The sequence below is a fragment of the Sylvia atricapilla genome, chromosome 17, assembly GCF_009819655.1.
Source record: "Sylvia atricapilla isolate bSylAtr1 chromosome 17, bSylAtr1.pri, whole genome shotgun sequence".
Lineage (NCBI taxonomy): Eukaryota > Metazoa > Chordata > Aves > Passeriformes > Sylviidae > Sylvia > Sylvia atricapilla.
The window spans coordinates 6,463,854-6,949,572 of record NC_089156.1 but is presented as its reverse complement, the minus strand read 5'-3'; the positions used below and the strand labels follow the sequence as shown (position 1 = coordinate 6,949,572).

General features: G+C 42.1%; 9 protein-coding genes, 1 long non-coding RNA gene and 1 other non-coding gene across 25 annotated transcripts; 5 read left to right on the top strand and 6 right to left on the bottom strand.

Annotated features, from left to right (window-relative positions):
- Positions 1-6,441: 6,441 nt before the first annotated feature.
- Positions 6,442-16,122, bottom strand: RANBP1 (RAN binding protein 1). The gene is made up of 6 exons (XM_066331445.1): positions 16,018-16,122; positions 14,131-14,267; positions 12,953-13,110; positions 11,120-11,248; positions 9,178-9,243; positions 6,442-8,286 (listed from the first exon to the last, which is right to left on the bottom strand). Exons 1-6 carry the CDS (start codon positions 16,030-16,032, stop codon positions 8,162-8,164), a joined length of 630 nt encoding a protein of 209 aa, XP_066187542.1. The 5' UTR covers positions 16,033-16,122; the 3' UTR covers positions 6,442-8,161.
- Positions 8,967-9,098, bottom strand: LOC136369149 (small nucleolar RNA SNORA77). The gene has a single exon (XR_010744964.1). It is a non-coding gene; the product is annotated as a small nucleolar RNA SNORA77 (small nucleolar RNA).
- A 187-nt stretch (positions 16,123-16,309) lies between the features above and the next one.
- Positions 16,310-23,185, top strand: TRMT2A (tRNA methyltransferase 2 homolog A). The gene is made up of 11 exons (XM_066331444.1): positions 16,310-17,189; positions 17,891-17,999; positions 18,478-18,659; positions 19,510-19,624; positions 19,871-19,986; positions 20,512-20,623; positions 21,091-21,213; positions 21,506-21,581; positions 22,069-22,185; positions 22,403-22,499; positions 22,827-23,185. Exons 1-11 carry the CDS (start codon positions 16,609-16,611, stop codon positions 23,095-23,097), a joined length of 1,899 nt encoding a protein of 632 aa, XP_066187541.1. The 5' UTR covers positions 16,310-16,608; the 3' UTR covers positions 23,098-23,185.
- Positions 23,186-24,311: 1,126 nt separating this feature from the next.
- On the bottom strand, positions 24,312-43,894 carry DGCR8 (DGCR8 microprocessor complex subunit). Of its 3 annotated transcripts, XM_066331440.1 has the most exons (14): positions 43,742-43,894; positions 37,081-38,077; positions 36,490-36,652; positions 35,198-35,340; positions 34,251-34,533; positions 32,577-32,774; positions 32,117-32,218; positions 31,462-31,560; positions 30,984-31,066; positions 29,775-29,875; positions 29,272-29,378; positions 28,942-29,069; positions 28,507-28,620; positions 24,312-28,166 (listed from the first exon to the last, which is right to left on the bottom strand). In XM_066331440.1, the coding sequence occupies exons 2-14, from the start codon at positions 37,798-37,800 to the stop codon at positions 28,083-28,085; spliced, it is 2,325 nt and encodes a 774-aa protein (XP_066187537.1). In that variant the 5' UTR covers positions 37,801-38,077; positions 43,742-43,894; the 3' UTR covers positions 24,312-28,082. The 3 variants fall into 3 exon arrangements, with proteins under 3 accessions (XP_066187537.1, XP_066187539.1, XP_066187538.1); XM_066331442.1 differs by lacking the exons at positions 34,251-34,533; positions 35,198-35,340; XM_066331441.1 differs by lacking the exons at positions 24,312-28,166; positions 28,507-28,620; positions 28,942-29,069 and having other exon boundaries at positions 29,268-29,418.
- Positions 43,895-48,896: 5,002 nt separating this feature from the next.
- TANGO2 (transport and golgi organization 2 homolog) lies at positions 48,897-472,694 on the bottom strand. Of its 5 annotated transcripts, XM_066331428.1 has the most exons (10): positions 472,683-472,694; positions 74,409-74,427; positions 69,091-69,212; positions 64,973-65,061; positions 64,650-64,769; positions 63,509-63,623; positions 56,699-56,769; positions 55,426-55,579; positions 53,584-53,688; positions 48,897-51,835 (listed from the first exon to the last, which is right to left on the bottom strand). In XM_066331428.1, the coding sequence occupies exons 3-10, from the start codon at positions 69,144-69,146 to the stop codon at positions 51,715-51,717; spliced, it is 831 nt and encodes a 276-aa protein (XP_066187525.1). In that variant the 5' UTR covers positions 69,147-69,212; positions 74,409-74,427; positions 472,683-472,694; the 3' UTR covers positions 48,897-51,714. The 5 variants fall into 5 exon arrangements, with proteins under 5 accessions (XP_066187525.1, XP_066187524.1, XP_066187527.1 ...); XM_066331427.1 differs by lacking the exon at positions 472,683-472,694 and having other exon boundaries at positions 74,409-74,507; XM_066331430.1 differs by lacking the exons at positions 69,091-69,212; positions 74,409-74,427; positions 472,683-472,694 and adding an exon at positions 65,198-65,314.
- Positions 79,390-331,206, top strand: ARVCF (ARVCF delta catenin family member). 7 transcript variants are annotated; one of them, XM_066331417.1, is made up of 20 exons: positions 79,390-79,483; positions 79,850-79,900; positions 93,907-93,973; positions 166,177-166,243; positions 242,585-242,743; positions 251,328-251,935; positions 258,597-259,096; positions 267,027-267,210; positions 280,554-280,671; positions 281,925-282,096; positions 288,672-288,743; positions 312,074-312,201; positions 313,170-313,320; positions 314,667-314,859; positions 316,007-316,118; positions 316,698-316,788; positions 317,899-317,952; positions 322,525-322,616; positions 324,503-324,616; positions 326,003-331,206. In XM_066331417.1, the coding sequence occupies exons 5-19, from the start codon at positions 242,618-242,620 to the stop codon at positions 324,602-324,604; spliced, it is 2,703 nt and encodes a 900-aa protein (XP_066187514.1). In that variant the 5' UTR covers positions 79,390-79,483; positions 79,850-79,900; positions 93,907-93,973; positions 166,177-166,243; positions 242,585-242,617; the 3' UTR covers positions 324,605-324,616; positions 326,003-331,206. The 7 variants fall into 7 exon arrangements, with proteins under 7 accessions (XP_066187514.1, XP_066187513.1, XP_066187515.1 ...); XM_066331416.1 differs by lacking the exon at positions 79,390-79,483 and having other exon boundaries at positions 79,823-79,900; XM_066331418.1 differs by lacking the exons at positions 79,390-79,483; positions 93,907-93,973 and having other exon boundaries at positions 79,823-79,900.
- Positions 335,060-351,393, bottom strand: COMT (catechol-O-methyltransferase). Of its 3 annotated transcripts, none has more exons than XM_066331432.1 (6): positions 351,193-351,388; positions 349,794-349,846; positions 341,932-342,214; positions 339,920-340,113; positions 338,569-338,700; positions 335,060-336,137 (listed from the first exon to the last, which is right to left on the bottom strand). In XM_066331432.1, the coding sequence occupies exons 3-6, from the start codon at positions 342,212-342,214 to the stop codon at positions 335,958-335,960; spliced, it is 789 nt and encodes a 262-aa protein (XP_066187529.1). In that variant the 5' UTR covers positions 349,794-349,846; positions 351,193-351,388; the 3' UTR covers positions 335,060-335,957. The 3 variants fall into 3 exon arrangements, with proteins under 3 accessions (XP_066187529.1, XP_066187530.1, XP_066187531.1); XM_066331434.1 differs by lacking the exon at positions 335,060-336,137 and adding an exon at positions 336,188-337,067 and having other exon boundaries at positions 351,193-351,393; XM_066331433.1 differs by lacking the exon at positions 349,794-349,846.
- On the top strand, positions 356,569-387,601 carry TXNRD2 (thioredoxin reductase 2). Its single transcript, XM_066331437.1, has 17 exons — positions 356,569-356,650; positions 357,651-357,716; positions 358,417-358,473; positions 359,081-359,225; positions 359,546-359,620; positions 360,546-360,624; positions 361,572-361,634; positions 361,990-362,060; positions 365,509-365,528; positions 365,899-365,990; positions 367,278-367,452; positions 373,923-374,059; positions 379,223-379,318; positions 379,526-379,618; positions 380,390-380,461; positions 382,201-382,298; positions 384,529-387,601. Exons 1-17 carry the CDS (start codon positions 356,578-356,580, stop codon positions 384,650-384,652), a joined length of 1,536 nt encoding a protein of 511 aa, XP_066187534.1. The 5' UTR covers positions 356,569-356,577; the 3' UTR covers positions 384,653-387,601.
- Positions 402,633-403,505, top strand: LOC136368722 (uncharacterized). The gene is made up of 2 exons (XR_010744897.1): positions 402,633-402,888; positions 403,062-403,505. It is a non-coding gene; the product is annotated as an uncharacterized lncRNA (long non-coding RNA).
- On the top strand, positions 408,244-455,831 carry GNB1L (G protein subunit beta 1 like). The gene is made up of 7 exons (XM_066331425.1): positions 408,244-408,347; positions 434,790-434,917; positions 435,162-435,287; positions 437,216-437,378; positions 441,019-441,117; positions 446,265-446,480; positions 451,106-455,831. The coding sequence occupies exons 2-7, from the start codon at positions 434,802-434,804 to the stop codon at positions 451,370-451,372; spliced, it is 987 nt and encodes a 328-aa protein (XP_066187522.1). The 5' UTR covers positions 408,244-408,347; positions 434,790-434,801; the 3' UTR covers positions 451,373-455,831.
- TBX1 (T-box transcription factor 1) lies at positions 460,990-471,638 on the bottom strand. Its single transcript, XM_066331439.1, is given in 8 exon segments — positions 460,990-463,409; positions 464,158-464,258; positions 464,455-464,522; positions 465,913-466,068; positions 466,293-466,464; positions 467,823-467,924; positions 471,073-471,420; positions 471,422-471,638. Coding segments are annotated over 8 exon segments (1,515 nt in total). The 5' UTR covers positions 471,550-471,638; the 3' UTR covers positions 460,990-462,969.
- Positions 472,695-485,719: the final 13,025 nt, after the last annotated feature.

The window sequence follows — 485,719 nt, the reverse complement described above, 5'->3', positions numbered from 1 at the left end:
CCGCGGAGCGCTGCGGGGTCCGCGCAGGGAGCGGCTCCGAGCGGGGCCCTGCAGGACACGGCCGGCTGTGCGGGAATCCTGCCGTGATCGTTCAGGGAGTAAACCCTACTTTCCGTTCTGCTACACCCAGAGTCACGGTATTAAGGGGACTGCTGCACTCTGCCAAATGTAACTGATTCTAAGATCCATAACTGAGTGCAAACATTACTGAAATTACACTATGTTCTTTTAAAATCTATCCTTTAGCATCAGGAGGCAGACTGAAGAGGTAATTTAAGGTAACGACAGAAAGTTCCCCGAATCAGCTTTCCCAAGAGCAGTGTGAGAATGGCACCTCTGCTCACACCCGGAGGCACCACCCAGCAGCTCTCCTGTCTCAAGGAAACCCTCCGATGGGAAGAAGAGTTCAAGGCCACTTGGAAGTTTAGAAATCAAGACCAGGAGCTGCATACATCTTGCGCCCTCCCTCCTGCTTTCTTTCTCAGCTAATCCCTCTTCTGCAGCTGCCAACATGCAGATAAAGTAACCCCTGCCTAACACAAAAGCCACATTTGCAGCATCTGCTGGGTGTTGTTAAAAGCAAGCTTGCCCTAGAAGGCATACACTGCAGTGCTGTTCAGAAAGGACATTTATCATTTCTCGTTTTAAGAGACTTGATTAGTTCCACAGTCCTAGAGATCTTAAGAACAGAAACAATAAAACCCACCCAAAAACCTGTAAATGTCCTCAACTTTGCCGTTTGCAAAAAAATACCCCCACAACCACAAATTTTGAGCATCAGCTTTAACAAAAGCAAAGCCAGCAAGTTCCAGCCTAAGGACATATGGCTATGTGAAATCTCAGCTTTTGCTAACAACTGCCCTGCTTTAAAAAAAAAAAAAGTCTTACGCAAAGGGGACCAAAGCCACAATGCAACTTAAAATTATCTCCAGACTTAGATTTTTAAGAAACAAGAAGGAAAACATCTACCTAAAGTTAGTTATTTTTGCATGCTTGGGGGACTGAATGTTTTCTATGCTTCACTACTCCTTGTCATACCAGCTTATTGGAATTAATTATTCTCAAACCCCTTGTATCTAATCAAAAGGTCAACAATTTAAAGAGGAACCAGGCTCTGCATACCAAGCTGAAAGGCTTCAGGTGCAGCTACATGAGCATGTTAAATCAGATCAAAGGCACACCTGGGCAGCAAATCTCTCCATCACCTTCACTTACCAGGTCTGAAGTGTATTTGCTGAGTGGCCTCCAAGGAGCCAACTGGGTCCCCTTTCAACAAGACTGGGCTGGAAGATCCATTTCAGGAGCACACCCAATACTCTGGACCACAAGTAAGTTTAGCATCACTTGCTTCAAAAGCAAGGACTTCTTCACTTATATCAGTTTAATCATCATCTCTCCCACTCAAGCAACAGTCTAGGTGAAGAATTTAAGTTGCAAACAGAACTCTGAATAATTTTCCAGTGATGTTTTTATTTTAATCTAGGAAATGTTATCTTAAGCAGCATTATAGACTGTTTATGAAGTTTGGTCAGCATCCTGTAATGGACAGTATGCGATTTACTCAAATGCATTTCTTAGGTCTTGAAAATTAGTAAAGAAGTTCTCTCCCAAGTGACAGTCATATCTGCATTTTTAGCATGGATGTGCAAGTTTCCTTTCTAGGTGAGCCACAAAAGCATCCTGTGAAGTTTCTAGCATGAGCTGGGAGGCAATAGGCACAAGTTCATTTTAAGATACATATCTAGAGTTTGATGATTTATTTAAATCATTATTTTTAAAGACGAAGCCTTTCTGGGACAGTAACATTCCCTCATGTGAATTGTGGAGTTTTTCTTAAGGAGACTATGCCTCCTCTGCACCTCATTATTTTCAATTCTATTTTCCCCTAAGGATTCTTTCCTCTCTAAGAAAGTCTGCTTCTCAAAGACAGCTTTGCAAGTGGGGAGGATTCAGCACTTCTGCTCATTCCACTGTTCAGAACGGTTTTCCCTTCATCACTCTGACACACTGATGCTGATCCAGTCTCGCTGTATCAGCCCCCATTTGTTGGGCCAATCTTTCAAGCTATTCCTGTTCTGAAAGGAGGCTCTCAGCAGCAAGCAACTTTGGCTTTTTTTTGTATCCCAATCACACAACACTTCTCTACAGGGAGACTAAAGATAACAGTGAGTTATCAGGACACAAAGAATTGTACCTTTCATAGCAACAAGAAGAAGTGCATCTCCAAACTGAACTGATCTTAAAGATCACAGTGCCAGCGTGGTTTGGGCTGCACAGTCATCCTGTGGATCACAACACCTGTGCTGTGCACTCATGCAGACCCAGCATTTCCAAAAGAGGGCTGAGACATTCCATGTTATAAGGCTACAGTGTTAGGCTGAATTAGGCTTTGGGATTACTTTTTTTCTGGTGCACATTATCGTTTACCTATGAGAAAGCAGTAATTTTCTGTACTTTTGTGTCCAACAGTTCACCTCATTTCCTTCCCACTAACACTCCAGTTCTCAAGAACGCTCTGTTTTCAGCCAGCACAAAGCACTGCTGAGCAACACTCAATCTCGTTATTACAAGCCAAGTATATTTAAAGCAGTCAGATGACTTTACCTGTCAAACACTAAGGATGTCTGAGGAGGACTTGACTAAAGCAGAACAGGCATGTCTCAGAATTGCTCTCCTGGAACACCTTTACTTCAAGAACTGCAGTTTCTGGATTCACACTACCTTATTAGCGTGCCAGAAGATTTTGGCAGCACTGAGATAAACAGCAATGGCAGCATGAGTTAGGGAAAGATTTAATGACAAAGAACAAACAGAGCTACAAAGAACAATCTAAAAATAATCTGGCAGAGCATGGCTAGTAATTGCATATCTTCTTGCAAGATTTTACTCTGAGGTTTTACCCTAAGGAAGGAAGGGCCAACCACAGCAGCTGTGTTGGAGCCACAGGGCAGGGTACCCCTCTCAGAGCTGGTAAGATGAAAGGAAATTCACAATAGAGCAAGAATCAAGAAAGCCTGATAGCCATACAATTTTCATATCAAGTCATGGCACTAATTTTAGCTGGAAATCTTAGCTACATGATAAAGAAAATTCTTTCATTTTGCACACTTGAAAGTACCAAATATCCCTGGAATATTTTATTGGTCACTTGCTGTTGCCAATAAACAGTGACCACGATAATGATATTTTTCTTACTGCATTTTCTTACTACAATAAATGTAGCTGTCAGCCCATGTAGTACTTGGCGACCTGCACTGTTCAGGTTCACTGGGAGAACTCTCAAGGATCACCAATTCGTTGTTTAATAAAAGCTGTTTTTCCCCTCAGATTTACAGTGTTCAGAGATACCTGGATCATCTTGTGCTGCACAGTACTGCCAAAGGTCCAAGCAAGGGCCAGACACTTCTGAGTACAAGCCAGGCCTAGTAAGTTACCCACTGGAACTTTAATGTGACAATTTTCATTTAGTTGTTCCTTTCTTACCAGATAAATCAAGAAATTATTGCCTAATAATGACTTCTCAGTAGCCTCAAAGAGATTTATGACAAAATTTTCTGGATGATTCTAATAGATATTTTTCATGGGATGGCATTTGCTCAGAACAGATCTGGTGTATTTCCCAACAGCAGTGATGGGGCACATCAAGTTGCATTTACTATGAGTTACTTTGGTAACTCTGCAGACTGATTCCTAAATGATCCCCACAAAAAAAAAACCCCAAAAAGCACACAAAAAAAAACAACAACAAAAAACTCCAAAACAACAAACAAACAAAAACCCCCAAACTTACATCAGAATGAGGTCATTTAAAACTCCAAGCAGTTTTAAAGGTTCACTAACCATTCTGTTTAAAACCATTAGTTAAGTGCAATTCTTGTCCTCTAAATGAATTATCACTCTAAATGATGCTGCTGAAACTCTGCAAACCAACAGTGTCCATAAAACAGCAAACGAGATGTTAAAACTGATAAGCACTATTTATATGAAGCAATGTTACTTTAATAATACCTGTTAGAATAGTCTTGAGAAATATCCTCCAAGTATACAAAATATTGTCATTTCAATGTCCAATCCAACTTTGTTGATGTTTACAATAGCCATAATGGTCAGTGGTTTGTGTCTAATGTGATTTAAGTGGACAAAGATATTCCATACCTAAATTTGCATATTACAAAAATACAGTGGTGGTAAATCTAATACATAGCTGTAGACACTAACACTACTCAGCTCAAATATTTTGTTCCTGTGCTTGTCAGTTTTCACAACCTCAGGTTTATTTCCTTAATCTTACTTGCACCAGCTGCTTACTTAAGAAGCACCTTGTTTCCACACGAACTGGAGTCTGAGAAATCACTTACATGTAGAATCCACTCTACTGCTCATTACTTCAAACTTTTCTTCCTCAAGCAAAATAATTCTCATCTGTTGCAGTTTTGGTTAGCTCCTTGTTCTGAAAATGATACATCGTCAAAGCTTTATTTAAGGTTGGTGAAAAAAAGGGTAAAAAAAATCCTCTTCTTTCTATCTTAAAGAGTAATTCTAGGTAAATCTAAGAATTAGGAAGATCTTTAAAGTAGATCCTAAATAAACCATCATAAAATAAAATATAATCCTTTATGCACACCTCACTTCACTGAACTAGTGTAAGTTTACACATTACCTCAGCAATGCCAAAACACTTTGAAATTAGTTTGACTAATCAAAATTAAAACATTGGCTTGCCACGGACACCTCAGAAAATACAGGTTGCTAGAAACAACTTGGAGCAGCCAGGACAGATGAGTGTCCTGGGAACAGGAGGGTGTAAATAAAGACAGCAGTGGGAAGTTAACTGGAGAGGTTTGGGGTTGTTTAAATAATCACCCACTGTTTAAGAGTCGGCACTGAAAGACAATGACAATTTGTACAGATCAAAACCCAGTAGGGCAGTTTATAATGTAATCTCCACCGCGGTTTCCATTTCTACACAAATAGGTGCAATTTAATATTACTAAGGCGTCAAGCTGAGTTTTCTGAACCCTGATTCAGACTCTTTCCTTTAGAGAAAGGTTTTCACTGAGTTATGTGAAGGAATGCACTGAGATGGAGCAGCACAAGGCCCAGCACTGCAGTGGGAAGTCAGGGTTCAGCACAACTCATCCTGAGCCACACACAGCATCCACCAGAGGACAACACTCAAACTGGTAACAGCACTTAGCAACAAAATCCAAAGGACTACTCAGACTCTTATTTTTTCCCCTTTACATACAGATATTCCTTGAGCAGGTTGCATCAAAATTAAGAATTTACAACATTCTCCTATCTGCATAGTGTTGAGAACAATTTTAATTTTCTGAGGTTTTGCTATCACTGAGAACTTGTGTTTGATACAAGCTACCTTATTATACAGGAAAAAAATTGACATTTAGTGTTAAAACACAACAAATTGGGAGAGTTTGCAGTTTGTGAATGAGACATTTAGTGTTACTAATACATACTTACTCCTGAAGAAAAATCCCCCAGGAGATTAGTGTAGTCTTCAAAATAATTAACATGGAATCCAGAGAGAACTAATTTGAATTAATTCCTATTATAAGCAGACTTCTTTAAGACATGAACTAGCTGTTAAGAAAATACTATTTTGATGCTTGTCAAAATTTAACCATTTTTAAGTTGAATTCCTCACTCAGGAGTCCTCAGACATTCAGACCTTCAGCACATACACACCAAATCATTTGGACCACCAAAGGCTGGATCACTTAGCCTGGCTTTATAGTGTCTTCCTAAACCTGAAGCAAGCAGGAAATTTGTAGAATTGCAGACTTTAGCACCCAACAATGCTTTATTAACCCTGTTGTATTTTTCTTCTTCATTAAAGAATGGACTAGAACTTTTTAAAAATCTTCACTTGGCAGTCCATTTACCTATAGGCAAGTTAAATGATTATAATGACTTGCACAAAAAATAAGCCTTGTATCACTGCGATAAATTTTAAAAATACTTACTGATTTTTAATGTGCAGAACAGCTAAAGGGACCAGTACACTGAATGACCATCCTTTAGTTTAGAAGGACTAAAATATCCTTCAGCCAAATGTTACCCAGAGAAATTATTTTACTGAGTAGTCTCTCTTAACTTTGCTCTTGAGACTGCAGACTTGCAAGGATGGTTGCAATCCATGAACTGTCAACACAGATCAGTTAACCTAAACAGGAGTGGCAATGTCTTGAAGTCATTTAAGCATGCTGAAGTAAGAGGGGAAGAAGAGAGGGTAATAACATTAAGCAAGAGTCATCAATAACTAATATTAAGACAAATTAAGTCACTCAGATGCTGTCCTCCCCTTCTGTACACTGTTTGACAGTGAAATGCAACTCACCCATTTTGCTGCCTTCATCGCTTTGCCCCTGCAGACTAAAAAGGCATTCCCAAGTAAGAGTTCTCAAAATAAAAAGCAAATCCTTTAAATGAAAACTTAAGTTTATTTTGAAATTTTTAAGTCATTTCTATCAATTTAGACACAGCTTGACATTATCAGATCATTTACAGTGATTCATGGATAAAGATTTGGCTTTTACATTCAAATGTTAAATACTTCAAAATAGCTTTGTTTTGTTATTTCCAAACCAGAAACACTAAAGAGCATTTTATTTTGCCTTTCAACCATCTTTGTTAATTAACAGACTTTTGATATCTGCTGTAGTTGAAGAGGAATGTGCAAAACACCAAAGGAATTATTTTGTTTGAATGAAGTGAGTACCTTAAGTACAGTTCCAGATTTAAGACTCGTTCACTGTAGCCTCAAAAGGCAGTGCTAAGAAGACATGATTTATTTTTAAAAAATATTTCTTCCTCACGTAGACTGCAGAACCTGATTGAGTTAAAAGCCTCTTTATGAAGACAAAAAGGTCTTGCTATCCTGTGTTAACATCATTCAGTCTTACAGTTTACCAAGTTTTGTCCAGTTTTCATAATTATTTTGGAAACTATTATAAAATTTCACCTCTATCCTAATACAATCTTTGTATTAGTGGTTAATAACAAAATTCAATTCATCTATCAGACTTAATTGTGTTGATTTTATTGCTTACTATAGTTTATTTTCTTACTCTCTAGCACTAATTTGAAATTGGATAAGCAAAAAACACTTGCAGGGAAGAGATTTTACCAGTTTGCCCATTCTGGCAGGGAGGGTGTCCCTCAGGCATGTGCACCATAATTAACTGTTCCAAAGTGAATTCCAGCCTGCTGCTCTCCAGGAGGGACAGCCTCCCTACCCAACATCTGAGAAGTTCAAAACTCCTCCAGTTTGTAAAACATGAGCTCCAAAGCCCTGGGGTTAAAAAGGCAAGGGAAATCTCACAGGAAGGTACTCAATCAGCTCGGATTCCTTTGCACACACCTCAGCAGAACAGGCTGCTCCTGCCTTTGGTCAGCAAGCAGCACCATGGAAGATCTGGGACAACAGGAGGAGCTTTCTGCTAGAATCAAGCATTTGTACTATGAACAAATTTGGGGCGGGGAGGAAGCACAGATTTTGCTTTGTGAGAGGAAAATGCTTCTCAAATCTAACATAATAAATTTCATCCCCCACCTTTATTTTCACCATCTGATGGATCAGCAGCAGCAGTGTGCCAGGATTGCTCTTATTGCCTGATTCCAGAAGACTGCTGCATTTCAAGAAGTACAGGCACATTCCCTGCTCAGGTACACACAGCAGCAGGTGTGAAAGGTCTGTTAGATTACAGTTTAGAAGCCATATAAGAAACACAAATGCAATCCTAATCTTCCCTGCTGACAAAGTCTGTTAACCTGCTTAATCCACAGGAATGATGATATGTAGCTCAATTAAACAAGTGTATTCATAAGCCTTTACAGTATACAGAAAACTCAGTTCTGTCCCCTGATGCTGTTTTCAAGTTTGTTTTATTCACTCTTTTGGATGACTATAAATAAGTGTTTCCACTATGGAAAAGAAAGTCAGCACAGTACATTTTCATGACCAGGGAATGAATTTTTCTGAAGACACCTTCCCAAGGGCAAAAGCTTAGAAAAAACAATGTGAATGTTAAATTCAGTTCCATATAAAGTCCCTTGTAGAAATTAAAAAAAAAATATAACCAACAAAAAAAAAAAGGAAAAAAAAAAATGTAAAGGAAAAACTGCAAGGCCCAGGATGATTTTATTGCTTTTCTTCAGTTTTTTCCTTGGTCTCTTTCTTCTCAGATTCTCTGCTCTCTTCCTTTACAGAAAGCTCTTCTAGTTTTTCAGCAACTTTATCAGCACTATCATTTTTGTCTGTGCCTGCTAAAAGATTGGTTAGGAAAAGTATTACATACAGGCAGTAATGGATTTTGCTGTTAGAAAGAGTAAAGAAATAGAGGGTGAAGGGGGTGGGGAGAGACAGCTGGTATTGGACAAAAATAAAGGTATTCTTCACTGACCACTGGAGTGACTCATTCCATTTCTTTTCCTCTAGTAATTACTTCAGATGTCAGAATTCAAGAAACACCACTCATATACGTTAGTCACTACATCTGGCCTGCTGTACTGCTACCAATAAAGTATCCAGACAAGTCCTTAGCTTCTTGTCATCCTAACCAAAAAAAAGCAAAGTCAAGTTCCCCAGTTTGAAATTGGGGCATAGGAATTCTTATGACTGGAAAACTCCAATCTAAGTATCTTGAAGAATGCTGACTGCAGACCACTGGTATCTATATTTAAAGACAGAAAAGTTGGTTTTATTAACATGGTGAGATACTCACCAAGGCAATTCTAAAGGGAGGTGCAGTAATCCATTAGAGACTTGTGAACAACCTCACACACTAATAACTATAAAAAACATTAAGTATTATACTTGCATGATTATACATTTGTGAAATTTGGGAAAGGGACCTGGAAAGAAGAAAGAGCACTTTGGTTGCAGTGTTCACAGTTCATTTGTTCATTATAAGCCATAAATATTTCCTTGGCAGCCTCTCCAAAGCAGCCATGTCCCAACAGCAACTGTAACAGCCTTCCACAGGAAAGAAGGCCATCGTCACTCCTGTGAGCTCTTACTCTTGCAGACAGAAAAGCACCTGAACTGAAGGCTGCAGTTCAGCACAGAGTGAGTCTGCTGGAACACAACACTACAGGGTGCTATAACCACTCACACAGCTCAGAAATGTGGCACCAAGTACACTGAGACTGTCTTACCTTTCTTTGCTGTCTTGCCTACTTCATTCCTGCATTCTTCAAATTTTGCCTTGAATTTCTGTGCATCTGTTTCGGTGAAGATAAAATATTTTTTCATTACTTTTACTGCCTCACAACACTGAATACTTCTAATCTTGAAGAAAGACACCCCAGGAGAAGCTTTGTGTAAACAAAATTTGTAGGGACTTATGAAGTAATCTAGATCATACAAGTTGCAAAATTCTTCAATCACATCTCTGTGAAAAAGCAATTAATCTTCTTCAGCAAGTTTACTGAAACAGCTTATTTTGCAAAATACTTAAAATGTAATAGCAGCAGGAGCTGTTTTGTAGTTATTGCAACTCACAGCTGTCTGTAGCCTAAAGGAATAAGAATATGATGTCAGAGACTGCTAATACAACTATCTGTATGCAAAAGACTGAATATTAGCTTTGAACTGCTATCCTTGCCTAAAAGTCTTCCACAACTTGACCATAACTGGGAGCTCATAGCATCAGCAAAGGAAGATAATGCCTGTTTCACCAGTACAGCATTCAGACTCTGTACCTGAGGGCTATTCATCACTGCAAGAGCCAACAATGCACAATCTTCATTATGTTCTGGTCTAAGCCACCACTTTATTTAACAATCATTCAAAGCAGCTGATCAAATTCCAATAATGTTTCCTCATAAGTAATACAAGCAACAAGGGACTGGGCAAGGAGCTTCCTGACACCAGAAAGGCCAAGGTGGTACTAGCCTGGTATCCCAGGCTGGTCTGGCTGACCACAGGAGGTCACTGTTGCCCCACAGGAATTCTGAAGGAGCTTTGGAACTAGTGCAGGAAGTGTTTTGATTCCTTTTCAAGCATCTCAAACAGGAGAGACACCTGAAGGACAAACTTGTATCATCTGCTTAGTCAGTACTGCAAAGGGCAGACAGGAAGAAAGGACTACTCCCTCAAGACAGGACATTCAATAAGCTGAGCAGAAAGAGGGGAAGACTTTTCAGAGATGAGCAAACAGTCACCCTTTCATTTCCTACTTGGTCATGAAGCAAGCACTGAGCAGGTGGACCAGAAAGGTCTATTTGGCTAAACAAAATTACACTGGAGACTTAAGGCAAGATAGACTAAGTTCTTTCCTGATATCGTCATATCCATCAAGTTTTAAAATATACAACCACTTTATGATCCATCTAGTATGTAAGGAGAAAAGGAGCATACCACACTAAACCTGTGTGGCAAATTGTAAAGCAAGAAATGCAACACATTTTCATTTTGCTTCTTAAAAAAAAACCAAAAACCCAACCAACAACAAAACAACATAAACCTCCTCTGCCTCCAAACACTTCTTTGATTTAATCCTAGCTGATCCATTACTAGAGTTACTTTTCTGGTACTCAGTGTAGTCACTCCAGAAAAACCCATCAACTAGTACGATGGGTCTGACTAGCACTTTTTACTGAGGGTTCCATTTCATCAAAACAAAGAAGATAGATACTACACACTTCATTAAAAAAAAAGGAAAAACCAACCCAGATATGCTGCTAATGCAGACAGACCAGAAATATCAGGTCAAGATTTCCTTGTTTCTAATGCAAAAAATCTAAATTTAACTACAACTGAGCACCTGAATTACATTAAAGTAAGCTGTATACAAGTCTCTTAACTGCCTTTAATTTTATTCTAATTGGCATTAGACTTAGATGAAATGGCTTAGTTTAAAAGAGTGCCTAGGGCAGAAACCATACAAATATTACTGCAGACATAATTACTACACTGTTTGTCAACAGATACGGTTAAGTGATTAGAGACTTCTCTCAGATAAAAAATTAATTAGCTAACACTACCATACAGGGGTGAGATACAGCACATCTCCAACAAGTGTTTAGAGCAGCATTTAGACAAGCAGGGTAACATAACAGTTCACAGTCAGTGTAAGCTCAGTGCCAGTCCACTCACTCTCTGCGTTTAGAAATCGGATTGCCAGAAGTTCAGGCTTGGGGCTCTCATCTGCAAAGTCAGCATGTGTGTTCCAGACCCAGGCCCTGTCGCTCCCAGCATTAGGCTTCAACTCCATTAAGGGTGTGACTGAAAGGAAAGCATTAAAAGATGTACAGAGCACAATAGCAAAGGTTTTCCACACCAGCCTCCAGAAATCTCAAGTGACAACGGGCTGTGATGGATATGTAAAGCACTTGACACAGAATTACTTTGGGATAAATACAAAACAGGAGTGTTCATATATATTTTTTCCTTACATTGCCAAATAAAATTATGCAAGGCCAGTACTGTGTGAGAGAATGCTGGATCCACTACTGTTAGGAAAAAGAGTTGGAACTAGTTTTTGCTTAAAACAGATGACTGTGATACCAAGAGATGCAGTCACTGAGCACAACTCTGAAGTACAGGCAAATGACTTAGGAGGAAAAGGCATCCAGACAGACAAACAACACTCATTCTTCTTCTGCACACCAAGACTACTACCAAAATTAATTTTAAAAAGCACTATTTCTTCAATTAGTCATCAGGTTAATTACCTCACCCCATCAGTTTAAAGCTGTACAACAAGATAATAAAGAATTTTGCAGTGCTGTAAAGGGTACACAATGTCTTTTCAATCTGTTTGTTCCCTCTCAGTAAATGGGGCCCTGTCCCTCCAAGACACTACAATTACCTCACCTGACTGACTGGAGAAGTTGAAATGTTACTTCCCACAGTACCTTAAGACTTTTTACACTACAGACATGCAAAGTGTAAGCAGGGTTTTTTTCCTCCTTGAGCCCTGTCTAGTTCAGGAGAAATCTGAAGACTCTACTCCCTTCCTTGCATTTTTAGTATCTAGAGATCAAATACATTTTGCTCCATTTAATGCTTGGCAAAAATGAAGACAGTTCTTTTGTCTGACTGTGAGTCAGCATAAATTCAATAAACAAATCTATATGGAGAGCAGCTTTTCCAGGAAAAAAAACCCCAACTAAACAAATTTTGACATGAATACTATAAATTTATCAACTCATAGCATGTTTTGCTATGTGCAATATTTATCTCCCTCAGCAAAAGGTTTATTCCTGCTGGTTGGTGGCATTCTTGAGGTCTGCATTAAGCTACTTCTTATTTCAACTTATCTAAATGTAGTTTAACTCCATGGAACACTATAGACTCCTGTATAAAAATCTGAGTATCACCAAATTGGTCTCCTTGTTGTAAATTGTGCTGACTTTCAAGTCTGTCTTGCTCTTTAATTTTTTTTTTTTTAATTCAAAGATGATTCTTTTTTGAATGAGTCAGCCCAATATAGCATGTTCATTTCAGTTTATTGCACAAGCAGAGAAAGGCAGACTCAGATTTGCTTGGCACCTCATTCTCTGTTTTCTGATGGTTAAGGATTGGCTTTGGAAACTCAAATATTTAGCTCAAAGTAATAAATTATTACATCATGATTTTTCTCACTCTTACAAAAGCAAGCCAGCATACATTAAATTTTTATTCCAAACAGTATTAAGGCCTACATATTCTACACTCTATTAATCATTAAAATAAAGCACACACACACACAGAGGAAGCAATCACAATGCCTGTTTATCACAACTAAATTTTAAAGTGACTTTAGTTAGTCTTACAGCACTATCAGAGTGTGAAGGAAAAAACCTCCAGCTTCTTGCCATTAATAAAAATAACCCCTAATGGTTTTTGATGCCTGAAATCTGGTATAAAGAGTAAGAGACGACCACACTTAAATCCTACAAGCTTATTTTTTAAAATCAAGAGTAAGTATAGCAATGTATAACATACTGTAATGGTTTGCACAGATTTTTAGGGTTTTATCCCTCCTCATGAGGAGGCGAATTGTTCCCTTCTCCTTGTGTTTCAGGAGTTTCACATCACCAGTTCCTCGTTCTTTCCATTCTGGAAGGTCATTCTCAGATGCAAACCGGAAAAGCTTTGCTCGCCTTGGGGAACAGAAAATGTAATTAGTCTGCAAGTATTAAAACATTTATAAAACTCCACACCTGTGCAAACAGCACAGTTCTGTTTAAAAGCCACACACAAGAAGAAAACAATTCCTTTAATAAGATCCCCTGTTCTACTTCAATATACACATTCAGAAACTGATATGATAAATTAAAATCTAATAATAAAATATTAGGAATTATGCAATAACTGTACTAAAATTCAGCAGGTTCTGGACACTCTTAGGGGATGATAAACATATTTGGTGTAGGCAACCTTTTAAATTCATGTAACTAATTAACAGGTTTTGCTATAGCTGGAGTTCACCACACTACCTGTCAGAAACTGACCATCACTTTAGTTATTATCAGAATCTGTACAAGGAGAACTCAAACCTCTTTTCTAGATGAGCAATACCATTCTGTGATTAAATAAAAGCAGAATTTTTTGAACCTATTTAAAGCAATCACATCAGGGATCAAATTCAAAACGCTTCTTAAGCCTTTAGACTACATTTTTCTTCAGGCAGATCAAGCCATCCTGATTTGACAGTAAGCATAACCTAAGGACAAACTGTGCTGGAGACAACAGACAGGAACTGCCACAAATGCCCCAACACTGTACTGCAGCTGTTGCTTTCATTATTTCAGTACCTTGTCCATCACCCTTTACCCAGGGATGCATGGCAGCAACACCACATACATCTCATTTCCTCCCTCCCAAGACACTTGTTTCCCATTCTGTGATCACTATTTCAATAATTATTACCTAGTTATTGTCTTTTTTTATGCAAACAATGCTAAAGCCAGAATTGTACTATCAGCTCCCTTCTAAGGTTCCAGACTTCATTTCCTTGGGCCAGCATCAATAACTCCCCACTCAATCTCTGCCACCACAGTGCAGCCAAGTCAGATTACCCCTTCTTACAGAGACCGCTGTGAGTTATGCAGCTTTTTATAAACACTGCCAAGTTTAAGCCTAATGAACATTCAGATAATAGTGAGAAACATTCTACTCACATCTTAAAGAGTTCTTCCTCATCCTCTTCCAGAGTTTTTATTTCTTGCTCTGGAAGGGAAACTATGGGTTCAAACTGAGGATCATGGATAGAATCATCTGCATTTTCAGTAGAAGTATCGTGCTCCTCATGTGCTTCCTGAGGAGAAGAAAACACAAACTTGCTATGTGCCAAACCCTGAGGTATGCACATCTGTCTTTAAAACATTTATGACTTTTCTGCAACTAGATCTTAGTAACTGAAATACCCCATAACAGTAAAGAAATATGACTACACCTGAAAACAAACGATTTTCAGGTCAACATACAGTTACACTAAGAAACAAGAGTTTGCAGTGCTAGGTGTTTTAATTCTACTACTCATGAATTGTGGAGAGGCTTGGCCTTGGAGTAATAGCTCTTGGTTATGGAAAAATAATTTCTTCAACGTTGTGTTTTAGGCTAGTAAACCCCTACTATTTCTTAGTACCTAATGACCCATTGTTAATGGGGAAATTAGAAATAAACCCACACAACAACCACCTAACCCAGCTTAAGGGACACATTGCATCCTGAGTTCATCATTCTGACTTATGTATTAGAATCACCCACATTCAATACAGTCAAAGATATTTAGAGGCACAGCTGTAATATCCATTAAATAATTTAGGCTTCTTGCTTATTCCCCTCAAGGAACTTTAGGTTACAGGTAAATGCCCAAAATAATTCTTTCTATTTAAGTTATTTAGGAATCTGTCAGAGCATTCATTAAGCATAAGAATGGTTTTTACTATGTGACTAGTAGGTAAATGATAAACATCTCTAGTACTTCATACATATGGACTACTAAGAAGCACTCAGCACACAAGTCTAGGAGGCAGATTCATATGCAAGTTTCCCAAAGCCACAGAACAGCTATCTCAGGTCAAGGGAACTGATTTGGGTTTGGGTTTTGTTTTTTTTTTTTTTTTTTTTGTTGCTGCTTGAGTAACAGAAAGGAAAAACACAAAGACATTTAAATAATATTTTTACTTTACAAATGGAAGAGTCCACTCTTATAGGCTCTATTCACAATGGCCTTTACAGAGCACGTATACACCATGCGTGCATAAAGCAACAGAAATAAAGCAGCCTATTTTTACCAAATAGCAAACAAAAGAAAAGACGGGGCAAGACAAAATTAGATAAAAATGGTGCAAAATAAAATCTAGTTATCGATAACGTCACACAAGCTATCTCCAGTTTTATATCCCCAGTGTTCCAGCACGGGGAAAAAAAAGCCAGAATGGCGTTACTTCACATCTGTTTCCAAAAAACAGGAAAAGAAACGTTAGCCAAACTTTTATACACTGTATCCATGTGTGTAAGTAGCACATCCCGCGTGGCAATTAATCATCCGTTCTGCGCCTGAGCAATTCATGACACAGACCACGAGAAACAGCCGGTTCCCAGCAGCCAGATGCGGGAAGGCGGACCCCGTTATCACGATACGATCCCGGCCCGCCGCGACACAGAGCACGTGGGCAACTGCTGCGGCACGAGGGGTCCGGCCGGGCCGGGGGAGGGGCGGGAACAGGAGAAGAAAGGAGGGAAACGGGGAGAAGAATTCCCCGAAAGATCCCGGGTGGCTGGGGCTCCCTCACGCCGGGGAAGGGCTCAGGCGGGCGGAGGGCCCGGGCCGAGCGGCCACACGTGCCCGGAGCGGCCGCAAAGCCCCGGCCCCGCGGGCGCGGCCGCTCCGGCCCCCAGCAAGGCCCAGCAGCCGTCCTCCTCCCCGCCGGGCCCTGCCCGACCTCGGCTCCCCCCGCCCGCGCCCCACCTGTTTCCGTTACCCCCCCGCCCCGGCCCCCGGTGCCGCCCTCTCCGCCCCGCCGCTCCCGGCCCGTTCCCGGCCCGCGGCCGCCCCTCACCGCCGTGTCCGCCATGGGCCCGGTCGCCGCGCTCCGCTCGCCGCTTCCTGCCGCGCGCCCCGCCCGCCTTTACCTCATTCCCGCAGCCCGCGCCGCGCCGCCGCAAGGCCCGATGGGAGGCGCCCGCTGCCCCCGGCCCCGCGCCCCGCCCCCGGCACGGGCACAGCGCCGCCCGCCGCGGCCCCGTCACACCGGTCCCCCCCATGGGTCCCCGGAACCCGCCCCGGTACCGGCCCTGCCACCGGACCCGGCACCGCCCGCCGGCGCGGCCCCTCCCGCCCCCGAGAAAGGGTTTTGTTGTCCCGTGTCCCAGGCGCTTTTCCCATCACCCCCCGCGCCATGGCGGCGGCCGCCCGCGTCCCGGCCCAAGATGGCGCGCACGTGAGGGAAGCGGTGATGTGTGAGCTGCTGGTTTTTGTGTGTTTAAGGGCCGCTGGCGCTCTCGGGCGCGACGAGGGGCAGCGCTGAGGGGCAGCGCTTAAAGAACAATCAGGTTATTCCTCTGCCGTCATTCTGCTCGCAGCGGCCCGCCCGTGAGGCCGCGGCCCCGCCCCGGGAGGTGCGCGGGGTGGCCGAGGGGCTGGCGGGGCCATGGCGGAGGGAGGCGATCGCTGCGACCCCGAGCGCGACACGGCTCCTCTGGCGGCGCCTGGAGATGGGGCCGAGCCGGACCGCCAGGCCGGGGAGGAGTCCGCGGAGAGCCCCGACGTCTACAGATACATTAAGGGAGATTTGTTCACCTCCGAGATCTATAAAGTAGAGATACAGAACCTGCCCAAGTACATTGGGTTTAACGATGTGAAAAAGTTCCTTGCCAAGTACGGGCTCAATCCTCACAAGATAAAACTCTTCGGGAAGCAGACGTTCGCCTTCGTGACGTTCAAGAGCGAGGAGGAGCGGGACAAGGCCATGCGGGTGCTGCACGGCGCGCTCTGGAAGAGCCGCCACCTCAGCGTGCGCCTGGCCAAGCCCAAAGCCGACCCCATCGCCAAGAAGAGGAAGCAGGAGGAGGATTCGGAGCAGGGAGAGGCGAAGCGCCCCGCTCCCTGCGGAGAGGAGCCCCTGAGCAAGCGGATCGCCGACGTGGTGACCCCGCTGTGGAACCTGCCCTACGAGGAGCAGCTGGCCCAGAAGAAGCAGGAGTGCGAGCAAGTGCTGCAGAAGCTGACAAAGTAATTCCTGTTTGTAATGTAATGTGTACAAGACTTGGCCTTGTGATGGGATATAGCTAATTGACACCCATTGATACCTCTAAACTGAAGTGAGTTAGAGGTAGGTCAAAACTCGGATCTCCTGTCAGAGTAATTACAAGACGATCTGAGATGCTACAGCCTAAAAGCTGTTCCATCTGACAAAACTTGCTTTCGATGTTCTTAGTCAGCTTCAAAAGATTGCTTAATGAAGGGAAATTGGCGTTAAAGTCTGTTGATCTATAAGCAGAAGAATGTTTCTGCCCGTAAAAAAAAGGCCTTGTCACATGGTGTAACAGAGACTCAATCTGTAGAGCTGGCAAATTACTACTAGCATTTTCTCTTTTAAAATCCCTTCAAAATTTTATGCCTGGTCTTTGGAGATCAAAGCATCACTTCTGTCTCTTGCCTTGGATAAAACTGGCATTAATTACCATGCATGGGTACATTGATAAATCCAGTACATAACCATTATAACTACATTTAACCCTTAGTTTTTCAGGTTACAGCTCTTACAGAGTTGGAGAGGGTTTGCCTGGTAAAAAATTCCTGAAGAAACAGTTTTCCATGTGATAATCTGGTCCTTTTTTTTTGTGCCCTGTACAAAAAAGATGTCTTGTGCAACTCTTGACCTCAGTTTTTCTAAATGTGTGCTTTACACTTTTCCTTTCTGATTTGGGCAGGGAAATAGGAAATAACAACAGAGCTTTATTACCCTGGCTGTTCCTACAGAAGCAGAAGTTTAATAAATTATGTTGCCCAGTGGAGGGAGTGAAAGCATCACCCTTACAGGTAATGTAATCTCAGGTAAAGTGTGGAACAGGGTTAATGAGCTGAGGGTTATGTTCATTAATTGGTCTTGAGAGACAGTGGACAAAATTAGTATTCAACTTCATCTTGTAATAAATGATGGGGTTTAGATGTTGTTGCCTTTCATGTAAATACTGTGTGGAAATACTGACAGGAAGCAGAGAAATTGATAACTGGCTATTATAACTTTAAAATGGATACACTGTCCTTGCAAGCCTGTGTTGTAAGCTAATACATTCCTCAACAGAGGCAATATTATGCTTTTTAAAAAACAAGATTTACTAATACCTTTTCATTATTACTGTTAGTTCCCACACATTAAAATCCATGAATATCTTCTATATGAGCTAAATGTCCATTTTAAAATGCATTTAACCACATGGGATTTGTTTCAGGAGAAACTTGGCATGTACAAATAAATACTGTGTAAATATCTTACATAACTTTATTTTAAATCTAGACTGAATATCGCAACAAATGTGAGTTCTTGATTGGGATTGGTGTAAATCAAGAAGACAAAACTGTGGGTTGTCGTCTTGGCAAATATAAGGGTGGTACATGTGCTGTAGTGGAGCCATTTGATACTATTCACATTCCTGCTATTGCCAAAAAAGTAGTAAAAGCTTTCCAAGACTACATAAGGTGAGCATAAGTAAAGTGAGTTATCCATAAAGGTTTTGATATCTTAATCAAAAATATTTATAAATTGAACTAGTGTTTGTTCTGAGCTGTAAGATCTAAGATACACCCGTCTCAAATTTCAGTGGTTCTGTTTCCACCTTGTGCCTGCATCATGGGGAGTTTTTCCCTTGCTCCTGCTGAGCTGCCCAGAGATGGGGGCAGGTACCAGCTGAACACAGCTGCTTTGCAAGCAATGGGATGTGTACGTCTGCAGTAAAAAGTGTGTGTTACTCAGGAGCTTCTTCCAGTAACTGCAAAGAAGCACTCAGAAAAACCCTTCTGAAAGGAGGAATTACTTAACCAAGGTCCATTGCTTCCTTGGATGAGGAGAAGAATCATCCTACAGAAAGGAATAAACCAAAAGGTGCCCATTCAAGCAAGAGTACTTTTTTAGAAAAAGGGATGCATTCTTTAAAAAGCAGTTAAATCCACAAAAATGGAAGCCTCAAGAATCATGAAGATGGAAGATTTGAACTTGGTGTGAAGCAGAGAAGCTAACAAAAGCATTATAAAAAGTTGTGTCATTCTCTGAATGCAGTGAGAAGCTGCCTCTTGCCTCCCTAATTTTGCATGGGTTAAAATGGGTAAGAGGATTGTGAGGAGGAGGGACAGATTATTTTGCTTTAGGAGATACTATCCATCAGTCTTTCTTAGCTGGAAGCCATTCTGTTTTTGACAAATCAATGTACCCTCTTTTTGTAGCCAGCATTTTTGCCCGTCACTTCTCACAGTGACCTTTTGATTCACTCTGTTTAATGTCACACAAGGAAAGAATTGTCAGCGTAAGTAACCAACCTTGTGCAAATTGCAGGTCAACTCCCTACTGTGTGTACAGCCCCGAGACGTACGAGGGGCACTGGAAGCAGCTCACGGTGCGCACCAGCCGCAGCGGCCACCTCATGGCCATCGCCTACTTCCACCCCCAGGTACCTCCCTGCCCGGGCACGGGCAGCCCAGCTCACAGCTCTGCAGCTGCTTACCCTTGACCTTGTGCAAAAGAGAAATGGAAGAATTGCTTGGTGTGGTTTACCTTGTTTCCCTGCTCTAATTCTGTTTAGACTGATGTGATAGATGGTAATGGACAAGTAACGTTCTTATGTAAAGCATGCGCTAAATCATATCTTGAAGTCGCTGAAATGATTACTCTCCCTTCTTTCACATGAAAACTTTAGAAACTGAGTAAAGAAGAGCTAGCTGACCTGAAAACCTCTCTGGCAAAGTACTTCACGGAAGGGATGGGAAAGAGCAGTGGTGTTACTTCCCTGTACTTTGTGGAGGAAGGACAGAGGTGAGGGAGTTTGCTTTGGGGGATTTTGGTGGTGGCTGGATTTTTGGTATTTGCGTAGCAGCAGTTGTTACTAATTTGTTAAAGTTACCCACCTTTTTCCACAAGAGACTCCTGAAATTTCCCATTCTGTGGATAAAGGCAGCAAGACTTTCATTGGATGAACCCACTGGCCACTGCTGACTGTCAAGCTATAGAAATGTTTACTGCAGTAGATGAATGTTTGTTATCATCAAGTAACTTCTCCCTTTCTTCCATATTTATGTGAATTTTTCAATCTCCCCATCCTCCATAGAGACAAGGCTCACACCATCTTCATCTAGAGATGGTCCTTGCACACTGTGAGAGATTAATGGCCAAGGAGAGTCTCCAAGAGGAGACGATAAATATTACTGCTTAGGATGTAGCACTACAGTTTGTTGGATGATTACAGCTTTGGTAAAGATTGTAACAAACATGTTTGTCTTCTCTTTTTTGGTTTTGTTTCCCCTTCTCTGTTTTGTCTCCCCATTCCTCCCCTACCCCTAGGAAATCTCCCAATCTAGAAGATTTGCCTTTGGAGCATGTGGCTGGTGATAAGTACATATATGAAGAACTCCTCGGCCTAAAATTTAGAATTTCTCCTCATGCATTTTTTCAGGTAAGGATGATGTGAAGCTGCTCACTTAACTGGATCTGCATGAACGCTCTTGAGCTTGGCTAATGCTGTGGAACAAGATGTTACATACATAGAAATTTAACCTTTTATATATTAGGCGTGATTAAATAGCAGTAAGTGTTATGTTTGGCTGTAAAAGCAGTGAATGACAGTAAGCTTGATTGGCACATTGAAGATGTTTTCTGTTTACTAGTTCATTATCATTTTCCTCCTCTGTCATGGCAGCTTTTTGTAACACCCAACACGCAATAATACAGTTCAGGAGTCTTGGGTTAATAGTTTTTGTTTGCTTTTCCAACACTTATTTCTGCCCTTCCAACACTTGAGAATGTGTTTTTAACATAATGATTTGGTTTTTTTAGAAACAAGAAAACATGCTTTACTAAGACTCATTAAAACATATTTACTGTTTACGAAGAAGTAGATCTATTGGAAACTTAATTTCCCAGGTGAACACACAAGCTGCAGAAGTGCTGTACTCTGCCATCGGGGAGTGGGCACAGCTGAGCCAGGAGAGCACTGTGCTGGACATCTGCTGTGGGACTGGAACCATTGGGATTTCTTTAGCAAAGGTTGGCAATTTCTCTTCCTGGATAGCAGCTACTTTTTAACCTATTTTTACCTCTGGCTACAAGGGAAGAAAATACCTAATGTTTGTAAAATGCAACAGATTATATCTTAATTTTTTGAATTAACTTGTAATTGAGCTGCCTGCAGCTGCTTCACCACATCATTATGAAAGCTCACCCTTGTGTTGAGCAGCCCAGGTAGGAGTCAGTCCCTGTTAATTGCTGATGCTATGAGAAATGGTTACATTCACATATACAGACCACAGAGGGATCTTTTTTTCCTTTGATTCTACAGAGAGTGAAGAAGGTAATTGGAATTGAGCTCTGCCAAGAAGCTGTGCAGGATGCCAAAGCAAATGCCCAGATTAATGGTGAGTTAAGCTGAAACGCTGAGGCCTTTGTTTGGTAAGGAGTGTTGCACAGCCAGTTGTTCTTTGCCTTATCTAAGCAGCCTGGAATTACATGTTGTTGATAGTGATCTTGTCCCATTTAAACACTTAATCGCTCTTGAAAACAAATACCTTGTTCACCTATGAGATCAATTTTCCAGTTGAACAGCTTTTTTTTTTTAATTCTAAAAGTAAAACATTTCTTTCAGTGTAAAAATGAGATAAAACCACAGCTGCCCTCCTGAAGAAAACTTTAACATAGCTGGTGTTTGTGAGCTTTTGCTTTAGTGCAGGTAATGGAAGGTGCTCCAATTACTGTTGTTTAAATGATCTGCAGTTAACAGTGATTCTAGGATAGACTGAACAGTTTGGAGTTTCTGGGGCATCAAAATTTAATATCAAAGGTGAAGAACTAAAAGCTGCTTTGACTAGACAAGTACTCAGATAACGTATTTTCTTTTTGTTACAGAACTGAGTAATATTGAATTTTATTGTGGGAAGGCAGAAGATATTGTTCCTTCCCTAATGAATGTTTTAGCTCCTCAGAACGTGATCACAATTGTAGATCCACCACGAGCAGGGCTGCGTAAGTTCACCAGTTAGGCTTTAAGTTTCTTCTCTTAATGGGTGTTGGGTGGGAAGCCAAAGAAAACACCACAGGGTAAAGTAAGTGGAGGCTTCAGGTACAGCTTGGAGCAACACTGCAGCAGTTTTGTTCATGCTAAAGAGCACCTGGCATTTTTCTGTGAGGCTCTTGCTGCACACAGAACCAGTAAACAGCTGTTGTGGTTTTGATCGTCTAGATTCCAAGGTAATTCTTGCCCTCAGAAGAGCTGAACATCTGAAGAAGCTCATCTATGTCTCCTGCAATCCCAGAGCTGCAATGAATAACTTTGTGGAGTGAGTGTTTCTTGCATTAAGTTGGCTTACTAAATGTGGTAAGAAGAAAACTGGTTTATTGAGGAGGGGGATTGCTGGACTTTTATTTGCAAGCCACATTCCTTGAGGCTTACCTTTCACCAGGAACAGCTGGGAGCTGTGGCAGCTGGCTTGGAATGGTGTTGCCCAATACACTAGTCAGAATGGAAATACTAGGGGTAGCGAATAAACCTATCATGGAATTGAGGCTTGGGGAAGGAGAACCTCTCTGAGAAGAGCAGCAGTAAGGAGCAGCATACTAAAATACTAATCCATTTCTTCCTGCCCTTCTTTCCTTTCCCCATCCAGCCTGTGCCGGGCTCCCTCCAACAGGGTGAAAGGATCCTCGTTCCGGCCAGTGAGAGCCATGGCTGTGGATCTGTTCCCCCAGACCAGGCACTGTGAGTTACTGATCTTCTTCGAGCGGGTGCAGTACACCAACAGCAGCTCTGCAGCAGCACCGGCTGCCAGCGAGGGCACAGCAGCGGCCGGTGGCACCGAGGGCGAGGATGGCATCAGCCCTGCCACTGAGGGGAGCCATGGGGACTGCAGGCCAAGAGAAGGGTCACCTAACTCCTGAGAGACTTGGCACAAACTGCTTTTGCTTTTTAACTGTGTCAGCAACATCACTTCCGTAACATCCAGGTAATAAATCTCTACAACAGAGTGACTGTAAGGCTTCCAACTTATTTCATCATCCTTATTTGAATTGAATTTCATTATCATAGATTCCCAGAAGGGTTTGTGTTGGAAAGGACCTTCATGATCATCTCATAACTACACCTTCCACTTGACCAGGTTGCTCAGAGCCCCATCCAGCCTGGTATTGAACACTTCCAGGGACAGGATATTATGTACAATTAGGCCACATGCTGCTTTTCTCTTCCTGCCTACATACATACATACATATATATATAGAGAGAGAGAGAGATGATGAATTCCCAGAGCAGGTCACCGTGCTACAGAGACCTGCCACATACCTCTCAGTACTTGATCATGCTCTGCCCCCCTATCAAAACTGTGCCACGCTTTTTCAGTAAGCAAGTAAAGATTAACACTTCCATAAAGTCATTTACTTGCTAAATCTTCATTAGGAAGTAAAACTCAGTTTAATAAAAATGCTACACTTTCCAGAGTTGAAGTCAGTCTTACTCTCAGACTGTAGCACCACTGACAGGCCAATAAAGGCTGTAAGTCTCCTACACCATGCACCAAAGCTGAGGTGACTTTTCCTGAGCTGGCCCTCAGCACTGAAAACTGACAGCCAGAACTGAACTGTACCAACACCAGCACCTCACACTGTGCTGCCAGTGCAGCTCCTGGGGGTGAAGACAAACCTGGCTTATCTCTAGGCAGGACTCCCTGCAGCTTCCACTGGACTGATCCACACTACAGAACAGACAGCAACACTCTTAAATCTCAACTTGCTTCTAACATACATTTAATATGACCTAACAACAACAACGTTCTACTACAGCCCATGGCTGTGCTGATACCACAACTTTTCAATGTTTGGTACCTGCACCAAACAGATACAAAACCAGCACTTTGGGTTGTAACATTTCCAGCCTTGCCATGGTTTACATAAATTTTAAAAAAGTTAACTTAATTTCATTCCAAGTGTTTAACCATGTAAACATTCAATTCCTCACCGAAAAAGTGATTCAGTATTTCCATAACCAAGGAGGCTGCACTGATCTAATTTCTCTTTAGAAATACCTAGAGGACTTGAAGAACAGGAATTCCTTTCTCTAGATATGCTTAAGCTATCATAATACTGATCACACTGGCACATTTTATAATATCAAACTTTATTGCTCAAAACTAATTGTCTGAAAAATACACATGTAGTACTCAAAGACTGAACACAGAGGATTACATGATTGTGCAGAAAAAAAGCAAGCAGAGGCTCAGTGAAAATGAGGCTTTATAGTTGTACCAATTTAGCACTGGCACCAAGCAACTGCACCCAACACAACTCCAACTGCAACCATTGTTATCTGCTGGGGCAATAAGGATGAACTTTGTTTCGTTTTCCCACCTTCTCAGATACACATTGAAATACTGTCATTGATAATTTTATTTGGTTAATAACAGCATGGCTTCTTGCACTTCACATTTCTTCCCAAGGAAAGTTAGGAGGCTAGCACTTCCTGAATTTCACTCCAGAACTAAAGTACAGTTTAGTGAATTAATAAGATAATCATGATGCTTTAAAATACTTGGACATTACAAATATATTTGTATAAAGCCTAACAGCATCACAGGAGAATGGAAGTTTACATACAACAGTTAAGTTTATGCATAATAGTCTTTCCAAAGTTCTGAGTACCCAGCTAATTCATCAGTTTGTCTAATAAATATGTTAAAAAAAGCTGATGACTGGTGTTTCAGTAGGTAGCATCTGACTAGTCACCGAAAGTCACAGTAAGTTTTCCGTCAGTACCATGAAGATTTGAATGCACACGAATTTAATCCTTAAAGTCAATATACCACACTTTTGTCAAGAAGCACATAATATGCAAAGCAAAAACTGTCTAATCCCCAAAGGATGGAACAGTTCTTAAAAATACACTCCATCCCTATAAAAATACCCATCTTGCCCTGGATATAGAAGGGATAAATAACAAGTATCAGTGACAAAAGCAGCAGTTTTATGCATTCATACAATCAGATCTAAACCTTTACAGCCGATTACCTAGAAAACACACAAGAGTTACAAGACAAGTTTAGGATACACCTTGAATCACACTGTAAGTGTTCATGCAGAAGCTGAAGTTTAATGCAATGATCTATCCTCTATCACAGCAGCTCGTGCTTATGTGCAAATGCAAGACTGTTACACTCCAAACAATAGTAAACATTAAAACACAAGAATACTTCACAATGACATAAACAGCAGTTACGTTGTTTGTTCCAGCAGTTATTGCGCTATTTTCTGGACATCTCTCCAGTTAAAGGCTGCAGCAAGGTCTAATACCATCTTTTTATGTTTGTTTTGTTTAGAATGCATAATATACGTTCTAGGCTTTGGTTCACAATGAAATCTCTGGATGTTTTAATTAAGGGCAATGGTCACCTTGTGATTCTGATAGTGGCAGACTGAGGTAATACAGCAATCCTCTTAAAATTAATGAGAACAAATTGGTAAGTGAGGCATCTATGGATATTCTGCAGGTGACCTGCAAATGCATTGACATTCTGATTTCAGAAAAATAAAAAGATCTACAAGGGTGATTTGTCTGTTACAGTGCCATCCAAGTACAGATTTTTCTGCTGAAAACACGGAAGCGGAAATAAAACCTATCTAAGAGTAATACATTTAGGCATAGAAGATAAAAGCCCTGTCTTTATGAAAAACAGAAAAGTCCCAATAAAAACAACAAAAAGAGACAAACAGCAATCACTGCTTGTCACTACTGCACCAATATTATATATACCCTTCAAAAGATGGAGATTTATTAAAGCTATACAAAAAAAAGCAGAGGCAGTGTTTTTTTTGTTTTTTTTTTTGTTTTTTTTTTTAGACAGGCCACTTCTTTAAATAATAGTTTATATATTGTCTTCCAACTACCCGTATCCTGTTGTAACAGGATTACAACTCATGGAACTAAAAAGCTAAATATAATAATAAAAAATGGGTGGATTCATATTTGCAGAGACCTCCAAGCAAATCATTTAAACACAGAAACAGGTAAGACTCCATGACTCCTCCTGTTTAACCTTAAACATTAAATGCAACACATTAGAGAACATTAGTTTGAAATATAAATTAAAATCCACATTTTTCCAGAGTAACATGTGATGTTAAAAGGAGGTCTTACAATACTGATGCCAACATTTTTAAAATCCAGTAGGCACTAAATTCAATATACTGCAGCACTCTCTATGTAACATGGTAAAATAAAAAACACACCAAAGTCAGAATAAAATTAAAACCAAAACAAAAAACCGCTCAAGCCCCCAGATCCCTGTCAATGTAAGTACCAGGAACTGCAGCAGGTACAGAGAACTGACCTTTCATTCCCAAGAGGAGCAGGAGGAGTGTAAAAATGGAGCAGTGCAGCTCCAGGATAAGTCACTGCAGCCCTGCCACCAGCTTGGCTTTCACTCTCTTCTTTAAGACCAAACCAAGAAATGGTTGCAAGAGAAGGGTTCCTGCAGTCACCCAGTGAAGCCCATGTGAAGAAGGAAACCCAGGGAGCAGTGCTTTCAACAGCCACAGCTCCTTCTGTGCTTGGCTTAATAAAGCCTCAGATGACACAGTGAGTACTGCCTGCTTGCCAGGATTGTGTTCTAGAGAAGTTGCATATTTGTGGTTTTCTTGTTTAGGAGTATAACTGGTTATGGTCTCATTCTACTTATTACTCTATGTCATATTCCAAATCTACATTCTAATTTTCATTGCAGAAGTTACACACTTTCTTTAAAAACTAAAAATGTAATTAAAAAAGTAAAAACAAAAACTTCTTTAAAAAACCTAAATTGCTGCAGTCAGACTTAAGGGTTGTGTTGATTTTTTTCCTAAAGTCTTTGCTTTTATGGTGCAAATTAATTAAGACTTAACTGATCAAGTCAGATGCAGTCTGACACCAAACAAATGAGAAACTGTTTTATTGCTGGGAAAAGGGAGTGGAAAGTCATTGGCAAAATATTTTGAGACTATCAACCATCATCAGCTGCATTTTGGCTCCAAGCTTTGAAAACAGCCTTTCAAACTACAGTTTTTTATTTTAATCATATAAGTGGGGCCATATTTTTCCTGTTCAACTGATCTGTAAACTAACACAGGCTCTCTTCATTTAAAATAAACACCAGTAATTTTGAATCTCCAACCTGTTACTCTTAACACTACCAGGTATTCTTGTTCTTTTCAAGTAATAACAAAATCTGCATCCTCTAATCTCAAAGAACTAAGCCTGGCAGGAGACAAGGAACAAAAGACAAAGAAACAGCGTTACTGGCCTAATCCTATGGCATTAGAAACATTGCTCATCACTTTCCTGTATTTGTCACCAAAGTGTCTTATCAGTGCATATTATTATGTGCTGAAATGCAACAAAACTTTTCACAAAAATAGTTTTAGGCATGTTCATACAAGAAGATGTACATATACTTCTTTTATATATACATATATATGAATGTGTATATATATAATATCAGCTTCAACCTGTACATAGATATTCTGAATTTCATACTTAAAATACATCCATTTCAAACAACATGGATGGCTTTCCAGGAGAAAGTGCTTGATTGGTTTTATCCTGTGTGAACATGCCTGTCCTCTGTGCATTTGCCCCAGTAGAGATCTTTATGATCAATTCTTTAAACGTACAGATCTCAGAGGTATTAAACAAGAAAAAAAAAAAACCAAAAAAAACCAACAAAGAAAAAGAAACTAGGAAAAAGTAATATTGCCCTGATGATGCAAAAAGAACAATGCATAACTGAAGCAGCTTGGATTTTAAAAGTTATCTTGCATTCTGCAGCAAACAATTTTTAAATAATTGTTGAAATTCTAGTTCCTCCATTTGTGTTATTGCTCCCCACTTGCACGTTTTCTCATTACACATCAACAGTACAGAGAGGTTCACTACCAGGCTGGGCTGATTCCACTACTGTCATCTTGGGTTTCTTCCGGGTTTCCTCCTAAAAAATACAAAACAACCCCCAGCACACAGTCGTAAGAGAACAAACTCATTATCCAGTTAAAATTCTGAACCATTTTAGCCAAACTTGTGTCAGCTGTTACAAGAGGCTGACTAGGGCTAATGTTAAAAATAAATGTATGAAAATAGGTACAATCAAGTTCTAAGCCAGTTTAAAAGACAGGATGACAATCTTCCAGAAGTCGACCCTCAATCAAATTTTTAAGTAAAGCTCTCTTTACTTAAAACACTGTGTAAAATAAGCAAAAAACCCCTGATCATTGGTACACGTGACCGTTGACATTCATGCTGTTGGTAAACACATGAGAATATATACTCACTCTTTCCTGTGCCAGTTTTTTCATTTCTTCCTGTAACTTGTTCAGGATGTGCAGATTTGGCTTGTTCTTTTTGGCATACTGCTGAAGTTCTATCACACTTCTATCAGAGGTTTCCTATTCAATAGGATCATAAGCAACAACTGATCAACCTTTTTATGAAAAAAAATTAAGTGTACATGGAGCAGTTCAGTCTGTTTTTTCTGTAGTTTAGTCTCTAGTTAGTTTAGTTCCTGAAGTATAAACATTTACTTCCATGAGTTAGTTAAATAGGTCCTTTAAGTTTGACATGGGAGATGCAAGATTAACACAATTATTACTGTCAATGAAATCCAGGCAGCTTTAAATTTCATGGTAACTTAATTTACAAATCCAGAGAAGTCCAAAAGCAGAACTCCAGCCACAGGGCAGGTTACCCTCAAACAAAAGCCTGCTCACCTGTTTAACCAGCTTGCTGTTCTCTCTGCCGTACATTCGCAAGAGAGAGCCCCAGTTTTTCACATGTGGATGCAGTAGCTGAAGGATTTTCTGAGAAGCCAATTGCTTCCCCACTCTTTTATTTTTGCCTGTAAAAATAACCACGGAAGTGTGTCAATACCAGCACATTATGTAATGACAGGCACAAATATTCCCTTGAGTTAGTCAAAACTGAGATACCAAAGAGCAGGACAAGCACACAAGCTAAACAAGCACCCTCAGAACAGACAGCAAAGGAGAACAGAAGAGAGGAGGAGGAGATTCATAGGTCACACCAATTATTGTACTTACACCAGCCTCGCACTGTGTGCTTGCCACAAGTCATGACATATTCACTCTTCTGATTTTTCCCAGGAATCACTTCAAACTTTATGGATGTATCACCCATTCCGTGGTTTCTTAAGCACAAACACAACCAAGATCACATACTAAGTAAAACTAAAAACAAGTGAAGTGGTTGCAGTTATCATCTTGGACAGTCATTGCAATGAAAGCAGACATATTAACAATAAATGTCAATACATTAATTAGCAAGGATTTTTTTAGATCAGTAACTTCAGTCAAAAAAGCAACCCTGTATGAGAGAAAATACATTTGTCCAACAACTACATCCTGATCTCCAACGAGGCACAAAGAGCAAATATCAATTAAAGAGGACTAGGCATTAACCAGGTCAGCCTCCAGCACGTCTCTCACAGCCCCAGGGAGCTCAGCAGCTCAGGCAGGGTCACTGACAAATCCCAGCAAGAGCAAACACCTCACACCACACAGGGGTGCTCATGCTGCAGCCTTACCTTTTAAGGCACTCATGGAGAATCTGATATGGAGACAAGAGTCCAGCTTTACTGGTGAGTTCATATACCCGTGAGTCCTCAATACTGATATGGTTAAAATACTGCGAAGGAATTGAAAAGGGTTACTGTGCTTTGTGCAAGTAAAATCATAATATTGTCCTTAACCCTAATTTCTCCTTTGCTACATTAAACCAATTCTGTTGCTCTGTGCTTCGTACTTTAAGAAGTGTTTTAAAATCCATAGTGGATTAAAAGCAGCATCACTTAAACTGTGACACCTAATCAAACATCTGCAGACAGAAATTGTAACTCCAATCTTACATTATTCAGTATGTACATAATAATGACAAGATTATAAATTCTTTATCATCATTTCTCCCTCAGGACAAGGTTATTTTACCTAATTATGAAAGTCTATTTACCAAAATGCTGTAGTTTAATAAATGAGAACAGAACAGCTATTGGCTCATTTGGTATTTTATTTTAAAAGAATGGAAAAAATTGTCTGCATTTCCTTAATGACCATTTCAGTACTGCATGGCATACAATAGAGTTCTAAGTTAAAGCAAGGGTACCAACAACTCCTTCTGTATATTACATCATTTTAGGAAACATTCCTTTCAGGCTGATCACCAATTTTTCCTTTACTACTTACTGATGGTATCACTGATCAATGAGCTATTTAATTCTCCCAGTACATGAGAACATAGCACAACTCTCCTCTCAAAGAAATTTTTCCTTCGATTTTCTCAAATGTCACAGCCTAAACTATGGGATTTCTTTATGTGGTAATAAAAACACCTCAGAAGCCTGAGCACTTTTACTTCTGACTTGGTGTCCTAAGATGATCCCACAAAACCAAACAGCACCTAGCTCTGAACATTTCCTGGCATCAGCCAGAGGATTCTGGAAGGCAGGGCAGTACAGGCAGTCTGGTGCCCTGGAACATCTCAGGTGTTCAGTAAGGGACCTGCTGGTCAATAAAGAACCAGTTCTTTGCATCAGAGTGAATTTTCTGATCTATTCCAATAGGAAAAAAAAAAAAAAAAAAAAAGTATTTTCTTTGGCCTAAGTCTTGCTCTCAGTTGAGGATTTTACACTTCCATTTGACTGGGAAAACAATCTTACTAATTTTCAGTAACATTTCTGATATTTAGTGTTTTAAAACCAAACTCAAATGATGCCAGTCAGGAAGGATGAGCTCAGTACCTCAAGTTCTTGACTGTCTTTGGGCTTCTCCTCAGAGGTCTGTTTAACAAAATCAGGAATAAGGATTTCCAGTGTAGCTCGAGCTGCAGAAAGTGATTAAACATCTTGATCAGGTTTATTTTAAACAAAAGCATCCCCTCTAGAAATTGTCAGCCATTTTCTTCTGGTGAGAAATTTATTCACTCACACTTTTCAAGGGGAAAAGAATTCTACTAGTTCAGCTTGATAATTAAAGCCTCATAACTAATTAAAATAAGAAGAAACTACTTCTTAAAAGTGCCTACAAAAAGAAAAACATTTCAGTCTCATTTTAGAAGTGACATATAGTCTTTAAGACCTAAAATTAAAGTTATTATCATCCCCTAGTTCTTACAGCCAAACCCCTGCACTGAATCACTATGGCCCTGGGAACCCCAGAATGGTACAAAAAACAAACAAACGATTCAGCAGTTGGTACTGAGAAAGAAAAAAACTTTACCAGCTTTATTCTTGGCAAGTTTTTTGCTGCTGGCAGTTCCTGCCCCATAAGTTACTCCATCAATAATCACTGAGGCTCCAAAAGGTTCACTTGGGTTCTCTGGAAATGGAGGTGGAAAAAAAAAGAAAGCTTTTTGGAACTCCCCATGTACATGAAATATCCCCACTATCAAGATCTGTTTTCTTCATTTCAGCTTCAAGAGGGATGAAAATGGTTTATTCTTCATGAAGACTGAAAAATGGTTTAACTAACAGAGTTTTCCATTAACAGACTTACTACCATATACTTCATTCTTCCAAATGAAGAACTTAAAGATTTTAAGAGACCACTGGTAATCTGCCAGAACTCAATTATCAATTCCAAATGTTTTGCATCAGGGTGTGAATATAAGAGCTACACATTCTGATGTTGAAATTTCAGTTTTATTATGTAGTGCATATACAGGAATAATTCTGAATAATAATAATAAGGTACCTTCAAAAAATCCCCAAACAAACAGCAAAAGCAAGAATTAATGGAACATACATTGTATCACTTAGGGGAAAAACTCCCAACATTAACCTCATTCCAATTATGTTTCTCCTATATGCAACATTTTTGGATTCTTGATTAAGCATCCAGACCAGGACAGAATTGTTTAAGGAAACACACTTACCACATTCAAAGAAATTGTAAACAGGGCGAACCTTTAGGACTCGTTGCATATATTCATGCAAGATGCAAACTTCAGACTTCCCATTGGGATTAATGACAAACTCTGCAAAAAAGACAGGAAGAAGGGAAGCAGCTCATTAGTTCCAGTCTTTGAAAGATAATTTCTGTCACAAACAAATCAATACTGAGCAACACTCAGCCATAACAAGAGCTGAAGGTAGTCATTACTTACCTGGACTGTAACCTTAAATAAAACTTTTTCTTTAGAAATTAATCTTTTGAACACAAAGTATATTCTGACAATGTTCTTCCTTTCCTATATAATATACGATGGATGAAACACAGAACACTGGATCAGGAACTAAGGAGACTTTTTACAGGATTTTTTTATCTTCAGTGAAGCCTAGGGCTGCAATTAGTGTTTAACTCAGGCTGTGTGCAGTGCAGCTGGAGCAGCTAACCTTTCTTTATGGGCGCATCCTGCACTGAGAGGGTGATGAGTTTCTGGTTGGCGGGCAGGATGGGCCGCTCGGACTCGGCCTGCTTCCGCTTCATCTCCCGGTTGAACTGGCGCCGCTCGGCCCACGTCCGGAACTTCTTCACCGTCACCTGCTCGAAGTCAAAACGCTTCTCCAGATAGCGCCTGAAGTCTTCCAGATCTGAGAAACACAATCCAGTTACTCTCTCTGCTTCACCACTGAACAAGCGCTAACTTCTCTACTTCGACTGTTTTAAATGCGATATAATTATTTTCTTAGACTGGGAGCAAGAGGGTAAGATGCTGCTTAGGACTAATTGAAGTAATTTTAAGTTTTCCTGTTACAGGATCAAAGGCAAAATGTTTGTGCAAACCAGAAAACAAACAACATTTTATTCTGTCACTTAATGATTTTACTAATCCCTAACCAGCATTAATACCCAACACAATTTGCAACAGAACACCAGTAATTGTTCTGCTTCAACATCTAATCACCTTCCCTTTACCTGAAGGTAAAGTAGCTGTGCTTTCAGCCTCAATTCCCTGAAGCCAAACCCAACTGTTGCTGCCTACTTATTCTGCAGTGTACCATGAAACAGTGTACAGTAATGTTCCATGAACTCTATGGCTATCTGCACCCTCTGTGCAGAATTTAATACATGAATTTCACATAACTAGTACTAAAAGACTGCTCCCTTGCAGTACAGCTGCTTCTCCTTTACAGGACAGTCTGCAGATATAATCAGCAAAAATAAAGAGTAGCATCCACAGATGTAAACAAACAAAAGCAAGCTACTGGTATTGTTTCCTTCCACAAGGAATTCCAAATGCAAGTCACAGTTATACTTGATCATTCAGTATCTTTTGCAGTAATACAGAACAGATCCTATTTAAAGAGAGATAGACAGAAGGTGAACTTCATGTAGAAAAAGAAGTGCTTACTGCCTTTAATTTTACTGCTGAATAGTGATGACTTTTTTTTAACATCTTTTGGCATGGCTTTTGGACTGGACACAACACATGTAATCACAAGTACAAGTTTTACATCTGAGCACTACAAAGACAAATGGCAGCCTATGATCCATATCAATATTCTGAGCAGCAGAAATTTACATGGATGGGATTCTCAGGTATGCAGATGTGATAAGCAACATATGAGCTTCCTCTCCAAGTTCCTCTCCACAGGGTGGTGATGATGTCTTTAGGTAACTTTTTATGTAGAAGCTATTAGATTTGCATAAAATAATGAAGCATCACACCCCTCTGTATGAATGCAATTATATTTGCATGACTTAGTCTGCTAGACTTATGCAAATACAGAAATATAGTTTAACTACAACACTTTTCTTAAGAGATCATCCTGAACATAGATATAACTTAGCCAATACAGACAGTGCATGAAAAGCCTACCTGAAGAAGTCACATGAACACATTCAACAACAGTAAATGTACACACTGGCAAAACTGATTCTTACATTGAGATAAAGTCTACAGGACTAAACTACCAAAATGTTCACTTTTTTGTTTGTAAAACCTCTCCATGTGGACTCGCAGAGCTTCAGAAAAGATTGTAATTCAGTAGCCAAGTCTGGAATAAAACTTCCCAAATGCCACTCCCCAACTCAAGTCAAGAAAAGACTCCACTTCCCATACATACCTACAGATTCATCTTTACATACTTCAACTTTGGCCTTAACTTGTCCCAAAGCTCCTTGTGCTGCATCCCCCCCAGAGGGGTCTTTGTCATCTAAAGGCCCAGAATCAGCAGCAGTGGAATCTGGCTCTTCTGTTTGGCAGTCCAGTTCTGAGGATTTATCTAGGTGCTTTACAGGTGATACTTCCCCATTTGGGGTTATGTCATTGTTTTGTTCCCTTTCCTCATTTTCCTTCATTTTTTTGTAATGAAAGCAGGGAATGCTACTAAGGGGAGGATCATGTTTCTGCAAATATAAAACAATACAGAAGGTTTCAATATCTCATGGTCACCAAAAGCAGAACTCAAACCCAAAAGATGCAAGCAAGATGGAAGCTATTTGTGTTCAGTCTAGGCTCAAGCCCCTCTTTGGACAGCAAAGTCATTCTGCTCAAGAGCTGAGCAAGGCCACTCCTGGGAGATCTTCAGACCCTGTGACACTGACACAAACCTGCTGTTTAGATCCAGACTACAGTCTGTACAGCTACATGCAAACACTGCATGCTTTCATAAAATCCACTCAGCTTTCCTGGGGCATAAGCCCATGACATTAAATCCAATTTCTGCAGATTCCTTGGGTTCAAGGAAATGTGGATCATAAGCCACAGCTCAGACTAATTTAGAGCTACAAATAAACGATCCCTGGACATATTTCATGGTGCAATAAACCTCCAATTTTGAGCCATACTAGAAAAGTGGAGGCACCAAACAGGAGCATCTCATTCACTTTAACTGCCCAAACAGAAAAACAAAGCACCTAAGAAAAATCATATCAGGTTTTCAGAAACAAAAGGCTCTAAATTCAAACACTGGAAACAAGCCTGCCAAAGCAGAAATACATTTAACTGCTCGCAGGAATATATCCTATTTTTTAAATCTCAGTAAGTATTTAAGTAATTGACAGCTCTCACCCTTATGCTTCCTGTTCCCAAAAAATAAGGTCTAGACCAGGTAACAACTCTAGATTCTCTGTGCAGATAGACAGGAATGCCCGAGTTATGGAATGTCATGATCCATCCATCTGGCAAAGGTTCTGTAGGAGGGCGGCCACGACCTTTAAAGCAAATAACGGCTTTAAACTTGGATAGACTGCTTAGAAGAACAGAAAGAAAATCCAGGGGTTTATCTATTGCTTTTTCTGTCCCAAAGAATAAAATGGTACTGAAACAAGATTAACAATGTTTTGCAGAGAGATGTTGTTTTAATAACAAGGTATATGCCTCTAACCCAGACTAAATCCTGCAAAATTACAGATTCCATGAAGTTCTCAACTAAAGGCAATAGTAGCAATAGTTTTTATACAGACTGACTTGTTTGCTTCATTGAATTCTCTTTTTTTCAGTCTTTTTATACTTATCACAAGCATCACTGGAACGTATTGACTGGAAAAGTCATACTTGCTTCAGAAACAACTTAATTTTCTGTAAAAATTTTTCACTTGACACTCAGGAATACATTTGGATTGAAACACCACCTGAGTCACAGACCCAAACAGAAAGTAAAGAGCTCATGTCTAAGCTAAGGTCTATTGTCTCTCTAAATGAAAATCAGTCTATTCATCTTTGCTGGAAGCTTCCTGGCAATTCTCTGTGACTATACAATTCTGGAGCAGAAAGTTATTTGGCTTTTTATTTCAAAATACAGTGAAGCTGTAAAATACTCCTTCTAGTATGTGTTTAAATTTTAATTCTAATTCAGAATATTTTCCATTACATTCTTCAGGATGGGTTTGTGTTCTCAGCTCTTCTTTGTTAGTAGTTTCTAACACAATGAAATTGGACAAATGTAAGCCACTGATTTTCTAGTTATTATTTTTAACCTAGATTGCATTCATAGAGACCTCAAATGGGGCAATTTCACCAGCAGAAGTTATGTAACTGAAGCAGACTGTCCAAAGACAAAAAACCCAGATTACCCTTGTTCACCTCCCCACCACTGAGGTAACACTTCATTATTTTACACAAATCCACACACTACAATATATTCTTACTACATGCAACAGATCAAAAGCAAAAATCAACTTCACTGTTTTAGAATGTGAAAAATCATATTCTACAGTAGAAAACCTCCCAACAATAAAATTCTCCAACACATCCATGATTTCACACGAATTGCTGTCCCACACTTTGCTTGCTGATATACTTTTGTTCTACAGACACGAGCCATACAAGTACCTACAGTTATTAAATGCACATTAACTTACTCTTCAGTACAGTTTTAATTTTGGTCATCATTGGCTGCACGCTTGTCTCTCCATCAGACTGGTGATCACTTTCACCACCGTATTTCTCATTATCTAGTCTCCTTGTTTTGGGTGCTCGGAGGCCCTCTTCCAGCAGAGCATCCACATCATTATCAAAGTCATCCTGAAAGAGACTTCATCAGACACTATCCTTCTGGGCCTACCCACCTCCCTTTTCCCTTGCAAAGACAAAGCAGATATTTTTGATATGCACTTCCATACAGAGAGAAACTAGAAATTTCCAATGATTCCAGTAAAAAGACTGAAAAATAAGAAAGTAAGTTTGTGAGAACTATAATCTGCATTATAAAATGAACTGCAGTTGCATGAGACTTTTAAATGCTGTTTTTACAGAAAACTATAGAAGCTGCAACACAACTCAGAAGTTTGACTAAAACAGTTTACAGAGGTTTTCAGCCAAAGCTCTGTCTCTGAAAACTCTGTGGTCTTCACTCATGTACTGCACACTTCTAGGAGAGATTATTTCTTTGGATATTTTTTTCTAGCCACTTGGAAACCTCTTACCCAGCAAAGACCTGTGGATTTACTTACCTCATAGGAGAAATTCAAGGTTTCTTCATCCACTTTATCTCTCTGAACGATTGCTTTAGATGTGAACCCTCCACCTTCTTCATCTATTTCCATCAAATTGTCGGTAAAGTCTTCTAGCTCATCCAGAACTGCAAATTCCACTCTCTTTTCCTGATCAACATCATTTTCATCATCCTTCTTGTCATCACTCTCACCCCCTATCCCTACAGCTTTACCATTACTACCACCGAAAGGACAAACATGCAAATCCCCATTGACATTATTAATACCAAACTCTGCATCTGCCTTATAATCCTGCTCAACTCCAGTGTACAGAACTTTCCTATCTTTGCTTTTGCAGCTCTCTGTAAAGCTAACGCTAATCTTCACATCCTTCAGTAACTTAAGATCTGGGGTGAACTTCCGAACCGACGGTGCGTGACGAGCAGTTCTGGGGCTTTGGTCGCTACTGTTGGGGTCTATGAGCAGTCGGCTTTTGTAGCAGGCAGATCCCTTTGTGAGCAGCTGTGTTCTGCAGAGACTGTGCGTGTCCCCAGCAGGGGTATCTGACTGTCCATCACCACCAGAGCCAACGTCCATTACCTCTGCGTCACTGGACGTTTGCAGGGGAGGTGGTGGAGGCTGTTCGTTGGGCGGCAGAGGTGGGCGACAAGGGTTCTCCACATTCATCTCTCTCGCAGGTTCTTTAGGGAGGGGTGGTACATTTTCATAGTTCTCCATTTTTAAAACTACTGTTTTAAAAAAAACAACGCTTTAATCAATGTTTATCTCTATGCTCCTAACATGCATAAGTCCATCAGGATTGGTTTATCATGTTCTAGTCAATATGCAACACTGATGATTCAGTTAAGCTGACTACATTGTTCTTTTCATTAATGTAGACAGCTTTCAGAATCACTGTCTCAATTATTGGAAATCACAATGCATTCAGCTTAAATAGCTGAAGACTAAGAGTGCATCTTCACTGGACAAGCTGGTCTCCTTTTCTTCTTTCAACCTACAAGAGGAAACAAACAAAAAAAATTGTCACAGGAGAAAAATGGAAATAGTATCCTAGGCAGAAAGAAAACATGTCACTCCCTCCAGCAGAAGAGTGACACTCTTACAGTGAGGAAAGCAGGGTACCCAGAGATAACACCTTGAATGAGGCTGAAACTAGAGTGGTTTTATTGTTCAAGCTGTACACCAGCACAAGATTTTACTAACACAGTTGCCTTTATGATTAGTTGACTATCTCTGCCTGGTTAGCAGAAAAGGCACTAAGCGTGACAGACTAAAAACTGCATTTTGGGAAAGTTCTCCCATAATCTGAAACAACCTGGTTTTAAGCCATACTTACCCACACAGCAGAAAGGACAATTAGCTTACATTTTAAGACAATCTGCAAAACCAACAAGATTTTAAAGTCCATGGTCACGACTTTTCAAAATTTAAGTTATCAGCTATTTCTGAAATCTCCCCATTCACTAAAATATCACAGAAAATCAGTCTCTAGATAACCAGATATTAGACATTTGATCTTGTATTTTGCACTATTATGGAACTATTTATTCAGGTTCAGATACGCAGCATGAAAGCTCAAATTAATTCTGGAAAGTATTTAGAAGCCAGTGAATTTAGGGAATTTAACCTGTGAAAAGTACTCAGTTCCTCTAGGAAATTTTACAGGGCATGGGGAGTGTTTGTTTAAGGTTCATTTCTCACATTAGGTGGTTCTTTCTACCATGTCTTCAATTATACTTTTGTCATCTGTGCAGGGCCACAAGCACCTGGGGAAAAGAAGGATCATTTCTTACCTGCTTATTTTGGTTTCTCCAAGACCCTCCATGCCAGCCCAAACTAGGCTTAAATGCTCCCACAAGCCAGAAATGAAACACTGTCACTCTGGCCCAGGTAGGCAGCTGCCTGAATCTGCTCTGTTCAAAGTATTCCCAGCTGGCAGAGAAAGTCTTCCCGAGTCTTTTGGAAAGACAAGCTCCAAGATCTCTCCCTGTTGCTGTCTAACACTGAAGGCAACAGGGCAGAAGGTCTGGGTTGTCATGAGGGACTTAGAGAAACCAAGGGTCATTCTCTCACATGTATCTCTGCACCAGCCCAGGCAGAACAAACCAAAAGCAATATCCAAACACCAGCTGGGGCAAGGCACAAAGCTGGCAGTCAGAAGTTATAATGGGATCAATTAAAATTCAGCAACATACAGAAGTTACCTACCTGGCAGCTGGAAGAAAGCACAATGTACATCAGAGCAAACTCTAATATGGCAACACAGCAAGTTTTTCTGGGGCAGCAGAGGAATTCGTGTTTTGTGGTGGTTTTTGATGTGTGTGGGGTTTTTTAAACCTTCTCAAAATTGTGGCACTTCCAACATGCTGATTTTGACATGCAGTATAAAACTACTAAGGAAAAACCAATGAGAACTCTAAAATAATCCCATCTTCTCTGATACCAACACATAACTACTCAGATTGAAAAATGGTTCATTCACCAGTAAGACAATCAATTGTATATATTTAAATGCATTCCATCCTATAATAGGATGACCTCAGCATTGAGCAATTCCTTCATCTTTCCACAGGTTCTGAAACATATAACATAGAGAACACCCCTAGAAATATATTTGCCTAATAAAATTCCTCATCTTCAGATTAAAAAGCAAAAAAAAAGTGAATGACAAATTATTAAATTCTTCACAGTAAATCAGTAGTGTTTTAATTCTGAACAAAAGAATCAAAAAAGTCACAGCATGAGTTCAGTAACTCCTGGAAACTAAATGCCTAAGTCATCTAATTTTTCCATCTTAAAGAGCCTTCTAAAGACTCCTGAGAACAGCATACAGAAGTAATTCACACAGAAATGGAACACTGAAATCAGCATTCTAGAATTTGAAAGAGTAAAACCTTTTCTTGTGTTTCAGGAGCTCCCTGGTCCAATGAGAAAGACTTCTTTTTGACAAGGCTAAGGCATGATCACAAATGCCACTTCAGATCCCTGCTGAAGTATTTTAACGCCACCAATGCCAAAACATAAGAATTTCACCTTTACCTGCCCAGCTCTCCTGGTTCACTGATACAACACCTCTGCTCTTTGCAGAAAGATGTCTTGTTATTCTATTCAAGCACTGATAACAATTATATTCTTGTTGTCTTCCCTTTCTTGCTGGCTGTGAAAGGATGAATAGCTGAATGATGAAGAGCACATCACTGCCAGGGATTGTCTGCTCCTCAGTACACACACTGGGTCAGGAAAAGTACTAGACCAAGATGGGCTCAAATAAGCTTTTTCCATTTCTAGCCATGAACCTGCCACATCCCCTGGGTAAGATAACAGTGCAGGAGTGATGCCAAAAAGGTTTTTGCTCTTTATACATTTTTCATTTATCTGCAGCTCTGCAGACTACTATTATGTAGTTATATAGCTCCTTAATTAACTCTAGTACTTTTCCTACCCTTTCTCTTGGATTTTAGAACAATAAGCTGACCTTCTAAACACATTCCTGGAATATTGTTCAGTCTTATTCTAAGTAGGGGACCTAAAATGAGAAGTGGGCAGAGAACCCTTGGACCAACTCCAAGGGGCTGACCCAGGGATGGGTTACTGGGGCAACTGAATCTCCTGTTGGATGTACCTCTTAGATACCCTAATTAATTAGCCCTATAAAAGCAGAAACCCAGTGCCAGGTGTGCCCATTACTACTGGACACCTGGAAGCTTCCAAAGAAAGGTCTGTTTGTTGCTAATCTAACAGTGTTGCAATGTTTTTTTCTCTCTTTTGATTACAGGTAACAGTGGCTCTGCAGTTACAGTGGGCTACAATACCTGCCTAGGAGCCACAAAAAGCAAGGCAGAAGCAGAAGAGCACAGGTCCAATTCCCATCTACTTCCCTGCCAGCTGACATTACAATATGCCCTTTATATGAGGGACTGGGGAAAAAAACCAACAAAACAAAGCAACAAAACCACTGAGCTATCAGGTATTTACAGACAGAAGGGAGGAAAGGCAAAAGGATGAGTTAGATGAGCTTGTGGTTACAAACAGCCAAACAAGCCTAAGGTAAGAGAACATAACACACACACACAAAAAAAGGCTCACCAAGTTATACTGTAACATAAATCTGTTTCCTACTGTGACCCTTCATTAAATTGTCCCAAAATAACAGATTTTATTCTCCCGAGGCTCCACCAAGTTCCATTAACAGTTTCCATAAGGATTCCTTTCTGAAGGCACAGAACACCACTGGCAGCTGCACCAGGCAGTACAAACACTGAAAACACGAGTGCACAACTCATGTTCTGCCCATCACCAACACATGGAATTCCCATATTTTTAACTGCTTACTCTGATTTAAGTTGACAATTTTAAAAATTTCATATCACAAAGTAAAGGAAACAATACAGATACACGGGGAGAATATGAATGTAATGTAGCAAACTGCACAGGTCCCAAAGAAAATAGAACAACCTTAGGCTGGCTGTCTTACAGATGTCCTTTAAATGCAGAAAGGAAAAAAAACACACCCACTATGTTTAATAAGTACCACTGACCATTCCCACAATCAGATAGAAAATGGATGGGAGAGAAATACACAGAGGAAAGGGTAATCTTTTACCAAGGCAGGATAAAACTAGATTCTTAATATTTGTAACCAGCATTGGCCAAACTCAAAGATAAATTCCCTTCAGTTACAGCAGGTCAGCAGGCTAGAAATGAATTTAGGAAAGAATATATTTCCTTTACAAATACCTGTAGCTGCAGCAAGGAACAGCACACCACAGATTCTCTCTTCAAAAAGTCACTTTTGAAAAGAAACTCCATCAGAGACTGCTTACTTCACATTCAATGGACCCCAAAAGGAAGAGTGGCTCAAGTGGCTTTATCTGCTAACCAAATACAAAGGCATCCTCCAAATGGCAATTCAGGTGCTGATCTATAACCCATGTAAAAGTAATACCCCACTAAGTCATCTACCTTCTTTTCATTATACCTAGAGTGTCTTTTCAACACAAACAACTCTAGAAATAAATTAATCCTACTTATTACCACTGCTAATAAAATAAAACAAAACAAACAAAACAAAACCAACCCCAAAGCAAAACCTTAATTTTCTTTAAACCAGAACAGGAAGTACCAAAAGAAGTATTCTTTAAGATAGGACTACATGTAAGAACTCATCTCTTTCATTATCAGCTTCAGAGTAGAAAGATTCTGAACAGAACAACCACTTTGTGGTGTAAGTCAGTCAGCAAGGACGGTTAGGAATATGCAGCCAGAGCCCAACAATAACAGTATCAGTGGCAAATACAGACACGGCTCAAGAACTTCTCTAGCTCATAACACTACATTCCATTTCAGAAGGAACAGAGTACATAGTTCTGGAAAGCCATCCTCAGAAACGGCAAAACAACAGTTGCTTTTAGAGCCTGAGCAGTTTTCTGGCAGGGTTTAGATGGTTTGATTAATTATGTAAGACAAGAAATTGATGTACAAAAGGCAGAAATCAGAGCCTAGGAAGGAGAAAATATACTCCTCCTTTCCCATCATATGTAAGCTTCTTACTTGCAAAGAAAAACAGACATAAGGAGCCAAAATCCCTTTTCTTCCTCTAAAAAAGGAAAACAACCGTGATAATCAAAAGGAGCTGCCCAAAAAACCTGGTGACCCAACTCCTCACCCAGAACTAAAAATAGGAGCCCCCAAGTTTAATTACCCAAACAAGACAGAACCACCTCCCAAATCACAAAACGGTAAGAAGAGCTCTAATTCCAAGACCTCTAACTCACAACCTAACGGAATAAAAGAAATTGAATGTGTTCACCCAATTGCAGTTTGTGGTCGAGCAACGACTGGATATTCAGGTCTCAGCGGGCAAACAAACTTTGCAGACAAACCCGAAGCCTAAGTAAAGGAGGTACAAAAGAACGAACTGTTTCCAACCAAAAAAAAAAAGGTGAAGAAAGCCAGGCGAATTAACCTTTCAGAGGCTGAAGGAGATAATTTACTATTAATAGAAAGACCGTATGAAGAAGAACCCTGAGAGTTATACAGGCATCACATTATCATCAACGTACCAGAACTAAAAAAGTCCCTGTGCGGCCGCACACACGCTGGTGCCTTTTCTTCCCAACTTTGCTGCGAGGAGACCCGCTCGGGTGCCCTGTACAAAGGGCTGCCCCCGGCCCAACACACACAGGGACGTGCGGAACCCCGGAGCCCACACCCCATCACCGCGAGCAGGGGCCCCCGGTACAGCACGGCGTCTCCTTCCCTCCACTAGCCTCAACACAATCCCACGGCGAGGCGAGTAGGGAGGTAGCTGGGGGTGGGCGGGAAACTATTATAAAAAAAAAATAATTATCCCCACAAAACAGAAAACAACCAAAGAAAAATCCTGAACAAAACATAACACCGGCTCTGGGCAGAGGCCGCTCAGGCCGGGCGCAGGGGAAGCGCCACACGGCGATACCCGCCGAGCAGGGCGGCGCCTTCCAGCGATGGGATGTCGGTGCTCGGGGAGAGAGAGGCTCCTCTGGGCTCCGCGCCCGGGGGCCGCTCCGGGCAGGCGGCAAGAGCGCGGCGGGCCCGCTGGCGCCACGGCCTGTCGGGCGAAGGGGTTGGTGCCCGCGCAGGCCCGCCCTGCCCGTCGCCTCGCGGGGCCCGCACCCACCTGGGCCATCCCCGGCGGCCCCGCCGCTCCTGTGCCGGGGCTGCGGGTGAGGGCAAGTCCGGCCGCCTCACGATCGCCGTCCCACACTCCGCGCCGCCGCCATCTTTAAACGCCTGCGCTGGGCCCCTCCGGTCCCCGCGGGCGGGACCCCGCGCGCGCCGAGCCAATGGCGTTCGCAGCGTCCGCGGTCACCGATTTGAAATGCCGCCCACCATTGGCGCGTTCCCGTGCCTGTCACCGCGCTCCGCCAATAGGAACGCGAGAGACGCCCGCCCTCACAGGCCCGGGCCATGGCGGGGCGGGCGGATCCTTTGTGTGGCCCGGGCAGCGCTCGGGCCTTTTCCCCCTCTACGGGCCGCCGACAAAAAAAGCCGCTTTTCCCTGCAAACGCTGTTTTGTGTTTTTAAGTATTACTCCTTCAAGACTGATTTACCTAAAAAGGATAAATCAAAGTAGGGCCATTTCACCTGCTCTATGTACCAAGAAGTTCCCACAACAAGCCTGAAATCTGACTGCAGTGTTTAGACAGGATTCCTAAATAACGATCGAAAATATCTTACACAATCTATATAAAATTACTTCTAAAGTCTTAATGAACATTTCCTGCCATAATGTGCTCTATTATTTTATAATTTGTGAGTGATATAGCGCTTTTATTGATATACGTATTTATAAATGAGTTGTTTTGTCCTTCACTGGTTTGAAATCAACATCAGACACCAAATATTGTGATAATACATCCTGATTTTGTCACCAACAGTATGTGTGTGTTTGTTTCATGTGTAATTTCAGGACATGGAAATATTTTTCTAGTATTTCACTGATCTCATGTCTTTGAGGTCCCCAAAGAAAGATATGAAAGATAACTAATATTTTAATAAAACTTTAAAATCGTATCAGAAGACCGCTGTTAGGTATTTCCATCTTTGTGTTTGTCTAACATTTTATAAACAAAAGGATAATAATCCATTAACGAAGCAATGTTTTCATCAAAACAATGCTGAAATCGAGGTTACATTTTTAACCAGAAGGTTGATGTGACCTCTGGAGGATTAAATTTGATCTGATCTGCTCTAATAAGGTGCAAAATTCACCTGAAAATTTTTTATCACTTGGACTTCTGACGGACTTGTCAAACACGCACAAAAATCTTCAACTTTTGAATTGGAAGTGTACAGGTTTACCTGCATGGTGCACTCAGGATTAACCATGTCATGAAGTGTCATTATCAATAAAAAACCAGTTCCTAATGACAAGGAGATTTTCACATGCAAGATAACAAAAGCTGGACAGAAAACTACTGCTGCCAACACCAAAGACAGCAATCAAGCCTACAAAAACAAAACTATGGGCTTCCCAATGAAGTTTAACAGCCTGCATTCATCGGAATGAAAATTAGGTGGAGCCAGTGGCTTTTTCATATTCTTCCTATGTCAGTAACTGCAGCACACACGGTGCTGTTCCAACAGCAAAAGCTGCTGCAAGACAAGTTTTGCTCAGCCCACATTACTTTTATTTCAGTAAAATAAGTTGCACTGCAGCTTTTTACATTGTTTTGGGCGTTGGTAAACTGGTATTAGATTGCATTACATGTCTTCGTCTTTCACTTTTTGCTGCAATCTGCTCTCCTCCATCTAATCTGTCAGACATCACTTCACAGCCATGGAAAGATGTCAACAGGATCCCATGAGCAATCTCAGATCAGTTCTCGAATGTCAAAAGAGGTGGTTGATTGCTACAAAAAATAATCAAAGTAGACACATCCTTTGGCTCAAAGATACCACAGAATTATTCATCATGCTCTTGCCATTCACAGATTAAACATAAACTAAATTGTGTTTTCTACAGAATCACATATGACTTCTGGTTTTCCTGTTGGAAACACTTCAACCAAATGATTCTCCCCAGTTTCAGACTGCTGGCAGAATTTTCCCAATAATGCAGACATTTTTCTAAGACAATATTGCTTAAAGTAGGCTATGATGTCTAAGAGGTGAAATAAAAAGTAACAGCTTTACATTGAAATCTGGAAATAAAAATAAGAAAAAATAAAGCCAAAATGAAGAGACCTTCACATTAGAAACTGGACTGCATGGGCCATTCAGAAGGAACATCCTGTTCAGTTGCCAGTTGCACACGGGCTGGTGCTATCCTGCAGAGACTGAGGCTTCCCCTACTTGTTCTTCATATACAAAACAAACCTAGTCCTATGGCTGAAAATGCTGCATTCCTAAATACATTCAATTTATTTAGGGGGTATATTAGAAAAAAAGAAATAATATTTATCTGGGACAGAATAGTAGTCTTCATACTTTGCTTTCTATAGCCCCTGTCATCCAAATAGTTCAGAACACTTTTCTGAAATAGGCAATATTTATCTGCTCTTTATAAACTTAAAAGAAAAAAAAATCCTCTGATAGCCTCATGGCTGTTTGCACATCGTACATCTCCACCAGTTAAACCACACCTGCGGGTCAATCTTACACTTCAGAGAGTTGTGGTAGTATTGCACTGACAACTACTTCAGACATTCTGGCTTCTCCCCAGCTGCTGTTGCATGGCAATTGTTCTTGTGAGTCATTACACGCCGTGATGTTTGTAATTCAAAGCTGTGATAAGAAAGCACACTTGGTTGTGCACAGTGTGTGAATTACAGCTCAGAAGCTGCTGCTGCAATCCCTTACCCTGAACTCCTCTCTATGCTGCTGGCAGCACACAGACATAAGAATACACAGAAGCAGGAGTGTAATCTTTGGCTGTCAAAAATCCATGTGTAGTTGCACTTGTATGAGGCAAGACCACAAATGTCAGTACCTTTGTTTTCCCTGACAGAGGCCAAATAAATTACAGTTCTCAAAGCAAAGTTGTGCTGGTAGGGTTGCAACTGCCATCCCAGGATTGCTTTGCCAGTCTAAACTCGTGCACATTACAACAAGAGAGAACTCAGACTTGACTGACACAATATATTGCTAAAGAAAACAGAAAAATTTGCATCTGCCATACTGCAAAGACAGTGATACAACACATCTATATACATGCTACATCTAAAAGCACATGCAGAACAGCATATGAAGATTTATGCAGCAAAAGAATTGGTGCAGAGAACTTCATCTCCATGCGAGGTGGATTTCAAACAGTTTTGCTCAGGCTAAACCCCCTGGGGAACACTTGGGGCAGTCCTCAAGCACACTTAGCTGTTCTGTTCCATCCTGTGACCTGAGGCTGCCCAGAATTGTGAGCCGAGGCACAGTAAACAGGGACTGCTAGGAAAACCATGTAAGGGCACTAATCAAACCAGGGTGATAATGCAGACCTATCTGTAATTGAGAGGACAGTTAATTCCTCTCTAAATGCCAGTCATTCCAATGAGACATGAGAAACGGGAGATGGATAATGCATCTGGCTAAGATGTGGCTTTACATAGCTATTTTGAGAAGCTATTGACAGCAGAGATAGTACAGGGAGAGAGAGAAAAAAAACAACAAACCCAAGCTTTCTCATTCATCTTTTTCTTGGAAGAGTGCATTCCTTCAACAGAGGCAAAAACCTCAATCATTGAATACTAATTATAATGTCATACCACAAGAAGAGATACTACTGGCCCCACATATTTCCCAGTTCATTATTTAATGTATCAATTAACATCTGAAAAGTGATGTAGTTTTCTCCACAGATCGGAAGCAACGTGTTTATCCAGTCTGGCAAGTTACTGACCAAGGCTGGCTCTGTTGTGTCGGGTGAGAAACCGATGGAAAAACTCCTGCACCACCAGAGGAAGTTCCAAGGCACCTGAGTACCTCTGAAGGCACTGTCATTCTTGGAGGCCTCAAAAAGAGCAGGATCACAAACCAAAACATCACTGTGTGTCCTGTTTTCCCCTTCCCTTCTCCACCTTCTGATCTGCATTTCACTTTTGTTTACTTTTCTCCATTTATCTTTCCAGTACTAAGACATGAAAATTTAATGTGCATCAGCAGAGATAGAGCTTTTTTTCTCATTTGGGTTGTGTATGACTTATGCATTGTAATTTTTGGTTATCCTGCTTAATATTATAATATTTATTATTTCTCCCTCATCTGTGATCCTAAGTTCAGTGCTTGTGTCTTCTGTTTTAAAAGATATGGTAAATTTGAGCATGTCAGTATGATACTGGGTTTTTTTCATTCAGCTTCTAATTTCTTGATACACAATATTACAGGGATAATTTATATATATGTATGAAATATATTCAACATTTCTTCACTCTGTTCACCTTAACCTACATTTCCTAGCATGAGTCATACTAATGGGTTTTGGAATTCTCACAGTTCATGCCTCTCCAGCTGATTGCAGTACTGATTCTACTGTCACCAAGTCAAGACTATTTCCTAGATCCTGAGAAGCTATCAACAAGACTCCTCTGCAGAAAATGAATCAGATGAAGAACATCAGCCATGTCCTGTTACTTCAATCTGAATGAGATAAAACTCCTAGTAGCTAATATTCTATATAAATAGGGATGCTTGCTAAGCCATAAATTAAGTGCATTAAGTTCTACAGGCTAAAATTGAAATGTAAGATACTTTAATTATTGCCTTATTACTGCTTAGCATTTCATAGATTCATTTCAAAATTACTTATTTCCTTATAATGATACAAAAACAATGTTCCAAGTCTTATCAATCTTTTATCTTAATTATTTAGTTTGGTGTATTTCATTTGTAACAACAAACATCAATTAAGCTTTGAACATAGCGAGGATCTCCAAAGGCCCAACCCTTTCTCTGCTCTGTTCAGGTGTGTTTTATTGAGCTACTGCAAGGGAGATGAGACAATTCCACTGCCACTGCAGGGGCCAGTACAGCTGAACATTAATGCAGGCTCTACTCAGTGTAAACAGGAGTCTCAAGTCTGCCAAGGATCCAGACTTTTGCCACAGTGAATTTGGATTCCCATTCTCCAGTAGCATATTGTGAGGTTCCAATTTTCCCTAATGAAGCACTGATTTTGCTCTTTTCTACCTTTCAAGTATTTTCCAATTTCTTGCCTGTATAAGACAACCATGCAATAGCACTGAATTAGGAAACACCCACAACACGACATAAAACCCCCAGAAAAAATACAGCACTCTTAAAATGGAATTCAGTACCTGAAATGGAACTTACATTGCACCTCCTTCATTGTTAATATGCCATTAAAGATTTTACTTCATTGTATCACACCAAGTTACAGGCAAATGAACAACAAAGTATGTGCAAAAATGCACAATCTACTAATATCAACAAAGACTGGTCACCAGCTTGACTTTATTCTATAGAGTCCAGTTTTGAACACACAGGTAAACAACAATTATGACATAATTTTAAGCAAAAAACATAACTGAGGTTTTACATATTTTAAAATTCATTCTATCACTCCAATAGAAAAAAGATCAAGAAACAAGTATCTCTTGTAAATATATGACTTTGAAGAGATGATATGCATAAATAAACTTAGTAAAATGCCATGCAATAGTTTCCTATATACACTTATTTCCTTTATATCCTTTAAAACTGGTATTTAAAATTCCCTTTTATTATTAAAAATACTTCTATAAAAATAACACACTTTCTTTGTTAACTGTAGGTGCACTCTCCTTTTTCCAGTGGATTGATTGCAACTGTAATTTGCACAGAGCAGATCATGCACTTCACAAATACCTTATCACTTCTATGGGCAAGCACCACTTGCTGATATCTGCACAGCAGTCCTGATCCTGTTCCCACTGAAGCCAATGATAAAACTCTCACAAGCTTCCAAAGAAATTAAAACCCTCACTTTATTAGCTATTCTGATGTGATAAAAAAACAACACCATCCAAGGTTTGGGCTCTTTCCTCTTTATTTTATTTGTCAGAAAAAGCAAATCCCAGACTTAGGATTTTGATTCAAGCTTATCAAAATACATGATTATAATCCATATTTACCTCTAAGCTCTGATATGCCTTTCTTTGCCTGTATGTAAAAACTAAAAATAGATTTTCATTATTACAGGACTGCTATAAAAACAGAAGTTTATTAATACTTTTAGCATGATACTGCATGCAAGTATTTTGCTTGCCTTTACAATAATGTCTTCAAAGAGAATGCCATGTTAAATATCCATTTTTTGGAAGTGGATATAAAAAAGTTTGCTATGCAAACTCTCAGAGCAAGCTACTGAGGCAGGGCTTTGTTTCTAGGTATGCATGTGTCAAACTCAAATTTAAGACAGCTTATGCTACTTCTTTGCATCTAAAAATAACAGTTAGCATTTTTATCCATACAGATAAAGGGTTTAAGAAGTCATAAAAAAATTAAAAAAGACTAAATTTCTGCAGCTCAGAAGGACAGTCTGGAATGCTTTGAGTTCTAAAGCATGTAAACCCCAATACAACTGCTGATTCTCTTGCAGTCAAGGTGGTCAAAAAGTCATTTATATAGAACTGAATCCACAACCTGTGACTAGTCATGTAAGCAATCCTGGTATCTAGAAGCTATTTAAATATGCAAATATAAAGAAGAGATTTGGCTAAATGCTGCTTTAGCATCTCCTGACAATCACAAATCTGGGAATGGCCTTTCACAGTACTTCACCTCAATGGAAAGTCTCATTTACTGCTGCCTCCATTACACACACACACACACACATAAAAATGCCCCAACACACCATCTTGAGTACAGAAACACAGCTGCACATCTTCCAAAGAGTATCAAAAATCTGTCTACTTTGCAATAATTAATTAAAATCAGAGACTTGTGAAAATACAGTCAGCATACCTAAAGAAAAAAAAATAGTGGTGATCCACTACTAACCTAATACTCAGTATTCAAAATAAGTCAAAACAGAACAGCTATAGAAACAAAAATAGCTTAAGGTTTTCAAATATCCTGATATTACCTAGAATCTTTCATTACCTACACTGGCACTGAATAATTGAAAAAAGCATGCATTTAAATAGCTTTTTAATTCACAGGTGTTAGAACATAGGAAGTACCTCTTAATACCCAATATTAAACTGCAACAGTGTCACCTTACAACACATAGCTATTTTTACTGACAATCTATGAGCAGTCACTTTAGGCTGTAACACATTATACCAATAAGGAAATGAATCCAAGATTTTGTATGCACAAAACAGCCAATATATGAAAACCTCATCTTCAGCTTCTTTTTGCAAACAGGTACCTATTCCTTACCTGCTTGCTGGGGAAGAAAGTAACAAAAACAATATTGCTAATTAGACTATCAGGAAACAGGATGTCACAGCACAAACAGTTTTATTCAGGTCAAAGAGAAGCAAGTCTGCTCCCATGGTTTTTTCAGTAAAAGTGAACAGAGATTAACTAAATTCCCTACCTTGATTATCAGATAAAATTTTAGAAATAAGATCTATTGCTGTACTATTTATACAAAAACAAATTTAAAGAACTCTCTGCCCTCCCCAGGCAGAACATTGCACCGAAAAGCTTAAATGAGACTAAAGCACTTAATTCTACCAGGGTAACATACATTCATTTAATGCACATTGGCATCTGCTGTACAATCTTAACATCATATGTTGAAGGTAAAGTGAAGTTTGGTAAAACCTTCATATAGAACAATAAAGGAAGCAAATATTTCCCCACCATTAGAACTAAAAACAAGTTTAAGTCTACTTAAAACATCTTTTTAAAAAATCCACACCTGCAAAAAAGCAATGACTTTGTCTTGGACAAAGACAGCCTTGCCCTGAAAGCAGTGTGGTATTAAACAAAATATTTCTGATTGTAAGTTGCTACTTCATGTAAAAACAGCATCTTCATCTGGTTTTCTCCAAAACATTTATTAGCTTGATAGGGTATGCTACCAGTTTATTTAAACTTTTGCTTTCCTTGCTATTTTTAGCTTGTGGAGGCTGGCACGAAAACATTTACTAGAGCTTAATGGCTTGTCCTCTCATTGCTATTATTACAAACCATTCATGTGGAAAGTTGTTAACTGTGCAGTTTGAATTCATAGGTGCTTGTTTTCCACTGGTTGACATCAGCATTGATCATGCTGCGCTCGGTGAAAGTTACGTGTCCCTCGGCATCGATGAGCACCACCGTGTTCGTCCTGCAACGGCACACAGTTACACCTGGGCTCCCTTACAGAAACTTCCAGGCTGCCATCCCTCAGTCCCAAACCTTTTAACCCTTTTTTTTCCCCCTTTCCCTGTGCACATCATCATCACGAGCAGGGCAGAAATCATCCTGGTGAGTGCAAATGGGCATTTTCAGTCGGTTCTTCTGTCACTGCACTGCCTTGATTCCCTGCTGCACTTGCAGCAGCTGACACACAAATCTGCTCATTGCAGAGAGTATGGTAAAAGCCTAAACTTAGTGCAAAGTGCTCCATTCAAAAACAATAACATAAAACTAAGTTTTTCTTCACAGTCTATATGTACCCATAAGGATTATTCATACCAACTGTACTCTCTTCATTCCTCTGTCAAATCAATTGTCCATTATGATTTAAACACTGTTAATTATTATCACAGGACACTGATACATGATCACAGGAAAACGTTTCTCTCTCTAGGAACGCTTCAAAGAGGACATTTGTTTTTGTGAAAAGCAGATGCCAGTTGTGCATTTGTTCCAATTTGCCTTGGGTGAGCTGTCATTTCTCTGTGGACACTGCAGTACCCTTCCACAGAGGGATGACTGACAGGAGGAATTTTTCTCCATCCTGATCTGGTGACCTTTCCCCAGTCACTTCACAGTTGTTCATCGATATAAAAAAGCACTTAATTTGCTCTGAAGAATATGTGAGGCCCAGTTAACAACCTCTATTCACTAAGCCCTGTTGCTAAGGGAAAGGTAAGTGTGAGCATACAATTATAGCAGTAGGGAGACTTGAAATGTGTGCTAATTCACCAGTAGAAGGTCAGTATTCTACCAAGTCATCCCTTTTTCCTTTGAAATGTCTCCAATCTGTGAAGGAAGGGGAGCAAAGTGTTTTGCTACTATGTTAAGTCTTCATTATTCTATATTTAAAATGTTTTTATAATTAATTAAAAAAAACAAAACCCCACTGTAAATACTGAGTATCTCCCTCAGAATACCAACTTAAAATGGCTACAGCACTGAGCACTCTCTGCTTATCAGCTCCCATCTCTACAGAGGAAATACTATGGCAGATCATGACACAGACCAATCTGACAAAATTACTGGCAGACTTTTAGGATAGCAATTTCCTATCAGCAGCAACAGAGTTCACCAATTTTGTCCCACTGAAGATTAAATGAAGATTTGCATTGCATTATTCTACTCTTCTTGCAGCTTTGGTGGAACAGTCAAAGCAGAGAGTGAGAATATTGAGTAAAAACAGCAGCATCAGTTAGGGAAGAAGTGGAAATACAGGTTCTTCTGAACAAGAGCAATAGGTTTTTAAGGTATGAAAATGGCAGATCTATTTTATGATGCAATGTCTAAGGAAAACTCTGATTTAGCAATGCAGATGACACAACTCCTGCTTGTGGAGGAGAAATGTGTTCTGCAGCATGTCTGGTAAGATCAAAGTTAGAGGTGCTCAGATCTGCTCAACACTGGGGAAGCAGGAGAACTGTATCATCCTGTCTGGGACAAGTTAAAGCTGTGCCATGCTCTCCATCAAAGATGAACCACACTGTGAGCTTCAAATGCTCTTCAGCAGCAAATCCCAGACACTCAAATACTAACCAAGGAAATACATTACTGAATTATACCAGATCAGTATCTGAAAAAAATAAATTAAAGCAGTGACTAATTTAAACTCACAATTCTGATTTGAGATATGCTTTGATCCAGTACACATCTAGTTCTAGCTATGATTTTTTTTACCTTGTTCCATAATTTGGGCAACGAACACACAAAGCTGCATACTTGTTCAGTATAGGACGGATATAATCCTTCCCTTGGTCTTCAATTGCAGGGTCTGGCAGTTGACTGAAAAAAGTAGGAAAAGTAGTTAAAAAAACCCCAAATCTCCAATATTAACACATTCATCCCTCTAGAACTAGAAGGAGTTCCAGGACATGCCTGAGATCACAGTGAAAGGCAGGGGTAAAGCAGAAGAGAGGGGCTAATGGACAAAAACCCATCAGAAAGGAATGGAATACTATGATTAAAACAACCACTGCCCCCACTAAATTCCTATAATGTGCACACACACAAAGAGATCACAAAGTAATATGAAACAGGATATTGTAAGAAAGTTCAAAGCTAGTGCATGCCCACATGTTCATATTTATTATGAAAAGATCATTTCATCTTCAAGTGTGATTTGGAAAGATTACAGGCTTAGTTTTAAATATTGCTTTTTGTAAGTAAATATTTCCCTTTTATAATCAGATGGTTTCAGATGAGATCAAATGGAATTACTGAACATTAAGGGCATCATTTGACTATATTATATCTTATACCTTAGTCTTTCTACTAGTAGAAAGTATAAAGTCCTAACAATTTTTAAAAAAAAATCTCTTGGTGTGATAGCAGATGAAAAAAGCTATTAAGACAGCTTAGCAGACTCCCCAGTTCCTACTCATTGCTCAGTTAGCTGAGTTCTTATGTAAAACTTTAGTCTGAACTGCTGAAAAACCCCACATTTACGACTGCTGGCATTAAAATTCGCTGTTAAGTTTGGGAAATCTGATCTATATACCAGAAACAGCTTTGCTTCAACTCTAATCACTTCCCAGACAGATAAAAGTCAAGGTAAACATAGAAGAATTTGCTCACCATATGGTGAGCAATGATATGAATTCAGACCACAGCATCTCCCGTACCCTATGCCAAGTCTGCACACTGAAGTGACATCAACCTCCTTTCCTTCTGAACATCCAGCTGATGGGCTCAGGTTCACTGTGCCACCAGCTGTGAGTGCAGGAAGCTTCCTTACATCTCAGACCCAGCTCTTGGGGACTTACTTGACTGGAAGTTCCCTGACTGACCTCCTACAGCTGGACTGAACAAATACTTCCTCACCTCCTTCCCTCACTTAGCCTGAAACAACTACACTTTTGAGGAAGGCAGCTGGTTGTACTTTGAAGTGCTGCTTCTCCACCTTCTGTCCACACTCTGAGCAGCAATACAGAACAGTAAAAGCTACTAACACAAACCTGCTCACCACCTCCGAGGGTGCTGAGGCCCTGGCACAGGTTACCCAGAGAAGCTGTGGATGCCCCATCCCTGGAAGTGTTCGAGGCCAGGTTGGATGGGTCTCTGAGCAACCTGTGTTAGTGGACAGTGTCCCTGTCCATGACAGAGGTTGGCACCAGAAGATCTTTAAGGTCTCTTCCCACCCAAATCATTTTATGAACTGTGTAAACAAGTGCTTTCTCTAAGTGCAGTAACCAAACCTACCTGAGCCTCCAAAAAGCTGACAGCAAGTAGCTTGCACATCCCTAGTCATGTACTCATTGCCCTTACTAAGAGAAGTGCAATCTTTAAAAAACCAAGGGCACAGAGAAACCAGTGTACAGCTGATGAGTTCTAAGACTGCAGTAGCCTTAATTGTATCTCCTGCTTAAAAATCAATATGGTTCAAAGTCAGGCTCTGTGAGAACACTACTTTCAATTAGTATCAAGGCAAAATGCTTGTTTCTTTCAGAACAGTTTCTATATGCATTTTTTTTTAATGGGTCATATTGTATTTTGAGTAAATTCCAGCTATCATGTTCTTACGGCTCTTGATTGTTCATCACTGTGAGAAGCTCCTTCACCAAATCTTCTTTGGTAAGGTCTTCACTTCTCTTGACCACTTCTGTAAAAAGCTGCTTCCCATATTGAACCTTCTTCCATGGTGTATCCAACAAAGAGTTACTCAATCCATATATTCCTACACACACACAGGGACACCAAAATAGCCCAATTTAATTGGAAAGTGCATTCTAGTGATTTCAGTTGTCATTACAGATTTAAAAAATTTTAATAAAGTGTAAGAGATTCCCCAGCTAGCCTTTACCCGCAGGTGTGCCATAAACACACAAGTCCCATTACTGAACAGGAGAATACAGCAGGCTCCCATCTTATGCTGGGCTGTGCTTAAGCACTCCCCTGTGTAATGTTCAGTACTTGGTTTCAGTTGTACTCTAGTCCATATCTACAACAGTTAGTTTAAATTTCTGGTTTCCTAAACTATGAAAGCACAACAGAATTTTATTATTTCTGCAATCTAGTCTTGTCCAGTTTAGTGATATTAATCAAAAGTTATCTTTGCCTCTGACTGTACTTTTGAAAAACACTGCAAAGCAACACTGGATGACAAGAAGGACCTTTCTCTTTTGAGGCACCCTCTCACCACAATCCAGACAAGTGAGATTCCCAAACATCCTCTCTTCCTAAAGGCAATCACATACACAGGAGTCTGTTGCCTGAGCAGAGACACCAGAACTACCTTTGGTACAGTCTGCAGTTACCCAGAATTTGTGACTCAGTTTCTCTTTACAACATGGCCAGATTTTAAATTAAAAAAAGTCTGTATTAAAAACTGTTTTATGTTTGCAGTTGCCTACTGGCAGCCACATTTTGACCATTAACCTAAGTTGGCAAAGTAAGGCTCTGCCATCAACTGTTACCAACCAGCTACACTGATCAGAGCCTTCCATGTGTCCTGGTTCCATTTAAACTGCTTTTTGATGATGAATTCTGGAGCACTGTTCTCTGGAGCGAGCTAGCAAAGAACTAGATTTGAGATGTTACCTAAGCAGTATTCCACTAATTGCATTGCAGGTGAGTACACTAACATGGACAGAAACTTTTAATGAGCTATTGATTCTTTACTGAAAGTTATTAACAAAAACTTAGATGAATTCAAGGATATTTAATAATATTTTCTTTTAAAGAATGCAAAGAAAAAGTCAGTCAGCAAAGACAATGCTTAAGTAGCTAAATTACTAGAACAATACACAGGTACATAAGAAAAAGTAATATTCAGACCTTTCTGAAGAAAACCTACCAGGATTTAGGAAAACAGGTTCTGGATCTCCTTTGTTTCCATAGTAGCAAATTACATCTCCTTTGGTGGTACTGAAAAATACAAATACAAATTTCTCCTTGAAAAGCCATCAGCTTCTATATTTGATTATGCTTTAATTTCATGCAATCTTTGAGCACAGTAAGATGCTTCTCCCACTGTTACTCCTGTGATACCAGACATTGATGAGTTTTATTACTTTCCTCCTCTCAAAACACTGTATTAGCTGCACCACTATCAAGAAGTACCATTATCATTTTTAAACATAACAGCAATAAAATTCAGTAAAACCCTGTAACTTCTGCATGAAAATAGCAGGCCTAATGACAAAAACCTGGTTTTGATTAAGTGGAGATTTAGTTGCCTGGGAGAAGGGGGCATGTGAAAACAGCAGAACTGTCCATCACAGCAAGTACCCTCTCCCCATCACCTCTTTTGAATCCTTCCTGCATTCTAAGCCACTGACTGCTGTGGGCCACTGATGGCAGAAGGGCATTTTAGAGCCACTTCCAGCAATGCTGCAGGGCACAGTTGGGTCATTTGAGCATTTCTTGCCTGTTTTCAGATCACTGTAGTCACTGAATCTCTCTCTAATTGTAGGCACTGGCTGCAGCACTTGCTCTCTCTTGTGCACAGAGTGTAGGGAGGGTCTTGCACATGGTTCAGAGACAGCTCCAACACTGCAAACAACTCTTATTTGACAGAGATGGTATCAGCATATCCAAACAGCAGGGACCTAAATAGTCTCACTCATACTGACAACACACACCAAAACAACTGATAAGGGAAAAAAACCAAAACAAGCAAAGTCATCAATAAGTCTTGTGTGCCCTGTGGGAAATGGATTGCCATTAGATGGCCCACTCTCAACATCCCTCAATCAGCTGACATGGAGTACTGATTCCTCAGATCATTTCCAGTTGGTGGGGTTTCTTTTGTTTTATTAATTTGCCAGAATACAGCAATGAGATCTAATTCTGTATTTGCCCCAGTGATTTACTTGCTCACAGTTACCAACAAACACATTCTGACCATAGTTCAGTTTTTAATTTGTCTCCCAAGTTCCAGCTCCTCAGACAGCAGATAAACTTTTAAAATTGAAAAAAAAACCCGCAAAAACACAAAAATCAAAACAAAAAGCCAAACACAAAAATTGCAGTTAAGATTAATTTTGGATTAGGTAGCATAAACCAAAATACAGGAGAGAAGCCATTTCCAGCTCCTCATTTTTTTCCTAAGATAAAAAGGAGTATCTCTGCACTGATGCAAATCAGAGTATATAGAATGCAATCTCATTAATGATATACTGGAACTTAAATTGCTCTGCATAACTTAGCATCCGCTACTCAAACCTTAATAACAAGCAAAACAGTCTTGATTTAGCTGTTTATATTCTTCTTGAAAAGCCATTATGAAAGACATTCTACAGTGTCCTTTGCAAGACAGCCAAATGAAGAAGGAAATATCAATTAATTATAGAAGTCAGAAGATTCAGGAAGAGGAATACAAAAAAGAAGCCCATATAAAGCAAAAATAGAACCGCCTTTCTCTGTGCACTACTCTTCCTCCTCCCAAACCCCTAAGAGCTTTCTGATACCACACAGAAAGATGATCAAGTTTTTCAGCACAGGCAGAAGACACCCATCATAGCAGGCATATTGTATAGTCTATTTTTATTGTTAAATATCATATAAGATCTCAGTTACTCAATTCACAGTTTATCGATTGTTATAAGAAATGTGTAATTTTTCTGAACTTTCCTCTAGTGGCTTAAAAGATATTTATTTTCCTTATCTTTTTCTTCTCATCCTTAAGATCCTTGTTCAAATTTATTTATGGTGATGTTAAGACTTACTGACCAGCTGAACTCTCCACAGACAACAGCCCACCTCAGGTTTTTTTAGTTAAGACATCAGAAATCACAGAAACTATTGTACTGGTGCATTAACTACTCTCTTTGCAAATTCCTGCTGTAGAAGGTCTGTGAAGAGAAAAGATCAGAGCAATTGTTCTAACCTGAAGTCTCAGAAGACAGTGTTAGATGGCAAGGTGGACAAATGGCCCAAGGAAGCCCTGGAACACAGCTGTAAGAGAAGGCCTGTCTCAGATGACACTGCATGGTGAATAAGCTGGCACTGCTGACTTCCTTTAGAATGGCTTTTTACATGAAAGAATATAATCCTCTAGCATGTCTTCTAAGATTTCTGTCACTGACAAATTCAGTAACAAGATCCCCTGGAGTTGAGCAAGAAGACAGGGAATACATACAAACTGCAGGGTCGCTAATTCAGGACATCTGTATTTTATGGCATGCACACTCCCCAGATGAGCGTTTTCACTTACCTCCACGGCAGCACTGCTGCTGCCTTCTGTCAAAGGAAGACTAAAGCCTCCCAAGAGACTTCTGAAATGGGGATACTTTCAAAATTTAGTTCACTGTGCCAGTCAGCTACTCTTTCTTTTATCATTTGGCTCTGCCTATTCCCTTCCTACTGTTTACAGGCACTCAGTACTGAACATCAAAGCAGAAGCCAAGATGAAAAAAATCACTGTAAGCTTGATCACAGCAATAGCCTCAAAACCCTGGCCCATACTCAAGATTCTCTTCCCTCCCAGCCTTACAAGTACAAATACCAATTTCACTGCAGAAGAAATAAAGGCATAATTAAAGTGATGACAATAGGACCCAACAGACATATTTTTAAATCTCAGCCACAGCTGACAGCAGAAAGGAACTAAAATTATGCTCTTAAATACATCATTCTGTCAAAAAATGTAAGCAATAATGAATGTTCTAGGAAATATTCTATGCAGCACAAATCTCAGTAGTAATAGAAGCTTCATAGCAACATGAAAGCCATACAGAGTTTGCCACAATCACTTCTTAATGCTGATGAAACATAAGCAATGTCCTTCTGCACTCCTGCCCTGCTTCAACTTCAAGGTGTCTCCAAGTGATATCCAACAAAAACTCAGAATGAAAGAAAAAGGGAAAAAGTATTGAGGCAGTAAAGTTGCATAGAGTGTGGTTATCACCAAGTGATCACTCCCCTGGGCACTGAGCTCTACTCTGCCACAGACAAGGGCATTGGATTGTTTTATGAATAATCTGTGCATGTATTTTTTCAGCAAGGACAAAAGATGAAACTGGCAGCAACACTGAAATGCTGTACAGTAGTTTCCAATAAGTAGTATGGTTCACAGATTCATTTTCTTTTCTTCAAATGTTCATGAGCTGATCAGATAACTCTTTCTGTTCTGAAGCTAAAAATAAACAAGCAAACACCAAACCACCAACCATAAAGCCCAAATATGTACCATCTACTGTCAAATAAAATGGTGAAAAGAATTCTGCTGGATACTCATAGCACACAAAGTCTGCCTTAAAACACTACTCTGATTTTGTTCTCGGTGTTTAAACATTTCTTTGGCGCTGTCCTAGTATTTTGGGCCAGGCAGAAGCTGACACCAGAGGAAAGAGATAAAATAAAGTTTTTCAGAAGCATTTTTCTTTCTTTTGACATTGGACTGTCCATTCATCCACTGTAAATGACTAAAGATCTATGCAGAAATACCTCATTTTCATGAGGGAGCCACAAGAAGCAAGACAGGTGTACTCTCCAAAGGTGATACTGAATTAGGACAGTGCATGAGAAGAAAAGGAAATGAGCTTACAGAGCAATCCCAGGGACCTGATCATCCATGTTCTTTTCACACCAGCACTCTGCCAATCCAGTCTCTGGAGAGCAATCAAATCCTTCCCACCCAGCCAGGTCATGCTAAGGGAGAGCCTGCAGGTGATGGTACAGTTTACTACATTCTCCCTGCAGGGACTGAAAACTGGCTGTGACAGGGGAGAGCAGAAAAACTCACCCAAAAGGCATTTTTCTGCAATCCCCTCCAGCTGACTTGTTAGTAAGGGACAATTTGTCTATTCATCGTGGGGGAAGTGATTCACTCCTGTTACACAGAGATCTTACTGCACATAAACTCTGTGGGTTCTAACTCACAGCCTGTCAGAGACTCCACACTTGCTGGGTGGGTGACAAGAAGTTGCCAATTTGTCCTTCAGGGCGGGCACTCTGTATTACACACTTGGCAGTAAGGGACACAAGTCAGTGAGATGCTGCCACAACAGCCCTGACACAAGTTTGAAAGCCTAAGCAGGTGTAGCAGGAGATTTGTTGGACATGAACACAGGTTTCCCCAGGGCAGAAAAGATGTCCTGATCATCAGCAAAAGCAGCTCACTGCCTTCAGGTATTATCACAAATGGAGAAAGAAGGAAAAGCCCTTTGAATATCAAGCAGATATTTACTTAAGAGAGCAGTCCAGCCTCTGATAACCTTGTTCCTTTCTAATCAGACCTACAGACAGTCAAAATGAGAGGAGTGGCAATGCTGCCTTCCTGGAAGCCAATTCTGCAGCTGCAGAAGATTCCAAACAGACACTGTTTGCCACATGCTATAATTCAACATAAAAGTATGTTTGGCATAATTGAATAAATATTCATGACTCTCATACTCAGCAGGTACACCCAAGATGATAAACTGAAAAATCAGAAAAATAAAAGTACTAAGTAATTTTCCTAAAACAAGAAATCAATAGGGTTTGAAGTGACATAAAGAGATGCCACAGAGTAAATAGATTATTACACTAAAAGTGTCAAAACCCATGCATGTTAAAAATAAGAGTCACACCAAGCTGTGGAAATAAACAATGAGATTTTGCAGCCTGTATAGTTGTTTCCAGCTCCCCTTCTCGTATTACTGCACCTGTCATTTAGCATACCTGTCACCATAATCACAAAGAGAGATTTTTTTTTTTTTTTATGGAATGTCTACTTGAAGATTCAAACCTAAATCTCTCTAAACGTGCTGCTTACACTCAGCAGAATCATGTGGTCAGGTACATCCCTTTCCACCAGGGCTTCATTTACACTTTCAATCTGAGTTTCCCCTCCATTTCACACACTCTAACAGAGCCAATCACTATTTGTTACACAACGGAAAAACATGTTAAGAATAGTCCTCAATCTTCGTTTTGAGCAGTAACATGGCCCAACAAAATAGCATCAACTACAATAACATTTTCTATTACACAGAGAAGTAGCTCCCATCCATATACCACATTTTTCTTTGTAGTAATTCTAATTTCCTAAAATTACAAGTTTACAAATCTTATTGAAATTGCTGTGGATCATTAGCTTGCCAAGAATTTCATTTCATCAGAGTATCCAAGGCTAAGGACGTGTCAAAATGGAGAAGTTAATCAACACACACAGCTTTTAGAGTGATACTCAACAAGGAATTATGACCTGTATCACCACAGAAAGACTATTCAATTGAGCAGACAACTCTCTATCAACCCAGCATGGAGCAACAAACAAACAAAACCAGCACAGGAATTACTGCCTTAAATAACATCAATCAACTACTTTAATATTGTCATATCAGCAGCCAACATAACTATTCTATTTGCCTACATTAAAATGAAGAAATCTGCTTGCTAGATCACACCTTGAATAAGATCTTTGCATGAAAACATCTACTTCTACTTATGCAATCTAGCACACAGCTGCATACAGCAGAAAGGTCAAAAAGTCAAATCCTCTGACCATAGTAAAAATTAATTTAGGCGACTGAAAAACTTTGGGAAGTCTCTGGTGAGACAATGAACTTTTATAAAGTAGAGAGTAAAAAGACCAAAAAGCATCAAACCCTCCAACTGTCTGGCTATCTTCTGCTCTGAATTTCTGGAACCATAACCTAGATATTTATTTCTAAGCAGGTACACCAAGCAGAATTACACTCATGGTATCTTCACAGAACTGACTGCTAAGTCTGAGCCACCAGCTGAAGGTGGTCTAACACAGAAAGTGAAAAATGTAAACACAACACCAGTTAGTGAGAGGGTGCTAGAAATGACTTCCACTGAAAACAGTGAACACTCTGGCCTTCTGCTTTAAGTGTATTCCCAGAAGCACATGGAAAAGCCGAGTGGGAGAAGACCCTGCACCATCAGGTTGTCTAATAAGATTAACGCTTCTGCACCAAGTGTGCCAAAGCAGCAGTGTGCTCCTGGCAGTTCAGATGTGCTCCTGGTCATGCAGTGTGCATCCAACTGGGAACTGACACATGGCCTGGAGATGCCTTAGCCCTGGATTTCTATTCTTCTCCATCAGGCAGAATGCAAAGGAAAATCAGCAGATCTACTTGTGCCAACCACACTGATTATAATCAAGCATCCAACATCCTTTCTCGGCTACAGAATTTTTAAGTTAATGTTTATTTGTCTTGTGCTGATTTTTAATGTTTCAGGAAAGATTAATGACACAGACACTCTGACAGGAATAATAGCTTGAAAGCTTTCAGCTTTTCTAAGCCTGCTGCAGCATGTCAACTCTCAGAGAAAAAAGGTGTCTGAGAAATTATGAGCCGAGGTTTTGTTTTCTCAAAATACAAGCCCCAGAGCCTCCAGGGTAAAGGCTAGCTACAGCCTATTGGAGAGTTGCAAGAATTTTTGTGGGAAGCAACAGTCAGAATCCAAGCTAGCCCTCCAGTGTTCTAAAGATTAAAAAAAAAAACAACAAAACAAAAAAACAAAGGAAAGGAAGACCACAAAAAAAAAAAATTAGGGCCTTGCATGCCAATTAGCAAAAAACATGAGGTCTAACTTTAGTTTGTGACAGGCTTTTGTATTGTTACACTTCAGTGCTATGACTTGTAGGTACAGCACTGTTACTATCTTTCTCTCCCTCTGACATTTGAACTGTGATGTTTTGTAGACTTACTTCAAGTCAGCTGCTAATAAATTAAATCCATTGTAAAGATGTCCCTCTACTGAAACTTTCTTCAAGTAAGAGTAGCTGTCCAGATCTGCAGTCAAGAAGTTTGTTACAAGAGCACCTAAGAGAGAGAAGTACATAGAGCAACTTGTATGTGTGTGCTCACTATTCTGACAGGCCTGGTGAAATAAACAGAAAAAAAAAGATTCCTTTTGCCATCAGGCTGTAACAGTGGAAGAAAACCCCAAACCACAAAATCAACCCAAATAACAAACCAACCTTTAAAAATCTTACATCACTGTCACATGTTCACATTAAGAGCTTGACTTTTACTCCGAAGAACTCAGTCAAAAGCTCTCGGTGAAAAATTCTAAGAATTCAAATTACTAACTACTCTAAACTGGATGGACCTTTCCTCTCCTCCCACCTTACAAATTCTTTCTTGAGACCTTTCCTCTCCTCCCACCTTACAAGTTCTTTCTTGTCTTGGTTGACTTCCCTGATATATGCCCCTAAAATGAAATACAAATGACATGGTTCATTTGTTTCACCGTATAACATGTTTTGTCATTGCAATATATTCCCAATCCAGTACCATATGACAGTTGTAAACAGACCTATTTTCACTTTAAAACACAGTTTTGAGCATCCTCTTTGTAAGAGGGTTTTTCCTTTTATTTCTGCTCCTCTGATTTATCAGTGGGGAAGAATAATTTTTAGGCTACCTCCAGCATAATCCAAGTTGCATTCCCTGACACAGGTGTTTGAATACAAATATACTCTCAAGAAAGTTGACTGTAATCTAAAACTAGCTCAATTCTTGCTTAATTTTTCTGCCTGATAATTAGAATTACTTTCCAGAGGAGATGGTGCTGCTGCATTTCTAGTATGAATGTGACTTTAGGCTCTAGGCACTACCTCTTGTTTTACTTAGGCCTGCTTGATCAAAAAATCATTATCCAAGTCAAGTTCCTCACATATGCACCCAAACTCATCAGTTCAAAAATTTTGTTTATAGCACATTAACATTCTATTTGTCCATAAAGCTGTGTTAAGACAATTAATACTGCAATCATCACTATTTTACTGGAACATCAGGACTCGTTTGTATATTCCTTTTTTGTTTTTTATTTCAATTCCTCCATACCTCTTCCTTTTGCATTTTTATCAATCTTTGGCTGCATATAGTTGGTCAGGGCTGCCATCTTGCCTTTCTTACTTATTCCCAGCCATGTCCCTCCTTCTTTTCCCTCCTCCATATCCAGACCTAATGGAATAAGTAAGAGTTAGGTTATTAAATACATTAAATTAAAAAATATCTTCAAACTTACAACATGTTTTCCTTAGATGTATAAGGAAGAAGAAGATTTCTTATTAGAAAGGCAATACCACCACCCTAATAATAAAATTCAGGCCATGATTCCCTTATAAATGATCTTAAAACCACTCAAAACAGCAAGACATACATACCACTAAGGATCTCATTGCTGCTGTCCCAAAATTCGGCTGATTTGGATGGTCTGTGGTAAAATTCATCCCTATTAGCTGCTAGAATAAGCCTGTAGAACCCAAGAGGAAAAAAGACACTATTACTTACAAATTGGAACTTCGCAGTACAGGCAGGAACAGAATCCAATTTTTTCCAGAGCATTAACTCATTTCAAGCATGAAACGATCCTTTATCTCCCATCTCACCTTTACCACTCAGTGTAAAGTTCGACTGACATCTGACAGCACACTTCTCTCTCACTGTCATGAGACACTCAGCAAGTCCATCTTGTTGAGTGAATGAGGCAACTGTCTTTAAAAAATAATACTTACAATAGAAGACACTGAATTAAGATCGCATAAATAACCTTAACATCCCTCAGCACAAAGTTACAGCTTAATTAAAGAAAATTATTATTGTTTTGAAAATTTTTTAAGTGTTTTTCATTGGTAGAACATCCTCACCTGAGGAGCAGGTAATGGATTTGGCTGATCCAAGCAGAGGTAAAAGACAGCTGTGACCCCAGGCAAGGCCTGTGTGGGCTCAGGGCAGCAGGTGACTGCAGACAGACCTGCACAGCTCCAGTGCAGCTCCCAAAGCCCTGCTCATCAGTACCCACAACATCCCCTGCCTTTATTTCAACTGTGAGACAGGGAATGCTCCCCCTTCTCTCCAGCTATGTTGCTTAATTTAATTTTAATGAATGCCATCTTTCAAAAAACTGCAGATTTTCTTAACCAGTTTTCCATAACCTCAGTATCTTCTTCACTGTCAGTTCCTCCTACCAGCTGCAACTCAATTACATCTCCACAGCAGAAGACAAGTTTGCTACTGGAAATTGAAGACAGGCCATACAATTTTAATTCTAATTTTTAGCTACAACACACGAGAATCAATTCCAATGACATCTCATTATTTTGTTCAGCATTCAGATGTACTTACATTTTCTGCAGGTTTCTGAACTTTCCTGCAAATTCATCTCTTCCCTAATACAGTGTTTTGAAAGAGGACTGCGAGGTACAAGTTGCATATTAGAAATACTACAGAAGAATAATCATAATCAACCATAGAGAAACTAGAAAAACCTGACACTTCAATGGCATCCTTTCTGTAAGGTAAGTGCTTAGTATTTTGCCCAACAAAGGTAACATCTGTTGGAAAGCAAACTGTATGTACCTTTTTATCTTTCCAATGCAAATACAAATACAATATTGTTCCTTTCAAATTTACATAATTTCTCTTCTTCTAGCTGATTCTAGCCTTTGAACAACAGGCTTTCTCCTGGTTTACCAAATTTCTGTCATCTTACTTCCACACTCTCCCATTAACAGGATGCAGTCTCCTTTCACAGATTTTTATTTAAATTAATATCTCCACTGTTAAAAAATAATTTGCCTGAAGTGTACTTCTTATCTCCTGAAGCTTCAATTATACTTCGCCTTCAATAATTCTTGACATGAAACTACGGTTTATAGTATCTAAATACTAAAAATAAGTGAAGTCTTTCTTGTGTGATTGAATATTCCCCATCTCAAGTTTACTGCAAATCCCTAAATTTAGCACAAGGCTAGTATACAAGAGCATTATAATAAAAATATCTTTATTTTGTCTTTTATGAAATATAATTATAGTGAAAAGGTGCAATATTAAGTGACCCTCATCTTCTAATATATTGCAAAAAGCCTATTCAGCTATTTTTATAGCTGAAATAATTCAACTGTATTAGGATTTACATATTAAGATTTATTTTAATATCTAGAGAAATGAAAACATGAGAAATCATTCCATTAAAGCAATTTCCTACAATGCAATTCAGCTCCAGAAAAGAGCCTGTGATGATAGCTTTGAAGCTTGAATCATTTATTTATTTGTAAGATGCACACAGTACTATTGAGAAAGATGTAAAGGCAGCATATTACCTCTGACAATAATAATGGACTACAGTAAAGTGCTTGTTACACTGCACTAAACTTTACCACAAATAGGCCTCAAGAGAGAAAACAGAACAAGTTGCAAAGGTACTGGCAGATGGATTTGTTAGTGTGTCGCAAGGGTGAGCTCTTTGCTTCATTAGGTGCTCAAGAAAATTGACCAACGTACTGGTTCAGAAGCCAGAGTCTACCTGGATGGAAAATCCTCCTGAGTGTTACAGAGAACATCTTTTAGCTTGGCCATTTTCTTCTAGCCAATAAGCTCAGTCAGTGACAAGCTGTTTGTCTTTTCAACTTTTAATGCCTACTACTGACACTTTCTTTCAGTTAGAGATGCAAAGCAGAGAACAGTAAGGAAGGTTTAATTGCCTGCTACGTGATGGACAGAGAAATTAGTGTCTGCAGGTACAGGAATTCCATTTTGACTGGGAAAACTGTTCCAAGACCTCACCATGAAATAAACAGAGCTACAGCACAGTGATGATTGAACTGTCAAGAAAAATTACCCTTAGCAAGGACTTGTAAAGAGACATCTCACTTGATCCAATGGCTATAATACTGCTTGGAATTAGGAGGGCTGGGCACCACTCCCAGCTGAGACTCAGACCTCACACTCAGCCCTTCAGAAAGCTGAGGCAAAGATGAAAAAACCACAGGAACTATTAAAAAACAAGAACTTCAACATTTTCCTGAATAAAGAAAAGCAAAAAGATTTAGTTATGGTGCGTTAAAGGAAAAAAAAAAAGGCCTAAAGTTATGTATCTGATCTTAAAATCTGACACCAAGAACACTGTGGCCTTTATCACCCAAACAGGTAGCTCAGAGTGATTTATCTCAGGTATAGAGCAAGGCACTGCTTAACAAAAGATATAGAGAAAGTTAAACACAATTAAATATTCCTGAATTTGGGCCAAACATCTCAAAAGTGTTGTCCTATTCTGACACTGACAGCAGGTTGTTTTCTGATATAAATTAATAATTTCAATCTCGATGCAATTTTTTATAGCAAGCAAACTACTCCAAGTTCTACTTTTAAATATTGATCATGGCAGAAAGTTCACTTGGCAAGCAACTGCAGTTTACATCCAAAGGATTTTCCCAAGAGGCATCAAATTGATGAATCTGTCTTTCTCTAACTACTAATACAAAGCAAGTCGGACCAAATAAATGGATATATTAATTCAGCACCAGTCACATCATAAACAAAATCCCTTTTTAGGCAGGCTGCAGATGCAGAAAGGAATACACTCTGTGGACAACTGAGGTTTTGGTTCTCGTTTCCTCTCTTTCTATAAAATGGCATCTGCTTCTTAATACAAGAGGACAGGAAAACAAGTCAGTGAAAGGCACAATTTACTGAGCAGACTGACTCTGATGGTCTCTGGATGAATACCAATACTTGCACCCTAAAAAACAATATGCAACCTATACAGCATATATAAATACAGAAAGCAATAAACCTTCACAGTTTGAAGTGCTATCTTTTTATTACCTACTCAGTGTACTCGAAGATACTGATGTTGGATGTGAAATTTTAAAATGACAGGCTACAATGAGAGAGAAAGTGACTACTGGATGTTTAATATTTTGCAAACTCACTGTATGACATCAAGAAATTCTTATAAACTTACCTAGAAGCCTGCAACCTTTTTTCTTCAGTTTTTGGCTAAATATTTCATACACATGACTTAGTTTACTGCCTACAGTTTTAACTGTAAGCAGATCTGGGGGAGAGGAAAGGCTAGGGCACGTATTAGAAGTTCCTTGGTTGCAAGCAGGAAGCCCTAAACCTATCTACCACACTGAAAGCAGGGGATAGCTACAACCGTGATGCCCAACAAACAGGATTCCCCTTAGTTTAAATAATAAAGTAGAAGGCAGGACTTCCAAACACTGGAGTACAATATTTAAATGACATACACAGCACATGACAGATCACTAGTAAAAGGTCCATGATTACAAAGCTCAAGAGTCCTGATATAGTCTAAAACCGAAGAGTTGTTACTCTACAGTAACTCCTCCAATGGGGAAAGTCGTGAAGTTAAACACTATAAAAGTACAAGTGAACATATAATACTGATTTGAGTTTGTAATTCACACACTGGCTACAAAAAGGAATTGGGTAAAATATTACACAAACAAGTCTGTTTTAATTGCAACCATCTTACCTGTATGCATTTTTTGAAGCTGGTCGTGGGTCAAATTTGAATAGAAGGATGCACATTGAAGAACTGTTGTTTAAATCTTGTTTCTTCCACAAAGGCTCAATGCAAGTTCATTCTGTAATAGCCTAAAATGGAAATAAAGATTATCTATTACACTACAAATTATAAAAAGAGAAACTTGCTGCTGTGCTGAAGCTTAAGGATTGCAATGTACTGACCAATATCTCACAATACAAGTACATGAATACAAGTTCCAAAATAGAATAGTTCTAAAGACTGGTTTACTAACCAAATTCTTATGGTAGCTCTTTCAAAGCTATACCTGGCTAGTTCAGATTTTTAGGGAAAAAACCTGCATCAGGAAAATATTGACAAAGTCTAGAGTGCTAGCAATACATGAAAAAAAGACTGTCATGCAATTTTCTGCTCATTACCAATAAAGTACCTTTACTTTTCTTCCTTCTCTTAAGTAAGGCAAAATGCTTCTGTTAGAATAAAAGAGAAAATACGACTCAAACTGTTGCAGAAGCCAGAAAAAGCCTCATTAAAGACACTCACAGACCTGCAAATAAAGTATAATTTAGTAATGATAATGGCCAAGCTATTATCAATGCCCAGGAGAAATTATTATTGTTTAGCATTGGGTAAAAGATCAGGTACAAACAGAAATACATTGGATGTTTTGTGTCTAGAGTTTACATTTTGATGAGGAGTTTCCAGCACTTGTGCTGTATTTAAAATTTTGGTCATGCAGATGGAATAACGAATGTGTTTTCCATTGCAAACCAACAAAACAGTTTTCAAATACTTTGTGTTGTCCAATCAACGTTTTTCTGGTAATAAAACTGCAGTCTGATCTTTACTTTTTGTGCCTGCTCAAGCAATTACTGGAGTGCTCCCACCCAATGACACAAACCCATTTTTTGCTGCTACTGAGAGCTTTTGCCATGCAAAGGCTTTCAAAGTAAGCCAAGGGAAGAGGGAGGCAGAATTCAACATCACAACTCTAAGGCCATCTGAGCAACCCAATGATTGAAAAGACTTCTGTACAAAAAGCAGGATTTTTAAATGTACTTCCAAGGCATGTAGCAAGTGTCTCTCTTGCTCTTTCTCTGTAATTTGTCATAAGAGATATCAAGAAATGGATCATCTTGACTACATTCACACTAGCAGAAATAGACCTGCAAGTGCAGCATTTATACAGATTTTTTTTTAAATTAACACTTGCCCATAGCTGCTGGCTCCTGTTCAGTCACAGCTCAGCACTACAACCAGCCTGCTGTTGTTGTCATAGCACAACAAGTTCCCTCTTGCAACCCAATATCCTGCAAGGAGACTCTTCTGCTGCAGGACATGAAATAACTCACAAATTGGTGCAACACTCCTGACACGCTTGACAAGAAAATTAGTGCACAGGAGCGTGTGTGTGTATGTATATATAAAAATATACCTCCAAGTATTTTAAATTCTCTTCGCTGACAAAAGGAATTTCCCTCCCGAGTTGACTCATAATCTATGAGCTAAGAGCAGCAATAACAGAGCTATTCCAGCTATTTTCTGTTTTACAGGTTGCACAATAAGGCACTGAAAACTGAATTAAATCACATGGTTGGCCTTCTTTGCCTTTATCAAGTCAATCCCAAAATAAATGCCGCAGAAATTCATCATAAAATGAAGACGCAGTCATGAATTTCGGATAACTGATTTACTAGCCAGGTCTAAAGAAGACCCATAGCCAGCTTTATAGAGAAAAACTAACCACTTTTGAGACGGTGACATGCCCCTTCTCAGACTCCTATTGCTGAATTTTCAGTAGACTGCAATCACACTGGACTTGAACTACCAATACTGGAAGATTTGGATCTTCTACACACAGACTATTTCAGAAATAACAATCACAGCTCAGAAGAGATCACCTTCAAATCTATGGGTTCCAAGGTTCCCCTCCACAGCACTACTGTATGCTGGGCAATCCTGAAAACTCTTTTTTTCTTTTTGCAAAGTGCAAAGAAACTCACTTGGTGAAAGCAGGAATACAAAATACAATTTTAATCACAACTATCACTGAGTACTCTTGCTGACTGTGGATATATGGCTACTAGTATTCATCAGGTGCCTTGCCAGATAATTAAATGGATTACTTGACAAAAAATTGTTTGCAGTTAATCATTCGTAAGACCACTATTTTAATAAACAGGTTTCAGGCTCCATTAGCTGATTTATTGAGTTCCCTTCAAATAATCAAGTAGGTCCAGCTGTTCATGCAAAACTACTGGCCAGCAAAAAGATTAAACAAAATCTGCCAATCAGAAAACAGCTGCAAAATAAGTTTCAATGCTCATCACAGTTATCTAGAGGGACAAATATTTTGTACACTTCAATACCTTTCTAGAATCACTAGTCATTATTATTAGGTACTATGGCTTTGAAAGAACCTTTTTTTGTCACCCCATCAACCCTGCTTGATGTTATTACAGTTCTTTACATTTATGCTTTTATTAACCTCAAATACCAAACCAGCACTTTTTATCTCAGGTTCCACCTGCCAGCCTTGAGACAAGCATAAATGTTTATAGGTCCTACATAAACAGTCCAACCTTTTTTTTTTTTTTTTTTTTTTTTGACAGAAGTGTTTAAGCCAGATAAAGCAGAGCTACCCTTTAAAATAGCAGCAACACTTAACTGGCAAAGGAGGCAAGTAATGTACTTTGGTATTTCCTTTGATCAAAGTTAACATTGCACTTGCAACACCTGTTGTGGATATTACCCTTAAATTCTTAATTAGAAGCATAGTGTAAGTCAGACTCCAATTTGGATATTCTGAAATTTACGATAATTTACAAAACACTAAGAGGAAAAAACAACCTGAAGAGAGGCTGTCATAGACATAGTCAGTATATAAACAGTCAAAAACTCCATGCAGGTGCCATTCTCTTGAGCTCAAAAGCTGGTGCTGCAACTACAGAGACGAGACGAGCACATTGCACAGAGCTGGAGCTGCAAAACAAATGTGCTCCACTCAGCTGAGTCCCCACAGACCAAGGAGGGGAGAAGGTGAAAAAGATTAGGCCAGCACTGACTTCCACTTGCAACTTGATCCTACAGCGACTCCAAAGCTAGATCAAAAGCTGATTTTCGAGCTCCATTTCTGCAGAAAATGTGTCTTCAGAGCCATCCTTAGAGATGCAGGAGGTGCCATAGTTTGAAGAGTTCAAATAGAAAAGGCTAAGTTCTGGTACAACACTTGTTTTCTGATTTTCTTTTTGAGGAGAATACAAGCCAGAATATACACACTATGCAAAGTAGCAAGGTCTGCAAGAAGAGGGAAGAAATTTTCTCTGCTCTAGATTGGAGACAGCGAAGACTTCTCTCTGGAAAATGAGCTTTTATAAATTCTAGTTTGCTTATTCCTAGTCAATAAGACAACAGTTACCAAGGATGACATGATAGCAACAATCTCCTATTTCTGTAATGTTTCTGGTTTGCTGTCCAACTTATGCCTAATACACTCAAACCAGCTTGACGAGAACCACAAACATCCTGTAATTAAGCGTTCTGCTCCAAATGGCACCACTAATTTGGAAATGACATTCAAGTAACTAACATTCTTGTTCTGTGCTACAGTACTCTGTTAGACAGCACAGTGTGTTGTTTTGCTCATTTGAAGGATCTGTTAAAAGCCTGAGTGGATACACGCCAGCATAAGGTAGCATTTAGAGGGACTTTTCAAGAGACCCAAACATGATAGATTGTGTATGTTCTTTTCATAGGGTTCTACAATCATTTGGTTGATTAGAAGCAATCAGTTCACAATTTGGCATAAAACTATTTTACCCTAAAGAATTCCCAGTAGCAGGCTTTGAAAAATGAAGCCATTTGTTATGTATTTTGTATTCACAAATGAAGCATCATAAATAACATCTGTCAGTTACCACAGTGATCTGAATTGCTTCTCAACTGATCCAAAGCTATTGTTTAGGTGGAGCCTAAAATACAGCTAAAAACATTATTCACTGGAATCTGCTAGTTTCATGTACTACAACAATAACTTGTGGTCCGTGGAGTACAGAACTATTCTGCTGTCTCTTTTGAGTATGTCCAAATGAAACTCAGCCCTACAGTCCTCAAATGTCCATAAAAGGGCCTTAAAACTGGATGAATTTTCTTGCGCTACTGAAATGAGGTGTTTTTTTAATAGCAAACTTTATCAAAAATAAGAGATGCTTGATCAGTTCTTAAAAATAAATCTTTTTTTTTTCCCTCTGAGAAAAGCGTCTCATGGCTGCATTTTTAAAGCATTTTACTGTTTTGTTTTTGCACTCCCCTTGTGTACCAAATGCTCCATTGTAGCAATACAATAACCAAAGATGAAGTGGAATAGATGGATCTATAATCTGATGACTTCCAGGTTGCTCCCTATGAAGAGCATTTGTAAGTAACTCAGGCTTTGTAACCCTATTAAGGTGAAGAGTCAGTCTGCCCTGCAAGAGACAACAAACTTATGAAACAGAAAATAACATATTAGGTGAATGGCACTCCCAAGTTTAATGGGCTAATTTTATTTTCAGCTGCTTAATTTCTCTCTGGCTTTTTAGCAGATTATGTCCACTGTACAGCTCCCATGAGGAACAAACGCCAGCAAACAGCACCTTTCACCACATCGTGCTTTAGAAACGTTTACAAGAATGGAGTAAAACAACCTTTGCCCCAGTTTCTCAAGAGCACGAGTTTCTCCTCAGCCACGGATCTTCAGACCCAGAGCCTTTTGCAAGGCTCGTTCCTTAGATAAAAGCTGTATTTTTAGCTTGTTCAATTCTTAGGTTTTCTTCAGGGAGGAACCACCAAAAGACATTAGTAGTTTTTTGTCTACCTGTGACTACTTCTTCACCTCAAAGGGTCACCACCTATTAAAATTTAATTTAAAAATTACTTTATTACTGCTGTACGCTTAGAATGACTCCTGTACGTGACGCAAGTACCAACCAGCCACCACCTCCGCAGGAATGACAGGCCCTCGCATAACCAAGGGAAAACAGGTGTGAACCGACACCTGAAAACATCCCCGGAGGTGCCGCTGGATAAATTTAGGATTAAAATCTTAAGCAAACGGCGCTCAGGAGCAGCACCTTCCTCGGCGGGGAGGGCCGGGGCTGTGGCGGCGGCCAGAACGGCACACACAGCCCCCCAAAGCAGGAGCCCGTCCGCTCCGGCTGCTGTGGCAGCCGAGGCTCCCCGGGCTGTGCCCGAGCCCGGCCCGCGGCCACGGTGACCACGGTGACCCCGGCGCCTCGCTCCCTCCCGGGCCTCCCTCCCTCACTCACCCACGGCCGCCGCACCGCGTCCCCCGCGCCGCTTCCGGAGGGCGGCCGGGCCCAGGGCACCGCCCCTGCGGGGGCGGCCCGCTCCTCCCGCTCCTCCCGCTCCGCCCGCTCCTCCCGCCGCCGGGGCACCGGGCCGCCCGCTCCTCCCGTTCCTCCCGCCGCCACTGGGGCACCGGGCCGCCCGCTCCTCCCGCTCCTCCCGCCGCCGCCGGGGCACCGGCCCGCCCGCTCCTCCCGCCGCTGGGGCACCGGGCCGCCCGCTCCTCCCGCCCCGTGCCCGCTCCGCCCGCCGCCGGGGCACCGGCCCGCCCGCTCCTCCCGCCGCTGCTGCGGGCAGCTGACCCGTGCCCGGGCCGTGTCCCGGTGATACCGGCACCGAACCCGTGCCCCGGGCCCTGTCCCGGTGATACTGACACCTTCCCTGTGCCCCGGGCTGGGGCCGTGTCCCGCTGATACCGACACCTTCCCCGTGCCGTGTTCTGCCGGCGCCGCCACCTAACCCGTGCCTCTATCCGGGGCCGTATTCTGCTAATACCGACATCTTCCCCGTGCCCCGGGCTGGGGCCGTGTCCTGCCGGCACCGGCACCGGCACCTTCCCCGTGCCCCGGGCCGTGTCCCGGTGATACCGGCACCTAACCCGTGCCCCGGGCCGTGTCCCGGTGATACCGGCACCTTCCCCGTGCCCCGGGCTGGGGCCGTGTCCCGGTGATACCGGCCCCTTCCCCGTGCCCCGGGCCGTGTCCCGGTGATACCGACACCTTCCCCGTGCCCCGGGCTGGGGCCGTCTCCCGGTGATACCGGCCCCTTCCCCGTGCCCCGGGCCGTGTCCCGGTGATACCGGCCCCTTCCCCGTGCCCCGGGCTGGGGCCGTGTCCCGGTGATACCGGCCCCTTCCCCGTGCCCCGGGCTGGGGCCGTGTCCCGGTGATACCGGCCCCTTCCCCGTGCCCCGGGCTGGGGCCGTGTCCCGGTGATACCGGCCCCTTCCCCGTGCCCCGGGCCGTGCCCCGCGGGCCCTGCCGGCACCGGCCCCTTCCCCGTGCCCCGGGCCGTCTCCCGGTGATACCGGCACCTAACCCGTGCCCCGTGCCGTGTCCCGGTGATACCGGCCCCTTCCCCGTGCCCCGGGCCGTGCCCCGCGGGCCCTGCCGGCACCGGCCCCTTCCCCGTGCCCCGGGCCGTCTCCCGGTGATACCGGCACCTAACCCGTGCCCCGTGCCGTGTCCCGGTGATACCGGCACCTTCCCCGTGCCCCGGGCCGTGTCCCGGTGATACCGGCACCTTCCCTGTGCCCCGGGCCGTGCCCCGCGGGCCCTGCCGGCACCGGCACCTTCCCCGTGCCCCGGGCCGTGTCCCGCCGGCACCTTCCCGTGCCCCGGGCCGTGCCCCGGTGATACCGGCCCCTTCCCCGTGCCCCGGGCCGTGCCCCGCGGGCGCTGCCGGCCCTGCACCCGGGGACGCCGGTGGGACACGGGCCCGCAGCCCGCAGCGCACTCGGGATGCATGAGCTGCCTCCTGACTGCCTCAGCCTGCTGCCGGCATGCCTGGCTTCCAGCCGAGACGAGAAATTCGGGTAGTAGAGTTGTTTTTTTTCACTGTTGGGGTGGTCGGGCATTGGAACAGATTACCCAGGGAGGTGGCAGTGCCGCCGCCATCCTTGGAGGTGTTTAAGATGTGGTTAATGTGGTTTAGTGGTTTATAAGTTACAGTGGTAATCAAGTTGGACTTCATGATCTTAAAGGTCTCTTCTCACCTTGCTGATTCTATGAGTCTGTGAAGGTGTGAAAAATAACATTACAATAACTTCACAGCGCTCATACCTGTGAGGACAGACACAGCCAGGCTGCTGACAATCTCAGGGGGTTTGGATGTAGCTGCTGACCCCTGAGAACAAGGCCCCTGGGTGGGATGCTGCTCCTCTGACCACCTGCAGCAGAGACTCTGCTACCAGGAAGGCCCCAGAGCCACTGAGCCTGAGCTTGCAATGGGATGAATTCCAGCCAGCAAAGCTTTCCTGAGGAGTGAGGAAAACACAAGTGACAATGTCAAATTTGCTTTCAGTTATTAGCACAGCATGATCAGAACTGATAACCAAACATTTAGTAATTTTACCTAGATCTACAGATTTGGGTTGTGATTGGATCTGTGTCACCTTTTTGTCCTACTGAAATATTAATATTTCATTTTTCAAACAAAATCTCAAACGTTATTTCTGACTTTTTTTTCATGGGTGGCAATAGAGGGTTCCAGTGGAGCCTGTAAATTACAGAATGTTTTATAGTGAACCCTGTAAGGAAACACCATAAAAGCCTGGAGTGCTCTTCCAGGTTCTAACACTGATAAACACAATACACATAAGATGTGAAACAGTAATTAAAAGAATTCCCAAGGGTATATGGATCTGTTAGGTGGCTTGTGAGGCAAAACCTTTCATCCTGGATACAGAAAATCTGAAGCCAATTGTTAGCTTTAGCACTGCTCTGGCATATGACATTGAGCAAGTTCATCTCAATGCTTTCCTTCTCCATCATCAACAATGGGATGATCGCATTGACCTTTGCAAGGTCTCTTGAGATCTACTGATGAAAATTACTGGGTGAGTGTATGATCATCATTCTTTGTACTACTCCTTCTGAAACACAGTAATAGATTGCAGTTATTACCTTGAGACGTATAAACCTAGAATGTATTTATGCTTTCAGGTTCAGAGTTGTTATTTAAAGCAGTTATCTGATGACTAAATAGACAAATTATACAAATCTCTTGTTACATTGAAATTGGTAAAATGCATGCACATTAAATGTAATGTATTGTTCTTTTTGGCAGTCTGAGTCTCAAAGTACAGACTCATCCCTGTGACCAAAGATTGTTTAGCTTCTATGCTTGATACCCATTTAAAATCTTCAGATGATAATCTGCATACCTTCAGCAGCAGTCATGTCTGTGGGAAGAAGAAGGTGTCCATAGGCTTAAAACGTAATGGTAGTTTTACTGATATTTTTTCTGTTTTTAATACATATGGGAAGTAAGAGTAAGTTCAGACTCATTTAAAAAGCCCTTTAGGAGGCTGCACAAAATTAGTCCACTGCAAGAATTTGTGAATACTGGATTTGGTGGCCATTCTGATCCTTCCTTTTACTGTTGTATCTAGTTTTTGTTCTGTTTAAATCAGCCTGGTTATTGTTACCCCTTCTAGACCCTGTCCTAGGGGATCAGTGTATATAGCTCCCATTGTTTCTCAACTCGAATGAACTGATCCCAAGCAGGGTCTGATTCTGTATCCACTTTGAGTGGTACTGTCAGGGCAGAACCTCTCTTAGAGAAAGCTAAAATACAAACAGAAGCTTAATGAAAGGCTTGTAGAATTGTCCTGGGTTGGCTTCAAAACCTAAAAGAGAAATTGTCCTGACATTTGTTTTAAGAGTTTGTTCTTTGAGTGCAGGAATGCACATTATTTGGAATGCATAAAGCACACCTTCGATAGATTAAATATCTTTTCCCTGAGAGGCCTCAAAAAGTAGCTTCAAAGAGGACACATCAGGGATCCTGACAGTTTTCTAGATACAGGTTCTTGCTCTGATCTAGTTTGATCTATCGTCTAGATGATGCAAGATATTAGTAGCCTAACAAATGAGTAGATAATTCACAACTGGTTATAAAATCATCTGGTGTGCCCAATAAGTCATCCCAGTCTAGTAAATTGCATTTTTAATATAATAAAATGTGAGGAAATGCATCTGGAAATAAAGAATGCAGGGATGGGGCTAGCATGGAAAAAAGCACCTCAAAAAAAGAATTCAGTTGTTACTATTTCAGTGTGACCTCTCAGGGCAATACTGTGGTAAACTGGACTACTCCTAGCCATTCACTGTAAATAAAATACAGAAGATATAGCAAAGACAGGGGAGTGACACTCTCTTTCTCCACAGCACAGGGACATTGGAGCTCTGCACCATTTCTGGCACCCACGGTTAGGGAGGGAGGAAAAACACAGGAAATTATTCAGAGGAGTAACATTAATGAAAGGGATAACACGATAAAAAATAGGGGCGTAGGAAGCTCAAGGTGTTCAGGTTACCAAAGACAAAGCTGAGAGTGACGATGGCAGCGCACACACCACTGCAAACGCCGAGAAGGTCAAGTCAGAGAAATCCATGCGGATCGCGTGCCAGCATTACCTCGCTGCGCTGCACCTGCCGGGCCCCCTGCCACAGCATTTCAGCCACCAGCCGGCCCCGCACCCTCCGAGCGAACAGCTGCGCACGGCAGCGTTCATTGCCCAGCGCAGGAACCCTCCGGCCGCGCTGGGGCGGGGACAGCCAGGCAGTGAGGTGACAGAAAGGTCCCTGCCTCTCCCGCCGAGCGCACAGTGCCAGCGCCCCGCTCTCCCAGGCGGGCAGCACGGCAGCCGGAGCGGGCCCGGCAGCGGGAGCGCCATCGGCACGGCCCCGCTCCGCCCCGGGCCTGCGGCCGCTCCTCCGGCCACTCCCGCCGGGGGCGGGGCCGCCGCGCTGTGACGGACAGGCCGGCGGGCCAATGGCGCGTGTCGCGGCCGGCAGCGCGCGGCGGCGGGGCGGGGCCGCGCCGATGGCTCTCCGGTTGCCGGGCGCGACCGCGGCGGCGCCGCCCAATGGGGAAAGTCGCGGCGCGGGAGGCGCGCGCCGGTTCGCGGGCACGGCGCGCGGCGGCGCGGGCACGGCGCGCGGCCCCTCACGCCTCCCGCGCTCCTGCCGCCAGGTGCGAGTGTTGAGGAATGTGCCCTGCTTGGGGAAAAAAAAAAAAAAAGGGAAAAAAAAAAGAAAAAGAGGTGTGGGCGGCTGGTGGCATCGCAGTCTGGCCAGCCAGTGCGCTCCTGTCTCCCCGCGGGCCTCTCCGGTTGTTTTCCCAGCAGTAGTTTGGGGAGGGTACGCGTTTTCCAGCCGTGTCCTTGGACCTGTTTCCTGAAGCGGCCTTGGGGCCGCCAGGAGCGCCGTCAGTGCGGGAGTGGGGACCCCGCGGGCCCGATGGCAACGAGTGCATGTGCTCTGTACAGAAAGGGAATTCCCCCGTGTGCACCACAAATCTCGGTACAAAAGGTAAACGCAAGAAAAGGGTTAATAAGCACTTCCACCTCCCCCTCCTTCCTCCCCCACCCCCCCGGTTGGATAAAGATGGTCTTGGATACCCTTTGTAAATAGGAATGTGGAGGTGGGAGGAGGCAATCGGGCGGGCTCGGGCTCCTCGGTGGGTGAGGGCGGGAGGAGCCGGTGCCGCCCGGGCGCTCTCCGGGGACGGCGCGGGGGACGGGCACGGCGGCAGAGGGGGACCGGGGCTGACATGCTGCCCGGCGCCTGCCGAGCGCTTTGGTGAACAGCTGAACGGGGGGTTATTCCCTTTTTTTGTTTTATTTTATTTTTTAACGTTTTTCCCTTTTTTTGTGTCCACCGCCTCCTTGAAGCCAGTAGCCAGCAGCAAGGAAAATAAGCTGAGGACAGAGAAATAATTCGGAGATGGTGAGCAGATCGCTGGGTTTGGGGGGAATGAATGAGGTTGCCGGGCTATTTTCTGTAAGGTTCTTACCCGGTGTAGTACGTTTTGGGGTGATTTTGCATCACGATTCCGGGCTAGACTTCTTTGTTTGCTAAAGGTTCCTGGTTCAGGTTTAGCGGCGTTCATCAGTTTATTGTGAGATGCGCAACGAGGAGTTGATGCATGCGAATGCCTGGATTACATACGCAAGCCACACACACAAGCAGCCCCTAAACAAACCAACATTGTAATAATCCTGCAATATGATGGGCACCTCGTATCATGGAGGGAAGTCATTGCTCAGGTTATTTGTGGCATGCACAGGAGAGGAGTCTCTTCGTAGCAAAGACCAAACAAAACTAACCTTTTTTTTTTTTTTTTTTTACACACGCGACATCCATTACAGACTTAAAAGCCAGAATTAGGGGTTATTTTTTAATTTTCGCTTTCTCTGCAGTATTGGGGTCCACGGTTAAATTCTGACGTTTGTAGAAGTTGAAAAACTCTTTGAAATGTTGACTTCTACTGAATATGAAATAGTAAAGAACTGTCTTTCTTGCTTTTTCTCTCTTTTTTTTTTTCATGTAGGCACTTGTTTGTGTATGTGAAGGGGAATTCTTAAAACATGCACTTTGCTCGTTACGCTGTACTGTTGTGCCTTTAGCTAGGTCACAATGCAAAACGTGATTCATAGCATGTTAAAAAAAATAAAAGGCAGGTTTTTTTATCAGGTTTAGAGCTGCTATCATACCGATAGCTTAAACCCTAAACACAAGTTTTGCGGGGGGGAGGCGGGAAACAGCCCCGCTGATTGGTATTAATGGGAATTCTCTGTGGTAAAAAAATCCTGTTTCTAAATGACAGAATATTGACATTGGCTGATTGTAACTTCCTGTGGCTGGGGGACTGCAATCTGCTGAATACACTAGTCCTTTACGGCTCCATAAATTTAGACATATTTTGTTTATCAAATTGTGCAGGACTGCATGGTGCAGTAGTAAAATCTGAAATTTTAGTGATTTTAGAAATGTTGAGAGGCACTGCTGAAGAGAAAAAATGCAGCCTCGTGTTAAATCTTCTACGGGAAAGAAAGGAAAGGTTTGTTATAATAAAGTAATACAGGGTATGCGTGGCAACTAAAGTAACTGCAGGGGCTGGAGAGTTTGGAGTTTGTGTAGAAAAAATAAGTTGTGAACTGTGCTGGGGTCTTCATCCTGGAAGGTATTTGGATGGATGATTCTTAAATTTATTTTAGCAGCATCTCTGTCAATTCTTGCCTGATTTAAGTGATATGCTCCATTAGGCAAATGGGTTTATCTTCCCATTGCTTGGCTAAAGGAATGCATTAGGAAGGCATGGTTTGTAAGAACAATAGTTTGACTGCATATGTTCACTGCATGGTTTATCCTTGTGTATTGTTCAGAGATCATAGATTGTATTTTATTTGACAATGGTGATCTTTAGAAAGTGGATTTTTCTTACTTTGTTTTTATGCCACAGTTGCTGTCGACATAAATAACTGAATTTCAGTTAATAAAAGCATCGTTTTGACTTACTATTCGGCAAAAATAGATGAAAAATAATTCCCTTCTTTGAATTTCATCTATTAATTCAAAATCTCTGCAATTGATTTCAATGTCAGAAAGTTTTAAATATTGGAAGAACCAATAAGAGCTACAAATAGGGGGAGTTTCCCATTTTATTGAGTTAGGACACTGTACTAAAAATGGCAAAATTCCTGCCTTTTGCTTATACTTCAGATTTTGTACCAACTGTAGTTCAGATTAGATATCTTGTCGTGAACACCATCTGTATGCATATCACAGTTATATAAAACTAAGCTTCTGGACTTGATTTTATGTAATGCAACACATTATATCTGCAGTGCTTTTGGTGGATCTTGGGTAGTGTCAGAATTGATACACTGCAAGGAAAACCTGTTAGAGTTCTTGTGCTAGCAGGTTTATAGTTTGTTGCTCTTAATATTTTATTGTGTGGGTATAAATCATTGACACAGACATTGTAAACAAATGCTGTAGCAGCTCAGTGTGATTTTACATTTGGGTTGTGTCTTTCTGGTTTAACCAGAGTATGACAGTATTCTGTCAGGTGTGGAGGCATCCCAATAGCCATCATAGTTACCTTCAAAGCAGTGAGGTCAAATTTTTTTACTTTCTTGTCTTTCTCTACAGAATAAGGAGGAAATGGCCAGCGCTTGGGTTACACTAATATGGATAGGCAAGGAATTTCACATGTGTTGCATGCAGTTACCTTATTCAGATTTCATATGTGTCTTTTGGAAGTTAGCAGTGAGATTTTTTAAGATGAAAATCCACCTATTTTTAGAGAAAGTATTCCTTCCATAATGGAAGCCGTTTAGAGTATACATGTAACTTGACAAACATATTTTCTTCAGAGAAGCACATTAGCAGAGTCATGGGCTTAAACATTAAAATAAGAACAGGGAGATTTTCTTAAATATCAGGTAGGATGTGGTCTACCTGTGAGCTGAAGCAAGGCAGGTAACCACCTGAGCATCTGAGAGAGGAGGCAATCAGCTTAGATAATGAAGTGGCTTTTATTTCCTTCAGCTAAGCAACTGCAAAAAACTGTGGTGCAAGTGTTTTCTTCTCTGTTTGTCCTTTTCACTCCTGCAGTTCACAGGCTGTCCAAAACAAATTGAAAAGCTACTTTTGGTGCAGTCTGCTGAGGTTCAAGAGGTCTACATTTTCTCCATTAGCTGAGGTCACATTTGTTTTAAATAGTATGTAAGAGAAACAGCCAATTCTAGTGAATCCAGTTCTTTCTGTGACTGGATTTGGGCAACATTCTAAGAAGAGACAGCTTAATCTAGTAATACCCAATCTTTTGAAAGCCTGACAGTCAACCCCCTGGCATAATTTCAAGTAGCATTTGATGTGTTGTCTGTAAATGGCTAATCATTTAATAGTAAGTGGACAATATATATTACTCATGATTAATTTATTGACAGCGATCAAACAAAATAATATTTTGGAGTCCTGATGAGACTCACTGATTGCCACTGTTTCAGGGCAGTCTGGCATTTTGACCCACCAAAATAAATGCTTTTCTTGGAATATCAGTTAATCTTATGGATAAAACATGTGTAAAATACCCAGTAGGAATGTATATATGGGTGGCATTTTAAAATATTTTAACCTTTTGTAGAGAATGCTTCGATTTAGGTAATGAAACTCCTATCTAGTTACTCCTCATTCCTACAAAGAACATATATTTTCTTACAGTGTTGTCATTATTGGGAGCTTACCATTGTTGGAATGAATGTGTCTTTCTGAAAATAATGAATCTCAACTAAGGCAGAATTATACCCTTGGAGTGACTGGCTTAGTTTTCTTTTTTTAACAGGTTACTTTATCAAATTCTATAAAAATTGACATTGCATTTATATATGAGTATATGTATATATACGTTTTTGTGTATACTGCATTGTAGTTATGTGGGTTTTGTTCCATCTGGGTAAATATCTTTGTGAAAGGTATCTTGGTCTGATTCTGCAAGTCTTAATGCTCTATAATCAACTGATGTTAATTACCATGATGTAAGTTGAGTGATTTTTTGATTGTAGTCAAAGATATATTTTGATTATATATTTAGAAAGAGTAAATTTGTAGTATTTAGATCACAGATTCCAGACTTAAGTGGTCCAAGAAGGTAATTCTCATCCACCACTTGCATAGCAATGGTGCTGCTGGCAGTGTTACAAGGTACTGGGATCCATTGAGAACAAATGGGCAGGGTTGTGCCTCTGTCTCACTCTCCAGTTTATATTGCACTGGGAAGACCTTTCTGTTCCTGAGCGACATGCAGCATGCTTCATCTCTTCAGATATGATGGCTTTCTTAGACAATTTGGGATTTTTCTTCCATAAGGTCTTTGACTAGGTTGTCAAAATCTTCTGTGCATGCTTCAGTTGATGTTATTTATAGTTATGCTTTTTCTGCATCTCAGAGCACATGCATTTTGTTTCAGAAGCTGCGACAGGGTTTCCATGAGATACTGTGCAGAGATCCACCAGTGCACCACTAATCTATTAGCTTCTGATTTGTAGGTCAGGGAGGAATTGAGATTTTGCTATCTAAGCAGTATCACCTCTTTGCTGCTTCAGTGCTTACGTGACATCTCGAGTTGGCTGAAAATTAAAAGGACGCTGTCAAGGTATCTTTCACAATTTCATTTTTATTATTTTGTTTGCCTTGTTATTGCTGTCATAAGCCATTGGAAACTTGAAGTCTAGTGCCTTAGCAACAGGCCTTTGTCCTCTAGAGCAGGTACTGTTTAGCTGCTTATGGTTTATTTAAGCGTTGTGAAGCATTTACTGTCTTCTGAAATGCATTATTGAAGAATTACAGCTTAAGCATTGCAAGAGAGAGGGAAGAAGTGAGTAAATCAGTTTGGGGTAAGTCCTGACATTTTGTCCCTATGGTAAACCCAAAATATTTATTATTTCCGTATTTCTGTCAGAACCTGGTAATTTGGAGTCTAGAATTAGGCATTGTTATCCTTGAGAGTGGACTACTCAGGGGATTGATACCAAGACCTGCATTCTGGTTGGATATACTTGGAATTTCCTGATGAATAATCTGTGTAGGAATTCTTACACGTGCAGTGATACTGACTGATGGAGATACTGAGCAGTACCTTTACAGGAGCTGGGCTTAATGTGTCACAAATGCCTTTTTTGTGCTCTTAAGCTGTTACCTTCCTCTCCTAATTTCTGCTCTCCTAAAAGAAATTATTGTGGGGGGGGGGTGTACAGAAAAATGTTGTCCTAACTTGTTCCTGTATGAAAAAGTCTTTTATTAACTGATCTACATTCATTGCTCTGTAAAGTTAGTGAAACTAGGCCTACTGTTTGCAGTAATTTAACTGCCTCTTCTTCATCTGCTCTGGTGGTGGAAGTTATGCCCATGAGTTGGAATACCTCCATGGAACCTTTTCATTACAGTAAATGTTCTCTGTTTAATTTAGGTTATGCAGTGATGAATTTTTAAGTAACTGCTATTCAGAACAGTGACAGAAGTGATGGCACAGACTTTTTTACTGGAGATCCTGTTGGTGAGAAACTGTATTGTGATGGTTCACTATCAGCAGTGTCCATGGCTACTGGATTCACAGCTTGATGAGAGCTGGATGTATATAATGATATTGGATAGTATAATTTTTGCAGGTTTTAAAGGGGAAAATTACACTCTTTTTAACAGCATGAAGAGTGGCAAAGCTTGCAGAGCTTGCCCAGAGGAAAGCAAATTGCAGAGTGACTTAAAATACGGTTCATAAGAGAATCTCAGATGTGACACTCAAGTTGGGGTAGCTACAATAACTTCAGGCATGTCAATTAAATGCCTGATACAGAAAGGGCATTTCTGGCTGTGGGTTAAAACAGTGGACACAGACTTCTCTGGAGAGTGATTCAGTCTATGGATGTTGCACTTGGGGAGCATCTCTCTGCTGAGTAGCAAATACAGGTGTTTTATGGAGACTACCCTTCAAAATTAGGAATTTAGAGAACTGAAGTAATCTAGGATTCCTTCTACAATTTATAACCTGATGCAAGGAAGCTTCAGTCATGTTCATCAGTAAAATGTTAATAAGCACTCATAAAGCTTGAATTCACTTTTGCATAACAGTACATGTATTCTAATGGTCCCAAGGTATTAAAAACTGTTATTGTATGCAGAATCCATAGAAGTTTAAAAGTAAGCATAAACATTTAAGAGTTTCCTAGAATGTTTAAGACACATACTTTTTTGTCCTGAATAAGGATCACATTTGACTTTACTTTATCACTGTAATGTCAAGTGAAGTCTCAAACACAAATCCTAACTTAAACTGGCAGTGTTTGCTTCTTTGCACCACGGGCTGGGTCATGCCATGCTGGTATAACTTCTCCTCATATTTTTAGACTGGTTCTTTTTTAATCCAGTGTGACAATACAAGTAGTGAGTTATTGATGGCAGCTAAAGTGAGGCCATTATGACTGTAATCAATAACATACCTGCATAGAATAACAACTACTACTGGGGACATATTTTGTATTGATTCAGAAATTTATGCTGTCTCCACTACACCCAGTCTGCTACTTCCATAATTTATGTAATAAAATCTCTACTTTAGAGAAGCTGTTACTAAGTTAAATACCAAGAAATGATGACATATCAAGATGTAAATTGCATATTGAAGATTTTACTACAAGCAGAAATAGCACTTGCTAAATTCCTGTGGGTTCTGATTCAGGACCAAGGCACTTCCTTGCTGCAGGCTGGAGGATAATGGAAATCAAAACTGTGTTCCCTCTCCTGAAGCAGTATTTTAGAGGTGGAGGGTAAGGTGCTGTTTTTAATGTGGTGTGACGATGAATGGTTATTGGATTGTGCAATCCATGAGTTTGAAACCTCTGTAGGTTGCCACATTTTTTTTTCTCTGTATTTCACTGTGGTATGTTCCTAAAGGTGATAAACAGTCTTCAGCTTTTACAGGCTACTTATTACTATGCTGATGGTGGGGTTTCTGAATCCCAACCCATACACATCTGTCTGGTCAAGGAAACAACCACCTCATTTAATTTATGATGCCACAAACCACTTTGCATGGTTTTAGAAGTAGAGAAGCAGTATGATAACTCTTGATTTTTAGGAACATTAGTATTTGAGGTTCTGAAGAACTGATGTTAAACAGAACTAAAGCCTGTTATATGTATAAAAGGAACATGAGAGAATCTCAGTTATATATATAAATAAATGGATACCCTGGCTGAGACTTTCAATCATCTGTTTGGAATTTAGGCCCAAACTCCTAAAGAGATTTAGGCACCTAGTGCTGGTTTAATTACATTACATTTCTTTCCAGTATTGTCACTGAACCCAAGGGTTTGGGAATCCTTTTGAAAGCTTAGATCACATGTGTATAAACTTCCTTGGCTTGTTTCTTTCAGGTTTGTGTGATTATGACAGCTTTATTTTCAAATAAAGATGGATTAATTTTGTAAGATGTATTGACATGTATATTTAATTATTGCAATTATTTAAAAAATGTGCCTACAGACCAATTTAAGAAAAATGTTGATCTCCACAGACTACTAAACTTAAAGAAGCTCTGAGCATAAAACCTGATTTCTGATGTCAGCATGTGTGAGTATTTATATTATACATTTAGATATGGAGGACAGTCATACAATAAGCACAAGAATTCTGTTGCCTTTCTTACCATCCTTGTTTAAAACTGCAGTTTTGAAGGCATTTAGTACATTACCAAAACCTAAGATAAGAATTGAGGTACATACAACTGTGGAGCGTTTCAAAATACAAAGTTTCCATTTATACTGATGTAAACTGTGTAATTAAGTCCAATCTCTGGTTGAGGTTGTATAATTCAGAGAATATTGAACATCCACACTTGCTTCAGGCTGTCTAGTGGACTATATTGCCCACAATTTAACAGATGAATGCACAAATAAGGATAGGCATCCTTCCAACCAGTTCTAGCTATATTTAGCAAATTCTTCTCATTTCCCTCTCTGTAGGAGGGTGATGTTGGTAACCTTAACATTGGCCAAGAGAACTGTCAGTGTCTTAAACTCTGCCCTACAAGGTATTTTACTTTCTCGTATTGTTTTGACCTTGTATTTGCTCCCTTTTGGATTAACCATTTATATGCTCTAAATGAAAAATTTGCTTTGCATTGTGCATTTGAATGTAGAAAGAATTAGAAGGTCGTTCTGACGTTCTAACATTTTACAAGTTAAATGTTCTGAAATCCATTAAAGATAAAACCTAGGCAGGGCAGCAATGCAGAGAAATGTCCTTTTTATGGAAACCAAAGGTATAGATTCTGTAGTTTTTTACATCATTTCATGTATCACTATTTCAAGAACTACAATGACTTATGTAAAAATGCATTAGCCTTTCTATGTAGTATTACCTTTAGAAAACACAGAATTGGGTTGAGAATACACCAATAATTTGCAATAGACATTTTAAGCATAAACAAGACTACATATTGGCTAATTACAGATTTTGTTTTTTTGTGCTACAGGGTTACTACCTGTGCAATAATGAGTACACGCTGTGTTTTGAAGGTGCAGTGTTCAGGCAAAGAAATTGGCTACTGATTGTGGTAGTGAAAGAATTTAACATGTGCCAAATGCAGATGTGACTGTTGCAGTAATGCAGTTGGGAAGAGGAGGTTGTCAGGGAATTGGTGTATATGGGATTGAACTGTGATTCCACCAGTGATGCAGAAAACAAGGCTTGAGAGAGAAGCCTTCTAGCCCTTGATTAGTTAAGGTAATGCAGGGTATAGTTTGTCATGGTATCACAAAAACAGGGAAGGGTCAATAAGAATCACAGGATAAGCACAGCTACTTCTTGTGAAGAGAGGTTGAAGTCTAGAGGAAAGCAGCTGGTCTCACATAGGAGAGGGGGGTATTTTAAAATTTTAAAAATTACTTTTTCTTTGATGTACTAGACCAATGTATTTTAGAATGTGAAAGCTTCAAAAAGAGTAGTACAGGTATTTCTGTTGTTTCAGAAATAGACAAACTGTGGAGCCGTAATCTGTAGGAAAAGTAATGATCTGACAGTTTCTGATTTTGGTTAAATACATAGGAATAAGGAATGTAGAGATTTCAGAAGCTTTAATGTCTACATAGTTGTTCAACTAAGAAAACTAGAATTTCACATAGTGTGTGATTTAAATGAGCTGTCTTCTGTCTGTAATCTGTTAAGTATATCTGCATGTACCCGGGAGACTGCTATACAGAGGATATAATTATTTTGTTTACCATTTTGAGATTGATGTGAATGGAATCAATACCAGTTACTTTGCTTTTCATTACTGAAGGCATCTGAAATGTTGACCAACCTTATCTTCCTTGTGTCAAACGGATCACAAAACCCTTATATACACACCATTTGACCTTCTAGGACATTCTTCAAAGAACTGGCAGGCTTAGCATGTCACTTTTTTTCCTCACTTGAAGAAATTAAATCTAATTAGGAGGATCCTACTAATACAATGTAGATACAGATTACAGGTGCACAGGGTGTGTGGAGAGTACAGAATGAAAATAGCTGTAATGAAGACGCCGGGGGAGGGGGAAGACCCTGAAATAGGCTGACTTAATTATCAATCTTGTACTCTAAAATAAGAGACTTCAGTAGCTGCACTGATATGAAACATTTCCAGCAAGTTGGAAAATTCTATTGGGGAAAAAAAATCTCAAGGTATTTTCTTCTAGAAAATAGAAAATGAGAAAGGCATTGTGCACAAATGCAACAGTTCTACAATTTTAGTATTAAACACCTGATATTTATTTCCCTCTTCTTCACCCAGGTGTGGTTTGACTGGGTACACCTGAATTACTTAAGTGCTTTAAGAGTGGAAGCATGAACAGAATTGACTTCTCCTTGGGAAACCTTTGACATTTCACTGGCTGTTAACGTTGTCCTTCTTACAGCAAATGTCACTTGAGACATTTGTAATAGAGAACAAAAAAATATGCTTGCGCATGCTTGTCATTTCACATGAAATCAAGTGGCTGATTTCTGATAGAATTCTCAAGAGCATTGAGTTCATACAAGTTTCTCACAGATCCCCCTCACAATAACTGGTTTTTGAACATATTTTTTGAGGCAAGGAGTATTAACAGGAGATTATCTGAGGAACGAACTATTTGAAATTCCTTTGACACAGTGAAATTGAGAGAAATGTATTGAGTATGTACAAGACAAAATCCAGCTGGTTTAAAGTAGGTGTAATATCTAGGACTAAACAAAACAAAAAAAAAGATGCGTGCTTGTTTTGCGTGTCCTCGTGTGACTGGGGAATTTAGAGCAGCCATTGGAAGATGAAGGAATCCAACTCTCTGCATTATTGGACCCAGAGGCCATACTGTGTGATTACTAATGCATGCAGGCAGGCATGGTCAATAAATTTCATGGTTATACATCTCATTGTCATTTTTGGAGCTCATTGATTTAAGCAGCTTGTGCTGATCAGGAGTATTACAGCAGCCAGCACAGCCTCATATGCTGGCAGGAACAAAGTGGAGTCTTCCTTCAATCAAAAACTGAGGAAGAATTCGCTGTTAAGTGTGAACTGAATGCTGGAACAAGTTGGCCAGAGATTGCAGAGATCATGTTCCTGCAGATTTTCAAAGGCTGACTGGAAATGATCCTGGGCAACTTGCTCGAACTGACTCTGCCTTGAGTAGGAGAGTTGCCAGGTGATATCCGAGGGTATTTCCAGTCTCAGCTGTTCCGTGTCTACTGTGCAAAAACCAGAAAGTTGTTTCAGGGTTACAAAACCATCTCCCTTTATGTCTTTCTGCCAGTGGGGCTAAGGATCAGTGAGGCTCCCCGTGCCTGTGCTGGCTGTGAGTGGGGACTGGATGGACAGAGCTGACTGGGGCTGGGATGTGGCTGCAGGTCTGAGTGCACCATTACCAGCTGCATTTATCAGACCACATTTGTGTTTTTTAACCAACTCGGTTGTATCTATTTAAATTAACATTTAAGGTCAAACTTCTGCCATTAGTGCAGTAAATAATTGTAAGAGGTTCATTCAAATTTAACGCTTCCACTGCTACTTTTTACAGCTGGCTTCAAAGCGTATTGACTTCTATTGAACATAATCTTCTAATGAGTTTTGTTTTTGCCAGGAGATACGTGTTTCTTCCATTGTCTTGTTTGTTTCTATTTTGTACTTTGTGAGTAATATTTGCAATTACTTTCTACAGTACCATGTTGGTAACAGCAGCAGGGAGCCATAGTTAGCTCAGCTGGAACGTTTTGGCCTCTGGAGTTCTTGTTACTGCATTCGGAGTAAGAAATAACTGCCTGCTTATCTTTGTGGCATTTGGATACTCTCATCCCCTTTTTTGTTCAATATTTCTTTATTGGTTAGACTTAAGACAGCTGGTAGGAATAGTAAATCCAAGCTGATTGTCACAGATATTGTCTAACATTGGCATGTCTGTAACTAGGAAGATGAGAACAATGTGCAGTAAATATTTTGGACAAGCTGAAAGAAGTTGCTAAAATAATTAATAATTGTCCTGCCTGCTAGACTGGATAAACAAAGTGAAAATTATTTCCTTTCATTTGTGCACATTTTTGAAGAGCCTCAGAATTGCTGTGGTGGGATATTGAGCTGTTTCTCTGCTCAGTGCTTTTTTGGACATACTTTTTGTTACCTGTAACTTCCACCAGGGCGATGTTCCTGTGGAGGACGTGTCCTGTGGCAGTGGTGGGACTGGGAGAGAGAGCAGTGCTCAGTTTGCACCTCAACAACTGGTCTGCATTGAAGCACCTTGAGGACATATTTGTAATATTAAAATAAAGGTGTTTAGCCTTTGTTTAAAATCCCGTCTCTCTGGAAGCAGGTTACCTAATGAGCATGTTTTACTCATCTCATGGGGACAAAGCCTGAGCTGTTAAATTTGTGGCAGCAAAATGAAACAATTTTTGAACCAAGTCATCGTTTTCAGCATCAATAGAAGGTCATGCCCTTGTCAGCTGGCGTTGGTTCAGCATAAGGTTGCAGTCAGAATTGGCTGCGTTGTGCTTGGAGCTGCTCTCTAAGAGACCTTCACCCTTCACTCTGGAGCTGCTGCCATGGTGGGTCTGTTGAATATTTATAAGAAACTATTACGAGACTCCTTCCTGCAGTCAGAGTGTAGACTCGTTAGTTCTTGTCTGGCACAGTGAAGCTTGTTCAAGCTCATGACAGACTGTACTTCATTTCTTCTCTGCTTACTGTTGTGTGTTAAGCCATGATGCTGATTTAAGTTCAGAATACAACTCCACTTGTACTACTGCAGTAGTTTCAAGGTTGGCTTGGTTCCTGAGAAATTCAGACCTTGCGGGACCTGGACTTTGGCAGATGAAACTTTTTAAACAAGGTTACGAGTGAAGGCTGGAAAGCTTCTGCTCTTGCTCTGCTGCTTGACTTAACTAATGTTTTTACTCAGCTGTAGTGTATAGAGATATCCAAAATCACACTGAATGCACACCCCTTGCGATTTAAAGAATATGACATTGCAGAAAGTTAAGGATTTGTTTTAATAATAGGTGATTGTTCTCATAAAAAAAGTTTCCGATACACTTGAATTTCTCCTCCCATGAACATCTTCAGATGCTGGAAAGAGATAAATTTTTAATCAAATGCAAATTACCAGAATGTCAAACTTTTTGAGCAAAGTTACTCATAAAAGAGAAAAAGTTACAATATACATAAATGTAAGTTATGGATAATTATAATTTCTTCCTGAAGTCTTCTTGGGTCTTAAAGGCATGTGTAGGTAGCAGGGTAGCCAGATTTGTAGCTCAAGTGATACCTTGATTTATTAAAAACTTGCATTTAATCAGCTTACTGTCAACTTCTGCTTTTCTTACATCATCATTAAGAAATTCACTGATCATTTACTTCTTTAAAAGAGGCCCTAATTTTCCACTTGTTTTGAGAGTAGAAGCTTTTAAAATGGCTCATACAGGATTGACATATTCAATTAAAAATAATTTTAGAAGTGCAGTTCAGGATTTGTTGCTATGTTTTAAAATTTTATCAAGCTACCAGTTGCATTTTATTAATATGTAATACTATCCTACCGATGTCTGTTTAATATTATTTTTGATTATTTTTATAACTGCATTTCTTTTGGTTTAGAGGAAACTGTGTATTCATTTTTTTTTCTTTGGAAAAATGTTTTTAAAAGGGCAAACATTGGCAAGATTTTGCTTCTGACCTCTGGATTAAATTGCTCATCAGGCCAAGTCTGAATTGCAAATAAAAATGAAACTTTTGAGGAAAATTCTTGCCTGAGGTTGGATTTGTACTGATTCAACACATTTTTTATGATTAGACCATCTCCCTCAGTGCTGTTTCTGGAACAATGTGACCCTTTTAATGAATTTTATTTTGTGACTAACTGAATTTCCGTGTACGTGCTCTACTTGCTTGTGTGCTTCGTGTTTGTGATGTGGTTTCTTCTTTGTTCTACAGCACTTAAAAGCATTTATTTATTAGAGTTGAAGATAAATAAAGCATCCTGTTAGTAATTAGCTAATTTTCATTGTGTTATCCTAAAGGCCCTGGAATTGCTATATCATGACGTAGTGTTGTCTTAGAGCTTGTAAATTATGAAATGAAACATAAAATTTCCTGTGGAAGGTGATGACACTTGGGGAGAAGATACAGATTTTGGGAGGCAGCCAAATGCTGACTTGCTTACAGGAATTGGGGGACAGACCTCAAAGTCTTCCTCCATAAAAAGAGTCTGCAGGTAGTTGTGTTCGTATTTTTTACATCACTTAAAAATCAATTTCTCAGATGCAGGAAGCTGTTTTTCTCACTAAGTTCACATACATCCTTTGTGGATCTGAGTGTTAGTTTTGTCTGGTATTAGTGGGTTCAGGCGAGGCCTTGTGAGTGAGCACTCTTCATCCACAACAGTTAACTCCCCCCGACAAAACAACTCCTAATTATTTGTGAGATTCACTACTTATTTCACTGCTGTCAGTCTCTGTGTGTCAGTGTGACTGTCATAGAAACCCAGTGTAACTGGCAGTAGAAAAGTCTGGCCAATAGTGCTTTGGCATTGTGGTGCTGTAGCTGCACTTGGGCATTTAGTGATCAATTGATTGATTTATATATTTATTCCAATCACAAATGATTTTTGGATTTTATGACCTAAAGCTTCCAGTAGCAACTTTTCCACATACTGGAGCATTCAAATCAGGTAGACATTTCAGCCTTGAACTTTGATTTTGGGAAGTAGGAACTCTAGAGATTGAAGAAATCCTTGACTTCAGCTGTTTTGAACTAGGGATAGCAGTGCACTTCTGGCAGGTGTTTGGGCTGTGACCTGTATAGGAAGTTGTCTCATTCCTCAGGTCAACAAATCACTAGTCACAGTAGTTACAGAGTTTGATCTGCTGTTTATGTTTTCCAGGGATATCCATAACTGAGTTGTGCTTTATGAACAAGGGGAGGGGCCTAACAACTTGCCTGAAAGGCTGGTAAGAATTGGCAAAATTTCTTACATATATTTGTATTTCTTTCATTATTACATGTTCCTGTGTGTATGAAATCTAGAAAGCAAAATTGTCTGGGACAGTAAATAGAGAGATTAAAAATGTAGCAGTCTCACAGATTGCATTTGTTAGCCAACGATAAAGTGATAAAAGGCTGAATTCTTTTTATAGTAACAGCCCATAGTGACCTTTCTCTCAAACAGAAGGACTTTTGAATTGAGTCTGGCTAAAATATGCAAGAGTTTGAATTAGCCTGCTTGGAATACCAAATCACCAGATAAAAACAAATGTATGTTATAATCAAAATGTAGAATAATCAACTGCATATAATGTAGCTAATAATAAAGCTTCCAAAACCTTCTAAATGGGCCTTGTCAAGGTGTTTTGTTCTGCTGCTGTCTGGCTTTTGGGCAGGAGGTGAACCCACCTCCTGACTGCCCTTTCTCAGCCCCTCAGGTGTGTGTTGAGCTGCACAGACAGATGTCATTTCGGGCTGTGGTCAGGGCTCTGTGCAGGGCTCTGTGCCAGGGGAATATTGCCCAGCTCTGAGCTCAGTGCTCCCCTCCAGGTGTGCTGAGGTGTGGGCTCCCCGGAGCCTCCCTGCTGTCACAGAACGGCCCTTGGCAGAACAGCACAGTCAGTGTAGGCAAAGAGCAATAACAGTTTAATCATTTGTAAGACTTTCACTGATCTGAGAAATCATTCCTGAGACCTACCCAGGCAGAAGCTTCTTTCACAAGGAAAAGTCATTTACACTGGGAGAAAGGAACGTAATTAAAAAAAAAATTGGTCTCTTCAATGACTTAAACCAGAGGACGGCTGTACTTACTAATAATAATTCAAACTTCTAAAAGCTTCTTTTTTTTTTTTTTTATTAGTCTCCTTTTAAATTTGTTTTAGGAAAAGTAGATTTTCGGGTAAAATATGGGGATACAGTGTACACAGTACAAGCAAAATTGAAAGCTATGGCTTCTGAATATCCTAAGGAATATAAAAGAGGTGGGAGAATTCTTAGGGGATTTTTCACTATAATAGTCAGCCTGAGATGAAATTTAGAGTATTTAGAGCAAAGTAAAATTATTGTAGGGGTGAAAGGGAATAAAGTGGCAGGAATAGAATCTCTTATCAAACAGCCTCACTACTAGTTCAAAATTACGTAAAAAGGTATCAGACAGTCAAATGAAATGCTGTTTGTGGAGACATGATAATCATGCATCTGTTGTTTTTCTGCTGTGTATTTGTGAAGGAAAGCAATGTGCAGCTTTGAAAAGCTTCCTGTTACTTCTGCTCTGAAGAAACAGTTCTAATTGTGCTATCATTACCAAAGGGCTTTCTTACAGAGTTGGTGTCCTAAGACTGCTTTCTTGTTTCAGAAGTGAGGTATTCTCTGTATTCCTTTTAAAGAGTATGTCACCCTTAATCAGGAGAGCCATACATTTTCAGAATGATGGTGCTTTCAATTTATTGCTTGTCAGCCCTAAAGAATGCTAGTCATTTTCTTTACAAGTGCAACTCATTGACTGAGACTGCTAACTTACAAAGCAATTTTGGGTTTATTTTGATTGGTTATTGGTTTGTGGCTTTTAATGATGAGATTGAATTGCATTTCTGTGCAATAGACATTGTGGTGGAAAATCTGGAAAGTTGGAGCCATTTGGAGCTGCTCTTACTCCCACTGAGGTCAGCAGTAGCATTTCTGTGGCTTTCAGTGGGAGTAACATTATACTGTCTGAATGTAAAGACTTTTCTTTCAAAAAACACTTAAAATAATCTGCTTTAGTTAAGGTTACATGAAAACTAAGTAACTATTGTACTACTTGTATGTGAAAAAAAAAAGGTATTTCCTAAGTAGGAGAAAGAAGTCATAACCATTTCTGTTGTGCCAGCATATTGGGTTTTTTAATACTACAGCTCTGGAAGTCATTGCACCACAAAAATTGGTTATCTAGAGTAGTTGGGATTATATCCTCCAGTGTGTTTTGTTATATTGTCTGTGGGAGTAGATTTGAATGGACTGAGTGCCTTGTCACAAGACAGGGAGTGTTGCAGGATGAATCCTTGCTGGTATTAATGGTCACTTAAAAAAGGAATCTGGATTGGAGAGGAAGTGTCATCTCCTGAACACATCTAGTTTTCAAAACTGTGTATTCGTTCTCAACTTTTTATTAAAAGTTAATGATTATTAGTGACATTTTCACGTATGTCATTTAAGAAAAAGGTTCTTGTCTACAGAGGTGAATATTTCAAAAAGTGAGGTGCTATGTGTGCTGTGCAATAACTTTCATAAGATTTGTTTTCAAGCTCCTCTATGAAGCTGTTATTACCGGTGAAATTGGCATAAAAGCTTCTAGCCCAAAGGTGCCCAGAAATGATTTCTGAAACATGGAAAAATAAGTGTCTTTTCAGAAATTAATACTAAATAGTCATTTCCAGAACTGTAGTTGTGTGATTTAAATGGTCAGTTTTGCTTGCAGTGTACAAAATGGAGTTGATTTGAAATGTGTTCCAGACTGCCAGATTTCAGACCTCAGCCATTCAAAATGGGTGGTTTTAAGCTGTTAGGAACATTTTTTTCCCCGTGTAATTAATTTTCTTTCCCTAATTCATTGCTCATAGATTTATGTCTGCTTATTTTGGGTTTCTACCATATTTTCTGGAATGATCAACAGTGATGAATTAATCTTAATTGATGGATTACTATACATTAATCAAACTCTTACTTAATGTGCTTGATATTTCTTGTGAGTAAGCTATTTTTTTAAAACACTGTCTGTAGTTAAGTTTATTAAATTAAAACTTGAGCATGTAAGAGTCTTTGTCACATATGGGAAGCACAAGATATGACCCAAATACTCAAATTACCCAAAGTTAGCATTTTGTTTTATAAGCATTTGCAGCACAAACAAATCTGAACTAAGTAATTTTAGAAAGGAATTTCCCCACCATATAGTATACATTATATGTAGATATTAATTATGAATTTTTCATCTGTAGCTCTTGGAAGTTATTTTTATCTGGTTTATCTGATGCCAAGTCTGTTTGTCTTGAATGGGAAGTTTTACTATTGTCTCTGCATGACATGGTTTACAAACTAAGTCTGATGACTTTGTGTTGTGTGCCTGAGAATTTACCTTTACATGATTATCTTTAGTTAATGATCATACAAGCCTTTCAGAATTACTGCTGAGTCCTAATTTTGCCTTCATTGTTGTCCACATCATTGTAGTGCCTTTGGTGGTGTTGAATAGAGATTTAAAAAGTACATTGGATTCCTAAGTGCAATATGCATGGATTTAATAAATGATAACTTATGGAGCATCAGAACTACTAAAATACTGAAATACTGATGACTGAAACAGGAAGATTTTTTTTTGTAGAGTGTCTACTAAATGTTTGCAAAATTCTTAACCTCTCTGAAGTAGAATTTCATTGAATTGCCTGGCTCAGGTTGGCCTTAGAAGTCTGTATGATACATTATTGTGTGCTGCCCTGCTTTCTGCTTCGTGGCTTGGAGAAAGAAAACTTGCTTCATCTGAAATGCATCAGTATTCAAACCTGGATGCTTTTCTGGACTCAAAGGACTGATAATCTGTATTTGGGATAAGCATGTGGAAACATGCTAATGTACACCTATCAATGGAGCTGTGCCTCCGTGCACACATTAGTATTGAGAACAAATATGTAACTTCTGATCCTTGAGATACAAACTGCCAGTGTTTGTGTTCTGGTCAAACATGCAATGCAGCTCCTCTGTCATATCTTTGCTGGCATATTCCCAGGTGCCATACCAAATTTCCCCATATGGAGCCAATGAGGAGATGACAAGTTCAGAATTTAATTTGTACTTGCACAGAAGGAGTCATGGTAGCCTTCTTAATATTCATTCAGTGTTCTTGGAGACATCTCTGGCAAGTAAAATGGAGTAAGATGGGCACGGTCTATTAAAACTACAGTGAATAAAACTTTAAGACCCAGTCTCTTAATTTACATTTCTTACAGCAACACCTCTATAGAATTGACAAGACATAAATATTAGACAAATTTTCTCCTTCTGTTTAGATACATTAAAGGCCATTTAAAGTGGTTAAAGGAAACTTGGATGATGAAAATAATTAAACAAAAAATATGAAGTATTTTCTTAGAAAAATGTTGCAATACCTGGTCCTTAGTAAGCCTCCCCTCAGAAACATATCCTCACAAAACAGGTACAGGTGGAACTGAAATGCACCCAGATTGGGTGCTGCACCATCCCATGGTGACTGTTTTTAACTTCTTCTTCAGGTGTTAAAAAGTATACTTTATAAAATAGGACAGGCAATTTTATTTGGCTTTTGGCTGCTTTCTTGATTTTTTGTAGTTTCAGTATTATTCTTCCATCGTAAACTTTCATGCCTTGTGGTAAGCATTGATTATTTTTCTTTTCTTGAAGTTTTACATTGGTGCTGGGCTTCAACAGGGATGTACATGGAACAAATCTTCTGAAACTGATTTGCAGCTTTGCTGTAGAAACATGTTGGAAATGGTCCGGAAGAATTTTGTGAGATTTTTTTTTTAGTCTTGCACAACTTAAATTAAGGGTCTTCCTGTTAAAAACCTCATGACTTCACTGAATTTTGAGGTAGATTCTAAACTACCTACGTAGTGAAGTTGAGAGCGTTTGGACTCTAATGAAACAGTCCTTTTTTCATTTTACATTTAAAGCTGAATTTTTACTCCATCTGGAGGGTCACACATGAACAACTGCAGAGATGTGCTGTCCCATGAGAGTTCTGGCAGGGATTGTTTCCCTGGAATGATGCATTCAGGAACAGAAGGGAAACGTGCCTTGATCTGTCTCAGAAGCTTAAAGCATCACTTGTTCCTCCTCTCCTTCCTGACTGGAATTCCAGCAATTGTTGTAGCTTTAACATCGCCCACATCAGTAGAAAGGAAGACTTTGTTTCTTGCCTCTGCTCCTGACCACTGCCAAGATGGACCTCGGGCATTTTTGACTGGGATTATGAGGGCATATTTATCTCATTAAAATGATCATTATCATATTCTTTTGTTGACATTATCTTCAGCATGTTCTTTCTTTTAATTAAATTGTAGCTTGTTGTATGGTAATTCTTCTGCTTTCCTGAAGTGTTTCTTCTCCTTAAGACAGATCTCTGTACAGAATCTGAACTGACAGCTGACAGAAGATTGACTTCATAATGCTGTAATGGATTGCAGTACTTTTTGTTTTAGGCATTTTTTATCTTGGCACTAGGCATTTGTGAAAATATTTGCTGGGGTTTTTTTCCACGTTTTTCTATATACATGTATAGGATGATATTTTGGCACAAAAATGTGACACTTCATTTAGTGACAAAGAAAATTCTCACCATTCTTGGAGGAAGTTTGTATGTTTGATAGTTGCACGTCACTCTCAGGGTATTTCTAGATACAGGGGGCAGCACAAAGATTAGATGTTTTCCAGCAAGTGTTAATGCAGTATTATATCTTTCAAGAAGGTTTTTTTAATGGAGCTGAGTTTAGAAGTATGTTTGAAAACAGCCTTGTCACACGTGTCATCAAGGTCAGAAGGGAGAGAAAGCAGACATTTCAGTGTTCTAGCTAAGCTTTGTGAAAGGACTGTAGGATGCTAGTGCTTGCTAACCAGTGAACCAGTCTCTTCATGCCGCTAGAACAGTCCTGCAGGAGAGATGATGCAGTTTGTCCTGTTCCATGAAATTTTGAGCTTACACTGTGTGGGAATCGGAAGGTTAAACTTTCAGGTGCTATAGTTGATAAAAGCCACTGACTGATTACGAACCCAAAGTGGCACCATATGAAAGTCTGGAGTGCAAGGTGTGGAAAAGTCCCCAAATGAGGTTGGGGGTGTGGTGTCTGTACTTGAAAATTCTCTAATTGTTGTTGTAGTGGAGAACAGTGGTTTGTTCTTGGTATTTATAGACAATGGAGACTTTTTTGGCGTTTTTATCGTGGTGTTCCGCCATCAGTTCTGGAGAAATGTGAACAATTGGTTCCATGTTGTAGCAGCTTATTGGTGGTGAATACAGTTCATTCCTTGGAGTGCTGCTTTAATTTCAAATAAACATCTGACTGAAAAACACTTAGCTGAGCACTGGACCTAATTAACACTATCATTACATGTTCTGCATTTATTACTTCTATATTACTTACAGTTTTGGGAAGCTGACATGCATGTTGGTGGCATTCAGTTGTTAATTAAAAAACGAATAAATAAACATTAGCTAGACTAATATTATGCCCCCAGACCTGGAGGTGTGCAGCCTGATGAAAAGCAGACTTTCTGTAGTGCCGTTTCTGTGCCAGTGACATTGAAGCATAATGCTGCTTTGTATTATTCTTATAACTTGAAAAAAAAAATTCTGCTGATTTATTGGATTTATTCCAGACTTAAAAGTATGTAGAAGCATACTACTGCTGTGTAAACCCTTTCTGCCAGCAGGTGGAAATATATATACAACTCATCCTTTGACTTATGTCTTTCCCTGGCTGATGTTTCTTTCCCAATGACTGAAGCTGAAGGTTAGTAAAAATCCTATTAAAAATTTCGACATAATGGATCTTGAGGTGCCAAAGCTTGCAAGTTCTTCTCTTCAACAGAAACTGGAGAGTCTAGACTTTCTGAGGGGTGGGAATACTGGGATAGCGTTCTGTATTACCCACTAGAAGCAATTAAATGCTGCAAACGTTGGTGAAGATGCCTGTGGTATGTTTCTGGAATGATTTTGTGTGGATGGGGTTCCTCTGTTGACCTTGGGACTGCTGTATTGCAGTAAATTTACCTGTGGAATAGTACTAAGCACATATAAACGTGGTCTTTGCTAATGAGTTTGTAGTTGACACAAAGCTCCTCTGGCTTTTCATGGCAATCTTTGCTGTTTGGAATTCAGAGCTAGGCATGCTGTTCTGGCACAGTAGGACATTTATTGAAAATTGAAAATAACATCACGGAAGTAATTTTTCCTGTTTGAGTTTACATAAGATCTGAATTAGATCCTGGCTTTGTATTTGAGATTGAAGTTTTGTGCTATTTCTCTTACTATATAAATATTATATGGTAAAGAGTTGCTATTATTTATGCCATTTCAGTGGAAAGTCAGACTTTCAGGTCAGGCAGAGTTGTGGGATAATAAGCTTGACAAGGCACTAGGTGAGATATTGTAAATCCAGTTTTTAAGGACTAAAAGACCGAGGAAGACTGTATTTAAGTCAAGAGAAGGAGAAGACATAAGAGGCATTGATCCTTGAGGGTCAGAAGGCAAATTTTAGAAATGAATTTGGAAGGTCTTGAAGTCTATAGCATGTCTGCAGTTATAAAATAGCTAAAATAGCTGTATATTTTTATTAAAAGTGGTGACAGTGCTCTGTATTTGCAGTACAGCATTGAGGTGGTGTTAAAGCTGCATCGAAGGAAGCTAAATAAGAAAACCTGTGGGATTTTGAAGGTATCATTCTGCATTTCTTTACTGTCTCTAATTCTGCCCAAAGGTGAATTCTCAAGGTGGGAGAGCTCACAAGCTCATACTGTGTTAGGCAAATTAGAGGTGAGCAAACTGCCTGTACTCTGTGCTGGAGATGATTTTTCTAGGCTGGAAGGAAAGAGTTACAGACAAACTTGGAGCCTATGGAAAAAAGGTCTTCACTCAGTGGAATTTGTCAAGCAGACACAGATATGCCATGGAATTTTTCACACTTGTTAATAGCTAATGGACTGTCTGGCAGCTCAGTTTAAGTACAAAAACTCTTGCCTTCCTTTTTTCTGTGTAGCACCACATGAGGAGAGAGCATTGCTGCATCATCCAGTGATTTTGGGGTGTTATATTGAGAGCTGATCCCACCCTGATTAACTTCTGAGAACAGGCAGCTCACAGCATAACACAGTTCTCTTTTTTTTAAACTTATTTTTTCACTTTTCTTTCCTGCTTGATTAATATTACAGCTATTTTTGCCTGAAACACAGAATTATTTCTCTGTACAGTTCTCATTGAGAGATCCAAAGGGCTTCTTTCCAAGTATACCACAATTAAATAGGAAAAGGTTATCTGGTCTTTCTGAGAACTCATTTAAAATGAAGGGAATAAGAATATTTTCTCAATTTTTTTTCCTGAATAATAACGTGCAGAGATTACATTTTGCATCTCGGTCCAAAATCCAATCAATTCTTTTTTATTTCTGTATGTAATGTAATTCCTTGGCATTTGAAGAAGATGGCACTGGAAAACAGTGCATATGGGTTGGGTTTTTTTCTTTCTATAAGTAAGTTATTTTGATGTAATGAATAGAAGCCCATCCTCTGTCAGAAAGAGTTGATCAAATGTGAATTAAATAACCAGACTGTATTAAAGTCTGTTACTAAAATGGGAAATGTTAATATGATTCATTCAAAACCTTATGTATAAAATACAGTAGATAAAGAATTATCTTGGTCTGCTAAAGTCAAGTTAATTGGAAGGGCAGTGCAAGAGCAGGTGGCATTTTGTTTTGTCATGTTGTGACCACAGGGTGTTTGAGAATAGTTTGAGTTTGTTAAAAGGCAGATTTTGCTGGAAGGGATAAATGCAGGATTGTGTTCTGTCAATTTCTAATAGGAGTGGAATTTCATTAGCACTACTATTCATTTGTGTTGTGGGAGGAAGAGTAAAATAGATTCTCATTGACTTAAAATGTCACTGTCAATTCTAGCTGCTGGAATTCTCTGCAGTTTGTTGGCTGAATATATGAAAGAAAATAGGACTATGGGTCAGCCCTGTTCACTCTAATTAGGATCTGTGTGGTTTTGTGTGGGCTCATACATTTGTGGGTTTTGTTGTAGTTGTATAACATTGTGCCTTTGTCTTTCCTTCTAACACCCACATGCTCTTTGCTTTCTGATAGTGCTTCATATTTATTTCTGTAATGCAAACTGTCCTCTTGATTGCAGAAGCATAATTTGTTGTGCCAATACTTCATACCTTTCTGTCCCTGATCTCTTGACGTTTCTTTGCTTGGTCTGTCCAACATTAAGTTTACATTATTTTCTTGTCCCACTGCTGACAGTCCTTTCTTCAGTGTTTTTCCCAAACTTGTGTTTGTCTTATCCTTCAAAGAGCTGTATGACAAATCTATGTGTGTCCCTATTTCTCTCTCACATTCATTCTTCTGTTCTGTCTTGTTCTGTTCTGTGTTCTTGTCACAAATTTCAGAATACTCTTTACAGGACAGGCTTTGAAATCCAAGTCTGCATACTGGCAGGATGATATATGTGATTAGGTTTTGCTTTTGCTTAAACAGAAGAATTACCATCTCTGCCAGTTTCAAACACATAGACTTGCAAGCTGGCTACTAAATCCTAAACTTCTTGGAATAAGGTTTCTTACCTTTTTTTGTTTTGGTAGAAATACTTACAGTAAAGATTACTGGAAAATTCTGTCCTCCCTGCTCAGAGTGACAGATGATATTGATATGGAATTTCCTGCTAGTTGTTATGAACAGCCTTCGAATTATGGCTGCCATGAAATTCTGTATTAGCACACAGTGAAGTGACTAGAAAACGGAGCAATGAACTCAGAAATAGCTGTTGTTAATCTTGCATTCAGAAGTACCACATTAGCTGAAAATCACTTCAGCTTCTGGTGACTTTCTGGTCCTGTAACTTGTGAAGAGGAAGTGTGATACTCCTACCATCATCTTCTATCTATTAAAAAAGAAAATCACGTGAGGTAAGGCTTTCCTTTATAAATGATCGATCTCCCCATCAAAATTTGTAATAACTACATTATTTTTTCCTGATTTTCCTGCAAGTTTTTAAACTTGCAGAATAACTGCCTACATTCCTTTTTCTGATAACCTCAAAGGCAATTATATTACCTGGAAAGGTTTCATTGCTTGTTCTGTGATATTTTTAAAGTTACTATCATTGTTGTTCACTACAAGCACTGAAGACCTCCTCTTTACAGGTCTTTGAGGGAAAATGAGGTGTCCCTGCAAACACTTGGGTACTTCCTCCTTGGTGCAGAGAGAAAAGTTTGATGTCCTTATAGCAGCAGTTGTTAATGGCAGTGTGTGCAACAGGGAGGGTTATTTCTCTAATTCCAAAAGAGCACGTTAGACATAAACAATTAGAAATACAAGTATTGTTAATCCCCCAACTGTTCTATAGTAGTTAAAGTCTAGCACTTCCTTTTTTAAATATGGCTTTAGTTGAACTACTGCTTCTCAAAATATTTCCACTTATCTCTGAAGTCGTAATTATGGTATTCATCATATTTGAATATAATTGCTGCACTTTGCATTCTGTTCAAGTCATAGGATTTCAGTAAGGAATTAATTTCAGCTATTGCTCTCTTGCCTACTGGAATCTGAATTTTGGTCTTCATCTCCTTTGGTTTTTATCAGTTAGAGTGTAATGTTTCTAATGAGGCTGTCTCATGCATAGAATATTACTCTAAAATGGAGCTAGACATTTACAAAATAATAAGCAAATACCCTGTAGATGGTTAGAGGTGGTTATCAGGTGCACAGAGATTCTGGATACAGCAGCTGTAGCAGACCAATGTTAATACTGTTGTAGACAAATTCTTCTAAATTACTTCATCTCTTTAGAGAAAAATATTATCTCTGTATAAGAAGACTTGTGAAGCGTTTGAGGTGCTCTGCTTTACAAAAGGTAAATTGCTGCATAGTTACAAATATTTATTCTGCTGGGTGCAATATTAATGAGTAGAATAGACCACTAATAAACACATGCCTCTCTCACATGTCCTCAAAGAATTAAAACACTCAAAAAAGGAATTGGAATATTTAGAGACTGGTAGATGAAGACTTTATGAAGCATTTTCAAAAGCTTGATAAATGCTATGAACTGCAGATGTATCAGCTTGTTCACTGTGTGCTGCCAATCACACAGAAATGGGGACGAAGCTTTGAAGTAATGTAGGACTATATAATAATATTATTCTGTGCCTTTTTGGAATGTGTGACCTCTTCATGGAAAGAATTGCACATCTGCACTCCAAAGTAGATATTCTCAGTTTGGAAGTGATCAGAAAAGAGTTGCTAAGCCCAGTCATTTTCTATTGCAACCATGGTGATTTATGTATTTAAATGTTACAAATTTCCTCCTAAAAAAAAAAAAAAATAGCGTTTGTATTTGGTCCCTCTTTATTTGATTTGGAAAGGCTTTCTCTGGTGGGTAAATTTGTCCTGATTTCCACCAAAATTAACATCATGAATAGCTGTTCATTGGAGAGCAGTAGTGTTTGAGCTCCTATCAGTGAGAACTTTAATGGGTCAGGATGATGCTTGACCTTGTCCCTGCCACCCTTCTCTTTCCCGTATCTCTGCTGAAGAGAGAGTGGGTTTTGGGAGAAGTTCCTCACAGCAGCTCTCTCTCTTGCTGTTTCCCCAGTGCTGGGTCCCCTCCCTTGCTGCTGCTGAGCCGTGCCTGGTGCCCTCTGCTCTGCTGTACTGACGTTCCTGCTGCACACACTGGACACAGGAATGTGCACGTCAGAGGCACTGCAGTAGGGAATGGGGCCTGGGAGGTTTGTGGAGCATCCCCAGCTCTCCCCACCAGCCCAGGGTTGGAGACAGGCTCAGCACATGCAGAGCAAAAATCATTCTGAGGCTCTCTGGATATTTTTCTCTTCTTAATCAGTCTCTTACTGGGATGCTGTGAAGTTTCTTAGTCCTTGGGCTTTTTTTCCGTGTGCAGCTTTGCAGCTGAGCAATTGTAGCAATACCAGAGTTCAATTTATCAGTATTTCTTCAAGAGCTTGGGTCCTTGACTGATTTGTGGAGGACAAATGAAAAGAGCAATTGCAAATGGGTCTCTGTGCTATTAGAGCTCTAAACAGCCTTCCCTCTTGGCTCTGTGTCAGATCATACCTCAAAGGAGGGATGGGTGGGCTATGAACCTTTAAAAAGATTTAAATACTTAAGTGCAGGGTCAACTTTTTGCATCAGTGGGTGTCTTAAACTGGTCTCAGAGTGCTCAGCAATAATAATTTTCTTTAATATTTTCAGGTAGCATTGAAGGTGGTAATTCAGTAGCAAGTGTTTTGAGTTCTTACATTTCTTAATAATATTTCCCTATAATTTACTTCTAACTTCACTACAGAACCTCGGTTTTGGATTAATTTTTAAAAAGCACAGTTGCAGCTTCTTGTGCTGTGGGGGAAATTTGTGTCTAATATATCAACAGCTGCACAAAAAGTGGTAAGTCAGAGAGTGAACCAAGGCAGGAGAGGAAGAGGTTGTTAGGAAGATCTTTTAAAGGAGAGACATTAGCATACAACTTCCTTCATTAGTCAGCTATTTTAGGGTATTCCATCAATGCATGACATTAATCAAGGGAAAGGGTAGCTTGTGGCCTCTACCCTGTAGATCCTTGAGGCTGTGTCACCTCTCTTCCCATACAGATTTCTAGACTTGGCCTGTTTCTGGAGCTGTCAGTTCCAGCAGACTGCAGCACTGGCTGTTCTCCTCAGTGGCAGCCCCCTTTTTTTTGCTTTATTCCTCTCAGGTGTGTGGAAAGTGGCAGGCTTGAATTGATTGTGGCAAGAAGCCAAAAGAGTTGATGCAAGAAGGCTGTCATCTTCTGGCACACAGAATTGGTTTCTAGATGTGAAATCCGTGCCCTGATCCTTTGCTTCACCTGCTGTTTCAGTGGCACTGCTTGGGTTCAGTCTGTCACTGAAACACTCCTGCTTTGTTATTTACACATGGTTCTCTGTGGCTGATTTATGACTCGGTGCCTGCTCTCTTCATTTCTCTATTATTTCACATATGAAAAGGATGCATTGGCCACTGTTAAAGAAGTAGCCTTATCAAAGAGAAAAGATAATTACAAATCACCATTAACATTCTTTAGGAGTGGCTAATTGTCAGAAATTGGGAGGAACAGCAGAATGGAAAAGTTTATATGCCAGTATCTCTGGCCTCCTGTTTAAGCATCAAGCCTGCCTTGTGTAATAAAAGCTATTTATAAATTGCTGCTCTGTTAAACGTGTACAGAATTTTACGATGCATAAATTGGGAAGCAGAGCCAGCTAAGGGACTTAGCAGAGTGATGAATGGATGACAGGGTGCAAGACTGAAACTGTGTTTTATTCATGGATTGTGAGGTCAAGAAGAAGAACTGCTGGGAAGGGCTGGCAGTTGAAGGAGAAAGATACAGAACCCAAGAGATAAAGGATGGAGTAATCTGAGAATTACCAAGTCACATTGGCACACTTCTTTTTGACAGTTACAGCTTCAGGTAGTAGCTTTTTATTTCTACTTTGCTACATTTTCAGGAGTTATTTTTATTCTTTCTCTCAGTTCCAGTTGCATCACTGTCATCAGCCATTTCCAGTGTCACAGCCCTAATTCTCCTAAATCTCTGTAATTTATTCTCTTACATTTTAAGGAACAAGTAAGAAAAGGGTTCCCTCCTCTTTTGTTTTGATACAGCCACCCACCCCCACCCATTTACAGTGTAGAAGGTGTGTGATCATGCAATCCAAAATCATGGTTTTGATCTGGGGCCCAGCTAGAAGTTCATTAATCTGTTCAATTTGGGCTGAACTTGTCAGGGCTCCAAAGATTGTTAGAGGCTGATAACTCATTAAGATGCTGTTTAATTCTGTTGGTCACGCAGGTATTCATGAGCAGAATGCAGTTAATTCCAAACACATGAGTTGAGTTCAGTGGTTTGCAATCATTATTTGTAGTTTTGTCACAGGATATGTTCAACCCGCAGGTGCATTTTATATCCACAAATACCACAGAGTGAAAAACAAACCAAGACGAGGCTAGAATACATCTGCTTTGGACCAATTAATGAAATCTGATTTCCTTCCATAATTTTATTGTAGGATCTTCCTGTATTTAATTTAAAATTGGCGGATAGATTGTTTAAGGAATATGTGGTTGCTCTTAAAAATGCATTTTTTTCTCTTACACGTTCCTGTGTCCTCCATCTGTAAGGATTTCTGCCAAAAAACATTGGAAAGGAAATTAAAGAGGCACTCAAGATAATCATCACACAGAGAATTCCCTTACCTGGTAGCAGATGAGAAAATATACCCTGATTAGTTTTACAGTAGCAATGGCCTTTAGTTTTCTTCTGGTAGCTTGTACAGTATTTTAAGAAAACAAGTGAAGTAAAGGACTTAAATGTTTGGGGAAACTGCAGCACTTTATTCATGCAGAAATTACAAGAGATTTCACTTTTACAAGCCCCAGTATCCTGACATACTCTTGCTGTTGTCACGCTGTAATGCTGAAATTTGAATTTAAAAAAACCATAGGCAAGCAGTATTAAAAAGAAAACATTTGGTTGTGATTCTTTATAAATGGGACACATCTGACAGTGCCTGCAGTGTTGGCTTTGGTCTAGTTTGTGTGTTGCAGACTAACAGTGTTTGCTGGGCAGATTTTACCCTGCCTTTGCCACCAGCGTGGCTGAAGACCTCTTTAGAGCATGGAGGGAATGGGTTGAGGATGGGTTCATTCTTTTCACAGCACCTTTTTCAGCAGAGTGGTATATTTTTGGTAATGGTCTTTGCTCCCCAGGTCGGTACTCCCAGTGTCAATGTGATGAGGCTGTAGTCTGGGAATGGGTGTGTGGGATCCACAGCAGTGACTCCAGTGGAGCTGACAGACCCCATGGGCACTCCTGCTCTCTGGAATTGCTCTGGGTGCTGGCTGGTGTCCTAGGAAGACTGGCTGTGCTCCATGGAGGGTTTTTCTCAGCCCTCCCTTAGTTCACCAGTATAGCCTATATTTGTCTTAAAATGCTAATTTTACCTACACGTTGATCCAAAATGTGACAAACTTGTTTGGTGCATCTGTCCTCAATGTGTGGACTAAGGTTCTTCACCCTACAGTGAGTACTTGGACTTTTATTTTTTTTTTCTACAGCAAATGCAATTTGAGGAGGATATCAATTTGTTTGCACTGATAGTACCTTGTGGTTGGAATAACATAAATGTCTGTTCTGCAAATAATGGCAAGTACATCCTGCATGCTAAACAGAGTGCAAGGGGAGTGTGTAGGATGTTTTGTGATTCTAGATCTTAACTTTGAAGTTAAGGAACTGTTAGCTCTATGGTAAAGTTAATATTTTTGAAAAAGCAGTTAGGCCAGTGTTTTTTCCTAATAGTAATAACTTGATACTTGCCTTCTAAACTGTCAGTGATGTTTCTTTTAGGGGAGCATATGTTTGCTAGCTATTTATTTTATGCAGAAAGGTAATATATATGTATGAATATTATTATTGTTGTTAGTATTGTACAATAATCAGAAATGGCTTTCCCACCACTCTCAATAAAATTTTAAAATTAGGGGTGAGAACCAGCCTTTCAGTTTGCAAATTAAGCAATGTGAAGTAGCACATATGAAATCCCATGCAATTTTTCGCTTTTTATACTGTTCAGAGTAGGAAACCATTTTGCCATGGAATAGGACTGGGTTTACAATAGTTAATAACAGCACTTCTTGGAAATGCTACAAAGATGGCATTGCCTGTTTCCACTATGACAGTTGGCTCACTAAGTGCTATATTTTCTCTTAAGTGATTTTCCTGCTGTTATTTCCTCCCTGAAAAGTTGATGGTTGAATCAGTCCCTAAAAGCAGAGTGCCCCTGTGAGAAGCTAGGGACACACAGGAAACAAGCTTAGTGTCAACACAGGTGTTGGCTCCCATGAGCTGGATTTGCATGCTGCAATCAGATAAAATGATGCAGTGACGAGAATTCATTCTTTTAGTGTCTGTTACCTTGTGCTTTCTGTATATGAGATTTTTATGGAAATTAATGGACATGCAGCATTATGCATTTGGCTTGAAATATGAAGTGGGAAGGAGAGTACATGATGTCTTAGAGCTCTGGAAAGGAAGCAAATTGCATGCCTACCTGAAAATAAAAGACTCACTGACATGGTGTTTAATGTGTTTTCCCAAGACAGCAATTACGTATTTTAATCCTGAAGTCTATAAAGTATATGCATTACATGTGTCACTTTTGTATACATTGTTTTGCTTCTCTCTGGATTTGACAAATTAGACTTGGTTTGGACCAAAGCCAAATAATATGAGCCAATTTCATGCCTTGTGAGTTACTGAAGAGAATGTTTGGTACCTAAAGCTTCAGTTTGCTGGCTCCCCTCCCATTTCTCTTAATCCCTTTGGGAATCTTGGTTATAACGCTCTTTCAGAGGCTACACAGTTTTTGAAGGGTGGGTTGGTTACTATACCAGTGGAATGGAAGGAATTTTAAATATGATCTCCCTTTCCCCTGACATTTGTCCTTTTCTGATTTGCAGTCTCCTTTTTGCTAATTCTAGAGAGCAACTATGTGAGATCACAAAATACGCTTTGATCTTAATGGATCCCTGTCACAAAAATCACTATCTGAACTTGGGATCAGAGGATGTTGAGGGCAATAATTTGATTTGTTTTCTGTGCCTCTGCAATATATTTGTTAAAGATTCCATGAGCTGTTCTCTTACTAAAGCATGGGTTTCTCTTCTGCCTGATAAGGTTCCTTACAAGGTAGGGCTGCTGGTTTGCTGCTGTAACAGCAGCATGAGGAGACAGACAAACAAGTAAATTCGAGATACAATCATGTTCTTGGAGTAGAATATGCTTTGGACAAATGTGAGCTTTTATAATAATTTGGGGCTGGATTTTGTTGTATACAATCCAGTGAATCATGTGAGTTTATTGTGAGATGAAGTGTGTACAGGGGTGATTTTAAGAGCACTGGAGATGCCTATTAAACTTATCTCAAAGGTTTTTTTTTTTTTTTTTTAATGGTCTCTCAACCTCTTCTTGTAGTTCCTGTTATTTCAGTTTGCTAAGGTCTGAAATAGCAAATATTTTAAATGGGAGAAGATATGTTAAGATGTACTGAAAATGTGATTTGTGAACCTCTTTGGAATTTTTTGAGATATGAGTATAAATACAGAAAGTCTGTTAGTGCATTTTAAAGACTACCAAAGAATAGTTTTCATGGAAGGAAATTATTCATTACATGACAAAGTAAATGTATTGATCGTACTTTAAGAAGCAAAGGTCAAGATTTTACTCAATTCACACAGGATGCTGCATGGCAACACATTATTTGAAAGAGATTCAAATTGTATTAATGCTCACCATCTAGAAATGTTTGTATGATGACTTCTGTAATCCATGTTACTGATACATTGTAGAAAGTTTAATAATAGTACAGCTTTATTAGCACATAAATCTCTGTTATGGGAACATAAATCTCCTATGACAAACTTGAGACAAAATCATATTAATTGTGTCTTATTGACTTCAGCTGAGTCATGCACAGATTCTTTGACAAAATTAAATAAGAAGAAATGCAAAGAGGCTGCTTGTCAGCTTCATCTATATAGGCAAAGTAAAATAACTTAAAATAGGGAGTAACTGTGCTAACACTTCTGGAGAGAAGGCGGTGTATAGATATTGATGAATTTGCCTCTTTCGTGATCACAAAATCCTCAAACCATATTCCTTGTGTAACTGGTTTTAATGTAGAAAGAAAAGAATCTAGTGTAATATAACCATAGTAATTGACAGTAATTTGTTGTAGCTGAGATTCCTGACGAGGTGGGCTGGAAGATGAGGAAAATCATTATCTGGAAGCATAAGACAAATCTGTATCTCCTCTCGGTGTAGGTCACTGTCTGTGGGGACTGTCATCATATTTTCCTCGTGTTGTAAATGGCAGCCACTAATATGGAGCTTTGGATCAATTGATTCATTTCTGACTGCAGTTGCTTACCCATGGTGCACTATAATGAGCTTATTTTCCATAGTGATTGTATTTAGGTGGGGGCAGTGTAGAGGGAAAGAAAAAAACAACTGGAGGGATTACAAAGAAGGCAAGGAACATGATTTAAAATCCTTCATGTGGAAAGAAGGGCTTAGAGATGCCTCTTTTTCCTCACTTTTTGCATGGATACTCTTCTTAATTTTATGAGCATCTCTAATTAACTAGCTCTGTTCCAGTGGCCTTCAAATACAGGCAGGGATTTGCATGAAAGGGAGAAAACTTCCAAAAGTTAAAATTTGGCTTTAGCTTCTACTCAGTCTGGTTGTTTTGGTTTTATTATAATGATTTAGATTCTAAGGATAATTACCACGGTATCTGATGTGGACTGAGATCTGACAGGAGAGTTATTTTTAACCATGCTGCTAAAAGTTCCAGTAAATTATTAATAAATTCAGTATCTAATTCGGCCAAACCTGATAATACTTATCTTCAATGTTCATAAGCTATGTAGTAGGCTGTTGAATGAGTTTCTTTAGAAACTAAGGAGAAGCAATTTATAAAGGAAATTTATAGCAATTTATAAAGGAAAATGACATTCTTTGTCTGAACTCTGTTAGGGTGTAGGTAATCAACTTCAGCATCATGAACAAAAACCCAGAAAAAGCGTGGAACAGTTTTTAGTTTTACAGTTGTTATTCCTCATTAGAAGCAGCTTATTTGTCTCCTTATAAACTAGGAAAAAGGATCTGTACTAATTGCAAGTTCTCAAAAACCTTAATTGTTTTTAACAGACTTGAGCTGTGCTCCAGAGGTTAGATCTCCAACAAGCAGCATATATGGAATGAAAGGTGACAGCTTGGGGGATGTAGGACTTGTGGCACCTTGAGAAAAGGATGTACAAAATGGTTCTGATTCCTGGAGCCAGAGGCCATCAGTCAGTGACAATCTGTGTCTTGTCCCTTGGTAACGCTGCAGCTCCTCGTTCTGAGGCAGAGTTCACCTTTAAGTTTAGACACGTGGACTGTCACCAAGTGTAATCTGGTATCAGGAGACATCAACTGTTTGTGACCTTGGGTGAATCGTTTGTCTTAGGAGGAACAGAGTGTTATTTAAGCAATAAAATTATTATCTCAAAAACTCTGGAGCACATCTCTTCCTGTTCAGGATTATGAGTATATAAGCATTCAGGTATTTTTAGGGACTCCAGTGGGTATTTCTATTCATTCAGCAGTCCTTTAATGAAATGTGCTTTCTCTTTCTTCCCTTCAATATGATTAGTCATTTAATACCAAAAATAGATTCAGGAAGTTGTTGGTGAATTCAGAAGTCCTATGAACAAGTTTAAAATACATCATAACTGATGTTTTCATCTAGCCTGGTGTTTCTCACCTGCCCTGGCAGCTGTCACCTGCCTTAGCCTCTGGGCAAAGCAGCAGATTTTGAATTGCTGTTCTCATGTTCCTGTTTTAGCCTGGTTCCTCCTCCCTTTTCCGTATGAGAACTGATTATTCCTGCTTTTTCTTTTCTTGCTGCAAAGTGCAGTATGTCTGGAAACACAGGATCTTGCTTTATAGCTTTTGTTTCTATGGATATGAACGCTTCATCCTCAAGCAAAATTCTGGGCAGGAATGATGCTTATTATGCAGGATGTTACTACTATACAAGAATGCAGGGAATGTTTTGGCATTAACTATTTGTAAAAAAAGTTGAATAAATTCAGCTATAAAAATACTGAGGTTTACAAACCAGAGAAGATGAGGCATCCTTTGCCCTTCATCCCACCATGTGCTGATCAGGGCCCCGGGAGTGGGAAACTTGATTCAGCACAGAGACTCTAAATCATCCCTTTTCCATCTCGGGCAGGTGCTTGCTGCAGGGTTTGCTGGCCCAGGCATTCTCAGGTTTTTTTCTCTTGCTTTCTTCCAGACATTTAAAATGTCCCAGCTTGCTTGCCATCTTCTCTTTGAGTTAGCTTCAGAATAGATACGTGTCAGGAAACTTGAGTTCAGAAAGTTGTCTTGCTGCTTGCTTTGAAGATAGGTCTGCTTTGGTCCCATTGCTGGAGGAGGCTCACTTTGAATGCTCAGTTTTGTGGTAGATCTAGTCTAACCCATTGGGCAGTGCACCCAAAAAGCTCTGTCTCTTCCTTCAGAGCTGCTCGTGTTTGACAGCAGGAGCACAGGGAGGGAGCCCCTGTCACCAGGAGGTTGCTGCTGCCTTGGCTTTACTCCGAGTCACAGGCACAGAAGGAGGAGCCCCCCTGAGCTTTTCCTTCAAGGGGAGCTCCTCTTTCTCTTCTCTTTTTCATGAATCTGGCCTTCATTTCACAGCTTTTGTTACAAGTCTGAAATGGAATATGTCATGTCAAAATGAAAATTTGAGAGGGTTTGACCAAGAGAAGGGGATATTTCAAACTCGGTTCAATCTGCCGAACCGAGAAATCAGTTATTCACACCGCCTGAGTTAGGACATAAAATGAAATTGTGTAATGTCTTCACGTAACTCTTCTCTCAGTAGTTTTAAGCAGGATATTTTAGCTCAGGTGTGGGGCTGGGGGGAGGTGTTGCTGTTGGGTTATTTTTTTTTGTTAGTTGTGTGTTATTGTTTTAGGGGGTGCTGTGTCTTTGTTGTTTGTGCAGTGGCATCTTTAAGGACTAGGATATATGGAGCAGTGAGTGTGTGGGATGGCTCAGTGCTATGGGCTGTATGGGGAAGGGACACCTGAATTCCCAGAGTAGTGAGTGTGTCTGAGTGTGGGGCAGTGTGAGTGAGTGTGGTGTGCAGCTGAAGCCCCTCAGGCTGAGGTCTGATGAGGGCACGCTCCAGGATGTCGTGGCTGCAGAGCCGACACAAATGAGCAGAACATCAGTGCAGATGTGCTTTCAGAAATGGCTAATCTGTTTCACTGTAAGAAAATAGGTCACTGAATAGCAAGAAACGTAAAAATGATAAACTATATATATTTGAGCAGATGTGGGGTTTTTCAGATCTAATATAAGGCTCTAAAATAATTTTTAGCACCTTTTATATGCCGTCTCTGAAAATATGCATCATGAATGGCTGATATTAAGACAGTGTGTTCTGCATGCTTAGTCTTGCATCAAGCAGTTCATACTCTAAAGGAATATTTGACTTAAGGGAATAGTGCAGCAATTAATTGGAGATAATACGCGACTCTAATGGTTCCTTTTAGTATGTTAGTAGATGCAGAAAGGCTTTAGCAAATCTTTGCTGTCCAAGAGAGTAAAAAGTGACGGTCTGCCCTCCTGAACACCCATCTGTATAGAGATGGAATCATCTTTGTTTTCTTCATTCAGTACCCCCAGCCAGCATGTGTCTCAAGCTCTTGCTGGGAATTAGTACTGCAGCTTCGAGCTATTTATATTAGGATAGGAGGGAGTAAGCTATTCATAGCTAGGCACAAGTGGAAGGAGATACAGGGAGGCAGAAATGGCATTGGGATTAGGATCCTTTCAGTAGGCAGTGACTTTACAGCTTTTCAGCTCACTGCTCTCCTGTTTGTAATCAACCTTCATTTCCCTGGTGTCATGTCTGCATCTTGTCTAGGGTTTGTCATTCCACCCTCAATCCCTTTTTTCCTTGATTTTTTGGCTTTCATTTTCACTTTTCTATAAGACTCTTCTCCTTGTCCATTTCACTCCAGTTTTCTCATAAGTTTTCCCTGGCATGGAAATAATGTTTCTCCCATGTCCTGGTGTTCAGTCCCACAATATCATTCTGAGTTTCTTGTTATGTGGTGTAACTTTTTGCCAACATTTTGCATGACTTGTGTGCTTACAGTGTGTTGTTTTAGTTTTCAGAGATGGGAAGATTTAGGTGATAGGAAGCCGTTATTTTTTGTGTTTTCTAGGATACAGACATCCTCCAGATGATGATGTATTTATTGTGCCATCTATCAGTCATTTCTAAGCTGGAGGGAAGGAAGAGTCTTCTGCTTTTCCATGAAGTTCCCATACTATGCTGAATGGAGGAGAGAACTTCATTATATGTTTAAGTAGTGATTCACAGTTGTATAAAGCTCTGACTTAATGTTCCTCTATATGAAAATACCATACGTTACAGATGCCCTGAGAGGTGTAGCCAAATAAGAAAATTCCGTTCTCTTTATTTTTAAAATTGATTTAATTCCACTAGAAAGATCTCATTTATTAAATAAGTAGGTGTTCTGAAACAATTTCAAACCTATTTATGGAAATTTAATAGACATTAGATCTGTTTATAGAATTTCACAGCTTTAATGGCAAAAATCCACCAATGTGGTCTTATTCTTTCTTAAATCTTAAATAGTTCTTCCAGTAGAGATGTGCTGTTTTCTTTTCTTTTGGTTTCCTCTTGATTTTATTAGTCATTGGAATTTGCTAACATTCCTAGCATTGAAGAAATCTAAAAATTGAATATAAACCATTGAAAATGGTCCTCTGTCTTCCTTGTGCTTTATCTATTTACATGAAAAAGTCTGGGTTATTGACACTGTATCATATTTATTGTAGGTTCCTGGATCTTGTTGCCATAGTTACATCTGGTAGTCAGGAAGAGTTTTGCTGGGCTCAAAGTTATGCTAATTGACAGTTTCTTAGGGAGAATAATCCTCAAATTTCAGAGAATAATCATTCTTTCTGCTGTAAAACTTGAGGAAACTTTCTAGTCTTCAGCCACAACAATATTCCCCTCCAATTCAATTCCAAGGCTGTGTGTAGTTATTTTTTCTTAGAGAATGTTCTTTTTCCTTGGATGCTTTTTGCTGTTTGATCAGTCCTCCTCTTGCTTTTCTCCTCTTCCCCATCTCAGAAAACAATGGCCCTATTCTGATGCTAGTATAGATTTTTCTGAAGAAGTGACAGTAATACAATGTCTGCCTCGAGTTTCAAGGTTCTGCTTTCTGTGAGTAATGCAACCTATTGTCCAAAGAAAGATAATCGGGGTTAATCACATGGAAAAGCAAAATATTATTACTGATGCACCATTAATCTCTCCTACATGCTCTTAAAGTAAATTTACTTACTCTTAAAAAAGGAAGGAAAAAAAAAAAACCCAAATGCAGAAAACCTCAACAGAACTTTCTTTGGTCCTGGACTTTCTCTCTTGTTATTCTTGAAGAAAAAAGAGGAGGAGAAGCCAGAGTGGTGTAACTGAACAGAGACTGCAGTTTCTTTTCTGAACCCTTGGTCTGTGTAAATGATGCCTAACAGGAAAGCTGGAGCTTTAGGATTATCACAAATGCCCAAGATGGGATAAGGTATAGAATTTGTTAATTTAAATTGTTTGTAGATGTAATCAAGCTGTATCTACCTTGAGATTCCAGTTTACTTACTTCAGTGTAAACTGATTTGTAGTGTGGTAGGTTTTATCTAGTTTCAAGAGTTTTATCTAGTTTCAGTGCCTTCTGCAGTCTTTGCCACTTTCATACGGTCAGCTAAAATCCTCTTACAGGAAAGGCTTTATTGGAGCAGACACTTAGATTTTATGATGCACTTAGATTTTATATATTTAGTGTGTAACAGTACTTATCCTGTAATACACTGGGAGAAAAGGAACAGCTGTCTGTCCAGCTTTTCACTGTAGTGTCCACCTAGTGCTATATATTCAAGGTGTTTTAAACTTTGGTCTTCTGGATGATACCAAATTAACGTTAGACCTTTGGTAAGTCGCCAAAGTTACCAGCAGAACTTCTAAAACTAGATGAAGTCTAATTTATCCCAGTGAAGAGGCAATTCAGAAGGGAATTACTGTAACTATGTCATTAAGCACATCTGGCAGAAGTTCTGATTTAAAAGCCTTTAAATGCTTTTTTTGGACCAGTGATAACTAAAGACTTTGCAAAGGTAGAGTTTTTATTGAGGAGCAGACTGGGCTCTTTTACATCTGCTTTCTGCAGCTGCCTGTTCACATGGCTTCAGTCTCACAGGGCTGGCAGCTGCTGGCGACCATGGCTTAGTGACTGAGACAGTCTGAGGTTCTGCCTGAGCCCCCTGCGCCCCTGAAACTGCTGAGGCTGATGGTGTGGGACCTTCTGAACAGGGAGTGATGAGTGGGAAGGTTTGAGATGGTGTGTTTAGGAGATGAGGGCTGGGGTACAAGTCTTGGTATCTGTGTGAGTTTAGTGTGGATCCTGGGGCAGAGCAGGGCAGTGTCCAGCATTACACTGATGTGTGTCCCCTGCCATGACTGAGCTGCTGTCCAGGCATTGGGAGCTTTGGAATTCTCCTGTCTTCAGCCCACCCCTTCGTTCCTGCAGCGTGCCTGCATCCTGTTCCACTTCTGTTCCTAGAATGCCTTTACCAGACTGCTCCCGGAGCCTTGGAGTGTGCTGTGCCAGGGCCCCACTGCCCAAGGGTTCTACAGACGTTTGGGGTTTTCATTTAAAGCTCAGTGACTCCCTGGGAGTGCTCAGCAGAACGGGCTGAAATCAGAGCCATGGTCTGCTGAGCTCAGAGCCAAGAGGTCTGTATTCTACCCCTCGCTCCTCTATTGATTTCCTGCAGCATTGCACATTTCATTTTTACTGGAGGAGTCTTTGTTGATACTTTTTTTAAACAGGAGAGAAATACGAAGAGGGATAGCAGTGATGGCTTTAATAATATTTGAAAGATTTTATGGATTTAAGTTTATAGATACTGGCAGTCCCTGTCTGTGGAAGTGGTATATGATAAAAATATTTTTACTATAATTTTCTGTTGGAATTTGATACAGCAACAGTGGTGTTGAGATTGGCAGGGTTCAAAGAGTAGCTTACATGTTCTGAGTTTGAATGCAAAATATAGCCTCTGTATTCTGTCCTAAAGCTGTAGTTCCTTTTTACGATTGTTAGGCAGCAATTGTACGCCTGTCTCCCCTTATCAAAATCTCTGAAAGGCTGCTGTTCAAAAGTGGATTAATATTCTTAAATTTAGTACCTTGTGTTACCAATTTTAATTTGTAAGTTTTTTTTTTTTTCTTGATGATAACATGATATATAAATGTTCAGCATGATTTTGCTTTAGGTAGTTTAAATTGCTTTTTGTTAGTATTTTTTTGGAAGGCCACTTTCTTCTGCTTTTTCAATGCACTGTTCTGTCCATGTCTTTCAGAGAGTTGGTGACTTAGACTCATGTATAAGAAACAAATTTAGCTACAGGATGGTGTTAAAATTATCTCGCAGTGTACCAATCGTGCTCTAACTTAACTTGGCTTTTTAATATTACCTTTAGAGACAAGAGGACAATTAACAAAATCCTCACATCCTAAAATGTTGGCATATATTTGAAGAAGTACAATTTATATTTAGCCATTGAAGTATCTAAAAAATACGCCTCCTATAATCAGTGCAAATTTAAGGTTAACATCCAGTTGCTTCATTATTTTGCTTGTTTTATTTGCTACCAACTGAAACTTGTAATCAGTTCTCTACTACATGCATTTTAAATTTCCCCAATTTAGTTGAATCTTTGCCTTTTTTCCCATGTGTTCTTTAGGGCTTAGTTTTCTTTGCAGATTTACATAAAAATAAACTCTGAAGGCCTGGGGTGAGAGCTCTGCTAAGAATGTCATGTTCCTGAATGCCTGCTTCTCGGGTCTTTTACTAGTGTCATACTGAAATCACAGAGAAATTAGCTTATGGTATTGTTTTAATTATGTAACAGGAGTGTGGTTTCTCTTCTTTTTTGAGCACTGGATTACGCAATGACTTCAGAGGCAAATTTGTCTCTTTTATTAAAGTAGTATTAAATTACTGATTTCCACTACTTTGAAGCTGTCTGCAGATAAGCAGATCTTAGAATGAAATCATGTTTAAATCATAAGGCCACTGACTATGTTAAAGTTGTGGGGATAGGAGTGAAACTTTCCTGAAGTTTAACAGTGTTTGAATTGGGTATTTTAATTCAACCACATCTTTTGTTCCTGAATTGGACAGCAGCCAAATTGTGCTGTATCTTTGTGCTCCTTCAGGGAATTGTAGGCATTTTCAGTTTTATTTTGTGCTTTAGTTGAACATGCTACATTCTTTGGGTGTGCATAAGGGAAGAGAAGGGGGGAACCAATCTCTGAATACTCAGGCATGATAAAATAAGCTGTACACCATTGATAACGAAGGATTTTTACTGACTAAAAATAGGTGCTCAGTAGCTTCCTGAAAGAAGCCCTCAGATGTGGTAGCTACTTTTAAAAGATGGATGATTTTATGGATATGTATCTCTATCTCAATCCTTGTGTCCCCAACAGAGAGATACAAGGTTCTGCTATCCAGACCATGGCTGTGAGTGTTACAGTACATGGAACAGAACTCTGCAAACAGATTTGACTCTTCAGTCTTGACTGATATGGCAGTGCTTAGATTTAATTTCTGGAGTTTTGTGGTTGTGTATAAATACTTGAGTCTCTCAACCTGTAATTAGCACCTTTTTCCTTTACCTGCTTTATAATTTTATCAAGTATGTGTGTTTATTGCATTTGACAGGAAAGAAAAGCAAATCAGATATTAATTTCTCCTGTTGAATAAAGAAATCAACTTAATGATGTTTTAAAGTGTTCTTGCATAACTTAGTGTATTGATTTACAGTGTTCTCTTCATCTGTTTATAGCCACCTGCTTCAGAAGTTGGTTTGTGTGTCTGTCCCAGGTTTCCTAACCCTGCTTTGAAGGTCACACTGGCTGCTGGTCGAGGGCACCTGCTGCAGTTCTTAAGTTATGGCCGAAGTTTATATTACATGATTTTGATGCACGATGATCTGATTATGCAGTAAGCTACTGTGTGATTCATGACATCCAATTTTGTGGTGCCTGGGATGTTATTGAAGCTGGTGCTCTGATTATGGCTTTGTGACATAATTTATGACATTATTTCCAAACCCAGTTTTTTTTTCTTCCTTTTAAAAGATCACCAGTGTATATTCCTATCCCAGATGACATTGAGGATCAGGTCGTGCCCTTAAAATGACATTAAAATCTATATTTTTGAGTAATTAGAGAGTATTAGATTCTGAGTATTGGAGTAGTAGATTCTGCAAAAAGCAATAGTAAGATGTTAAGTGATACCAGCAGGAAAAGATGGACCTGTTGGTGCTTGTCATTTATAAAGGTATCTGTCATGGTGAAAGTGTGTGTGTGTACATGCTTACTTTTAGGTATGTGATGTTTGTAATTAGCTCACTGTTTCAGGAGATTCATAAGTAATCTTATGCTAAGATTTCTGTTTCTGGAATGCATTAATCATATATATACAGGCATGTATATATGAATGTCATAAATGACCTAATCTACACATCAGATTTGGAAGCAAATTTAAGTTAGGCATAGCGAAAAATAGGGAGTGAGGAAACATGAGTGCGTTTTTTAAGGGAAAGTGCTTTTTTTTTAATAAAGAAGGCCATAAGATAAAAATGATCGGCCAGATTTTTCAAATGTCAGGTGTGCAGTTATGTGGAAAAAATATGTGTAGTACGTAACTAATGTGATTGGGATTCAGGGATTTGTTATGTAACAGAACTCAGGGATTTGTTATGTAATAAATGCTTTGGATGTGCTCACAGCTGCAGTGGAGTTAACATTTTTTCAATAAGACACATAATTGTACACATTGCAGGCACTTTTTTGTGTGTTGATCTTTCCTGAACAGAATTGCTGAGTAGCAAAGAAGCCAAGTAGTATAAAAGCTTTTGTAGAAAATATCTCCATCTTTCATTTTTACTGTAGTAACAACTTACATTGGTTAGAAATATATGTATATGACTTTACGTAAATTAAATGTATTTGCCATAGTCTTTAATTATATAGCTCCTTATGCTTGAACTGAAGCAGCAGGCTTATAAGGAGAAGTTACTCAGACCACTGGATGTTGTTTCCTTTCAGTACAAGTGTGTTATGTGTTCATGAGTTAATGTTTCATCTGCTGTCACTGGACCAGACCTGACCTAAGAGTCCCTGTGTCAACCCATGAGTACCTAAGCTCAGAAACACGGTTGTGTTTGTTGTCTCATTGAGCAGTTGAGATCTAGTGTTAATCTTGTGTATTATATTGAAGACACTGGAAACTCTTGGGTTGCTTTCATCTTAATGTGGTTTAGAATTCTCAGAAAACTTCTCAAACCACTAAAGGTCAGGCTTTGGCCTTTTATTTGAAACTCCCACCTTGCACAGTGTCCATATTATTTATTAGTGATTTGATGAAATTGCACGTGTCTGATCATTCCTCAGTTTTTGAAGCAGCTGCAATCCAATGCAAATATGAGTGTTTGAATTGTTTTCTGTGAAATTTAGTTAAAATAAAATAATTGCCGTTTGGCTTTTAATAGAACTCTTTCAGGCATAATGCTGTAGTCCAAAAGCATCTTACCTTGGCTAGATGACCTGGGTCTTAGTTCATGTGGGCAGTTCTTTATGTCTAGCCAGGCATGATTGAGAATTTTCTGTTGGTTCTTTGTCTCTTACAAACATGGGAATATTGGAACTACTTATCTGCTCCCTGAAAGTCGGTGGAAGTCGGTGTTAATGAGGGAAATGCAGAGCAGAGCTGTGATGGAGTCCTCTGCAGTTCTCCTTAGGGTATTAATTACTTCCTATGAAGGGCTTGCTCTTGCTCAGGGCAAGGTGCTGGGAATAAAGCCTCAGGGTGTTTTTGCACCAGCAATTAGACCTTCCCTCCCCTCTCAGCAGAACCAAGGGGAATTCTCCACTCTTCTGAGGTGTGCCTGTGTCTGTCCTGAGCAGGTGGCAGAGGTTGGCTGCTCCGAGGCTGGGGCCAGGTGGGCAATGCAGAGATACCTCTGTTTGAATTTACTGTTGGCATAGCTGTGCTTCCTTCTGCTGCTTTAACCTGGCTGGGATTAGGATTCCTGGCTGTAGGGTAAAGGTAAAGACCCTTCATCTGGACAGAGGAATTGCTGCACTGAATGAGCAGGGAGGATGTGGCTTGCTTGTCTGTCCCAGGTAGGGGAGTGGAATCTCTGGTGGGAGTTACAAGATGATGTTGTGCCAGAGCAGGCATCCAGCTGCATGCTGCAGGAAGTCTTCTGGGAATATTTTCATGTCTTGGTGAGGTCTAAGGAACAACTTCTGCTTTCAGATTTCTGTTTGTGTAAACACAAGAAGTTAAATGAAGACATTTGAGGTGTTACTTTGTGATTCTGTGGCAGTTTACACAGTACAGATTTTGGAATCAGTCCTGTTGCTGGAAGGTGTGTATAGGGTATAGGTAAACACCTGGGGTTTAATATTTGTACTTGTGTAAGAATATTCTTTTGTTATATGTGTCTGACTCCAGGCATATACTCTAGTTCCAGTAACAACAGATGAGATTTAGGTACACAAGTGATTATCCCATTGAAATGGCACCAGGTCACTGAATTTCTCAGTATAAACTCTGTGTGGCTGTTTCTTAAGTCTGTATTATTGCATCATAAGATACTTCCATGTTACATGGAGCAAACTTTTTTTTCATTCAAAGTAAGAATATTCACACTGCTTTCATTCCTTTTAACTCACAAAAAGGCAGGATATGAAGTATTAATTTATTTTAAATTATATTTTTATAGGACAGGTGTTCTGATTTTGCCAGTGCATTTCACATTACTAGTGCATGATGGGAATTGCTATAAGATACATAGTTTTTTATAGCAGATGTTCAAAATTTACTACAACCTTTAACTCAATAAAGAGCATAATCTTTCTGTATTATTTTATCTGTACAATTCTGATTTCTAAAAAGAAGCCTTTGGCCCCTGAAGAGTGAATTAATTAAAAGTAAATTGAACATTTGTACAGTAAATTGTTTATTTAATGTACAGAACACATTTGATGCAATGTACTATTTTTGGAAAATGTAGCTGACAATGTCAATTCCAATTTCCTTTCCAAATAAACTGAGGAATTTAAGGATAAATAAAAAACCAGTGTAAATTGTCATTCATTGTTGTTGAGTGCTCCAGCTATAATTAGTTGGATGTTTGTGCACCAGGACGAGTCCACAATGGTATTACTGGACCAAAAAGGTTTAGCATGTTTTCCATTCTGGCGTGGTGGCTGACAGCCAGCCCTGGAGTGAAATCCTTACACGGTGCTGATGTGTCTTGGGCTTGTACTGACAGGGCTTCACTCTGATTTGTGATCAGGAGCTCTGCTCCTTTGGGTTAGACACTGGTCACTGCCCAGGGCCTTCTCATCCTGGGAAATAAAGTGGCCACTTCTAACCTGGGAACGCACCCAGCAGTCTGGCAGTGAAATTCCATATGGGATTGCTGCAAGTTGTACGGATTTGTGGGTGGTCAGCTGCAGCAGCAGTGCTGCTTTGCTTTCCAGCAATGCTTTAGCATCTTCAATAAACCAAATTAACATTTCAGATCTTCTGAATTGATGGTAATTTTTGACCAAAAATAAGGATGGTAAATAAAATTAAGTTCATTTAGTAGAAATTAGATATTTCACTTTTTTAATGTAAACAACATTATGTTTGAGTTCTTCTGGTACTGGTGAGGCACTGGTTTTCCAGTCTCAAATTGTTACTCTGAATATAAATATCATTGCTCAGATGTGTGGTTTGAATAGCACTAGCAAAGCTCTTTTGTCATTTCTCTGTCTTTGGTGCAGTAACAATAAAACCACATTCGTAGCAGGTATTACTGTCAGGTTTCTCAGCTGCCTGAACAGATGGACAGTTATCTTTGTGAAATAGAGAGCTGACTTAAATACCAGGCTGCATTTGACTTAGAGGGAATAGCTGTTAAGGAGCAGGTAGACAGAACAGGCAGGTTGTCAGGAGCATCCAGGGTATCAGTAAGGCATGACCCATCTCTCTGGCAGTCAAAGTTAGGGTTTTTTTCTCCTCAACATTCACAGCTCAGATCCTGGAGAGAGCTGTACGAGCATGAAATAATTGGAACTCTTCAGTAATGTGTGTGGGCTGTAGATACAAGAAGTTTACTCTCTGTATATTCATAAGCCAGTCTAAATTTGATTGCACCCTGGAACAGTCCCTTAGGTGTCTTGCTGGAGCTCCATCTTTTCTGGAACACTCATTAATCTGAAGGTGAATTATTTGAGGCAGAATCCAGAAACTCTGGTTTCTTCAGAGGGGCATTTCCCTCTCCTTAGGCAGATCTGCTTTACAGCTTATTGGTCTCTTCTGTGCAAGTCTGTTTCAAGTTTCTCCCATCTGAAGTACAGCTCTATAATGGTTAAAAACATTCAAGTTCCATTTACTTTATTACACTGTTGGTTTTCTGTTTTAAGTACTAAAAAAAGAAGCAGCCTGATCTGCTCCTTTCTTCATTTTTAGCTACAAATGCCCAAAGCTTTTAAGTATTCTTATTGAGTGTCTTTTTTTTTTTTTTTTTTAAACTTAATTTGCAGCCCTCTTGCACATCCTACTAAGCCTGCATTTATTGAAGAATTAGAAATATGATTATACAACTTTGGAAATATACACGTGTTTATAGCATTTATACATGTCTTGGGAAGATAGATTTTTCCTAGCACACTGTATTTGCCCCTATTCTTTTCATATTTCCATTTCAGTTATTTCATGATACCAGGTGTCTACAGTAATGCTCTGCACTTGGGGCGAGCATCCTGCTAACTCTTCCAGAGGATTTAATCAAATTCAAAAGAACTCATCACAGCAGTGAGCACTGTGCTGAGCTTTTCTTTGTACACACAAATTACGAAATCCACAGCGTTGGCTCGGCGTCTTTATCTTCTCTGTAGGACAGAGCATGTTGCTTTAGCACCACGTACTAAGTAGTGGTACTACCCTCTGCCTGTGGAGAAGGCTTTATTCAAGATACCGATGTGTTTTAATCCATCTGCCTTCAAGGCAACACCACTGGAACATAAAAGTAAGGAATTGCATGAATATTAATACCAGCTCTTGATGTGACAGGTACCATAGCTTATGTGCATCGTATGGTACTTACAGAATCTGAGAGACATTTTTAGATGAAAATGAATTTTGATTTTGTCTACTGCTGACAGATTAAGGCTATTTAAAATGGATTATTTTTCAGTTTGGGGGTTTTCTTGCAGGATAAGTATTAACTCTTAATTTGCCACAGAAGACTAAAATACAGAAGTTTGCTCTAACAGATGTTAAGTTTCAGCGTGAGACTTTGACACTTCCCTGCTAAAACCTGTTGACATGATGTTGGGGTAACAGTTCCCATCCTGTCCTGAGCATCACAATGGTCTGTATGGCCAGAGGTGAGATGCCTGATTTCAGTGCTGGGATGACAGTGCTCTGTTGGAACTCATCCACTTGAGCACAGCTGAGAGCCAGCAGCTGTGTTTAACTATATTAAATTGGAGAAAAATAGTAAGCTTCCATCAGATCACCTCACAAATTCAGAATTCCAAGTTACTTTCTCATCATTTGCTGGTCACTTTACTGAACATTTTTTAAGATTACAGATCCTATTCCTGTACAAAGGGGATATTTCTCTGTTTTGTTTTGGTTGGGGTTTTTTTGTTCAAGAAATGCTGGATTCTCCTCATTTACCTGATGACAGCTGTGATACATTAGGTCCTTTTTGTTCTTGACTGCTGAGTGTAAATCTTGCCTGATGGTTTTAGGCAAGTTATGTAGCTATACTCAAGTAAGTGACAGCAGAGATGGCTAACAGTCATTGCTCCTGGCTTAGTGCTGTATTTATTGACATGACAAAGCTGTTGACATCAAGAAACTGATTTGCAAATTCAACTGTTAAGATTTATTGGGCCAGTCCTTACGAAGAAGATTTACTTTCACATACTAACGGCACATATTTAGTAAATTAACTGGAAATAAAAGCCCATCCTTCTTTTAAGAAATTGTAGAGTCTTAAAAAAAAAGTATGAATTCCTTTCTCTAAGAAACTCAAATGAGAAAGCACAATATGCATGATGTTAACATCATTTCTGTGTTTTGATATTGTTAAGGAGAGGACTTGATTAGCACGTGTAGGATTTTCAAAGCTGCAGTAGATTTCACATTGAACCCAGCCCTATTTAGTTCTGATGTACTATGGAATCATTTTCTTGGATAACTAATTCCTCAAACTTCCAGTTGTTGATGAGTCTTTCTGTACAGTTCTTCTGTACAGAGACCACCAAGAGCAGTGGTTTCTGTACAGAATCTTGAAAACTTCTTGTCTGTAAAAACAGGGTAAATGATTTGTCAAACCGTTTTAAAATGCTTTCAGTAGCGTTTGAAATGAAAAGTTCTGTGAGGATAGATAATATTTGTCGAGTGATTGGAGAATGTGCTGGTCTTTTGATCTAAACTTGAATATTTTCAACTGTTAGTCTTGGTGAGAAAAATCATGGTCTGATTATAATGAAATAAATACATTTAACAACGTAAACTGATTTATTATGAAGATGCTTGTCTAAGAGAGAGGCTGTGCTGAGCAGGGAGAGAAGACTGTGCCAAGTCCTTGCCTGTTGTAAGGATAAAAACTGTAGAATTGCTGAAGGTACAACCGATGCCTGATGTTAGTTGCCTGAAAATCTAATTCTAGACAATGTGTCCCTAGAAGAAATGCTGTTCAGACAATTGAGTGACTGCTCTGGATTACATTTATCTGTTATCTTGTGGAGGGAAAAGTGTGGTTTTTTCCTCTCACCAATATGTTTTGAACAAACCAGGGTACACAGTTGGACTCTCAGCAGGGAGAAAGTCCAAGGACTGACATGTTATTGGAATAATGGCAAGGTCAGCAGCACCATCAGTGCTCTAGCACAGCCAAAAGATTAATATCAAAAAAAATCTATTTTTAACATGAAGCGCAAGATAATCTGTCTTTAGCTGTAGAATATTTTAAAATACATTACTGTAAAATTACAGGGCCTGGTTATCTCTTAAATTTCTAACAAGAGCTTTCTGTAAATCTTATCATATTTGGCTGATAAATAGATTAAGTTTTGCAGAAAATAGCCTCCTTGTTAAACTGTGAAGATTTCAATGAGATGAAGTACTCCATATGAAAAATATGTTAAAAATTTAACTGTCCTTGTACTTGGTTGGTTGTGCTCTATATTTAGGAAGAATGATCTTAAAAGTTCCCCGACTTGTAAAAATATATCACATCAAATGTGTCTAGATATGACTGCCTCTTCCTGTACACCTGTCATTGATATCTGGATCTGCAAAAGGTGCTACTTTTTTACTCATGTAATTGAAATTTTGTCATAAACTCATTAGCTGCAAAGCTTTCCAAAAGTGGTTTTGAGGTGTAAGTCCATGGCCATTTGTCAGTATTGAAGATTCTCAATGTTTTCATAAAGACAATTGTTGTAACACTTAAGAGAAGTTATCAGAAAGGGATCAGGAATAAATGTTTTGTGGTTCTTTTTGCATCTGTGTATTGGGGTGCCAAAATTGATCTTGAGTGTGAATGCTTGATATCATATGTTTTTTGACATTAAAAAAGATCCTAAAGACTGGCTTGCCCCCATTTCCACTTGAGGAAGTATATATGAAAAAAATCTTTGAATAATAGTTGGAGTGACTGACATGAAATTAGATCAATTGCAATACTGTTGACATTGATTGAGAGGTGTTAAGTGAGGGATGGAAAAAAACCATATTTGATCAAGATTAATCCTTTTTCTGCCAATGCTCCTGAGACTTGAATAATAATAATAATAATAAATTTTTTTTCCTGTAAAACTGCTTACAGAAGACTGAAGAGCCAAATCATGACTTATGGAAGTCCATACAAATTCTGGACACAGGAATTTTTGAATATTGCACAAAGGTCTTTAAAGACTTCTTAAAATTTATAGCTGTACATCTTTATTTCAGCTGAAACATCACTACAGTCTAAGATGCTGAGACAATTTAGCATTATGGATGCATAGTTTTGTCTTAAAATCCCCTTTTCTCATGCCCCTGGGAAAACTGAAGTGGAAAGTAAAATTCTAAATGCTTTGAAATGATTCGTGTGTTTAAGTGGAAACCCACCCACAGTTTTCCCGGAGTGCAGGTCACTGAATCCTAATGCTTCTCTTAAAGAGAAGGGAACTTCAAAAACTGCCAAAGCTGCAGTTGAGAATCTGAGTGGGAAATGAAGTTGCTTCCTGTGTTCACTCAGTGCTGATGAAATTAAGTCTGTTTTATTTGACGTGTAGTTGAAAAGTTCCAAATACAGAGCTAATGTTTGAAGTTATCTCAAACCAGATTTGGTTGCAGGGTTTTTCTGCAACAGCCACAGAGTCACATGGAACTCCTTATGTAAGTCTTGGATAACGTGTACCACCTCCAGCTCCTGAAAAAATAAAAATCCCTCTTTTTAGTCATATACCACCTCTTTATCTTTTGATTTCAGTCTTACTGTTACATATAGCTGAAAGCTATATATTAACCTTCATAATATAATGGACTCTTTTTTTCTTTTTGCATTGTGAAAATAAGACAGTTTTTGCTGACTGTTGCATGAAAATGCTCAGATGCTGCAGTTATCAGCATTATTCCCTTTCAACTCATATCTAATTAAACTTGTGGGTAAGACATTCTTAAAGATGGTTTTGCCCCTGTGTTTGTGGAATTCCCGACAGCTGGAAATCCCAGATCTGTCCACTGCTCTTACAGACGTGTTTCCCCTTCCTGGCTGTGTGTGCACAGCTCTCATCAGTGCTGGCGGAGGCTCCAGAGCTGCTGGCTGTGTGTCAGAGTGCACAGCCCCACTCCTGGGGGGTAAATCAGGGGCTGCACAACTCCCTCCGAGTCTCAGGATATTCCTCTGTTCCAGGCACAACACAGCCAGGCAGGAAAAGGCCTCTTGAGAGAATACCAGATTTCTATCAAAAAAGACACTGGCTGATGCCAGCAGATTATAGCAATTATGCATCCTCAGAAGATAATGGTCCATTATAAACCATGGGGTTTCTGGACTCTTGCTGTCAGAGAGTTACTCAGCATTAAACCCCAATCTGTTTGCTTCCACTGGAATTTTGCAAGGGTTGGAACTGCTCTGCTAAGGCCAGGCTCCCAGAAAGCTTCTGTTAGTTCCATAACTGTAATGCCAATAGTGGGGATTTTATGAGTACCTTGAATCCAGATAAATTCATATTTTAATTAAAAATTCACAGTGACTTTGAAAGGGCCCTTGTTTAATTTAAGTTTAGCATTAACCACTAATTTGACTGTGACAATGTTGCCAATCTGCCCTATCAAACTTTCCTTTTTAGCAGCCAGCTGACCCAACTGGAATAGCTGGAATATGGAGATTCAGGCATACAGAGCATCAGTTGCAACTAATTAGACATTGTTGCCTCCATGCTAAAAAATGGATTTGCATCCCTCTTGTATTGTTTGTGTGGCATGATAAAATGAGCTGTCCAAAGGAACAACAAACATTCATGTGGTTGTTTAAATTGGGTGAACCAAATGAAAGCATTTCATAAAATCCAAGATGGGGTGGGAGCTCCTGCACATAAATTGCAGAGTCTGTATGTGGATTATACTGTAACAGTAACTGAAGCTTTACCTCAGTTTCTACCTGTTGGGGATTGTCCTTCAATACTCTGAAGCCTTACACTGAAGTGTAGTGATGGATGCTTCTTTAGTTAGTTAGAGGAAAGCTGCACACTGGAATCCAAACTGCTGGGTAACTAAGCCCAAACTCTTACCAGGGAAGTGACATGGCTCATTATAATGCTGTTTACTTCCATTTTTTTGCTTGACTGTTCTTTGAACTTTGTTTCCAAAGGGATGAAGCAATCTGCACTAAATTATTTTGTATTTCCTTATTCTAGGATTGTGTGTTGAATGTCAAGGACTGAGCAAGTCTAAATTTATATGGAAGAGAAATTAGGAGGGCTTTTAAAATTATTTTTTTAACCTAAATACTGATAATCTTGAAATTCAGAGCAGTAAATTGAATTTGTGGAGTGAGTTATATTATTTCTGTTAAAGACACAAAAATCTCAGATTCAGACTTCTGGGTGACGTGCTGGTAAACGTGCTTGTTAAGAGATAGGAAAAATGTCTCCCTCTGAAAACAAAAAATTAATCCAGGTGCTTTCTAGACTAGGTAGAGCATTCCATGGAACCTGTGCTCACTTCTGCCAGTTCTTCTTAATGCTGAAGTGTCCATAAACTTATGTAAAGACAGGTTATCAAACTTGTAAATCAGGACAAAGCTTTGTCTGCAGAATCTGTTCTGCTTGTCCATGAACACAAGCAGAATAAGGGAACAATCCATCACAAGAAGCAACTGTTTACACTTAAAAAGTTTTTGTTTAAAAATTAGAATGCTTCTGTTTATTGTAGTTCTTCTAAACTCTCTTGTTTTTGCTGTTCTGTGAGGATTTTTTGTTAAGCTCAAATTCCACTGTCATTTTTGCTTCCAGTTGACTTGTTTATAACTCCTCCTTCTGCTGTGAACAAGGCCACAAATTTAACATTGGCTTGCAGTATTAATACTTTATTGTTAATTGCCTTGACTTGGTCCCTTGCAGCGCAAAATTAACGTCTGTGTCTTCTCTTTCTGCAGTCTGAATTGTAGCACGGGGAGGTTTAATCCAAACTGGAGCAGCATTGTTCCCAGGAAGCCGCTGGAGCCGCGGTGTGAGTGGGGCTCTGTGCAGGGTACAGGCAGCCGAGGAGCAGAGGGAAAGGGCTCCTTGGGAAGGGGCAGGAGGGCTTCTCTGTGCTCCATAAAGAGCTTCTGAACTGCAGAGGTGGTCCCTGCACTGTGCCAGGCGCTGTCCTCCTCCCTGGACGTGTCCTGGGCCAGCTGTGGGCAGGGAGCCGGGGCAGCGCAGGGCAGGGACTGCAGCTCACGGTGCCTGGGATGGGGCTGTGCCTGGGAGCCATCCTGGGAACTGCCCTTCAGGATAGTGCCTGGGAGCCTTCCTGGGAACTGCCCTTCCAGGATAGTGCCTGGGAGCCTTCCTGGGAAGTGCCCTTCCAGGATAGTGCCTGGGAGCCTTCCTGGGAACTGCCCTTCAGGATAGTGCCTGGGAGCCTTCCTGGGAATGGTCCTTCAGGATAGTGCCTGGGAGCCTTCCTGGGAACTGTCCTTCAGGATAGTGCCTGGGAGCCTTCCTGGGAACTGTCCTTCAGGATAGTGCCTGGGAGCCTTCCTGGGAACTGTCCTTCAGGATAGTGCCTGGGAGCCTTCCTGGGAACTGCCCCTCCAGGATAGTGCCTGGGAGCCTTCCTGGGAACTGCCCTCCAGGATAGTGCCTGGGAGCCTTCCTGGGAACTGCCCTCCAGGATAGTGCCTGGGAGCCTGCCTGGGAACTGCCCCTCCAGGATAGTGCCTGGGAGCCTTCCTGGGAACTGTCCCTCCAGGATAGTGCCTGGGAGCCTGCCTGGGAACTGTCCTTCAGGATAGTGCCTGGGAGCCTTCCTGGGAACTGTCCTCCAGGATAGTGCCTGGGAGCCTGCCTGGGAACTGTCCTTCCAGGATAGTGCCTGGGAGCCTGCCTGGGAACTGCCCTCCAGGATAGTGCCTGGGAGCCTTCCGGGGAACTGTCCTTCAGGATAGTGCCTGGGAGCCTTCCTGGGAACTGCCCCTCCAGGATAGTGCCTGGGAGCCTTCCTGGGAACTGTCCTTCAGGATAGTGCCTGGGAGCCTTCCTGGGAACTGCCCCTCCAGGATAGTGCCTGGGAGCCTTCCTGGGAACTGCCCCTCCAGGATAGTGCCTGGGAGCCTTCCTGGGAACTGTCCTTCAGGATAGTGCCTGGGAGCCTGCCTGGGAACTGTCCTTCAGGATAGTGCCTGGGAGCCTGCCTGGGAACTGTCCTTCAGGATAGTGCCTGGGAGCCTTCCTGGGAACTGTCCTCCAGGATAGTGCCTGGGAGCCTTCCGGGGAACTGTCCTTCAGGATAGTGCCTGGGAGCCTTCCTGGGAATGGTCCTTCCAGGATAGTGCCTGGGAGCCTTCCTGGGAACTGTCCTTCAGGATAGTGCCTGGGAGCCTGCCTGGGAATGGTCCTTCAGGATAGTGCCTGGGAGCCTGCCTGGGAACTGTCCTTCAGGATAGTGCCTGGGAGCCTGCCTGGGAACTGTCCTTCAGGATAGTGCCTGGGAGCCTTCCTGGGAACTGTCCTTCAGGATAGTGCCTGGGAGCCTTCCTGGGAACTGTCCCTCCAGGATAGTGCCTGGGAGCCTTCCTGGGAACTGCCCCTCCAGGATAGTGCCTGGGAGCCTTCCTGGGAACTGCCCTTCAGGATAGTGCCTGGGAGCCTGCCTGGGAACTGTCCCTCCAGGATAGTGCCTGGGAGCCTTCCTGGGAACTGTCCTTCAGGATAGTGCCTGGGAGCCTTCCTGGGAACTGCCCCTCCAGGATAGTGCCTGGGAGCCTGCCTGGGAACTGTCCTTCAGGATAGTGCCTGGGAGCCTTCCTGGGAACTGCCCCTCCAGGATAGTGCCTGGGAGCCTTCCTGGGAACTGTCCTTCAGGATAGTGCCTGGGAGCCTGCCTGGGAACTGCCCCTCCAGGATAGTGCCTGGGAGCCTTCCTGGGAACTGTCCTTCCAGGATAGTGCCTGGGAGCCTTCCTGGGAACTGTCCTTCAGGATAGTGCCTGGGAGCCTGCCTGGGAACTGTCCCTCCAGGATAGTGCCTGGGAGCCTGCCTGAGAACTGCCCTTCAGGATAGTGCCTGGGAGCCTGCCTGGGAACTGTCCTTCAGGATAGTGCCTGGGAGCCTTCCTGGGAATGATCCTTCCAGGATAGTGCCTGGGAGCCTTCCTGGGAACTGCCCCTCCAGGATAGTGCCTGGGAGCCTTCCTGGGAACTGTCTTTCAGGATAGTGCCTGGGAGCCTTCCTGGGAACTGTCCTTCAGGATAGTGCCTGGGAGCCTTCCTGGGAATGATCCTTCCAGGATAGTGCCTGGGAGCCTTCCTCAGCAGTGCTGGAAGTGCCCTTCCTGGAGCACAGGACGAGTGCCTGCCCTTCTCCTGTGGGAAGGGACTCCCTGAGCCGCAGCTTCAACTGCGCTGAGACGTTAATTTTGAAGATTTAAAGATGGGTTAAACTAGATATTGATGAGGTAAGATAGATAAACTTCCCTTTGTTAACAAAAGCTGAATTTAAGGAATTGATAAATCAAGAGGCCTGTCAACTTATGTTCGTGTTTTCTGACTAATCAACAGACTCCAAGAATACAATATAATCATAAATCATAAATTGAGAGAACAAGACTCAGTTGTCATGCAACACTAAAAGATTAAGAAGTCAAAGCGAGGAAGACCCATCTTACTTCATCATTTTGAGGCCCCACCCCATAAAAAGGACCACTGACCCCTTTCAAAGAACAAACTACACATGCTTAATTGCTTTTTTGGCTAATTACCGTATGAAGCAGGGAATAGGATGGACCAGAGTTATGAATATGCATTTGTGTTTTGGATATTCAGTACTCCTGTACATAAAAAGCCCCTGTGACCATCTGTAAATTGTGTGTGTGTATTTGGGAGCTATCCCTCACGCTGCCCAGCATCGTAATAAACATCCACTTCCTAACTCCAAACTGTTAGAGAGTCTTTGTCCGTCATAGTTGGATATCAGTATTAGATCAATATCCTTATTTTTTTAATAAGTCAGCTCCACAGCATGGAGCAGCCCAGTGGGGCTCTGGGAGCTGCTGGGTTTTGTTTTTCTCTCTGTAATGTTTTATCAGGAACATATAATCACACAATACAACAGATACATAGAGAATATTTTGAACAGTAGTGGCATGGAATGCTAAGTTAGAGAAATGTGGTTTCTGTAATCCTAGTTAATGGTTACAAACCAAATTAAGTCTAAATATTTGAGGAAATTAGCCTGCAAAACTGGATGCTAAGGAATGAACACATACTAAATTGTTCTGATGAACAGAAATTACCTTCTAAAGTAATGTGAACTTGGGATGACTTCTTGCTCTTTGTGTAATGAGGGGAAAATGGTTCATTTTTGCTCTTTAACAGATGCTGCCTTTGAATTGTAACAAGAAGGGGGGAGACAGATAATGATTTCCAGTGAAGTCTAATTTCTTAAAAGGCACAATTAAGCTTTGAGATAAATGATTTAGCTTTTAAAACACTGAGAGTAAAGGAATTAAACTCAATTCTCACCCACTGCCTGTAGGGTAGCTTTTTGATTTCTATAACAGGGAGCATTGTGATTTGAAAAAAATTAATTTTATGGTTGTGTTCTGTCTCTGAAACCACACATGTGCAGTGACAGCTATTTTGCATCTATTTTAGGGCAGGTTATCTTATTTGATTCTTCTGAGAAGCGAAGCAGGTTGCTATAGCTACTGAGCTGTGGCTCTGCTGCGGTTTTTTCACCAGTTTCTGTATGTAATTGTTAAATAAGTTTGGTATAGGGCCGATGATAGTCTGCTGTTGATTGCCCTTGGAGATTTTTACTGAATTTTTTATTTAATTCCAGCAGGTATACAGAATCATGTATATACTATTTATGTGTACGTATTTAGCAGTGGTGTAATGAAAAATGAAGGTGCACGTTTTCCAAACCAGCATTTGCCTCAGAAGGCTCCTGCATTGCTCTGGTGGTTGGGTGTGGGTTCTGGTCCTTATGGATAGTCCTGCAGGGTGAGATGCTGCTAGAGGGGATGGCTGTGAGAACCATGAAACTCTGTTCTTCCAAATGAGCTTTTCTCTCTGGTGTGCTCCATCTGAAACAAATGCACAAGCAAAGGAACTACTGCTAACAATCCATTGCAGCTCTTAGGTACAGGTTTTTAACATGTGTAAAGAGCTGTTGAGAACAAAATTAGCGTGTCCTCTAATTTGTAAAGGCTGCCACCCGTTTTTGACCCTGCCTGCAGCACTTGGTGATTCTTTGTTCCGTGCAGCTGCGGTCCAGTTGTTACACTGGCTGTACCTATAACAGGCAACTCCTAACAATGTAGTATTGGTTTTGTCGTGGGTGGGTGTGGGTTTGGGTGTTCTTTTTCTTCAGCCAAAGTCCACCAGAGGTCTGAGTCCTGCGTGATCCTTATGCTGGGGTTGTTGAGGCTTTATGTGTAGCTTTTCAGCCATCCTGGAGTGTAGCAGTTGAAGTTTATCTGCACAGAAGCAAAAGCTTTAGTGCAAACCTATTGCAAGGAGGCCACAGTGGTGTGTATCAGCTGTTAATGGCTTCTGGTCAGGCAGCAGTCAGATGGGAAGGGAAAACACCCTGTAAAGCAGCACCATCACTGGAGAGCTGGGATATACAATATGAGCTGGGCATTTAGGGATTGAAAAGTACAGTGAAATTTTTCAAGCTGCTGATGTTGGCTAGTACTGCAGTGCTTGTTGAGTACCATACAGAACAGGAGGCACCTGTATTGGGCATTTTAGTGAATTCCAGAACCTGTGTATTTGTGTTTTTAGATGCTTTATGAATCCTGTATTGTGAATGTCTGACAAATTCTCTGGTAGCAGTGGTGGATTTAGTAGCCACTTGCTGAAGCTGAGTGCCTGGGATGGAGTGCTTCCAAGCCACTTGGGACACTGTGAATTTATTTTTTACACAGATTTTATTCAATTAAGATTAGTGTCCTATTTAGGCTGCAATAGCTAATTCTGTTACTGAATAATTTATTCTGGAGCTCATAACTTCTGGAGAATGCTGTATATGCAGCTGCTGTGATCGTGTTGGATGACACCAGGTATTCTGAGAACAGGAAGAAACTGTATTGTATGCTGGAGGTTGATAGTACAGACTTCTTCAGAGATGGACTTAAAGACATGTTCGTAATAATTAAATTGGTGTTACCTTTTTAGCACAATCAGCTCACTCACTATTGTGAAGGAAAATCCCTATTTCAGGAAAATCCCTTGCTCTGGACTTCTCTCTCAGTCTTTATTTGCCCAAGGCCAAGGGTTCTCAGTTGTCTGTGGATGGATGAGGTGTGGATCTGGTGGTGAAGGGCCTCTGCAGAGTGCTGAGCTGCATTTATGTCTTCTCTGTTCAATGTCCTCTATTTCTGCTCGAGTAATAACCACAGTTTTAGGGAACTCCTACCAATTCTGCAGTCAGGTACACAGATTTAACCTTTTAGGGCATTACTACTGGCAGAAACTCTTAAGGTGAGCAGTGATCATCCCTGTAAGGCTTGGGATTACCTCTGTATTTAGTCTCAATTTTTTGTTGTTGCTTTCCTGCAGATCCTAAGATAGAAATACACATGTAACCTGGGAAGTAAACAAATGCATGCACATCCTGGGGGCCTAAGAGATTTTTGATAAATGGTAATTGTGAAAATATCTTGTCTGGTAGTCACCTCTCTTGATTTCTGACTGCAGTATTTGGTTTAAGATGAGTAATCTTGTGAAAGTTCTTAAGATTTATATCCTTATTTTGGTTTTACGTAAATACCCGATTGTCTGATCATTTAGTAAAATATACTACTGTGTGAGATTGAATGAGATTGAGTAAAATATACTACTGTGTCTCACCGAACTGTTTATGAACATGAGAAATATGTCATGTCTGTATTGTGTCTAAATATGTGCATAGATTAATTTAAAACAGTCAGTTACACAGACAAATTCCCATCTCAAAATCTAAAGTACTTTAACCACTAAATTTTAAATGAATTCAAATTATACTAGTCTAATGAATTGCACCTATGTCTTTAAAAATAGTATGGACATTTGCATGCATGCATAATCACTTAAGGTGCTTATTGTATAATTTACTGAGACCTATGACGTGAGAATTCTTGGTTTATAAAAATCCTGCCTTTAATGATGACTGTAAAAAATAATTGTGATTATAGTTTAATCACCATATAAAATGCAGATATGTTTGAAACCTTACTTTGCTTTCTAACCAATAGGTGGTGTAGAATTTACCAGAGTGCTGCTGGTACATTACATTATTAGCATTGCAGGAACCTAATAATTTCATAGTAAGAATTAATTGGGCAAATCAGTATTTTATTTTCAGGAATTGATAGGAGGTACTGAATCAATTCCTCAATTTTTTTACTCTTATCCTTTTTTTTAAAAAAAAAGTCACTATAATGTATAAAGTATGCAGAGCAGTCGTTAATTCACAGCTGAAGTGCAGGGAGAAACTCAGAAGCTGTTTAACAGCAGGACTGCTCTGGAGCTGGGGGCAGGCAACAAGGATGCTCCTTCCAGCTGGAGCTACTGGAGGTGTGACATGCTGGTGAAGCCTGTTGTGTGATTTCTCAGTTGGCTGATCTGACTATCAAAGAACTGCTACTTGTTCCAGCTAAAAGAATTACTCATTTAACTGAGCTGAACCAATGCTGGTGCTTTGATGCTGAAGATTAAAGTTCAGTGCCCACTGGCAGTCATTGGAGGTTGACTAGTTTATAGTATATGACATTGTTGCTATATAATTATCTGTGCTGGGATTTGTTTGTGACATTAGGCTTCATGTATCTTCTGTTTCAAAGTCTGCTGTGGGTTCACTGGCTGTAAGCTTGCATTTCATATGAATTGCTGATTATTACCTTATCCCTCACTTGCATTTAGAAGAAGCTATTTCACAGAATGAGGAGTTACTTTTCTAGTGCAGGGTAAATTTGCAACTCTTACTCATAAAGAGACATAAGAATTATTTCACGTGGTCATATACGCATTTGAATACCAAAAAATTGTGCTTACCTGTTCTTTAAGTGTTTGAATACTGTAGTTAGAAAGTAGATAAATGGGCAGAGGTGTATGATGCCCCTCTGTCACAGTACTAACAGCAACAGCCAATTCTCAATTAAAAAATGCATACTTAACTTTTCCAGTGTTGTTCTCTTCCTCTATTTTATGCAGAAGTGCATAAAAAGTCCCAGGTTGATTTTAAAGTTACAGTGTTGAAACGAGAGACAGACATGAATTCTGCAAATAATCCTCACAGAGCTTCTCTGCCAGTAACCCTGACTCTTCTGCAGCAGTGGAAAATCTCTTACTCACTTGTCTTCCTGATCCTATCAGTGACAGTTTTGCATAGGCTGATGCTGGTATCAGTAGTGGAAACCTGTATCTTTGCTTCATCTCCAGACCAGGTAATGCTGCCTGAAGTATTAACTTTGCTGCAATCACTTAACAAGACAGTATCTACATTCTTGCTTTTTGTAGATCACAAGTTGTTCATATTTGGATCCTCTGGAATGAAAATAATCTTCTAAGTTTAAGAACACTATCATTCACTGAAGTTATCTCACTTCCCATTATGTTTTAACTTTTAAACTTTTCCTTCATGCCATTTTGGACATAAATTGTGAGAAGGGTTCTCCGTGTGTTAACCCCTTACATCCGTGCACAGTCCCCTGGAACATGCATATTCAGAGCCACTCTGGAGGGCCAAGCCTCTGCTTTGTTCTGCTTGTCAGAACAGCTTGTTATTTTCCTGCATTTCCAGTAGAGCTTGAAATTAGTCAGATACTGATGTTCTACTGAAACAAGCATGGGAGTCAAAATTAACATGGCTTTTATTCGTCGCTTGTTGAGTGCATGGTGATAATCTGTAACATCAGAAGCAGGGCGCTTGCTGCCCTGCCTTCCTCTGGCACCTTGTGCTGGCGCATGGCACAGCCAGCTGGGAGGCACTGCTTCCTGGCTGGAAGGTTTGCAGGCAAGTTCAGTGTGGCACAGAGCCTGGCATGGTTATGGCTGTGTGGCTTCCAGGTGGCTTGAGGACGGGCAGAGGCTGCCCTCCAGAAAACACTGATGTGAGTGCAGAGAGAATGCAAGGGGTCCTTACCCTGTCTCTGTGTTTAGAACTGCTCTGTATCAGTATCTCAGTGGTAAAGCCTGGGTTTTAAGAGAGGAAAAAATTTGAAAGGGGAAAATTGAAAGCTTTTGATTAGCATTTCCTGCCAATGTCTAACTGAAAATGGAAATACAAGTCTCTGGTTTTTTATCACTCTCATCAGCCTGTAGTTGACTCCTTCACTCCTACACGTATATCAATTGTCTGCCTTGCCCCTCACAACTGTGGGATTGTACTTGGGGGCAAAATGTACTGGAATATTGTGCCAGTGTTTTCATTGTCACTGGCTGTGCCCTAGAAATGCAAGTGTAATTCTTCATAATGTCCTGGTGCCTCAGTGTTAGAATGTGATGGATGAGAGATGTTTTTGCATCTGGCAACTGTGTGTATTAGTGTTTGCATGAATAGATTGCTTGCAATTAGTGACTGGGCACTGTTTCATACTTGGAGGGGATCATCCCTGGAGAGTTGTAGGAGTTCGACAGTGATACTTTGGATTGAAGATCTAGAACTTGGGGGAAGTTGAAGCATATCTGCTGAAAAATGGAGTGGGTTTAACAAGAATAAAATAATCCCTACAAATATGGGGTCTTTATTTTCCACTTTTGGCCATAGTTCTCTTTTTCAAATATCTGATGATAATTGCAGAGTTCTACCTGAGTGCACAGACACCTCCACTGTGTCTTGGGTCAAATACTTATACTGAAGCTCACACATGAAAATGAATGATTTCATAGAATGAAGTGTAAGCTGAACAGTGACCATTGTGTTGACTACAGATTGGATTTAATAGGTGGTGGTTTGTTTGATTGGTGTGACACTGCTGCCAGTGAAATCTGGTACTTCATGTGGCTGTAGTACACTTTCAGTGACTCTTATTGATTTTTTTTTCTCTTTTTTTCCCTTCTAACTCAGGGCCTTGTTACGGTAAAAGCTGACATGCGAAAAAAAAATGATAGCAATGGATGTTTCTGGGACTTGCATAGCAAGCACATAATTGTTTTTATGCCTGTTGGAAATAGTTGCCTATGTCCAGCAATAATGATACACCAAGGAACAAATCAAAACCTGGTCAGATCAGTGCCAGAGTTTTTCTCTTAATGAAAAGAGTATATTCTTGCAGCACAGTTGGTTGCTAGCTCCAAGAAAAGCTGGAAAGTGCTGCTTGTCCCTCAGAAGCCTTTCCCTGCTGACATGGTTTTGATGAGTGTGTGGAGGGAATACCATCTGCCTTAGGGATGGTAGAGGGAGCTGTGTAACACAGGGCTCCCAAGGGATTACAAAGCTGTAGGACATTCAGAAGTGCTGAGGAGAGAGAAAAGAAGGGCAAAGGCAGTCTCTTCTGCTGAGAAGCAGGCTTTTGAATCTAGGTGTGGGTGCCGTTTCTCTTGTGCTTTTGTATGGTCTCAGTACATCCCAGCTCCTTCCTCTCAGGAGTTTTACCAGGCTGCCTTCTTCCTATCCCCACGAGTCGTCAGGGACATGATGGAGCATCCTTTATAGCCTCTGCAGACTTACCTGTGATTTAGATCACTGCACTGATACACTAATTGGCTGCTCTCTCCTGTTGTCGTGTGCACGCTCTGTGGGTGTCCTTACTTTCAGTCCCCATGAGTTTCATGATTCTACAGTCTTAGAGGCAAGTGGTTGAAAGGGCTCTCACAGGAATGCCTTGGCTTAGAAATGCCACACATTTTCCTGATGAATTGATCTCTCCCACAGATTGTAGAACTGATCTTCTGGGCTGAGTCTACTGATCATTCAGACCTCGTGGGATCTCAGTTGGGCTTACTCAGTTTCCTTTGGGGTAATTTAAAAAGGAATTTCACCTCCATTTGATGTACGGCTGTTCCACTTGTCTTACAATATCACAACTTTATGAATGTCCAAAAGAAAATCCAGTTTTAATAGAAAATTATGAAAATGAAAAAGAACAAATCAGACAAGAAAATTCTATAGCTAATGTACACTGAAGCACAAGTGTTGTGGAATAACTAACACTGCTAATGCTGGAAATAATACCTGTATTGTGATTTAACAAAACGCTCTTCATGGACCACGTTGCTTTATCTCCTGGTCAGGAGGTCACAGAATATAAATCCCCCTGTTTGTGTAGGGCTGAAATAGGCTAGTGGAAATGAAAGTGATTGTGTTTGGGAGGATTGAAGAATTGCCTGAAAACCTGCAGTCACTCCAGGGCTGACAGAGTGTTGTGAAATAGTGAAGCATTCGGGGACGTTGTGCAGTGAGGTGCTGTTAGAACAGTTCCCATCCATCCCATGGAGGGAGGATGGATTAATCCAGGAGTTCAGTAACCCAGGGTTACACCTGTGGGGTAGCTGCATCTGTGCCAGCAAGACCTACAGCCAAATCAAAACAAGAGCAATGCACATTCAGCCTTCACCTTTCATGCACTAGAGGGTGAAATCAACACCAAGAGCAAATGTCTTCATTTTATATCACAGTTAAGAGTAAAGTTCAACTTTTAACCTTTAAATTTTCTTGTTTCATTACAATATTTCTTAAACAGACATAATAAAACCTCGGTTCCCATTATTATCTTTTCAGAGATGTCACAGTGTATCCCAGCTGCAGAGGAAGTTCTGCATAGCATTAATTATGCACTGAAAATACAAAGAGAGCACTTGACATTTTTCCCAGATCCATATTGTGTTGTTTTACTGGTTTTAGGTTTGGTGGGGTTTTTGGCATTATCTTTATTGATTCAGAAAAAGGGCTTTGAAAGCCTGTTCCAGAACTTGCTTTAGATTTATAGGATTTTCCCTCACTGACACATAATGATCAAGGAAAATGGTTATTTACTGTCCCTGAAGATTGTTCAGAGCTCTGTCTGGAAGGCTGTAGCTAAACACGACTAATGAGATCATTGGCAATTACTTCCTGTGTTGCCTTTCCTGGAAACAACACAAACAGAAACATTTTGTTTGTCCATTGGTTGCTTTATTATTAAATCAGTAAATCAAACGTGCTGATCTTGTTGCGTCCTTTCCAAGTCAGCAGATTCTGGGATTCTTTGCACATTACCATTTCACAGGATGGTCAGAAGAGTTTGATTTTGTAGCACACTCAGGAGCTAGTAACATTTGTGCATACACAAAGCTTTATTACTGTTCATGGCTTACTTACTGTTCATTCTTTCAGGACAATAGTAAGTACCGTATTTTTAAGAATTTAGCTGCAAGAAGCTACATAGTTTTTCTGTTTAGCCTGGAAAACTGACAAAAGCAGCAGCAAAATGGAACCTTTTGATTTATTTTCGAAATTTATTTCTTGTGTCACAACAAAACAGTTAAAAGTAATGAAATTCTTTCAGGTGTTCTGTAACAAATAAAGAACAAAGGTTTTCAAAGAAACAAGAGGGAACCTTTTAAGAATTCTCAGCTTCTCCTAAAAAACGCCAGCCTCCTCACACTTCCACATGAATTGCTCTCCTGAGCAGATCAGCAGCCCCTAAGTGAGAGCCTGTGGGGTTTCCACAGCAGCAGCATCTTTGATGCAGTTTGTCTGAGAAGTTAGCAATATTTCCTTTGTCTCGGTGATGTAGGTCCTAGTGAGTCCAGAGAGAGAGAGAGAGAAGATCCTTTGTTACTTCTTAATGCTGGAATTATTTTGAGTTAGTCGTCCCCCATCTCTCTGTTGGTTTTGATACCCATCCCTTGTTGCTGCAGGAAGCAGTAGCCATGAGGGGATTGTGCTGTGGCCAGTGTGGAGCAGGATTCATTCTAGGTGGAATTTCCATACAGGAATGTGATGTAAGGGTGACAGTGGAAATGAAACTAGAATGTGTTATTTGAGCACTGTAATTGCAACAGTACTTTGAAAATACTCTGAGACTTGTAAACAGATTTCATTTAATTATATGTTGGCCTGACAGTTAGAAGTACAGGAAGGACTCTTCCAGTATGATGTACTGTGTTCACTGTCACTGTAACAGAAAGGTGAGGTAATTTGGAATGATCATCTTGGATTTTATGCAGCCTGGGCTTGGAATTAACAATGCTGAAACTGCTTGTTAGTCTCATTTTGCCTTTTACATATCTGGCCTTAAAGCAAAGCTTCACAGCAGCACATGCTGTATGTTGGAAAGCAGGGGGAGCTCTTTCTGTCTGCTGCGTTTGAAGGGATCAGTATTTGTGCTGCGTAAAAATGTTCCCAGCCTCCTGATAAAGCTGTAATTGGTAGAGTACCAGCTCCTTTCCGTGAAGATACATAGCTTTGAGATTATCCCATGATTAATAACTTGGCTTTGTAGGTGGTTTAGAACGTGGAGTCAGCCTTTGACTGCCTCTCCTGTTGCTGTGCCCTGATTCCCCTGGGTAGTTGTAAAAGTGTTTGCTAGCTGATCAGTAGTGTGCAGAAGCATGTCTGATGTGGGATGAAGACCGTGTGTGAATGTATGCTGGGATGGGAGGGAGAGAGTCAAAGAAGTTGCACCAGAGTTTTTACACCAAACCCTGTCTTCATGAGAGTAGTTACACTAAAATCTCTAAACCAAAACCTGCTGAAGGGGTGAGGGGCTGTAATTTCCATTGACTTCAAAGGAATTGCTAATGCCCAATTTCTGTCAGCATTTGACCTCCTGAAAATTCAGAGGAATAAAGCCTCAAGGTGTGGGTCCTTTTTGAAGGCTTTAGAGACCAGAGTGCATTTTGTCTTAAAATGTCTGAATAATGTATGTTGGAAGTGACTTTTGGAGGTGATCAGGTCCCAACCCTTCTTCAAAGAAATGTCTTGAAACCTTTTATGACATCCTTGTAAGACTGGGCATGAGTGTGTGAGTGGTTTGAATCTTTGTCAGGTTTCAGTCAGTCATAAACCATAAACTGTAACCCTTTTAGCTGGAGCTAAACAGTGAGAAAAACCCCATCTTCACATACTGAGCCCTCACATTCTCTGTGGCTGATATAAAATGCTGACTTAAATACATTCAGTCTTGAACTGTAACAGTAATAGTTGGTAGGATTGTTGCTGTGGGGTAAGTTGGGGTTCTTCCCGTTGCAAATTGACCAGGCTGAGGGCTATGGAGTGTGCCCACTCTTACAGGATGTGTTCTTTCCCATAGTCTGTGGCCAGCCTAAAACCTTAAACACACCAGTTCAGTTTTAGGAAGATGTGCTGCCCTGCATTGATAGGGTCAGAGGTGCCTAAGTCAGGCATTTGATTGCCCTTGCCCTGTTCCTGCAGGGAGAGCCATCTCTTGTAGGGTACCACAGCTCACACACACACACAGCAAAGGCAGCTAATGATACTTTCAGATCATTATCTTTGCTTAGCATTACTGTCACTCTGTTGTTTGTAAGGCACAGGTCAGATACACAGTCCTGTATATGCTCATTCAGATGCTGGAACTGATGGATAATGCATCTGTTTCCTCTAAATTGGCCTGCTAAGATGAGAATGTGAGCAGCTAAATAACTGGAGTCAAGAATAGATGCTTAGCCCTTGCCTGGGTAATCAATCTCACAGACTCAATAGGAGGCCTGGTACGGAAATAGCAGAAAAGAGAATCTGAAAAGATGTGGGATGATTTCTTTAGCGTAAATGTGGTTTCATGTCACTTTATTTCCATGACTCACTATATCTAATATAAACAATGAAAGAAGAGAACTGGCTTTCTGAAGGTGGAATCAAATATGAATAAATTTAACATTTAAGCTGCAGAGAGCTCTAGTAGAACTTTTTTGAGTTACGTCTGACACTGACTGTGTTATTAGTGGCTGAAAAATAAATGCTTCAGCCCTTTTATTCAGCAATTCAGCCAGAAAAAAAAAAAAAAGTGTCATTTTAACCCTTTGTCCCACTACTGTACATAGTTCTCCTTTAATGCTGTTCTTAGGGAAAGCTAAGCATCTCTTGGAACAAATAATAAATGTAAACTATCTCCCCAGGTAGAGGTAGTAACAGAAGCAAGAGAGAGAATCGAGGAGTAAGCAATAAAAACCAGGAGTAAGCAGCTTTATTTTAAAAGTACAATCAAGGCATGTTTACCACTGGTGTGGTGCTTTATCCTCACATCTTTCAAGCTGCCTACTGAAACTGAGGGATTTTGCATTAGGCAGATCACCCTGCTTGTTTGGTGACTCTTGTGACAGTGCCTGCAGGCCCCAGTTGGGACTAAGACCATACTGTGCTTGGCACAGTACAAATGAGGAAAATTAAATCAGCCCCTTCCCAAGAAACTCACTAAAGAAGAATCTAGCTGTGGTTAAGTCTCTGTGGATGCATACTAAATTTGAAAAAGTCAGCTTCTGTTATAAAGAATATAAAATACAGAATATTCCTCTTTCTGTTTCACAGTTGTTTTTATATGTATCAACGTCTGATAGAGGACAGCAGAGCAGTCTGCTAGAGAATATTCACATACACAACCTACTCGTTTTCTTCGTCTTGCATTGTGATTGTACCTAGATTAGTTTTTATTTATCTGGCCCATACTGCAGGCAACTGTGTGAAGGTGTATTTTGTGGGTTTATCTGATGAGCATGGCGGGACAGGCACATCTGTGTTTTTTCTTGTTTCTCTCATATCCCCAGCATTTGGTGGGAGAGGGCTCTGCAACTGGAGCATTTTCTAACTGCAGGACTCCATCATTGCAGGATTATTTTTTTCCAAGTAATTCCTCTTTACATTCTGCTCTGAAATCCCACTGGGTGCCTGCTCAGCAGTGCTTTAACTTCTGAATATTGAAACCAGCAGGTATGGTGAGAATGGAATATTTTAAACAGCAGAAGAGACACTTGGTGTGGTGTATAATATCTGGCTCTCTCTGTGCTGCACTGGAGACAAAAGCTGTGTGAGAGTCATTTAGGGTACAGCTGTTTATGGACCAGTGACATGGGCTTAAGAGTATATGAAATTCTAAAACAGGAGAGTGGTGCTGGGTGCTGGAAGAAGGGGGAGACATAAAGACATCTCTGCATTGATAACTCAGCCTTTAAGATAATTTTCTAAATAAAAAAAATTTGCTTGGCAAAACTGTAAGATTAAAGACATTGATCCAAAGGCAGACATTTATGGGTAAAGCATCTTATTTTAGTGCCTGTCTGCTGTACAGTGTGGAGATCATTATGGTAAATGCTTATCCTTTTAGATTAAGTTGTTGGCTGTGATACAATTGGAATTAGTTACGTGCAAAGGTTTTTGTAACCAAGTGTGACTTCCAGCAGAAAAAGAAAAATGCAGAAGAAACTGCATGAGCATATAAAGTAGGTTTGTGTGGGTCAAAGAAGCAGAAAGAAGAGTGATTTGGGGCTAAAATATGATAGTTCCATGTCAAATCCCTGAATTAATGCTTTCCTGGCAGGCAGGCATGTGGGCATCTGTAGGGGTGTGTGAGAAAAGTGAAATAGATTACAGTCCTGAAAGGGGATTCTTGAGCAAGGTGTTTTTCTTTTTCTTGGATGGGAGAAATAGCTGAGTAGTTACTTTCCTACAAAGTCAAAAGAGGCCACCTTTGACATAAGGTCTCTATGGGGAACAGTACAGAATGTGAAAGAGAAAATAATAAGGGAATGTTTTTTAAGGGGTCCATTTCTTTCTCTTATGAGGGCTGTTGAAATAGAAAACCTCCCTGAGCACAGCAAAAAGCAAACGCAACTTGATTATGTTGCTGATACTCTTCTGAAATGCCTTTCTTAGTTGTCTAAAAAACAGGAAAAGAAATGCTAATTCTGCAGTATGATTGTTTCCTTGCTTTGCTTAATTTCTTTGTCTGTTTAATTCTCTCTTAAGCTTAAAATAGCTTTCTGGTGCTTGCCTTGCTGGCCTCTTGTGCTTTATTTACTTTTGAATTGATTTTCAAGCTTTCACTCACTTCCTTTTGGCATGAAGATCTGTAGGGATAAGGGGATTGTATCTCTTCCTCTGTCCTCTGCTGCGTGCTTCCTCCCTTTCCTCTGCCATGCAACACCGACCTCATCAGCTGGGTGTTGAATACTCCAAAGGGAGGAGTTCTGTGATGGGAGTTGGGAAGCAATACTGTAATACAGTTGGCCTGTGTGACTAATCAGTGAGATAAAGAATTGGGGCTGCAGAATAGCAGAGCCTTCATGCCTGATTGATGATCACAGCAGCCAGCTGACTTACTGCCCTTATGCCAGCATCCCCCACACTGTTAGAGAGGATTTCTAGCGCAGGACAATAGATTTGTCCTGGTAAGCACAATGCTGGGGTTTGTAGCGCGTGACATCAAAACCAAAAGGAAAGCAGGTCAAAATGGATGGCTCCCTGATTACACTTGGAAAAGCAGGAGTGGAAGGGTCTGGAACTACTGTTTGCTCATCCCCTACCTGCACACTTCTACCAAAAGAAGTGGATTAGTCTCTGTGCTCAGCACAGCGTAAAGAATCTCTCTCATTCCTAATGACCTTTACCATGGAGCTTGTTTTTCCTTGGCAAATCTCCCAGACCATAGGCAGGCTGATTTCTTTGGCCGGCAGAAGTTATTCTCTTTGAGTCAGGGCTTATGAAACTGCTATTATACATAAGGGTAGGATATATGGAGGGAAATAAAGTGTCCTTTATGGAACCCATAAGAAAGAAGGGAAGGCTACACATGTTTGATATAAATGTATCTTAATTTCTTTTGTCTTACAAGCTGTAAACAGCTCTCAGAAAATCTTATTTGCTGTGAGGTTGTGGTATTTTGTGTCTAGTGATGTGAACCTTCTGCACTATCCACAACGTCATGGATCATACTGGTTTATTGAAGCTGCAAAGAAGCTGAGCTGGGAAAACTTTTTTTGTTGCAAAGAGAAAGATGAAAGTTTTCCTAGATGAAATCAAAATCTGTTTATGAGTCTCAGGAGAGCAATTCCACTCTCCTGCTTTACAGGAGAAAAAGGAGCCAAGAATATGGATGTTTCTAACACATACACGTAGTAATACTTTTTATGGATACTGTGAGCTTACTGGTGTCAGGTGTTAGCAGATTGATTGCATTGGTGTCACTGCAGAAACCAAGCTGTACTTTCTTCTGTTTAAATACCATTGTGACCGCTGTTCTCATTACACCTACTAAAACAGAAGCAAAAGGCACCTAAAATAATACCTGTGAACTGGATACTTTATTGAGATTGATGTAGAAGCTGTTTGCAGCAGAACTCCACTGAGTAGGTAAACTAATATTTAAGAGATTTCTGTAATCGGACTTCAGTTGCTGACTTGAGATATGTAGATCAATTTATTATCTATACAAAGAAATTGCCTAAACTGTGAATAACTGGTAACGCTTTCTGCTCAGGATTTGAGCTTTGTGTTTGACTTAGTACCTAAGAGAGAAGTATTAGGCTACAGTACTGATTCTGATTTGAAGTTGAATGCTGAAAATTCATTGTGAAGTTGTTAACAGCAGGGAGCTTCTTTTGTGAGGAACTAAATTAGAAGCTTTCAAATCTTTCAGTACTGACAGACTAAATAACCTCAGCAATTGATGAAGTTTTTACTCTGTCACTGGCTCATCAATAGCTGTCCTTCTTTTCTAGGTCCCCTTATTCATAACAAAATGATCTTGGTGTAAAAGGGAGTTCAACTTTTCACAATTAGCCTTCACTTCCTGCTTGCTTCATTCCCAGTTGCCACAGTCAAAGCCACAGAAATACAATTACAATACCAAATGATGGGAACTTTGGGACAGTTCAGTTATGGAAGTGAATTTGTTGTTTGTGATGTAGGGACTGGTGTGGGTGGCTGTGAAAAACGAGATTCACTTTTTTTTGTAAATTTTAGGAAATAGGTTTAATAAAAGATGAGACAATTAGGAGATAACAAAGCAGATTACGGCCAGCCAGGTGACTTGGCATTCAGCCAACTCCACACCCTGCTGTTTCAGAGACTTTCTTTAAATACCCTTTCTATTGTATCAATCTGTTGAATATTCATATTTTTCCATAAACTAGTTTCCATATCCCAGGGACTGTTTTGCATGGCCCCTCCTTGGGTCTGCCCTTTTAGAGCTGTGTGTTTCTGGGCTGTGTCTTCATTATCACCTCCAGCTTGGGCCTTGGTCAGTGCTTTCTTCAGATGGGAGATGCTGATGGTTGGTGTATCAATAGCAGAGTTTTCTTTACATGTTCACTGGATGTTACCCCAGCCAAACAGACAGTTTAAGCAATTACTGTATCACTACTACCACTATGCCTAATTTTCTTTACTAACAGCAGAAATAAGAACTTACATCCTTACCACAGAGTTATTAATCACATAGCACACACCTTGTGAAAAGCCAGCTTTATCGTAGGCATTTATAGCAGTGGCAGAGGGCGGGACACCTGTGGCAGGGCTGACAGCCCACCCTGCCCGGGTGACTCTGGGGACAGGAGCCTTGCCAGGCGTGCAGCCCTGCCTGTGCCTGCCAGGGTGACTCACCCTTGGCTGCTTCCCTTCTGCTGCACGTGCCACGTGAGCTTAACATCCAGCGAGCCCAGGAATGACAGTGGGGGACCGTGTGTTAACCTGCAGCTGAGTCAAAGAGCGTTTTAATGCTGTCGTAAAACTGCAAACTCTTATGAAGCTTAAAATATCCCGGATTGCATCTCTTAAGCTGTTCTGCTAATGTTCTGTATTTATGTATGTGCATTACCTAAAAGATGCAAAGTTCTCAAATGGAAAATAAAGTCTGCAATATCTGCTCTGAAGTGCATCTGCACCATCTCTTTATGAGGTTTGAACTGATGAACTTGCCTTATGCTGTGCCTCCCCAACAGATGCCAGAGAGACTCAGTCCAGCTACAGAGATACCATCAGGTTGGTACAGCTCGAGATGTTCTATATTCAGCACTCCTCCAAGTCCACAGAACTCAGTGGAGTGGCACGAGGGGGAAAATTCCTTAGATTTTGCCTTGTCTGGATGGATTGAGGGATGTTCTGGATGCATGACAACTGTGAAGGTAGAATTTAAAGCCATTTTGCCCAGCAGAAGGAATTATGCAATCTACTTAATACTATTTTTTTATATTTTTCAGGCTAAGTGGCACATTTTAAAGACAGCTCTGAATGGCAAGTTTTACTTTACTCTTTTGTGATTGACCTGATCTCCTGGGTCTATAAATCAAACCAGTTGGTGTTGAGCTTTTTTAAAGTTCAATCATACCCCAGCTTTTGGCTCTGATGAGCATTTTAGCCATAGAGTCTGTACCAATGGGGAACAGACAAGGCAAGAAACATTCTGTCATTTTCATTTTTCCTTGGGGAAAATAAGCTGGGGAAAGGATTGTTATCCCCCCAGTGATCTGGGGAAATGGATGGGTGGTACAGAACCAGAGAAGAGTCTGGAACGAGAAACTTTCCACTGAAAGGTTACTGAGTTAGTTCTGGTTCCCTGAGGAAAGTAAAGGGAGGAAAGACCAGACAGAGAACAAGAATTGTGCTGGTTGGAGAAAGCAGCAACACGTGAGATGCTCCTGGAGAAGCATTCCTGGTGTTGCCAGTGGCACTCGCTGTGAGCTGAGTGTCTGCCAGGAACCAGTTCTCGTGTGCCGATCTCAGAGCAGCACGTCCCTCTGCAGAAGGGGATTTATTTCCATTTGTGTTTTTACTTGCTGTAGTTCGTATGGGGAAATGTGCAAACGGGCAGTGGCCTTGGGATGGTGCAGAAGGGATGCAGGAGAATGGAAATAGGAGGGACTACAGTATGCCTGAAGTTGTGTAAAATCTGTTAAAGAACTGTGGTAGGTAGAAGTCATGTCTTTAGAGTTCCTGCACCTGAAAGAAGAAACTATAATCTTAAAATACTGCAAAGCAGTTAAACCAGTAGAGAAATAAATAATTTTTCCCTCTACACTTGAAAGGTGTGTTTCATTTTTTACCATTTCCTTTGCACTTTCAGTTTTAGAGTTCTTTAGAAATCTTTGCTTGTATCTCTGCTAAAGTCTCTGCTTTCATCTTCAAAGAAATCTTAGAAACCTCAAAGACACTCCTTTCTGGTTAGTCCCAACACAGGTTGTTCTGCCAATGCATTACATCCTGACTCAAGCCAAAGGTACTGGTTCTGGGTATTTATCAGAATTCATAGTTGGATTCAACTTGCCCCATTTTGAGCATGAAAAGCATTTTATCCCACAGGATAAAGAGACAGAATGTTGCTTGGATTTGCCAGGAGAGGGCATGTGTTACCCAGGGCAGGAGATGTCTCCACCCTGACCTGCTGCTGCCGCACAGCTTTGGGTAACCAGAGATGGAGCAAGTTCAGGCACTAGCCCAAAAACCCCCTGGCATTTTCCCAGTCATTCAGGAAGTTTCCTTGCTCTTACAGGTAACGTTCCTCATGGCAGTTTGTCCCCAAAGCGAAGAGTGACCACCATAAAAAGAAGCCTTAAGATCAGCTGAAAGGGTTTTTAATCTTTATCTGCTTTATTATAGCAGGGTTCCAGGAAGATGTAATTTCGTTTGTGTTGTGTGGGGTTTGTGACTTGACAGATACAGGAATATTAATATTTCTTAATTATAAGGTGTACTGAATTGCTAAAAGAGGAGATAATGTCGCCTGATGACATTTTTGGGCATAACACAGCTAGCTACCAAATGAAAAAGGATAAAAACAGTAATTTGCACAGTCAGATGTTTTGAAGCCACAGAGGCAGGTAACAAGATTTCAACATCATTGATTCATCTGTGAGCAGAACCAGAGTACAGCCAGGGAGATCAGCAAAATAACCTGCTGGTGTGTCAATTAAATCTCTCTAGTAAACAATCCAAACAAGTGAAATTCTGCTTCAGGCATTTGCTGCTTCTTTCTGTAGCAGCAGAAATTCACTACTAGACAATTCTAGTGGTTAAAAAATATCTGGGTGGGTTTTATCTTCAAAGTGCTGTCTATCAAACCAGATTTTGCAAGGACTGTTGCATGAAATTTCTAAAGTACCCAAATTCTTTCGAGTCAGAATAAATAGCTAGCAAAGTTTTAAATGAAAAGCAAAAATGGAACAGAAGTTCTCAAACACAGTTTTTACTTTTTGGACCACTATATCTTGAACAATACTGAAGATGGACATAAATCATTACATGTATTGAAAAAAAACACAGGTGCAATGTGCTGGTGTCCTCCATGTCCTGAAGACCACCCAGAACAAATTATCAGAAGTTGGTTGCAGACAAAAAAAGACAGCTTTAGGAGACCCAGCAGAAGTGCAAAATACTGAAAATACGAGTAAAGAATAAACAAAAATAAAAAGTTTTCGATTACATCACAGTAAAATGGAGGAAAAAGAGATGTCTTGACTAAAAGACTCCAGGTTCAGAGATCTGAGGGCAAACCAGTGTCTTGCACCGTGTTGCAAGGAGTTGAGAGAACTCTGCTGTGCTGCTCTGTACTGTGGATGCTCCTGCTGTGTCAGAGCACCTGGATTCCTTATCCAGGATTTTGCAGCCCACAGTCCTTCTGCCACTAACTCTGTCCTGCAGAGCACTGCTCTAAGTTCATCTCTGTGCTTTCCTTTGGCTCTGTTAGGGGTAGGAGTTCACAGTGCTGGAATAGCTGAAATATTTAAGGCCAGTCTTACACTTCAGTAGACTTGTGCTGATACTGAATTTGTTCCAGCTTCTCCATATTGATAAATACTGTGGCATGAGATTTCACAGCCCCCAAACCGTGGCTTCAGGGCAGCAGCACTCAGAGCTGGTTTTCCCAGCTCCAGCAGGGGCTAATGGTCTGAGTGCAGGGTGCAGTGCTGCATCCATTCCTGCTTCATTATTTAATGGAACATGTTAGCTGTCACAGCTTTGTTCTTCAAAGGAAATTTTGACACAGCCTATACAATTATTTATGAATTTGATGTACTAGGGGGAATAGTTCTCTGTGTAACAAGAATCTTCCCTAGTACCTGTTGTCCTGGGCAGTTTGTGTGTTAGTAAAGGGTGAGGAAATTTAAGTCCAGGAGCAGCTGATGGTGAGTGATTCTGAATAAATTGATATAATAATCGGAATTGAAAACACAGCACGCAGAGTGATGTTTTTAGCTTTGTTCATGTGTTTCTGGATAAAGAGGATTTTTTTTAATGATCTGATTTTTTTCCCAGTTGGACTCAGAACAGCAGTTTAACACTGAGAAGGAATAATGGGAAGGTTATGCAATTTCACAATGAACGTGAGGACTTAGAGCTGTGGCAAGGGAATAAAATTTCAGGGCTATGACTGGGTAACTAGGTGCTAGATACAATTCAAGATGAACACTGCACCATGATTACCTAATCTGGTGTAATTGCTAAGTCTTTAGTGAAATGGAAATACAACATGAACAAATATTCACTTGGAGATATTTTTCTCTAAAACCTGAAAAAGTATTTCTGTACCCTAAAATTGGTTTCATTTTTTTCTGTTTAGCTGTGGTTTTCAAGATACAGCTTGACAGTCTTGGCTGCTTTTATTTTACTCCAGTGTCTCCCCAAACTGGACTGTACCTGATACTGCTTTGGTGACTACATTGTTGATGGATGTGGGTGGTTGTCCATCGCTGCTGCTGTTCCCATCAAACCTTTGTGGGCACAGTGAACACACACACACAAAAGGGTCATTTTTCTGGAGACTTGCTGTAGATTGTGGCATGAAGGACTGGTGGCCCATCACAGATGGGAAATTCTGTGCCTGTCTTGCTCGTGGGGAGCAACACACCACACTCTTGTTCACCCATTTGCTCTTGTATTCCTGCTTTCCCAGATTAAGCCTGAGGACTTTCTGCAATCTGTGTCTTTAATAGCTAGTACCAGGTGTCTGATTTTACAGCAAATGCTCTGATCTTTCTCATTTCTGTAATAAGAAAAAAATCATTGGAGGTTCTATAAATTAAAAAGAATATTATGTACAGTGAAGTGAAACAGCCGAGTTTAAAGTTATATAGAAACTACATGAAGAAAATCTGTTCTTCTCACTAAGTGATGTAAGATTTCAGCAGCACCCTTGTAATTAGGAGTGTACCCATTAATGTGTGTTGATCTGCCATAGTTGATGTAGAAGTTTAAACCTCCTCTGCAGTTTGGCTGCTCAGGCACCATTGCAGTCTCTGGGCACTCACATGCACCCAGACTACAGCTGAAGAGCACAGAAGTTAATGAATTTTCACAGATATTCTGAAAGTTACTTCAAAAGATGTTTGAACACACCAGTTCTTGTGTGCAGGAAATCGTGAGTGCGTGTGGAAATATGTACTGTTATCTACAGGTTTGGATTAATGGAATTTTTTGGTTCCTTTTGAGCTTCACCATTCTTAGGAGTCAGCATAGTGATCAAAGAATCAGAATAGGGTTATGAAAGTAAAAAATTCCTTTTAATCCCAGGTGATGCTGTACATTTTCCTTGGATACATCATGGTGTGTCTCCAGTAGCAATTACTAGTGCTAACATTACTTCCTTTGGAAAATATGTTGAAGTTTCAATTTGAAAATCTCTATAAATGTAAAATACTTGCATTATGATCTTAATGGTGGTGTTTGATTAAGCTGCTGATGAATGGAATTATAAAATTTGTTCTACTTTCCGCATTTTCAACATCTCTTTTTTGTTTATTTGTTTGTTTGACATCAGACAGTATTTTGAGTTTTCTTAGGGGTTTGAAACTTCAGAGTTGACTTTGCTGACAGTGGGATATGCAGGTTATGGAGAGGACAAATAATTCAGTGAGTCACCTTTCTGAATTGTCCCTTTGGGATGTTACAAGATGTCCAGTCACTTGGTTGTTTTGCTTCTGGTGTGGCTGACTGATTTCATACAGGGATCAAAAGCGGCCCATAGAACTCCTGCTTTCAGTCCAATAAAGCTGGAATCTAGAGATGCTCTTTGGCCCTGCCAAAGTTTTCTCTATTCTACAGTTTTCTTTCTCCTTTTGTTAATAACGTTTTGGGAGAGGGGCAAATGCCACCCTTTAGACGTGCCTAATTGTTACTGCACATTCTTCAAATTCTTCTTCTTAGTGTTCACAAGTGTGCAGTTGGGTGCAGCTGAGAAATGAAGATGTAAAAAGAAATGCTGGAGTTCTCTGTTCGTGGTGTCTCTATTGTATCCAGGTTACATATGCATGTAAATTAGTATAATTAATTAGATCGACTTGTTTCAACAGCCAGCTCTTGAAACTGAGCTCACAGTCAGTCTAAATAATTTCCTTTTGCATGATTATGTCATTACAGATATTAAGGACCAAGTTTTCTCCTGATATCTCTAGTTTAAATAAAGTCAGAATAATGCATGTTTTCTACAAAGAATTTAAGTATCAAATCTGCTAGAAGTCTTGACAGAGCACTGTGTCCAGCAGCATGACCATTACTGTAATTCCATTCAGCTTAATATATGCAAAGCAGAGAGTTTCAGTCAATTGCAGCAATAAAACTTTTGTTTCAGCTGCCAAGTTAATCATTTGACTCCTCATGATTGCATGTTTCCATGACAATTGGATGGGTTTATGATTGACACACAGACAATTAAAATCTACCCTTCAAAACTGTAAATCTCGGAGACTAATGAAAGCTCAGTCATATTCCTAAACAACTTTTCATTAAAAGAATGCTGCACTGTGACTTTCAGCAGCAAAGGGGCTGCAGTTTGTAGGTCTCAGCATTAGTGAAAAAGGCCGAGTAATGTGAAGATTTACTGTGGCCTTAGCCTTGGATTTAGATCTCACCTAAATGTGCACTTTTATTCTCTTAGTGATTTAAACTTCTGTGGGTTTAGTGATTTCTTTTAATTAACATCTAGAGTGAAATTACGTGGTTCTTCCACAATGTAATTTCCTGTTGCCTTCGTGTAGGACTGAGTGTGGTTAACAGTGAGAGAGCTTGCTAGAGTTTTTAATAATAAGGTTATGCATATACCAATCCAGGAAAATACATGCTAATGGCTTTACCAAAATTTACAAAACTTTGTGGGCATTTTGCTGGATGAAAAAATCTTGTTTAAAACCATTAAATTCACTTTTATGTTATTAAAGCTCTGGTATTGTTGATCAAACCAGGTTAATAACAGGGTTTCAGTGAAAGTATCTTTGTTTTGTGTTCTCCTTTAGTGTCTGGATGGCCTCTGGACACATGGAGAATTCCATCTCCCTTTCCAGGGGATAAGAACAGTAGGACTTAGATGAGGCCTAGATAGCAGCTTACTTTATATTATCATGGAGATTTATTAGCATTATATGAGCAGCTTAATATATAGAAGCTTTTTGCTTCAGACTACTCAGGGTGATTACATTTTCTTTGATATAAAGTATATCATTATTTATTAGTCCATTGCGGTTTTTCTAGCAAGTCTCAGACAAGTGTATTTTTTGTGCAGTTTTGCAAGTCTGATACGGTGTCATTATATCTGCTACTGTATTCATAGGATCTGTTTCATTTCTGTATGTTTTGAAATCTGAGAAGCACCTAATGGCTGTGACACCATTGTGATTTAAAATCAAAATATCCCGCTCGTTTCCAAGGTACTTGTACAAAACATATTTCCCTTCTTTAATAACCAGTCAAGCTGAGGGTTTTTTGAGGCCAGTGTTTTTGGCATCATCATCGATCCTTAGCTGCATTTTTGCTGCCACAGAAATGAGAGACATCCCTGAATGATTGAAGAGGAATGGTAATAAAATGAGAGGGGGGAGGCTTGGCAGCTGAGCACTGGTGGTGTGCCCCAGCCCCGAGGTGCTGGAGCCAGCACAGCCCCAGGTGAGGTCAGGACTGCAGGATGTGCAGTTGCTTGGCTGCTCCCATCCAACAGCAGCCCTTCAGATTAAAACAACAGATGTGCAGCCAGATTCTGTCTCTTAAATCTGCCCATTATAAATATTTAAGATGCAAATAAGACTTGTGTGATGGAGCTGCTGTTTCTGTGTTTTGGGCAGTCAGTCCTGTTCATTGTTTTATTGCACTTGGTGCTCGTTGTGGGGACACTGTCCAGGCTGCAGAACTAAAATGACATCTGTCGGCTGTTTACTGCTTTGTGCTTTCTCATGTTGTGTTGTCCCTGTGGTGCTGCTCCACTGCCTGAGCCTGTGCTGCAGTGAGCAGAGTGCTCAGCTGAAAGGTTCTGCAAGGCTTGAGATCTCAGCTGCATCTGAGCCCAGAGAGATCCCAGTGTGCCACTGTGCATCACACCGCCAAGTGCTGTGCCACTGCCACTCTGACCTTAGCTGTTGTCATTTCTCTGCTTTTTGTGAGCAAAAGGGGAAAGGTTGTATGGTACTGAAGAACAGATTCAACAGGTGTATGCAGTCTGTACTGACAAATACATAAAATTTTAAAAGCAATGCAGGTCCACACTTACTGATCTTACCAGGAATGTTTATTAATCCTTCTATCAACATGAAGAGCCGGAACTGTAACATGGAGCAAATGTATGTGAATTGTTTCCCTGTTTATTTCTCTTCTAGTAATTACCTGCTCCCTTTCCTGGCCAGCAGTGGCTCTGTAGGACACACTGAGTGTGTGCTTTCTTCACTGTTCACCTTATTTTCCTTGTTTCTTTGCTTGCATGTGTTTTTTTCCTTCTTATTTTCCCTCTGCCTAGCCACAGAGACAGTTCTGTGCAGTCACTAAATCACATGTCAGAGTTATCAGTGAATGTGAATTAGTCCATTGCTGCTCCATGCATTCAGAGTTCTGTCCTGGGAAGTTGCCCCAGCAGCCCCAGAAAGCACATCCAGTGGGAGGGATAAATCCAGGGACTGAGGCTGTCTTGCCAGGAGCTGGGACAGTTCTTCAGGGTCCCAGGCTGGCACTCCCTGCCACTGCCAGCTCACTGGTGGCACAGCTCACAGTGCAGATGTGGCTCTCCTGAGTGCCTTTCCTTGCCCGTGTTCCTGTGTTCTCCTGCTCCTACAACTGTGTTTGGTGTCGGAGTGTTTCACTGCCAGGCTTTTTCTAGTGTGTGCTCTTGGAATCCTCAGTTCTTCACTGCTTAATTTGGCCTTTCAGAAACCTTTGGGCTCTTGTTTGTGTCCCCACTGGTAGCAAAATGCAGGATTTGGGACTCTGAGGGCAAGTTATCACAGAAAGAGATTAGGCAGTTTATTGTAATTGCCAAATTTCTAGTGATCTGAGTTTATTGTCCCACCTCTTTTTTTTTTTTTTTCTCCCCTTTCTATTTTAAATACTGGCTTGTCTGTCTCAGAATCCCAGCACTCTTTTTTGGTTATGTTCTCTGTAGCACATCCTCCTATTTCTTAGAAAAACAACAAGAAGTTGCTTGAAATTAGCAAGATGTTAGAGTTTTGGGAATTATGTTTTCATGTAATCCCCCTTTATTGGCCCTAAAGATAAATACAAAACAAAAAGTTCAATTTTTTTAGGTCTAAATAATTGATTCTACTTCTTTACAGTAGATTTGTAATAAATTTTCTATATCAGAGGAGCTACAGTAATACATGAAAAAGATGAGAGAAGTCACCATAAAAAAGGAAACAGTGTGGCAAAGCAAATAATTTGCTTCAGAAGTGCCTGGATAACCAAATTCCTGCTGCTTTCATGTTTTAATCCTCTTAAAAGAAGAGGCTGAACTCTTTCAGTGTTTAAAGACCAGATTAAACCAAACAAACAGTTACAATTCTACGATCGTTAAACATATGTGCTGAAAACACTAAGAAACAAACTCTTATCAATAAATGCATATATTTACCACACTTCAATTAATGTAAGATTATAGACACTTACAGAATTTTTATCCAGGTGTGGGAGCACATACTTCTGGAACCTTAACAGTGCATGTTTTAGCTGCTCTTGTTTGAGACACCTGTGGCTTAGTGTTTGAGTGAGTTGGTCTATCTTTAAATAGCCTGAGTGCTATGACTGCCCAGGAGCCTGAACACATTAGAGTGAAGCATGAAGCTTGTAAGAGTTCTGGAATTTGGAACAGAAATATTCTTCATGTTTCCTTCTTAATTCAGCTGTCCTTGCTTTTTGTGTGAATTCCCAGTTGGCTGGGAAAGGTTTCGAAGCTCTCGTCTGTATGAACTGCAAATGATTGATTTCTTCTATCCCTAGATATTCTTCCTGCCCATCTGTTTTACATTCTTAGAGCAGCGATTTTGGATGCTATTTATATCTTTTCTTGGAAATTGTTTTTCAGTTTAGATTACTACAGTAATTCACCTTTAATTCCCCCCTTTGCTTTATTGAAGCAATTTATATTAGGGATTGTAATCTGTGCTAATGTCACACTGTTCCATGTGCACGACTGAGTAGAGGCCCTACTTTTTCTCTTCATGTGAGCTTCTTCCTTCAGTTCATCATTAATAAACAGAACTTACTAAATTATTTTTAAACAAAGACAAATAGAAACATGGTTATGCAATTAAATAGAATACATAATTGTTGTGTAGGTCAGACAGATGTGCTGCTCTCTTTCGCCGTCTTCGAGGTTTTGCATCCTGCAAAAACCTCATCAGTCAAATCAGTGCTTCTGTGGAACATAAAGTTTAAAGAAAACCAGCACATCTGAAATGATCTGACTGTTTGTACCATTTGGTTTCCTGGCTGTTCATATGTATTTTGTTAGTTTGGGGATGTTCATTAATACACCTACATACACATACATCCACCTTGCCAGTTTTCTGGGAGGTGTGTGCAGCTCTTACTGCCCAGAAGAGTGCTGTGGATTCTGCAGGTTTGCCACAGGACTCCCTTTGTTTCAAGGTACTTTTTTAAGTTCTTGTTTTAAAAGAAAACTAAAATCCTGCTTCATGTGAAGAACTGTAAGAGGTGTGACTGAGGCCTCATTCAGTTGTGTCTTTTTTAAGGACAAGAAGAAAGCATCACTTAGGTGTTAAGGATTACTTCTGAGATTCCAGAGATTTCTCACTCAAAGCTCTTGACCTTCAGCAAATTGTCATTCTCTCTGCAATTTCTCCAATCTTACCTTTATTTTTTGTTCCTTTATTTTACCTTTATTAGCCTGTGATAGTCATCTGTCTGTGGTAGAAGGTCTCATGCCACTTACAGGGTTAGGTGCTGGTCTGGTAGTGACTGCATGAAGTATTCTAGTGGTCATCTTAGATTTTAAGAGTATTCAGATTTATCCGTAGCAATGCAAATTATCAGGAAAACATCTTAAGCTACACTAGCCTATAATTTTATTCACAAAACATTGTCAGTTAATCTTTCACTCAGACTGATTTTTCTTCTTCTGTTTGAGTGCAGAAAGAACTGGACATTTTTCAAGTGCACGTTTTCAGTTAAGAAATTTCCTAGCTTGACAAAATACCTGGTGGCTGCTTTTGTTGCGAGTGGAACCCATGCCAGTGTAATTGCCAGGGCAGGAGCTGTTGGGCAGGCAGAACGTGGTCAGAGCAGCCCAGGAGAATCTGACAGGAACATCGACTGCCTGCACAGTGCTGCTGGTGGTTGTCATCCCAGTGAAACTGGGACATGGCTCTGCTCTGCCACAGCAGCTAAGCTGTGCTCTAGGATACAGCAGGATACTGACTGCAAATTGCAGCTTTCCTTCTTGAATTAGAGCTGTGAGCGAAGATTCTTCTGAAAATTCCAGCTTGCTCTGGAAAATATCCCCTCTTGACCTTACGGTTCCAGGACTGGGTCTGGCTTGCTTGAGAGAGGAATTTCTACCCTGGAAAATACAAACACCTGCAGCCAGTTTCCCACAGTTGTTGTGAACTTTATAGGCACTAATGTATTATTAATAAAACGAGGATTATTTTTTCTATCCTTCTTTTTCCAAGATTAAGTTTCATTATAGAATTTTGGAAGATCACCTTTGCCTCCCATTTAAATGAGTCGATTTATCCTCTTTCTGTAATACATAAAAGGTGACTTTGGTTACCCCATGAATGCTATCAAGTTCAGTTTAGGTACCCTTAGTATACTAGAAAACAAAATTAGATAATTCATCATCTAAATTAAATGAAACTCCATATTAGCATGTAATATAACAAAATTCCTTTCAAAATTTTCATAAAAAGTGATCAACTGCTACATTTTAATTTAATTGGGTGTGATGAATTCTTATGTATATTAGGCTGTAAAATTTTAAATTACATTTTTCAATAAAAGGTGTTCAGTTTTAGTTTTATTGGTATGTAAGTTGTTGAAACAATGCTGTTGTTAAAGTCTCACTTACTACATATATATCTGCAGCAGTTTGGTACTAGACCATGTACATCTTGTTTTTCCATTGCTAGATGTCTGTTTGTAATGAGAATTATTAGGAACATAGTACTAGCAGCTGTCAGCATGCTCTTGATCAGAAGATTATTATGTGTTAACTTTAAAGAGTTAGGAATGTATAATTCATGGCTACTTGGTGGATTTTGCAAATGTCCCAGTTGCTAATCGGAATGACATGATGGAAAACAGATCTTGGAAATACTGTCATTTAGGTTTGTTGCAATCAAGGAACTGCTGTTTGAGTGCACCTTCTCTGTTTGATGTTCAGGAGGAAATCTTAGTCCTGTATTAAAAACACTAAACTGTCTGGGCTTCTTATAAATATTAATTTACCAAATGCACAGAAGTCTGTGACATTTCCTTCAGAAGAAAGGATTAACTTTAATTTTGCTTGTATCATAGCACAGCAGAGTGACTCACTGTACTTTGCCTTTTGTAGCTCTGTATTTCATACATTTTTTTTTAATATGCCATGTCTTTATCAACACAGTAACACAGTAGAGGAAATAGGTGCACCAGGTTTGGCAGAGTTAGTTCAGCCATTGTTTCTTTAATAAATGATTTACTTCACTGGTAGCATGTAATGACTTGAGTGACATTTTATAGGCTGTTGTACATTTTCAGTCCTGACATTTTAAAAAGCCACAGTTCTTATCTGTGACATGTCTGTGTACTGATGCATGGGCTCTTTACTACTTTTGTAATATTTATATAAAATTTATTGGCAGTAACTGCTATTACCCAGCACATCTCTTTTGAAAGGTCTCTTTCTCTCTGTATCTCTCCACGTTGACTGAGCTGTTCAGAGGGGGTTTGGAACTTTCTGGGCATTTTGCCACTACTTCTGTCCCAACTTTGTCTGCATTTGTATCAGCTCCTTTAGTTAGTGGCTGCTCGCTTGATGTTAACATGCTGATTTACACTATAATTAAGAATGAGTAGGAGTTTCTAAGGGAACTCAGAGCTCCTAAGTAACACAAAGATAATGCTGGTTTAAATAAATTTCTAGAGATAATTGAGAGTAAATATTAAAATATCAAACAGCTTGAAGTCCACCTCTTCTGATGGAAAGCTTTGTAATGAGTGTGCAGGGTGGCTGCTGTTCATTATGTTTGTATCACGTCTTTAAGAGGAAAACCTCACTTCCCATGACTGTTTCATATGTTTTGATGCAAGTTGTGACAGAGCATATACCCACACACTGAGTTGTGTAATGTAGCTACCTCATGTTTCCATCTGATACCTTACATAAAAGCGGAACTGTGCTGTCAGGCAGAATCCCCTGCATTGCTTTGTGAAATAAAATAGCAGCTTAGCAAATGAAGATGTAAGGTGAAGGAAGAGTTCTTCCTTTTCACCTCCTTGTCTCTTGGTTAAGTAAATCACAGCAGATACAGAATACACTTCAGAGAGCTCTATTCAGCTCTGCCCAAACTTCTGGTGATTTATCTGAGATAGAGCCCTTGCCAAGGAAAACGTACAATTGGAGGGTGTCAGCTTCTTGCAATCAATAAAAACAAAACATGGACAGACAAATTAATCTGGGATTAAGTGAGCTCTTTTCCACTGGTCTCTTTTCCATTGGGGTAGCTGTTGGCAAGTGAAGTTGTGCTGCAATCCACCTCTGTAAGCGGCAGAAACATTTGTTCCTTGAGGCTGCTTTGAGGTTGTAAGTGTGCAGTGAGGGCTGGAGCCGTGAGTCTGCAGGTAATTTTTCTGCTGCCAAATAAATTACATCATCAGAATCCTTATTAGCTATTTTAATGACACAAATGCCATAGAGGTCATGTGAGTGACAGAGCCAAAGATAAAGGCTTTTCATTCATACCCTGGGCAAGATTTTGCAATGGGTGCTTATAGTAGTATTGCAGCTGAGCTGAAAAGCAGTCTGCTGTCCCTCCACACCATGTCTTTGTCTCGGCTGTTTTGGACTACACTGCCTGCTTCCCTCACACTTGGCAGTGCTCATGTCACAGTTTCTGTGCAGAGGACAGGGATCCACTCTGTGCCCAGAACGTGTTCAGCTGTGGCCTGTGTCACACTGCCTCTGTCGCTGGCACTCACACTGCCACAGTGGCCAAGGACAGGCCATCCAGTGGAGCTGCCCAGTCTGTACCTGGCTGAAGGCTGCTCCTCACACTGATGGAAATCAAATGTTGTCCGGAGCTTGGATGGATGCTCAGAAAGGGACCAAGAAGGTGTGAGGAGTGGATTACCAGCACAAGCCAGCCATAGCTGATGACCCAAAATGAGACATTGGGAATGGAAAAAGGAATGGTAGAACAGGTTGCTACTGTACTTCCCATCATGCTGTTTATGTAAAAGTGCTCATCTGTTGGCAGTGCACACATTTGCAATGGTGCAGAATCAGAATTTGTCCCTAAGTCTTCCTGTAGTCCAGTGAGCTGCTCACATTCTCGCCGTGTTAGAAAAGCTTTAATACCTAATTATGTTCACTGGAGTAGGACAGGAATGAAGTGTGGTGGGGATGCAATTGTGGAACTCGCTGACTGGCAAGAAGTGCTTTGCTGATAGATGCTTTACTTTCTCAGACATTTTTGCAGTGTCAGTGCCTTGATGTTCTGTTAAGTTCTTTGTTCTGAAAATATTTATCTTAATTAGTTACTATAGCTAGAGACTAATTGTCTGATTTCTTTTTTTTAGTCATTTGTTGGCGAGCAAACATAAAACCGCTCAGTCTTTAACAGTGCAACTGGGGTAATTAGTTACAAGTGAGAGATAACAAGCAATCTGAAAAGGCATTACAGGGTTTTCTCCACCTTTGCCATTTGAGAGCTGTAAGTTACTTGATTAAAATCAGCAATAGAAGTATATCACTGGAATGAAGCAGCATTTTTGTAATGAAACACAGGTGTTCTATTAAATGTAATGCTGTCCAAGCTGGTGCCTGTTCCCCCCTCTCCCCTGCACCACAGGTCATGGTATCAAATGGGCAGCATCCAAGGGCTGAAAAGGGGCTTTTACAGGATAGACAAGAGCCTCAGCCAGCTCCAGCCTTCCCAGGATTTGGGCTGAAGCTCTGAGCTGGCATCAGCCGATATAAACCAGCGCTGGGCTTCCCTCTGGCATTGGACTGTGCCCCTGTGAACGTGGCATAGTCTGATCCAGGTGTGTGCCATAACCCACACAGCACATTTGGGACTGTCACTGGGCTGACAAATGCCCTGCTCAGAGAGGAAAATAAAAAACGACAGATTTGTGTTAAAAAGACAAGGAGTTTTTTCTTGGTAATCAACACTAAATTTCAGGCTGCACAGATGCGATTATCACTAGAAGACACCAGTAATAGTGTGGGTGTATATAAGAGCACTGATATTTTATATACATATTTTTGAGATCTTGTGAAGTAGGAAAATGCACTTTATTCCCAGGTTATGTGATAAAAAAAGATTCCACATCCCACAGCTGTATGTGAAGGCTGTAGTGGGACTGGGTCTTAACCCAGACATCCCAAGCCTTAGGCAGCTTGTCTTCTTTACTCTGAATCAACAACAAAAATACAGGTGAGAAAGGAGGAAAGAAAAATCAAGGGAAGTATTTTTCCAGTAGTTTTTGTCTGTTCCAGGTGACACTAAATGTAAAACATTATTTATTTCTGTCTTAAAATAAATACAGTTAGCTTACTTAGAGGAGATAAGTCATATTCTTAGGAAACAAAAGCTAAAAGAAATTATGCTTCAAAGAAGCTCTCTTCCTACATCAGAGATGGAGAAATTTTTTTTAGCACCTCTGTGGTTACGGTGAGTCTGTAGGATTGAAATGCTTTTCCTGACTTAGCACTCAGATGTTTATTTGGCTGCCCTGTGCATCCAGGCAAAGGAGGAGCAGTGAGGAAGGGTCAAGTGATGGAGCCATGTGTCCATGGAAGGGCAGGGGCATGTCTGCTTTTTGGGTAAACTTTACCTGAGTGAAACCCAGCGAGGGGGATTGCAGGAATCAGCTCCTTGAAATGTTCTTGCTCTCAGAAATAGAGTGGGAGAGTGGGAAGCCAAGACAAAGGATCCTGCTGGTTAACTTTGGGAAATTGCTCGGATAAGAAATGCTCTAATGGGAACGCTGCATTAAACTCTAACAAAAAACGAGATTTTGAAAAACTCTCGAGTTCTTTCTGGTGAATTTCCTGCCCCAATTTCTCTTATTTCCTGCTGTTAGAAGAAAAAATGTCAAACGGGATGAGGTGTATCTGTGGAACCACAGTTGACATTTTTAGAGCCACTAGATGGCATTTAGACCTGGATGACTGAAAATACTCTGATCTGTGCTTATGAGGGAAACATTTTTTGCTTTTAAAACTAGGAATTAGTGGGGAATTAAATATATATTGTATTAAATTTTTATTTTAGGAATGTGTGATTTTTGCACATATGAGTGGTACTGGCACAGAAATAAGGAGGATATTTTAATGGATCTTTTTATTTTCAATACTCCAGTTCTGTGGGATTTTCTTGGGATTTCAGGTGATGGTGGAATAGATGCCAGAGCTAATGCTTTTGGGGAACCAGCATGACTCGGGAAGGGGAACCAAGGAGAGACACAAATAAAAGACTTTCACAGTATTATGTAAATGTTAACAGTTATTCAAAAATAATCCCCTCTTCCTACTTCCCCCAGATAGAATAAAAATCTTTGTTATTTTCTTTGTTTCTCTTACAGAGTTATTATCAAACCAAGGGAGAATTTCCATCTTAAAAGCCACTACAAGAAAGAAAGATTATAAAAGGTACTGTGTTTCTGCAGCTGAATCTCTTGAGTGTCTTGTTACTATTTCATTATGTGTGTTCTTAAATCACTGTCCTTTTATTGAATTGTCTTTACACCTCAGAAATCCCTTTGTTTGCATGCTATTGAAGGCCAACTAAAATTTGTTTAACATAGTGGTGGAGTGGTTGAGGAGCAGAAAGGGAATAGCCCTGTGATATCTCTTAATACTGAAACTAGGACAGGACCCTCTGCCATCACTCATTGTGTCCAGACAGAGGCAGTGGCAGGGGTAAAATGCCAAGTGCAGCTGAGGAAAACAGGGATGATGGTTTTCTCTTTTGTGCCCTCTCTGATCCATCTCTCCCTTTTCCTATTTCCATGGAAATGCTCATTTAGGTTCATTCTACTCCTGACAGAGCAGGGGATCCCTCTCAGCTGGGGGACTTCTTCCTACAGACCGTAAGAGTCAGACTCTCAGGGTGTCTTTTCCTCTCTCCATGCCCTCCCTGCTGGCTCAGTCTTTTCTGGAATCAAAAGCCAATCCTCTGGTCACTTAGAGGATGACCATAAGCATTTTTAGCTGCTCTGAATTCATCTCAATACTTCGATGTGTCTGTTTTAAATCTAGGACTTGAAAGTGAATAATGGGATTAAATACTGAAGCACTCTTGTTTATTTTCCTGAAATATTGCTCCCTTCTGTGTACTGCTTTATTTTTCTCTGTGTAGGTGGATTATAGTTTTAGCCAAGCATTCCTCGAAAATAATCCTCTGAATAGCACAGTATCGTGTTACTGATTTTTATAAGGTTTTTTCCATTTTCATTTGATTGTTTTTAGATTAAACACATTTCCTTTTGTATATGTCAAACCAAGAAGTTTTATTGAAAATAAATAGCCCATTTAAAGTTTCAAAGCTGTTTGTAGGAAAGATTCTCAGCAGAGTTTACATTGTATTTACTGTCTGAATTGTTTGGGACTTACCTCTGTTCCTTTCATAGTTTTAATGAAACTAGTTAGAAGTGTTTATTATAGCTGAAATGTATTCCTGTTTATACAGTGCAGGATTTTAATTTTAATATAATAGAGGGAATTTGCTTTAAACATTTGAAGTGGTTAGAAAGTTAAAGCAAAATTATTATTTTTCCCACTCAGCAATCATCAGCAAGATGGTTATTAAAAAGGGATGTTTGAATAGAAAGTTGTTTCTTGGAGCAGATTTTCAGTGATTTGGAAGAAATATTTCTGCTTCCAAATAACTGTAATTAGGCACTAGTGATAAGTTTGTTCCTGGAAATAGGAAATATTCTTGATGGGGGATATAAACTACAAAAAGCATTAAGATTTAGGCAAAGATAAAAATGTAGGATAGGCTTGGAAGGGATGAGATCAGAGTCTAACTATAGCTAGCTAGAAGTAAATGACTTCTCCAAAAGACAATTGGTACTGACCCCCTAAATCCGTTATTTTTCCCAGTTCCTGATGATTTTCAGGCCTGGGTCAGCCTCAGTACAGAAGATGCAATTTAAATGTGGTAGCTGACCCGTTGGAATGGAGGTTTATGAGTGGTCAGGTTCAGACCAGGTTCTCCATGCAGGGATGTGGGGAAGGGGGTCCCTGGAGGCCCAGGATGGTGTTGGTGTGTTCCAGCCCAAAGCTGTGGTGACCTGTGCCAGGCTCTCCACCTGCCTGGACACTGCTCCCAGTGCTCTGCCACTGCCCAAGTGCCTCAATTCTGACAGAGCCACAAACCAGTGAAGAAAATCTCCTGGAATAAAGATAGAAATCTTAGTCTTGAAGGTTGCTACCTGCAGGTTTGCTCAGTGGCTGTGACACCTGGCAGTGTGGGCACAGCACCGTGCTCCTGCTGTGTGCAAGGGAAGATCTGAACGAGGGAAGAAGGCTGGAGTCAGGACTAATCAATGGGGTTACTATGGCATCTTGATGTGAACCAGGCACGTCCTGAACGCAGCTCTCTCAGGGCTTCTGTGCCTGTTAGTTTAACCCCACAGCAGACAAGATGCTTGGCTAATAGGACAGGAAATGCTTCTCAGGGATGAGGATTTCTGCCCTGAAAATTCAGCAGCACCTCGCACCTGGGACCAGGGGAGGTGAACTGGCAGCTCCTGTGGCAATGCTTCTCACCAGGCACCACCTCTAGCTGCACCTTTCTGCAGTGTGTAACAAAGGCTGTTCTGTTGGGAGATGTTACATGCTAAAATCCATCATATGGAATGATGGCTTTCTCTATGACTTTCATTAAAATGTATCTGTTTTTCCTGTCTTTATGTTTATGCATGAACTGAATGATTATTCAAGACAGCAGATGAGTTAAATACTTTTATTTTGCTCAGAAATTATTTATTAGTTCTCAAATGCATGTTTGCCTTGTAATACTAAAAAGCTGTGGTGTTAATCAGCACAAACTCGGATTGCATCCTAAACTTACAAGGGTAAAATGAACTTGGATTGCATTTTAAATTTACAGATGCTGAAACAGTGAAGGGTGTGCTCTGCACAAGCCATTGCAGAAAGCAGACCAACAGTTTTGGTCTAAACAGAGTGGATTTACTTAGTGCCTCAGGCTTCCAAACGTAGCTTCGTGAAAAAAAATCCTGGATTTAGAATGACACAGATGTTACTGGAGAGAATTAAAGCTAGTGGGCCTTATTCCATTTCTTTTGTCTTTGTATTGCTTTAATCTCTTCTTTGATACTGTTCCTGGTTTAAAGCAACATAAGGTGGAAATCTGATTGTTTTTAATGAGAGAGGCTGAAATATGGGAGAGCAATGCAGTAAGATTGGTTGGTAAGCGGCTAATGAAATTATTTTGATTTAGTAGCTTCCAAAATTAAACATGAACATTGACATTATGTTCTTTCCTGTTTATATTGACGTTTTCAGTTCCCTGGTGCAGCAATGGAGCAGCCACTCAATCTACTGGGTGTGGCTATGAGAGGTAAACAAGACCCATGGTTTGGAAAACAGCTGAAGGGTTTTAGTTTCATTATTTCTCCTGAAAGCAGGTGAAAACCACAGGGAAGAGGCTTGCCCTGAAAGCTTCAGACCTGTGCATTTTTTTCCTAGCAGTGCCAGTTTATTTATTGGTATAAAATGCCATGGGAGATACTAAATATTTGATTCAGATGGGTTAAAGAATCTGTTTCTATTTGATGCACTTATTTGCATTAATCTTAAAAGCAGTAATTGGAAATGCCCTCATAAACCCTGAGACTGGAGCCCTAGAATTAAAAAGCATTTGTTATTACCCAGGAATGTTGCTGTGCAGTTTTATTGGCCTTTCTTCTACTGTAATCTATGGATCTCATTTAGCTGCATGCAGCCCTGTTCTTCTGAAACATAAAGGGAAGGAAATCTCTCAATAGCCTGAAATCAAATTATCTCTCTGTGTTAATCTACATGCAAAACATCCAAGCCCACTTCTTTAAAGGAAAATAGTTTTACTGAGAAGCAGAGCTAGACTGTGTTCTTTGGATACTAGAATTAAGTGGATTTTTTTTAAAAAAAATTTGTCTGCAGAGTGCTATTTATAGCATCAATTAACTCCTCATGGTTGGGATAAGTCATTTGACACATCTGTTGCTGAGCTTAAACACTCACTGTTCTGTAGGGTCAGAGTTGGATTTTTTCCTCTCAAAATGTGTAGTGAAAGGACCATTTTCTCCCTAATGGCTCTGAGTTTGAATATGCTGCCTAAACACACTGCCTGCTGCCTGCTGGGGGCATTTGGAATGGGTGAAGCTGCTGGGCTGTCTGACTGCAGAGCTGACCTCAGCTTTGTTGCTTTCCATTTTGTTATTTATCTGCTTGATGATAGCACAATGGTGTCTTTTATGAAGGAGTCATTATGAGCTTCTGCAGGGTTTTCCAACCTTGCTGTCGTATTTCAGTCACTCTGTTCCACCCGTGACAAAGTGGCCTGGCTTCGGGAGCTGCAGGCAGCCCACTGAGCCTTGTCCTGTGTTTTGTAGAGATTTAATGCTCAGAAATACTGTTCTCAGCTGTGCCTCCCCACGCAGAGCCACTTCCATTCCTAGCAGTAGCCTTTCTCTTAAACTTGGAAGCCCTTTTGCCAAAGCTCTAAACTCCTAAGAGACAAGAAAAATGAGGGTTCTCTTATACTGTTAAGTGAACTCTTACAAGTGTTCTGTGGAGTAACTGCATGAGGTTGTAACACTGTGTTTGTGTGTCTGGCTTGTTTGCAGCCAGATTGGATTGTATATTAATAAAGCCAAGCTTTAAAATACGAGGGAAAGAAGGACAGAGTGGAGTTATGAACTGTGCTGCTTTTGATCTTTATCTTTTTTCTCCTTCTCATTGAAATAGCCATGTTCTGAGAACAGGTGTATTGATTTTGGGTGGCTCTGCTTGAAGGGTGCCTCTACAGTGAGGAAGTCATTTCTGTTGAAAATGTTACAGCCTCTGTGGTTAATTGAAGGCCTGATGCTATTTAACAGTCACAGAGGCTGGGGGAGGAGTTCTCCTTTGCTGCTTGAAGATGTTTTTCCGGGGAAATGGTTGTGGTGGGGCTGTCTGTGGTCTGTCCCCGCTCAGAGTGATGAGTGCTGAAGGGTCTGTTGGTGTGGGTTAGGGTCAGACTGGGCTCACAGGAGCTGGGGGACACGGAGCTGCTGCCAGAGGCTGCTGCGGGAACGCTGGATATCCACAACTCGGAAAGGGACCACAAAGTGCAATCCATTTTTAAGCAGAGCTCCTTATTGATTTCAGTGGGGAGACCTTTGAAAAATCGATGGCACGCAGCAGCTTTAGTATGCAAGGACATGTGTTCTGGGGTGGTAAAGTGATCGGCCTATGAACTAATCAAGCTGGTAGCAATCATGTCTGGCAAGTTCCAAGGCAGAAGAAAAGGTGTCAGAGGCTTGAGATGCAGCAAATTGACTATTCATATTCCAAGAGAGATTGCAAAGTATGATCTTGTGCGTTCTAACTTTGACTTTCAAGTTTCATTTTATTTCTGTAGGAAAACAAAAACTAGAAAGGGAAATAAAAGAAGTTTTTGGCAATTTGTAAACATAGGCCTGATTATTATAAGGTATAGTGTTGAACAAATGGAATTGCTGAAATAATCAAAATATTCTGATTTATTTCCATGAGAAACCATCTCTGCCTTGTCCAGTCTTTTGGTATTTACAAGATTTTTACAAAAATTATTCCACCTAGACACTCGTTTGGAGATATTTGAGGAATGTTTGTTTACACAGAGAATTTACAGTGCAGAGTGTGAATTTATAGACTATCACATACCCCATTAAACCTTAGTGTGGACACTTAGTAGGTGTGAAGTAATATGCTGCCATTTTGCTGTGCTGTTTTATGCTTAATTAACACAAACACTGATCTCTGAAAGAAGTGTGGCATAATGAGAGCTGTGATGGAGGAGTTCAGCTTACTCAGTGTAGACAAGTCCTTAGGTCCCAGAGAGCAAGAGCTCTGCTTCAGAAAGCTGCTCTTTGTTGTTCTGTCTATAAATGACAAATTTTATAAAGAAATTGATTTTTTTTCTTTTTACATTGGGTAAAAGTAACCATAGGCTAAAGCGTTTACTTTAGAAATTGCCCTTGTAAAAATATTTCAATTTGAACTTTAGAGCATTAAACTGAATTATTTATGGTATTATATATATGCAGTTGTGAGAAAGACGTTCTGTATTTCCATAATTTATTTTTCTTTCCAATTGGAAGAAGAGTGTAACAGATGAAATTTACCCTACTGGGGAAAAAGAGCTCTGGTATAATTAAAGCTGTGTAGATGTACTGTATCAGCAAGCCCTGAAAACACTGCATGAAATTTTGGAAGGAAAACCTGAAAAACTCTAGTAACAAAGTGCTGAAGGGAGGAATCTTTATCAAAGTGAAGTTCTAGGAAGAAGACTGGTGTCATTTAAACATGGAATGATTAATATATAGAGATTGAATTGGATATAAGACAATTCTGTAATTTTTTTTCCTGAGAACTGTATCTTTTCTGAGGTACTACAGTATGATTTCAGTACTTTTAACTAAAAAGTTAATTAAATTATTTCTTTTTAAATGGACTGGGAACCGTTTTTGGTAAGATTGGAGATGCTGTAGTGCTATTGACCAGAGCCAGTTCTGTAGTGAGTTAAGTGTTGGAACTGCATTGCCTTTCAGGAGTATGTTTGGATGCTTTTGTTGGTGCTGCTTAACCCAGTTCATATTGTGATATTCTACAAATTTATTTGCAGGATTTATTTATATACAGAATTATTCCTGCTGGATGATCAGATGAAATTTCCTACTAATGTGAAAGCTCAAATATTGCACGGTGACATTTTTTTCTGCAATAATGGAAGGAGTGAACTGCAGCATTCATTGCTATGTCCTTAAGATGCAAAGTTCCTTCTCAAGGAGTTCTGTTACCATTTCCTCTGCCCTCCTTCATTCCCTAGTTTAAACCTTGTTTCACAGACTGCCTCTGTCCAAAGGAACACAAAAACTCTGACCAGCTTTTTTGTTGTTTCTTTTGACACCAGCACAATGTGTCTGTCTGTGCCTACCAGAAAACTATATTGAAATAGCTTTCTTTGTGAATTCCTCATTGCTATTCATTGGTGGAGGTTGTCACGTAAGGGTCAAATTAGAACTCAGTCAACCACAGCAACGAGAGGACCCAGGCTCAGGGTAGATTTCAGCATAAGGTCTGAGAAGCAGTTTATTTGGAATGTGTTACATGTATTTTTTATATATATATATGTCCAAAGTGTTAGTCTTTTATCTCTAGAAACTTCATTATGTTTAATTTACTCCCTCTGGTCATTTACTTGAGCATTAGTCTTTCTCTCAGTCTGCCTCCTGACTTTCATCTTTGGGCATATCTATGCACAGTTTTGTTACAGCTATGTAAGTTTTGAACATAGAATTTACTTCTGTTAGTTTAAGAAAAAAAGGAGATTTCTGGCATGATGGTTCTGTGCCCTTTGAGGTTGGATCCATGCAAAGAAAGGATCATATTTCTGGTAACTTGGCTGAAAAACAAGAAATTGTGTTTGTGCTGGCTTCAGGAAGGCAGACAGTACCTGGTCAAGCAAAAAATCTGCCAGGGCAACATTCCTCTTTGAAAATGTTCTAAAACATTTGAACCAGCAGTGTGAGTTTTTACTGGCTCTGCATTTTGTGCCATGTGGTTGCAGCATTTTTGATGTGGTAGTAGCTTAAGACTGGCATAGAACTGTGCCTTCACCAAATGGGTTCTGTTCTGTGCATTCTCCAGCAAAAACAGGGACTGAATTGGCAGCTGCTGACCCAGAGAATTTTCAGTGATAAATGTTTCAAGACAAAATAAATCAGGGATTTTCTGAGCTACACAGATGACCTGATATCCCAAAAGCTTCTTTTGCTCTGGTCTCATAGAGGATCAGACAGGTACACACACAGACAGGGAGAACAAGCTGTTGTGCTGTGTGCATCTTCTAGGAACAAATGTCCCCTCTCTAACAGGGATCTGTGAAATGATCTTGAGCAGTTTGGGGCTTGTACATCTGGCACAGGCCTAGAGTTGTGTGTCTAAATAACAGCTCTCATTTCTGAGAGCATCATGTTGGGTTTCTGTGTTTGAAATTGCCCGGCTACAATATCCAGCTTTGCAGCATTCCATCATCCTCCTTCCGGTGTAGGGTTTTCCCTGATTCAGGGCATTAACAGTAAATCTCACAGAAACATGCAAGTATTGATCACTGATAACAAAACAGATTAATCAAGGTGGGTTTTTTCCTTAGGAGTCTCAGGATTGGCTTCTCTGAATGTTATTTCTTTTACTACAAGTTAGGAGGAAAACAGTGTAATAAATAATTTCTACAACACATGAGAAGAACCTTGGAGCTGCGTATGTACAGAAGAGGCTGTAATACCTTATTAACTAACTCTGTCTCTCTTTCCTCTCTCTTGTAGCTGATTCTTCTTGGGGCTGCTCTCCTGCTTTGTCTGTCCTGTCCTAGTCTTAGTGGGTGATGTCCCAGCAGCTCTAAGGCTCAGACTCCGGTACCTCACTAGGTGTGTATGGCTCAGTTTTCTCTGCATGCTTTCTGCCGCATGGGGGGCAACAGTCACCTTACACTGCTCATCCCTCGTGGCACCTGAGGCTGAGAATGTCATCAGCATGTGTTATGCTTCAGTTCCATAGATTGCTTAAGCCCCATTTTTGCTTTTATTCTGCTGGTTTTCTTCCCTGGAGAAGCACAAAGCTGCTGTTTCCATGCACACTCACAGGCCTTCGTGTTTGCTCCTGCAGCTGCTGAGCAGCTCTATGAGCGAGCTTCTTGATGCTCATAGACACATCTCCTGCCAGCAGGACTGAGGGACTTGTCTTGGGTAGAACAGTAGTGGGGCAGCTGAGCTCAGCATCCAGGCTGTGGGGTGAGAGAAATCCCTGAGAGCCTCTTCTGTGCAGCTGAGAGAAGCCTCTGGTGTGTTCTGTGGCTGTGGGTGGACAAGCACTCCCCAAACACAGCTCACTCACAGACCTGATCTCCTCAGGAAGGCACAGGACTTTGAAGTGCAGGGCATTTGAGCTTCTCCATGACTCCAGGATTTAGGTGCTCAAATCTCACAGAACTTGACCCCTCTTAATCTGAAGGGCTCTTGAAAAACTCTTCACTGTCAGCTACATCCTATAATAGCAAAATTAGCATGCAGAGTTGACTCATGTTTTTTGTGGAGCAGCAAGTGACCCTCAGAGTCTTGGCAGTGTTTCCAAGAGCTTCAGACTTGGGTGTCAGCTGGGGTTTTAGCAATGAGCAGGAGCCCTGTTTTGGCCCTTTGCACTGTGGTGACTTTCATCCTCAGTGAGCACTCAGGTTGTATTGACTTAGAAGGGGCCTTTTGATGCATTAGTTGACCAGTCAGGATAAACACCTCTTTATTGCTCCAACTCTGGTGCAGCACTAATGTATTTAGAGTCACGTAGGCAGGAGAGGGAGATTTGCTGCTGTCAGCGTAGCCTTTGATACTCTGTAGGCAACTGTTTGCTGTGTTTAGAAGTGCAGCCTAAGGAATAATTTTTACCTGGCTGCTCTGGGTCTAATATTTTCATTTATTGATACCCTTTTCAATGCACTTTAATTTATTTACAAATGGTAGCAAATTGCAAGTGGCAGCCTGAGTAACTGACTCATGAGTCAGTACTTTCATTTTTCTCCTCCAGTTTAGACTGCTGATAATGTAAATTGTTGAAACCCTACATAAATAATTAGGGGTGAAATCAACAGCAAGCAAGTATTTATCTGCTAATAAAACGTTTGAAATGCACAAGTCTGTCTACGTCCAACAATTCTTAAAAGGCAGTTATTGGTCCTACTGCTGTTTCTGCATAGCAATTAGGATTTTTATGGTCACTAATTGTACATCTGAAAATTTATACAGTTTGTTTTCTACCCATGTTTTTCTTTGCAAAAAGAAAAGAAGCACAGTATTTATGGTTATAATGAGGTTAACACTATAATTTCTGCAGGGACATCTCTCTAAAGATTTGTGCCATTTATAGGACCCAAATTTTCTAGGTCTTCCCATGTGTGGCATCAAATCCTCATATATCATTAAGGATTTTCTGAATGGGATCTTTGTCACATTCACAAAATGTGACTTGAAAGTTATTTACCAGCTCAGTCATTAACTTTATTTTTATTATTAAAGCTGTAACTGCTTCTGAAGAGGGACTTCTTGATTTTTCTTGCACTGTTGCTAATGCTTTTCCTTAGAACGGAAACTTGGATTATATGATCAACAAGAAACCTGTTTGTTTTAAATTTCGTTACTGTAGATAAAATCTTGTCATCTTCTTTCTACATCCCTGCTGGATTCACTTTTTGAGATCAGTCCACAGACATACCCAGCCTGTGGGACCCCCAGAAGATGACTCTTGTGTCATACCACGATTGCATGTGAGAAAGAGCAATTTTAGCTGCAGACAGCTCCTGAAAGCTGGGCCCCTGTGGGGAGGGACTGAGGAGACCTCAATTTCTGCTCTGCAGCACCTCGAAGGAGCCCGTCTCCATTTGTTAATCCCTGGCTGATCCAGACTCTTCTTGGGCCTGGAATATCCCCCATGAGGTGTATTTGGGTCTGTGGCAGCCAGGCTGTTGATGTGCTCTGGCATGAGGGAAGTGATGATCAGAACCCCTGGCGCTGTCTTTAGGAATGAGTGGTTAGAAATGCCACCCCCAGGTATATTTCTCCCAAAATCTGGCTAGTGCCCAGGTCTCTGCAGTTGCACTTCTTTCACACTCCGAGGAGTCAGTGAGCACGCCTGACTCCTGGGAGTAGTGACAACAAACAGAGCTGTCTCCATCTGTGCAAAAGCAGGGAAGCACAGAAGCAGAAACACAGAACTTGGCTGCACACAAGCCAGATGAGGTCCAGAAAGTCTGGCTGTGTTCATGTCTAACTGTGCCAGGGCTAAATCGTGCTGAGATGGAGCAGGTGAGTTTTCTGTGACTTCCCATGAATCATATTACCCTTTTAGAGGGTTGTGATTCTCCTTCGCAGAAACCAGTGTGCTCTCTGAAGGTTTTATAGACTTCTAATAATCTATTGGAGGGCTCAGAATTTGGCAGCTTGGTCTGTATTTGACTAGTCTGTGACATCTGGAAAAACGCTTCGTGGTTTTTGGTTTTCTTTCAGAATTTCAATAGAAGTTAAATCAGTGCAGAAATGAGAAAAGTCACTTCTGCTTCCTGGTCTGCAAACATGAAATTCTCAAGTCATGGTTATAAGTAAACATTATGATATTAGTACATGATAATCCTTACACTTCTTAACATGATTTTATATTACTCCCACTCCTTTCAACAGCATCTCACTAAGGTTAACAATGAGCACAGAGCTACTGGCTGGTTATTCTGCATGAAATCAGGGCCTGTGTCACTGGATTTGGGTCTGTCACTTCTGCCCCAGTGTCTTTTTGGCCCGGTGGGTTATTTCAACCATAGATGACAAAAGAAAGGAGATCTTGAGCCTGCTTAGGAGTTCCCAACAAACTGTAAAAACATGCAGCTTAATCACTACTAATACTCCTCTTTGGGAACATAGCAGTATTATGACCACATTGTTATGAGCTACTAAAGAATCTGCTCAGGAGAGAGACCTGATAAATGTAACAGTCAGGGAACATGGATCAGTCAAGAGTGTGCATCATCTAAAAGCACTGAACGATGAATACCTGTGTTCATGAAAATCCTTGTTGATAGATGGAAAACAAAGAATCTTTGGCAGCAAATCAGGGGACAATTTCTCAGGACTTAACTCTCAGCACAGGACACGAACAGTTCTTGAATTACAGGAGCCTGACACAGTTCTGCCTCTGGTAGTCTCAGAGGTGCTTTAAGTGGTGTTATAGTAAAGGGTTACTTGTTTAACTTTAACGAAGGATTCTGTTGAGGCCATAATTTATGCTTATATTGTGTTGCTGATTTTGTACTCCTCATAAAATGTTTTAAATGCTGTTCAGGTCAATGCTGTGGAATCAATGGGGAGTTTTACTGCATGCACCATACAGGTGGAGGTAGGGTTTTAAATGGGTTGTTTCATAACCCTGCTAGAGAAGACATCAGGCAGAAGTTCTAACCCACCTGGTTGGTTTCTGAGTTCCTTTTTCTGCATTGAAAGACAAGAAGACCTGTGTGTTTTCCATGGAAGATGTTTGCTTTTTCATTTGCATTATTAGCAAACGGCTGCATGAAGGACTGTTTCATTGGCTGAAGTCATTAAGCATTTCAACTGCAATTGCACACTCTGCATTTAAAAATGTTTTCCATGGTACAGTGTGCTGCTATAATTAAAAAATGAAAACTATCTTCAGCTACTGTCTGTTAAGTTTGGGGAGGGGAGGGAGGGCAGGTGTGTAAAAAATGGACACAACTGTTTTCTTCTACCATGAAGCTTCTGTCCTTAAAAATGTTAAATTTCTCACTTTTACACTGTTAAGGACAAAAATTCCAGGTGTCTGTAGTGAGAATGTTCCTCATTCCCTCTAAAGCCATATCTTTTTTTATATATTTCTTTTAAGTACATTACTATTTGCACAGTGAAATTAGCTCTGCAAGAGGGATGAAAACCCTTGTCAGAGCAGTTTTAGCAAAAAGATCAAAGGAATTAAATACAAATTCTCTCAAAGGTGGGCACATTCTTTTTTCTTTTATGAACAGGGAAGTCTTAGATTAATTACTTTTAATTTAAAATCAGATCAATGGATGGAAAGATGGATACTTTCCAAAGAGCACTGCAGTTTGCTTCTTAGAGTGATCGCTGTTTCAGCAAGGTGACTAACCATGTGCATTTTTATCTTTAACCTCTGCCCCGTGCCCTCCCCACCCTTTACCTGACCCTCTCCACTTGCCCCGGTCAGTTAACAGGCAGGAAGCGTTTGACAGCAGTCATGGATGACTATGATATCAGGTCTGCTGCCAGCATTTTAGCGTCTGTTAAGGAGCAGGAGGCTCGTTTCGAGCGGCTCACCCGCGCACTCGAGGAGGAGCGGCGCAATGTCTCCCTGCAGCTGGAGCGTGCCAACCAGCCCGCAGAGCGAATGAGCATCTGCAACATTGGCAATGGGCAGCCCCTGGCAACGGCCTGGCAGCAGCTCGTACTGCAGGTAACAGCCTGCTCCTTTCCCTGTCACCACAGTCCAGCGCAGTGTCCCATTCCAGACAGTCGTGCATCGTGTGTTGTCAGCATTTCATTACCGCGTGCCTTTGTCATCTGCCAGCCCAGCACTGGGGTGTGTGTGTGCTCCATGGGCTCAGCTCGCCCTTCAGAGCCTTGCCTTGGAAGCTGCTCTTCCTCTGAGCTCATGGGATACTTTAAAAAGTATGTGCATACTTGAGTAAAAACCCTGAGGAGGGATCCTCGCGCCCCCCTCTAATCTATGCGCTTGCTGTAAGTCTGGTGATGTGCTGGTGATTGTAAAAGAAGGCTGAATCATAATCTCCATAGCAAACAAAATTTCCATTAGAAATAGCTGGACTTTGAATAGAGGGAGCAGCATGAAAAGCAGGGATTTCCCTCCTGCAAAGCCTTATTGTTTGTGCAGAGAGGACTTCATAATTTGTTTCTCATGTGCAGTGAATTGATAGAGTATTTTAATGATGCAAACTGGCTTTGTGGGTAGCTTTAGATTTCCAAATATTGTTTTGCTTGATACACGTTCTTTAACTGTTTAAATGTGCAATGACAAACTACTTACGTCTCTAAATTACTTCAGCTCTCCAACCCCTCTGACACACAAGGTAAGTCATGCAGAAGCAATAGTACCATTTATAAAGATCTGTTTCCTGAGAAAACATTGTTCAATTCAGAAGGAAACTCTGGGCTATGGGGATTCTAAAAGTTGTTTCCCAGTTATACCAGACTGTTTTACAATTATACTTGTATTGAGCTGCATTGAGGCAGAATTACCTTATATTATGTTAGCACTGCTTTTCTAGTAACAGCTGCCGTGTTTTTGTACAAGTGGAGGCTTGAATTTTGGATTCCGTGTGAAAGGAGCAGCCTGCACTGGTTAGGCTAAAACCTGACCATGTCTGGTGGGAGCTCTAGGTGGTTATGCTCTGATGAGCAGCTGGGCTGGGAGAGGGGAGATGTGCTTACCTATTTTTTATAGGAAAAGGACAAGTTCACCTTCACTTTTTCTGAATGATTTTGTGCAAAGTGCCTGATTAATAGCTTCAGAATGAAATTCCTTATCCACAAAACTGATGAAGCATGAGTTTTCTGCAGTGTAATGGCTTAAGGTCTAACCACTTCCAAGAAAACTTAATAAAAGAGTTTTAAGTTGCTGGGGTGTACGTGACTCTTACGGAGAAACAGCCCCTGTAAGTGACCCCAGACTGAATCTCTGTATGCTCAGCTCACTGCCACTGGGTTTGGGAAGCTTTAATTCGTTGATAATTAGCACTGAGGATTTTAGAGTACCTCGTGTATGAAATAAAATAGTTAAACAGCTAAATATGCACAATTAAGAATCAGTGTAAGGTTAGTTGTGCGAATTTTCATAAAATATACCGAGGGCCAAATTCCTCCCTGACTTACTAGAATTAAATAGTGTTTAACTGAAGGATAAAAGCTGTACATTCAGTCTTATGCAGAATATATAATCTATTCATCTCTGCTGTTCTGTGTCACATTTCTTTGTGCAGAGTACACAAAGCAAAAGGCTCTCTGTGCTCTGCTGTGTGTGGGGATTGCTCACACCCTGGAGAGAAATCCACCTCTGGGGCTGTTTCAGTGAGCAGGGGCTGAGTGCTGCAGACCACCCCATTCCACTGCTTGTTGTAAGGAATATTGCAAAGTAACTCACATATCAGCTTCTCCATTTGGATCTCGTGTGGTGATTATATATAATCTAGTTATTCTGAGTAGAATTTGGACCAAAAAAAAATGAGGGTTAGCTCCGTTTTATGAGAGTGACAAATAATCTTTAATGATCTTCACAACCAGGCATCAGTTTTCCATGTTGTTTGTTTGTCAAAGTGGAATCTGCCAAAGGGATTTGTTAGGGAAGTGTGTATAGTCAAGGCTTTATAAATAGAGTCTCTCTCAGCACTTTTTTTAATATACAATACCACACTTGCTCCCTTCTTAGAACAGAAAATTAAGCCTTTTTTTTTTTTTTTTTCGCTTTTGATTTTAGTCAAGGAAAAGTACTATATATGTGGGCAATGTGCCAGGGCTGCTGTAACAGTTTTCTGAAGTCCTCAAAAGACAAAATCAAGGTCTTATGAAAATATTGATTTTAATTAATGAATTCTGGAACTCTTACTTAAGGTTTTTTGTTTTTTTTTTTTTTAATAGCGGCTTTAAACTTGTTCCATAACCATAACTCCTTGTTCTAGACAGCCCAGTTAGCCACTCGCTGGTGAGTTCTGCCTGGTGAGTGTGAATTTCAAATACTGGAATGGAACATGTGAACTCTGGTGCACTTGCTGACTTTTTCTGTGAGGGTCTGTGCCATTGTGTCTTTTGGCCCTTAAAGAGAAATAGCAAATCTGCAAATGAGGTCAGGGATGTGCTGAAAATGCCAAAAAGTGCGTGCTTAGGTTTCTTGATTTTGCATTAAGTGTGGATATTTTTTTCTAAAAATTACCTTGAACATGTTTTAATGGGAGAAGTTGATTACTTGAACAATCTAAACAAATCATTAGTGGTTTGTTCAGCTATTAGTTAGAAATAGCTGAGATTGTTCTTTAAGAGGAAACTTTCTCATAGGAAGGGTTTCTGGGAAGCACTGCTCTCACAATGAGAGGTCCTAACTGTTGTTGAAATGTCTCCCATTAATATTAGTGAGAGTCTTGCAGCTTCCCCAGGCTTCTGCTGTAGCTGCAGTTAGAGTTTGTTGCTGAGTGTGCAGCCAGTGACATGAATTAGGGTGTTTCAACTGAAGAACTTGGGGAAGGTATGCAGATTTATACATGTGTTACTGCAGATTCTGAAGTGGTCAAATCAAGTGTTCTTTCAGACTAAGAACCCTCCGGACAAAAGATCATTAGTTACATGGTGAAAACTTGGCATTAGTCTGGAAAATCTAACCTTTAATGAAACTTTGGTCACAGATCTTTTATCGGGGTAATAAAATCTCCTAAAACTCACTGCAGGTTTTAATGATGACTGTCTCTGGCCTTGAGTGGTGGAACCCACGTGGCCGGTCACTGCTGTTGGGCTTTGGAAGTGAAACTCTGGTTGTACTGAAGACAGAAGAGTGGTGTCTTCTGTGTATTTGTGTCTGCTTCTCTGACTTCAGAGGTGAATCATGTGCATTGGTTATTAGAGCATTTCAGGCCGTGGGAGTCTTGGCAGTCTTTGCCTTTTGATCAGTTGACCAGGGCAGGACACTCCAGTAAGTCACTGGTGAGTAGCACCTATCACGTGTCTTCTGCATGTTCAAGTATCTAGTTCATCATGTTTTTTACAAGCCTGAGAAATCTTGCTGCTCTTCAGGTATGAAATATTTAGTTTAATCTACCTGGTTTTATTTAACCTGGTTCCAGATCAGCCTTCTGCTGCTCTTCACAGTGGGAGCTGAAGTTGGGCAGAAGGAGATAGAGACATGCCCATGTGGGGTATGTGCTGTCACAGGCTGTCACAGAACATAACCTACTACTAATAAAGAATATTCTCTCATATATATATATATATATATGTAAAAATATGTATACACACTTTTAATAAAGCATTGGACATGTGATACTTACTTAAACACAAGGCTATATCCTGACTTGGTTTAAACTGGCATGGCTCCATGGGTTTCAGAGAAGCTCAGTCAAATCTGATCATCTGGGGAGCTGAACAGGGTTTGCATTCAAAGATTGTTTCCCATCAGGACGTGGTGACAACTTCATTCCTGTCAATGTTGCATAACCAAAATAAAGTACAGCATTCAATAAACGCCCGTTGCCAGCAAAAGCACTGTAACAATACTCTGACTTCAGAGATCCTGTAGTGCCCTATAGGGATTTGAGAGGGCTTTCTGTCAGAAAAAGGTATTATCCCCTTCTTACAGGTGGGGAAGCTGTGGGAATTGCCAAATCTCACATGGTACAATAACAGAAGTCAGCCCCTTGCATGCTGGTGCAGGGTTTTTCTTATCAGATGTATTGACTCTTAGGTGCCTGTAAGAAGTAGCATGGGTTGATCTGAGAAGCCTTCACACTCACAAAATCATCCAATAATTAAAAATTTATTACATTTGACTGTTATTGAGATTCTTTTAGGTTCACAGTGGTGGGTTTCTTGGGGTGCTCTTATATAAAAAAACGAAGTTAATAAAAATTAATTTTTTTTCACTTTGCAAATATGATTATGGCTGTTCAAGGAAAATTGGCTTATGGAAAAAAGCTACAGAACATTTTCATAGTTACAGTTTGGATCATTTATATATCAGCTTATGTTCCAGAGAAATAACACCTGCTTGAAAACAAACAGGTTTGACTTTTTTTTTCTTCTTAGGCAGGTATTTTTAAGCCATAATTAAGTACCAAGATTCTTCAGTCTTTATGTTAATCTCAGGTACCCATGACTTCAGCCAAAAATGACATTTAGTGAATTGAGGGTTATTTTCAAATAAAAGGTGAACTCTAAAGCACACCAGAACACATGGTGAGAATTTAAAAAAAAATACAAGAAGATTAGCTCAAATTGCTTTTCTAAGAAAATACCATCAAGTTAACCTTTCTGAGTTAGCCTGGGCAACAATAGCACTTCTGTCTGTATTTCATTACTTTAAGATTCTCTGCTCCACACTGATGTAGTCCAGACTGCTAGAATATAGAGACTGTTTCCAGTGCTTTGATAGTAAGAACATGGGTGCATTAATATTGTATATAATGGGTGATTTAATATTGTATATGTGTTTAAATATATGCAGGGAAAAAGCAAAGATGAGTTCTGAGCTTCAGTGAATCTTCCTTCACCTTGTGAAGAAACTCTTCTGCAGTCCCATCTTTGCGTGTGAAGTTTTATGCAATTAGTTCAAGTTTGTAGTGCCTCTTGGCTTCTTGTGTTATATAACATATTAGAGCTCATATTAAGGGACTGACAGCATGGAAAATTCTTTTTTTTTTTGCCTTACAGGTAAGGTCAGGTACAACGGTGCTGTCAGTTCATGACAGCTCTCCCTGGTGTTGCAGTACTATTTACTGCTACATTGCCAAATAGCAAAGAAAAACTCATTGGTCGTTAACTCATGGATGTTCTCCTTCTGCCAGGATTGGCAGAAAGAACTTGCAGGGATAATCCTCACTCCTTTATAGACCCCGTGGAACCCACAGAAACCTGTGTTCTGCTGGTGGGGCACAAGGTGGTTTGGTGTCAGTCACCTCAGGGCCCATCTGCTGCTGCCCCTGCCCAGCTCCCCTGGCTCTGTAGCTCTGTAATTTGGCTCCTGCAGCTTCCTGGGAGTTACAGGGGCTCTTGCTCTGCCCTCAGCCTGACCCTGCAAATTCAGTGTGAATAGAGTTACTGAGCTTCCAGGAGTGACCTGGGTCGGGTTTCAGCTGCTGCATATGTGCAACTATTCAGAGGTTCTGGGGGGGAAGGAGGAGGGAGATTTGGGAATATGATTCCCATGAGAGAATGAGTTCTTAGATCAGCATTCAGTGTGAGCCGAGAAATCCCCGCAGTAGCTAGGGATCCCAAGCAGTTAGGAACTGCACCAGGAGCCATTACTCAGCTGCTTTCCAGGGAGATGTGTTCCCATCTGGCTTCTCCAGTGTTGGACATGATAATAATTGCATTTAGCTTGGAGGTTGAAGCTTGAGCATCTTTTTTATGGATGTCGTCCCATATCTGTGAAAGCACGAGTTCCTGGGGAGAGCCAGGACGTTTGGCTGACACCTGAGCAAGAGTGGAAGCTGGAAGAGGAGCTGGTGCTCCTCGGGCCCAAAGCCCTGCTTGGGGCAGTGCTGCTGGTGGAGCAGGAGCTCTCCTGGAATTGCTGCAGGTGTCAGATAGAGACTTCACAAAGTGACAGCGTGGCATCACTGAGGAGCTCCTGCTGTTTGCCTTTCTGCTGGGATGACCCAAATTCTAAAGGAAATCCTACAACCTGCTTCATGGATTGCAGGAGGAATTCCATAGCAGAAAAAGACTGTGCAACAGGTATCATGGTATATATCATATGAGAGGCTCTGAAAATGGACTCGAGTAGTATTCCAGCTAGAATTTACATTTCCTAGTTCTTCTGTTTCTTGAATCGTTTCACCCTTGTGATTGTTCTTCAGTCTTCATTTAAGGCCTTAGATGGTAAAAACACAGATACCAGTGAATGAGAATAATAGTATCAATTTCAACAACAACTGAGAAGCTGAATCTTAACCAGCTGAATCAGAAGCTGTGCAACTCTCTCCAGAAGGGATTTATTTGATAAGCAAACTACTTAAACCCCACTTATGAGAGTTATTTGGGGCTCAGAACTGCTGGCAGGCAGCTGAATCCACTCCAAATCTGATGTGTTATCTGAGAAGTATTTGTACAAAACTTCATCAGCGAGTCTAGTTTAAAAAGTAGATTGCAAATGATTCAATAAAAAATGAAAAGGGAACTCAGCAACTGAGAAATGGACCCTCTGTCTGGAGGAAGAATGACTTTATTCTTTTTATGATCTGGTTTTTTTTTCAAAACTTAATTACATACTACTTTATAGCTTTACACGTGCAGGTTGAAAATATATTTCCAGCTCCAAAAAGCACGCTTTTGCAGAAATGTCATTTCTCTGTCTGTCATCAAAAGTAGCTCACATTCATGTCTCACACTTCATCTGTTGAGTATGTGCTGTGCAGCTCTCTGTGGGAACTGCTGAATTCCAAAGTGCCATCTAATGTTTGTCTGCAGGACAGCAGCCGCTTTGCACTAATGATTGTAACAGTGCAAAGCAATGGCCATGTTTGCCCTAAGCCTCTCAAATATTTTTGTAGTTTCATTTGCCTTGATAGTTCCAACTCCTTTTGTTCAGTGTAAATTTTTATTGAATGAGGTTTTGGAAGCAACTGAAAAGCAAGGATTTTCTTACTTTGTTTGACAAGACTTGTGAAAGAATGATTATTCACAACTTAGCCTTTCTGGTCTGGAGCTGTGCCAGGTTTTAATTAAAAATATTTAAATTAAATTACAAATTCACTGTTCCATAGTACTTTTCTATGATTTTACATTGCTTCACTAATAGAACTGTGTTTTCTTCTAGGAGAAAATACAAGAGAAACACGTTAAAATTAAATTCTGATTGCAGTGTAAACAGGCATCTAGGTTGTTCTTTGCATGATGTCTCTTGAGTGTTAAAACATCAGCAAGTATAGCAGCAAGTAATTCCTTAAAAAAGTCTTAAACCAGGAACATTAAAATGTAAACATTAAAGAGTAGTATCAGGTTTAACAGGATTTTTTAAAAAAAACAACTTTCTAGTCCCATTTACCGCATTTGCTTCTCGATAATTAACATGAATCATCTTGCATTAAAGTTATGATTTATTTTTTGTGTCCTGCTACTTGCTTGTTTCTCAGTTCAGACAGCAGAACATGATTAATTGTCCTGACTTTTTAAGATTCTTAGTTGTCCTACATTTTAGTTCCCAAGCATACGACTGTATTAGTTTATTTGTGATATTCAGGAAGAAAGATTTTAAACCATCACAAAATCTTTTTGTATTCTATCACCCAATTTAATGAAAAGATTTTATTCCTAATACAGACTTTGATCCATAGGGGTGCAGCGAGGCAGAGCTTTATCCCTGCGAGGCGTTGCCCAGGAGCTGGTCAGCCTTTGTGGGCCTCTTCCCTCACAGACTCATGTGGCTGCAGAAAGATGCTGCAGAAACTTTAAAACTACCAAGCAGCCAACTTGGCAATTTCCTCTTCCCCTGAGCCCTTTGGGCTTTGGACTCGCAGGGTTCAACCTCTCTTTTAAACTCAAAAATTTTCTGTGGTTCCCTTTCAGGTGTCTGCAGTGTCTGTAAGCTCTTGGGAATTAAAGCTGAAAGAGCTCAAAGTGGATGTTGGGTTATGATGACACTGATAAATTACTGAGTCTTTTGCTAGTTTAGGCCATCTTGTAAATGGTTCAGATTATGTTCCTGCTTGCATTGTCACAAATGTGGAGTGATTCACTGAAGTCATCAGTGTGACTGAGAACAGAATGGCCAAAGATGGCCATGGGCAGCCTGAGGCTGTGTGCCAACTATAATTAAAGCCTTTGATTTAAATAAATGTCACAGTTTGCTCTTTATTTAGATATTATAAAAACAAAACCCAAAACACAAACCAACCAAACAAAACCCCAACAACTGCTTCTTTTTTAAGCTACTAAATTACTAGCTGGAGAGAATATTTTATATCCATAGTTGCTGTGACTGGGAAATGTAGAATACCATCAGAGTTCATTTTAAGGACTTAATCTAAAATGCTGGCACAGTGGCATTTTTAGAATATTGTAGTTAAAGATTGAAAAGAACTATACTGTCTGTGTTTTTAACCCATCTCGATTAGCTCTTCTTCCTTTTTTGCAGTCTTATTTTCATATGTAACTATTTAAAATACAAGAAACCTGCTTTGGAATAAATTTCCTACACAGAGACCTTAATTCCCTCTTCAGAAAGGACTGCAAAACAGCTTCAGGTTTTGGTTTGAAGAGGACAGTAATTACCATCAAAATAGGTAGATTGTGCAGACAGTTATCAGTCCGGTACATCATGGCAAACCACATTTTTGCCTTCTGGATGAGAGAATGATGCCTTAAGCTGGTATCTTCTGAGCAAGAGTTTGTAATATGCAGCATGAAATACAGCACAAATCGTCTGGAAAATCCACAAACCAAAACAAAATCTAAGAGATGAAAAACGGTTAATACTGGTCTTTGTTTCCTGCATTTGAGTCTTTGTTTTCCTTCCCAAGAACTACAGCATGAAATTACGGTCACAGTACCAACCTTAACTTGATCTGTTTTCCTTGCTGTTGTAATTCTGTTATAAATGTCATGGTAATTTTTATTTTTATTTTTCATAAACCGGAGGAGGTTTTTATCCCTTTAAAATGTAGTTGATTCTTACCTAAATTAAGTTGCTGCGAGAAAACAATTCATTCAGTTGCAACCTATATGCAGTGACATGTACCTTCCTCTGTCCTTTGTTTCTAATGTAAGCAGTGCTGTCACCAGACTGTCCTTGTTCTCATCCTGTCATATGACAACTTAGATGAAATGGAGTTGACTGATATTAGATGTAGCAAGATGGAAGCTGTGTTGGTATACAAATTAAAATCCCCTGAATTTACTGAAATGCCTAATGGTGTTAACTTACAGAAAGTGTCTGCTTTGCTGTGTTGTTCTTCAGCCTTGTGATCCTTCATACCTCTTTTTAATACTGGCTTCTTAAATAAAGAAGACACCTAAAATTATCCTCCATTTATATACAACAGCTTCTACTGATGCAGCCTGGCTTTGTCTCCATTTCTAACCTTGCAGTATGGGAGCAAGAAGATTGTCAGAACCATGTTCATGGCAGTGTTAGAAGTACCTGTTAGAAATACCTGGGTGGATGTGTCCTACTGCAGTCACGCAACCATTTTGGAGCCAGTACAGATGCTTTGAAAGGGCTCCTCTAACTTTTCAAATACATTTAAAAATTATGATAATGCTAACAGGAAAAGATTTCAAAATGTATCTCAGAGATAGAATGTTGTGTTTCCATTTGTCTGGACTAAAATCACTACTGTAGGGCACTCTGACACATCCCAGTGTGCTGTGCTTTAGTTCTCCCACTTACCTTGTTTCTTTGCTGCACAAAATTCACAGAAGGACAATAAAAACCCTTGGCATGGGAGCCCCTGTATGAATACAGGCTCTAATTCGGGGAATTGCCATGGGTGATGGTGGTGCTTTTGCCTATATGGTTAGCTGGGATTCTTGATTCATCTTGTGCCTTCTTGCTCTGTTGGGTTTATGGAAGTTACATATCAGTGAAGCCATATGTTATGATCCCAGGCAGAGCTGTAAACCATTCTCTTTTTACTGCCTCTGAGAGCAGATCAATCTATAGAGCAGCACTAGTGATGGGGAATTTTTAAGGGTAATGGGAGAAAATAAGGAAAGAGAGCTTGGCTGAGATACTATACTATTCCATCTTCCAAAGAATTAAATCCTTTCCTATTTATAAATTTTTAATTTCTCAGCAAGAAGAAAGAAGGTTTTCAGCCTACTTTTGCAGCTGGAGAAGAAAGTGAGAGATTAAGAATTTAAGGTTCATTTTTAAAAAAGAGAGTAAGGTTGTGATGTAGTCAGCAGTCTGATACTAATGGATAGAGTGTTTGTTGCCAGAATTTGGAAGTTCAGTATAACCTTAGGGATCCAATCCATAACTCTTTTTTAGGTAATTAGTTCTTTGACTTCACATTGCCAAATCTCAGCATTCAGAATTATATGAGTTGGTAAAATATTGCAAGAGGCTAAGGGGACTTGAGATGTAATTTCCCTTGAAAAAAAAATCTTTTAGCTTTGAGTCAAAATATTTTCAAAATTTACTTTATGACCAGAAAGCCTACAAGCATCTATTTTATATTTTAGAGAAAAAAACCCATGTTTTTAAATAACAACCTGACTCCAGCAGGTGGGACTTCAAAATTCAGCAGCACTAATCCTTCATGGCTTGCACAAATACCTGTGGGTTTACAACATGAGAGACTTCTTATGTGAGTAAGAATTGGCAAGTCCATCCAGGAAGGTTTCCAGTTTCTTTGCTTTGCATGCAAGAGTAGCTCCTTCAGTGCCCTATGGATATAGGCTTTACACCCTTTTTTTCTTTGACAGTGTATAAAGGTCTGGCACATAGCCAGGTGCATGGCAAAATTCAATGGCGCTGTTCTATGCCAGCACGGCCTCAACAAAAGTGGAGCTATTTTAGTTTGTTAACTGAAGAGAAGTTGGACAAGGAGAAGGGGTGGGAGAGCACTGTACAAAAGTACAGGAGACTCATACAAACCTCATTCCTTTTGCTTTGGCCTTCATGTATTTTATTAATGGCCACTACAATTGTCTCTAAATTACTCCCCTGTAGATAGAATACATCTTTTCCCTCCAGTGAAGCAAATCACTTCAGCTAAATCTTGCGCAACATCTACCATTGCCCTTGTCAAACTTTACAGCATTTATTTCTAAACAAACCAGGATGAGCTGCGTAATGTAGTTCTGCCCTGTTCTCTGCCCCTAAAGTACAAAGCCTTAGCTCTACTATATATCTGGAATGCTGACATTGGCAGTAGTAGGAAAGCTGAAATTAGGATTAAATAGGTCTGAAACATTTCTTCAACTCTTAAATGTCTGTATAGGAGATGCTGCTTTTCCGGGTTCCTCTGGTAAGAATTATTCAAATTAACTATTATTTATGGCGACACTGGAAGGATGTTTTAAAACTTTGAGGGAACCTGAAGCTGGGATGAAAAGAGCTTTTTATACAAAGGTGCCTATTCTGGTCGTTGAAGACAATTCAGTTGTCTTTAACCTTTCTTCCTGGTGTATAGTTTGTCTCTCTGGCTCTGGCTATGCCTGTTTTCCAGGAATAGTCTCTAATTTGGTGCCAGTGTCTTTCAGTCCCTAATTACCATTTTTCAGCCACCAGCTGTTAGAGTGTTCAGATTTACTTATTGCTTTGGTTTGCTGCAGGAACCTCATAGGAAGAGGGAGAACCACCATTGCCTCTTGGCTGGTGTCTGCAAGCAGTGTGGATTTTCAGCACTGGGGGCTCAATCCCTCCCAGATCTCGAAAACAGCTTCCATGGAAGGGCAGGGCTCTGGTCCAGGGCTGGCTGAGTATGTCCTCTTGCCCTGTTGTGGCTCCCGGGGGAAAAATGCTTCAGGTGCAGTGAAGGTTAGTTTACACCTACCAACCTACATCTCTTTCTTTCAAGACTTGACGTCTTAAAATATTTAATACATCACTTCCTTCAATTTTGTAGAAAAGGCAGAAAGAAGCATCAGGTCCTAGAATAAGAACTATGGGAAGGCTCTCCTTCTTTCCAGGTATTTCATAGAGGTTCACAGCCTTGTTCAAAGAATGAATGTTAAAACCTAGGTACTTCCAGTTTACTAGAAACAGATGGATGTGAGAACCGCGTTGAACCGCGGTTTTGTTGCAGAATGTGGTGGATGCAAGGCATAGCACACCTGGCATTCATTTTGGTAATGAGTAATTTAGCCAGGCAATGTTCTAATGAGTGTGGGACAGCTTTGTGGGCAGGTGAATGCTTTAAAAAAACGAGGCCGGTTATACTTTTTAGCTCTAAGCCGCACTGCACCTGTGTAAGATGCAAAAGGGAGGAGACGGTGATGGAAGATCTTCGTTCTGTGGTGTTGGTGCATTAGGGATGCCATTAATCTCGAAGTGAAGTGCAAAAAGTAAGCAAGAGAGAGGGTTTTCTGTCTCGTGCTTTCTCGCAGACCGCCCTGTAATTCCGGCGGCAGCTGCGCTCTCCGGGCAGGCGCTGTGGGAAGGGCTGTGTGCCGCCGGAGCCGGCAGGTTACCGCGCTGGGAACGGGCGGCTTCCCTCTTTGTCTCCGTAATCCATCAGGAGAGATCCGGGGGGGCGGCCGGGAAGCGGGGGAAGCCCCGGGGCTCCGGGCGCGCAGCCGCTCGGTGCAGCCACGGCAGCCGGAGGGACGGCGCGGCGGAGCCGGGCTGCGCTGGGGCACGGCTGGGGCACGGCTGGGGCTGAGGCGGCTGCGGCTGGGGCGGCTCGGGCACGGCTGAGGCTGAGGCTACTCGGGCACAGCTGAGGCGGCTCGGGCTGAGGCTACTCGGGCACGGCTGAGGCTGAGGCGGCTCGGGCACAGCTGGGGCGGCTGGGGCGGCTCGGGCACGGCTGGGGCGGCTGAGGCTGAGGCTACTCGGGCACAGCTGAGGCGGCTCGGGCTGAGGCTGCTCGGGCACGGCTGGGGCGGCTCTCCGCAGCTCTCCCCGGCCCTGCCCCGCTCCCCCGGCGCGCCGGGCGTGGCCCGCTCCGGCTGCGGCTGCCCGTCAGTGCCGCCCCCCGCTCGGAGCCTCCCGGCGCCGGGCACGGCCATGTGAGAGGGGCGCGGAGCCGTCCGGAGCCGCGGCCGTGCCGGTCCTCCCGGCGGAGCGGGGCTTCTCCCTGGATGGGCTCAGTCCGTGCGGAGGCTGCGGAGGGGCTCTGGGGCGCCGAGGGGGCCGGTCCGGCTACAAAGGGAGCGAGCTTCGCCGGGGGAGGAGGCTCCGGAGGCTGTCAGAGCGGCGGGCTGGGTCCGAGGAGGGGCTGCGGACAGCCGGACGTGTTCTGTGCTGGGGACAGCAGGACCGGCACCTCGCATAAATGCCTGCGGAACTCAAACAGGTTAGTGGAAACTTGTGTCCTTCCCCTCGGGCTCTGCGCGGCTCCTGGTGCCCTGGGCAGAGCTGTCAGCGCTGGAAGGGCTTGTTTACTTGTGTTCTCATTTGGAGTCAGAACTAAGAGCAAAAGCTGAGCTGGTCTTTCTAGCAGAGCGTTCGAGACAGAATCTGCTTTTGTCTCTGTTGTATTAGCTGGTGAAACACCCAAAAAAGCGAGCCATTGTGTTCTTTGACCTTCTCGTCCTGCTCAATAAATCTAGGGAGCTCTTTGACATGAACAGCTAGAAATAGTGCTTTTAAAAGAGAAAGCTTTGCTATTGTGCTTTTGTTTAATGTTTGCTTTTCCCATACTGTGTTCCCTGGCTTTCTCTTTGATTTTCTTGCTGGACATACCAGGGAAATAACGGTGGTTTTTCACTCTTAAATGTTATCTTACACACGAAGTTTTTCTTGGCTGTTATCTTAGTAATTATAATGGTCTTACAGCTCGGTGCAAAAATATTTCAAATATTGTTCTTTACTTTCAAGTGTCATTGACTATTCCGGGGCAAAGCTGTTGCAGAACATATTTTAATAAATAGAGATCATGTAGACTCCTGTAATTCATTAGGTGCTTTGCCTGGGTAACCTTCTCCTACCTTGTAAGCCTCAGGAAACCCGATAGATTCAGGTGGTGGCAGGGTAGAGCTGCATCTCCAACTAGGATGAGGTTGTGTCTCTTTTCTTAATTCTCTTTTTTTCTCCTTTGCCTTTTTAATTTAAAACAGAGTTCTGTAGAATGAGAAAGTGCAACAATAATACATCACTGATAATACATCTCTGCATTTGTTTAGGCTCATTGCACTGGAATTGTTAGAGTTTCCCCGGCTTGGTTTAATACAGTGTGTTCCACTCACCCATCTCAGTAACAGAAGGCTGAATCATTTCATGATGCAAATAGGATGCTGATTCCCTTGAGGGGAAAGTAGCCCTTTCAGCTGGGTCCTCCACTGAGCATTTCTTTGTCTGTAGGATTCCCTGGAATCACAGTCCTGCCTGCTGGAGGTGGCAGAATGCTCGTTTGTTTGGGTGCTTGTTTGTGAGTCATGCTACCTGTGGGCTTCTTAGGAAGGGATTTGGTTTGTCTCTGGTGCTGTTCAGATTGCCTGACTCACAGCTACTGTCCAATTATGTGCAATGGATTGTTGAGTTTTAGATAGATGTAGTTAGCTGCTCCAAGGGATTTGGGTTTTGCTTTTTTAATGCATAAAGGGAAAAGCTGGAGCAAGATGCTAACAGTAAAAAAAAAGGTGTATTTAATGTCTTTTGACCCATGTGGTACAGCTGTATTCATGTCTTCTGGGTTTCCTGTGCTGATAGGCAGAAAAGCTTGAGTGAGAGTGGAAGGTTGTAGTTAATCACTTTAGGTCATGCATTTCAGTTAGCTTGTAAATTCTTCTTCCATATCAAAACAAAAAAATGTCATGGTTTTAATCTTCACGCTGTCATGGCTGAGGATTAGACAGAGATATGCTATTTTGCCTTTTCTGTTGGAGTAATGGCTCTGGATTAATTCTGAGGTCTTTTTACAGAATAGCTGTTCAGTCTGGTAGCACAGCAGTTTATTAGTGAGATCTTTGCTTAATAAGAGGTGGTAGTTTTAAGTTGTGAGTTGTCAGGTAAATTTATTGTGCAGTTACAGGGCCTCTAGAAAGTAATTCTTCAGCTGTAATGATCACAATTAAGTAAAACTGAAACAAATGAATAAATGACTTTGAGGTGGATGATAAGTCTATACAATCCATACAGATAAAGATAGAAGAGATACTGTAGAATGGACTTCTGCCACATTAACTGAAGGCCTGTTGTGTTTAGATAAAGACAGTTGTGAAATAGTAATTAAAAAGAATGAAGAATAACTTCTAATCATGCTTTTGCTGGGAATAGTCACGCTTCCTGAAGTTCTGGGCCCCAAAACCAGCATTGTACCTGAGAGCACTGGTAGAGGAGCCAAGTGCTGAAAACCAGAAATGTGGCCATGAGTGTGGAGGGTGAGTGTGTGTCACCTTCTTAAGTCCTCCCTTGGCCGTTCCCCTTCCTGCTCATGGATGGGGAATGTTGAAGTTGGGATGAAGGCTGTTGAAGTTTGTGCTCAGCATTTGCGGTCTGCAATGGCCTTGGAAGTAAGTGAAGAGTTTATGAAACTGAGAAGGATCTTGAAGTCTGGAACTGTTAAAATATTTGTTCATGCAGTATCACATACAGTTTTGATCTGGATCTGAAACATAAAGTGCTGGCTTGCCTCAGGGCCATGAAATTGTGAAGGGGAAAGGAGTCACTTAAAGTGACTTTTGCCAAAAATTCTTCAGTTCTCTGTTATTCTTGCTTTGGAAAATACTTTATTAACATTCTGAACTCAGGCACTGACCTCAGTAGGGCTGTCCTTCCTCAGCACTTTGTTCCTGAAGCGTTTCGCTGGAGGATAATACTGATGTGAGAGAGTATGAAATCGTAGATCTGGCAAGACAAAAAAGCAGCTAATGCATTGGTGACATCTCTGCTGTGAATTTGTACCAGAGGTGGAAAGCTTGTGGAAGAAATGTTTGTGGAGGAGCAGCATGCAATAGTATCATCATTTTCCAAACAGTTGGTCAAGTCATATTAGAAAAGCCAAATGAAAAGGGATATGAGGTTTGGCATGGATCTCTGTAGGGATTCACGCAGAGCTTCTCACACATGACAGGCCTGAAACAGGTCTGATATGCTTTACTACCTTGGAGTGAAGAGTCCCATCTTGAGTCCTCCTTGCTGCCCCAGGCAGTCCCTTTGGCAGCACTTGTGGCCTCTGCAGCACAGCTGGGCAAAGGGAATGTGTTTTGGGACTCACTGGGGTGTTGAACTGTGTACAGGAGCAACTGAGTGAAGACACAAGGGTGGATTTTGGAACTCTCTGGGCAGTTACTGCCCAGTTCAGGTGTGGAAGGTCAGCTCAGATGTGAGACTGTGCCTTTACCTCTTCTTTAGGGGCAAGCATAGCTGAATGCTTCAGCATAACGAGGAAGCTGCAGGAGGACACCTGCGCCTGTGTAAGATGTGGAAATGGAAGTGTTCTGCTTCTTAAAACGCCTCAGTAGGAGCTCTATTCCTATAAAAATGCTCCATTGAGGTGTGAGGGCCTATAAAGTCCATTTTGTGTGATGCACAGCTTTGTAACAGCAGTGGACATATGAAGCAAAGCATTCCAGCAATTGCACTTTCTGAGGTTACTGCTTAACCACCTGCCCCGAAGGTCTGGAGCTGTTGTACGTGGAGCATCAGGCTGGTTGCAATTTTTACTTAAGTTACACTGCAGTTACTAAAAATAAAAACATTAAAATAGGTTTTGGTTGGGTTTGAGTTGTGGTGGTGGAGTTTTTTTGGCATTTTGTTTTTGTTGTCTTTAAACAAGCATGTGCACTGAAGGTCTTTCCAAATGTAGAAACACTGATTATGGAAGATAAAAGGGAGAAAAAAAAAAGCATGTTAAACAATCACATTTGAAACTGGATGGACTGGATGTTTATAATAAGGCTGTTCACAAACATTTAATTGCAAACACTTTAGTCCCAGGAGTTCATTTCTGCCACTAAATTAAGGTTTGATTCTGTAGGAGTAGGATCAAGACACCTGGTGAAGATCTGGCCTTGCAGTTCTGTGTTAAAATAGCAAGGCATTTTGCTAAATATAAGGATTTTAAGGTATTCTTAGCATGTCTTTACCTGTTCCTGCCTCCATTCCTCATTTACTCTAAGCTACTGTCTCTGTACTACCAAAATTCTATAGCTGTAGTGCAGGGATACTCCTAAAAAGCACCTGCTTCAAACTGCACCACTGCTTGTTCTCCTTTGTGGAAATATTTGTGGATATTGCAGTGTGAGATGGAGGTTCAGCTTTGAGGTTCAGAAAATCCTGTTCTTTGCTGCTGTTGGCTTCCCAAAATGCGCAACAGAGTCATGTACACGTGCATTTGGGGACAAAACCAGTGAAATGATGCAGCTGAAAAACTGAAGCAAACCTTAAAGCTTCATGAAAAGGGGAATGGGCTCCTGAACCAGGCTGTTTGAGGCCCTTGGAAGGGTCGTACCTTCTTCTGGGTGTGGAACAGGGAGGAGAAGTGGCTCTGTATGAGGTTATTGGGACAAAAAGGCAAGGCAAGAACAGGGGCATGTGGGCAGGAGCTCATGTGATGGCTCTGCTGGGGAAACGAGGTGACAATGCCATACAAAACCTCAAGTGCCTTGGCCTGGGAGCTCTGTATTTTGGTCAGATCTTCTGAAGGACAGACAGGAGCAGTAACAAGTCTGTATACTTCGGGTGTTTTTAAAACTACTCTTGCTTCAGTAGCATGAGAGAAGTGAAGCATAGGATTTTGCTTGTAGTATTTCTTTTATTTTGTTTTTCTAGTGGAGGTTTGAAGGGTAAATGGAGTCCCTGAAGTAAATCCTAAGACTAGAGAAAGCGTATTTCAAATTCTTGGATAAAAGGAAAGCTGAAACTCAAACATTGGTAGTTTTAAATTTCACTGTGTCCTTTGTGTCTTCTGTCTCTCATTTAGTTGCAGCCAGGCTTTGGGGCCTTTCTTTTATTTGCCTTTGTACCTAAGAATGAGCAACTGTGACTACACCTGAAAGAAGCCAGATGAGCAGCACTTGCTTTTTTAGGGCAGCATAATATTGTGTATCTACAAATGGGTGAGCAGAATCCTTTCTGTTGTATTAAGGGGTGGAAACTCCGTGAACTGGTTGCTCCCTCTATACTGCAGTGATGTGAAAATCTGTAACTTTCAGTGGTGTTCTCTGCCTCTTTGAAGAGTCAGGCCCACACCTGCTTACAGCAGGGCATTGAAATGTCAGAGTTTTCCCTTTTGTCCAATCCCTCACATCTATCCTTGGCATCACAACTTCTCAGTGTTTGAAAAAGAAAGTGTTTTAACTAACCTTGAAGAGTTTTTGAGCTTTGGAATTTCTGTCTCTACAAGCTAAATCGCTTGGCACAGCTCTGAACTTTTACTTTCAGTAAAACTTTCTCAGCAAGGCTGTTGAAATGTTCAGAGAGGTGTTCTTGAAAGTCTGTAATGGAATCAGAGTCAGGGCTTATTTATATACTGTAGACACTGTATTGTGTGTGTTTGTGTGTGTGGATATAAAAATACATAGGTGGACATGAGAAGATGATTTAAGTAGCATTACCGTGGATGTGTGTAGTGTAAGACTGATCAGAAGAATTATCTACAATGTTCAGAAGTCCTTTCAAAGTACAAGCTTGTAATTGATTATGGAGCTGATGAAAGAGATGCAGCACAATTTGTTTATGTTAGAGCCCTGAGATATAAACAGGTCCTGTGTGTGACCAGGATTATTCTGCTGTTTGAATTGTAAACTTCTGGAAATTATTTTAGTAAGTTTTGCATTTGAAGGTATTTGCATCCCCCTGTTTTGATATGATTCTCAGGTGAATTTGCTGTTCAGGGCATAAAGGCTCTTTTGGCTCCTGGGCATGGCAGTGAGTGGGCCTTGCCTGGTTGGGTTGGGATACTTTCACAAAGGCAGAAACCAGTGTCTGCGCCAGAGTTATGCGGAGATGAGAGCTCCAAATTTGAGTAAGGTAAAGTCACTTGTTTAAGGAGCTCAGTACAGGCCTTTGAAAGTATGTTAATTCCAGGTAGCTCTGGAGAAAGGATTGATCAAGGAACCAGTGTGAAAGGCTACATATGGGGCTTCACACAGTTCTGCATTGCAGTAATGTAAAACAAATTGTTTTGAATGGACAAAATCACTTACTTCCAAAGCAAATTATGTGGGTGGCTAGATTTCACCATCAGCACCTTCCTGAATCCTTGTTAATCACTGATAAACCAACATAACTCTTTATATTGAAATGGTATCTGGAAGTTCTTTAATGGCACCGCTGTCTCTTATATTGGCATAAGTTCTGTTGAGGGACTGCTCTGGTTCTGCGTCAGGTCATGCTGATGTTCTCCCATGGGCATCATTCACTTTCAGGCCCCTTCCTGCTGTGACTTTCTTGCCTTACTGGGGCATCCAGAATGGCCATTTTTAAGTCATGGAAACTTAGGAATTCAAGGTGTGTGTCATGCCTTGGTGACATTTGCCTGGGAGCTCCCAGTGCTATGATTAGGGCTTCAGAAGTGCTTTGCTTCCTTTATATGCTGTTCCACATGAACCCACTGACTGATTTGCAGACGGGGGAACCAAAGTTTTGGTTTCCTCCCCAGGAAGGGAGACAACACACTGGGACAGTGGTAGGGGTGCCTCCTGATGCTTGTGGTTGAGTGAAGTTAATTGTTTCTGTTTTCTGGATGAAATTTCAGTGAATCAGAAATTTTGTGCAGAAAGCCTGTCCTTGCCTTCTAGCACTGCCAGGCAAGTCAGTAGGTCTTCCTTAAATATTTGGCAGCTTTCTGAGGTGTACTGGTTATGGTGTTAATTCACTTACGCAGGGTGATCATGTCCCAGCACTAAGAGTGTCAGAACCTGATGCTGCAGCTACTGTCTCTGTTTTGCAGTAATACATATTTTTTTTTCCACCCATGTTATTATATTTTCCAATTCTTGATTCTCCTCTTTGACCAACAGGAGTGGTCTGTACTTACGACTATAGGATGTTGACAAGAGTTTTAAAAAATGTATTCCTCACATTAGCATATGTAAATGTGAGTACATGTGTGCTAGACAAGGAGCACGTCACATTTGTCCTTAGCAATTTCATCTCATCTGGGTAATTCTTTTGACCAAGACATGCTATTTTACTGCCTGAGGTTAGAATGCATCTTGGTCATGGTGACACATTTATCTTGTATTTTATGATGCAATCTTATCACATCCCATTTCTTTTTTCTTTCCTGTTCAGCTTTTCATCTGTCAGTGACAGCCATAACACCAGTTAGTGGCACAGTAATACCAGGGGTATGTATTAGTGCACACTGTTGGCAATTTTTAAGGATAATACTTTGTTTCTAAGGTACAATATTCATTTTAGCAGGTTGTTTCTGGAGGGAAGAGCCATTTGTAATTATGTCAAAACCAGCAGCCATCAGTCGTTTTAGATGTAGGAGATGGCAAAAAAGACTTATTTGGATAACGCTCAGGAAATATGAAGCAAAGAGAAGGTGACACTGCACCCTTCTCTCACTGCAAGGAGTGCAAAGAAGCACTAATTAATTTTTAATGTACTGGTGATGGACCTTTGTATTTACAGTTGCAGATTTTATATGTTAACATGCAAAAATGTCTTCCACCAGCTGTATGAAAAAGCAAAGTGAGAGGGAGAATATTGTTAAGTTCATTGCTGAAAAAGTTGTGAGCCTTCTTAATATGTTGGATTAAAAAATTTATTTTTCCCTGCCATGTCTTCAATGGCCAAATCTTCAGAGTAAACTGCTTCTATATAGAAGGTAACCACGTAACCAGGATTGTGGGACAGACTTTCAAACCTTTAAGCTAGTAGGCACCAGCTGCAGATATGATTAGAGATCAATTAAAAAGTGTTACATCAATCTGCTGAATAATTTGGAAAACCTGACTGGTGGTTTTGATGTGTAAATAGGAACTGAGGCATCTGCCTGCACTTTTTCTAAATCGAGTGTGACACACTGTTAATCCAGTAAGTTTTTCTTCTTCTCTATTTTTGAGACTCCAGTCAGAATCATCTTTGTTTCATTTACATGGGATCAGTCTTATTTTTCTTTTTCCCACAAAGCTGACACTTCAAAATTTCAGCTTAAAAGTGCCAGCGCAAACTTTACAATATTCAGATAAAATGTAATTTTCTTCCTTTGCTGCCTGCACCAAGAGGCATAGCAGATCATGTATAACACCCATGCCTTAGCTTGGCTGAGTTCCAGAGCCTTTCCAGAAAAAGAGACACTGGTAAAATCAGCATCTGCCGTGTAAATCAAGACAGTAAAGGAAGAGTCATGTCCACAGCAGCTGAAGTGCTGTATGCTTGCATAAAGACACTGCAAATGTGTGGGTGTATTGCATGAATTGTTGCTCTTTGAATTTTCTTGTTCAGGGAAACTTGGCTGAGGTACATTATGTGGATACTGTTTTGGCAACTGGAATAGCAAAAATATTTACGAAGTCTGTTGGGTTCTTCCCCCATGCTCTTATCTCTCCTTCCTGTATTTAAAATTCCCTTAAGTGTTTTGTTTTAGTCTTCTGAAAACTCATGGTTTTCCTTTAAAGGGACAAGGAAAATTAGTTTTCTCCTGGTTGTAAATTACAGATAAATGGTTTTGAAAAATGCCTTTTAAGCTCAACGCTTAAACTACTTTTTTCCCCCTAATATTTCCTGTGGGTTTTTGAAGAGCAAAAATCTGGGAAAAGGTACTTTTCTTCCTTCTTAAGCTGGCTTTGTTGAGCACTTCATGATCTACCCTGAACAGATGCCCTGTGTTTCGGGGCTGTGCTGTATTTCCCTCCCTGGTGGTGGGAGGGCAGTGTGGATGCCCGGAGGGTTGGTGGGCTCCTGCTCCATCCACACGGAACACCGGCTGTCCGTGTTACTGGGGAGCAGCTCTGGGACACGCTGTGTGGGGAGGCAGTGGGAGGTGACAAAGGCTGACTTCTCCACTGGACAAACCAAATTCAAATATTTGGCCCTGGCAGCTCTTGAGGTCCAGCTTCTCAGAATTCTTGCCTGGTTGAGCAGTGCACTTCAGCTTAGGGTTACACAGCCACTTCTCAGTTTTTTTGTCTTGTTCCTGAATTTCTCAGCTTGGTTCTGGGAGTACCCAAAGCCATTTGGAGCTGGTGTTGTGCAGCACTCGTGTCTCATTAACTCTGGAGAAGTACAGCCCAAATCTTGGCTACAGGTAGGTCCAAGACTCTATGAAATTATGTCTTTGGATTTAGCTGAGAATTGAAGGAAAAGGACGAGTGTCATGAATGGATCAATTCCATTGGAAATGAAAGAGTTAAGAATAGCAGTCTGATTGCACAGCTGAAATCTCAATAGGAACTTGTGCTCTCTTGAGAGAACATGCCATTCAGCACCGTTGCACAGAGTTATTTCATTCTTAATTTTAATTGACATGTCCCAGAATGCAGCCCTCTCTGACGAATCCAGGCGGCACAGAGGCGGTGTGAGTCTCAGTCTGTGTGGGCGATTGCTGTGTTTCAAATTCAGGTCATTATTAATTTCCCTTTGATACCAGCATCCTTTCTGCCTACCTTATTCACTCAATAGATTGATGAAATTTGAATGAATCTTCCCCTAAGTAAGATGTTGGTCACCTCCTGGGATTTCAGTGTAATAATCTTGCTGTGCTCTTATTATCATTTATGACAGTTTTAGCCCCTTGCTTTGGTTGACGAGTGTCTGTGCAACTTCAGTAACAGTAATTATTTTATTGTTGTAAAAACTGGGTGCATAGGTGTTTCAGCTTTATTGGGGGGGACACCTCAAGCAAAAAGTAGTCCTGGTGTAACATCAAATTTTCATTAGTCTTCTGTGTTTTTTCCAGATGCAGTTAGTTACAAACCCAGCAAGAGAGGGGGGAACCATGCAGCTCCTGTAGTAGTTGTGAGGAGTAGAGATATCTGCCTTAAGTATTTCTTTAATATTTTATGTCTCCAGTATTGATTGCATTTTTTAAGTAAGATGTATGATTGACCAGTACTGGGATTATCCCAGAATTTACAGAACTTTCTACAGCTTTTATCTCTGCTTTGTATCCAATAGGCAGCAGTTTAAAGAAACATTTTGCAAAGAGCCCAAATGCACACAGTAGCCACAAATGCAGTGGAAAACTTGTGCTACAGAACTTTGTGATTTAATTTGTTCTTAACCTGTAGAAGTGCAGATGAGGACAGCTGTAGGTACACCTGGAGCACTGAAGGTTTCATTGGGGTGTAGGCTTGACTACCACTCCAGCTTATGGATAAGTGTCAGTGTTACAGGTCTAAATGCCTTAAAATATAAATTTCCAGAGTAGAAATCGTTTCTAGTTGCATTCTGTGTATTCTGTTATTCATCTTACTCATCTTTGTCTTCTCAGCTGTTTAAGCTGGTACAGTGTTCTGCTGGCATACAAGGTGTAGTAGCTATGAAAAGAGTCTTCATTATCTTTTGGAATTTTGCATAACATCAGCTCCTTCATGGAAACCGTGTAGTGTTTGGTGGTGGTCATGGTGATGATCAAACTTACTGCATCTGTACGAGAATGTTTGCTTACAAAGAGTCACTCTCAGCTTAAAGACATTAATTAAAGTCTTCTCAAGGGTTTGAACCTGCTGTTCACCTTTTCCAGAAAAATTGATCAGTGGTAATGAAGGTATACTAAGGAGGACAAAGGGCGTGATATGATACGTTCTTAATAGTTTATATTTTCCTCTGAGCATAAATAGCATCTGCTGTGTTTTAACATAGGAAAATGGTTTTATTTTTTTGCTACTTACTAAGAGTTGAAGTCAGCTATTGTGAGTTACCTTCCTAGAAAGCTGAGCATTGGTCCTTGTGTAGAATTCCTCACTTAACACAAATTAACAGTAGCCAGTTGTCTAGCTGTTTCCTAATAAGATTTGAATGCCCCTAGATAAAAGGAGACCAAGCTCCCTGAATTGAGGGGTGGGTCAGCCGTGCTCTCCAGACACTCCAGTTCAGTGCTGCAAGTGATGCTGGAAGTGAGTGTGCAATTCATGGCCCCTTTTCCTGCTTCAAGCCTGTCCCCATGCTGACATGAATTTCATAAACCCATAGCTACAGCCTATAACCTCCATCACACTTTTCCCCCCAAATTCTGATCTGTGACACTATACCTGGAATATTTCCTGGATGCAAGCCTTGCCCTCCTCTCTGGTTGGTAAGCAAGTGAAAATTTTACCGCTGGTGTTCTGTATAAGGTCCTGTAGAACTTGCTTTTTCCTCATGTTAGTCTGATCATTTAAAAAAAAGGCATGCAAATAATTGTCATCTCTGACTGGGTGTTTCTTAGGAGCAATTATCACTGCTGGCTTAATTTTCCTGGAGTTTCTCTGGTCTGGGGTTTGGAGCAGGAAGGGAGCATACCCAAGCTTTGTCCATGGGTGGTTTCAGGAATAGATGCTGTGCTCAGATGAAGTGTGTGATTCAGAAGAGAGATGAAGTTTAGTCCTGTTACCTGTCTCCTTCTGGTATTCTGGTTTTTGAAAAAATTATCTTTGCTTGATTTTTAAGGTGAATTAAAAATACTGTAATTTCATGTGTTTCTTAAAAATACTGTAATTTATTGTGTTTATACTCTCCTATAGCTGCCTGCCTGCCTTAGCTGGGGTGGGGGCTTTATTAATAATTAAACTGTGGATTTGTTTGGGTTTGACCAGCCTCAGCGCAGAAACAGCCTGCAGAAGTTGCTGACTGGAGGTGAGTATGAAAGCTTTGTTCTCAGCAGAATCCTTCCTCTTGTGTTGTTTCCTCAAAAACCTAAAAGTTCCAGAACCTCTCAGTGTGTACATGTGTCTGTTCATTGGCTAGAATGTGCATAATATTACAAATACCCTTTAGAGGGACTGTACCATGCGAATCTGGACTGTGTCCCTGTGTGTATTGCTGGTTTTTTCTTAAACTTTTTTCTCCCTGCTCACAGATGCCCAGATGCTAGAGGTTTGGAGGAGAAAACCCAAAGCCCCGTGTTGTTTATGTGCACAGCCTATTGTTCAAAGTGCATATTATCAATGGTCACATGCTTTGCCTAAATATTTTATAAGATCATTGCACTGTATGCTAACCCTGCCTTCTTTCTATTGTCTGATTGTGCATTTCCACTTAGACCTAGTTAGTAATCTAGACAGGCTTGAAATGTGTAAGCTTTTAGCAGATATTTGATTTCAGAAATGCTTTGTTCTAAAAGTTCCCCTTTGTTGTGCTCAAATGACAGAGCTTTGTGTAGTAAGGGTTTTTTTTTTCTTCTTGTCTTCTGATTGTACAATGTTGAAGTAATCTCTAATCTGCAAAGAATCTCCTGCCCCCTCATGCCTCCAACATGAGACAAAAGCCATGCAGGTGCACGCCAGAGGATTGGATTTAATCTGAAGGCAGGTTTCAGATGCAGTTCAAAGTGAGTCCTGTCCCAGCTGGGTGAGGAGTGTCCTGTGATGGGAAACTCTCTGCACAGGCACCTCTGGATCCCCCAGCGAGGCAGGGCTCTGAGGTGAAGTGCCTCTCTTGCTTTGTTACTTGGCTTTGGGAACACTGCCCCTTCAAGGATAAGGCCACGGGGTAGAAGGATAGAGAGATGCTGAGAAGAAAATAATAGGAGCTGTTGGAACTAATCTCCTGGCTCTGGGTGGAGAAAGGTCTGCATGGCTTCTGCCTGATCTGAGTGCAGCAGTGTGCATTGCACTGCCCTGGTGGTACTTCTGGGCTGGTATCAGGGAGGCTTGATCTCTCTGCTTTCTACTTCTCTCCCCAACTCTTCAGTCATAAATCAGAGAAATTTACAGGAGCTTTGTCTCTAAACTTGACAGAAATAGGCCTGGACTGTCTGCAGGCTCAGTAGACATTAAGACTCCTGAGTTTGGCTCCACAGTGGCTGATGTTGTAAGCCATAATGATGATCTCTGTTTTTTGGGGGCAGGGATGAGTTTCATTATTATTTGGGCAGAACTACTTGTCATTATGTTGGGGTCATTTACCCTGAGGACAAGTGAAAACAGCTTGTTACTTGGGTTCAAGCTCCAGAGTTTACTGTCTGGTGATACCAATTTCTGCCTTCCCCCCATCCAGGCAGATTTAGTGGAGTGGACTTCTGATTCTTTGCTTAGAAAGTTTTTAGGGTCATTATTTCTGAAGTTGACTTAATTTACAGGAAACAGATTCAGCTTCTTGGAGTTTGTGCGTTGAGAGAATTTGAGTAGATAATTAATCTGAGGAACTGGAAGTTAATTGGGAGGGAAATAGTTGCTTTAAAGATGTGCTAAATAATTACCATTTTTCTATATTTAGCTGACTGTTGAAGTAACATAAGATGTAAAGAAGATAAATCTATACCCCAGTACTTCTCATTTTGGAGGGACAATACACTAATTCAGATAGCTAAATGTTTCCTCCTTTAGCTCACTGAATTTTCTAAGTGCAGAAAGATGTTGGCTGTCAAGAAGGTTTGGGAGCCACTCAGTGCCTTACTTGTAATATACTTTGGAAAATTTTAGCTTCCTTAAAAGTTTTCCAGATCCAAAAAGCATCCACATGTGTATGTCAATACTTCACAGCAGGGAGACTGGAGGCTCTGCTGTTCCTCACATTCTGTGATGTGTCTTTGCACTCCTCAAGGCCTTGTAGGTGCCTTCAATGCTGCAAACTGTCAGACTAGATCCAGGCTCTGGATTATCCTTGGGATTTTTCTTGCTTTAGGGGACAGTGAGTTGCTACCAAACAGGAGCAGGAGGCTGTTAAATGGAGAGTGTTGATGGCCCAGCAAGTTACATTTGCTGGTGCTGAGTTGAGCTTTCAGCCATCTGGTGATGGTAGTGGCACTCTTGAAGTCAGGTCTTATTGAAGTTTAATTGAAATGTGATGAATGACAATTGTGTGCAATGTATTAGTTGCATTTTTGTGGCTGACAATAGCAAGGATCAATTTAGTGAGAAGCATATTAGAGCATACCATGGCTGCTGATTTAGCATCTAAGTGAGGGCCATTTTTCTCATGAAGTGGCTGTGAATGTCAGCATATAATAATGTGGGGTGATGTGTCAGTACCATGGAGACAGTCTGTCAGAGATTACATGGAATTAATTCTAGACAACAATGATGTAAAGGTTAAACAAGCACAGAGTATGACAGAGAGCAGATACCTGTTGGAGTATTAGGAATATATTGCAGGTATAAAGAACATATATGAGAACATGCCTCTCTCTTACCCCTAGTGGGGACAATGTGATTAAAGGTGCCTGATTTAAGGGTGTTGATTTGCCAGACCTCAGGAACCTGTTCTTTAAATAAGTTAGGTCACACAGTAAGAGAGTGGAGAGGTTTTTACAATGATGACTGATGAAGGGTCGGGTTTTAAGGAGCTTTTTAAAAGGCAGATTTTGAAGGGTATGTTTGTAAGCTTTGACTTGCTGAAGCAATCCTTTTAGCAGGATCGTGGGAGGCTGAAGGTGAGCAGAGACAGCTTTGCCAGGCCAGCAGTCCGGCTGGGGAGTGGGGACATGAGGCAGACTGGGCAGGCTTTAGCACATCTCCTAGAGATAACTTTGAACTTCTGCTCCTTTGCTTAAAGGAATGAATTCTGGAGGGATTGTCAACACTTTGTTACCGAGATAAAGGTAAGCAGGTCACAGTTCTGGATACTGTGCTCTGTGCTAGGGAAACCAGGAGATGTAACTTTGGAGCTATCTGAGGGAGAATATCAGTGCTTCTGGAGTTCTGAGGGGTGTAGCTTTTAGACCATGCCTAAAAATACAGCAAGGTGCTTTAAACTGTGTAGAACAGATATTTCTTATTTTACTTTGTATCACTTTTTATGGCATATTAATTATTTGGACAGATGTGTTTTGGATGGAGTAGATATCCAGAAGATAAACTCTTCCAAAGTTCCAGACTTACTTTTATATCTATTTGCCTGTCTGATGAGCAAAAGGAAACTCAGAGTCCTCTGTGCCACAGTTAGAAAGTGGTGCTGTGTGAAGTCTGTTTATTTAGCCCCAAGTAAAGCTGATCATTACTATGCATGAGTTTATGGCCACTGCAGATTTGAATGTGGGGGAGGCAATTCAGAAAGGCTTTGAGGTTTGCTTTTCTCTGTTGGCTTGCTTTAGGTGGGGAGTGTCTGGAGAGGAACTGGAATGCAGATTTATAATTTCAAAAGCAGTAGGTTATATTTTGGATCAAGAGAATCACCAAGTGGCTGAGGTTGGGAGGGACCTCTGGAGATTGTCTGGTCCAACCCCCTGCTCAGGAAGGGCCACTCGCTGGTGGCTTTTGGATGTCTCCAGGGGCAGGGACTCTGCAGCTCCCCAGGACAATCTCTGCCAGTGCTCCATCAACCTCCCAGTGTCTGGTGTTAAAACAGAACCTTCTGTGTTTGAGTTTGTGCCCAAAGCCTCTTGTCCTTACACCCTGGACACCACTGATTCCATCCCCCTGCAGCATCCCATCAGGTGTTACTGTACACTGAAAGGATCCCACATGATTCTTCTCTTTCCAGGCTGGCATATCTCCTGATAAATGTTTAAACAATCACCAAGCATGCCAAGATGCTGAAAAATTCGAGGGATAGCCCATTGAAAAATAAGTAAATAAAATACTAAGCTCAGGTGATGCTGGTAAAACCAGTCAGCTGGTTTAGTAGGGTGGAAGTTGATGCCGTGCCACGAAGAGGAACCAGAATACTGATTTTGATGGTATTTTGTTTGTTTTCAGAACTTCTCTGTTCAAGTGACCAGCTCAAAAAAGAAAGGTTGTAAGACATATCCATTTTAGCTTTTAGGACCTGCTGTAGTTCAATGCTGCCTGTCATCTTTTCAAGTAAACTATTAATGACTTCCACTTGAATGTTGTTTGTTAAGGAAAATCTCACGTAAATAAATTGGTTCTGATTTATATAACAGTAGGTAAATGGAATAGGCCTTTTCTGCTGCAGTGGGTGCACAGTCTGTGCTAAATTGTAAATCTCCATTGCTGAATATGTAGAAGGAGTTGCCTTTTTTCCTTTTGCCTGCTTCTTCTAAAGTTCTGCTTGTTGCTCTTCCCTAAACAGACATTTTCTGTGAGCCTCATGAGCTGTGAGTCAGAGCAATGATGTGCAGAGCTCCGTAGTGAAGGCTGAGCATCTTTGTGTGCCATTGTTTTGCCATACGTGGTCTGTGTGTTGGTTACAAATTGTGTGGTTGTGACCTCCCTGTTCCAAGTGACCTATTTCTGCATTTTTCATGCTGTGGGTTTTACTGAAGAGGCTTCAGTTAATGGCAATGTCTTCTTCAGTAGCTCTGACTGTGGGAGTTGAAGACAGGAGGCAGTTGTATCAGGACAACAGATGAGTTCCTAGGATCTACATTTATCTAATAAAAAATAGTTGGGGAGTAGGAGAACCTTGGAGACAGGTTTTAACAGCTTTTATGAGTAATAGAACTAAATTGATTGTAGTATGCCTAGAAAAACTTCCATGTTTTTGTTAGGAAGGTGATACATTTATTTTAAACTATTGCAAACTTCCCAAATGGATTATTGCCAGTTGCAGAACACCTTGCTGAAGGGGCAGCTTTGCAGAGGGAGTTGTTGGACAGTAGTTGGAGGACAAACATTTGGTTGTTCAGCAGTGCAGTTGAGTACATGCCAGCTTTTAATTGGTGTATCTGGATCCTGCTGATGTTTCCAGAGGCATTTAGAATGACAGCACACTAGTGAGCCAAGTGCAAGAGGATCACTGCTGAGGAAATACTCCCTGTTCAATTTCCAGATTTTAAGAGAATGGAAAGAGTATTTTTGTCATCCTTTAAATTTGACAACTGCTAATCAAGTGGAGAAAGGTTAAGACTTTTTCCCCCCCTGTTTTTTCCTGGAATTGTGAGATTTCCGTTCTCATAGGTTTGGAGAATTCCAGTTCCACATTTCTCACCTGCCTTGTTGTATTGTGTTGATGATGCTGCAGTGAGGCACCTTAACTGCACCCTGGATTTTGGAATGTGGTTATTGGCGTTGTTACTGCCTGGATTAATGGCTTTGTTTTTCTTTCCTTGGGCTTGGAAGGTCTACAGAGAACAGTTGGAACCTCCTGTGCCATAAGGCTCCCTGGGTTTATTTTTCTACAGAAAAAAAACCTATAAAAGGATTCTAGACTGTTTTCTTTGTCCTCCCTCTCTCCTCCTTCTATCTTGTGTGTCTTGTTTTTATTAAACAGAAAAAATTAGTCAAAAAGCCCACACATTCTTAAGAGTAAAACTTGTCTTGCTGCTGAGAGTCAAGACAAAGCTTTGGGGGCCCGTCATCAGGCTGAGGAAGGGTTCCATAGTGGCTCTTGTCCTGAGGAACCCTCCTCTAGTGGTTTTTATACAGAAAAGTCTGTTAGCTTGGCTGTGGGAACTAATGTGGTATTCTGTGTGTTGTTGACCACCTCTGTGAGAATATCAGTTATTCTCTCAAGTTTGGGATAAGTCATCCAAAAATTACTCCTTCCAGTGGATGATGTGATTTTCAAGACTTCTGTGTGCAAAATCTGAAACAATAAAGTACTGAGTCTGATGATTTGGACCTAGATATCTTAGATAACAACATTAAGAGGAAAGGCATTGGGACACCCCATTGTATCTTGCCCCATTCAGGGATCTAAACCTTGGAGAGTTGCCCCCTGTTCACTCTCCTTGGTGTTACTGCTAAAGGCTCAAGCTATTTGCCTCTGCTGGAATCACTCCAGTTGGGTTTGTTCCTCGCAGAGCAGAGGGGAAAAGGAGCTGTAGGAGGTTTTTTGTTCTTTCTTTGTAACAACTAATTTCATTGCTCTCCCCTGTGGGCAGACAGTGGACAGTCCTTGGGCAGGTTAAATGTCTCTGAACATTTTGACAAAGTAAATAACGTGTGGGCTGAGAGGAGAGCAGGCACCGTGCCAGAAGCACCTGTGGCTCCAGGACTGAAGGTTGGACCTTTTGCTGTGTCTGTGTTGCCAGCAGCAGTGAGGAGTCCAGATGCTGATCCCTGTGTATTCAGTAGGTGGTAAGAGACATGGCAAGTGAAGCATATGTAATCAACACTGCCCACAAAGTACAGCCAGTAGGAGTTTTTGCATGTACATGGGATGTCTGGCCTGTTCCTGCTGGATAGTAAAAAAATAAATGGGAGTAATTTGAAGATAAATGCGTTGATTTTCCTGTTTAAAGCAGCTTGTTGGAGACAGTGTCAGGGTGCTGTCCTGACTACTTCTGGTTGCATTTCCAGTTTGAAAGTTCTCATTGGAATACCATGGTATCTCTGGCCTTTCCATTTTTCTGGTTCAGTTGGTAGTATGTATATATCAGAGTATCCATGGATATGGTTGTTTGTACAGCCAGATGTAGCCTGGAGTCCACGGTTACCTGAGAGGTCGAGCAGGCAGAACTGTGAATGCTGTAGAAACTGAGGGTGCTGAGGTTCACCCTGCCAGCACAGCCTGACAGCTCTGCTTTGGTTTTCCAGGAGCTCTGGCAGGCAGCTCCCTCTGTTCCCAGGCTGATGTGAGGCACCTTTCCCCCAGGGCCCTGCCCTCAGTGTTCTTCCTCTGCTCTTCCTCTTCCTTCTTCCTCTTCCTCCTGATGGCAGTCAGGAGAAAATGTGACTGCCCGTAACGTACTGAGAGGGTTGGTCTGTAGAGAAGGTCTGGACAAGAGGTCACTCATCCTGAAGGTCTTGTCCCTATGCTTTTTGTCACTAAAAACCCACTGGCAGCCCCCTTACCTGCTGGTGCTGCATCATTTGATTAATGCAAGACATCTCTAGGGGGCTGTCTCAGGGTTGTGTGATGATGTTCACACCAAGTCTAAGGAAGAGCAGTTGAGACCTAGAAGTGTGAGAAGATTGGAGTTACTTGAATAGAAGCTCCTTAAATCTTCCTGAGTTGCATAGAACATACTGATTGGTGCATCTCTAGCTTGCAGTGCTCTTCGTAATGGACCTAGTGTTCCAAAAAGTGAAGATAAAAAAACTTTGTGCAAGTTCAAGCAGCATTCAGTGTCTGAACTGCTCACTGTCAAATTTGCACCGTGTCCTATCAATTTTCCTGCTCAGTGGTGCCATGAGAATGGCCACACTGGAAGGGAGTCATTCCTCACCTGAAAATCTCCTCTGAAAGTTCATTTGTAACTAGAAAAGTTGCTGTTGAAGAGGGAGAGGGAAGGAGAGAGAAATACCAAATGCTGTCAGCTGGTTGCAAACAGGAGGCTTTATTTACTTTAGATAAGCCCCTTTTCTGTCCATTGCATAATTTCTGTCATAATCGTGTTTGCCTATAAAAACAAAAAACACACCACAAAAAGTAAACACAAAATTAAAATGAAGTGGCTTTAGTGAGTAGTTTTCTCCCAGGGATGATATTCTAGATTACTTCAAAGATATGTCCTCAATATTGAATTTTGGGTCTGTGTAGTAAACTTTATTGATTGTTTGAAATGGATTGGTTGGGTGCTGTTCTCTGGGCAGAGCACGTCAGCTTTATACAAATTGTAATGCTCTTGGCTAGGACTGAATGGAAGTTACTCGAGTGAGAATTTCCCAATGACACTAGAGGCTGAAAATTGGCATTGTGCAATATGTTCGGTTACAATGAAGCAGCTTTACTGGAATACAACAAAAAGACTGTGTTCTTAGTTTTAAAAAAAATAGATTTGATTGTTTTACATAGGTGATTCAGAAGCTCAAACTTCCTTTTTTACAAAAAGCTGTTAAAGTATCCTTTTGAAATCACTGCAGTGAGTAATTCTTACACTGCATTCACAGTTATCCCGATGAGTATGCACCAGCTAAACCCACATATTTAAAATTCCTGCATCACTGCTATTTCTGCAGTAAGGAGAACCTGGACTTGCTGGATTGGGCAGACTTCATCTGTACAAAAGATAAACGGCAACCAAAGAAGAAGCTGGGAAGAAATTTTTATAAGACACAGGCAGAAATATTAAGAGATCACTAGAAAAGGATCTTGCCTGCTCTGTAATCAAAGCCATGTAGGAGCTAGTGAGGTACTCAGGACAGTGCAGTAGTTGGGATGGAGTGCTTTGGTTCAAGGCAACTTTTGAAAGAAATGGGAATTCTTCAGGGAAGATAAATCCAGTGAGTATGTACTGGTATTTCTCCTACTCACCTGAGGATGAAGAGAGAGGATCCAATCTCCAGTACAGGTACTTGGCCCACAGAACTGGTAGGGTTGGCAGACTTAGAGGGCCCAGGTATGGGGCCCTAATTATTGGCTCTGACTATTGTTTTACCAAGTTCTTACCAGCTGTCAGTGCTGCATTCTAATTTTAATCTTTATATTTGAGTCTCAGTTGGCATATGGAATCCTCTGATTTACTCAGGTCAGGATGCTCTGGTTGTGTCTTTATAGATTATGTGCCTGTAAATTTCTTGCAATCTAAAGAAGCCATAAATAATTCATTTTATTTTGAAATACACATATGTGATTTGCAAGTGTTCAGGAGCAGTAGTAAAATATGTCATATGTGAGTAAATTATCTACAGGTTTTGGGGTTTTTAAATTTTATTTTGCTGTAGTTAAGAACTGTGTCTGGTTTTGGCTTCAGTGATTTGCTGTCAGGTCCTTTGCTTTTTTTTGATTATATTAAATTTTTTATGTATTTCCTGATTTGATTTTTGTCTCAGCTGATGGTGATGGATCCCAGTGTTTTCCAGCATCCAGCTCGAATTACTGAGCAAGCACAAATTATAGCAGGAGTCTCTGTTGTCAGCAGGCTTTCTTCTAGGAAGCAGACCTTCTCTGGAGCAAATCTCTCTTTTTTGCTAGATGGTAAATAGTTTTGTGAGAGCTCATCTGCTACTTCATGACCAACCACTTTTGCTGCTGCTGAAATCTGAAAAACATCTAAAAACTAACCTCTGTTCACATGACCCTCACACAGTGTTTTCATTAATTAAATGCCAGTATGAAGTTAAGTCCTGAAACTGGTGATCCGTGAGAAATGGTGTGTTCAGAGGAATGTTACTTTGTTAGCCTGATGGTTGGGTGTTTGCCTCACTGAGAGGCTGACTTCATTGTTGTTTTTCCTGTCCAGTTCCAGTCACTCTGCTTTGGGCTGGCAAATAAAAAAAAAGTACTGCAGTTAATAAGCTTTGAAGGATTGTCTGAAAACTGCTTTTCTCTCAACTGGACTGCAGGAGCAATTCTTCTGACAGTTCTGTTAGGGATGGGGCAGTTCAGAGGGTAAAGCATGTGTTTGTTTCCAGACATGTGGTGGTGTCACTGAGGCTGGAGCCCTGAATCCTGTTTGTGGGAGCAGAAGGGGCATTGCCCTTGGACTGGTGTGGGAGCAGCAAATGTGCCTCTGTGTTGTGAGCTCTGCAGATGAGCTGTACATCTCCACTTCTCCATGTGGTACAAGTTTCCTTAGCCAGGAGACCTGCAGAAACGCTTGACTTCCTCTCTGCTTCTGAGACTTCTCTAAATGAATAGGACCCACTTCTGTTAAATTCTTTAACTTTTAAACATGTTTTTATTCCCCCTCGCCTCTTGTCTTCCTTCCCCAGAGGTAGCCCAAGTGTTTTAGAAACAACATAGTCAACTGGAGCTCATTGAATAATTCAACTGTTGCCTGAAGTGATAGGAAAAAGAGGACGACCCATTTAATAAATCAACCAGAGCTAAAAGCTCTGTGGTTTGTAAAAATGTTCATCTGCCCTCCCTTTGAACTATCCGAATTTCTCTTCTGAAGCACGAGGTTTTTTCCCCTCTCGGTTGGCTGTTCCCTGCTCTGGCAGGGAGCCTGATTTACCTGCAGGTTATCCTTGCAGGTTGATTCTGTGAAGCAGCTCTTTTTCAGAGAATGCTGGAGGTGTTGCTTCAGTGGCATGAGACACTGTGAACCATTCTGTCCATCCACACCGTGTTCTGGGATAGCTTCCTCTCTCATGGTCGCTTCCCTGTTATTCCTGCTGAGGGCTTCTGAAATATTCTCTCAAAGTCACTGCTGCAACAGAAGCTCCCCAAGAACCGCCAGTGTCACCTCTGAGGTTCCTTGACCATTTTTAACCCAAGAAATGAAGGTATTTTGGGGGCCACTGAAGTATGTTTTCTGAAGCAATGAAAAGTGACCCAGCCTTTTCATATGGTTTTGCTTCTCTTTAAATAAAAATTCTCAAAGTGAACTTTATTTATTAATTGTGTGTTTTGCCTGTTACCTAAAATGGGTCTAAATGCAAGATACTATCTTTAAGGGTTATTGCTTGGAAATACAGATATCTAGGGAAGTTCATAAACCTTTTGCTGAAGACATTCTTCTTCTGTCTGTAGTCTGTGTCAGGCTTCGTTTTAATCCCTTTGGACAGGCGCTTGCCAGTTCATCAGCGTGTTACTGTATAAATTGCTTTTTCACTGTTGCTGTAATTGTAAAATAATCCCTCTATTATACCCACCCAGTGATCACTGCATTGTCTTTTTGCTGAGCTGCAACATTTCTTGGTGCCTGGTGGTGTCCTGCCTTTTGAAATGAGAGATGTTTATTAAATTGGCTTTTCAGTTGTGGTTCAGTTGAAGAACTGGCAGAGTGATCAGTAGGAGAGACTTGCTACATGCCTTGAAACATCATCGACTCCCTTGGAGTTCATTGCTTTTTTGTTTTAATGGTCCTTCCTTCAGTCTCTGTATCTGGGCTCATGGAAACCATATCAGGTTACTGAGCTTGGTGTTCCAGGGGCTGCTGGAGATGAATTTGTGAACACTGCTGTGCATAAAGACTGTAGGTTTGAAATCAGGGTCTGGGGAGAAATTATCGTTAGCTTGTGTTGCCTGTTCTGACCAGAGAGCTGAATTAGCAGCTGAAATGTGCACTGTGGTGTGTTAAACAGCATTGAATGGGAGGCTACAGAGATAATCTGGGGAGAGGCCACTGAGGTTGGTACTGAGCCCGGGCAGGCTTTGCTGTTCTCTTCTCAGTGCTGAGCTGGTGGCTTTTTCAGGGAAATTTTGTACTCTTTGAAGCATCCCAAACCCCTTCCTTAATCAAGAGATAGATTGCAAGGTAACACTGGGCTTGATCATTTTGAAGAGCTTTTGGCTGGTTTTGTTTTCTGCTGTGTTTCTTACTTTGTAAAAGGTCGGATTGCTTTCTCTGTAGCTGTAGGGCATTGCCACAAGAGGCTTCTTTCCCAACCCTTCTCATAAGTGTATTAAAAAGTAAATTTTAAAAAATCCCACTGGGTGTTTTAGTTATTTTCTCATGAAACACAATCAAATTCAGATTACTTACTCCAGATGTAAGCTAGGGAGATGGAATAGTCTGGATTTTCTTGCACTCTTGTCTTCTGTCCAAGCTGGGATCTGCTGGGATGCCTTGGTTGATGTGCTGTCGGCAGCCTGGGGTTCAAAAATCCCACCAGGTCCAGGAGGGAAGTTGACCTAAGTTTAAAGAGTTAAAAAAACCACAAAGAAATTGAGGCATCTCACATCTCTGAATATATTTCTGCACTTCAGCCTTGAGAGAACTCTTAAGATTGTGTTTCTGAAGCCCTTCTGTATAAGCACCAGAGTTACAAATAATTCAAGCAAGTGCTGAGCTTCCCTAGGAGGTGCAGGTACCTTCTCAGTGGCAGGTGGTGGCATGGTCCCTTGCCATGTAAATCCATCATTGCAGACGTCTTGGTGACAAAGTTGGCAACATCTGGCTGTGTGGTGGGGAAGGATTGAGGAAAGGATGAATTGTGTAACAGAAAGCTGGAGTTCATATATCCATGCTTGACAGGCTCCTCTTGGCTTAAACCACCCTCACCTTTCCCTGTAAATTAACATCCCCTCCTCCAGACAAAATACTGGGACTTTGGTTCAAACAGGAAGTACTAAATAAGGCAGAGTCAGACTGATGTAGCAAGAATGTAAAATAATGGACTTTCAGGTAATAGTTCTGAAATAGAGCTTCTCCTGTATAGGAAGCTTTCACTGGCCGTGTAGGAGGAAAGGGCCAGTGACTAGTTTTGAAGTGCTCAATCTCTCATACCTACCACCACCAAGAGTGGTTTTGTAGCCCATTTCTTCTTCAGGAAGTTATTTTGTGATAAATATGGCTAATTTGGAGACATTTGGGTGTATTTTTCAAAGCGAGATCAGATGTTTTTTGTTTTGATATGGTTTGAAGCTCCATTTAAAGCTAACCCTGCCAGTTTTCACAGATCAGCTTTAATTTTATTTTCCCCACTTGCCATACCAGCAGCAAGATACGTTATCAAACGTATGACCAGGCCAAGTCAATAAATTCTAAATGCATCCTAAATTATTTTCTGTCTGCCTTGCACATTTTTATGAGGTTGTTGAAAGGCTCACTTGATGCGTGTTCAGATGAGCAGGGGAAATTAAATTGTTTTCCCCTTTCTTTCCTCTTTCCTCCCCATGATAGAATGATGTGCTTTGGCTTGAAATTACTAAATGTCTTTTAAAGATCTCTGATGTAGACAACAGAATTGGTCTCAGTGGTCCTTTCAGAAGGATATCTGGAAGTGCTTTTTTTTTTTTCCTATTCAGAAACTGAAAAACTGATGGATTTTTTTCTTTCCCCGTGAAATATTACTCTACTACTGCAAGACTGTCCTGGTCTAATGGAAAATCCTTTATGTTAAAATAGGACAAAACATCCAAGGTGTGTGATTTTCCTACTGTCTCATTGTGATGCAGCCACGTCATTTTTGTATTACCATATTGAGGAATCAGGCACATCAGGAGGTGATGATGTGTTCTAGTGGGTGGTTTGCTGTTGGCTGCAGCACAAGCCTTGTGTCCTCTCACAGTGCTGGGTACAGCCACGCATCTGCTTGGGCTGCTCCTGTGGAAACTGATTCAAAAACACTTTGCTCCATCTTTCATCACCTCCATAGATCATTGCTTTGCTGTTCACACTTCTCCTGTGCATGGGAGATGAAATCTGTTTGCATAAGGTATATTTGGTTGTTATTGTAAGGAAAATAATAGGGTTGTGTTCTTTCCAGATGCACATCTACCTACACTGGTGGGAGGAATACCAGGCATCAGGAGAACTTGAGGACTTTTGAAAAGGTTACCCAATAAAACAGGAAAAAAACCTCACAAGTAATTAAGTCAGTAAAGCTAGGGCTACCCAGTGATTTATTCCCCTGCATGAAGTCAGCTTGAAAAAAAGTTGTTTTATGGGTGTCATTCAACCACTACGTAATAACTTAACTTGTAAAGCCCCTCTTCTGACTAAGAAAATGGCTCTTTGCTGTAGACAGCTGGTGCTGGCCTGTTAGTCTGTCAGAATGACTGCTGTTGTTGTGCTTGGCCGTTGGACAGCCCAGGGAAATATTTGGGCAGGTTTCTGTAGGTAACCCCTGGCATCCTTCAGGCGCAGAAACGTTTTGTTGCAGAGCTCAGGATACATTTTCCTGCTCAGGTGGTGGAGCCATTTGGATGGCTCAGCTGGAGAGCGGTTGCTGTGCGTTTGTAGGAGGAGGATGTGGCATTTTTAAGGGAGAAGGATGATGCTGCTGGAAGGCCAGCAGCTCTTTGGCTGCCTGCCCTGGAGCCGGCCAGCAGAGCCTGTGGCACCAGCCAGCCTCACCAGCACAGCAGATGGGCACACCAGCACTGGGGGGAGCCGTGCAGTAACGAGGAGTGATGGCCTGTGGCGAACCTCATCTATTGATTAATTAACGTGGCAATCAGCAGCAAGGGTGCAAAGAAGAAAAAACAGTTTTCCCCAGAAGGACCTCTGTAAAGTGAGTGAGCTGGTGAGCCACAAAAAGGACTGAAGAGGCTTTGCAAGAGAAGCATGTAAGTGTGTGTACAACAGACAGTCAAAATTGGTTTTAAGACTAAAAAATTTACGAAATGGTGCTTTGTTCTCTAGCTCACATTCACATGATTGGGACACTCCTTCAGGATTTGTACTTGTTGCAACAGTCACACTTCTCTTACTGTCCATGTAAAGAAATACCAGGGTTTGAGATTGGGCCTATGAGTGTATGTAGAGCTGCCTTCAGTTTGGAGACTAAAGAACTGCATTTGCTTTTCTGAGAAAAAGGTTTTTAAAAAGCACATGCATGATCTGCAAGAGCAGTAAATAATTGAAAGGTTATATTAATGTAAAGATTGAACTGAGGGACTTCAAACCATTGGAAAAGGCTTTTCTCACCATGCAGGAATAAAAAATAGATTTCTGAAATACTTATTCTACCTTTGTAGATAGGGAGTTTTCATTTGCTTGCTAACTTAAAAATAAGAACTTCTCTAAGCTGGGTTGTTGTCTCCTTTGTAGTTTGCTTTTTGCCTTCCTTTGTTATTAGTCTGTATTAAAGAGTCCAAGAGATGATTGTGTTGATACTTCCCAGGAGGAAGGACTCTGCTATTAATACAGCAACTTCAGCAGAAATTTAGATTAGGCTTCATGGAATTGAAGCTGAGGCTCTACAAATAACCAGAACACTTACAGCTTGTAAAGCTTCTTGTAAAGAAAATAAACGTGTGTCTCTGCCTCTGCTGATGCCATTGGGGCAGTTTCTGTACATCATTGGTTCTCAGGCTCTCTGTTATGCCATTGAAGGAGTCAAGAATCTCACTTTGTTGCCCTGTTTCCTATATACATCTCTTAAAATGAGCAATCCCTAGGACACGGTGCCAAGTATGCTAAGAATAGCAGTGATGGACAGCAAGTTGCAAGACTGGTGAGTGAGATGGTTTATTTTGGCCCAGTGCCTTTGATTGGAAGGGGCTGGTAATAAAGACTCTGAGGCAGAGCTCCTGTGAATTGTATTTGACAGTTGGAGAAGGTTGTTGGGAAAGGCCAGGAAGAAATGACTCCTGCTCGTGGTTGAAGAACTGGCTTTTCACAGTTACTGAATGGGAGTCTGAGTGCTTCAGGCACATGCTGAAGGAGATGGATGTTGGGCATCTGATGCTAATTTAGGGTGGGCAGTGATGAACCAGAGAGAGAAAACGCTGTTGAAAATACTGAAGGAGATTAGAACTTCTGCAGAAATAGTAGCTGATATTGAAAATTTAAGAAAATTTACTAGAATCTTGAGTACTTAGGGAAAGCTTAGCAAACACATCTGAATTTAAGCTGAATTGTGGGAGGGAAAAAGTCTGAGGGGAAGAGGACAAGATGTGTCCTACAGGGCCCTGGCCAGGTGCATTGTGCCAGTGAGCTTCAGAGGACTGTCAGGTTTTTTGCTTTGGTACTTTCACTGTTGGATGTTGCGATATTCTCCTTGCCCTGAGAGGAATTACAGTCAGTGTTCATGGGAGTTCTGCAGTTTAAAGTCCAGTGGAGTTAATCCTTCATGTTTGAGTTCAACAACATTTTGACTTTTAGCAGGAGCCTAAAGTGATATGCAACATCTGTTCAGAGCATTGCTGAAATTCCTGATAAATGAGTTCCAGAGGCAACCTTCCATTTGTGGGACATTTCACAAAATCTGCCACACAGAAAGAATAAACTTTTTCAGCTGGGCTCTTCAGTGGCTTGAAAAGTTAAAGAAGCAGTTTTCTCTTTGGATGATGGAAGAGACAGGAGTCTGTCTGTCTGACAGTGATGCACTTGAGACTCAGTGCTGTTGCTGACCACCAGTGTGCCGTGTAAGCTCAGGAGGACTGGAGCACTGGGGAGTGATCTCTCGCCAGTCTGTGCCTCAGTTTCCTCTTCTTTGAAATACACAGCCTTCAAAATGAATGCTGGTTTTGAACTTCTCATGATGTAGAGAAAGTAGTGATTGTGAATTGTAAAATATTGCTGGGAGGTGGTTGAATTACTTCCATTTATATAACACAAGTGGAAACAGGGCCTTTATTTGTTTGGGACATCTCCTGCAATATTGGAGAGCTGGTGATATCCCTGCTTTTGTCGCAAGGTCACTTCTGTCAATACTATCCAGATGTGCATCCTCAGGGTTTGTGTAAACATGGTTTGCACTGCGTGGTGTTAATAGCTCTTGCACTGTCTCCCAGCAGGGTCCCACCCTTGTGCTTTCACCTCTGTGTTTATGCACTTTTGCTGCATTCACACTGCTTTGTCTTCCTGCGTTCATCTGTCTTGTTTCAGCAATTTTGAGGGAATAAATCTTGCCTCCTTTCCTTAAATGGGAGAGAAAATTTAAAAAAGGACTAAGAAGTCCATCACAGAATGACAGTGAATAGGAACAGACCTGAACACTTTTGTCTCCGGCTGGGACTCTCTCTAGCAGAAGAGAAGCAGTGTAGATTTTTGAACAGGTAGAAGCAATGCAGGGTTAACTGTTCTAGAAGTCATATTAAAGTACTTGTGGCATTCAAAATGGATTGATCTAAATGAAGAAGAGGCTCCATTTGTCCTCAGTTCACGGTGTCACAGGAATGGCAGTACCTGGGTGGGTGCACTCGGGTATTGCCAGGCAGGAAGGTCAAGAGCCTGCTCTTAGATGACATTTTGTCACCCCTGCTCTTGTTTCTGTTGACAAGTACCAGGTGATTTTTAGTTAAGCTCAGGAAAAGGTTATGAAAGGTTTTTCCTCTTTGCTGCTGGGTGGATAAAGGACACTGTGGATGTGCAGCGTGGAGGATGAAACCAAACATGTCCTCTTCAAAATGTGGAACGTGATACTGCTGTTGCTCAAGGCATCAGTACTGAAGTCAGTGTAGGAGATAACTGCTTTGAGCCAGCATGGCCACATTCCAATCAAAACTTCATTTTTTGCCTGATTGTGTTGGCCTGAGCAAGTCAGATGTTTCCCAGTTTTCTGACCCAGTTCTGTTTTGTGCCTCCGGGACAAGGTCTCTTGTATGCTTCTGTCTTTTTAATGTGTTTGTGAGAGTTCCAGGACCATTTCAGAGGTGGGGGAGAGTAGTATAGAACTCAAGAAAAAGGATAATAAAAGCTTCCAGTTGGCTTTTTTTTCCACCTCTAACTTCTGTTTTCTTCTGCTGTGTTTTTCCTAGCTTAGGCAGAGTGTTCTTTCATTTGAACTGTTGCACTGCTGTGGATTGAGCAGAGCTGTGCCTGTGACATGTTGGTGTAGGTGATGGCTCAGTGAGGTTTGCTGATGAACCGTGTCCTGCATCACCAAGTGATGGCAGCTCAGGATGGTCTTTCCATTTTACAGCAGCTGCTGTGGCACTGTCCTGAGTTAGACTGCTCGAGCTTCCTATAAGATGTTTAAAATGAAGTGTGCAGAAATAGACAGAAAGTGAATCCCACGAGGTTGTGAAAAAACAGCTTTTGAAAGATCAGAGTAGCTCTTGGGGTGCAGGAGTGGGTGACAAGGGAAAAGCTTGACACTGGCCACTGTTGCTGATGCAGCATTCAGAGTGCAGCTGCCCAGCTGCAAAATGGGAAGCCAGCACATTTTTTCTCAGTTTTGCAAAGTGAAGTGGCTGAGAATCTATGGCTTAACTGTAATGGAATTGTAATTCAAAGATGCCTCTTGTCATTGTGGTTTATTTATCCTGGTTTATAACATCCAATTGGGAAGTTTCTCTGCCTTCCAACATTTTGATTGCCTTATACTTAATTGCGCTTTGGTTGTATGAGACTTGTTTCCTGACTCAGATGATGCCACATTCATTTAATAGATTTGTGTGGTAGATGAATTTTCCTCTCAGTGCTAAATCTGGGACAGGAGTCAAGTAGGTTCTGCTGGCCTAAACACACGCTAAGCCCTTCACTGCAGGGTCAAAGTTCTGCACAGGATTTTTAAGTGCTAGGAGCTGCTTCGGTTTTTTCTTTCTTTCTTAATAGCACAGCTGCTCTAAATAATGTGCCTACACAGCAGTTGGGAAGAAAAAATTTACAGACCAAGATGGTTGGCTTTTGTTTAATGTTTTTAATTGGCGGTTGGTGTGCTGTGTAAATTCACCCTGGCTGTCCTAACAATATTTGTGCAGATTTAAGTCTTCTTGCTTTCTCACACCCAAATTACAGTAATTTCTGAGAAGAGCCTATTGTTTCATATGAAATTTGTGTACATGGTACAGTTGCACTTCTGTGACTATATTGCAATAAAAGTTTTTGCCTCTTGTGTAAATCTTGAGATTAACAGCCTGGTGCCTGCTGAAGTAATGATCTGCATCATTTCAGATGCTTAGTGAACAGTCAAGAGGAAAGCATTTGGCAATTGCTGTGCTGTTGCTGCATGGAAAATCAGTTTCACTACTTTCAAATGCTTAAATTCATTATCAGCTTAAGAAACTTTCCTTGCAGAAATGGAGGGATTGGTTAATTACTCTGCTTTAATTGCAGTCACAAACTGTACATACTTGCCCCTTCTCAGGGCACAAGTGATTCCATGGCTAAAAACTGCAGTGCGAGGGAGGGCAATTAAAGGGAATTATTTTAATAAACAGTTTGTACTGAAGCCTTTGACTCCCCACACCCACCCACCCTGACCACTGTTTGGAAATAGCTGAGGAAAACACCACTCCCTCAGTAGGAACTCAAGCGTGGCTGTGGCTTTGTTTTGATTTGTTCCAGTTGTGTTTTGCCACTTTGAGTGATGTTGTGATGGGCTTGTCCACCAAGTACAAGGCTCCCAGACATGTTGCCATTTCTGTTTTCCTCCAAGGCTCCAGCTGTTGCACTCCACCTGAAGATTAGCTCACTCCTTAGAAGAGGAAGAGAACAGTGTTTGAACTGCTAATGCAGCCTCTCAGGCCAGTCCATGGGCTGACTTCAATTACCATCTCCGGGAAAGGTGCCCCTGTTTGAGGAACACTTAATCATATGCTAACATCACCAGAAAAAGGTGTAGTTATCTTCTGAGCTATATAAATGCCAAACTGAAATGAAGCATAGAAAGGTGAAATGTACTTTTTCTTAAGGGAATCAAAAGTGCTGTGCCTTTCTGAGAGGGAATGGATGCAGGATATAATTGAGGTCGTGTGGGAGGTGCAGGTGCAATTCCTTGTGCCCTTTTGAAGGTGTGTTGCCCTTGTTTCCCAAGTGAGCTCTGTTGTGCATTTATAGAAATCCTGATTTTCAGAAGAGCAGTTGTTGCAGCTGTTTGCAAAAAGATGAATTCAGAAGCAACAGATGAGGAAAAGGGAAGTGGATTCATAATGAAATGATTCACCTGTTCTCACCCATTGGGAATATTGTCCTTATTCATGCTGGAAGGTGACCTTTTTTTCCTGAAACAAAATTGGAAAATTGAAGGTGACCGTCTCAAAAATCCACACAAAGGCTATAGGAGAGCTGATGGTAGAAGACAAAAAGCTTTCATAAAGCTGTGCTGTATTGGGCTGTGCAGTGATTGAACATTCTCAGGGGTTCAGAGACCCCATAAACCTGGGTGAGGCTGCAGGGGACAGAGGTGGGCAGGAGGGTGGATAGGCTGAATGGGTGTCTTCTGTGTCTCATCTTGGCTAATGCTGAATGAGCTTATTATTTAGATGCTCGTAATGAATTAGATAAACAGTGAAATAATTAACAAAGCAGGCACTTAAATGGTTATTGCATGGTTTAGAGCAGACTTTATTTAGATGAATGAGGTAGTTCATTCTGCTATTAGCGTGCCCTGGCAAAAAGGATTCCCCCCCCTCTATTTTTAATGATTAAACACCACAAACAGAAAATGTACTGTGGCTTTTGCTGGAAAGACAGCATAATGGCCTGTTTCCTTCAGAGGGAGTTCATCACAGACTCCCAGTGACTCACATGCAACTTCTGAAAATGTCAAAAAATTCTCAGGATCTTTGATACAATAGAAGAGATCATTAAGTCATGAAATGTGGATAATTGACTTACTAATTAGATCGTGTCTGTAGCACAGTATTTCAGGTACTGTTGGGGTATACTTAGAAGTCTGTCTTCATTTTTGCTGTTCTCTAAGCTGCTGATTTTTCTCTCCTCAACTCGTTTTTAGGCCCAGGTAATCAGTCAGCAGAGGTGCTTTCACTGGAATGCATATGGATTCTTTCCTGGTCAACTGTAGGAATCTGGATACCTCACTTCATTCACACTTGGTGACTGGGCCCTAAACTTGCAGATCTTTCATTTTTCACTGGACCTCATAATCTTTTTCTATGTTGTGTGCCTTTCATGGTTCTTACTCAGTACAGATAATTTAACAAGACTTGCAAGCTGTTTGCTTTAGCTTTCATTCTTTCACACACACCACGTGTAGCCCATTGCCTCTGCCAATGGAAAAGAAAAGCAGTTAGCAGAGGGGTAGACCCCTGACCTCAGTTCTGCAGGTTTTCTCTTTTACCTGTTGCTCTACAGCATCCTGTCTGTGCAGGGCTCGGGTCTTGTGAGAAAATTCAAGGGCAGTCAGAGGGGTGATTCAGATGACTGCAAAAGCTGACCGAGTTTCTGATGCTCTAAGATATGTCACAGATAGGATTTTTCCCTCCTTTTCTTTTTGAAGAACAAAGGGAGAAAGACTTATAACACTGGCCATGACTGTGCAGACCAGTCCTTGGAGTAGATGCTCTGTGTACGCTGTCTGGCTTGGTTTTCCTTTTAAAGGTGTTACCAGAGAGACAAAATGCAGCTGTCACACAAAGCCTGCCTTGGGAAGAACATTGGTAGTAAATCCCTAGATGTGAACTGCTCTTCAGAAATATCAATCAAGGCAATTTTATTTCCCTGCCTCCTTTTGCATGGGGAGAGCATGTGTTTTCATCTGGCCTTTCCTTAATAAACCCTTCAGCCATTTGGTACTTCTCTGATTGTCTGGCTGTATTTTGTGAAGACTTACCTCCCACCATTCCCAGAACATCTCAAAGATTTGGGAGAGCAACTGGATGGAAAAAAGGGTTTTCATAGTGGATTTGCTCCATCAGAAGGCAATTTTTAGGCAGGAAACAAGGCATTTAAACACATTTTGTAAAACTACTTGATTTTATTTTTTCTTTGTACTTCAGGTTTTTTCTGTACTCCGTATATGAAATTGTCAAAGGTTTTTGGTGTATTCTCCTGAATTCCTACTGCAAACCTTTGCTAAGGAAAAAAAGTGGTGAATTTGGACAAAGACAGATGCATTTGGATGGATGTGCTGGTCTGTGTAGTCTATTTAAGTGTGAATTTTATACATTATAGTTGTCCTTGCATGGATTTTATTATTATTAAAAGTGGCTTGTCTCCAGAGTAATTGCTCTGCTTTGCTAGTGGCTTAATTTTATTTGAAAAGAGCATTGTTTTTCCTTCAGGACAGTATTTGTGTCAGGAGTTACACCAAGAAGCTGTAGCTGTACCTTTCCTGCAGTCAGCCTCCAGGTAATGTACAGCTACAAAAGACATCAAGGACTCCTCTGACAACCTGTACTGGGAAAGTTGGACTCAGAAACTTTTTGAGAGGTTTTGCTATATTTATATCTTGCAAGAAGTCACTAGCACTTCTTGTCTGGGGAGATCTTTGCAGGAAGTTCCTTTTAACTCTGTCGTGAAAAACCTTAGTAATACTTCCCTTTTTAAGAGCAGAGAACCAGATAGGTGAGGTAAATCTAAATCAAATATCTTGGTTCCACTGATGGCACGAATGTGGATTTAGAGATAAAGTCAAATGTAGCTGTGGCTGTCAGACCATAATAGGTGTATACCCCCTCCCTGTCCAGTGCTTTCACACTGTGGCAGCTGAGCTGTGCAGCTCCTGGTGGGCTGCTGCAGCAAGCTCCTCTGGACTCTTGAGAGCAGGAGCTGTCTGGGGGGTCTGAGCTGGTGCTTCACAAAGTGAGCGTGAGGTGCTTCTGTTGCCTCTCGGGCTCTGTTCAGCCATTCCCCAGAGCTGCTCTGCCGACATCAGAGAACAGATAGGACATTTTTCAAAGGACCAGGCAGGAGTTGTTGTGGATGTCATCTTTCACCATCCACTGAATTGTTTCTGCGTGCAGATCTCACTTCAGCATGGACCTCATACAAGTGCCTCCTCCATCCTCAGTGTCCATGCTCCGAGGGTGAAGCTGACAGTACAAATCATGTCTTCACATCTTTTCACCAAGTCTGAGTTATGTAATAAACAGATAAAATTACGTTTGCAAATTAGTCCACTGGATAACAGTTACCTTGTATGATAGAAGACAGGATTTGATCTGGCATGCACTTTGTATACTTGAAATAATTTTTCCTAATCCTTTGATTAAAGCATTTGGCTCCCCAGCTGCTCTGCTGAGATGGAAAAATACTGCAATGTTTTAATATCTCTAGCTGGATTTTGCTTGATATTCCTGTTATTTTTTTCTTCAAAGCAAGCAGTGAAGAAACAGAGGAAAAAGGAAAGCCTAACAGCTGTGTAGAGTTGATATGCTTGGAAATTAATCATTAATGTCTTGCAGGTGGGCAGCAAATGTGTTAGGAAATGTTCTGTATCTGCATGCAGGGTAGTGAACCAAAACTAAGTGAAGTGAATGGAAAAGATCCCTTCAAGCCTGAATCCTTGAAGAGCAAAATAGGTGCCTCCAGGAACAGCTCAGTCTGTGCACGGGGAGTTATTGAGGTTATTCTGATGTGATGTCGTGGGAAGTTACTGCTACTCCGTCCTGTAGGTTTATCCTGTATCAGAGTGGCTGGAAACTGAACGTTTACCATTTTTTGCTGTTGTATGCCTTTTACTAGCATGTGGAAGAGAAATACATCCTCCTAAATTATCTGTCAAAGGACTGAATCACTGGGTGGGGCAGAAATGCTGAATTAAAGAGGAGCAGTTCATTGCTTTAAGAGGGGTTTGCCATCTCTCGGAAAGATGAAGTGCTGTACCTGGTGCCATGTGGCATGCTGCAAATCTTTCAGAAACAGCTCTCCCAGACAGGAGGAGTCATCCCACCTTTTTCGTTTGCAGTTGTTCTAACCACTGAGTTCTGCACTAGTGTTTTACACAGGTCACTTCAAAAGTCTTGCTTGTCGTATGCCCATTATCAGGTGAAAATATGTTTGCCAGACAGGTAGCACAGATCCTGCTGACTCTATTTGCAGCTTGCCTTACAGAAGATGTTATTCCCTGAAGGTATCTTTACTTTGTGTTCCAGTTATTGTGTACTTGTAATATAATTATTAACAAGGCCTCTGCTTTAGGAACATGCTTTTATGCCTCTCTGCAGCCTCTTCTGCTGCTTACCAGCACGGCCTGGTAAGCCTGACCCTCTTCCTCTGTAGGAAGCTGTTTTGGGCACATTACAATCGTGCTTGTTTATATTGATAAATGTTTCTTTTGTGATGTGCTTTAACCATTTCCTGCAGCAGAACTGACTCTTGGAAGTTGTACAGTTAGGCTGTCTTCAGCTTAATTTTTTTGATGTTTTAAGCTGAAGAAATTCAAGCTTGTGCTGACGTGTGTTTACAAGAGGGTGGTTGAAGAACTGCTCTCCCCCTCTGCTACTGCAGGCTGAGCACTGGCCATATGGAATTAAATGATGGCATTATGGCTCCACCTGAGACCTTTCTGATGCTGTGAGAGCAGTTTGAATGATGTCAAATGCCTGGTGTTGGGCCTGTCCAGCTTGCAGTAAGCAGTGTGTTGTAGTAGTGGTACAGTGGTAAAATCTTGGATCACAGTATTTTAATAGAGCTGCGATAGTCATTTTTTACTGTAGAAATCAGCTTTAGACTATTTCGGAAAGGGAGCCAGGGTGACCGGCATCGCCTGCCTCAGGGGTGCTGCTGCTGCAGTCTGAGTTCAGACTGGCCGTGGTAATTACAGTTGTTGATATTCAGGTTTCTGAATTGGACTAGGTGGATATTTCATTTGTGCGGAAATGCTGAAATTGGAGACCTGGACTAAATACACATCAAAGGATCTCTAAATCTGCTAGAGAGGCTGCCATAATGAGTGCTTGTCCTCCCATACTCTGACGAAGGGTTTTCTGGTTTAGGAGAGCTGGCATTGCCATGGAGGAGGAACGTCTTGGAGAGTAAATCTCTCAGGGATGAAGGATGCACAACCTAGCGTGTGCTTACAAGAGGGAGTTCACAGGGCTGCTCGCTCTCCTCTGCTACTACAGTCTGAGCCTACACAGAGAGGCTGGTGCAGGATGAGTGCTGAAGTACCAGGAATGACAGGAGCTGTGGTCCTTGCCAGCTGACACTGACTTGTGATGAATAAAGTGTCTCATGGAGAGATTGATAACATTAGAAAACTGATGTCACTGCATGGAGTTGTGCCAGATGTAGTCAGAATCCAAAAATACCTCTCCTGATGGAAGGGAGTGGGAGAGGATGTGGTGGATGTAAAGGTTAGTCTGGTGGTAGTGGCAGCAGTTGCTAGAACAGTTTGGTGTAAGGAGTGTAATGGTGTGTGAAAGGAATAACCAGGGTTACTGCAGGTGAGGGGCCAACAGATGAGTCGATGGCCTCAGATCAGCACTTCTCTGCTTCTGCTGTTTCCTCTCTTGTGGCTGAAGTAAGAGCATGTGTTGGCTTTTTAAAAATTACTATGGATTGGAGATTTTAAATGCCATTTCCATGTGTTCTACCATCGGTGGTTACACTCTGAATTTGATGAATACAAAAAGATAGATTAGTTTTTCAGACTGACTGAAGTGTTCTGATGAACCTCCTGTGTAGCCACCACGCCTGACACCTTTCAGTCACAGCAACAGGGCTCCAGTCTTAGCAGAGCATATGGGAACCAATTAATTCAGTAGATATTAATTAATAAACACACTTCCTCTGGGGAAAACCTTTTAGCGCATCCACTGTTTGGCCCAGGATTGTTTGCATGCATGAATGGATAGCAAACATGCTTTCCTGAATTGTCACTTGTTATTTCTTGATGGGCTGGGGAGTGCCTCCTCTTTGGGAGAGCAGACTGCAGCTAGTGCTGGAGCTGTCTGTGAGCCACCAGGTTGTCACACATCAGTGATGTCAACACACGCCAGTTTCCAGCCCAGCCCTGTGCCTCTGAGCTGAGCCCAGCCAGCTCCAGGCAGTCTGAGGTCTCTTTGTGTGGGGCTCCTTCACCCGTGTGTGCGTGTGCAGTGATCAGCTCTGATCCAGCTACTGTGTGTCCCGAGGCACAGGTGTACCCTTGCAGAGCAGAGCTGCTCTGGGGTGGGCAGGGCATTGCAGTCTTCCTCCTCCAGTGCTGCAGCATCCCTCAGTGGCCCTGCACTGGCTGAGCAGGGTAGGCTGGATGTTAATACACACTGCAGGGCAGTTCACCTGACTTCCAAACCTCCACAAACTCGTCTTCCTGCAGAATAAATCCATTGTTCTGTCATCATGTTCCTATTGCTCTGAGGGTAAGAACAGTTGACACTGTTGCTGGAGCCGTGGTCATTGGAAATGAAGACTTCACATCTCTCCTCCGGCTCCTGATAATGAACTCCTGTAAAACTTTCTTAGGAGAAGTAAAAAGTAAGATGGTTTACAGAAGCTTTGTGCTGCTGACCATTTGAACTTGCTTGACTGCTCAAACTGCAAAATGCTGCATAATATTGTGAGCAATTATTTTCACTGATGTTTTCTTCTGCTGTGGGGTTGCTGCAGGTGTGAAGATAATGTTCTTGAAACAGCTCACTCAGTGATTTGTTCCAAAGTTGCTATTTTACTGGTGTAAAATTCCATTAGATTAACTGTACAGACTTGTATTGGAATTTGCTTCTCTTCCTGCTTTGTATGAAGACAGAAACCTACTATGGGAATGCAAATCCCTGTAATGGAAAACTACCTTCATTGCAAAATATGGCAGTGCTTTAGAATGGCCAGAGTGCTGAGGTGTGACCTTACTGGTAGAGGACTGGACCTGAAGTGCTTGTTAGTCTACCTTCATGGTTTCTTAGGTTCTTAACATTACATGAAATACTCTCCATTAAAGAATGCTTTTATTTCTTGTGGTACGTGTGCAAGCGTGAGGTTGTGACGAGAAGTTTTTTCATGGAAGTCTGTAAAGAATATAGAGGCTTCTCTGATGATCTCACTTGCTCTTAGAGAAGTTATAGGTATAAGATGCATGATGAAAAATTAATCAGTTATATGTTTTAAGAGACGTGAAGTTTCTAAAGCATTTGAAATTTAAATATGCTACTTGAACTTAATGGAAGAAATAGTCAAGTGCCCCTTACCTGCTCATTCACTGTGTGTATATATATCTGTCAGATACCAAAATGTTACCAGTCATTTTCAGCCACGTGTGTAACCTTTCCTACTTGGTACTTGCAGTCTGTATCCTTAGCAGGGAAAAATACTAATCCCTGATGAATGTAACTGAAATGGTAGATGAAGTCAGCAGAAATCTTTCTACCCAGTGAGCTGGCGGGACATGTTTGTAAGCCAGCAAACTGCAGTGCTTTGCAAAATATTATGGATCCAAAAGCACAATGAATTATGTCTACCAGATTGACAAAGCTAGGATTAAGAATAGCTGTAACGTCTGCTGCTGAGGGTATATAGAGCACATTATCTGGTCTGTTTTCTGGGTTTCTAAACACATTTTAGATGTCTGTTATAATATATTTGGTTGCTTTTGTTAAGTGAATGATAGGGTTTTCCTTGGGTTTCATTTCATTTTCCAGATGGAGCTGTGCTCAATTTGAACTTCTTGGCAAAAATAGTTTTCTGTGGTTTTTTTCTGTGATCAGAGTTTGCTGATGATTCCTTGTTCAGGAGTCAGTTTAATTTCTGCGTGTGTGAACTGATAAATGGTGGGAGGCTGTAAATGCTGATTTGTTTGGTCACTGTTGACATAGATAATTGAATTAAGTGTAGAATCAGGCTAGCTTTGTGCCTGTGGGGTGTGAAGTGTTCATGATGTTGGACACAATTTGCTGTTCAGGATGGATATCTTTGTCTTCCACCCGGGTAGCTAGATGGGTACATTTGCTCTTCCTGACATGCTGTCATCCCTTGTAAGCAAGATTTATTAATTTGGCTCCATCTTTGTGGTGTGTTGTTCTTGTGTTTCTCTGGTATTCGTGGCTTGGGGCAGTGCTCTCCTCCCAGTCCTCAGCTCCTCTGCCAGAGCCATGAGCTGTTCTGCCCGGGGCTTGGGAGTGCTGGGGCTGGCACAGGAGCTTCTGGTGTGGGAGATGGGTTGGGATACATCTGGATCTGGGCTCCTGTCCCCTTTCTGTACTTCCCCAAATTAATTGCTCATGTGCTGCTGTGGGACAGCTCAGACCCATTCTGTTCATGCTCAACAGAAACAGAAGTGACCCCAAGTTACACACAAGGCATCCTGCTGTTGTTGCCTGAGAGTGTTCACTTGTGTCAAATCAAATGCTGGGCTTGTGATCAGGTTTCTTGCATTTTATAATCTCTTCGCTGTCAGTACAAGATACACATCTAATGAGAGCTTAGCAACAAAAATATAGTCTAGGCAAACCACATAAAAAGCCAAAGAATGACATTATGGTGTTTGGAAAGCCCTAATAAAGAATCTTAATATATTGCTGTGTGGATATGGAGGGAGCTACTGTTCACCAAAAGATTTATATGGTGAATGAAAGCAGTGTTAACAGGATGGAATTAAAAACAGAAATATTTCTTTCATACTTTCCCCCTCCTCTTTTCCTGCCACTTTTATTTTTTTTAATATGAAAGCCACTGATTTGGCTTCCACATGCTACTCTTCTTATTTGTGGGTTCTGTCTCTTCTCATTTTTATCTGTCCTCCCCTTTTCCTGACATGCTTTATTGTTTGGTTTTGCCCTCCCTGGATAGATTCATGCATTTTTTAATGCTTTTCTCCTCTGCTCATCTTTATCTGGTGTTCTTCAGGCTCCAGCATTGCTTTTGCAACTGTTTTCCAAACTTACCCTCTTCAGTGCATATGTTTATCTGTTGCTAACTTTCTGCTCCTGATTTAGCAAGTTGAGATGTAGAACATGACAGGTTTCTGTCAGATGAACTTATTTGTTAACAATTTGTTAATATAATTGAATGATGGATTAGTCCAGGTCAGCAAACCTGACTTGTGGGTTTAGCAGCAGCTTTTTGGAGATGTTTTGGCTGCTGGAGACTCTGGGAAGGAATTACAACACTCTGGCTTTCTCCTGGGAAAAAAAATCAACCCACAAGCTGAAAACCAGAGTAGGATGAGCCCTGCTGGTGTGTGTTTCTGAGAATATTCCTGGAGCTGGGCTCAGGGTGAGTCCTGGAGGCAGGAACAGAGTTTATGGCAGGGTGTTCATAGTGGGTGGTGGACTTGCCGCTGCTAAATTTGTAGTGATTGAGTCTGTCTTACTGTTTAAAAAAGGTGGGTGGGATGACTTTGGTTCCTTGTGAAGAATTGGGAGAAAAATAAAGCAGCTTCATTTGAACTCTGGGAAAGACAGCTGTGTGTGCAGATGATCACAGGACAGCTAATGCTTTATGGAAGACTTTGGTTTATTTCTGCCAAAATTATAGCAGTGGAGGTGGGTCATAGGAAGGCCTGTAAGGGAGAGAAATCAAGACTGGGCACCTGGGTGCTGCATATTCTGCCAGAAGACATGAAAATGTCCCTGCACAGGAGCATGGACAAAAGGAGTCTAACACAGGAGGATCATTTGTGTGGAAGGGAGGCAGTCACTGCTGCCAGCATGTACATAGGGATTTAGGCACTAGGAGAGGTTCTGGCCAGGGTGTGAGCAAGCTGCCTTGGAGTTTACTAACACTCCATATCCTATTTGCAGCCTCAGCTTGGCAGGGCTTCCCTGGAAAAATTAAAGATTCTGTTCGCTGGCATAAAACCACAATAAGGAGTGGGAGGGAAATGCAGCTGTCCTGTCCTTAGGTTCAAACAGCTTCTCTGGCCAACTGCAGAGAAGTGCAGCCTTCAGAGCATGAGTTTAGTTTTCTGACTGATGGTTGTTAATAGCAAGTCCTTAATTTCATCCTCATCTCTTGTTTTTATGTCTGTGAGTTTAACTGAGAAATGGCTCTCTCAAAAGCCCTCCAAGAACCTGTTTAAAAGTGATTCAGACTGCTGACTCTTGGGCTGCATCTTGTCTTAGAATTCAAATATGATGAAGACTGTGGTAAAGTCCCAAACAAAACCATATTAGAAATAATAAAAAGGGTACTATGTAAATAATTGAGTGCTTGACAAATGTGATAGGATTTTACAATTCCAGTGTGTTAATGTAGAAGAGCTGACTGTACACACAGTGCTGGGAGGAGTGAGTGGTCAGAGAAAGATGCCTATTTCCAGCAAGTGTGTGGAACCATTAGCCAGAACTGATGACAAATGGAAAAAGCCAAACACGTTTAACTAAGAAATTGAGAGCTATTTTACTTTGCTGGTGTAGGTATTTTCCTCTGGGCAAGTGATTTCCACCTCAGCTTAAATGACTTTTTGCTTTTTGAGATTCATGCTCGTCATGCAGTAATAGCAATCCTTGCTGAATGGCCTCAGATATTGAGCACTCTTACTATAAACTGAATGGAGCCAGTGGTTTCACATTAATTTTGTAGGTGACAGTGCCTGGATAAATGGTGCTCATCTCTCTTTTCCCTTCAGTCACCAGTTCCTGCTAACACACAGCTATTTCAGTTATGCTGGCACTACGGGTTTTTGGGAGCTGTGTTACAGACAGCCAAGGCTGGGGAATGGGACAGACAGTCCTTCCTGGGCTATGGGGGTTTCTCATTTGACACAATGCTCTGGTTTGCAATTTGGCCTTTCTTGAAGTATTGCTTGACAGCTGAGAAGGGCTCACTGATGGGAGGAGAGGGAACTCCTTAGGCCAAAAGATGAACAGGCATCATTAGCCCCTTCTCTGGCTGACAAAAATCTGTTCATTGAATTTAAGTGTAGTTTGCTGAGGGCAGGCCGGGCGGTGGGGGGATGGGGAATTCCTTCAGAAACTTTAAATAATTTATTCTTAGCCTGAAAAATCTTCAGTGTGTTGTAACAGTCAAGTGAGAGCAGTTGTGTGCATGCATGTGAGCACTTCTACATTATCAGGTTTGTGAGTAAATAGAAACTTTTTTTAATGTTTCTTAAAAATAATTAGGTCCAACCTGTTAAGCAGTAAAAGTTTACCATGTGTTTCTTCTTTACTTGCACAATTCACACTTACCATCTCAAAATTAAATGTGTGTCTTGTCAGTCTTCATCACAGACCCTGGCACTGGTTAAACCTTTCCCTCTGAAGGGTTCTCCATCAGTTTTCCATTACCCCTTTGGGGACTCAGATCACTCCTTGACCCTCTTCTGAGGTTAGTGGCTCAGACCTTAGGCGTGGAAGAGAGACCTGTGCTCCTGTTCTCTGGCTGTCCTGATAGCTGTGCTCTGAGCCCACTGCAGTGCATCCACATCCTTCTGCAGCTGTGCATATGAGAACTGAACAGCTGCTTACTCAGTGTTTTCCTTCATATCCAAGTGCTCATGGTCATCTTTTGTTTTCCCTTTTTGATTTTTCTTTCTATACTGTTTATTGCTTGTTTAGGGCATTTGCTCTCTTACCAGTGTGTGAGGGCTGGCCCTGTACAAGTAGGGGTTATAGGGTCAGTTTTAAGGAATAAACAGAAAATGTGTGAAATAAACAGACTACCAGACAAAAAGCCATCGATGAACTCTCTTGGGTGGTTGAAATAGCGCAGTAACTGCCTTGCACTTGGGAAAGTTGTCTTTCTGCTGGAATCTCTTCCATGTGGAAGATTTACAGCAGTTGGAGCAGCCTTTGGCTTTGTTGACTTGTTTGTGTCTTTCGGTGTTGCAGCGGCCTTGTATCTATGCAGAGACCTCCCGTTCCTGCTCTCTGGGGTGGCGCAGCAGTGGGAGCCAGGCTGTGGCAGAGCTGTTCACATGTCCCTGCTGGGCTTTGTGCAGACCCTGGCTTTTGGCGGGGGCTGGAACGGGGCGAGACGCAGAGGGAAGCAGCAGTGTGTGATGGAGCAGGGGTCATCTCCTGGGGAGCTGTTTGGGCTGACAGAGTCCTGCTGCCTCACTGCCAGGCAGACCTGGGGCTTAATTGTGGGAGACACTGGCAGGCACAGTCCTTGTGAGACGGGTGGTTGGATTTATTGTCACTTGCTTTGTATTCCCTAGAATGAGAAGTAATTTATTTTAAGGAACAGCTTTCTTGGAATGCAGGCTTAAAAAATCATCAGTGGTCTGTTTGTTCTGTTTCCCTCAGGATTAGAAAAACTTCTGTTGTTGTTAGTTTTGGGATATTTTTGCTTTTTGTGTTCCGTGTTTTTTTCCACAGAAAGCATTTTTGTTGCGTGCTTCAGATCTACCAGCAAGATTGTGGGTGGGTGAGGAGATGAGTTAAATTTAACACTGATCTGATATGGCTCCTAGGACACTCAAATAATGCTCCAGCCTTGGTCGTAATTCAAAGAATGCAGAGATGGTTTACATCTGCCTTGAAGTTAAAAGCGATTCTCTAAGGTAGCTCTGTAGCAGTGCAAGTAGGCGTGTGTGTTAGCCTAGAACTGGCTGTGTCTGGCAGGCTTTGGTTTAACTCTCTAATGATGTGTGAAGGTGGCTGGGGTAGAGGCTGGGACACACAGGCTGCATAAAGGAACTTTCTGCTCTCACCTGCCAAACTGATGGTTGTTTTCTTTGTTTTAGATGAAGGACCTAGCTTGTACTTCTGACTCCCATGTGCATGTAAGTTTGTGGACTTGATACCTAGTAATAAATGCATCCATTTAATTTGGGATCCAGGCTCTGTGAGGCCTAGAAGAAATGGAATCTGAATGCTTGTTTTGCAGAAAGGAATGTAAAATTAGTCATCCCACACCACCCTTAATGCCAGCGCTGTAGAGGCAGCAGGTGGAGATGAAGGAAAAAACTTGGTGGAAAATTATAATCCATGATATAACCTCATCCCACTAAAAATCTCCCTAATTTAGCCTTGGTTAGGTCATCTCAAAGACTCCAGAGAGGAAGCAAATCAGATCTGTTTTGGGTTTGCTCAAGGATTAGGCATGCAGATTTACATTGTATTTGTCTTTGGGAGGTAGTTTGGCAAATTGCAGTGAACTCTCTGTACAAATCTTGGTGAGAAACAGTCATATCCTGCTCAGTTTCCTACTGGGCAGGCTGTCCAGATAAACAGTGGCCATGCTGTCAACAGTTAAGGCACTTAAGGGAAGGAGAGCTCTATGTGCCTGGTGCTTTGTTGTTGTTTTTTTTTTTTTCAAAGTGTATTATTTTGGGGTTTTTTGTTGTTCTTTTGGTGTTGTTGGTTTGGTTTGTCCTGTGTTACTTTCATATGGCAAATAATAGCTTACACTTCTATTTTACTACTTGATCTTGCTGAGCTACTGGGAGAAAAAGGGCTTATGACTAAGGGACTGAGTGATGACTTGTGATACCCTTGTTTTATTGTGGATCCTACACAGGATGCTTGCACTGTGGCTTTGAGGCCTGGATTTGTCCTCCAGCTTTAATGCTGTCTTAAAGCACTTGATATAATTTTCCTGCAGAATCAATGGCTGGATATGTCCAAGGAAGTAATTTAGTCTGTCCAAGATCTGTTCTCTGAGGCTCCTACTCTTCTTTTTGAATAACAAGAAAGAATTAAGTTATCCTGCGGTTAGACACCTTGCTAAGCTGCCTAAAGTTAGATGGTGTGAATTCGAAGATATTACTCATCCATTTCCCCAGCTGGAAGTTGAATATCCTCAGACTTCTTTCCCAGGAGCTGTTGAGGTGAGCAGACAGCTCTGTCACACTGCAGCACTGTTGCCCTTCGCAGTGCAAAGCTGCTGTGATGGTTTTGTTCAGAAAATCAAGGGGCATGTGTGGTTTCCTGAGCATTGCCTTAATGTAGTGGCACTGATTAACATGTAAGTTTTAAGTATATATCGTCACATCTGTTGAAGTTGACTGAGATGTAATGTCTTGACATCCTTGGTTAACACCCAGTCGATCTGAAAAGCAGGGCAAGGCAATAGAGAGCCCTGAGAGACACCTTGTCAGAATGACAAATTGCCCTTTCTGATTCAGAGGACCAGCTTGCATGGCAGAGCTAAACAGCTCCTGGAGAAAAAGGGGAGGAGAGCATGGGAAAAATACCCTATTTGTTTAGGCCTTCTCATGTATTTTTTGTTTGTTGCTCAGAGTTGAAGCTCTTTGTTTTCCTTCATCTGAAACAACAGCAGGTTGAGAGGAGCAAAGCCCCTGGGATTCTGCCTCTCCCACTTCTCGTTCTTATAAACTGTTTACAATCTCCTTGAGTTTCCTAGCTTTGTATGGAAAAGTTCAGTGGGTCAGCTTTCCCTTTAGCTTCATCCATCATTCCAGTCAATTAGAAATAGTTGAGGGCCAATTGCCCGGTCTTCCATTAACTGAGACACTTCAGATTGTTTAAAATAGCATAAAAGCCCTCTTTGTTGACCGTTGGGCAGGCACTGGATTTCCCCGTTGATGGGCAGCTACCGCGTGGCTGAACAGAACCCCCCTGTGTCCTGCTGTACTTGAGGGATGAATATTGCCACTCCAGCCTTGTCTGGGGTTTGATTCCTTCTCCTTCACCTCCGCCTCGTGCTCTCCCTGAAAGGTGTGATGCCTTCAAAGGATGAATTGCCGTGTCTGCTTCCAAAAACCTCGCTCCTTTTTGTGGCTTTTCAGGACTCCTGTAGCTGAGGGTTTTCTCCACTTGCTGAAATGTTCCTTTTAACCTTGGTGCTTTAAAAGCTCTTGGCGTTATTTGTTCGTTGCTTGTCGTGTGTGTTTCTGAAGGACAAAGGAAGTGTGTAAGTGTTCAGGAAACAGTTAGTGCATTGTGGTGTGGGGCTGAGTTCATTCTGGTACCCTGTGCCAGGACAGCCTGCTTTCATTTGGGGCTAACATTTCCCTTGTGTTCTGAACTGACCAGCCTTAGGGTAAAGCTTGTCAGAGCTTGGAGCTTTCTCATAGGTTGATGTGTTTGGGTTCACAATGAAGTGCACTGAAGCCATTGTATACATATGTATACATAAATATAGATATATATTTATATATGTAAACCCCACATTTTATTTCACATGAGAAAATAAAAAAGTAGGTTTACTAAATGGAGGTTAGTTTATCTGCAGCAAAGTAGATATTTATGTATTCCCTTATTTAAGTAATTGTCTGTATTGCAGACTCTCTTTCCAGCATCTTCTGCTGCCTGGGTTTCAGTACATGCTGGTCCATGTGCTTTTTGCTGTTCTAGAGCCATCTTGCTTGAATCTGCCATTATTTGATCCCAGTTTTGGGACAGTTTCCCCAGTCATGAAGAATTTGAGTAGGTCTGGATGCATCCCTTTGCTTTGCTGTGTTTTTTGCACTGGAGGAAACAGCCAGTGGCAGTCCTTGAACTTAAGATCTCCATCAGTGCTTGCTGAAGTGTGCAGGCACTGAAGTGTATGAAGGCTCACCTGATTTTGAAGGGCAAACTAAAAAGAGTGAGACAGTTTCGTGCTACTCCTTAGGTGACACAGGCTCAGTGATGGGCACAAGCTGCTCAGCTTGGAGTCCAGCTTTTGCACTGCTGACATGCATGGAAAGCTCTCAGGAAAAATGAGGGCAGAGAGCACAGCAGGGATCCTGTGGCTGGAAGAAGGGTGGTGGAAGAAGGGTGCTCTGGCAAGGAGGATGTGATAACCAGATTTGAGAATCTTCAGCTTTTGGGGAGCTGGATCTTGTACTAAAAAGTCTCTCTCAATTACATTAAGTTCTACAGATTCTGTCAGTGATTTCCTTCCTCTCTGATGTCCCAGTCTAATGCAGATCTCAATACAGACTTTGTTCAGCAGCTGTGTTCCTGCAGGTTTACCTTTTGTGTCTTTCTGCACATGCCTTCAGCAAATAAAGCTTGAGGACATGACTGAGCTGAAGTGTAGACCTCAGTGGGGAGGAGACCATTGGGGCAGAACATCAGCCTGAGACTTGACTCCAACAGAGCCAGCGTTTGCTTGCTTTACACTTGGAAACAATCTCATGCTTTGAAGCTTTAACAAGTAATTTAAAGAGTAGTAGAGGAGAGAGAATCCACATTTAATTCAATTAGCATTGTTGTCCAATGCCATTAATTATGCCCAGACTTGTAATATCACCAGGAGCTGATACACTTGAGCTTTGTGTGTGCTGGGGTTGACTGAGGACGAGTGTGTCCACTGATGTAGAATCCAGCCTTTGTGCTTTTGCAAAAACCATCAAATTTGGTATCTGACAGTAGCCTGGAGTAAGGAGTAGCTGGAATAGCCTGCACTGCAATCTGCAGAACAAAGGAGATCTTGGGGAGAATGAAGATTCGATGTACATGATTTCGGTGTTCTTGAAGAGTGGCTGTTTTAGTGGAAATAATAATCTCCTGCAATTTTATATTATTTCCAGCCTGTTTAAAATTGTTCCATAGGCAGAGAATAAAGAACTGTTTACTGTCTTGAAGTCAGATGTCTGATCCTCCTGGGGGAGGTTCTTTTATTAAAACAGATATAAAATAGCTACTTTGATGGAAATACAATGCTAGGAATTGAAATGGTGGTGATTACAGAAGCTGTAGTATTCTAATGCAAAATAAGCCCTAGGAGATATGTGCCCTAAATGATAAATCACTGTTCTTTAACAAAACAAGAATTACTGTTATTTTATGTTTCTTGCTTATTTTACAAGGTGTTTAGCTGTTTCATCTGTGCTTAACTTCTACAGGCTGAAAGTAAATTGATTGTTGCTTTGTGTTTTAAATAGCATGGCTTTTTTAAAGCACACTGGAGATGCAAGTACAAATCAACAGGAAAGGATTCATTTGGTCTCAAACAAGCAAAAGTAAACAGAAAAGTCATGACTACTGACACTGCATGCAATAACTGCACTGGAATCTGTTCTTATAATTTGGTAGTGTTTTGTAATCTCATTGCTTTTGCTTTGAAAGCCTCCAGTAAGGTAAATGAGGATGTGTTGTTTTGAACTGGAATTAACCTCCTTCTAGCAGGCAGGGAACTACTGGTAGCATTATTCATTAGAGGTGTCGTGTTCCAGCCCTATCCCGCAGTTTGTGGTTTACTCTGGATAATTAGGCATACCTGCCAAATGTTGGCAATCTGAGATGCTGAGGTGTATTTAGCAAAAAACAGCGTCCTAAATACTGGCTTCGAGGCTGAGCACAGAGGAAGGAGTTGAAAGCAGTAATGTGTCCCACTTTCTGCAATTTGTGATGACCTAAAATCCTTAATGATGGCTTCTAAAAACAGAAAACAAAACCTTAGCATCTCTTCCATGTTAATGTTAGCTTGTGACAGCTCCAAGGTAGCGGTGTAGAGAAAGTACTGGGTTTGGAGATCAAAGAACCCCCTGGTGCAGGCATTTCAGGGCTAAGCTGGGTGACAGGCTGTCCCCTTGGCTCACTGCGTTCCTCAGTAGCTCACATGGTGAGAAGGAAGACACAGTAGATGGTGGCTGGGTGCCAGTCAGTGTTGAGATACCTGTCTTGCACTTTGCAAGCTTTTCAGGCTTTCTCATGCCTGGGACAGTCTCTTACTAACAGGAGTTTTCTCTTGTAGGAATGCAGATCTGTACCATATCTGCCTGAATCTTCATTTTAGAAGCAGCCAGAGGATAAAACCCAGCACAACACTCATTTGAAGTCAATATGCTCTAGCTCCCAATTTGCTCATGTTTAAGTGCCCAGCTTTTAAGGTTTCCTTTGCCCACAGGCAGTCTGAATGCAAAGGCAGGCTCTCTGTTTTTTTAATAAAGAAAAAGCATTGCAAAAGCTCCAAGAGCAAAACATTTCTTTCCACCTTCCATCTTCTCAGGTTTATTATCAGAAAACAGAGGCTGCCTCTATAAAGTCTAGAGGGGAATAAAAAGATGCCAGCACCTGAAGTGCAGCTGGAAACGAAGGTGGTGGATGAGCTCTGTGTGTGTACTGAGATGAGTGAAAAGAGCCCACCTTGAAGCAGTTTTGGCATTTGATGGTGAGGTTTACAGAGATAAGGTGTGGTACAAAAACCCTGTACATGTAACTGATTTCTTTGTTCTTGGTAAGGTTTGGTTGAGTGAAGATGAATAGAAGTTCAGAGTCTCTGCTGTTTTACAGTGTTGTGTAAATTATTCTCTTTGGAGGAAAGCTTCGCTGTGGGTGTGAGACAGGGAGTTGGAGTTAAAAGACAGTATTTTCGAGAAAAATGTGAAGAGAGTGATGTATTTATTGCAGGAGCAAGTTCCCCTTCTGGAGCCATGTGCAGAAGACACGATGTGACATCTGAACTCTACCATAAAGAATTCAGCATGTATCATAAGTTATTTGCCATTAATGATTTGGGTCCTGCAGACTGGAAGGAGTGATTTTCTTGAGGATTTCAGAAGCCTTATTCTCACTGATTGATTCTGTAATCTGAGTTACGCTGTGGTTTCAGTAGAAATGGAAGTAGTGCCTGCTTGTATCACTTCTGGTGCCTTTCCTTTGACAGCTGTCTGTGTTGCCTTTTGACTGAGATGATTGGCAGAAGCTTGTTGTCATGGTCTTGGTTAATGTTAGTGCTTACCTGAAAATGAGAGTGGCTTTCTGACTGAAGTCTGGGTTCCAGGTTGGAGTGCAGCTGTAAGTAAAGGAAAACTGAGCAGAGGCATCTCAGCCTGTTTAAAGAGAAGCTATAGATCATGCAAGAACTAATGTGGACCTTAACAAGACACCAGCAGCAAAAGGTCCCTGGGGACCTGCAAAAACATGGTACAGCAAAAGGGGAAATCCAAAGGCTATAGTTGGGTTGAAATGCAATTTTTCTAAATGCTACAAAATGTAGTGTTGTAGTTCCCTGGTGATGAAGCTGTTCACACATGGCAAATATTTAAACTTTTATGTAATTAGGCTGAGCACCTCTCTTGGAACAGTTTCATCCTAACCCTTTTTATTCTCCTGTGATGTGAAGAGAGAGAGTGGATTTGTCCAGAGTTTTCTTTGGCTTTGCAGTTTTGGGCTCTCTGTCGTTCTTCTTGGATTTTCTGATTTTGTTTTTAAAATACCTGTGTAAAAAGGTGTGTGTGTGTGTGTATAGTCCTTAATAAAGGAAGTTCTCTGAGTGTCTGTTTGACAGGATGTGCCAACAAAGCCTGCTTTGGCTTTAAAGCCTATGTAGCCAGATACCTTCAGGGCTCATAATGACATGATCAGTCTGTCATTTCATTTCACGTGGCTGAGGATTCATAATGCTGGGCAAAAGTCTGAGTTCTCAGTGCCTAAGCTGGTTTTTATTGGCCTCTTGCTGGGAAACTTGTGAAAGACATTCATCTACCACAGGGAGCTTCTCTGATTTCTGTGCTGAAACACACAATTGCATAAGAACAAGGAAGGTTCAGATGCCAGTGCTGGTGAGCAGCAGAGTGTTCTCTTTGGGCAGTATCCCTGCAAGAACTCGCCTTTGATCTCCCTTCTTTCTGTTTAGATTTTATTCTGTTGTCTCTCTGTTATAAATTTTAAATAAGCTTACATCTTATGGACTTAGTGAAGATGTGGGAAGGGAAGCATTTCACTGAATGAATCTCTGGCCATGATTTTATTTTTTTGATTATTGTTGCTTTGGGCAGTTTGAGAAAGGTGTCTATTTAATTGTAGATGTTGATGTTTTATAGCCTTTTCTAGTCTCCAATTGAGTGTATTTTATCAAATGAAACTTTCAATGGTGTGTAAGACTAACTGTTCTGAAAGCCAGTGAGCCTGTTCACTGCAGAATTGAAAGAATGTTTTTGCAGACAAAAAATCCACTCCTTCTGTGCTGAGCATTGAAGAGAAAGCGTAAAGCAGATTTAAATGTAAGATAGTGGTCTGTTAGTCTGTTGCCTGTTAATATGAAGTACTTGGTGGATGCTTCACATGATTTCTGTTTGCTGCACTGAGCCCAGTCATACCAGCACAGTTGCAGCAAGCTGGTCTCACACAGGAAACACTCCTTCCTCTGAATCTCTGCTTGCAAATTGTTGGGTAAAATGTGGCTTTTTTCAATCAAAGAAGCTGAAATCAGTGGACTAGTTGTACCATGATAGTAGAAGTGAGAAGTTAATTTTTTTTTAACCTGCTTCTTTATAGGAACAAAGCCCCAGTAACCAGACTTCAATAGCAATGATGCAAGAGCCTCAAGAAATGGTGGAAGAGACAGTCACTGTGGAGGAAGACCCGGGCACTCCCACTTCCCACGTGTCTATTGTCACTTCTGAAGATGGGACCACAAGGAGAACTGAAACCAAGGTGAGAGGTTAATAACCACTGAGGAAAATGGCAAAGTGCCATCTAATCATGGACTAGAAATAGCAGGGAGTTGCCTGAGCGATGACAATCGTGCTGTTGTGATCCTCAGTGATTTTGAACATTGTATTTGCCAGAAGAGTAGAGTTCAGGGCTTTTTCAGTTTCACCTCTGTGTCTAGATTGCTCCCTATCAGCTGTGCTGATACAGCTGTTCATGGAGCTGTGAAGTGAGCAGTAGAAATTACCCAGGTTAACCAAACAAAACCACCAGAAGCCTTTCTCAGACTGCTTATTCTTGTAACATTCACTTTCCTCTGTCTGAGGAAAATACATCTTAAATTAGTAACAATTGTTAATAACATGATGTGATTATGCATTTGTCCTTTAGAACAAGAAACAGCCTAGGTAAATAACATCATAGCATTTAAAATCTGCAACAGCCTTGTGATTGGAATCTTACTCCTAATGCGTGGGGGAAGCTGGGTGTGCTCCCAAGTGACTGTACCTCAGGTTTGGCTGGATTACAGGTGTTGGAAATGTTCTAATTTTCCTGATATCTTTTTGTTCCTTGTGTAAGGTAATTTTGCAGTCTCTGTTGAGCTGGTGCTGTGTGTTCATGGCTGCCTTGCATGCTTTCAGTGCCACTGGAATGTTACAAAGATTAAGGGTGATTCTCTTTTTAAAAACTTCTAAACAGGACTGATTTTTTTTGAAAATGGAGGGGATTGTTCAGCTGCTTTTTATGTTAAAAGGAGTTAAAGAAAGGTCACTGCATAGATCAGTGTTTATTTTCACTGGTGTTCCAGAATTGCAGTCCTTTAGGATATCTATTCAGGACATCAGATCCTCAGGTTGAAGTAAATGAATGTTGATTTCCTGAGGTCAGTAGGCCTATACACATAATAAACTATCTGGTTTAATAGTTGTTGCAGTTAGTTAGGTAAATATAACTGGCCTATTTTCTCGTTGGAAGGAGATTAAGGTCTTTAAATAAAATTAAACAGATGAACAAAACTCCCCCACATTTTTATTAGCTCTTCAAATAATCTAATGTATTTAGTTTGTGACTTACATGAAAGAAATGCTATTTTCTTTCCAGTGGCAGCAACAACAACTGTTATTTGCAGGAAGGAAGTGATAAAATTACAGTGGGGTTGGACATCTTTTTATATGTACTAATAGTAGTGCATAGTTTTAGGAGGCTGCAAGGGCATAAGATTATAGCTATGACTGTAAAAATAGAGGTGAGGCCATTCCTCACCTAGATAACGGGACCACATGGAGTGAAGTAGTTTGTCTGAAATAGTCGTGGCACTGATAAAAGCTGCGTGTTTGTCACAGCCTCAGAGGTGCCATTTTCTCCTCTGTGTCGGGAACCTCCTGTTTTTCCATCTTCCCACAGAAAAGTACAGTGGCAGCTTCAAAACAGGCATTGTAGCTGCATATGGGAAAGGAAAATTGAAAAAACAGCAACCTTGGAGCTACTGTTCCGTTTCAAAGAGCAAGGCTTTCTTGTGTTACTGCAGGTCATTGCAGGCACTGAAGTGTGTCCTGGATGGGGGTAGGATGTGTAGCTGTCTAACTCTCTGTTTGTGTTGTTTCAAATAATGCCATGACTCCGGCTAAAGTACTACCCGGAGCTGTTTCCTAGTAATTCATTGCTAAAAGGACCAACAGAAAAATATTAAAAACTTACTTGTTGAGAAGAGTGATTCTGAAATGTCAAAGCGCAGCCTGGCTTAGCCCTGACTGTGAGAAGAGGTGCTGGGACTTTGCTGGGGTTGTTGTTGCCTCTGGAATGGTTTTGTTTTGACTTCTCCTCACTGTGAGAAAAAGGCATGGATTCAACAGCTCTTAGATGATAATCTGAGGTCAAATTTTACAAGTCTTTTACATCACTTTGGTCTTCAAGGTGCATTTTGTTTTGGTAGGGGCTGTGAGAATTAAAACTGTCACTGGGGTTTAGTAGCATCAGTTAATTGCCCTGGAGTTAATTGTCATTGACACGATCATTTCTAATAGGGTATCACCGTAGTGCTTTCATAGCTCCTGCAATTATATGTGAGAGCCTTACAGAGAAAATTAAGTTTCCTGGTACCTGTGCAGAGCGGCAGAATTTTGACCTTGCTGCTCAGAGGATGGTGGTGAAGGAATCTCCCAGGCACAGAAGATGCAGCTGCATGGCTGCTGGGCATCCTGCTTGCCAGGAGTAGGAGGTGTTTGAGCCCAAAAGCTGCAGATTTGTGTCTCTGTCTGTTCCCTCACAGATCTAAAGAAATTAAAAATACAGATAATAAATCCCCCCCCTCCAAACCAAATAACCCCACATGAATCTGGCCCTTGCATTCAGTGTGCAGGTGGTTCTTGTCCTTGAAAAGAGGAGCAGCATTTCCTGTGGTGGGAATCCTCACAACTCTTACCAGTTCTGTCCAGTGTGTGAAGTTGAGATGGTCACACTGTGCTCAGGGAGGAGAGGTTTGTGCTCAGCTTTTCTTTTTACTCTGAGCAGTAGCCTCTTCTGCTCTACATTGCTGTGCTTGCCCCAGGCTCCTTTAAGGAAGGATTTAGAACCTGTTTTTGTTGTGTCTATAACTAAAGGCTCTGCTGGACAGTGTCAGCCACAATCTCCAGCTTATCTGTCTTGCAAAGAAAGTGGCAGCATAAGGTACTTCCTCTGACAGAGTTAATAACACAGGTCATGTTTTTTTAAGAGCCAGAGAGACCAGAGATGGCCTCAAATGTATTCTTTTCAAATGTATTCTTTCTTTGCTGGATAGCTTATGTAGGGATTAGTCAACCCAATGCCATTTAGTATGCATTTTTTGAGTCTTAAAAAGAAATTGTCACTTACTTTTTGCTAAATTGTGTGAATTTCTAGCTTGCTGAGAGCGATGCCTCTGAAATTCTTCTTCTTGAAATGCAGCACAGCAAAAGCTGTAAATGTGAACGCTCCTGGATGCTGCTGTTCTTTTATTCTGTTCCTTCCCTTGTTGTTTCAAACCCGTAATTTATAGAGGTTATTCTTTTCAATAGTGTATTAAGTAAACAACCTTAATCTAGATGCATTGACAGTTTTGCTTTGCTTTTCCCTCATCTTTGAAAATGCCTGTAGCAGTGAAGCAGGAAGAAGGCGTAATAGAATTTAATATTTGACATATTTTAAATAGAGAACATCTGCCTTTTCAAAATGAGATCTCTCTGAGTAATTTTTCCCTACCTGTTATTCTTTTAGTGTTATAGTACAAGTCCCTACATAACATTCATTGCACAAAAGATGTAGCAGATAACACTTCATTTCAACTTTATAACATCTCTGGAAGCCAAATACCTATCAAGCTGAAACAGTGAAAGTCACCTTGGGGAGAGACTTTCACTTCTTGCTGCTGGCTGGAGCACTGCCAGGTGTTAAAGGGAGCCTCTTGTAAGTGGCTCAAGAGAACTCAGTAAAGCAAATTAAATGTGTGTGTGTTTGTGTAAATGTTCTCTCCTTTTTTTTTTTTTCCCCAGACACCTTTTATTTTTATCTTTGAGATGCCAAAAGATTTGAGAGATTTAGGTCACTGTTACTCATTGAAATTGATGTTTTATCATAGCAAACTGTGAAATCAGTCTGTGTACAAAGTGTTTTAATTTGTAGTCCATTCATTTTCCTTGAGCTTTCCAATACTCAGCAAGTCCAGGTGGTTCCCAGCAGTGATTAACTTCTGTTCCCACTTCCTTACGCCTGTGATGAGAAAGTGCTTGTGACCAAAGCTTTAGGTTGTGCTGGAGCCAGGTACCCCAAGAGGCAATTCTTCCAAACTTGGCAGGAAATTCAAATGAATTAGGCAATAGAGCAGGAATGGATTTCAGCTGAAGTTGAGGGCCCTTTCAAAATCTGAAATATTAGGCTCAGAATTAAAGGGGAGAGATTTCAGCTGTTGTTTTGAAAACCTACAGGGTGAGTTCTTCTGCAGCCTTTAATAGAAAGGAAATAGCTTCAAACCTTCATGGGCTGATAAATTTTTACAGTCCATAGTTCAAAAATATGATCACAGAAATGTCAGGATGCTTAGATCTTCCTGCATTCTTTCTCATCTGATTCTTGGTTTATGACAGTTTCAACAAGATTGTTATCCCTGTCAGCTTTTATAATGAACTCTAAAAAGAGGGAGAACAAAACCAAGCTCAAGAACAAAACAGAAGGCAGAATTAAAGATATGATGACTGCATTTGACTGTGATAGCCCAGTTCCACAGAAATCTTTGTACTGTGTTTACTCCTCTGTGACTGAGCACTGTGAGGCACCTACTTGTACCATATGCACATGCATCCAGTAAATATAATTGTTGCATAGTTTCATGCTTGTTCTCCCATCCTTCTAGATAAATAGAAGGATGAAGGACAGAAAAATACAGAAGCTGCTTCAAATGTGTGAATATTTCCTTTATGTTCCATTTGCAAATGTGTTCCCAGAAACAGAATTAATGAAACCATTATCATGGGGCCTGTAAGGGAAAATTTACTAAAATAGTTATTTGTGGGTGAACAGTGGTAGGGTCAGTAAATCTGAAGTGTACTTAGATTCTGGGGTGTGGAGAGCAGCAGTGAAAGCACTGACTTGAAGTATTGCAGAATTTGGCTGCAGAGAGCCTGAACTAGTAGGTAAACTGAATTTTTTTTATATTATAGTTGAAATCTTGGTATCTGTACAGAGAATAAAGAATTACAGATGTATTATAAACATACTCAGCTTCTGCACAGGGAAGTACTCTGAAGCTTTCCTCTGGTTCTCTGAGATGGGGACATTTAAACAATTGAGCATCTTTGGTTTGTCATTGGGCTGAAGAAAACTTTTTACATGAGTTTTCTTTAGGGATGGAAAGTAAACAGAAGAGGTCAAATTACACTCACAGTAACTTGTAACTCTGATTTTTTTTTTTTTTTTTAGAGCATATCTGTAATGAGAAATTGATGCTAATAAATCTTTTTTAAGATGGGGTGCATCTGAAGGATCAGGTGTCTCTCAGATAAGGCTGGCTGTTGGAACTCCCATTTGGAATAGCTTCATTCACTCTGGCTAATGTATCAGTATTAAGGAAACCACAAAAATGTTGGGAGAAAAGATTACTGTGCTGTCAGCTGCTCAAGATTGCCTGTGTTCTTTTAAGAAATATAAATGAAACATTCCCTTGAGCAGGATTTCCTGAAATAAACGTGTTTGGTTTGTTGGTTGGGTTTCTTCTTTTGCTTGGAAACCTTTCATTAAATGGACCTTCATCTGTGTGCTGGCTAATTGCTGCCAAAAAGCTTCCCTTTATTGTCCTGTCAGCAGCAAAATCTGTTTATCACATGATAAATCTTCTATCTCAGTGCCTGTGCCTGACAAATGAGGCATGAGTGCAGATACTCCCTCTCTCTCAAAATATAAAATGGCTCTGTTTGATTGCCCCACTATAACACCTTTAGCATTACTGAATGCTTTTATATGAAAAGAAATGCATACTTTAATGCTTGAGTGAAATGTTCCTTTTTATGTGTCTGACAAGGGGGTTTTGATTGTCCTGATGTTTTGTGTTTGCTGCTGGGTGCAGGGTTCAGAAAATAGTAAGAGGTGAAGCTGTGCTAATGTTGTAAACGTGTTTTTACATGTGCTGTGCTGCCTTGACACTGAGTGTGAGTGATGAGCCACAGCCACTGACACACAGTCTGTGCTAGTCTGAAAGACAGGAAAATAAGGCAAATTAGGTATAAATGGCAAATTAATCCCTTGAATTCTGTGTTGGTAATTTAAATTAAAACCCCACATCTCTGTAAATACTCTGTAGGGTGCCAGAGCATGGTGAAAAACTCACTAAGGGTAACTGGTAAGTCACACATTGTCGAGGAGGTGATTTTCAGTGATCTGAAATTGTGCTTTGTGGTTTTTGTGTGCATGTAGCAACTGTTGGAGACAATTGTCAGGGCTGTAATGTTTCTGTGTTCATTACCTTGTCCTGTTTGCCAATAACATGGAGCAAGTCTTAGATGGAGGAGGACCTGATCCTGCAGGTCAAAGTTTATTCCTCCTCTCGTGCTGTTGCTGCAGCCAGATGAGGTGTATCAGGTACTTCCTATTGTCTGATCTTAACAGCTTTAGGAAAAGTGACACTTGACAATCTGTGCAAGCATGGCAGCTTGTCTGAAAAGCAGTCCTTGGGCTTGGGTTTGTTGTGTAGTGCTGAAAGAAAAAGCTTTGTGAGGTTATGCAAGGGCACTTCTTGGCATTTAGAAAGCTCCTTCATTGTTCCTTTCCGAGCATAAGTATCTATTTCTGATTCATCAAATTGCTGACATCCTACCTTAATTCCTGTTATTCCTATTACTGCTCCCCAAATTCAAGAGCACTTGGCATCCAGTTTTGTCATGGCTTTGCAAAACTTGCATATTTCAGGCCTGAGAAATGTTTTTCCTGCTCTTGGAAGATCACTTATGAATGTGGTACTTTGAATAAAAGTATTGTTTCCCCCTTCAGTAGGAGAACACTGAGCTGTGTTGCTTTGTGTGTATCCACTTCACAAAGAGCTACTGTAAACTCCGCCAGCTCTTTTTCTCCTCTCACTGCTGAGTTTATAAAAGCTGTGACAGTGATCACGCTAACAACTAAGCAGAAAGGAGAAGTATTGTGCACAGGTAACAGGCAAAACCCCCTATTGGATTGTATGTCATGAAATAAATGTTGAGTTTCTAGTTTCCTTTCTTCCAGTTATTAAAATGTGTGCTTTGAAAAAGGGAGAAAAGATTCAGAGGCTTGGAAGGGATAGCATCTTTCCTGATGTTTATTTGCTGAGGAAATCCCTTTGTAGTGAAGAGGAAAATTCTTTCAGCTCTGGCTCAAATTAGATACAGAGGTCATGTTGGTACCTGGCTGTGGTGTATTCAGCATCGTGTTGCTGTTAATTGCACTGCTGGTGGAGAGGCATTTGTGCTGCTGTCAGTCTTGTAACATTTCATTACTTCATTATGTTGAAGTATCATTTGCTCACAGATGTGTCTAGGAAAAGAAGTGCTGTTTGGGTGAATTTTTTTTTCTGTTTGGGGTTTCTGTGTGAAAACATCTGGCTAGAGGACATGTCTGGAGCCACTTCAAGAGATGCACTCTATTTTGCTTTGCAGCAGCTTGGCTGATCTGTTACCATTCTGAATGTTTAAATTGGAGGCTGTAGGTCAAAATACTTATTTGGACTTCAGAGCCACTGAGCAGTCCAGGGATACATGTTGTGGTTAACATTTTCCTTGAATGTCGCATTTCATTCAGAGACTTAGATGAAGAAAAGTATCATTTGCTGATGCTTATTTACGTCTGTAATAGCTTAGAAACCCCAGATACCTTTTACCAATTTGGTGTTCTTCCCCTGGTGTGTGTAATGCTGTCAGGTGGGTTGATTGTCCGTCTCATCTTTGTGGATGTGCTGTTTTGTTGCTTGGTTGGGCTGAAAAGGCAGCATTTAGTAGGGTTAGGGTAACTTTAAATAGGTTAAAGTAATTTTATTGGGGTTAGGGCTGCCAAGGATAGACTGGCATCTCCTGGACTTTTTATTCTTCCCAACAGGTCTATTGCTGGTCACTCTGGAGGACAGGCCAGAAGTTGATAGAGCCCAGACACCAACCGAAACAGAAGGCCCTTTGCTAGTTTGTAAACACAGTGGCTTTTGTCCAGCACTGCCTTACACACATTACCAGACCTTTGCCACAAAGGCAGATGGTTCTTGCGAAGTTTTAAGGCCTCTTTGTTCTTTCTCTTTAGCAAGAAACCCTGAATACAAGAGCCCTCTGGACATTTACTGTTAGCAGTTTCTGTGAATTCTGTTTTGAAATTAAACGTGTTTTATGGAAGTAAGGATGTATTTGTATACAGATTTTTCTTCAGTGTTTTAAACAAGCTTGTCTAGGATGTTTAGGTAGCTGTAATTGGAAAAACAGTGTGGTGTTAGTGTTCATTGTTACGAATTTGTTAGTCACCAAAATGATGACAACAGCTACCTGTTGGGCTTGGGTGGTGGTTGGAGGATGTAAGAATAGATTAAAAGAGAAAGTAGGTGTGTTGTCCCAAATCCTGAAGCCCAGAACTTCTCTGTTCTAGATCATGGTTTCCTAAATATTACTGCCAAATTTGATGTCCACCAAATTACACAGTGGTGCAAGCTTGATCCCTATCAGGCAGAAGCACATAAGTCTTTGTTAAATGAGAGAATGTGATGTGGTATTTATGCTGTAACTGTGGGTGGACAGGCTGTGGCTCCACAACATAGTAGAGTCTTCTCTAGAACAGATGTGTCCTGAAAACATTTTGGGAGAATGGGAACTGGTTTGATGACTTAATACTGCTTCCATGTGCTGTCACGTGGGTGTAGTGGTTTTGATAGTAAGAGCCCACAGTGCTTTTTCAGTTCTTCCCCTGTTCATTCTGAAAGCGAACAGCTGAGCTGATGGCTACACCAGTGTTACAGGCACGGCAGTTTGCTTTGTGGTGCTCCCTCCCCGTTTCACTCTTCCTCCTCCCCGTGTGTCTCACCGCATTATGCAGCAGGAGGACATTAACACGTTTCCTCCCTGCCTCCTGCCAGGTTACCAAGATGGTGAAGACGGTGACCACGCGGACGGTGCGGCAGGTGCCGCTGGGGCCGGACGGGCTGCCCGCCATGGACGGCTCGTCGCCCATGGGCAGCTACACGGACTCCATCGACAGGAGGTACCTGAAGAACGGGGAGCGCTTCATCGCCCCCCAAGCCTCGTCCACGCTGACCCGCTCCTACAACAGCTACAACGACTCGTACCCCGAGAGCCACGAGGGCCAGTACCGCCCCTACATGGGCCACGACGGCTACGGGGACCTCTCGGACAGCTACGGCAGCTTGTCCCGCGGCGTCGGCTACCGGCCGCGCTACGCCTACGTGCCCGGGGGCACCTACCGGCCCGACGACGGCAGCTTCACCCTGCCCGGCAGGAGGGACAACTACGGGCCCGTGGCACAGCCCCAGGTGCCGGTGGGCAGCAGCGTTGACTTGAACCGCTCTCAGCCCGAGCGCTTCCAGCCCGAGCCCTACGGACTGGAGGACGACAACCGCAGCCTCGGAGTGGACGACGAAGGGTATGAGCTGGATCCGGATTACTCCACTGTGAACAGGAGGACGTCTGCCGGTGTGCCAGAGAGAGGAAGACCTCACAAAGGAAGGTAAAACCCGTTTGTTTTTCGCTGTGCTGTTCTGCAGCTTTTGCCTGTTTGATCGTGTACCTTCAAACTCTGTGATCTGGTAAGTTCTGGAATTACTTGTCAGAAAAACAGCCCATAAATGACAGCAAAGCATACATGAAGTGTGGAAGAGAGGGAGGGGTGGGGCCCAAGGACCCTTTCAGTGATTCTGGGCTGCTTAGTTCAGGTTGAATTTAGAAAGAAAGGTGACCTTGTACAAGAAGGCTAAGTTACTTTTTCCCCCTCTTCCTAAAAAAGAGTTGTGAACACATTGTGTTGTCCCAGAGCCATCCCACACTAGCAGGGTGAAAAGAGATCTGTGATCTGTGAGACTCCTGACAGGTCTGGTTGTGTGCACATCTGCCAAACAAACATTGAACAGCTGGTTGGGTTACAGATGGGCTGATCCCTGGTGGTGAAGGGATGCTAAGCTGTCTTGTGAGGTTAGCCCAGATCCTGTGCTAAGCACAGACCCTCAGCTGTCTGACCAGGTTGTGCTGAACCTCACAGATCTGAAAGACTAGGTCATTTTTGTCCTGTGCCTATAGAAGGGCAGAAAAGAGTATCTATGTTGCATTTAAAGAGACCAGTTACAAATTACTTCTGGTTCATCCCAGTTTCTAAGGAATGTTCTATTTCCTGCCATGTTTTCTGGTATTAGTCATTTATGCTGTGTTCACAGGTATCTGCTCTGCATTTGAGAAAAAAAGCACAACAGCCCACAGGCTTGGGAAAAGAGTCTTGTTACTCAGCTAAAAGTCATCTTGTACAGACCTGAAAAACTTGTAATACTTTGTTTTCTAAGGGGTATACAGATTTTACATGTTGCCTGCTTGAAGTCATATCCTCATGATTCATGTTTTGATACAGATTTAGTTCTCAGTCTTTTCCTTTTAATTTAGAATAGTTTCCAGAGCTGTAAAGAGTCTGGATCCACCTGCCTCTGTATGTAGACAGTCTTTAAACTTTACATTTCTGACCTGAGGCTTTGCTGCATCAGCAGCAGTTGTTGGTGGGATTTATGTTGGCCTTTTTGTTCTTCCAGAGTCCCCCTACTTGGAGATGTTATGTCATTCCTGGCTCTGTTGTCCTGCCCTGGTCTGGAAGTTCCTTCCAAAGCGAGACAGAATCAAACACTTCCAAATTGTCATCTATACTTGTGAGAGAAAAAAAAAAAAAAAGGACAAAAACCAGTGAAAAGGTTTCCAGGCATATCTGCCTAAACACCCCTCAAGTCCTGTGTGAATCTTTGATTCTGCAGGCTCACCAGCAGTGGAATCCTGTCCCTGTTTTGTGGGGCTGAAGGAAATGCCTGCACCCAGTGGGTGCCAGAATCCTGATCAATCTCTCAGACTTGGATTAGTGCTTCCTTCAATTTAGCAACTTTACAGTTCTTGCTAAAAGAAGTCAGGCATCAATGCTTTTAAATTTTTATTAACATTTTTCAAACTGTATGCAAAATTAATAATTAAATGTATTCTTAGAACCTACTTATTTGCATTTTTTAAATTTGGTGGTTTTATTAAACATGCCTTTGATTTATTGTTCCTTGCAGTTTGTGTAGGACCAATTCATAATTTCTCTTCTACATTTCTTTTGTTGTGAGGTTTTTTTCCATATTTAATGTGATCAAGAGGCTTTGACAAATAATTAGCCCGACTGTGGCAGCAAACTTTAGCTGTTGAGAACATAAGAAGATTCTGTGAGGGCCTCTTCATAAGCAGTTACTTTTTGACATTTCAAAGAAATACTTGAACAATGCAGTAAACCTGCATTTCAGATATGCTACTGATCTGCAAGAAAATAAAGACTACAAGTAGTGCTTTGTACTAGATGAGGGTAATTGCTAATTTATTATTCCTCTCTTTTAAAATTTTTATTTCTGTGAAAACGATTAAATGAATGTGATTAATTGATGTGACTTTTGATTTCAGCAAATTTATATGTGTAGAGCAGGTTTAATGACAGCTCTGTTGGATGCTGTTCCATGTTCCACCAACTTTCAGCTTGGCCATCTCCTTGTGTCCTGAACAGAATTCCTCCACTGATGACTCACTGAGTTCTCTCATGTTCCTCCCCAGTAGGTGCTACTTCATTAGGTCAAAGTTTAAAGGTAAAATAAGAGTCCTTACTGTCAGTTCCTGTTCTGAGAGGGCTTGAGTGGGGGATTCTCAGCTGAATCTGTGCTAGTGAGTCAGACTCCCTGTGTGTGAGGCAGCCCAGCTGTGTCTGGAGGGGGTCCTAGGCAAGGGATTGCAAGTACAGATTGTTTTTTCCAGCTCTTGCCTGCTCCATTTGATCACAGAGATAAGTACCTATTTGTGCTTTTCTTCTGTCATCACCAGCCTCATTTTAAGCTACTTATACTTCATTTTAAATTTGGGCAAAATGTGCCTCCTCACAACCATCTCCAAATCCAGATAAATGCACAAAGGCAAATATTCCCTCTTTTGGCTCCTCATTGCTTGTGGCTGGGCTTTCTTGTTTTCCTTCATACGGAGTCTCATGTAAGATACATCACTTTCTGCAAGCGTACCTGGCACTTGTTATTCCCCTCAGCTTATGCTCTGGTGTGGTGTAAGTCAGGTTGCATAACAAATTTGGGTTAGAGAAAAGCATTTGGGGTGTGTAATATTGATTTCATGTTACACAGGCATTTACACATATTTGAGTTTGTCCCTTTTTTCCCTTCATTTGGTAGGTTGCCTGTTTTATACTAGGTGTTTTATTATAGTTTTTAAAAAGTCTAATTTTACTGTGAGCTGGATGTTTTATATACAGTTATCTTATGAAAGAGAAGCAGGTTTGGTTTTATTCACAAAACCCCTACTGCAATTTGAATGTTTCTTAATCGTTAAATTGGAATTAACACAGACAAGCTGGTAAAAGATGGCAAGTCATAATTCACCTTACTGGTAGATAACTTTTGTTCAGCTTTTTCTTGCCTTGGTGGTGATTTCTTCCCAGAGTGGATCACTGCAGTCTGCACTTGCATGAGCATTCATGGGACCTAATTTTCTCCCAGGAGCTCTGGAGCAGCTATTGCCAACGTTACTATTCCAGACTAGACAGGGTATGAATTTTTCATGTTGACTAAATCAACAACAGAACAGTTTTCTACTGTTGAATTGTCTATGCCAGAAGCCTGATTTAAGACACTGAGACTATTTGGTGGTCACTCCACCATCCAAATTACTATTACTAGGAAATGAGCCAGATTTTGGATTAAATACCATTACCAGTGGGTCTGTCTTTTGTGTATAGACAGTGAGAGTGCTGGTAACACCATATGTGTCAGTCTCATTCTTCTACTGGTGCTTTTTTTCAGTTCAGAATATAAAGGCTTAGAATTGTAGATAAACTTCCAGTCAGCCCTTGTGGTCTGGGTTCACTCATTCCAAGTCTGTTTATGGGCAACATTGAGATGTTGTCTAGTTTGGGGCAGGAGTTCATGGATGTGCCTGGGCAGAACAGGGTCAGACAAGCAATGTGATCAGTTTGAAAAATATTTTGTTTTTTTCCTCTCTTCCTTAGTGTGAGTTCAGTTTGATAGTATTTGGGTAGCAGGAGGTGGTAAATGGCTGAGTTTGATGTGGCAGGAGGCAACCTGAGTTAGCTCATCCATTGGCAGTTTTTAGGTGTTTCCACTGAAGGGGATTTTGTTGTTTTAACCATATGCCCTTAACTCAGGTTTGTCTCAGCAGAGGATTCACTCCAGTTTTGAATCCCCTTCTATATCCTGTCAGGGAACGGAGACTGGCAAAAATGGAATCTTATTTTGTAGATTTTTTTATGTCTCCTCTTCAATGTTTGGCATGAAGTTTCCTACTGAAATCCCAAGCCTTTCTGGTCTTTTATCCAAAGCAGACACCAGCTGCAAACTGTAACGAATGTAACACTTGTAGAAGTGGTTGAGGATTAAATGTTTAAATCCTTCACCTGTTTACTCAAATGTGCCTATGTTGAAGGAAGATGATAAATCCACAGGCTCTCTCCCAGTTTTTAACTCTGCTAGAATGCGTTATGATCACTTCCCTGAGACAGGTGATTAGTGAGACCCATGACATCCTAAAAGCTCGGCTGCCTTACTACTGACAGAAGCCAAAATGCTTGCAGTCAGCAACTCTGGCATAGCACCAGAGCTCTTCAGTCCTGAGAGTAAAAAGCTCTTGGTCTCCTGAGAGCAGTATCTGCTGAAGCTCTTGTTAGTCCTGTTCTGTATCGAGTGGCTTTTCCTTCCCAGCCTAGCTGCTCCAGTGATGTGGAAGGGAAAAATCTCATTTGGACTGCACCAGTCTGACTCAGAGACAGGATTTCTTGACTCTGCCAGTGTGTGTGTTGGTGACCAGTGTGTGTTTAATGCCCTGATAGACACTTTTGACTTTCTCTTTCTGCCAACCTGGTCTTCCAGCCCTGTTACAGGAGAGGCCATGAGGCTTGTGGCTCCTCTTCTGCCTTGCTCTGCATGAGCAATTGTTCTGCTCCTTTGCATATTACCTGTTTTGGTAAACTGCTTCCCCTCTTAGTTTTTTAACCTTCCATAGCCTTGATCATCACTGTGTTTAGTCTTGTGAATCTGAAGTGGTGTGATACTTGCCTTGGCTGAGCTTCCTTGTACAGCTCCGAGGATCTCAGAGTTTCTGAATAACGGGGTCTTCAAAAGTCAAGTGTGCAGGTGTTTTCTTTGCTGCCAGGTTCAGTCACTGGTGCATGAGCAGTGACTCTTGACATTGTTTCATCCTCAGAGGAATGTTGGATCTGGTCTGTGTGGGCTTATTCCAGCAGTTGTGGGTTTTTGTTTTCATCCTCTTCTTTACCAGTACTTGAGAGATTCTGTCCTGTTTTAAAGTAGAGCTGTGATCTTACTTAATTTTTCTTCTTTAATGATTAATTATGGACTTCAGGTATTTTCACTCATATTCAGTAAGTAGTAATTGGAAAAAAAAAAAGTGTTGTTGGCACAAGACTTATGTGGTACACAACTTATGTGATACACTTCTGTCATGATAGTGTTGCAATTTAAAATCCTAACTCTGAAGTTTTCTTTTGACAAATGTAATGAAACCAAGAAGCTTTATGTGGCAAAGGGAAGAGGATACAACATGAGGAGGATAGGCCCAGCTGCGTGGTTCTGTTTGGGAGGCTTTGTGGAAATAAAGCAAACAAACTGCATCCCAAGACAGTAATTATCTTTGTGTACTTGCATGGATGAGGAAGACAAAGAAACTTAATTGTGCAGGTGTAATTGAGGTGGTGCACAGTTATCTTGTGGGCAGTTCACAGGACTGAGATGTTCTGAATTGTGAGTTACCAAGTCAAGCAAGGAACAGCTGTGCAATTATTAAAATTAATCTTCTGCTGCTTTTATGAAGTGAAAAAGAATTTAACATGAGGACGAGTTTGAGAAATGAGATTTTGTTGTAGTTTTAATGCTGGTTATCACAAATTTGCATTTGTAAAAACAGAATTTTGAGAAGTAGCTAAGGGGTTTTGTTATTCCTTCTGCCCTGTGTGCATTCATAGAAGTAAATAATTTCCATGTTGTTGCTTTCTGCTTGGAGTGATGGAAGCAGCTTTGTTCTGTAACAGAAAACACGACTGTCCAGATAGTGTAAATTACTGTGTAGAGCAACTGCTGAATTATACATATACAAATAACTGCATCACTAAAAGGATTTCTTCAGATTCATTCTGAGTTTTGGATACTTGCCCATTTTTATCCTTTCGTTCAGTTTATGGTTTAGAACAGCAATTAAAGCAACATAAAGTCAGGAGAGACGCTTTTAACATTAAAAGCATTAATTGTACAAGACTAAGTTCAGTCTCCACCTCTGGTTGCTCTTCTCCCCAGAGCCCAGTTTAATTATCAGTCCCTCTGGGATGACAGAAGCTCCGTTTTCTTCCTGACTTCTAATAGTCCATACTTCAGCATGACATCAGAAATAGTTCAATACCATCACTCGGTGCTTCAGATGAAAGATTTTAAGAAGCATTTTATAGCAATTAAAACCACTTGCTTGATTGAGCTAACTGCAATACTGAGACAGTAGCAAAACTGTCCAGGAAAAAGCTATAAAGCAAAAGGCTGCTGCTGGTTTGAAAAAATGCATATATAAGAGGGTGGTTTATGGCAATATCGATTAAGAGTATTGTTTAGAGTACACTTGTGTGAGCATCAACATGGAAATGTTGTGGAACTTGTCAGACTTGCTGAAATACGTCTGTGGTCCCTGCCCAGGCCTTGAATGCCTTTAATTAGAGTTTTGGTTTGTTGCAGAAGTAGCAGCATTAATGAAGATCAGTGTTTCCTACTAAATGTAATCCAGCTCCGTTGTAATTGCTTTGCTAAGTGACCAAAATGAAAGCAATCTGTTTGATGGCTTGCAGTTCCTGTCATCATTTCATTGCTAGCCAAACAAACACTCTGCTGGAGTCCCCATCGCTGCTGAGAAATCAACTATAGTTAATTTTCGAGTTACTACAAATAAACTATTGGAAACTGTAATGCGCTGCCCCAGTGATGTGTGTGATATTAAAATGTTTGCTTGTGGCTGAAATCTCCGTATTGACTAAGAGCAGCTAAACGTTTAAACCTGCTTTCTTTCCCCCCCTTCCTTTGTGCTGGGCCGGTTGGCCGTGTCAGGGGCTACGATGACCCCATGGAGTCGGAGCTGGTGGAGGAGAGGCTGCCGTACGTGCACGGCGGCTACGCGGCGCCGCTGGCGCAGCCCGAGCGCGGCAGCATGGCCAGCATCGACCGCCTGGGGAAGCGCTCGCCCTCCATCGACAGCATCCGCAAGGACCCGCGCTGGAGGGACCCCGACCTGCCCGAGGTCATCGCCATGCTCAGCCACCCCATCGACCCCGTCAAGTCCAACGCCGCCGCGTACCTGCAGCACCTGTGCTACGAGAACGACAAAATCAAGAAGGACGTCAGGCACCTCAAAGGGATCCCCATCCTGGTGGGCCTGCTGGATCACCCCAAGCCCGAGGTGCACCGCAAGGCCTGCGGGGCCCTCAGGAACATCTCCTACGGGAAGGACAATGAAAACAAAGTGGCCATAAAGAACTGTGACGGCATCCCGGCGTTGATCAGGCTGCTGCGAAAAACAAACGACATGGAAGTCAGAGAGCTAATTACAGGTCAGTGTCTGCGATTTCCTTCATGGATTAGTCTTTAGAACAGTCTTTGAGCTCCAGGAACAAGAGTTTCTGGAGATCAGAGCGTTGAATTTAGATCACTGGCTGCAGCTGTTCTGTGGCTGCACCACATTCATGGGGTGAGAACCTGACATTCCCATTCAGGAGGGGATTGGGATCATCTCTGTGTGTGTGGGGCACTGTGATTCCCTGGCTGGATCCACTGGGATGGATGCTCCCTGGGCTGGGTGTAGCATGCAGTTGCGTATGCTTAGGTTACTGAAGCTTAATTGAGTTACAGCAGCTCCATTGACAGGTAATTTGTAGTGCACCTGCCCTCAGCGTGTTGTAATCGTGAGGTAAGATATGCAGAGCTAAATATTTTCTTGTTAATCTCTTATAAAACAATCTTGCTGCCATGTCCTCCTCACTCCCTCAGATTTAGAGAGCAGTCAGTCTCTCAGGAGCACTTCCATCCTGGTGCTGGGGACTCTGAGGCTGTATATGAAGTTGCATCACTTCTGGGCTGGAAAACTTGGATTTTAGGGAGCACAGGGTCTGCTCTTGCTACTCTGGAGATGGATTTGTGTGTTGCAAAGGCTGGAAAACAGAGAATAACGTTTCAGGTGACTGAGTCTGTGCACAGTTTGCTGGGAGTTTTCAGACACAGTTTCATTATTTAACCTGTTTTTATTTGAGCTTAGTCTTGGACATCATCCAGAAAGAGCAATAAAGTATATGCCAAGTTTCAAAGTTCAGCCATTAAGTGGAAAAGGGTGGAAAAGTATGTCATCTCTTAAAGTAAGGAGAAAGATATTGTTCTTCAGTCTGCCATAAATCATGAGGAGTGAAATGGATTTCCCTTTTTCTTCTGAGAAGCTGCAGGGGATGTTTGGATGGGGACCAGAGCAGTTCCAGTGCATTTCTGTGCCAGGACAGAATTTTTCAGAATGCTTTGTGAGGATGAAAATGGCTCCAGGGCTGAAACTGTTCAGCTGCCTTATGAATGTTGGCTTGTGCAGGTAGAGTCTATTGCAAACATTGATTAAGCTATTAGAGGTAAACATTATAATTCTGTAATTTCCTCAAAAATTATAGTAGCTCTCTTTAAGTTTTTACTGGTAATCATAATTCTCTGAGATGAGCAGTGGCCTTGGATGTTCCATCTGTTCTTCCACAGCCATTACAGGCTATTTAGCAAACTAGGTCTAAATATACCGTGTTGAAACTAGCAGGGATGTTTTTCCAGCCTTTTTCCAGTGAACTGGCAAAGGAGAGCTGTCTGTTTTGTCAGAGAACCTCTGAGTAGCACGTGCTGGTTGTGCTTTGAGAGCTGTCTGTGCTCTGCCTCAACATGGAAACTGCAGGTGGTATTTATAGTCTATTTTTTGCGCTCATTTAATATGATGGCAGACTTAATTTTTTTTTCAATAAAGAATATCTGTTTATCTACTGTACTAGTTTAATCAAAACTCATTTCTGGAGTGCTGAGAAGCAATAAATTTATTTCCTTATATTCAAGAAAGGAGAAACCAGTCTATAATTTACTCTGAAGGAATATCATTATATAGTGCTAAGTGGTAATCAGTCACTCCTGAGATGGCAAAAGCAAACTGGGTGTTTTTCCTTTTTAACTGTAAATGGCGATTGCTTTGATTTCCTGTTGATTAATTAGCTTTAGAGTTCAAATGCATTTTATTTGGCAGTAGTTTTTGCCAATTAAATGTAGTGCTTTTATTCCACCTTGGCTTTTTGGTATTTAGAGCTCTTTATTTCCCCTTACTGAAGAACACCAGGAATACTAAGGGCATTAACCTAAACAGATGTCCAGTAACAGATGATGTGCATTTAATCTCCACCTAACCAGGAATAATTTCCTTCCCCTTCTAAAATGATATCACCAGATCCGGTGTGAGACATTCAAGCATCAGCACAGAAAAGAAGAATATTCCAGCAATGCCTCTGTGGCTGGTGCTGCTGGACTTGCAGTCTGTGTTCAAAGCCCTGGCTGATAATGTGGAATTGTCCATTCGTAAAATGAGCTCCAAAAGTCAGCAGAGAGAAACAAGAGCCAGCTTGAAGTGCAAAGGGAGCATTCAGGCAGGGCTGCTACAAAAGGACTGTGTTCTGCAGCCTCAGAAATTCAGATCACAATTCCAATGTTCTCCTGGTAGCAATCACAACTTCCTATCTGAGTGCTTTTCCCTAGTGCTGAACCAAAGCCTACCTTTGCCATGAAAGTTTTTCAGTGTCTCTGGAGTGAAATGTTTGAGGACTTCATCAGCAATGCATTAGGAAAAAAGAAAAAAAAAAAAAGAAGAAAATACAACTGCGTACAGGGTTTGTGTTTATTTCTTTTAACAGGCTCTAAATTCAAGTTTGGTATGACACATTGATTTTTCTATAGTTTAATCTTTCTTTAACTCAATACTGGCTACTTTTCAAAAGCTCAATGGTAATCACCAGCTGGTCATCCCAGCCTAAAGACAAATGATAAAATAATCCTGCTTTCCAAAGAGATTCAGGTAATTTAAAGAAGTTTAAATAGTTCAGTTGTGAATTCAGGAGCAGTTCCAGGGTTGAAGTTTTGTTTCTCTGGCTGTGAAACACTGCCTGCCTGCAGGACAGGGGGTACCTGTGTGCACACAGCAGGACACCCTGTTTGCAGCAGGGCTTTCTGGCAAAAGAGACCATCATCCTCATCCAGTGTGGGAGTCAGTCCTTGGCTTTGGTGCAGCTCCAGGGCTTCTCCTTTGCTTGGTGATCTGATGCAGCAGCCACAGCTGGGTCTGGTCACTGTGTCGGTGGAGTGGGGGAAAAGCCACACCAGTGGGTTAAAAACACCCAAGAGGTGGCTGCAGCATCGAGGGAGAAGTCAGATGTGCTGTCAGTGCTGAAGGAGGGAGTGTGGCTGTGCTGGGTGTTCCCCTGAGCACTCCCCAGGATACGTGTTTGGAGAGCACAAGGTAGACAACTGCTGTGACATTAGATTCTGGAAGCAGGCAGAGTGTACTGATACACCACTGCTGCCAGATTAAGCCAGTCTGTAGATTTTTTCTTAGAGATAGCACTAGTTTTAGCAGAATTTGAAAAGCAGCTTTGGTTTACTGCCATCCCTGTTTTATCAGGTGTTCTGGACATAATCTGCAAATGGCACTAAACATGATGTCCCTCGAGGTCTGAGATCTGTGAAGTGTGCAAAAACTGCCTTCTAAACTCAAAGATACATTCATGAAATACCACAGATCTCACTTCTCTTTCTTTTTAAAGTATGGAGTTATAAAATGTTTCCTAGCTACTGCGCTGAGAAAAGTTTGATTTAAGTGTAAGTGTCCATAAGTAAATCATGAGTAGAGTTGTGTTGAGAAATACTCCATAAAAATCCTCCTTTCATTTACTGCTAGGCTTGTAGCTGTACTCTCAGTGGATCTTTTTCTTGAGAAAAAGAGAGAAATGAGGATTAAGCTGATAAGGAATTAAATCTCTTCTGATTGGGAAAACTACAAAAGTTTTATCTTGAGTGATAAGGTTTTCGTGGAGGAGACGTTCCCATCAGATATGCAAGACCAAAATTCTATTACATTCTTTGAAAAGCAATCAGAAGTTGGTAGCTGTAATGAATAATTTTGTTCTTTGTGAGAACGTTGGAGTAATTTTGTTGTTTAATGACATTGCACTGATTTTAAGTGGTGCAGGATGTGATTTTTCTGCTGCCAAATTGGTTATAATTGAAAAATGATTGACCTTCAAAATGCTCTGCAGATGAAATATTTTGATCTAATGCTCAAATAGCAACTTGCAGATAAATCAGCTGGCTCAGAGCTCACAGCTCCTGGGCACTGATGTGTGCTGAGGTCCTGTCAGCTGCCCAGGCCGGGACTCCTCTCTGAAGTACCCTTAGCTTGCTGGTCTCACATGAGCTTTCTCCTCCCATTTTCTGTTCCAAGGCTTCTCAGAAGGTCTCCATTCATGGTGTGTTCTGTCACACACTAGCTCACACTGAGGTTCTCACCTTGACACTCCTGAAAGGAGCACAGCTCCAATCTTCTGGACTTGAGGCAAATAAACCTGTCCAACAAATGCCCCCCAGACCAACACACAGCAAGAATGGCTCAGGGGATATACTGCAGAGGGCAAGTGATGAACTATCTCGTATGGACAACAGGAAAGGAATTGAACAGCTTCTGGTTTCTTAGTGATGTTGGATTTTTTTGAAATAAAAGCTTGTGGTTATTTTCCCTGCTTAGTATGTTGAAAAATCAGGGCTGATGGTTGAAGCCAGAAATATGTAAGTACATTAGTCATAGTATTTATGAATAAAATACAGATTGGTAGTCATCATGTTCATCTTCTGAAGAGCAGTACTTCATCTTTCTCTAGTCCTAAAAATCATGCAGTCTGTGGTCAAAAAGGCCAAGGCTTGCATTGAAAGTGCATGGAAATTGTAGATAACTTCATTCCCTTTGTGCTCCTTGGTTAGTGACATGATTTCTCCTGAGTGTTATTCATTTGAATTTATTAGAGTTTTAAAAACAGTGTTTCCAGCTTGTTGAAACATTAGTGTGTTTTGCTAATAGTAACAGGGAATGGTATTTGAAGATGGATGTCAAATTTATGGCAATTTTTTTCCTCAGATTTTTTCTTGTACTGCTAAATCCTACAGTTGGATGTGAATTTGTTGCCTTTAAGTTTCTGTGGCTGTCACTATCGGTGACTTTTCCTCAGAATTTATTTTCTCTAGAGCAGGAAGGATGATAGGATTTAGAGCTCTTTGTTTCATAATTTTTAATAAGAAAAATGTACTGTGTGTTTGTTTTCTATATCCTTTCTTGTGAAATATTTTCCTCATGAAGTCAGTGTTCAACCGGAAGCTTTTCCTCTGTCTTTGGAACAACAGGACTCCCTCACCTCTTTTTATCTTATGCTGCTTTTCTTTTAAGTGCTGTGCATTTTCCCTTGCTAAATGCTGTTCAACAGAGGAATTCTTTTAGATTTTCTCATGCAGCCATCAAGGAGAATATTACAAATTTAAGTGCTTTGACCTCTTATATAATTTGAGGAGTTAGCACTAATTCTTTTGCTAGTAAGGAGGTCTTTTATTATTCTTTAGTTATTGTTTCGGATGAAAGGTTTTAGAGATGAGAGGCCGATGAGAAATTGAAAGCTTGTAAAATTCTGGGGTAGTTTTCATCAAAGAGGGTGAGGGAAAGGAGTTCTGTGTAACTCCAGTCCCCATTGTCTGGTTGTCACTCACTGAGATTTACAATCAAACTGTGTTTGCCCTGAATAGTTCGTTGCATAAGTTGCAGCCAGCCCCTTAATACAAGTTCCGTGTGTGTGTAGAGGAGCTGCCTCCATGGGGCAGGTGGTTCTCTTGGCTGGGGTGGAGTTAAAGCATTAAAGTGTGTGGTGGATGGGCAGCTCAGTGCTGCAATCCAGTTGGGACTCCACTGGATCCACAGTTGCGTTTAGTCTCTTGAAATGATCTCTGGTGAAGGAGAAGATAGGTTGGGAGGTGATGATTTTGTATTACATGCTCTGGTTGAAGATATTGAAATCTAGACACAAATCCCTAAGTCTTAAAACAAGCGAAAGGTTTGAGCACTGGAAAACTTTCATACAATCCTGTAATATTAGAGCTCTTGGGAATTTTATAGGTGTTTTTGACTTTTTACTTATATATCTGCCTTATTCTTCTTAAGAAGTAAAATTTGCCTTTGTAGTTTCACTCTAGAGATAGCAGATTACGTCACTGCTCCAGGGAAGGAGAAGAAGCAGACTCTAATTTTGGATGCACAAACAGTATGTGTGTTCAGGAAAGAGCTTTTCAAATTGAAGGGCTGTCAGATTTTAAAGCTTGACTCTTCCCCATCTCAGCAGTGTTTCCAGATGAAATATTTTGCAGTTTTAGAAGGATAGGATCCTTAGGAGCCCTGTAGTGAGTTCCTTGGCTGATGCCATCTTTTCCAAATCGTGGGGTTTTGACCACTGCAGATGACCCTGTGCTCCATTTCTGGTCCTGAGAAGGAACCTCCAGAACCAGGGTACTCTGCACCTACTGTTCTCAGTTTGAATCTAGGTTGGCTCCAGAGATGATCCTCTGTAATTTCCAGGGATTCATCTGTCTTGTTCAGTGCTGGCTGTTCAGATGTAGACTCTGAATTTTCAAGTCCTGAGCCAGCCATGCGTTCAGGGATTTAATTGTACTTACTATTTTTATATGAGTGAGTCTGATGTGCTTAAGAAATTGGTGTACAGTAACTGAAGAAAGTCTAGTAAAGTATTTAAAATTAGCAGTGTAAGTTATGTGTCCATTTTTTAAGTCTTATTACAACTATTGACTTGCATTTGGTTCTTATATATTTTGAAGCCAGTTTGTTATGAGATGTAAAGGCTTTCTTTGATAACAAAATGGGGTCAGTTAGCCCTTTCTGCTTAGTTTTGCCTTTTTTTTTTTTATTCTTCAACATTTGTTGTTTTGCAGCAACAGTGATTTACTGTAGTAGGTACAAAGATAAGATTCATATTTTACCTACACAGTCTTGTTTGAAAGCTAAAATTAGGCTATAAAAATCTCATATAGTGTCTAGGAGTGGCAAGGGCAGTAGGCCAAAAAGGTGTTATTTTTGTACGACTTTAGAAAAAAGCAAGGAGCGTTATGATGTTCATTCTGTTGTCTGCCTCGGAGGTTTTTTTATTAATTAATATGTTATTCTATATCCAGTCTCTGTTGGGCTCCTGCAAGTCCCCATGTCAGGCTGTGCCACGTGGTAATAGAGCCAAAGCATTTTCCCAGTTACCTTTAAAGCTTCAAAATTGTAGGTTTTAAAAGACAGGGAGATTGAAAGGGGCTGAAACAGAAGGTTGGACTTCTGTTGTTTTGTTGTGTTTTTTAGATGTAAATACAGTGAGGTGGAGATTCCCACTTTGCACTGTAATCTACACTAGTTCATGGTCATAATAACACAGGGACCCTCAGATTGATACTCAATCCATTTATGAAAGATTCATTGTGTGTTTTGGGGAATCTGTGTTCTCTGTTTGGGCTGTCTGAAGTTTCACTAGAGTTCACACTTTTCCTTGGAGACCAAAAGCGTGTGGCTGGCTCCTTCCAAATGTTGTTACTGACAGTTCTCAGATGGTACCAGGCTGGGTCTGTGCAGAAATTCTCTCTGAAGTGAGTGTTCTGGTTTAGTCTTGCTCTGATGAGTAATAACTGTCAGGACTTGAGACAGGTCTGCTGGGAGGCTGTATCACTTACCCAGCACTGGGTATTTTGCAGCTATAAAGCTGTTGTTCTGTTATTCTGTTTGGATGTTCGACTTCTGTCTGCTTTGGCTCATAATTGAGGTAAAAATGAAAAGACCGTGGAGTTCTGGTTTCCAGCTTCTTCAAGGAATCATATGCTTGTGGCACCAAGAGATTTGAACACAGATATTGCTTGTGACAGGAAAATGTGAAAGTAAATAATAGAGAGGAGACTTGAATGAAATATTATCTTGTGCAGAAGATGAGCATAAGATCAGTGATCCTCCAGAAATTCATCTCTCCTAGGACTTGCTCAATATACTTTGCTTCACTGGATGAATTTTTACTTTTTGAGGCATAGTTATACTTGAAAGTGTAACACAGTTTGTATACAGCTGAAAAATCCTATTATTCTCCAGTAGTATATAACTTTTATGTACTCTGTGTAGGGCTTGATGAGTTCAGGAATATCCATGTCTTGATAAAAGTGCTTCTCTGCTTTCTTGAAGGAGCTGTGGGATTTTCCCTAAGCTGGTTCTGGTCCGGCATCTCATCAAGTTGCTTTGCCTTCTTGTTTAGTTTTATGATTTAACCTTCAAGCACTTCTCCGTGAATCCTGCGATTCTGTTTAACCTGCGGATTGAATACAGTTTGTTACCTCTGGTTATTTAATAACCCCCTGCAGGCACGCTGTGGAATTTATCCTCCTACGAGCCCCTGAAGATGGTGATCATCAACCACGGGCTGCAGACGCTGACCAACGAGGTGATCATCCCGCACTCGGGCTGGGAGAGCGAGCCCAACGAGGACTCCAAGCCGCGCGACGCCGAGTGGACCACCGTCTTCAAGAACACCTCGGGCTGCCTGCGGTAAGGACACCTCTGGTCTTCTCCCCATAGCTTCTTGGGGCTTTCCAGGAAGGGTTTCAGCTACTGACTGTTCAGGGTTTCAAGGGTTCCTTCTAAAATTCCTTGCAAAGGAGCCTTTTCTGGTGTAACACTGTGTTTGCAATTCTGATAGCGCCATGAGAGCAGGACAGCCCTTGCTAAAAGCTGGAGTTCAGGAGGAGTCCTAATGCAGTCTGAAAATCCTGAAGAACCACTGTTCCCTAAACACAGTGGAGGGTTTTTTTGGGTTTGTTGGTTGGGGTTTTTTGGGTTTGTTGGTTGGGGTTTTTTGGGTTTGTTGGTTGGGGTTTTTTGGGTTTGTTGGTTGGGGTTTTTTGGGTTTGTTGGTTGGGGTTTTTTGGGTTTGTTGGTTGGGGTTTTTTGGGTTTGTTGGTTGGGGTTTTTTGGGTTTGTTGGTTGGGGTTTTTTGGGTTTGTTGGTTGGGGTTTTTTGTTTGTTTTTTGGTGTTTTGGGGGTTTTTTTGAGAAAAAATAGTTTATAGTTTATGCTCACTTTATACTTTATATTCCTCAGTTTTGTGATGAAGTCCATTAGCTTGAATAAAACTAATAAGGATTTGGTATTATACCTTCTTTTGCTCTTAAATGTACGTCCTGTCAGATTTCTGCTGATTAATGCATCTTGAGAAGTTGGTTCATTTCTGTTTCTTGGGCTTGTGGTCTCTAAACTGCAATAACTATTCCCCCAAGTGACTTCACAAATGAAGAAAGTAATGATAAGTGTTCTGGAAGGGGCCATTACTGAAATTACTCGCAGTCCTGCTGGAAGCTGGGGTCCTTTAAGCAGACTCCAGACATCATAGGTTTTTACTTACTAGTGTCTCATTTCTAAGGGTGTTCTGGAAGTGGAAATTAGTCATGGTGAGGGAATAAAAGGATTATCTCAATGAATATCAGATTCTCCAGTAAACGTAGACAAATTGGTCATTAGTAGACCAGTCTAATCCACATCATAAAATTTTATAAGTATTTGGATCCACTCAAACTTCTGTATTCCAGGGTGTCTCTTGGTTTGTTGATTGGTTGGGTTTGGGTTTTTCTGGGGTTTTTTTTGGTTTGGTTTTGTTAGGGTGGTTTTTGTGGTGGGTTTTGGTCTGGTTGTTGTTGTTTTTGTTTCGGGTGTTTTTTGGTTTTGTGAGGGGTTTTGTGGGTTTTGTTGTTGTTGTGGGGTTTTTTTTTTGTTGTTGTTGTTGTTTGGTTATGTTTTTTTTAAAGTAAGGCACTGCTTTTACAGGAAACTCAAAAGCTTGTGTCCTTTTGGGCATTGTATTCTTAAAGCCTATGAAGATGGGTGGGAAACATAGTACTGAGGTGTTAGAGAATTGAAATGTCTGGTGTTTCAAAATGCTCCTGATGCAGTCTGAAATACATCAGGCCAGCACCCAGTGAATGGTGGCTGCTTCTGCTGTTGAAGGGGAAATGTCTTTCAGGCCTTTCATCTCTGGTCTCTCCTCTCACAGTCAGAAGGGGCTTTGTGCTTCCTTGTGGAAAATTTGAAACTTCCATCAGATGTGGTGCGAGGTGATCTCATGCTCGACTGAGGCCTGAGGTAGATGGGGGTGTGAGAGCAGGGATAATCTGGGGAGGTGAATCTGTGCCTGTCTCTGCTGAGCCATGGGGACAGCAGCCTCCTGCACAGGAACTGGGGAGAGCTGCCCTGCTGTCCCCCCACTTGGAGTGAGTGCTGGAACAAGGCAGGTGCAGGAGCAGGTGGGAATCAGCTGATGGTGCTTCCTCTTCCCATGTCAGGGATATTACACACACCTTCTGTAGAGCACTTCCAGATCTAGGGGTCTAAATGGACAAATCAAAAGTAATTAACATTAAAACTGTTGGAAATTATTTTGCACTGTGTGTTGAAATCCTCTGCAGCTCATCTTTGAAAGCAGCAGCAAGATATGATAGTTAACACCAACAGAGAATAAATTGTTGCAGCCATCTGTCTGACAGACATCAGTGTTTAAAAACCCCTTCGCCTACGCTTCTCTCATTGACACAGTAGCTGGTCCTAGAAATTCAATTTTCCACAAATGGGGCTTATTGCACGCTGCAGACTGTTCACCAGTTTGATATTTAATGGGGAAGTTAGGCCTCTTGATGATGTGCCAACCTCCCTTTGTCCCTTTGAAAGTGAGCCTCAGGTGTGAGCTGTGTTGTCTCCCAAAATAACTGGAACAGTCTCTGAGCTTTGGAGGTTTCAGATGTCTTTGCAGTTTAGGTATCTAAGCAGAAGACAGGCACTGTGCATGCAGGATGGCATTTGTTTCAGTATCATTTTTTCAGTTAATGAAGTTTATCAACAGATGTCGGCGAGTTTATTTCAAACTCAGTGATTCACAGCATGAACTGCCAGTTAATTATTACTTTTTTTTTTTTAACACTGCTTACTCATCTTTACTTTGTTCTTAATCTAGGTTTCTCCTTTGATAATGTGGAGCCATGGAAACACTCATTTCAAAATAATTAAAAACAAGTAATTAAAAAAACTCCACACTACAATTATTTACCTTTACCTCAATTCCTGGTCCATCCCACTTTCCTTTCCAGTCTTACCCATTTTCTCCTGTGTAACTTGAGTCTCTCCCTCCTCACTTTGGGGGTTTGGGTGTGTGCAGGTAGGTGTGAGTGGGTCAGGGTGAGCTGTATCCTACTAGTCACCTTTGCCCAGTGCCTCAGGGTGGATTAAGAGCTGCATTAACAGCAGGGATAGCGTGGTGTGGCAGGCACATGTGGGATGGAAGGATGCTTCAGCTGCAGGGTCAGTAATTGGGGCCAATACCTGAGCAAAGATCTGTACCTGAACCAGGGCTGGGAATTAGCTTACAAGATAAGGGCCATGATCCATGCCCTCTGCCTTTGGCTGGAGCTGAGGTGGTTTACTGGCTTTCTGTAGTCCTGATTTAGCCACTTGCTGAAGTAACAAAATTCCCTCTGTGATGCTGGATACTGATTTTGGTTCGTGTGGCCACAGGACTTGCACCCAGCAATGGACCTGCTCTTTATCTGTGTCTGATACTGAAAACATTAGTCATTTACAAGCTGGAAATCAGAGACACTGCTCACAGGCAAGCTTTATCATCAAGAAAGCCATTTTAGAAAGCTGCTTTGCCACGTTATTTCATTCTGGGGTTACCTGGGACACTCAGTGGTGTGCATTCCAAGCTGCTGTAGCTGGATACACACACACAGAGCCAGTGGGACTCCAAGGAGGAAAAGGCCACTGGTGAAGGTCTATATTGGCTTTGTTTATTTAAAGGGCTTCTTCTAAAGTCAAGCCCTTTCCTGTCACTGTGCCCATTGTAGGGATATTTTGAACCCTGGTATCATCTGGAATGTGGCTGGTGGGTTCTGTGTGCAGCCTCACTCTGCACTTGACTTGCCAAAAATTGTTCAAACGTTTGGGGGGAACCTTGTATGCCCCTTCTGAAACTTGGCAGCACATCCAGTTTGCAAAGTATCATCTGATAACGAAATTTGTTGGATGCTCTTTTGTAATATTGACCACTGAACTTTTCAGGAACTGGTGCAGGTGATGATAATTTTGTCTCCATTCTCATCCTGAGATGAGGAAAAAGTTGCTTTCTCTTTCACTGCTGGGTTTCTAAGGGCAGACCCAATATGATGAATAGATCTGCAATATCCACAGTCACTTTACTGCTGCAAATGGTCATGAGCCTTGTGAGGGATGCTGCCTTGGGTGTCTTTTATAAAACAGGTGTATTCTTCTGTTCTTTTGAAGCTGATAAACATGTATTGTAGAAATCTGGAAAGGAACAGTAAAAAAGAAAGCAAAGTGGATTTTTGGTTATGAAGCCATAGGACTGGGGAAGAAGTAAGGAAGCCATTTGCACACTATAGGAGAATCATTAAGTATGTACAGATGTTCCTTCATTTCATTTACAATACAAGTTTTATGTCTTCACATTGTATTTTATTCTTTTAGGTATGTGGGGAATGTCTCTTCTAGTTACGCTTTTGTTTTTTTCTTTAAACCCTTAAATCCTTACTGGGATTTGCAGTCCAGAAGCATTTGTCTTCAAATTGCACTCCTGGTGAAATAGTGGAATGATTTGGAGCATCTTCATGAGGCCATTTCATGATCCTTTCTGCAACACAGACATTGAGGTGCTTTAGGAGAAGAGTGTCAGTTCAGCTCTTGTGGGAGAGATGGCTCTGTGGTTCATGAACACCCAGAGACCTTCCCTGGATCCCCTGGCTTCTCCTAAGGTGCTTCCCTGCTTTGGGGGGAAATTGCTGCATCTGTGGGTCAGAGCACTGTTGCAGTCTCATCATCTTGTTAGTTTTCTGTGGAGATACCCACCATGATTCCTAGTTTTCTGGAAGCAGCAAGCATTTTAATGGTTTAAAAATTAAATTCATTCTGGGCTTAATTGCTGTTTTCTGCCTAATTACTTTTAATTCTCTCTTGGATTTTTTTCTCTTATAAGAGGACAGAATAGAACTAAGTTCCTAAATTGCCAACTTTCTAGCCTGATTCCTGTGCTAAACTGACCTGCTGTCAACAAATGTTAAACGAATTAATTTGCATAGCAAACAGATGCAAAGTGCTCCTTTTTCCAGGGGTACCATCTGTAGTTGCAGCATTTCTTGTCAGTTCTCCAAGTACACAGAAATCCACATTCACAAGTATCCTCAGGGTTCAGAGCCCTGGCCGAGGTGTATGAACACAAACAAACTGCACCCACCTGACTCGCCCTAAAAACAGCATTCTTCAGCTGGAGATTGCACATAACAGCTTGTCCAACATCAGCCCCTCAGAAGGGAAGGGACAGCCTGGTGCTGGAGCTGTACCAGGAGACTGGAGAAGTGTGGATTTGTTTGCTGTTGTGCTACTGCACTGATATAATTACAGGCAAGATTAATGGTATAAACCTTTTGGAGGTCTAATTTTTAATTGCTCTGTCTCCTTTTGGATTCGGTGAGGTTCAGTCTGCTAAATGCCTTAGGGGCACTTCACTGATCTTCACTCTTCTGTTTTTAATGTGGGGCTGGCACCTCAGTATGTACCTTCCCCTGAAGTTGCTGTAAATACCACTAGTTCAGAGATTTTGAAATGGTTCATCCTACTGGGAATAAGCAACTCCTCTAGGTATAAATTAAGGGTTTGGTCCCATGGAATCAAAACCTGGGAGGTTTGGTAAATGTTAGATAACGATGTTCTAAGACATGGCATAAGGACTCAGTGGATTCAGAGCCAGAAATAAACTGCACCAGGTTGAGAAATGATGTAAAAGTATCTGCAGGCTCCTCTTAGGTCCTTCAGGGGAAAGACAGCTGCAAGAGCTCGATGGTAAATCAGTAAGACTTGGGATGTGACAAATCGTTTTTGTATGCAAGTGTCCTAAGCCCTTTTTCTGAGGAGGACAGAGCATTGTGATAAATGCCTGGGCACCTTGTCCTGCAGATGTCACTTGCAGTGTTTCAGTCACAGGTAATGCTGTGAGTGAGTCCTGGTGTCTTTATATATTTATATTTGTAACATGTGTGTACCCAGCCACGCCCTGCACACACAGTTTGCAGCAGGAGTGAGGGTGTCTCTGAGGCACATGGAGGCAAAGGGAGTTTGTCAAGCAACATCTGGTTTTGTTTGGGTAGGAAAGATCTCTCTCTTAGCCCCTGAAAACACCTCTATTGAGTGTGGCAGTGATGTCGCTGTGCCTGTTTTTCTTCCCATCTCTGTGTACTCAATTTGAGGAACCAAAAGAAGTAAAACCAGGTTCTTATGCCCTCCTTTCTTATTAATGATTAATGTGTGGCTTTTCTCCGAAGAAAAGTGCCTGGGAATTAGAGCTTTCAAAATGCATTACTTTCAAGCTCTGTCCATCTTCAGATCCTGCAGGCATGATGATAGTGTGTGGTGACGGTCGCCTGATGTTTGTCCTGTGTGCACTCTTGTACTGGAGGCAGCCTTCACCTCCAGCTGACTGAGGTAAGAAGGCACTGAAGTGCAAATCTGTGACCTGGGAGTGCTGCCTAGTGCAGAGCCGGGTGCAGGGGGTGAAGCTCAGGTGATGCTGCTGCGGAGCTGCCAGACGAGCTGCCCTTGGTGCCAGGGGAGCTTTGCTCACTGAAGCATGGCAGAACAGAGAAGGCAGAAACCAAAGGCTGGCACCTGAAAACTCACATTTCCCTCTTCTTTATCAGCAGTAAATTTGCATTAGTACAGAGCCCTCCTCGGCAGCTGCACTTCTCCCCAACTCCAGAAAGGGCTCTTTAACAAACTTGTTTGTTTGCCGTTCCCTCTTACTCAGTGTGCTCTCCTACCTTAGTTCAAGTAGTCCTTTCCTGTGCTTTTGCAGGGCAGTTACTTCACCAGGGTCATCTGGGGAGGACTCCTGCCACAGGTTAATGCTTTGCTGTCCCACCCAGGGCAGCTGGGGGCAGATGCTGCCATCTCTGTCCCCACAGTGCTCAGAGGCTGCTGTGCTCGTGTTGTGTTCAGAGTGGGCACAGCCTTTGGGGGATGGATGCTCCAGGTACTGGAGCTAGTGATGCTGTCAGTCTTTTGGTGTGCAACAGGTGCTTTTGAAGTGGACTTCCTGAGAAGGAATAGTTTCAGAAAGAGATAAAAATGGAGCCAGAATTTGCCTGTGAATCTTCACTTTGGAGGCAGCAAGTAGCACGAAAAGGAAGAAGCTTATCTGCCCAACCCAGACTGGAAAAAATCAACTCAAATTAAAAACCCACACAAAAGAGAGGAGTGAGCAAAGGCAGTTTCTTAATTAGCTTACTGATACTGTGCAGGATCACAGCATATGGCTGTCCTGGGGCTTATATGATGAGCAGAGCGTTTAATTCGTGCTAGTAAGGAGCTGTTAGGGTTCCTCCTGACAGTTCCTGATGTTTAGCTTGTAATATAAATAAATTATGCATAGATTTTAGCAGCAGAGACATAACCTAGTTACATGCAACCTTAATGCTTTACAATCATATCTTGAGGTATAAATTTAAAGTTGTGCACTTGCTTACTGCCTTTTGTCATTGCTCAGGAATGAATCTAGGTCCCTCCTCCCTTGGCTATCAGGAAAGGGAATCTACAGAAATGTCTGTTGCCATGGTGGGTGAAGAGCAGGAGTGCAGCAAAGCTCCCTGCAGTCACTCTAATGGAAGTAGTCTGCTTTGGAAGGCTTGAGAGCCCTGATCCTTCATCAGATTAGTACCACCTCCTTTCTGTATTTTTGAGATTCTTTGTCATGGCAGCAAGCATGTGTGATGAAGCAAGCAAAGCTGGCCCTTGGCCTTTCCTCCAGGCAGAGACTGGACTAATTTGTAAGCTGAGTAGCTGCTGGGCATCATGGGATTCTCGTGCAGTGCATTTCTGCATCGTTTTGCATTACAGGAGAGCAAGCTGAGGCTCTCCAAGTAGGTCATGCAAGGAGGTAACCAGTCAGCATTTTGCTGAAAAGGCATTACAAGGTGCTTTGGGTATAGAATGCCATAGATAAGGTACAGATGTCCAGTCCATCCTTCGTTAAACTGAAGTGTTGAGGCCCAGCCTGTTTCAGAGGGCTCCTGTGGCAGTGCAGACAGATGTGGATATGGGGTGTGACAGGGTGCCCCATGGAGCTCTTGCCCTGTGCCACTGTTGCTTCACAGCTCGTGAAGCCCTTTTTCAGGAATGGCTTTTGCTACGTCCTCTCAAGCATTTGGTCAGCTAAACAAAACCAAACACTTTATTTAAATAGGTGAGAAGGTTTACATGCAAAGAAACAGGCTGCTTCTGTCTTGAGTGTAACTGGTCAGTGAATGATGGAGTGGAGCAGCAGTGTCCAGTGGGATCTCAGGTCTGAGCAGCTCCTATCCAGCTGCTTCTTACCTAAATCAGCATCAGTAGAGCTCCTCTGGCTTTCTGTGCATTTCATTTGGACCTTGGCTTATTCTGCTTTCTTTACCATATTCTCTGCTTGAGTTCTGATTGAGCTCGCTGCTGCCAAACTGCACTGTGCTGTACAGGGCCCTCTGACCAGAGCTGCCTGGGTCCAGGCTCTCTTTGTGTCCCAGGCAGTGTCTTTCTTTTTCTCTCTTGTTTTCAGAACAATGAACTTTAATACCAATTAAACTTTCTGGTACTTGATGTGAACTGAAGTATGGAATCCATTCTATTTCTGCATGAAATGATGGAATGATTTTTAAATGTCGTGTATTCCTCCTTTGAGACATAGTGGACCCAGAAATAAGCTTGGAAATAGAGTTCATTTACTACAACAATTATTGATCCATCTCCTTTGGCTGGCATCCAAATAAAAAAATTATTTATTGTGAAGCGCTCTGTGGGTGTGGGAGGGTGTTTGTATAGCAAGGGTTCTGCCTGCCAGAGTAGGTGGACAGAACAACTAATATATTTAAAGCTAAACTTGTGAGAAGCTGGTAGTCTTTTATCAGCTGAAGTGTGCAGAACTCAGTGTCTGGACAGCAGAGCCTCCCTGATGGTGCTGGTCAGATTCTGGCAAGGGGCTGGCAAGAGCTCGTCACTGTCTTGGCTTCAGCTCTCAGGTGTGACTGTTCCAGGGAAAGGTGCAAGTGTTACTAAGAGGATGTCTTGAAAATTTCCAGTTCAACTTCCTATTTATAGAAAAAGCAAAGTCTCCAAGCTGTTGTCTTCATTCCCAGCTAGATCCCTATAAACAAAGTGCTTTTTGCACCTGCTGAACTGAGGCAGGAAGGGAAGTGTTCAGTAACACTCCAGGCTTGGCTTCGTCTGCAGCGCTGTGGGATAGCAACTGATGGTTCTCTCCAGCCAAGAGACAGACACAACAGCCCTGGAAATACTAGTTTTAATTTTCAGAGAAGAAGGTGTCGCTGCCTTTATTTTCAAGTTTCTCTTCATCATTAAAAAGGAAACAATCTAAAAGCTCCACTCTGTTGGATTGTTAGGGAGAGCACAGAGGGGGCACTGCCACATGATTGCATTGAAGGAGTGCCAGTTAAGTACCCCCTACTTAATTACTTTTAAGTCTTTTCTCTTGAAGATAATTCTGGTGTGTGGCACAGACAGTAGTAACAGCTCACCTCTCCTAGGGGTGAGGAATGCCAGCTCTGTTTTGCAGATGTAAATGTAGCATTCAGAATTGCATGTTATTAAGACAGCTCTTTGGTGATAATGATAACCTTATCTGAGGCGTGAACAGATTTCTCAGCACACTCGCCCCCATTCTCTGAAGTCTTTAATAGCAACAGACTTCATTCCTAGCCTGATGAGTTTCTATGCTCGTAGGTATGTACTTTGATTTAACATTTACTTAGTGCCTCTTTGTTTTGTTGGTTTTTTGGGTTTTTTTCCCAGGGAAAGCATATATTGCAACGTCCTTACAAATTCTCTTTCACTAGTCCTGGTGACAGTCTGGACTCCAAGAATTTGAGGAAAAATCAAGGTTGCTTTTTCAAGGTAGCTAAAGGCTGGAGATTTAAAATCTCTGGAATGAGATTTGTGCTTTACTGTTTTACATAAAATCGGTCACCCAGTTGGTTTCTTTCCTAGGTACCTGGAGTCACAGGGGCAGTAATTTTGTGTTTTGTTCTAGAATTGTTCTTCAGACTGTGTATATTTACAGGAAGCACACTGAAGGTTTCTGTTACACTTTGTATTGTGACATAAGAAAGACACTTCTGTTTTAAAATACATTTGTCATTTAATAAACTCTTGGGAAAGTACTGAATAGCAGGAAAGTCAAGGAAAGCAGCAGGAGACCTTCCTGGGGGTGAAGAGACCAGGCAAGGGAAGCAGACTGTACAGAACACTGGGATGGATGAACGGCAGGTCTCATTTGACACTGGTTTGTGTAAAAATAGTTTGGGTGGTTCCCACTCACAATTCCCACTCTTCTGAATGGGCAGTCAACATTAGTTTCATTTGTAATGGGATATTTGGCCATCATCAGTGCCTCAAAAGCCCTGCAGAGTTGTTCAAACTTCAGTAAGTAGCTTTGACTTGCCTCTACAGAGGTTCTTGATATTAATTTGTCCCAGCAAGCAAGTCAGTGAGATCATCTGTTTAATTGCAAAATGTTGTGACCATTCCAGTTCTTGCATGGCATCCTGTCTCTAAGTAACAGAGTTAGCACATCTCAGCTGGGGTCTCAGCTGCCTTTCTGTTTGGTGTCTTGTGTGAAACCCTCCATCCACTGAATAATTGCTTGTGGTGTGAAGCAATACTTCTCTAATGTGTAGAAAAGTTAAATGAAAAGCAAAGCTCTCTACTTTCTCCCACTCTGGATGCCATATGTTACACATATCCATTGCATGAGTTTCTGGCCTGGGTGAGGCTGTGCATTCCTTCTGTGGAGTGTTGCCCTGTGTAAGGGGACTGCAAATCCTCTGTTAACTGCTGGAATCAGTCATGTATGTTGATTTCTATCGCTCTTGGAAGGAGGGTGTGCAGAAGCCTTGCTCTGGAAGCTTCCTTTGGACAGTGGTTTGGTTACATCTTTCATTCCGTCGCATTTAATAGATAAAAGGTGCAGAACAATCCCAGTGCAGATGTGAAATGGGAAGAGATTTTTTCCTGACTCCTGTCAGTGGAGTGCTCTATCAGGTTGGTTATTCCATGAGAGTTTCTGCTCAGGTTTTCATGACCAGTGCCAGCAGTCGCCCTCCTGTCCATGTCACCCCTTTTGCTTTCATCCTCCAGCCCCTCCCAAAGACCCAAGATGAATTTCATCAATGACTACCGATGGTTCTCTTCAAGGAGGTTGATGGTAGACCCTTAATGCCACAGCAGAAATGCAGCCTGACGTTTTCCTGGGTTGCAGGGGCTTGTGAAGGGGCTCTGGATCATGGGAAGCAGACCTGGCAGCACTTCTGGAATTGCCAATGAGAACTTAGTCAAAGCATAGTGTCGTGGTTTCATAGGACCCAGCTTAGTTTAGACCTTAGAGATACCTGTCATAGATCTGAAATGCAAATATTTCCATGGGATTTGGGAGATCTTCTCTGCCTTTTGCAGTGTTGGAGCAGCAGGAACAGCAGCCTCATGATGCAGGTGCTGATCTCCCTGGACTTTGTCTGTCTGAGATCTGGACTGCTGGGACAAGAGTGGGAGCTGAGCTCTCCATAGGTCTGGGGTACAGTCACAGACAACGAAATGGGGTTTGTTCTTCCCTGGTGGATAAATCCCAAGGGCTGCAGGAAACTCATTACCCAGGGAGGGAGGACTAACAAAATGCCAGGAGTTGGGTATTTATAGAGCAGTTGTTTCTGCGTGAGGTGCTCAGAAGGATACGTTTTGTGATGTGCTAGTTAAAACATTAAAACTGCAAAGTTTGATGTCTGGATAACTTAGTCATCGCATTAATGAGCTATTAACTTGATCCTGCAGAGTTTTCATGCTTATTTATGTGTGATATATGTGGGAATTTTTTCTCAAGGCAGTAATTTTCAGTAAATTTTTCTATAGCTGAAGAGACACTGGTATCAGCAGGCCACATTCTTAGTGAGACAATATTATAATTTTTTTTCAGTCATAACCGTATCAGTGTCTACCTTGATATTAGCCCCAGTACAGATCAAGAAGTAAGAAAGCAGGATACACAATACTGTGGTGCTGTTCCTAACCACAAGTGTAAAACAAATGCAGTGGAAGTGTGGTAGCACAAATGAACCACAGAAAAATCTGTTCTGAATGGGCCATGGGGCAAGGAGGGTGTGAAGGTTGAGCTGTTCTGCCTTTAGTCTGCAAGTGTTGCTTATGAATTCTAACACTCTGAGACTTAATGAGGAATAAAAAAATGTGATACACAGCTCCAGATAAGACCATTTATAGTGGATTCCTGTCACCCTGAAGCTTAATAAGTAGTGTTCCACATTAATAGATGTGCTTGAAGGTGGAGCTGCTATCATTTATTGTTATAACTCCTGAAAGGTATCGCAGAGAATTTGAATTCTCATTTCAGTTTCATAAAGACATAGCATTAAAATTCACGTTTGTGTTTTTGATACAAAAGGATTAGTACAGCTGGAGATGGGAAAACAGCATGTAGAATTCTCTTCCATCTATCCTGTGGAATCATTTTAATACCCACTTTACCTGCCTCCTATCATCATTGCTAGAGGTGAAGCTGTGTTAGGATTTGAGGAAAGAATTCGTTTATCTGTGCATTTCATTTGTGTTTTTAATTGAAAGTTAATGTGCTGTTGCAGCAGCCAGCTCTCAATTAGTGTCTTCAGATTTTGAGAGGTCTGTGAGAAAGTGTGGGTTTTCCCAGCTATCCAATTAACACAGCAGCCTGCCCAGATGACCGGGACACGGGAGGGGACCATGATTGATTTGTCACTTACTCGGAGATTGACAGTCCCTGTAGTTAAAAGCAAAAACTGTCTGCATGATCCTGATAGCAGAAGGTAATGATGGTGTCCTGAGCTTTTGAGAGGTGACCTTACATGGCTTTGTGGGATTCAAAGACCTGAAAGTTGAAAGGTTGTCTGTGTTATTGTTGAAATGACTGCGTTTCAGCTTTGGGAAGAGCTTCCATACAGGTTTGGTCCATGAGCACTATTAAGAACAATTTTGTCACTTCATTTTTCCCCTGAAGAAAAGGGATGGGGGTAAGGCAGCATTTGGAAAATTGACTTGAATTTTATTTATTTATTGGGTAATGGCAGATTGATGCTTATGCAAGGCTGGGGTATCAGTTTGTGCTCACTGGATGAGTGAGGCCAAGTTCAGAGGTCCCCTCTGACAGTTTCTGCAGTCATTGATAAGTGTAATTTTTAGCAACTCCAAGTAGCCTTCCACTCTGTCTCGCTTCTTCTACCTGTGCCATTCTCTTGTGCAGTGTTTTCAGAAATTGAAAGCCATGTAAACTGTTGTCCTTCCCTTACTAAAGGTGACTGATCCAGACTTTGTGCTGAATCTGCTGCACACAACTTTTTCAGTTTCTGTGGTCGTGATACTGCTGAGCAATCTTGTGACTTTGCATGTTTTTCCTAAGGTGGTGAAAGTATCTTTCCATTTGGAACTGCTCGTTTTGAAATTAAAGTTTTGGGTTGCATGCTGTTCGCTCTGCAGACTCCAGCCTGGTCTCAGGTGAGTCCCTGGACTCACCAGCAAAGCAGAGAATGTGTTTGTAGGCACCCCTGGGATTGTGTTCCCCTTTTTGTTCAGGCTCAGAGTTGCAGATGTGCGTTGCCCACACTTGACTGACATTTAGCAGGTTTGTCAGTCCACTTGGCCTCCTAATTTTTCATCCAAGGTGATGAGCTCTTAATAATCGTAGTATAAATCAATGCACCTTCAACTTTATAATGAAGGTTACAGGGCTAAATTTTCTTTGAACTCTCTCCTGTCAGGAATGTAAGTTCAGATGGAGCAGAGGCACGCAGAAGACTGAGAGAGTGTGATGGCCTGGTGGACGCCCTCCTTCATGCTTTGCAGTCTGCGGTTGGCAAGAAGGACACGGACAATAAGGTGAATTTGAGTATTAAAGCAGTGGATGTTTGTGTTAATTTATGCTGAAGTGTTGCCCTGGGATCCAACTTCTGTTTGCTGGTATCAGAAGAGGATAATGCTTGCCTCAGAAAATAGAGCAATTGTCTTCCTCTTATCCCTGTTATCCATGGTAGTGCTGCTGGGGTATGAGCAGGATGCTGCTGTGTTTCCCTCTATGGCTGATGAGGGGAGCAGAGGCTGGTTGCTGAGAGAGGTGGGGAGAGTAGTCCTTTATTGTCAGTGACATTATTGCTATTGTTCTGCATTACTTAATTGGCATTTATAAGTGCAGTCTGCAAATCAGAATTGAGTCCCGTTTGCACAAAGCAGCAAAGGAGTCAGTTCCCATTTTAAAGACTTTATTCCGCACCATCTCTGAAGACTGAAGTGCTTAGACATTAAGAAATGTCTTCAGACCTGCAGCACTTCACTGTGGCTTTTTTTTTTTGGAGCAGATTTTATTAATCTGTTTTTATCATCATCTCATCCCATGGCACTTAAAAGTGTATTTATATGCATGAGGAATATCATAACTTTAACCTGTTTTTAAAAAGAGCACACTATTTCTTTAGAGCACCAGAAGGCTTGTAAAGCATCGTTATTTTATTCTGAGTCTCACCGTGTGATGGCCTCAACAAGGGGGTTACAAAGCCCTGTTACTTAATCAGGTAATTTTGGCAGTGGATTTTGTAACCACCTGGTGGTTTCCATTGCAACCTACAGAGCATTGCTCTTGTCAGAGCCCGATGTGCTGTGGATTAGCTATTACTACAGGACAACGTGTGTTCACATTGAAATCCTCACTAGGCCTAGGCTTTGACCCAGAGAAAATTTAATAAAATGGGCCCCTTGGAGATTGTAAATGTTGGAAGAATGAGAGAGAGACTTGGATTAAAATAAGATCCTTATATGATCATTTTCTGCTGTGTGTTTGATCTTTTGGCGAATTGTATTCTTTATGTAAGATCAAGTGGTATTTTTGATTAGAGAGTTTTCATTTTGAATGGATACTATTTATAAAGCGCTTCACTTTTAGAAAAATAAAATGGGGTTTAGAAGAAGAATGAACTTTAATTTAAGGGTCTTGACTAAATCTTCCTTGAAAGCTACATGGTTTTCCTGAGATGGATGGCCTTCTTTTTTCAGTTTCTCCAAGCCCTCCTCAGTACAGTACAATGGTTTGCAGGTGAGAGGGTGCAGTACTTTGTATAACATAAATTTCTCTGTAACAGTCTGTGGAGAACTGTGTGTGCATCATGCGGAACCTTTCCTATCACGTCCACAAAGAGGTCCCTGGAGCTGATAAGTACCAAGAACTAGATGCTGGGCAGACCACAGGCACAGGAGGCTCCCAGAAGAAGAAGAAAGATGATGCTGGTTGTTTTGGTGGGAAAAAAGCTAAAGGTATGCATTGCAAAAAGCTCAGAACTGGAAATGGATTTGGGAGTCATGTTGCCGTGCAGTCCTGCTCCTGCAAGCACATTAATTCACCTTGCTCCTTTAGGATGATGCAGTTTGTGCACTGTTTGCACTGTCCTGGCATGTGTTTATCTCCTGTGTTACATGGCTGTTGGATGTTTGGGATTCTTTTTCCACAGTTGCTGTAATTTTGTTTGGCTTTAAGCAGGAGTGCTGTGTCTGCTCAGTCCCCTTCCTGGCTGTGTAGCATGTGTGCCCTTCTTGGAAGCCAGGCCAGCATGGATCCATCCATCCCTCCCCCTGCATGGCACTCCTGCCTGTACATCCTCCATGCCTCCAGGCTCTCATACTTGAAAACTAACTAAAAGCCTCCCCTCTCACTCAGCCAAGGCATACAACCTCCCAATTTCAGTCACTGTTTTAGTAATCTAAATTGCAAACACGATTTTGTAGCTTTTAATTGTCAGTCACTTTTAGACCTGTTCTCTCCTCTGGGGCGTGAGTGTTGCAAATGAGTTTTATTATAAGAGAGGATTTAATAGTCTCAGTAACCCTCCCTTCCATGTTTCCTTTACAAAGAGGCACTCAAATTATATCTGTTTTCTTTGTTGTTTTAGAGAAATTACTGTTCTAGACTGAATTATGGGCTTTTTTCCTTTCTTAGAGAAGTGACTATTTTTGATTAATTCAGAGATAATTAATTCCATTTTCTGTCTAGGCTTCATTCTCCTCATTCATGTGTACACATATCCTGGCTTATTATTTATAGCCAGGTACAAGGAAAGGTTTTGCCCCTAAAGAGCTGATATGAAGTTGTTTGAACTTGATGGACTGTGTGCTGCACATTACTCTTGGATCTGACCTGCACAAGTTATTAAAATATTATGTGTTTCCATATGTGTTAGAGAAGTCATCACAGTGTGAAGTTGCTTTTGCAGACTAGTCTGTCATCAACTACATTTAAACTGTTGAGAATAAAAAATTGATGGGAGTCTCTAGAAGACTGGGGGGAAAACTAAAGCAGTAATTCTGCCTGGCTGGCCAGCCTGTTGTCACAGGGCTGACTGAACCTGCAGTGTGATACCCTTTGGAGCCCTTGCATGTGTGCTGACTCGAGCTGTTCCCTGCCACTTGCAGTCCGTGGTGTTGCTTTGCTTGAGAGCAGCACAGTCAAAGGGAACACTGCAGCCATAGAAGCTCTGGGTGCCCTGTGGTGGGAGGTTTGTGCTGGGGGAGACCTGTCCTTGTCCCCTCCATGGCAGTGGCCAGGAGCACTCTCAGCTGTCTGCCTGGGCCCACCTAGAGAAACCTCTCCTGAGGCTGTGCACCCACTTACTTTCTGTTCATCAGTGAAGCACACCAGGTCATGTCTTTTTGGACAAATTGGTCTCAAAATCATCTGATGCTGGGGATGAGCTTGTGGGTTGCAGCAAGGAGTGCAGGCCGTCAGTGACAGCTTGGGTTTGGCTCTGTGTGTTTGGCAGGAAATGACAATGTATTTTAATGGGTTTTTCCACCTTTTAGCAGTGCTCTTTTGAAAGTGTGCTATTCCCCAGAGGGAAATCAACTGGTGATAATACTGAGCTCACAGCTCGTAGGATGTAGATCAGAAGAATAGAGGGTCTCAGACAACTGTTGTGCTTAAAAAATAAACGTTAAAATCCATTCATAAACGTGCTTTTAAAATCATAAAGAAAAGCTCCCTTGTCTTGTTGTTATAAATTTATGTGGGTACTGGTCTGAACCTACCTTAATTTTCTCAGTCTAGGACTTCAAAATCGACCTATTCTCTCCTTTCTTGTTCACTTAATCTCACCGTGTTTCCATGTTTATTTTATTTTATTTCATGGTCATTGATCACAGCATTTCAAACACCTCTGCAAAGGGCTAGTCATCCTTCTGTCCCCTCAGTTCTGTAAGAACCTTTTCATTTAATAAAAAGAGAAAGAAAAGGGGAAAAAAAAAGCTGTGCAAAGAAAGATTGGGGGGTTTTAGCAGGAACAAAAGGGAGAAAGTAAAATACCTTGGTTTGGTTTTTTAATCGATGAAACTTCTGTAGTCTTGTAATATTCAGGTTTTGAACCTGTTCTGTGAAATTCTGCCTCTTTGTGACTGTTCCTTTGTATTTTCTTCATCCTGTAAATTTTTGTTTTCCTTTTGCTGCTTTTCTGGTAATTAGAGGAGTGGTTCAATCAAGGTGAGTCTGCAATACTTTCTTTTCATCATCATCATAACATGCTTTGTTCGGCTTTCACATGCAAGGCTAAGAGCTGAGATCAAGGTCTTGTTCATCCACCTTCTCCTCTGCTCCCCCAGCACATCCTCCTGTTCATTTCAGCAGCCATGGAAAAGTCCTCTGAGGGAGCTTTTGCGGTTTGGTCTTTCCATACCACGAATGGAAAACACCAGGATTTATTCATTCTTGGTGTAAGTGCAGCAGGGGAGTTGCTGTCAGCTGGCCTGCCAAGCCCAGGGGAGCAGGAGCACCCGAGTGTGGGCTGTGTCCCCAGCCCTGTCACATGGAAGGCTCTGCTGGCTGCTGTGGGGAGTGGAAGGAGCCCTGAGCTGCAGCAGCTTGGCTCTGCATTCTCAGGGGGGCTTAGTCCTCCTTCTGCTTGGGCTGCTGCAGCTCTGCTGCTGGCACACAGGAGCTGGGTGAAGCTACCCCAGTACCTGTCTCAGGATAGGCTTCAGTTTGTCGTCCCACCAAGTAAGTAAAATTCCACTTGGAAGACACAAGTCTGAAGCTAAAGTTGCCCTGGGCTGGGAAGTTGATAGGCTGTGGGTGCCTGGGAAACTCCTTTACTGAGACTGATGGGAGGGTGAAGGCCAGGCATTTCAGGTGGTGACACTTGCTTCAGATCATGGGTTCTGGAGGGTTGGGCCAAAGGAAAAATGTTGGGGGGGAAAATCCAACCAACCTAAATCTAGTTACCAACAAATGGTGCTGGCTAGTGTTCTGCAGTACAGTGACTGGACTGTGAGAGGTGAGGCTGTGGAGGATGGATTTGTTGGCAGCACAGAGCTCAGCCCTTGGTTTCTGGCACTCCTTTGTGGCCAGCTCAGCGGCTGTAATAATGAGCACCAGCGAGGATAAGGTGGCATTATTATGAAGAAGCACTTTCCCTTAAACTTTTACTTCAACCGGAAAGCAAGCATTTGGGATTAATCCTTCAGCAGAAATGGTCTGGCAGCACCATGGTTTGATTATCCTGTAAAGCAAAACGACATTTGAGGAGGATCAACAACAACGTTAGTGGTTAATAACACTGGGTCACACTTCAGAGTCTGTATGGAGTTTCTGACAGATGGAAAATGCTGAAGGTCATGTTTTGGTTGTTTCTTACATAATGAAAAGTAGCAAGGGGAGAGAGGGGAGGAATTTTAATCCCTCTGTTTCAGAGACTGTAAATTGCATCTTGCACAAGCAAGTCTCCTGTCAGGCAATTTTCCCAACCCACAGTGCTGTGCCAATCCTACAGCCAGGTTTCGTAAAACAGGCCTGTCAGCAGGCGTGTTCAAAACTCTCTCTCAGCAAAGTTTGGAGCTGTGCTTCTCATCCAACAGCATTGGCTTTTCTCTGACACACCTCAGGCTGGAGAACCTGGACACAGGTGGAAATCGAAATGTAGAAAAACAGATCTTAAACTTCTCTCCTATTGCAAGTGCAGTTTGTGCTGTGGTTTCAGCATCCTTGTGGTGCACAGCCTGATCATGAAGATCCAAGAATTGGCAGTGGTGTGCTCCATACAAATCCCAGCCACATGGGTTGTGTGTGTGTTCACATCCCTGTTGTGAGCAAATGCACAGGCTTGAGGGACAGAGCAGGGTGTTCAGAGCTACAGAACCTGGCAGTGACACTGATTTTCTCATGTTATCAGGGCTGCATGGGGATGGCTGAGAGGGTTTTAATCATGGACTCCAATATTTGTGAAAATCAAATGGGAAAAATAGCTGCTGGGCCTCAGCTTTCTGGATGGATTTGTTTTGTAGTGTTCTTGCAGCTTTCTCACCTTGTCCCTGTAAGAGCCCTGGAAATGTAGTTGCTTGGGGTTTTTCCAAACCAAATCCATTTGATTAAGCAAGTAATTTGTGGAGTTGAAATCCCCTTGGTCAGAGTTCTGTGTTTTGTACTGCTGCCATTGGCAAGCAGCGGGCAGCTCCTGCTTTGGACAGACAGGCTTTGGCCTGTGAGGTGGGATTCCTCCGAGGGCTGAGACACAAACCAGCAGAGACTCCTCCAGACCAGCCAGTGTTTGCTGTCTGGCCCACAAATGGAGACACACCAACTGAGGAGCCCAGAGCACAGGTGGAGGGTGCTGTCTTTATGAAAGATGGGTCAGTAAATAGGCAGCTGCTTTGGCATTCCCAGCTCAAAAAGTAGCAGCCAACGCTGCACTCCTGGGCAATTCCTCCTTGACAAGTTGTGCACAGACTCAGTGCTTACTAAACACTGCCACTGGGAAGAAGGGAACTCTTACTGTGCCATCTCGGTTCTGGAGGGCTGATAGAAGTGCCAAAGCAACCTTTAAATTATAGAGAGAACTTCTGAAATGAGTAGTTGAGTCAAGCAAGGTCTGGCTCTCTGAGAGCACGTTCTGAGATTTAAACTACGTAATGGCAGAGACATGAAATTTGGGGTCATGTGAAAAAACAGTTTGTCCTATTTGTAGATAAGATGGAGTCACATTTATTGGTCTGCTTTAAGTTTGTAATCTTTCCTACACTGACTTCCTTCCTTGAATGCTTTTTTCCTTTTAATTCCCTCTGCCCTGCTTTTTCATGTCAGTGCCCCAAGAGTCAGCAAGGGTTTGCAGCCAGTTACTGGGTTCAGCTGCCATTATGAAATACAAAGTCCTTTGGGGACTTCTTACAGCGCCTTTTCTTTCTGGTATTTGATTCCCCAAGCAATGTGTTGCTCCTTTCACAGAGCAAAAAATTGGTGGAAGGCTGCAAAGTGCCACTGATTCCTGTTCCTTCCTTTAGAAAAGATACCTTTCAAAGAATGCTGTGGTACCTGGCTGCATGACCTTTTGGCAGCTTAGATGGGCTTTCACATCCTTTAGTTCAGGAAATTACTTCAGATAGGCAGAACTTCCAGGTGTAGGTTTTGTTTTGCACAGCAGTTGAAGTTGGCTGGTATTCTGTGGTGGCATTTCAGAAGAAAAGGGTGTGATTCCATCCCCTCCCAAAGAAAGGAAGAGGTTGTAATACTAACTTGAAGGGAGGTTTCCCTCTTAATGTTATTCCTAAATATTCATAATGGTATTTAAAACTCTGATTCTCCTCTGTACAGTACTCCGTACTTTCATGGTTTTTTTTCAAGAGGAAAGGTAAAGTGACCCATTAATTCACTGTGCAGGTACCAGCCCCCTGCTGTAACCAGGCAGGGACTGGCCTTTCCCATCTCGTGACCTGTTGGCAGTCAAGACTCAGACTGATCTTCTCATTGCTTTTTCAAGGCCCGTTTTCCTGTTTGCTTCTAAGCAGCCTTGACTGGTGGAGCTTCCAGCCCTTTCTGTAAAACCTCCGCCAACAGCCTGGTAGTCCCTTTGCAGAAGCCACTTCTGGCAGCTTAAACTGCGTTGTCTGAATTCATCCCATCGCACCTGCCTTCCCTGCTCTGGAGGGAGAGGAACTAAATAACTGGATTTTCCCTCCCTCAAAATAATTTGGGAAAGCTGAATTGTACACTGCAGTCCTCAGAAGCCATGCAGATTCTTGCACTGCCTTCCAAATCTCTTTCTCTGCTGCCAGTGCTCCTCTGCTGGCAAGGTTCCTGCTTTTCCCACAGCATCCGTGTGGGCTTACCCCAGGCAGTGTCTCCCCTTGGGGGTATGGAAAATAACCCTTCCCTCCCCTCGTGTGTTCACATAACCTTGAATTCCCAACCTAAATAAAAGTGCAGGTTTTGTTCTGTTTTACGTAAAGGTTGTATAAATTAAAGCTGATGTAATAGTTTGACACTGTTTCTCAGCAAAAGTATGGAATTATTTCCATTAGCTTCTAATAAATAGCAAAAATGACACTTTGTTGATTGAAGGGCAATTCAAGGTTAAGTTGTTGGCTGCTGTCTGTACAATATATTAAATCTGGGTCTTCCTGCCTGGTTGTTGCATTGAGAATAGAGGCTGCAAAGGAAAGCTGTTGATTTTTTGCTCTGCTGCTGAGTTTTTGCTTCAGCTAAGCTTCAGGTCAAAATTCCTCTGTGAAAACAAGTAAACACTGGGCTTCTTAGGGAGGGGGGCAGAGCTTTGCCAAGGAGGGAAATGGCACAATTTTCCAAGGTTTAAAGCACTCCTAAGACTCTGAAACGCTTGTGCTAAGCATGTTTGCAGATCAACGTGCAAGCAGCACGGGTGTTTGTCCCTAAGTTTGCTCATGCTAAAACCACAGCTGTGCAGCTGGACTGCCAGTCAGATACATACAATTATGGGTAGCAGTCTGTGATTTATATTCTGGGTCTGTATCTTCTCCCATCTTTTAGATGCACATGACAGTAACTTACCTGTCAGTATACTGACAGTCTTCTCCATCTCTTGTCTTCTTTTTTTGCACAGGAAAGAAGAATGGAGATTTGGACAGGAATTTTGATACACTTGATTTGCCTAAGCGGTCTGAAGCAGCAAAAGGTAATGTTAATGTTTGTGCTTTTGGAAATAATAAGTAGCTTGGGAGCTGGAGGCTCTTAAAGGGCCTTGAGAAATGAGCATATCGGGCTGATCTCTTTCTTTTGTAGTCAGTTAATTGAAATAATGGATATATCTGTGCATGCTCTTATCTAGTGTTGAATACTGGGTATAAATTTTTATCTAAGACTGCTGAATTGGTGGAATCTCTTAGAAGCCTGTCTGATTTGGTGATTGTAACTCCAGAGAGGGGTGAATGCAAGCTCTCCTCTACAGCTCTGTCTCCAACCCACCTGCATCAGACCTGGCTATAAGGAGTTGTGAAATGCACTTGGTGAAAGTACTTGTCACTAACCCTTTCCTCTCCCTGGCCCTCTGCCATTCTTCAGCATTCTGTGGAATTGGATGACAGCAGAGAGTGAGGATTTTTACCTTTACTGATGGTCTGTCTTCCCTGAAGACAATTTTCCTCCCTGTCGGTAGTGAATGGTATTTGTAGTTTTCCAGAATATGGGAAGTTGACAGAAAAATTCTTCTGCATTGTGTTTTTCTTTTTCACCTCTGGCAGAGGTGAAATCTTTCACAGTCTGCATTCCCTTCTTGCATCATGGCACATTTTTAAATTGGAGATTAGGAGGTGATTTGGGATTTTGTCAGAATTCTTAGAGCATTGGGTGGTGTTTTGAGACTTGTACAGGTTTTGATTTGAAATGTGTGCAATGTCTCTGCAAAGATCCAGCCATTGTCATGGCAACTGCTGCGGTGCCACCCTGTCAGCCTCACCCTAATGAGTTCTGAATACCCAGGACTACCTCAGTATTCCTCAGGAAAAAAAAAAAAAAATTAAACTCTTCCTTGCATCTCATAGAGAATTTTGGAGGGTTATAAAGAGACAGTCTGACTCAGTGGAGAGATCCATGGACTTGAGATACCTGAATTAGGCTCTTTTGGTGACCTTGGTCCAGTCGACTTACTTTTGCTTTGATTTCCTTGCTGTTAACTGAGCAACAACAGAGGCCAAGTCTGAGATCCTTAGCGATATGCTGATAGTCAGTAATGGTGTAATAATTATACATACACAGTGCTGCACTCAGTCAAATTCACAGTGACGCGCTGATTGATGATATGCAAACTAATCCTAATACGTAGATGAATCTAATCTATTTACAGACGCCCTTTATAGTGGATGCAGTTTCTAGTCTCATGTCTAAACACTGATTTTCATTTGGTGCATTATTTCACAAGATCTTCTGTATCTTGTGAAATAATGCAAGATACTAATGAACCTCTCAGAAGCTGCAGTACCATCCTATTTAGAGAGCTGCAGGAAACTTCTAACCAGCCTTCACTGGCTGCAGTCAGTTCAGGCTGGGAGCTGATTACAGTGCAGAGCAAGGAGACTCCTTTAGGATGCAGGAAAAGAAAGGAATGCAAAATTTAGCAAAGGCTTCAGCGTTTGGATTCCTTTCTAAATGTGATTGGAATGTAGGTGCCACTCAAGGGATAAGATGGAAATCAGGAATTTCTGCAAGGAAATGTATCTTGCATAGCTTTCTCTAAAATAAGATTAAAATCTTTCATGTGGCTCTGTTAATGGTAGAAGTGATGTGCAGATCTGATGGGAGATGTATCTGTCTCCAAGCTTGCACAACTTGTTATCGTATTCAATTGCTAGAAATATCACACTCTTGAAGAGGTTGTTTGATAATTTTGAACCACCCCCATTTAATCAAAGTCAAATAGATTACATCTCTCATGCTAGATAAGGTCAGGAGATTAATCCCACAGCATTTTGAAAGAAGCACTTTGACATGAATAAAGGCATGAGTAACTATTGACTTGTGTCCTAAGAGTAAAAAAGCCAAGACAGTGATGCATTTTTGTTCACTTTTTTGCTGGTAGTTTCCTGCCAAGCATCTCATTTGCTTGAGAATTCCTGGATACTAAAGGTTCTAATAAGGTTGCTTGAACTTGAAATTGTTCGGTAAAATAAAGAAAATAAAATGGCAGTTTTAAAACCCTGAAGAGCTCTGGTCAGATCTCTTCTATAGAGTATAATTGGCTCTGATGAGATCAGCTCTCAGCTGAGGCAGAACCTCGTTACCAAGATGGAAAAATCATGCAAGTTTTAATGATCAAAAGCACTCAGATTGAGTGACATGATGAAGTGGTATTTCAAAAATCAACAATTACAGATTAATCTCTTTCATGTATTATTAAAGCCATATTAAAGTGAGTTTTCAGCTGGAATCTTTGTGAGCAAATGAAACTGCAGTAACAAGATTTGTTCATGCAATGCAGCAAATTAACATTTTGGTAGTTAACAAATATTGGGATCTAGTGTTGTTAAGTTTCCAGTAATCTTACAGTCAACATCCATGGAGCTTCTCTGGTGGGTTTAAAGATGTGGTTTCAAGAACCTGACATGATTTTCCTACAAGGTACTTCTGGGTATGACCACTGAGCTTAATTGAGAGTGTGATTGTGATCTCTTGAAAAACCATGGACTAGTATCAGCAAACTCCTTCTGACCTATTTTCTATCAGCTCTGGAAACTTCATTTTGACTCCAAATCATTTTAATGGCAGGAATCTCTGTCCTGCAGCCAAACATCATAAACCCAGAAACTTCCGTTGATTGTGGGTAGGGACTGGCTGGTGTCTGTGCAGGATGCAGAGATCTCTCAGTCCTTCAGAACATCTGTCCTGCTGGTACAACATCTTAGGAGCCTCTTCATATCCTGAACAGTCTGAAGGGTCCTGTGAGTTGTAACCTAGTTTAAATGCTAGTATTTCGCTTTTTTCCCCCACTGGAATTTATTCTGGTGAGGAATGAGTGAAGGAAGGCAGTTCTCTTTTTCAGAGTGATGAACTAGAGTCTCTTCCTGATGGCTCCTGGTTTTTTAATGGGAATCAGGTTTTGCTGCAGCACATCATTTGAGCAGCCCTGAAACCATTTCTAAGCCTTTAATAATTTTATGTGCTAGGCATTCTGGCAGGGGAAAGCTTCCAGTTCAGGGTTGTTATCTGTGGTAAACTGGATAATGTCAGACGGGAGAACTTGCAGTCCTTTCAGAAGCTGTCTCATCTGATATTAAAAAATAAATGTATATGCCCTGGCAGTGTCCAGAGTACTCCTGTCCTCATGAGGAAAGATAGTGAAAGAGAAGCTTCTTGTTTCCTCTTTGTTGAAAGGAGCCTATTTTTTTCACTGACAGTCAAAGAGAGAGAGCATAAATTTTTGGGTAAAGTGATACGAGCTTGCATAGAGAAGAGAACGGCACTGACAAGAAATTATGAATGCTGTCCTCAGAACCTTGCTAAATTTAGGACTTTCAAAAATTGCTGCTTCTGTGAGGGATAGGGAGGGAAAAGTCGTGCAGAAATCCCTTCCCCAGTCTAAAGTAGGTCAGTGATAGTGGTGCTGGCTGCCTCCTCTGCAGCGTGTTCCCTTCTGCACTGCCACAGCGCTGATTTCTCCTGTGTACACATTAAATACATAGCGTAGTACAACTCCTGAGCTTTGCTCACAGAGTCCTAAATTTCTGAGCAGGAGTAGTGGCAGGAGGCTCAGGCACTGGGGGAAGATGAGGATTAATCATATCTGTGCAGGGGAAGGCAGTGTCTCAGATGGCATTACCTCTGTGATAAGGTTTTCTGAACAGAATCAGGACTGATGTCTGTCAGCCCCCCAAAGATGTTAAAGGGATTGTGACATTTAATCCTCCTGTGTGAAGGTGTTGGACTGTCCACCTCTGTTCCTCAGTCCTGGAGTATGGGAGGAGAAAGTCCAGAAGAGCAGAACAGTTTTTTCATATGGAATCAGCATTAGGTTATTCCTAATTAAATCCTGACCTGTGTGCTGTCTGGTTTAAGCAGATCTCATGGCTTGTTGTTTATGTGCACATACATCTGAGGGCAGAACAGCAGCTGCTCTGTGGAGCTTTGGGTGTTGAAGTTCAGCTCTCATTGCAGTTTATCTCATTAGGGAGTTGAAGGTCTTGAGCCGTAACGAGACGTGCAGGTATATTTCAGCCTGGTGGATGAGCTGGCTCATTTTCTCCTTTAAAGCAGTTATTAAACTGCTTATTAATTTCTCTTTTTCTTTTTGATTACTTTAGTTCATTTTAATGGGAACTTAAGTTTAGGAGAGAGTTGTGCCAAAATACCCAACTGGTGTTAAAAATGCTTGTAATTGAAGAGGTCTATTTTGTTGCAGTGTGGACATCACAGAAAAGCTGAATTTATCTGAAAGCTCAGCTTTGTGTGTACACTTACCCTGGTCAGCAGCCTGTGTAGGCAGGGAATGAGATTTTGGATGAACTTGTCAGCAGGTGAATTTCTTCTTCTCCATTATCTGAAATCCTCAGTCACTTTCCATGTAGCCTCATGCTGATGATAGATTTTCTATTCCAGAAGGTGAGTGTTTAAATTCCCTTATAAATCTTTGTATTACTGCTCCAGGAAATTAGACTTCCTGGCACTGTCAGGGTAATGACTTTAACTTAGTAGATTACAAAAGTGCCAGCAATTTGTCTTCAGCTAAAGGCAACATGTAGTGAAAGAAGAGAGAAACTTCACTTTACTCTGGCTTTAGTTTGTAATTAAGATTGGCTGCAGTTCGCGTTTCACTGCTGCTTTAATTTGCTTTCTTTAAGTCTTTACAAGTTGACTCAAGCACTCACCTGCCCTTTCCAGCTCCCTTCCATCATTAATTTTGATTGTTGTATTGTGAATAAATGAGTAGAACTGATTGATTAATGGCACCATCCACACCCCTCCTGTGCCTGCTGGTGGAAATTGAGGGACTGGGAAGATCTCCTCTGTGAGAGCAAGTAACATGTTCTTGTATTAACATCTTCTGAGCATTTCATGCACGTTACTGAGATTTCTGATCAGAATTATTAAGCATCTCTTATTTCTGTTGCTTTCCTAAGCTGAGTATTCATTTTAGTCCCATGTGTTTTTCATAATTTACAAAGCAGTGAAAGGTTTCTCATCTGTCTTCCAGTGCTTTGAGTCAGAAAATTTATTGCGTTGAATAGGAAAATTCCCATATGGAACCTGCCCTTGCCAAACTTTCTCTAATCTGGTACCTTTAAATTCCTGTTCTTTTTCCCAGTATTTTCAAGGAGTTCAGAGCCGGCACCTGTGGATTTTTCCTTTCTTGTGTACACACTCTTTCCAAAGCTGACTGCTAATTGTTCTGGAATCCTCTGCCTTGTTGTAATCTTCGATTCTAATGTTCAGTGTTCTTATTTGTTCTGAGCTGGTGGACGCGTGTATGAATTGTTCCCTGGCCTGCTGAGCTGTGCTCCACAGGTGAAAACATTTTTGTGATCTTTCTGTATCTGTTAAATTTGAATATGTAAAACATAATTTGTAAGTTTAGGGTTGAAACTGAAGGCTTTGAAAAATCATATGGAGAGATGCAGTTGGAATGTGAATTGGAGGTCAAGGAGTGCTGTTCTGTGTCGGCCACTGATTCTTCTCACTTGGTGATACAACTGTATCCTGCAATATTCTTACTTTGGAGACTGCAAGGAAACAAATACTTTCCTGGGAGAAACACTAAATGATATGACTTTAAACCCTGTACAGTAACTGTGTGCAGCAGTGCTGCTAAGACTCACAGCTCTGCTGTGCAGAGCTCAGTTATTCCACAAAATCATGTGAGAGGAATTTGAGACCGTTACAGGACCAGCTCTGGTGTTATCTGTCTGCTCAGGAATGTGAAGAATAGTTTTGGCTTTGCTTCCTGGTAATTGCTGCTGTGTTTGTCAAACCTCTGGCTTCAGAGAAAGCCTTGACATTACAGCCCTGAGCTTTGGTTTCTAGTCCCTTGCTTCATCCATAGAGACGCCCAGGCAAAAATTGTGTTTAAGATAAGACAGGCTGTATTCCTGGTAGGGGTGAAATGGCATCTGTGGGACAGGAAAGCTCTTGCAGCTGAGTAAGGGAAAGCACAGTGTCTGTGTGAGTAGACTATGCTGTAAATGGCCCAGGTGAGATACTGTGTCAGGAAGATTTGAGTTGGGGACTTGAAGTAATTCTGCTGTGTAGAGGATGTAGAACCAATCTAAAGTAGAGAAGAAATTTCACCTGTGATATTTAAATGCTACTGACACCTCCCCACCTCCAGCATGGGCACTTCATAGTGTGAATGTCTTTCAGGTTTAGGACATGAAGCTTTGAAGTTTAAGCCAAGGGACCAGTGGGAAACAATTGCTGGGGCAGGGAGACAGGAGGAGCAATTGTAGTGATACAAGAATTCCATTGAGCTCTGTATTTATAGAGGCTGAATCTCTTTGTGAAGTCATAAGGTGGTTCTTGTTCTTCTCTGGGCTCTGCTATAATTTATTTGCCTGTAGAACTCCTGATTTTCCGTTTGTCTTCTACATCTGTCTTAGCAGGTAGAGGTCATGTGCAAGATGAGTTAGGACGACAGCTTTGTTTCTGAATAATTTCAGACTTTTCCTTCAGAATGAGAAAAATCGCTTCTAAGATACTTTGGTTATCTTGGAAACAGTGAATCAACCGCAAGAGCTATTCCTCCTCTTTATCCTTCTTTTTCCTTGTCGAATGTTTAGTCTCCCTCGGCACACGAGGGGGAAGAGCTGACAGTTGGAGGCAAGATTCTCCCTTCAGGTCCTTTCACCTGTGGCTCTCATGGGACCATAAAAAGACTGCAGCAGTCAGCTTCCAGCTCCTTCTTGCCTGAGGTTGACACCCAGGAATATGGATCTGTTATAATAACTAGCAGTATCTTCAGAAGACAGGAATCCCAGGTGGTAAATTCCCTTTCCAACTTGATGTGAATTTGTGGCCAAGTTGTAAGTGCACAGAAAATGCGATTTAGGCATCTTAAACAGGAAGAGCCTATATATACTTGCATAATAAAGTAGCCTATGAAAAACTTAACAGCAGGAGCTCCACTGGAGCACATGGTAATTACAGCAGCTAATAAGGAGATGGAGTGATCTGGAGCTTCAGCTAAAGACAGAATTTGAAGGAGAAGAGTCCCATTTTCCTGTCCAGCTACTGACTTTCTGAATGGCATTAGGCAAGTTAATAGCATTCAGTTGCTGGGGTTTTAGTGAAGCTGTTCATGAGGAGCATGCTGTTTCTACTGCCTTCACTAGAAGAATATCTTCACCAAAATAATAGCTAGAATAATCACCTTCACTAAAATAATTAGTGTTTTCACTGCTATTGTGAGAACGAATGCAGGAGTGCACATAATATATTTGTAAAACCAGCAAAATTGTGGTGAAGTATGATGTATTGCAGCTGTTGCTAGCAGCACAATAATAGAAAAATGAAATAAAAACATAATTTCAGTTAAAGGTGGATGGTAGAGTTCTGCCCCAGTGAGCTACTGTGGGAATGGACTGAAGCATTCATGTTACAGAGAGAATTTTGCAAATATGTAATACTGTGAAATGTTTTGTGCTCTCGCTCTGCATATTGAATTTACTGTGTGTTTTTACTGAGAAGTTCAACAGCATTATTTATGGTGCATTGTATAGAAAAGTGTATACATAAACCAGTGCATAACTGGAAACCTTGGTAAGTTTTGCTGCCCATCTACCTTTACTTCAGTTATAGCAAGGTGTGCTCTCTGGCAGTGCAGCATTTTAACTCTTCAACCACTGATTGGCTTTTCTTGTCATTTCCACTTAGCTAGTATTTCTGATGAAAAATAGTTAATGCTGGAAAGCTGCAGTTGTCAGTCATGTGTTTTTAATTTTCAGTTTTCCTGTACTGTTTGCCTTGCTGAGAATGGTAAATTCTCTTCCCTCCCCACATTTCAGGCCGTGTATATGTTTTTGCATGTCTCATTTAGCATTTCTATTCTACAAGCAATTCTAATTGTTACTCCAAAATAGAATGCTTGTTATTACAGAGCATAGCTCATTATACAGATGCTGCTCCAGGACTGTTTATGAAATGAGAATGTGCCAAGAAAGCCTGCCAGGAATAAAAGCAGGAGTTGATGGGAAGGTGCTTATTCCTCATCACTGTAGCTGCCTCAGTCTTGGGGTTCCATCACTGCAGTGAAAAACATCCACTCCATCCACCCATCCATCACGGTTGCATTGTGTCGGGTTCTGCCAAGCCACTTAGTTTCAGCCAAGAAACAGTAACAGTGAAATCTCTCCTCCCTTCCCTTTTATCCTAAGCGTAAAAAATTGGATCATCTTTGAAGGTGGTAAAAATCCAAAAGTTGCCCTGGTTGCCCAGCCAGTATCACCAGGAAGCTCAGGGAAGAGGAACTCGGCTTCTGTCGGAATTTAGAGATGAAATTTCATGTCAAAATCAATTACAAAAACCTTGTTGCACAAAGTTACGGTTGTCTCTGGTGTCCATCAAAAGTACTGCAGCAAAGTTATGCTGACAAAGCTGCTTGACAAGTTAAGAGAGCTGCAGAAAGTTTCAGAACAGCTGAGGCAGAAAAGTGATGTAATGTTGATTTAAATCCCTTTCCAGATTTCCAGAAATAGTGTGAGGAGAAGCAAAGGAGGTAGCTTCAGCTCCAGGTGGGTGTTGTGAAGGCTGTGCCTTCAGGAGTAACCAGAATGTGGATTTCTGAGAGCCCGAGGTGACTTGGTGCTTTCAGAACTCAGCACTAGACAAACATCACTGAAAGCATCTGTCCCATCTGGTATCCTCCTGCCCACAGAAATGGAGCCTAATGCCACATAATTGGGCATTGGAGCAGGTTCCTCAGAGAGGTTTTGAAGGGTTCTTTATATCATTGAAGGATTTAAAGACCTGACTGGACAAAAGCTTGGTTTAATTTTGGCACTGAGCCTGCTTTGAGCAGGAAGCTGGCCCAGGTGACCTCCCATGTTCCCTTCAGCCTCGTTGTTCTGTGTGACTCTCATTAGCTGATTACAGTTAGCCAGGAAAAGTGTGCCTACATAAAACCAGCGCATTTTTCCAAAATAACTTAATCCACAACTGGTGGGTTGGGTGACTCAGATGAGAAGATTGAGGAAGTCCACTTGCCCATGGAACCTGAGAAAGGAGCATATATACAAAATTGAGTGTATCAAGTTGTACCTCAAGATACAGCTTGTTTCAAAGAAAAAGATACTTTTATTTAAAATATACTGGCACCAGTAAGGTATATAATAAACCATGGAATCTTCAGAACACTCTGATCAGCCTTTGGGGATCTGCTTATAACAGTTAATGATGGGGGAGAGAAAGGGGAATGAAAATCAAATAGTTGTGTGATTCTGAACTAATTGCAAATTGTAGTACTAGAGATCAGGCAAGGAGACCTTCCTTACAGTGCAGCCAAGACAGCGAGGTACATGCATTTTTTCTCCTTTCGCTTGAACAGTATTATAGTTAATAGAGAGCTTTAATCATAGACCTAATCTGAAAATTAAAACAAACTGGAATGTCAAATAACCTGGGCATTTTAAATTGCAGAAACCACTGATGCTCATTAGTCAGGCTGAGGCTGCAGTCATGTTTTGCAGAAGAGCAAATAAAGAGAATCAAAAAATTAAGACTTCTGTTTTCTCAGCATTAATTTCCAGTGAGTGTACCTGCACAGCTGCTGCAGCCCTATTATCTGACTCATTGCTTTGTAAACCACTGTGAGATACCTTCAATGTGAAAGCTGCAACGTAAAGCCATATTTATTTCTGTAATATGTGCTCTGCACAGGCTTAAAAGCTCCCCCCCCCTTCTCCACCATGACAGGGGAGTTATAGGACTTAATGTGCCGTATACCTCTAACTGTGGATTGAAGAAAAATGACCTTGAACTGAGAGGCAGGCATTTTACATGGTAAAGCAGTCACTTAAATTTACCTGTCAACTGGAGACGGGGGGAACCTTACCTCTGCGTGGTTTAGAAAGCAATGTCAGTCCAACTGCTGGGTTGCTCTGAACCCACTGAGAGCTTGATTGCTGACCCAGGCATTTCCAGATGATGAGTGAGAATGTTGATCAGTATGTGGTAGAAAGGAGAGCGTTTTTATTTCGGCCTCACAGACCATTAGTTTCAGCCCTGAATTTTCTGTGTCTTGATCACAGGGAAAATTGGAAGTCTGTAATAGCATGAAATGTTATTTGTCTGTGCAGGAATAGACCCTGGTTCAGGCTGATCTGGAAGGGAGCAGTGTGGCGAGCAGTCCTTGCACCTCATGCCCAGGTCATTTGTGTTTTGCACACCTTGCCATCTCTTTACTAAAAATCCTACTGCTTTTGTTGGAGATGTCTAGAGGAACTTTGTGGGTTCTTTTCCCAGTAGCCTCAGTGAAGTGTGAGTACCAACGCACTGTCACAGTCCTCTTGAGCAGGCAGCTCTAGGTAAACAGGACTGAGCTCACGTGGGAGGGGAGAGGGGGCACCACTGCTGCCGTGAGTTGTGCAGTTAGGGGGCATTTCAGTGGCACAGCTGGGAACAGACATCAGATTGCTTGATTCCTAAAGTCATTTCCAGTCTTCCTAGCTTGCTCTTCCATGCTTGCTCAAGCCCACTCCATTTAGAGATGTCAGTTCTTCTTGTCTCTCTCATACAAGGCTAGGAAGAACATTTAATCTAATAAGTTTTGTTTTGAGACTTCTAAAATCACAACCAGCAAATTTGTAATCACGATTGAGCATATAATTGCATCTTATCCTGCTGAGAGCTTAAAAATAATGAGCTAGAGGAACATCTCCAAAGACTCACTCAGAGTGTGAGGAGGCAAGAGGAAGCTCTAGAGAAAGGCTTTGCCTTACCTGAAGTGTCCCCAGTGACCTTTAAACACTTAGGAAATTGGAAGCCTGCATTCCTTGCACGTGCAGGTTTCCCACTCCCATTTTGAGGCTACTTTTCACACTGAGTAATGAACCAAGAGAGCACATAAGGCAACCTGCAGATGTGTGAGAGAGGAGATGAGAAGGGGAAAGGATGGCTGAGGTGTTGTGTTCAGAATTTCTCAAGGAATGAGAAACTGGAGGTGTTCGGAGCATGAGACCTAATCCCATTTATTCAGTTACACAAGCGCTGCTCCTGGGAGAGTATTTCAGGTTAGTGATAGTGTCCAGAATACAAGACTTGGGAAATGCATGTGTGACTTGGATTTGGGCAGTTCTGCTTAATAGTTAAATCCTAACAAGCATATCCCTTCCAAATCCAACATCCTTGCTTTGCTGAAAACACTGCTGAGATTAAACCCATGGACAGTAAACTGTATTGGCAGTTTTCTGGGTGGCTGGATCCCACTTTACCTAAAACGCTGAAAATTTGGTGCCAGTTGTTTTACTGAAGTCTGGAGACCTATCTCAAGATCAAGCTCTAGACTCAAATGGCCCATGAGAAGCCGTCAGGGCATTTATAGCATTGCCTTGCATGTAGAAATGGGTATAGGCCCTAACATGATGGAAATTTCTGTACTCCTGAGGAAGTATCTCACCTTATTTACATTTATACTGACCTTTTCAGAGTCTTCTATAGGCATGAACAACCTCCACGGTAAATGTCAGGTTCTGCTTAGAATCTTCTACATGGATAATTTTAAACTCAATTTTTAATTGCATAATATTACCATAAGAAAGCTGCATTGAAGTTGAAAACTTTCCTAGACAAAGTGGTTGTTGGCTTGGGGATCTCTTCGCTGTTTTGAAGGTGATGAAGTGGTTTCAAAGAAGCTGTCACAGTTGTTTTGAGGCTGCTGTGGCTTTGTTCTAAAATTTCTCATACAATTTTCTGCTACTTTCTGAGTGAAGGACATTGCTGTAGGGTGGTGAAGATGGGGCAGGCTGCAGTTGGATGCTGTGTAATGTTCCCCTTTCCCTCTTGGAAAATGTCTCTGTGCTCCCTCGATTCATTGCAGCAAAGTATCTTATTCATTGTTACACACTGGGGCCCCAATCTCTGCTTTTTAACTTGCAAGTAGGTTTATTTGTGCTTGTATTGCGTGTGTTTAGCCAGATAAGGCTTCAGGGAGCTACTTTTTTCCAGATCATGTTGTCTTACCTCACATTTTAGTCCAACTTTTAAGTTTTACAGCAAGATCTCTACTTCCAGGAAATCTATTATTCTGTAGGCAGAGCTGGTTTCGTGTCAGTTCTGCTTGTGATTATCCAATATTCAGGCAGAGCACTGAACAGCAGGTGGGTTTACATGTAAGAGAAGCTTCCCTGGCTCTCAGGAAAGCTGCAGAGAATGGTTGGCAGGAAGAGGGAGAGTACCTGTTCACTCAGCACTTTGATGTGGTATTTTGCAGTGTGTCCCAATTTAAATGAGGGAGGAGCAGCAGCTCTTGTCTCTCATCACCTGTAATCTGTGCCTGGGTATGGTGCTTTGAGGATGACTGCAGAATCCCTGTTCTTGGAGACATTAATGTTTCTGGCTTACACTGAAATCCATGAGAATTAAGTACCTAAATACAGTACCTTTAAAAATCTGGGCTGCAAGGTCCATTTTTTTATTAGAGAAGTTAAGGAAAACCTGTGCTGCTTCCACTCTGGCCTGACATTCATTTGACATTGAAAACATCAAATTCTTTTTCTTGGATGCTTGGGTGATACTTGCCTGACAGCAGCACAGTGACTGTAATTGAGACAGATTAGAGGCACTGGGCTGCCTTTGGGTGCATGAGGCAGCTTTCATGAAATGGAGAAAGGAATTGAAACACACTTTTGACTTTGGAAGCTGGAGCAGGAACTAATTAGCAATTTCAGGACACAAACAGGATTGGAGGAAGTGTTTGGGTTGGCGTACAGTAAATTATTTATTAACATGTGGGAGTCTTTCCATATGGCAGTTGCTTATAAAATGCTCACAAAGGCAAGATTGCAGGACTTTGCATGTAATGAACCAAACAGGCTTCACTCCCAGTGATTAGGAGCCACTGACCTTTCATTTCTGCAGGCTGAGACTGGACCTGGTAGCTTCTGCTCAGCTTGGATTCTGATAAGCTTCCCCCAAAAAGATTAGTTGTTTATATCCAAATATTTTCTTATTTACTGGGATCCATTTTGAGATGTTTGATGTTTCTGTGAGGGTATATCCACTGGAGAATAGAAAAATGAATTCTGCCTTATTTGAGGAATTCAAGCTGTGAAGTTCTGCAGCCCTTCACTGCCTTAAGCAGCCAGGCCTCTAACAAGCAGCTGAATTGATATGAATAATCAAATACCTGTGTAATGGCTTATGACCATTTATGAAACTTTATATAAAAATCATGATGAGCAGTGGAAGTATAAGAAGCCTCGGTGAAGCATGAGTAACCCAGAAAGAAGCTTTCAGTTTGGCTTCTAAGCGTATTTCAGTGTGCATGAGCTCTGGAAGATGTGGGGGTTTTTTTCCTTGCTGTTGTTTTTCCCTTGGCACTGAAGATAAAACCCAAATGTGCTGCGAAGGGGAGAACCTGACAGGTGCCAGCACAAGTGGAAATGCTGTCAGTCGATCCTTGTCTGTGCAGCTCCAGCTCTGATCCACCCAAGCGCTTGTCAGAACCGTGTGGGCTTTCACATCCCAGCAGCAGGTCCCTCAGCAGCAGGAATGTTTTGAAGCACAGTCAGTGGGAACCCCCGTAAGTCCCACACCTGACAAAGTAATCCCGTTTCTGTAAATGTAAAAAGCGATGGAGCATTTGGGTTTGCCTTGCTGGTTGGTTGGAGTGCCAACGCTCCAGTGCTTAGCGGCACAGAAGGTGCTGTGGGTCCTCCCACAGCTTGGCTCCCCACAGGCCTGGTGGAAACAGCATCTGTGGAGGTCTGGAAGAGTGGCTGCTGTGTCCAGGCAAAGCGCTGGCTGCTGCTGCAGGCACCCTGAGCCCAGCCTGGCTCCTTCCCTTGGCTGCCGGCTCTGGGCTCCACGTGCTGCTTCACCCTGGTGCTGGAGCCCACAGCTTTGCCCTGCAGAGCACTCCCCTCCCTTGGCCCTGCAGCCTGTCCTCTGCTCCACAGCCCCTCACAGGCCTTGGTCTGCTGAGTTTGTCACTAGTCTCTCATATGGGAGGGGAGGGCACTTGGTGGGACCATACTCACGATCCAGCAGGTTTCATACACCATCTTGGAGACAGGAAAGAAGATACTTAGGAGGTCTGCAGAGGTAAGAAAGTATATTCCGTGGTTTTTCTACCTTTCTTGCATACCTCAGTATTTAATGTCTGTAGGGATGTGGATATTTCAACTAAATATGCATGACCATGTAGGGTTTTTTATTTTGTCATGCAGCTGTCTGTTGGACTGTTTCTTCCCTTTGCTGTGCTTCTCTGCTTGCTGGCATTTTATGACAGAGAGTTTATAAAGCTGTTCAATATCTCAACAGTTCTAAATAAAGTCAGAATCTTTTTAATGAAATAAATATGCTTATGTGGCATGTGGAGCCAAGGACTAAAGCACAATTCCTTCTGCAGTAGGTTTTTCTCGGCAGACAGGTTTCTACTGAGCTGGGAGGAAGCTAAAAGCTCGTTAGCTTCCTGGAGTAAAAGCAGCTGATTGGCATCTGGAACTGCAAAGCTGAGTTTTACAGGGGCTTGAGGCCAAAAAAGGGCAATTTGGAACACATGATCCTTGGTTAAACACACACCAAAGACCAGAGGAAAGAAAATGGTAGGCTCAGGCAGCCACAAGTTAAAGGAAGGAGTCCCTTAACAGTGCTGTTGATTTTCAGTGATGACTCCAGTTCTGAGACATTTTTGTGTTATGAGGCTCTTGGACTTGTCGATAAGATACTAACAGCAACACATTGTATTTTACTACTGGACATAGCTGTGGTGTAAATTTAATTTTTTTTTAGTGGGGTTTCCTTCAGGGAATCACTCAGTATCTCTCTCTTTAATAAACACATTTTATACACTAAACTCAAACCTGCTGATGGCTGCACTGAACAATTAGGCATCTGCACTAGTAATGGCAGTGAAAAGAGTCTCAGGTCTCTTCAGCTGCAGCACATGGCAGCTGTGATCAGAAAGCTGTGTTGTGGTTCTTGGAGCTGTAGGTGGGGATTGTAACAAAAACATTTTTGCCTGCATTTGGTCGTCTCAGTTCAAGGAAAAAACACATGTTCTGGCATGAATGCACAGTTGAAAAACCACACTTGTTTATCTAATATGGAAGGTAAAATTTTCTTCATGTTCCCAATCCTCATTAGCTTTGCCAGCCATCTTTTTATTTCGTTTTTTCCTTTGGGAAAGCTTAGCTAAATGGAAAAGGCTTTTGCAGTATGCTCCAAAAAGTAGTGGATTCAAGCCTATCAAGGCAGAGTAAGCATGTTCAGACCTAGACATTCCTCCAGTTACAGCCTTTCCCCGTTAGGAAGAAAGGGCCACTTCCTACCTGGTTGTAGCCGGATGAGTCATTCTGTAGTGTCATCTTTCCAGAGCTGCAGTTAGGAGGTGATCTCTGGTAATGCTGTGGGTTTGGATTATTGTGGCATCCCCACATATTCTTGGCTGGAGTTTGCAGCTCAGAGGTCAGTAAGGTGACAGTCCCTGAGTGCCTCTGCATTTTCTACTGGTGTCACTGGCCCAGGTTACAGGAGCCAGCTAAGCCAGGGCTGGGCAGTGTTCTCCTTTCCGGAGAGGATTGTGCAGTCCTTGGAATTGCTTTCTCTGGCTGAAAAGGAGGGGTGACAAAATAGAGCTGTTGGTGACATGAGCAGGGAGACAGTCCTCGGGGCATGAGGGCGGTCACCAAGCACTGCCATCTGGGTCCTCTCAGAGAGGAGGAAGGAAACCAGTCAGTCATGTAATTCTGGACCCTCGCAGAGACAGGGGCAGACATATCAGAAGCACCATGGCCAAAAGCAGCAGCAGCAGCACAGAGATCTGAAAGCATAGGCATGGTTGTTTGACCTTGTCAGTGTTGTTCAAATATCCCTGTGATGTAGCAGACAGCATCTGGAAATTCAGGTTTTCCCTCCCAGGGAAACATAACATGATCAATGACACGCTTGATATTGATCTTGCATGCATGGGGTGCATTGCTGTCTGTTTAAGGAGTCCCCAGTGCAATGCACATCGTCGCTGTGCCCAGCTCCTTTTGGTATCAGCTGTTAGAGCTGTGAGCCCAACCAGGAAGCTTCAGGAAGGAGATTCCCTGAAGGGAGCAGGCAGGATTGCTCACATCTAGGAGCATTGCTGCCCCCTTGGCATACTGATCTGCTGTCAGTGAGATCACCAGCCTGATAAGCATAATCAGTCTTTTGTCTTAAAACACTGTAGGTTTGAGGCAAGAGTAAGGGGCAGCCAGTAAGAGACACTCCCCTAGACACAGCCTTTCTCCAGGCCAGAGAGTGTTTATCCCTAGCTTAGAGTCCCGGGTGTGCCCGAGCTGCCAGAAATTCTGTACCCCGGCAGGCTGGCAGTGTCACACTGTGAAACCCTGCAGAGCTGGCAGACCTTTGATGCAAATTAGTTTCGTACTCATTTACGTATGTGAGCCAGGGTTTTGAACCAAGTCCCACTTTGAGATGTTGCAGTGGTGCTGCAGGGCCCTGGGCTGTATTCTGGGAGCTTGCAAATGGTAAGCTGGTGGTGGGAAAACAGAAGCCTGTCCTTCCAAACAGTTTGCATTTGATATGTAGCTCACAGCCCAGAGACTCCAGTGTGTGCTCTGTGTGCAAGAGGGAGGGAGAAAATTTTATTTAATGTTTGATTTTTAGATATAAACTGCATTTCAAAACAGATTTGCTTTTGGAATAATATGATTGTCCTGTTCCCCTTTAAAAGAAAATGCATTCAGTTATCACTGTGAAGTAAATAAAAATAACTTTGGATTAGAGAAGCTGGTGAGAGCAAGTGTTAACATTTCATGTACTGTACTGAGAGTCTCCAAGGTCAGAGGCAAGTCTTCTGGGACTGGGGTAAGGGAAGCTATTTACATGAACTCTCCATTTTAATCATGCAGCCAAAGGGCTTAACTCCAATCCAAAGCATTGTTGCTTATAACAATGGTGTTTCTCAAAAGCAAACAAAAAGCATTGCCAGAGGTGACCTAGAAATGCTTAAATGTGCTGCAGTTCACCCACGTGTCTCCTCTCCCTGCGGGTGCAGACCTTTAGCAGCTCTCCCATCCCTGCATCAGCCTGGCTGCTGGGGATTCCCTGTGCTTTAGTGCCAGCCCTGCGGGAAGGAGCATTCCCCTTCTGAACCAGTAGCTTGGGTAGTGCTCCAGTTATCTGCCGCAGCTTTGAGATTCTTATTAAGTATTGGTCCTCCAGAGCCTTTGCTACTGATTAGTGAGGAGAAAAGGTTGTTAATGGAACCTCTCCAGTTGCCAGGAGACTTAGCTGCATATGTTTGGAAAAAGACTTTGTATTGGGCAGTGTGTCAAATGCTGTTGGGAAAAATGCTGCTTTGCAGGTCCTTTGGAAAGGGAAAACTGTATTAGCTCTAAAATGTGTGGTCACAGAAAACAGAATTGCTGGAACTCACACAAGGTCAAAATGGACTGTGTTTGATTGAGCCACCTCTTTGTTGAATTGCATATTCTTTGATATCAAGTGGGCTGTAACCAGCCTTGTACAAATCACACTTTTTAAGAGGGTACTTTGATGACTGCTTGTGGAGCTTGGGAAATGTAAAGAACAATAGAAATAGCCAAAGACAGTTTGCTTTCCCAGGCATCCTTTCTTTCTCCTGCACTGCCTTGCCCTCCAATTTCCTTTCCTTGCTGCCTTTCTGTCTTCCCTGCAGTCACCCGAGCTCCCTGTGTTGTTTTTTTACATACCTCACTCTTGGTAGTGCTGGTACCATTCCTGTTACATCCTTTGGGCTGGGGCTTTGTTTACTTCCCTTTTTGAGTAGTGTCCCAGTGCTGCTGTCATAAGGGGAGTAAGTGACAAGCTGGGAAGAGTTTACATCATTTTAGAACTTGTGTATGACTTAGATTAGTTGGAAAGGTCACACATTGTGGTGTTCATTTCCTAAATAGAAAAACTCTTCTTAAACATTCCCTCAAGCCTGATTCGAGTCTCATGTGTCCCACATTATTCTGGTTGTTCTTTTTAATATTTTTCAAAGCCTGTTCTGTCTTCAGAGCTGCTGCTCAGTGGTGGATGCTGCATTCGTGATTGAATCTGCAGTAAGCTCAGTACCTGTCCTGACTTGTGCTGTACCTTGAAGTGAAAGCCAGAGGGACTGCTCAGAACTTTCCACCTATTATTTCATGTTCATTGGTTGCAGAGTTTGCTGTCTGTGCTGTGTGACATTCGGTATTCTGCATGTATCTGCATGGAGCTCCTTCTCGGGCAGTTGTGCCAAGCGTTCGGCTCTGTTGGAGCCGCTGTGTTCTCGCTGCTGTTAAGCCTTTCAATTAGAAGAACCTTGCAAGTTTATGTTGGCATTCAAGCTGCTCTGTGCACTGGGTGCTGAAGCACAGTGTGCAGATGGAATGGAGCTGATGGGTCAGGTTTTTTACGGATTTGATTCCTGTTTTTACAAAAGTAACCAGCTGTCCCTCCAAGCCTTCTGTGGGGCTCTTCATGTAGTCCGCTGTAAAACCACACTGCGGGGTGAGGGGTTCCTGGAAGGGGAGAGTTGAGCTGCAGGACTGATGGGCTGCTGAAGTGTTCTGGACACATTTCTGTAGGAAATACTGCTGAGCCCTGGTTTAGACCTTGCAGACAGTGAACGGCACGGGCTGTGGTGAAGGTACCGGCCGGTCGTCAGCAGAGGGCAGGAATCCAAAGGCTGCGGAGCTTTTCTGTCGAGCACATTCTGTGTTCATTTCTTGTACTGTTACAATTTTTTACTTTCTTTTTGTTCTGGGTTTCGGCTGGTAGTTTGCTGGTTGCTGAGGAGATGGTTTCTCTCTGTGCCGGCTCTGTTTTCGGTGACCTTGCGGCGGAGGCGCGGTGCGGGCTCCTCTCGCTCCATCTGCCGGCGCTGTAGGTGCGGGCACAGCGGCCACGGAGCTCCCGGTGCCCGCAGCCCTTGGGGCTCTGGCCTGGGAATGCACCTCCTGCTGTGGTGACAGCCCAAAGGGAGTCCAGGTGCTGCTGCATCTTCCATCGGGAGCCAAAGTGCAGTAAGTGGGAATTGCCTCTGCACGCTGCCAGAGTGAGTAGCTATCAGAGTTCACTTCAGTGATTCCACAGACACACACGCCCCCCCAGCTTAGGAGTTGCTTAGGTTTTTTTCTACGGTGTTGACAGCATCCTTCCAGCTTCTTATGAAATTTGAAATTTGACAGTTGTTCTAAGCATCAGTCCAGAGGTTTTGTGTGGATAGAAAATTAAGCAGTATATTTCTGCTGCAGCAGCAGCAGATCTCTCATCTGTGCAGCATCCACATGTGTATAATTTCCCATGCCTGTGGTGGGGAAATAAATCCTAAATGGAATGGGTAGTGAAGGGGAATAGGTTTGGCAGCCTCGTTCCAAAAAGAGTTGTCTGAATTTGGGATTAAGCGAGCGTATCAGAGATAGGCACCTGGTGCAGTATCTTACGTTATTGCCAGAATGTAGCTAAGTATAGGCACAGGATCAGCATTGCCAAGATGAAAGCAAATAGTTGTGTGGAGGAGATAATCCAGGAGCCGCTGCATCATTCTCAGCACAGGGGCTGAGGGCTGAAGAGATGGAGATGGCTGATCAGCCCCAGCTAATTCCTCAGGTGTTTTCCATTCAGGATTCAAATTGCTGTCTGTGCTGTCACTGTTCTCTGGGCAAATTATCTACTTGCCACATCCTGCTAATGTGAACTTCATGCAGAACTAGTCCCATTTGCCAATTTTGAGCAACTCTGCTGCAAAAAAATGGTCTTTCTATTTCTCAGAAAGATGAGACTGCAGTGTGTTGGCGATGACTCCAGTATGGAATATACTCCTCTGTGACATGTTCTTGTTGCTAGCTGGGGCAGTGCTTAAACACTGCAAAAGGTCTGATGCTCACAGTGACATGAGTGTCCAAGGCATTTCTGTTTCTCTGAAAGCCAAAACCTAATACAGTGAACTTGTTTACTTTGCTTTCTGCAATGAAAGAAGCAATAAATTACTTATCTCTGTGCTTTTCCAAGAGGAAACAGTGTAGATTGCAACTCAGCACAAATCCATAACCAATGGAAAAATCTCATTTATTCCAGGAAGATTATCTTTTTAAGGGCAGTGCTGAATCTGGGCTATAATTAAAACAGCTTTTTAAAGAAAAAAAGGAAAAGAGTGGATGTTTTTCTTGTTTGATGTATTCTCTATTACTAATGACCCTCTTTTCTCATTTTTTCTATCCATTTTTAAATGGGTGTAAGGAGCTAGCTGTATATTGCATAAAAGTAGCATCACCTGAAAAAATAATTAAGATGATCTGGAAATTAAGGAAATCAGTTTTGAAAAGAAGCAGGTGCTTAATGGAGGTGTGACCAGCTGTGCTTCCCAGGAACGTGCCTGAAGCGCTTCATGGAAAATCGTGCAAGGCCTTCATGCAACACTGGAAGGAAATTTATAATAATTCAGACAAATTGCATCCTATAAATAGCAGAGCTGGATTCATTAGGACAGGAGACAGATGGAAAAAATATAAAACTTGTTTGTTTCTTTTTAAGGCACTATAATCCTTATGAAAAGTGTCAGCTTGCTGTCACTGAGGGAAAACCCTCCAGTGCAGCAGCAACTTTCTTGTTATTAGTTTCTCATCCCTGCTAATGAGCTGCCCCCACAAGGGGCATTCTCAGTACTTGGGTTTAGTAACTGGTGCTGCCTTTCCCTGGTACAGCCAGGCTGACTCAGAAGAGCTGCAGTGCTGGGAGGGGAGCAGGGGAGGCAGGAGGGAGGACAGAGCTCTGTGTGGTGTGTAGCACTCACTGGCTCTGAGACAGGTGCCAATAGGGCAGAGGCATAAATGTATCTGGAAAGGAGAGGTGTGGAGTGAGGTGAGAATCATCCACCACCTGCTAAGGAGTTATGCCCCAAAGCAGGAAGGTACTGGTGGTTGGTAGAGAAAATGCTGTGCATTATTGAAGAGAGAAGGTGAAGGCATTTTTGAGATGCTCTTACATTAGTAAGTAGGAAAAAGGAGAGGCTTTCATGCATGGAGAGAGGTAATGACAGAGAACGGGTGAGAAGTGCGTGACTGGAATGCAGCTGTGGCCACAGGCGGGGAGCAGAGCTGGGGGCTTGGAGCATCTCAGTATCCACACACAGCAAGGTGCTGCAGAAGGAAGTGTGTCCAGCCAAAAAGGAATGTGCAGACTGACAGGGCACATCACAGACTGCATTTAAATAACAGGACAAAGTAATAGTGTGGGGCTGTTTTCAAGTGTGCCAAAATTACAACTGGATACTTCTAAACTGAAGACAGGCTGAACAATTGCATCCTGTTGAACCACAGGCAAGTCTGAGCTCAGATACAGAAGCAGAAAATGTTCTGTGTGAATATTATCTGTTAATGAACCTACTTTCATCTCTTCTGCTGATCTGATTTACATTTCAGCAAAGCTTCCTTAAAAGATAACAGTGTCAGAATTCTAGTCGGCTGTCCTAGGAGATTTTTAAGTACTGGCGTTCAGGAAAGGAACACCAGGCACTTATCAGCAGTGTTTTTTCTTGAGAAGTTCTTAGGTTGCCAGTTCACCTTGTGAAGTGGCAGGGGAAAAAAGGGTGATACGAAGGTCGTATTGGAGTCAGATAATCACAGACTTATTCAAGGAATGGAGAAAAGCTGTACAACTGCTCATGCTTCATGGATTAAGTAATGATAGCTTTTCCTCAGCATTTAATATAGAGGGCAGTGATCCCAGTGCAAGGAGAGGACACTGGAGAAGAGGAAAGTCAGTGGTATGGATTGGCAGGATGCCTTTGGGGGTTGCCATCTGGTGCAGCTTGCACGTATCTGTAGGGTGTCATGTGTAGCAGGCAAGTGGTGGCATTAAAACAAGGCACAGACGTGGAGCAGGTTAAGTATCTGGTCACTGGAGAAGGATCCAGGCGTGCTGGGATGCACACGAGAGGCTGAGCATGGAAAGTATGAGCCAGCACATGGGTCCTCATGCATAGATCAGATTTTTGGTGTGGAACAAACCTTGGCTGATTGTGTTTGGTTGCTTTCAGTGGGATAAGTACCCCCTGTACAGCCAGGGGGTTAACACAGCTCGTGTTCGTATATACAGGGATGAGAGGGCTGAGGTCCAGGATTGTGACTCACAAAGCCACACAGCCATAGCTCAAAGCAAGCTTGAAATTCCCTCTTTGCCCAGGTCTTTTCACATCTTTATGCTTCCTTTGATGCCATGTTTTTATAGAAATCCTCTCCTAGGTAATACTTGCTGCATTACCTAATGCTTACTTACTGCTTACTTACTGCTTACATCCCAAAGACCACCACACCAGCTACAGTGACTGCAGATGAGTCACGTTGACCAGAGGTTGCTTGTGCCATTCTTGCACTCACCAAGGCAATTCAGAGGTTTATTTTTTTGTTCACATAACCTGAACAGCACTTTGAGATGGTTTGTCTGGCCAGTCCTTTACGCAGATGCTTGGCATACTCTGCCTTCATTGATGCAAGTGTGTCATGCTACACTTAGTGAAGGAAGATAGATAAAAATTGCTTCAAATTGTTCAGCAATTTGGAGTGATGGAGTTCCTGCTTAAGACCCTCTTTTTAGTATATGTAGATGCATAAATCCTAGTCCTGTGGATGAGGAATTCAGGACACGATGGTACTGTCAGTTACTCAGCATCACAAAAGGAAATCCTTGGCAGAACTGGGAATAGCTCTCATTCCTGTCATGCTTAAACTGCACAGCTGATACGGTGACCCTGGGGATCTGCAGTGAACAGATGTGGCTGTCACAGTCTCCCACTGTGGGACAGTGCTGGCGTATTTCTGTGCTGAATATTTGAACTGGAGTCAGTGTTCCTCCTTACCTCTCAGACTTTAGGGGTTCTGGTCACTTGGACATCCTTCTTCTTCCTTCTGTCCCCTGGCTGGGTGCAGGGCGTAGCTTTCTCTTTTTGGCCCTGCTCTTTGTGTCTCTAAAAGTATTGAAAGAAATTTGCACAAGGACAGCAGTGCAAGGTGAATTTGAAGCCCACTCTAGAGATGCAAAGTAATAATTGTGCAGGCAAAAATTATCTGTCATTTTGTCATTACCTGCATGCTGTGCAGTTTATAGCATAGCACAGATTCCAGAAAGAATTGTCAACCTTGAAACAAGCAAAGAGATCTGCAGCCCAGGTGAACATTTCTGTGCATGAATTGCTGTCTCCACTATTTCCAACAACTGTGGGTAGCATGTCCTGGACATGGCAGAAGCTCTTCTTTCTGTGTTGTAGCAGCTTTCACTTGACTCTTACATTATTAAATAAGGATATGTGTTTAAATAAACGTTGTCTTCTCTGCTTCTCTTGCTTCTGTTTTCCTCTTGCCCCACCTGCAGGCTTTGAATTATTGTACCAGCCAGATGTGGTCCGATTGTACCTCTCCATCCTCACTGAGAGTCAGAACTTCAACACTCTGGAAGCTGCAGCAGGAGCTTTGCAGAACCTTAGTGCTGGCAACTGGACGGTGAGTGAAGTCGTCTCTTCAGTCTGTTTTTGTTTCCTTTGTGTAAGCGAAGAACGGGATGTCCCGTTGCAAGTGCAGTGTTACTTTGTACATTTGTATCTCATTTTAAAAGGAAGGAGGTGGAAATGTTAAAGAAATTCCTTCAATTTGCTTATTGAAGATGTTTTGCATGTTCTGGACTGGTGATGTTTATGTAGTGGAAATGGCACTGAGCTCATGACAATTTAACCATGATCAACTTTGACTACTTTGACCACTTTAACCATTGTTTTGTCCATTCAGAAAAGCTTTTATTAGGTAGTTAGGTGTTCTGAATACTTAATTTGTTGGATTGACAGTTTGCTGAGGAAACTGCACTCCAGAGTGTCCCCTCATAACCTCTCTGAAGGATCCCCAGCTCTAATCAGGCAACTCTCTCAAAGATGTGCCTGATCACTTCTAGAAGAGCTCAGCAAAGTGGGACTGATAGCAGCCTGAGGGTTAGCAGGGTGGTGTTTCACAGCTGCATTGAGTACAGCTTATTTTAAATAATACAGGCTTGTTTTAAAAACAGTCATGAAACAGAATAAAAGCATGAAATTGGAGGAGGAAGATAATAAATGCTTTAGATGCTTTACTGTTTCTTCCAAGTGGCCTCTTTTTCCTAATCCAGAGGGATGTGTTTTCTTACCAGGGTGTGTACAGAACAGGTGCTGGCAGATGATGATCCTTCCTTCTCTTCCTGCCCTCTTTCTCCAGAGGCTGGCTTAGCTGTAGATGAGCTCATACACCTTTTCTTCCTTGGTGCTTGGTGAACTTGAATGAAGGGTTTGGGCAGTGGGATAAATCAGCACTCACAACCTAACCGGTCTTTGCAGAGGAAAAAAAAAAGGGTTACAGCCCTGAAAGACATGCCAGAGGCAAGGAAAGAGCAGGTATATGAACTGACAGTGCTTGGTGTTGTTTGTTTTCCCTCATGTCCCAATCAGTGGTCCACGTACATCCGTGCGACGGTGCGGAAGGAGAGGGGGCTGCCAGTGCTCGTGGAGCTGCTCCAGTCTGACTCGGACAAGGTTGTGAGGGCTGTGTCCATTGCCCTGAGGAACCTTTCCATGGATCGTCGCAATAAGGATCTCATAGGTACCTTCTGAGCTTCTCTAAGCAGCCTGGGGTCTGGGAGACCCTTGAGAGACCTCACGTTTTCTGTCCCTGGTGCTGAGGATTGTTCTCTCTGCAGTTTCCGTCAGCACTCTCTGGGGTTGTGCTGTAGCTGCCAAGTGGGGAGCTGTCAGCTGGGAATGCACTTCCAGCCCACTCAAACAAGCTGTGGCTTGAGGGAGATCTCTAACGGGGAGTAGCATTAGGTGCAGGAGAGGAGTGTGTGAAGATGTGCAGAGAGCTGATGGGTGAAGAGGTTTCTTGTCTTTTCCTTAGCCCTGGCTGGTATGGGAGTTGTGCTTACAGTCACACATCACAGATGCTGCTCCTTAGGCCTGCCAGCTATTCCAGTTACAGTGGGAGTCTGGCCTTTGGCATGCTGAGCTAACCTGGGCAAATGCAGGGAGCTCGAAAGCTGTACCTTTGTGGATTTTGCTTCCTCTTTCCTTTCACATCCTTCTGCCTGGTGGATACTTGTGGAAGCTGGACACTGAACAAGTGTCAAGTTGGTGTTCAGCACTGCTCTAGCTCCTGTCCAAAATGGTAAATAACATTCACCTGTCCATAAGCAGGAATCTTGAAAGATTCAGCTGCAATGAGTTTTCCACTAGATGGCTTCTGTATTTAACTAAGGTATTTGTTTAAACTGTGACCTTGCCAGGACAGGAAACACTGGTGACATGTTTAGGGCCATCACTGAAGCTGATAGTGGCAAATGGCAAGGTGGGATTCTACATGAATATGTCAGGTTTTCATTTTAATAGTACAGGAGGTGTAGCCAGGCAAGTGGTACAGATGGATACCTGGGAATGATAAAGTCCAGATTCCCTGGTTTTTCTCCAGTACTATACATGGAGAAGGCTAACTGCACCCAGGAGGAAACACTCTTACCTTTCCTGGGGAAGGTTAATAAATGCATGGCTGCACACCTTGCCCCAGAAGGCCTATTACAAGGCTAAGTTGAGTAAGCCATGTGCGTGTATTGGCATGAATACGTGGCATTAGCAGCTACTGGATGCTTTTTTGCCTCAGGCTTTGCAAAATATGATAAATGTTGGCTGTAAAATTCTCAGTAAAAATGTTTTTTTTCTCCCCTCAATACCTTTCAGAATCCATGATGAAGGACTTTATCTTAGCCTTATCAGCTGTCAGTCATCTTGAAATAATGAATGATAAATACCCTGTGAAGTTACAGTCTTGTGGTTTAAAAACACAGGCATTATAAGTTTTTTTTTCAACATAGCAAACACCATTGACTTTCATCATTCAGGATGGGAAGCTGGAATGATTATTAGGGCTGCCTAATGGTATCTCTTCCCCTTATCTAGGTAGTTATGCCATGGGTGAGCTGGTAAGAAATTTGCCCAGCAGGCAGCAGAGATCTGCAAAGAACCTGGAAGAGGATACAGTGGTTGCAGTGTTGAATACCATCCATGAAATCATTACTGACAGCTCAGAAAATGCAAGGTCTCTGATCCAGACACAGGGCATTCAGAAGCTGGTAGCTATCAGCAAGTCAAGGTAAGTGACAGTTGAAAGCAAAGTGCATAAGAGCCCCTTGCAAACATGAAAATGTCACTATAAACGGCAGCTTTTGCTTCGTGAAAGTGTTGGAGCATCCCAACCTTTCAGAGGTGTAATTTCAGCAGTTAATATAAACAAGGTAAAAACAGCCAGCAACTTTAAAAGGTTTACTTGATGAAAAAGGCTAACTGATGAGTCACTTCAGTCATGTTGAGACATGCTCTCCTTGTCAGAGACATCTCAGCACCATACGTACACTTACCAGGCAGCATTTGCAGTAAAACCATGATCCTTGGTTTTAGTTTGGAAGGCCTTTTCTGTGTGTTCTGCTCCTGGAATGCCAGTGATGAACTCTGTTTCGTTCCAGTGAAATGGTTAATGATGTGCAGTAATTGTTCTGGCCAAAGGGCTGGTGGTGGTAATTTGAAGTGACAAATTTTCTTCCATTTAAGAACTGTGTTCTGACTGCAGTAGAGGAAACTTTGTTTTGTGTAGTTCAGCCCTACAATTAGACATTGTAGGTGTGTTTCCTACAGACTTCTGGGAGAATGGCTGAAGTAGTCTTGGCTTGTATTGTTACAAAACATGAGAGCCACCAAAAATCTAGGCCTGTTGTATATTATAAAAGGTATCTTGTACTGACTCAGTAAGGAATGGATAAAATTCCATTTTCCATTTAAAAACAGCTTTTTTTTTTTTTTTTTTGCTGACCGAAATTACTGTGTAAGGTATTTTAAACCATGGAGCAACTTCATTGAATTGTGAGGAATAGATGTACATTGGGGTGAAGGTTTGAAAAGTGGCTCAGAATGTATTTTGGTTTGGGTTTCTTTTTCCTGAATAAATCCAGGCAGGATGGAATCTCTCTGTCCTTTGTTAATGACAGCTACAAGACAAAAGGGTCACCGTGGCCTCCCTGCTTGTTGAGCAATACATATAAAAACACAGAAATGTGCAAAATTCATAACATTTTGATTTCTGTTTTTGTCAGCAAATACCTATAGATAAGAAGTCACTGAATGATTTCACATATCTCCCATTTACTTAGGTGTTCAAATAATAGCTGTGTAGAGTATTAGGTATTAACATACAAATAGTCAGACATTGCTTAATACTTAAACTGTAATCTTATCTTGCAAATCAGCCAGTCTCCAAGAGAAACAAAAGCTGCATCTCACATTCTTCAGATGATCTGGAGCTATAAAGAGCTACGAAATGCCCTTCAGAAGGATGGGTGGAATAAGTCACACTTTCAGGTAAAGATGTTAAATTAGTTCTGGAAACACTTGAGTGGAGATGTCCTTACTTAGGCCAGTCTTGCAGTCTGTAGATTTTCGTTTTCACTTCTGCTCTTCCAGGTGAGAGCACAGTGGTTTGTACCCTGCTCGGTCCCACCATCCTGCAGAGGTGCTGGCTGTGCTTTGCTGTGGTCTGTGGAATGTAGCTCTTTAGGTTTGGGGAGTTTGCCATCCTGTACAGCCCAATTGCCCTGATCTACTGGTGGAAGAATTAGCATGTCTTGCCTTATTTATCTCATTTGAAACATTCTGTACAGCAGCCTGGGCCAGCCACCTCTGTGTGACATGCAGCCTCCTCACCTTTTCTTCTGGAAGGGTTTTGCTCCTTTTACTGGGCAACAGTGCTGCCATTGAGAAAACAGGAAGAGAACTCCACCAAATCTACGTGAAAATAAAAAATACTCCAGTTGCATATTATCAACAGAAGGGGGGCTTAAGAGCATTCCATAATCTCTCTCCATGCTGTTGGTTCGTTTATTTTTATTGCTCAGTTTCCATGAGCAGCAATTTGGTATTTGTGTGGTTTTTGTTTTGTAGTCTGTTTCTGCAGCTCCAAAGGGCTCCAAAGGCACTGCTGGCAGGTCTGGCTACGATGACAGCACTTTGCCTCTGGTGGATAAAAGTCAAGGTGGGTTCTGCTCTTTATCACTTGTCATAGAGTGCTCTCTTGGTTTGGGAAGACAGGTATCTACCTAACCCCCAAGTGCTTTACTGGTTTTCTGGATTTGCTCTGACTGCATTACAGCACAAGGGGGTAAAAATGCATTATTCATGTGTGATTATTACCCCACAGTCTCAAAATAATCACTCCGTATTACCTGGAGATGGATAGAATTTCTTCCCTTACAAAGTGTACACTACTGATACTGTTTTCTCAACTTGAATGTAGTGTTACCAGTTAAATCTTCCTGCACCTGGGGTTGACCTTACCCCCTACTCTGTATTGGAGTCTTTCCCTTTTTTAAATAAACGTGCCCATTTTGGCACAGCCTCTTCCTCTACCATGCAGGGGTTTTTTATTGGAGATGAGTTTATTCAGGCTCCAGCTAATCCTGTCTGTGCTTTTTCATGATGCACAGTCACACCCACACCAGTGTAGACCAGCTTTGATTTCACCACGATTCCTGTCTCTCTGAGCCTGGCTCTGGTTGCTAAGAGCAGGATTTGCCTTATGCACTTTCTCTGCTTTAACTGCAGGTTACTGCAGAAACAACAGCCCCACACTGCCCTGTTTCCACCTTCCCTGTCTTTGATCAAACCTGGCACATGAAGCACACAGAGGATGATTTGGGTCAGCTTGCTGATGTGACAAGGAACTTACTTTCTTTGTGGATTAGTTTTCTGTTGACTCAGCAGGCTGCTGGATTGGCTTGTGTGCCATGAGAAGCTGCACTCTTACTTATTTTCTTCCTCTTTTTTTTCTGAAGAGACCAAAGAGAAGCTTGTTAATTGTGGTAGGTAGTCCAAAGCAGAACTGTGGTTTCTGTTGGAGGGAGAAAGTCCTGCGTAACAGTGCCAAAGCAGGAAATACATAGATTATATCTGCTCTCTGGAGAATTCAACTCAGACTTCCCTTTCTGAATAGATAACAGTTGAATAGTTCAGGATTCTTTTTTTTTACTGTAATCTCTGGATTCAGTACTTTGTGGACCTCTCTGGTTCTGTGACTAGTTCAAAACTACAAGGTTTTAAGAAAAGCAAATATACCTCAAGTTGTTCCAATGCTTCTGTTTTCTAGATAATGAGAAGTCTGGGAGTCGTGATATGATACCTATGGATGAACTTGGCCCAGGTAAATTCAGTTATAGATCAGACTCTGTCTGTTCCAATAGAGCACACTGTCACTCACAGGAAAGTTCAACTGTTTCTCCAGGAGATATTATTTCAGATGGATAAAGCTGACATTTAAAAACAGAACATTACCTCACAAAAGATTGGTCGTCATCTTTTTTTTTCTTTGTATACATGTAGAGTGTACACACCAATTTCTCCACTACTTAATGCATATATTGGAGGTACAGTGACCCAGCTTTCATTCTGCTTTGGTCCCTGAGGCAGCTGCATTCCCTGTTACAGATCTGGAAGTGTCAGAAAAAAAAAAAAAGTTGAAAATTTCCTTCAATTTACTTCTTGTGTTTAAATATGTTCTGCCTTTAGTTTTGTAGGTAAAACCAAAAATAGGTTTGTGTGTGTGATATTCATGGCTCTACTTTCCTTTTACCTGCATCTAAACAAGCCTGAGACTCTTTTCCTACAGACTGAGAAGAGTCACTGTCAGTCATGTGCTTTGAGACTGATAAGCTCTGTACTGTTAAACTTCTAGAGGGTTTTTTTCTTTACCAAGGTAGATAAAGGTGCTGTGTGGTCTCTTGAGAATTTGCTTTACCTCTTCCAGATGATGTTTTTTATTTAAATGCTCCTATATGAATGCCTCCAGATCAAACAGTTTGGTACACCGCTATTAGTGATTGTGGCTGAATAAAATAGCAAGTTAGAGCCAAGAAAAAGCCAAGAATGTTCAGAAAGTAAAATAACAGCTATATATTACCTTTTGTATTCTTGGAAAAATGAGACGCCACCTGCCATGAATGAACTGTCCGTATGTATTTTGCCTTAGGGAACACTGAAACATTTGTTCTCACAATGGAGGAAAATCTCTTCAGAGAGGATTGCCTGGCAGGAGTAGCTGTGTGCTGGCAGGTGCCATGGAATGGGCAGTGCTGATTGTTTATAGTCTCTGTAGTAATTGCTGCCTTACGCTCTCAGGAATTACTGGTGCAGCCCTGAGTACAAAACAAAATGCAAATTTACAGCACCAGACAGATTCTCTGGGCCATGCTGTTCTCCAGTCCTTTTATCACCTTTAGAAGATGAGATCTGTCAAGATTTCCTGATCCCGGTTCTTCAGTGCCTTTTACTTCCAGTATGACTATAACTTTGTCCTATTTCAGAGGTCAACTGAAAAGTGACTAACTTAATTGATCCAGTTTACTATCCTTAATTCAATGGAACCGGAATAAGAACATTTCATCTCTTTGCTTCAGGTTCTTCCAAATGCTGTGTGGTTTTTTTGTCTTACAGGCATCCTAACATGAGAAGGATGCTCTAGACTATATTTTCGGATTTTAACTTCATTGTGGACTGTTGTGTTTTGGAGTTTTTTGTTCTTTTTCCACTCCAGAATGAACTGTACCTTCCAGCCCCTGCAGTGTATATACAGGACTGATGGTTCCAGAACATCCCCACCTGTCTGCCCCTCCTCTGTGGGCTCCTCTCACCAGTGTTTAGGCTGTCCTGGTGCCTGGACCTTTCCTGTTAACCCCCATTGGCTTCAAGATCACAAAACGAAAATTACTGGTGCTGTCTCAGTTTCTTTGCAAATGCTGTGGGGGCGATCCTTCTCAACAGAGGGAATCACTTCGCTCTCAGTGGTTAGGGAGGCAGAAGTATGTTGCCCATCAGCTGTCAGTACTAGAGCAGTCAGAGCCCTGCTGTCTGGGGCAGTGGAACAGCCTGGGTGGGGTGTGGATGTGCAGGGAGATAAAGAAAAGCCGTGTTCTGGGTTCCCGTGGGATGCTCAGGTCTGTCAGGCGTTCCCAGCTCCAGGCAGGCTGGAGAGCAGCAGTGCTGTGCTCACTGTGTGCCTGAGGCCCTGCCCACAGCAGAATAGTGATCTCCAGCCTGTGCCAAGTCCTCCAGAACTCTGTGTGAGCCTCAGTTAACCTGCAGTCACTCAGGAGCACTTGGGAGGCCAAATTGTTCAGACCAGAGACAGTTCAGATGCCACTGTCCTCCATGCTCATCTTCAGGCATCACTTTTCCTTTCTCCTCCTCCTCTCTGATGGGGCTAGAGGTTAGATCTTTTTTAAGTTGAGAGCCGTGTGAGGGCAGAGATGGACTGACACTGACTGGCATGTATTTGGTCCTGTAATTTGTGATGACATTAAAATGTGCTGTAGAGTGAGTGGGAGATAGAGAAGCAATAGAGACCATAACAAGCAGGAAGCTGAGAGAGAAGGAAACAAGCCAAGGATGGGACATTCCTCTCTTGACCAGTGTAACTTTTGTCTGTACAAGGGATTGTATTAAGTCAAAATGATGTACTTACACTTGGAGAAGCAAGATGTGTGTAGATCTTATGCCACAGAGCAATTAATTAATTAATTTTGATAGCTTCTTCAAATTAATCTGAACCATGGGAGAAGCAGTATTTCTAACTAACTTGCAAAGCCATGGTTCTGGGGGCAGTGAGGTATTACTTCTCTGATGCAGCCTCTTCCAAGAAATTTCTCATTTCATTTGATCAAATCATAAACTTCCTATCTCTCCTGCTGCTTATCTTGACAGAGGCATAGCACAGTGTGTGGATTTTGGACACGTGACCTGCCCGTGCAGGGCCTGCAGGATGAAATGCAAAATGTATTGGAATTTAGATACAAAGAGCAAAGTTCTTGAGTGTTCTTTGTTGTCAAATTACTGTCGGTACAAAAGTGGGATTTTCCTCTTGCTGATGTGTCCTGGCTACGTATGGGGGTTTTAATTTCTTTGTAGTATCAAAGATCTGATTTGGTTTTTTCTTTTTTTATTATAAAAATAATAAGTATTTTTTTATATTTATTATTACTAATAGAAAATTAGTCTACTAATGATCTTGCTCCCTGGGAAATAGCACAGCTGCCATCCTTCACTTAGTGGCTGTTGCTCTCTGGAGGTAGTTTAAAGATTCCCATTGTGTCTTGGCAGTTCCTTTTAGAAGTGTTTGTGGATCACCCATGGTGGCACTAAAAAAGTGCCAAGTGATCCATTATGTCCTTGTGAGTACAGTTACCATGAGATTGTAAAAAGCTACCACCCAGTTGCTCTAAGTTTGATTTTCTGTTTTTCCATCACTTAATATATACTTTTGTGAAGTGTTTTGTCCTAAATGAATGATGAATCTGTAGATAAGAACACAGCCTGCTAGCAGTGTTCATGCCTGTCATTTGAGAGAGAATTATCAGTCGTGCATTCTCCACAAGTGCTGGCTGGGTAGCTGGGTGCAGCTGGTTTTTTTTCTTTGTTCGAAAGGAATAGTTAAGAATATCAGTCATCTTAATTGTCAAAAAGTAATCTTAAGTTAAGTGCTGTGTAGCAAATAATGCTTTATGGTCTGTGAACTACATGTATAATTCCAGAATTCTTCAGTTAATTTTGGTCAGCATGGTTTAAGCATCTCTTATTGCCTCTGATGTCAAAAATGCATCCTGCCTCAGGGGCTTGTCTGCAGGTCTGTGTGCACTTGGGTTTGAGGCACACAGAGCACGGCAACTCTTCTCAGTCTGACCTGGCTCTGTGTGCAGTTGTCATACGGGCAAACAGTGCCACGAGAGGCCCATGAACACATCACTCACTTTTCCTTAATAGGCTATTACAGGCCAGTAATAAACAGAGAGTGGGGCATTTTGATAGTTTATGTAAACTTTTTTATAGTCTTGTAAAAATGCAGTTTGTCAGGACAAGAAAATATTAATGATTCCTCAGTTACATAGTGGAAAACAAAAGCCTATGAGGAGGTATAAATTTGAGTGTCGTTTAGTCCAGATTACAGTGCTGTCAAAGCAGAGCAGGCAAGGATCTATTTGTCACTGATAACAAGGGAGATTTGATGCATCACAAAAATAAATTAAGTTTTACATTGTCTGACAACGTCTGAAAGCAAAGGTTCTGAAATAATTGCAGCCATTTCTTTATAAAACCCTCTCTCAGTTTTCTTCCTTGTGTTCATCACGATTTCATGCTCTTCCTTAGTTGTCAGGAGAAAAGACACCAACAGGTCCTCCTTCGTAATGAAAGACAGCCCAAGCATAGCAGGGTTTGTGTTGAGATTTCTTCCAACTCGACAAGCCCTTTTTCTCAGTGCTCTGATGGGGACTCTTCCAAATTATTGTCATGTCCTGCTAGTAGTTAGGCTCGGGAAAAGTGGGAACAGGCTGCAGAGCATTCAGAGAATGAACACAGCCAATTAATCAGGCTGCTAAGCAAGGAACACAGGATTTGGGCTGAATTTGGAGCTCATTAGCCACAGGGCATGAGATGACAACTTGCTGCTTTCCTTGGGCACACTAAAAAGTGCAGCAGGCTGGGATAAAAACAGTGCTGCTTGCTAATGAGTGCCAGCATCTGGCAGTGCTATAAAAAGAAGGCTTCTCTGTTTGTTTTTAGCTGGTAAAAATGAAATTTCAGAGCTGGAGCACGTGAGAAGCAGTCTGCCGGCGTCTTTGGCCTGTGGTGGTTCGTTTTCCTTTGCTGAAGAGTTCTGCTTGCATCAGCTCTGTTTTCTGCCGTTGTTTGTGCCTCATGCCTGACTGCTGTGTTTTCTCCTCAGATGGATATTCTACCATCGACCACCGGGACAAGGAGCGCAAGTACAAGACCAGTGATAATGCAGGAGATGCCTCCGAGAAGGAACCTTTAAAAGTGAGCCCCCTCTTACTGCCGAGTGCTAGTTAGTGCCTTGGGAAGAAGGGAATGGAGTGTTCTCAGCCAGAAACACAGGGTAGTCACTCATCAGGGGGCTATAAAGGACCTTTTTTTATTTCACATTAAAAGCATTATTTTGTAATTTAGCACTTGGCTAACTAGAAATAAAAACAAAATGTTGTTTTCCAGTGCAGGAGCAAATGCAGGTATTTGCTGTACTCTTGTAAATGGATGAGGTTGTAAAAATACAAAGTGTTTGTTCTGTCACCTTTGTCCAGGCAGCATTCCCTGGTCCTGAGCTGTGTAACTGTGCTCAGACTTTGTTCTGACAAGTCTCTTCAGATTGTCATGCTGCTTTATTGTCTTCACCATGAGAAATGGGTGTGATCCTGTGTGTCCATGTCCAGCAGTGTGGTGAATAGTACTCATTTCTGCAACACTCATTCACAGTCCTGATGGTGGACCATGGCCGTGGGCCAGGGAGATGGAGAGAGAAGAGGAGACATGCACAGTTATGTGTGTGCCTTCTAAATACAAATGTAGACTACTTTCTAATTAAACATAATTATTACTTTACAAGGCTTTTTGTATTATGGGCTGTGTGCAAATGTGACTCAGTAGGCTCTGGGTAATTTCTCTTGCACTTCTGTACTTTTTCAGAGTAAAAAGCCTGTTAATGCTGTGGCCACCAGTTCTCCCTGGCCTTAAAACAAGCTTGGGTTTTCCCCTGGGGGAGTAATTTCGAGAAGGAAAATTGGGATTCATTGAAATAAGAGTCAGTGATAAAAGACACTGTTGGTAGTCTGCAGAAGGCTGCCCTTCATAACCTTCACCACATTGCTGATAATACTGGAAAATCCAGGTGATTCATGTTGAGTAGAAACAGTTGAACTTCAGTCAGTTGAAAGGCAAACCCATCATCGAACAGGGAAATAAAAAACGGGATTTGGAGAAAAATACTTCCATAGATGGTAAACTGGGAAGTTGTCCTACTGCACCAAGCCTGCCTGTTTTAACTTGCCTGGTCAGGCATTTCCTGCTGTGTTCTGCCTTTCCTTGAAGGAACACCCTGGAGGGTGACTTCAATCTGCCTGAAAATTTTTTAAGCTGATTACTGAAGTCTTACAATGTGTTCCCCTTCTCCAGTTGGCAAGAGATGGTCCTGCTTGAGCCAGTATCAATCTAATAAACTTCCTAGTTCCTTCATCACAATTCTAGTACATTTTGCAAGGACGGCAGCAGGAATGGATGCAGTAAGTTACATAAAATGGTGATCAATAAGAGCTTGGCAAAAAATGTCTTTTTAAGGAAAATAGGATAAAGTAGGAAAATTAACAAGTACTTAGTATTTTTTCCACTCAAAATTCATTAAAGTGGTCCAATGCAACCTTCAAAATCACATCAAGCAGCCCTAACTCCAGTGGATGACTGAAGTACAACCAGAGTTCAGCAAGTGGCTGCTTTGCTGTTATGAGAAAGAGGAGAAAGCATTTCACCCCAACAGTGTGTGACCCACAGCCTGTGCTGACTCTTGATTCTGAGCACCAAGCCTGAATCCAGGCTGCTGTACACAGCAGAGGTGTGCACAGCCCTGCCCTCACCTGGGCAGAGCTGAGCACCTGCTGCTCCCTGTGCTGCCAAACAGAAACGTGGCTGTGGGTGTTGTAGCTTGTGAGCTGTGTGAAAGCTCGAGGAAGGCTGGAAATCCAGGGAAGTGTGACCTCTTGACTGTTGCAGATGCTTTTGTCAGTACTGTGCCTTTGCCGATCTTGTTTCTTTCTCTATGACTAATTTTCCCTTGTGCTACTTTAAGCTGACTTGTTTGGTGGTTTTGTTTGATTAATCCGCTCTGTTTTGCTTTAACTCCTCACCCTGTGCTGCAGAATGACACAAATAGGAAAAACATTAACAGGAGTAACAGGGCTTCGGTGAATCTGGTGGATGCCCGTGACATTAAACCCCAGCCTGTTGACTCCTGGGTCTAATTTGCATGCATGGTAGGTCCTTTTAATGGTAATTGGGGCTAGTGAATAACTTTCTCTTGTGCATGATCTGTATAGCTGCGGAATCTCTTCAAATCTAACTGCTAACTTACAGATACATCAAAGTGCCTTTGGAAGAAAAAAAGTGGTGTTTATATTATTCAGTGTATCTTTAATGAAATGCAATCAAACACCACTGTTTGATTAAAAATAACCTGTCAAATAACCAGGCAGAAAATTAATATTGTGAATGATTAGTTGTCAGCTGAAATGTGAAATATTTCTGCTGTTGGGCCATGGGAATGAATTTGAGTAGTGTGTTCCTGCTTCCAACCATTTTTCTCCCTCAATGCTCATTATAAGGATTAGCCTGAGACTTAAGAAAAAACATATCCTTGACTATTTTTGGATGTCCCCTAAGGTTCCCACGAATTACAGCAGGAAAGCTGCTGACTGTACACAAGTTACTTTGCAAGGAGAGATGATATTGGTTACACAGTAAACGGTGACCCACAACTCCCACTTTGCGTTTTCTTTTTTTTTTTCTTTTTTTTTTTTGTGTGTGTGTGTCACTAAGGAAAGGTGCCTTTTTGTTGTGTTCTAGTTGTCTGCCTTTGCCACGTGCCAAGTTCCTCGGTAAAGTCACTGGCCTTTCTTTGCTCCTGCCACTGCTAATCTGTGTCCTGCTGTCTTGCTCCAGTTACCCCAGTGATACCTTCTGGCACTCCGTCAGAGGAGGCTATGTTTGGAACAGCAGGTGGTGTGCCCCTGGCTATGACTAAAGGAAAATTCTTGTGACTGTCATGAAGGCACTGAGAAACATCCCCAACAGAGTGGGCAAGAGACTTTAAAGGCCCAAATTCCAAACCATGAACTGTCATCAACCCCCATAATTCTACATTCTCCCTTCCATTAGTGGGAGAGAAAACTCCTGTATGTTTTTGGGTGGTGGTGTTGGTTATTTTTTCCTCTCCTTCCTTTCAGTGTAGTAGAAATGCGAGGTGTTACCAGATTGTTTCTGTTCCGGGTGAGAAGCACCTGCCCAGAGGAGGCTTTCAGCATTGTGAGGTGCTGTCATGGAGCAGGCCATGGCACCACTGGCCTCTCTCGGCCGCTCAGCGCTGCGAGATCAGCCGTGGTGGCTCAGGCACAGGGCTGGCATCAAGGTGCCTCTGGTGCCTCCTGCACTCTGTTCTGAGCAGTGAAGCCCTACAGGTGGGGTCCTGACACGGAAAAATGAAGTCTGTGCTCATATTCTCCCAGATACGCCCTTCGAGGAACCCATGTATTGGCATAGGTTGGCATTTCCAGTCACCCAGTCACTGTCCTACCATGAGGTGATGGAGATCACCAAGGCCATGCTAATGACTGGTATTAATCAGTTCTGACTTTATTTTGCAGGGCTAAAGTCCAACCACATTTTTTTTAATTGAGGGGGAGAAACCAACATTGAATCGAGCCAGAGGATCTCATCAGTCACCACTGCCATTCAGCCTGGGAGGGCTGCAGGTCCCAGGAGGCCGTGGGGAGCGAACCCACCCGAGTGCCCTCGCCGAGCGGAGCACGATGCCTTACAGCGAGACACTCTGCTGCTTAACTCCCTGCCATTCCCACCAGGAACAGACACCGCCTCCCCCTCCCTCCCTCCCACTCCTGCAAGAAGAAAAGCAAGAAAAGAGAATCCAAGCTTCCATGTAGCTGGCTGCGTTCTTAGGTGACTCTTACATGTGGATGGTGCCAAGCTGGAGAAGTGCAAGTCATGAGGCAGCTTCACAGCAAGAGAGGAACTGCAGGATATTTGAAATGATACCGTAGGTGTAGCCACGAGGAGAATAGCACTTTTCTGGTTTGGGGCTCATTGTTTTGGTTTTTGTTTGGGGGGATTTCTTTTGAACTGTGACTCTTAACGTTTTTGAAGGCTTTCTGAAAAATGTGTAGGTTTTCTTTATTATTCCCACGGAAAGTGCAGGAATGTTGAGTGGGTTTATTGGATTTCAATGAAGGGAGAAAATGAAGAACAAAAACTATTAAATGCTAGTTAAATGAACTGGAGAGTGGATGACAAAATTGATGCAAGCTGTATAATCTGCTTTTAGAGTAAGCTATATCAATCACAGTGCTATATTATCATAATCTGGTGTACAATACTTCTGCCTTTTGAATTCTGTAATGTCTCTGTTTTTATTTCCACATATTGAAAAGCAGTTTATGGAAGATTTCAGTGTCCCTGGTTCAAAAATCTGTGCTGGGAAACGGAGTTGGCTGGCTTTTTATTTTCATGTTCTCAAAGATTGCAATAAGGAGCTTTTACACGTTAAATGTTATCATTGTTGCATTGATGATGATAAACTACTTTTGCCATAACTGTTAAGACATTGAAGGAAATAGGAGCTTTTTTGTAGGATGTCTTATTTTGAACACGCTATAAATTTGAGATGGGTCTGTCACTTACATTTGATGGTAAATTTTTCAGTGTTGAATCCATGTTTGCTTTGGGCTGTAGATCCTGATGAAAAATGCCACAAAGGGAACTGGTTTGGCATTTTAAATTCATTGTCATGGTTTCTGTGTTCCTTTGCTTTTTGTTTTGAGATTGCATATTTCATTTGGCGTGAAAATCACCCGTGTGCAGCAGCTTTCCTCCAGGATGCCAAGGCCTGCCTTCTGTAGGGGAATGTTTACCTCAAGAGAACATACTCTGCAAATGTGGTGTCAGAAAATGCCGGGAACTAAACGATTTCACATCACTGATTTTCTCCAGGCATTGGTCAAGGGAGGGCAGGAGATGAGAATAGGAAGCAGATGTCTCAGTTGCAGCATGAGAGGACTTTTGCTGATTTTACTCGGTTGCCACTGTTCTTTGATTGCCACATTTAGTTTTAAACAAGCTCCTAAAAGCGGTGTGACTGGAAAGCACATTTTTGAGTCTAGCAAACATCATTAACGGTTTTCAGTGCCTGCCGTTCCTTTTGTAACTAAACAGGGGAAGTATCCAACAATCTCACCTCCCCCAAAATATTACTGTAATAGTAACCATTACATTTTTTGTAAAAAAAGAAAAAATTTAAAAAACTTTAAAAAAAAGCAAGTACCAAGAGCTTTGTATCTTCTTGAGTATATTAAAAATTTGACATGAGTACATATATATAAATAAATAAAAAGTCTATATATCTATATATATATATTGTTGTGCAGAGAATAGGTTAACAAAACCATGTAAAGTAGTTTGCAGGAGAGGGAAGCATTTGTTGATTCAGGGAAAAAGACTGATGCCAGAAGCTGTCAGTGATTTGGATGATACGTGTGCTGCTTCGCACCCTCCCTTTTTGACCCTCATCTTCCACATACGTTGCAGTGTCATTCTGGATCCTGGGGAAGGTGAAGTTGCTTGGAGCAAATCTACATAGCAAAGATTGTTTTTTCACCTGCATGAGAGTCCTATTGGGCCAAAGATGCTCAGCGGATCAAGGGAAGCAAAGAGAGGCACCTGTGACTATCTCTGTCGGGGCAGTGTCTCTCTGTGTAGACATAAAGTGTGGCAATGAAACCAGATACATCGTTGACTGTATATTATATCAATGGTGCTCTTTTCATACTTGTTCTGCCAATACGCGGAGACCCTTTTAACCAAGCTACACAGAAGAGTTTTATATCACTTTTGGTTATGTACTTGGTGTATTCTTTTTGTATATGAAAGGATTTTTTTAAAAACGTTCAGTAATTAGCAATGGAACCTGCTTTGTAGCTGACTAGAACAGTGTAAGAGAAGGGCCGTGCTGTCAGACTGTCCCTGATCTACTTCAAACCATATATTTACCAAAGGAGTCTGAGAAAAAGTTCACTTAAATAAAGACCTGACTGTTGAAAGGAGTCTCTGCTAAGACTTTGTGGTTTAGTTACTGTGCAGATATTTCAAAGCCAGCGAGAAATTAACAGAGAAAACTGCAGGGAGGGGCAAGTGAAGTGACTGGGGCCACTTAGAGTCATGACTTCAAATCCTAGATATCCCATGGCTTTTAGTGGGACACTACAGAGACACTCAGAATCTGGGTTGGAGTCTATTTTGATCTCTGTTGTTAACGGGCTAAAAACACTAAGGATATTTGAGAAGCAGATTCAGACCCAGTCTGACTTCTCCCACAAGTCTTTTTGGTATCTACACTGCACCCTGAACTGTCCCTGTCAGGTCAGATGGCAGTGGCTGCCCAGGTCATTGTAGCAAACTGTTCTTTGTTTTCCTGGGGGTGTTAAGGGCAGCCAGCAGAGTTGTGAGCTGACACCATGGTTTATTGCTGCGGAAGATCAGAGGATGCTGTGTCAAGAAGTTGGATACCAAGTTGATGGGCCAAGGCTTCCCCTGGGAATCACACATCAAACCCCCACCCTTCCCATGCCTTACATTGACAACTAATTCCCAAGTATGTAGCAATAACCCATCCTCAACATCACTGTGGGGTTTTTTCTTCTCAACAAACTGTTGTTTGGATGGTGAGGAAAGAAAACAGGTTGGGGGTTGACTTGTATGTGAGACTATCACCTTGTATTATCAGCCCACCTGCTGAGGTCTCCAAAGCAGGATACTTTGAACCAGGTCTGGTGATTTAATGTCCTTTTTGTCTATGGCCAGGAGCTCACTGGTGGGATGTGTGCCCACCCCTGCCCACACCTCTCCCCTTGTTGGCACAAGTGTGACTGGCTGTCTGAGCTGTTCTGGGATGTGGGTGGATGAACCCATAATTGTTGTATTTTGGCAGCAGGGACTGTACGTAAAGAAGGGAAAGCGGCAGTGTGTGTGACTAATGCTGCAGTAGGGTTTAGAGTCTCCTGCTAAAAGGCAGGCAGTGCTTTTTAGGGCTCAGGTACATTACCTCTTCCTGTTGACTCAACTATGAAAACAGGAGGGAATCTGCCTGTCAGGGGCTGGAGTAGAAGAGATTTCTACCTGCAGAAATTGTAGTGGGAGGGATGGTTGTGGAAGCAAGTGATGGTGTTGCAAGACTCCTGCTAAAGAGGAGGAGGAAATTTGATGGCCCAGTCAGGGCTGAGATAACACAGGGGAAAGGGAGACTTCTTTCAGTATGTGATTACTGTAGAACCTTCTTGCCAGGAAGGTGGCTCGCATATCTCCCAAGCACTTCACTGAGCTGTGCAAGTTGAAAAAATACTGTGTGCCAACTCCCCTGGAGAAGCATCAAGTGAATGTGCGAGCAGTTGTGCTCCCCAGGTCCGTCAGTGTGTCTGCAGAATCCAAGGAGAGCAAAAAGGCAAGGCTGTAGGACATTTTGGTTCTGTCGTGGATTTAAGTAGCAATATAGCCATAAATGCAACTGAAGGTGTGTTGTCAGCTTGCAGTGTTCCCTAGGGAACAGCTTGGGCAGCTGTAGGTCCTGATCTTCAGTGTCTTCTGTTCTGGCATAACTGCTGCCTATCCCAGATCTGCTTCCACATGCTCAGACCTTGTGGTTCTGACTGTGCTCCTACCAGGGAAGCAAATCTGATCTCTGTTGCCAAGATGCCCCAAAAAGGACTAACCTGGGGACTAGGAAGTGACTTGCTGTCAGGGACACATGAAGAAAGCCAGGCGTGGCATGTCTGTTACAGCAGTTTCCTAAGTTGGTGCCAGCTCTGGGGAGCAGTTTCAGTAATGCTTTCTAGCAGGAAAGCCTTGTGCTAGGCAAAGCAGTTTTCACTCCTGGAGCAGCTCCATGAGTCTGAAGGTGGTGAGTTACCTTCTGTTACCTGCCTTAAGGTTGAGCATAGGCTCAGCTACCTGTGAGAGAGGTGCACATGTCAAACCCTCGAGTAAGCAAAGCTTCAGAAGCCAAATGGGCACATACAGAGTGGTTATAGACTCCTCTGCTGAGCGACTGCTGGCTCAGTGAAACCTACAGTGTGCCAATACCTTCAGCCAGCAGGTTTGTGCTCATGGGGTGGAGTTTTCAAAGGTGTTTATATAGGTGTAGTTTCTTGCAAAATTTCTTTGTTATGATGCCCCTAAAATCTGGTGTTTCCTTATCTTTGACAGAGAAATTCTCTGATTTACTGATAAAGTAACTAATTTAGTGCATTTATGGGGAAGATATTATGAGCCTTTTTTTCTGTCTTAAGTTCGACATCAGGGTAGAATGATCTGAAGTCCAAGGTGAGGAGGAAGATAGTGCAGATACTACAAGGCCTGCCAATCTGGTTCTTACTGTTCAGAAAAAAACATAACTAGACTAAGAAGCTTACTGGTAATTAGTAGCTAATGTGTTTGTAACTATCACGTGCCTTAAAATTTTCATGGTAGGAGAATTAAAAAAAAATCAACAATGTGTTTTCTGTAATACTGCTCAACATTCTCTCTGTAGTTTAGACTGGTGGGATTTTGCATTGTATTTACACTGTACTATAAACTGAAACACTTAGAATGGTTTGATTTTACAAGTATGGAGAGGAAAAAAAAAGGTGGATTATGCTTTTCATAGAACAAATGTTACCGTGACGGAATGTATTACTATTATGATAGGATCTTTCCATAATGCAGACAAGTAGAATGCTTGTTAGAAACCAGGTATGTAGGATAACAATTTGGTGTGTTTTCAATAAACCATGCCTGGAAAGAATACATGTGCCATTGGTTATCTTTTTGTTACATCAGGTATCTCAAATATTCTTTGGCTTTTGCAGCAGCAGTTTTCTGTAGCAAGGGATTACTCAACCCTAGCTCAGGTCAATGCTGTGTGTTAGCAAAAGGTCAGTGGTAATGAGGGGCAATTGAAATGTCCTATAACCAAGTAAAGCTGAACATTTTTGATTCATTGCCATATGCTGGGGTTGTAGCACGACCCTGGACTGTAGATCATGGTTGTTGTTTTTCTTTTTTAATACACAAGCATATTTCTGTGGGAAAGACATTGACACCACTGTTCAAGGGCCACCATGTCTCTGAGCACAGAACTCGCTGATAGCTTTTCCATTTGGGAAGTTACTAACCTTTCCCAAATATGTCATAAAATCCATGTAACTTCACAAAGATTGTGCATTTCTGAAATGTGCATAAGAAAAACAAATTGTAGCAATGTATGATGTTTGGTTGACGTGAAAATTTGTTATTTTGAGGATGTGCTAAACAATTTACATTTGGTAGTATGGAATGGAAGAAAAATGAAAAGTTGCCCATGTATTTAAGGTAACAGCCACTTACCAACAGATGCTCATTCTCTTGAGGACTGTCTCATCTGTGTGAGGTCAGTGACTGGCACACCTAAACACACCATATTCACCACCATGCCTTTGTGAAGCCTGACAAAACCTGATAAATCTTGACAGGATGTTCTGCAGGGTCTTAGAGAATGGAGGTCAGGTTTTCTGTGAGTGAAAAGTTGATGAATCCTTGCCAGTAACAGAGTTTGCCATATATGAATTCTTGATTGTACCATTCACAGTACTGTGAGGTTTCATTTACGTGCAAATGTTTGCAAACAGCACTTAAACAAACAGCTCACCCTCCGTCCTTATTTCAGGTGTCTTAAACGCATCCACGGGTGTTTTGTAAAATCATCTCTGTCTCTGTTCTTGGAGATGGAGGATGGAGTTTCACAAGTGCAGTGATAAGATGTGGGCTCCTGGGCTTAGCATCCTGCACCTTGGTGTCATCGTTCTTCCCCTGCAGGAGGAATCTGATTTTCCCTTTGTGTGCACTAATATGGCAATGAATAGCAGATGCTGTAGGTAAGGTACTGAGCTAAAACAATTACGTTGTTTTTACAACTGACATTTTATAGCTGTCAAAATGATTTCATTTCCAGCTTATCACAGGTTGGGCAAATGGAAGCGGTGAGTCCTGCAGGTGAAAGGTTAATCTGGTAACAATGGGCAAGAAATATCACAGCCTTCATCTGTTTCAGGTTTCGGCAGTGTCTAGGGGTAATACTCTGTCCTCAAGGGTCTCTTCCCTAGTGTCTGTCCTTGAAGGTCTCTGAAGCACAGCAGTGGCAAGATCTTGCTCTGGTACAAGCTGCTGGGGGATCTTTTGAAACAGGGAGGTCCTTTATAATGCCATTACCTGAGCTGTAGAGACAGAGGCAAAGACTGAAACTCTGGTATTCTGTTCACTGTGTGTGTGTGCTGAGCAACCATAGCTGTTACTTGTAAGGTACCTTATAACTGATTCCTGATCGATTGCTCAGCCAAGTAAGGACACATCACTTCCCTGCGGGTGTCACCTTGGGTGGGAGAGTTGGGACCTCAGTGGTCTCTCTCTTCTTGTTGCACTTGTAGGGGTTTCTTTGTCTTCTTCACTGCATGTAGTGTTTGACTCATTGCTCAGAATTCTCCAGTGAGCTGCTTTAGACTTCCTCATGCCAGTGAGAGGCAGTGTCTCCTGTAGAAACATGTGATGCCTGCTCCATACTCAGACAAGTGAATTGTGATGGAAGGATTGCTTCCATGGGTGCTGCAAAAGGCAGTAGCACTAGGTTTGACTTCCTCTTAAATCCTCCTGCTTTCTTGTACACAAATTGGTTCAGTATTTTGAAAGACAGTATCATGTCCCTTTGATGTAACAAAGAGGCTTTGGCAGAAACCAGACCTCACTCTCATGTACTGCCTGAATCACAAAGACAACCTAGACAGTAACTGTCATCTGGAGGATAGATGTAAATTACCAGTATTCAGTGAGATGATCCATTTCTGACATGAGCTGTGAGCGTTTGCAGAGAGCTGTGTGTTGTTTTAGGGGAGTTCTTCCCCTTGGGAACTTCCTGTCAGTGGCACACTCTCATGGGCACTCCTTAAACACATGCTCCACATGCACCATTCCATAGACAGTTTGTGCAAGGATAGGTCATGTCTTCTAGCTGTAATAGGCTGATGTTGCAGTAACACTCAGTAGGTTTTAGAACATGTTTGAATTAGAAGATCCACTGTCTGCCTTTTGGTTCTCCCAGAATTCAAAGCGTGACTTTATTTTGAAGAGTGCCCTTTCTCCCTGGGAGATTTCACGTTTATGTGTCAGTGACTCCAGATCGTATTTGCTCAACTGACCAAAAGCCTTTTTTCTAATTGTCAGTCATGCAAACCGAGTCAGGCTTTTTCTTTTCATCGCTTGCCACCAATAATTAAGAGCATTTCAAAAATGTAGTGAAGTGGAAAATTTTTTCTTACATACGGAATTCTGCAAATGTTCTGATAGTACATACATTGTGCTTATTTTTAAAATTTGCCATGTAGGAGATGCTTTCTAATGAATTAAAATACCTTTTTATACTAGAAGGTGGCTGTTTTATTTGCCTCATGTATTACAAATATGTAATTCACTGCTGCACCTTTTGAAATATCCACTCTACAGGTTCCCACCTTTCCTAATTTTTCTTGATAATCTCTTGAACACTAATTTTGGCCATTAACAAGCAGTAGGATTGCATTTTTCTGATCCTCTCTTGTAAAGTGCAGAAGAGTCTACCTGTTTACTCTTACTCATCCTGAGACTGGTTTGCTCATCAGCCTGTGTGATGTTCCCTGCTGGGACAGGAGTGTCTGTTGGGTGCAAAGGTGTTTAGGGATAAACACAAGCGAAACGTCTTTGGACTCAAGGCTTCAGATATACAAAAAATTTTCTGGTCTACCATATGGATCCATATTTTCCAGTTTTCTCTAGAAACTCCTGTACTCTAGTAAATGTGCTTGAAGATTATTTTGCATTGCAAATTTTGCAAAAATTGCTTCCAACCACCTGAAGGACTTGGGTCCATTGATTTGGAGTTGAGCTGAATACCAAGAGGATGTGCTGCTGAGCAGTGTTACAGAACAAATCACTGACTTACAGTATGAGATGGAGGTGTTAGAACTCAGTGTTGGCTCTACACAGAACAGTACAACAGAGTCGACTGAGGCTGCTTCTGCATAATCTAACCCAGTCCGGGAAACAGTGTGTCTTTCTCAATATGACAGAGTTCACTTGTCTGAAAACTCTGATAGTGTTGCCTTCTCTTACGCCTGTGAAATGCACACTTCACAAAGCTGGCTGGGTCACCATGGTTTGCTTGGTCCATTTTTAAACTGACTCTCTTAGGCTGTTCTAGTTTTCTTTTGGTGATCCTCTGCTCCTTACTAGTGTCTTGGAGGTGGATTTTCTGCAGCACACATGCCGGGGGAGGGACCACTACAGTAAGGTGGACTGTACAAGGAAGAAACTAATACCAGGCTTGAAAGAATTCATACTGGGAAAGACAGGAATGGTAATCCTTGATTTTCACTCTGATTTTCAACTGTTGGATCTTTTTGTGGCTGTTACAAGTGTGGAAGCCTCACTTGCAGTAGAGAATTCATTGGAAAAAATGGAAGTCATGCCCCTGCTCTGTTGTTGTTTTTTTTTTTAAATTTATTTATAAATGTCACTGTTGCTGCCTTATATAATCACATGCTAGGAAATGCCACTGGATTTATGCATCGTTCAGATGAGTTAGAGACTTCATATTTGTCCATTCTCCTCTGGACTTTATTTCTGTACAACATCTTAAACATACCCAGCACTTCAGAGTAAGCAGTTTGCCCTGTCCCAAAACAGCATGTACTATGTATGTACAGTATAATGAGGGGATAAACAGCATTTTCTCAAGGTCAAGTACTATCTAGTTTTGTATTTTTTGGGAACGAGTCTGCTCCTTTTGTTACCTGTCTGTTACTGTGTTTATTTTCATCTGTTTACTACTTCAGCTTTCCCTGCCTCTGCGTGGGCAGATTAATAATTTTATTTGTTTGTGTTTCCAAAAGTCTGTTTTGTTTTTCTCATCACTGCATGGGTCTGTCTTCTTTCAGTGTGTGCTCTTGTCTCTCACATAGAGATGATTAACTTTTGCAGTAAATGTGCAAAGAAGTATCTGATCTCACAATAGGAGCCTTCACTTCATCAAGAGGCATGCTAATAATTTAGCAAAAATAGAGCACATGAAATGGTCTTTTATTGCAACATGGATTTTTTTTCAACTCTTGCTAATGATTAATGAGTTTAGCTTGGGGATACAAGTCTTCAGAAGTTTCAGTGTATTTCTCCACTTCACGCTAAACCCAAATTGTGGTTTTTTAAGTTGAGCTCAAAATAACAGACTCTGTTGTTTGATTATGTGTTGGTCAAAGCAAAGCAATGTGCATCACCTTGGGTCTGCCAAGGAAATGTGGAACAATGACACAGACCTGGCTTACTCCATGTTCTGGGTTCTACCTCACCTAAAAAGATCACTAGTGCTTGTTTAATTACAGGCTCCAAAATGAAAAATTAATAAAAAATTTTTAAAAAATGTAAAGTATGGACAAGTTAACCTGTGCAGTTGCATTTACATCATTTGAAACAAAAGTTGGTTGTTAATGACTCTCTTTATCCCAAAAACACAGCCTTCTCCATAGCATCTTCCACTTGCATGTATTCCAGATGAGATGGGTAGTTAGTGCATTGGAAATGGGGGCTCTTGCGGACATAGTTAAGGAAGTCTGGAGCTCCTGGGAAAATGACATTGTCAGCCAGAAGAACTGTGCCCTTCCTCAGCAAGTTGCATTCCTGGAAAGAAGAGAAATGGCTTCATAGTGGCTGTTAAGCAGACATTGGTTTGAATGTAATGTACTTTCATGTTAACCAGGCATACTTGAGTGCCTGCATCCAAAAACCCATTGTGGTACAGGTCTGGGGGATTGAAGAGACTTGAGAGAAGCTGAGTAACTCTGCGGTGCTTTTGGTCATTTGCTGACTTTTTCTGTTTATTAGTAGAACATTAGAGATGCTGATTCTGAAACAGCAAATTAAGTGGAAGCGTGTGGGTTGCTCCTCAGCTTGTTTCCAGCTATGTCTATATGATGAGTAAGGTGGCTTTGTTTTGCCTTATGTTTAAAACCGTTTTTAATATGGTACTGAACTGTAGTAGTAGCTTTTTAAATCACCTGAGAGTAGCATGTACTGCTTTGGCCAGTCTCAGTCAGACTCCAAAATCGCTAAAAGAATGAAAAATTTTCTGCGCTTGTTTTCCTTTCATCTTAAGCAACTTCCTGCCATTTTGTTTGGGATCTGGGCATGAAGCAAGGTTTTTGGACAATGAAGATCTCTCTGACAAATTTCCAGAAGACATAACTAACTTGTAACTGTCACTTCAAGTGCAACGTTCATCCTCAGTACACCTAAAAACCTAATTTTTACTGGTATTTTTTTGTCTAGAAGTTGTTGCTTATCTGGGCTTACCAGCTGTTTTAAAACAAAGTCTGTAGCTAAACCAGCTTGGTTGTTATCCTGTGGTTACAGGCAGTAGCTGTAGCCGAAGCATGGGGTGTTTGTCACTCCCAGTCTAGGAGAGCAGTTCTGTTGATGAGTGTCCTGCAGAAGCCGTTGAGCTCATGGCTCTTGCCTCTGGGGCCTGAACTCCAGTCAGCACAGTAGAAGTGATTTTAGAGCCACGGCAAATACCCTCCAGCCTGTTTCTATTGCACAGCTTACAGAAGCCTGCAAGAGACAACATACTGGATTTTCCACTGGTCATCAGGATTTCAGATGCTCTTTGTGTCTGGCTTATTTGTCTGGACCACTTCCAATATGTACATATTTCATCTGAATATATTCATACTTCAATACCTGACAAAAATACATTTTAGAAAATTTGTGACATCTGAGAAAATCTGAGGATCTTTTCTTTGTCTTTCTCCTCTTAATTTCATGGGAGTTTTTTGCAACTTGGTATCACAGTTGCATCAGACTGACCACTGCCATGGAACAAAACTGTCTGTTTGTTTTGGCTGTGTTGTGAAGGCTAAGTTCCGATAAGGATGCACTGTGGAAAGAGCTCAGTCATCCTTATACAGGCGGTTTAAAAGAAAGCATTCTCTGAGTACAAAATAACTGTAGGGAGGGAACATTTTCTACAGCTACTGCTGTGTAAATTCAATACTAGCTGTTTATAACCTCAAACAAATTTCCTTTTCAAACAGCTTTCTGGAGGACAAGCCTTAAAACTCAAAAACCAGGGGGCCTGAGTCAGAAAATAGTGTTGTAGTCCTTAAGCAGGGGTCAGGAAATATTTGGCAGGCTCTCAATTTAAGAGACAGACTCAAAAAAGTAGATTTATTTGTGAAGAAAATAATTGAAAATTGGCAGTTCCTTAAAAACAGGCAGTTGTAGAACATTTTATCAGTTAGGAGAGTATCTGTATGTGCTCTGTTGGTAAGTACAGATACTGGCAATCTGTTATTTAACACCTGAAAATACCTTCCTATCTAGAAGTCCTCTGCCACTGCCTACTGCTGTTAGAGCTAACTTATTTTGTAATACCCACAGGAATGGTTAAGGCAGCTTAGAAGAAATAAGCATAATTTTTCCACATTTGGGGCTGGACATAGGGTTGGACAGCATTTCCCTAGGAAATGCCTGGCTGGGGCAGTCTGCACTCTTTTTAATGTTGCTTTGCAGCCAGTTAATTAGGTGGAGTGTAAAGACTCCAAGACAAGTCAGAGTCCGTGCTACCATAGCAGTGCTACAGTACATACAGAAAATGGTATTTCATCAAGAGCCTCTGCTGGCACCACAGACCCAGGCAAAAAAAGAGTACTGAGGAAATTAAAGAGGTGGAGGTGGGATATGCAAGTGTCACCCACTCCCAGGATGAGGATGGGCTTTGGGTCCAGTGCCCTGGTTGGTGACCATGCAGACACTCCTAGGGAGTGTAAGACTCTGGCCATGCATTCCTCCAGGTGGGATTTCTATTGCACACCTGTACATTCAAGAAACAGAATGGTTCAGCAGTACTCACTGAGTCTTGAGCTATGTAATGTTGGCAGAGGTCCTTGACAGAAGTTTAGGGTCCTGTCCTTCAGGACCTTTTTCTTGTAAGGCTGCTATTCTGGCTGCCAGCCTTCATTTTACAACAGATAAGTTCCCTCAAGAATAGAGGCCTCACAGACATTAAGGTATTTGCTACTTTACTTTGAAGACTCGGATTGTGCAAACTGACCTGAAGTAGTTTGGTATCTGGTGTGTATCTGTCTTTCCAGTGGTCCAGGAAGACAAAATCCAGAGTATCCACTTCATATTTTTTTTTCAGCTGGGGGATAATTTCCTCTGAAGGGCCTTCTAGGAGTTTTACCTGAAATACAAATCAATCTGATGAACTGCAAACCATTAAGAAAAATCACATACTCCCAACTCATTTTAAATTGTAACCAGACATCAAGGATCATGTTTATAACTCAATATTATGTCAGTTGAATTATTTGGTAGGGTTAGGTTAAATGTACTTTTTTGTCTTTGACAAACCGACTCAGTTATGTTCCAATATACTAATTTAGGTGTTTCGGATTTTGTTGGTTTTAAAATTAACAACAGAAAAAGTGACCTGTTGTTTTTGTTGTATAGTGTGTGTCTTTACTGGAAACATGGATATCTCCTGTTGAAAACAGTGCTTTAAATTACTTCATTTTTGTTACATTTCAGTTGCGTTTTGTAGTCCAAGGGAAGCAAAAAATGCAGAGAACAGGTTAGGTTCGAATAAAGATGGAGGCTACAATATGTAAAATTGATATGGCCAGGAGAGGGAAGAGACAGGACAGAGGCTGTTACATCTTCCTCACAGGTTTATTGGAGTAACTACTGTTCAACTGAAAGCAGCTGCTACACGTGGATTTTTGTTAGGCAAGCACCATATACCATGAGAAAAAGAAGAAAGCGGTAAGGAAATGTCTGGTTTATGACTCATAGCTGATCAGGAGATTAAATCAGATGGGGAAATGCATTTTTAGATGTCACTAATAATTCAGGTTCTCTTCAAGAAGTTAAGAAACACATTAGAAGGTCCCTTGGTGGGACTTAACTCCTCCAGTGTTTCCAGCTCCATTGAAGTGAGTTACCTGCTGAGTAGACAGGCACTTCTCAGGCATGAGTCCCCCAACCAGGGGGTGGATATAGACTGGAAATACCTGCATCTCAACCAGCTATAGAAAGTCAAGACACCTCTGACTGCACAAAACTGAGGTGTGGGTAGCTGTGACCAGCTAGATTTGGGTAAATACTTCTCATTTGAAGTCCATTGCACATAATACAACTGATTCCTGCGAGCTTTGGTAACAAATTGGACTATGGTTCAGCTTTTGTAGTCAGTCTTGACACCAATTTGAACCTTTTAGTTTATATTGAGAAACCCAGTATTATTCTGGCTTTTGGAAATCAATGTAGTTAAGTCCTGCTGTAAGAGGTCAGGCACTGTAACTAAGCATGGAGCTGGTTAAATTTATAAGGCCCATGGGTACAAGAAAAAAAAAATATATAACCAGTTTTGCTGTAGTTGTTACAGCCAGAATGGTATTTACCTTATCTTGTACTCCAGCAAACTCAATCATCTGTTTAGCTATAGCAGCAAATTCTGGGTTGAACTCCACAGTGAGCAGACGAGCTCCTGCCTTCAGCAGCCGAGAAATCCTCACTGCTGAGTAGCCACAGTATGTTCCCAGCTCCAGGGCAACTGATGGATTGGCCTCTTCCACTGTCTTGTCTAGTACTTTACCTGATTAAAATGGGAAAAGATGACCTTTTGGCAAAATCAAACTGGTTCCTATACAGAAGAGCAAGGTAGTGACAAAAAACTTTAAAAATCCATGTACTCAGTTGCTCAGGACATTCAAAAATTAAGAGTTGATGTTAAATTATATACTGTATCCTTTGCAAATCAGCTTGTTATCAAGTTAATCATGGACATTTTAAGTATCAAAGTGCAAACTTTCAATTAAAAGAAATCTTAGTTTCACAATATACAAATCTCTGAGTAAGGAATTCCCTGAATTAACTTATATTCCCTGAATATAACTTATGTAATTCCCTGAATTAACTAACTAATACTGTTAGAAGGGGGAAATGCAGTAATTTTTTCCAATAACTTAATGCAGAAACTGGCCATAACTGTGAAATATATAACTCCAGGATTTTGAGTGTTCATGTTCGTTGCTAATGGTGTATGCTGTAGTCTGATATAAATTTTCTTATTCTAAATACTCATCTTTAGAGGAAAAAAAGCAAGTCCAGTTACAAAGTTGCAAAATACTTGGTTTCACTGCATGAATTTGTGGGATGGGAAACATTGGTCAATTGTTAACAAAAAATGTTCCCAAAAAGAAGTGACAGTGTAATTACTATATTCAGTCCTTACAAAGAAAAAGATTTATTTGTGAGATTTATTTGGGGGAAATTTCCTCCTATTTGTATAGCTAGAAACTGGATAACTAAACTCAAAAAGTAGTGGAAGGGATTTTACTCTAAGCCATGGTCATTAAGGGTGATGTTTAGGAGTGTGATGATGGGGATGAGGCATCTTGAGGCCATTTCACTCTTGAGGCCATGTAGTCACTCTTGAAATCTCAGGGATTAAAGATGCACTAGCTTTGATAGCTCTTACCTGAGGAAAGGCCATCAGAGTAAAACTAGAGTGGAATTATTAAGGATTTAATCACAAATGTTCAAAGTTCAGAGCTGTAAGTATTCCTACTCAGCCATGACCCACTGTTCTGCTGCCCTAAGCACCCCAGTCAGGTATGCTGAGGAGCTACTTTCAAAAACTGTACCCATGTCAGAAGAGCATTTTTATTACAATACTTACAGTTGTATATAACATATTAGCTATGTTAATCCCAGACTAAGCAAATTTCCCCAGAAAGTTCCCAGCAAGAGGTACTTTTGTTTCTAATTCATAAGGGAACATATTAACATTTTGCCATTATAGTTTTTTGAAAAGATTGCTGCTTTCCTGCAGCTATGGAAAAAAACGTTTCTGTTCCCATATTTTTCTTTAGGAGACAGGAACAAGATGTTTTACTTACTAAATAGCAACAATGTCTGATACTGTATGACATGGATAGGATTTCTCACTTCAACAGAAACTTCTCATTTATGCTTGCATTCACAAAATTCATATAGTTAAACATAATTTTGGGCTTTTTTTTTTCCAATTTGCTATTTTGTTATTAAGGATCTGAAAGTATTTAACATAATGAATAATGCCTTAAAGGCATCCTGTGTGTAAAGTGAGGTATAATGCAATCCTAATTTTTTTCCATCAATTGTCACTCTCTGCTTATACACTTGCAACATGCAAGTTGCAGAAATCTGGTGCTGTGACCTTCTGGATGAGTCACTGGATCCCCCTCCTCAAAACCATCTGCATGAGCAGGCACCACTGTTCACAGAACCACTCTGCTGAGCACAGGGCTGTGTGGGCTGGGGGTTTTGCAGCAGCGGCAGCAATGGAAGTCGCCATGTGAATACAATCAGATGTCCTGTACTTTGCTAGTCCTGAAGAATCTTTTCAGATGCTGAGCCCTGATGCAATTACCTTTCTCATCACCCACATTCATGGCCCACTCCTTCTGGGAGCAGTATTTATCTATAGTGTCCACCACACTACAGGGGTCTCCTCGGACTGCATTCTGCAGCACAAAATTTAAAATCCTCTGTTCTTTGCTCTGATTCATGACGAAATTGGTTATTTTCTCCCGGATTATTTCATTCCAGATAAGGGCAGCAGTGCCGTTTTTCCTGATGAGCAACACAACGACCAGCAAAATGAAAAGCAGGATGAAGACAGTGAACAAAGGGACTGAAGAGCTCTCCAGCATCTGGAAGAAAAGAGAAAAACAGCCCAGGGTTAAGGTGGCACAGGAGAGGGCTGTCCTTTTTGTAAATATTGAGCTAAATTACCTACAACATACCGTTCTGAACAGGAACACAGAGAGTTTAATTATGATTGTTTCTGGAGTAGCTGTAAAAGGCTCTCTGTCACTTGGTAATGGATGGTGCTCTGTAGCACTTCCTTTAGAAGCCAATTTTACAGGCAGTCAACAAGTAGCTTTATTTAATGCTCTAGTCCCTTCCCCCACACAGCTGGCACCAAGCATGCCACTGCACGGGGAGCTTCCAGCATCAAATCTCTTCTAGCTCCAATAGAAGCTACAACGTCCTCAAAAATTTTGCCTAAGTCACTCAAGACCAATGACAAAGGGATTATCTCATTCTAGGAGATAACAACATTCTTCCAAATCTCTTCCTACTTGTTCTTGCTTCTCTTTTTTGTTTCTTCAAATATTGTCCCAGAAAAATACTGGTTTTTATGGATGGTCTGACCTATATTCTGTAGTGGGGTTTGGCATAAACACATGGGGAAAATCTATCCCACTATTTAAATTCTGAATCATCATGCAGAACAAATTTTGACTCCAGAAGATGACTGAGTTTCCATGGAGATATGCTCAAGACACAGTGCAGCTGATTTTGTTCACCCATCCTCTTATCTTAGTTGCAGAGTGAGTATGATTTGTTTGGAGCTGTCAAAAGTCTATTTCTTTTGCTTTTAAGCAGCCACCAATGTTAACAGTTACCCTCAATACTTTTCTTCCAAAGTCTGACCTGAGATGTTTCCTTTCAGAGCCTGCCAGTGTCATTAGCACATGAAAATCTTGTTTCTTGGACCTTCTGAATAGTTTTTTCCTAGCTAATATAAGCCTGCTTCATTACTTCAACAGGATCATGAAGGCCTGGATGTCAATTTTTCTTCTTTCCCCTCTGTGCAGTTATAGTTCTGCTGACCAAATTGTCCTGCACCTTTCAAGATGGGATTTCAGCTCACAAAAAATGTTTGACATTATTTCTCCACTGAGAACTTGGATAGAGCTGTGAAAAGATAATTAGTTTAACATAAAATATCTATCTTCAATTGACTGGTCTTTGCTTGACTTTCATGGCTTAGTTGATTGTTATGGTCATTGTTTCTGGATTTGGATTACTAACACAGGTGAGAGATAATTATTCTGAACTCCAGTGAGTGGATGGAGCCCAGAAACCACTTCCTGAGGCCAGCAGGTCTCTGACCTTCCTGCACACCCCTGATTCACTTGTGGCAGTCCAGCTACAGTCAGGTGCCTCTAGGACTGAAGACTGCTGGCATTCAGAATTACTGCAGACCTCTGCCAGACATAATCCTCAGGTTACAGTGGATACTTGGGCATTCTCTGAGCAGACCTTGCCACAGGCTGTTGCTTCAGCACTGGGAACCTGCCAGCATGTTTGGGGCTGCCCTTCAAAGATCTACAACAGGAAGAGTGGATGGGAGCAGCAGGAAGAACTAGGTGGTGTATTTCTGGGGGAACAGCTTTCCTCCTTGATTGCTTACCATTAATAATGAGGTATCTCAAAACAGGGAGAGAAGCCTCTGTAGGCTGACTCAGCCATGCTCCCTGTCCTGCAGGAATGCTTTTCAGACTGAGAATTCTTTTCAGACTGACTGTCTGAATCAAGTACTCAGAGGGATCCACTTTTTGCAGTGCCTCAGATCTTTGCACTTGAATCCCACATAAATGCTACCACATGTAAGAGTGGAGCCCACCTGCCTCCCCAGAGGTTGCTCACAGGTAGAACCAACCTACAGAGTACATGCTGATTTTTCCATTCCGAGATGAGTTCACTTATTTTTGAGGTATCAAGGAATGTTTTTCAACTACTGGGTTTCTTTTATTATTATTATTTCTGTATAACACCCCAGCACCTTCATAAACTGGCAGTATGGGTTGTTCTTAGCAGAACTCCTTCAGGAGGCAATTATCCTGAAAACCACTTTCCAGAGAAGGCACCTTCTAAAAAGAGAGAAATGGACATGTCTTTTTTTTTTTTTTTTTTTTTTTTTGGTAACACAGTTTTTTCAAAGTTTTTCCCTCTTAATTTCTGTCTTCTTAGGTGTGAAAATAAATTTAGTGACAGCAGCAGGCTGTAAAGGCAGTTTGCCAAGAGCAAGTGGCATTGGTGATGGTCATGCACCCAGAGGGAAGAAAGATCTGTACCAAAATAGGTAATTGCTTTCGTATTCTTAGCTGGAAAATATTTGATATTAAAATTAAGTGTGTAATTCAACCAATTTAAAACTACCACTACCTAGGAGACAGTCATATTATGACAGCTTTAGAAAATGCAACAATAATTTCAGCTTTAATGCGGATTCATGAGATTCATTAAGTATGCAATAAAGCTGAACTTGCATACAGTCAGGTTTCCCATAACCACTTATTACAAGGCAGCCACTCTTATTATTTAATGCTTATACTGAGGTTCCAAATACACAGGTTAGCACTGCAACCTCTTCTGTGCGTTAGAAACACCATAATAAAAGAAGCCTTCTCTTTGAAAGCTAAAATTTGAAGTGGAAAATAGTAGGCAAATGAAAAATTCAGTGAGGGAATAAACAGAAAAACTGGAGGGACAACATTATGGGAAAGAATGAATAACATGTATCAGTACATCTGTTTTTGAGAAGACAGAGTTTAAAAGAAAACATATTAAAATTTCATGCTCAAGCCTGTCAAACTACCAGTGAGTCTTTCTAAAGCACTGAGTTATTTTCTTATGCATCTAATCTTACTCATTTTGGCAGATTTCATAAAACCAAATCATAACTTGATAATGCAGCTCAGCAGTTTTCCCTGATGCACACCATAATCAAAGAATCAGCATTTGAATGGGAGTACCTCTGTTTCAGCTTACAGAGATTTAAAGAGATATTTTCAAAGAGAGAAGCAGACACAAAATGTGGGAATCTGCTGCCCCAACTTACCTGCCTGTGGAGATGAAACACCTAAGTCATTCCAATGGCTATAAAAGAAACATCAAGATACTGGCTTGTAGACTTAGGGATACGTTATTATGCCAACAGATGTTATGTTAGGGGATTCAGTATCCCCTTACTATCATCTGATCTTCAGTTTTTCTAAAATCATAAAAATGCCCATGTGCTGGAGCCCAAACCAATACATCCTGTTCTTTATTCTCATGCAGCTGACTCCAGCCATTTCACCAGAGGTTAAAATAAGGATCTTTCAGTAATGCTATTTATCAATCCTTCTGGTAAATTTTCCAACCTCTGGTAAAAAATAATTGCTCTTAGAATTCCCTGACTTAAAAAAAAAAAAAAAAAAAAAAGGCTTAGTACAATTGGTAACATTGATTTTTAAGGTAAGTCCAAGTAACCAGATTGAACTGAGATCTTTTTCAGTATTTCATAAAAACTATATGAAGTTCTCATAACACTGTTATAGGAAGGAGTATGGAAATGTGATGTAAACTACTGATTGCAACTGCTTCTCTGATTCCAAATCAACATCCCTCTGCTAAAAACTGATCTTTATGGAGAAGAAAAGTAAGCATGTGAAAGTAAGCACCCTTAAATGGTCTAAGTTTTCACAAAAGCATATACCCTAGTGAGATTCACACTCAGTGGATTACAGAAGTATCAAATTTGACTATTTACTATTCTGAAGCTTAGTTCACTGCATTATGAGTAATTAACAAGATGTAATTTGCTACAGATGCAAAAATAAGAGATGACAGATATTGAAACACTTGTGAGGTGGAAAACTGCTGGTTAGAACATTTTTCTAATCAAGGTGAATCCTTCAAAGCCTAATTACAGAGCCTCTCATTACAGTTTTAGCTTGTATAAACTGATATTCCTTTGTTTTGTACTAAAAATTAAGTCCTAAACATTATCACAAAAAACCCCCACACTTTCGTACAAAGACAGCACATAAATTAGACTGCTATTCTCCAGGGCTGGAATGAGAATAAACTTTGTGACCCTGAGCCAGGGGACTTACCTGTGAGTCTGATTTTGGCAATGTTTTTCTGATCTGGCCTTGGATGAGCTGTCTTATCTTCCTCTGTGTTGCCACAGGAGTTAAAGTTACTGCTGTGTGTGTAAACTTTCAAGGCATTGTAAAGCTGAATTAATCTTTTTCAGAAAATTCCCTGCTATGAATGCATCAATAACACCTGAGGAAAGGCAGAGTTTTGTCTGCACAGCAAATGCCTATGTGACATTATTATTCTTGAGTTTATGAACAACTGGGAAAATGTGGAGACAAGCAGTGCTTCAAATGCTTTCCTAAAGGGCTTTCAGCCAGCTGACAACTCAGGCCTTTGAGGGAAGATCCAGTCTTTGAGGTACATCCAGTCTTGCTTTAATTTTTCATGCATTTAATCAAACTGCCAAGTACTGGTTGGTTGTTTTAAGAGTTCATTACGAGTCTCCACGCATCCAGACAGTACTTTAAGCATTCTGGTGCTAAAGGGTTTAGAATCTAATTTTGACTTTATTAACCCACATAACCTGGTGAATGGGGAGCACTTGATAAGTTTTTATCATTCAACCTTTTTCAGCTTCTGCTGAAATTATGCCTTTAGACACTGATGCACTGGCATATACAGAGGATTTGCACACTGGAAAGGATATATTAGCTGTTTATGAAGCATTGTGAAAACAAAGAAGAGTCAGCACATTTCCACACATATTTTAACAATGTCCTGCACTGGGCCAGAGGAGATCTGTGCTGTGCTGGGACTGGAGTTTCTGACTCTTAATCTTATGCTGTCTTGAATGAGGCAATATCTATTTTGTGGCATTTTGTTTTTCTTGATGTTTTCCCAGAGCAAGAAAGGCAAAGTATTTTGGTCAGAAAGTCTAAACTAACTTCTGCCAAACATATTGTATCCTGTTGCTGTAGGCAACACAATTCAACAGCTTCATAATTTAGTACATTTGAAGGTCAAAAAATATCTTTTTACCTTCTATTCTTTCATTGCTGTTTATGTATTTTCAAGTGAGTGCAACTGTTCTGTGAAGAATAATCATCATATTGCCAAAAGTGAATAGCTTGTTTCAATGGAAACTTAGTCTGCGAGTTTGACATTCAGATTTTCCACTGACATCATGAAAACAATCTGAACAGACTTTTTATAATTTTTCACTATTTCCTGCCTGAAATCTAGATTCTTCTCTCAGTTTTTTTTTCAAATTACTATAATTTAGCTTCACTGCCATGACTACAAAAATGTCTGTCTTCTATAAAAGCAAAGTTCCGACAATTGTTTTCTGCCTGCATAGCCTTTTGTCTTGTCTTCTTCCCTCTTCTCAGGTTGAAACAAATACAAGTTTCTTCTTACTGAATGAAAGGAAAAGAACAGAAAAGTGCCTAGTGCCTACTTGGGAGCCTCATCAAATAAGCTTCATAAGGCTGTTTAAATCCATTCTGCCTACATAGATTTCAATTAGGATAATTGCAACCCACTTAAAACTCCCTTCCCAGTAGCCATTGTCTAGATGGTATTCAGTGCTATTACCCAGAGCAGGTTTATACAATGGTTATGTGCCCCATGAAGAAATGCAGTGTTTAGAATGAACTGGCCACACAGAGGGGCCTCATCTCCATCCAACAAGCAGGTCCACAGCAATCTGTAGCAATCTAATCCAGACTGACCTAATAAACACACAGCATGATTAAAGCCAGAGTTTGGGATGAGAGAATTCTTCAAGGATAAGAAATGCACTTTATTAGGCCTTAAGCAAAGGCAGCTTTTTAGGAAGAAGACCCTTTTAGGTACTCCTAGGAAGTTAATTTCTGATAGTCCTTCTTCCTACTGGAGCACTCCAGTTGTGTTTGTACTATTTGTACCAGTGTTTCAGACCAGGGTGGCTCAGCAGAACTGTACAAATCCTACCTGGGAGGCAGTGGACTGATGAAAGTAGAAAGTGCTCTGCCCTGACAGCACACTAGGAGCTGGTCTGTGAAAAGTTTTCTAAACTGAGATTTTCATGTTCCCCAGCGGGTAAAATCAAGCTTTTACTGAATGATTTTGCCCCAAATGGAGGTAGGGAGAAAGGGAAGAGCAAAGACCAAAATAGCTAATTGTCCTCAGGACAGACCTATTTCGTAGTCTCTTCCTTTTATCACAGGGCTGAATCCTTAGTGTCCCAAATCCCCACTGTATGTTCCTGCCCTGCTTCCAAGGCTACCAGGCTAATCTACTGTAAATCTGTCTTTCTCCCAGCACAGCTTTCTGCTCTCCACAGGCTGCTTCAGGCTGGGGGGAGTGCTGAAACTTGGTAGTGAGGACACCCACTGAGGGATCTGAAGGATTAGGAAGGAAATCTCTGCTGAAATGATGACTTATTTCTATGAAAATTAACAACTCTAACACGCCAAGCAAGGTGGGATTCACCACAGCACAGCAGGTAACCAAACACTGTGTGGGAAGAAGGAGCCTGAGATGGAGCGAGGTAGGGATTGGTTTCAAATCCTGAGTGAAAGCTGTCCCCAGAAAAGTGCCTGGAATGGGTATAGACAGGCTCTGCCTAGAAATTGCTTTCTGAGAGAGCTTTAGAATGGCCTCACACATTAAGATCTGTTTTCAAGGACTGCTGCCAAAATGACGTTTTTTCAAAATATTCCCAGTCACTTTTAATTCCAGTGATCCTGAAGGAATGCTGAAAGACAACAGTGTGAGACTGGCAGATGTAAACTGGGTACCAGACTGCCGAGAAATATTGCTAAACTTGGGTGGCAAGTTGCTTGCGGTGTTAATGTGATCCAACTCTTTTCTCATTAATGCAAACTAAATCTGTAAATCAGGAAGTTTTTCTTTTGTATTTCAATACTGCAAAGCTGTGCAAATGCATGTGGTTCTGAACCTGAGGGCTTTGTTGGAGAAGCCCATGACTGAGTAAGCAGAAGTGCAGAGAAAAAGTAAAGGTTGTTTAAGGTTGTTCACAGAGTTCATCAGTATGACGTAGTTGACAGCATTGATAAACATGAGTTTGTTTGTAAAGCACAGAAGGTAAAAAATATCCATTATGGGCACCAGAAGGATACTCTATAAGCACCATCAGGGCTAGCAAGCAAAAGTACTCGCTTTTTGTCTCTTCTTCAGAGATATTTTGCAGTAGCAGAACTCCTTCTTGAGAATGAAAACCTCCATAAAATACATCTGCAGCAAAACACTTACAAGAGCAGCTATTCAGCCAAATGTGACTGAACTGACGCTTAACTTGCATTCAGCTTCTTTGTGAATACAAATGAATACCAAATTCCAGCATACTTTTAGCCATAAATTAAATTTTCAATTTAGTCAGGGTTATCTCATCTCACTTCTTTCAGCTGTCAAGATTTACAATACAGTACAAATACATTACACACAAATATGTCCTACTCTTTCTCTGTGAAAGCTGTTGCTGCCCACGGACTGGCTTCCTGACAATGAGTGCCAGTCAGAATGTGGAAAACACCACTCCTTTCATAAGCACCACTGTTTAAAATAGTGACATTATCTAAAATAACACATCATGTCAAGCCTGACAGATAAGAAAATATAAATATGTACCTTTCTTAGTATAGCAGAAGCTGTTCCCTCCGATCTTTTCCTGTGCTGGTCTCCTGTGGATTTTACAGAATAAGAGTCCAAGAGCCTGCAGTATTCAGTCACTTTCGATCACATCACAGGAATAGCTTATCAGTTCTGTTACACAGACTCTAAAAGGAGCGGTGTCCTTCTCCCCAACTCCTCCTTTCACACATCCTGCGCTCCTTAAAGGTGCTCGGTGCTCTAATAACCGTAGAGAAAGCTATTCATCTGTCCCCTAACGACAGTGCTCTTGTTACTTAGTTACAGCACAGTGAATGCTGACAAAGTCAGGTATGAGCCAAATCTGTGCTCAGTGTAAATGCAATGTGTTCAATCAAGCAACTTCAGGAATGAATTTGGCCCAAGGGATTTAGTTCTTTTTTCAGCTCAGACATGGGAGGCTACAGCCAGAGCAGAATTGGTAGGAATAAGACCTAGGCATGCAAGTTAAATATAGAATGCTGCTGGAGGCAGGCGAGGTATGTATAGCAAATGGCTTAATAGCAACTACAGGAGGAGCTGCAATCAATACATTATAAATAGCACATTTGAATTTCTGTGGCTTCTAGCTGGAAAAATCTTCTGCTACAAACAGCTCTAAGATAAAATAAGAGGCTTATTCTAACAAACCTTTTTCTTGGGTTGCCTGTCTATACTGTTTCATACGAGGCGGGAACAATAAAATCCAGCTGCAATTTTATTGCACCATCAAAGAAAATCAGAAGAAAAACAAAAAACCCAAACACAATGGTCAGAGTTCTCTCCTGTATTCTCACTGCAAAACTTAGACCTAGTCAGCAAGTGTTTGAAGCTGAAGCCTAGAAACTTTTTAAAGACTTAAGGAATGTGTTTGTACCAAGTGTGGCAGAAACAGGAGCTGAAGTTCTGAGAACTTCAGGCCTTGTCAAGTGATTGGGGAGGCCCTTGAAAGAATTAGGGACCACCTGAGAGCATGACAAGAGAAAACCAAATAATTCTAAGCAGATTAATTGAATAAAGAATTGTGGGGAAAAATAGGTGGGTGAAGACTGAAGTGTTTCTAGTAGCTCTAAACAAAACACAACTAAGACCCTGCAATACAGCACAGTCCCCAATGTCAATACAGAGTAACTTTGAACTATCCCTTCCATGTATAACAGGGCTTTAACTTTACAAATATTTTCTTATAATCAAGACATCGAGCACAACAAAGAATGAAATAAGCAATACTGCAGTCCAGCTTCACTGACACTAATTTCCTGTCTGGTCAAAAGCTGGTTATGTCTGCACAATCCCTGATGCCTCCCACACTTTAAATTAGCAGAGAATTTATTTTTTTTTTACTGCTGGGCTGTGGAGAAAAGAGTTTAAAAAGGTAAATCTTACTCTAAGCACTGACCTTGTGTAAGTATACAGCTGCTCTTTGGAGAAGTCCTTGCAGTTAACTACAGCTAGTTGTGGGTGGTGTCAGCTCAGCTTCTGCTTAGCAGCACAATTTAGTGCCAAAACTTCCCAGATTGAGCAACATCCCATGACAACACTTCTAAAAGTCTTCTAACTTGGAGCTGAATTATATTCTTCAGGCTCGAAGCATGGGAGGAGCAAACTTGCTTCTGCCTGCCCACAGCTGCTTACTTGTGTGATAAAAGCTATGCTTGCAAGTAACCCTTGCTGTTGTCTACGTATTTCATTACATAAGTAAAAATGGTGAATGGCAATAACTGCAAATTAGACAAAGCTGGAGGTTCAGTTGGTTAAGCCACACAAACTGTGTGATAATGTCTATAAATTGCTTTCAAGTTAATAGAAAATTGAAATCTTGTACTATGTTATGAGGTATTTTCTTCCCCAAGAGAAGTTTCTTTGCTAGACTGATAGACATTGGTTTATGCCTCTCTCTAATTTACCTGTTAGCCCAACACATGGTCATATAAGTATGGATATTTTTGCAAGTTTTTACTAATGTACAAACAATGCTAACAACTCCACAGTGCATAAATTTATATACTATCCATATGACTTATCCTTGTCTAGACAGTAAAAATCTGCCCTGATATTAACACATCCAGGTTAGAGAACTGTGGAGACCTACAGATGTACTGAAGTAACACAATTTTTATGTAGGGCAAAGATATTAAAAAACAGGTTTGGTACTTCAGAATATCTGTGAGGTACTGGATTCACAGGGCACATCTCTGGGAAGGTGTAGAACCAGGAGGCATTAGCCTGGGAGCAACATCACATGAATGGCAGCGGCTGAGGATAACTGGCTGGTTCAGGCTGACTCACCCTGACAGTCGCCACTTGAGCTGAGATCTGGCTGCACAAACTTGAGCAGACTTGCTCACAGACAGAGCTCCCAGCTGCAATCACATGATGCAGCGTGGCAGGGCCATTCCCACTTGCTGTGCATAGCACGGAGCTGGAGCTTTTCCCCCTAAATCCATGCCTGGCATAACAACAGACGGCATTCCCTTCTTCTAATAATCCTGGACAAAGACTGGTTTTTAAAAGCCGAAACAAAGGGAGACAGGAGAGTTAGCACATTATCATAAACCCCACAGATCATGTGAAACACTGAGTGGAAAAAAATTCTTTTGAGCTTGCATTTTCAGAATAGCAGGAGGGATTTTCTTTTATGGGAATTTGCTGTTTTCCACAGTCAAATTAGTCTCTCTTGCTGAGAAACACGCAAAAGAGGAATTTTGAGCAAAGGAAGCACCACTCATGTCTGGATCAGGAAACTGCCTGGCAATATCTAAAACAGGAAACATCTGAACTAGAAGAAAGGTGACCAGCAAAATTGTACTCTAAATCTGAACAGATAATACAAGCAGTTAGACTATTTTGTGTTTACGGTGCCTCTTAAAAAGGTTATCAGGCAGATTGAAAAAACCTTTCTGCTTTCAAAGACTTTGTAACTCCTGACAAAAACTTCGAAGCAGTTAAGTCTACCACATTTTTCTCTTTTCTACCCTCACGTTTTTGGCAATATGTGCTGAAGCATTTAAATGAAGCCAAGAACTTGTGTTACTTGAAGCTTCATCTGTTTCTGCTGGTTTTTTTCCCTTACTTGCAATCCATTACTTGTTCAGGACAAATTATGAACAGAAGATCTATCTGTGTTAAGGGAGGAAAGAATAAAAAGGCACAGATTAAATCTGGAACAAGTCCTACTCTGAGACAAATTTCTGAAAATAATTCTTAAATAATCTTTAACAGAAAGGGATAGTAAGAAACCAAATGGTCCTACCTCATGCAGAGACAGCTTAGATCACTGGACCAGTGATCAGTAGAGTTCACTGACGCTTCTGTAAATTATTCATTAGGTCACGCCACAAAATGCAACCTCTGAGAGAATCGATTTCCCACCCCACCCACTAAAAAGGACACAAAGTGATGACTGCCAAAGACAGTATCTACCTGACACCTCTCTTCTTCCCCCCACCCTCCCTGGTTGCTGGTCTGGGAATGTAAGACATGAAGGAAACTATGCCAGAAAAACAGGAAAGACAAGAAGATGTGCTTGAAAAGTCAAAACTTCTAAAAGGTTTGGTGGAAAAAGTGTTTTGGTCCTGGTCATCTTCATGAGGGAGAATTTAATTAAGCCATTGATAAATGTAATAAAATGCATTTCCTATGAAGGAAACAACATACAGAATTGGAAGCTGTCTTTACAATAAATTCAAAAGGAGAAAGTTTGCCTGCTAACAAAACCAATTCATGACTTAAAAAGCAACTTTTTTTGTTGAAAGAACTTACATACATTTCTGATACAGGGTGTCTCCTTTAACCTTTTAATACCACACTGTTTAAAGTATACATTTCTCCCTGGAAATAAGCCAAACCACAACCAGAGTGTAAGTTAATTTATGACTTTAAATATGACTATCTACAACTGACAAAATTCAGTGGAAATACGATATTAAGTCTGAGAACTATCTTGGAAGAAGTTTTTTAATCTCAGTTTTGGAAGTATATGCTTTCATTGCAGCAACACAAGGCTTTATCTAAATGATCCCTGATAATAGTATGTATTTGCTGCTAAAGGATTTAATACTTGTTTTCTTAACAGAAATTAGAATATATAACATATATATATAAGTGTGTATCACTAATTATCTAATCGACATAATGCTAACCACAAGATAATTAAAATCAGAGTAGAAAGCCATATGAGCTGAGCCAAAGGTACGGTAGAAACCACATCTGATAACCAGTACCTGGCTCCAGTCCCTGAAAAAAGAGTTTTGAAGAGCAGCAGAGACACACCTACTCAGTGCTGACAGAAGGAAATACCAGGGGCTGCTGCTCTTGCTGTCACTGTCACCATCAGCACAACCCACTCCTTGTTGCTGCTCTTTGTCTCTATCACTCTTGAGGATCAAGCCTGTGAGAATGAGCAAGAACAAGTGGAATGGCACAGCACAGACTTTGGACTTTCTTCTGAAGCTGATGGTCCTGATGGGAAAGCCTGTGGAACTGCACTGTGCTCTATCCTGAGCTGTGGGATACAGCCACACGGCTGGGGACATCCCAGCATCACACGGTCACACAGCACCAGCTGCATTTTCTAATCTGAACCTCCCCTAGCACTTTAAGGTCATTTCCTCTCATCCTTTCACTTGAGACACAGCAGAAGAAACTGACCCCCACCTTCCTTCCCTTTGGTTCAATTTAGTTTCTCTCTGCTTTGCTACACTAAGGCCTTTTCTTGTTGGCAGAACACCATACTGCTGCAGCAACATCTCACATAAACCTGGTTTGTGTTTGGGGAGAGTTAATTCAACCTTGATCCTTCATATCTGAACTAAATCTGTGTGAAAAGCATATGCTGAACACTGCCTGATTCAACTCAGAATAGTGGCTAACATGAAAAGCTGAAACAACTTTGCATGCATGTACCTTGAAAAGCATAAAAGATTGTATCTGAGTATGCTCAAGGTTTCTTTAATTCAAAGGCCTTTCAGTAAGCTCTAGTCATTTATTTCTGCTGCTGTTGCAGTGGGTAACAGTTGCCTTTAGTTTCTTTGGATTTTTGAGAGGAGGGGTTAATAGCAATGATGCTGGAAAAAAGTCATCAATCCACTTACTAAAATGATAATAATTCCTGTTTCATGTATTTTCAAACATTAACGGGGTGTAGTCTCATTAACAAAAATAATGAGACTACACTAGAGGTGAAGTGAATTCTACACTTTCTTTGGAGTATTTTAATTTCCTGCCATTTCTCCTCAGCTTGTGGACCAGAGGATTGATGTTTTCTGAAACAAAATGGTTGGATGCTGCCCCCTTGTGAGCGGGGCCCCTGCTCCTAAGCCTGAACCACGACTGCCTAAAACCTTGTTTTCTGTAGAAAAAGCATCTGATTCTCTCGTCCCAAACTCTGGTTTGGCTGCGGCAGTATTTAACACATATGACCCACTACCTACAGCAGCAGGAAGGGCGAATACTGAGCTTCAGTAAAGGGCAAGCCAGCACTCTGAACAAGGAAAACTCATTCCCTTGATTTGTTCTGATCAATGCCAGCTTTGAGGCCTGTTACCTCAGGCTGTCAGAACACATCACAGAGGCATTATTAACTCTCACAGCTCCCATTTCGGATAGGTCAGCAGCATCGCCCTGGTTTAATCAATAGTGGGCGTGAGGCACGGGGATAGGGAATGCTGCTGGAGGCTGAGGCATTGGAGGTACTCTGACAGCTTGTCCTCAGCAGATATCTGTCCCACCACAGCCCAGCCATGTGTGAAAGCTGTTGCTGCAGGTCAGGGTAGAACCCACATCGCCTGGACCCTGCTCCAGCATTCCAGCAGAGGAACCCCTTTCTCCAGCCCCAGGTCCTGCTCACAGTCCTGAATGTATCATAGTCACAGGAACACGGAGCAGCACCGCATGTGACCTCTAACACCTCGGGGAAGGTGCTTTGTTCAAACCTCCTCAGAGGCTTCTGTCAGCCAGCGCCCTGCACCTGAGGAGGGGCTGTGGCAGCTCCTATCACCACACCAGCTACAGAGGGACGCCAGGCTCAGAGGGGAAAGGACAGGGGTTGGACATTAAGTGAAGGTTTTGGGGAGTCATCACGATCCTTGTCTTTCCCAAAAGGCCTTCCCCAAACCCTTTCTACAGCAGGATCTCGGGGGAAGCCAGGCAAGCAAACGGTGGGATTTTTTTTTTTTCCTTCCAAATGTCTCATTTTAACGCAAATTTTAACTGATTTTAATTGAGGAGCCATGGACTGGAATATTGTGTCCAGTTTTGGTCTCCTCAGTATAACAAAGACAAGGAGCTATTGAAGAGTGTCGAGCAGATGTCGTGAAGATGATGAGGAGGCTTGAGCATCTCTTATGAGGAGAGACTGCAGGAGCTGGGGCTGTTTACTCTGAACAGAAGACTGAAAGGACATCTCATTAATGATATGACAGGATGAGGAGCAATGGCCATAAACTAAAACACACGAGGTTTTACCTCAGCATGAGGAAGAACTTGTTGGCGGTAGCAGAGCACTGCCCAGGGAGGTGTTCCTCTCTGGAGACTTTCCAAATCAGCATTCCACCTGCTCCAGGTGGCCCTGCATTGTACGGGGGGTTGGACAGGGGATCTCCAGAGGTCCCTTCCGCCCCCAAAGACTCCGTGCCGCTGTGTGTGACTCACAGAGCCTGTGCCCGCCGCCTGCAGCCCCGTGAGGGCTCGGGGCTCCCCTCAGGCGGGCCCGGCGCCCTCCGCTCAGGCGCTGCGCGGCCACCCCGCAGGGTCCTGGCGGCCGTGGGGCCCTGTGCCGTACAGCATGGCGGCGCTGTGGCGGCGCCCGCGTCCGCCCGCACTGTCGGGGCTGTGCCGTACGCTCCGAGCGCTCTCAGGTACGCGGTACCCGCGGGGCTGGGCCCGGCAGCAGCCGCGCCTTTGTGGCTCCCCGCGGGAGGCGGCTGCCCGCGCTTTCCGACGCCCAAAGCGCCCGGAGAAGGTCCCCCGAGCCTTTCCCACCGCCCGCAGCTGCAGGACTCGAGCGGCTGCTCTGGGGGCCGGGCCGCCTCCCCGCTGTGGCCCGAGGCGGCCATCCGTGAGGGCTCTGGCAGCCGCCGCCGCGCCCGGTGCTCCCGCGGGGCCCGTCCCTCGGAGCCTGGGCGCTGAGGGAGCCCCCCGTTCAGGGGACGGTGCAGCGGGGTGGGGGCTCCGCAGTGTGGCTGGGGCTGCCCCAGAGGCAGCCAAACCTCTCCTGCGGAATGAGTAGCAAAGGTAGCGGCCCTCCCATCCCGCTCGGCTGCCAGGGGAAGCGCCCCGGGCCGGGCTCGGATGCTGCGCGGGCCCGGTGCCCGCCCTGCCCGTGACTGCTCCGAAAGCAGCGGCGCCCTGTGCCCTGTCACAAGGAGTCATCGCTCACCTGCGGCTGCTCCTGACGCCGGGGCCGGGTCGTGCCGAGGCCGGTCTGTGCCGATGCCGAGGTGGCAGCAGGGGCCAGCTTCCCTCTGGCCGCACCCCACGCCCCGGCAAGGCACACACGGCATATAAAGCTTTTAGTCCGATAATGCGACCCCGCGGAAAAATATCTGCGTAGAACTTGCTGCAGTAATGCCGAGACAGAGACCTGTACTGGATCTCAGTTGCATTAATTATGAGCCCCTTGAGACATTGTGTAAAATTTTAATATATTTCCTCACTTCGTTTGAAGTTCTTTATTTTCTGTATTTCATTCATAAAACCGGAGTAGATAGCGTAATGAACAAACTACAGCGCTAGAGTAAAGTGAGGCAAACCCAAATCAGCAAGAATCAGTTGTAAAAGCAGGTGTACTCACATCCTTACATACCTCTCCCATCTTCTGGTCTGTTTCTATTCCTTTTTTTCACGTCCTCTTCACAGGAAAGAATGAGTATGATCTTCTGGTCATTGGTGGAGGGTCTGGAGGCCTTGCTTGTGCAAAAGAAGGTTTGTATGTATAAAAACTAACAGAAGTTTTGTTTAACTTCAGTGAGGTGTAAGGAAACTAAAGGAGGTGTTGCTAATAATCTTGGAGCTGTTTAAGAAGCACAGTATGTACTCCAGTGCTTGCACATTAATCATTAACTTAGCTCCATATGGTTAATCTGCAGATTGATTCACATCCTCAGACAGTGTGATCTTGTTTGGCTTTCCTCTTAACCTTTTAAAAAATATTTATTCTTTTGTCATGGGAAAAACTAATAAGCTTTCATTTCACTGTTGTAAAAGTGTTCAGAGTACCTCCATGGATACTGTATTTTTTAATACCATTTCTCATTTATGTGTTAAAACAACAATCCCTTCAGACTATGTCCGAGCACTAACTGCTGTATAGAACCTTGCCCATTTGTATCTCAGGGTAACATGTTCGACAGCCCACAGTGTTCTTAAACATGTCATTTGAGGTCAAATTGCATTTTTAGGGTCAGTGGAAGCTGGAGGCCCCAGTCTGGGTTATTAAGCATCTTGCAGAGAATTTGCTGACTACACAGGCAGGTTGGGTCTCTGGTCTGGTGTCTGGAGTTAGACATTAAAAAAACACCAGCTGTCATCTCCTGTATTTTATCTGTATCTGTGCTACTAAAAATGTTTATGTTTGTGTATTTCTGCTTCCTCTAAATGCCTTACCTTTCTTCTTTGTTTAAAGCTGCTCAGTTTGGAAGAAAAGTGGCTGTTGTGGATTATGTTGAACCTTCCCCGCAAGGTATGGAAGAGAAATACCAGGGTATTAATTGGAAATACAGTATAATTCAGTTGCTCAAGTGTGCAGGCTGCTCCAGAGAGTAGTGTCCAAAGCCACACTCTCTGCTTTGCTTGGAGTAAAAGTCCTTAAGCTCAGCTTGTGCCATGGCTTCTTGTTCTCTCCAAGATGAACCAGCTGTGCCTGCTCTCCTGCACATGAAGCTTGTTAACAGTGCTTGATGATACCATTTATAGTAGACTTTGGACTTTAACAAGTGAGAATATTCCCTCTGTCAAAATGTTATTTACAATTTCTAAAAATTACAAATTGTGTCATGTTGAGGCTCCTCTTGTACAATGCATAAAATGAGATGTGCAAACGTGAATGTTTAGTTACTGAATCTTCAGAGCTCTGAGATACATCTTGAGATGGTTTGAATTTTAGAAGAAAAATATACCGAGATGGTTTTTATCAAACAAATGAGCACAAAGAAAGTTAGAAACTGACCTGTAGGAGACGGTAAACTGTGCTTTTACAAAACTTTTTACTTCTTATGTACCCAATTGCATTGTTACACTAATCTGATGCATTTTCTTTTTCTTTTTTTTTTTTTTTTTTTTCCCCCAAGGAACCACATGGGGTCTTGGTGGAACTTGTGTGAATGTTGGCTGCATTCCTAAAAAGCTTATGCATCAAGCAGCCCTTTTAGGGAGTGCCCTTAAAGATGCCCAACACTATGGCTGGAATATATCCCAACCTGTTCATCATACCTGGTAAAGACTGTTGCCCATCTCCATTCCTGTGTGCTGAAAATGTATAGCAATAACCTTTTCCCAGTTGATGTTTATTAGGGGACAGTTAAGGAAGTGAATTTTGCATGTGAAATTTTAGCCTAGTACTTGTTTAAAAAACAGAACTAATTACTGATTTCTTGGGGCAGAAATTGTATTGATTTGGACTTGATTATTTGCTTTTACAACAAAAAGTACTGTGGTTCATTCCTCATTTTCAGCAGTTTCCTACATTTTTTGTGTTGCATAACCTGAACTTGTAATATAATGACTTCATGGATCAGTTTATTGTTTTGTGACAGGTCTGTGATGGCACAAGGTGTTCAGAATTATGTGAAATCCTTGAACTGGGGACACAGAGTGCAGCTACAAGAAAAGTAAATAAGACTTTGAAGTTCATCTTTCTTCCCATAGCCAAGGAGGTTCTCTTGACCTTGTAGAATTGCAGAATTGCCTTTGCAGTTTCTATCTAGAGCTAGTATTTTGAGTCTCTCCGTCCTTTCTGCTGGGGTCTGTAAGTGCTCTTGTCAATGCAAGGGGTCTCTTCCTCTCCCATTTTCCTTTTTGGTGAAATAGTGGTTGACACTGGCCATACACAAAAGCTTTTTGCAGTGTAGTGATGCTCTCTTTAGTCTGGAGAGGTTTTGCATTAATATAAAGCAGGCAAGGTTTCTTAAGAAACTTTTGATCTCATCCTCCAAAATTTCTATGCCATACAAACCCACAGCTAACACTATGCTAGAGCAGCAAATTTGTTGTTGTTGTTGTTTTGGGGTTTTTTTGTGGTTTTTTGGGGGGTTTTTTGTTGTTTTGTTTTGGTTTTTTTGGGTTTTTTGTTTGTTTGTTTGCTTTCAGTGCAGAAATGGTTCCAAGTTTTTCAGCATGCAGTTCCTTTTATAGAGAAATTATATTAATAGAAAATGTAACATATTCTAGTCTTGTTACTCCTGCTGAGTCACTTTGGTGTGTTCTCAAATGAGCATGGTATCAGAAATGCTATAGATAGCACTAGTAATGCTATGGCTAACTGAAAATGTCTTTTTTGAAGAGGTCAATAAACCTGATCTCAAAGTTTGTTACAAAGTTAGTTACTTTCCTGTATAGAGTTAAGTGTGACACAGGAATTAAGTGACAAATTATGACAGAGCTGCAAACAGTCCTATGAAATGAGATTCCTTCCTTTTACTGCTCTGTGCCTGTTTGGTACCCTTTTTAGCACTTAAATACAGAAAAAGTAGCTGATTCTATTTCATACCTACTCTTATTAAATGTGCATTGCTGATGCTGTTTTCTTCTAAACAGGAAGGTGAAATATTTCAACATAAAAGGAAGTTTTTCTGATCCCCATACAGTCCGTGGTTTAACAAAAGCAGGTAAAGAGGTGAGCTCCTGTGCTGATTTCTGCAGTGTTGCTCACTTTGAACATTTCAGGTCATTTGGAATCATTAGATTGTCCTTTTGGAGATTGCTTGAGGTATTCAGTATTGTTTTGGTGAGTGAGATTTGCATTTTCCACTTAGAGAAGTTGTTTATGAACTTCACTGCTGCGTGTCCCTGGCCTGGCCTGTTGGATGCTGTTGCTTTTTTTTCTGCAGATGGGAATGCTGAGACAAAAGATTTTTGTTTGATACGGTCAGTCATGCTGATGCTTACAGAAATATAAGTTCTGAGAATTAGGTTACTCTGAGCTGTTTCCCTCCTTCAGGTGATTTGTAGGGGTGATTAACTCGGTAATACCAAATTGTGTGTGGGAGGCAGTTAGTGTGAATGCACAGCTGGGTCACATAACAGAGTGATGGCCATTGAGCCTATTTAACAAGGCCTGAACGTGCCTTTTTAACACCTGTTTGAGGGCAATTGTTTAATGTTACTGATTAATATCAGCTTGAATATCAGGTCTTCGGGGGTAGGTGCCTAGAATTTTCTAGAAACATTCTTTTGAGGTAGCTTGACTCCAGACCTGAGATAGAATTTGCTGCTGTGATGTGTGTGTTTTATCCTGACAAGCAATTGATTTTAAAATGGTGTCATTTGTGCATAACTATTGCTTCCAAGTAGTCATCAGAATCTTGCTCCGTGTAAGGTGTAAGAACAATTGCACAGTTAACATTAAAACAAAACCTAGTAAAGAATGGGTAGGAGAAATTCTGCACATAATAATCTCCATCTTTTTTTAATTCATTGCTGATTATTATGTCACATAAATGGCAGATGGTAGTGCCAGCTTTATCATTCCTCACTCATTTGTATGTAGATGAAATCCAAAGACCAATAGAAGGATTGCAAATATTGGTTTTGATTTTTGATTGTTTTTGGTTTTGTTTTTAGACTGTTGTTACTGCAGATAATATTGTCATTGCTACTGGAGGAAGACCAAAATACCCTGTGGATGTAAGTCACCCTTCCGTTTCACAGCCCCAGTGCTTTGCTGGTTGAGATGCAGAACACGGTGAAGGAGGATAATAAATGTAAAAATAAAGCAGCATATGGGAGATTTTTGTATTTTTGTCACACAAAAAATTGTCTTTTCTAAAAAGCCATTTTTTATGTAGAGCATTTCCATAGACAACAATTTGCTCTGATTTGGTATGTCAGTCTTGCTTAGGGCTGTAGGATAATTGAGGTTGGAAGTCAGCAGCCCCAGGTATATTCCTGTGGGTCTGCTCTTCAGCCAACACAGCCCAAGTTGCTATTAGCTGTTATTGCTGGCAGGATTTGCATTGTAGATTCACCTGTGTGTAAATAGGTTGCAGGTGCACTGGAGTATGGAATCACAAGTGATGATCTGTTCTGGTTAAAGGAATCCCCTGGAAAAACGTAAGTTACCTTACCCTGTAAGTATATATACTTATACCCAGTAATAGATGCTGACATTCTTACCTTTGCTATATGGCAAGGTGAAAAAAGTTCAAAATTGCCTTTTGCACACCAATTTTTCTTCTGTTTTCCTTCTGAAAATGTGCTTTAATATGCATCAATATCATGCTACCAAACTTCATTAGTAACTGATAGATCTTCCCCTCCTCCTCTTATGAAATTCCTTTCTAAAATCAAATGAACCTTTCCACGGTGTTAGGTTGTGCTGTAGCGATTACACCCCGGGTCACAAGAGGGCAGCAAGAGCTCACCCGGGCACTGCTCAGTCCCGGTTCCTCGATTAGGGGAGAAACTCCACCATCATTTTGAATTTTCCTAAATTGTGGCAGTTCTCATAACACAAGAAAATATAATGAGGCGTTTGGTTTACTTTCACTTTGGAAGATATTGTTTAACTGAAATATTAAAACACTGGTTTTAATGGAAATACTAAGATGCCGTAGTTGTTTTTTACAGCACATAGCACAGTAAGATTCTGACTCAACACTGCGCTACAGAGCAATTTCCTGGTGAAGATAATTGTGATAGGAAATACAGATTTGCTACCCTGAAGATCAAATAATGCTATCTTTTTGTCGTCTCTATTGAGCAATTATAGAAAAAGCAAAAGACTTTTCCAACTCTGGTGTTCTTGCAAACAAGAATACTGGTGTTTTTGCAAAGAAACATAGTTGCCATTTATGGGAGTAACTTTCTAATATAAAAAAACGAACTGTGTTAAGCTAAACTTCAAATAGATAAATGAGGCTTCTAGGTACGGTTTTGGAAAGAAAGAAAATTTGCTGTTGTTTGTAATGTATCAGTCACCTCTTGAATTTTAAAAGCATGATTTATGTGAGGAAGTTGTTTTTAAGAAAAGCAACACCCACCCCCCCAAAAAACACCCCACCCGAACCAAAATATAAGATTTGTCCTTGTGAGATGTTTCTGTGAAAATGTGGCTCTTGTCCAGTTGCTGCTAATGCAAGTTGTAACAGTGTAATGTGGGAGTCTAGTGTTTATATGGTGCATTCCTGAGATTTAGTCAAAATAAGCCTGCAGGGGCTACAGTAGCATTTCTGTGCTTTATCAGGCTGTGTCTTAGCAAATGAAGGAGGGAGTTGTTAAAGGTTTGTTTCTGTCGGATTTGTTTCTGTTATAAATATTCCCAAGGTTCAGTTTAACACCTTTTGTTTTTAGTCTGAGCTGTGTTGTAGTTATTCTTTCTTTTCTCCCTCTCCAAGTGTACATAGCTCAGCTACAAATTACATGCCTGGAGGTTACAGAACTGTCAGTCCTGCAGTTATTCATTTTTATTTTTTTTTAAAGGTAAACCATTAACCAACTTAAAAGTCCCTTAGATATACAAACACAGGGAAGAAACTCACTACTGAGATGAAGGATTTTGGCAGAGTGAATTAGAAAAGATGCCTTGAAATGTGTTGAGAATGAGTGAGAGATTGAGCAGGTGTGAACAAGACTAGGTTCTGCTTTCCAAACTTTTCCTTTAGACACTGACAATGCCCAGGAACCCCATTTTGTACAAGAAGGTGTGAATAATGTGGGGCTGATGCTGTCAATAAGTGCCAGCTGACATGTATTTTTTATCTAATGAAAAAGAAGATCAAGGCCAAATTACAGAAATTGGCATTCTTTTCCCTGTGAATCTCCAGTAGATATTTCTTTATGGGCAGTATGAAGCTTTTTGCAGCAGTTCCCAGGAGCTGCATGCTAATGAGGGAGTGATCATCCATTCACAGATGAATCAGATGCCCTGATGCTGGCAAAATTATTTCCCATTATGTTAAATTGTTTGTCAAACATAAACCCCAGACTAGCAGATTTTAATCGCTTTTACTCAACCTATTCTCTGTACACCTTCAGAAGTTGTGTGTTTTTATTGTAGGATAGAGAGATGTTATCTGGAGGCTTTTGTGAGAAAACATGTGTTGTACTGACTGTGCAGTCCCTGGGGCTTATGGAGCTGCAGCCTCCATGTCTGCACTCCTCAGAAGTTTGAAAGCATTGCTCTTAAAACTGGGGAGTGCTGCAGATTGGTTTAGGGTATAAGGCATAGGCCACAAGCCCATTCAAAAACCTAACAAAATACTTTGTTGTCAGCGGAAATACTGTGTGGGATGCATCTCCCAACTGTGAGATTTTAACAGATCTGTATAAGACACAAACAGCACGGGAGTGCACGTGCAGCCTGTCCAGCAGCTGAGTGTTAATGGCAGCCTGCAGAGCAGGGACTGAGCATTCTGCTTTTGTGCCCAGCAAATGTAGGGAACTGAGGATGTGGTCAGGAGAGAGAGGAACTGCTGCAGTGTAGGGAGCAACTGGGGACAGAGATGGAAACTGCTGTGCTGCAGAGCTGAAACACCTCATAAACTGCAAGTGTTGATAGACAATTTCAATGATATTCTTGATTGAAAGGGTGTGAAATATTGGGAGAGACAGGAGCTGGAGTTTTATTTAAGAACTGAAGTGGATATATTTGGTAAATACCAGTCTAAGTAAATCTATTAAACCCATTTTCTATAATAGCCTACACAAATGTTTGAAGACAGGAAGGGCAAATATTTGGCATTTGGAAAAACACAACAATTAAAAATCAGATTATCAATAAAAATGAAATTTAGCAGTGAATAAAATCCTGCACTGAAAGCTGTAATCTACTTGATAGGAAGAAATAATCTAATTGATAAACTATCCCCATGTGCTGAAAGATGAGCTGTCAGGGAAGAAGCTTGGCCTGGCTGAATGGAGACTTTTGGCTGGAACTCAGGGTAAAAGGAGTGATTATGCCCCTGAGAGAAGAGGGAGGACTACAAGGATGCCATGAGGTTGTGCAGGGAGAAAATTAGAAGGGGCCAAAACCCAATTAGAACTTAACCTGGCTACTGCTGTAAAAGGCAATAAAAATGTTTCTATAAATACAGTAGCAACAAAAGGAGGGCTCAGGAGAATCCCCATCTTTATTGGCTGTGGCAGCGGGAGAAGCATAGTAATAAGGGTAAGGAAAAGGCTGAGTTACTTAGTGCCTTCTTTGCTTCAGTCCTTAATAGTAAGAATAGTTGTTCTGAGGGTGTCCAACCCCTGAGCTGAAAGATGGGGACAGGGAAAAGAAGGAAGCCCCCATAAATCATGAGGACTTGGTTAGAAACCTGCTATGACACTTGGACATGCACAAGTCCAAGGGGCTGGATGGGATCCACCCCACGGTGCTGATGGAAGAGTTGGCTGAGCCACCCCCCAAATTTACCAGCAGTCCTGGCTAACTGGGGGATCCCAGCTGGCTGGAAGTTGGCAAATGGGACACCCACATCAGGAAATTTTTTTTCTGGTTGTGCAAAAAATGCACAAGCTCATTCCACTGCTGTCTTCTTTTCTACTTTTTCTGTAACAGGTTGGTTGTTGGAGCCAGCTGTATCCTTTGAAAACCCTGTGATGATCTATGATTATGAGTAGCATAACAGTCTTTCCTATGAAAGTTCAGTTTTTCACAATTCCTTTGCTCATATCATATAGTTGAGTTGGTAAGAGAATAGTAATAGTTTTCCATGCAGTAGCATCATGGAAATTAAGATCAGATGAGGATCAATTCTCAGAATCTTAAATCCAGTATCAGCTATGTTAACTACAAGACTTCCAAGTTTTATTCTATGTACAAAGGCAAGCTAAAGATGTCTGTGTGAGGAAACTTGGTATCTCCAAGTAAAAAGCCCACTTGTACAGTACTTATATATTTTGTTTATTGAAATTATTGTTTACATTTGCTTAACTGGTGTGTCACCAGATGTTTCCCTTGAGTGTGCTGGTTTTCTGACAGGCATTGGATTGGACACCACAGTCATGATGAGAAGTGTTCCACTTCGTGGGTTTGACCAGGCAAGTACAGAATATCTTACATCTCCTTATCGAGCAAATAAATTAAAAGATAGATTTCATTATTTTTATGTCCTAAAGAAATAATGTTGTTTGCATCTCCATACATTTCCTAGTACGTGCACAGTTTTTGAGGTGGGAGTATTGTTGTTTAAGTGGCAGTGACAAAGACCACTTGTGGTAGTGACACTAGTGACAGTTCCTGGTTGTATGTCACCCTCTCCCACTTTAAGGAGTGGCTTCCTTAAAACTAGTGTCTTGTGTGCCTTAAAACTGGTGGCATGAGTTTGCAAAACATTGTATAAGAATAATTCTTGGGATTTACACTTGGGATTGAAGAAACTGACACCTGTAACAGCGTGAGGCCTGAGCCAGCAGGGAATAATAGTGTGTGGCACTTGGTCAAACACTTACAGTAGGGCTTGCTGGGAGAACTTGATCCTCTGTAGGCAGCAAGAGCACAATGGCCATACCAAAGTTAATCAAGTATTAATGGAGATAAAATAATTATGTTCAGTCTGCAGCCACATTAAGTCTGATGGAAACTGATTAGTGAGCGCTCATGTTTCTGAAGAGACATAACCCTGCTGTTGCCTTCATATTAGTTAATATCAACTCTGAAAATAAAGTTTTGTAAGCTGAGAGAGCTGTGTGGAGTTGTTCTATGTGAGTGGTTTTGTAATAATATCCTTTAAGTAATAAACATACTCTGTCAAAGTGCAGCCTGAGTTCCTGCAGTCAAGAGCACTGATGTCTTTGGATAAACCTGTTGATGCCACATTTTACTACCACAGTGTGGCGTGGCATAATTTCAAACAGGTTCTTAGGACAAAAGTATTACTCTTTTGTATTAGAACTTCCCATGAAATCCTAGTGTTTCATAATCATTCCAGAGAAATGTCAGGTATTATGGCAAAAGTAAATATCTTTCTTCCACTGTTTTATGGAAGTATTGAATTTTCATCAAACTACTAGAAAGTTGTAATTATGGTAGTGGTAAATTGAATGTGCTCTAGATTGTATAAACAACAAATGCTTTAAAAGCAACCATTTTATTAATAATCTGTTTTATTTTTTTAGAAGAATTTGAGTATTCAGGTGTAGGTTCCTCTTGGAATGGAGTTGCAGGTCATAGTGGCTCCCTAAATTATCATTATAGTAACTAAGTGATAAAGACTGTTTGAAATGCACAAGGTATTTACTGGGGTTTCCTGAACCCAGCTGAAGGAGGGATTTACATTAAAAAGATCATATATCTAAGAAAAAACAATTTGTTTCACTACTCAACAGCAAATGGCTTCTTTGGTAACTGAGCACATGGAATCTTATGGCACAAAATTTTTAAAGAGATGTTTCCCAACTAAAGTTGAAAAATTGAAGAGCAACAGATTGCAAGTCACTTGGAAAAATGCTGACCTGGACACAGAAGAAACTGATTCTTTTGACACCGTTATGTGGGCAGTAGGTAAATATGATTTTCTTAACGTTTCTTTGCAATGCTTTCCATTCTGAAAGTGAAGTCACTTCACCATGGGGTCAAATAGCACCCCCCCTGCCCCCCAATCAAATGTTTAGTGACTTAAACATTGATACTTGTTTAATTATTTTCTTGCATGCCTGACTCGTTAATTTCCAATATAAAAAATCATTAAAGGTACAGTGAATGGAAGACGTCTGTGGTAACTATTTTTGCGGTAACTATTTTGTGGTAATTATTAGTTTGTGGTAACTATTTTTTTGGAGACCATCTAGTCTTCCTCACTTTTCCTAGAGTAAGAACATGAATTCCAGCAAGCTGTGGTTTGCAGGTAGTGTTATCTAAGTCCATACTCTTGATTGATTCATGAAGCTATTCACTGTCAATGCATCTTTATCTTGTTTAAGAGGTTGCCATTTCTTCTAGGATTTTTTCCAAACTGCAGCCACCATCCAGTTCAGAGAAAGAAAAAATAACTGTCTCTAAAAACCCAAGCTTATTGCAGTGAACATTGAAACTCTATAGCTTTTGGAGATCTGGTTAGGGACTTCCAAATATCTCAAACCCTTTGGAACTGACATACGATGACTATGAGTAAATTGGTTTAAAAGAAGGCTGTGACAAATGTCTGTGAGCATAATCACCAGAAATGGGAATCAAATCTGGGGTTTGCCTCCTTTGAGACAAATGCTACTTCCTGCAAGGACTAACACACTAAATGATATATGGTACAATGCTCCAGCCCACAGGAATGAAAATATTCCTTCAGTGTTGTCTCCCTAAGCTGCTCATTTGTCGCTGTTACAACTCTGTCCTCAGTTCCTGTATTGGTTCTGATGGGCTGTAAGCCCACCAGAGTAGGAGACCTATTGTCTTTTGTGCATATAAAGCTTTGTGAATATCTGGAATTCTAGATCAATAATGGATATCTAAAGGTAGTAGCTGTAGGCAGATGATATCTGGCAAACAAAGTAAATAGGCTTAAACGTACTGCGCAGGAAATCTGTTTTGATGCAGACAAATAATCGGTTTTACTAGCAGCTTTAGTAATCCCCTTGACTGCTTTATATTCTTTTTATCTGGCACTACTGTTTTAGAGTAGTGGGGATGCATTACTCTTTCATTTGTTTATAACATAAATTTAATTTTTGTGGTTGTAGCATAGATCCATTACGGGATCAGAAACACATTGCTTACAGCATTTTGTATTTTGCCCAGTGGAATTAATCTACTGTCCAGTTGTTCCTTTTCCCTGGTTAAATCAGCTTTATATCTTCCTAATACTCCAAAGAGAGAGCAGGTTGTGCATTGTGACAAATGTTTTCTTTTCCTTACTGTAACTACTACTCTCTTAGAAGTGCCTTGGGCTCTACAAATTGTGGAAACAGCCTGTAATAATGGATTATTCTCATCAGAACCAATCAAACAGACTAGTGCTTGCCAAGGGCGAAAAAAGCTCATGCTGTCTGGACACATAACAATCCTGAAAACTGTAGAATAATATTCATGAGGTGAGATGTAAATGTTTCCAAAAAGTGGGTTTCTAAGTGCTGTATTTGATTTTTCTTAAGCTTTCTGGTAAAAAACCCAGCCCATTCTGTGGTTCTATGAAAAGTACACTGAGTTGGAGACACACATGTCAAATGTCAAGTCAATTTGTTTACTTTTGTCTAAGATGGAAAAAAGAGCTATTAAGTTGGAATAATAAGAAAAAATCTTGGTTTACTGTTAATTATTGTGGAATAAGGCTGCATGATAGAATGCAGCAATTCAGTTGTAACATGAGTCTGCTCACTATTTCAATACAGAGGAACTGCATGTATTATAATTTTTGTCACAGATTTGAGTTACAATCCATATTTAGAAACAGCAAAATGAATAGTTTGAGGATTTTGTGTTGACTCTTTTGGTGTTCAAATTGGCACTCCACCCTTAAGGATTAAACACATTAACAGTTAAAGCTGGTTAATTGGTGTGCAGTCCATATGATTCATTGTTTTGCTCTGTATCAACACACCCACACCAGGTGTCTCAGATAATAGGCTGGGAAACTTGGTGGTGTTGAGGATTTCCTGTCTGCAGATGTGCCAGTTACAATACTGATTGAAGCAAGTCAGCTTGTAGAGTTGGTTAAAAAACAGCTGCTATTGTTAACTAATTGTAGGCTAAATTATAGTACATATTTCCATCATTTTTGTATCATGGAATTCTGATAGGATTTTATGAATAATGTTAAAAATAATTACTGACAGTGAGACATAGTTTAATAAGCTACAGTACTATCCCTTAATATCAACCCTTTAAAAAGAACATTAGTTGTGTTTCTGGGATGAGTTTTGTTTTGCTTTTGGAATGTGTGATTTTCTGCTTGTATGGATAAGCCAACAAAAGCAGGCACAATCCTCTCTTTGTTTTTCTAGCAGCTTTTTTGAACTAGTGAAAGTATTGGGGGGGGAGGAGGAGGAAATCTCATTTTGATACATTTTAATGTAATTTAAAAGTTTCAGTCCAAAGTTTTGTAGGTAACTGTCATGGACCTGTGATATCTTGCTGAGGGACTACATACTGTTATATTCCAGTTCAGTGCAAGAGCTTGTTCTTGACCGTTATTTGACTTTTCAAGTTCATCTCTGTATGTCCTTCTGTCTTCCTAGTGCTGTCTTTGGCTTCTAGAGAATTCTTCTGAAATTACAGGATTTTGAGGTTTTCCTTAATGTAGAACCAATAAACTTCTACTACTTCATAGTATTCCCCCTGCCCTTAAGGACATGCAAAAAATGTTTGTTAGATGCCTAATTTGCCTGATTTCCAAAGCAATGGTAAATGCGTGCATGTTCAGAGCAAACATTGGATCTTTATCCAAAGGGAAGAGTAGAGATTGACACCTTTGTAAGCAGATGCAACTGCTGAGCTGCAGGGTAAAGTTGCAGGAGATCAGGCTTTGTGGAGAGGGTTCATTTCAACTCTTGAAGGGCTTAAACCAGTGGCTGGAGTGCAGCAGTTGCAAACAGCTAAAATACAAAAGGAATTGGTAAGTAGTATTTCCATATGAATTTGCAATAGATGGCAAAATATCCCTGCTGTAATTGAAATTTGATTATTGACAAAATCCTTAGAAAAGATAACTGTCACTCCATCTCCAGTGGGGCCCTACTGTGCAGAGGAGCAACAGTGGATGGATGATTGAACTAAGCAGGTATTTGCAAAATAGCCTGGAATTTGTCAGAGATACAAGGTACTGTGCTTCAGAATGCAGAGAGTATTGAGACTGGGAACACAGACAAGATTTTGATTAAGGTGAGACTGAAGTCAGATTGGATAAAGTTATAAGGTGATTTGCCAATGTACAGGGAAGAAGTGAAGACTATTGGGCTTGAGCATTATTCCAGAAAAACTCTTGTCACCCAGCAGCATTATCAAAGTGGCAGTGTACAATAAAATGCGTGGTTGGCTCCAATTTGGATTTTTCAAATGTTGGGAGGCAAACAGGCATTCCAACATCTGTGGTTAAGAAAGTCTGGAAGACCCGTTATAAAATTCTGCTGTCAGCTGCACCTTTATCACCTGGGGAACTCTTGGTGGATGTAACAATACGCTATCACTCACCACTGCTGCTTACCTGCTGATGCCTATTCCTCTGGCTTCTCCTGAGTTGAGCTGCTTCAGTCTCCACTGTTGAAGGTCCTGCACCTGAAGGTCACAGTCTGATACTTGTTCCCCTTATTCTGTGTTAAAATGGGATTACCAGAGCCCCCGGGCAGGTGATGGGACACAAGTGCCGCAGCCCAACAGAGGCAGCCTGCCCAGAGTCTGTGATGTGAGCTTCCAGCACTCCCCTGTCACTCCCTGCAGTGGAGTCCCCTGGCTGGCAGGGGGAAGCCATGTTGTTAGAGTTTACAAAAACAGATCAAAAAGCTGTTTTTTCTTTTAAAGTTAAAAGCAAATGGGGGCCGGCACTGAAAGCAGGGCTCTGTGTGGTTTTCACAGCTGTGTGGTAAGTGTATGGGTCTATGAAAGATGAGATTATGGTGTGCTGTTAGAAGTGCAGGAGGCAGGTAACCTTTTTAAGGGTCAGATTTGAGTTAAACCTTTCTTCTAGATGTCTGGCATAATATTTTGCTGTTTTGAATGAAAGCTAAATCTAATCTTGTGTCCTATACAATTGCACACTCCTGTTCTTTGGCAGTTTCAGGATATCTTCAAACTAAAAGCACATGGTCTGTTTTTAGGCCAAGGGTGGGTTTGTGTGCCTGTAGGATTTGGGATCTTAGAAATAAGCTGTGAAGTCATGCTTCCTTGAAGTTGAAAATGTGGAAAAATCAGGAGTTATGGGTATAAAATGAAACTCCTACTGAGAAATGGTGAGAATTGATTTTATAATAGTAAGTGAATGTTGGGAAACATCAGAATTCACTGAATTTGGCACTACAGCCTACCAAGACAGACTGTATAATCATGAGCCTAAGTTACTGAATTTGAGGTAAAGCAAGGATCAATAAGTATAATTCTTGTTTATGGAGGTGAACCTGTGTGGGGCTAAAGGCCAATAAAGTTTCGGTTCAGTATTTAAAAATTTTGATTTTGCCTTCAAAAATAATAGTTAAGCAGTAAAATCGAGAGTGAAACTTCACTATTGAGAAGCAGCACAATTTTTTGTAATTCTTAGCTATTAATACCAAGCTGTACATATGTTAAAATAGACTGCAGTGGAAAGGTTAAGTGTTATCCTGCAGCTTTGATAAACTCAACTGTTGTTGTCACAGGTCTTTAAATGACTCTATTGACGGGTTTTCTTTTTTTTTTCCTCTTTCAGTGCCTGCCTTTGCGTGCTAAGTTTTCTCTTGGCTCTGCCTGGCAGGAAAAAGAGGAAACTAGAAAACCCCATTAGTTGTCCATTTGCAGAATACCCAGGCTTTACTCTCAATACACAAAGAAATACAACGGTAGGAAGTTGTTTCACATCCGAGCCAAGATAAGGTCCTGAAGGTTTATTATTTTTGTTGCCTGATAGCATCAGGACTGGGGAGCAGGGGGCAGAGAAGGAACAGCAGATCAACATCCCATGAGGACAACAGAAGGGAAGACAGACAGATAGCCAAGTGCCGACAGCTTCAGTCAGTGCTCCCAGAGGAAGTGTTGGTTTCACCAGATGAAATTAATACACAGAAGTCTTTACAGAGGCATTCAGATGTGACATTGTTTGAGGGGCCTGGCTATATGGCAGATGTATAAAAGCACTGCATCATATGTTTACATATAATTAGGTCTGTATTGACAAGCCAGGTTTTACTTTTGTTTAATAATTTCCTACATTAACATCAAAGAGCTTGTTTTTATAATGAAAGCACGTTTCCCTTTTTGTTTTGCTTTGCTATAGCTCTGTATTAACATCAAATGCTAATCATGACTCACGCAAATGAGACCTGTATGTGTAGATATATCTATATTCATTTAAGGCCTCCAAAAGAGACACAATGTTTAAAAAATTCCTTAATTTGGATATATTCAGGTAATTTTTTTTCTATGTGATCCTGTGTAGCCTTAAAAATTTTGTGACTCCCACATAGTTTCACTGTGCTTATTAACTTTCAAACAAGTTGGATAGGATTTAAGATTCTAATTTCTGCTTCCTTAGATACTCTATAGAAAGCTCAGTGTAATGCTGTTGAGACTTTGGTGATCTACGTGGTAACAATGCAGAAAACACTGTAAAGATACATTTTTAAAATATGAGATAATTAGATATGATTGGAATAGGAAGCTGTAATAAAATGTGGGCTTGGTTGGATTTGCCTCATTTGTTTTTAAATACATTTGAAATGTTTCTAAACTCTACAGAAATAGCTGAAATACAGTTTGAGATAACTAAATCAGGGTTTAGGACTTGAGAGCAAAGTTGATAAAATTTTTCATCTCAGCTGAGGGAACTAAAATATTTTTAAGATAAGTGTATTCAGATTACGAGAAACAAGGACTTCAGCAATGTTTAAGATTGAACAGCATTATTAATAATTTATATTAAAAAAATACACAACACTGTTGGCACTAAGTGCCATTCTGTTTATGTTTATTGGCCATTTTCAGTGTAGAACTTGCTTAGTTTTTATATGTATGTTCGTGCTTCATTAGGAAACTGAATTTAGAGTGTTCTATAAATATGAAATCATGTGGGTTTTGCACTTTTTCCTGTAAGTATTGTCCTCCATATTTAAAAGGGATAACCCTCTGATGTCTGAGCAAAGGCAATGGTGAATGAGCTCCTTTCCCACAGTGTGTCATATCCATACTTTCCACCCCTGCAGCTTTCTCATATTTCTCATAAGTTTTGTCTTATTTCTGCTTGGACTATCAAATAGAAGAAAGTTCTTGGAGACCCACAGTGGATGCCAGCTTTTTACATTAACTCTGCTGAAGTTTTCCAATAGCTTTTACTTTAATTTCTTCTTTTTTCTCTTAAGGCCGAGCCCCCAACACCAAAACTCTCAATTTGGAGACAGTTGGAGTGAAAACTAATTCTGAAACTGGAAAGATTATTGTTGATGCCAGTGAAGCTACTTCTGTTCCTCACATTTATGCAGTTGGAGACATAACAGAGGTACTGAGTCTACATAAACTATTTTACAATAACAGGAAGCCAACTTTGTTCCTGACTAATAACTAGTCCCCAGATGTAGTCATGCTCTAGTGTATATCTTAGTGTTTTGCACTTTTTCACTTGGCAGGGCTGGAGTGTTTATGCCAACCACCTGGGTCAGTAATTTCCTTCACAGGGATCTTGTGAAGTATCTCAGCATGAGAGATTATTGCTGATGTTTATCAAGGAATGCATCACTGGTCAGAGGCTAATAATGATGTCTTTATCACTCCTATTATCTTTCTAATAATGCTTTTATCACTTTTGACATATGACTTCATATTGCCTGTGAATGCTGAGTGAAAGCAGTTCTTACCTTCTGTAGCTGAGTACGTTTACTGGGAATGACCATGACAAGTTCTGTGAGGGTATTTTGGGTGTTAATTGAGACTAATCACAAAACAGCTTTTCAGCTCCCTGATGAAAAGTGCTTCTGACAAAAGTAATTTCCTCTAGAATAAGAAAAAGTAATGGCCTAAAATACTAAATGCATTTGACTTTTGCTCATTACTTGTGAATGATTAGGCTAAATAAACATGAGGGGTGTGGCTTTCTTGTTTAGTTTTTTGGGTTTTTTTGTTTTAAGAAGGCGACATTATAACTTAAGCAAAATAATTTGCTTGTTAGAGAGGTAAAAACAGATTCTGTGGTCTTATTCTAGTGCTATTGATAATCTGTAGTCATATATGACAAGAATGTCTTGTCATGATAAATGTGCATTTAAATACTTTCAATCTGCCAATTTTCGTTTTACATAAGAGCTCAGATTATCTGCTGTAAGTTGGGCATCCTCAAATACGTTGATTTCATTAAAAATGTTTGTCTGGATCTGAACTGTAGAGTTCCAGGAGGATGTTGTCATCCTGTGCCTGGAAAATTTGGGCAATATGTAGAATACAGAGAAATGCTGGGCACTGCAAGATACAGAGTTCTCCACCTGTAACTGAAGTTTATTGAATAGAGACCTTTCTATCAAGATTGCTTTTCATATAGTGCAGGCATCTGCCTTACAAGTCTGGTAAAGATAAATACTGTAGCAATATCCAAACACTATATATAGCATAATTTTAAAGAAGTTTAAAAGATTTCTCATTCTGCTATGTTTAAAGTATTTTAAAGATCTCTCAAATATATAAACCTTACAGGTGCTTTTAGTTGCTGAAGAGATGTAACGGATTAAATGATGGCTTGGGAATTTGTCTGTGCCCTGCAAATTTCTACTGGACTTTGGAGCTGCCAGAGACACTTAAATCTCATAAATCCACTGACCACTCCTGACCTCTTCCCTCTGTGTAGACATGTGTTTCTTCCTGCCTGTCTCCATCTTCATGTGGACTTGCCATTTCCTTTTGAATTGTGTTAAAACTCTTTCCTTCTCAGATATTTCTCTTTTATTTTTTTCCTTACTCTACACAACTTCCCTGTCCTGTTGTCCTGTCCAGTCACTCAGAGCTTTGGGATTTTGTAGAGTTCCTCTCCTTTCTTCTCATTTCAGATTCCCTCTGTACTTGACACTTCTTGCTCTCGGATACTTCCTAAAGTCCACTTTCTGCTCACAACCACCTCCTACACCTGCTTATCCCTGATAAAAATGCCTTGGCTGGCCTCCTGCTTTCCAAAATTTTCCTTTTAATTTCAGCCAAGAAGCAGTTGTTAGAGGCAATGCTGGCAGGGCTTAGATTCTGTTGCTTATTTTGCTGCCAATCTGCAGTGTTATTTTGAGTATTTCCTTTTGGATCTTTTTTGTCTTCTGCCCTTTGAGGATTTGGTTAAATAAGAAATATAAAGTTGGAGGCAGGATGCTCTCCTCTTTCTTACTCTGGATCTAAAAAGTCATGTCTTCATTTATTTGTCATTTTCATTTTGTTGTTAAAACTTTTATTTCCTTTTCCTGCTTTTGTCCTTATTGGTGCAGATTTTTGAACCTCAGTGGTTCAATAGACATTTCTAAATATAAGTGTTAAAAACGGCAGCACAGTTCTGTGCTATGCCCCATGTACAATTGGGGGGAAAAATGAAAAAGTTAAGTCAGTGCTCTATAGAATATTCTCTTAAGGTTTTATCTACATATTGGCTGAATGCAGGGAATTAAAGAGATCATCATATAGAACTCATTCATTTCAAATGTTTAGAGATAAAAAGAAATACTGCCACTATCTTATCTGACTCCAGCACAATGTGACCTGTGTAATTCCACTTGCTAAGCAATGAAGTTTATTTTATTTGAATACTTAAATTAGTTTAGTAGTTGGTTTTGGGGGTTTATTTAAGCAGAATTAATTTTTATTGGTATGGGAACCAGCACTGAAAGAAATTTCTGTTGGTACATGTCTCTAAGTAACACATGAGAATCAAGGGCATCCTGCTAAGAACCACAAAGCTGCAGGGCTTGGTTGTGGAACTTTCTGGGTGTGACTGACCAAAGGAGCACAGGAAGGGGAATCTTGTTTCCTGTGAGGGAGCATCAATGATCCCTAAGAATCATTACAAAATTGTATTTTCCTCTGGCGTTCCTGCTCAGAATTTCTCTTTGCTCTGCTCTGTCCCTGTTAGGGTTTCTTTGCTCAAATTTTGTGAGTAGTTCCCAAGCCCTCCTCCCTCCTTTACCACTCTGCACTGGGTAAACACTGAATTGCTACCAAATAGCAAGGACTGCTTTTGTTGTTTGAATTCAGTGCCCTGGCTGGAAGGGGAGTGAGAGAGGGGGCAGCTGAGTTTCCTCATTGCTCAGAATGACTGTTTTCATTTGTACTGCTCAGCTGGTACAAATGGGAACCTGTGTGTGCATGGGTGTCTCGTAGCACCCCTGTATGACAAATGAAATCCTAATATTACCCAAGATTTCATCTGGAAAAAAATCTTCCAGATGTCAGTCAGTTTGCCTACCCTCAAAAAATGTTATTCAGGTTTTGACAAAATATTAATTTCAACTGGCAGGTGAAATTACATATCAGCATTTTCATCTTCTGTAATCAGGATCAGGAAAATCAGGCTGGAATTTTAGTTTGAATTATTTTTTTTCAGTGCTGATATAAACTCTGTGTTAAAATCCTTCCTCCAGTAGTGTTCTTGTTGAAAAGCATGGCACACACTATAAAGACATTTTCTCAGAAGGAGGTTTATCACATGGTCAGGCCTCTCTACATCTGTCATATTTCAAAGGGTGTTACAACAAAGATGTGTAGAGAAAGTGGAATGTACAGTATGTTGCTTTGAATAGAAATGAGACCAGAAAGAGTTGTGTTAGAACAAATACACATTACTTCAAAGCTTTTTTAAACTCTCTTAGGACCATCTCGGTTAAATGTATAATCCATTGGAGGATTCTTATGAACAATTCGTATCCATAATTATCAGCAGAGTAGTTCTACACATGACTGCAAAGTGAATGTTCATTTCAAATATTTACCAAGGAAGGTCTTTAAGTCATTGTTTATGAGGAATTGGGTTTTATCTGCATGGATGTTTTAGTAATTAGTTGGGTTTTATGGAATGCATGGCAGTGCTTTCACAATTTTATCTCTCGTTCCAATCTTCTATTCATTTCTGGAATGCCAAAACAACATATATTTCCTGCTACAAAAATGATTGGCAGGCATGTTTCAGGCAAATGTGTGTAAGAAAAAACAAATTTCATCTGGTAAATTACATTTAGAGACTTGAAAATAAAAATGCTGGATTTGAGAAATTGTGACTTGATGAATGTTAGAAAGAAAAAGGGATAGACTCGCAGCTTTGTGATTTGTCACAAGCTGTGGAGGAAAAATAAATTAGCCTTCATTAACAATTAGAATTGTGATTTCTGTTATCAGGTTAGATAAAACGTTTCAGACTGGTTTTTTGCAATTGAACTTCTAAGTGGTTTTAGTACAGATAAAAGCCTAGATCCCTGTTAATATGTAGATAATTAATATGGTCTGAAGAAAATGGTAGCTAATACCATGTACAGAGTCTGTCTGCCAACATACAAAAAAAGATGAGTTCTCTTCTGAGAACTGGTTTTGAGAGCTTATTGAATGACTCCAAGTAGGACTTTGCAGGAGTGTGACAAATGTTGTATCTAAATGGGACGTGTATGAATCAAAACTTCACACATTTTATAAAGCATTCCATGTTGTGCCACAAAAGCGTTTCTCAGTTACGGCTTTCTTACATTTCCACGTCATTCCTTCAGAATTTGTGACCTCTTTTCTCATATCAGACAAGCATTTTGATGATGTCTTGGATGAACTCTTAACAAATGCAGGTTTTATTAGATTTAGGATTTTTTTTTCCGTCTTAATAACCTATATGGACTGTTCTTCCTGGGCCTTGAAAATATTCCCTTGCAAATACCTTACTTCAATTTTCAGAAATTTTCAAGTTCTTTAAAACCAGCTCTGCAGTTCTGATGCTCCAGTGGTGCTGTGCCAGCACTCAGTTTAGTAAGGTTCTGGCACATATACAGCCCTGTTTGGATATAAAAAGTAGCCAGGACTCATGGCTTGAGCTGGAGCACATCCTGGTCATATCCTGCTGTCCTTCCCTTTCTCACTTCAAATGCAGGAAGTTTGCATTTGCCAATAGCAATCTCTTTCAAGCCCCTCTGTAATAGCAGAGCTTGAGACCAGGACCAGCTCACCCTTTAGGTCACAGTGCTAGCAAAAGAGTGTTCCACTCTTCCAGAACAGGACCAACAGAGGAAGTCAGTAACAGTGTCTACAAATAGCTGAGTTTTATGCTTGTATTCTGTAAAAATGTGTCAGATAATTTTTTTAATGGTTGCTTTAAACTAGGCTCTTCTTGGTTTAAAAAGACACTTTGAAAGATTTCTTCATGGCTTACTTTGGAGAGAAGGGATGAAGTGAACAGTCAGCATGGGAATATGTGCTGCCTTTCAAGAGGTGACATGATAAGATATAAAGATTTGACATATTTGTGACTTTTTTCCCCCAAAAAGACAGATAGTAAACTCAGACTTTAAAGCATGTTTGGACAGAAATTATTATTGCTTTTTCTATTTGGAGCCCTGGCCACCAAGCTAGAATTCCAACGATTTGGCCTTCCTCTGACTATTGTCCCAGGAGAAATCTTTGGATGCTGCTTTTCCTAAAGTTCAAACAAAGCTTTGTGCTGTCTTCTTAGGGCCGTCCTGAATTAACACCCACAGCAATAGCTGCAGGAAAACTGCTGGCTCAGCGTCTTTTTGGCCAATCTTCAGAGCTGATGGACTATGACAATGTGAGTTGTTACGTCTTTCTTCACTAAGGACAATCTTCGGCTTTTTCCTTTTAAATAATTTTAAAGGAATTGCTCTTCTCGCCAGCTTTGACAGCAGCCAGAGTGGAGCTGTGTGCCCAAGCTGCACCTCTCAGTTGTGCACAAATGTCTGCCAGGCAGCTGCTGCACATGGTTCAGCAGTAACACCTTCTGCTTCCTCCTGAGCAGGTGCCCACCACAGTCTTCACTCCCTTAGAGTATGGTTGTGTTGGCCTGTCAGAAGAAGCAGCTGTGCAGCGTCACGGATCAGATAATATTGAGGTATAAAAACATTTTTAATTTTCTACCAGTTGCCCTGTGGAAAGGAAGAATTTTTGCTCTATCAGGTCAAACTTCTGCTCCCCAAAATACTGTGTTTACAGGGAATTGGTGTCTCCAGAAGTGCTCAGAACTCCAGTAGTATTGCAGCAGGTCACAATAGGAACTGTTACTTATTGGGCTTAAAACAATGATAGGGTGTGACAGCTTCGAAGTAGCTGCCATTTTAGCAAGTTAAATTGTGCAGCATCATTAAATAATGGTATTGTTAGTTTCTAAAAGTTACCCTTCAAAAGATACGTTGTCTTACTCTTACTCAACATAGTACTTACTTATTTTGCCCCAGGGAAAATCATTAATGAGAAAAGAAGAATTCAGAATGCAAAAATTACAGTTTGGATTTTGTTGTGCATTATTGTAGATATGAAAAGATTCCTGGATTTTGTTGTTCTCAGTAAACAAGGTATTGAAGCTTTGGGAGAAGCTTAAAAATGCTAGTCTTTTCCCTTTAATATGGTGCATTAGTCTGAGTAGCATTATTTGTGAGGGTTTTTTTCAGTTTTGTTTTTAATCTAATGATTCTCTGAAAAAGGTTTGTGTTAAGCTCTTACTGTGCTTTGCATATTTTTATTCAAAATAACCAACAGGTTATAAACAAATCAATTTTTGTACAAAGGTATAAATATGTAGTAATAGTAGTTATTATAGTAATAAATACTGAGTTTTGACATAAAAGTACTCTCTAACACAAAATGTTATTGTTTTTCCTGCCAGGTATACCATGCATATTACAAACCTTTAGAGTTTACAGTGGCTGAAAGAGATGCAACTCAATGCTATATGAAAGTGAGTTTTGTGGGCTTTTAACTTGCTTTTAACTTAAAACAGAATATGGTACAGCCAACTTTAAAGAACATTGTTTGGCAAAACAACATCTCAAGATGGATATTTTCTTGGTGACAGACATCTTGAAATTGCTTTACAGATATTAGCATTTTTCAGAACTGACATTCTGCTGATAAATACCATCTTTGAACTGCGTTTAAGGTCCTAAAAATTATTTCAGATTCTACAGAGATTAATCTCTGCTTCTCCCAGCAAAGTTCTTAACTGGTTAGATGTAGTATTTATATTGACACATCTTGCCAAAAGTATGTTACCTTCAAAACTTAAGCATAAGGCTTACAAAACTACAGTAACTATTCAGTCTCTGCTTAAGAAAACAAAAAAAGCTCCTGGTCTAGACCAAAGTACCAGACCTGAAAAGGGCCTTCTGCAGAAATCCAGTTGCTTCAGTGTTGGAAAGGTTTCTGATGCTCTTGCCTACAGTAGAGGATCTTAGATAAGATGAAGTGTAGTGTTGGTAGAATATATAGTTTTCTTTTTCTTCCTTTTCTCCTCATCATCACGGAACAGTCTTTTGGTGCATAAATGTGTCCATCAATTATATTATACAATATTATATTGTTATTGTTTGTAAGGAATGTCCATTGTCAATAATTGCAATCAGTCTTTCTGACTCTATTTTGTCACCTCTGAATTATGTAAATGCTTCCCTTAAGTGTCCCAGGTACCAGTGCAACAAAGGTGATGATATTAAATTTAATGTATTCCCTTTGAATTATGTCAATTAGAGTAAATATTTAAGGGTGAAGTAGTAACAGCATAATAGTTGTTGGCTGATACTTAGTCCTTACTAAACTCAAAACATATAAACAAACATTTAACTTGAGTCTTTCAAACACTACTGCAAGAATTTCTCCTTTAAAATGCCTTAATATTTAAAGTCCCACATCAGGATTTCTGCTGTTCCTGGCATTCCTGATGAAAGAATTTAAGCTTTTACTGAATAGCAGAACTTAATAGATTAGTGATAATTTAATGCTTGATGGGAGGATGCAGGGAGAGACTGACTTTCTTTTCATAATTATAAAGATGGTGTCCTTACAGGAACTAAAATGTTTTCATTAAGTTCTCTAATAAAAATTAAGTGTGCAATGACTCAGGCTCTCCTAGATGCTTATTAACCTTCATCTTTGGCTGCTTCTGGGGCTCAACTCCTTTTTAGGTTATGTGCCCCATGTGGTAAATGTATCTCACCAAACATGCTGCTCTAAGTGATTAGTGACTGAGTCACAAAGGCACAAAATATCCTGGAACTGGCAGTGGTCATCTGTGAAAATACAGCTGATGAAAACAACTGCGCTGGCTTGGAGAAATGCTGAGGTGGCCACTCAGTGGAAAAGAGCACTGGTCTGGTCACCAGACTACAGAAAGTACTTGGAGGATTTCATACAAATGGCAAACAACAAAGTATTCAACACCAGAAATTATTGCTGTCAGTGGCTCCCTCAAGTCTGAAAGAAATACACTAATAAAGCTTCAATTCAGGAAAGTGCTTAAGGACAATAAGAGTAAGACCTATTGAAGTCAGTAAGACTTCAAGCAAGTGCATAAGTTTTTGGCACACTGGAAATAAACAGCTGAACTAGGATCTCGGGGCACTCCAGTTTCATTTAATTCATCTTCATGCCTTATCTTTAAGTGTTCTAAGAAAAGATCTTTTTGTGATGTATTGTTTTCAGATGGTGTGCTTACGAGAGAGGGAGCAACAAATACTTGGCCTTCATTTCATTGGACCAAATGCAGGCGAAGTTATTCAAGGATTTGCTCTTGGAATCAAGTAAGTACAAAAGAATGTCTCTAGCTTCTAAAGCCTGCTTCTTAAGTTATTGTAAGATTATAAAAGATAGCTGCCTAGTTTTGGCAACACTATAAAGAATGCATGCTTTTTGTTACTTTTATGGAGTATTCCACATATTTTCACTAAAAATGCTGCAGTTCTTCATTAAGATGTACTGGATTTAGTTACTGTAATACTGGATATAGTTAGGGAACAACTGAGGAAATATATTGTTGATTTGATATAGTTAAAGCAAAAAACAGAATTAAGCATTAACTTAACTAAGGTTAGTTTTTTCAGTGTAGCTTGTTTTGCATTCTGTGCATGGGATAGGAAATCACCATGCAGTTTTGTGAGTTACTTCTTTAAAAATATATTTGTGCTTTTCAGAAAAACCTTTCTTTGCACCTGCCAAACATTTCCTTTCCTAATATCTTTAAATTTCCACAGCCATGACTTCTTAAAAGTTCAGCAAGGTTTGAATGAATTCTTATATTGCTGGGGTATAAGCTAAATATAGTATAGTGAAAAAGAAACTTGTATAGGATGATGGGAGAGGGAAGATACTTTTGTTTGAAGTGATCTGATAATTGCAATAAAACCTTATTCTTTGTGATCTGATCTTGTTTAAGATTTTGCTCAAATATTAATATAGAAATCCTCCATTTGAAGGAGCACGGAGTGATTCTCGGTCCGCTCTGGTTGCATGGAAAATTCTTGCTATTCTTTTTTGTGTGCTACAATTATTTCTTACTTGCTTTTTCCTTTCCACTTCATATTGCTGATTTACATCTTCAGAAATGTTGATTCCTATATTTACATTACAAAATTAAAATTTTTAACTCCCTCTTCAAAGAAAGTAGTCTGGGACATCATAAATTATCGCCAGTGTGGACAGTTCATTTTCCTAAATTTGATCACCATTTTACTGCAGTTTTAGTCCTGCAGTTGTGAGTGACTATTATAAATGAAAAGCAGAAAGGATTAAGAAAGCAGGACCACAAGTATCATGTGAGGAATATCTTGGAAATCACTGATTGCAGTGTACCCTCAGTACACATTTTCAACATGTGTTTGTAGTCCATTAATTGCCAAGTGGTATAGATTCTAGAAGTACATTTTTTAGGATGTCATTGTTTTGAAGTTTTATCCAAAATAACCATTGAAAAGGAAGCACATGAAACTGGAGTACTTTTCTGCCTTGCTTGAGGGAAATGAAAACTTTAGCCACAGTAAGAGGTTTTCAGCAGGTCAGATTCCTGTATTGGTTTCTATTGCATTTCACAAATCCAGAGCTTTCAATGTGGAATCCCCACTGTAAAAACTGTTCTTATCCTTTGTCAAATATTAGGTTTTACTTCAGCCTCTTGAAGGATGAGTTTTCATCTTCCCTCCCCACCCAGCACTCCAGTAACATCTGTGGTCAGCAAAGATCTTTTGCTTGTCAGTGCTTTTTTGAATGTAAGTGGAGACACCAGAAGGCATCTATGGCTTCCTTCCCTGTATTTTGTAGAGGGAGATAACATTATTCCATAGAGAGCTTGACACAATCCTTAAATCCAGGGCCATTCCAGCTATTCCTACAGCATGGCTTGCCAGGAATAGCAGTTCAAAAGAAAGTCATCAAGTCTTTCGAATGTTACTGGACAAGTAACAAGTGGGATTGTAGCGCAAGAGGGTTTGGGTGGGTCTTGTTTGCTTGTTTGTTTTATTTTTTCAAATCAGAGACATTTTTTTTCTCACTTATAACATTGATATGTTATGTGTAAGCACCAGAGACTTCAAGTTCATGGGAGAATATTCTGGTATTATTTCCTTCAGCAGATTCTTTCCAACAGTTCTAATTATGACTTTCTTCCTCTTGTGTGTATGTGTGCATTTTTTTCCATCTGGAGTTAGTGAAACACACATGTATGTACAAGAAAAGCTGAAGGTTGCAGTTTTGTCATATGTTTTTGCCATAGGCTCAGTTGTGACTTAGGGTAAATTGCTTCATTCTCTCTGTCTCAACTCTTATGACAATTCTTTCCTGCCTCAGTGTTGGGAAGTTGGGCGTCTACATGTTGGGTAAGTGCCTGAGAAATAATAGCATTGTTTGAAGATCAAGTGCAACTTCTTTACCTGATCAAATGGACAGGAACAGAATTACTTTGATGTTTTAGGACCTTCTTGGTGCTTCAGATGAATAACATTTGACTTTGTGGGTACTTTTTTTGTTGTTTTTTGGTAGATGTGGTGCTACGTATCCTCAGATGATGAAGACAGTTGGCATTCACCCCACCTGTGCTGAAGAAGTTACCAAGCTGCACATTACAAAGCGTTCTGGCCTGGATGCAACAGTCACAGGCTGCTGAGGTTAAATACCATCCCTGGAAAGAAGGAAAAAAAGCACAAAACATATTTGTAAAAAAAAGGGGCACTTAAATGGTTCAGGTTACAGGAATCTTTCTTGTTCTCCTTGTAGAGAGCTTTTTCTCACAGCCAAAAAATTTTGCACCATCACAGTTCTAAAACCAATGTAGTTCTGCAGCAAAAAATCTCTCATTTTAAGTGCCTGAAGCTCTTCAGTTGCTGGGAGCTGGGGAATAATCACAGTATTTTATATGTAAATATAACTAAAGCCTGTGACATCTGAGGCCATCCACAAATGAAGCAGTTGTCATTTGGGTTTCCCTCTCGGCTGCCAGCAGAAGAGTCTCAGATGCTGGAAATCTCTTAGAAGTTTGGTGGGATGCTTTGTCCTGTATGCTTGGATTGCTCATTATTGATCCTAGTACTTAACTCTGAGACTCTGCATTCACTAGTGGAAACAAGCTGCTGGAGTGGGTAACAAAGGGAAAGCAGTCCTCTTTGGGGGTTTTTCCTTTAAAATGTCATATATAAAGGAATTTAATAGAAAAATCACCTGAAGGTGTACTGCTGCTGGAATCACAGTGGATTAATCAGTAGCAGCCTGAGCACAGTGTTATGGTGAGGACTGAGAATGAATGATCTCAGAGGTGCTGAAGGAAGAATTGGGTTTTATGGTGGTGCCTCTGCCTACTTCTGAAAGTTTTAATCCAGCTCAGTCCAAACTAAATTGCCCCATGTCACAAATTTCTGCTTGAACAGTGTATATTAAACTAAGTATAGTAAAACCCTCTAATAATCCACCTTATGCAGCATTTTCAGTTTTATAGAATGCAGAACTATGGCTGACACTGAAATATTTTCTTGCTTTGTTTTCAAGACTTTCTTACTGATGAGCTGGAGACTGTATCTGAACTGACTTATGTCTGGCTTTAATAAAACACATTACTGAAGGGAACTACATTAAGCAGTGATCCAGAAAAGAAATGGTCCTGCCCTGAGCAAAAATATAAAATAATCATCTGCAACTTTTTCTTCTTTTTTTTTTTTTTTTTCGTGTACTGGCCCCAGTAAGAAAGCATTTCCCTGTTGCAAATTCCTGCTGATTTTTGTGCTCTCCAGAAGGGGGAGGTGCTGGCTCATCTGTGGAAGGAGAGGAACAAATTGAGGGTGAAGCTTCTTGTGCAGAGCCCCGTTAAGGAGGTAGCGTGACAAAGGCAAACACAAACCCAACTGCACTGGATTTCAGTCCCAGTCGCAGTTGCAATATTTGATGTGCACAGTCACAGATTCTTGCACCCTTTACAGCAGAATAGTGCCCATTGGAAGAGACCAGCTTCAGGTGAAACAAAATATATCCTTTTTGCAGTTAATTGATGTCCGTGTTTTATGTGTGGAATTTGTTATTTTCATTCCAGACTTGTTGCAGTTTTGAAGAATAGTCTGATGATTATGTGTGTATCTGCTATTTAATTTGATTGGTATTTCACTGCTGCAGCAACACAGACAATTGTTTATATTGAGTGTGAAATAACTTTTACAATGAGAATTGTACTTGTCTGAGAAACTACTAGACAACAGGGATCAAAAATTCCTTGTAAAATAGGATTTAACAAATTTTATCACACTCTCATTGATATGAGAATATTAAATTTTCAAATTTTTTTAAACTTTAACAACAACAAAAGAAATCCTAAATGCTTTCTCTGCAAATTTTCCTGATTTTTTTTTTGGTCCATATTTCTGGTCCATAAAATAGGAAGAAGTGATACAGTTGGACTCCAAGGGGCATTCCCTATCAGATCTGCTGATGCCATTTTTCATCTATAAAGTCATCTGTAAGTTTATAGTTAACAAGAAATATTTGGATTGGAAATGTTGAAACAATGCCTGAATTTTGAAGCTGCATTTAGAAGAAACGATGAAAACTTTGTATCTCTATAAATAGGTGCATTCCTGCACATTCAGAAATTTCTGTTTCCTTTCATAAAGGGCCTTATGAGTATGATGCAGCCAAAATATTGCTAGAATTCCCTCAGCTGTTTACAAAAAAAAAAAAAAAAAAAAAAAGAGTTTGGAGTAAATTAGGGTTTCTTAAAATGTTTTATTTAATAATTCAAAATATGGAGATACAGCCTAATAGATCTTGCTGTGAGAAGAAGTTTGCCTCTGACAAAACTCTAACCTTTATGTGTGTAAGATTTTCTTTCCAGCGATTACCTGTTAGAGTTCCTTTTGCTTCCCAAAAATGAAAGCCTTGGTGTTTAACCATGTAAAATCTGCTGCTCTTCTCTGCCCTACCAATGCATCAAGCAGACAGATCAATGGAAAGATGAGTTAATTTCATTGGTCATAAAGTTCAAATTAATTGTTTGGGACAGCAAATAGGAAATGTGTCCTCAGTATATATAGAGTGTGAAACTAAGGCATGTCATGGTTTTCAGAAGAAACAGAACTGTCTTGGTTTTAGAACTGCTGAGTGGCCTGCATGAAATTGTTCCTGTCTCGTCAACAGCACGCTGGTTCTGTTCCTCATTTAGTGGAAAATGCTCTTGCCCCCTGAAGTAAAACTAAACATACAATCCCACCTACAAAATAATGTCAGAATCAACAGCAAAACAGAATAATGACAAATATTGTGAGTGTGCTTTTTTTCCTGAAGGATTCACCGGGGATGGTGCTTAAGAATTGTTTTTAAAAGCCTGACTAATGTAAATTGAAGCAGTTGATCCACATTGCAACTTATTGATTGCATGTGAAAACGTACAAACAAAAATGTAGTCAGGCTTCTTAGGATGCCAGCTGATGAGGATTTGTTTGTCAAACCACACTGTGGTGCAAACAAGTCTGAGCTTTGCTGGGTCCCTCTTATATGTGATCCCAATATTTATTGTGTTGTGAATTAATTAATGAATAAAGAATATTTTTTCTAATAAATGTGTGATTGCACTTGCTCAATTTTGTACGTATGATTTCTGCTTATAATAGATTATATTTTGATCTTAATGCTGTCTCTCTTAGTTGAAGTATGTATTAAGGAAATGAAGAAGTAGACAGACTCAGCCCTTTTATTAAGAAAATGTTGATATCTGTGTGTAAATTGAATAACCATTGAAAAGTCTCAATGGATGGCCTCTTATTTAAATTACAATTAAGCGAATCTTTCGACTGGGTAAGTATGGGTTCAAATATTGTCTCGTTTACTCCAGCTGACAAGGTCTAACAGGTATTTTCATTGTCCCTGCATGCTGACTTACTTCTTGAAGTCTTGTCAAGAGTAAACTCCCTGAGTGCAGTCAGAGCATTGTACAGGGCTACAGTATTCTATGTGAGCTGTTCACTTTTGGCTTTAAACTAGAACACAGAGTGGAGAAAATGCATAGCTACAAAGCCAGTTAGTAGCTGTGGGTACTGATAGGTAAAAATATTAGAAAATTAATAGAGAAGTGACTAGCAAAATATATTTAGAACACTGAGAAACTTCTCTGTCAAAAAAAGTAGGGAGTGCATTGTTCAATTAATCTCAATTTTCTTTTATCTTAAGTCCACTGATTTTGATGAGAAGTTCCCATAAAGTCAGGTCATACTGAGCTTCTGAAACAGGCTAGTTTAGTATTGCCTCAGTAAATGCCCTGGATTTGATGCTGAGAATGAATATTGACTTTGGTCTATGTAAAGGCATTTCTATTTCTGCATTTTTAATCTATTTCAATTTCCTGGAATATTTCATTGCAGGTTCTAGCTAATTAGGATAGCTAGTAACAGTGGCTAAAAAAAGGAATAAGGTAAGCATAATTCTTGACTATCTTTTTCTTATTTTCATATATCAATTAATCCCAAAGCAAAAAGAATAACAGGCAAGCATACAGACAAAATAAATTTGGAATAGAATTTATTGCATTATTTATATTATACCTAATGATAGCTTGTTCTCAAAGTGTGTACAATTAAGTTTTGCCTTTTCCCATTTCTGCATGTACTGTATTTTGTTACATCTACTGAAAATTGTTAATACAGTTTAGATTATTCCAGACCAGGAGCTGGAAAAGATACTTCAGTACAACAGATACACTTTTTTTTTGCTAGCATTGTTATTCTGATAAAAACCATAGATGCCATAATGTTTCTGACCAAAGCAGCTGAGTATTTTAAAGACTTCTGAGTTTGAAGAGTTCTCTTCAGTGGCTCATGTCTGTCTAACAAAGTAGGCAATTCTGTGCCCATATAAATGGCCATTTGTATAAATGCCAGTGACATCAGTGTACTCAAAGTTAAGGCTGGCCATTAATTTCAGTGGGATGCAAGCATGTGTCTTAAGTGCTTTGTTAAAGGGGAATCAATATAAGCATATGCCAAAATGTCTTTCGTTATTACAGCTGGGGAACAGGCTGCAATTATGATTCAAAACATAAAAGGTACAATAGACATCTATGATTAGGCAATGAAATATGCCTTTAATAAGCATAGTGCAGACAGTTTGTTTTGCAATACCTAAACTTGCAATACGTAAACGTATAAAATTCATTGACTTTTTCATCCCTTCAGATCTGTGTGCTCTCTTTCAAGAGAGGTTTTTTACTTTAATGCACAAAGTTTTCCTGATGTTCTTCCAGCCGAAAGCCTGGGTTTGTATGTATTTATTCTAGTGCCAAACTTGGATTTTACTGGGAAAAGAGGAAACAGCAGAGCAGACCTTTTTTCTTTCTCTTTTTTTTCCCCCTTTTTCCCAGGGCAGCATGCAACAGATATGCTTAATTACTCTAACTGATTTTTTTAAAAATTGAATATTTCTGTCCACTACATGTCAAAGAGCTAATTATGTTTCCGTTGTGGTACTCAAAGTCAATATTGTCAGCTCTTCTTAGTTCTAATCCTCTACATTGAATTTTGATGGGCCAGGTGAAATATCCCCTTCAGCACCTTACTGCAATTCTTGTCAATCATCTTGCCATGAAAAACATGCACATTACAAAGGCTTTGGCAACACTGCATCTGATTTCAGTCTTTAATCTTATATGCATCTTAAGAAAACATCATTCCAACTACTGACATTCTGTTTGGGACACGAATGGGATCCTATTTGCTGTGGGAAACAAGGGAAAATTGTCTAATCCTTAATGGATATAATGGAACTCTTTGGCCATCACAGTGTAAAGGCTTAGTAAACCATAGATCTAGGAAAAAATAATTATGATGGTGAACTGATGAAGAAATTAAGCAGAATATCTCAGGTGAATAAGTAAGAAAATGCACATTTATTTATTCATAATATAATTGTAAAATATCTTGCTTCAGGCACTGTTGGACTGAGAAGAGTGCCTTTTTTTTGGTACTCCTAGACTTTCTGTGCAAGGAATGCTGTGCACTGTAGTCCATTTCTGAGTTCTCTGTGTGCCACTTTTTCTGTTGTTTCTTATAGACAAGATCTAGCACATCTAAAATCTTCTGGTCCTACAATGGAAAATTAACATCATTCCCTAAGAAGCTGGAATATAAACTAATAAGGCAGGTTTCCAGAATCTGATTGCATCAGTCAGAAAGATATAGTATGAAGAGAAAAGTGGATATTCCCTGGGGGGAGTGTGAAATGAAGACCAGTCTTGTTTGAACAAGGTGCTGTGCATTGTTAGCTGGGTAGAGATATTGGGAGTTGCAGCCTGTCAGAACCAGCATCTCCAAGGAGGGGGAAATATTTCCAGGTAGAAGTCTCAGCAGTTTGTAATAGAGTATGTCCAATATATTAATACATTTATTTAAGGAAAGCCTTTATACTCCATGAAAGATGAACTATACCCTTACTGCATCTCCTGCCCTGTTTTCTTTCAGATCATACAAAGACCAGAAAGTGTGTTGGGTTTTTCTGTCCTCCTTTCCTTTACTTTTAAGCAGTATCGGAATCAGGCTTTTTATTCCTTGTTTCAGCATAAAGCCAATGACCAAGATCCCTCTACTTAAATCTTTCACAAGGAGACTCTTTTTCCCAAGGCTCTGCAATGAATTAGCTAGGCGGTAACATAACTCAAACAAATCTAAGCTATAGATACCTTTTCAGTACTTGTCTATTAGAATATTATGTAACTACAGGAAAATAAAATATCAAGGGAAAGAAGTCTGTGAAAAAGACAGGCTTTAAACAAAAATTAAGAAAATAAATAAATGTTCCCTTCATTGTTGGCTCCCTGTGAGGAAAGCCCCAAATGCTTTTTTCCATGGTGTACTCCCAACAAAACAGTTAAAATTGAAAGCTTGTTTTACTTTTATCTTTTTCTAATGTGTGAATGAAGTGTAATGCAGCCAACCAATATTCTGTTCACACTGTGTCAGAGCAACAGGTTAGAAAGCAGCTTTTAGCTTTATGCAGGAGGTTGAGCTCAGAAATCTTTATTTAAACACCTTTGTTCATCGGGGACAAAGGACTGAGCGTTGGCATTTTTATTTAATCTTGATAGTCTTCCTTTTTTTCTCCCTCTCAAAGGATCAAGAGGAAATGCATTAATTTTCAACTTCACACGAAGGCAAGTTGTACAAACACAGCTGAGAACATCAGGAAACAAGCATTTTCCTTAGAGAAATGGAGTCAAGTCATGTTGTGCTGGCAATAAACTCCTGGATAATTGGGAAGATGTTGTTAGGCACAACAGTTTGGGCTGCAGGGTGTTCACACTGATAGCACTGTTCACTGTTGGCTGTCTTAGGTGAATGACTCCTGTAATGTAGAAAGCAGCAATTATTAACCATCTAACAGGAATTAATTTAAAGAACACAAGCTGCTTTGGAGACTTAAGAAATGGCTCTTAGATTGTCAAAGGATATTTTTGTTAATTCATTTAATTTACACCACACTGAGGTCTAATTAAATCATGGCAGCAACTTTTGAATTTTTGCCTCTTCACTTTTCATTGAGTTGATTTCTTGGACATATTTCAAACACAGGAGAATAAGGAGAGTTCTCTTAACACTTCAGACTTTGCTTGCATTTCCATCCTTGTTCATTCTAAGTATATTCAGCGTTTCTAAGAGCTTCAGATCAGGACTATGGTTTTCTTTCTTAATTAAGGATTTACTTGTTATCCTTGAATTTCTCTTCTTTCTACCTTTTTGCAAGAGGCTCATTCTATTTTACTTAGCTACTTTTAGCACTATTTAAGCGTTAATAAGTGAAGTCCCTTTTGATGGAGTAAGAGTCCAATCTATTCATAAGAGAGCATTTCAGGATTTTCTGCTTGCATCTTCCTTTAACTCCCTTGTACTTTCCAAATCTAGAAAGGCCATAGCTCCAGAGGAGGCAATTCTAAATAAATTCTAAGTCCTGTCCATAGCTGTGGTATTGTCCCCCTTGAAGAATGAGAAATCAACCATTTATGAGTGTTTACAGCTGGACCTTCTGAAAGGCATCATCTTTCCTTAATGACAAAATGCATCAGGTTCACAAGCTGTGACAGCAGTGCCTCAGGGTTCCCATGACGGTGGCAAAGTGGAATATCTGATGAAATTTGCCTGTGAAGTGCAAGGCTGCCTTTTTTGTCACTGAGGTTACTCAGAGAGAACTCTGAGGTCCTGCAGTTTTTTGTAGTGAGTAGCAAACTCTCAAAGTGCTAAAAACTACCCTGGAGTGATGAGATTGTTCATGTGTGGGCTTAAACATCCTTGTGAGGCCACCTCATTGTCTTATGCTCCAATTCTGGAAGTCCTAATATTTCCCAAGTTCACAAGTTGGGTGAACATTTGCTTTAAGCTATTACGTTGATCCCTAGGAACAGCAGAGGGGGGGTGCCCCCTTGGATCTACATTATTGATTGAAGTACTCTCCCTCACTGTACTTCAGTGAAGTGTAGCCAAGAACAACAAGATAAGAATTAATGTAAGTGACAAGGGAGTTCCTCAGACTCTGCCAGTGCACATTAGCCTGGCTGAAGAGAAAAAGAAGCCGATACTTGAGTCTTTTGAGTTGTGAAGGGTCTGGTCAGTCCTTGAAGGGGAAGCACATGAATGGCCCAGTTGTCATCGCATTTTATTTTTCCTCCAACTTTGACTAATGGTGCATTTCCTCTGGCCTCCCACGGGCCATCCGTGGCTGACTTGCTTTGTCACTCTTCACATCGAGTCGCTGCCTTTACTGTCCACGCTGTTCCCATGGCGGGAGCCCAGTGTCCTCTAAAGAAACGCACAGGCACAAACCATCTGTCATTCTTCCACTCCTCTTTCAAGCCACCACTTCCCATATTGTGTGGCCTTGCAGGCTGAAAGCAATCTGCCTCCCCCTGCATGCCTGGAGTACATGCCAGCCCTCACCCCACTTGATAAGGGACCTCCCGACAGTGCCTGTAAAAATATTAATGGGCATCTCCCAGTTGATAATCAGCTCTGCCTTTTTATTGTGCTCATGGGGTGATAAGTTGTCTGGATCAACAAGAAATTGCCCCTTTTTCAGGCAAAGTTATTAGGGTCAAATTAGGTGTGAGTTGTGAAATTAATCATTGCAAGCACAAATAATTTGTAGTGTGCTATGGACAAAGGAGAAAAAAAGAGAGACTAGAAGAGGAAATTATTGTAGGGCACAAAGAACCAAAGTGATTGGGAAGGAGGGAGGAGAGAATGGCTGGCAGTGCTGTACAGGATGTTGAGCTAGCCTTGTAGGCTGTGCTGGATTTGGTCTCATGCACCTGTGGACTGTGAAATAATAGAACAAGGTTCTTTAATGTCATTTGAGAGTCTGAATTAATCCACATACAAGATGTCTTAGACAGAGGAAGATACCTGACTTTGCACCAGAAACACTGCTTTTATGCATACGTAAGTTGATTATATTCCTTGCACATCTCCAAATAATCTGAATAATGTGAATCTAGTCTCTCCTGGAAATGAGTGCAGCATCCACTGAAAAGCCTCAGTTCTGTTTTCTGAGGTGAAAAGCCTGAACTTTGTGCTGAAAATACAAATCCAAAGGTGTGCTGAATTTGCTTGGAAATGCTGCAAAGCTATTCTCATTTCCTGTAACTCTTGCAAGATTGGCCCTTTTCCATGGCTAAGCCCCAATTCTTAGCCAGCCAGAACGAAGTGGCAGGAGAAATTCACTCTCTCTTTCATCTTCTAGTGTATCTAGGAAAGCAAGAACCAAGGCTTTGAACCATTAATTCCGAAGTCTGTGACCTGATTTCCTGCAGTAGAAACTGTTTTAAGGGTTTTGTCTTCTCTTACCAAAGCTAATTGTTAATTGCATCTTCTTTTCTCCAGCCACTGCGACAAGGAATGACTGCCTTCTGTGCTGATGACAGATCTGCCCCTCTGCTATCAAACTGAGCTTTTGCCATCTCTGTTTCCTAGGAATTGCCTCTGCCTGGGAGCCAGTGGAGCAGCCATGCTGGGGGCAAGGCAGTTCTCTGAAGAGGATGATGATGGATGACAGTGATTCCCTTCCACATGGATAGGACACTGAGGTTGTGTTAATTTTTTATTCCCTCCCCAATATTCTCCTTTTCCTATTCTGAGTTCTTAAAACAAATCTTGGTTTTGCTGTATGAACAACACACAGATGCTGTAGTGCTATAGTGACTCAAAAAAACGTATTTTTTGGCACAGGGTGCAATGCATCCCTTGGTCAAAATTGTCAGGAAAGAGATAATTGATGCAGGTCTCAAAGGCTGCTGCATGGCCATCACAGGGTACACAAGGAATAAATTTGAATGCCTCTATCAAATTTTTAGTGTTTACACCAGCAACACTGCTTCTTTTTCTCTCATTACTGTCATATATGTATTTTGCTCCAGTTCTCATACTGGCCTCCCTCCTGTGCTTAGGGAAGAAGCAGGTCTGGCATTCCTACTGCACTGAGGTTCTCTTGGGCCTTAGGGAATGGGTTTGCAATGATGTAGCTACACTGGCACAAAACTCTGGCCATGTACCAGCACAAAGCAAAGTTTGTCTGGAAGCAACTTGCTCTGAAAAATATCTGCAAGGAGTATAGATGCCCTCATGGAGATGGGTTCTCAGGACTGGATCTCAGCCATGTTGAGAATCAGCTTTGTGTTGATGTACTTCCATGAAATATTCTTTAATAGTCGAACCGTTTTGAGCAGAGATCATATTTCCAGTTTGGGATTCCCTTTATACATCTTTCATTAATACAGGGATTCTCCGCAATCAGAGACCAGCACTGCAGAACAGCTGGATCCATTTTGGCTTGACAAGGGGCATGGGCATTTTTTTATATGTATTTATGGCTTTTGTGAACATTCAAAATGCTTTTTATAAATATTAAAAATAATCAAGGGTTCTGGAAAGAATTCATCCTGCATTACCACCATCTGCAGGAGTTCTTCCATCTTCCTCTAGAATATGTATTACTAGCTGACACTGTGAACTAACTGGTCCAGTCTGGGAATTCCTAGCTACAGCTCGAGGAAAGGGAGGCTGTGAAGGGAATTGGTATCTCTTGATCATCAGAGAGAGCAAATACAATACAGGCGGCAGTCTGGCTGCCCCTGGAGCAAGTCAGAAGCAAGAAACTTGCAAGCAGGCACCTCAGAGAGCTCCCCAGAGTTTTGCTTTGCCTGCTGCACCCGCTGTGGTTACTTGGTAGGTTACTTGCCCTGCTTGTCTTGAGGTAGCTGGAGTTGAGGCATCTGTTTCCCATTTAGAGTTTGGAGGATGCCCAGGTCTGACTTGGCATGCTGTCTGCACTGGGCATCAGCAGTACAGATGTGGAAACCACAAACCCGATTAATATGAGCCTAGAGTAAAAACTCAAATAAGCTTATAAATAAAACCAGACTTGCAGATTATTTGTTTCCATATTAGTCTATAATAGACCCTACTCAATATGTTTGTTTTATTTGGTTTGGTGACCGACATAGGTATTTATATTTCCAATAAAAATTTAAATCAGAATACAACAGATGAAGTAAGCCTACATTATTTCTGCAGAAGATGATTGCAACTGTCTGAAGCATGTAATTCCTTACATGAAATGTTAGCCTGCTTTGAACAGAGATGTGACAGACTTCTCAGTATTTAATTTACCGTTCCATCATAGCTCCATATCCTACATTTATATATTAAAATAGACTCCTAAATGGACTCTAATCCTCAATGAATAATCCAGAGGTGTTGGATGGCTTGGTGGGTCTAATTCTTGGTATAAGCACCATCTCTGTGATCTTGGGTGAGTCACTAAATTATCCCCATGTCCAAGCTTAAAGTGGTGACTGTCTTTTTATCCCTGCCAGGTTCCTGCTGAGCTCTGAGTTTGATGACCTCAGGTGCTCCTTCCCAGTGAACTTCAGCTGCTTGAGTGCAGGTAACAAAACCATCCAGAGAAGAGAGTTCCAGAGAACCATCTGAGAAGATTCTTCAGCAGTGCTGACAGACATTTTACTCAGTGGAGCAGATCTCTTCCTGGGTACTGATGGTTCTCAATCCTAAAGTGAGATTACCTTGGGTCAGCTCCATTTAAACACAACTGTATCAGAAAAATTCTGTGGGTCAGCAGCAGTAGGACATCTAATTTATTCTGCCTGCATTGTGGCACTCAGGGTGGGACACCTGCACAAAGCCTGACAGATCTCTGAGGTGAGGCCTTGTACACGTCTGTGCTGAGCAGTGTCTGCAGGTGACTAGTGAGGCTGACCTGGCATTCAGACCATGCCGTGGTGACAGAGCAGGAATCGTGCCTCGCTCCCCTAAACCACCTAAATAGACAATAGAGGGAAATAAGCACTTCCACGTGCTGGTTTGGATCTCACATGGGCTATCAAGGGAGCATAGAGTTCCCAATGGGATGAACCTGAGCCTTGGATAAGTACTTGCAGTGACTTCTTTGTCTTCATGGGGCTCTAAGACAAATGAATAAACAAACAATGCTCTCTTCTCATCTCTGCCTTGCAAAAATGTAAGGGAAAAAACTTCTACACCCTTTTTTAGAGTGTCAGTGCCAGAGGAAAATACATCAGCCACTATTCCATTTACATGTCCAGTTTTCATTTCCAGTTGTTTCTCTGGAATCCCGTTTTTTCCCTTCTCTTCAGCTGGTTGACCAGTGGCCTGTTCTTATAAAACAAGTTTTCAGCTTTGTAACAGTCCTGACTTCTAACTGTTTGAAAGGCAAGAGGGTCACTCAAAGTAAACTCTCTTGTGCTAGATAGTGTTTTTCCACATGGAAATGTTGGAGGGCCACTCTGTGCTGTCAGCCCAGAAAGGCCAGAAGATGCCTTCAGACTCCCCAGGTGCCTCTGTGTTTGTTTTCTAATGTTATTGCACACACAATATCATTAATATTATGTCCAAAGCTTGTCTTTATAAACAGAGTCAACACATCTAACTTATTAGTCAGCCACTGGAAAAAAGGAAAGGATTAAGTCAACACTGTGAGGAATTAACCCTTTTTGTTGCCCAGGGAAGAAATCAACGATGATACAACCTCTTGAAATTGCAAAAGGGACTTGATTGTTTTCTCTCACAAATTAGGGGAAATATTTCCCCTCACTTTAGCACTCTAATATAAGAGGTGTCCTGCAGGACTCAGAAAAGACTAGTGACTTACAACACATGATTTTCTTTCCCATGGTATACGCCACTGAAGGGCAGGAAATTTCCCTCCCACCCACCACCTTCTTTTTTTTTTGCAATCTCCATTTCCCTGCAGGCTGCCTCAGGTACTGGGCTAGGCTTGGCATGTAGACACAATTAGAAATAGAGGCGAGACTGCACGGAGCAAAGTGTCCAAGTGCTGAGTGAGTGCCCAATGGGCCGTAGCAAAACGCACAACCAAGTCAAAGAAAAATGGAAAATATTCCATAAAATTCATCTTTGCATCCCTTTTTCCTCTCTTGATATATGGCCCCTTATTCACAGCTGCCCGGGCCCCGGCCCGCATGTAAATATGTCAGTGCAGCAATGAGACGGAACACGGGCGCAGGAACGCCGGCGGCTGCTCCCAGATAAAACACTGAGCTGGAGCCCACGAGTTTATTGTACAGAGAGATCAAGGCAGAGCAGCAACATTTCTGTCCGGCTCCAGCCTGCCAAGGTTGCTGGTCCAGCTCCTTTCACAACTACCATATGTCCACATGGATGTCCCTTTCCAGAAAGGGACATGTTCCTCGTCTCGCAGCTCCGTAGCCTTTACAAGCTCCCCGATACTTTCCACGTGTTGCTTTGCAGTGATCTGGAAATGCAGGTGGGACAAAGGATGGGCATGGAGGTGAACTTCCAACTGTTCTGCTCCATACTGCTCTCCCTGAACAGTCCCTCTGTGGGCCTGGGAGATGTTAATGCTTGGTTTGGTTCCCCTCAGCAGAGGGCACTGGATCCTGTAAATGGGAATCTATGCCGGGAAGCATGAGGGTCTGATCGCTTTTGCAGATGGACTGATTTTTTTTCTTCTGGATACTGGTGGTGTGGAAGAGAAGTCTGCAGCTCTGTCTGCTGCCTGCTGATTGACTGAGAGACAACCATGGCATGTGTTAGCAGATGATAAACTTGTCATTTACATATATATTTTTTATTTTAATTAAAGTGGTAGCTACAAAAACCAGTTATCTGGAAATCAGGTTGGCTAAAGTACCATCTGGCATCCTTCTGAAGAGTAACACCAGCCAGGTGACACAATGGAGGGAGATGCAAACACCTACAAACTAGAGCCTGAACTGCCAGGCTGGGGTGGAAATGAATTGTTCAGGCTTGTTGCTGCAGCCCACAGAGAAAATACAGCAGTGGTCTGAGGAGAGCTGCCTGGATCAGGGAGTTTAACATTCTTTGTAACCCTTGATCCAAAGTCCCACAATTTCAATATAAAATAACCATTTTTTCAGTGGGTTCATCTTCTTGTCAGCAATACCCCCAAACAGTGCACTGTCAATCCACTCTCCCTCCTTCATCACCAAGTTCCCTTTGCTTTGTGCTGGGGTTTGCATTTTCCTCACTCATGGCTCTGATGAGCTGTAAACCAGGGGGACTAACAAAAAAATTAGGAATGTATTTTTTTCAAATTATTTTTTAAGTTTAGATGGATCTCATGCATGTATGTTGCAACATAACTCTTTTAATAATAAAAGTTTTAATGCTAATAAAGAACATATATTTTAAAAACTTGCTAGGTCTTTAACTGGCACTACACTAATATGTTGAAGATTTGACACAATCTATTCATAAAATCAAGAATAAGAATTCATTCTCCACATGGACACCTATTGACCTAAGTTCTTGAGCTGACCTAGGATGCTTCACATTAGATGACAGCTCCAAATGCAAGAAATTCAAATACTACAATATACACTTGAGCCCTGCTGAAGAAAACTACAAGGCCATGCTGTCTCCCAAAAGCAGCTAGTAGTTATCCAGGGGTTTATACTTCTATAGCAACACATCTCACCACACCCTAACATTTGCCAGACCCAAACTAGAGGTTAAATGTGCTGGAAAATGTGGCAGTAGCTTCCAGCATTAGTTGATTCCTGGGCTTATTAGGACTCAGGCATGCCTGCCTTGCAGAGCAGCAAGATCAGTTTCAGAGCTGGGAGAGTGGAGCAGCTTTTCTTTCACACACCCTCTCTCCACAAGTCTGAGCTTTTGCCTTTGCCTTGGCAGTGCAACATACGGTTCAGGGGCTGCCCATGGCCTGTAGTGCTGTGCCACTGTTCCCATTTACATCAGATAAAAGGCACGATTGCTAAGGGTTGTAGGTTTGATCAGTTTTTATTAAATAGGTCAGCAGGCCCTACAGTTGGCAGCCATCTCCATCCCAGAGCTGTGATGAAAGGCAGTATCATGGCAGGCTCCAGTGTATCTTTTTATCTGTCCTTCCTGGTACAGCATGTTCCAGGTGGAGACGGGCAGGTGCTGGTGCTAAACCCTCCCCTGCTGCTGTTCCCTGGTGACAACAGCAGCATCCTGTGTTCAGACCCCAGCTCCCTCTGGCTGCCATGGAAACTGCTGCTGCCATCACAGTTCTTTAAAACATTGCAACTTTCTGACCCAGGCATGTTTTTCTGGGAAGGGAGAAGCTCCTTTGCAAACAGATGTCCTCTTGAAGTGCTTCCTGTAGTCTTCATTAGGCTAAACCAAGTCTATATTTTGCAGCTTTCCACTGTATAAGCCTGATTCTGCTCCTTCATTTTTGGTACTGTACATCATTATTCCTTAACACCACTCAGTAGAGAAGTAGGTAAATGATAAACTTGGCTACAAGTTTTGTTCAGTAGCAATTTCCCTTAGCAGTTTTAAAGTGTAACTTTAATTTTTTTTTATCAGTTTCTTGACAGGTTAATGGGGTACATGGACAGGAGACTTCTGCTTTATCCCCTGCAGCCCTGACAATTTGGGGTGTTGCCTGGCTCAGCTCCTAGACGTGAGAGGAGCTTCCACTTCTCCCCAGTGATTTCCTGATGCTACTGGAGGATTACAGATGTGATTCATTCCAGAAGGTACTGCTGAGTGCCCCCAGGTAACTGACCTGCCAAGCAAAGCTGGTAGCATCAGGGCCATGAGAATTCCCTCTCCTGAGAAGAGGCCAGTGTCAGCCCTGGGACCTGACATTGAACAGTGCAGAGTTTTGTTAGAAGCCAACTGAAAACGTGGTGCTGTTACTATCTGACACCAGCTGAAACAAAAGCCAAACCTTGATGAATGTCTGATCCTAAAAGTAAACAGTTTGATTTTTTTTTTCCTTTTTTTTTTCCTTTGCAAGTCAGGGGCCCTCTAGGGTTTTATCTGATTTTGGCAATCTCCTGCACATTTTGGGGCCTGGAGCATGGTTTTAATTGTTACATCACAAAAGTTGCCAAATAATGTTGGATGCTCCTTAAAAACTCTCTCAATTTTATGGAACTTCTCAACGGCTTGACTAATACAATAATTACTGGAACTCGGCTATGTTGCCTAGTGGCAAATGGAATTTTTTCATAATGATCCTGTCTGTCGTTAATAGCAGGATTTGTTCTTTCTCTCAGCGGGAGAAAGGCCAGAAAGCCATGGTATCTGTCTTTTTTAATGACAGCCAACAGCAAACGGATAAAATAATCAATTATATCCACAGATAGGCAGATAAAGTATAATTTATCATGTCAAAAACAAAAATGTTTTTAATTGGGCTGTTAATCATTTTGTAATTTTAACTAAAGAGATGAGGACTCTGCTTTGTGCTCAGACATCACTAATATTTCATACATTTGCTGGTCTTATTATAGCTTTAATAATAGTGTTTACCCCTAACTGCCACAATATAAAATACAATTTCTACTCTCATTAGCTGATGCCTTTGCAGTTAGAAAAAGATGCCCTTCCCTTTTATTTTTCTTCCTCTAGAAAGATTCAGGAGATAAAAAAAGGGGGCCAGTGTACTAATCAGCTGTAACAGTTTTTAAAATATGCCCATCTTTTTCTTTAATTAGAAGTACCCATACTTCAACCAACAAACTTGTTACAGAAACATGGTTGTTTCTAGGTTTGTTGAGGTTTTTTTGCCAGCAAAGCATATAAAGAGATTAGTATAACACAGCAGAAATTGGAAGCCTGGAGTTTTGATTTCTACCACACCTCTGTTGTCTTGTGGGAAGCTGGGCAGATAATTTAATCCCTCCTAACTTGTTCTCCATGTCTGTAATGTAGGTATTAGATAGCTGCATCATCAGTCTGCTGTAGAGTATGTAGGTGTTGTAAGATACATGAAAATTAGTAATAAATATGGCAAACATCTGGCTGGCTGGCTGCAACAGCAGCCTCTCTGATAGCTACCTCTTTGAGGAAGAAAATGGGAACTTTATGGCTGGACCTAAATCTTCCCCATATTATAACTGAAAATGGCATCATAATGCTGCCTGATTTCAGGATCAGTGAGGAATCATCTAGCAGAAAAATCTCTCAGCACTGGGTACTTTGGCTGTCTACTTTTATTATTCCTCTACAATCCTGTATTGTTATTATTCCTGTATGCCACGAGCAGATGCCCTGTGTGGGACCAGATCTCTGTTTTCCCCATAAATTCTACATTTAAAAAATGCTAGCCATGCTAAGAAAAGAAATGTGATTTTTGACCACCCCCCCCCTTTGCCTCATGTACACTGAAATTACTTCCCTGCTTCAGTGTTTCACAGAAGGAAATAAGTCTTCACTCCTCTAAAACTGGTTCCCTTCTGAACAGCTTCACTTTCCTTAAATCAAGATCCAGCCTCCAGAGTACCTGCTTGGGAGCAGAATGTGCACTTAAGGTAGTTTGGCAAGAGCAGATTTCACTTTCAGTGTTACGGTGGATGTTTTTGCTGGGGTTTAATTGTACATCCACAGCATCTCCCAGCGGTGTGTGTAACACACGAGGGGGCAGAACTGCTCTTCCTGTAACTGGATCTGTCTTGGGTGTGGGGCAAGTTTAGTGGATTGAGTGGGGTTTTTACAGGTCTAATGGCAGGATTGAGGCTGTATTTACACTGAGAAGGAAGGAGGAGAAGCTCTGGAGCTGGCTTGTCCAAGCATAAATAAACTGGAGGTGCATGAACATTCACAAAGTTCCCAGAGAGTCACATTGCACAACTTAATGGGCCTGGTGCCTTCACCTGTGCCAATTTTATGTGACTCTTAACTCTGGTCTTAAAAAAAAATGAGACTTGCTCTAATGACATCAACAGCCTTCAGTGAAGAAAATATGCTGCTACTTTGATACAGATCCCCTTTTGAGGAGGACACTGTAGACAGCCAAAGCTCTTTTTCCCATCTGGTAGGTGAATGTTATGATTCCCTGCTCAGAACTGTGGCCTCAACAATCCTCTGCTTCCAGCATTACATTAGATGATTTTGTTCAGAATATGGTTATCTGCTGCCCCTGCTTTAGCCACCTTGATTTTACTGTCCCTCTCCATGACATGAAAGGATGGAAAAGGGGGATGTGAGCTGGCTGGGGGAGGGGAGACAATAGCATGAGCAGGGGGTTAAATGAACCAGCTGTTATGTGTGAAGTATCTGCTTTCTAATTGCTTCTGTTGGAATTCAGGGGAAAAAGGCACTGGCTTCAGTTAATTAATAAGGCAGGACTCACATAAACTCCAGCTGTGAGCACAGGACTGGTCTTTAAAGGATAAACCCAGGAGGTGGGGCAGAGAGTTTGATTTCCTTGCACTAAATCCCATCACATGCTGCTGGTTCTGTGTGTGTCCACTTAAGCCTTTTGGTTGGCCTGTCTGAACCAGACATGAGGAATCTGTTGCTGTCCACGTGCCTCACCCCGAGAAAAATGATCTCTCCTCAGAAATCAAAGGTGTGAGGCTATGTTTCAAGCTAGGGTGAAACTGCTGTGTTTTCACTCGAGTTTGGAATCCCTAAAAAGTGAGGACATTTGGATCAAAGTTTTTTTTCAAACTTAACAGAAGCTTGGGCTTTTGCAGCTGGACAGAGATACAGGTTTGCCATTTGGTTCTCTTTTCTGTCTAGTTCCAGAGGGTTGGGATTTGGCATCCTGTCAACATCTCTCTCATCTGAGCCCTGCCTTGGGGGCTTTGCTGGAAGTGTAGCACTGATGGGGAGGTTGTGCAGCTGATGCCTCCAGACCATGTCCAAAGGCTATTTTACAGTGATCTCTTTGAGGAGAACAATGCTCAGTTAATTTCCCTTTTTTTCTGAAAAGGGCTCAAAAAGATCAGGGCTTTTTTCTGAGTTACCGACAGTGCCCCTAAAACCCACATGAAAGTGCAAATGCCACAGTGTTTCCTCATTTGATGCTGCTCCAAGCCTTGCTGCCATAGGACATCCCCCACCACCAGTGCAAGGTCCTTCTAGTCAGAGAACAGCTGGGGGTCTGTGCTGAGACCAAAGTCTTCTCCCACTTCCCATGAGATGGCATTTGTGGGTTTCAAAGCTTGTTGTTTAAGTGTGTTATGTTAGGAAACAGTGGAACGAGAGAAAAAGGTGGAGGGGATGTTCCTATGTGGTTAATAGCCTGCTTTTCCTCACTGAGTGTGGAGGGAAATGAGCTTCCTGCGTAAGGTGAGATGTCATTTTCTGGATGGAAACCTTTGTGTCCTGGCTGGCCTGCTCCTTTGCTGCACTGCTCAGGGGAGGTCTCTCCCAGTGTCACCGCTCTCCCTCCCGGGCCCTCTCCTTTCCTGGCACCTTGCTCCTGCCTCCATCAGTCCTGATGCTGCTCAGAGGAGAGCTGGCGTCAGAGCAAGCGAGGGCACATCACCATGTGGCTGCGGATGGGTTGGGAGAGGAGGAGTGCTCACTTTGGCAGAGAGAGCCCAGCTGTTTGTTCTCACACCTCAAGGCTCAAGCATCCAGGAGGATTTTGGCATTTCACTGCTGCAGATTTCAGTGACAGCTCAGCCTGGTGTGGGACCAAACTCACAGATACATCAATAGCCCCAGTCCCCTGGGCCGGCCGTGCTGAGCTGGGCTTCCCACCCAGAGAGAAACAATTCTCGGGTGTTACAGCACGTTTCCAAGCAAGCAAGGTGGGGCCTCACTTTGCAAAGATCTATAAACAGCAGCTTTTCTCTCCTCCATTTCTCTTCACCCTGAACGTGTTGCTGTTTTCAGAGGTTGGTTTCAAAGTGCTGATTCACAGCCACCAGCCGTATTGTTTTATCTGAGGAGATTAGGGCTGAGAATGTTGTGGTTTTGTAGTGAAAAGACTCCATTGGAAATGGCAGCATATTTGACATGAGACTGTTATTTATGCTCAAATAACCATCTTGTTTAAAGATGAGGAGTCTTTTATTTTTTTTCCTTTTCAAGTTTAGATCAATCATGTATGAAGACAAACTCCCACTCAGCCTCCCCTGGCCCCTAATACTTTCAGTTCATTCTTCTTCTGCTCATTATTTTATGATTTTGTCCTTGACTGGAACATTTCTCTATTGCTCTTCCTTACATGCATCATTAAAGAAGGAAAGAACTTACATTTAAAGCTCAAGACTTGTGTAGCTCTTAAACCATAAATAATGTTTTCTACAGATTCTAAGATTATTAAATCCTTCTAGTTAGCCTCCCTCTTATTTTACAGCTCATCTGATTAGAAGGGACATACTCTTGTTAAATTGATTTAATTATTTCTGTTTTGCTTTTGCAAGCAGACATGAGAAAACAGGACCTGGCTGTATGCACTGCTGATCAGAACACTTGCCATAGGAATGCAAAAAAAAAAAAAATGCTTGCAGCAAGAGGACTCATTGTTGGTATGGCAAAAACCTCCAGAGAAGCTCTGCAATTCCTGAGAGGTAGTTAACTTTCTAAATACAAGCAAGTCTACAAGCAAAGCTAAAATCTGTTTATCTAGGGAGATAAATGCAGTCAAACTACCTTCTTCTGTAAAGGGCTGACAGGCACAAATTCTGTGAAGTTTCCCTTCATAAAGAATACTTTAGTGTGAGGAGGTAGTTTTGCTCAGGTAGTGACTGATTTTGGGCAGCTGTAGGAACTGAACCATTGGGCACTCTGCTTTGCCTTCCCATCCCTGGCTTCTGTTGATGCCAGGCTCAGGCTTTGCTGAACCAGGCACCAGCTTTTCCCTACAAATGCAGCCAAACCAGCTGCTGCAGTTTGCAGAGATCCTAATACTGCAATGAGCTGCACTTGTGCTTGACGCAATCTGCTCAGCTCACACAGTACCTCAGGGGGTGGCCAGGGAGTCAGGCCTTGCCCGTGTTACAAACTACAGAACTGAGCACACAGAGAAATAACCCTACCAGAGACAAACTGAGTGAAAAGTGCTGAAAAGCCTCACAGTAGACAGCCTAAACAATGGAATTGGTTCCTCCAGTTAGTCCGTGGTCATCAGTGAGGCAAATGCCTCTGCCTCCTGGGCCAGACAGGCCAGTGTTTTAATGGTAGGCATAAATCTGTTGCATTTTTCTCCTCGTGACCTAGCATATTCTGTCAGGCCAATGCAGGCTCCAGAGAAGGAGTAGAATTTATGTGTACAATAAAACAATAGTTTCAGTGATATCAGCTGTTTGACGAACTTTAATATACATTTGCTATAAAACAGGCAGAAATTACCAGAATGTAATACCCAAATAAAATCCATGATCCATTTGCACGACAGATCTTCAATTTACTCGCATTCATGTGAAAGAGACACATAAAAATGATATCCATGCTTAAAATCACTTAAAAGCAGTCTGAAAGACCCCACAGTTGCAAGTGATACCTCAGTACTTAGCTAATACTCATGTTTCGATGGCTTTGCCTTCATGATTCTTCCAGTGGTTCCTTTATGTTTTCTGGTATTTTGCCAAACACCTGTGAATCAGTGCACAACAAATATTCCTGCCATTTAATTTAGCCTTGCACAGAAAGGCTATATTAGGCCTGATTCAGACCTAATCCCAAACCTCTAAAGAGGTTTAAGGCACTCTGGTTTCACCTAATCCCGAAACCTAAACCAGAATCATTGAAAACCTCCATAACACCACAGGAATGGGCAAATAGTGAGTTTCCACTATGAAATTATTAAAAGGACACAGTGTATCTTTTGGATTTGAGACCTAAAGCTTTGCCTAAGGAGCTTGGACTGTCCACAATAAAAGTGTTTATTTTGAAGTTAGGAGATTGAAAGGTTTATTTGACTAGAGTGTTGATTTCGCCCCTCCCACCCAAAAAACAAAGAGGGGTGATCACCCAGAAGAGTGGAAAATAGGAGAAGGCATGAACAAGTATCAGAGGAGGGGCAGCCCAGAAAAGCAGTCAAAGATGAAACCCAGATTTCTCTTTAAACTCAGTCGTGGCTCCTTGTGAGAAAAAGCAAGAGCATAGCCCTTGGGCACAACTGGGCTCTTGGGACCTGAAGTTCCTCACAGCAAACATTTAAAGAAAGAGTTATTTATGATATAATAAACACATTGCTGCTGTTCAAAATAGAGGATTTGCTCTTTTGAGATCTCTTACTGATAGGAGATAACATGTAAAAACGTGCTGTAATGGAACTTTCAATTACAAACTGCATCCAACTGTAATAAATTTGATCTTGCATTAATTCATGTTAAATTAATTGGATTCTGTCATTCCTGAAATCTGGTAACCACCTTATCTTGCCATACAACTCATTATCTTTGCATTGTGAAAGGGGTACTTCATATTAACTGTACCATAGTCTAATAAACATTTAGCCCCTAACAAATTAAAGACCTAAAGTATATTGCACATGTGGTTCCATTTTACATAGCAATTTATAGCAATGATCTGCTGCTCTAAATCTCTTAATTCACATCATTTCAGCAAAACATACAGGGAAATATGGGGCTGTACTTGTGCATTATACAATACAGAATGTATGTATCTGTGCTCAGGACATTCCTCCTAATGAGAGGCATAACCTCCAGTGCAGTGTGTTCTCATAACCACCAAATGCCATTTAAAACCCTTTAGAGCAAGGATTTAGGAATCAGTGTCCCTACTGATGAGAAATTTGATATGAGTAGTAAAGCAAGCTCCAGATTTACCTTCCCAAACTCACAAAAAATCTCCACGCCTTTGTTTGCATTAATAGAAGTGGAAGAGAACAGCACTCATTTAACAGCACTAGATTTAATTTAGCTTTGAAAGACACTGGCTCTATAGGCAAAAACGGTAGGAAAATTGAAAAGCATGTTTTATGAGGTACCAAGTTTTCTGGCTGGAATTAGAGCAGGACAGCTTCCTGAAAAACTACATAAATGACACCACTTTTACCTCCTAGACGGGTGACACAAGCAAATGATGGTTTATTTGCTTTCCTTGAGCAAGTCTTGGTGTGGCTGGAGAGTAAGAGGGGCCTGTGAAAGGGGGAAGAGTACACCTCTGCAGTGCTGTCATGGTCCATGTCTGCCCTGTGCTTCCCAGCAGCCTGCTGAGGGTGGATGGGTACACTGCCAGGGTACATTTTCAATCCCACAGCACTTTCACTCCGACAATACACACAGGGTTATTTAACTGTTGCCTGATTTTGTTCAGCTGTGACACCTAACCAGTAACTTCCATTTGGAACCATTTCAGACGGCAACTTTTTTCTCTAAGGAAACTGTCCCACAGGACCTGGGAAACTTGGTATGGCTGTGTTGCACTGAAAGAACTGCGTCTTTATCCCACAACAAATCCAAGTTCACAGCGGCTCCTGGAGACAAATGACTTCAGGAATGCGATAAGCCCATGCAGAGCACCTGATAAATGGATGCTGTGCAAGCAGAGCCCAAACCACAGCCCAATGTGATCGGCCTTCCCAAACAGCTGTGGGGAACCGCCCGAGTCACCGACTGGCGGCAACGACAGCCCGGCACCAGCGCCCCGGCCCAGCCCGCCCCGGCTGGTTCCGAGCTGGTGTCTGGCTCCACGGAGCAGTGACACGCTCCGGCTCCGGGTGAAGGCCGGCTCCTCCCGGTTACAGGGCGTGAGGAAGCGGGCAGGCGCCAAGCCCCTCGTAGGACCCTCGGAGTGGGGCTGCTCCGTGGGGGCTGCGCTGCCTGCCGGTGCCGGGGCTGCGGGTCGCCGTGAGGGGGAGCCCCTGACGGAACCCGCCGAGCTGCGCGGCGCCCGGTCCCGATCCCGCTGCCGGCCCCCATCCCGGTCCCGGTCCCGACCCGCCGGGGCCCGGCAGCCGCCGGGACCAACAGCGCGTGCGCGCCGCCCGCCGGCCCCGTGACGTCACGCGCGGAGCTCGGCGTTCCTTCTTGTCCGTCCGGTTCCCGCGGGGATCGCCGAATCATCGCTATCACGCACCCGCCCCGCCGGGCGGAAGGGTGCTCGGTGAGCGGGAGAGGGAGGATGGGGGGACCCCGCACTCTGCCGCGGGGGTGGCGGCGGGGCCGGATCGGGATGGGAGGGCTCCGCTGTCACCGCCGAGGCGCCGCCTCACGGGCCGAAGGAGGCGGCGGCGCTGTGCGCACGCGCGGGGCGTCGCCACGGCGACGGCGCGGTGGAGGCTCGGCCGCCGCGTGCGGGGCGCGCGACGGGGCAACGTCACCCACCGCCCGCGGCGCGCGGCCCCTCAGAGCCCGTGAGAGACACTCCTGGCTCCTCGGAGCCACTGACGGCTCCAGATCGCCTCATGGCCTCAGAGACCCTCAGAGACCCTCAGAGCCCCTCACAGCCCCTCAGAGCCACTGACGGCTCCAGATCGCCTCATGGCCCCAAAGGCCCCCAGAGACCCTCAGAGCCCCGCACAGCCCCTCAGAGCCACTCACGGCTCCAGAGCGCCTCATGGCCACAAAGGCCCTCAGAGCCCCGCACAGCCCCTCAGAGCCACTCACGGCCCATCACAGACCTTCACAGCCCCTCACGGCTCCAGATCCTCTCATGGCCCCAAAATCCCTCACAGACCCTCAGGGCCCCGCACAGCCTGGGACAGCCCCTAAGAGCCCCTCATGGCCCCAAAAGCCCTCACAGCCCCTCAGAGCTCTGTGCGGCCTCTCAGAGCTCTCCACAAACCCTCAGAGTCCCGAAAGGCCCCGCATAGCCACTCATGGCCCTGCAGAAGCCCCACTCCAGCGGACCTGGGAAGAAGCTCGAGCAGGCACAGTGAGGCAGATGTCACATCTGTGGCTGACGTGAGGCATCTGCTCGAAAAAGGTGACGTTTTGATTATGATCTTCTTGATGCTCTGCAGCAGTTGTCTGGATAGTCCTGCAGGAGCTCCTTTGGCAGCAGTGATACGGTGTGTGTGTGCCTTGAGTTCAGGATACAGCCCATCAGACATCAGTATCAGCACCAAACCTAGTGGTAACAGAGCTCACAGTTCTAATATACTGAATTTTACAACTCTCCATAATAATCCCAGTACTTTTATGACCAACAGAAGTAGGTATTCTCTAGGTATTTAAGCGATATAGACACTGCTTGAGCAGACGGAGGTAAGGCAGGATCAGCATTGGCTGAGTGCTGAACACGGTTCTATCCAAGGAAGGCACGGCCTCGGGTGAGTCTCTCCCCACCATTTGCAAAAGAGTAGTGTCAGTCCTCAGGAACACCTAAAAGTTGGGAGCATTTACAAAAGACAACATGTTATTGTCAAGTTCAGTACGGGAATATAAAAAATAACGTATTTATCAAGTGCCCGGAGCTCTGAGGGCCCGCGCTGGGCTCGCAGCTGTCCCTCTCGCTGTCGCCCTCTGGCGGCCGCGTCGCTCGGAGCGCAGCGCGCTGAGCTCGGCACTGGCGTTCTTTGCTGTGTTTTTCTCCTCAGCATTCCTGGATGTGTGAAACAAGGAAAAGGGCCTTGTACAACTCCTTTAAATGACAGTTTAGAGTAGGAAAACAATCCCGGTTCCAGACTCAGCAGCTTCATTTTGAAATGAAAAAAGGTAAAAATCAAGGTGTGTGTGCTCTGGAAAGAAACAGACCACACGAGATGGAAATACGTGTGTAACTTTTTCCTCTGGGAATTGTTTTGAGGAGCATTTTGCCACGGTTTTTGGCACAGTCTCTTATGACCTGTCATCCTTCCGAAGCTCCTTCCAGTAAACCACCAATTTCAGCAGCATTTCTGTGAAGCTTTTAGAGAGGGCTCTGTGACTTGGAAATGTCATAAAAAATGTGTCCTGTCTGCCTAAGTTACAGGAAGTATAAAGAATATATTAAAATTTTATTTGTAACTAAATTACTAAATTTTTTAAAGCTACTGGAGCAACTTCTTCTTTTTTAATGATCCTATTAATGTTTTTGTTCATTTACAGGTAAACTAGTTTTTTCTTGTTTTAAAAATACCCTGTGATCAGCAAGTCTAACTCTGTTTATTCTGGCTTGGATGTGTGATTATCAGTTATAAAGATTCTGCAGATGGAAATTATGTTGGTGCATGCACTGGAATAGATGCTGGTTTCTAATATCAGATAGATTGTCTGGTTTTGGTTAATTGATGTAGAGACTTATTTTTAAGCACTGGAATTACAATGTTGGAATTGTAAGGTATTTAGGGAGCAGATCTGTTGACTAAGTACATTTCTGCCTTTTCTGAGCATTTTAAAATACTGTGAGGTTTTTTTTTGCAAAGAACTGTTGAATTACTGACCCCTGTATGTTCTTACATTCTAAAGAGACACATTTTTTGGCTCTCTACCATGAAGTACATCAGGCTGTATTATGCTTTGTGTTTGCATAGGTCTTATTTTGAATTTGAGTACTATTTCTCTGCAAGCTCAGCCATAACAATGTACTGTTTCATTGGATCAGTAGTAACTGTAAACCAGTCATTGCTAATTAGCTCTTATGGGAAATTTAACCCTGAAGATTCTGATTTTTCAAAATAATATTCTATGAAGCACTGTCTTCATTGGGGAAAAATAGCTACTCTGACTGCCCTTCTGTAATAAATTGTCTTGTTGCAGCTGGATTATAGATGCATGCTAGTGCTATTCCTGGCCTTGTGAAGACAAACTTGATTTAAAAAAAGGTTGAACTTTGCTTTTCGGGGACCCTTTTTGAGTTGGAATGCTGATACTTTTCTTTTGTACAAACTTAGAATCTCAAGACAGTGTTCCATATTTGTTGTGTTTGTTTGTCTTTATAAAGGGACAAGGTAAGTCTAGTGGCAGTAGGTGTTTTCCTCCCCAGAATACCTGTATGCATGCATTTATGCTCTCTTTGTAAGAATGCAGTTTGATTGTGCTGGAATATACTTGGTAATACAAACGTAGGATTTCAAATTAGTAATAGGTTGAAAACTCTTCAGCTATTGGAGTTTTAGTTTCCAAATTACTGGTCTCTGTGGAGCAGTGTAAGTGATCACAAAATAATGAGAATGAAACTAATCTTTAAAAAACCCCAATTTTTTGCACAATTTTTTGCCCAAGCAAGCCAGCTTCCTTTTGAGCTCTGTGCTGGCACATTCATATCATTAAAATTGCTTTTTCTTTTCCTTTTCATAAGCAATAAAATAATTTCACAACTGTAATGAATGCACTTCCTCTGGTACATTTTAATTATATGCAGCTAATGATGGCATAGCTCGTCATTTCAAAAATTGTCTCCCTGGCATTTATGACTTGGTGTAAACGCTCATATATCATGGGATTATTTGAAGGAACTGAAACTCTGAGCGCTGTCAGCTTGGCCGTGTTGAGGAAAGTGACTCATTAAACAAGAGGTGCTGTTTAGCAGGGGGAGGCTGTAGAACACATTTAGGCTACAAGTATCACAGTCAACAGGTTTACTTAAAAAAGCCATGTTACTGGATTTCATTTTAAAAAGGGATGTCTTAGCCTTGAAGGTTTCCAGACCACTAAACTGGAGAATCCAGGCTATATAATGATTCAGAAGCGTTTAAAATAGGAATCAGTCTCTTCTGCATCTCAAAAGTGAAAGTTCCAGAGGAAGTCACCTTTTCAGTAAATGGATTTACCAGCACAGGTCTTTAGAACTGTAACATCATACTGTGAGCAAATTAAGAGTTTTAGGAGGAAAAAAAATCTTTGAGTCAGCAAATCTTCTTTCTCATGATTTATTTTTAAAGGTCATAAGGTGACCATTACAGTAAAAAAATAGTTGTTTGTGCAGGATAACCTTCCCAGATGAGATGCAACCCTGTCCTAAAGCTCTGGGGCTGTGGCCTGAGTGTCCCAGAGCTGCTGGTGACAGTTGACTGTAAGGTAAATCAGAGCAAAAACCATTTGAAAAAGAAACATAGACTAATGTTTAGCTTTTCTTTTTGTTTCAGTTATTCCATAGTTTTTCAGTAGATGCTAAATTTCTTTGATTTAGGGGAGGGAAGGATTTTGCTTTAAAACACCAGATAGGAATCTTAGGACAGACTTTTCACACTCAGACAGCTGGAGCAGCTGTAGATTCCCCACTGAAATGAAAATGCAACAATTCAAGATTTAGAAAGGCAAAAAGTGTGACCAGAGCATTAAATAGAAGGGCCATATGATACCAAAATTAAGCTCTGTGTTTATTATAAAGAAAATCCTTGTTTTAGAAGGGAAAAAAATGAACTTGTTCCACCACTTTCTTTTTTCCTCAGGAGAAAACACAGAATATATCCTAGGTAATAAATCTGTTTTATGGCTCACATGAGAAAGGGTGGAGAAACTCCCATTATTTTCTTCCCAGAAATTGAAATACACATGAGCTAACATGGGAGACACTGGGATTTTCATCCAACAAATGCACAGCTGGCTTCTGCTTTTATTATTTTTCTAAACCTAATAATTTTTCATTTGATTAGCTGGTGGCTGACAAAACTATCACTTGCACAGTGTTTTGTATGTTTAGTAGAGTAGGTGATGTGAAAGAGATACTGTAATGTGTGCCCAGAAGCATAGCACAACTTGTTCAGTTGATGAGAAATTTCTGCTTGCCTCTTCTTAAAATGCTAGTTCCTATCATCAACATTTGAGTTTGAATATCAAAATAGGAACTTCTAGATCTCTAGAAACCAGAGAATTATCTAAGATTTGAGGATTATTTTTTCTTAGTTCACGTTGCAGAATTGTATGTTGCTGTGCACATAGAAATAAATTGTTAGGAGTCAGTTGGCAGTCCACAGTGCCAGTTTTGCTCTGAGATAGCAGTGAGACTATTTGTGAGCAGAACTGTCCTAGTCAGTGTTAGGAGGTGGGAAAAGTAGAGCTGCAAACAGGATTTGTTAAGGATTTGAAGTGTGCAGAACGTGAGCTGTGGAGAGACCCCTGGACACAATGTGAAAAAAACAACAGCAGCCACCCACAAATGCAATGAGAGAATGAGATAAATGGAGCACAGACATAAAGGTGGGAGAATAGGAGCCATGGAGGAATGAGGTTCCTCACAACCATGTCTGAGCAGGCCTCTGTAAAGCCATGGATTCTCAGTTTGAAATCAGGAGGGAGAATGACCTATCAGAACGCCTTTGTGTGCCTTCTGCAGAATAAAGAGAACGTGTTCAAGAACCCAGTATCCTGTTTTGCACTGACCATTAATGCCAGGGACAAAGCAGGCTGGTTTCTCCTGTGTTGACTCTGCTGGTGTTTGAAGTGCTGGGCTGTGTTGCTGTCTGTGTGTTCTGGGCAAAGCAATGATAACACCCTCCCTAAGTAAGCAGCAGGGGAAGAAAACTGCAGTTTTATCCCAGATGGGTAGGTCTGTATCGTTTAGTGTGTTTCTTGTTATTTTCAAAATTTATGTTGACGTGTTCTGGGGGCGGGAGAGAATGTGGGCTATCTGCTTCCACTCAAATACTGTGTGATGATGTCTCCGGTTTTGATTTGTAGTCATTTACAAGTGATAGATGCTCAAAACCATGTAAGAAATTTCTAAGTCAAATGAGTTTGAAGCTACAGGTCCATTGCATAGCCAAACCTCTACTTTTAATGTCCTATCACACAGTGGCTGCTGGGGAAGGAATGATTTTGAAAGGACTACACTGGATTGTGTATCTGTGTTCTGACCAAGCTCCATTACACTCACTAAATAATTGTTGACAAGTTCAAGCTCTGTAACCAGAGGGTTATGCCTTTGCTAAATGCCATGGGCAAGGAAAATGACTTTAATGGAAAAATACGAGACTGCCGAAGCGGCAGTAGATCATCATGAGAGCTCTCTTTTGGTTGTATCTCTCTTAGAGGTTCATGCTGCTAGAGATCAGCATTCTGTGGTGTATGGGACTGTTTCTGGGGGCATGGAAGTGCATGAAGTATCAGGGGCTGAAACAGTTGGAAAATCACTGTTCCAACTGAGTGTTGCCCAGTGCAGAGGCCCAGGCAGCAGTCTCTCCAAAGGAGGTAAAATCAGTGTGGCCAATTTCACCTTCTCTTTCTTCTGTCTGCCTTGTTAGAATTTGTGTATCTGTCCTGCCAGTGTTTAGCTATTTGTTCTAATAAATCTCCTCTTCTGTAATGAGCCTGACCACCTGTAGCTGTACTTTGAATTCTTGCCCCTGTGTGCCACACTGGTTCTGAGCTGGGTGAACCACGCTCCTGTGTTGACTGGAGGGGATGTGTTCCTGCAGCTGGAGATGCTGCTGCTTAGGAAAGGCCCTTGGAGCAGAAGTGGTTGCCCTGGTGTCACCACCTTTCCTGCAATGCAGCACCTTTGCCTGGTTTTGCACTCTGATCCCTTGTTCCAGGTGCAGAGGGCTCCTCACCCAACCTGCAGTAGGTTGCAGAGTGGGAGAGAGTCCATAGTGTTGTGCCAAAAAACCAAGTGCTGGTGTGAGCAGCAGGGTCTCCAGCCTGCTGCAGTTCCACAGTATTTGTGCTCTTTTGCTCTTGGTAAATTGGATCTTATTGAACCAGGCTCTCAAATCTGAGAGTAATTGAGAATATGTGACACATTGCAGGACTTTTAAAATTTTTTTTCTAGTACTGTGTTTAGGCCTCCCTCCTTTCATTTCAACAATTGAGGGTGTTGGTTGCTTCCTCATGTTTGTGTAAGAAAAGCTTTTTATAGTCCGTTTTTCCAGTTGGCGTATGTACTTCCTCCACTGTAGTGTAACACATCATTCTTCCCACTCCCTCCCACCTTCTGAAGCTAATGGAAGACCTTCACTGTTGTTTTATTTGCAATAAAAATGAAATTGTAGGGTTGGGAATGGTCATTGTTCTTGCCTTAAAATGTTCATCAGCAACTTTTGTTCTTGGTGAATGGGAAGGATGTAAGGAAGCAAGGAATAATCAGCCATATTCAGTTTATAGGACATTTAGTTTGAACTGGACATCTCTAGTTCAATTTTTGTTTAGCTGAAAATCTATCAAGAAAAGCAGAAGTTTGTCAGAAACATGAATGGAAGTGGGCTGTGTTTTTTTTTTTCTTTTTTTTTTTTTTTTTTTTTTTTTACAGAAGAATTCTTAGTGCCAAATATAGTGCCAAATATGAAGAATTTTTGAGTATCATCCATCCCAGCTTCTGCAAGGTAGCAGCTGGTGTGAAGGCAGTCTAGAAACTCCACATCCATCCATTATTTTGCCCTGTAATAATGGTGAGTCTGGCACACTGACAGCACTTGAGCCTTGCAAATCTGGAGCTGTGCTGGAGGTCTTTCCTTCATGTAACATCAGTTACACCAAAACGAAAGGAAGGTGGCATGGCCACTTTGATACCATTGGCTGACAGGGTGCTGTCCCTGGTCAGGACAGTGTGCACTGCATCCTGCTGAAGGACAGTACAGCACCTGGTTTGCCACAGCTTCACTCCTGCTTGCTGGTTGTTTCTATCACCATTTATCCAGGAGTGTTACCCAGCCCCAGAACACAATTAGTAGTATTTATAATGTGGAAGCCTTTTTTCTCAGGTCTATGACAGATAGATTATTGAGAATATCTGGGAATGCCCTTTATTTCTAGTGATTTGGGTGCTATTTATCAAGAAAGATTATGTTTTGGAACTATTTTTTCAGTTCTAAGTAATTTTTTAATATAGTGTTGCAAGGTTTTCCAAGACTAATGAACACAGCCTAGGTCCCTCAGCAGAGGGGCATGTGCAGACACGGCCCCTTGTGCATTGAGCTGCCTCACTGCTTCAGATCTTCATTATTTTTAGCCTCTGTATATGCCTTTGTTTTTCTCAAGTGTCTAGTTCTAAGGTGGCATCATAACTAACCTAGTCAGGACAGGAATTCACTCTTTTCCCATATACCAGCTCCACTGTAAGCTTGCAGCAAAAAAATGGATCTGAGAATCCTTGCAGCTTCAATCTTATCACGGGATGTCTAAGGTCCTGACAGGGAATTATTTATCTACTTTTGTATTCTGAGATTTCTCTATGAAAATAACATTTTAAAGGTATTTTCTTATTTTATTTCTCCACTGCTAAATAATTGAAATCAGCACATAGCATTTAATTATAGTGATTTTTTTATCATAAATATTGTAAAGTGCCTGATGGTGTAATTGGGCATTTTTATAATAAGCCCATATTTTTTAAAACAAGGGGAAATCTCTGGAATTCATGCCTTCGTGCTTGTGCCCATTAAATGTGGTTATCATTATCTAGTGACGACATGTGTTCTTCCTAACTAGGATTCTCTTCCCTTTCATGCTGATGCTATCTCCATGCTAGATGATTCCTGTTCCTAGTAGCACCCCAGGGCAGTAGTGAGAAGTAAATGTGTCCCATATGGCCGCTTTAGACAGCAGTTTTGGGTGTGGGGAGATGGAGAGGAGAGACAATGGGGTGAAGAGACGGTGGGGTGTCGCAGAAGCAGGGCAGACAGAGGGGGAGCAGGGCTGTGGCTGTCTGTGCTTTCTGTGCGGGTTGGCAGGAACGTGGGAGCGCTCAGTGGGACAGGGTGCAGTTATTTGTTGTGCCATGCGGGAGGAAGGAGCCAGGGAGGAACTGCGACTGAGTCACCCGCTCTTCCTGGAGCGCCTCCTGGGGTGGTGCTGCTACAGGCAGCCCAGTGCAAGACTGAGCCTGAAGGCTCCAGAGAGCTGATTGCAAATATTTTGCAGAAGTCTTATTTTCTGGTAATTACTTTAACATGATTCAGTGTTTTCTCTTTTGTCTGATCTTGTTATGAGCCTTCTTGCCTGATCCTTCGCCCACTGTCATGGGAGCAGGGCAAGTGTTCCCACACCACGTGTACCATCCCTGCTGGCCTTGCCTCTCAGGTTCAGTGGCTGTGAGTAGGTGCTGTTCAGGACAGCCTACCAGTGGTGTGTCATTTTGGGAAAATGACTGATCCTGGACCTGTGAAGCCTTTGAAACTGCTAAGCTGTTTCAAATAGTGGATTTAGAGCAATTTGTAGAATTGGGGTCCAGGTACTGTTTGCCAGTTCATGTTCCTAGTGATTTGTGAAATTAGAGCTCCTGTGGAAACCTGGAACCTTACTTCTGAGGCAGATGTTGTGTATGACCTGAGTCCAAAGCACCTAGTCTTCAACAGATACATGAAGAGTGGCTAGGATTTAGGTTCCAGTGGGTCACCAACAGTGTTTACTAGAGAGTAATAATAACAGTGAATAGAACCCGTTCCATTCCCAGTTCTCTAGAGTTTAAGAAATCCAGCAGAACCAGCAAAATAAATACCTACAACCCAGCCACTGAAATCCAGACAAATTTTGTGAAGATTACAATGGTAACTTCAAATAAATATAAATTGTGCTCTTTAAATGTACAGTTTATTTAAAAACAGTTATTTTGCCAAACCATATATGCACCCAACAACTATACCAAGAAATGACCAAGAATTGATCAAGGTTGGAAATCTAAGATTATTATGTTTAGAAAAAACCTTTTTGATATATTTAGTGCTTTTGTTTAACCACGTGATTTGCATTTAATCCTAGTTAAACTAATTAATACATGCATATCTTTATAGCAGACCAAACACTTCTCATAAGCAACTGACTGGTTTGTGTTATTACATTTGTTCAATGAGGGTGGAGGGAGAGAGGTGTAGAGTATTACTCACTTGCATAATCTTTTGCAAGTAGTAGAAAAAAATCTGTCTCACAATATAGCTACAAGAAATACATGGGTGCTCATAATTCATATTATCCCATAAAATTTAGAAGAGCATTCAGAGACTGCAAATGAAGGTAATTTATGTGTAAAACCTCATCCATGAAGAATTTATTGCCATAGTAGGTATAATATACTTTGGCACAGACTTCTTCCATGAAACTAGTACTTGCAGATTTGTGAAAGGAACATACCAGAGACTTGCAGGTCAAACTGTAGTCTGGTTTTATACAAAACACAAATAATGAAGACTTCTCTTTTGAGAGAGCTGAAGCCAGTTGGTAAGTCAATGTGCCATACATCTTCTCTGTGTGAGTAATCTCTTTAAAAGCAGCGTTAGTTTAATAGGAAAAGTGCTACCTTTGTGTAAGTATTGATGTTTGTAAATATTTTGAGCCTTAGTGGGAGCTGAGGAAACTGCAGAAGTGCATTCTTACAAAACATTTTAATTTGCAGTATCTAAAATGAGTACATGCTTTGCAGAGGTTGTTTGCTAACCATGTTGTGAAGCCCAGACTTCATTCTTCTTGTGAGGACTGCACTGGGAGCACATGGGGCCTCATCTTTCTCTCTGCACTTGAGCAGAACTGCCAGGTGAAGGCCTGGGCTCCATCCATGTCATTGCCAGTCTGCCCTGGGCGTGTGGTGGCCGAAGTGAGGCCAGGCCAAGGCTGTGCTTACGTTGCAGTGCTGTCGTGCACAGTCTCAGGGAGATGTCAGCACTGTTCTCCTCAGTGCTTGGGTGGCTCATGCAGCTGCAACAGAGAGATATTTCCTTTTGCTCCTACTGCTGGACTCTGACTTCTGTTTGCTTTTGAGATTACATTGTGCACTTAGCTTTTATAGTTGCTGCCTCTCTTTGACCCAAACATTTTTACTTCCATGGAAGTTAATGATATTAAATGAAAATCAAGGCAACCCATTGCCACTCCCAAGATTTCTGCATAATACAAAGTAAACCTAAGATAGGGAAGGATTTGTTATATCATAAAACATGCCTTTAAATGCACGTACCTGGGAATGGAGAGAAGCAGCTCCTAGCATGATATATGAGGGATTTTGGCCCACATCTGCAAGGGAAGCTATAGGGTGTATAGGTGTAAAAATGGACCAGAGTTCTCAAGCATTGATGTAGAGCAGATAGGACCTTTAAAATTCTTCCCTGCTTTGTACACAGTGGTATTGGGCAGCGGTCTGCTAGGCTTGGATTGTAAAGAACATTATCAATTCCTCTGGGATTTTAACTGTTAATTCCAGGAAGTCTAGGTGTTTCAGGAAGTGCTATTCAAATATTATGCTATTTCTTCCGGATGTAGATCCTTGGACAGTACACTTACACTTACTCTTTTCTCTGTTGGCTTGCTCTGCAGGAGAAATCTCAAACTATTGAGAACAAAGATAACTTCCTGTGCCAGGTGTATTAGCTGGAATTATCTCTCTTGTAGAAAGAAGTAACATTGCTCTTGAAAGCAGCATGGGATTTTTGATGTTAGTGAAGATTTATCTCATCAAGGATGTCATTCTGCTACTAAGAAAGCTCGTTGGACTCATATCAGAAGTTCTGTGTTCAGTTCTCTGCTTTTCCAGATGGAGTTAGTGGAGTTACAGACGATGCAAAAAATGGCAACTGAAACAATTTGGGGAAATGGAACAACTGTTATATGAAGAGAGACTGAAAAATCTGGTACTCTTCAGTTTAGAGAAAGAATGAGAGAAATTTATCGTTGAGATTTACAAAATCATGAAAGTGATGAAAAAGCCAGATGTGAAACTGTTGCCCTCCAAATCCTGCAATGTAAGACCTAGAGGGCACTCAGTGAAGGTAGTAGGAGATCAGGTTTAAAGCAAAGAAAAGAAAACGGTACTTCATTTTCTGGGACTCCAGGTAGTGAATTTTTTGCTATGGTAGGTAGCAAAGGCAAAGGTATCAGCAGGTTCAAAAGGGATCAGCCAATTCCATAGACAGAAACAGAACTGCAGAGCATTGGGCATGGGGGTTTTGGGGGGCAGGAGGAAGGGACCTCAAAAGCAGCCAGGCTTCTGTCTTTTTCCTAAACAGTATCTCTAGATAGCATGGCACTGGTGGAAGTCGGGTTCTAGGCCAGATGGGACCAGTCATCTGACCTTGCAGGGCATTTTTTTCTGCCATACAGGACCACACTATATTCTGCTTTGAAAGGGTTTTATTGTTAATGCATTGAATTCTCATAAGGATAATCAAGAAAAAAAAAACTGTATTAGTGTGTTAATTGTTGATACCTGAAATATTGTTGATACCTGAAATATTAATGTGTTTTAAAGTCTGATCCATTGATAGTGAAAATGCCTGTTACTGTGCGTGTCACCAACATGGCGTTTGTTTGGAAAATGTACAACTTGGAAAATGAATTTTAAGTTTGTGTGTTTATTTTTCTTGGCAGTGAGTTTTGGTTATCTCAGAAGGGAAAAGCTGTCCAGGTGCAGTGAAGCTGTGTGGTGCCATGAGTGCTCTGGCAGGAAGGTATGCAGGGCAAGTATGTGGGGAGCTGGATCAGAGTCATTTCTTGATGCTCCAGTACTGTGTGCTACTGAGATGCCTTTGTGCTACTTCCAAGTAGGCCAAGTTGAGCCAATGAATCAACAGGGGCTTAGGGCCAGCCACATCCACAGATCAGGGACCCAGAATTTGGCTCATGGTCCCTATTCCAGGCATCCATCCAGAGCTGGGATGGCATCCCTGCAGTCTGGAGAATCCTCCCCAAGCAGTGCCTGCCCAACTCCTCCATAGGCTTCAGGCTACTGCTTCTTGCACAGCAGCTCACTCTTTTATTACATCTCTAGCGTTTAGAGGAGACCTGCAGAGAAAGGGAGGGAGGAGAAATCACTATTTCACTTTAATATAGGGCACAGAAAAGTTCTTTAATATGTGTTTGGGTGGGGATTTTTTGTAAAATAAATTATCATCTTTATGCCTTTTTTTTTTTTTTTTTGGTAACATTGAGCATATTAACAAAAACATTCTTTGCTTTAATCAGACAATAGGGGCTTTGTTCATAAGGAGACTTTTGAATATTATATGTAGCTCCTGTACTCCGGGCACAAGCCTTTAGCAAGGATACTTACATGAGCCATAAACTGTATGAGTGCATCTCAGGTCGGCTCATTGTGTCTGTGGAAACTGGTGGTGCTCTGCTGTTGATGAGAAATCCACCATAAACAAATCCTCACTCATGGTCTCAGGTGTGTGATTGGGAAACACGTTTGGCTTTTAATCAAAAGAAATGGAGTGTTTGGTTCTTAAGAATATCTTTTCTCTTGTTTCAATGAGGTAAATGTTAACATAACTAAAGAGCTTAAAGCGGTCTGAGTAAAGCCTCAGCTAATTGAGCTTTGGTTCTGTGAGAATTTGGATGTCATCATCCTTTTGTTTTCCACTTTTCTGGGGAAGTACTTGAGCTATATGGCAAAAATAAACAAAAGAAGCCTTTTAAATCTTCACACTTAAATACATTTCTGAATATTTTTAGTTACTGTTTACTCCTTGCAAATTTATCTTGGTCTGAGAAAAAGTTTCAGGCGTATTGTTTTCCTAAGAAAGATTTGACCTTCATCTTTATACATGGTTTCACTATTCTTCCTATCAGCATTTAGTTCAAAGGAGCACTTCGAAGCACGCAGGCAAAAAACCAGTTCCATTGTGTAAAATAGAAATGTGTGTTTTATATCACAGGAGTTTAGAGAACAATGCAAAGGTCAATTGTGTTGCTTGCTCTCCTGTCACATGATGTGGGTGTGTATATGAATGCATCCCTGGAATTCCACTGTGGGATCTGCATCTTTGAAGCTGATGCTAAAATTACTGCGGAGGCTCTTCCAAAGGCGGATACTGATAGAAGATTCAATGAAATCGAAGGTCGCCAGTCTGGTAGGCGTTGAAAGATACCTGGCTATGATACTATTTCTGATTTAATAATGCGAATGGGAGGCTAGCCCTTTGTAATAATTAGGACTAATTACTGAAGAGGTGTTGACAGATGGGCTAAGAGGAAACAAACTGCCTTTATCCAGTGGCTTAGAGTCAGATTACTAGTCTTGTGTTATCTGTTTCTCAGAAAGTAGAAGCTTCAATCATTCACTAAGTCTTCAAAGGGGAAAGGGATCCTAACAATATACAGGATTTGGGATGAAGCTATGAAATAAGTCTTTGACTCAAAATGGCTAAATTAATCTCCTTTCCGTAAATTATCATACTTTTAAAGTTTGAGTTACAGATGGAGAATCTGATTGTAGTACTGAAAAATATGTGAAATCAGTATTGATGACTGTCCTGTTGCTGCTTCTGCTCATGGATTAGTCTAAGATTGGTTCCTTGCTGTTAATTATATTAATATGAATTCTTCGATTCCTTCTTATGCCATGCTTGCTATCCAGCTGAAATGGAGACAAGGGAAAGTAGTAAGTACTCTTTCATTCAGTGTTTGGTTTATGCAGATGTCATATCTGATCAACAAGCAGAAAATACATCTACTTAAGTTAATTACAGTTATTTACCTTTCTAGGAGACAAGATCATGCATATTCCAGGAAAAAACCAATATATTACAATGCAATTGCATTTACTGAGAATAATGTTGAATTTCCTTAAAGAGGATTTCTTCTCTCCTTTTGAATGTAGCATCCATCCAGCACATCTGCATGAGGTAGATACAATTGTCCAGTGTGAATGGAGCTAACAAAGACATTCAGGGATTAATGCTTTGTCACCAGAATGAGCACTCAGTGTGACTTACTTTAGGCAAATGGTTTAAAAGTCTAGCCACCTTCCATCTTCTCAAATGGCTTTTAAGTGCTTTTCTCCCCACTCTCCACCATATATAGAACCTGGTTTTCTTAGAAACGTGATAAATATGGTTGCATTCGATAGCACTTATAAGCAGAGGTAGCTTTCAATTATTTATTTACTTTTAACAAAAGAGGTCATTTAATTAATGTTTAAATATTTATAACAGTTTTATTGTGCTGTAAAATCGGTTATACTTTGATCTAGATTTTCTGGTTTGAGATAATAGGGTTGGTAAAAGTTTTCCTAATGAATTTGGTCAGAACATGACATAATCTGATTATCTGATGAAAGATTGACACTTCAGTTCCTGCCAGCATAAAAGTGTGGTACAATGGGGGCTGTTGAGCACAAATTCAAAGGCTGGGAGTTCAAGTTCAGGTACGGCAGAATTGTTCAAAGTTTCAAATTAATGCAGTGAAACAGTGTTGTATTTTTCACTACATTTTTGGTCAGGAGTAATTCGTGGTGGATGAGAGGAGTGAAGTTTGAAGTTAAGTGTGTAAACTGCAACTCAGTCTGTGACTTTGGGTTAATTTCCCTCCACTTGCTAAATAGTAGTTAGTGTTACTCATTAAAACATAGAAATATTCATTGATCAGAACATGACAGACACAGGAAACAGTACCAGAAACTGGGAATTAACCGTCATCAGTATTCAACCTGGTAAATGTGGAACCAGTTTTTTATCAATATCCATGGCATTTTAACTGTTTAACATATGAGCAAATGCTCATATGCTTGGAGATGAGCATCTTTAACATTTAATGCATCCTACATGCTTATGTAAAATAGATGTAGATATATGTTATCAAACTGGCATGAAAGAACAGTTATGTGTAAACTGTAAGCTTAGCCTAAACTGTTAAGATAAACTTTTTTTTTTTCATTTGATATTCAGGTAATATTTGCTTTGTAAATGTCTTTCATGTTTGCAGTAGAATTATAGTGATCTCTACTAGGGTTCTTGAACTAAGTTGCTCTCCAATAACTTGGCTTATCCAAATGCTTACACTGTACAGAACAGGAATCCTAGTAGATAATTGGCACATACTATTAATAATTAAGCTTGAATTTTGGTGGATATTTCATAACATAAAAATACTTTATAATCTGTCATTTGAGTCATATATTTAAAAGTGGTGTACATAACACTAAATCTTTTCTTTCTTTTCAATGCTGAAGGGGTTCTTGGAGAAGGTAAAGTGTTAAGTACCAAATGTGATGGTCTTTACTGAAATGCAGTTTGTTTCTGACCTTGAGAAGATTTTTCTAATCTTAATAAGAATTTAAAGCTTTAATCCAATGAATCGATACAGACTGTCCACATTGCTTTGTTCCTTAAAATACCACATGGCATGTGAATCTCAGTGTCCTGGGAAGGGACAGTCTGTGCCTGGAGTCAGTGAGTGCAGTCCTAATCCCAGTTCTGGGGACTCTGCCACCTTGGGAGGTCACTTACTGTCCCTGTCCTTACTGCCACAGCTTCTCCATCTCCAGAGAAGGACATGGAATAGCACGGGTCTCAGAGATATGTTTTAGTTTACACAGAAGCAGAAAGCTCCCTGGGAGAAAATGCTTTGTGAAATACTAGTGTAATGGATGGAGCCTGCAAACCCTCCCTGGTTTGAGCAGCCTCACCAATATCATCTGATCGTTTGGACAAGCATAGGTCAGATCCGAAATTTGGATTTCAAAATAAAACCTGGTCATAAATAGGAATTGCCCTTGGTTATTTAATGTTCCTTCTGTGTTTATGTCAGTTTATTTTGTTTGCTATTTGCAGTTTTAGAGTAGATTTTTAACTGTTATGAAAGAAATAACCATATAAACATGGGAGTAGGAAATATGTACAATATTCTGATATAAATGCATCTCCTACCGTATGCTGGTGAAGTACATAACCTGTTCAGCTAATTGCAGAGTCTTTTTTCTTCTTTGGATGACTATGCATTTTGTGAATGTATTTTGTACTCGTCTTTTTAATTCTGTGAAACATAAACTGTGTCATTAAAGTAAAAGAAATACTTTGGGAAGCACTGTCCGAGCTCAACTTGCAGTGTAGCTCAGTTTAATTGCCTGCCTCTGCGCGGCATGGTGAGGCGTACACACTACGGGGGTATTTCATAAGCAGAAGGAAGCGTGCAGCCAGGAGCACAAGCTGAAGTTTTAAAAGTATGTGAAAAGTAGATTGCTTCCTTGTGTCTTCATAAAGTGTCACTTCTCACTGTCTCCTCCTAACAAGTGAGTGAGAACTGCCGACTTCGGGGACGTTCATATTAAAAAAAAAATAAATTGAAGACTTCTGACTGTAAACAACAGTCATTTTTTCCTCAGGTATGGCCAAAGCAAAATAAAATACAACTAACTCCATGTGTAATAAAATATTTGCATATATTTATTTTATGAGAGTTTAATCCAAATATAATATTTATAGAGTGATAAAACAATTTATATACTTTTGTTTTAGTTGAATTGAAGGTGACTTGATACAAAATTAAAATGCAGTGGCTTTTAAACTTAGGAAGATACCGAATTATTTTATTTGAAGATTGGTATGAAAATGGGATTTGGTCATTTTCTCCCTTTTTGTTGACTGTATCAGGGCAGATCCTGAGCAGACCTTAATGTTCATGGAGACAGCTCAGTTTTTAGCAGCTGTGGACATAGTCCTGTACATCCAGAATCAATTGATAAGTCATTAATAAGTGGCATCTTTTATAAGTATAAATTAATTTAGTGTTGCTTATATTTTGTTACATAATATCATGTCACATATACTTTTCCTTAATTCTGAAAACTCTTGTTATACTTCACACTTGGAAGAAGAAAATATAGAAGACAAAATGTCATCTGATTTGTACTGTGTTTCACGTTCCTATGCCCTGTGGGAGGAAAGGAAAAGTAATAGAACAGACAAATAAATAAACGTGGTGTTGAAACTGGCATGACAGTTTCTGCTCTTGCACAAAGGAACTGCAATCAATTTATTGTCTTCATTGGTCAAGTGCCAGAATAACAGTATAATATTATACAAGAGTAGATTAATTAAAGTGTAATTAGAATGGAATAAATTAAACAATCATAGAAGTTTGTCATGGGAAAAGTATGTGTTTAGAATTAATTAGTTTTCAAATAAAGTGATATTTTAATTGCTCAGAGTTACAGAACCCTTAATTGCAGACATACAATTCTGGCCTAAATAACTTCAGTTGCTGTAACAACTTGATATATTTCTTCTCTGTCAATTCTTTTTAATAGTTTGTTACCAAACAAGATTATTGCCGGAATGTCTGCAAAAATGTCTGGAAGACGTTTAATTAAGCCCATGCTATCTGAGGACATTATTAGCTCTTGGAACCAAGAGATTTGTGGCTGATGCTGCACTATGCAGCACCCCTAATTAAGGAGGATGGGCAGACAGAGCCCCGTGGCTGACAGATTGCTATGCATGGCTGAACTGGAGGCTACTCAAAACAGTCTTTTGATGGTCCTTGGCTCATCAATTTTCTGCTAGATTTCAATGATTTATCACATGTACAAACTTAAATTCATTCTAGGTCTGATGTTACGGTGAAGAGAGACTTATATAAATCCTTTTTTTTAACTTATTTTGTGTATATATAAATGCATATTCAAGTTCTCAAAGTGATTAATCATTTGTTGACTTTTGTCTCCCCAATAATTTTATGCAGAGTATGTTGTAGAGCTGAACTCCTGTGGGCTTTTATGCATTCTTTCTCCAAACAAGGCTGGCTGTAGTTACATCACTGCACTTTTCCAAGCAATTAATGGTTTCGGAAAGTAAAACAGATGGGTGTTTTTTCCCTCATCTGCAAATTGAACCTGTTTATGAAACACTAGAATTTCATCTGTTTCAGCTGCATTTCACACTGTATTTTAGGCTCCCTTATTAAAAGCTAGTGCAATAACATGAGAGGCAGGGGCTCTCATGTTTTCAGACCCCATATTTTTGGCATAAATGTATCCATGATATTTGTCTGTCTCCAAAATGTTTACTTCAGTAAGATTTGCAATGCCCAAAATGTTTAATTGTGTTAAAAAAGGTCAACCAGCTGATAGCTGAAGGCACATATGTCAGAATGAAAGACTGAAAAAAAATTATCACTCTGACACAGGGGGAGTATTAGAATGATTAATGTTTATGTTAATTTATGGCTTTTACGTATTGATTAATAGCTTTTTGTTCCAGTGACCAGAATGTGTAAGTGGCAATGAGATCCATATGCTAACTCAGTGTCTTTCAAATGATTATAATCATTCTTAGTTTTGTTCCCATGCTGAAACTATGTTTTCATATAGAAACTAATTGTTGTACAGTGACTTTTTAAAAAATTGCAGATGAAAGTATTTGAAATTGAACCTCAAGACACAAGCCTGGGTTTCCATATTCATGAAGGTTACACACTGACATTTATACACATTTTTCTTGCAAATTGCATAACTTAAAATCTTAATATATTGTGGTTTAGCCTTTTTCAGGTAAGGAATGCTTACAGACAAAAAAGGTGCTAATGCTGGGAGGAGCCATTATCTGAGTGGAAATCATTGAAAATGTGTTGCATTGCATGACGGTTATTAGTCATTTTCTCCCCTGCTCCCATAAGATTTCTTGGCAAATCACCAGTTGCAGATAAGCAATTTTGTTTGCTATCTGTCCATTGACTAATACAATTAAAATGTGGAAACCTCCATCATTCATTGTCTAAATGTCAAGAGAGAAGGTAATTTTGGGGATCTCCTGAGAAAGTATGAACTCCTAACTTCCCTAGAAGTCAGTGGGAAATGGAGGTTCTCAGCACTTCTCAAACTGAGACTTTTGAAGTGTTTTTCTGAGCAGGCATTCATTGTTAGTCATTGGAAATGATTTGGTGACTATTTAGAATGAAAACTCTGACAGTATTTAGTGTTCCCAACCTGTAAGAGGAAAGACTCTTGTCAGCTGTAATGGTGACTGTGTGGCAACAGGTTTATGATACCAGCTAATGAAGGATTCTGTAACTAGGTCATATAAATCACCGCATTCTCTTTGACATTGATGTGTCGCTGACTAGCAAGTTTTGCAAGCAAGATAGAAATCTGTCTACAGTATCTGGATATGATATTTTCTAGTGCAAGCGCAAACTAATGAATCCTCCCAGTCCGCTGTTGTGGTTTTTTTAAAAATTAAATATTGTTATTATAATTAATTAGGTTTTGAAGTCAGAAAGTCTTGCAGATACACATCGCTCTACCTAATCTCTACTTTGGCAGTCATAAGTAAATAGTAATATGGAAAATAAGCAACTCAAAAGAAAGCATTTTGTTGTCCTTACCTCTGAAAATTCAGTACTTTATTAGTACATTTACTGGTTAAATCAAAAATTTCCACTCATTCTTATTTCTGCCGGACATCAGTTTCTTGATTTAAAAATTTCTACTGAGTTCTAATTTCCACTTGAAATAAATTATTATTTAAATTTGCTTTAAAGAAACTCTAGAAGTATAATACAGTTTCTATCTCAGTTTAGCACTGAAGATAGAAATGGGAGTTTTAGACTGAAAGCTGCATTGTTATATGACTGACAAATGAATTTTCATATGTTCTGGGGCTCTGACCTTTGCAACTGTTTGTGTAACACTCCCACATCTCTTGATCAAGCTTCTACTGGTTTTGCTTTTGCTAGTGCACGTTTCTGTCTTTGCACACAACAGACAAATCCTGTATTTTAGGCAGCTGGGGTAAGAATCAGAAAAGCAGGTTTCCTGGCTTTTAGTTTGGGATTTTCACTGTTCCTTAAGTGTTTCGTGTGTTACCTTGCTGCAGGACCCAGAAAGGCATTTCTTTGTACAGCCGAGTTGCTTTTCACCTCGGGTGCAAAGAGATTTCTTCAGTCTCACAACATCTCTTTGTATTGCTGACTTCCCTGTTTCAGTGTGTTCCGATATTTTTTGGTTTGTACATGCAAAATGAAAAGCTTGGCTTAAAAATTTGTCACAACATGTCTGAAGAATTGTTTACCAAATCATATACCTGCCTTCAGACCATTTGTAGTCAATAACCTATAAAAATTTCACTTTTGCAGTCAGATGAGGTGAACTTCAGCTCATTCAACTTGCGTGGATTTGTCTGGCATCTCTTTTAATGATGTGTGAAAATGTTACCGATTGAACGGGTTCTTGTAGCGCTAAATTCCCTTTCTCTGCTTCTGAGAAGTGCCATAGAACCAGGCAGCATTTTGTGACAACCAGGGGTGTGTAAGATATTTCCAAGTGCTGCTGTGTTCTAGCAAAACTCAGTGAGGGCAGTCGGGTGCTCTGGGACCCTTGGGCTCTGTTGAGCCACAAGGAAAGGCCAGGCACTGCCAGCAGCCCTGGTATGGGCGTTGCTTGGGCTGAGAGGAGTTTGTGGTTTCACCACTGAGAAACCTCATTGTCTGCAGTGGTTGGAGGCTGGAAACGTGGGAACGTTCTTTTGGAAAGCTCATACTGCAAGGGCCGTCCGCTGAATTTTAATGCTGGAGATTGCAAATGTAATGGAACAAACAAAATGGTTCGCACTGCACTATTAAGGAAGGAGTCTGTTATTTGCACTGACGGCCTCTGCAGTTGCAGCTCAGGACCCACTTCCAAAACACACTCAAGCACTAGAGCACAGAGTGCTGTGACACACAGCAGAGTTTGTCAGGGGGTGCAAGTAGGCACAGAACTGCAGGCTAAAAAAGGGCTTTTGTGTGAATGGAAAAGCCTGGAAAGGGGGAAGAACAATTTATTCACATCTTTCTCAACTCATTCTTTTCTCTGATTTTTCCTTTGGGAGGGTGGCACCTGGTTGACTGGGAATTCTCAAAAAATAACAGGGATTTCATGTATCTGTTTGTGAGCACACCTGGATGTGTTGGATATTTTGCAGTAGTAATTATGTCTGCACACCTGCTGGTTTCAATCCCAAATCAGTTTGCCAGACATGCCTAGGGAGATTTATTTCTCCTATACCTGAAAAAGCTCTTTTACCACAGAGGTTTTACTACTCTAAATAAGCCTAAAGAAAAATAGAAGAGGATTTTTTCCTGTCTTTTCTTGAGCTGTTGGTATCTCAAAGTGAACTGTGGAGTTTGTTAGGGGGAGGAGGGTGTTTGGATGATATTTTAATAGCAATTTGTTTTTGCTTCAATGTGTGATAGAAATACAAGTGACAGGAGTGGGAACAGGAGAATTGCTGAATTCTGCTGGAATTTTTCCTGTGGGAATCTGTTAATGTTTTTAATTCTCTGAGAGATTTTCCTAAGGTAATCCTTTTGACATTTACATATTTTAAATGACTCTCATTAAATAAAAGCTTAACTTTTTTATATCAAATGCTGAAGTGATGATACTGAAATACCACTGCAGAGAAATTCAAATGGTTTGAGGATTATTCTAATTGCAACCTAAGCAAAGTAAGATTTGTGAGGGATATTAATAGTGAATTGTTCTTTAAAATAACGTAATTTTGAAGGAAATTTAATTGTTCTAGCATTTAGCAGATGCATTTTCTTAGACAAAACCCTTTTTGGTGCCTCATGTGTGGTGCACTCAGCCGTTCACTAATTGAAACCCTCATTTGAGCAGCTGAGTTTCCACTCCCCAGTTGCGTAGCAAACATAACTTGTGCAGGAACCCAAGGGTTTGCAGTGCACTCTGTGAAAAATCCTTCTCGTTGTCTGTGCCACATCGGTGTAGCTCAGCTCCTGAAGGACAATGCTGTTACCAGCACAGGGAAGGCTGGGAGAAATCAGAGGTGGAACATCTCTTTTAAAAAACCAAAGAGCCTGATGGTGAGGTGTTGCCTGTCTTGCAGGTGATGCCGTCTTGCAAGTAAATACTGCCATGAGCAAAATTATTCATGTATTCATGTCTTTTCACTCCTTTCACAAGAGTGAAAGGACAAACATATAGTGTAGCCCAGAAATGCCTTTAAATGAACTTTATTCTGTAGGTTGCACTTTGCATGTTCAAGCCCTTGAGCCAGATTTTGCTCTCAGACCAGACTAAACACTAAGCAAATTCATTTAATTAAATTTGTTGCAGATATCCCCAGTTAACAAGAACAGATTGGTCTCCCTGAGGCTAGATGGAGTTAACAAGAAAATAAATGTTGTGCTAATTAGAGAACTCATTTTTAGACACCTGGGGTGAAACTTGAAAAAGTCCTAGAGATGTAGGATTGAAAATTCATTTGGAAATGAGTCTTAGGCTTCTAAATCACTTAGGCACTTTTGAAAAATTCCCCCAGAGGCTTTAACCATCTCACAATCATATTTAGCATGTTTGTAGCTGTCTGCTTAGCAAAGCACTGTATAACTATTATCTGCTTGATTCAGTACACCACAATGTACTTCGTTACCCCTGTCAGGTGGAGACACTGAGCTGCCTGGTGAGTTGAAGGTAGGCTAAATGTCCTTTTTTGAGTATGCTTGTGTGTCAACAGGAACAGGCTGGTGCTTTCTTGGAGTTGTTAAAGTTCCAGTACCCCAAATTTTCATCTCTTTGCAACCTCCTGGGACTTTCTGTAGGTACCAAACAACTTTTTATTAAATCTTAAGTGACTTGTCCAAGCTCATGGACAAAAAAGACAGCAAAGATGAAATTTTATAGTTCCAGCACTTGCTGGAAGGAAAATGAGACACTAAATAACTGTCACACTGCTATTCATTTGCACAGTCATGATAGGAAGTAATAAGGATTCATAAATACTAGGTTCAATATTAAGCCAGATTTCCAGATTCACATATGATTAGCAGGAAAGAACCGGACTCTAAGGAGCAAAAAGTCCCTTCAATAGCTTGCAGCTCAAAAGCATGTTTTCAGTAGGGTTGTTTTTTTCCTGTAACTGTTCTGAGGATTTTTCTGAAATATCATCCTTGTAAAGACATGCATTAGTAGTGTCTGTTTCATGCCAGGTAAAACCCTTCCCACAGCCACGCACACACTTGCTGTCTGTCAGCAAAAACTTCTGTGTCAGTAATTAGAAAAATGCTATTAAAAACCTGCCTTGTAATCCCAGATAGCCTCTGGGTTGCCCCAGTTCTATTTCCTTGCTCAGTGCAGTAAGCCAGAATTGCTTCACTGTGAAGTGGGACCCTGCTCCTCTGACAAGCTCAGCTACTCTTTTATTTATCTGGTTCTACAAAGTGTTGTTTCGAGGGCAGCAGCACTCAGTTGTAGTGCCCCAAAGAGGTGTCCCTTGGGGACAAAGTCCTTGGTGTGACACATTTATAACACGGGTGGAGCACATTGCAGATGGGCACTTGTGAGCTGCATCTGACCGTGGGGGCGAACCTGCACATCATGTACATCTGAAAATTTACTCCAGCCTGCCATGAGTCTGGATCATCCAACAACTTCATAAAATAGATGAGTCAGGGCCCTAAAACACAGAGGGTATCCACTGAGCTCATTATTTTCTTACCTAATTACACAGTGCTATTGAGAGAAAACTGCACATTACACTGAAGAATCCTGTTTCATCACTAGCCCTACAAGATAATTGCATTTAATTAGAACCTATAGATACCATGGTGATAACTGACCTATAAACACTCAAGGTAGACCTGCAAATGAGGTGCATTAGCAAGTGCATCCATTAAACACAGTTTGAAAGCTGGTACTGAGGTGAGATGGCAATGAAAAGTTGGGCTGTTTTGTCATGGAACTCGAAGCTCTTACACTCTGTTCTGATTCTCTGCAATTCCTCTGCTGTGCACCGGCAGGCAGACAAACTCCTGCTGATCTTCCCTTACTGAATTAGAACACTTTTTGTTTAATCTGGGGTAATATGTGCATTAGTGGGGAAAAGTGGTGACAGGTGACACCTGCAGTGGCAAAAGCTGCTCTTTGCTATGAGGTTAGGTCAGAAAGGAAGAAGCAGATATATGTGTGGCTAGTAATGCCACAGGTCAGGGAGCAAACACTTTTCATGGTGAAAATATTTCTTGTAATGGACATTGTAATGCATTTTTCAAATGAACTGCAAATTGTATTTCCGGGTGAATCAGCTGCTGATTGCCTTGTCTCAGGTCTGGAGGGTCATTTGCAACAAGTCAGAACACAGAAAATTTGTCCTCATCCTTCTCCAGTGCTTGTGCACAGCTGTCTGCAAAGCTTTTAATGCGAAGGGGAATACCTGGTGAGGGGCCAGGGCAGTGGGTGCCTGTGGGGCTCACACAGACTGTCCCTGTGAGCTCATCAGGAATTGCTCTCTGCATTTCCTGTGTGGGACAGGGCAGCCTGCCCCCTCATAGACCAGCCCTACTCTGTGCTGACTCAGACTACATTTGACATGAAGCTGAAAACATCCATCTCTTCATCCTTTAGGGAATACAAACCTCTTGGAATAAAACATTTAGCACAGTAGTCACTCAGTTAATATGAAGTATACTACATTTCTTTTTTCAATAAACCACGATTAGAACCAAAAAATTAAAATACTCTGGAGTCATGGGATTCTTGTGTAGAAATGATCACCACTCCCATCTCATCAATATGGATGAGGGTATTGAGTCTTTCATTAGTAAATTTGTGGTGACACTAAGCTGGGAGCGTGTGTCAATCTGTTGGAAGGTAGGAGGGCTCTGCAGAGAGCCCTCTGCAGGATGGTTGGATGGATGGGCAGGGTCCAGTAAGATCACATTTAATAAGCCCAAGTGCCAAGTCCTGCCCTTTGGCCACAATACCCCCCTGCAGTGTTATAGACAGTGCCCAGGCAGAAAGGGACCTGGGGGTGCTGGTGACAGCAGCTGGACAGGAGCCAGCAGAGTGCGCTGGTGGCCAGTGGCATCCTGGCCTGGATCAGGAATGGTGTGGCCAGCAGGAGCAGGGAGGTCATTCTGCCCCTGTGCTCTGCACTGGTCAGGCCACACCTCGAGTGCTGGCCCCTCAGTTTAGGAAGGACACTGAGTGCTGTGTCCAGTTCTGGTCCCTCAGTTTAGGGTGGACACTGAGTGCTGTGTCCAGCTCTGGGATCTCAGTTTAGGATGGACACTGAGTGCTGTGTCCAGCTCTGGCCCCTCAGTTTAGGATGGACATTGAGATGCTGGAATACCTCCAGAGGAGGGAATGAGGCTGGTGAAGGACTTGGAAAAGAAGCCATGTGGAGAACGGCTGAGGGAGCTGGGGTTGTTCAGCCTGGAGAAAAGGAGACTCAGAGGTGACCTTACCACTCTCTACAACTCCTGCAGGGTGGCTGTGCTCAGGTGGGGTTGGGCTCTTTCTCCAGGCAGCAACTGAAGAACGAGAGGACACAGTCTAAAGCTGTGCCAAGGGGAATATAGGTTGGGAAGAAGTTTGTTACAGAAAGAGTGATAAATTACTGGAATGGTCTGCACAGGGAGGTGGTGGAGTCACCATCCCTGTATGTGTTTAGAAAACGACTGGATGTGGCACTCAGTGCTATGGTTTAGTTGAGGTGTTGGGGCTGGGTTGGACTTGATGATCCTGGAGGTCTCTTCCAACTTGGTGATTCTGTGATCTGAAATTCTTTTCAGTTGATACGTTCACTGCAATGCTTTTCTGAAAAAAACACAAAAATAGTGATTTGTGGGGAGGAAGAGGAAAGACTTAGCCAGGGGGCTAAAGCAGAATGATCAGTTCCTTGCCCACTCAGATTATGGGTGTCAAGTTTCTTGTATTTTGTAGCTCTTCCCTTTAGCACAGGGAGAGCAGCTGACCGATTTGGGATTTACAGTTGTGTGAGAGGTGTGTGCACGTGGCCCGCTCAACACCTTGCTGAGAGAGGAATGCAGCAAAGAGCAGGTTGGACACCTGCTTTGTCAGCTCATCTTAAGAGGAAATACTTCATCCTCAACTGGGTGGCAAATAGAAAGGCCATTCAATAATGAAAATTCAAAAAGGAAAGAGGAGAAGCAAGTGTCCTGCTCAGAACATATTTAAAGCTGTCATTTCACTTTAGGCTGCCTTACCCTCTGTGATATCTCTGTGTCCTTCTCACCCCCACAGTTCACTGCTCCGATGGCTCTGCCACCTCCGGACCCACAGTTTGTACTCAGAGGTACCGGTGCTGCAGTCCACACTCTGCATTTTTCCTGTGGAGGCCCAGAACCTGATATCCCCCTTCTTTTCTCTGGGTAAATAAACCAGGATTTCTGGCTCTGCTGAGCATCATATGGTTGTTTCCTTTTGAATTGAAATGTATTATTTTGACAAAGTGTTTCTGGGGAAAACAGCAGCATGCATGGGTTTGCATGATGGGTGTGTTACCTGTGCATACAGCTTCAGTTTTGGAAACAAAACAAACAAAAAAGGCAAAGCATCAGACTCTGATCACCTCCATGCACTGCTCACACTAAAAGCATCTCTTCCTATTTCCAGGTCTGAGAATGGGTTTATCCATGTCTGGAACCTGAAAACACACAGAGTGGACTCAGCATTGGATGGCCATGGAAGAAAATCTGTCTACTGCGTGGAGACAATGGGTGGTAAAGACAGGCTTCTCAGGTTAGCAAAGCAGGCAAAAAATTATCCTTGTCTCTGTGATGTATTTATGTCTGTAATTGAAGGGAAAAAAAGGGAGGCCAGAGACACAAAGGATTCTCTTAATTCTGGAGTCACTTGAAGTTTCTCCAACACATATGGAAATGTACTGAAGTAAAAAAGACAGAAAAACTCTAGAATAAAAAGTGGAGAGAAAAAAAGATACAATTTTTTTTTTTTTATGATGTATGTTATGGCATCATAACAACTTGGGACCTGTAGTATCTTTAGTGAGAACAGGTGAGGTCTTTGGGTCAAGAAAATACACTTGGATTTGAAATTGACAAACTTTTCACTGCTGGTTCTTGGGGAAGATTGAAAAAAAGAATTTATAAATAGAGGAGAGATGGAGAAAAAGGAAGGAAGGAAGAGAAGAATCGAAGATGGAGAGTAGAAGACTGAAAATGAGCAAGAATTCTGAGTTTCATGCTTTTGCTTTGTTGCAAAATACCTTCTGTTCTTGTTTAGCAAGGGAAGGTCAGGAAGATTTGTGTACTTTGGATTAGACAGGTGATCTAGAGTAGATGCCAAAGTGTCTGTATGATTAGGAGGTGTTCTGACATGTTTATCTAGAGAAGACATCTCATAATATACAGTGGAACTCATTAGCATTTATATTTCTTATCTGCTTAAGTACAATTATTAACACTCTCCCCCATAAAATCATATTGAATGAGCATTGTTTGTATCATTATAGTTTTTCTGTACCTCTGTTTTTGCTGTATAGTTCTAACACTTCACATAGCAGTGCAGTTTTAGGATAACATTTACCTGTATCTTAAATTTCTCTCTTGTAAAGCTAAGTCACAATTTCTTGCAATATCACACTGTTTGTATCCTTAGTGCTATAAATGTTGTGTCAGTTTGTCACTCAGCTGAACAGCACAGATGTTGAAGAAGTCCCAGCCATCTGTAGATTTACATCTCATCTGTTCTGATTTCATAGTTCTTCAGGTGATACTGCTAATTAAAGTAGGACATGGGTAAGGGATTTTTGATGACTCCTTGCCCAGGTGATAACATGAGGACATATATCCTGTGCTACTGCAGTTTATGAATTGGAAGCTTCTGCACAGTGCTACTTTGTCCCAGCGCCAGTGGGGTCACATAAATCTGCAGCAATTCCTGCTGTGCCCTTCGTGTGGCCTCCTGGCTCTGCCTGCACAAAGGACGGGGCTGTGCCGAGGAGTCTGAGGGAGCTGCGCTCGCTCCTCGGATGCGGCTGCTGCTCTCTGGCCTCGGGTGTTTCAGCCACAGCGTTTCCTTGAGTACTCGCTGCCAGTCTCTCTCCATTGTGTGGCCCTAGGAGCCCTTTGCCCTGCCTGTGGCTGTGGGAAGCTGACCACTGAATGATTGTCACTTTTTACTTACCTCTGATGAGGTCTTTGTTGTCTTGCTGTTTGTCATGTGTCAACACATGACATTTCCATTTCATTGCTAGGGTGATAGACTGTTAATGGGTGAATCTTTGGACACTTCTGTTTCCTTTTAAATTATATCTAATCGGTGATAAAAGATTTTTTTTTATTGTGTATATGTTCAAATGCTCATGAGACTTTATAAGTCTATTCTCACATATAAATAGCACTGCTCAGCCTGGTGAAATCTCTGCACAAGGAGACACTGACTGCAGTATGTGACTGGCTCCGGGCCCTCCCCGCTCCCAGGGACAGTTGACCCTCTTGGCCAGGTCCGCAGTCGGCAGAGGGGTGGCGGTCTCGGGGACACTGAACTCCCCCACGTGTCATGAAACACCCAATTAACGCCCCCAAAGAAGCTGTTTGAAGCTTGGGCCTTTACTGTCTGTTAAAGACCGGGTTCGAGTTACTGCCCTGCAGGCAGCCAGGCTTCCTCAGACTGCAGCTCATGGATAACTTGTTTTACTGTAACAGTCAGGGGCGCGACCAGAGGATCTGCTTGTGGGATTTAGCAGAGGGACGGACTTCAGTGACGGATTCTGTCTTCACGGAGCATGTGGGATTCTGCAGATGCTCTCTGTTAGAGGTGGCACAGGGACGCTGGCTAATGGCCATGGCAGCCAGAAGCCTGGAGGAGGTAGGAAGTGTCTCTTTCTCTGTGCTTGAGAGGTTGATTTTGGTATTGAAATGACATAGTTCAGGAGGGGAAACATCAGTGCTGTTGAGTTCTCTGCTCAAGAGCAGGCATCACAAGAACTCTGGGGGGTTTAATCACTAATTTTACTGCCACAAGGATGACTGACTTGTGTAACTCATGCTTTAACAATAAGGATACCATCCCAAGATTTGTCTGGCATTGAAGTATTTGCAGCTGCTGATCTTTACATGTAGGAGTTTTGAAAACTCTTCTGATGCTGCTGAATACTTGGAACAAGAGTAATTCTGGGGAACTAATGGTCAGCAGGTCTGTCCTCAGATGGAGGAGTTTATATCCATCTGAAGCTGAATTAGGTCTGGTGAGAAGAAGGGAGGTGCAGTGATTTGTAATGCAATACGTGGTCTTTCACCCCAGGCTAATTCCTTACCTGAAACTGGGGCTGGAAATAGTTGAATTACTATTACCGGCCAGAGGTTTGCTCTGTGAGATAATTGCAGGGTGCATTTCAGTTCCTACTGGGTAAGTCCACATCCTATGCCACTGTCACAGCACTCATTGACTGACAGCTTTGTTGGCAATGTCCACTTCTGCTTTGTAGAAATTACAGTTTTGTTTTCTAGAACGGATTGTTTGAGGACATCACACAAAAATAATACCAAATACTTGACATAAAAATAGCAAAAATAGGAAAGAAGGAAAAAGTGGCATAAATATGAAAAGAAATATTGTAGCTAAGTGCAAATTGCTGATGAGCATAAAAGTTCACATGCTTTTCTGGACTTCAGGTTGTGTATCTTGATACCAAAATTTGCATATTTTGTATGCAAAATAATAAGTGCCTGTATTGCAAGAAAATGTGATCCTTTTATTATATGGAAGTAAAGCACATATTTAAGTATTTTGTTGACTCAGAGCCAGAATGTTCAGCCTTTTACAGAACTAGATATGCCTGCGGACACAGCCACTGCACCAGTAAATACAGCCGTTCTAAGTCCCATACCTTGTTCTGATCAAACAAAGAGCTCCCTCCATTTGACAGCAGTGCTCAATAATACTTAAGCTAAACAAAATTGACAAGTGCATTCTCGTGGCAGCCGGAGAAGTCCCGGTAATGAAGAGTTAAATAATCAACTGACCCAAATAGAAGACGTTTACCCCGGTGTCGCTTACAGCTCATCTCTGTTTTATTGTCATTTGTTTGCTTGGGCCCTGCAAGAGGAGAATGATTTGCAGTCTCCTGAGGTAGAAAAGTTCCACTCTGTGTGTGAACCTTTGCATTAGAATTGTGTCATGTTTCAATAAATTCACATAAGCTCCCATAATATATAGTGCTTCCAAATAGGCAGCACTGTGTGAGACACAGTACATTTGCAGCTTATGATTAAAATTAAGACTTAATAAGTGTTTATGCTTGGCTGGTGTCCAAAAAAAGAGTAATTTTGTCTTAAAGGAGGTTCAGTCCATAAATAATGAGATCTGAACAGGCATTTATTTGTTCATGATTGCATTTAAATCACCAATTATGAGTTACATGCACTTTTCTTGCCAATTTGCCAGAAACATGTTAAAAGCTTTATTAATGTGAAAAAGAGAAAGGGTGTGTTTCCTTGTGGCCAGTTTTAGCCACCCAGGAACACTATTAACCTCAGGCAAAGGCAAATCTTTCTCCTATTAAGCAAAACCAATATAAACACGGAACTTCAAGTTTTAGGTTACAGTTGTCAAAATATGTGAAATAGTATTTATTTCTAAGGCTCACTTGCCTTTAACACAGACAATCTTTGGAACTGTCAATCCGGTTTAGGCAGCAGCTCATGCCTGCCTGCCTTCTGCACAAAGCTTTTCTCATTGTTTTTCTTTGGCCTTTGCAAGCCCAACTGTAGCCCTTGTACCAGTTCATCTGTTTTTAGTCAAAGTAAAGCAAAGAAGATTTGGTTATTTCTTTTAACCTGCAGAACTGCATTTATCACAGCACACTTACCCTTTTTTATTACATAAAGTTGCAGTTTTGGTCTTGCCTAGGAGGCAATGCCCTTTGGAGAGACAGTGATGAAAGAGACAAGATGAGGGCAGGTCATCTTCATATTTATAGCCCGTTTCCTGCCACAGCTAACTTGGTCATTATGTTGATAGCAAGAAAGTTGATGAGAGAAAAGCATCTTTTGTTAAGAGTGTAGCTCCAAAGAACCAGAATTCCCAGATGATCGGTCTGTTCCCAGGTTTGGTCTGCAGACTGGATGGCTCTTGGCTGTAGTCACTATTCCTCAAATCTGGAAAAGAGTTTCTTGCTCTATTGCCCAGTGGCTTTTGAAAGCATTCTGTATGTTATGTGCAGTACACTGTGCTCGCAGTCCTAGAGTGCAGCTGGCTTTTGGCAGCCTGGCTGACAGCCTCTAGAAATAGGAAGATGTTCTGGCAAGCTTTGAACCAAAGGTACGGGATTGAAAGCCATTGCAGCTGCCGTGGTCTTGACTGATGGTTCCCAGAGGAGCCATATTTGTGTAATACCTCATCTCAGATGCTTAAGGAAATTCACACGACTGGGGCTGTCCAACAGCACTGTTGGGCTCTTGCACATTTTGGAGGAGCCTAGAGTGGCTAGTGATATTGGATTTATCAAATGTTTCAAGTAGTTTAATTTTACCACATAATGCTGACCCATGTTGATTTAATTAGAAGAAAAGATCACCTTGGTGATTAAGTATGCATGTGAGAAACAGCAACCTTCCTGGAAGCAGGTTTTCAATACCCAGGAGCTTCTGTTTCTCCAGAGTTCCAGGCTTGAGAACCAGCCCAGGGTTGAGGCACTGCCATGTCAGTCAAGAGTGTCAAAATCTTCTAGTGCTAAACTAAAAAGGCAGACTCCCCTGATTTTGTCTGCCATCATCCTGAGGTGGAAATGAGCTACTTCCTTGGCAGAGGAACAACTTGCCCAATGTTAAAAAAAAAAAAAAATCACCTAAACCCAGTCCATGATTCATTGCCATATGAGCAAGCAACAATGGAAGGTGCTCTGTAGAGAGAACAGGAGTTTAACACAGCATTGTTATTGTGTTAAAAATACCTGTGTGCAGACACGGCTGCAGCCGGCCTTAGCCAGCAATTGTGTGGCCACAATTTGTTAGTGCAGTCAGCAGTAAATAAAAATCCCCTTTGCATGTATACACTGCCTGTATTTCCATGCAAACTCTGTGTTACCACAACAGCACAGAGGGGAGAATGCAAGTGTTCACAGGTGAATACAGCCAAAAAATTAACAACAGAGCTGGAAAAAGGGCAAAGAAAGCGGGTGGAGTGTTAAGCAGTCTGCAGTATTATCTGTTGTGTGCACAATGTCATCCACTGTTTGAAAAGTAGACTGTAATTAAATAGAAGAGTGGAAGGGAGAGGATGTGTTCACTCTAGCAGTTTCGTCTGGTCTTTCCTAAAACAATGCACTTCTTGAGCTACCTGTAGATTCCCCTTACAGCTCCAACTTAGCATGCATTTCTCAGTTTCCTCCAGACAGTTTTTACTGGAAGAGTTTATACTAACCTTAATCACCTTAAAAGACTTGTGTTTTTAACAGCAGAATTTTGACCTGGAGCCTGACCAACTCCTCTTGTTTTCCTGATGTCAGGTTCAGATTTTGGAGCTGCCATCCAAGACGTCAGTCTGTACCTTGAAGCCAGAGGTGGGTGCCAAGCTGGGCATGCCCATGTGTCTGAAATTATGGCAGGTAAGGCAAGAGTGCCTGCTAATTGTGAAATGTTTTCTCTGTGATTCATTTTATATAAAGCACATGAATCTTTCTTCACTTGGATTTTGATTTATAATCAAACCAATCAAGTAATTATACTAATAAAGGGGGGAAAGATTTGTGAACATCCTTAATGTAACTTTCAGAGCTTTCCAAGCTTTAATGGAAGATTTGCAAATGCTCAAGGAAAGCTTTGTATCCTTAGGATAGATACAGTTTTTGCATCAATCAAGAGGAAAATGAGTGACTTACCAAAGCCAGTTGTTTGATATGGTTTCTCACTGTATTAAGAATGATGAGAAATGTTTGGGTTGCTTAAAAACAGTGGTTTTAATGGCAGATTCCATTCACTTCAGTGCCCTCAGGATGAGGAAACACTCTATGAACATTTCTATTCCAGACACACAATAGGAACAAAGTATTTATGGTGGTACTGACTACAGACAAAAAGGTAAATAAAAGTAGTTAGTGAAAAAAACCCCAATATTTGCAAAATATTTAGCAAATAATGTTTATGGGCTGCCAACAGTGAACACAATACAAAAAGGTGGCAGTGGAGAGAGGAAGGAGTTCAGCTGATTGGCTTGAAATCTTCAGAGAGCTGATGGCAAAGCTGATTCCCATGTAACCCCCTGACAACACACTGCTACAGGTCTACAGGACAACTGAGCTGATGCCAGGGGTGTAATTCCTGCAGGCTCATTGGAACATTCGTGTTGGTTTCAATTGAAAATATTATCAAAGTTTGAAGCCTCAGTCTCTTCACCCAAGATCTGAACCGACTGAAATCTAGAGGAATTGAGTTGCTGACTTCAGACAAAAGTCAAGAGAGGCCACAGTTGAAGTTCCATGTTGTAATTAAAAACTAGGGGAAGGAAAAAAAAAAAAAAAAAAAAAAAAAAAAAAGAGAGAGAGGAAATTAACTAGGCTGATTAGGCTTTTGTTAAACAAAGTTCCTCCTGAAAATGCAATCAGTGTTCAGTGCTTGATGAAATGAATGGGTCTTTCTGTCTCCTCGACATTTTTTAATAAGATGGAGATAAGTGTGGAAATGTTCAGTGTTGAAAATTTTTCTTGCCTGTGTAAGAAGTCCTCTGTCTTGCTATAATTTCTACATGCATTAATATTGATACTCCTCTAGGAAGCAAAGCAGGTGCAGAGACTTAATTTTATATAGTTTTTGATTTTGTTGCCAGTGGGGATAAAGCAGAGGACTGGGAACTGGGAGAGGTAAATTACTCCATGCAAATTCTGACTTTGAGAACTCACCATAACTTCCTAGACTGCACCAGGCAAGTATAGATAATCCCTCAGAGTCTCACAGCTGTATTTGCTTTTTTAGAAATGTGTGCAACTTGGTTTAAAGGCACGAGGAAGAGGATACCCTTAAGGGAAATAATTGCATGTGGTGTACCAAAGTGATGCTCTTCCTCCTGTTCTGTGGTTGCACTGGAAATGGCTGAGTAACCCTGTAACCATAAACCAGGAGAACACGAGCTCACCCAGCTGCACCCCTTCCTGGACAGAGGCCCTCCAGGATTTCTTTGTACACAGCTGTGTTGGGCAATCCAGACGTACCCAGGAGATGAGCACTCCCAGCCCAGCACTCAGGGATTGCCTAAGAGACTGTTGGATGTTGCTTACGGCACAGTAAATTAGCAAGTTGAAACAGAAGCTGACAGGGAGAGCCCCATAAAGGTCTGAAGGAAGACTTGGGGTGGTTGTCCAGTGAGAGTTTGGGGGCTGCAGCCAGGTTCCATCGTATTTTTCTGCACTTCAGGGAAACAACAAACCTCCCCAGCAGCAGCATGAATGAGGACCAGAAGACAAGTGAGGTTAGGCTTGTAGATTAAGCCTCACTGGCTTCTCCTAAGCAGTCGAAAAGCTTTCAGCTATTTATTTTGTTCTTTTGAGCACTTCTCCCCCTTATTTTTCTAAGTTTGTCCTTAAAGATATTAGTTGATTCACTTTCTTTTTAAGATTCATGTTCTTAAATACATTGTCCCTTCAGTTTCACACCTTCCTGCTATTACTAATTGGGTGGAGCAGGATTTGTAGGAGTAAGGATAGTCTTCCCTTAAATTTTTGCACTCCTTGGGGAAGGCATCATATTGCATAATGGTGCAAACAAAATAACTCAACAAGAATAATACATGTCGAAACTGGAAATGCCGAGTTATTACTTTATATAAACTATTGCAATTATTCCTGTTCAGTTGACAGCAGATCACCTTTTCTTCCTTCCTTGACAGTTATCCAAATGCAACAACAAAATGTTCAGCTTAGGAAGAGCAATGATTTATAATCTAATTTTTCTACTGAAACAGAACATGAATGGTGAGACTTCTCTCCAGCAGTGTCTGTTATTGGGAATTGAAATAAATAGGCCGTTGTGAAGCACTGCTTGGTGAGACCAGGCTCAGACCAAGAGCTCCACTGATCTTTCAATAACTTTTATTGTTTTAGTTCATGTATCCATTGAAATATTACACTTCATATGGTTAGGAAGGTCAGGGAAAAGTAGTGTGGGAGACCTGCATTTCATAGGAAACAGTACTTGGGATTTGAAACACACCAATCTTAGATCTCACTTGCAAACTACTGTTTTTCAAATCTAAAGTGCAATACCCACAGCACAAAAGAAGAAAGGGTTTTGCTTGGCATTCCTGAAATGCCGAGCACTCACCTGTCTCTGCGTCTGCAGAAGGGTGAGGAGCTCCTGTGGAAGGCACCATCCTGCCTGGAGCAGGGAGAGGAGCTGACGTGTTTCACTGCCTGGTGACAGCTACAACTTCTGAAACCCCAGCTCTGAGGAGTGTTGTGCTCACAGAAGAGCAGCACAAATAATTGTGGGGTTATTTTATGCTTAAACTGGGGGCTTCCTTTAAACTTGAAAGTCCCTATGAAATACTTTGTTTGCTTTGAAGATTTTACCCTTTATTACATACAAATACAATCTGGAATGCTCATTTTATTGAGATTTTTAACTTTTTTGATATCTGGTATCAAACCCCAGTTCATCCAAAATACCTGATGAGTTAACATTAATTCACGTGTATCTGACTCAATGTATGAATCAATGTATTTATTGCTCTGATGTTATATTATTTTAGCAAATCAAAATTTGGACAAAAAAAATTGTTCGTAATTCTGGGCACTGTGAGAAACCTGCTTTATGGGCCTTTCTAGCCAGAGCATGCTCCCTACCTTTTCAAAGGAAAAATGATTTAAAAGGAAGGAGGGAGGCTCCTCCAAGATCCCAGGTGTGGACAGAGCTGTTCAGAAGGATGATAGAGGGGATTTCCCACATTTACAAGGATTTCCCCTTGGTTTCCTTCTTTTAAGGAGCAATGCTGTTCCTGCTCAGTGAGCTCTATTCCTCAAACACTTTTCTAGGCTAAGGCCGAGGAAGCACATGAGGCTGGTACTTGGCTGTCATATTACTCAGACTGATGCCTTAAGTTTCTGCTTTCATATTTTTCAGATTCTGTGCTGCCCAGGGGTGTAGCTCTGAGCCTCATGTTAAGTGTTAGTCAGCTCTTATTTCACAGGGTAGGTAGACAAAACAAATCTGCTAGAGACTAAGGACAACTGTCACAAGTTTTCAGACCCAAAAGCATAACCAAAGGTGGACTGAAGAGAGAAAACAAGAAGGATGGGACTTCATGACCTGAAGCTGTAATTGGACAATTAAACCCCAATATGCAAATGGACCAAAACTTACAAAAGTGTGAGACCTTGGGACCATTCTGGGTCCACCCTGGGTGTAGCCTGGCCAGGCTCTTGTCCTGCCCAAGGTGGATCATTAAAGATCTTTTAATAAATACCTACTTAATTCTCTTAGCTCTGTCTAGTCTCTGTTCCAGGTCAGCCTTCTCAAGGCATCAAGACCACCCATCTCTTGTTATTTCAACTCTCCCCAGAACACAGAATGATCAGTGGGGGAACAGTCTGGACCATTAGTAGAGGCAGTGAGCCTTTGGCCACTACAGGTTTGTATCATGACACTGACAGCTAGTGAGTTTGACCTCATTCAATAATGTGATACTGGGAAAAATTAATTCTTTATGCCCTTTACCTTTATCTTAATTGAATACTGAGCATACAACTTTTGTAGGAGCAGACAGTGTTTGGAAAGATCTGCATACCCAGTTGGTTACATTTCTTAGATGTGCCTACATGAGGTGGTAATAATCCCAGTGTCTATTTTGATATTTCTTCTATTAAAGAAATAACTGGCATGAACAGATGCTGGTTTTTTAGTTGCTTTTCATTAGGGATTTGCATCTTCACTCTTGTAACCAGGTACTGCTTACAGGATCATTAGTCTTTTGGCTGGAGCAATGATGAATATTTTTCTTAAGTGTGACATGTAATCCAGTAATGTTCCCTCCTTTGAGTTATTTCAGAGGCTTAAATAAATTAGGTGTCTGCCCAGGGTGCCCTGCCCTTTGGCCTGTGACATCATTAATCAAAGTAGCTTTCAATTGGTTACAGTGGGACTTGGGCGCCCGTTAACCCCTTGGTGGCTGACCAGCGGTTCCTGCTGCAGGGTTCAGTGTTACCTTGGAGCACTGTGGGGTGCTGGGGCAGGCAATCCCTCTGTGCAGCCCCACACCTGCCAGTGTGGGACTGGCATCCCTGAGCGTGGCACTTCCCAGGGCCCACACAGGCCTGTATTGCTCTAGAGTAACTCAGCTGCTCTGCAGAATTTTTCTGTGAAGCACAAAGAAAGTTCAGACCATGAAGTAGAACTCCTGAAAATTTCAGGCAGGCTCTTTTCAGGTGTTATAGAGGGCAATAGTTTGGATTTTCAGAGAGACATTTTCTCCCTCTGTGTGTATATGTGTGTGTGTGTGTGTATGTTAAATATGTATAATATATATAACATTTGGATTTTGATATGTAGATATAAAACCTGTAAGTGTGTATTACCTAGTAATGCTTTCTGTAAGTGGATGGAATATCAGAATTTGACATTCAGACATCTATAAACTTTTTTTCACTTCTACACCAGTCAGCATTTTAAATTACTCTCTTGCTGCTTGGACTAAAACCTACACAGGGATGATAATTTTCTTAACTGACTATTTATTTCTCAAACAATTTTATTTTTCCTTAATCAGCTCAACTGTGGTTCACAACCTGTGCTTCTGGCTGGCTATGAAGATGGATCAGTTGTCCTCTGGAATGTGTCAATGGGAAAAGTGTTGAGCAAACTCGTTTGCCACCAGGAGCCAGTGATGAGCCTTGACTTTGACTCGGAGAAGGCCAAGGGGATCTCGGGCTCATCTGAAAAGGTGCTTAGCATCTGGAGCCTCAATGAGCAACAGAACCTCCAGGTCAGGATCACTGGCCCTCTAGTGTCATTTATCCCACTTTGCACTAACAGTTTGATAGACTAAAAAAATATTTAGTCATGAAGAGGAGTTGTTGCAGATCTCTAGCTAATTAATCACAGACTGGTTAGAATGTCTGTGCTATGGACTAGACTTAGCAAAAGATGGTGAGGATTTAAAAAAAAAATAAAAAACCCTCTCTCACATGTTTCTGGTTTTACCAAAGTTGCAACAGGCACACAGGCCTAGCATTACTCAAGCCATTGCCTCTGTATCTTCATTTATCACATTGGTAGTATCCAGCTCTTGGAATGCCCTAAACATTATAAATGAGTTATAAAAATGAGAAACAAAGGATTGCTTTTCGAAACGTTCTGCTTGAATGGCCATAGCGAGCTTTCCACTGTGGGAAAGACAGAAGTATTCCATTAAATACTTCACAAGCAGAAAGAGTAAGTGTAGCCCTGTAGCACCAAGAGGACATGAGGTTTAGGCACCCAGCTTCTTTTGGCACCTACAGGGCCCAGCCAGAGACAAAAATCAGGCAGTTGGCTGCCCCAGGTAATGTCTGAGCTGTGGTACTGTGAATGGCTGGGTTAGAAGGAGGTCATGTAACCCCCAGCTCAGGCTGTGCTAGGGAATGGCCATAAATACTGCTTTCATCTAGACAGCTTTAGCAGTGCCAAGGTGTTAAGTACGAACTGGAAATGTAGGTGTGGAAATAAACTGCAAAAAGGCTCATGAAAATTGAAACAGCCCATGCACAGCCTCTCCACTGCTGGGTGCTTTAACCTTTTGGAAGTGGCAGTTGTCCCATGAACGATGGAGATGGCCTGAATCAGCCCCTGTGTGCCCGTCACCCTTGAGAAGAGACCTGCTGGATACACCAGTTCATGGGAGAACAATAACTGCTGTGGCACCTTGCAGCTTTTATGGAGATTTTTTTTAAAGTAGTACAGCAAGTTAATGCTATTTTCAGAATGGTGCTATAGGAAGAAAAGCACAGGCTGGGACGTCCAGTGGTGGCTCATCACCTGGGGGACACTGTGAAGGTGTGGAATCTGTGAGGCATCACCAGAGCACCTGCATTTCTGGGGTGGCAGGGCACCAAGTGTGTGTGGTGCAAACACAGCCAGTCCCAGTGAAGTGTGGAGGACGTGGCACTCACTGAGGAGGCAGCTGTACCTTAATACACAACACAGCATGAAAGAGGCACTCTGAACTCTGAACGAGTAGTGGAGGTCTCTGAAACACATTGGCATGTGGGTTTGCTGGTTTTTTGGTCCTGTTTGCCTCCCCCTGCTTGTCACCATCTGCCCCAGGTGTCCTTAACTCAGGGAAGTGGAAGGAAGATGAGCAATCCCAGTAAGAAACTTGGTATTGAGACTCGTTCTCTAAGGTCAAGGTGACAGAAATCTGACATCATGACAGGCTTCTTAAATTTTCAAATACTCTGGTGGTGTAGAGAAAGCTGTTCTTTCATATTAATTATAGCTAAACTTTTTTCCTAAAGGAAAAGAAAATATTGTTCTTTACAGCACATTTCACTAATGAGTTAACTGTATGCAGGGCTACAAGTACAACTCACAGGAGAAACCGTCGTTCACCTGGAATATTCCAAGTATTGTTATTCCCATTCTTAGGGGGTGTAAGATTAGCTACATCTTCAGCACCTCACACTGACAGATAGAAGGTTGCCTCAGAAGAAATTTAAATGCCAAGTACTATAAGCTACAAAAGCAATGTTCCTGTGCTTCATGAGAGCATGAATGCCCTAAAAAAAATGCATCTTTCATATGAGCACTAGAGATTGTCAAGGACATAGATTAAGTTTTTTTCCACTATTGCATTAATAATGTAAACCAGATGGGGATTTTTTTCCCTGACATTCCAGGTACTTGAGGTAATGGTAGACATTGGAAAGCCACTCAGTGGCACATTATTTTTATTCTAAAAGGTTTTAATAAGTAACCGTGGTGCACAGCTATCTGCCGTTGGAGAGGGAATGATGCAATGATGGTACTGCAGCTCTGTTTTAAGTGGCAGTGTTCCAGTGTGTCAATGAATAGATGATGAAGGTAACTGCAGAGTTTATTGCTATGGGGAAAGTTTGTATTGTCTTCTACAGGAAAGTTGCTGAAATCATCACTGCAGCAAATGACAGGATTGGTTATGAGCTTCTGATTTGGATGAGATAGTGTAATTATGTGCTGATGTTTGTGGTAGAATGTAGGAGGTAAACAGATTGTGCAGGTGAATAAACAAAGCAGAAATCTGATAACCACAGAAGCTTCTTTTTTTATGACAAGAGAAAAAATCCTGTAAGCTGTAATGTAAGTTTTGTTGGTTCGGCTGCCGAGGCTTTTCTCCCAAATGCTGAAGCATAGTCAGCTGCTATTTTGTTTTTTTCCTAATAAGCAGAGGGTTTAAAGACATGGTTTGGGTATAGATGCAAGTGTCCTTGGTTGTGACTGGCTGAAAGCAGCTCACCTGTTTTTTACCTCTTTGTTTTCTTAATTACAAGCTGATTCTCTGGTTAGGAAACTATGTTGGTATGTGACTGCTGTAGTTAGTCCTGGGATGGGACAAATCCTGGCAGTAGGATTACACCTGGCTGCATATACCTTGAGCAAGTTTTCTCCTTTGTGTTGCTTTTCTCTCTCTCTCGTAGTTGCAGATCATGCACAAATGCCCACTGTTCCCTCATGTTCCATAGCCAACAGGCATCACCATTCCAGGCTTCCTTTTCAAGTTGTAGCTTGCTGAGGACATGCCATTTCTCCAGTCGCCCTGACTGTGCTGTATGGATCTTGCCCACATAATTGACACTAATGATGAGAGCACCACGCCCAGGATTGGTTATAGCCATTAGCTAATAATCTCAGTTACACAGTAAGACTCATCCTACATTTGCCAGGCTGATGATCTGAGGAATAAATCCTTCCCTTCCCAGGACATTTACACCAACTGAAATCCCACTGGGGCCATGCTGCAGTAGACCTACCCTGGGGAGTTTGGAGCACATGTACTAACAAAAAGCACAGGTTTTACAGTAGCAGCCGCACCAAGAGGTCCCCAGACAACCTATTTCTCATTAGGCTTGAGCAAAACTTGCTGTCCTCTGTTCCGAATTCATTGTAGACACATTCTTCAGGTCATCTTTGAAAAAAGAAATGTATAGAGCATGTAAGAAACGTGTCAAGTTTCATTCAACCTTTTGTCTTACTGAACTGCACAGCTCTTGCTGTTTGAGTAGGTAGCTGGGCAGTTCTTACATAGCTGGAAAATAATTGCTTATGGCTTTATGGTAAGGTTCTAAGATGTGTTCAGCTGCATCTGAAACCAACCTTGACCAACACTTCTGGAGTTTTCTACATCCAGTATAAAGGTTAAAATTATCTGCAATGATATGTCTTTATAACCCTGTACTAGCTATGAATCATGGCATGTCCTTCGAGGAGGAAAACTCCTCAGGTGTGACGTGCTGGTCAATCCCTTCCTGCCTCAGACAGACAGTAAACACCACACAGTGAATTAAAACAGGCACTGGGTGATACTGAGCTTTGGTACAGGATAGCTACAGACTCAGGCTTAAGGAGACAGTGGCATTGTCATGTCATTTCCTATGGTACTGACAAATAACAGCAGTTCAGGGCCAGCCTTATAAGCCAAAGGTGTTTTCCCCATTGTGACAGAAGCTGAGCTGTTCCAATGCACACGCACACTTGTGTGCATATTCTGCATGTGTTTCAGAGGCAGATTGCTCACTCAGACAAGTTACCAGAGGTGAGAACAGCAAAGGTGTGTTATTTGGAGCTTTGTGCTTCAAGAGAAACGTGTCAGTAAAGCAAACACTTTTCTTTCCAGGGGTTAAGTCCTGTGCAGCCCCAGTGCCTCCTGAAGAAAGTCAAATGCCTCCCAATTTAACTGTGCCCCTCTGAAACCTGTGCCCCAGTAGTCTCCAAACAGTCACAAAAGGCTTCCAAGACTGAAATCAATAACTTGGCCATAATCCCCTCCTTGGATTTGGTGTAAATAGAAGTCTCTTGGGAAGGAGTACTAGAAATACAGATGTCCTGACACTGTAACCCAATTCCTGGAAGCATTCCTTTCTCAAGACTGAGGTAAATGCTACAGCAGCTTATTGGGGCTTTCGTGAGGGGCCACAGTAGTAGAAGTGAGTAGCAGGTAGCTTAAACATCAGCTCAGAAGGGTCTAAGCCTGGGACTATTGCAGAAGCAGGGAAAATACATGGCCTTACCTCTGAATGTTGCAGCTCATTCAAGAACAGCTGGAAGAAAAGGGCAAAGCTGTGCTCAAAACCTCAGTTCAGAGCTTCAATTGTGACAGAATATATATATAGCTTTAAAAGCAAAATAAACTAAAAGCATACAAGAGTTGGTTTATTTTGTGAAAACTGCTCTGGAGATGGGAGGCTCAAGGTAAGGTGTTTTCTGTCTCTGTCTATTGTTGTTTTCACCAAGGTCCATCCACCACATGGTGAAAAGCTCCACGCTCCCTGTGTGACACTGGTGTGTTGGGTGGGCACAACACCTGCTAAAGTACTAAAAGATTCCTTTTTCTTCTGTTTTGAATAACCAGAGCTCATTTGTAACTTTTTCACAAAGGTTTACAAAACACATGAACTTGTCAACGCTGGCATATCTGATATCACCATCCGTCCAGACAAGAAGATTTTGGCAACAGCAGGGTGGGATCATCGCATCAGGATCTTTGGCTGGAAGAAGCTGAAGCCCTTAGCAGTGCTGGACTATCACACAGCAACTGTCCACTGTGTGTCCTTCTCAGATCACAGCAAGCCCCGGGAGAGGCTGCTGGCAGCTGGCTCCAGAGATCAGCGCATCAGTGTCTGGTCCATATATGCTCAGACGTGACACATCCTGCACTGCCATGGATTAGGAAAACACGACTGGTGAAGCAGTTCGTAGCGCTGTAATTCAAATGTGCATGTGGGGAAGTGGTAGAATCTGTTCTCCAGGTTGAAGTGAGAGTCCTAGGTTAATTCCTGTGCTGCTTGTTAAGGCTGTAAGTTTTCTTTCCATAGAGGAAAGTGGATTTTAAATTCATAATAAGCAGAACAAGGCCAGTAACAAAGACCAGAGTTGCTTTGGGTTCTGCTACGGGTTTTGCAACACCTTTCCTTTGGCAAGTTGCTGACATAACTTGTGCCAATACCTTTGGTAAAAAAGGACTGGAATCCCTCAAACTGCAGTGGAGGCAGAATATGTCTGTTTGTAAGTCATTTATGTATCCAAGAATCTTAGTCAGTGTAAAACATCACTCCTTCTTGAAAATTTATACCCATTAAACCACCTCCAGTGGTTTCTCATTGTCAGTTACTTTTTCTTCCCTGTAACTGAAAGGCTATCAGAACACCCTTGATTTGTTCACACTTCTGTCAGTTTCTAACTTAAACCAACAGCCAGGAATGTGACTAGGGATGGCCTTCGGCATTTATGAATTTCATTATGTCTCCTGTCACCTCAAGCCTCACAATTAATCACAAGAAAGAAAGGGAAAGAATCTTCCCCAGCACTGCACTGCAAAGCTATGTAAAGCCTTTTACAGAGCCAGTGCTAAATCCTTTCCACAGACTGATGAGCTAAAGGATTTAAACTCGGCAATCCAATTAGCGCCCTTCTCCTTGGAGAGTTCGGGGTAAGTTTCAACGTGGCAAGTCTGGGATTCAGCTGCACAACTCCCATTAGCATTTAGGGGAATCACACGGGTAAATCCTTGTCCACACAGTGCAAACGGTCCCATTAACTTGTCATCTCTACAGTCATGGAAGCTGAAATTCATTCATGAAGGTTTATTTTGTTTGACTCACAAAGCAGCATTTGCATTCTTCTAAAGCTTATTAGACACACACCAGTGTGCTGAGAGCCAGGGTACTGCTGGATTTGGCCACAAAGCTGCAGTGACAACTGTGTCCAGGCTGTGCACTGTTGATACTTTATTGGAAATAATTGTTTCTGTTCTGTAGAGAGGTGGAAATCAAAGTAAAAGTGACCAAAAGTGAACAGCAACATCAAAGACTTTAGAAATTATTTCAGGAAAAACACCCATACAAATTAAGGTCTGGGTCTGTTACCCAGCTGTGCCTTGCAGACAGAGAATATTGCTGGACTGAAAGCCTTAAGCACCCAGCCTGATGTTCTTTACATTAAAACACAGAACCAGGATACTGTTGCCAGGCTTTTCTAAACAAAAACCTGGCCTTACACACTTTAGAGTGTGGTGACACTTTAAATAATGCATTTCTTTGATTATTTCTTTACTATTCAGTAGCTGTGTGGAGGGTCACATTGCAGTTGAAAGTTGAAGCCTAATTTTGAGTGATCCCGAGTCAAGGGGAGGTGATGGTGTTCATTACACCTACCAGACAGAGTTGCACATCTCCGCACATCATCCACCTCCCAGGCAGAAGAGGAGCTGCCCCCACTGTACGAGCAGCTCCACCTCAGCCTTGTGGAATGAGATGCAGTCACTCTCCACAAACCTGCTGCTGGAAGAAACCTTTCCTTCTGTTGTCTTTCCCTTTTGTCAAAGTAGGTCCGAATTGACATAAAGAAACAATAGAATAAATAAATGGACAAAGTGTTGCTGTACGTGGTCTGGGGACCTGACCTAAGGAGTTTGCACAGAGATTCCCTTTTGCCTTGTGTGGTACAACAGCACACACGTGGCCCAGAGGCTGCCAGCATTCCTCATTCATGGCAGCAGCCTGCACTCCTGGGCAGTTTACACAGAACTGAGCTGAAGGTTTAATGCTCATCCAGCAGGAAAGGAAGGAAATCCAGGGCTCACCCATCTTGAGCAAATGGTTAGTGTAGGAAACAATTTTGGTGCAAATATTCTGGTATAGGCTATGGAAAGAGCATGATTAGATCAGAGCCTGAAAGTCAAAAATTCTTGAGTATATTTTCTCTGAAAATTGCCATTTACTGTCAACATCTGTCTCTAAAGTAATTAGGGAGATTCATACGGGATGTTTAGAACAAATGTCTTCTGGAAGATACTCTAGAGATTACTGGGTGCCTACATCTAACTTACTGCCTTTTGCGGGGAATTAAATATTTATGTTTGTCTGATTAGGTAGACTTAAAAACAAACTTAGTAATGCAAGTACAAATTGAAAATGAGGACATGAACTACATCTCAGACACACAGGTGAGAGTTTCCTCAGCTTCAGGAGGAAGGACACAGGCTGCAGGGCTGCTTGCAGGAACAGACCCATCCTTTGCTTCCCATTAACAAAGCACTATCCATGCCATACTTTTTCACAATACAATTAATTCATTAACACTTTATATCACTACTGATTTTATTTAAACACCCAGTAAACAGATTTTTCTTTCACATTATAGTTTCCTTGAAATGAGCAACCAGACTACACTAGTTTGATTTAGAGTTGAGACTAAATGCCATAGTTCGATTGTGAATTCATCTTCTAACAGTTTATTTGCCTAAGGAACTAACCTGAACTTCTCCAAAGAATAATGGTTTCCAACAGGAAAGAGAGTCTGTATTAGTATAGGCTGTAAAAGACAATTGTCTGAATATAACTAGAACTGTAAAATACAATTATCTGATGGCATCTAAGAAATCCACATTTTTTAATTAAAAAAAAAATAAATTAAATTACAATTGTACCATAAGCATGGTTTGTGCTGATTTGCTAGCAGAAGGTTGTGAGCAAAGAGCCACTTTAAGGTGCTGGAGTTGGCTCTGAAATCTCACCTGCCAGAAAGGAACAGGGCTAGCCTGTACCTGGCCTAGAGGATTCAGGAGTGAAGGTGATGACAGCTAAATTATTACAAAAGGCTTCCTCCCAGGAATCACCGTCTTTGGCACCATGAGAGGGAAGAAAGCAACCGGCATTTGTAAAGAAATAGAAATAAATCCCAAACACCAGCATTTGTGCAGCAATTACATGGAATATTTATCACCACTGGAATGAATGGTGATCTCTGACCCTCTAACATTATTTGCAAATGAATCCATTAGTTACAACTCCTTTCTCTTATCAGTACATGAGCCATAAAGTACTGCAGTCCTTAGTGTAGATGAGCAAGGAAAGAGGAGATTAATTGTGTTTGCAGTAATGAGTGAAAAAGGAAGTAAGCTGGGGGCATGCAATGAGACAGTTGTTAAATTTAGTCCTTTAGAATGCAATTGCTACAGCAAGCCAAAACATTACTCTGCAGCTTGACTTGGACTATTGCAAAGGCTTGAGTTTAAAAGAGCAGATTTTTATAGTTAAGCCAATACTGGCTTCTGGTCCGCTTTTGTTTTTAGCATATTTAAGATGCATCTACAAAGCCAACTTACAAATTAATAAATCTTTCCTTTAATTCAGTCTGCCAAGAACAAAGATAGAACACTGACTACTGTAGGAGCCATGTTAGTGATGTAAACCGAAGGACTGGGGATTAAACAAGGATTACTGAGTGCTAAATCAATGTGTTTCCTTTTCTGGCTGTGTGTCTGTGGTGTGAACATGTGGATCATTACATAAAACATGGCACATGACTGCCTGGATTAATACTAGACAATGTTACGGCAGTGCTGAGACACCAAGTTGGATGTTCAAGCATGACCACTGTGCTCCCAGGAATGTGACAGCCATGACTAAGGAGAAGGCAGGGGGAGTTCTGCTAATGCGTAATGCTCTGAAATTCCAGCCTGGGTCCCCCTGCTATAGCTTTTCCAAGTAAACTGGGCTGTGTTTGTCTATTTCCTACTCTTCTGGGGCATGCTGGAGGTTGTTTTTGTAATGTGAAAGATGCTATCCAGAATTAAGATCACAGGGGGAGTTGGCAATTTATGTAATGATCTCACAGTATCAAATTAAATGAAAATATAATCTCTCGGGAAAGTTTTGCTCACCTGATTAGTGGTCTGAACTACAGCTGTACATCCTATCAGCAGTGCTGGGTACTGCTTTATTCTGACCTCAGAGGAATTTGATTGGCAGTTTGGTTTGTAAAAGGAGAAGAAAGAAGAAGAGAGGAGGTAAATCAAAACAAAGGAGAGAAGGAGCAGCTTGTTCCTCTGAGGTGACAGGAAGACTGTGGAGGGTATGAAGGGCCTTGGAGCAAACCACCAGCAGTGGCCAGATTGTCCATGGGAGAGGGACAAGGATGGCTGGAAGAGTACCTGGTGGAAGCGTACAGTAATAGGTCTGGCCTCTAAAACTCATACACAAGTTTCTTTTTGTCTCAGACATATTTGCTTTTACTTCCCCAGCATCCTTTTTGAAAGATGTCAGTACACCAGGAAATCCTGTAGACCACAATCTACACCTCTAAAAAAGCCTGTGTTCACCCAGAGGAGAGTGTATTTATTTCTGTGCTCTGAAGAGTGATAAAACCTAAAAGCAGAAGCTGCAGTGCCACGGGGGATGACAGGGGAAGGACTGAGATCCTGAAGCAGCCACGTGCACTGCAGGAGAACCACCCTGGAGTATTAACTATCTCCCCACAGGAGAGTGACATGGCAGTGAAAAAAATACTATTCTAATAATTCCCTGTTACAATTTGAAGCTCTGATTACTAAAAAAATAAAAGGGACTTTAAATAACTGTTAAATTTACTTGAGATTACTGCTAGATGCTGTTTCCATCTAGTTTTTATTCTCAGTATACATAAACTAGGGCAGCAAAAAAATTATAAAAATCCTCAGATGCTTTCTGGACAGCAATGATCTCTTTCCTACCAGTGGCAGGATTGACTGAGCCTGGAAACCCAGCGAGGATGTTCAAATGCTGAACCATTATTTGGCTCCATGGCTCTGGCACCTCACACACGCAAAAGTCCATTTTCCAGGCCCTCATGGCACTGCTGGCTCTAACATGTTCTGACACAGGTAAGAAGGCAGTGGGCGTGCTGGAATAACTTTTAACATAACAGAAAATGTGGCTGTGGCATTTGTCCTGATGGGAATTTTAAAAATTGCTGATATGAAAGCTCAGTGATTTGTGGATGCATTGTTTGTGTTCATGGAAAAGCATCTAGGCTGCTCTTAACACTTACTCTAAGTATTGTCTGTTCAGATTTTTTTGCCTCAGATACTTTGATGGCATGCAGACTTGGCATCCTGCTAAATAGAGACACTGAGTCTTCATAGTTTTATCTCTTGAGCCCATCTGGTTTGAAGTAGTTGACAACAAGCAGGAAAGGGAATAGAATGAAAGACTCACTTCATGTTTGCTGAAATAAAAGAAATATGCAAGGCAGTGCTCAAATAGAACCAACCTGGGAGAAGGGCTGCCTCTCCCCACCCCGCCCCTGCCCTTTCCAGATGATGGCTTTGCCTGCAGCTCTCTCTGCCCACGGTTGGCGCTCACACCCCAGACAAAGGGCAGCTGAAGCAGCCAGGCTGGAGCACCGAGAGAAGGGGAACCATTAACCCCGGAACAAGGAAAAAACGGGAGCATGAAGCAAGTGGAGTAAAACGCAAATCCCGAGCCCCTGCCCACCATCAGCGACAAAAGCAATAGCGCTCACACCTCACACGAAGGTGCTTCTGTAAGTCTTACACGTTGTTTATTCCGGTTTTCACTCCTTTTTCGCAATTTAAAGCCCAAGGACATCAGGCAGGTACCCAGCAGTGGCAGCCGAGGTGTCCTGCCCTGTCCACCGCTGGTTGCCAGCAGGAGCGTCAGGGAGGAGGAGCTGCAGGGAAACATTCCCTTCCCTTCTCCACCTCCCAGAGAGCACTATGAGCTGTGGCAGAGGAGCAGAAGCCAGGCTGGAGTGGCCGGTGCAGGTCACTGGCTCTCACAGGGGGTGGAACGCTGTCCCTCGGCAGCTCCCGTTGCAGCGGGAGCAGGAGATGGAAGCTGCTCTACAGCCTGGCAGGATGTCACAGCACAGAGCAGTGAGCACTGAAAATGCACAGAGCCCCTTCTATCTATGCTGCTCCATCTCCTTACAGAATTAGGTCCTAAATGTGACTTTTCTGGCTCTTGTTCTTAATCACTTTGTTACTAGTTCAAATTTATAATTTTAACCTAAATGGAAGTGAGTGATTTATTGTAATTATTTTGTATAGGCTGCTCTTAATAAACTTTTTTTTTTTTTTTAATCTGGAAAAACATTTAATTTCCCATATGGAAAGAACGCATTTATCATACTTTACTTGGATATACTTGGCCAAGTATTGCACATATATGCAAAACATATGTGACAAATTCAAGGCTGAATTTCATAAAACAGAAATGCTGTGAAAGGTGATATAATAAATATATTACACAGACATATGTGGCCAATTTATAAAACTATGGTATCTTTGGTAAATTTATAATAGGTCATTTCTATTAATGGGGGGAATGAGTGCGTTTTTTCTGGCATATGCAACACATAATATTTTACACAGCCCTCCTGAAGGACAGTGGGCCTTTGCAGAGCAGACTTGTACATACAATTGTGTATGGGACATGTCTGTGTTTTTCAAAATCAATGTGTGTCTTCAAAACCAGCTCTTCCTTTTTGCATTGATATTGTGTGGGCAACATACTGAGCAGGGGAAAAAAGTATGAAATACTATTCTTTGAGATTTGCAAACCTCTGATACACTGTCTAGGTTCCCACCGGCAAGGGGTGTCTCACTGTAACACAGCACGGTTTATATGCACTGGTGAGCTCATGATAATGGCAATAACAGAAATCTTTGGGTACAGACACTTTCACCTAGGTTTGTCAAACACCTGTGTAAATGATGTATCTTAGCAATCAATTGAATTGCAATGATTAAATGAAGAACAAAATGCATATGTCTAGAAAAACGTTACATCCATACAAAGTGCTGGCCTCTACACACACGCGGTGGATTCTTAATAACACCAGCTAAAGCAACGGCTGAGCCACTGCCGGCTGAGTATCCTCAAATTGTAACTCACACCAGACTGCCCCTTCTTATTTCTGCCAGAGTGTTTCAAATATGAAATCTTTCCTTGAAGCCCGAATCTGTATTTTCCTCTCACCGTGCGTTTCCCAGGCGCGGAAGATGAAGCCCTTCCCCGTGCGTGCCGGATGCACCCCGTGCCATGCCCGGCTCTTCCCTCTGGAGGGAGCCGGCTCTTCAGGCAGGGCCGCCCGGGGTGCGCGCAGCGTCCTCCTCCACCGCGGCCGCGGGGAGCGGTACCTGCAGGACCCCCCGAGGTGACCCTCGGGACACACCGGGGCTGTCCTGTCCACCCCGGCATCGCACACAAACGGCGGGTCACGCCAAAGCACCGCGGCCTCAACCACATTTGGCTTCAGCCTACCGGGAAACCGAGCAACAGAAGGCAAAGCACTAAGAACCAACAGATGTATGTGCACACACAGGCTTCCTCCCACCTTCCAGCCCAGCCGTGTTCAACAGGCTCAGGGCAGCCTTTTGAGTCTTTGGGTGATGATGCTGAAACCTGCTTTGCAGGAACTGCTGCGTTTGCTCTTCCAGCCCTCTCCAGGCAGCAGGGCTCAGCTTCTGCCCCCCAGCCCTAACCTGTGGGTGCCTGACTTGTTTCCAGCGGCTGCAGGGATCCCTTTACACAGGCAGAACGTTACACAGCACGAGTGAACCTGCTTTTCTTATTCCGTACAGATCAAGGTACAAGTGCCCCTTGGTGAGGGATCCAGCACGACAGGCTGAAATCCACTTGCTGGAGAGAAAGGGGGAATGCTTGACGGGAGAGGACAGTGCCCCGGCTCAGGTGGCCCCGAGCCATGTAGCCCCAGTAGCCATGGCTCATGGGAGACCCACACCGTCCCCCAGCAGGCTGCAGAACACCTTTCAATAGCTGCTACAGTCCTCGGGTCATTGCCCACCCTGTGAGCAGAAGCCACAGCAGTTGCTCCCCTGGCCACGGCCGTGTGTACACGTGCTTGAGACTGACGGAAGAGATGCCAACACCCAGGATGCCGAGGGGCAGCTGCTGGGGTCAACCTGCACAGCTCCAGCCAGAGAGTTATAGGGGCTCCCTGATGAGAAGGAAAGACTAAAGAGAATGTCTATGAAATGTGTAAAAAGTGTGCATGAACACCACAAACACACAGGAGTCTCATCCCCATGCTCCTATCCTAGGCCAAATTTAGTCAATTCCACTGACAAGGAAAGAATAAAATGAACTGCAAAAAGCCATTTCTGAAAACTGGAGCTATCCCCAGTGTTTGGGTTAGGTGATTAAGCAAAGGCTACCCTTGTTCCACCAGTGTGGGCCTAATCCTGGATTTATCCACTGAGCTAAGTGATGTGGTTTCCAGACCTCAGGAGCACACACTGAACTCAGCCTGTTGCTCTAGAAAATAGGGCTGGATGGCTAATTTATTCTCTAGCTCTATTTGGAAGAAACAAGGGATGCTTGTAACCTCCACACTTGGGCCTGTTTTACAGCAGCTTTTAAACACACTTCGTGTGTAAGTGCTTTGTGTGACTTGAGGTACCACAAGCGAAGTGTTGCCTACAATTGCAGCCGCCTTCCTTCCTAGTATGTGCCGTGGACCTTGGTGACAGCATGGGCTGAGTAAAGTTTAATCAGACATGTAATCAAATTATACAAAGTAATTTGTCAAATGAATCTACAATACACAGAACATGCATGGCCTGTACATGATTTATCCTGACTAAGAGGCTGACAGGTAATGTGACAATAAAGTGTTACAGATTTTCTGTGATTTTCAAAAGGCTTCTACTAGTCAACCTGCAGCATTATGTGGGTTTTGTTTATTTGAAATGGATTTTTTGTTGGGATAGAAAAATAAACCTTCTTGCTTTCCATATCTGTAACACTCCAACCCAGTGAGACATTGTTCTGGAAGGAGGGACACCAGTCAAAGCCCTGAGGAATCTTGTGATAAGGATTAAAACACGACATGAACTGGACTGCTAACGTGCTTCAGTGTGAACATGTCTAAGCGCCTTGCACACTGATGGACTAAATGCACGGTCAGAAATACCATTTTCACAGCTGTGTGGTCTCCTCCCCCTCCAGCCTAGGGACTTCTGCAGTGGTTCTTTGGCACGGAACTGGTGATCCTGAGGGCCCACTGCACACAGCCATAGCTTGAAGGTCTGTGATCTTCTCTTCTTCTAACAAATATAAATTGAAATTCCTACATCAAGGCAAGGACCTTGAGCCACTTTCATTAAGGGCACAGTTTAGTCCTGGCCCCTTGGGTCATTCTCTGTGTGCTCAAAGAGAGCAGGTGCTTACCAATACAAACAGATCTGTTCTCACCTGGGACCCCAACCCTGCAAACTGCTGTACTGTGATAGATCACCACAGCCACGGGCACCACAACACCCAGGGACACAGGGGAAGGAGCAATCACCTACGGAGAGCCACTGTTTGCTCAGACTGAGAACCCTCCTTACTTAAAAACCCTCATTTTGTAGGGGAGGCTTAAACTTCAGGGCAGACAAACTGACAAATATACACAAATAATCAAACAAGAAATGAAAGAAAGAAAGGGAGAAGAGGAAAAATATTTATAAATGTCACTGTCCAATGTCTTTTCAATTTAAATGAAATAAGATTATCTACATATATCTACAAATATCTACATGTATCTACACTTTGCAGATATGATTCTTTGGTTGTCTTCACTTTTTTCCTATACTGCAACTATCAAGGAAAAAAAAAAGGGGGTTGTATAATCTTTGAAGGAAATAATAAATATAACAACTTCATTAAATGTTTGACCAAAGCTTTGGCACTGATTAATCAGTTTACAGATAACAAATCATACTGAAAACTCTGAAATAACAGCGGCAAAGCAACAGCAATAGGCACATCCGAGAGCCATTTCCCACTGACTAATAATAAGCACAAGGCTATTTTATATCAACCTTTCTGAGAACATTAATTATGGGTTAGTCAGACACTAAGAATCTCACAATTCACTGCAAATGTCAAATAAAATACATATTTCTTGCACAAGTTTTTTTTATGGATCCAGATATATTTTTTAACAGAAAACAAAAATTACATAAAATATTCATCATGGTAGCCTGTATCCCTTCTTAAACCTTTCCAAAAAGGTTTTGGAAGCCCAAAGCCCACTGCCAGAGACAAAATAAACATTGCTATTAACACTGCCACCTGCACAAGGGAAAGAACATGTTTTAAAGAGTTTGTAATGAAAATGCACAAACGTGGATGAAGAGATGACTTTAAAAGAAATAACCTCCATCTTTTAATGGAGTCATGTGGAAGAATGGGACAAGTGTTCATAATACTGTATACCAACAGAGCTGAGGAGCTGCTCAATACCTTCTCTGAACACAAAGGGACTGCCTTCAGTGAGCATCTGACAAAAACACAAGCCAACTATTCAAAACACATCACTGGAGAACTGTGATGAACAGGGCCATCTTTTAACAGTAAGGAACGACTACTGAATGAAAATATTAAAGGAAAAAGTACTTACCAGCATTAAGAGGGATGTTGCAGCAAGCAGGTAATGCAGAATAGGTGCTTTAGGACTATTACAATTTGGGTCAGACAAATCTAAGGGGTGAGCCAGTCTGAGAAAAAAAACAACCTGAAGTCCCTTTAAAAGGCACCTCCACAGGAGCATTCAAGAGCTCGGGAAGGGATGCAGCACGGCAGGACTGTGTGAGGCTGCCTGAGAAGCAGCTGAGAAACACACAGCCTGAACTCTGCAGACATTCCCCCACCCCCGGGCTGGTTTTTAAACCTTTCCAGGTATTGTTGGGAAAACAAGATGCAAACATAGCTGCACGTGGATGTGCCTTGGCCATGGGCCCTTCTCAACAGCTCCAGAAAATGCTGCTAAATGGTTAAGGCATCCCAGTGAACCTCAAAACTTAGGAGTGGATCAGGGCGGGAGGAGAAGTGGGAAATTTGTTCTGGCAGTGAGGATTCAAAGCGCTCCCTTAAATTAAACTCTGCTTCCCCAAGGATCTCCTCAAAGAACCACCTGAGGCACCTGTGAATCAGCCCTCGGTGTGCCCCAGATTGGGAGAGACTGACACCGGCAAGTGCAGGACGGCACGCGGCTCAGGGCCGGGGCCACAGGCCGTGCTCGGTGCTCACGTACAGGCCCCGTGGGCACCGCCAGCCCCGGCGGTAACCCCAAACCTCCATCGGAAGACCCGGCGGGCGAGTCAGAGGGGACAAGTCATTTCACCGCCGCCGCCTCCCCGTCCTCCCAGCGCATCCCAGCCGCCCGACGGTCCTCGGTGCCCGGCACGAAGGGAGGCGCGGGGGAACGGGGAGATAAGGACATATGGCTTCATTTATCAAAGTGCAGCCGCGGGTCACACCGCGATGGAGCTCCCGGCGCCGCCGCCCTCACAGCCCCCACGGGGCGGGGCGCGGGGCGGGGCCCGGCTGCCGGCGATTGGGCCGTCGGGCTGTCGATCAGGTCAAGCTGGCCAATCAGCTCACTCGTAGGGCGGGAGGCGAGGGAAAGGCGGGAAGGGACAGGGCGGTGTCTCTCGTGCCGCCGGTGCCCCGTTACCGGGGCCCGTAGTCGTAGCCGGCGGGCGCCCCGGCCGGCGAGTACATGTTGGCAGCCGCCGCTGCCGCGGCCGCCGCGTTCATGTGGTGGTGGTGATGGTGGTGGTGGTAGCTGTGCCCGCGGATGCTGGGGAGGGGGTACGGGGCGGGCCGGCTCTTCGCCCCCAGGTAGTGGTCGTAGGCGGCGGCCGCCGCCGGCGGGTACTTGTAGGGATGGTGGTGCAGCGGCTCCGACGCGGCGGGCTCCAGGCGCAGTTCGTGGTGCGGCGGGCTGGGCCGGCCGCCGCCCGCCCCGGCCAGCGGCACCAGCCCGCCGCCTCCGCCCGGCAGCGCGGGGCTGAGCACACGGGACATGAGCTGCTGGTGCGCGGCCTCGGCCTGGTGCAGCGCCGTCCCGCCCGCCTCCCGCTCGAACTCCCGCCGGCTCTCGGCAGCATCTGCGGGGGCAACAGCGTCAGTGCGGCCGCGCCCGCGGGACGCGCATCCGCACACACGGGGAACAGGCGCGGGAAGGCGAGAGCGGGGCGTGCAGCAGCGGCATGCGGCAGGAACGGGGCTGGCGGGACGGGACCTTCTGACTCCGATAAATGGAGTTGACTTGACTGACAAGCTGGTACACGCCTGACATTTTTGCAATTGTGTAACACTAAACAAATACAGACTTCCCTTTATTTTGCAGGCCCGGAGTGCGTTGGAAGAAAGGCCTTCGGTTGTGTTTGCAGTTGTTTGCTCTGGGTAATGGAAAAGCAGTCAATGGGCAGAGGTGTTGTTCGACCTGACTGCAGCTCCTGAATGGAGTGGGTCGGCCCTAAGCGCACTGCCGAGGCGCATTAAAAGGGCAATGCGAGAAGGAACCTGTGGCCAACACTGCATCCCCGCCTGAAAAGCTGAGTTTGTTGCCAAAAAGTTGAAAATGGGACTCTAAAGGCAAGGGGCGGTATTGTTTAAATATTGAGCAAATTTTCTCAAGCATATAACAACATAAATGTTGTAGTCCAAGGAAGAATGAATTAGGCTATGAAGGTGGGTGTTTTTCCTTAAAAACTAAGTGGCGGCACAAAGCTCATTAGCAGTGGGGCTGTGCACCAGCATGGGGAGCAAGGCTGGCCCCAAGCATGCATGCACCGGCCGTGCAGGCCAACAGGGCCAGGGTGATGGGCTGGGCTGGCCACTGAGGGCTCTCACCTTTCTCTGTCCCATTCTGGTGGGCTGGAGAAGAGACTGGATTGCGGGATCTGGCAAAAGCGCTCATGAGAGGAAGAGCTCCTGGCCTGTGGTTCCTGGGCCTGGAAGAGGAAGGGAAGAAGTGATACAGAGCTGATGGTCCAACAGAATGAGCAATTGGAATATTGCCTCTGAGCTGGCAAATGGCCCAATACAGTGTCCCCCTCCATGCAAGCCTTGTGTAAATGTCAGCTGGGCAGATGCACATGAAATGGGGTGAGTGGGGCACTGCCATAACCAATAAAAGCACAGCCTTACCAGTCCTCAGGGTCGCAGTCTCTGAATCCCTTGGCAAAAGGGTTGCTTGCAATCTTCAACTGCGTGATCTGTGAGGAGAAGTGGGGAAATGTCTCAAAGCAGCACAAGGGGCTCCCTGACCAAACAGTGAGTGTATCCCTGAGCAGACTTTGGGACTCGCAGCGCTTGGTGTAACAGAGAGGGTCCAGGTGGCTGGTGGAGCCAGGGTGTTCTCTGCCACAGAGCACAAGAATGTGCTTTCCCTCTTAGAATATGTGGGCTAATATGCTACCTAATATGAGTTCAAGGTGAAGGGAGAGGCAGTCTGGGTCGGCTGCAAAAGCTGAGTAAATGCACTTGTAAGAAAATGCCACATTATATGGGTCACCACTGGAGCAGTTAAGACAAATCACTGGATAAATCATACTTATGTATTTATTTAATTCGCCAGGGAGAAGGCAGGACATTTTCTATATTTAAGCAAATCCACGGATAAAGTATGTGATTGTGAGTTTCCGGAATGGGTTGAAAAACAAACTTTAAGCCCCTCAGTGACAGTTCCAGCCTTAGAGGTCAAACTGATAGAAAGCAGGAGAGAAAGAGCAGCTGTCCGGAGCCATCAGGCAAATGCCAGCCGGGGAGGGACTCCAGAGCCCCTTAAAGGCACAGCCTTTCTCTGGCCTCGCCGCCTCCACCGGGGCGAGGTGCGGCCCGACCGCAGCATCCCGGAGAGACCTCAAGTCAATTTGCTCAGGGCCACTGCAGAGGGTGACACTGCCGCCGGCTGCCCAGGGACAGCCCCGGGACACAGCCCCGGCCTGGGCGGCATCAGTGCAGAGCGTGGAGGTTCGGAGCAGCGCTGAAATGCCCCCGCTATGAAATCGTATTTCCACCCGCTGCTGGGTCTCCTGCTCTTTACATTACACTGATGCGATTTAAAGCAGCAATTGGATTAGCTGCTGCCCAGAGATCCGCATCAAATTGGGGTGGGGGTGTTTTGTTTCGTTCTGTTTCGTTTTGTTTCGTTTTTAACATATAATTGCATTCTGAGGAGAGACAGACCGCTACGAGCTTAAAGCAGTAAAATCACAGATTTATCCAAACAAATTGTGAGTGACGTTTCGCAGCGGGAAGCCTGTAGTTTCCCCACTAGCCCCGGTCTCGGGTTTACACAGGTAATGAGGTTCCCCCGGGCGGGGGAAGCTGGCGATGGGGCTAGAGCCCACGTCGCTTCCTCGGCATACATCGATGCAGCTCCCCGGCTATCGGGTTCCTTGCGCTGCCCGGAATGGGTTTAGCAGATGGGGAGGAGGAGGCGGGAATCCCCCCGACCACCGCCGCCGGACACCCGCAGCCCGGCCTGCAGCCCCGGAGCCGGACGAAGGGGCTGAGCCAGCGCCGGATGCACCCGACCCATGGTACCTCCCGGGCGACCCCAACCCCCGCTCTGGGCCGCCCCGAGCTCCGCTGCTGCCTCACCCGGTGGTTCTGGTAGGCGGTCACTGCCGTGAAGCGCGTCTCCTCGAAGACGAAAGTTTTGAAGTTCTCCTCCGCGTACTTCTCGCTGTCTTTCCGGGGGTCCACGTAGACCACGTGAAAACGCGGCTGGTATCTGTGCATGGAGTTCAAAATGATCTGAATGATAAAACGAGCAAGGAGACAATAACTGATCCAGGCGGAGCATGGAGAGAGGAGAGCGCAGCCCCGGCCCTGCCGGCTCCACTGCCCGGGGCCGCCGCGGGGCTGGGGCAGAACCCCCGGGGAGGGCCGCGGCCAGGGTCACCCCACGGGAGTCACGGCGCGGGGAATGCCCACCCGGTGCGGCCCCGTGTTGGACACCTTCTCCCGGGAACACTTACATGCCCGTTGTCATCCAGCAAATTGTTGGTCAGTTTGAGCTTATCGAAGGAAACGATCTGCTTCATCCACTGCGCCCCTTTGGCCGGGGAGTCCGGGTGGTAATGGACTCTCCCGGGGGTGGCGGGGTCGGCTTTGCCGGCCACCAGCCAGGAGGAACTGTGGAAGGCGTACCTGCGGGAGGGGAAGGCACCCTCAGCCGCGGCCCGGGGTCCCTGCAGCGCTGCCCCGAACGACCGCAGGACCCGGGCCGGGACTGTCCCCGCGGCACACCGAGGGGGAAGCACCGCCTCTCCATCGCTGCCGCTTCCTACGACCACGAGAGGAACGAGCTCTTTTCTGCAGCTAGAATTGCTGCGGAGGGGATATAATATTTTATCAGGTTGGCGATGGAACTGTCGTGAGAGAAATCTGCAGGATGGAGGAAATTTATAGCTACCCGTGTAGGTTTGAGAGAGTAGCCACAAAAGCTTCCCCTTTCCTCTAAAATAAAGGGTGAAAAAGAGCCCTCTATACAGTAACACTCTGGCTTTAAGTGAAGAGTGGAAAGTTGTGTGTAGATTAATAGCAAGTTCAGAATTTAGCAGTCTTGTTTCATTCTTTCAAAGTACATATTCAACAGTAACATTTAAAACAGAGAAACCAATCTTCTATACACGTGTTTACTTTAAAAGCCAGTGTTTGCACAGGGGGAATTAGAAACCATTGGACTTGAGCAGAAACATTACTTTTTAAAGATATACTCAATTGGATGTTATATATCCTACTTCCCTTGACAAGCAAACATTTCTAGGACGCCCTGAGAATTTGGATATCTGTCTAAATATTTATATATCGGACCCTGCGATTCCTATGCGGGCTGCCTGCTCGGCGTCCTGATCTGAAGCTAAATACATAATGTGCCTTTCACTGTCTTAAAATTAAAGGGGTTCCAAACCAGATTGCATCGCTGCCTCGTGAGTCGACAGTTTCCAAAGCCTTCCTACACTGTCGCTGGAAACAAGGACAAGGTTTTGTGGCTTACGTGGCTGGTGCCTTTCCAGAGCACAAACCCCATTCTCTTCACCCAAGCACCCGGGCAGCTCCCCAGCAGGCATGGCACAGCCTCGAGACATGCGCCGAGAGGCTACAGCATTCAAGGAGCACCGAGGGGATTTTTGTTAAGTGGCAAAGGGTGTTTGCCGGTGGAGACATGTAGCAGGAGGACAAGGAGAGCTTTTCCGGGCAGGACAAGGCAGCTCCTGCCCTGTGCCCTGTGGAAACCTGCCCTTCTGCCCATGCCAGGCTGGCCCCGGCCGCCTGTGAGCCCGTGCAGAGGCTGAGGGGGCCCTGGGTCCCGCACAGCCGCTCCTGGCCCCAGACTCGTTGCAAGGGTGTGAAAGAGACCCCAGGTCAGCCGCATCCTGTGTCCCCTCCCTGTCTCGCACCAACAGGTGTCACGTCCAGGGACACATCCCCGAACCCCCAGAGGGCAGGAGCAGGGAGTGAGCAGCTCCGAGAACCGCGGGACAGGCCAGGTATTTGTTACTTGCCGGTATCGTTTGTCATCCACCGGGACAAAATCCATGAGGAGCATGTAGTCAGCCATAGGGTCCATCCCAAATATCTTCACCTGGAAGGTGGGGAACATGCGCCTGGCACAGAGAGGAGAGAGAAGCGCTAAGCTGAGGAGCAGCAGGGAGCCCCGAGGGGCCGGCGCGGGTCTCTTGCCCTCCGGCTGCTCCAATACCCTCCCGGCTGTGGCGACAAGTCCCCTCGCAGAAACCACTGTCCGGAGGAAGAGGCAGATACGCCCAAGCTGAGTGGTGAGACAGGCTGCTGTGTTCCCCAGCCCTCGGCAGCATCCCGAAAGGCGAGCCGGGGGCGTCCTGCCTCTCCTGCCGGCTCTGGGACCGTTTGTGTCAGACCCCCGAAATGCCCCACCGCGGTGAGCAGAGGCCAGGGGGAACAAGAGCATCCTCGGCCTTTGCTATGGAGAGATCGAGCGAAAGGAATTTATTCTCTGTGGTTTCCCCGTCCTTTTAGCTGACCTGACTAGAGGCAAATTCAAGACATTATTACCCTGTCTGCAGACCCGCACTCAAGCTTGGGAGTCTCGGGCAGCCCGTGGGGGTCAAATCTAAAAACTCCTGCGAACGACACGAGGTTATCGAGTTCCCACCTGTGCAGCTTCTGTACCCACCACACTGCGCCCGTTTGAAAGCAGTGGTTACAGCAGCAGCCCCTAGAGCCAGCGGGAGACCTCTCCCAGAGCGGAGGAGCAAACACTCCCCTCGGCGGGCAGGGGATAGAGGGCAGTGGGGATCTCCCAGAAAGCCCCGTCCCGGATCCACTGAATTGCAAGAGCCCGGCCGGGCTCCCGCTCCCCGCACCTTCGCGGGACGAAAAGGAGAGCAGAAAGGAGCCCAGGGCTCCGGAGCTGGGCAGGCCAGCCCCCGCGGCTGCTCCCCCCGGTTTTTCTCTGCCCAGGCCCCCCGAGACCCAAAGCTAAGCCGAAACGCGAATCCTGCGCTCAGGAAGGGCACGATTCCTTCAAGGGGCTGCAGTACAAACACGATCGGCGGTGGGCTAAGGGGAGAGGCCGGGACGGTCCACCCGTCCTTCCCTCCTGCATCTGCACACACCGGGACCAGGGCCTGGCCCGCGGCTCCCCGGCGGGACACGGGGAAAGTGTGCCCTGGCGTCGGGGCTCGTTATAGCTTCGTTTTGTTTTACAGAGCAGTAAACCAAGCGAGCGACGGTGGGCAATATTTCGGGAAGGGTTTTTGCAGCCATTGAAAAACCAAAGTCCCAATCGCCCCCTGGAAAAACAGCCCGATGGAACCCAGGCACAGAGAGCCCCCCCGGACCTGTTGTTTTGCGCCCCTGCCCTGTCCGAGGGGCGATGGGGCAGCGCGCTCTGGCTCCGCAGCTCTTCCAGAACGGGCCCAGCTCTGCCGGGCTGCATCGGGATCGGGCAGCTGCGTCTCCCTCTCTTTTTGGGCTTTAGCAAACTCTGGAGCACGTTTTCAGTCGCTCCCTCCGCTATTATTATTTTTAAACGTGTAAAAGCCCCCATTAGCTCCAATTCCGGTGTTTCTTGTTCTAAAACTTAGTTTTAAAACAAACAACCTGAGATGATAAGACCCATCCAGACAAACAGCAGGGCCAGCCCAGAGGTGCTGGGAGAGAATAGGCTTTACAGCGCCTTCCCCGAGCCTTTTCCTGCTGGTTTTACCCCGTCTTCTCCTGTTTTTACTCGCCTGTCTGGAGTTCCGATGGTGTCACAAAGTAAACGAAGAAAAGGGTGGGAGGAAAGCCCCCGATTCAATTCGAATTGGTTAATTTCCGAAACTTTTAAAGCGGGATCTTTGCAATCCTTTCGCTCTCCTTGGAGAGCTAAGAAAGCCAGATCGAAGAGCTCGTGTTTGCAGAGAGCCTCCGCCTGGAGCCTGAAGGACCTTTTCCGCTAAGGAAAGCAGCGCCGAGCCCGGCGCCGGGCTCAGGGGCCGCGGCCGGAGACAGCGGGCTGTGCGACCCGGCGCCGGAGCAGGCACCGTCTGCGGGAAATTCCACCCGGCTCCCGCAACGCAGCGCCGGCTGCTTTTGCACCGGGCACCGCCGTGATTGTTTTACTTTAGGAAATTGCTAATTTGAAAAAAAAAATATAAATAAAAAAAGGCAACTGCGTACATTTAAGTATGTTCCATTTCTTTTGAACTTTCAGGACCCTCAAAATCGCTGACGGGAGAGCGGGAGCGCACGGCCGCGGTCACAGCTCTTGCCAGCCCGTTCGGAGCGGAGTCCGACCCTCTCCAGCAGCCATCCCGCCGCAGTCAGCCCCGGGGCGAACGGAGAGCGAGCAACGGGGATTCCTTAATTTGTTTGTTTTTCTTTTCTCCCCCCCGCCGGATCGCTTTAAACCAAGGGAAGACTCAGCCTGGACAATTCGCAGCTCTGCCCGGAGCCTGGCGGGGAAAGCTTCGCAGCTCTGCCCGAGCCGCCGCGGCGCTTCCCGCGGATCTCCATTAAATGCAGTAACTTAACAACTGTAATTGGGGCTCCTCTTTCCCCCATATGCTTTGCTCGTTCCTAACGCGGTCGCATCAGCCGCTTTCTTTGTTCCCTGGCCAGGAGCAGGGTCCTGGCCCCGGAACCGCGCCGCGGCGGCCGGAGCAGAGCCGAGAGGAGCCGCGCTCCGCCAGGCTCGTTACTCGGTAATCGGGAAATGCAACAGCCCTGGAACACGTTTCAAGGTGCAGAATTAGGGTCTGTTCGCGTCTCCGCCGGAAGGAAAACATCTGCCCGTGCTAAGAATGTATTTAGCAGGTTTCGCACGGGTTTGCGTGTTGTTTTGTTCCCTTCCCCCGTATCGTTGCTGTCCGCCCCGGGAGCACACACTGTCCTCCGTAAACACGGATCCAAGTCCCGTGTGGGGTCAGAGCCGAAGGCGCCCGGAGGAGCACAGCGCCCTTTCCAGCGGGAGTAAAACCCAGCGCCCTGCCCGCCGTGCTCCGCACGCCTTCGCCAGCCCGCAGCAGCAGCCGCGCGGTCTTCCGCAGCACCGAGGCCTTCGGGCCGCAAGAGCTCGCAGATTTCGCCCCAGGAGAAGCGCAAGGATCAAATGACGGCGACCGCTGGGCCGGGCCGCTCCGCGACTCGCCCTTGGGCAGCAGCTTCAATCTCCCCCCAAACTGCGAATTCAACCGCTCGCACCGGACTCTCCCGCCCCGACTGGCCTGGGTTCCCGGGTCCGGAGGGAGCGGCTGGAGAGCCGGGGCCGCTCGGGAGCTCTGCACTGACCTGCCCGCCTTGGTGACGATCATTTCGGTGCCCAGCTGGTTGAACTCGTCCCACAACGCCTTCATCTCTAGCTGGACGCTCACGTTGGCCACCTTCGGGTTCTTCTTCACCGGCGCCTTGGCCGCGGCGGCCGCCCCCGCAGAGCAACCCGAGACTGCGGCCGGCCCCGCGGCGGCTCCGCCGGCGCCCTCGGGCTGCTCGGGGCCTGAGGGCGGCGGGTTGGTCCCGGCCGCCGCCGCCGCCGCCCCGCCGAAAGGGTAGCCGTGCTGGGGCTGGGGCGGCGGGTGCGGGTGCTGCTGAGCCGTGCAGGGCTCGTAGTGTGGCGGCTCATGTTGTCCGTACGGGTCCCCCGGGGAGGGCGAGAGGTGGTACCCCCCCGGAGGCGTTCAGGCTGCTCAGGCTGTTGGCCGTGAAAGCTGCAACATCGCAAAAATGGGACAGCTGGGTGAGCCAGGGGCTGGAGATAGCTGAAATCATTCCAAAAACAAGCGGTCAGGGCTCCGCTCCGGCTCCCGCTTTCCCCCCAGCTCCGCGCCGCTCCGCGCGGCCCCCGCCTCCGCAGCGGCTCCGCGGGGTGCCCTCCGCCTCCTCTCCTGCCCCGCGCCCAGCCCAGCGGGGCGCCTCCCCCTTTCCGCTTTGCCTGGCCCCAGCCCCGCTCCCCCCGGGGCAGGCGGGGAGCTCGCTGCTCCCGCTGCCTGCCTGCCTCGGATTTTTTATTATTTATTTTTTTCCCTTTTTTTTTTTTTTTTCCCTTCTATTTTTTTTTCTTTGCAAATCCGAGAGGTCTGCCAAGAGCCTCGGCGGTGCAAAGCCCGTGCTATCTCTGCAGGCCTCCCTCGCCACACACCACTTGGGACAAAGCAAACTCCCTCCTTTCGGCCCACCGCCCCTTAAAAAAAAAAAAAAAAAAAAAAAAAAAAAAAAAAAAAAAAAAGAGTTGTGGGAGAACTCAGAGAAAGAAATCGGCTCTTATTTCCGTGTAGCTACGCTGCTGCAGGTAACGTCCTTCACTCTGGAGCCGCGGGGCTGCGGCTGACAGAGAAAGTCGGATCTAGTTTGGCAATGCCCCACTCCTTCCATCCCCGGGCGAGAAAGGGGAAGAGGCCGGGACCAAAGCAAAGCTTCGGGTCCGCGCCGAGGAGCACCGGGACGAGCCCGGCTGCGCAGCCCTCGGCCGCCGGCCCGAGCGGGCCCTGCGGTGCATGACAGGCCGCCCTGGGGAGCGGCCGGCTCCTTCACAGCCCCTCCGATGCTGAAAGGCTCCTCGAGGTCCCGGGGGTCTCTTGCGTTATTTCCGACGCAGCCCCCAGGCCCCCGGTGGGAGCCGAGCCCCGGCCTGCCGCTGCCTGGGGCACGGTCGGCGCTATCCGGGGATGCTTTCAGCGCCTCTCAGAAGGCTCGAGTCCCAGCGGCGGAGCCGTCGAAAGCTACTACTGGGCCACGGGCAATGCCCTTTTCTAAGGGAGGGCTACAGGGGCCGAGGCGTGCCTGGAGGAACGGCGAAGCCTCCTCCGCCCGGCCCCGCAGGCAGGCCGCGCTCCGTGCACGGTGCCCGCGGCCAGGCTGCCGGCCCGTGCGAAAGCCCTCGGATACGCGGTGGCCGGCGGCCCCGTCCCCGCGGCTCTGCGGGGCCGAGCGCGGCACTCACCTTCCATGTCCCTGGTGACGGTGCTGAAGTGCATCTTCTGCGGGCGGCAGCCGGGGCGGGCGGGCGCGCTGCGGCCGCCGCGGCGCTCCTCCAGCGCTCCTTTCCCTGCTTGCTCGGCGGCGGCGACTGAAATCAGAGAGGCGATACTGAAAGCATTTGCCTTGGGAGACAGAGGGCTGTTTTCGTCCATAGGGGAGACACCAATGCAGGAGCAGCAGGCGCGGCAGCCTCCCACCACGAGCCCCCCCTCCCACCCCCTCACTCCCCTCCTTTCTACCGCACCATCCAGGGAGGTGCGAACGAGACCCCCTCCTTCCAGACGGGGGGGTGGGGAAGGGAAACTTTAAAAAAAAAAAAAAAAAAATCCAACAGAAAACAACCTAAACCCTCTGCCCCCCGGGAAGGGCGTTGGGGAGCAAGAAACTTCCCCGGAGCCCTTTGTAGCCAGCGCCGAGCACCGCAACGGCGAACCGAGCTCTGTCAGCGAGACGGGACCGGGGAGCAACAAATAAATCCCACGAATTTCTTTCCCGGGGTGTCAATTTCTCACATTCCCCCCTCCCCAAATTAGCTCCCTGCAATTTATTAATTTATTTTCTGTCTTCTTTTCCCCTCAACCACCACCTCTTGCTTCTGCCCCCCTCGTCCCCTCCTTTTCTCCTGCACGAAGGGAAAGTGTCTCCCTTATAGGCGCTTTCCCCATTCAGTGGCTGGGAGGCGTCACATGGAAGCCGGGGGTGTTTGCCTGCAGAAGTGGCGGCGGCGGCGGCGAAAGCGAAGTGAAACTCCTGCCGAGACGGTGTCAAAGGGCTGGGGAGGCCCTTCCCCGCCTCCCGGGCACGGCGAGCGGCCGCCGGGGAGGGATGGGATGGGATGTGCTGCGGGGCGGGCAGAGGGGCCGGCGGTGTCAATCACGGCGCCGGGAGCCGGCCGACGGGAAGGGAAGAGCCGAGCCGAGCCGAGCCGAGCCCGGCGTCAGGCTGCGGATGTCCGGCACCGAGAGAAGGGATTGCTCTTTTCCTCCAGCTCGCATGCACCGCGGGGCTGAGGGCGACCCTCGGGCCTCGGTGGCCGCGGGGACCCGCAGTGTGAGCCGCCGCAACAGGCAGGGTCTGCGCACGTCAGGGTGCGCTGCGGGCGCAGGTACCGCCGGCCGCTTCGCTCGGATGGGACCCCCCCTAAGCCCCGGGCCACCAACCTCCCCAAACGCCCGCCAGCGTTCGAGCATTTCCTTTCACCCAAAAAAGCGGAGAAAACGGAAAGCAACGAGTGAGGCGGCAGGCGAGCTCCTGCCCAGCCCAGCGTGAGAGCCCGCTCCATCGGCAGCACCTGCACGGCCCGTCTGGGCCGGGAGCCGCGCCCGGTGCCCGTCCCTGCCCCGGCGAGGACGAGGCGCTACTCACCCGCTCTCGGCCCCTTGGAGTGCCCCGGCGCTCCCCGGGCCCTTGCTGCGCATCGGCGCGGGGCAAGGCGACGCGCCCGCCCCGCCGGGTCCGGCCCGCTCCGGGCACCAGTGCCAGCCTCGGTCCGCGCCCCGGTGCCGGTCCCTCCGGGCGGGTAGCTGCACCGAGGTCCCGGGGAAATGCCCCGACGGGGCGGGCGGAGCCGTGGGGCGCGCCGGTGGCTACCGTAGCGATGGGGGTTGCATAACCCAAGCGATGCGCGGAGAGCCGGAGTGAGCAAGCGGGTTATATATAGCTGCCCTGTCTGTAGCCTGCGGGGCTTGATTCTTCTGTTGAAATATTATCTTTGGATGTGGTAAAAATATTTGCAGAGAAAAATCTAGACTACTCTTACATATTTGAGCATATGTTCCTGCAGCTAACGGCATAAGGGCAGAGCGTGACATGATCGGTGTTTTGTTTCTTTGCTGCTGCTGCTGCTGGCAGCCCGGTTCCTGGCCGGGGCAGCTTCTGTCCCGAGCTCAGGGACACGCCACGGAGAAGAGAATCCCGGTGCTGACCCGCGCTGCTCACCTGGCGGCAATACAAGGAGGAGGGGAAGGGATTTCGTTTGGGCACCCGGGGCAATACCGGGGAAAGCGAGGAGCCGCGGGTGCGAACTCCCAGCCGCCTCCGGGAGCTCAAGGGCTGATGCGAGCGGGACGCTGATGCCCCTTCCCCGAGGTGTGCCTGGCTCTGGACAGCCTCTGCTCCAGGAGGGAAGAAAACATTCCCCCTGGAAATTGAGAGAAGACCAGAAACCAACGCCCCAGCAGAGTCTGGGGTTTCTGTCCTTGCCTAAATTGCCCTCACCGTTTCCCAGGTTTATTCCTCTCTCTACTTCCCTGCTCCTTCCATAAAGCTCCAGCTGTAAGCGGCGCCACTCGGGGACAGCCCGGGCGCGGACGGTCCCTCGGCCTGTCCACCCGGCCGGCGGAGCCGGGCTTGAGCGGTGTCTACCAGGAACAGAGGACTCGCCGGGAATCGTTGTCACCTGGGCGGCAGCGGAGCGGGTCCCCGCAAAATGGCGGGGCTGCAGCCTCGAAGCCCCAAATCGCTGAGAGAAGACCCCGCCGCCCCGCTCCCACATCCCCTGCCCGGCCTCGCCGACACGCGGGGTTCCCACACGCGTGAGTGGCGCTGGGCGGAGCTGACACAATGGAGGGGGAAACCGCAGGGACAGAACCCACCCGAGTGAGAGGGCGGCACGGTGCTGTCCAGCAAGCGGGGTCGACCCCTTTCCTGCACCCCACCGGGCCTACACCCAGAGGCCGCGTTTGACAGAAGTCCCGAGGACGCATGGCCCGTTCCTCGACCGTTCCGCATCGGCGGAGCGCTGCAAGGCGCATCCAGTCTGGACGCGGGGTTGCCAACCTCGCCGTTAGCCATTACTGCTGTGCCCCCGGCCCTGCATTCGTCCAGAGGACGGATGAGTTTGTCAGTATCGAGCCCAGAGGTTTTGCTCCCCGCAGCTCACACTTCGCCCGAGCAGGTGGAAGGAGAGGTCGAGGTTGTCTCGCCGCCTCTCCGCCGGAACAGCACCGCGGTGCGAAAACGCCAAGAGCTCGACGCGGAAGAAGGGCTGGGACACGTCTCCCCCTTTTTCCTCATCCTCCACGGACACACATTTGCTTCGTCCCGAAAAGACGTAGCCCGATGGCTCAAAAGCCTGTGCTGGCAACCGAGGAATGCAACGCGTGGCAACAACACGCATTCCCCACGACAGCAACCCCGAAGTCCCGGGGCGACCCCCGAAGCCGAGCATCGCCGTGTCCCCGCCGCTCCACCACCTTCCCCGAGCCCGCCGCAATAAACACCCGCTGGAACCCCGTTCGGGCCCCGCACGCCATCATCCCCCAGACCTTTCAGGCGAGGCGGAGGCGGACACCAGCGGCTGCTGCCTTCGTCCTCCCTCGCAGGGGTCTCCCTGCCGGCACCGCTCCTCACGGGCCGGACTAGGTGCCCCTGGTCACGGACACTCACACCGAGCCATGGCCCTGTTGTGGCGGGGGCGCTCAGGTCCCCCAGTGCGGGTTCCTCCGGGCACCCCGAGCACAGGCTGTGACACAGGTGCGTCGCGGCCCCGATAGGCTCTCCCCGAGCTCCCGGGGCCTGGCTGGGACCACGGCCTCACTGTGCCGCTTTCCCTCCGTCCACCCTCCGCACTCACCCCTCCGCCAGCATCTCTCCACTCGTCCCTCCCGCGATCCCTCCTTTCTGCCCGCTTCCCCGGCCCTCGCCCGGCCCCGCCGTCCCTCCCGCCCCCAGCCTCCGCACCCCGGCTGGCCCCCGCCGAGCCCGGGCCTTCGGGGGGGCCGCAGACTCTGCAGGGGAGCCGGGGGCGGCCCCGCACGGCCCGGCTCGGCTCGGCCTTGGCACGGCAGCCCCGGCTCCCCGCTGAGCCGCGGGACAGCAAATAACTATCGGGAGCACAAGGGCAAGGAGCCGGCACCGGAGAACACGCCGGGTCTCCGCTGGCACGAACGGCGCAGCGCGGAGCCCCCGGGCCCGTGCCGCCCCCGCCCGCCGCGGCAGCACCGCCCGCGCAGCACGGGAAAGGCTGGCGCTGCCTCGCGGGTGATTCCGCCGGAGAAAAAAAAAAATCGTGATTCGTACAGGGTTCAACTAACGGGAACCGCGGAGGTTTACGGATTCGTTGTGGAAATAAAGAGGACACCGGGGACATTCGGCAGGTGAAAAAAAGCCTGAAGTTCCCGCGGGTCCTGGGAAAAACGGGAATTTTCTGGCGTTTAATCTGAGACTGTTATCGATGAGTATATTTCCTATTTTACAGCCATCCTCGTTATTACTCCGATTACGGCGACTATTAGCATGGTTTTGCAACTGACGCTCGTACTGAAATAAACGAATCTCTTAAAAAAAAAAAAATCAAACATGTGAACCACGTCTCACCGAAAAAGACAGACAGTAAAACAGAAAATAGGGCAAAACAGACGAAAGACAGAAAGAAGGAAAAAAGAAAGAAGATTAAAAAAACGGGCAAAGAAAGAAGATTTAAAAAAGAGGGAAAGGAAAGGAAAGGAAAGGAAAGGAAAGGAAAGGAAAGGAAAGGAAAGGAAAGGAAGAGGAAAGGAAAGGAAAGGAAAGGAAAGGAAAGAAAGGAAAGGAAAGGAAAGGAAAGGAAAGGAAAGGAAAGGAAAGGAAAGGAAAGGAAAGGAAAGGAAAAGGAAAGGAAAGGAAAGGAAAGGAGGTAGAGGAGAGGAGAGGAGAGGAGAGGAGAGGAGAGGAGAGGAGAGGAGAGGAGAGGAGAGGAGAGGAGAGGAGAGGAGAGAGAGAGGAGAGAAGAGAAGAGAAGAGAAGAGAAGAGAAGAAAGAGAAGAGAAGAGAAGAGAAGAGAAGAGAAGAGAAGAGAACGAGAAGAGAAGAGAAGAGAAGAGAAGAGAGAGAAAGAAGAGAGAGAGAGAGAAAGAGAAGGAAGAGAAGAGGAAGAGAAGAAAGAAGAGAAAGAAGAGAGAAGAGAAGAGAAGAGAGAGAAGAGAAGAGAAGAGAAGAGAAGGAGAAAGAGAAAGAGAAGAAGAGAAGAAGAGAAGAGAAGAGAAGAGAAGAGAAGAGAAGAGAAGAGAAGAGAAGAGAAGAGAAGAGAAGAGAAGGAAGAGAAGAGAAGAGAAACGGAAAAGCCAGCCAAACCGATAAAGACGAAGAACTAACGAAAGCCAGGCAGGGAGAGCCCGAGCTCCTCTGCAGCCACTTTGCCCACCGGAGCGATTCGGGCTGGGGGCATTGGCACCCACGGGCGCGGTGCCAGTCGCCGCCTGTGCGCGGGGCCCCGCGGGCTCCTCCGGCGTTCACTGCCCCTCTGCAGCTCGCTGGTTTCTCCGGGGTCCCAGCGGGGGTTTCACCCGCCCGGCCCGGCCCGGCCGGCGGCAGCGCGGCAGTGCGCGGGGCGCGGCTCCGCACGGCAAGCGGCTTCTGCCCGGGCCCGCGCTCCGCACAGCAACCGCGCTGTGCTCCGCCGGCGGGCGGGCGAGAGAAAGGGAAGAGCAATGGAGAGAAACGATGAGAAAGAAAAGAAAAGAAAAGAAAAGAAAAGAAAAGAAAAGAAAGAAAAGAAAGAAAAGAAAAGAAAAGAAAAGAAAAGAAAAGAAAAGAAAAAGAAAAGAAAAGAAAAGAAAAGAAAAGAAAAGAAAAAGAAAAAGAGAAAAAAAAAACCCCGAGAAATCCAAACGAAGTAGTTGTTTTATAACCAGCTCAACCCTCATGAACAACTGTGGTTTTCATGCTAATAGACAGTGATGTGACAGTGAAAACTGGGACTTGTGGGACTCCGTGGGCTGCCTGACTGATGGCAGAGGGTCAGTGGGGCTCCAGAGGAACCGGACTGGGCTCTCATAGCCCTCACACTCCCCACACCTCCCACTGGCTCCTGCTTGCCAGCCTTGGCTCCGTGTTATTTGCCATGGGGATTTCAGGCTGCTTTTACAGGGTCACTTGCCTGCAGATCCCAATGTAGAGATCACGCACGGGGAAATTCTCAGAAATAAAACTGTCAGCCACTCTCTCCCAGTACACAGCCGGTGGAGTTTCTCCCTTTCCCCTCTTTTTTCTTTTACTTACCCCAGCCCCAGGCCCCCACCCTGACAACTGCTCGTGCTTCCCCAGTGAGATACCCATGCTCTCCTGCAGTGCAGCTGCCCTGTGTGGTCCATGGTTTGGGGCTATAAAGTTTTTGGGACCCTCGCCGAGCCTCAGAATGCAGAGTTTCCTTGAGAGCTCCCAGGGTGGCCTGGGCAAGGGGACCTGACAGTCGGGATCATTGCCTGGAGCTCTGCCAGGAGCAACCCTTGCTTCTCTGGTTTTGAGTGGACCGGCAGCTACTTCTAAAACCAGTCACTCTGTCACTCCTGTCCTCATTATTGTTCATTAATGCTGTCCAAAAGCTCTGTACGCGGATGCTACTCTGCTGCCTGGGGCTGACACAAGATCTGCCGCTAATTCGTGTGAGAGAATCAGTGCCCATCCCTCCTGCCTGGGGAAGCTCTTGCCCGGCTGCCTGTGCTCCCCGGGTGCAGGGAAATGGGGCTGCAGATACGGGGTAATGAGGTGCTGTTCGTTTGAAAGAAGGATTCTCCCCATGCCCCAGAGTACCGAGGTGCTAAAAACGGCTTAGTTGAAACGTATTCGTTATCACAGCACAAACGTGGGGAAGAGGGGGAGAGGAGTCCCAGAGAGCACAGGAAGACACTGCTGCTATCTGCATCCAAAGGGAAAGCAGCTGCCTCTCTGCTTCTTGCTAGATCCTTTCTGTGGAGCCAGAGTCAATTTCAAGACATCCCCTTGCAGCCGTGTCGCTAGAGGGAAGGTCAGGCATTTATCCACAACTCGGTTGTGGTGCCGAAGGTTTATATTCACTCAGTGCCGCTGCAGCATCCTGTGCAGACATTTATTTTGGCTAAAGGCAGCCTGGTTCTCGTTTGGGTGCAGTCTCTGACCCACAGAGGCACCGTGTGCCAGCAGAGCTGCTGTGGCTGCACAGGTTGGCTGTGTGTGGGTTCATTTCCACACAGGGGGCCCAGACGGTTCCATCCCACAAGAGGCTGCAGTTAGATGAGCACTGTCCTTGCATGAAGAGGGGGTCACTGCAGAGCTGTCACTGTCAGGAGATGTGGTGTCCCCCAAAGTTCCCTGATTGCAGTTGCTGTAGACTGTCCTGTAAGGATTTTTTTTCCTTGCAAGAACTTTTCTCCTTTTCTGTTAGGCCAAAAAATAGCCCGGACATTCCTTATTGTTCTACCTTGTCTCCTGTCACAGCAAAGAACAGATTGACATCACTTGTTCTGGAGCTCAGATGTTTTCATGGAGTTTGGTGTGGCAGATGATGATATATATGAATCATTAACATAACACAGTATGTTAGCATAAACAAATGAACACAAACAACAAACCACAGGGCTCAGCATACTAATTGGAGGCTGCACAATCCACAGGAGATCCCACTGGGATAAATCCTCTCCCTGCATTGCTGGGTGTTTCATCAGACCTGTTGCAAACTTAACCCAAAGGCCATAAGGAATGGATGCTTCAGCCAATGTCAGCTGCTTCTTCAAATCCAATCCAGCATAAAAACTGGCTACATCACGGAGATTTTTCTTCTTGCGTCAGTGCTGGAGCTGAACCCTCTGGATCGCATCCAGCTGAGAGGCAGCAGGCTCTGCACTGCCACTGAGGGCAGATCACACATGTTAAAGTCAGATGGGAGAGTGCAGTCTCTGAGAGCAGAGACCAGACCTGAGGGTGAGCCCAGGACCCTTCCTGGAGCCTGCATTTGTCTGTAAAAAAGCAGAGGTGCTTCTACCAGCCTGGTCGTTTCTCCTTCACCTCTTTGCACTTTACCTACTTGTGAATGTGCCTGTTCCCAAGGGATTTGGTGACCTGTCCACAGGTCTCAGCTCCACCTGCTATTTCCTCATGCCCTGTGGGAGACCTTGTCCCTTTTGAGAGTGCTGTGGTGAGGAAGGTGAGGCAGGAGTGGTGGTTCCTTCTGCCTGCCTGGAAAGCCCCACCAGTATTACTGACAGCACATTCCTCTCCCCAGACAGAAAGATTTTGAGGATTTCAGACCATTGCTCTGACTCCTGCTTCCACCACCCCAGCACCCAGGCAGACTCCCTGCTGAGGGTGCTGAGGACAGGCAGGTTGTCTCTGCTGGAGCCCAAGGCTGTTGCAGTAGGCAGGCACTGCAGGCAGAGCCTGCCAGGCACAGAGATCAGCTGGACAGGTGACCACCCTGCCTAAAACGTGATGTGCCCTCTGTGCTCCTGCCTGCACAGTCCTGGCCCGAGACCTGACACCCCTTAAGAGGGATCTTGGGGAAAGGAAGGGGCAGGGACTTCAGCAGCCCTTACAGCAAACCCTTCCAATACGCTTTGTATCCCTGCACAAGCCCTGCAAAGGGCAATGGCAATGGTGTTATAAATAAGCACAGTGAAGCAGAGCGGAGCAAGCCTCAGAGCTCCCAATCCTGCCTCTGCGATGCCTCAAACAACTTCACCATGGGGTACCCAGGACTGCTTGGCACATCCAAATCCCTTTGCTGTTTCCATCTCAGTGTCCTTCTGTGCAAACAACAGTGATGATGTTTATTCACCTTCAGAGAGCTGTTTGGCATTGAAAGGGATCCAGGATAATCTTGGCTTAGGTACTGTATGATTTATTTATTGTATTTTTAGGTTTTGTTGTACAAAGCAACACTGCACCATTTCTAGCTTTTCTCTGATGACATCTTAGTCAGCTCTTGTTCTTCCTACTCATTAATTCTATTTCCCCATTTTAGTTGAAATTCCAGCCTGGAACCATTCAGGAATCCACATGAGGATTTTTTTTACATTTCTTTTGATTTTCTCATATAAAATTTTTAATGTAAAAGGCTGTTCAAATTGCACAAGTGGCTGCTGCATAAGAAACATCCTCCTCCTTGTCCTACTGGGCTCAGAGACAGGGTTTGGAAAAGCCATTTGAAGGTACATAGTCAGGCTCCCCAGAGGTGAGAAGCAGCACAGCTGTTTCCTTCCTCATGGCTTTTGCTGGGGAAAAGCTGGCGCTGGTGAAGCCAGCAGTGGGATCCCCATGACCTGGGAAAGGCACATGTGTAAGGGGACCCATGACACACTTGGGGGGCCCGATCTGTGCTGGCAACTGTCCCCATGGAGCCACTGTCCCTGGAGGTGAGGGCTCCCCACCTCCCCATGCAAGGCTCACTGCAGTCCACAGGCACTTCCCGTGGGCCACGGCCTGGGAAACACCACCAGCCCTGCAAATAGCACAGGCTAGCCCTGCAAATAGACTGGCACTGAGGGGTGGGTCAGTCTCAGGAACTGCCAATGCTCACGCCTTCCTCTGCGGAATTAGCACAAGGACAGATTAAAGAAAGCCAATTTCCTTTCTCATCAAATCAATTCCTTCTGGGGCAAACAAAGCCACGAGCGCAGCGCTCTTGTCCTCCCGTGATCTTGTGGTTTGCTCTGGTTGGAAGAGGCGGCTTTGGAAAACCCAAGCCCATTTCCTGCTCTGCGTGCTGCAGTGTGTATCCTCGCCTCAGCCCTGGAAATGCTTTGATGGATATTATTAGGCCCGGAAAGCATTTGGAGCTCCTTTCTTCCGTACGAGCTGAACAAACTGCTAAGGGATGAAAGAGGGGCAAATTGGAACGGTCTGTGGATGCTGCAGGCAGGCTGCCTGGCTAAGGGAGCCCATGTTGTGGTGCTGTCTGCAATAGGGACGGAGCAGCCTTGGGGCCAGCCTTGCTGCGAGCCCCTTGCGAGGGGGGACATCTCTTTCATACTCTCCTGCCAAAAGGCAGAGCTGTAGTGGGGCACCACCAAACTGATGACACTGAAGCCTGACCCCTCCTAACTGCATCCAGCCCTATCCAAGACTTTGGCATCTTCTTAAATCCATATACCAGGTCCAACAATCTCATTCCCTACCCCAACACACCATCATCAAACCCTACAAGTGAGGGGAACCAGCTTTTCTCCCCTCTCACAGTGACCATTGCCCACCTCAGGACAGACTTGCTCATTCTTGCTCAGCCTTCCAGACATTGGGAGCAGGAGTCTCTCACTGCTCTGAAAGGGAAAGTGCATGAAAAGCAAAGCCAAGCCAAACCTTTTCTTTCCAAGGGACTGGAGCTCTGAGGGGTGTTTTGCCACTAACACAGTCAAGAAAGGAGAGTGCGGAAATCTTGGGGAGTGAACAGCACTTGTGGTTATTGGTGAAATCCCATATTAGTAGAAAGGTCTGGTAAATGGAAGCAGGAGTCGCTCTGACTACAGCATCTGTTGGATGTGGAGAGTGGTTATGACTCTCTCCAAATACAATGCACATGTACTGGGGAAAATGACTGCTACAATAACAGGAATAAATCTTAATAGAGACTTGGGTGATAACAGACACCATAGGGGAGTTATCAAAATGAAAAACACATGGCAGCGTCTCTGCCAGACCTGCATGGAAACCCTCTGGAAGGACTAGCAGAGCTTGTACCTGAAAACCAAAAAAGAGCAGAAGAGACAGTGCCAGGCAAACAGACCTGAGGGAACCACACAAATTCTGTCATCATGCCCTCCTCAGAAGAGCAATGGGGGTTTGGTGGCAGTGTCCTGCAGCCTGTCTCCCTGCTGGACAAGTCCAGGTTTAAAAGCAGCCTGGTCTGACAAATTCCTTCCCACTTCTCTCAGGTTTGGCAAGGCAAAAGGCTGCAAGTCAGGCTGGACAGGGGCCATTTTTGATTGTGTTCAAACAAGACCTTGACCTGCACTGCTTATTAGCATTAGATCCCATTTTCTCTGCCTTTTGGCAGCAAGTAAGGGCAAGGATGGCAGAGGAGGAATAGTGGAGGAGCAAACTCAGGGCCCTGGAAAGTTCAGGCACAGCCCTGGCTGCGAGGGCAGGATGGATTTGTTTTCCTGCAGTTATAGGAGCTACAAACTGAGCCCAGACTTCATGGTATGGCAAAGAACAAGCAAACGGGAAGCTTGGCTGGAACTGACAGTTTCTTGGCAGGAAGCAGCAAGAGACAGGACAGAGCAAAGTTAAATGAAACTGCACCCTCTCCCCAGCACTTCAATGTTTTCAGCAGAGGTGAAACCAGAGTACCCAGAGTACAGAAATCCAGCTTTGTTTTGTTCTCCTCAGGAACAGCCTGGCAGGTGATGGATAAACATAAGCACAGCAGATACAGAGCAGGTTGATGTGAGATGTGGGCACTGTTTATCTCTTAGGTCTGCAAGAAGGGAGCAGGAGGCATTCCCAAGATCCCTAGAGCAAGGGGAAGTGTCCAGCTTCTGCTGATCCCATGCTTTGAGGTCAGGAGCAGGATAGGAGGATTGGTTCCTGGTACCAGCCACTGCTCCTTGATTCTGTTAAAAGGTTGGTCCCACACCAAACCCTGTCTGCACTGACTCCTGTTGCCATCCAGTGCTTAGGCAGAGCCCAGGGGCAGAGGGAGAGCCCTGGGCTGGGAACATCACCTCCTCTTCACTCTCAGAGGTGACTGTGTAGGTTACCATCATCCTATCCAGTGCCAACTTGACAACTGGGGATTAAATAGTGGAAAACTCAAAAGACAGCTGAGGATGGGGCTTATAGCAGTCAAGACACGCAAGTTTTAGATGACCAGGGTCACCAGCAGTAAATAGAGATATTGTTATGGTGATGGAAACAAGAGCGAGGGCAGGAGGACCACAGAGCAGACTCTAATTGCTAAATGCCTCTAAGCTGCCAGGGACTTTGCCCCTGGCTGTCATTATTTTAATTGCATCCTAAATCTGCAGCCACTGGTCAGAGCAGGTGTTTGAGGACAGGGGATGGATCTACTCTGGTGCCTGCCACAGACAAGACTGAGCTGAAGAGAGAGCTGGATGTTGATATTTGTTACACCAAGCATCCACATCTATATAATCCAGGGTTAGTAACCCTGAATGACTTCTTTGCTTACAATCAAGAATCATCTCTGTCCAGGGGATGAGCAAAGAGGTGCCCAAAGCTCTGAGCTGGTCCATTCCAGTGTCAGAGGGGCAGATCCTGTCCGTTTCCCCAGGCTGGGACTCACTCATGCCCATGGCTGGTATAGTTATGGGACAAGACCCCAGACAGGCTGCAGATGCCTTGTTTTGGCTCAAACAGATGTACATCAGGCAAAAGAATTCAGAGATCAAATAGCATCTTCATGCTAGTCCTGAGCAGAAGGGTTGTTTTATTGCGTGCTTAGTCACAATAAACCAAACAATAAAGCGGTAATAAATGGTCACCAAAAATGATTTTAGAGTCCATAAAACAAAAACAGAGTTTAACAAGGACAAATGAATTGTTAACACTCCTCCTCCTCCCTGTCCCATAAAACACGTCGGGTTTAACAGGCGACGGGTGAACGCCAAGCTCCAGTGGCCTTGTGAGAGTGGCAACGTGATCACTGCTGCTTTTGCCATGAGCTAGGTGACAACCCCGAAATCCCACTGCCTCTGCAGCCCCAATTCCCACTTCTGCTGGCCATGGGCTGCCCATGGCTGCAGTATACTGCCCACACCCGTGTCTCCCCTGCACTGAGGCAGGGAGTCAGACACTAAAACCACGGGATGCTGTGCTGAGCTCTCACGCTGAGCAAACAAGGCTTGCTAAAGGTTTAAAGGACCACCTTCATGCGTAGAATGACCCCCCAGGTTTAAACCAAACAATCTTGACCTCTCTACGAGTCTTAGCCACATAAAAGCTCACCTCTTGGACCCTCCATTAGGTTTTATGATGTGCTTCCATATTTAAATGGACATGACTCACACCAGGGTTTCTGCCGTGCATGTGAAGGAAAGAAAAGATGAATGCCAGATGTTACGTATGAGTTACTTCAGGGGAGAAAAAAAAACCAAAAACGAGAGAAAAGGAAATGTTGGGCTGGGCTTTCCCAGCCTCCCCTGCTCAGGTGAGCATCAGACTGGTATTTGACTTTTCTTTTAAAATGCAGCCTCCTCAGCCTGGCCACACTCCGGCTGCTCTGCAAGCACACAGCCCCCCCAGTTCACCCTCCTCACAGCGGGGGCTTCAA

Coding starts and splice junctions, on each gene's coding strand:
- ARVCF (XM_066331413.1), top strand. CDS start 235,156: ATGAAGGACCTAGCTTGTACTTCTGACTCCCATGTGCAT. Junction 242,744..251,327: donor CAAGGAGAACTGAAACCAAG/GTGAGAGGTTAA, acceptor GCCTCCTGCCAG/GTTACCAAGATGGTGAAGAC. Junction 267,211..280,553: donor AACACCTCGGGCTGCCTGCG/GTAAGGACACCT, acceptor CTCTCCTGTCAG/GAATGTAAGTTCAGATGGAG.
- DGCR8 (XM_066331440.1), bottom strand. CDS start 37,800: ATGGAGAACTATGAAAATGTACCACCCCTCCCTAAAGAACCTGCGAGA. Junction 35,341..36,489: donor AATTAAAACTGTACTGAAGA/GTAAGTTAATGT, acceptor TTTGCTTTAAAG/GTCGTGGCCGCCCTCCTACA. Junction 32,775..34,250: donor ATGTAAAGATGAATCTGTAG/GTATGTATGGGA, acceptor TGTGTTTCTCAG/ATCTGGAAGACTTCAGGCGC.
- TRMT2A (XM_066331444.1), top strand. CDS start 16,609: ATGGCGGAGGGAGGCGATCGCTGCGACCCCGAGCGCGACACGGCTCCT. Junction 18,660..19,509: donor GCTTTCCAAGACTACATAAG/GTGAGCATAAGT, acceptor TGCAAATTGCAG/GTCAACTCCCTACTGTGTGT. Junction 19,987..20,511: donor TTTGTGGAGGAAGGACAGAG/GTGAGGGAGTTT, acceptor CCCTACCCCTAG/GAAATCTCCCAATCTAGAAG.
- COMT (XM_066331432.1), bottom strand. CDS start 342,214: ATGCTGGAGAGCTCTTCAGTCCCTTTGTTCACTGTCTTCATCCTGCTT. Junction 340,114..341,931: donor GAATGTGGGTGATGAGAAAG/GTAATTGCATCA, acceptor CATTTTAATCAG/GTAAAGTACTAGACAAGACA. Junction 336,138..338,568: donor CAGATACCAAACTACTTCAG/GTCAGTTTGCAC, acceptor TCTTCTTTCCAG/GAATGCAACTTGCTGAGGAA.
- TANGO2 (XM_066331426.1), bottom strand. CDS start 65,153: ATGCTCTGGAAAAAATTGGATTCTGTTCCTGCCTGTACTGCGAAGTTC. Junction 64,770..64,972: donor CAGCAATGAGATCCTTAGTG/GTATGTATGTCT, acceptor TTATTCCATTAG/GTCTGGATATGGAGGAGGGA. Junction 63,624..64,649: donor TAAAAATGCAAAAGGAAGAG/GTATGGAGGAAT, acceptor TCTCTCTCTTAG/GTGCTCTTGTAACAAACTTC.
- RANBP1 (XM_066331445.1), bottom strand. Junction 9,244..11,119: donor CCGATTTCTAAACGCAGAGA/GTGAGTGGACTG, acceptor TCACCGAAACAG/ATGCACAGAAATTCAAGGCA. Junction 8,287..9,177: donor AGGCAAGACAGCAAAGAAAG/GTAAGACAGTCT, acceptor CCAATCTTTTAG/CAGGCACAGACAAAAATGAT.
- TXNRD2 (XM_066331437.1), top strand. CDS start 356,578: ATGGCGGCGCTGTGGCGGCGCCCGCGTCCGCCCGCACTGTCGGGGCTG. Junction 365,991..367,277: donor CACTTCGTGGGTTTGACCAG/GCAAGTACAGAA, acceptor ACTACTCAACAG/CAAATGGCTTCTTTGGTAAC. Junction 380,462..382,200: donor CAACTCAATGCTATATGAAA/GTGAGTTTTGTG, acceptor TATTGTTTTCAG/ATGGTGTGCTTACGAGAGAG.
- GNB1L (XM_066331425.1), top strand. CDS start 434,802: ATGGCTCTGCCACCTCCGGACCCACAGTTTGTACTCAGAGGTACCGGT. Junction 435,288..437,215: donor GGTAAAGACAGGCTTCTCAG/GTTAGCAAAGCA, acceptor TTACTGTAACAG/TCAGGGGCGCGACCAGAGGA. Junction 437,379..441,018: donor CAGCCAGAAGCCTGGAGGAG/GTAGGAAGTGTC, acceptor TCCTGATGTCAG/GTTCAGATTTTGGAGCTGCC.